This window comes from Hemicordylus capensis, chromosome 17 (genome assembly GCF_027244095.1).
Source record: "Hemicordylus capensis ecotype Gifberg chromosome 17, rHemCap1.1.pri, whole genome shotgun sequence".
Lineage (NCBI taxonomy): Eukaryota > Metazoa > Chordata > Lepidosauria > Squamata > Cordylidae > Hemicordylus > Hemicordylus capensis.
The window spans coordinates 14,559,288-14,997,500 of NC_069673.1; the positions used below are offsets into that span (position 1 = coordinate 14,559,288).

Below are 438,213 nucleotides of genomic sequence, written 5' to 3' on the forward strand. Positions count from 1 at the left end.
ACCAAAAGACCAGCTCTCCGTGAACCAGGGCTGAAAGAACAGCAGGCGGAAGGTCCTGCTTCGCGGACCAGGCCAGGCTCCCGATATTGATACCAGACCTGGCCAGTCCCGAGATCTCAAACGGCCTGCCATTTGCAGAAGCTGGTACTGTACATTCCCTCCTTCCGGGCTGAGCTGAAGAGGGCTTTGAGTCACTTGGCTAAGTCCTGATTACAGGCTGGGCTTCGCTGCCCACAGGGAACACATAACACATTTCTTTTATCCCGCTTTTTGCTTTTGGTCACACAGGTCTGGCAGGTTGTTTGAAATCACGTGAAAACCTGCAAGGCCTATTTTGCAAGAGGTGAGCATGGTAGGTTTGGTTAATCTCTGTGCTACAAACCTCAGCTCCTCTTTCAAGCTGCCTTCAGTTCTCTGTGAAAACAAATTTTTAAATCACTGCTGACTGGGAGAACCGAACTAGTTGGCCTGAAAATATCCATACACATTGAGGACTAGAACATTTCCCTGCTCCATGGATGAATTTCCTTTCTATAAACAAAGAGTATTGGCTGTTCAGATTTTTTGTTAATGTTATGTTTCCGTAGTTAAGAAAACTAGAACTTTAACTCAGGATCCTGAAAAAGAACATGCATGTAATCTTGCTTCTGTTTATTTTATTTATGTATTTATTATGTAATTTTGCTTGTGTTGTGTTTACAACTTCTTCTATTTTTATTGTACTTCACCTTGTGTGCCTTTTAACAATTTGTAGGTTTTATGGAGAAATGTATAATCAATACATCAGTTTGTAGTCTGATTGGCTAAAGCAGGGGTGCTCCCCCCCTCCGGTCCTCCAGCTGTTATAGACATAGGAAGCTGCCATATACTGAGTCAGACCACTGGTCTATCTAGCTCAGTATTGTCTTCACAGACTGGCAGCAGCTTCTCCGAGGTTGCAGGCAGGAGTCTCTCTCAGCCCTCTCTTGGAGATGCTGCCAGGGAGGGGACTTGGAACCTAGATGCTCTTCCCAGAGAGGCTCCATCCCCTAAAGGGGAATATCTTGCAGTGCTCACACTTCTAGCCTCCCATTCATAGGCAACCAGGGTGGACCCTGTTTAGCTAAGAAGACGCTTGCTACCACAAGACCAGCTCTCCTATTCTTATTCTTGCTGGAGTAAATTCTGTCTGGGGGCGAGTGATGGGAGCTACAGCTGGAGAGCCTGGGGGGTGGCCACCCCAAGGGACACCGCCTGTGGCTCTCAAGCAAGGCCCCTTGAGATCATTGGGGTTTTCTCCCTCCGTGCAGGATCATGGCAGCCTTCAGAGCTACCATTCCCACTTGCTCTTCTTCTTCTCCTCCTCAGAGGAGCCTGCCTCCCCTCGGTTCAGTTGGCAGGTCTCTCTGACTGCACTGCTAGAGACACCGTCTCCAGAAGGCATGGCGTCCAGATCCAGCCATGCATGCCCACCCCCACCCCTCTCTCTCCCTCTTCACCCTGCCCCAAAGATTCCCCTGCGCTGGTCCAGAGGGACATTTCCTCTCCAATTCTCTGCTTTCCTCCCCCCTCCCCCTCCTATCCTGGTGCAATCCCTCTCCCCCACCCTGTCTTGCTGTCCATCCACCCCTCCCTCCCTCCCTCCCTCCCTCGCTAGCCTTCTCCTCTGGCTTCCCTGGTCCACTCTCTGTCCATCCACCCACCCATTCACTCTCTGCTTCTCCATCCATCTCTCCATCTCCTCTTTCTCCATCTCTCCCCCTTCTTTCCTCCTCCTCCTCCTCCTCTCTGGATCCATCTCTCCTTTTGGGCTGTGGGGGGGGGGGCACTCCCAATCCAGCGGCGGTTGCTGCATCTCCCCCCCTCCCCGCAATCACCTGCCAGCATCGCTGCTGGGTGGGCTGGGGAAGGCTGAGAGCTGGGGAGGCGTCCTCGGAGGAGGGAGGAAGGGCAGCAAGCAAGGAAACAGGCGCTTGATTTAATCTGCTTTTGGAGGGGGGGCGGACTCTCTCCTCCTGGGGAGGGAGGGAGGGAGGGAGGAAGGGGGCTTCACAAGGGGCAGCTGGGGGCCGTTGCTCTCCCCACCAAGGGTGACCTGGGGTCTTTCTGCAGCTCTGACACCCCCTCCCCATCACCTCCCTGGAATTCCAGCGAGGGGATTTGTCTGGAGCTGGGGTTGGGTTTCGCCCGCCACTCCCTCGCCCACCCCCCACTCCAGGGCCCTTTTCTCCCCCCCCCCAACCACCAGCTCAGCCGCCGCCCCCGCCCGGAGACGAAGCGCTGCCGCATTGGCAGGCAGGCTGGCGGTGCGCGCACGCGGGGGCTGCTGAGGCGGGCTGGCTGGCTGGCTCGCGCCTCTCTCTGTCTTGCAGGGCGCTCCTGCCGCCGCCACTGAAGCCCGCCGGGGGACTTCAGCACCGAGGACAGCGCCGCGGCCGGCCCCGGCGTGGGCAATGGGCGGCTGGGGCTGGGGCTGGGGCTGGGGCTGCCGCTGCTGCCGCTGAGCGGGCGAGTCCATGAGCGCCATGCGGCTGCTGCTGCTCGGGGTGCTGGTCTCCTTCTCCTTCGCCCGCGCCGGCTGCGAGCCCAAGATCGTCAACATCGGCGCGGTGCTGAGCACCAAGAAGCATGAGCAGGTCTTCCGCGAGGCCATCAACCAGGCCAACAAGCGCCACGGCACCTGGAAGATCCAGCTCAACGCCACCTCGGTCACGCACAAGCCCAACGCCATCCAGATGGCCCTCTCCGTCTGCGAGGACCTCATCTCCAGCCAGGTACCCCCCCCCCCCCGCCGCCCCCTGGCGCCTCCAGACCGCCCGCAGCCTGCCTTCCACCTTCCCATGATCCAGCCATCTCTCCCTCCATTTTCCCAGCCTGCCTTCCACCTTCCCACTCGGCCATCTCCCCTCCGCCCCAACAGCTCTCCCTCCTGCCTGCCTGCCAGCCAGATCTCTTCCCTCCCTTTCTCCATCCCCGCATCCACCACCTCTCCAAACCCTTCTTCTCTATCCCTCCCTCCCTCCGTCTATGCGCGGATCCATCTCTCCCTCCCTCCCTCCCTCCTTCTCTTGGCTTCTTCGACGGAGCTGGCTCTGGCCACCCCGGGGTGGGTCCCCTCCTCCGTCTGTGCCTGTCTGTCCGCTCGCCGGGTCCACACCAGCGCTCGCCGACCAGTCTCCCCAACCCAACCCCAGCCCCTCCTGGTCCATCATCCAGCCAGGCATCCCTCGGCACCGGGCCAGTAGCCAGGCGGGGAACCCCGGCCAGCCACCACCAGCACCGTCTCCCCACAGGTCAACTCTACCCCATTGCTCGTCAGTGTCAGCCGGCGAAGAAGCCCGACGAAGAGCTGGGCTTGGAGAAGCAAGAGAGGGTAGCAGACACCCCCTCACCTCCCTCCCTCCCTCCCGCCATTGCTGCCGGACGCGTGTCTGTTGACCGTGCGCCCCCTTTCATGCACGTGTGCATGGACGTTTTCTGCGTCCTTCGTGCCTGACCCGTGTCTACATGCGTATTCCCACTCAAGGGTGGGTGGGTGGGGGGTCCTCCTGTGGTTACTGCGCCTCAGCGGAGCGCAGAGGTGATTTAGCCAATTCTGGACACGCGTCCAGCCCTCCTCTGTCCACACTCCATTAAGGGCAGGGTGGGGTGTCGGGTTTGGCTTCCGCTCCCTCCGGCTCCGCGCCTGCTTGTTTATGCTTGTCGGAGGAACCAACACGCCAGCGGCAAGAACGCAGAAACAGCGGGCGGGCAGCATAGCGCTTAATCCGAATTAACAGGACGCCGCGCGCGCCACTGTGTGTGTGGACGCGCCATTGGGAAAGGCACCGCAAGCACGTCCCGGAAAGGAAAAGGAGCGCGCAGCTCGGTCTGGGCAAGAAGCGGGACGCAGCCAGCCGCAGGACCAGGAGCGATGGCTCCGGAGCGAAATGTGGGTCTTGCTGACTGCGCCCTCTCCGCTCTGCCTTCCCAAGCCCGGGGCTGGCTGGGCAGGCAAGAAATGGCCGGCCAGGACCCTGAACGAGACCCACAATTTGTGTGACACAAAGGCGCGTCGGCGCGTCCTGGAGATCTCCGGCGGAGCCGGGCTTGGCGCGCTTTGCTTTCCCTCGCCGCGTCCACGTTGCCGCAGGATGGAATATCCACTCGCTCGCCGCGCACACATCCTAGCGCGCTCACACGCGGAGGGGCCCTCAGAGGAGGCACAGGCAACGCGCACGATCCCTCTCCACCCCCCCCCCCACGTGTTGCAAAAACCTACCAGAGAGATGGGGGGCGAAAATCATCCACCCACAGATCACACCATAGCGCGGATGGGGGGAGGGCTACAAAGCACCACCTCGGCATCCGCGCCATACCCGCCGTCCCTGCCATGCCATTCAAAATGTTAGCAGTTTTGCTTCTCACACCATAGGGGCTAGGAACTTGACGCCGGCTTAGACCTTAGTGAATCTTTGCTTCTAGCTCAAAGTGTGGCCACGAATCTTTCACCGCCATCCAACCAACCCTATCCCTAGAAACAGGGGTTCTCACCCTTGGTTCCCCAGATGTTGCCAGATTACAGCGCCCAGGTTGGCGTCTTCTTTGGCCAAGGCAGCCAGGAATGACGGGAGACTTGTAGTCGAGGAACAACTGGGGACCCCAAGCTGAGAACCCCGGCCTTGAAACATAAGAACAGAACCACACCTCTGGAAGGGCCAACCCAGATATCTCAAGTGCAGCATCCTACGTCCTCCAATGGTCAGCTAGCCACCGGGCCACAAGAAAAGGCATCAAGGGGATGCCTGTCGGGCCAGCCCTGGACCAAACAATGCCCTGGGGAGATGCTTCTTGGGCGCCCCTCTCCCTTTTTCTATGGCTGAACACCAGAATGTATCGTGTATTAGCGGCTGCTTTCACAGCTTTGGGGCACAGCCCACATGCACGATTTCCCCCTCTTGCATACAACAATCACTTTGCCCGTAGAATCACAGAGAGAAGGGACCTTGGAGGTCTTGGCCCAACCCCCTGCTTGGCAAGAAACCACTAAACCATCCCTGACAAGGGGGCTGTTTGTAGAAATCTGTATAAATCCAAGCCACATCGAAAACGGAGAAAAGCAAAACCGTTTCCCCAAATCTTATAGAAGCTTTTTAAAATTTACGAACAACAGATGCCCACTGCCTACCAGTCCCGAGGCTCATTGCTCAGCGGGGCTTGTCTGCCCAGAAATCCGGCCCTGGATGGCCAACCTGTGTTATTTCCCCCACATGACATGGTGGTGGGTTGGGGGGGGCGCAGATGGTGCTGCCTCTGAACACACAATTTCTCCTGAGGTGTCATGACTAACCATAGAGCGGGAGAGAATGATACCGCAGATGGAGTGAAGAATCTGGAAGGGGCGTGGGTAGAGAAGACAGTGTTCTGTGCTATTAAATTGGGCCAAGAGAAGATCAGATGGCGGAAGAACCAAAAATAGGATTTTGGGGGGGGGGGCTAATTACTCATTGACGGTGGCATTGCTTCTATTGTTGGGGTTCCTGAATTGCACCTCTGTCTGTTCTACAGACAGTTGCATGCTGCAGAGAATGGTCTAAGGACACACGATACAGCCACCTTGTTGAAGGCCCATGAATGCCACCTTTGAGCATGGGGCTATAGCTCTGTGGTGGAGCATCTGCTTTGCATGCAGAAGGTTCCAGGTTCATTCCTTGGCAGCATCACTGCCTAGAGGCTTTGGAGGAGGTGGAGTATAAGAAAAATTCAATCAATCAATCAATCAATCAATCAATCACTCTCCAGGTAGGGCTGGGAAACTCTGAGAACTGCTGCCAGTCAGTGCAGACCAGACTGAGCTAGATGGACCAAGGCTCTGACTCAGTATGTGGCAGCTTCATACATTCAAGGGTGATTCCAAACCTCATTGAGGAGCCCTGCTGAAAGATTCGTCGCCACATTCTGTGCCAGGAAATGCTGCATTCTGCCTCACCAGGAACATAAGGGACTGGGGCGAGAGCTGCGAATTCTGCACAACATCCCCAATGCAAACAAGAAGCAGGTTGTGCCGTGGTGCTGTTGAAATCAATAGGGCATGTCAACCACAACCCATTCCAGCCCCATTGATTTCAGCAGGGAACGGGGAGACTAACATTCTCTGGACTGAGGCTAAATTATTTCCCAGGGTTACCCTCTGGCATGAGGGAAGAGGGCGTGTACACTGTATATCTGTGCATTTTCACTTCTGCCCCCACCTCTCTGTCTTGCCCAGCATCTCGACAGGCCATTTCATCTGAAATAGTCCTTGGAGGGAAATTACACTTGCGTATTAAATGTGCGGTTAAATAAATCACATTATCTAGCGTGCCTGTTCAGCAGAGGTTTCTGTTGACCCTGCAAATGCACCAGAGAGATTAACGTGCATTGACAAGGACAAGAGGCGTTCGGGAAGGCCAATTCCTTTGCAAGGCAGGGGGGTGGGCACACGCTGTCAGGATCTCCTGGTATCCCTCTGGGTGGATCTACAGCAGATCAGCAAGGGGCTTTGACTCCCAATCGCTCGGCAACGGCAGTGCCAAAAAGGCCACAGGCCTCGCAGGGCCTGGCCTCTTGTCCGGGGGCAGGTTGCCTCTCTATGAGCCTCAGTATTCCCCAGCTGAAAAGTGGGCCTTATGCTTAAAAGTGAAGACACACAGCTTGATGCTGCCAATGAAAAACATAAACTCCTCTGCCACGGCTGGTCTTGTGCTAAGCACTTATATACGAATACGACAAATGTCCATATGCGGCTTTTCAGCCAAAGTCCCCAAAGCGGTTTACATACAGAAGTGAATTAATTAACTGAACCTGTCCAAAACCTGTCCCCCAAAGGCCGGTGACTTAATGTGGGCCCCCTCTCTCCGACAGGTCTATGCCATCCTAGTCAGCCATCCACCGGCCCCCAACGACCACCTGACTCCGACGCCCGTGTCATACACCGCTGGATTCTATAGGATTCCTGTCATTGGGTTGACAACACGCTTGTCCATCTATTCAGACAAGGTAAGTCACTGACAGTGGTGATGGTTTGCATATCAAGGGCCACGGCCCTTTATAGAACCCAAAATATATGACAGGGTCTCAGCCCCAGGGAGCTTACAGAGTACAATGGAAGGAAGTGAAGAAAGGAAATGGAGATGAGAGAATAATAAGGGGCATTATTGTTTAGTATGCTAACTGTGCAAAGAGGCACCTTATTCTGAAGTGCTGACTCTCTTCTGTTTAGCAGGGGGAGGGCACGTGTTCCTATCCACCCCAGCCTAGCATCCTTCCCAGTGGCTGTGGCTGCCTCGCGTTTCTTTTTAGATGGTGGATTCCCTTTGGGAGACAGGGAACTGACTTATTTATTCTTCTACATAAACCACTTTGAGCATGTTGAAAAGTGGTGTATAAATAGTAGCAGCGCTGGCAAGGGCGATCAAATGGCCGTAGACAATTCCATGGAGGAGAGGGGCTACGGCTACTAGCCTGGCTAGTTGTCAGGGCCTTGGGCCTGATCCCGCAGGGCTGTTCTTGGGTTCTTAAAGCCAAAGCATGAAAAGAATCCGCAGGCAGCATCAGGGAGTAAGGGTGCCCCGTAAGAGTTCCCTCGAGCTCCTTGGAGGAAGGGTGTGATCAAAAATGAAATGAAGAGGGAAGCCCCAAGGGGTCCCGCTCCCGGCTCATGCTATCCCACCTGCTCTTCTCCTCCAGAGTATCCACTTGTCCTTCCTGCGCACTGTCCCTCCTTACTCTCACCAGTCCAATGTGTGGTTTGAAATGATGCGTTTCTACAAATGGAACCACATCATCCTCATCGTCAGCGATGACCACGAGGGCCGGGCTGCCCAAAAGAAGCTGGAGACCCTCTTGGAAGAGAAAGAATCCAAGGTCAGTATCCAACCCACCGCGCCGTGCAAAAATGTTGATACGGCGAAATCTCTTAAAGTCTCTTCAGGCTTGTTGTATGTACGTAGATTTCTGTATGTAAAACACCTTCTTTCTTCCCATTGTTAACATGACTAACATTATGCTTTAAGCATCAACAGTGTCTCTTGAGTAGTACCTGACAAAAGTTTGTACTCTTACTCATTTCACTTGCTTTGCCATGGTCGAAAATCTCCTACATTTAAAAAAAAAAACCAAACAAACCAAAAAAGCAGCAACAACAACTGTGAAATGAAGGGAAAAATAACCTGGAGCACTGCAAAAGCCCATCCCTCCGCACCAAAGAAGGGCAACCCAAACAGGTGGCTAAAAGCCCTGCTCTCAGGAGTGACCGATCAGAACTTGGATCAGGGGCTTCCCTAGTCCTGACCCATGGCGAGCACAACCCAAGACTACCCTACTCTAGCCTCAAGTGGGTTAGACTAGAAGGCCTCCTCCAAGGTCCCATGCATCCCTAACATCCTAGGATTGAACAGCTGTATTAAACTCCAAGTATCAGCGTAGCACTGTTCATGTAGGGAGCCCACTGGTTTTTCCTGGCTTGGCTTAGTGATCATACTTCTGGCTGGGTCTTCGCAAGAGCAACAGCCAGATTCTGGCCTCAGATATCAAATATCTTTCAAATATCTGCATTCCCCATTTCCCTTACATATTCCCTTCTCTCTCTCTCTCTCTCTCTCTCTCTCTCTCTCTCTCTCTCCCTCCCTCCCTCTGCCTCCCCAGTTCTGCCCAGGCCACCTCTTGGAGCTCTCCCACTGAAGTGCCTCCTGACCTCCAGTCCCAATCTATTTGGGACGTGTATCTCCTGCACTCCCGACACCCTGCTTTCCAACATTTATTTGATCCAAGTTGAGAACCAGAAAGAGCACATCCCCATGACAAAGCCTAAAAGAGCCATGGTTTTATTAGTGCAATGGCATTTTGTTACACTGGTCAGCAAAGGGGCTTTGCACCACTGCAGGGAGACATGATAGAGGTCTATAAAATCATGCATGGTGTGGAGAAAGTGGAGAGAAAGAGCTTCTTTTCCCTCTCACACCACACTAGAACCAGGGGCCACTCCGTGAAATTGATGGCCAGGAGGTCTAGGACCAACAAAGGGAAGTACTTTTTCACACAACTCGTGATCCACTTGTGGAACTCTCTGCCACAGGATGTGGTGACAGCCAACAACCTGGATGGCTTTAAGAGGGGTTTGGATGACTTCATGGAGGAGAGGTCTATCAACGGCTATAGTCGGAGGGCTGTGGGCCACCTCCAGCCTCCAAGGCAGGATGCCTCTGAGTACCAGTTGCAGGGGAGTAATGGCAGGAGAGAGGGCACACCCTCAACTCCTGCCTTTGGCTTCCAGCAGCATCTGGTGGGCCACTGTGTGAAACAGGAGGCTGGACTAGATGGGCCTTGGGCCTGATCCAGCAGGGCTGTTCTTATGTTCTTAGGCAAGGGCAAATGACTGCATGGGTGTGGAGAAAGATGAGAAAGGAGCCTCTCTCTCACTCTCACAATATTAGATGTCAGGGACAAAACTGCTAGGCAGCAGTAGATCAGGACAGAGCAACGAAAGGGTGTCTCCATGCAGGGCATAATTAAGTGATGGAGTTCACTATGTAGGAACCACCTCCAGGTTCAGACACAAATACTAATTACTGGGGAGAAACAGTGGGCGTATGGGAGAGGGCTATTGCCTTCATCGCAGCCGGCTTCAGGACATCTTGGGCATGGTCTGAGGGCCCAGGGCCATCTTTTCTGCTCTTCTTATAGATATGCGATACCCACTTTCGACTAAGCTCTCCAACCTACTATTCCGAAGTTAGGTCTTGTTTCTATTCACACACCGCCAACATGGTTTCCCAGACATATTGGGTAGGAAGAGAGTCCGTTTACACATGCAAAAGAATCCCGTGATGATGGACAGCTCCCCCTCCCTGCAGATGTGTGGGGAGGGGTTTCAGATTGCAGATTCAGACTGCAGATGAGTGGGGAGGGTTTTTTCCATTTCTGGATGCTTCTCTATGAGGAAAGCAAGCCCTCCCTGGAGGCATAAAGCAAAAGGCAAGCCCTCCCTGCATGTACCAGGCAAAATGTTAGTTTTCTATGTTTAGGGAGACTTAAATGGGGAGCATCCAAGCAAGAGACCTGCCATCCTCCATTTAACTCCGGGAGCCTTCCCAGATGGGGTTTTTAGCTCACATCTCCACCGGAATGGAGGGTGTGTGTTCACATATAGGCCAGATTTACTCCGAAGTCTGTGTAACATCTCAGAGTGCACTCCACACACGATTCAGGTTCCCCCCCCGAGTATTGGACCCTAGTCCAATTTATGTCCAGGGTTTTAAAAAATCCACTTTTTGCGTTGGAGTATCCCATCTGCCCTAATCTCCTTGGGAAAGCTCCTAACACAAAACCTCCTACAAACTTTATTAGGAGGTCAGAGCAGGAAGGCAGCAATAAAGGGCCAGCCTGCCTCTCTTTAGGAGCTGCTCTGCATTCACAGCCAGGGCAGAGGTGAATCCCCTGCAGCCCGACCAAAAAAACACCTTAAATGGGAAGTGCACTATTGGCAACTGAACAGGATTGGCTCAAAAAGCTCTGCCACAGAAATAAATATTTATGTTTCTCATATTTATACACCATCCCATATAAAAGGAGGTTTACAAATTAAAATATAACAATCAAAACCTTAAATCATATAAAACAAAGTAAAACAAAGTAAAATTGCCATTAATAAAACTTTAAAATATTATAAACTAAAAGCCAGATGCAATAGGTGCATTTTCAAGAAATGCTTAATAGCAGCCTGGGATGGGGAGGTTCTGATTTCATTTGTGAGTGTATTCCAGAGTCCTGGGGCAACCCTAGAGAAGGTCCAACTTTGGGTTGCCACCAAATGAGCCAGTGGTAACCAGTGCCCCCTCCCACAGAAATTCCCAGATGTTGTTGACTACAACTCCCATAATCCCCAAGCAAAAGCCATTGCAGCTGGGGATTCTGGGAGTTGTAGTCCACAACATCTGGGAATCCCTGTTAGAAGGAACACTGGTGGTGACTACAACCAGACCTCTCCCGATGGTCTTAATATTTGAATCAATAACTATCAATCATCATCATCATCAAGAAGAAGAAAGATTATCTGCAGCCCAAGAGCTGGCTGTTTTTCACCAATCAAGTAATGGGTTTCAGTTTTCCTTGCTCAATAATCATGATTCAATCCTAATCATAATATAACGGATTTTACACAGCACTTTCGCAGAGCTCAAAGCATTTCACATCCTCAGAACAATCCTATAAGGCAGGCCGGTAATGTTATTTCTGCTTCTTCTGTCTGACCCAGAAGGAGAAGGGGGCCGAGTACGAACGAGAGAGAGAGAGAGAGAGAGAGAGAGAGAGAGAGAGAGAGAGAGAGAGAATATGCCTATTGCCCCTCTGTGAGTTCATGGCCAACCTGACACTGGCTCATGGCTCAGGCTCTTAACTGCCACTCGACAACAGCTCTAAAACCTTACAGCATATAGCTACAGCAGCAGCAGCGTGTTGGCTGAGCTGTGTTGTGTCCTTGAGTTTCTCTGATTATTTCAGTCGCTGCAAAACATCACTATGCAACAGGCAAGCATTCTTTGAGTCAGGATCAAGACCCGGGAGGGGGGGGCGGCTTTCTTTTTAAAGAACTCAACCACATTGGAGAGGCAATCTGTGGTGGATACAAGCCGAGGTCCACAGACACTGGGACGTACGTTTGTTTTGTAACAAATGAAAAATCAAAACAAATGGACCCCGTTCATTCCAACGATCCCTATGTTTAGCAACATCAGGCCAGAAAGCAACAAGGGATGTGGTTTGCCACTATGGGACATGGGACCAGATGGCCCTTTGGTCTGACCCAGCAGGGCTCCTCTGAGGTTTGGATGGATCTGTCACACACCTCTTTCTACAAAGTTCTCCCAGCCTACTATTAACAAGCCCCCCACCCCCCAAGCACACAGTCAAGACACTTTTCCAGACACATCTGGTAGGACAAAAAAGCAGCTGATCTACACTTGTGAAAGGCTCATGTGATACACAGCTGTCCTTGGAGAGAGCACCATCCAGACTGCAGAAGGCGGGGGGGGGGAAGGACATCCGAATGCTCCCTACAAAAAAAGAAAGCCCCCCTGTATCGACACAGAAAACTAGACAGCAGGCAAAAGGTGCGCCTAAAAAAAACCCCTCCCTAAGTTCTGCAATGTCCCCAGGGGCGCGGGGTTCAGCATTAGGGTTGCCACAGTTGCTGACCTTCTAAAGCTCTTCTGCCCGGCTACGACAGGAATCTCTCCCCCTCTCCGCCAGTCATGGGTTTTGCGTGCTCCAGTGTTATAAAGCCCCCTTTTCATGAACAGTGAAGAGGAGGAGTTGGATATTGGGTTGCTTTACTACACGTCATTTTTTTCAACTGTTTATAATATTCTTCTGTGTCTACATATTTTTTCTGTGCACATTATTCATCAGAGTAAAAAAAGGAACTATGAAAACCTCGAACAACTATCCTATGACAACAAGCGAGGACCCAAGGTATATTTGCATGGACAATGCACGCCGCCCACGAACCTAACTAGCAAAATGATGAAATAGCCACAGGCACCAAAAAAATAAAATAAAAAATAAAAATAATAATAATAATAAAAAAACAATTTTAAAAAATCAAAATATATATCTATATATATATATGTGTGTGTGTACAAGCAAGCGAGCAAATTCCATGTTTTTGGTAGCACGTTCTTTTATGTTGAGATAAGTTTGGTTTGACCTTGAGAATGGAAACGTAGCAAGCTGACCCTGGAAATGTTTCATTTGGAGACATGCATGTGAAGCAATAATTAACTTGCAAGTTTTTTTTCTTTCTTTCTTGGACAATTGAACCAATCCCTTCCTGCTGTCCTTTTCCTTCCCCTCCCTTCCCGCCCTGAAAGGAAACGGTTCCTTGGTGTGAAACGCTCACTTTGATTCCCCCCTCCCCAGAGGTGAACCTTGTGAATTTTTCCCCATTTTTTTTTAATTTTTTCAGTTCCCGTGTTCTTTTCCTTTCTTTTTCTTTTTCTGAAAAACAACACTCGTTTGAGTTTTCAATTGCATTGCAAATATAAATAAGTCTATATACGATACCTGCCTTTTTTTCTCTTTCCCGTACAAATGCACGCCTCGCCTCTCCTTTGGGTCTTGAGTGACTTCGGTTTGCATGCACAGTGCAAAATATATATATTTTTTTAAAAAACAAAAGGATTTAGAGGAAAAAAATAACAAAAGCAAGGGGGCAAAAAAAAAAAAAAAAAAAAAACCCTAAGAGAAAATGAAAAGAAAGAAAAAAAGAGAAACGAAAAGCAAAAACCCCTCCCTGGCTACCCTTCCTTTCCATACTTAGCAGTGCTTTGAAAGAGTTTAAGGAGCTCTCTTTCCTAGATCGCATGGTTCTCGCCTGAAGCCGCTCAGCTACCCCACTAACCCACTTTGCTCACACACATTGCAGGCTGAGAAAGTGCTGCAGTTTGAGCCTGGAACAAAAAACGTGACTTCGCTGCTGTTGGAGGCAAAGGAACTGGAGGCCCGCGTCATCATCCTCTCTGCCAGGTAAGCCCCCAGTCCTGTGTCCGAGGCCCTGGTGAGTCGGCCCAATGTTCCCCCTTTCATATTTGCAGGTCCAAAGCACGGCTTGCAGCAGCAAGGTCAGCAGCAGATGGTCCCACACAACTACCCCAAGTACTCCAGTGGTCCCCTTTTTTCATTCCCGTTTGCTCTTGTTTCCTCCTTACGTTTCTTTGTTTATCCTGCCTTTTTTGTTTGCTTCTGAAGAGGGGTGTGCATTGGTTCCAGCACTTGGCAGGCCCGTTCAGTAATTTTGCCAGGGGTCCAGTTTTTTGTCGAATAAACTAAGGTATAGGAAAGTTGCCCTGCGCTGAGTCAGAACCTTGGTCCATCTCGCTCAGAGTGCTCTGCACTGACACTGGTAGAAGCTCTCGAGGGCTTCAGAGAGAGAAAGGGATAGGAACATCGGATGCTGCCATGATACGCTGAGTCAGACCCTGGGTCCATCTAGCTCAGTATTGTCTACCCAGACTGGCAGTGGCTTCTCCCAGATTGCAGGCAGGAATCTCTCTCAGCCCTCTCTTGGAGATGCTGCCAGGGAGGGAACTGGGAACCTTCTGCTCTTCCCAGAGTGGCTCCATCCCCTGAGGGGAATCTCTTCCAGTGCTCACACATCAAGTCTCCCATTCATCTACAACCAGGGTGGACCCTGCTTAGCTAAGGGGACAAGCCATGCTTGCTACCACAAGACCAGTTCTCCTCCAAAGATATGAAGTAGGAACATAGAAAGCGGCCTTATACTGAGTCAGACCATTGGTCTATCTAGCTCAGTATTGTCTTCACAGACTGGCATCGGCGTCTCCCAGGTTGCAGGCAGGAGTCTCTCTCAGCCCTCTCTTGGAGATGCTGCCAGGGAGGGAACTGGGAACCTTCTGCTCTTCCCAGAGTGGCTCCATCCCCTGAGGGGAATCTCTTCCAGTGCTCACACTTCTAGCCTCCCTTTCAGATGCAACCAGGGCAGACCCTGCTTAGCTAGGGGGACAAGTCATGCTTGCTACCACAAGACTGACTCTCCTCTCCAAAGTAGGTTTTCAAACCCTGCTTGTAGCTTTTATTGTGGGTTTACTGTGAAGCTTTACTGCAAGTTCAGTTGCCCCCAAAAACTGATGCAAAAAGTCGATTTTTAAAAAAGATATAGATTAGGCTACACTCTAACATGCAATGAAAAACCTCAATTGTGTGTGAAGTGCTCCTTGATAGCGCACAGGGATTTTAGGGTAAATTTGGCTGATATGTGAACGCAGCACACCCTCCATTCTGGAGGAGATGCGAACTGAAAGCCAGGTGTGAAAAAAAGAGATGCTTTCAATCCAAGCATTGAACTTGAGTCCTTCTACAGGCAAAGCAAGGGCTCTCCTTCTGAGCGACAGCCATTTCCCAAAGAGCCCTCCCCCTCAGTCAGATTCAGGTGCAATTATCTTGAGCCACAAAGGGGTTAATTCCCCCCCTCCATTTGTCCCACCTTATCTTTCTGCCCTTATTTCCCATTACAAGCTCCCTGTGACCCTCTCCTGTGCTGCCAGCCTCAGCTGCTGCTCTACAAGCTCCCTCGCTGCCCCTTATGCTTGGAACTGCCTCCCAGAAAGCCTGCATGATGCATCTCTCTCTCTCTCTCTCCCTTCAAACCCCTCTCCAAACGAACATTTTCCAAAGTGCTTTCAGCTTCACTGCTTCATCCTGATCTCGAGCTGTAACCAAGTTGAAGCGTGTACTTGCATCTGCTCAAGCTCACTCTCTCCCTCCCTCCCTCCCTCTTTCCCTGTCCAGCTTAGGAGTGTAAGCTCCTTGAGGACAGAGATCTACTTTTTTGCTTGTGCAGAGTATGTAGAGCTCCCTGTACATTGGCATTAATGATTAAGCGGGCTTTTCTTTCCTTTTTGCAAGCTTATTTCATTGCTGGTTTCTATCTCAGTGGTTTTCTACTGGAGGCCTTCCATGCTGAATCCCTGCCCTCGTGAAAAGAACCTGAGCCAGACAAGTGGATGTGTGTGACCTTATGGATAAAACACGTGCATGACCTGCCACTGAGCCGCTTGCAAAATCAACCCGCATGAGTTCTTGATTTGCACACGGAAGCTTTTCCTCATGAGCGGAGGGCACCCTTTCCTCCTCCCTTGCTTGCTGCTGTCACTCTGGGGTCTCCATCAACCTAAGCATCAACCTCTCTGTCTACCGTAAGGGTCCCATTCACCCAGTCTGACCAATGCCTTGTGTCAGGGCTCAGTCAGATCACAGGTACAAGCAGCAGGTACCAGCCAGGTTCTAGGTTTTAATTTCTAGGTATGTGATCTAGGTATGTGATTTCCTTGTTTTAATATTGTAAAACTGCTTTGGGTGCCTTTGTCAAGGCAAAAAGGCGGAATAAAAATGTGATAGATAGATAGATAGATAGATAGATAGATAGATAGATAGATAGATAGATAGATAGATAGATAGAACAGGCAGCATCACAGGCGGCAGAGGCAGGTATATAGTCGGGTCAGGCAGACAGCCAGATTCCTAAAGGTGGGTGAGGCAAGGCAAAGGGGTCTGGTATGACTACTCATTGTAACCAGGGGCCCCTATTGGCTCCCCATATCACCTGGGCTGGTTGGGAGGAGAACCTGCAATACCCTCTCTGGCCATCATCTGGGTGGCGCTGCAGAGCAGCAAGGAACAAGCCAATAAGTCATTGCCTCTCCCTGAGAGCTGCCCCACTTGAAGAGGGAGTTAAGCCAGCTTGACTTAGCTGCTGCAGACCCTGGTCTGAGACATACACGTTTCTCCTTACACCTCTTCCCAAAGGACTCTAGCCCAGTGTGTCTCTGGGGCAAAGACCCAGAGGAGGACAAGAGACATCCTTCGAGCGTACTCTTTTGTTCTTTTCCAGTGAGGATGATGCTACAACAGTGTACACAGCAGCAGCTAAAGAAAACATGACCGGCCCAGGCTATGTGTGGCTGGTGGGGGAGAGAGAGATCTCGGGCAATGCCTTGCGCCACGCCCCAGAAGGTACGTGACCCCCTGGCAAACTGTTATTGTTCACCCACAGTTGCTCTGTGGGTTAAACTTCCGATTGATGTATTCTAGACGGCTTGTGACCGGGTTACCTGAGAGAGCGCCTTGCCCCATATGTCCCAACCCAAACCTTAAGCCCGTCTTCGGAGGCCCTCCTCCCAGTGCCCCAGCCAAGTGAGGTGAGGCGGGTGGGCTACCAGGGAGAAGGCCTTTTCGGTGGTTTATGGAATAGCCTCCCCAGTGAGGTTCGCCTGACTTCATCACTTTGTTCTTTTGGATGCCTGGTAAAGGCCTTTTGTTCACCCAGGCCTTTTAAATTCTGATTTTCAGATTTGATTTTTAACTAATTTTAAAATAAGTTTTTAAACTGCTTTGTATTGTATTTTGTATTTTCTTTTCACCTTTTTTTTGCGGGGGGGACTATTATGATTGATTTATTCATTCATTCATTCATTCAATTTTTATACCGCCCTTCCAAAATGGCTCAGGGCAGTTTACAATTAAAACAGAAACCATTAAAACCAATAACAATTAAAACAGAAATATAAATATAAACATCAATTAACAATTACATCATAAAAAGCAAGTAAACAATCAGAGCAATTAAAACCCTGAAAACCAGGTTACAGCATTAAAACAATTAAAACTAATTAAGAACCATGGAAGGTACAAGCCTGTTATGTATTTTAATTGTATGTTTTAAACCTCTGTGGTGAGCCACCCGGAGAACAATTTGTTATGGGGTGGCTAACAAATGTAGTTTATTATTATTACTGTGATTAAAATTATGTATTCTGCTTCTACCCCCTTTTACTTGCTATTTTGCAGTGCACCATTTTACACACTTGGGTATCAGCTCTGCCCTCGTGGGCTCTCTAGGCTGATGGGGGATTTATTTGCATGCATGAGGCCCAGTGACGCTGCAGACAAATGAAACTGGACCATTCCTGGTGCCAGAGAGAGTGGGAACATTTTATCTGAAAAGGCCAAATATACCCCAGTTAAATCAATAAAATGGTTACAGAGAGAGGTTTTTCTCCTCCTCTTATCTCACGAGAAATCAGGCTCACCTTAGGGAAAGGAAGTTACTAGGCCATCCGTTTAAGACAGGCCAATGGAAGCTGCATTTTCATACAATGTGTCATTAACTTGTGGAATTCACTGCCACAAGATATGGTGATGGGTTAGATAAACTCATGAAGGACAGGCCAGTTAATGGTTCTGAAGCCATGACCACTAAATGAAAGAAAGTGCAAGGAGACCTTTCTAAGTCTGCAGGGTGGGATCGGTCCCGAAGAGCTGCTTTGATGGCAGAGGGTGGGCAGACGGCATCTGGCCACCTTCCTGGCACCCCAGTCAATTGCCTCCCGAGGTGACCGCCTCACCTTGCCTCATGAAAGGGCCACCCTTGCCTTCATTGCAGGCTTGAGACTGCCTGTGCAGTTGAAAGAAACAAAGTGTTGGGTGAGGAAGACCAGGAATGTCTTCTTAGGTGATGTCCTCCTTGTTCCAGGCCTGATTGGTTTGCAGCTCATGAATGGGAAGAATGAGTCTGCTCACATCAGGGATGCGGTGGCTGTGGTGGCTCAGGCGGTGCACGATTTGTTCGAGAAGGAGAACATTACTGATCCGCCCAGGGGCTGCGTGGGAAACACCAACATCTGGAAGACTGGGCCTTTGTTCAAGAGGTAACTCATTTTCGCCCTCACAGAACCTGGGTCACTCTACAGAGGCTAGCCAGAAAGGGACTCTGCTGGCCTGCCATTGGCTGTGCTGCTCTGATGTCAGAGCAGTGCAGCCAATGGCAGGCAGTTCCCCCTTGCTGGTTAGAGAGAGACTGAGTGTGGGGAGGAGGTGAAGGAGGTAGTTGCGAGAGGAAAGCAAACTGGGAAAGAGAATGGGTAGAAGGCAGGAGCAGAAGGCCGAGAGCGGCAGGCACAAGGAAAACACAAACTAATTTTAAAACTAGTCCAGATCTTTGACCATAGCCCTTCAGCAATCAGAACAACTGCAAAATCTTCACCAAGATCACTCATGTTCTGAGGCCTGAATTATTGATTTATTACATTTTACAGGAGCTTGGGGCTCCTGTGAGTTAGCTTAGGTTGAGAGAATCACGGGCTCAACGTTACTAGGGAGCTTTGTGGCCAAATGAGAATTCGAACTCAGGACTTCCCTGTCCTAACCCAGCACTCCAGCCATGTACCATGCTGGCTTCTTAACTTGGGAAAGCCACAGCTATGATGAGAGGACATCTCAAAGGTGTACACAATACATGACGACTGGGCTATGCAAGTTCAGCATCTCATGGTCTGCACAATTAATTCTGCCTCCATTAGTAATGGGATGGGACAAGGAACTAACCAATAACTGAAGCCTCAGCCTCTTCCATCCCACTCCTGAGAATTCTCCAGAATAGCTTAATTCCACGGTCATAAGGTCAAGAAACTTGTATAAAGTGATGAGGATCTTGAGCCACTGAATCTGGAAGTAGGGCTCAGGTGCCACTGTAGCTGCTTGCAAGTGGAAGGGGCTTGCTGGGCTGATCTGAGTTGCACTGCAGTGCCACCACTGTAAATGGCCAGGAGTGGTATTGCAGCTTCCAGCCCTGAAGAGATCAGGTGACACCAAGAGCCAATAGGATCCCAATCTTTCCCTCTAAAGCGGCTGTCTTTTGCCTGGTTGCTCAGTCTGTGCTGCTTGTCATTCAGGAACGGATCATGAGACTGATCTGTTTCTTTTTTTGCCTGCGCATCTGCCTGCCTTTTTACTCGCCTCCTGGATCACCTGCACAATCACCTGTGATCCACCTGCTTGGCTCTAGGCCTCCCTTCTTGACAGCTTGCTTTAAACAAACAAGCAAACACTGAATTTTGCAACTACAAATCTGGAGGGCTGACACGTGGTGATCGGTGCCAGCATTTAAACGAGGGAACTTCTCTCTAGGGTGCTGATGCAGACCAAATATGCAGACGGCGTGACTGGCAGGGTGGAGTTCAATGAGGACGGGGACAGGAAGTATGCCAACTACAGTGTCATGAATCTGCAGAACAACAAACTGGTGCAAGTTGGAGTCTACAATGGTAGCCACGTACGTATGTCCCCAGCAGAGGTGAAGGACATACCAAAGCTTATTTGCACATCTCTGGCTGCTAAGACATGAGCATCACTGAGAATGTTACCCTGAGAATTCTTGAAGGGGGAGTGCCACCTATACCCTGTTCCCCCCTACCTATTTGCACACACAGGCCTATTTTGCATCATCTATTCTGCTGCAGCCAGCCTTGGGCTGAACACAGAGCGCTACTGCCTTGTTCCAAGTCAGACCCCTGGCCCCTCTCGTTCAGTATTGCCTGAATGGACTGGCAGTGTCTCTCGGGTGGAGAAGAGTCTTTCCCAGATGTAGCTGGAGATGCTGCCAGAGAATGAACCTGGGGTCTTCTGCGTGCAAAGCAGATGCTCTACCACTGAGCTAGAAAAAGGGACGGGACCCTGGATTCCTGTCCCCTGATCACCCTGCCTCACCTCTCCTGGTTTTTTCAGTCTCCATCACACAATTTCAAGTCTGCCTTGCCTTCAGGGCTAGAAACGTGTTTGATTTCGAAAACCCAAAGCTGGATTTGGTGGTGCCCCACGTGAGTTTTTGTCGTGGCACAGTGCAAAAACAGAATAGAAAGATAAGCATCCCACGGATACAGGATGACAGGAGGGGAAAGAACAAGTGTGGGCTGTTGGGTAGTCACAACAGTGAGCTGTTGCAGGGTCCCAACCCGGGTCAACCACGAGTAGATTTATAACACACAGACACCCAATCTCTGTGCTTCCACAGTTCCTGCCCAATGACCGCAAGATCATCTGGCCTGGAGGAGAAACAGAGACGCCACAGGGCTACGAAATGTCGACCAAACTAAAGGTAATGCCCACAGGCAGGAGGCACTGTTTATCAAAGTGGGGGGTTCTTTCAGTTTACCACCTTTAGAGCGGGGAGGAACACCAGAAACCCACTCTAGGACAACACAGTAGTAAAGAATCAACCTCATAACTGCAGGGTGCAAAATGCACAGCCTGGCCCACCCTCCTTTATCTTCCTTCCTTCCTCCTCAGAACCCCTCCTGTATTCATTTCCCAGAGAGTTCTATCACAAGCAACAGAATGAGATCTTTTTCTGCCTGGAATCTATCCCCAAACGGGTTCAAAGCCTCTGACCTACTGAGCCACTTTCTAAAAACTCAGTGTCTGAGCTGGAGCAAAAAGACTAAAAAAGACTAGTGAAGTGGAACAGACCCCAAATGCTTAACAAGACCACTCAGAAATCAAGACAGTCTGACCAGTTGGAGCATATTCTTTTTCTCACGAATGCCTACACAGTAAGCTGCCACAGATCCACCTGAAATTGGCGGAATGGCCTCTGGGTCAAAAGATGTGCTTCTCACATGAGCTAGATTCAAAGTACCTTTTCTGAGAGAGGCAACTCAACAGGCTTTTTGGCCCCTCTTTCCACAGATAGTCACAATTCACCAGGAGCCGTTTGTCTACGTCAAGCCGACCTTGGCAGATGGGAAATGCAAACCCCTCCTCAACAGCACAGGGGGGTTGGTGCAGCAGGTCCTTTGCACTGGTCCAAACGAAACCATGCCAGGTATGTCTTCGCGTGGTGAACCCCTCACCATGAATATTTGCTGAGCCATGGAAAATGTCGCCAGATTGACCCTGTTCTGCCACTCAAAAGTTGCATGGGGAGTGTTGAATTCAAAATTCCATCAAGGTCTGGATTCCCATTTTGAATGGGATGGCATTTTTGTTTATTCACTTGATAGATCTGATAGTCACCCCTTCAGCCTGAGCTCCCAGGGCCATGAGCTATCAAGGAACGAGACGGCACAGTAGAAGCAAACAGACCACAAAACCCTCATAAAATCATCAAAGTAGCAACTCTCACCAGACCATGAATCCAGCAGAACTGTCAAATAAAAAATTAAACCCAGCTACTCAACCCGCAGGAAAACCTGGGCAAAGAAAAAAGAATTAACTTAACCACTAGAGTGCTTTACCGTAATACCGTCCCAAATCAACGGTCTGATATCAAATAAGACAGAGAGACAGGGCTAGATTTCTCCAGATAGAGACGGGGCCTTTGTGGTGGTGTGGTACCAGAGTGTGGTTTCTAGGGATACCTGTCAGGCTGCTTAATGGTTTCGCTTGCACCATATGGGGGGAAAACCAGCTTTAGTGGCCTTTGGGCAACTGCTAATTCGATTATCGACAGAATAATCTTCTATTTACTATTCCCTCTGTTACGCTGCTTTCGGGGTTTGTGTTTTTTTAAAGGGAGGGAAGAAGGATCATTTGTCATTTTGACTTTTAAAATTAGTCTTAATCATTTTGCCTGGTATTGTTCTATGTTTCACCCTAATTTCTGCCTGCCACTTTTCCTGTTCTCTGGAAAGAAAAGCAGGATTATCGCTCAAAGTAAATAAACACCTGAATGGAGAATCACTGGGTGTCCAACATAGTCGTAAGCTTTGGGCAGTATAAAAACATGTTAAATAGAATAATAAATAAACAAATAAACACAGATAAGATACTACAGGAATATTTGACAGCTGACACTTGCAAAGGGGAATTCTGAGGGGGGATTTCAGGGAGCAAATGAGTTTAACTCTAGCAAGCGTGAACCACCCTTTAGACCAGGGGTGGGCAAACCTCCAGCTGACGTTGAACTACAAATAAATAAATAAAACTACAACTCCCATCATGCCCACCCCTGCTTTAGACCACAATGGAAGTGTGTGGATGCAGGAGGAGTGTTCTCCTGCCCAAGACCAGGCTGACTGATTGATTAAAAAGGGCATACTTTCAAAAGGTCTATGTCTGTATCCAAGCGGCAGCCTTCCGGGTTCAGAGTCTGAACCCAGAAGGGTACTGCTTGGATACAGAGGCACGCCGGTTGAGAGCACAGGCGGAGTTCCCTCGCCCGTACTGGCATCATGCAAAGTAAATATGATCAAAAAGGGTTCTTCTATAACTTCCAAACAAACTTACAAAGGAAGTAGCTTAATCACTAAGTTTGCTCAGATCAAACCCTTAGAACCGTCAATAAGGAAAGTCATAAACCGCTGAATCAGATTGAGAAGCCTTTACGTCGTTTGAGAAATGTGCGTGCATTTGGGCACGTAGGATACCCAGGTAACCACAAACAAGGCTGTTTGTGTATCCTGTGCATGCACATGCGTACACACACACACACACACACACACACACACACACACACTTATGCATCAAGGCAGTTCAAACCGAGTTCTATAACCTCCTTATTGAAGGAAGTGGTGAAAACAGGGTGGAGAGTAAATGCGTAGAAATATGAAATACAAACTTACCCAGTCCGTACTGCTGCTCACTGGCATGAAGCAGACCCATTCTCTTGCTGACACTGATGTGAAGAGTGGAGGACACAGGCATGTGCTTGATTCCAAATCTCATGTTGCAGTGTGGCTTCCAGTAATAGATGCACAGGAGTGAACTTGAGGCATGCTCCTCTTTAAGACCACAAATCCTATGATTCAATGCCACTTTGGTCAAAAGTGCAGGCACGGCCTTCACAGGAAACCCAGAGATTACAAATCCCATAATCCAGTGCCAGTTTGTGGTGTCCCCCCCCCCCTCCGCTCAGATTTTCATTGCCTCCAAAATTCATTTCCCAACAGGCTCAGATACCCTCTTTTGTTCAGATCTTGGGTATGGAACGTGGGATGCTTTGGTGTGGGGTTTGACCCCCATCAGTTAGCAGTCTCTGTGCTGGATTCCAGTTTCGAGATATGGCTAGCGGTGGGGGGGTGGTGGTCTGCATTTCTGCTTCTCTTCCATAAACCTCCTTGGCCGCTCCTCTTTGCCACGTAGGGCGCCCCAGCGTCATGCTGTGCTGCTACGGCTTCTGCATCGACTTACTGATCAAGCTGGCCAAGACCATGAATTTCACCTACGAAGTTCACCTTGTGGGCGATGGGAAATTCGGCACCCAAGAGCGGGTAAGTGGGGGCAGCCGGACTCTTGCTTTCCCTCCATTTGGTAGACGTAAGCGCAGCCAAAGCACAGCAGAGATTGGCAATTCTGACAACGCTGTGGGTGAAACAGTGGGTTTTCTGAGTCCCTTCCAGGAAAGTAGGGGCCGGGAGTGCTAGGGCGACTCTGGCACTGGTGGCCAGAATGGAAGTGTGCTCTCCCCGTCCCAGAGGTCAGAAGCCTGGGAGGCTGAGGTGCCGGAAGCAGAGGCAGCAAAGGTGTCAGAACTGGATTGATGCCAGCATTTATGCCCCCGGCCCTGAGCAATCCAGAGCAAACGTTCTCCATGCCTGCCCATCACCCTCTGTGCTCAGAGAAGGCCCTGGGGCTTGCCGAAAGAGTTCCAAATAGCTCGCGAAGCCGGGCTCAGGCCTCGAGTTCAAGTCGCCAGCAGGAGGGGGTATGTGTGAAAGGGGCCGCGTCGTCACGAGAGTTTAGCCTGGAGCAAGATGGTCGTGTGACGCTGCCCGCAGCGGGTTCCAACGAGGCTCCCGCTCCTCACGCTCCGGCCTGGGTTGTGCTTGCAGGTGAACAACAGCAACAAGAAGGAGTGGAACGGGATGATGGGGGAGCTGCTGAGCGGCCAGGCGGACATGATCGTGGCCCCGCTGACCATCAACAACGAGCGGGCGCAGTACATTGAGTTCTCCAAGCCTTTCAAGTACCAGGGACTCACCATTTTAGTCAAAAAGGTAAGGCACTCTTGGCAAGGTGTAGGGTCGTCGTAGGCCCCCAAGAATGGGTCGAGCAGCCGCCGAGAGAGAGTCCTGGCATCCCTGGTTGGGACGGCTCCCCCTGCACTGGGGGGGCCGGGGCTAAGGACTGGTGACTGGCCGCCCCAGATGCCGATCCAAAGATGGGTGCTGAGGGAGAGGCCATTGCAAGACTCAAGACCTGACTTTAGCCCCGCTTTAGGGGTGTTGGTCGTTGTGGTGAAGAAAAGGCTTGGTTTGAGTCCCAGCTCACGCACCAGTCTTGAACAGAACCTCCATGGTGAGGGGTACTGTATCTCCAAATCCTACTGCGCTGGGGCACAATGGCCGATGCAGGCTCTCGCCTTCCCACCCCTTGTGAGTCTGAAGTGGCAGCTGGCTGCCCACTGCTGGAAACATGATGCAGAACGAGGCGGGCCTCGGGCCTGATCCAGCGGGACTCCTCATGCCGCAGGGTTCTCTGGCGTTCCGGCTGGTCTCTCTTGTTGGTATCGGCACAAGACCTGGAAGGGAATTTCACAGACAGTCATTCGCATGGATTTGGGAGGAATCTTAGGAAGCTACCCCCGAGGGCAGAGGTGGGCAAACCGGGCTCTCCTGCGGCTGTTGGACTACAACTCCCATCAACACATTGTGGCTGGGGGTGATGGTAGTTGTAGTCCAACAACGGCAGAGGGCCACCTCTGCCCACCTCTGCCCTAGGGAGTGCAGAGAGCCGCTCAGATTTTCACTCCCTCCAAAATTCATTTCCCAACAGGCTCAGATACCCTCTTTTGTTCAGATCCCAGGTCAGATTTAGGCCGGGCGAGGCTTCTCGTCCCCCACCCCCACCCCCCCGTCATTCCCTTCTCTGCTGCTGTGTTCCAGGAAATCCCCCGCAGCACCCTGGACTCGTTCATGCAGCCCTTCCAGAGTACTCTGTGGCTCCTGGTGGGGCTTTCGGTGCATGTGGTGGCCGTGATGTTATATCTCCTCGACCGGTTCAGGTAACCGCCCCTGACAGCACGGGAGGGGGCTGCTCATGTGGGAAGGGGCTGCAGGGGGAGACGCTCGCTGGGGCCTTTCATGGACCACCAGAGGGGGCCCTAGAGTTCTGGGTCTGAGATGGGGAACCCAGAAGGCATTCCCCCCTCCCCCCCACCCCACCGCTATTCCCACACACTGTCGGCCAGACGCTCCTCCTGCATCGCTGGACTGAAGTGAGCAGATGTGGGCAAAGGCTGTGAGGTTTGGTGGGTCCCCTGAGAGGCTGGATGTGCACCAGGGAAGCCAGAGATCAGAGAGAGCAAGGAAAGAGAGGCGAGCTGGTCTGGTGGCCGCAAGCAGGACTTGTCCCCTTAGCTAAGCAGGGTCCACCCTGGTTTGCATTTGAATGGGAGACCAGAAGCGTGAACACTGGGAGACATTCCCCCCTCAGGGGATGGAGCCGCTGCTCTGGGAAGAGCACCCAGGTTCCAAGTTCCCTCCTCCCTGGCAGCAGCATCTCCAAGACAGGGCTGGGAGAGACTCCTGCCTGCACCCTCGGAGAAGCCGCTGCCAGTCCGTGTGTAGACCGTACTGACCTAGATGGAAGCTTCCTAGGAAAGAAGGCTGGGAAAGAGCAGAAGTTGGAAAATGGACAGTTTGGGGTCTGGGAGATGAAGAGAGAACCTGGGGTTGGTGATTTGGCTTTGAGGAAGCAACCTTAGCTTCCCCCACACATCCCACAAGCTGTGGATTGTCAGTCATGGTGCCCTTCCTCACACAGCTGTTGCCAAGACAGCAACTTAAAGAGTTGAGGAGTTTGTCACATTAGAAGTGCGCCATGCATCCGAATGTGCACAAATGCAATAAATGTTCGGCACCAAAGAGAAACCATGTTCCGGATCAAGCGCTGACTCTTGCAGCCTGCATAGATTATGCAGATGTGCAGATATTTGCTTGCTTTGTGTCATTCTTTCTGCTTCTGCTGCTCACAAGCAGTGCTCTAATTATAGGAGAGCAACGGACAGGTTTCACGAATCCACAAGTTCTGTCCCTTGCCTCCAATTCTAGCTAAAACATGTCTCACAGAGCAGCAAAGGAAGCCATCACAATAGGTGAGGGGGCCAGGCCCCTTCTGATCCATCCCCCCCCCCCGCCCTCCTGTATCCTGGTAATTCAGGCATCGGCCCTTGGTGAGAGAAAGTTGCCATGCAAAGTTCTGAAGCCTCATTCTTTACAGCCTATGATTCAGCCTGCCTCTAATAACGTCTGAAATCTGGCATGCTTTCAAACCAGTCTTCACAGCCACGAGGACTAAAAACTTGTTTCCTGTTTTGCAAGCTCAGACGCTGCATACCGTGCTTGCACAAAATGTGCCAGCAGACGGTAACAACTCAGGCAGCTAAGGAGGAGAACTGTGGGCTGATGGGGGCTGGTTGCTTTTTTGCAGCCCGTTTGGCCGGTTCAAAGTGAACAGCGAGGAGGAGGAGGAGGACGCTCTGACTCTTTCTTCTGCGATGTGGTTTTCCTGGGGAGTCCTCCTGAACTCTGGCATTGGAGAAGGTGAGCTTCAAACAGGTCTGGGGGAAGTAGGAAAGATTGGGTTGCTGCCTTCTGTGCTTGCCAGCCATGACTAGAGCTATTCCTGGAGATTTTTCTCCCCAAAATTTTCCTCATTCAGATCCCCAGGCTGATTCTTGGAAACTCCAGGCCAATCCTGGGGGCGGGGTGGCGGGGGTGGCGGCTAGCCTACCACCTTCCCTCCTGCCTTCAAAACTCGGTGCATCTATCATTTTAACATAAGAATATGAGAACAGCCCTGCTGGATCAGGCCCAAGGAGGCCTCTCTAGTCCAGCATCCTGTTCCCCACAGTGGCCCACCAGATGTCTCCGAGAAGCCCACAGGCGAGAGGTGAGGGCATGCCCTCTCTCCTGCTGCTATTGCTCCCCTGCCACTGGGATTTAGAAGCGTCTTGCCTCCGAGGCTGGAGGTGGCCTATACCCAGCAGACGTGTAGCGATGGGTAGACTTGTCCTCCATGAATTTGTCCAAGCCCCTTTTAAAGCCGTCCCAGCTAGTGGCCATCACCACTAGCCACATCCCCATGGCAAAGAATTCCATAGAATAATTATGCGCTGTGTGAAAAAATACTTCCTTTTGTTGGTCCTAAATTTCCTGGCCTTCAGTTTCATGGGATGACCCCTGGTTCTGGTGTTGTGAGAGAGGGAGAGACATTTCTCTCTGTCCAGTCTCTCTAAAGGTAAAGTTGTGCCATCCAGTCGGTGTCGACTCCTGGCGACCGCAGAGCCCTGTGGTTGTCTTTGGTAGAATACAGGAGGGTTTTACCATTGCCCTCTCCCGCGCAGCATGAGATGATGCCTTTCAGCATCTTCCTATATTGCTGCTGCCTGATATAGTCTGGGAAACAGACCAGCGGGGATTCGAACCAGCAACCTCTTACTTCCCCACTGCGCCATTAGGTGGCCTCCTACTCTCTCTACTCCATGCATAATTTTATACACCTCAGTCATATCTCCCCATAGATGCCTTTTTTCTGAACTAAGACACCCCAGCCTCTTCTTGGCATTTTCCAGAAAACAGGATTTGCAACGGTTAATGTGTTGCAAAGTGCACCGGAATGAGGCAGTGGTTTGGAATCACGAGTGCTCAAGTGGTTTTCTATGCAATGTGACAGGGTTTTGGTCATCCGTATTGCCCATCACTGCTGCGGATTTTCCAGCCGGGGGTGTCCATATTCCACTGAGGTTGCATTCACTGCCCCCTCCTCCTCCCTCCATTTCCAGCCAATAGGGTTGCAGAGGGGGCAGAGAACCACTGATGCGACAAACTTAAGAAAAAAATTATTGGTGCCTTTGTGCAAAGGTGCAACAACATTCTTTGTGCAAGCAGAAGCACCAAAATGAAATGGAGCAGAAATATATTTTTTAAAAGAAAAAAGAAAAAAATGGCTTTATATATCAACAGATCCTTGATCTGCCAAATAAGCCAGCAAATCCTCAGCATGAATGTGTACAGAAAAATCTTACCAAAAATATGAGCAAATGTGATAGAAATCAAAAGCCGAAAGCAGAGGAAAAACGAGTTGCACCATTGCGGGTTGTACCCTTGTACAAGAACTCACGTGGAGAAATGGGAGGGGGGGTCATTTTACATGAATGGCAACATTATTTCAGGAATGGGCAGAAAGGGGCCGTAAAAACCAGCAAATCCAAGTGAATCATCCAGAGACCACACCATGCTGCAACACATCAAACATGGGGCACGCCTCCCTACAACAGAAAAACACAGCTACTTTCCTGCAATGGTCTTGCAACGTTATAGGACCATAACGCATCAATAAAACCCGAATCAAGGCATCGGAAATATGGACGGTACCCTGGTTGACAGCACAGTGACTGTGATGTCGAAACATGGGAAATGCAGAGGGGCGCTTCGCAGACACGTTGCGAAACAGTTGCAGCGTGTAATTTGGAAAACGCCTTGCCCCTTTTCCAGTTCTACAATTGCACACAGTACTCCAGATGTGGGCGCACCATAGATTTGTATAAGGGCATTATGATATTAGCAGTTTTATTTTCAATGATTCCTGGATTTCGAAAAAACTGCACCCTGACGTTGGATCAAATGATCCTCAAGGTGGCTTACATCACGCACACATCTCACCCTGTGGCAGAGGGCAGAGACTAACATGTGGTTCCCTTCCATTTTGCAGTCCCTGAACCATGCAAGCAGAATGTTCCTTTTTTAAACAAAACAAAAACACACACCATATTTATCACAATTTTCCCATCCAAATTCTGGCCTTCCACATTCCCTGACCTTGTGTGCAAAGTGGCACCTTCATGACCTTCTGTCTTTTGCTTTTCGAGCTTAGTCCAGGCCGCTGAAGGGACACAGTTGGGCGCAGTGTTTATGCAGGACTCCAGTGGGTTCTTGACTCTGTTCCCCTTTCCCTGCCAGGTGCTCCCAGGAGTTTCTCAGCTCGAATCCTAGGCATGGTGTGGGCTGGATTTGCCATGATCATCGTTGCCTCCTACACTGCCAACCTGGCTGCCTTCCTGGTGTTGGACAGGCCTGAGGAGCGCATCACGGGCATCAATGACCCCAGGGTAAGAGGATCACCGCTCAGGGGTTCAGCAGGCCCAGGAACGGCTTTTCGGGGGGGAAAGGAACATCTGCCATTTTGCTGGTGGGGGAGAGGAGGAATGGGTATTCTTGGAGCAACCCATGACATCATCCGGGAGTCCCAGGACTTTGCTCTGGAACCTGTCAGTAACAGCTCTCAGCCTCTCAGAGCTGACCCATAGGCAGGCAGCTGACCTCAGTCTGGAGGGGAAGAGATCTTGAGGAGAGGAGGAGCTGGGCTCGTGGTAGCAAGCAGGACTTGTCCCCTTAGCTAAGCAGGGTCGGCCCTGGTTGCATGTGGATGGGAGACCAGAAGTGTGAGCACTGGAAGAGATTCCCCTCAGGGAATGGAGCCGCTCTGGGAAGAGCAGAAGGCTCAAGTTCCCTCCCTGGCAGCAACTTCAAGACAGGACTAAGAGAGATTCCTGTCTGCAACCTTGGAGAAGCTGCTGCCAGTCTGTGAAGATAATTCTGAGCTAGATAGACCGATGGTCTGACTCAGTACATAGCAGCTTCCTAAGTTCCTAGTGCCTACCTAAGTTCCTAAGTTGAGGTGCAAAGAACATTATTCCGAGACAGGAGAAGGTATTTCTGGGCTCTCCTTGAAAGCACTGGGTATTATAAGTATTATAATTATAATTATTATAATAACTGAGTATTATAACGCCTAACAAAGAGTTATAATACTCAACACATGTTGGGCTGGGCAGTGCACGATCTTCTCTGCACCTCCAAATCTCCTCCACTTTGGGACCTGGACTTAGTGCCTTCCTTTCCCCCCTCACATTAAGGCACAAACCTCCCCACAATCATACCTTCCTTGCAGCTCCCTCACCCAACTGCCATTCCCAAGATGGCTCAGAGAAGTCATGACAACTGGGGAGAATCTAAGTTTGTAGTGTGGATAGGCCCTGCTGATGCATTTAAAAAGCAATAATATGAAATATTAAGTGGCAAAATCCAGTTGTTTTCTTCTGCCTGTGTGCAACAGACTGCATAACAGGCCAGGTAATAATACATTAAAAATGAAGGAAAACGGATGATAAGTTTGTTCACACGACCGTTAATGGGGTACCCCACTGAGCTCCCATCGCACAGATGATCAATCGCCCCTCCTGCTACCTAGGTTTTTGCTAGAAGCACACACTACCTGCAGCTATGAAGGAGGCTTGTCCTTAACAGCTGCATGAACAGCCCTAGTAAACTGAAAGATGTGCACGCGTACCCAGCTAAGGTTGGTGTCCGTTTGGGCAACCAAGTTCTGAGTTCCAACCCTGCCAGATACCTAAACCAGATAACTGTGCCAAAATACCGGAGAGCTTTTGACACAGGCCAACAGTCCAACAAACAACAGTCCTTGAAGGGAGATATCAAAAAATCCCTTACAAAGAACATACTGTTCTCTGCAAATCAGGAGATATTGAATCAAGGGCTCGTGTGCTCCTTTATTGTCAGTTTTACCAAGATATACGGCATAAACATATAACCCCTTTTATTAGCTGTCATCCAGGTTGTACAGATTCTTGTGATCCTGATTATCTTTTAACTGACCGGAATGACTTGAGATCTTATAATGTGGCTAAGTTCTGTTTAATAGCCAGTAAAATCCGCCAGGAGTTCATTAAGAACCATTGTTAACTGATATTTATGCATAACTATGTGCTTAACAGCTGTATCATAATAATCCTGCAGGTTATGTAGGGTTGTTGTTTTTTTTGTTGGGCTTCTGTTTGTAAACGGTGCTGGTCTGTGACTGTAATAAAGGAACTGCATTGAATTACCTAACTAAGATAGATAGATAGATAGATATCTTTATTTCGGTCATTGACCAGCAATAATAAACAGACAACAACTACCAACAGTAATCAGATGGTGAGTTCTTTACGATTTTTACAAACCACATAACGGAACTTGGCCACATTCCAAGACCCTGAGTCTTTAAAATCTGACAACAAATAATCGAAATAAAACTCATTGGTGTGGCCAGGAAATGCCATTAAAAAAGAAGAAATAAAATTAATTTGAATATCCCTGTAAAATGTACAATAGAGTAATGCATGTGCAGTTGTTTCTATATCTCCCAAACCACAAGGACATAACCACAAGGACATAAGCCGGCTGAGTATGGTAGCTTCTTAAACTTCCCCTCTAAAACTGCAGTAGGAAGTGCATTTAACCGAGCAAGGCTCTTCTAAATTTTGCTGCTGTTAGTTGATTAGGTATTCAGCAGGTTTTACATTTGAAAACTGATTACTTATATAAATCCCTCTAGGCAGCTTGGCTGACTCTTCTTGCATTTCCATATCAAATACATGCTGTTTAATGACCCGTATTGCTTGGTCATACCCCATCCTAATAAGCTCCTCCTGGGAAAGGCCGTAAGATTGTAGCTTCTGTCTTAATGTCACCTTCCATCTGGAAGCCTAACTATCTATAAGGGTCAGGGGAGCAAAGCCCACGTGGGAAAATAACAACTTCAACCAAAATACAAACATACTTAGCCAGAGTCTTATTTCTAATCAAAAAACCCCTGCCTTGTGTCTGAGAGCTGTATTGGAAACCTAGCATGGCACTTGAAATATTGCTCTTAAAAATGTGGTTTGGACTACTTCCAGGGGGGTTAAATTCTCATAGGGGCCGAGCTGGGCACCATATAAGAGCTGCGGGCAAACCTTAGCTGCAAAAAGCTTTATGTCAGCCGGAATGAAGAGAGCTCCCCTACCTAACTAAGGAGAAACCCCTTTTTGCCTCCTCCCACCCCGGCCCAAGTCCATTTCAATACTAGTCTCTGCATTTCACGTCCAGTTTTATCCACGTCGTCTTTATTTCTGTTTCCCAGCTGCGCAATCCCTCTGATAAGTTCATCTATGCCACAGTGAAGCAGAGTTCTGTGGACATTTATTTCCGGCGGCAGGTAGAGCTGAGCACCATGTACCGGCACATGGAGAAACACAATTATGAGAGCGCTGCTGAAGCCATCCAGGCTGTCCGAGACAAGTAAGTGTGTGGGCCTGAAGCTGGCAGCTTGGGAACGCAAATGACTAAGTGGTAACTTGCCAGAGGATGCCACTAACGTTTGGATAAGCCAGCTGACTGGAACATGCTGTCAAGGTTTCCACCCCAAACTCTGAACAATAGTGAAGATCACTGCTCTAGCAGCTTAGGTTCTGCAAAGGCTTGTCCTAGCAGCTCAGGTTCTGCTGGGCTTCTTGCAAGACAGCTCTCTTCCTTTGCAAGTTCATGATAAACCAATCTGCATTAATCTTGCAAGCTCAGCGCTTGAAAAGTTGACCTTGATCGCTTGTGCTGTCTTCCCTCTCCCCCACAGCAAGCTCCACGCGTTCATCTGGGACTCGGCGGTGCTGGAGTTTGAAGCCTCACAGAAGTGTGACCTGGTGACCACGGGGGAGCTGTTCTTCCGCTCCGGCTTTGGCATCGGGATGCGCAAAGATAGCCCCTGGAAGCAGAACGTCTCCCTGGCCATCCTCAAGTCTGTACCCCTGCCCCGTGGGAGGCTGAATGCTCTGTAGACTGCATGAACTGGACAGGGCGGGTGGGGGAAAGCATATTTCTAGCTTGTGTTGGGGGATCAACTGAGAGAGGAACCTAAGAGAAGCTCACAGAACCTCAGGAAATCCCTGGATGCAAGGGAGAGTTCAGGCCAGTAATTCTCAAACCAGCAGCTGCGCCCCCCTCCTCCGAATGGATGAGAGCTCCCAGGTCACAGTTCCCATCCAGATCTCCCCCCAAGTTATTGTTAGGTGCAGAGGGAGAAACTCCAGAGATAACAGCAACAGGCAGGATAAGTTGGAGAATTGTGCCCTGTATATTTCCCCCTCTGCGGCTAATAGGAGTTGCAGGGGAGCGGGCATTTAAGTTAGGGAATCGTACAGGGGCACGATTCCTCCCCCTTTCCCTCGGCTTCAACCCTGATAAACACTTCCCCCGTGCTTCTTGGGCTGCTCTTTGAAAAAGGGAGAAGACACCAGGAGTCTCGATTCTAGAATTCCCACGTGGTGCCCAGTTCAGCCACTCAATTTTACCTTTTCTAGTTTAAAGAGCAAAGCATGCCATGGGTTTTAAATCTGAAAATCAGTGCCGCTTGGCTATCAGAAGTTTGGGGGAACCAACACAGGCGACACGGCCGGGAAACATCAGCAAAGACAGTGCCCCCCCCACCTCCCAGGCCTAACCACTAGCAGCTCCTGCCCCTCTTGGGAAACCAACCCCGTGACTCCTCTTGTGCTCTCTCTCTCTCCTTCTGCCTCCAGCCACCATGAGAACGGCTTCATGGAAGAGCTTGACAAGACTTGGGTGAGGTATCAGGAGTGCGATTCCCGTAGCAATGCCCCAGCAACGCTCACCTTTGAGAACATGGCAGGTTTGTTCTTTCCCACCTGCCTTCTGATCTGCTGCCCTCCCCTCAGGCTAGGGACGGTTCACTTTAGTCCAACAGGAAGGCTGGACAGCGACTTGTCCGATGGACAGGCTAGTTTTTGTTTTAAACGTTCCCCAAAAGGTAGCACGGCCGTCTCAGGAATCTGGCACTGGCCAATAGGCACTTGCTTCAGCCAGCTTTTCCCTGGTTCAGACTGAACCCTGCTTGAAACTTGCAGGAAGTTTTTCAGAGCTCGTCCCAGGGCACAAAAGGGTACGTTTGTACTGAATGCTGGGTGGGCATTGTCAGATTGCTTCTGCTGCACTTAAAATGTTCTGTTGTTACCTTTAGTGTACACCAAGGGGGAGAAGGAGGGGGCTTTTCTCGGGGCGCCATTCTCCTCGCTGTTAACTTTCCTGCTTCTTTCAGGTGTATTCATGCTGGTGGCTGGAGGTATTGTGGCCGGGATATTTTTAATATTCATAGAAATAGCTTACAAAAGGCATAAAGACGCCCGGAGGAAGCAGATGCAACTGGCGTTTGCGGCCGTGAATGTGTGGCGGAAAAACCTGCAGGTAGGACAGACCGTTTTTAGAGCAAAACCTCCAACACAGGTGCGGTTTTTCTGTTTGCCATCACTTCACCCAACCAGTGACTACAGTGCTATGTGGGGATAGCACAGGGCCAGGCTCCCCGCAGCCCCTCCCCCAAGCCCCCCCCTCCCCACAGCTCCCTGCAGGCGTGCCTCTGAGGGGTGAGCCGGAGTTCCCCGCCGCCCTGCTTGGAGTTTGCACGCAGCAGGGCCCAACCCAATGTGCTTCTTTCCTGGGAGGTGAGTTCTGCACCATTTGAATCCAGAGCCCCGGCGGGAAACATCCTGATTGGCCAGATCCTCTCTCTCCCCCCTGCCACCTCCAACCCGTCCTCCTGGTCAGCTGCTGCTCTTCCAGATGTGGGCTCCTGCTGTGGGGTTTTTTTGTTTTGTTTTGTTTTGTTTTGTTTTGTTTTCAGGCCCATTTGAGCTTTTAGTCCTCTGGAAAGCGGCTGCAACCTAAGGCAGGCCTTAGGCTACCCAGCCTTGCTCCTGCTTGGCTCTTGGTTAAGTGGCAAAATAAATAAAATAAGATGATTATTATTATAAAGCAACCTCCCGCTCAGAGAGACCCAGCTGAAGTTTTCCTAAGAGATTCCAGAGCGGGGTCCCAGGCGCCTATTTAGTCCTAAGCCTATGGCACCACCTGCTGTTGGAAGAAGGGATTGCAAGCGGAACAGAATAGAAGAGGTGGGTAGTTTCCCTTGCACACACACCACTCCGAATCTAGCCTGGGTGTGCGGTTGCAGACTTAAGGCCCTAACCCTGGCTCCGGCTGCATATAATTCCGACACCCTCCTATGCTCGTCCTTTGGGATTCTTAGCTCCCAGGGTTGCACAGCCCAGCTAAAGCCATGTAAGAAGCCACCTTTTCTGTGACTTGCACAGGGCTTAATATGAAGTCAGAGGTCACCAAAGCTCCGCCCCAGATTGGTTTTCAGTGCCAAGTTTCAGCTACAAAGCTTGTAACATTTTAAAAAGAAACACGGGGCACCTCTGAGCATGTGCAGAGTGCCTCTTTTTTTAAAAAAAATTTCTGCTTGGCATCCACAGTCTTGCCACAGCACTGGGGATGACAGTTTAGGAATTCTGGGCCAGTAGGCGCAACTTCAAGGCGAATTTGTCTAGTTGGTCATCTTCTTAAAAACAAAACGAAACAAGAAATTGCTGGGACAAGGAGTATTGCTTCAGAGCACAAACTGTGGTGTACAGGGAGACAACATTCTCTGTGCAGAGGATGCAAAGCTAGCTGACAAAATAACTTGGCTCCCAAAGTGGATGATAACATTTTGAAATAAATGTTTTAAAAAGGGAAGAAATAACTTCTCCCAAGGCCAGGTGATTTTGAAGAAGGATTGGGCCATTGACACAGAGGGTGAGGGAGAAAGACGAGCTGTTAGGAAGACCCAGTGTGATGTTCGGACAAGCTGTTCCTCCCTCCCTCCCTCCCCCCCACCCCTCTTTCTCCCCCCTCCCCAAGACAGCAGCACAGAAGGGGTTAAGTCTGCAAGGAATGACAGCACATTAGTCACTGCCATTTTTCACTTGCCAACTTTCTAGAAAAAATCCTGCCCTGGGTCACTGCGGGTGGGTGGGGAACGAATCTTTGGGGCTGACAGCCAAGCATGCACCCCTGTGGCTTATAATAAAGAAATAAACAGAGAAATACGCTCAACAGAGATCCGTTTGACAATGTAAGACTTTTCCGCAGGAGGATCCCTCAGACCACTAGTATCTGGTACATTGCTAGAAGGTAGGCAAGTGGGAAGATTTATTTGTTCAAGGAAAAAAAAATTAAATAAATAACAAATAACGGGGCTTTTTTATTTTCTGGGGTTTTGTTTCCTGGGGGAAATCACAGTTCTGCCATGGCTATTTTCGACGATGCCATGGAAAGGCACCAAAAGAAAAAAAAAAAAAAAAACCCATCCCATTTCATTCTCTGGCTATCTTTTTCTTTTCTTCTGTGCATGCGCGCAAAGAAAAACTTGGAGAAAAACTGAAAAGGAGGAGGAAATGTATCCACCGCGCATGCTCTGTGCACCAGTAGGATACATTTTTTATCACCCCTACCATGGGTTGGTACAGACAGACCTGGTTACACCCTCTCCACAGACAAAAGGGTTCGGGGGGAGGAAGTGGGGGCGGGGGGAGAGAATCATTTCCTTGCAATTGGCTGGGTCCTCCTGTCCCCCCCACCCCTTCTAAAAAAAAAAATGAAGTCCCCATGTGCTGACCAGGTGTGACTGCTTACCACCAACAGCTCTCTTTTCCTGAGTTATTTTTCTTTAAATTCTTGACATCCCTAATACCGTCCGAAGCCTTAATGCTTTGCTTCTTTCCCTTTCTTTTCCTTGTTTAAGCTTTCCTTTCTGTTTTCCTTTTGGTTGTTTTTGGTTTGTTGTTTTCCTTTCATTTCGTTTTTTTTCCGTTTCCTTTGACAAAACAGTTCAGGCTTTGCGCCAAGAGTCATTGAAATTTTCGGAGTACCTTTTTTTTAACATACAATGACCTTCTCTTTCAATGCAGTCCTCTCTCTCTCTTGTGGCCGTAGGATTCACCTTCAGAAAAGGCCCCGAGCATTTTTATTTAGTGGTAGGTGAACGTGTCTCAGCTCTCTCTCTAGTCAGACCAGCATTGATAGGAAGGGGTAGGGAGCAATGATTCGTCTGCCTAGGGATCCCAGAGGCCATCGGTTTCCACCCATGGGATCATCCGTGGGTCTCATGGGAAGCCAACCTAACTCCCGAGGCCTCTGAGCTGTAAATCCAGCAGAAGTCCAGTTCTTTGCTGCCCCCCATTCCTGGCCCTCAAGGGGTTTAAGCCATTCTAATTTAGACCTAGTGATGTGCTGACTCTGCAATAACAGAGCAAAGGTTCAGGGCCATATGGGGCTGACAACTGTAAGAACTTCTTGGTTGTTGTCTTGACCACCGCTTAAGGAAAAAAAAAAACCACCACCACCACCACCAAAAAACCAACCAACCAAAGCAAACTAAAACCAGAAACCAGACCAAATGAAGCATCGTGACGTGGGGCAGTGTTCATCTAGGTGTAGAGGTCCAAACCACCCACTGGAGATCTAATCGCTTATATACATATTCATTTTAGGATAGAAAAAGTGGTAGAGCAGAACCAGAATCTAAAAAGAAAGCCACATTTAGGTCCATCACTTCTACCCTGGCCTCCAGCTTCAAGAGACGTAGGTCATCCAAAGATACGGTAAGAGGAAGAAGAACGATTATGCCCTCTTTCTTTCTTTCTCTCTTTCTCTCTCTCTCTCTTTCTCTCTCTCTCTCTCCTGCCATCCCATCAACTTCCACACACCCATCTCGAAGCTGCCAGTGTGACCTCCCATAGCCTCATGTCCGTCAAGAGTGGGTCAGTCAGTGAGTGAGTCAGTCCGTTTCCCTGTCCCTCGGAAAGTTTCAAAGCCCTGGAGGGCAGGAAGGTTGCTTTGTAGTGTCCTGTGAAGAGTTTGGAGATCACTGCAGTGAGTGGCTCGTTTTTTGGTTCTGGTTTGTTCTTTTGTTGTTTTGTTCTTTTTTGGATCAGGTGATTCGATTCCATTTGGAAAGGTGGCTTAAATTTCCTCACCTCGCTGGTGTCCAATTTTCCCTTCTTTTTTTTCAAGGAAATTTTTTTTTTGACAGAAACTGATTTTTACCTGTTGTTTTTTTTTTTTAAAGTGTTCCTGTACCTGTTTGTCATTGTATGCCTAAAGCGGTCCTCGACACCCCCATCCCTGACCCCCACTTCCCCCACCCCAATTCCGCCCCAGTTTAATTCAGGCACCGTCTCACCTCACTCTGGACCATGTGTCTATCACATTCTTTACCTGTGATTTTTGTTTGTGATTATAAAAACAAAACAAAAAGCAAAAAACAAAAGCAAAAAGAGAGAGAGAGAGGGAACTCCCAGAATTCAGCCAACTGTGTGCAAAAGACAACTGTCTCTGCCTAGGGCAGGGTAGGGAGAGAGACAAATCGCGGTTTGGAGAGAAAAAATTTTGGAGAGCATTTTGAAAAAATATATCTAAAATGAAGCCAAACCCAGGGTGGGGGAAAACCCAAAGGCAGCTGGCCTGATTCGCTATTCGGTTTCGGTGCGAAGCGTCTCCCGCAAGACAGCATCGAAACTTCTGCTTGCTCTAAGCTTCTTGCTTCCAAATGGCCCCCTCCTGTGGAGGGGAGGGGGGGTTGCACGCACAACTCAACTGAGGCCTGAGCACCCCCCTGCCTGCATGAGCCCTGGCTGGATGCCACTTTGCACGCTGAAATGTCTGGAGAGCAGGAAACGCCGTTTCTGTTTTGCGTTACACGCAGCACAAGGATACCGCTTCCTGCTGTGAGCTTTGGAGGGTGGGGGGGGGATCAGAGTTTGGTTTTTTGGGTGTTTTTTTTTTTAAGCTTTTTAATTTCCTTTCTACGGAGTTCTCTCTCTCAGTCGTCTAGCTCTGGATCAGGGTTGCTCAGGCAGGTGTCAGAGAGACAAGCGCATGGGTGGCAAGCACCAAAATGCGTGTCCTGCTGCCAGTGTGAGCAATGCAGAAGAAGGGCTCTGCTGTGGAATATGATAAGAAAAGCCGGCCTCTGAGCATATGCAGAGAGCTCTGGTGTGAGCCTGCGGTGCAGGCCAGGGAAAGGGACTCGGCTCAGCTGAGCTGTGGGACATGACAATATGAAGAGGGGAAGTGCTTCTGAGCATAGGCAAAGTGCATCTCTGATGAGAGTAAGCAGTCAGCAGACACAAGTCTGGGACCAGGGAAAGGGTTTGCCTGGTACAGAGAATATGATTTTCAGGCAGTTTCTCATTTTAGAAATTAAGTATGGGTGTGGGAAAGGGGGAATAGCACCCCCAGAGACCAGTGAAATAGATGCTCTGCATCTCAGCCTGTGCCCTGGGTGCCTCCTGCCCACTAGTGACTCTGCTTGGCATCTCCGCTCATCAGAGAAAGGAGATGCCATTGGATGCAGAAGCAGAACTCCCGGGGTAATGGAAACCACCCCATTGTTCCTTTGCTGGGCCTGGGCGCAGAGAAGGGGTCAGGCAGATTGTTCCACAATCACCCTTGAATTTGCACCCTGTGAGGACTCAACGGCTTCCTGCAGAGGACAAGATCAATTCCCTCCTGGCAGAAGTACTTTTGCTTTCGGGTGTGGTTTGACTCACTTGCTTGAGCTACCTACCTACCTAGGGGTTTGCTGGGAGGTTGGTTCTGCCTTTGAGTGGGAAGTCAGAGCAGGCAGCCAAGGGCTTTTACCTACGCCAAGATTCATAGGGCATATCTTATTTATTTATTTAACTAACTAACTAACTAACTAACTAACTAACTAACTAACATATTTTTATCCCGCCCAAAACTTACATCTCTGGGCAGTTTACAACAAAAAACCAACAACAGAAAAGTTAAAACATTCATTAAAACAAATAAATGAAATGAATATAAAACCAATGAATATCTACATGACAGACTTAAAACTATTTGGTTCCTTGCTGTGGCTTCCTCTAGAGCAGGGGGATTCCCGACCTGTGGCACTCCAGATGTTGCCAGACTACAGCTCCCATCACTCCCAGTTTATTGTGGCTGAGGATGATGGGAGTTGTAGTCCAGCAACATCTGGAATGTCACAGGTGGGGAACCCCCGCTCTAGAGAATCCTAACAAACGTGGGGTATGTGAAATGGCCTAGCTCTGTCTTCCCACAGAACTACAATTCCCATGGTTCTCTGGGCAGATTTTAAAAACTGACTAATAAATAGAGTTAAGTCTGATATGTCTTGGTAGGAGGAACAAAGATAGGGCCCGAGCCTTGAGGATGGTTGTTCAGAATTCTGTATTTATTCCCTCCTTTCAAGTTCTGGGGGCGATACCTGCCTCGCCCACCCCTTGGTCTAAGAACCTTTCTCCTTCCCTTATTCTGTCCTCCACCGTGCCTAAGAGAGATGGCAACAGCTTGCAGCTCCTGCGCCCCATAAGCAAGGAACTTAAGTACCCTGCACCTAGAGTCTGCATCCTGTAAGAATTGTGCCAATTAAGTACATTTCATAATTGGCTCTGCTAGTCATGTAGAGATGGGCTGCAGGAGCTGTGCAGGACGCCTGACCAACATGGCCTCCAAAATGGCCTCCATTTTACCCAAGCTCTTTCAAATATACCTAATCAACCATAAGGACTAGAACCTTTTTTTTTTAGAGAGAGAGAGCGAGAAGGCTGAGGTTATCAGGAAGTTGGATTGTGCACTCATTATGCCATCCTGCACTTTTTCTATGCTCCCCTGGCTTTGTCCACATCGCCTTTGTCGAAGCCAGACAGCTCCAGTGCTTATTTTTTTAAAAACACAACAAACTAATGACAGCTCCATTCCATTTCAACCCCATTTGTCGAAACACGAGGCTATGCAAAGACATAAAATCCAGCATGTCCATAGCTAGGTACACTCATTTCTCCTCAATGAAACAAACACATTGCAGCATCCTTGTCAGCTATGGAAATAAGTGAAGCCATGAGGTCCGGCAGCATGAGCCGACCTCAGGTTTCCGAAAAACCGACCGTGCTCTGCAACCCTTGAGAGCTCAAAGGGGCACCACGCTTTGTGGCCAAGCAACTGGTTGGCATCCAAACTGCCACCATTTCCAGGATTCCCCAATGTACACGCTAGAGAGACCCCTGCAGATGGCCGCTCAACATCAAATTTGGTACACCCGGCCAAAAGATACTTAGCAAGAGCTGGTGCACACACTGAAATGTTGGGCTGGCCTAATCCTCCCAGAGAAGTAGCCATATCCCCACATTTTGAAGCCCTAGTCTTTATGGGTGACCCCACAGAATACTCTGGAAGCTCCTCGAATCGTGACCGATACGATACCAAAGATCCAAACTCACCTTTTCTTAATCCCCACAAAGGCTCCAAACAGGAAAATCGTTCTCGTTCGCTCTTTCCCCCCAGTCGGTACAATTCAAAGGACCTTTAAAAGAACAGAAGTTAGTTTGATTGATTGAATGACTTGGTATCCTGCTTTTTAAATGAAACCACGAGGAAGCAGATAACAAAACTATACTTCTATCCTGCTCTGTTCCTTAGCTCACTTTGTTAGGAATTTATCTACCTTGCCAATCCTCGTTCAAACATAAACTACCTGAGATGGCAAACTTCTTATTTATTTTTTTAAGTGGTAGGAGTTTGAAAAACAAACAAAAAATGTTATCCCTTTTTCTTTTTTGGAGTTTGAAAAACAAACAAACAATGTTATAACTTTCCCCTTTTTTTTCTGGGTTTACATTACTAGTGTAAATATAGCGGCAGAAAGTGAATCAGAAGTTTCTGGTTAAAATTTTACCTCAGAGTCAGACATTTTACCCATGTCCGAAATCAGCCTCAAATATTCCTCAAATTTCCTCCAAAATCAGCTTCAAATATTCTTCAAATTTCCTCACAGACTCAACTGTTAAAATGACACACACGTACACCCCAGCCTCACCTATTGATTATACTTCTGTCTAGGAATTTCCTTTTGGGATTTTCTTGGCTGTTTATAGGACTTTATTTATTTATCCATCTATTTATTTATTTATTACAGGATAATTGGTATCCTGGCTTTCCCCTTGTACATGTGCACAAGGCAGCTAATGCTTTATTTATGTTTTATTTTGAAATCTAAATTTTAAAAAATTTAATGTGTTTTTATCTATTATGATTTTTAAAAAATCTTTTTGTGGATTCTAAATGTTTATATTTTGTATGGTGTTTTTAATTTTGTCCACCGCCTTGAGATTTAATATTAGGCAGTATATAAATTCAACAAATAAATAGATAATAAATAATAATGCAATTAATATAGGGTGTTTGGTTTTGAGGTTTGTATCTTAAGAAATTGGGGTGTGCTGCCTTCGGCTTTTTTCTTATTTTTATTTTGCAAATGGAAAGGCAGGATACCAATTACATGAATAAATTAAATAATAATGTCATCCTTATTCTTACGAGCCAAGGGAGTCTATGTCCCACTGAAGTCTGTGGGGTTTCCTCCCCAAGTAAACACACCCAGACGACAGCAAAGAGACTGTCGTCCCCTAAAATGGCGGTTGGGGATGGGGAGAAACCAGCTGTTTGGCAGAAACCCTGAAATTTCCCTCAGAAGTTTAGGTGTTGTGCAAACTGATTTCCACAAAGAAAAGGGAGACAAATAAACAAAAGCAAAAACAAGAAAGAGCCGTCCTCGGGACTAGCATCACCTTGTCACCTCAGACTGAGCAAAAAGGGATCATGTTGATCCTTTCAGCAGCCATTGTGGGAGGCATTTGTCATTCAACGTCATTATCTGCTCTCCACCCCGAAATTTCTCTGTCAGAAACAGGGGTTTCGCTGGTGGGGAATGTCCCCCCCTCAGAAGTGCCCCGTTGACATGTCTGGCCTCAGGGATGGTTTTCTGAGGAGATTTAACCAAAGTCTGCCCTTGCAGTGGCATCCTTCTTGGTTTATTCACCTCAGGATGAAAAGCTGGGTGCATTCTTTACACACGCCTGCTAGAAAAGAAAGAGGCGGAAGTCAAAACTGGGCAGCCAGAGGGAGTTTGTCGTGACCGAGCCCCCTTGGAAATTTATGGGACTTGAGTCAGTCAGGACTAATTTGTCTTGGTGGTTCCAGTGGGGCCAAGTCATGACTAACCAGTTGGCATCTTGGCCACTGGGAGGAAAAATCCAGGAGGCATATTTGCAGCGGCCTCAACCTCACAGTCACGCATGGGTCATTTTAATATTCATTTTATCACCCTTTAAAAGAAAAAAACACACACCAACAGGACACTAAGCATTCGGTTTCTGCTTCCCATAAGTACGTTTTCCTGTCAAAATTAGGCGCCAAAATATTCCTTGGAAGGAAACACCTTCCCCACAGATGCAAGTCTTAAGGTGGCCGGCTCCGCTTCTTAACTTCCTCCTAAATTTGCAGTGAAATCCTGGGCATGTTTATTCAGGAGTAAGTCTTGCTGTATTCCTCGAGGCTTGCTCCCTAGTAAGTGTGTGCAGGATTGTGGCCTTAACGAGCTTGTGAACCAGCTGTCATGGCTCCCACCCCACCCCCAGCACAACACTCAGATTTTGTAGCTTGCAGAAGGGGCTGAATTTCCCCCTCCTAAAATTCCACCTGTCCCCACCTTATACAATTACAGCATTCTTCACTCTTTCCAACATTTGCTCGATAAAAAACCGGCAGGCTTATTTTACATGATGCAGGAGAGAGGTTGTTTGGAGGCTGCAGTCTTAAAGAATTGCATATCTGCCTGCAAATCGCATGGAAAGCCATGGAGCTTACTCTGGTGTAAGCATGGTTAGGAGAACCTTGTAAATGGATCTGTTGCCTTGGCCAGCTCAGTTCATGCAAGAGTTTGGGAAAGGTACATTTCTCAGCCTAGAAATCAGTATTTTTTTTTTTAACATATTCTGTCACAATGAGCTGAATATGTATCCCCCCCCCCGAACCTGTCATACAAAAAAAGCTTCAAAATACTATACTTTTCACAGCAAATGCATTAGGTGCTTTTCCGAAGCAGAGGGCAGAAAGAAAAGCTGATATTCCACTAGCCCAACTGATATAATTGGTAGCATGCTCTATGAGAATAACTTTGCAAACTCTACAGAGACAACAGATAGAGAGAACTTTTCCTCCATTGCAAGACTGGAACATAGGATCAGCCAGTGAAGGTGGTTTGCAGGCGGTTCAGGGCAGGGGCCAAAGAAAACACAGTTTTCACGTGAGACAGAAGGAGCTTGCGGAACCCATCGCTACAAGATGTGGCGAGAGCCAGTGACTTGGGCAGCTTTAGCCATGGGATTCAACAGATTCACAGCAGATAGGCCGTGATAGCTACGTGGTTGAAAGACAGTCCAGGTACCAAGTGTTGAGGACCTATAAGTGTGGGGAAAGGTACAGCCCATGCCTTGCTCATGGGCTTCTCAGAGCCATTTAGCTCTCCACTGTTGGGAACAGGACGCTGGACTAGATGGACATGGCCGTTCTGATGTTCTTACCACTTAAATGCAAAGTCAGCACAGACCAATAGGTGCCCCCAAGAAAACAGGCACCGTCCCTACAAAACAGGCACTGTGGCAGAGATGGTGCTGCCATCTTGGGGCTCAGAGCCCGGTCAGGCCAGCTAAAGTGGGGAGGGTCATCATCGTTTTCAACTCCTGCCTGCATGAAATGGACTTGTTTGTGGGCGGGGAGGAAGTGACACTGTTTGAGGCGGCCTCTGAGCCTTCTCCGGGGCCGACGCTGCAGGTTTCTGGGGCGGGCAGGACGGCTTTGGGGCACAGCGGCGGACGAGGGTAGATGCTCTTTTGCCAAACGCAATTTTGCCTTGAACTCTGGAACTGCAGCCAATGCCTCTGTAATAGACAATCCCTTTGATGCGCCTGCTCCCTACAGACAGCCCCGCGATGTCACCACGCCCAGAATCCGTGAGCTGCAGATAGCCCTGTAGAGAATCCCCGGCTTCAGGAGCTGCTCAGCACAGGGTGGGCTCTTGTTCTGAATGTTCATTCGCTTTTGTCCTGTATCCCAAGTCCTGTATGATGGGGGTTTTGCCATGTCCAGGGAGCGTGAGGCAGGGACCGCAAAGAGAAGGGCAGGGGAGAAGGGCAGGGGGCCTGGAGGTCAGCAGGTGGGGAAGAAGAGTCGGATTTGAACATTCCTTTCGGGTGTGCAAAGAGACATAGAGGGTAGAGTCAAGTGGGCCGAATCCGGCCACCACGGGCCACTGGTTTCGGTGGCCACTGGAGCAGCATCCAAGGAGGGGGTTGGCTCTCCAGCGCAGTCGTGTGGAAAAGGGCCACCAGATGGTGTCATATAGCCCTCCCTGTCCTCCGGGGAATCCCTTAGAGATGATGCATTTCTCTGCTGTCCCAGCAGGCAGATCGGGAAGGGGCAAGCCAAAGGGGGCTAAACAAAATGCAGAACAAAAAACCCGGCCCACACCACGGGCAAAGCTCAGCAACAACCTTCTGCTCTGCCCCACGGCGAGAACCAGCAAGGAGGCTGAAAACCAAATCTGGCCTTGGCTTGAGCAGACATTGACTTCTGGCCAAGGATTTTCTGTGCACTTGGGACACCTCGCATGCCGCTGGTCTTTGGCAACACAAAGACGAGCAAAGGCCGACGGGAGATCAAGAATCTTGTAGTTCTGCCCCGCGGAGATTTTCAAAAGTCTGACCTGTAACCGTAGGGCACCCACACACAACAGCCTCATCTGTATTCTTGGCTGCAGGCCATCGGTAACGGGCAGAGCAAAGGTTGTTTGCAATGCGGAGTGCAACTGGTTTGGGCATCTCCTTTAAAAATTAACCCCAACTCTCTTGGGTTTCCAACGCCTAGGGAAAGGAGCAGGGTGGATGCAGTGTCACTCCCACAAGGAGTTTCTTGGCAGATAGAGAAGGATGGCGACAAAATCGGGCTTTGCTTCTGCGATGCCACAGCTAGAGCAAACTGATTGGCCTTCCTCCAGGGCTGGCACCGACCCCGTTCCGGCAGGGACAGCAGAGACCCAATCGCAGGCCTTGTCTCTAACACATGACATATGTCAGCATTTTCACCTAACAACTGTCTTTTCAGTTTTATCACAAACCGAACAAACTTGAGTCGTGCATTTCTTTACTCACCTGCCGCTAAATCCAAATTCTAGGTCGCTGGAACCAGGAGTGGGGGGGAATGCCGCACACTCCAAGGGGAAGGAGGCTACAGGGCCGTGGGGGAGGGACCTCCTGTGCCGAGCCCCGCTAGAACTTCCGGAAATAAGCGGCCCCTCTGTAGGCTGGCCTAAGCCACTTCCGGGGGCCTGTCCGTCTTGTGGTTCCACCTGGGCCAGAGACAAAGACGCCCAGCTGCCATGTTCTGCAGGAAGCGCTCTCACCAGGGGTGAGCGGCAGAGATTCCCGGCCCTGGCGGCAGGGCCGTCCGCCGAAGCTCTGATTGCCTCTCCGGTCTGCGGCCTTTGCATCATCCCTGAGCGATCTCCCATAGGGGCATGCGTCTCGACTGAGTGAGCCGGGTGGCCAGGCCAAGCCCTGCCTAACGCCTCCGCCTTCTTTGTCTGTCTGTTTGTCTCTTGCAGCAGTATCATCCCACTGACATCACTGGGCAGCTCAACCTCTCCGACCCCTCGGTCAGCACCGTGGTGTGACATCTGGGTGCCATCACCACCGGGCCGACTCCAAAGGGACAAACCAATGGAGACTCTGATGGGTCCTTCCTAGAGACACAGAGCGTCCATCCGCCCGCAGCGTCTACATTGCTTTCTCGCCCCCGTTGTCCTTGCTTTCCTGCCCCTGGAATCCTGCTCTTCCTAGGCCAGGTGACATCCTGGGGCATCGGGGTGAACCTATAGAACACGAGGCCTTGGAGCAGCCAGACCCCTTAGAGTGGGCAGCCTCCACATGCTGATCTTGGCAACGTCAACAGAGAAGGCGACTCCAAGTGGCACGTCGGCCGTGCGAGGGTGGACCGCACACTCCTATCCAGCGGACTTGGGTTCCTTTGCCGTGAGGAGAGAGTCTGTATCATATATGCATGTGCGGACCTTCATACGTCTACTTTCTCCCACATTTTCTACACCACGTAAGAGGACTGGAGGGGCGTTCATGCTCATGGGTCATTGTACATAGCAAAGAAAATGTCCATCTCTGCCTCAACCATCCGTCATCCAGAGAGGAAGCTTTAATAGCGATAGGACACATGATGCTCTCTCTGGCTGTAGTTGGCATGATCTTGCCCATATAACGTTTATTGACACCCTTGTCCCTTCCCTGGGGAAATTCTGCTTCCCTGCCTGTTTTCCAATTTTTTCTGAAAGGACTGTTCTGCTGCCCACCCCACCCAGTTTGGGAGCACATATTCAGAAGAGCAGGGAACGTAAAAAACCTAAGGTGAATGGAGATCGTCTCCATTTCCTCTGGCTGAATTCTGGCTGAAGATTCTGGGACATAACTTGGCCACACAGCTTGTACATCCTGCACGGTCTGGGAAAATGTATCTCCTAGATCCCTGCTCTGGAAAAGTTTGGTTTGTCCATAATTATGGCTGCAGTAGGGTTTCTTACTCATTGGCTTAACTGACTCAGGGTGGCTTAGAAGATCTGATTTAGTCATCACACTATGCAGCCTAGCATGATGGGATATTTATTTATGACCGTTATATATAAGCTGACTTTCCAAACACGTTGTCCAAGACAGCCTCCAAAATAGTCACAAAGACAGCACTCAAGGCTGAGGTTTTAGGCTTAAGGAAGGTTTTAAACACAGTGACCTGCATCCAGAGCAAAGCTTTTCTCAGTTTTTGCTTTTCTCTGACGCATGGTTCTATCAGTTGGGGGGGTTGAGAAGGCAATTAGCTCCAGCTGCCAAGATGATTACCGCCCCACTCAGCAGCGTCCCTCACCGTCCTGTCAGCTGCCCCATCTCCTGGCTACCTTTGGAAGTGCAAAAGCGACAAAGAGAGGTTTCTCTAGGGTTTGAGAAGCCTCAAGAAGGCACTTTGCGGCTTTGAGTCGCAAGCTGAATTGCCTTGGTGCTTCCACACCTGGGTGCTTTGCGCTGGCTTCAGTCCACGCGAGCACCCCTTTCACCCCCTCCTGTCCATGTTGCAAACGTAACAAAAGTGCACCTACCGATAAAAAAAAGTGGGACGGCAATGCTACCAGCAGTCCACCCATGCAGTCACAGAGCAGCTGTACTCCTGTTCTAAAAAGAGAGATTTTTCTGCTTTAATAAGCTGACAAGTGCAGGGAAAATACCAGTAGAGGTAACGGATGGAGGGCGACCTGGTGTGAAGAGCAGGTGAACCGGCTGTGGCAGTTCTAGACTAAACATCCCATTTTAGAAGCATCCATGATGGCTCTGAGCTCTGTGCACTCCACACACAAACCCTTTTTGGCTCTAGGCTTGACTGCAAAAAATGGGCTGGAACCAGGACTGTGCAATCCCCCCCCCGGCGCGCCTGCTTCCTGGCTCTGAAGAGACTGAGCAATGGACCAGGAACTCCACAGTTCAGGCTCTCTCCTCTGCCATGAAGTGACATGGGGTGGCCTCAGACAAAGAGCTCCCTTTCAGCCTCAGCTTCCCAGCCGCAAGATGCGAACAATAATACTCGCCTTAGCTGACAGGGTGGCTGGAAGGATCAAGAAGATACTATAAGTAAAGTGCTTTTTAGCCAAAGATGCCACCATCTGCATGCAAAGCTTGTCCCTGAGCTTTGGCCCTTCTGTGTCCCAGCGGCAAGATATCTATCTTGATCTTTGCTATTGTAAACCCTTCCAAACTTGGGGAATTACATCCGTGAGCCCTGCAATATTTAAACTCAGCCATCTGGTCGGCAGCACCTGCCCAGGTGATTAAACACCATACAGGTGCGGTTCCCAAAAGAAAAGTGATCCGATGAACCCCTCTCTTCTGGAAAGGGTAGAAGAAATGACCCCACAGCCGTAGCATTTTCCACCTTGGAAAAAACCCGTTAACCCAAACCTTACAGCCTTCGGGGTCAGGGTGTGTTGGTCCGCGTCTTTGTCTGACTACTGTGGTTGGCAGGCATCACAGGTAAGCACCACACTTGTGGTGGAAAACATCTAATCCCAGTTAATGCAGAGGCAAAATCAAAACAAAAAAGATGCAGGGGTTTGCTCTTGTGTCCAGGGTAATCCTAGTGTGTTAGGTTTGCTGCAAATCTCAGGTTCAATGCCTCGCACCGCTACACGCGCTCACACACAGGGAGATCTCTGGGTTGGCTAGCCCTGCTCTCTCCATCTTCCTTCTTTGCAAGATGGCAATAAAATCAAGGCTGATCCCAGCACCTCACACCCATCCGTTGCCACATTCTGCAGCAACCAAAGCTTCCCAACAGCCAATGAGGGCAGCCCCCCACGAAACACATGGCTATAGTCCAGCAACAGAATGGAAATCACCTTCCCTGCTTTTCAGTCTAGTGCAAGCCTTTTTTTTTTATTGTTCCACTCCTCCCCTGGTGATGCATTGTAGAGCAATGCTAGCCTGGGTTGCCCACTGAAGCGCACTGGGCATGGGTTAGCTGAACACACCCCAAACCCGCTTTTGTACACACAAAAGGAACGGCAACCAGGTAGCTTTTTTGCTCCTGCCCTTTTGGCCCATCCCGACATCTGGATTCTAATTCAGGCTCACAGTTCTGAGAGTCGGATCAGGGAGGGGAGGGGAGGAACTGTTGTTCTTGATGCATTAATCAGGACTTATTTTTTTAATAACCTGTGCAGTCTTGTATACACACCCAGAATCACACTGGGTTCTTCTGTAAATAGATGGGCGTGTGTAAGACATTTTTAACTGGGCATCAGTATCCAATTGTTATGAATAATAATCATGTTTATTTATAAACCATGCTATGGGTTTCTGTATGTTTCTGCAACACAGCTCAGGATATTCTCCCAGGAATACATAGGGATGATAGAGATGTCTGTGTGTGTCCATTAGGAGTGTGCAAGAGACGTTTAGTGTTATTCAATTTGCTTTCATCATTCTCGGCCAAACATCATTCAGTTTCTCAGAGATCTTTCTCAGCTTTGTCCTCAACATTGGCCCTCTCTGGATTCTGTGAGCACGCCAGAGTCCTCATGTCAGTGTTCAGAAGACAGTGCTTCAGGTAAGAACAAGAGCAGCCCTGCTGGATCCGGCCCAAGGAGGCCCATCTAGTCCAGCATCCTGTTTCCCACAGTGGCCCCTCAGATGCCTCGGGGAAGCCCACAGGCACAAGGTGAGGGCATGCCCGCTCCCCTGCAACTAGTTCTATAGAGGCGTCTTTCCTCTGAGGCTGGAGGTGGCCTATAACCAGCAACCTAGTAGCCACTGAGAGGCGGCCCCTCCATGAATTTGTCTAAGCCCCTTGTACGCCACCCACGCTTAGATTTATCATGCACTATGTGAAAAAGTACTTCCTTTTGCTAGTCCTAAACTTCCCAACCTTCAGTTTCATGGGATGGCCACGGGTTCTAGTGCTGTATGTGAGGGAGAGAAATTCCTCTCTCTGTCCACCCTCTCCACTCCACCCTACTTCTATACACCTCAATCTTGTCTCCTCGAGGTAAAATCGCCTCTTTTCCAAAGTAAAGAGCCCCAGCTGCTGTAGCCTCGCCTCCCAAGGAAGGCGCTCGGGGCCCCTGACCATCCTGGGTCCTGTCCCTGCCCTAGCCTAGCAAAAAGCAAAATAGTTTTTTTAAAAAATGGCAGGCCAGACCAGGAAATGTGCACAGGATCCGTGCTGCTGCCTGTATACAGGGGCCCAGCATCATCTGAGACGCCTTTAGCGCAGAAGGATCCTGGTGGAGGGCTGAGTACACACACACACACAGGGTTGCCCAGGACGTGTAGGCCAAGCGGGCGCCACATGAGGAGGACGAGGAGCCCCTTAGAGCTGGGCCGGGCACAGTCCCGCAAAGGCGGCGTTCCTTTCCCGGCTCCTGCGCCCGCGCAGGGCCCCTATGGCGAGCGCTGCTTTGCCCAGGGCCGCCTGTTCCTTCCCTCCGGCTGCTGCCTGCAAGGCGGTGGCTGCTGGCAGGCAGGGCCGCCCGGCAAGGAGGAGGAGGAAGCCGAAGCCCCCCACTTACAGCAAGCGCCGCGGGCGCAGCAGAGTCCGGCGGGCCGGCTGGAGCAGCAGGCCAGGAGGAGCAGCCGCGGGCGCCGCCGGCTAAGCTGGACGGGGACTCCGGAGCCAGGAGGGCTGTGGGCTGGGCTGGTGCCACGCACCACCCAGCAGGGCAGGCTGCTGCTGCTGCCGCCGCACCCGGGTAGGTGGGTGGGCGCGCGCCTGCCTGCCAAGGCGTCTTCTGAGAGACTCCGGATCCTCGTGGAGGGCCGGCACTCAAGTCTAGATGAGGCGCAGCTGGGGCCGGGCAGGGAGGGCGCAGCCGGCGGCGGCGGCGGCTCCTTCCCCGGCGCGCAGCGCAGCTCTCTAACCCGAACCCTCCTTCCCCGCGGGAGCAGCTGCAGAGGTGCCGCTCAGATCTAGATGTCAAGGCGGCGGCACAAGCAGCAGCGTCTGCCCGAGCGCCTTTCTGGGTTGCCTCGAAGCAGCAGCAGCAGCAGCAGCAGCCTCTCTTTCCAAGCCATGTGCTGATGCCCCAAACAGGCGGGGTCTTCGCTGCAGGGGTCTCCGGGGCTCCCCAGCCAGAAGCCGGGTCGTCGCCGGGGACCAGCCTGCAGCCCAGCCAGAGACTCGCCAGAAGGAAACGAATATGTGGGTCCCAGCTGGCTCACCCGTCAATGCACGACTTTGCCCCTTCTGCGCCCCCCCCCCTCCCCGCCCCACTGTTGTTTCTATGGCACAGATAGGCCTGTGGCTGGAAGGCACCGCAAGAGATCGGCAGCACAGAGGGCGACCTCGATGGGCGACTGAGAGAAAACAGGCAGCCTTCCGGCCGGGTGGGAGAGTTCAGCTCTGCGGAATTGTGTTGTAGTTGAGGTGTATGTCCTGACTTGAAGGGCCTGCCTACCCTTGGCTGGCTGCAGACTTGAGGCCCATTCGCACGTTCCGTCCACCAACGCTTGTACGACGAGTGTCCGGGGTGCCCAGATACAGACCTGCCCCCAGATGCAATCCTGCACCTGTTATGCTGACCGCAGGATGGCGTTCTGCATTCTCACCTTCTGGCCCTCGGCTGTCACTTTAGCTCCCAGCTAGGGCAGCCCTAACCGCTCTCTATAAAAGCAGGAAGCGTGGCCCGCTCCGCAGGGCCCTCGTGGAGCAAATGCGACCGAGACTGAAGAGCCCTTTGCAAAAAGGAAAGGCGGCCGCACTGGGCAGGCCCAGCGGGGCGGGCTACCGTGGCCTCCTGCGCTCTGCACGCCTGGCCAGGGTCCCCGGGCGGATGGAAGACACCGCCATGATCTTCGTGCGGGCCACGGCGAGCGAGCCGATAAGGACGCAGAGGCAGACGCTGGCCAGGAAGGTGGACGGGCCGACCAGCAGGAAAAAGGCATAGTCCTGGGCTTGCAGCCAGGGCTCCTGGCAGTGAACGAAGGACTCGTTGCCAATGTCAACTATGGGGTAGTTGGAGAGATACGCCGGAAGCCTGCAAGAGACCAGCTGCACCTCTGGAAAAGAGAAAGAGGGTGGGGAGGTTGGAGAAAGAGAGAGAGAGAGAGAGAGAGAAAGACAGTGATCCCAGTCTCTGTGGCAGCTGAAATCTGTTTGAGTGCCCTGACTTCCATCCCTCCCCCCCCCAATAAACATGATGGGAATCCTGCCAGGAAGTTGTCTCTCTCTGACTAATGTCTGCTTTCCGAGAGGGGTGCAGTTTGGAGGAAAATGTGGGATCCCCTCACGCTGCACTCCTAATCTAATCCCTGCACCCCGCCACTGTTTTTACAAGAATAAATGGATACAGGAAGTTTGGATTATGTCACATGCAGTTTGACAAGATGCAAATATCACAACCCCCCCCCCCCGGTCCATTTTTTATCCTTCAATTTGTCTTCCGGTCAAAGACACCCCAGGTTATTTCGATACCTGGCAGAATACCCAAATGCCCTCCAAGTGACAATGAAAGCCCTGGCAGCAACTCCAGATAGGGCTGGGAAAGACCCCTGCCTGAAACCCTGGAGAGCCGCTGACCGTCAGTGCAGGCAATATTGAGCTAGCTGGACCAAGGATCTGACTCAGTAGGTGCTCTGTGCAGATTATGAGATGAATCTTATGGCTCGGTGGCAGAACATCTGCTTGGCAGGCAGAAGGTCCCAGGTTCAGTCCTGGCAGCATCTCCAGGTAGGGCTGGGAAAGGCTCCTGCCTAAAAGCTTGGACAGCTGCTGCCAATCAGGGTAGGCAATACTGAGCTAGATGGACCAAGGGTCTGGCTCAGTATATGGCAGCTTCCTCTGTTCCTAGGATTCCTTGGGAGCTCTGGCATGGTTCCATAGCCTCACATGAAACAAATGGGCACTATGAATCTGCATTTTCCATCTGTAACAAACTCACTAGACGCCCTGGTCTCCAGTGATCTCTTTTCAGGCCAGAACTTTGGACATCTAAGCCAGAGGCAGAGAGAGAGTTTGTTCTCAAAGGAGTGGAAGGTCCTACAACAGAATCACTGACCATGCCCTCCTCCTCCTCCTCTCTTCCATCTCACTATTGTATCTGGTCAAACTAGTTCAGGTTTTAAAAACACGACGTAAACTGTAAACAGAGATGGGATTACTGTGAATGCCACAGCATGTAGACGCGCAGTAAAATAAAAATGTGAAGTTCTTTCACAGGCAACCATGAGATCGGAACTCCCCCCCCCCCTGCAGACTTGTGTTCGGACGGTGCGTGGGAAGCAACTTTGTTCCCACAAAAGCACCCTGAGTTTAGAGCCTCGTATTCCTAAGGGCTGTTCACACAATCGACTTGAGGGTGGGAGGCCTCTCCAAACTGGGGAGCTCTGCGCACTCCCAATTTCTGACCATGTTTCAGTTAAAAACGAGGTCAGAGGCAGGGAGCTTGGTGGAAAGCAAAGCCCCAGCTGGTAGGATGGTTTTCCTCCCTACCTAAGCTGGGGATGGAATCTGGGTAGGGTGAGCTTGTCCTACCCAGCTGGGGCTCAGCTCACGATCTAGTGCCCTGCCCTAGACCTTGTTTTTAACTGACACATGCCTGAAAATCGAGAGCAAGAGAGCGCCAGACTCCCAGATTAGGGCTGGAGGCTTCTCCTACCATAATGTCCATCATGCAAAGTTCCCCTGCTAACTGGGCAAAGAGGCACCTTTTTTCAAAGTGGCGATTCTCTTTGTTGAGCAGGGGGAGAGCAACTGGCCCTCTCCATCCCCAGCACAGCATCCCTCCAGGGGCTGTTGCTGGAGTCTGTCTGTTTATTTACATCTCTCTAAACCACTTTGGGGACTTTGGTTGAAAAGCGGTATATGAATATTGGCTGTATTCTTATTCGAAGTGCCCTCTAGAAATGTTGACTGCGGGGTAACACAGGGGTTCTCAACCTCGGGTCCCTAGACGCTGCTGGACTGCAACCCCACCCCCACCCCCCAGCTGGGCATGATGGGAGTTGTAGTCCAGCAACATCGGAGAAGCAAGGTTGAGAACCCCGGGGTGGATGCATTTGGGCTCTGGGTAGGTCAGCAGCGGCAGGCAGGCTTTCTGCCCACTTCCCTGGGTCTCGCTCACCTGGGACTTTGTCTGTGTGGTCGGCCAGCCACTGGGAGAGAGGCTGGATGGCGCAGGAGCACATCCAGGGGTTCCCATCCAGCTTGAGGTAGTGCAAAGAGGGCAGGCTCTGGAAGAGGCCGGCTGAGAGGGCGACCAAGCCATTGCTGTGGATGGACAGGACTCGGAGGTGAGGCAGAGCCTCCAGGAGCTCCGGCTCCAGCTGCAGCAGCCGGTTGTGCCCCAGGTTGAGCGTCGTCAGGCCCGGCACGGGGAAGAAGGTCTCCGGCTGCAGGATGCTCAGGTAGTTCCCACTCAGGTCCAGCTCCCGGAGCTCGCCCAGGCCCAACAGCGCCTGGCACTGGAGACTGACGAGGGCGTTGCCGCGGAGGCTCAGCTGGTGCAGCCCGCGCTGGGCCACAAAGGTGCGGTTCCGGAGGGCCGTGATGCGGTTGTAGTCCAGCAGGATGGCGGTGGCGTTAGCGGGCAGGTCGTCGGGCACAAAACGCAGCTGGTGCTCCACGCAGTCCACCTTCCCGGAGGAGCAGCTGCAAACACTGGGGCAGGTGGAAGAGAGCAAGGGTGGCAAGAGGAGGCCAAGGAGGGTGGCCACCACGAGCCTTCTGCAGCCCGGAATGCCAGAGCCCTGGGCTGGCCAGAGGAAGATCCGGCTCCTCCTGCCCCCAGCCATGAAGAGCACTCACCAGAGAAGCCTCCTTCCTGAGCTGAACGGCACTACCAGCCTTGCTGCTCAGACCACTTGCTTCTCGCCCAGGGGATGCCCAGGGCAGCTCCCTGGTCAAGACTCAGAGGCGCCCCTTCTCAGTCACTCGGACTCCCGCAACAAAGTTCTGCACAACCGTTCCCTCGGCTGCTCTGCCGTGCTTCTCCAGCTTGCAGTTAATTCCGGGCGGAGCTGCAGCTCTTCCTTAGCAAATATTTCAACAGAAGAGCCTTGCCTGCCAAGGGGCAAAGCCACAACTTCCTCCTCGGCCCAGTCTGTCTCCGGTGACGGAGCAGCGCCAGGCTGCCCTGGCATAAGCAGGCCCTCGGCTTCACCTGGGGTCAGCCCTCTGCCTGCCGCCCTGGAGTGCCAGGGAAGCTCACCCAGCTGGCCTCGTGGTGCATTTTCTCCTGTCTTTCCTCCAGGAGGTCTGAGCACAATCTGGGCAGGCTAGGCTGAGGTGCAGAGATGCCACCCAGCCCAAGACAACAAGAATGTACTTCACCCAGTGTCTCATTTTTATTATTTAACATATTTCTAAACCACTTGTGTCTCTGGGTGGTTGACCATTAAAAAGTAGAGATTAACTCGCAGAACCCACGACCACAAGGCGTGACGATGACCACTTCACTGAGATTGTTTTTCAAAGAGCGGAGTTAGGCTGATTCATGGAGAACCAAGTCCTTGGAGAAGAGCCGTAATACATGAAATGGAACCTCTCTGCTCAGAGGAAGTCTGCATCTGAATTCTTGATGCTAGGGACAAACAAGGAGAGGGCTGCCATGCCCCGCTAGTGAGCTTTGCAGAGGTAGCTGGCTGGCTGCTGTTGGGAAACCATCTGGAGGACTAGAAGCATGGAATGTGAGAGTTGGAAAGGACCTGGGAGGTTTCCTCATCCAACCCTCTGCTCAGTGCAGGCATGTGGACAAGTTCTGCTCTACAGCACATTTCTGATGTCTACACCAAGGATCAGCCACCAAGAGTCCCAAGGGCAATTCTGTCTCCCTGGGCTGCTGCCTGCCCAGCCCTTCAGATGCCAGCCTAGAGGCGAAAGGGTGTTGCAGAGGGTAAGAGGGGTTGTGGGTGGTTGGCAAGCCGCCTTGGAGTTGTGGCCTACCCCGTTCCACCTGCCTTTCTCAGTGTCGAAGGAAAGGGGGGAAAGTGGAAGCAATCGTTGCTCTTGGTGGCTGCTTGCAGGAGAAGGCGCAAAGAAAACAGAAAAGCACAGACGAAGAAGCCAGCCTTGGCAAAATTCCAGGGAACAGCGCCCTCACCAAAGCTTTTATTGGCTTTCCCCCGGTGTTGAAACATCATGGGTATTTGGCGTCATATATGATTTTGGACGAATTTCCTCGATCCCTTTCGTCCTCCGCGGTGAGGTTGAGGGAATGCGACACTTTGAAGTGGACCATCGTGATGAGAGCGAGCTCTTCGGGGTCCAGGTTGCTCAAGCTGGCCTCTGGGCAGTGAGGGAGAGAAAGAGAAGGCGTCGGCTTGCAGGCTGCACACCGGCTGAGTTTCTGAAACCCAGGAAAGGGGCAGTCGGGCCCTGAGGTCTGTGGTACGGTCCCGAGATGCTGTGGCACACAATCTGGTGCAAGGGGGCCCTTCCTACCAGGGCAAAGGGGTGGTGTTCCACTGGTGCAGCAAGGCAAGGGGTGTCAGGTGGGCAGAGAGGATCGGAGCTCAGCCAGCCAGCACAGGAGCTCTAGAGTCTTGCCAGGTCTGTTTGCTCCCCAGTGGCTCAGGTTTAGCAAAGCACCTCTCAGTGTGCAAAGGAGCCATGGTCTTGCAAAGAGCTCTCTTTTGACCAGGCAGCTCAGTTCTTGCACGGTTCTCCTTAATTCATTTGCAGAGGGGCTGCCAAGCGGTTTGCTGGGATCTCTGAAGTCCAACTCTCGGGAAAAGCTTCATCTCGGGACACCAAAGAGGTTGCAAGGAGGATAACCGCCAAAGCCAGTGGTTATCCCAGGAAAACCAGATGCAGAGAGGGCACAGTGAATGCAGGGAGCCCACCCACCACATGTCCCCAGCCCAACTCACACAGACAGGGAGGAGAGTTGCTCACCGGAGCAGGCAGGAAGGCAGAGCGAGCAATTCCTCCAAGTGGTCATGCTCTGGCAGTCGTCCACACACCTCTGCACCGGGATGCCACAGACTGCAGCAAGACACAACAAATGGTTGCGTGGCTCAGGCCTCAAGAAACACTCGCTCCTCCGCTTCTGGCCGAAGCCCTCTTCCCTTCAGCAGGACGTTTTTCACGCAGGGCTTTTGGCTCGCATCTCCTCCGGAATGGAGGGTGTGCATTTACACATCGACTAGATTTACCCTGAAGTCTCTGCACGCTACTGGGGACTACTTCACACATGATTTGGGTTTTTCATTGCACATTAGCGTGCAGCCTGATTTATATCCAGGGTTAAATGATCCACTTTTTGCATCATTGGGGGGTGGGGGCAACTTTGAACTTGCAGTAAACTCACAGTAAGGCCTGCTGTGTGAAAAATGCCCTGGCAGAGACATTGGGCAGGTCCACAGGGCAGGTCTAAATTGGTCTGGGCCATCCCCTCACAACCACCCAGGGAACCCTGGGAATTGTGAAGGAGCTGGGGATTGCTCAGAGCATTTCCAGTCCCCTCATTGAACTAGAGTTCCCAGCATTCTTTGCAGAGAGCCAGTTACACATTTATAGTCCATGTGGACCTGACCAAACTGTCTCAAGCAAGGTGGTGGAGATGACATCTGGCCCGCTTTTTGGACAAGTTTTTGGGTGGGCTTTGGATATTCCAGTCCAACACCTTTGAGCCGCCCAACAACTTTGTGCAGGTGGCAAACCTTTCCTGCACTGAGCCGGGGGGCTGAAGACCTCCAAGGCCCTTTCCAACTCTCACTTGCTATAATTCTACGCCCTGAGGAAATGGCGAGATCAGCACGGACAACAGCCCAGCCCAGACGAGGGAGGTTTTTGCCAAGTGGAGAAAGACATGTTTACTTGAGTGCATTCCAGGTTGTGAAGAAGGCACAATGTCCCCATCAGAGCCAAATCTTAATCACAAGAGTGTGTTGAGAAGCTGGGGGCTGCCCCACAATGCCGTTCTCCTAGAGCACAGCTCAATCTGGGAAGAAGAGCCCTTTTTTTCTATGGTTGCGGAGGGTACACAGCCAGGCCTCAGGCATACAGGGCTGGGAAAAGAGCGCCTGGATCAGAAAGCATTGTTCCCATAGAGATGTGCGTTCCCTGCTGCCTCTCGCTTTAGAAATGTCTACGCACAGTCGAGCGTCACGCACCAGACACAGCAGATTCAGCTGAAGTCATTTCGGTTAATAATAAACTGCTCATTGAAGCCATGTTTTGTACTCGGAATCAGTTCGCTAAGAAGCCAACCCACATCCTTCCCACCAGCATGTATCAGTATTCCCCCCCCCATTACCCCCCCCCCCCCGCTCTCCAACCTCTCCCTGACTCTGTGCGGGAGAAAATTCCCATTGGAGAAAGCGACTGTTAAGCTGTACAGCGCCTAGCACAATAAAAGACACGTCATTAGTAACAGCAGGCTAATCTCCTAACAGCACCTTCAAGAGGAAAAGAAAAAACAACAAGAAGAGGTGAAACAAAACAAACAAAAGAACAGGAAGGTGATTCAGGGCTTCAAGGGAGGGAGGGAGGGAGAAGTCCTTCACTTCCAGGGCTAGGAAGCGTGCAGGGTCAAAGTCACTGCACTTTTAAGGAAAGCTCGGAATCTGTGAAGGTGGGCATATCCCATTGCATCGGGCAAACAAGCAGGCCCCCCCACCCCACCCAGCCCCCGCTGCAAGCAGGCGCTGCAGAACAGCAGGCAGGAACCAGTTTGGGCAGGATTCCCCACCATGGTGGCTTTTGGGAACTTTCCATGCGCAGTGTTTTGCTTGAAAGGGTGGTGGGAAGAACTTCTGCGCAGGTCTGGCCCAGGACGGCTAGGAGTCTTTCTGTATGCAAAGCAATCACCTGTAGCAGGGGTTATCAAATTTGGACCCCCAGATGTGGCTGGACTACAACTCCCATCATCCACCACAAAGGCCACTGTGTCAGTGGATGATGGGAGTTGTAGTCCAACAACATCTGGAGACCCAAGTATGAGCACCCATGGCCTCGGGTGCTAAAAGGGCTTGGCTCCCCCCTGGTTCTCTTTAGGCGTAGGCAGGACAGGATCTACTGAGCCACTGGTCAGGGTCTCTAACTCTAACGGATGATCGTAAAGCCTAACGGATGCCTCCTCCGGGCCGGCCAGCATCCGGTGGGCACTTCGCTTCTTCCTGTCTCCCTCTCACCTTTCTTGGCGGTCGTCTGAAACTTGCCGCTGCAGTCACAGGCTGGCCGTGGCGGGGGGGTCCAGACCTTCTGGCAGTGTGGGCTGCGGAAGCCCTCCGCACAGACTGCAAGGAAGCGGGGAAGGCGGCGGGTCACAGGCAGACCCCAGCATCCAGCCCAGCGGCGGGAGCGAAGAGCACCCGAGGGGATGCCTGCAGGCGGCTCGGTGGCAAGCACCCACCGACACACACTTACTGGTCCACGGGTAGAATGTCGAACCTGGCTGGGAGATGATCTCCTCCACAGTGCTGATCAAGTAGAAGCCAGTCTCCGTCTGGAGGACGGCCGCACAGACCTGGCGCTCCATCAGGCACTCTCGCTTGGCCGCTTCCAGGCTCTCCGCAGAGGGATACATCAGGGAGGGCTCTTTGGCCACCCCACGGCCGGGCTTCTTGTCAAACCACTCTGTGCCTGGGAAGGGAGGCCAGGGGCAAGGTGAGGTCCCGTGCGTGGATGGTGGGCCCGATAAAAAGGCCCACCCACCGTGGCCAAGCCAGTGCCATGCGCCCAGCCAGTGTTGAGGGCTGCGAGCGTCTGAAGTCGGCACTCCGGGCTGTAGGGGTGATGGGAGTTGTTGTAGCCCGCCCCCCCCCCCCCCGCAACAGCTCTGAGGACCCTCAGGTTGGCCAGCCTGCCTTAGGGGAAGGGGCTGCTGCCGGGGTTCCTCTGGGGTCTGGCCACGAATCTCACCGGCGCTGCATTTGCACAGGAAAGGTTTCTTCTCGTTGCATTTGGCATCGCGGAGGAGCCCAGAGGCCACGTCCAGCCACACGCAGTCCTTCAGGCCGCCATCGGCCATGTCGTCTCGCAAGAACCTTTCACGCCGCGAGAGGAGGAAAAGGGGGTCGTTGGTGCACTGGGGCAAGGGAGGAGGGCCCTAATGTCCCCAGAGATGGCGGGAGACCCCTTGGTGGAGCAAGCAGGACGGCTGGGACACCACAGGCCTTTTCAGTGGAAAATCAGAGTTGCTTCAGGAAATAGACTTGGGGTGCAACGTGTCAGCAGGGGACCCTCCTCACAAAAGAGGACCACCCATTCTGTCTTCCCTACAGACCTTCCTTTTCATACTGAGCGCCAAACCGCCGGCCAGTCATTCTAAGAGGCTGTGCCGGGCTGTGCCAATGGGCTGCGAGAGAGACATAACTGAAGACTCCTGCCGGCCCAGAAGACCCACCCACCCAGGAGGGTGTCTGCGGCATCTCTGCTTCTCCTGGTTTCCTACACAGAAGCTGGAGATTCCTGATGTGCTGTTGCTGCTGCTGCTGCAGCCCTGACTCTAGTATCTAGTGCAATAGGCTTGGTGGGAAGAGGCAGCAGAGTCGGTCACAGACTGGCCGTTTGGCCCAAGCCAGTGCTTTGGGGTAAAAAGTTGGGGTCGGGGGAGGCAGTTTTCTGGGAGGAAAAGCCCTGGGGAGGCCTGCATGGGTGCTCACTCTGCCATCTGCTGGCTGAGGGGCTCCTGCGTCGTCCACTGGAAGACAGACTCCAGCTTCAGGTCATTCAAGCCTGTCCAGAAAGAGTCTCGGAAATTTGAGTGAACCCAGTCCTGGAAGGAAAAACAACGGGATGGATGGATGGATGGACGGACGGACAGACATAAGAAGCTGCCTTATACCGAGTCAGACTAGGTCAGTCTTGCCTACACAGACTGGCAGCACAGCTCTCCTGGGCTTCAGGCAAGGGTCTCTCCCAGCCCTCCCTGGAGATGCTGCCAGGGACTGAGCCGGGGACCTTCTGCATGCCAAGCAGACTCTCTTCCTCTGAGCTGTGGCCCCATCCCCAGTTAGGGGGTGGCTCAGTTCCCCCTGGATCTCGGCTTCCCCCCGCTTTCCACACAGCTCCAGCAGGGCTGACCCCGGACCCCACTCAGGTTACCACCACCCCACGGCCCACTCCCAAGGGACCCCAGTCACCAGCTCTCCCTGGGCACCAAGCTCTTCCATCTGGAGAGGCACCGCCAGCCAAGGCCCTACCTTCTCCTGGGGTGAGGTCAGGTACAGCAGCTCCGTCTTCCTGAACCTTCGGCAAGCTTGCCGGGCCTCATGCCACCCGCTGGCCACGGAAGGGTCCCAGAAGTAGCAGCTGCCGTTCCAGTGTCTCCACCCAGGCGTCCACGGACAGGAATTCCAGGGCACTGAGGAAAGGGCAGAGAGGAAAGCAGGCATGTGTGTTGGTTCTGAAATGAATGCCCTGTGGAATGCATGGGGATTTCAGGGTGGCAGGAAAGTTTCCATCCAGCCCGGGGCACAGGAAGCAAAATTCCTGCAAGATCATCTAGGAGAACCCAGCTCACCCCGAACCTCCAAAGTCCAGCTGCGGGCAGGTGGATCTGGGGCCTGGACGAATGCCAGCAGCTCTCTTCCCAAAACCTTGCCGCTTCTGACGTTCTCTGCACAGAGGCGGAGCTGTTGGGTGTGGGCCTCGCCACTGATGGAGCAGTCTGGGCCCAGCGCCTGCTGCAGCGGAACCCAGGCAGATTCTCCCCTTCCAGACAAAGCCTGGCAAAGCACCTACCCGGAGTCCCTTTGCACACCCAAGGCTTGAGTTCGGAGCACGGAGTGGTGGTCAGAATCTGCTCCCCCTGGGGTCGGATCCCAAGGCAGTGACCTGTGATAAGCTGCACATCAGCTAACCTAGGAAGGGAAGGAGGGTCACGTGTGGTGCGAGCCGGTGAGGGGGCCGTTATCAGTAGGCTGGTTCTCACAGCAATCCCCATCTGGGCAGAGGGAGCTGCCAGGCAGGGCAGGAGAGCTGGGCGCCCACAGCCATGTGAACTCAGAAGGCAAGGGAGGAGGGGACCATGTGGGAGGCCGGAGCTGGCTTGGATGAGTGTCTTCTACCCACATCCCACCCCCAGCCTTTTACCAAGGGTGGGCGAAAAGCTGTCCTACCCAGCTCCCCACCTGATACCTTGCTTTCTGAGTTCACCCCGCCCTCCTGCCCTGGCTGGCAGTTTCTCCTGGCCCGACTGGGATTGAGGGGAAAAGCCTAGTCTATTCTTCCAGGGAATGCTACAGCCCCTGAGCAGGTGCCTGGGTTTGCTCACTGCACACAATAATCCAGATCTAGGTTTAATGTGGGTGACCAACATCAGCACGGTTGTGTGAACCCACGCCAAGGAAGTTTATGGCCTAGCACCTGCCTTGGTGTGGGTTCACACAACCATGCTGATGTTGGGCACCCACATTAAACCTAGATCCGGATTACTACGGGCACCAGGCCACGGTGTCCCTCCCCATAACCCACCCCCTCATTGGCAAGAGCTGGTTTTTTTCTGAAAATGCTCGGGAGGGATTCCGACTGGCCAAACATCCATCCAGTCAGGCAGCTGGCTCGCCATCGATCGGGCTTATTTGTCAGGAAGGCCACCAGCTCAGTGGGGGAGCCCCTGCTTTGCACACCGAAGGTCCCAAGCTCAGTCCCTGGCAGCGTCTCCAGGCAAAGGCTCAGGTCGCAGGTGGCCATCGCCAGTTGAAAGAGAGGATCAGCTTGCCGGGCCAGGCAAGAGCCTCTGCCTGCGGCCTTGCAATGCCTCTGCACGTCAGATTAAACAAGGGGGAGGTTCTTCCAGGTGGGGTCCACAGGCCATTTCCTGCCCAGAGACTCTGCTCTGTCTCTCTTTGGGATGCTGACGCAGCACTTGCCCGGCCTCCCTTGAAGGCACGTACCAGGGAGAGGAGAGATCGGCCGCCTGGCCCCCTTCCCACATCCAGGTCCCGTCTTTGTCTGCGTCGTTCAGCCCTGTCCAGCTGTCTTGCTGCACCATGGCCCCTATCCAGCCCTGTGGGGGAGAAAGGAGCTCACTTAGTTCGAGGTTTTGCTCACAAGACAAACTCCCACATGTGCCCCTATTCCAATGTGGGGATTGTGACTGAAAGCAGCTGAGAAGGCCCGACCCACTACATCTGGGCCGTGGGTATCCACTACAGGCCTCCAGCAGGAGGGTGGACACCTCAAATGCCCCAGTGGGCCAGAACCACCCATGGTGGGGAGTGCGGGGGCCGAGATCAATTTTCAGCACATGAATAGTTACGCTAAAATTAATTGTTAAAACTATTAACAACAGTGAGTGGGCAGAGGGTTGGAGTCGGGGGGAAGGTTGGTGAGGGGAAAGAGGGATGGTGTGGATGGGCTCTGGCCCAGGGGCAGGGGGGCGTCTGGTGATCTCAAGCAGCCAACCGCACGGAGCCGCTGCTTCGCGTCAGCAGGACTGGCTGAGAACTCTTCGTGGCTCCTGCGGTTGCTGCAGGGTAGTCCTTCCTGGCGCTTTCCAGATCACACCCTACAGCAGGGTCACTACGGATCTGCCAAGTGTGCCCCCACACCTCCTGTGTTGTGTCCCTGAGCCGTCAGCAAGGTGCTGATCACAGTTCCGATGCCTTCTTTGGGGTTCTATCTTTGCCTTATAGTGCTACAACGTTGTAGGTGCGTTGCAAAAAAGTAGCTGTATTCCCCCTCCCCCTCGCATAAGAAGACGTGCGATGGATTTCCAGCGGAGACATGGCAGTGAGGAAGGAATCGCAGCCCGTGCCCTCCCCCCGGCCCCACCGCCCCACGCCTCCGTGCCTTTTCCTCGGCGCTGCTGAGGGTCAGCAAGCCTATGTCGTGGCCGTATGCTTGGCAGGCTGCTCTTGCCTCTCGCCAGTCCTTGAGGCTCTGCTCCTCCACATAATAGCAGTGGCCCTCCCAGAACCACCAGCCGGGATGGCGGGGGCACCTTGAGTTCACCAGACCTGCAAACCAAGACAAAAACCCAAACTGCAGGTCGACAGAGAAGGGCCCTCCAACCCCCCGTTCCCTGTGCTTTCCCTCACACCAGTCTCAAAAGCAGAAATGTGGCCAGTGTGTGCTGAATCCAGCCCTCCAAAGCAACTTCCAGGGGCCCCCCACAGGCCCTGCTCAGTTTTAATCAGAGTGCAGCAGGACATTTTGCACAGCTGCCCAGTTTAATACCACGGTTGCTGCGTGGCTTCCTTCCTTGTGTGCCTTCTGGGAAGGTGGAGAATGGACCGCAGCTCAGGGGCCTGCTTGGCATGCAGAAGGGCCCCGGGGGCAAGCTTCAAGCCCAGGCCGCTTCTCCAAGGAGGGCTGGGAAAGACCCCTGAGCCTGGAACCTGGAGGAAGCCGCTACCCGTCAGGACAGACAGGGCTGAGCTAGATGGATCAGTGGCCAGATAAGGCAGTCGGGATGATGAGGCCAGTGCGAGAGCATCTGCTTTGCATCCGGAAGGCCCCCAGAGGTAGCATCTCCAGGTGGGGCTGAGACGAGAGGCTCCTTCCTGACCTCCTGGAGAGCGGCGCCTGCTCCCAGACAGAGTGGCCAAGACTGGCGAGAGGTGGACCCGTGCGTGGGACGACTCGGGAGGGTTCTCGGCCCCTCTCCCCACCCAAGATGCTCCTGGCGATTCCACAGGGACCCCAAGAGCCGGCCCCAGGCTGCTGCAAGGCCAGGTCCTCACCGTGAAGGCAGGAAGGGCTGAACCGGCGGACGCAGCTCAGGTGGCCGTCACACTGGCCCGTCCAGGGGTTGAAGGTGCGCGTGGTGAAGCAGGGAGAGCGGCGCTTCTGGCATCTCTCGCCGTAGAAGCCAGGCGAGCAAGCTGGAGGGGGACAGGAGGGGAGTGAGCTCAGACTGGGAGGTGTCGTTATTCATTTAACCTATTTTTATACCCCCCCAGCCCAAACCAATGTCTCGGGGTGGCTGATGAGTTATCCACAGGAATCCAGGGAGACACGCACACTAAAAAGGCACACTAAAATTGTCTGTGGGGTGTTTGTGGCAGGAGGGGCAGACGGGTTCAAAAAGGCCAGGAAGCCCCCCTGGTCTACGCTGGCCACGTAAGAGCAAGAGAGACGCAGCAGCCACTGACCGGACTTGACGTACAGGATGGCTTCTGAGCCCGGGATGTCAGCCAGCACGGTCCCGGCCACCACGTAACAGGCGCTGCGCAGGCTCAGCACCCCAGAGCAGCGCTCCTTCTGCAGGTAGCAGGCGTCCAGGGCTTGCTGCAGCGAGGCGCGCCTCTGTGGCGGGCTCGGACCCTGGAGGGAAACCAGCAGCTTCTCTCTAAGGGACGGCAGCTCCGCATCTGCAAGGGAGGGAAATGCAGAGAAAAAGCAAACTGGGCAGGAGGAGGAGGAGGTGGTGGTGGTAGCTGCAGCAGCAGCTGGCCCAATTCAGGAGCCCTGCAAAGGCTCTCTGGCGTGGCAAAAAGGGAGTGGGCCACACAGACAGGCATTTGTAATGCAAAAGAGCATTCTGCCCAGGGGAATGCAAAGGGAAATGCAAAAGAGAGAAGGGCGTGGGGGGGGAGGAATTCTGCCTATACATTTGCATGACAAAGCGAGGGCAGTGAGGACTGACTGTGAGCCTCCCTGTGTGAAAATTCATGCCAGCTATATAAGTTCCACCCCGTTCTGCATGGGGAGAGGGCAGGAACTTTGGAATCAGCTCCTTTCCCGAGGGCAGGGGAGCTCCCACCTTCTGCTCGCTGGCAAGCCCAAAGAACACTGTCCAGCTCTGTGCCTTTCCTTTGAGCTCCAGAGAACTTAGCCGGGACCTGAAAGAGAAAAGAAGTCCACCACTCAGCACAGAGAGAGTGAATTTCCAGGCTTGATGTGTGTTGCATGAGTTATCTAGGGCAGGCCGATACCATGAAGCCCATTTTGAAGATACTGCGGGGGGGGGGGGGGGGAGGACGGGACTCCTGCCTGACACCTTGGAGAGCCACTGCCAGTCAGTGTAGACAATACTGAGCTAGCTGGAGCAAGGGTTGGACTCAGCTCGGTGTGAGGCAGCTCCCTATGTTCAGCGGATGCCTGACCTTCTGTACATCTGCGCCCAGGTATCGGTTGCACACGGCACGCGCCTCTTCTTGACTGCTGTAGCGCTCCGACGACACACAAGAGCCGTGATCGTACACCCAGTCACCAAATGGCAGGCACTTCAGAGAGGCATACGTGGCTGTGGAAGGGGGACGGCCATTACCAGGAGACATCAGGACCCCGGCAGGAGCGATGCGCGGAAAAGGCGCCGTGTCTTGGATCACGAGAAGCAGCCGTTTTGCTCTCCTCTGGGCCAGGCGGCCCTCACTTGGAATGCCCATTCTGGGTGCCCCATTTTACGAGGGACGAGGATAATCTGGTCCCAGGCGGCCCTTTCACGAGGCCAAGCCAGGCAGTCACCTTAGGCAGCAGATTCCTGGGGAACCAGAAGGGCAGCGAGGTGCCCCTGGCCAGAGCAGCTCCTTGGGCCTGAGCCGACCCTTGCACGCTTGGCGGGGAGACCCAGACGAGGCTCCTGGCAAGCTTCCCTGCACCTCTCAAAGCTTTCACAGGAGGCTGACCCCCACGGGGTGGGTCCTGGGGCAAGGCAGCCTTTGGCGCCCCCACCCCCCGGTGCCACAACACCTTGGCCCAGCCCCGACGTGTCCTCCCAGCCCCAGCTCCCCCGCTTTCCTCCCCTACGTACCGGTTGTCTCCTCGTAGTGCAGGAATCCATCGCAGAGACCCGTCAGGGGGTTGCAGTCTGTGCTGGGCTCACAGTGGGGGCACATGGACTGGCAATCTTGCCCGGAAAAGCCAGGGGAGCACCCGCTTTTGACGTGCACGGTGGCCCCCGGCTGGGCAGCAGGGCCCTTCAGGGCGACAAAGCGGGTCCCTGCAGCCAGGCGGTGCCCCGTGACGGTGCTGACCACCATGTTGCAGCCTCTGCCCAGGGCACTGCACTGCTGCTTGGCCCGCTGCAGGGAGGGGAAGGCCAGGTCCACAGAGAAGGAGCCGTAGAAGGACCGGCCGGGGACTGCCACGTAAGCGTCTGGGGAGGAAGGGAAGGAGGGATGAGGGGATAGGAGAACACCACTGAGGGTCCCCACCCATAAGATCCTCGCGGCGTTTGGGGCTGGGGTATCGGTTGGAAGACATTCGCCCAAACGCATTTGTCATTTCGAGTTCTGCTCAAGGCCCCACCATTGAGTGAGATTTGGTGGGCGGCAGGGACAAGAGGCAGGGCCTTCTCCACTGTGGCCCCTCGGCTATGGAAAGCCCGGGCAGAAGAACTTCTCCACACTCCCTCCCGTAGGGTTTTGGGAAAAGATCTCAAAACCTATGGCCTACTTAGGATGTCAAAGATTTCCATCCCACCCTTCTGGACTACGTCAAAAATGAAGGCAAAAGCTTTCGGCGAGGACATGGTGGTCCACCATAAGGGGAAAGCTGCTGCAGGAGCACATCCAGGGCAGGTCCCTCCCACAAGAGGGCAAGGCAAGCAGTGCCGGTTATTCTTACCGCTCTGCCGAGAGGTCTGGCATATCCAGCGGTGAGGTCTGTTGCACAGCTCGACTTTCAGGGCGCCGGAGGTCAGGGCCAGCAGGCAGGTCTTGGTGCCAGAAGTACCCGGGGAGAAAATGAAGCTGGCTCCCGAGAGGAGGAGAGTGGAGATCAGCAACGAGAAGGCAGGGCTGCTGATGCTCGCGCCACTTTTGAGGGGCCCACTTGTAGGACCGATGGCCCTCCTAAGCCTCACCTCTGGCTTTGCTTGTGAGCCCTGTGGTATTTTCACCAAGGCTCCTTGTACCAGAGGGTCCCAACCTTTGGTCCCTACATGCTGTTAGACTACAACTCCCATCACCCGCTGCCACCATGGCCCTTTGTGGCAGGGGATGATGGGCGTTGTAGTGCGATATCTGAGCACCCGAGGCTAAGGATCCCCGCTTTATGCAACCTTAATCGCGATGAAAAGCTTTCCCAGATCTGGACTGGCCGACTGAAGGCCAAGCAACGCTGACAAGACGGCTTTCAGGATGGCTTATTTAAAAGTCTCACAGGGCCCAAGAGGGAGGAGGGGACCTTCTTATGCACAAGCCCGTCTCTCCCGCCAACCGCAGATCTCTGACAAGTTTCCCTGCACTCCCTCGCATTGCGCAAGCAGAACCAAACCTACAGACGGGGGAAGGAACCTCACCGCTTCAGGGCTTTGTTGAAGGGGGTCTCATCGGCCCAGCTCCAAAGGTCCCTGCCAGTGCCGTGCAGACCGGTCCAGACGCTGACCTGCAGCTCCGTCTGCACCCGTGCCTGGGGAGGAGACACAAGGCGTTCTCTGCTGCAGGTTCGCAGAGGCACAGTGGGAATCGGGGCCACGCCAGACGGAAGGTGGGAGTGGCACAGCCTAAATCCCACTTTGGGGATTTAGTCATTGGGGAGGGGGCGGACCTTTTTGGCCCATGCTGCGGCTCCAGTTCAAATTGCCTCCCCACCACCACCACCGCCCCACAAGCTGCTACTAGTCACAGGAGGTGGGAATCTTTTTTCCTGGCTTCCAGCACAAACCCAGGTGAACTCCCCGAGCGTGAAGGGAGGAAGCTGCTCACCAGGTCCGCCGGGCTGTTCAGTGTGGCCAAGCTCCCCCCGTGAAACCTCTGGCAGAATCTCAGTGCCTGGCTCCACTCAAGGGCCACGTCCAGCATGAAAAGGAGGCACTTGTCCTTCCTGGACCTCCAGGCAGGAGACTGAGGGCAGTGCACGTCTGGGGAAGAATGTGAGGAGATAGAAAGCTGCCTTCTAGAGCCAGACCCTCAGCCCATCTAGCTCAGCGTTGTCTGCACTGACTGGCAGCAGCTCTCCCAGGTTTCAGGCCGGAGTCTCTCCCAGCCCTCCTTGGAGATGCTGCCAGGGACTGAACCGGGGACCTTCTGCATGCCAAGCAGATGCCCCACCACTGAGCAATGGCCCCGTCCCCAGGCAGAGACCTCACTGCAGACCTAGCAGGCTTCCCTTTGTTCTGGGGGCCCAACAGGTCACAGCCAGAACCTGACTGACCACAGAAGCAATCTGAGCAACCTTTGCGGCGCTGAATGAAGCAGCAGCTCAGCCAAGAATGGCATGTCAGCATCCTACATAATCCAGCCAGAGATTATAGGACTCCCCCTTTTGACTCCTGGGTTCAAATCCCCACTCAGCTATGGAGTTCACCTTGGGCCAGTTACCATGCCTTAACCTACTCTGGAGGGTTGTTGTTAGGATAAAGGGGGTGAGGAGGAGGAGAAGAGAGCTGTGCATGTAGCCCCCAGCTTCTTCTCTGGAAGAAGGATGGGATAGAAACATTTTTAAAACTCACCCCGGTCGATAACAAAGTACAAGGCTTGCGGGGTGCATTTCCCCAGGTACAGCCTGGCGCTGACAATGTCCTGAAACGCACAGAAGCCAGAGTACAAGTTCTGCAAACGCTGGTCTGGCAACAGGCGGAAGGAACTCTTCATGTTGGTGGAACAATCGGAGCTACTCAGCAGGGAGACGCCATCGGATGCGACCTGCCCAGGAGAGAAGAGAAGTGGACACGTGCACGATTCAGCTAGGAGCTGGGGCCCTTTTTATTGCTAGGTTATGTCTACACTACAGATTTCAATCAGAATACTTGTGAAATATTATTCCCTCTCTTCACGTGCCTTCTCCTATCGGGGGATTGGCAGCCAGCAAAAACATAGATCACGTTCCCTGGATGGTGGCTATATCTGGGGCAGCATTTGAGTGAGGGGCTTCCTCCCCACTGCTGGGTTTCTGAGGACCCCTGGCATCAGCAGGGACAGGGGCATGCATTCCGCTTACCAGAAGGCAAGAGGAAGGATCTGCCACGCTGCGGAGCCGGCCATTCAGCTGCAGACCCCAGAAACTATGGTTAAGGCACCTCTTTGGAGCGGGCTCCACGTAGATCCAGGAGCGCTCCGGATCAGCACACAGGACCGACGTTTTCCCTCTGAGCTGGAGGAGGCCGAACCACACAAAGGCCGTATCTGTGGAAAGGAGAGCAGACTCCGCTTCAGATGATGGGAGCAAAGTTTGGTTTCTAAAAACCCCAGATGAAGCTGAGAAGCGGCACTGCACCTCATCCCTGGTGGCTGAAGATGGGCTGCGTTGCTTTCAGGGCTTGCTTCTGAACAAGTGCCAAAGAGCCCCATCACTGCTTACTAATTTCCCCTCACTTTCCCATTATTAGATCAATGTTTACGTTACAAAAGCCGAAACCACCAAAATCACGATGGAAATATCAGCAGGCACAAGCCACACTCACAAACTCAACAAAAGGAGGCTGATTGCCAGTTTATTTAAGACATTTCTGTCCTGCCCTTCCCTCCAAGGAGCTCAGGGCAGCAAATATGGTTCTCCCCACCCCACTTTTATCCTCACAACAACCCTGGAAGGTAGGTTAGATTGAGTGACTGGCCCAAGGTGTCTCTGCTTCATGGATGAACAGAGATTTGAACCTCGATTTATGGGGACGGGCAGAGGGGGCTTCCCCCCCGCGCTTTTTTGTAATCTTCCTCCAATTCCTATTTTAGGAACATGGGAACATAAGAAGCTGCCTTATACCGAGTCAGACCCTGGGTCTATCTAGCTCAGTACTGTCTACACTGACTGGCAGGGGCTCTGCAAAGTTTCAGGCAGGAACCTCTCCCAGCCCCACTGGAGTCAGATGCTGCCAGGGAGTGATGAACCGGGGACCTCCTGCATGCAAAGCAGACGCTCTGCCTCTGAGCTGGGTCCCTATCCCTACAGGAAGCTGTCTTCTACTGAACAATCACCTGATCCTCCAGGCTTCAATTTTCAGGGAAACACCAGCTGTGAGAGAAGGCTACTAAGAAGGGAATGGTTGGGCCGAAACTCCGGGGAGTTTCCAAGGAGGGCTTGTGGGTCCCCGCCAGAGTTTGAGTGGGTACCAACTCTGTTCCCTGCTAACTGGGCAAAGAGGCACCTTTTTAAAAGTGGCAATTCTCTTTACTGAGCAGGAGGAGAGCAACTGGCCCTATCCATCCCCAGCACAGCATCCCTCCAGTGGCTGCTGCCGGTGTCTATCTTATATTTCTTTTCAGACTGTGAGCCCTTTGGGGACAGGGAGCCATCGTATGTATTTATTTATTATTTCTCCATGTAAACCGCTTTGGAAACTTTGGCTGAGAAGTGGGATATAAATATTGGTAGTAGTAGTAGTTGTTGTTGTAGTACCTGGGTCTTGGCCTGGGGTGCTGATCTGAAGTGCAGCAGGCCTCTGAGCCACCAGCTGGCTCCAGCTGACCACGTTGCCGGGGTACTTCCACCGGGTCCTGGAGGCCGCCAGCTGCTGGACTGACAGCTCAGGCAGGGCTTGGTCCCACAGGTTGACTTCACTCAGGTCCCCCACGTAGAAGCTGGTCCCTGCAGTCCCGAGAGCAACAGAGACGAGTGGTGGGCCGTCTCCCGCCGTGGGCAGGGCGTTTCGCCCATCTGCCCACACAAGCTCGGAAATCAGTTTCAGGAGCTGGGGAAGAGGGGCTCGGGGTGGGGGCTGCACAGATGCTGCTGCTGACCTGCCTGTGGGCTCACTGCTGCACCCCCTGAAAAATACAGACTGCACCTTTGCAAATGCACCCCTGCAAAGGGCATGAGCACGACGCTTTCTCCTCCAGAGGAAACTCACCCTGCAAAGAAGGCCCACCCGTCCCACCGTGCAGGGAAGTGGGGAGTCGTAGGTATCCGGGACAACCCACCTCTGCTGTCCACCTCCAGCTGCCCTATGCTCATCTTCCCCCCCAGAGACAGCCCCTTGGGCAGGACATTGGCGTGCTTTGCCCGGTGCAGCGCCCAGGGTTTTCCGTCGACAAAGAGCGCAGAGGGGAGGGCCCAGGGGGCACTGGAGACCGAGACGGCCACGTGGTGCCAAGCGCCATCGAGGAGGGAGCCACGGGTGCTGCTGAACAGCACTGTCCTGGGGAGAAAAGAGGCTTCAGAGCAGGCCTGCCCAACTTTGCCCCCGCCAGCTGTTTTGGGACTACAACTCCCATAATCCCCAGCCACAGTGGCAATAGCCAGGGACTGTGGGAGTTGTGGGCCAACCTCTGCAGGAGGGCTGAAGATGAGCGGCCCTGCTTTAGAGGAAACCTGGCGTTGCCATCAAAACCTGTCACCGCACAGAATTGCGATGATGGGTTTCCAACCCAAACTGGTTGAAAATCTGAAACAGCAGGGTGGGGATCTCCCCAGGATGGGGTCCTGACAGAGCCAGCTTATGCCCTCCTGAGGCCCTAAGTCATGTCAAGCTTCAAAGGCCCCATCGCATAACAACAAATTATTCTGAAAGAACGGAGAATGAAAAGAGAAAGAATTAAGCGTTGTTTTTACTTGACAAAGATGCAACGAGAAACTAAAAATCTAACCAAAACTGGGATTTGGGAATAAGCCCATTTGCACGAGAAATACCTTTACATTAAAAAAAAAAGCATGATGTCAAACTTGAAATCTAGTCTCTCTTTTGGTCTCCAGAGGCCCCTCATAATGTTAGGCCCTAAGCTGCAGCTGGCTTAGCTTGTGTCTACATCAGAAGCTGGGGTCTGTCCCGGCTAAAATGGCAGGGATAAGGCTAGCCCTCTGCAGATGCTGGAGCAGAATCGGGCATCTTCTATCAAGGAGACCCCTCAGCGCAAGGAAATGCTCCCCACTCTCGGAATCGGTTAACCCTAACCCTGTTCCCACCGTGGGCAGGGAAACCCATCAGCTGCCAAAGGCTGCTTGCTGTACGTAGTATGGACACCCTCACCCTTTGAAGTGGAATTTCAGCCCAGATGGGAAGAGGAGAAAGAGGGCAAAGTCTGGCGGCTTCCACTTCCGCGAGTAGCTGACCAGGCACATCTGGAGGGGGCTGGTGGCGTTGCTCCGGAGCCACAAGCCGATGGTGAAGTGGCTCAGGTAGCGGCCAATGGCATTCTGCAGCTGCAGGCTGCTTCCCCCGGGGAAGCGCAACTCGGAGGAAAGGCGATACTCTAGAAGGGGGTGCAAAGAGATCGGCTTCTGAGCCTACACAGCCACCCCACACGTTGGCAACATGAGCTGGCCGATTCTTTGGGCAGCTCGGAAAAGCCCAGAATGCCATCCCTCTAAGTTTTCTTATTTTGCCTCAACTCTCTCCAGAGATTATCAGAGTGGTACCCTCCAGAACATGCATCTGACAATTACTGTGGCTCTCCTGCCCCTGTCCATGCCACAGAAGGTCACTTTCTAGTTAAAAGCGACCTGCTAGCTCCCCGCTGACCCCGGAGCATACCTCTTTGGACATACCTCTGGCCCTCAACACCCCTGCCTCTCTCCACAAGATGCTTTTCTCCCTCACTTCTACAACCCTGGCCCTCCGGCATACCTAGAGATGCATTGGCCACGGTCACTCCAGTTATCTGCAAGGCGCCGAGGTTAGTAAAAGAAATATCTCGGATGTCAGACAGCCGGAAATGCTCCTGGTGGTTGAAGAAGCTCACAACACCGCCGGGGTGGGTGACGAAACTCCAAGTGTTGAGCCCAGAGGAAAAGGGCGCGCGAGGGAAATTCTTGTGCACTGAGAAGCCGCCGAGTTCAGAGAGAATGCTCCCATGCACGTGGGTGGTGTCAGACTTGAGGTGGATCTTGAAAGGGGTGGTGTTGGTGTGGAGCTCAGTCAGCAACAGAGAGCAGGTTGAGTGGGCGGACAGAGAGAAGATGACATCTACTGTGGCGTGGAGGCCCATCCCTCCAGGGAGGGGAAAGTGAGCAGGGTCCAGTGGACCACAAAAATCTGACAATAAAGAGGAGATTCTGTCAGGCCCAACCCTATGTTCCAGACCCAAAAAGCCCAAGGGAGACCCAAGGACAGCAACAAAACTCCTGTGTCATTTCCTTGTGTTCTTTCAAGATCCGTCGCACTCACTGTATCCGTGCTGGCAGATGAATCCTGTCGCCTCGGCTACGGGGCGTTTGTTGCACGGTCTGGTTTTCCAGGTCCCATGTCGGGAAACATCGGCTGGCCAGAACTGCAGTACCACACACCGATCCCGCGCTTCAGACGGGGCTTCTTCTGGAGAGAAGAATGGCAGGGTTGACGGCATCCTCAAAAAGTGCTCTTTCTACAGGGCAACAACCATTTGGGGAAAGCCACCTTTCTTGTAGACAGGTGCTGTTTTAGACACCCGTCTATGACTTTACTGTATAACATCACTAAGCTCTCTCCATCCCAGTTGACTTCTTCACTGCCATCAGGGAAGGGGGCCAAGAGCCTTTAATATATTCCTCACCACCACCCAAAAGCTCAGTATCAGAAGTTTGTAAGCAGATAGGACTGGACAGTTAAGAACATACGAACAGCCCTGCTGGATCAGGCCCATGGTCTATCTAGCCCAGCATCCTGCTTCAGACAGTGGCCCACCAGATGCCTCTGAGAAGCCCACAGGCAGGAACTGAGGGCGTGCCCTCTCTCTTGCTGTTGCTCCCCTGCAACTGGTATTGACAGGCATTGTGCCTCTGAAGCTGGAGGTGGCCCATAGCCACCAGACTAGTAGCCATGGATAGACCTGTCCTTCATGAATTTGTCTATAAGAACATAAGAGCATATGAGGAGTTCCTGCTCATACGCAGCTCTATATACTTTCTGGATCCTTTATGGAGCTCCAGATCACAGTCAAGGGGTCTGGCAGAAAGGGCTGAGCAAAAGCACATTTTGCTTTTGTGGCGTTCTGCCTGTACAAATGAGGGGCATGGGGGTGGGGGAACTACAGTCTCAGAAGCACACTTGCCTGGATGCCACCAGAAATAGCCGAGGGGTGATGAGTCGCTCCACTTCCATGCAGTGCCAAAGCGCAGCCCGATCCACATATGCCAGCCGTCTTCAGGAAAAGCATCTGGAAGGCAAGCCACAGAATTGCCCTACATCTTTGGGACGATGATGTGGCCGCCCTGTCCCATCTCACCAGGGCAAACACATTGCTGCCCCCGAGGCGAATCGCCCACAGCACCGGAAGATTAAGAGGCAAGGAATGATGTGATCTAGAACAGTGACCCTGCAGAGTTGTTTCTGTCACTGAACAGCACGAGGCCAGCACCAGAAACTATCCCCTCCTTGCGGCTTTGCAAGGATGTAAAGCCAGCCCCTTCCAAAAGAACTACGGCTGCTGAACGGGTGTTGCAGCTCTGTCTTTCTGCTGCCGCTATCGCATTTCTTAATTATAGTTTTTTAATTTGTTTTCATTGCTGCTCTGACTGTTTATTGTTTGTGTTCTGTTGGAGGCTGTTTCAAACCTTGGCAAAGCAGGGCATGTTTTGAATAAATACTGCTGGATAGCAACACGGTCCTATGCTCCTGGAGGTTTTTCACACATGGCTCTATGCCTAGGGGTATCTGAAGAGCGAATCTGCTCCGCAGCAGATTTGAGGCATTTTAATTCAAGGGTTTAGATGGACCATTTGCATAGCCATCAGCACCTCCATCAACACCTTCGAAGAAAGCAGAAGCCCGGAGTTTTCTTCAAAAGCTGCTGGAAATAGAGGATTTTTTTTAACCCCCACACATAACTCAGGTTAAGCTAGAATTTGCAGCCTCCCTTCAGAGAAAAACAAAGCCCTGTCTGTCCTGGTCCCTGATAGCCCGCAGGGAGGTCGGGTTAAATCCAGCAAATATGTGGACTGGCACACTCCAATCAGGAGTGGATTCGGGGGTGTGGGGGGGAGCCCTGTCTGTATAACCTCCTGCTAGGCCAGATGGAGTGTTTTAGGATGTAGCTAAATCCCGTGTGGACTGGTGGATCTTGGGGAGAGGTCCCGGCAACGATGCCATACGCCAGTCGACACTCTGCAGCTGTGTGTGGATTCTGGATTGGCTTATTCCACACCTGGCTTCTATAGGGGTGTCATTGAGCTACGCCATGAATGGTAATGTGTAGGAAACATTGCTTTGGAGAATGAAGGGTGTGCCTGCTAGGTGATGGGATGGGCCAGAGCTCAGTGGTAGAGCATCTGCTTTGCATGCAGAAGGTTCCAGGTGTAACTCCTGGCACCATCTCCAGGTCCGGCTGTGCAAGAGACATGCCTGAAACCTTAAAGAGCCACTGCCAGTTAGAGAAGCCGGTACTGAGTTGGAGAGACCAAGGGTCCGACTCAATAGAAGGCAGCTTCCTATGTGAAAAGGGGAGTCTTTGCTTTGCATGCAGAAGGGCCCCAGTTCCATCTGCTTTCCTGCAGAAAAGATGAACCGGTTTTTATAGAGCAGCACAGAAGTACGTAGGTGTGTGTTAAATACCATAAAAATACTTCCAAGTTCACCCCTGCTACACTTAACATGTCCTGTCTTCAGTCTAAAACCACCAGGCGGGGCATAAAAAGCTAGAGCATTTTTAGAGTCTTAAAAAAAGAAAATATAACCAGACAGCCAAGGCGGAAACGTAACTAAGGTTTACAATTCCAGTCTCTTATTTATGGAACAGTTTTATTTTTTAATGGGGCATTAGGTCTTGCTTTTTTCTCCTGATAGGTTTTTAGCCAGCACGAGCCCTTGAAGAGGCGAGCTAGAAATTAAAAATGGGCAACTGCCCTGGTTTGCCTTTCCTTACATGACAGGAAGGCATTCTCCTCCTCATCGTGTACAACGGCTAAGCTCTCCCCAGTTTCCTGGCAGAAGGCCTGGGCCTCTCTCCAGGACCTCACTTCCCGGAAGGATGGGAAATGGAAGGTGTAGCAGCGAGAGCGGAAACGGACCTTCTTCACAGAGCCAGGGAAAGCATCTAGGAAAAGAAGAGCGGAGAGAAAGAAACGCTAGAATCTAAGGAGGTCCCACTGCAAAGTTGATGAGCATGTCTTGTACTACGGTAAAAAGAGATTTAAGATCATATATAATCATCCTTAGCACTTGTATCACACTTTAATCTTTAGCACTTGTATAGTTCTTTTGGAGCGTGCAAAGTGCTTCACATAGATCACCTTAATGTAATCCTTACAAAATAGGTAAAGTTATGTATTATGATCCTCATCTTGCAGCTGAGGGATTAGCCGAAGGCCAGCGGGTGAGTTCATGGCAGAAGCCAGATTTGAAGTGGGGAAGCCCTAGTTTGTAGCTCAGCCTCCTGGCCACTGCATGACACCAGCTCTCACTACATTCCTCTCGCTAGCAGTGTTTCTCCCATACCTTTTGCTGGCATCTCACAGATGAAGGAGGTGTTGGCACGGCAATCCCAGTCTCTCCACTGGCCAGCGTAGAAGCCCACGATCTGGACGCAATGTCCCTTCTTGGGGTGGCCCTGCAGCCAGGAGCTGAAAAGAACACAAGAACAGCCCTTCGGATGAGGTCTCTCTAGCCCAGCATCCCGTTTCCGACAGTGGCCCACCAGATGTCTCTAGGTGCCGAGATCTTTGATCCAAGAAGCGGGTTCGCAATTAAAATCTAAGCTGGAAGCCCAAGATGCGGCAGCCATCCCAGATTAATACCTGGCATGCATCGCAGAGACCGCATCAAGCCTCTTTGTGAATCCCACCAGTTGCTGATTGGCTCCTGGGCTAAATTCAAGGTGAAGGTGATCAAATTTCTTCCCTGAGGTAGGGGCTTTTGCCTGTCTCATTGCAGGGCCTGCTCTACACATGAAGAGAGGCATAACCCCTGCTAACTGGGTAAAGAGGCACCTTTTAAAAGTGGTGATTCTCTTCTATTTAGCAGGGGGGGGGAGCAACAGGCCCGCTCCGTCCCCAGCACAGCATCCCTCCAGTGGCTGTTGCTGGTGTCTTTTTTTAGACTGTAAGCCCTTTAGGGACAGGCGGCCATTTAATTAATTAGTTCGTTCGTTCGTTAATTTCTGTATGCAAACCGCTTTGGGAACTTTGGTCAGAAAGCGGTATATAAATACTCGTCGTATTCGTATAAGGGGGAGAATCTGAGCTCCGATCCTGTTGCCTCACGCAGGCTATGAAAGCACACGGCCATCGGCCCCGAACCCGGAGGCTCTCTTCTTCTCTCTTACCTGTACCAGCTCTGCGATATTGGAGTGCCATCCACCCAGGTGAGCTGAGCATTTGCTTCTTGCCAGGCCAGCCCTATCCAGTAGAGGGACGCGGGTCCCTTAGCACCATCTGTGTGGTCCGTCAGGAACATCTGTGCCAAGGCAGGGAATACAAGGTGGTGGGCCGTGCCGTTCTCCTCAGTTACCGCGAAGAGCATTTCCAGAAGTCACTATCAGATTCCAAGGCCTGACCCAAGTGGAACCTAGGCTGGGGCTTTGCCTACCTGGGACTCCACGTGTCCAGGAAACACCCCTTTTAGGCACAGAAGTCTTGGTGGTGCGGCCTGTGGAGCTGCGGGGACTGCAGAATGGGTGACCTAGCAGCTCAGCTTCAGCAAAGCATATTGTAGCACGTTTGCCAAAGGAGATCAGGTCTTGCAAAGGGAGCTCAGTGCCAGCAGCTCCGGTTGGGCAAAGGCTCCTTCAAAGAGCAGCCATGTTGTGACGCGTTCGGCTTGGACCTGGCATGCTTCATTTTTGCAAGGCTTCCCTGTTGGTCTCAAGGCTAAAAACCTTACGGCGGGTTACACGAGGATTACTAGGATAGGAGACACCTCCTCCTCTCCAATTCGGGAGCTGTGCACACTCCCAATATTTGATTGTCTGTGAGTGGGAAACAAGGGCAGAGGCTGTTACCTGTTTGTTGTAATCCTTGATGACCACCAGCTTGGCATTTTGGTCCTGGCAGAAGATGCTGGCCTCACTCCAAGACAGAGCTGGACCAGCAGGGACATAGAGGCAAAGTTCCTCCCTGTATGGGATCCACATTGGAGGACACAATCCCAGTACTGCATGGAGAGGAACAAGGAGAGTAAGTGTGCAACCAAATTGGCACTGTGGGCACCTATCAGAACAGTTTCCTTGTGGTTTTGCCCATAAACATTTCCCCTAGAAATATTTCTGTTCCAAGTAAGGAGTCCACCTGTGCCTTTCTCCGACCTTGGTGGTTGTGAGAACACAGATTTCCTGAATCCTGGGCAACCGCGGTCAAACAGCTGTGATTAAACTGCCTTTCACCAGGATAGGTAACCAGGATCAGAAGATCCCATTAATTTTGTGCAAAAAAAACCCCCAAGAAAACCAGAGCCAGCTCATAGGATGCAGTTCCATGGCTCATAGGATCCATGGAAGACTGCCATTTTAGATGCAGGGGGAGGCCCCAACTGGACCAAGATTCAATGACTTGCTTTCACCAGCATTGGTTATATTACAGTTGTTTTCTATATGGCGTTCTTGAAAAAAGCCTCCAGGATTCTCTCACCGGAAGTTGCTAGGATCAACCCCAGTGCCACTTGGGCAGACTTCCAGTGCAATTCCGCTCTGCACATGGTCGCGGACCCTGTCGCCCTGAAATCAGAATGATGCGACAGTTAGCCTTCTGCCATTTCTGAGAAACAAAATCTCCATGCTCTGGACACGTCTCCCAACACAGCCATGGAACAAGAGACTGTCCAGTGGAGAACACCTATCGTCTAATCCAATGTCAATGGATCTCTATGTAGTTACCACCATTAAAAAAAAAAAAAAAGATGCTAGGAAATAAATTGGACCTGGGGTCAACTGTTGTAAACTGCCCAGAGACCTAAGTTTTGGACATTATAAAAATATGTAAACAAACAAACAGCAAAAATACTGCAGCCAGGCTGGGGTGGTGGGGGAGACCGGTGAGGGGCAGAGACCCCCGTTTTCACTCAAAAAGGGGCTTGGTTTGGTTTTAAAAACGGGCAGCCCACTCAACCTCAAGCAGGTTTAATGAGGCCTTGTGTTTACTGGCCGCTGTTTATTTTTAAAGTGTCCAGAGAGAAACGGACCAGGCCAGGAGACATAAACGAGCACCATAAAAATAAAAAAAGGGAAGTAAACAAAAAGCCACCACAGCCAGGCGGGAATAAAAATAACTGAAGGTCTGGATCACCTCTAACCACCGCTGGTGTTAAAACACACACACACACACACACACACACACACACACACAATCCCGGCCTGTTTTATAAGCCACCAGCCGCCATGAGGCCTGTGTTTATCGGCCACGGCTCGGCCCAAAACGGCCCTAATCAATAAATTGGGCCTGAACACTGCTGCTGCTGCAGCAACTACTACTACTAATAATAATATAAATAAATAAAAACAACACAAAAACCCATGTATACACCTGGCAGCCAGGCTGAGGAAAATATGCCCTGAGGAAAATATGAGGGTCTGAGGAAAGACCCTCGCCACCATTAATTCTGAACTGGCTTTGTTTCCACACAACCAGCCACTAGGCCACACTAGGCCCTAAATGAGGCCTGCGCTTAATTGCCACGTTTAACAGAAGGGAGGGGAGGGGAGGGCTGGGCTGGTGGCAGCAAGCAGGACTGGTCCCCTTAGCTAAGCAGGGTCGGCCCTGGTTGCATGTGGATGGGAGACTAGAAGTGTGAGCCCTGGAAGATCTTCCCCTCAGGGGATAATGGGGCCACTCTGGGAAGAGCAGAAGGTTCCCAGTTCCCTCCCTGGCAGCATCTCCAAGATAGGGCCGAGAGAGATTCCTGCCTGCAACTTTGGAGAAGCCGCTGCCAGTCGGTGCAGACAATCCTGAGCTAGATGGACCAAGGGTCTGACTCAGTAGACGGCAGCTTCCTATGTTCCTGTAAAATTAAACAGAACAACACAATAAAAGTGGCCCCAAGAAACAGTTTATGACAACTGATTTGGACCTGGGTGCTCCAGAAAAATATGATGGAGGAAAACATTCCAGCAATCCTGAGAGAAAGTTCAGGCAGGCCACAGCCCTGCAAAGATCTTACACAACGAGTGGAATGCCTTATTAAACAGTTGCATGGACGGGGTGGGTGGGCAGAATTCAACAGGTGCAGCTTCTCCCAGCAGGGTATCTCTCGTACTGGGACAGTTGCCCTGGTTGAATTTCTGCCTGTCAACTGGCCAAAGTTGTATTGATCGGAATTTAGTCTTCTTAGACAGTTGCCAAAACAGGGCGACATAAATCTCTCCGCCCAGTCAATATTTTATTTTATTTATTAATCATAGTTTTATATCGCCAGCAGTGCTTTTGTTATTTCCTCACATTCTGTTACATGGTGGGTTATTTTAAAAAGATTTGTGCTGCTCAAGGGGGAAAACACACTGCTCATGCTCAGAGGTGCTGTGTGCAGTAGACTATACTAAGGGGTGTGTGTGGTTTGAGTCAAACCATAACACACCTTAGCTATGAAAATGCAGTTACTGCAACTGTTATAGAAGAAGGGCCAGATCTTAACCCTGAGAATAGTCAGTTCATTTGGTTTTTAACGGACAGAGACTGTGCCTTTCACAGTAGCAGAGCAGGCAGAATTCCACAGGTGCAGCTTTTGTCAGTCTGGAGGATGGCAAAAGCCGTAGGTGAGCCTAGCCTCTGAAACTGTGCAACACTGCTGAAAATATGCAACAGTCCTGAAGTTGTAACACAGAGTAGCCACCAGTTCCTCGACTTTGAGAGACACCATATTGCAGGATATTAACAAGAACAAATGGTTCTGAGAAGACAATGTTTGAAGAGGAAAAATGTATCCTGAAAAACCAGTTAACAATGGTTGTATTTGCTTAGTTTGATGGGCGTAAAACCAGCTTGCGTCAAAAATGACAAAGGCTGTTTTGAGTGCCCTGAAATGTTAGCTTAGTTGTGTTGACTTTCAGATATGAGGAAAAGATGGCAGCATATCTGAGCCAGCATCAAAAGGCTGTCATATGCTAACTCTGACACAAAATGCAAAGTAAAAAAAAAAAGCAATAATCCAGTTATGTTTACTTCTCCTCTGCGATCTTAGCTACGTCCACTTTTGGTTCTGGAACCCGACTTTGGGCTCAGAAACTGGCCCCAAATCACAAGCAATTCTCACAAAGATTAGGGTGCTTCTGAGCATATGCAGAGGGCCGCTGCCAGTCAGTGCTGACATAGGAAGCTGCCATATACCGAGTCAGACCATTGGTCCATCTAGCTCAGTATTGTCTACCTAGACTGGCAGCGGCTTTTCCCAAGGTTCTCTCAACCCTAACTTGGAGATTCTGCCAGGAAGGGAACTTGGAACTGTCTGCATGCAAGCAGGCAGGCATTCTTCCACTGAGCTATAGCCCCATCCCCTAAGGGGAATATCTTACAGTGCTCACATGTAGTATCCCATTCAAATGCAAACCAGGGTGGACCCTGCTTAGCAAAGAGGGCAATTCATGCTGGCTACCACCAGACCAGCTCTCCTCCCAGACAATCCTGAGCTAGATGGACCAATGGTCTGACTCAGTATAAGGCACCTTCCTATGTTCTTATGCCGCCCCTGAGAACTGGTCCACAAGCCAGCCTGAAGTGTAGATAGTTTGCTACTCCACCCCGTTTCGTGGTAAGACTGGCCCCGATTCTTGTTTTAAACAGTCAAGCATTTCCCGCAAACCAAATTCACACGCTCTAAAATCCACGCGTGAAACACGTCTGCAAAAACATGCATGCATTTTTTAATGAAAAACAACCCAAGGCATTCTGAACTGAAACGTGACGAGTCCGCACATATGCAACTGACGTGTTAAGAAGAAGAAAACAAACAAGACGTGGAATGTTTTCAGCACGCCGGGTGCTTGAATGGATGACAACGTCGACAAGACGACAAATATTTATATACCGCTTTTCAACCAAAGTTCCCAAAGCGGTTAGCTTCGATATAAATAAATAAATAAAATGGCAATGAAATGGACGAGTGGTGTTATGTAGGCATCCTGGGATGTGTTACCTCCTTTGTCCTAAAGTCAGAGTGGAACAAAACTGTGAATGACATGATGAAAACAACAAACACACAAATAGAACAATGTCCGTTCCATCCGACGGTGGTGGTAAGAGTGGCTAAATCTTATGTTATTGTCCAGTACTGGCTTCAGGGTGAAACTCCGACCTCCTGTGGTTTAACACAACTATGCATAGCTCCACCTGTTCACCTTCACAAATGGATAGCTTCCTCCAAATTAGGTTCCTCTTCTTCTGATGTTATACATGCCCATCTCATTTGAAATCCATTCCAGAACTGCCTTCCTCCCCTCATATTTCAGAGGTGGTACATCGTTCCTGCAACGTTAGCAGCATATGAAAAGATCGTCACCATGATCTGTGTGCAGTTGAAAGAAATAACACCACAGGCAGCACAACAACAAGCTGCCCAAACAGCTTCCAGAAGCAAGTGCAGACCAACCTGATATCTCCCTCCGCCCTCCAAAGCTCATGTCAATATCCAGCTCTGTATCAGAGCTTGGAACAGATCCTTGAATAACCTGGAGCATTTCCAGAGACAGCGGGCTTGACTGCAGGTTTACTGCAAGGCTTGACTGCGAGTTCAGATTTGCCCGCCCAAAAATGATGCAAAAAGTGGGGTTTTTTAAAACCCCGGACATAAATTAGGCTATGCTCCAACGCGCAACGAAAAACCTGTCCCGAACCGTGTCTGGAGTGCTCCCTGATAGCTTGCAGGGACCTTGGGTTAAATCTGGCTGATATGTGAATGCACACCCTCCATTCTGAAGGAGAAGTGAGCTAAAAGCCCCATCTGGAAATGCTCCTGTTGTGAAGAGTTAGCATTTCCCCAGAGGACAGTATATGTGTGTGTGTGGGGTGTGTGTGTGTGTGTGTCTGTTAACAAGCCCAGGTGCCAAACAGATTAATTTTGCAAGTCACACAGGTAGCAACCAAGGTCAAAGTCCACCAGGAAAGCCCACCAGAAGGCAAGAATCAGTAAAAATAAAACAGGTTGATGACTGGCCAAACAAAAATGTTGGGAGTAGTCCTCACTTGCTGCCTGCCATCACAGCAGAATGCTCAAAAATGCCCCCCCCCCCCACCACACACTTGACCTGTCTGGGTTTTTATAGAGCTCTCAGCCAATCAGGGAACCAGGCTCGTACAGCCAATCAGGGCTAGGGATGTCCTGGCAGAGAAAGGCCACCTGGGCCACCTGGAGGAAATCCTCAGAACTGCAGCTTCTGAGTTCACTAGGGACTAGCCACACCACCCAGACCGTAAGCCAAGTCATCCCTGAAAAGCTGCCGTGGTCCCACAGCAAAGACACTGGTCGCAGCAGCTGTTCTGCGGGAAATACGGCTGCGGCAACGTCTCCTGGCACAGGCCTGTGGGCTGCTGCGTGACCGGGTTCTCCTTGACGGACATTTTCGAGGCCAGCTCAGGCTCTGCCTTGCCCGTCACGCGGGGATGCTCCTTCTCCGACTTGACCGCCAAGAACGCCGTGAGGTCCAGGTCGAGCATGGTCACCCCTCCGCGGGGGGTGGGGGTGTTCTGGCGGCACTGCGGGCAGGGGATCCACCGTTGCTCGTTGGTGACCGTGTTGAGGCGCCGGATGCAGGCCTGGCAGAAGGTGTGGCCGCAATAGAGGCGGCGGGGCAGGCGGGCCGACAGGTCATAGGAGCAATAGCAGATGATGCAGTCAATTTTGTGGCTACCACGATTCGGGAGGAGTGCCTGGGCCTCGGATCGTTCTTCTTCTGCCTCGCTGCTTTCAGCCCCCGGAGTCTGAGCCATCCTAGCAGGGAGAGGGAGAGAGTGCCCTTCAGTGCTGGACGCTACAGACAGAGAAACAAGAATCCGGAAAGAGCCAGAAGTTTTCAACAGCCTGAATCCAGACCCATTTACAGCACGGATCACTCAGAAGTATGTGCCACAATGGCTGACCTCCAGACTAAGTTACTCAGGAGTACTGCTCAGGATGACCAGGTTTCAGTAGGGCTTCCGCTGAGTTGGGATGCCAGCCACGGGGGCGCGAGGTTTATCCTCAGCTGTGTCTCCAGTGGCACCAGCTGGAGGCATACCCCACCCCAACTACGAGCATCCCCACCCTCCAGAATTTTCTAACAGAAAGGACAGAAGATGGGGAAATGGAAATGAATAGGAAGAGACAGATCAGGAGTGAGGGGAAATGACAAAGGGAGAAAGCAGGCGAAAAACGAGTAAAACAAAGGCACAGGTCTTTGCACAATGCTACGAAGAAGACTGAAAGCCAACAGTATTCATCTTTATTTCTTGTTTCTTCCTCTTTTTTGCTTTCTTGTAAAGAAATATTCCTTATTAAACTCCCTAGGCCTAGCTGCCCAAAAATATAATTTCCCCTGCACCCATTTATTGCATGTTAGGAAAAAACCTTGCTGGGACTTACTTCCAAATAAGCACGCAGCCTAACAGAACAGGCGTGATTACTCAGAAGTGAGCCCTGCTGTATTCAATGGGGCTTCCTCCCAGGGAAGTGTGCATGGTTTGTTGTTGCTGTCAGCCCCTCCTCCTCACTTTGAAGTCTCTGCTATGGACCCATGATGGAAGTCAAGCCAGAGTAAATATTGGTCATGATTGCATTCACAGTCTAATTAACTCGGCTCTTGAGCCTCTTTCGACTGCCCAGTAGGTTTAAGGCTTGGTCATTCTGCTGTCTTTATCTGTGCTGATCTACACCTCTCCAGGGGCTGGCAAAGTTGCAAAGGTCTTGCACGGCCTTGCATAACCTGAGCTCTTTAGCAGCTCAGTTTTAGCAAAGCCAGCTCTACTGAGATCACACAGCAGCTGCGACCCCAGTGGCTGGGTTTTATAGCTCATTCTGCTAAGAAATCCAGGAGCCAATTTTTGGCCAAAAGTACCATCTCAGGGGACGAATGCTCAATAGTGATTTTTGGCTACCCTCCTAGAGATGGTACTATTGGCCAAAATGTTGGGGTCTGGCTCAAGGATTTCTTAGCAGAGTGGCCCAGCTCCACCCCTCCCTATTTTCTTCATTATCTCTCTTACTCCGAGGGGCCCCGGGGAGAGGGGCGAGCATGGGCCCCCTCTCCCCTAGCTAGGCCCCTGAACACGACCACCTCTTTTCCATCTCTAGGGGTGAAGACCTTGTCGAAACTCACAATGAGCATCCGTCCCCGCAACGGGCTACAGAGCGGTTTGTTGTGGCAGACCCAAGGCCCGCGGCATGCAGTATTCCAGCCGGATGCTTCTTGGGAGTCAGCAAACGGAGGCGAAAAGGAGACGGCTTCCCCACTGTGGGTCGCCCCGATAGCCGCAGGGTGTGTGAGCAAGCCGTGCTCCACAACGGCTGCTCTTTGCCAAACTGGTCTTCCTTGCCAGTCGCAGGGAACCAGGAGGGCTGGACGGGTGGCTCAGTCACACCGGATCTGCAGGCCCCTGCTGCATGCCAAAGACCCGCTGGGAGAACACGTACCTTTCCGGTTGTTGCATCCTCGCCGGACCCGAGCCAGTTTTGAAGGAAGTTGGGCTCAGCTCCGAGCCAGAGGGTCCCTCCCAAGGAGCAAGCCACGGCCCGGGGGTGGCTTCTCTCTCCGTCTCCTCTGCTGAAGGAGGCCTCTGGCTTCCCACTCCGGTAATTATCGGCGGTTCACGTTTCCGATACAGTTGTGCCATTGTATCTGCCACGAGGGAGCCAGCCCAGCCGGGTCGGGTTACTGTTGCCCCCGCTGACAATAGCCTCCGAAACACAATCAGGCGCGCTCGGGGCCGCCTGTCTCCCTGGGCAGAGCCTAATATTCCTCTCTCCAGCCGCTCCGCAGGTCTCATTAGTGAAATGAGCCATCTGTGAGGCCGGCAGGCCCACAAGCCTGCAATTCTGGACACGCGTGTGGCCTTTGGGTGCCCTCCACTTGCCCGCACCTGAGGCCACCTTCTCTGACCTCTGGCCCTTGCCTCTTCCACTCCCTCCCTCCGTCCAGCTTGATAGCTAATCACCTCTAGGGCGAAACGGCTTTCTTTGCAGCCAATTTAGCCGGCAAGCATCTAGGGAACGGCAGTTTTGTCAGAGCACTTCCTTGGAGGCACATATATATCATCACTTTAGGCACATATATATCACCTCCTATATCACCACTTCTAAAAAGTGCCCCTTTGCTCAGTTAGCAGGGGACAACAGCATTCCTGACAAATGATCACACAGCCTCTGTTTAAAAACCTCCAGTGAAAGGGAGCCCAGTAAAATGGGGGTAGGGAGGTAGTCAAGTTTTGCATGCCCTGGACCCAGGTTTGGTTTTTGGCAGCATCTCCAGAAATAGCTGGGAAAGATCTCTGCCTGGAAGCCGCTGCCAGTCAGAGCAGATGAGCTATGTGAAGCGAGAGCCTGTCTCAGTACAAGGCCCCTTCATTTTTTCACATACGACTTCCATACGACTTCACTGTTCGACTTCCAAGATCTCAGGTGCGGTGGTCTGCCGCTGTGGGAGGCCCTGGTTCATTTTCACGTGGTCCTCTCAGTGCAGAGAGCAGAGAAAAATTCCTAAGCAGCTAGAAGGGTCTCCTGAGTGTCCACCATATGCAGAAGAGGTTTCTTGTTGAATCAGAAACCGGCTTGCCTCTTCAGCAGTGCAAATGGCTGCAAGAGGAACTGGATATCCAGGAGGGACCCCTCGGGAGGGAAAACCCAGAGCGAGGTCTCAGGGCACATGATACAGCCACCTTGATGAAACTAAGCAGGTCTTGGTGTGGTCAGTGCTTGGATGGAAGACCTGTGTATGGGGCCCAGGCTCATTGCATACAGAAGGTCATCCATCACACCCCATTCCCTCCAGCGGCTGTTGCTGGTGTCTATTTTATGTCTCTTTTTTAGATTGTAAGCCCTTGAGAGACAAGGAGCCATTTTACTGATTGATTTATAATACTGATGTAAACCTCTTTGGGGACGTTTGTTGAAAGGCGGCATATATTCATCAGAAATATCCATCATATTCCTGCTAGCTCCATCCCTGGCAGCATCTCCAGGTAGGGCTGGGAAAGACCCCTGAGGCTGAAACTCTCTTGGGCTGCTGCCGGTCAGTGCAAACAATCCTGAGCTAGATGGACCAAGGGTCTGACTCTACCTAAGGCAGCCTCCTATGTTCAAATTGTCCTCATCTCTTTGTGAACCACGGGTCATTCCCCACATCTTGCGGCAGCAAATTCCACACATTTTCTGCTCTGTGTGTGTGTGTGTGTGTGTGTGTGTGTGTGTGTAGGGAAGGGGAGCCCAGACTCCCCTACCAATCAGCTTATTTGGACGACAGGAGTTCTATAATTAGGGAGGAAGGAGAAAAAGGTCTCTGCAACCCCACACCAGCCATGCCACATTTCATAAGCCTCCACTGCGGATCCTGTGTCTAAGCGGCTTGCCATCTATCTCCCGAATTTTAAGAAGCGCCCTGCATCTTTCCCCGTGGGCACAGCATCAAGAGCGGAGTGGAAGCGAGAGCAGCTGAACCAGAAGAACTTGAAGAGCACACAATGTCAGCACTGAGCGGAGCGAGCATTGACCTTTTCACACCCCACTAACCCCCCATCCAGAAGGAGGAAGCTGCCAGCCCACGGCCAGCTCTGGATGGATATTTTCGGCAAGGGCCTCGATAAACATGCAGACCGGTCCAGCCGCATTCCTCTCGCACCTTGACTGCTGGGCAGAAACAACAGAGGCGACTTGTCAGGGAAAAATGCACCCAGACTCCTGCTGAGCCAGGAACTGGATCGGCTCTGGCAGCAAGATGAACGTCACGGGGAGGAGGGTGAGAGAGAGAGATGAAGCTGAAGCTGACAGCCGCTACTTCTGCCCTGCAGCACTTCACTGCGGGCCGAGGCATCACTTTCCTGCAGGTTTCTGCAAGCGGAATGAGCACCCAGGCTCCATGCTGCATTGTACAAGTGCAGTGTGCAGGAGCGTGCAAGGAACTCTGCACTTCAAAAAAATAAAATAAAATAAAAACCCAACACAAATTTTATACACACGTTTTTAATCTCCGTTTTGAAAATTTGCATTTCCCCATTTTGTTCTTTAGAGTCATGTTTCTTCTATTTAAAAGCGAAAGCGCCTGTCTTTTCTACCTGGGAGAGACGCAAGCATGCTGCCACGTCCTTGCAGCGACCTTTATATTCCCGATTCGCACCGCCCCAGGATAATACTTCATCCTGGGGCATCCGGCTGATTAAAATGGCCCCAGCAAGGAGGGGCTGGGTGGGGAAGCGCAAGCCAGGAGTTACGAGTAACCCCTTTATTTTACTGTCGCGGAGGGAGGGGTTCTGAAAAACGCATCCCCGCTTGTCAAATGCATCCCCGGGTGCAGTTGGAATGAATCCAACAGATTCGTAACCGGTTCCGTTTGTCCCAGAAATGAAGGCACTAGCTTGCAGGATTGATTTCATTATCATTATTATTACATTTATACCCTGCTCTTCCTCCAAGGAGGCCAGAAGGGTGTGCGTGGTTGCTTCTCCTCGCAACAACCCTGTGAGGTAGGTCAGGCCGAGAGAGAAGTGACTGGCCCGGAGTCACAACGTAGGACTGTCTGTGTTTGACTTTCCAAAGACCCAGCATAGGCTGTGAGCAGCCCATCCTGAGAAAGAGTGAGCTCTCTCCGTCCGTAGTTTCTTCCTCACCCCTGCGCTGAACTAACAGCAGGCAGTTCCTTTCCAGTTCCATATGCAAAGCGGCCTTCTCCTGCCGCCCCACCCAGAGCATCAGGCAGGGAATAGCGTCTGGCACCCTCTCACCTAGAATGCCTTCAGCCCTGCTGCACCAGGAGGACTCCCCCTTAACCTTGGAGAGCCGCTGCCAGTCTGTGTGGACAAGGCTGGACTAGATGGACCGAGGGTCTGACTCAGTAGATGGCAGCTCCCTCTCTCCCTACCGCGCCTACTTTCTGCACGGTGGCTGAAAGCTCTCCAAGGAGTGACCTTTGGAGGCTGTCCCTGGAATGTTCCACCGTCAGGTACCGATCCTAGCAAACAAACCTCGTCATGACTTTCGGTTTAGATAAGGAAGGAGCAGCAACCATGGTAGAATGCGGAAAAACTGGAGTCTGTATCTACACAGCAAGTCCTGGGGGAGAGAAGCTACAGCAAACCACCTGGAGAGCAAAGGTGGCAGTTCGAAAGATCAGCCGGAGAAAGTGTTTTGACTGCAAGCACAAGTGGAAAATCCCATGCCCCAAAGAGATTAGAAATCGACAACTGGACCCAAGGGAGACAGCAGAGGAATGGAAACAGCAATAAAGAGGGCGAGAATAAGACAGTATTTCACACACAGTGAAGTGTCCTCACGATAGGTTCCCAAGCTTGGGTCCCGAGATGTTGCTGGACCACAGTTCCCATCAGCTCCAGCCACAATGGCTTTTAAAAATGCCCAGCACATGCACAATAATATAGAGTCTATAGAGAGGTTCTCTGCAGGATGGTCTGTCTTCCACGCGGCCTCTAAGGTCTCTCAGTGGTGCCTTCATTGCTGCCGTCATCGAGTCCGTCCACCTGGCTGCTGGTCGTCCTCTTCTTCTTCTCTTGCCTTCCACTTTTCCCAGCATTACAGACTTTTCAAGGTTGCTGGGTCTTTGCATAATGTGTCCAAAGTATGATAGTTTGAGCCTGGTCATTTGTGCTTCGAGTGAAAATTCTGGATTGATTTGTTCTAGGGTCCATTTGTTTGTCTTCCTGGCTGTCCATGGGATCCCTCCAATGTCTTCTCCAGCACCAAAGTTCAAAAGCGTCAACACTTTTTCTATCTTGCTTCTTCAGAGTTCAGCTTTTACATCCATAGAGTGCCAAGGAAAAAACCACTGCCTGAACGATTCAATCAATCAATCTTTATTATGGTCTTAGACCAGCATAATCGAACAATTCTAATCTTTGTAGGTATAGACATGTCATGGCATCTAAATATCCTTTCCAAGGACTTCATTACAACCCTACCAAGTGCTAGTCTGCTGCCAATTTCTTGACTGCTGGATCCTTTACTGTTGACGGTCGATCCTAAAAGGCAGAAGCTCCCCACCACTTCAATGCCTTCATTCTCAATTCTGAGGCTGGTTGCTGTCCCCTTTATCATTAGCTTAGTCTTCTTTACATTTAGTTGTAGTCCCGTTTTTGCACTGTGCTCCTTGACTTTCATTACGAGGGACTGCAGATCATCCGCATTCTCGGCTAACAGAGTGGTGTCATCAGCGTAGCGCAAGTTATTGATGTTTCTTCCTCCAGCTTTAAAACCACGCTCCTCTTCTTCCAATCCAGCTTCTCTCAGTATATGTTCAGCATATGAGTTGAATAAAGAAGGAGAAAGTATACAGCCTTGTCTTACTCCTTTGCCGATCTGGAACCAGTCTGTTTCCCCATGTCCCGCCTGGACTGTGGCTTCCTGTCCTGTGTGGCACTTAATCAATCAATCAAGTTGCACATGCATGTTGATTTTTCATGATGATGATTATTTTTTACTTTGTGGCTAACCCATCTTTCTTTGCCTTGAACACTGGAATATGGCGGATGCTGCTTTAGAAAAGGGCACTCTAGCCAACTCTTTGTGCCCAGGAGGACCAACGTTAAACATTTACTCCTAGAGTGTCTGTAGTGTTTCTTAAAAGCCAGGGAAAACAGCTAGCACAGGGTCTTCTGGAAGAAATTTAACACATTTCTGGTGACATTCAAAAGGCTACGGCCACCCAAGAGACATCGGGCTGAAGTTCCAGCCACAGACCAGCAGTCTATTGCCCCTGTCACAGAGGCGGAGTTAGGAGATCACACAACAACACTTCTTGCAGCATGGGCAGCATTCCCCGCAGCAGGGGCAGCAGCAGCAGCGGCTGCCTCCACCCCCTGCATCTGCAACCTCATGGCTCGTCCAGTGGAACGGCTCCGGGGAGGCTCCATTTGGTATCTTGAGGCTGGCATACGGGTTATATGGCCTGGCCCACGACTCTTGTGTCTGGATTTTCTGACCGTTCCATCCGGCATAGGCCGCTTGCTGATTTGCCTCCCTCTCCTTCTCCTGGGACACTGAATAGGTGGGCAGGGTGTTGGGGTTGAAGAGGACCGTGTCTGGAGTCAGGTCCTCCCCTAGGTAATACTTGAGGAAACCATCCTTGAGTTGTGCTCGGGGAATCGTCACACTGGCATAAGGGTTTTCGATGGTGGTCCCACGATCCATGGCTCCACCGAGGAAGGACAAGTCCACCACCAACAGCCCGGTTCTTTGCCAGCAATGATGGGCAGGAGAAACACTTCCTCCTGCTGCTGCTGCTCCCAGGAAAGTGTCAGAGAGGACTGTGGTCTTCAACAAATGTATCTGAGCTTCGGTCTACAGCCAGCCAAATATCCTGCAAAGGGGATTCTTGTAGACCTGGCTGGCAACTCTTCTACCACTGTTGCTCAAGTATTAGCAGATCACCCAGATCCTGAAAACAAGAATGGTTGGATAGTTATTACCATTGGTTCCCTGGCATGCTTGAGGATGTGGTCCTTTACGCTGAGTATTTTATTCATGAAGTTATGATCTATATAGAGGGTCCGCAAATATCCTACAGGATAGGAGATTTATGTGGCCAACCCATCTTTCTTTGCCTTGAGCACTGGAATATAGCGGATGCTGCTTTAGAAAGGGGTGCGCTAGCCAACACTTTGTCCCCAGGAAGACCAACTTTAAACATTTATTCCTAGATTGTCTGTACTGTACTGTCTCTTAAAAATAGGAGCAGATGCAAGACAACCCTCAAAAGCACAAGTGCCTTGTCAGGGGGGGAAATTGGCAACTCTGTGCCACCACCCTTACCCCAGCTTTAACCGAGGCTATTCCTGGATTTTCACACACACACACACACACACACACACACACACCATTATCTTTTCCAATATTTTTCACAGTATCAAGCCTTTAAAATCTCCAGGGTTGGTTTCAAGAGTCAGGTGGAGATTGATGCCTAATTCGATTCCTGGAGAGCTGGCAACCCCGGCTGAGTTCTAGGGAAAAGCATGAATCGTTGGCTACACAATTGGCTGAAATCAACATGACGGCTTTATATACTGTAGGATGTACTGTGTGGCTGCTCCGGCTGGTTGTTTCCTAAATACTGTAAGACAAGATTTGTGCTATGCTTATGACAAGCATCTATTTGATCTGGGCTCACCTGACTCTCAGGTGGAGATTTCAGGTTGCCAACTCACAGGGGGGAGACTCCTTGCCTGCTCCTGTGCCTTTAACAGTAGACGGGTTTAAGATCTGGCAAGTCAAGGAGAGAAGGATTTCCCCTTGTTAATTCAAAATACCCAGCCAGTTCTTTAGTGGTGCAGACCTCTTGTCCTGCAAGCATCTTGCGTGAGTCACGCAGTAGGCAAAACGGCCCACAGGCGGGCGCCCTAAACCAATATTTATCTCTTCTTCTGAGTATCTGGCCACCTCCCTTCATGACGAGGGCGAGGAATTTAAAGGTGGCCAAGAGAGGGAAGGAAAGGGGCCCGGTGGGGGGAGAGACCAGAGAGGAGGGCAGGGTCCCCCGGTTTTCCAGGTGGTTCCCTGGGCCTGGTTCACAATTGCTGGACAGGCTGCAAACATTCAGCAAGTGACACTCCCCTAAGCAGGAGAGCGCGGCGGCGGCTGTTCTGGGAGCTGAACCCGAGCTCTTATAAACACACACAAACACACACACACGGATCTGCACCCACCCACCCATTTGGGGGCCAGATTTCCAGGCAGGCAGAGTGACGTAGCGGCTCGAGAGTGCCATCCTCCCGCCGCTGGGGAGACCCGGGTTCAGCTCCCCGCTCAGCCACGAAGCTCACCGGCGGACCCCCCCGCCCCGCCCCGCGGTCTCCTGCTCACCTGGTGCCCAGCGCGTTCCCACGAGCGCCCGGCCAGACCCTCTCCCAGAACAGCCGCCGCCGCCGCGCTCTCCCGCCTGCCTGCAGCTCGGGGCACTCCGGAGCGAGCGGGACACCTGTGGCTGCTTCTGCCCGGATTCGCTTCCTGGGCGGCCCGGCGGCGGCTGCCTGCCGCGCCCTTGCTCTGCCTCCCGGGCGGCCCCTCCTTCCAGCCCAGCCCTGGACTCGGATGAGGTCAGCGCCGCCACCTGCCTTGCTCGCTCGGGGACTCCTTCCTGGCCTTCGCCTCTTTGCCTTCCGCGGGATGACCCCGAGTGGGAGGGTGTCAGCAGGGGGGGAGTCAGCCAGCCCTCCTGTCTGCCACTAAGGAAGGTGCTCTGCCCCCCTGAGCCCTTGGGTGGCTCCTGTCCATGCCTGGGCGACTTGCCACGTGGAGGAGGACCCCTTGGGCCCGGATGTGGGGGGCTCCCTGGCCTTAAGCCCGCACCCCCTCCCCCCCCAAGAGCAGCCTGTGTCCACAGCTCCCTGGCAGGGGAGGTGGCTGCCAGGCAGAAACCCAGCAGGTCAAGCCTGGCCTATCATGATACCTCCTTGCTGGGAGAATCTCTCTGGGCATCGGACGGCAGCTGTTAAAAGGCAGAGGAGCGGGGTCAAAGGAGAGACGGTGGCAACTTGACAGATACAAAAAGTGTCCAGACCGCATGGACCAGGGAAGAAGGAACAAAGGGGAGAATCTATCGCTCTGTTCAGACATGCTGTTGTGTGTGTGTGTGTGCGTGCATCCCTACAGGTTTTTATGTGAATGAGTGTTTTAAAAGGGAACTTGGAAACAGACCCCCTCAAAGGCAGGGGGGCAGCTACGAAGCGGAGGACCTAACATGCGCTGACTGTCATGGGGGAATAACTGGACGGTGTACACAAACACCTGAACACGGATTTTACGTGTGTGGTGCAGAGTTCAAGGACATTTGGGGAGGGACCCAAGGCTGAAGGAAACTCCTGGCTTCAGCGCAGAGGTGAGCTGGAGGTGGTGGGTGGTGCCACAGGACACTTGCGGGTGATATCAGCCGTGTGTGGCTGTGCGGCTGATTGCTGGGAAGAGACACACCCAAATCTCCCCACCAGGGCAAGCTTCGTAGGAACATAGCAGCATCGGGAGCTGCCATCTACTGAGTCCGACCATTGGTCTGTCTAGCTCAGTATTGTCTGCACAGACTGGCAGCGGCTTCTCCAAGGTTGCAGGCAGGAATCTCTCTCAGCCCTATCTTGAAGTTGCTGCCAGGCAGGGGACTTGGAGCCTAGATGCTCTTCCCAGAGCGGCTCCATCCCCTAAGGGGAATCTCTTCCAGTGCTCACACTTCTAGTCTCCCATTCATCTGCAACCTGCTTAGTTAAGGGGACAAGCCATGCTTGCTGCCACCAGACCAGCTCTCTTTGTCTGCAGACATGGCTGTCCCCAGATGTTGCATTGATCCCCTGGGATTCTCCTCTGGCCCTCGGTGCAGGGACCTGATTCTGAAGGCCGGGAATGGTGGTGGTAGCCCCAGGTTGCCAGCTTGTACTACCACATCTGGACACTGGGGGTCGCCCCAGGCCTTTGCCTGGGCAATGGAGGCACCGGCTTTTGCTGCCGAGGAAATCTCTCTTCTTCTGCAAGGTGCTGGCCTCCAGCCCTCCTCCTGGGGTGGCATATGCCGCGTCATCCCATGTTACCTTCACAACAGCCTTGTGAGGCAGGAGAGGGCGAAAGAGGCTTGCCTGAGGCTATCCAGCAAGCTTCATGGCTCACTGGGATTGGAACCTAAATCCAGCTCAGGGGTGAGTTTTGGGGTACAGAAACAGTCAGGTACATCTCTATCCTGGCAGATGCCCGCCTAGATTACTCCATGGGCAACGAGCCATAAGACACGGCCATGGCCCCTAGCTTTGGTGGGGGGGAAAGGCTCAGTCACGGAGGAGGAGAGGCCCCATGGGTAAGCAGCAGCTCAGTGGAACCTCCATGCGCAGAAGCAGTCTACCTCTGACCGCCAGGTGCGAATGAGAGGGCAGGGGTGTTGCTTCCCTGGCCTGCTTGGGGCTTCCAGGAGCGTCTGGACTTGAAGAACGGCACGCAGACCCACTCTGGTCTAATCCAACGGGGGTTCTTCTGCAGAAGAGGGGTGCACGTGTTGACGAGGAGCGTGCACGCAGGCCCTGGCCATGTGCATGGGCTGGCACACTTCTGTGCTCCCCCTTCTCCTGGCTCCGAGAGCCTTTTGCTATTTTTGCAGCGCGTCCCCTCGGCCCTCTGCGTCACGGGTGTGTCAGATAAATAAAACCCTTTCCTTTTGAGCTGCGGAGTGCACGTCCTTGCCTGCCTGCCTGCCTGCCTGCCTCCTCCTGCCGTGGGCTGGCTGGCTGGCCGGGCCGGCCGCGGCCGAGAGGCCTCCCTCCCCTCCCTCCTCCGCAAGCCCTTCCCCAGATCCAGGGCCTGTCCTGCAGGGGAGCTTCTGGCACAGGCAGGAGGAAGTGGAGCATTGTGGCCTCCGACTGAGTGAGGAGGGGCCGCAGGAGGAGAAGCCGAGGATTTCCTGTCCCAGAGCGTAGTCCCTCTCCGCGGCCACACCCCCTGCTAGCCACGGTGGCTCCCAGCCAGTCCGGCCTTCGGGCCGCATTTCACTTGAGGCTGACAGATACTTCTGTGCTGGGCAAAGGGCTCTGCATGCAGGCTGTTAGCGCCAGTTCTTTTTATTATTTATTACTGATGATGATGATGATTGATGATGATGCTATTTACACACAGTCTACCAGATGTTATTGACTGGATTCGGTACTTCAGTTATCGGGCCCGTTCCAAGGGTCTAGGATAACTTAAAGAAGAATTAAAGATAGCGCCGTAGTCTCAGTGCTGTCCCGAGCAGTGTGGCCTTCTGGAGTTGATGTATTGCGATTGTATTGATGCCCAAGGTGTCGAGGCGGCGTTCAAGTTCTTCTGGTACTGCACCGAAGGCACCCACAACTACTGGCACCATGATTGTTTTCTTTTTCCAGAGCCGCTCACTTTCAATCTGAAGGTCCTTGTATTTGGTTATTTCCTCCCCTTGCTTTTCATCAACCCATCTATCCCTTGGGATTGCAATATCAGTTTTCAGAACCCGTTCTTCTTGATCACTGTCAGATCAGGCATGTTGTGTGCTAAATGCCTATCGGTTTGTATTCTAAAATCCCAGTGATTTTTGCCTCTTTATTTTCTGTGACCTCAATCTGATGATTCCACCAATTCTTACTTGCTGGCAATTTGTAATTCTTGCAAAAGTTCCAGTGGGTGATTGCAGCAACTTTGTTGTGTCTTTCCTTAAAACCAGTCTATTGTTGTTGGCCAATCAGCTGTATCCCCTGTGGCTTGTTCCTGGCACCTGGAACTCTTGAGGTACACTGCCTCTGAACCGGGAGGCTCCATCTGGCCACTGCAAGATGATAGACCCCCTTCTCCTCTGTGAATTCATCTAGTCCCTTTTTAAAGCAATCTAAGATAGTGGCCATCATCACATCTTGTGGCAGGGGGTTCCAGATGTTAATTCTGCACGGTGTGAAGAAGGGCCACCCTGGATCTACTGCCACACAATTTGACCCTGAGTTCTAGACAGAGGGAGAGCAAAATATCCGCCTGATCCACTTCCTCCACTCCGTGCACTGTCGCCACCGGAGAGACCCACATCATCTCTCTCTCTCTCCCAAGTGGTTTGATTTGTTTAACTTAGTGGCTGTGCAGGGAGGGGTGTGAGAAAGAATGACAGCCGCCCACCCAAGAGAGTCCACTTTGCAAAGCACAGAGATGAGACCAGCAGATGCAAAGCCAGGGAGAAAACAACCCCGGGATCACGGAGCTGGAGGAACAAGACGGCTTTGTTTAGAGAGAGACCCAAAACAAAGGCAGGGACGGGAGAACCACCCGGCGTCCAGAAAGCCCAGAAGACAGGCGCCCTTGAACTGGCTGGAAAACATGGCCATCCTCACGATGAGGCTTCTCCGTGCTGGGCTCTGGCCCACAACAGCCTATATTTCAATCCAAGCTATTCATGAGATCTGCCAAGCTCCATAAATGATAAATAACAACAACAGCCCCTGCTAACGGGGCCAGGAGGGGTGGTTTTAAAGTGGCGGTTCTCTTCTCTTGAGCAGGGGGAGAGCAACTGGCCCTATCCAACCCCAGCACAGCATCCCTCCCGTGGCTCTTGCTGGGGTCTGCCTTGTGTTTCTTTCTAGATTGTAGGCCCCTTGCGAACACAGAACCATCTCCAGGCCTTCTTGTGGCACACAGTTTGGAAACCACCCTTCTAACTGAGCAAAGAGGCGCCTTTCTAAAGTGGCGGTTGTCTTCTCTTTAGCAGGAGGAGAGCAACTGGCCCTATCCATCCCTAGCACGGCATCGCTCCAGTGGCGGTTGCTGGTGTCTGTCTTACGTTTCTTTTTTTAGACTGTGAGCCCTTTCGGGACAGGGAGCCATCTTCTTTACTTTTCTATGGAAACTGCTCTGAGAATTTTTGTTTGTGGTGAATATTGGTCGTAGCAATAACAAAAAGTAAAAATAATATGAAACAGCAATCTAAAGACTAAGAAACAGCAGCAAGCGCATCTTAATTTAACTGCGTCCAAAAGATGCTTATTGCAATAAAAGTCACCACAACCCTCCCTGTTAGGTAGGTCAGCCTGAAGAATTACCAGTCGCCTAAGGGAGGTTCACAGGGGTGAATGCGGACTCGAACTCAAGCCTCTCAGTCTGATTTCAGCGCTCCGTCAAGCTGGTTTATAAGCACAGGGCAGTCCCCCGCCTGCAAGAAGCATACAATCTAAATTGGGAGGGGCAGTGGGGAGGAAAAAACAGAGGGAGGGCTTCCATACAGAAAGCTAGAAGGAAAATATCAGGTTTGGATTCACTCCCCAAGGGGAAGCAAAGAAAGCAACCGTTCATTTAGGAGAGCAGCGGGGGGGACTTTCCTTAGTACGTTCTGTGTGGTTCTCAGAATCTGAGTGGCTTAATCTTATTCCACATCCGGTGTTTAAAAAAGACGACGAACATCCCCCAGAGGTGGCTTTTTCTTTTGAGCTTTTCTCAAAGGGTGGGGGGGGAAGGCAACCTCAGCAGCCTGCTCTTTCAGCCTGTTCCAGACCTGCTAGAGAGAGGCACCGGTCACCCACGGGCGGTTTAGTGCCCCGGTCCACACCTTACGAAGGGATTTCCGCAGGCTGCACTCGCCTGTGGGACGCTTCCTGGCATTGATGCTCAGCCCCCAGAAAGAGCAGGGACGCAGAAAAGATGCACTCGAGGCACACCGAGTGGAACCGGCTCTGTTTGTGTAGGAGTGCCAGAGTAGGGGGGAGAGGCAAACTCTCCGCCAGACACCTTCGCTCCAAAGGGTAATGGTGTGACATCGAGTCAATGTCATTTTATGCATGCATTGCGTATTTGGATTAAAGCCCTTATGTACTGCTTTTCCAACGAGTCAAGGCATTGTGTAGCAGTACTGAGAAGGAGAGCGCGAGAGAGAAAATTTGTCCCGGTCAGTTTCAACACAAGGCTTTGCAAGACCTGAGCTGTTTTGCAAGCTAGGGTATTTTATTTTGTATGGCGAGAGAGGGAGGGAGAGAAACAGACACAAAGATTTCTCTTTGTCTACTGTGTGAAACAGGGTGCCTTGGGCCAGCAGGGCTGTTCTTATGTCCTTTGTCCTGGTCAGTTTCAACACCAGGTCTTGCAAGACCTGAGCTGCTTTGAAAGCTAAGCTATGCACAGTGTCGGCTCAGTGACTTCTGTGTGACTGAGGCTGGACACCAAATGCCGTCCCCCTCCCCATGCACACACACACACACCCCTCTTTTTTTTTTCAAAGCAGGGGGAGAGGATGCCATCTTGCTGCCTCCCTGGCACTCCAAAAGTCCACTGCATGAGTCAACCACTCACCTCGCCTCACAGAACGGCAGCTTCTGGAACGTAGGAAGCTGACTTCTACCGAGGCAGGCCATTGGTCTATCTAGCTCAGTATAGTCTGCCCAGACTGGCAACGGCTTCTCCAAGGTTGCAGGCAGGAGTCTTTCTCAGCCCTCTCTTGGCGATGCTGCCAGGAAGGGAACTTGGAACCTTCTGCTCTTCCCAGAGCGGCTCCATATCTTCCCGTGCTCACACGTAGTCTCCCATTCAAATGCAAACCAGGGTGGAGCTTGCTTAGCAAAGTGGGCCATTCATGCTTGCTACCACAAGACCAGCTTTCCTCCCTCTGGCTATACATGAGCTTAGATAGTGGGTTAATTTCTATTCCTCCTGAAAATCTCCTCCTGATTTCTGCCCTAATCTGACACAAGTTGGACCAGGGAGGACAATTCCCGCCCCCCCCCACCCGCTGCTTAACAACTTTCCATCCGGCATGTGCAGAGTTAAAGCCGATTCCCCGGGACCTCTTTCTTATCTCAGGCCCTGGTGGAAACTTCTGGCTGGCCCACAATGAACTGAGCGCTGGAATGCAAAGGATTCCATGGCGAAGGGAGACACTGTGGAAAGAAAGGGGTGGATGTCTGGCTTAAAGGGCTTGTGGGTTCCTTTCCGTTATTTGCCTGTTTACTCTGGGTGGGGATCTGCAGAGTGAGGTGGGGGACTGAAATGTGTGTGTGAGCTTGCGGGAGGGGGGACAGGGCTCAGTCGGCCTCTTGTCTTGGCCCTGCCATTTTTCCCCACCAGCACACCTAGATCCTAGAATACACGATGCAATAATATGGCAATGTAGAGCCTCCATGTTCAGAGGTAGTCCACCCCCCATGACCAGGTATTAGAGGACAAACAGAAGCAGAAGCCTTCTTTGCATCCACGTCCAGTGCTTTCCAGAAATATCTGGTGGGTCACTGTGGGGTGGAGGAAGGTGGGCCGGATGGATTTTGGTCCGGTGGTTCTGCAGGGCCTTTCAGTTTCCTAATAAAGGAAAATGCCTCCCGAGATGGCCTGGAGCCAGTTAGGGACCAGGCGACTCCTGAAAGCAAGCCTGGGGAGCGTAGGAGCCTGATGCAGTGACCGATCCTGGGGGAAATACATTCGGGGGGAACATCTCCTGGAATCGCTTTTGGCAGCTCTCAGCCTTTCTCTTTCTGCTGGGGTGGTGGTTGTGTTTTATTCCGGGCTCCTGTGCCACAAGGAATCCTGAAAACAGGCAGGAGCTTTTCTCAGCAGCGGTAAAAGATCCTGTGCTTTGATTGCCGCTGGTTTGGTGTCGTGGTTAGAGGGCTGAAGACCCAAGTTCAAAGCCCCTTTCAGCCATGAAACTCACTGGGTGACTCTGGGCCAGTCATGCATTTCTTAGTCTAGCCTACCTCCCGGGGTTGTTGTGGTGATAAACATTACCACGTTCACCACTCTGGGCTCCTTGGAGGAAGAGTGGGATATGAATAAAATGAAACAAAACAAAATCTTCGAACAAAGCAGATGTAAGAGCCGAGGTGCACGATCAACAACATGACACAGGCTGTACCAGGCTGCATCAGTAGGCAGGCTTGAATGGTCCCCTCTTCAAGCCATCAAAGTCATCACAACGTCTTGTGGCAGAGAATTCCACAAGCAAACTTTGCATCTGTTCATTTTGCAGACTGGCAAAGGGGCCGGAGAGAACCCTTTTGAAATAAACGTTTTTAAAGGGTTTCAGAACCAAAATGGCCTCTCAGAAACAAGCCAATGTCCACTTTATTCTCTGTCCCATCCGTTAATCCACGAAAGTGTTCAAGGCCCAGGCCTCGCAAGCGCCGGAGCTTTATTCCTTGGCCTATGGCAAGGCCCTCTTGTCTCCATCTTGTGCCACCCCCGCACCTGCCATCACTGGGGGAGACAATTCCATATTGTCTCCATTGCAGGGCTGTTGTAGAGCTGACCCGGATAACTGAGTGCTATTATTGGTACCGCAAAGCACTCTGTCTGTGCAGAAGATGATGTCAGGCCACAATCCTAGGTGCATGGTGCCTGGGAGTACGCCTCACTCGACATGCCAGGAAAGCGTGCAGTCGTGCACAGGATGGTGCCCCAGGAGGCTGGCGAAAGCTCCCAGGCCTACCATGAGCACTAAAAACTCTGCCTGCCAGAGTCCAGACTCCCTCTTCGCCTGTGGCTGCCTGCCAGGGCTGTGCGCAGCAGCCGGGCCTAGCTGTGTGGCAAGACCTGCGGAGACCACAGAGACATGCAATCTGCAGGGAGGTCAGAGAGGGCAGGAAGGAAGCTGGGCGGCCGCCAGGGCAGCAGCAGCAGCAGCAGAGGGTGCTTCTCCTCCTGCAAGGCTGGCCGCCGGGCCAGGCAGAGGCAGGCGGGGTTCTGGCAGCCGCGCCTCCCCGAATCCTGGCAGGGGCTTGGGCTGGGGTGGGAGCGCAGGCAGGGGGCGGCCGCTGGCTGCTGGCTGGGAGGAGGAAAGAAGGCTGGCCTGGAATGAAAAGAGCCGGCAGCGGCGGCAGGCGCTAAGGCGCTAGGGCCCCCGAGGCTCGTGGGCTGCCTGCTGCTGATTGAGAGAAACGTGAGCTGCATCTCTGCAGTGCTGACTGCAGAGAGGAAGGGAGGAGGGAGGCAGGCAGGCGGGCGGAAGGCAGCGCAGCGCAGCGCAGCACAGCACAGCGGCCCTCGCTCGCTTGGCGCCCAGCAGCAGCATCCAGCAGAAGAAAGGAAGAGGCAAAGCGAGGCCAGGGAAGGCGGCAGGCGGCGGCGGCGGCCCCCCGGCGCAGAGAGGAAGGCCCCCTCGCCTCGCACCCCGCCCCCCCCGCGGCCCCCCTCTCCGCAGCAGCAGGCGCAGGAGGAGGCCACCCCACCGCACCCCCTCGGGCCCCGGAGCGGCTCCCTCCTCCGCCCAGAAGAAGCGCATCATCATCCAGGCAGGGTACCAGCCGCCGCCGCCGCCGCCGCCGCACCTGGGCACGGCGCGAGCCCGCCAGAGGCAGCCGGGGGCGGCTGGCTGCTCCCGCCTCCCGCGAGCATCGGACGAGCGCAAGGGAGGCGGCGGCGGCGGCAGGAAGGATTGCAGCGAAGACCCTCTCCCGCCGGCCGAGCGAGGCTCCCCGCTCGCGCCCCAGCCGGCAGCCTCCCTCCGCCAGCGGCAGCCGCCGCCCTGCCCTGCCCGCGATGGGGAGAAGCGACCCAGGCGGGCTGCTGCTGCTGCGGCCGCCTCGCTGAGCCCGCCCGCAGAGCCCGCGCTGCGTCAGCTCGCCTCTGAGCAGCGGCGGCGGCGGCGCCCCCCGCGCCAGCAGGCAGCCCGAGGAGCAGGCGGGACCCGGCCTGCCAGCCAGAAGCGCACAGCCGCCGCCGGAGCAAGCGGCCAGGAGGCACCACCTCGCGCCAGCCGACCCCCCCCGCCCCAGTCACCTGCCCGCGCACCTGCTGCTGCTGCCGCCGCCGCCCCTGGGAACAGCTGGCCCCGGCCGCCACATCTGGAGCCCCCCACCCGCAGCAGCCTCGCGCGCGCGCGCTCTGCTACAGGACTGGTGCCCCCCACCCCACCCCTGCGCATCTGGGCACTGCGCGCCACCCCCGGGCGCTGGCCTCCGGAGGCAGAGCAGAGGGCCCGCCGCCTTCCAGATCACCTCTAGCGACCCGGCCCGGCCCGAAGCCTCGCGCGGGAGGGAGGCCGTCCGTCGGGGCGGCACTGTGGACCAGGCCTTGGCGGGCACGCGGCTCCAGCCAGGTGAGGAGGACGCCAGCGCAGCAGCCCCGCCGGGATCCGCGGCGGGGGCGCGCCTGGCTGGGTGGGGTGTTTCGGGGGGCAAGCGGGAGAGCGGGGTGTGTGCGCGCGCGCGTGCGTGCACAAGGAGGGATGCGGGCAGGCAGAGACGCGCGCCCTTCCGTGCTCGGCAGATAAAAATAGGTACCCTGGTTTCGGATCACGTGGGCAGGCCCGAGGGGCACGGAGCGGACGCCGGGGAGGGGGCGGCCCACCGGCGCCCCCACCGCCAAATCTCTGATTCGCCCAGCAACACTGCGGTGCTCTGCGGGGTTGCAGAGGGAGCGGAAAGGCCGCGTCCCCTGCCCCTAGGAGCTTGCAGGAGACGGAAAGGACTGGAGGAACTATTGCTTGGCACCGCGGCACCAGTGGAGTGGGCCCCTGGGGGGAGAGGATCCTGTGGGGCTGGCTGCCCACTTAGATGATGGTGGGGGGGACCGGTTTGTGGAGGAGAGGTCTTCCAAGGACTATCAGCAGCGGGCTACCTCGCTTTTTGTCTCTCGAAGGGAAGGTACATCTTTCCTAGGCCTCTGTGATTGCTGTTGCTCCAGCCACAGGGGAGGAGGAGAGCTGGTCTGGGGCTGGGGGGTCCCTTTTGCTAAGCAGGGTCTGCCTCGGTGTGCATGCGGATGGGAGAGTACACGTGAGTGCTGTGAGATGTTCCCTTTAAGGGATGGGGCCGTCGCTCAGCAGAAGAGCACCTGCCTGCTTTCACCCAGAAGGTTCCAGGTTCCCTCCCTGGCAGCATCTCCGGGTAGGCCTGGGAGGGACAGCCTGCCTGGAACCTCGGGGAGATGCTGCCAGTCAGTGTAGATAATATAGAGCTAGACAGGAGAGGAGAGCTGGTCTTGTGGTAGCAAGCATGACTTGTCCCCTTAGCTAAGCAGGGTCCACCCTGGTTGCATATGAATGGGAGACCTGATGTGTGAGCACTGCGAGATCTTCCCCTCAGGGGATGGAGCCGCTCTGGGAAGAGCATCTAGGTTCCCAGTTCCCTCCCTGGCAGCATCTCCAAGATCAGGCTGAGAGAGATTCCTGCCTGCAGCCTTGGAGAAGCCACTGCCAGTCTGTGCAGACAATACTGAGCTAGATAGACCAATAGTCTGACTCAGTAGAAGGCAGCTTCCTCTGTTCCTAGCCATGTACACAACACTTTCTGGCAGAACGCCGGCACCCACCAAAAAAAGCCCTGTGCCCCAAGGAGGCTAGGGCCTAAAAACGAACCTGCCCCCAAGTACCCTGTGCAGGGACACAAGGAGATCAAGGAGGACGTGGCATGTTTCTCTGGCACCAGGAGGAGAGCACGGGTATTTTAGCAAGGGACCTTGGAGTGCCTTGCCAATCCGTTTCCACCCCCCTCCAAAGCTGCTCGGATCAAGCTTTCAAACCTCCGCCAACCCTGGCAAGTTTTTCAGATCCCACCGGTCTATTTGGCAAACAGCTTTTCTTCACATGAGGATCCTCTAGGAATTTCTCAAAGCCAGGGGCTCTCAAACGGCAGCCCCCAGATGCCGCTGGACTACAACTCCCATCATCCGCAGCCACAATGGCCATGATGGGAGCTGTAGTCCATCGCCATCCGGAGACCTGATTCTGGGAACCTCTGCAAGCAATCTGGGCCAATGGCTGTCACAACATCCTGTGGCAATGAATTCCACAGGCTAATTATTTAGTGGATGTGGAATGCATCCTGCTGGCCACATTTGTGTCCTGTCCCACATGGCATCGTTAAATGGTGCATAATCCCCACTTATCCACACAGTGGCCCTGCAAGGTAGGCTAAGTCGAGAGAAAGACTGGCTCAAGAGTTCACACAGAGATCTTTGTGCCTCAGCAGGGATTTGAAGCCGGGTCTCCCTAGCCCGAGGTGGCATCAGGCTGTAGCTCTTGCTAGCATGGCCTCAGATTTGCAACCCTCAATCGCACTGAACACAGTGGTGCTTACTTCTGAGTAAACATACATAGAACTGTGTGGTGCCAGCTCATTTTAACGGAGGCTGGAGATGGATAATAGCTTTTTCAGACAAAAGGAAGAATCGCCCCTTGGGAAGTTGAAACCACTTTCAACTCTAGAAAAGCATTGTATTCCTACAGTCTTACTTCCTCTATCTTGGGACTGAAAATCCTACAGACCTCATGCGGGAGAGGAGGATTGCTCACGCTCAACTCTGTCAACATTGTCTCAGCAGCTCCCCGGTTTTGGCCCCACTGAATGTTTCCTGTTGTTCAGGGAAGCAAAATTCAGCCCGAAGAAGCGTTCTGTGTGACTCACAAACTCCTGCCATTGCAAAAACCAGCTGGCCCACATACACATATTACACTTTTCTCTCCGAGACCAAACTCTTTCCTCTTTAGCGAAATTTCCATCCCCACAGAATGTGCACGTTTCCAAGCGTACATTGCCCCAGGAAACAAAGTCAAGTTTGATGAAGAGCCCTGTGTGACTCACAAAATCGCATCATAAGACAGTGGTGGTGGTGCTTCTTGGTCATCGGGACCACAGTCCTGTGAAGTAGGCCCGTCGGTTTATTGCCACTCTGGCTGTAGGGACAGAGCGTGGACCCGCTCAGCGGACCCGACCGCTCCCTTACGAACAGCTCCCGCAAGCTCAGAAGCGTGCACCCCCCTGCTCTGGCGGGCCATCCCAGCGTCATTCCATCTGCCTGGTATGTGCAGATTTGTTTCATTAGAGACCAGCGGTTCCCAGGGGAGAGGAAATGACTGAAGAACCAGCCCCAGAGTCTGTGGTGTAGGTGGGGCTGTGGGAGGAGAAGGGGGGAGCTAAGGCAGGAACTGCCAAGCCGTGTGGGAGGCACAGCGGGGCAGGGGACGTCTGAGCGCTGCGCTCACATCTCCGGCCACATCGGAAACCTCCGCAGCGCTTGCAAGCTTTGCCTGCGCTCGGTGCAGCTCCGGGTGTGAAAGGTGGGTGTGACGAGCGCAGGCTTCATTCCCAGTGTGGGCTGCCGACGCGGCACAAGTTAGAAACCACAGCTGCCGCCTGTCCCAGCGAGAGGGCGAGGTTGCCTTTCGTCCCAAGAGTTCTTCCTTTCAGGGCACTCTGCACACGCTCAGCTGCCCTCTTTCGCTTGCCTTTCCAGGCAGCATTGCAGACGGGTTCAATTGCAAGCATTGCAGCAGCTAAGGCTGCCTTTCCGGAGCATTTTTGGAAATCTGATGTCCAGCTCTTCCTCTGAAGTTCCCACTTCTCAGCCTCCCAACAGCCGTGAGGAGGTTTAGGCTGAGAGAGTGTGTGACTGGCGCATGGCATGGCCCATTATGGCTGAAAGGGGATTGGGGCCTGGGTCTCCCTCCCAAGTCCTAGTCTAGCGTTCTAACTTCCACCTCACACTGGCTCTCCGACAGTAGAGCCCTCAGGACTCTTAATAGCAGGCAAATTACACGTTGCGTTAACTGCACGCTTGGTACCAGCAGGAGCGACCTTCTGAAGAAGTCAGTGCTGCAGCATCAGCAAGCCTTTGAGTGATACAGGATTCTGTGTTAGGCATAGACATTTCAAGATCAGGAGAGAGCTTTTGAGCTATACAGAACTCTTTGTCAAGTGTAGGTATTTGGAGACTACCTTGCACTGGTTTGAGGATAGAGTGGGAGGGAGTCCCCAGTCTGTTGTGGAGGCAAAATGCAAACACTTCAGAATGAAAAGCTGCTGTTGCGAATTTGGAAAGCCGGTCTTTTTGGGCACGGATGCTGAGGCAGGCGATTACTATTAGTACAGTTGACGAGAAGAGCTGTTTCTTGGGGGCGGAGGTGCAATGAGCAAAGAAAGCTGTTTCTTTCAGGCTGCAGAGTGTGCAGGCCGTTTGGGGAGCATTACACCTTACATTCTTATATCACTGGGTGTGCTGCAGGACCAGAGGGAGCGACAGAATAACTGGCATTGCCATATACTGGCACTGCTTGCTTATGCGCCCCCCAAGAACTGGCGCCCTAGGCAACCGCCTCAGTCTGTCTAGTGGACGGGGCTGGCCTTGCTTTTTAGGAGAAGACAAATCTTTTGTGGGGCAAAGAAAGGAATAGGCAAGAGGCTGCAGTCGAAGTGAGTGTGCTGCAAAAGCTGTCAAGTTTCCCCCCCTCCAACAGTCGGTTTTGTTTTCCAGACCCTTGGCGGAGCTGGTGGCTGCCTGGAAGAAGTCTGCTGCCCAGCACCTGAGCAGGATGCGCCCCACTCGTGGATCTATCTCCTGGCGCCTGCCCTCGAAGCAAGAGCTCTGCCGACGTCTGTGACCCGGCGAGTGGGATAGACAGGAAAGTCAGCACTCAGGAATTTGCAAAAACACATTCTTGAGCCCTGTCAGGCTCTCCTCCTCACAGGGAAACAAGAATCAAGGCCCTGCAGGGGAGGGGCCTTCTGCCTTGGCGGGGAGAGCATTCCTTCCTGAGACGCGGCTTCGGCCTGACTCACCTGCGATCAAGCCGGCTTAGGCCCGCGAGGGGGGAAAAACCGAACCCAGCCTGCACTTGTTCTGCCAGCTGGCTTCTCAGCCGACCGGTCCGCGTGGCGTAATCCTGCAGGTGCCGCGCTCGGAACGCAGCCCCGAAGGCTCCGCCTGGTGAGGGATCGCGCCCACCCAACGGGCGCCGCGCCTCCCACCCCGCAAACCTGCCTCGCCAGGAATATGGGCGGAGCCTGGGGCCCAGCACCGCCGTCGTGACCCACCCGGAGGGCCCCATCTTTGCCCCCTTTGCCTCAGGATGTGCCCCCGCCCCGGCGGCACTGGCCAGCAGCACTGCCGCCTCACGGCCCGCGCGCGATTCAAAGCCCGGCCTGCCGCCAACGCCGTCTAGCCTCATGCAGGAGACCCTTGCAGAGCCCCGGGCCGCGGACAGTAATGTGAAGAACCTGCTCATGTCATGCCTGAAAGGGCAGCAAGTCATCATCAAGATGGAAGCCATGAAGATCATCCACCCGGAGAAGTTCTCGGAGCTGCAGGGCTCCCAGCCCCGCTACGCCCCCGCCCCCCGCCGCGAGCCGCCCCTCGTCGCCAAGCGGGCCTGGCCGTCCGAGTCGGAGATCATCGTCAACCAGGCCTGCGGGGACATCCCAGCCTTAGACAGTAACCCGGGCAGCCTGGGGCTGTCCCGGACGCCGCCCCTGCCCCGGCGGGAGCGGCTCTACCAAGGGCAACGGAAGGGGAGCTCGGAGCTCTGCTACCACCGCCAGCCCCCGCCGGCCGACGAGGTGATCGTCAACCAGTACGTGCTGCACCCCGCCACCCCCTGCGAGCCGCTGGAGTGCCCCACCTGCGGCCACACGTACAACTTCACCAACAAGCGGCCGCGCATCCTCTCCTGCCTGCACTCGGTCTGCGAGGAGTGCCTGCAGATCCTGTACGAGTCCTGCCCCAAGTACAAGTTCATCTCCTGCCCGACCTGCAAGAGGGAGACCGTGCTGTTCACCGACTACGGGCTGGCCGCGCTGGCGGTGAACACCAGCATCCTCAACAGACTGCCCGCCGAGGCCCTCTCCGCCAACCCCGGGCAGTGGAGCGGGGACGCCGACCGCAGCTGCTACCAGACCTTCCGCCAGTACTGCGGGGCCGCCTGCACTTGCCACATCCGGAACCCGCTCTCTGCCTGCTCCATCATGTAAGCTGTGCCCGCCCCGCCCGCCCGCCTCGCCCTTGGTTCCACCCGCACCCTTTCACACCAGCCTGGGCAGTGGGAGCGCCTGGAGGGGGAGGAGGAGGCGGCAAGCGTCCGTCCTGGGAGATGCCAAAGGCAGACCGGCCCGTTGGCCTGCCCGCTCGATAGGATCTGAGCCCGTTTGGCTCCTGATGTCCTCTCTGTGTGTGCCCGTGGCCACTCCGCAAGTGAGCACCTGTGTTTCCATGGGGGAGGGGGTGGACATGCAGCCTCTGGGGGTGGTGGTGGGGAGAACACGGAAGGACTGTTCGGTGTTGCCTGCAGCACTCCAGCGGATGGAGGAAGGACCCTTAGGAGGAGTGGGGGAGATCTCTCGGCAGGCTCCCCGCGGCCCCGTCCGTCAGCCTGCCCACTCACCATCCCCGAGAGCAACCGCGGACCCGGATCTCCTCTCCAGAGGCAGCGTTTGCTCCTTCCCTGTGGCTCATGGCGTGGGGGTCCCAGCAAGGCAGCTGGGCCGTCTGAGTATGGAAGTCGCCGGGGCTCAGAGGATTACGGAGCAGCCGGAGGCGGTGGTGGGGCACAGGGACCCCGAGAGGCAATGCCAGGCAGGGCCTGTGCCAAGAGCCACCTTGGATGTCAGTTCCTTTTTTTCTAAGTTATTTGCCAAAGCTCCTGTTTCTGTGGCCAAAGCTGTCTGGAGTCCAATGCACGGCTGCCAATGGAGAGACAGTTGCCAACGGACCTTCGGGTGGGGTCGCCTGTTTCCTCGACGCAGCTCCTAGAGAGAAGCTGAACGATATGGACTTCCCCCCCTTTTTATCCTCGTTTTGGAGGATCTGTGTTCCTCATCAGTGTTTCAGAAATGCGTCTTGTTTGGGACCTTGCCGTCAATAAAATGGATTGAAGTTGCCATGACCCTTCTTGAGTTGAGAGCCACGCTCACGCCAAATGGTTCCAGGCCTGGGGGGGCCGCATTATTCTCATTTGCAACACTGTTCCTCGCCCTGGGGGAAGGGGGGGGTCCACCCTGCTTGCTCATCCCACCGCCCCCCCCCCCATGAAATTTCAGAGAACTGGGAGGTGGGGGACCTGCAAACGGCTGCTTGGTTTTTGCCTTGATGTATGAACACAGTGTGCCAAGACATACCAGTTCACGAGGAAGATCTTCTCTACAGCCGGGGGGGGGGGGTCGGGGGGCATGTATGTAGTGCTCTCTCTGCTCCTCTGCCTGTCTGGCGGCCATGCGGGTGGGAGTGAGGGGACCGACACCTTTGCTGGAGGCTACTTTTTGCAAAGCTTTTCTTTCAAGCAAGGGGAAATGAAAATTAAAAAGCCATAATTAGCTTAGATGTCTTCTAAACCACAGAGCCCCTCTCGGCAGGCTAGGCTAGAGGCAGTAGGATGCTCCCAGCTGACTGTCTGTTGGGGTCCGCCCCACATGCTTCACCAATGGAACAGAGAGGAGTGGTGTCTTCTCAGAGCTTGGCTCGCTCATTTACACAAGCGCCAGAGAGCTCCAGGTTAGGCTTACTTGCCCCATGTGTATCTTTCCAGAAAGAAGCCGGCCCCATAACTGCCCAGGGATACTGATGGCATCCGGCATGTTCCACGGGCGATGCCGAACATCTATCTAGATGTTCTAGATAGAACATCTGACCCTAAATGGAAGGATTTTCTCTTCGGCTCCTGGGCCACTAGACTGAGCCAACAAGGATCGGGGAGACTGGGCAAATAAATAGCAAGGAAGGGTATCTTTTTGGCCTTTCTAACTGCCCTCGGCCAAAGGATAGTTCTAGTCTCTACCAAAGCCTGCACTGACCCCAGAAGGCAGAAGAGCCAAGCACAGATTCCAGGCAGGCTGAGCTCTTCGGCGCCAAAGCCACCAGAAGCACCTGAGCTCAGGAAATGACCGTACCGGCAGTGGTGAGTGTCTGGGAAGGTCCCTTATGGTCCGCAGCCCACCAAATCTCTGCCCGTTGAGTAGGAAGCCTCCTCTCCGCCCCAGGCAGCCTGCCGTTGGTGGCCCAGAGGGGACGGGAGGATGCCACAGGGGCTTACCAGGAAGGTGCAAAGAGGGCTGAGAACGGGCCGCAGGTTGATGCCTCCCCCTGCCTCCCCAACTCCCCTGGCTGCTAGTCGCGATTGTTTGATACCCGGTCTTGTTAACTCCGATCCGAATCTCCCAAATAAAGATATACTACTGAACCAAAAAGGAATACGCTGAGCAATCTCCGTGTGGACCGACTTGCGGCTGGGAGGGGCTGGGCAGGGAGAGGTTCCTTCGGACACAATGGGGCGCCCGGTGAGGGTGTGAGCTGCGGAAGGCCCAGAGCTGCAAATGAGCGGCCAAACTGGTGTCTTCACAAGGGGCCGGCTGGGATGGCCTGCATTTCCCGTGCATGGTGCCTTGCGTTCAATCACGGAAGGAAGGAGAGGTAGGAAGAAACAGATATTGCTGGTGAATCACCAGCCTTCTGTCTGGTGTGAGGAGAGCTGATCTCGTGGTAGCAAGCAGGAATTGTCCCCTTTGCTAAGCTCTGTTTGTCCTGGTTTGCATTTGGATGGGTGACCACATGTGAGTACTGTAAGATATCCCCCTTCTCGGAGGATGGGACTGTAGAGCATCTAGGTCCCATTAGTGGTAGAGCATCTAGGTCCTGGATTCCCTCCCTGGCAGCATCTCCTGGTCAGGCTGGGAGAGACTCCTGCCTGAAACCTTGGAGAGCTGCTGCCGGTCAGTGCAGGCCATACTGAGCTAGAAGGACCAAGAGTCTGACTCAGCCCAAGGCAGCTCCGTACTTTCCTAACTGCCCCATCCCAGAATCCTTTGCTCAGCATGAGCGAAAGGACTTTGGCTGGCTGAGAAGTCCAGGAGGGGAAGGAGTGACGGCAGGCTGGGTTGTGTGGCTGCTGGGCCCTGCAAAAGCGAGCTGTGAGCCCAGCGCCACTGTGGGGCCATCCTGCCCTGCCCTTCCTCCTCCTCTCTCCTTTCTGGGCACCGCTCCAGCGCCCTCTTGCCCTGGCACCAAAGGAGGGGGGGGAGGGCATGATGGAGAGGAGGAGCGGACGCTGTCAGGCTGGGAACCGATTCTAGTTTTCAGTGGATGACAAAAGCCCCAGAAAAAACCAGAAAGAATGTGCATTTCTGGCAGAGAGAGGGCCCCACAGCGAATGCAGCAGAAGCAACATCCCAGTCGCCAGGGAGGGGGTCGCCTCCCTCCCCTCTCTCCCTTCTTCTCGGGCGCCCTCCCAGGCAGACCGTGCTCTCCAGCTTGTCTCTTGAGAACCGGCAGTGCTGGAAAAGGTGCTGGACGAGACTCAGCGCCAGGCTCTGTATTCATGCCAGGGGAGTGGGGGTGGGGGGTGGGCTTGTTTGCTGCAGGTTTCGTTTCTCGTTTTTGATTTTTCAGACATTGCAACCCCACCTTTCTTGCAAGGTGCCTGACAATATGATCACAGTTATAAGAAGGGAGCATGGCCATAAAAACAGAAGCACGCCGCTGCGTAGCTGGCGTTCCTTGGCCCACGGCCCGGTTCCAGCCTAATTGGCCTGCAAATCCTTCCTTTTGCTACTGTCAGGAGATTGAAGGAAAGCAGAGATGAGGCTTTGCTCTGTGCCCTTTCCCGGAAACATCTCTCCTCGCTTGTTTTTTAAAAAGGTTTTCGCCTCCAGCTGGGACAAGAGTTCTGTGCTGCTTGGTCCTGCAGGAGGGATCGCTTTGGGTGTCCTTGAGAAGCGTGTCACCTGAGAAGCAGCAAGCCACACCCACATACCTGGGGGTGCAAACAGGAAATGGGGGGGAGAGAATACTCTAGGGGCAAAACAGGAAGAGGAACTGGTTCCCCAACTTGCTGTGTGCAGATATGAAGCTGGCTGAAAAATAAGGGGTGTTGGGCCGGCTGGGGAGGTCAAGTTTTGGCCACATTTTTGCCAGGCGTAAGCCCCCTCTGGCCTGACCTCTTGGGCAGAAGGCGTGGGGGTCCATCTTCTGGTCCCTGCCTCTAGAGCAGGGCTGCAGAACTCCATCCCTCCAGCTCTCTTTAGATGACGACGACTACTGCTATGAATATTTATATCTCGCTTTCCAACAAAAGTTCCCAAAGCAGAGAGAAAGAAGACATAAATAAATAAAATGGCTCCCTGCCCCCCCCCCCAAGCGCTCACAGTCTAAAAAAGGAATACAAGACTGACACCAGCAACAGCCACTGGAGGGGTGCTGTGCTGGGGACGGAGAGGGCCAGTTGCTCTCCCCTTGCTCAATCAAGAGAATCGCCACTTTTAAGAGGTGCCTCTGTGCTCAGACAGCAGGGGACTACAACCCCCATCATCCCTGGAGACAGTGGCCAATAGTCAGGGGTTATGGGGACTGTAGGCCAAGATCTGCAGGAGGGCCGAAGTGGAGCAGGTCTGCTCTAGGGGATGTCTTGTTCAAAATTGCCTCAGTTGCTAGAACTGCTGCCCGTCAGGGTTTATCTCCCTTCCCAGGGCTGCTAAATCATAGAATCTGAGAGCTGGAAGCAGAGCCCACCACTGCATGAGGCAGGCAGTTCCACTGTCCAACAGCTCTCACAGCAGGGAGATTCCTCTGCCTACCCAGAATCTGCTTCCTTGTAAGCATCTGCCCATAAGCTTTTCTTGACAGCAGTTTGGAGGGACCAGACTCAAATCTGGGACTCCGTTTTATAAACGCCCCTTTATGTTTGAAGCCCGAGGTCAGATACCTCAGGCAGAGGTAAGTCGGTGAGCAGATGTGTCTTGTCTCTAGGCACACGCAAGAGCCCTAAGCCTCCATACAGGGCACAGGTTTGTAGTTCGTATTTACGTGATCGGCGGCTATGCAAGCGGCGCGTAAATCTTAATACAGAGGAATCCGCCATCTCATGTATGTGCTTTCATAGACGCAAACAGGGGGAAAGCTCAGGTCATCCTCCCCGCAACCTCTTCTGTACTTCTGCTCCTACAAACGGGGGTGGAAAGAGGAAGCTGCTGATGAAGCTGGTGGTGGTGATAAGGCGAGATGGCTGTGGAAAGGATGAGCAAGGTTGAGAACGGAGGAGGAGTTGTGGCTAGCTGTTCCTGGAACAGAAAAACGGCAACCACAGAATGGCCGGCGAGCAGATCACCGTATCAAACACGTTCCGTGTGTGACGCAACGAAACTGATTGGCGGTGGGTTTGGGACAGACCGAAGGAACACTGATCTGTGGGACTCGCTGCCACAAGATGTGGCGAGGACTGCTGGCTGAGACAGCTGGAAAGGGGATTAGACAAACTCATGGAGGCGGAGAGGCCTCAGCTGAGGTGTGGGCAGGGGAGGCCTGTATCAGATGTGAGGGTGGAGCCACAGATGAGATGCACAGCTAAAAAAAGAACCGAACGGAGGGGCAGAAAACGCGAACGCTTGCTGACCCCGAAGCGGGGTGGGGGTGGGTGGGAACAGCCATTTCCCCCACCTCTGGTCAGCGGAGAGCTCCACCCATCCGAATTCAGAGCACCAGCGAGTGGCTCTAACGGAGGCTGGGAGGCCATCGGTCAGGAACACGAGAGCAGCTTGCCACACTGAGTGCTGGGGGCTGGAACAGAAGACCTCAAGGGTCCCTTCCAGCTCTCACACTCGGCAGTTCTGTAGCAGCAGCTTCCAAGCTCCTTCCAATTGCTACAGTTGTAGGCTGGGGAGCACTTTGCCTTATTGTATTCCCAGTGTTTTGTTTTTTAAAGAACAGCTTTTATGGCAGTCTTATTGTTGCTTTGCACTGCTGGGGCTCTTTGGGCCCGATTTCCGATTCTCTTTCTGCTGTGCACGACAGAAGCACCCCTGAAGAAGGGGAGTCCTGTCCCACCCCCCCTGCAAAAACAAAACACCCGCAGCATGGAAACGACCAGCCTGGTGGCCCCACTAACAAAGAAACAAGTCCAGTTCCCGAGGGGAAAAATGTCAACACAGAGCCCGGTTTGGGGTTCGGATCCTACGGGACCGAGAGCTGGAGGATGCAGGCGGGGCCGCGCTCTTTGTGCCAGGCTGCTCGCAGAGGCCTCTCCCTGCCTCCCATCCCTGGCTGGGCTGGAGGAGAGTGGGTACCGCAAGGCTCATGCGTGTTGCTGGGCAACCGCCCGGGCAGGGACCAATGGCGGAGCGCCTCTCCTCCCGCCCCCCCTCCCTGGAGCAGCCCTGAAAACGTGGGCCTCCATGTGGGCCCTGCCAAGTTGCCCCCCCCCCCCGCCGCCGCCTTTGGAGAAGGCCCTCCGAGGCAGCTGGCAGAAGCGATTAGGGGATGGATGCAGAGCGGAGGATGATCTGCACACACTGCTCCCTGCCCGGGCGCCCAGAGGGAAGGGGCCTCTCCTCCGGGAGCCGTTCTTCCTGAGTCAGGCCCTCTTCTCCAGAGGGGGGCCTGGAAGCCATTCGCCCGTCTGCTGGGCTGGCCGGTACGATCTGTGGGGTGGGGAGGGATGCCCTGGGGGATTGGGGATGGGAACGAGGTGATCGCATTGCAAGTGTCCCCACTTTCAGCGCGCTCGCATGCTTTGATTGCCCTGACTAGAGTGGCCATGCCCCCCGGCATTCCGGGTTTCACCTGGATTTTAAGTCTCTCACCCAGATTGCTGAGCCCACCTGGATTCGCCCGGATTTCAGCTCCCCTTTAAAAAAAAAAAAAAAAGCTAAGCTCTATCTCTTGTAGAAGCAGAGCTATGGAGCAAAACATGCAGTCACTCTTCTGCTCAGAAACTATTTTCCAGCCCATTTACACAATACACAAATCAGGCCCCTGGATTTGGAAAGCCAAAACGTGGCAACCCTAGCCTTGACCGTCCGGCCTTAAAATTTCAAATCCGAATAAATTAGCAGCCACAGAGGAAGCTGCCCTATACCGAGCCAGACCCTTGGTCCATCTGGCTCAGTATTGTCTTCACAGACTGGCAGCGGCTTCTCCAAGGTTGCAGGCAGGAGCCTAGATGCTCTCCCCAGAGCGGCTCCATCCCCAAAGGGAAATATCTTACAGTGCTCACACACACTTAGAAGGGGTCATGGAAGCTATCAAATGGATCTGTGGTGTGGCCGTATTTGGAAAACTGTGCACGGCTGTGATGGCCATATCTCAGAGAAGGAAGGAAGGAAGCTCAGAGCTGGAAAGGAGACCGAAGAAAGGGGTGAGCAAAATGGGAGAAGGGTACGAAATGGCACGCGATCAGCAGAGGGGTGTAGCGCTGGATTCTGCGGTGTTAGGGTTGCATCCCACCCCGCTTCCTCTCCCAGCATCAGCTGCTCTTTTGCCAGGCAGGCAGGCAGGGGGCGTCTGGTGCCCAGCTGAGTCATGCTGAGGCCTTGCGGGAAACCTCACATGCACTCTTCGGGCCCTGCTCTTTGATGGTTCCTGGCGCTGAGCTGTGTCACGTCCGACCGCTTCCCCTCAGCTTCATTGCACACTGGAGATCTTTGCTTTCAGGCTTGGGCGCTGGTTGGCAGGGGCCGAATAACAGTGAAACCGTCATCATGGCAGCAAGCTTCCGGGTCCTGCAGAACTCTGTCTGGGCGCTGAAGAGCTCTGGCCAACTCAAAAGCCTGCTGCCCTTGGTGGGTCCTAATCAGGACCTGGTGGGCCACTGTGTGAAGTCGGATGCTGGCCGTGTTCCCTCTCCTAAGGATTCCCAGATGTTGTTGACTACGGCTCCCAGCATCCCCAGCTGCAACAGCCTTTGCTTGGGGATCATGGGAGTTGGAGTCAACGACATCTGGGAATCCTTGTTAGAGGGAAACACTGGAGGCTGGACAACCTTGGGCCTGATCCAGCAGGGCTGTTCGTATGATTGAAGCTTTGGAATTTTTATCTAATGGAGCAATACAGCTACTGGTATTTGGAGGAGGACCAAGGTGATAAAGGAAGACCTAAGACTGCGGGCTGCTCCAAGCTGGGCTTGGGGAGGGTGGGCTGAGGACTGCCCTTGTTGCAGGGTCTTTATGGGGATGCACCCAAGGGAGGGGGAACTACTGGGCAGGATTTTATTGAGAGCCAAGATTCTGGCCCCAACCCTGTTTTCAGCCCCAAAGCTCACGCATGGAGGAAGGTGTCTGGGCATGTGCAGAGTGATTTTGGTTCATGTCCAGGAAATCACAACTCCTCCCTGCCACCACCCCACTCACAAATACACACACACACACACACACACACACACACACACACACACACACGAGGAAGGGTTCCAGGGTGAGAGCATAAATTGCAGGCAGGATTTAGCACGGACACAGATGCCTCTCATTTTGGAAACCAAGAGCGTGGTAGGCTGGGCCTCCCCTCCCAGCGCCCCAAACACAATGCAAGCCAGTCAGATCTCCCTGCATTGACAAAACCACGGGGCCGCTGAAGCCCTAGATTCATTGCCTCCAAGTCACAAGTCAAATATATATATATAAATATATTTGGGTTTTTAAAAACAAAAACAGCAACAACCACCGTTTCTTAAAGGTCCCTTTTGGTTTGCTAGCTTCATGTGAGCCCACAGAATCTCCTCCGGTGGCAAGAGAAGGAGGAGGGCGCTTTCCCCGGGGCACGGGAGCCCAGCAGACTCTAGGCCCTCGGTGAGATCCCACCCCCCAATTCTGGCCCCGAACTTTCCGCTGCTTGGGCGCCTGAGCTCTCCGCCTTCTCTCACTGCTGTCAGCACCCAGGGAGCCAGCACTTCAGAGCTCTGAGCCCTTTATCTCCGCTCATAACTCAGATAACAACTTGGATCTCTGCTGGGAACGGCCCGTTGCCTTCCGGGCGCCCACGCGGACGGTTGGCGTCCCGTGAGCGTGGCCCTCCCGTGTGCCCCAGAAGCCGCTGTAAACAGGAACAGCCAAGCGACGGTGGTGGTGGTGGCGAATTTAAAGCTCCCAGTCCGTGAGGACGAGGCGGCTGAGGACACCAGAGGGCACTGCGCGTCGGTGAGCTTGTTCTGCTCCCGATTATGGAGTCCCCTGAACAGAGAGGCCCGAAAGGAGGCCAGCCTCTTCCCCGTGCCGCTGGACGTGGGGGGTGAAGGTCTCCGGGGAGTGCAACTCACCCTCGGCAGGGCTCGGTCCAGCAAGGCCACAGAGGCCGGCAAAAAGCCACCTCCTCGGCGAGAGCCCAGCCAGGAAGGCAACCAGATGGGCAGGAGCCGGGCTACCTCTCCAGGATCAGGAAGATGAAGAGCAGCAGGGCGATGGGGAAGAAGACCAGCAGCAGGCTGAGCATCTCGGCCAGCAGCAGCAGCAGCAGCAGCGAGAGGTACAGGCAGCGGCAACGGGACTCCAAGCGCTGCAGGCCGCGGATGAGGCAGGGCGGGTAGCGCAGGCAGGGCAGGAAGCCGACCAGGCGGGTGGTGTGGAAGCGGACCTGGAAGTGGTGCTCCAGGCGGCCCCAGAGGCCCGGCCGCCGGGCCGGCAGCGGCTGGAAGGCCGGGGCCGGGGCCGCCGAGGCCTGGCCGCCCGGCTCGGAGCCCAGCAGGAGCAGCTCCTCCTGCAGCTTGCAGATCTCCCACTCCATCATGGGCGTCTTCTGGCGGCAGATGGGGCAGCGCACCCGGCCGATGTCGGCGGCGCTGGCGGCCTCCATGATGGCGCGCAGGCACTGGCCGCAGAGGACGTGGCTGCAGTTCAGCAGAGCCGGCCTGTGCCGGTCGCGGTCGTACAGCTCCGTGCAGATCGGGCACTCCGGCTCCTCGCCACTGGCCTCCTCCTCCTCCTCCTCCTCCGCCTGGATGCAGCAGGACTCCTCTTGGACCAGGCCCCGGCCCTCCCACAGAGACCCCCCTTCCGCCACAACCCCCCTGTCCGCCAAAGGCAATCCTGGCCCCCTTTCTGTCCGGCTGGCCTCTTCTTCCAGGGCAGGGCCAGGTGCCAGCAACAATCTGTCTTCCTCTCCTTGGGCCGGGCAAGGGAGCCAAACTGGCTCAGGGCAGCCGGCAGCCAAAGCGTCTTCTGGACTTCCAGGGGGCAGGCCGGATGCCCCCTCATGACCCCATGGGGTGCGGCTAAGGCCCGGACCTTCCTCTGCGCCGCCCAGGGGTGGAGGTGGGTCTTCCAGCCAGACACCTCCTTGGGGCTGCAGCTGCGCCATCGGTTCAGGCCCCGGGGGCTCATCCTCAGCGGCTTCCCCCTCCGGGCCGGCCTCTGCACCTGTGGGATTGCGGCCGCCGCACTGCTCCGCCTCCAGAGCCTGGCCAAGGGGGGCGGGAGGGGACGGGGCCCTGTGGAGGCCTTCCTTCTCGGAGCCCAAGGTCAGAGCAGGCTCCAGGGCAAGAGCTCGCCCTGTGTCGAGGGAGGTGGCTGCTGCCATCGGGCTGCCGGTGTCTGCCTCAAGAGGAGAGCGGGCCCCTCGGCTGTCCCGCCACCTGGCCGCTCGGTGCCAGAGAAGCGCCCAGTGCCTGCCGCACCCCCATCTTGCACAACGCCCAAGCTCTGCCAAGAGGAAGCCGGAGCCGAGCGCCCTGGCAGGCCTGGCTCTCCGCCCCCCAAAGCCCGGCGCCCTCCTGCGTCTCCAGGGCTCGCCGTCCTGCGAGGGCCCTCGGGGACCTGGCCGCCTCCCGTCCTGCTCTCCCCGGCTTGCGGGCTTCCCGGGCCACTCCTTGCCCCTTCCTCCAGGCCTGGCTCCGGTGGCTGCCAAATAGGAGGCCGGCTGGCTGTGGCTCGGCTGGTTTGTCGGCTCTTCAAGGCTCTGCGCGAATCCAAGCCGGGCTCAGCCCAGATGGAGGCAGGTGCCAATCGGGGGCCTCCTGTGGCCCGGGGGGCGGGGCTGTCGGGGCAGGTGAGCCATTCCTGGGCCCGACAGGACAGCCTCTCTCTGCACAGCGAGGGTGGAGGAGGAGGAGGAGGAGCCCGCCTGTGGACGGAGCTCCCGGCACCAGGTGCCGCTCCCTCCCCGCCCCCCCACGCAGGGAGCTGCTTGTCAAAAACAAATGGCACAACCGGGTGTGTGGGATCATGTTTCACTGATGGCACCTCCCTTTCTTTCTTTCTTTCTTTCTTTCTTTCTTTCTTTCTTTCTTTCTTTCTTTCTCTCTCTCTCAAAGACACAAGCCTTTTCCCCTCCAGGGAAAGCATTTAGACGCAGGACCCGTTTCTGTTCCGCTGGACACAAGATTTCAGGCTCAGGGCTTCCCCCGCAGCCCAACTGGAGATGCTGCCAGGGACTGAACCTGGGACCTCCTGCCTGCCAAGCAGAGGCTCTGCCGCTGAGCGATGGAAACACATTTTATTTCCATGCTTGAAGAAATTGACACCGAAACTGACCAACTCGGTCCATACGGAGCTGCCGTTTCAAAAATGTTTAAAACAGCTTGCTTACGTGGTGGTCCACAAAAGCTTTTGATGAGTTGGAGGTGGGTGTACATAGGAACAGACGAAGCTGCCCTATACCAAGTCAGACCCTTGGTCCCTCGAGCTCAGTATTGTCTACCCAGACTGGCAGCGGCTTCTCCCAGCTTGCAGGCAAGAGTCTCTCTCAGCCCGATCTTGGAGATGCTGCCAGGGAGGGAACTTGGGACCTAGATGCTCTTCCCAGAACCGCTCCATCCCCTATAAGGGGAATATCTTGCTGTGCTCACACATCAAGTCTCCCATCCATATACAACCAGGGCAGACCCTGCTTAGCTAGGGGGACCAGTCCTGCTGGCTACCCCAAGACCAGCTCTCCTCTTGGTGAGTAGCGGTTTGCATAAAGGAAAAGACTATTTTAGACAAAACACGAATAAGCAGAGACAAGAAAAAGGTTTACAGAACGACGGACAGGGCAGAGAATGAACGTTTTTCTCATAATACAAGCTGGCTGTGGGGCATCGGGGGGGGGGGGCGGACCTGTAAATATAATCTCTGTTGCTGCTTTTGGCACAAGGTTCAGGAATACAAAGCAAACACGACTATCGCAGCACCTGTGCCGCTTTTCGAAGTAAACATGACCTTCCACAAGCTGGGTAGGGATGGCTGAAAGCGTAGAAGGGAGAGGCTGGCCAGCTCTTAGGCATAACAGCCAAGTGAAGCCTCCATGCAGAGAGGCAGTTTGCTTTCGAGTGAGTACCACCTGCTGGGGAGAAAAGAAACATGGAAAGCTCTCGCCTTCTTGCGGGCTTCCTAAAGGCACTTGGAAGCGGCCCTTCCACTCGGTCAGGCCATTGGCCCAGCTAGCTCAGCATTGCCTGCCATGAGCTCAGGATGAGGCAGGAGTCTCTCTGCCAGCCCTGACTCGGAGATGCTGCCAGGGACTGAGCGGCTGGGGGGGCCTTCTGCATGCGGAGCAGACGCCCCCTCACACTGTGTTAGGGAAAGACCTTCCGTTTATTGCTCTGCGGCAAGAAATTGACACAGAAACTGACAAGCTAGGTCCGTAGGAAGCTGCCTCCGGCTGAGTCAGACCCTTGGTCTATCTCGCTCAGGATTGTCTTCACAGACTGGCAGCGGCTTCTCCCAGGTTGCAGGCAGGAGTCTCTCTCTCAGCCCTGTCTTGGGAGATGCTGCCAGGGAGATAACTTGGCACCTTTGGCCCAATCCAGCCAGGCAACTCTGCTGCCCCTTCCCTAACCTCGGCCCTCTCGACTACCTGCGGCTGGGGATGGTCAGCACAAGCCAGCCTGCCCCTTCTCTCCCCTCCCTTCCCCGAGGCAGCCGTTGGCCTCGCTCACACCCATTGCTCCACTTCCCAGGCAGGAAGGGAACGGGGTCAGGACCTGACTCAGCCGGCAGGCTCTGGAGACAACTCATGGGAGCAAGGTGTGGGCGGAAGTGCTCAGCCAGGAATGCAAGAGAGCTGGTCACAGGGGAGGAGGAAGAGGCGGGCGGAGGCCAAGCCCACGTGTGAGGCAGGATCTGGGACTGGCCGGTCCGGGAGATCCTCTGCAGCCGGGCTCAGCACGTTCAACCCGTGGGCTACACAGCTCCGCTCTTTTTCTCTCACTGTCACAGCGGCTGGTTTTCCTCCGGTTCCCTTTGCATCCAGCCTGCTAAAATTAGCTCAGGGCTACAAAACATCTGGTGCTCAGGATATACAGGCACCTGGAAAGCAGCCTTCGGCCGAGTCAAACCTTCGGTCCATCGAGCTCAGCGCTGTCTACTCTGTCTGGCAGCAGCTCTCCAGGGTTGCAGGCCCAGCAGGGTCTTTCCCAGCCCTAACTGAGGATGCTGCCAGGGGTCGAACCTGGGACCTCCTGCATGCAAAGCAGATGCTCCCCCACTGAGCTGTGGCCCCACCCAGCACTGGAAGCCCAGACCCCACTGGCATGCAAAGAGGAAAGTAATTGACATTGAAACCGACAAACTAGATCCACAGGAAGCTGCCATCTACTGAGTCAGCCCCTTGGTCCATCTAGCTCGGGATTATCTACCCAGACTGGCAGCGGCTTCTCCAAGCTTGCAGGGAGGAATCTCTATCAGACCTACCTGGGAGATGCTGCCAGGGCTTTAACCTGGGACCTTCTGCTTGCAGAGCAAATGCATGATCATGGATCTGTGGCCTCATCCACTTAGAAAACAAGACGGTTGTGCTTTCCACCCCCGCCACACACACACACCCCTGTACTGCTCCTGTGCTTTCAAGAGTAGCTTAAGAATCAGCAAGCTGTAACGCTGAACATGGTGGTGGATTTGGGGGGATCTGGGTTCAAATTCTCACAAGGTGTAGCAGAGCACTTTGGCCCAGCCATGATCTCTGTCTAACACACACCACAGGATTGTTTTGAAGATAAAAGTTCACCCCTGGCAACTTGGCAAAGAGGCACCTTTTTAACATGGTGATTCTCTTTATTGAGCAGGGGGAGAGTAACTGGCCCTCTCCACCCCCAGCACAGCATCCCTCCAGTGACTGTTGCTGGTGTCTATCTTACGTTTCTGCTTAGATTGTGAGCCCTTTGGGGACAGGGATCCATCTTATTTATTTGTTATTTCTCTGTGTAAACTGCCCTGAGCCATTTTTGGAAGGGCGGTATAGAAATCGAATGAATGAATGAATGAATAAATAAACGTGGGTGGGTGAGCCACAGACACTCTCCTGAGTTCCTTCGAGAAAGGGTGGAATAGACATGTAATAAATAACTAAAACTCGAGAGCCATTTGGGGCTATTTGGTTTAGAAGACATGACAGAGAGGTTTATAAAACGATGCCTGGTGTAGAGAGAGTGGACAGAAGGAAGTTCTTCTCCCTCTCTCACAACCCTAGAACTGAGGGCCATCCCATGAAACTGAGTGCCAGGACCTTGAGGACTGAGAAAAGGAAGGACTTTCCCACACAGCGTGTAACTGATCTGTGGGATTCTCTGCCACAGGATGTTGTGGCCACCAGCTTGGACGGCTTGAAGCGCTTAGCACTTAGACAAATCCACGATCCAAATCCACCCCCTCCACCCCAAACACGCTGCCAGTCAGGAACCAGCTTGCTGACGGATCAGACTGCCCACCCGGGGCCTAGGTTTATTGGTCACTGCCCTCTGGGTACGGTACCCTCACGGTTGCTCTGCCCGCTGGGCTCTGGGCGTCCCCCGTCCATCCAAGCCTCCGCAGCAACTCAAGACCAGGTCTCGGCCTGGAAGCGTCGGGCCCGCTCCAAGTCCGTGAAGTATTCCTCAGCTTCTGGGGCGGAGAGGCCTCCTGACGACTGGAACACGGACTTCAGGGCCTCTGCTACCGCCTCTGGCATCTGCTTGGCATTTCTGGAAGGAGGGAAAGGAAAGAGGTCTCTGTCACAGGGCCAGGGCGGGGTAGAGAAGCAGAGGTGGGGAATCGTTCGTCTATCGTTTGGCAGCTCGGCACACCTGGGTGGGACGTGGAGGCAGAAGTGGCAGCCGTGCCGGACCATGTGAAACAGCCCGCCTATTAAAACCCACCTCCAAGGCCTTTCTCTGGGTCCCCTTGCCAAGGAAGGAAAAACAAAGATAAATGGTCTAAATCTCAGTGTATTAAGGGAACATAGGATGCTGCCAAATACTGAGTCAGACCCTGGGTCCGTCTAGCTCAGCATTGTCTACCCAGGCTGGCAGCGGCTTCTCCAAGGCTGCAAGCAGGAGTCTCTCTCAGCCCTCTCTTGGAGATGGATGTCGCTTAGACGGGTTTCTAAACTTCTCCAAAGCTCCGCTGTCTGTTTCCAGGCCTAGCCTGGGTTTCCAGCAATGCAGATGAACTGGTTCCACCCAGAGAACCTGTCCCACGTCTCCACCAGCTAGGCAGGAAGGCTGAATCAGGATTTCCTCCTGCCATGATCAACAGAGCGTGACTCAAAAGGCGTGTGTCTCGGATCTAAGAGGCCGCAGACGCTGGAGCTGCTGCCTGGTGAGGATTGCGTTTGAGAAGTGTGCCCATCTTCCTTGAGTGACAGCCAAGTAAGCGCTGCATGTCATGAGGAAACATATGCCACGGGGAAACAATTCCAGGCCAAATGCGGCTGAGACTGGCTAGGCATGCCAGGTTGACGTCGCCCTCTAACTTCACAATCTGAACGATCACACCTTTATAGTCCTCGTTCGTTCATCCACAGCAACTGCCCTTCACACGCAAAACCAAACATTCTCTGCACGTGGAAAGCTTGTGGGTCAGAGTGAAGGCTAAGCTAGAATGTTCGGGAAAGAAGCCGCTACAGGGAGGTATGATAGAGTTGTATAAAATTATTCATGGAGTAGAGAGAGTGGACAGAGAGTAATTTTTCTCCCTCTCTCACAGCACTAAAACCAGGGGGCCATCCCATGAAACGGAAGGTCGAGAAATCCAGGACCGACAAAAGGAAGTACTTTTTACAGAGAGCATAATTAGCTGGTGGAATTCTCTGCCACAGGATGTGGTGATGGCCACTAGCTCGGGTGGCTTTAAAAAGGGGCTTCGGCAAAGTCACGGAGGACAGGGCTATCCGTGGCTGCTTGTCTGGTGGCTATAGGCCACCTCCAGGCTCAGAGGCAAGAAGCCTCTAAATACAGGGGAGCAACAGCAGCAGCAGAGAGGGCATGCTCTTCAGCTCTTGCCTGTGGCCTTCTCAGAGGCACCTGGTGGGCCACGGTGGGAAATGGGATGCTGGACTGGATGGGCCTCCTTGGGCCTGATCCAGCAGGGCTGCTCTGATGTTCTAATGGTTTCTCCTTGATGAACTAGTTATCAGCATGAAATAATTTGCGAGTACTTCATCCCACAGGCCCTTGCCAGCAGCCTAAAGCCCAGACCCGACCAGACTGCCTCAAGGAGCTCTTAATGCAACCCCATTCAAGGGCGCTGCAGTGCATCCCATGACCTACGTTAGCAGGTTGGCAGGACAAGGAATGGATGTTACTTAACTCTGCTAAACCCCAAGCAAGATGCTTTCCCAGGCATGGCTACGTCAGTGGATTTCGGAGGGGAGGGGATCAGATGCACCGGATCCTTGCAGACGTGTCTGAGTGGCCTGGGCTGTGGGCTGGTGGATAGGGCCCAGTGCGGTGGTTGCTGCTTGCCACTCACCCTGCCAGATAGATGTGTGCGCCCCCACGGCTCACCAGGTCCCACACCAGCTCCCCGTTCTCTCGGATACGGTGCTGGACATAAACTTTCTCCTCCTGTGAGGAAAAGACACATTCAGTTACAGCCGGTCTCGGAGCCTTATGCCCGAAACCAGGATTATCCCAGATAGCAATCACTGCACAATAAATTGCGTGAGAAGGAAGAAAAATGGTGTTTCTGTTAGTTGCAGAATACATCTTTTCTCGGCATGGAATCTAAATTTGCCTGGGTGCAGAAATTTTAACATCCCACCCCCCCCCCCCGCCCCGGGAGCAGAGGAAGATTTAGAAATGTGTTTATCTGGTTTGTTGCTCTCCAGTCAAAGTTCTCAGAGCAGCGAACAACAATTAAAAACCACAAGGGAACACTCAAATAATTCAGTGGTTTGCAGGAGGAGTACTTGCAACATTTTTCAGGGAGCCGTAGCCACAGGTATGTACATGTTTCCCCAGAGGCCTGACATCAGGACAGGATCCAGATTCAGACAGGGAAGAAGAAAAGGGAAGGGAGGAGAGGAATCCGGAAGGCCCACGGAAGGAGACACTTGCCCATGGGTATGACTCAGGTTCCTCCAAGAACACACGTGCAGTCTCTGCCCGTTCCTCAGTGACCAGTTACCAGGAGTTGGGTGTGAACAAGAGGGTGGGCCTCTAATTACGTGATTCCTTCCTCTGAAGCATCCTTCTTGAATAGAGCTGAGCTACACGTTTGGAAGAATCACATGATACAACCCTCTCCTGGAAGCAAACTACTTCTAAACGTGGAGAGAGGCGAGGAGAGCTGGTCTTGTGAAAAGAGAGGAGAGCTGGTCTTGTGGTCGCAAGCATGGCTTGTCCCCTTAGCTAAGCAGGGTCTGCTCTGGTTGCATTTGAATGGGAGACTACATGTAAGCTATTCCCCTTAGGGGATAATGGGGCCACTCTGGGAAGAGCATCCAGGTTCCAAGTCCCCTCCCTGGCAGCATCTCCAAGGTAGGGCTGAGAGAGAGATTCCTGCCTGCAACCTTGGAGAAGCCGCTGCCAGTCTGTGTAGACAAAACTGAGCTAGCTGGACCGATGGTCTGACTTGGCATATGGCAGCTTCCTATGTCCCTAGTGTGTGTGTGTGTAAATTGCATGTCTGAATGGCCCTCCGCAGACAGGAATGCAGCATATCCGAGAAGGCGCAATGCTTTCCTGCTGTGGGGCGAGCTTTCCACAGGATTGGAATTTATAAAACATCACGGAGCATTTCCATTGCACACCCCGCGCCCACCCCACTTTCTGAAGTGGTGCGTTCCCAAGAGGACTGGACCGTATCATATTTGCTGCTAGACTGGAAGACCTCAGAGCTCACGTCCAGCTCTCCAAATTCTGCAGCTTTAGAGCTGTGAGTTTCTTTTCACCAGTTTCCATTTAGTGGCCCTGACAGCAGCCATACTTAGATAATCAAGCAGATGCCAGGACATTCTTCAGAACGTGCTGATGAGCCCTCAGAGGCACAATGGGGGAGAAGCTCAAGGGACAGAAGGAGAACCCCTGCTAAAGGAGCAAAGAGATACCTTTTACAGTGGTGATCCTCTTGTATTTAGCAGGGGGAGAGCAACTGGCCCTATCCATCCCCAGCACAGCATCCCTCCAGTGGCTGTTGCTGGGGTCCTTTTTAGACTGTGAGCCCTTTGGGGACAGGGAGCCATCTTATTTATATATTATTTGCTTTTCTATGTAAACTGCTTTGAGAAAGCTGAAGAGCAGTATATCTATAGATCTATAGATCTATCTTTCAAACTCTGAGCTGAAGGCATCTGAATCCCACAGCTCAATTCTGCAACCCCTACAAACAGTGTGGGTCCGCCGAATTTCTCAGACGCTGCCTTATTCATTTCGCAGTTACCCACCATTTATTTTGGGCTTGATAATTACGGGGCAGAACCAGGAGATGGATGGCACACTAGCCACTAGACGTCTTAGTCAAGAACTCCCCTTGGGCCTCTGGGATGTCACACACTCCCAAGCATTCTCAAGGCAGCCACAGAGAACTAACTAGAGGCTTGGTTCAGGAAAAGCCGGCAGGCAAGCAAAGATTCTTCTTGGGGGAAACTTCGCAGCCAACACCCCAGTTTGCCGCTTGGTTGTGCTCCCAGGGAGCCGTGGAGCACACAGAACCATGAATGCGACTCTGAGAACGAGGACTGAAATATCCCGGGGGACACCCAGCCAGCGAAAAAGGGAGGTGGTGGAGTTTGCTTTGCCTCCGCCAGGAAGTTGTCATCTGTATGGCCAAATGTGCCTCCTGAAGGTCAAGCAAAGCACAGACCTTGGCCAGGTAAACAGAGGGAGCAAGGCAGAGAAGCCCAGCCGGCTGCGCCAGAAAGCCAGGGAGGTGCTGTAGCTCCCCTGTTTTCCTGCCTGTTTAGCAGGATTTGAGCCGGCCCAGAGCAGGTCTCAGCCAGGAACCCCGGCCCTGACAAGATCCCACCCCCCCCAGATCCCATCAACCATGAGCAGCCGCAGCTCACTCCATTCTGAGCCACCCTGAACTCACCTGATCCCGGGAAAAGGCCACAAAGAAGGTCAGGAACCCCTTCTGAGCGAATGCCTCCCACTCGGCGTGGCAGTAAAAGTCCTTTGCTTTCTGTCGGCAGCCAAAGAACAGGTAGTTCCCTGCGGAGTAGCACAAGGCAACAACGTCAGGGGTCATTAGTAGGTCGATTCATCCCCCCAACCAGGGGTTCTCCACCTTCGGTCCCCAAGATAATGGTGAACTACAACCACCATCACCCCCTGCCACAATGGCACCGTGGAGGGGGATGGTGGGAGTTGTAGTCCAGCAACAACTGGGGTTCAACACCATCACGTGTGATCTTACATTGTGTGTCAGCCCCAGCGTGGTGTAGTGGTTACAGGGCTGGACTAGGAACGGGGAGACGCAAGTTCAAATCCCCATTCGGACATGAAACCCGTGGGTGACTCTGGGCCAGTCAGTTATCTCTCAGTCTAACCTACCTCGCAGGGCTGTTGTGGGGATAAACATAAGCACGTACACTGCTCTGGAGGGCTCCTTGGAGGAAGAGCAGGATACACAGGAAAACAAACAAATTTCCTTCTGTATCTCAAAGAGCCACCTATCAATCGGCTGGATTAATGGTTTGATTCCAATCAGCTACAAATTCTCCTTCCTGTCAAGAGCTTTCATGACATTTGGCACTGAAGAGGCTGAGGCGTCAACCGGTCTCCCCTCCCTTTCCAACTAGGCCTGCTTTTCTTGCTGTATTAGCTCCCTCCTCCCCATTCTCCACAGCATTCATAGGGACATAGAAGTCTGCCCTCTACCGAGTCAGACCCTGGGTCCATCTAGCTGAGTATTGTCTTCACAGACTGGCAGCGGCTTCTCCTCGAGGTTGCAGGCAGGAATCTCTCTCCGCCCTCTCTTGGAGATGCTGCCAGGGAGGGAACCGGGGACCTTCTGCCTGCAAGCAGGCAGGTGCTCCTCCACTGAGCTATGGCTCCGTCCCCTCAGGGGCTCACACACAGTCGCCCATTCAAAGGCAAACCATAATGGGCCCTGCTCAGCAAAGGGGACCATTCGTGCTGGCTGCCACCACAGGACCAGCTCTCCTGGCCCACAGACCAGCTCCTCAAAGAGCAGGAGCGCATGGCGAGGCTTCTGAAGGCGGCCCGGAATCCAGCACCACGGGCCTAGCCGCCACCCAGCGCCAGGACTCTCAAAGCCCCGCCTTCCCGTCCCGAGGCCTCACCTTTTTGGCTCTGGGCCACTCGCTCCTGGATGGCTGCCCGGAACGGCGCCACTCCTGTGCCCGGCCCGATCATGACGGCAGGGGTGTCGGGGCTGGCGGGGAATTTCAGCCCTCCTTTCTTCACCCAAAGAGGCACCCTCGCGGCATCTGCGGAAGGAAGGAGGAGAGCTCACGTCCACAGCGGAAGCCAGGGACCCATTCGTTGCAGTCCGTGAGCCAGGCCCTCAAATCCCGGCCCTCGGGACCATCTCAGGGGGACGGGTGGTTTTTGGCACCTACCCCACTAGAGATGGAGAAGAGGCGACAGCACGCTCGCACGTACAGCTTTCTGAGTGTCATTGTCCCTTCTCTATCCCTACCCCCAGACCATCGGGGTAAAATTGGAGTAGTCAGTTTTGCACAGAGCCCAGGGTTAGGGTAGCGATGCACAAAGGGTAGACCTCTCTCCATGGAGGAATACTTGGAGACTATTCCTGCCCATTTTCACTTCCATTCCTCCGACAACATCACTAACATTTTGCAGAGGTTTTGGGGTTTTTAAAGGTTTTTAAACGTGGCCGCTGCAGGCCCGAGAGTCAAGGCAAGAGCAGCACTGCAAGCCGGAAATCTGGGCGAACACCCTCTCTCCTTTCCCATCTCCTGGTCGAAACTCACACTGAACATTCGTCCCCCCAGATGGTAACGGCCACCCCAAGGGACTCATGGCCTCTTTCGGCTTTCACACATTCCTGAAGGAACTGCACAAAGTCCCCCCCCCCCATTCGCCCCTTGCTCCCCACACGAATAAAAACAACAATTGATGGAACATTTTAAACGTGAAATAAGAACAGCAGCAGTACTGTGATGATGGGATGGCAGGGGGGTATGATGATGGGAGGGCCGCTGTGGCAAAGGAGTAATTCCTAATACTCCCACGATGCTACTCTGCCAAAAGGGAAACTGCATCACGCTGGCTTGCTCCCTGCTTCTGTCTGGCATGACTGTATTTACCATTCTGTGGCTCGAGGGAGGCCAGCCACGTGGAGCAGAGGCCACGCCGAGGTTTGCTGAGGGAGGTCTTGTAACGCACCACCGCCAGAAGGATCTCGATTCTGTTGGGGTGAGCCTGGGCACAAAAACAGAGAGGGGAGGAAAGGCACTGGGTATTCAAGTCCAGGCAGGAATGCCCCGTATCTGCGCTCGAATCAGCCGGCTCGGAGAGGGACGGAGGGAGACGAGTCTAAAACAGCAGAGCAGAGAGGAAGGGACCTGATCCCACTGCCATCGAAGTAGCGCCAATGAGCCCAGAATCCCGACAGTCTTGGAGGCAATTCAGTGCACAAGGATGCCAGAGCCAACAGTGAATCCGTGTGGGGAAGAGACGGCAAGAAAAGGTTCCACAGGCTGGCTGCTAACTAAAATGCTTCAATTGGTTTTTTAAAGGGAGGGAGCCATAGCTCAGCAGTACAGCCTTGCTTTGCATAGGGACGACCTCAGGTCCAACCCCTGGCATTCCCAGGTCAGGCTTGGAAAGACCCACGTCTGAGACCCTGGAGAGTGGCCGCCAGTCAGCGCAGACAATACTGAGCGAGCTGGGTTAAAGGTCAGGAGAAGGCAGCTGCATATGTTTATATAAGCTCACTCGTATTGGACGCCCAAGATCATCAGGACATGGAAAGCGACCATATACCGAGTCGGACCATGCGGTCTTTTCTCTATGGGCTGGAGGTTGCCCTTATGGAAAGAACCCGGGGGGGGGGGGGATGCTGGAATAGCACCTTCTGCAGGACAGTGGTGGAAGTGCACCCAAGAAGCTGGCGCAGCTAACTCTCGGGCACCACCTACTGGTAGAAACCGAGAGTGGCTAGAATTACTAGCGGCAATTTCTAGACTGCTTCATTGTCAAGAATGAGAGGTGCTGGGTTATGAGAGATGCTTGGAAGCCTGGCTTCCTGTCCACTGGTCTCTGGGATGGGCTTCAGCAGTCTGCAGAGTCCTTCTCTCCCCTACCCCGCAAGTTACATCTAGTGTAAAAAGAGTGTGGTGCAAAATTTGCTTAATATGTGCAATTTCAGGTACAGCCATTTGGGAGGGGAGTAAGGCTCCTTGAGCTCCTTGACATGTTAGTTAACCTCAATTTTGCTCAACCTGAGCTGCTAGGTAGGTGGGACCCAAACAGCCTTGCAAGAATTTAGCTGCTGGATTCAGAAAGCTAAGCACAAGCATCTACAGTGGTATAGTTTTGTCTTCTTGTCCCATAATTACAGAAAGGAAAAGGCTATATCATAGGATTGATTAGGATACTATGCCCCGCAGCCCAGAGACATGGTTGATTTTTTGCCAAGATAAAGCAAAAGCTGTCTGGGAAGAAAGGGATGGACAGGAAAGAGATGCCCGCCTCTCTGTGTATAATTTAATCCTGGCTCATCGGACTGAGACACGTGGCAAAGTGCAGTCTTGAACAACTTCCTTTCCTTACCAGCATTGAGGAAGCGATGGAGAAGGCACGGGGCCTGATGCGCGGAATGAGATCCAGCAGATAATCGGACGGAATGGCGCAAGTCGTGTGTGGAAAGTCACAGAGCACCTGGGGAAGGAAGAAGGTGGGGGAAACTCAGTCGGATTCTACCTTCTGCTCTACAGCAGAAAGACAAAGAGAAGCAGCTAGAAGGGATGGTTACAGCTCCTTCAAGCCATCTTTTAAAATTTCTCCCTTCAGGAATATTCTCTGCCTTCAGGAACCCCACTGTGTGCAGAGGCGGCTGCTGAAATGCCCACTCCCTGACCAACACAGGAAGCTGCCTTATATGGAGTCACACCAGTGGTCCATATAGCTTGTTATGGTCAAAACGTACACTGCGTTCTTTCTTCTGGGTGGTAAAATGCAACGAGAGCAGATTCGAGACGAACAGATCCATACTGTGGACTCGCATTAGTTTTATTCCAGTTTAACTGTCATGGCCTCCCCTCGGAGACGCCTAGGGACACAGGGAGCTGCCTCCTATTGAGTCCAGCCCTTGGTCCATCTGCCTTCGTACTGTCTACCCTGACTGGCAGCAGCTCTCCACGGTTCCAGGCAGGAGCCTCTCCCAGCCCTACCTGGAGAGGCTGCCAGGGATGGAACTGGGGCCCTTCTGCCTGCAAGGTAAATGCTCTGCCCCTGAGATACGGCCCCCCAACTCTATGCAGCCCGAAGCACCAGCTCCTTGAGGAGATGCCAGCCCAAAACTCTTCACAGCACCTGGAGCCAGCCCCATGAATGCCCCCCGCCCTGCCTCCAGGACCCCACAAGCCCGAGAGCCATTCCCGCCGTCTCCCTACCTCCAGGGTGGTCCTGCGCGGCCGGTTGCAATAAGCGTAGAGTTCCTCTTGGCCCTGCGCGGAGCTGAACTCCTGCAGCTTCTCCCGCTCCAGCTCGTTTGGAGAGAAGTCGGCCAGGAGCTCAAAGAAGGAGCGGCGGGGGACGCAGGCAATATCCAGGTAGTGGCTCACCAGGTGGCGGATGCTGCACGGCTGGGGCAGGTGGGCAGGGAGGGAGGTGCCTGAAGCAACAATGGGGCCAGGCACCAGGCATTTAACATCTATATCTCATTTCTTTCTTGGACTACATTCAGATCCCGCCTGGCTTCCAAGGGGCCCAGAGCGCTGCACAAGGTTACGCTTACAACCCTGTGGAGGTAGGTGAGGTTGAGAGATCAGTGCCTGGCCCAGAGTCAGCTGGTGAACTTCACGGCTGGACGGGGATTGGAACTCAGGTCTCCCTGCTCCTGGTCCAGCACTCTAACCACTATACCACACCCTCTCCCAACACAGGAAGTTGTCCCACACTGAGTCAGGCCCTTGGTCCATCTAGCTCAGGATTCTCAGCACTGACTGGCAGCGGCTTCTCCCAGGTTCCAGGCAGGAGTCTCTCCTCAGCCCTATCTGGAGATGCTGCCAGGGAGGGAACCGGGGACCTTCTGCATGCCAAGCAGAGGCTCTCCCACTGAGCCTAAAACATCAATTATTTTTAACGTAAACACTTATAAAAACCAGACGCCATCTTAGGAGTGGGATTATTCTCTCTCACACCCAGAAGGGAATGCCTCTTCTACCCAAGGATGCATCTCGCCCTCCCCTTGGCAAGATGTCCTCTCTCTTTGTACCTGATTCGGTAGGCCTCAGCACAAAGCGCTGCTCAGGATCCAGGCGCAGGAGGCTGCAGAAGAGCTGCACTTCTTCGGGAGAATTGTGGGGCTGGATCATCACCACGTCGCCAGCTGCATACCTGCAGGGAAGAGGGGGCGTTTGAATGCAGTCGCCCACACCTTCACACAAACCGCCACTGAACCAGGCTCCGTGAGGCTCCCTGACTCCTATTCTGCTCTCAGCAAGAGACGAGGCCAAGCAAGCAGGAAGGTGGACTCCTCTTTCAAGAGGAGCAGGGACCTCGGCCCCCAAAGAGCTCATCTCTATGAATGCGGCAGGAGCGGAGTAGGCGCTATTCCCTTCCCAGTGGCCCCCGCAGAGCGCTGGCGTGCCGTAGTGGCCACGGCTGTGAGCCAAGAAGGGTTTAAATCTCACTACAGCCAAAACCCCACCCTCCTCCTCCTCCCAGCCCTGCCTTGCATGACTTGGTGTGTTGACAGACATGAACAGAACCTCCTTGTACAGAGGCAGTGTACCTGTGTGCGCTTGGGGGAAGAGATTGCTTTCATGAGCTACTTATGAGTTTTCCCCGAAGCATCTGTCTGGCCACTTACAGAAAACAATGGCCCCTGCTAATAGCAGACCAAAGATCTGTTGTTTGGACTGATGTCAGCAGGACAATTGGGTTAAGAACCTAAGAAGTGCCCAGCTGGATCAGGCAAAGGGCCCCTCTAGTCCAGCATCCTGCCTCAGTGGCCCTCCAGATGCATCTGGGAGGCCCGCAAGCCGGGGTGTGTGTGCAAGTGTCTCCCCACCCACCCCCGCCGTTGGTGTTCCCCAGCACCTGGTGTCGAGGGGCATCACGCCCCGTCTGACCCTGATGGAAACATGCAGCTACCAAGGCAAGTAGCCGTGGATAGCCCTATCCTCCATGAATGTCTCCAATCCCCTTAGAAGAACATCAGTGAACATTAAAATGAGATTTTGGACTCATTTAATGTGGCCTCTGGCATCAATATTGTAATACGAATAAAAATACTATTTTTTATTTTTTTTTGCTGTTTCCCCCACTGGAACGTGGGGCTACGTATTCTAAACGAGTGACTACGTTTCACTGCAAACCCAGTCACAGCCCTGGAGACGAGGCGGCCGAGAAGCCCGTAACCCCAGGCGAGGAAGCTCACTCGATCCCGGAGCCTGCAACGTCGAACGCGATGAGGCGGACGTCCTGGAAGTGAGACTCCGCTGTCACCCTCCGATTGGACACCATCCGGGCAGGGAAAGGGCGCAGCTCCGAAGGGGCGTCTCGGAAGGCTTCCTCTTGTCCGCAGGGCTCCCCCTCGCTGGCGCCTTCTTCCAGAAACTGGAAGGTGAATTTGGGTGGCAGGCTGTAGGGGAGGCAGGAACGTGGCAGGAGTGAGCAACGCCGCAGCCCGCCCACCAGGATTCAGCAACCCTCCGCTCCTTTCCAGAGCGCCACACCTGTTGAGCACCAGAAAACCAAGGGCTTCCCTCCCGGTTCAGAGACACACACACACGCCCAGGGGGTAGCCCTCCAGTGCTCCTGGGGGGTACTTAAGATCCGTACCCCAATAAATTACGGAGATTTGCCAGTTCTGGATGTACTTGCATTGTGCCTTTTGAGAGCGATAGGCAAGGATAAAGAGCTGTGGGGGACGCTGAGGCCTCCCCCTGACATTGGGAAGGTCAGAGGAGTCCCTCCCCTGGGCTTCTGAGAGCTTCCCAGGCGTGGTCTACACAGGCTCAGCCACAAAGTCTAGGAGAGGGCTTTTTGAAAAAAGGAAGCATGAACATACAAGGAAGGAAAGCCTAGATTCCAAATGTGCCACTTCTACCAATGGCCAGTCTGCCCGCCTTTATACTCACACGACATCGGGCCCTATCACCCGGAGGCCAGGAGGAAGAGGATAGAAGGCTAAGATTTTTCCCCACAAGTCCGAAAGCCAAGGATCGATCACTGCATCAGGGCTGCAAGAGGGGAGCAGGAGAAAGGAGTCATTTCGGATGGAAAGGGGGTGCATGCCAAACCCTAAAAGGTTCTTTCAAAAAGCAGAGTTCGGAAGTCTCAAAAGCCAGAGATCTCTGAAAGCGCATGTGCTTCAGAACATGTGCAGAGTGCCTCTTGCCCCTTAAGCCCCCACAACCAGCTCTACTCCTCCCCAAAAGCAGAAAAATGGGGGTGGAACTCTTGTTCAGAGGTAGAGCCCCCATTCTACATGCAGAAGGTCCCAAATTCAACCCATGGCCACATCTCCAGGGAGGGCTGGGAAAGACCCTTTTTTGTCTGAAACCCTGGAAAGATGCTGCCAGTCAGTGTAGGCAATACTGAGCTAGATGGACCAAGGGTCTGACTCAGTATATGGCAGCTCCCTGTGTAGGAAACCCTGCCGAGTCTTTTTCGACAAACCAGGGAACTTTCAAAAAGGGTTTTCCTTAAGAGGAGCCACTTTAGAAAGCTGATTAAATTTCTGTCAAGCTTTCTGACAAGAAAACAGGGACAAAATAAAAGGTGCATGGGCTCACCAGAGGAGGAGCAAGAGCCGGAAAATCATCCGGTCCCTTCATGTGCTGAGACCGGCAGTGCCTAACGGTTGCCAGCAAACCCTACGGCCCAGGAGAAAGTCACTCAGGCTCCTGAATGGGTGTCCGGTGCCGCTGATGCTTACCCCAAGTCATGCTGGTCATCCCCCAACGCCGCCAGCAAGAGGGGGCTGCCACCCAGCTGCTGAAGTCTCTTGTGCAACTTCTTGGCGATAAAGTTGAACCTGCACAGAGGGGGCCGAGACACAAGCAAGCAGTTGAGCAAGCTGGGGGCTGCTTTAGGACAGAAACCAATTGCTTCTGCTCCCTCTGAGTGCCCGATACTTTCCCTCCGGGCCAGAGATCACAGCAGCAAGGGCTGTGCAAAGCTGAGGCACCCAACCTCTTCCGGAAGGTCGGTGCCTAAACACTCTCCTCCAGAGTCAGAGCGGCTGCGTCGTGTGATTTAGGCAGAAAGGGCAACGCAACTTACTTGGGGTATGAGGAATCTCCGAGGCCTAGCACGGCGTAGTCCATCTGGCACAGGGAGGTGGGAGGGAGGCTCTTCCGGAAGAGGAACCTCCAGAAGTTCTGGAATGTAACCAACCAGGAAGTAGTAAGGGTTTTAACAGGGCTTGTTTGGGAAAACTTTGGGGCAGGCTGAGTGAGAGGGGCTATGGCTTAGTGGGGAAGACACATGTATCAAATCCCAGGTTCAGTTCCTGGTATCTCCAGTTAGAAGGGTCTTGGGGGCTGGAAAATACTTCCGCCTGAGATTCTTGGAAGGAGAAGACACTTTGCTCAAGGATCAAGGGACCGATTCTGGGACTGATTCGATCAAGGGACCAAATCAAGGGACCGATTCGAACGTGGGACTGATTCTGTCTGGCAGCCTCAGATATTTCTAATAACAGGGATGCAGTTCTTTTCAAGGGAGTGGGGAGCCATAGCTCAGTGGAAGAGCACAATCCTTAGAGGCAGAAGGTTCCAGGTTCTCTCCAAAGATGCCGAGAAGTTGCTACCAGCAATAACTGGGGACCCAGATGTGTGAACCCCTGCTGAACAGCAGTGGTTCCCAACCAGCTTTCTTCCAGACTTTGCTGAACTACAACTCCCAGCACTCCCAGACGTAACAAATTGTAGATGGGAATGATGGGATTTGTAGTTCAGTGACTGGAGGGACCCTGGTTGGGGAACCGGTGCTAACAACCCATAGGAACTCCTACCTTCATGTTATCAGGAGGGTCCCCTTGGCCCGTGGTCGCGCAGACGAAAACCACCAGTGGCTCATGGATCAGCTCAGCCTTCAGAGAGAACCACGTCAAGTGGGTTAAAGATAAGGATGACTCAGAGACGCCAGTTTTTCAGAGATCCCAATATCTCTCTCCAGGAAGATGTTCAGCTGGTGAGTATTATTATCCCCATGTGGCAGATCCCGCCACACTCCACACCTGCAATGTGGTTGCAGACGGCTGAGGCGGAAAGATAGAGCAGTCCGCCTAAGGCTATCTAGTGAGTTGGTGACCCTACAAAAGGGCCCTGCTGGATCAGATTAAACATCTACCCAGACCAGCTTCCTGTTTCCAACAGTGTCCCGCCAGATGCCTCCAGGAAGCCTACAAGCAGGGCGTGAAGAAAGTAACAGTATTCACCCAAATCGAAGACAACTCTGGATTTAAGACGAACCCCTTAAAAAGTAGATGGCAAATACAAGTTATACCTGCATTTTCTCAAAAGAACAGGACTCTGAATGATGGCCTCCTTATTTCTAATAGCAAAAAATCTGGGGGGAAACTAATCTTGGATTCAGGTAAATAGAGTAGCCCTCCCTCACTGTTGGCACCCCGATAACTTGTATCCAGAGGCAGACTGCCTCTGGATGAGGAGGTTCCACATAGCCAATAAAGGCCAAAAACCTCTGATAGACCTCCTTCTCCTCCTCCTCTAAACCCTGAAAGGCCATCTAAAGACAGTGGCCACCTCCACGTCTTGTGGTGGAACATTCCGCAGATCAGTTCTGCATGGGTAGAACCCGAATTCAAATAAGGGGCTTCCTCACTCACATCCTGCACTCCGTCAGCACTCACCACATTGTAGCTGTCCAGGGCCTCCACTTTGCACTGGAAATGACGCCGCTTGGCTTCTCGGCCAATTCGCTCGGCCGTATCTTGGGCAGTCCCCGTCTGGCTGCCAAAGAGGACAAGGATCTTCCTTGCCGCCATCTGAAGAGGGCAACAAAATTATTTTTTTTAAAAAACCACATCAGTAAAAGCAAGAGGCGTTTTACCTGATCCACTGGCTTATTGCAAGCTAGAACTCGCTGTTTATTTTTCTGGTTTTTGAAAAAAGGGTAAGAGAACCAAGCAAGAAAGAAGGCAGGAGAAGATGCAGTTATTAATGCAAAGGGGGCAGGTGGGAATCCAGGATCGGAACGAGCTGTTAACTCCCGTATCACTTTTTGCCAACCAGAATCCTTGACCTTGAGTTCCTCCCACCCTGTAGGGGCCGGGACAAGGGCTCAGGAATACAAGCGTTTGCGCTCAAAAGAGGAGAGCGGCTGGGACGGCTCTGAGGTGCTTTCAAGAGTGGATGGGCAACCTCCCTTTGCAGGGTGACGGCGGAGCGCCTTGAGAGCCTAAAGCCTTCCCGTTTTTGTGGTTTGGGATTGGCTTCTCTTTCCTAGCTGGCGCCAAGCACTGGCTCTGCTCTGGCTACGCTTTCTGGGGCAGCCCAGACATGTCACGCCACTTTGCTACAGTGCCATAAAAGATAACTACAGACCTGAGAATATGGGCGTCCATTTCTTACACAGCAGTAATGCAGCAACCGAAGCCCTGGGGCAGCCCCACCTTCAAGAAGTAGGGGCAAATGCAGCCCCCAATGTGAGATGAAACTCAATGCCAGCTTTCCTCAGGGGAAAGTAGTTTCCTCAGGGACTGACAAGAAGCAGTACTTTTTCACACAACACATAATTAACCTTTGGAATTCTCTGCCACAAGATGTGGTGACAGTCACCGATCTGGGTGGCTTTAAGAGGGGTTTAGATCAATTCATGGAGGACAGGTCTCTCACTGGCTACTAGTCTGCTCAGAGATGAAAGTTTGGGTGGTATATAAATGTGATGAATGAATGAATGTATAAATAAATAAATAGTCTGAGGGCTATATAGGCCACTTCAAGGCACAGAGGCAGGATGCCTCTGAATACCAGTTGCAGGGGAGTAACAGCAGGAGAGAGGGCATGCCCGCAGCTCTAGCCTGTGGGCTTCCCAGGGGCATCTGGTGGGCCACTGTGTGAAACAGGATGCTGGACTAGATGGGCCTTCTTGGGCCTGATCCAGCAGGGCTGCTCTTATGGGAGCCTCTAGGAATTGTCCTCCATCTTCAAGTGACTCTTGAAGGCAAGCCCGGGGATTTGAATAGCTTAATATTGTGAAAGTATTGGGGGGAATATTAGCAGGGGAGGGATTCTCCAGGAACATCTTCTATCAGTTGGCAATCTTGGGGGGGGTTATGCTTCATTGTGCAGCACAAGACACTGTTTGTAGCTCTGTATCTGGAACAGACTAGACATAACCATCCGTTGGGTGCCAAGGATTCTCGGCTGGGGAAGCTGCCCTTTCCCCTTCATCTGTGGAATGTGCCAACCAGCAACATTTGCAGGAGAATCAGCAGTCTTGAAGGTCGAGAGGGGGACGAAGGTGTGTGTGGGGGTGTACATTCGTTTACCTTTGCCCCAGTAAAGAAAGCAAAAATTAATGTTTCTTTATTTAGCGTTTTCAATTTCTAGAGAATGTTTACCTACATCCTCAAAGCGGTGTAAAAGCAATGTATACAAAACACAAACAAACATTAAGTCACTGTAGCAAATGAAGCTCAGCAGGCTGCCTCTGGGCCAGTTACCTATCTCTCAGCCCGACCTACTCCACAGGGTTAGCGTAAGGCTAAACAGGCCACCTGAGCTCCTTGGAGGAAGGTAAAGATAAAGCGAGCCGTTGTCTTTGGTAGACTACAGGAGGGGTTGAGGAGCATATACGTGAATGGATACCAACCACATCAGGGGCTGCAGGTTAAGAGCCACCCCACGCATGTAAGGGGCACGGAAGATGGCAAAAAGCACAGCTGTTTGCCTAGCGGGGGCTCCTAGCAGGGAGGAGGAGCGACACTCTGCACATGCTCGGCGGAGGAACAACGGTCACTAAATCCTGTGGGGGCCGGGCCACAAAGCCGCCCCCGCGCATGCAAATATATGCAAATGACCACGTCCCCGAAGCAACCGCGGGAACACCCCCCTCCCCCACCGTATTACCGTACCTGAGTCAAAGCCGGCATCCCGGCGCTTCCGCATACGTCACCAGAGCGCGCCGGAAGTACGGCTCAAAGAAGCCGGAAGTGGCTGATGAGCTTCCGGTATCGGCCGCAGCTGAAAGAACCGGGGCTGCCTTCGCTAGCAGGTGCGCGCTCTCGCTGCTTTGCCTTCCCGGGCGCGCGCTCCCACCGGCCGGATCGGGTCCGGCGGCGCATGCGCGGACGCGTCTGGTCTGCTTGGCGCTCAGCCACGCCCCTCGCCGGGGCTCTGGTGCTACTGGCCAGCTACAGGGCCGCCAAGGCCTCCCTGCAGCCCCGGCGGGACTCCCCGCCACCCCACCCCGCGTGCCATGCTCTTCTCGCTGCGAGAGCTGGTGCAGTGGCTGGGCTTCGCACCCTTCGAGCTGTTCCTGCAGGCGGGGGCGCTGCTGGTAGCCTCGGTGCTGCTGGTGCTGAAGGTGGACGGCGGGGCGGCCGGGGCCGGGCTGAACTGGTGGGGGGTTTTCTCCCCCTTCTTCGCCGCCGACGGGTTGAGCACCTACTTCACCACCATCGTCTCGGTGCGCCTCTTCCAGGACGGGGAGAAGCGCCTGGCCGTGCTGCGCCTCTTCTGGATCCTCACCCTGCTCAGCCTCAAGTTTGTCTTTGAGATGCTGCTCTGCCAGAAGCTGGGCGAGCAGAGCCACGAGTTGTGGTATGGCCTCATCATGTCGCCCGTCTTCATCCTGCTGCAGCTGCTCATGATCCGGGCCTGCCGGGTCAACTAGAGGCCGGCCGCCCGGCCTGCGCCCCTCTGGCACTGCGGGGCCACCTGCCTCTGGCTGGCCTCACCTTTTGAGCACTTTGTCATTGCCCAACGCAGGTCTCTGTTTGCCCACCCAGGATGGCCACAGAAGGACGTGGGCTCTCTGTGCAGCTCCTGCCAGAAGCCAGCTAACTGCTGCCCTGCGTCCAGGACTAAGCTGGAGAGAGCACTCTTGCCTGGTGACAAACTGACCTTCTCTTTCTTATCCATTGACTCAGCACAGCAATTCCACCAAGATCCTGAGCTGCTCTGTGCGTAACTGGTGTGGGCCAAGTGGTCCCTTTGGCTCCAGGATCACACACTTGCTCGAGGAGCCGTCTGACTTTCTGTATGGACAAAAAGAATTTGGAGAAACAAACTTTGTGGGGTGGGGGTGGGGATCTGTGCCCACACTGGAAAACACTTTTGCATTTGTGTCGTTATGGACTCCGTGCATGGACCAGAGGCTGCTCCTAATTTAGTATTGTCATTGAACTTTAGACTCTTGTGATGCTGTCAGACCTGAGTGAGGTCGGATCGCCTTGGTTATTTATCTAAGCATAAAAATGTGTAGCTCTTATGTAGGAATTCCTTTGAATGCTCTTTCTTCAGAGTCCTAAGATGTGGCATAAGGGATCGGCTGGTGAAATGGGAGCAGATTCAGGAAAGACAAACCAAAGGACTTCTCCACGCAATGCATGATTAGCTCATGGAACTCAGTGCCACACAATGTGGTCATGGCCACTAGCTTAGGTGCCTTTAGGGAAGTAGGCAAATGCACAGAGGGGTAGAGGCCTATCTGTGGCAGTTTGCTATCGTGGACAGAATGGAACCTGCAAATTTCAGAGGCATTTTGACTCTGAATGCCAGTTGCTGGGGGACCTGCTTGTGGGCTTCCTGGGGGCATTTTCTTGGACCCTTTGGTCCGATCCAGCATGGCTCTGTTCTATGTACTTATTAGCTATGATAGGTAGGAATTGAACCTCCATGTTCAGAAGCTGTGGACTACTGAGGCGCAGGACTAGGTTAACCTGCCTTGATTTCATCCTTCAGGGATCTTGCTATGTCCTTATTAATGTTGTGCAGTAAAAATGATTCTGAGGCTGCAATCTTATGCATACTTACCTAGGAGGAAGCCCCATTGGAATCAGTGGGGTTACTTCCAAGTAAACATGCATAGGACTGTACCCTGAGGCAGTCTTCCCAAACTTTTAATTTAAAATTGGAGGCATATCACTCTTGCACTCAGAAGCCTACATATATTTTCAGTAACCTCCCAAAATGATCCTTGCAGGGTAGCCTAGGCCAGGGCTCCTCAACCTTGAGTCCCCAGATTTTGTTGGACTACAACTCCCATCATGCCCAGTCCCACTGGCCAAAGGTTTGTGTCACTTTGTACATTCAGGTGGGTGGAAGGGCAGGAATGGAAAGCCAGTGCTTTGGGAATAAATTCTCCCAAGTTCTTTGTTCTTTATTTCTACTTTATTTTTCTGTTCTTTCTTATTACTTCACGTGTCCCAAGTTGGAACCCTGGCATTGAAAAATGGGTGCCAGAGCTGAAATCCAGGAGTTCACATTCAGTCCAGTTCAAGTTACCGGGGGAAAGAGCATTCTATATCTTCCCTGAAGGTGACATAACAATTGCACTTTGTGCTTTCCTGCTTTGCACTTTCGCCTGCACCCATCTTGCTGAAAGAGCCACACCCCAGCCCAGCCCAGAGACTCAAACAAAAGCAGTTTCACTTCAGAAGAGCCTAGTTAAAACCAATGCATTTAAAATCCCCTTCCTTTCTTTTTATTTCAAATTTTTTCCTGTTTCTAACCCTGTCAGGCAGGGAATCATCTTCTCAATTTTTTCCCAAGGGCAAGGATTCCTGTTTTAGACAGAACATTAAACAACCATATCAAACTTTATTAAAGCCACAATAAAAACAGTAGCAATATAGCCACAAACCTATGCAGGAAAGCAGCAGCGCAAAGTCGAGAGGAAAGTTGTCTGCTATCTAGGGTTTTCAATCTTCCAGAATTGGGCTGAAATTTCCAAGAATCTGCATCCATGCCTTTTAGTGGTAAGCAATTCTGATGACTTGAAGGATTTGGAAAGTATTGGAATAATTTTGGAGAAAAGAATCTCCAGGGATAGGATAATCAGAGTTGGCAATCAAATTGCTGTCACATAGCCTCAGGAGTCGGGGAGCCTCCCTCACCTCACAGTTTACAGTGCTTTAGGTATGACCAATGTGAACCTATGTGGTGGTCTTAGGAGAAAAAGCACTCTTCATGTGCTCAGAGACACCAGCATTTTTTAAAAAGGCACCGGGGGCTCAGACCTTGCTGAACCCAAGCTCCTTCTTCTCCTTCCACGTACAAGAAAAGTCAGGAATCTCAAATCACAGCTTTGTTTTGAACGGGAGATTCCTAGCTCAAAAGGTGACCCAATTTCAGGTACCTGTCTTGTGCGTAGACAGATAGGTGCTGCAGCCAATAGGCGGGCCGGCTTCTGGAGCAAGATACGCGCCCTGTCCAATCAGCTAGCTCAGAGGTTGGAGTTCCTCATCACCAATGCGCAGTTAGGATCCGAAGGATGTATCCAATAGGCGGCGGAGTTGGGAAGTCACCAGTGGCTTGGCCAACCAGTTCCGCCTCTACCTTGGAGAAGGCGGGTGTAGAGGGCAATCTTGGCCAATGGGCGCGTCGCAAGAGTCAAATTAACCCATGGGACTCTAAGCCGCGACTTTATAGACAGAAATGCCTCCGCTTAACTCTGCGCGCAGTAACCGGTGATCTTCCGACGAATTCCTGCCCAGCCGTCAGACGCTGACTGACACAAAGCGGGGCTAATCTTCCGGCCAATAAGCCTCGCCGCTTCCTCAGTAGGCCGCTGAACGCCTTGCCCAATGAGCGCTCTCCCAGTCCCTCTCGCAACCAATCCGAAGCTTAGCTAGCAGCAGCGGGGCGGAGCGGCCAACTTCCCACCCAATCCGGCGCTCCGCTTTCCCAGCCGGCGCACCTTTGACCCAAAAGAGCGCCCGACGAGCCGCGTCCGTAAGCCACTGGGGAAGCTCCCCCAGGAAAGAGGCGGGGCCGCCCCTCCTCTGACCCAACCAGCCGCAAGCTCGAGCGCCCGAACGTCTCGCCCAATGGGCGCCCCGCGAGCCGCACCCTTGCCCAATGGGAACCGTCCCTTCTCAGCCGGGGGCGGCCTTCGACCCTCCCTCCCAATCAGCGCGGCCGCCGCTTCAGGGAAAAGGCCCAATGGGCGTCGTCGGAACCCAGCCTCTGCCCAATGGGCGGCGCTGCTGCCGCTGAGCGCTGGAGGAGAAGCTCGAGTCCTCCCCCGCCGGCACTGTGAGGCGGTCGGAGGAGTCCGCTGGCCGGCCGCCGCCGCCGCCTCCTCCTCCTCCCGTTGCTGCGCCGCCGCCGCCGCCATGAGCGGCCCTCTGGCCTCGGGGCTGCCGGCCTGGAAGCGGGCCCTCCTGGAGAGGAAGCGGGCCAAGCTGGCCGCCGGGGTGGAGCCGGAGCGGGGCCGCCCGGCGGAGCAGCCGCTGCCGCCGACCTCGGAGGGCGAGGAGGAGGCGGCGGCGGCGGCGGCTGGGCCGGCGGAGCGGCTGGTGGTGGCCGAGAGCCTGGGCCCCCTGCGGGAGAACCCCTTCATGCGGCTGGAGAGCGAGCGCCGGCGGCGGCGGAGGCGCTTCCTCCTGCCCCCGCTGCCCCTCCCCCCCGCCGCCTCCTCCCCCGAGCCCCCGGCGCCGACCCCCCCGCCGCCGCCCTCCCCCTCCTCCGCGGAGCCCCCGGCCCTGGCCCAGCTGCTGGAGCTCTACAGCTCCGTCCCGGGCATCCGCACCATCCGAGCCGACAACATCCTCATCATCGAGTCCCGCGAGGCCGAGGCAGCCCCGCCAGCCCCGCCTGGGCACCCCCACACCGGGGGCGACAGTGGCACCGACAGCGCCGACTCCCCACGGTGGGCGCCTCGGCCGGGGCCCCCCCTGGGCCCGCCGTCCCCCCACGCCGGCAGCGGCTGGGACGCCTTCCGGGAGCTGCTGTCCCGCAGCGGGTCCGCTGTCACCGAGATCCGCGCTGCCGAGGTGGTCATCTACGAGCCCCAGCCTCCGTCTTCGCCAACGGCGGCCGCCGGGCTTGGGGGCTCCGGGTCGGAGCCCGGCAGGGTCAGCCGGCTGCTGCAGAAGTTCGACCGCCGGGGCAACGTGGCGAGAGGAAGGTGGCGGGGCGGAGATGCTCCTCAGCCAGAACCGGCGGTGCCAAATCCTTCGCTGGAGAAGGCTCTCTCGTCGCCCACTGCCCGACCCGGGCTGGGTCTTGGTTCTCCACGGGGGCTCCAGCCCGGCGGCTTCATGCAGAAGATCGGCTCCAATTCGTTCACGGTGAACCCCCGGGGGTGCCGCCCCGGTCCCCTCGTTCCCAGGCCCATAGCCCCTGTGCTCAGCAACGGGCCCGTGGAGTCGAAGGTGGCTACTGTGCTACCAGCTCCGTCCGGGGGCAGAAGTCGGCAGGGGGCAGCTGCCCCAAAGCCCGTGCCATCTCCAAGCGCCAATGCGGCTTCTCTGAACCAAGCCAACGCATGGAAGCCAAAGCCCGAGGGAGCTGTCGAGATCCCGCTGCCCCCGCAGTCTAGTGCCAGTCTGGAGAGCAGTGCCACAGCCAGCTGGTCCCAGTCTACACCTCACTCCAGTTCCAACTGCTCTTTTGAGATCCACCCGGCCCCCAAGCCGGACCTGGCTGCCATTCCTGCCCACGATCTCAAAGCACAGGCCTTGGCCAGCCTGCGTCTCAACTCCCGCAACTCTTTTCTCTTTGTTCCCCGCCGGAAAGGGGATGCTGCTAGCCCCCCGGAACCCACTGAAGTCCCCCCATCTTTGCCAGGAGGGGCCTTGCCACCTGCCCCCAAGAAGCCAGCCGAGACTTTGGTGCCTGTGACCTACATTGACGAGGACTTGGTGGAGCTGGATGCTGACTTGCCCCCACTGAAAGTCCTGAGCCCTCGGCTTGAGGGTTTTGATGTGCTCCAAGAAAGTAATTCTTCCCTGGAGATGGAGGACTCTGCTGTGCCGATGTACAAGCCCCACGTGGCTGGCTTTGCTCCTTCTCAGAAAGGCAGCAACACCTTCACTGTCGTGCCCAAAAGGAAGCCCCCCAGTGCTGGACTAGAGACCTTCAGAAGAGCTCAGCTGCTGCTGGAGGAGGAGGAGGAAGAGGAGGAAGAAATCCGAGCCAAAGTCAGGACTGATGCGCCCCACCAGGAGTTGGGTCATCTGCTGAAAAAGCGCTACCCCACTGTGAATGAGATTGAGGTGATAGGGGGCTACCTCTCCCTGGATAGGTCCTGTATGAGCAAGTCGGGCTCTCAGCGCAAAAAGGTAACTAGTTGGTGAGCTGTGATGGAAATAAATCCTCTGTATGTGATACAGTTGAACTCTGGGCAGCGGGCTGGGGGGGGCGGGAGGGATGAGCCCCTTTCTTGTTGTGGCCCACATTCAAGCCTGACAGCATCGCTGCTGTCCTTTGCATAAAGTATCTGCTTTCAGTCACAATTGCTGATACCGTTTGGGACATCGTATGCTAGCATGGATTGGCCAGTGCGCGTGTGTCCAGTGGACACTGTGTACTGCTCCAGTCCTGCCTGGTAACTTGGCATGAGGAGTGTAGTTAAAATGTGCTAAGACGCGGTGAAGGGTGAAGTGACTGAGCGTGCCCTCCCGGGCTGATTGTGGAGCAAGGCCAATGTGTTCCACCTCTTCCTCGCAGTCCACTTGGGCAGGCAGGCCCACACTGGTCCCCTCTAGCCCAGGCAGCGAATACAAAATAGTGCAAGTTGCATGGCTGTCTCCCTGGTCCACCTACAGGATAGTTTTATGAGGAAAGGAGCCTTCCTAGTCCCAGAGCCCTTCCGGTGTTGCTAGGTGGTAGCATTTGGTTGGTTTGCAGCTGTCTCCTGTTCCAGTGTGGTCCAGACAGCTTGGCCTTAATGCAGTTGGCATTGTTTTCTTCTGAAGCCTGCTCTGAAAAGCAGTCTTTGCAGTGTGGCAGCTGAGATGTTTGCCTGGGCCAAAACCTGGGGCCTGGTAGGGTGCCTGTACGGTGCTGCTGCTTGAAGATGCTCTGGTTAGTGACCTGGGACCAAATATTAAAACTGGGGCATAGCTCTTGAATCTGATTGCAAACCTTTTGGTGTAGACTTTTCCCTGAGGAACTTGGAAATCTAAGATGGCAAGGTTTGTAGCTATATTGGTCTGTGCGGGTTCTGTCTTGGGAGCCTAGGACTGTGTGGAGGTTAGGTCTAGTGCAGTGTTTCTTCTAACAGGGATTCCCAGATGTTCACCACAACTCCCAGAATCCCCAACCAAAGGCCACTGCAGCTTGGGATGCTTGGAGTTGTAGTGAACAACATCTGGGAATCCCTGTTAGAGGGAAACACTGGTCTAGTGATACCTGCCTAGTACACCATCTGGCGGCGGCTGCCGCCGCCAGGTGCTTTGGAGAGGCTTTCCTGGAGCTGGCCAGGCTTCTGCACCAGTGTAGGAGTGCCACAAGGCCACTCCTTGTGGCAGCAGGCATGGGCCTGGCTTTTGTACACGTGCCAGCCCTGGAGAAGAGAGTGACAATGGGGCACAGTCATTTGGACATAAATGGCTATTGCTGAGACAGGAGGGCCCGGCATGACTTCTGCCCCAAGCTGTTGCTCGACTACATCATTGTGATGTTTGCCAGTTGTGCCATCTGGGTTTCAAACAACAACACGAGTCCCCTGTGGACTTGCCCCGAGCCTCAGCTCAGAAGAATGGACTTGATTCTGCTGGCCTGGGCAGATCTTGGCGCTGAAACGCCCTCTCTCTTTGAGCCTCTGTACCAAGGATGGCCCAGCTGTTCCAGCTCATTCTTGATTCATGGGAGGGGCAGCTCCGTCTGGTGGTTGCCTTTTGCTCTGCATTCTCAGGCCTGGGCTGTGACCTCCTGGAAGGAGAGGTTTCACACAAACCCAGGCATGGCCTGTCTTGCCTTTCTGCAAGATTCCAGCTGCTTGATTCTGCCCCAGATGCTGCCTGACAGCATTTCTGTTCTCCACCAGCCAGGCACGCAGTCCAGTGCTCTGCAGTAACGTTATCGCGTGGTCGCTCTCTTTATCCACTCAGCTGGCAAAGTGCTGGCAACCGTATCCCTGGTGTCGCCTTGGAATCCATGGAGTTGTCGTGCCCTTGTTGAAGGAGTCAGTATTGCAGATCTAAAGAAGGGAAAGTGAAGGATATCGAGTGACCAGAGTGCGGGCGATGCCATAGTTTCGGCTGGAGGAGGAAGCTTAATTCGTCACCAGCACACGCAAAGGGTTAACCTGCAGTACCTGAAGCTGGTGCTCAGCTGGCCAGGCAGCCTCTCTGTCTGCAGCTTGCATTCCTCCTGTGGCTTCTACCTGCTTCCCTGGTATCTAATCTTGATCACCGTAATCGCAGTCATGTGCCTGCAGAGTTCTCCCCCTAGCTGCTGCTGCGGCTGCAAGGTTTCCCCCTCTTGCCTGGGCTGGTGTTGCTATTTATATCTTGTGCTGAGGAGAGGAGGAGGAGACCGACCTGTGCCTGAATGGCCATTGTGTGCGGTTATGTTCAGGTTGCACCAAGGCTGTCGGTTCCTGGCTCTGGGCCTGCGAGCAGAGGAGACTGTGCACAAAGGGAGGGTGAAACAGGTTCCTGCCAGGCGGAGGCTTTCACCTGTTGGTGGAGGAGGGCCGCCGCCGCTGGGTATTTGCCCTTCTCTGCCCTTGAGTTCTTGGAGCAAGTGGCAGACTGCCAGAGAGAAAGGACCCGTTTCCCGCCCAAGCAGTGCTGCTGGCCAAAGGGCGCTACTCTCCTCCTGTAGAGGACCGCCTTAAGGGACATCTAGGAAGGTTCAGTCAGGAGCTCGGTTTAGGTGGAACCAGGAAGCAGATAACGTGGCTTAAACTTTAAAAATAGCCCTAAGCCGCTTCCCTTGGGGGGTATGAGCTTTCTGACCCCTCGCTCACCGTCCTCTTTCTCTCCTTAAGGCAACAACTTTCCTTAGAAGCGCAGAAACATAACACTGCGCACACAGAGAATGTGCACCTAGCTGCTGCCTAACAGAACACTTTCTTGTTGGTGGTGCAGCATTCATGTACATCTGAAGTTTGTAGGCTGCGGGTGTTCTGTTGGCAAACACTTGCGAGTTAGGGACTGAGCCTGTTTGTGGATATTTTTGTGTTTTACAGTAATTCTGTGTTTGGGGTCCACACATCTCGCTGTGCTGATACATGGAAATGGTTTGCTTCCTGTTCAGCCAGTTGCAATTGGGAGCAGGATCCAAAGCCTGCTCCTTCCCGTGGAATCTGAAACTCCTCGGTGTCTCAGAAATGGCATGAAGTATTTCGAGCCCGGCGTACTGCTCCGTCTGCCATGTGCCTCCACGGATTGATTACAGAGAGCTGGTCACTTTGTGAGCACTCTCTCCTGTAAGGGGAGATTCTCACACTTCATGGCAGGGCAGGAGAGCACAGGGTGATGCTTCCCCCACGGGCAAAGAGCAAGGGGGCTGGTGTTTTTGGAGCAGGTCTAGAGAGCCCTTGGCAGCTTTGAACCCAAGGCTCCCACAGTCAGTATGCTAGGGTAGCCTAGCACTTCCCTCTACAGCAGGCCTGCTCAACTTGGGTCTCCCAGCTGTTTTTGGACTACAGCTCCCATAATCCCCAGCCACAGGGCCCAATAAAAAGGGATAATGGGAGTTGTAGGCCAACATCTGCAGGCGGGCCAAAGTGGGGCAGCCCTGCTCTACAGCTTTGTCTAATAACATGCATTTGGACAGATGAAACTCCGTAGGTTTGGGTGTATGCTGTGTTAAGGGCGGGGGGTGGGGGTTGTGTAAACTATATGGCTCTGAATCAAGGTGCTTGATTTGCATATCCTGCAGCTCCAGGAGGGTAAACAAAGGGACGTCTGAGATGTGGAAATGAGAACTGGGAGAACCCTTGGCTTTCATGTTTGCGTAGCCCCTCTCTGCCTCTGAATCAAAATTTCAAATTCAAATTTCAGAAAAGCACCTTGTCCATGGGTTGTGTTTTGTGGCTGTTAGCTGAGGGCCAGTCTCTGTCAGCCGAGGTCTCGGTGTGAAGTGGTGTGCAGGACTAGAAATGCCGAGCGAGCCCAGGGCAAGGGCCACAGCTGCAGGGCCACTCTAAACAGAGCATGGCCTCCATAATGAGCTTTTTGTTTTGAGCAGGGTCTGTCAATGTCCTGGCATGTTGCTTGGCCTGCCGAGCAATTCCGGAGATAATCCAGAGTAAAGCAATGGGCGGAATTAAACACTAAGCAGAAATCAATGCAGGTCTTGAGAGTGGAATTTCAGTCGGCCACTCCAGCTGTGGAGATGGTAACCCTCTCACTTCCTGCTACTATTGAATGTCTCTGCAAAGGGAGAGAGGCTGCAGGCTGCCGCCATCCCTCAGACTAGGTCAGCTGCTTAGGCAACCCTGAGGAACTGGAGCGCTCTCGGGCGGAGGGAGGGAGGCAGGCGAGAGGGACTTGTAGGATGGAGGCCAGTGTGCACAGAACCCTGAATGAGTTGAAGGATTCTTGGAGTTTGTGGAGGAGAAAGATGTTGGAGGCACTGAAGGAGAACCCGGAAGGAAAGTCCTAAATTGAGGCAGTGGTGAGCAGGAACAATGCAGATATAAGCTATGCATCCTGGCAGCCTCTTAGAACAAGCAAACCATGTTGCCGTATTGGCCGTAACCAGGGCTGCAGAAATACACTAGTCTACTAGTCTGCGATGAGTGCAAAATGATGCCTGATGAGCAATATACCAACATAGCTCGATGAGTAAAATATGTTGTCTGGCTGATAAACTGAGCCAACATCTCTTCACCCCTGGCAATAATCATCTGATGTCTGTAGCAGCGTAGTTGCCATGTTGCTTGGACCTTAGAAATTGATGCTGTGGTAGCCCCCATATATCTGGTAGGACTTAAAAGGCACAGTGCTTGAGAATTTGAGCCAGTGGTGTGGCAGGCTGCAAACCCTATTGAAGTCTAGGGGGTATGAAGAGAACTGGGTGGAGAAGACAGCTGCAGGACAGTTCTGCCCTAGCCTTTGTGGCCCTGCCAGGGCTAGGAACTGTTTAAAGATTTACAGCCTGCACTTGAATGAGTTTGAGGATTGCAGCCTTTGCCTCGCTTGTGCTAACCCTGCGGGCACTTGATCAGGAGATCAAGTGCTCCTGAAGTCTTGCCCTTGCTGATTGGACCTGGGCTTGGCAGCCTCCCTTCCTCCATAAACTCAGTCACCTAATCCTTCCCCTCTCTGGTGAGTTAAAGGTCCCCCTCCTTGCTGCTGGGTGGGAGCTGGAAAAAGCAGGACTGGGTTTCAGAAGCTTAGCAGAGAGAAAGGGAAACTGCCCCTCCTCTCTCCTCCTCCATAAACAATTTGGGAAGGGAAGGAAGAGAAGCTTCCCTTTGTGGGGCTGAGGCAAAGTTGGAAACAGCCGCAGGACGGAGTGTTCCTGCTCCTGACCCAGCATGTCGGTCCTGATGTGTACAAGATGTGATCTTCTGGGTGCGGCATAAAGATGGGAGGGAATAGGAGTCTGCTGCCTTTGACTCCTGCTCTGGGCTGCCCAGCAGTTGCTCTCTAGGTGAAAAGGTGTTGGCGCCCGAGCTGAGGCCGTGAGTGGGAGGCAGCCTGTTTCTTGTGGCTTAATAGGAACACCTTGGCAACTACACTTTGGAGGGGGCTTCTGCATCGGGGGCAAGTCTGTGCAGGGATTGAAAGGCCGTCTTGGATCAGGTATGTGTGGCTGGGGTCTCTGCTTCTGCCAGCAGTATTGTGTAAGCTTTTGGCCTGGGCAGACTTTTACTGTCTCACATTGGTGTCCACCAATAATTGCTGGTTTTTTGGAGATGACACAACAGATTCCGGGAGTTGAACCTCCTGAACCCAAAAACTGGTTCAGAGAGGATCTGAAGAGCCAGAACTTGAACCCAAACTTAAAACCTCTTGGTAGCCTTGAAGCTGCACCCTAACAGAACCCCTAAAAGCAAGAGCAGTAACTGGGTCAGGACTCTGACCCTTGGCTTTCAACAATATGGCTTAATTTATTGACTCTTATTCTGTAGTTTTCATAACAAAAAAGTTTTAAACAACTTGGTGGCTATTGAATTGAGCTTTTGTTTTTATTTGTTTACATGTGTGTCACCTAAATAGCTACCCTGGCGGTGTTCCAGGTGGGAGTGAGCTAGAACTTCAGCTCAAGTAGCATTGAAGACCGCTTCCCATGTGCCGCTCTTGCTTTCTTCCAGATGAAGATCTCCTTCAATGAGAGCAGCCTGCAAACCATGTTTGAATACCCATCGGAGAGCTCCTTGGTTGAGGAGGAAGAAGAGGACGAGGACGAGTATGCTACAGAAGTGGATGAGACGCCTGCATCTCTGGGTCCTCACTCGAACGGAAACAACTCAGGTAAGCCACGTGGCATTGTCGGGATGCGTGTGGAGAGTGTTGGACCTTGTCCGCAGTCGTTCTCCTGCACTGTGGCTCGCTGAACCGGTTGGCCAACCACCCAGGTGCTGTGCATGATCTCTGGTGGGAAATGTCACCATGTAGTTCTTCCAATTTGCGGGAGGGGCTTCATATGTCTCAGGTAGCAATAGCAATTGAGGCACGCTAGGCAGAGGAGATATTGTCCTCCTCCAGTCCTTGAGACTGGCTAGATGGGGAATGGTAGAAACCCACCTGCCTGGGTGCTGTGTGCCTCAGTGCTCATGGGATTGGCTGTGCCGGATGTTGGGTGCAATGTGAGGAAAGGGTGGAGAGAAGCGTCCCAGAGGGCAAGTGTGTAGAAGGAGCAGCCCCTCTGATGGTTCTTCATTCCCCCCCCCCCCCCAGTTCTGCTCATGGCTTCTAGCCACTCCCGCATAAATGCTATCTTTTTGTGCTTCCTTCATAGGGTTATCAAGTTACACCCCAAAGCACTCCACAGAATTCAGCAAGTGGCAGAAGGAGCAATATGAGGAGATGCCTCCAAGCACAGGGGCCTTCCCATGGGACGCTGACCTGCCTGGCAACCAAGTCATGGTGAGATTCAGGCCATGCATGCTTTCCAGCTCTCTTGGCCCGAGAAAGACTTAATGACTTTTCCAGCACTTAACTGTGGGGTAGGATGAACCCTAAACTTGCTTCTGCTATTCTAGAGGCTACAGGGTCACCCTTAACTTCAGGTGGTCACCCTGACTCATGGCCAAGAGGCCCGTGGGAGTCTTATAGATCTTGCTGCAAGAAACTCTCTGCCACATTAACTCAAGGCTGGGCAACTTTGGCCTTCCTGTTGATGTTAGACTACAACTCCCACCATCCCTGACTCTTTGTCACAGTAGCTAGGGGTGATGGGAGTTGTAGTCCAACAGAATCTGGAGTGCCTGCGTTATGCAGCACTGGGTTAACTCCCTTTTTGAATGGCTGCCGTTTGCAGAAGTGAGGCTTGATCAACACTCTCACGGTGCCAAACTTCCCCCGTGCCTCTTCTCCGGAGAGAGGAAAAAGGAGGGTCCTCCTTATTGCTTTTTTGTCTCTTGCTCTCTTCACAGCTTACCCCAGCAGACAAGAGCAGCCTCTCTGACTTCAGTAGTGAACCTGCCCTGTACTTCTAGGCTTGAGCTGGTGCTGAAAAGAGACCACTCTCCTGTCCCCAGCGGCCTTGCGTCTGGGCATCTGCAGCAGCACTTCCGGGGCGGGTTGGGCGGGCACTTGGAGCCAAGCCTCTCTTCCCTTATCAGGTACTAAGAAGCCATGGGTGGGGACGAGGCATTCTTGTACTTACACTGGATTCTGGGACACACCATGTCCCAAGGCAGCTCGCTGCTTCTACTGGTGGCCTTAATAGCTCTTGCTCGAAACCCAGCTTTGAAAGCAGATCCTCATGTCTGGAGGCGGAGCTGGACTCTATCTCAGCTGCTGAAAGTCTGTGGCTTTTCTTCTCACTCGGCCGTGCTGCTCCCTTGGCAATTAGCTTGATGTTGGAGCCTTGCAAATGAGCCGCGATTTGACAGCAGTGACTGAATGGAAAACACCGACTGGGAATTCACCTGCGGGGGGGAAGGAGGGCTTGTGAGGAGGCCCTTATGGCAGGCCTGTTCGGAGTCGGATGCTTCCACTCCACAGATAGGTTAGTGACGTTGCCTGCTCTGGTAGGTTAGTGACAAGGGTGAAGAGGGATGGAAGGAATTGTTCTGTTACTTTAAAAGAAGTAAACTTGAGAATAGTTGAGCTTGGTTCCAAGGACTGATCGTCGGGGTGTGCCCTTCCTTGCAGTGGCAAAGGTAGCTTTAAAGGGACAACACATGGCAACATCTTATGCTTTCCTGAACTGTGTGGAGAGCCAGTCATCTCTACGAACCTCCAGCTGTCCACACAAGCTTGCCACACTGTGGCTCTAAATAAGCGGTTGCCCTGTGGCTGCCAGTTCTGACTCAGTGACCCCAAGGAGAACTCCAGTGGCTGGGGAAACACAGTCTTTGTTCTGGTCCTCTTCCTCTGTCACGGTGGTTGGAGTCCAGGCTCCCTAGCCCCTCGGGTGGCTGTTGGGTCAGCCCAGTTCCTTGGCTGAAGATGGGGCGGGGACTCGTGGCGCTCTAATCCTTCCACTCCTGGTTGCATCACGATCTCCCACTCCTGTATTCTCCAGAAGCGACTTGTGTGGTCTCCTGCCAGAGGGTTATGCTATGTTCAGTTTGCTCCTGCAGAAACTGTTGTACCAGTCAGTGAGCAAATTCTCTGGCTCTGTTCAGGTTACCAAAGCGAGACTGAAGTACTGTAGCCTAGCATCCAAAAAGCACTCTCTGCAAAAACAGAATGTTGATCTGCACTCCTGAGGTTTGATAGAAATACGGTCAAAAAGTCTGTGGTTTGTGTGTCAATAAGTGATCCTCGCGTTCAGCCTACTCCAAAGGACCAAGATTTCTGCTCTTGAAACCTACTGTCTGTCTCTTCTTGTTTCAAATGTCAAATCAGATTGAGCTAATTTACTGTGGTGAATTAGAAGATGCTCCTGTATTTTGCACTTGATTACAATTTATTAGCCGAGGGGGCGGGAATCTGAGATCATCTGCTCAGCTGACCATTGATGCTGGGTCTGGCTGGAGGGGCCAAACTCCTGTCTTTGTCATCCCCCTTTCCCCTGGAATGGTGTCACTTTGTGCTTCCAAAGCTCATTAAACTACACAAGTGATTTCTTCACTGCTGCCTGAAGAGTGTTTCTTTTTCCTGGAGTGGAATGTGAATGGAAGTGAAGTACGAAAGCATGCAGAGCAGCAGGCTTTGAAACGAGAGAATTGCTTGTGTCTTGAGCCCAAAGGATTTGTTCCTGTTCCAGCCACGGTTTGCTTCCAGGGCATGCAGAATCACACTGGCAGATCTACTGCTTTAGTTGCTCTACCCTTTTGCTGGAGGCAAGGTAAGAAGATGGGCGAGACTGGAAGTGAAAGGAAGAAGAAACTTGTTTTGAGGTTGGGCAGGGAGGTGTGTGTCATGGGGCGGTCTGTATTTAGAGACATGTCTCTACAACAGGAGCAGTTGTACTAAATGATCTTTGGGGCTGGCTATCCTCTGCGGCAGACATCTATAAATCCACTTACCAGCTCACCAGTGGCAAGTGCCACAAGCCCTCTGGCAAACAAGACATACAGCGCCACACAAGATGCCTTCGCCCAAGATCTTATTTCCACTGTAGGAAACAGCAGGAATCCTTTCTGAGCAGTCGGAGAAGAGTCCTGCTGTCTCCCTGTGCAAAGCCCAGAAAAGGATCAAAGGGGAGGGAGGGAATTTGCGGTGGCCACAGTGGCTAGCTGCTGAGTTAAGTCTGCATGTGTAGATGCATTTGTCTGAGGGATACTTGCTACAGAGCAACCCAGGCTTACAGGACTCTGGGCCACTTCCACATCTCTTTCCTGTTCCAGCCCTAATGAGCACCAAACCTCATCTAACATGCAAACGACCTACCTCAGTGCCACTTCTAGCTGCCTCTTAGAGGGAAGTAAATGGAGCTGCCCAGCTCCAACAGTTACCTACTGTGGGCTCTCTGAATTCCTTTCTGAACTAGCTCGGGAGGATATATGTGGGCTTAGTAGAACAGGTGGCAATTGTGCAGCTTCTGCTTGCATGAAGCTGCAGGCAGACCATTGCTTTTCAGAGCTGAAAATGGCATAATGGAGCCAGCTGTGTACATATTTTCTGTCCTGTTTCTATTGAAAGAGGTTCTGCAGTACACTCTCAAAACCCCCAGGATGGGACAGCATGTACACCAGACATGTTTACAAAAGGGTGTCTGGTGTGTGTTTTTCTCCATGGCCTTGAAGAATGGTAACTGAGCAGCTTTTATGCTTTGATGGGGTATGAACCAGAGTCACTGTCTTGAAGTTACTGAATGAGTTGATAGCCTTGTTATGACTTAGTGCCAGAGTTCCCACTGAAATGTACAAGATCACTTGTGGCTCATCCACCTAGAATACCCACACATTCTCAGTCCTAAGCATGCTGAAACCAATACCCTGCCTCTTGCTAAGGCCAGCTTTCCGTGAGACACAGTATGCAAATGTCTTGCAGGAAGATGGAGGCAACATTGTCACTGCCAGGAATTTCATGTAACTGTCCATGGAGGTGGGTAACAGTAAGGGAATGCCTGCCTTCCAACTCCTAAAGGCACAGGAGTTCTGAAAAGGGTAGCCCTGTCCATCAGGAGAACCTGCTTTTGCTTTCTGGCTCCTTTACTTGACTCTTCCTCCACAAGAATGTGCTGTATATGTAACTGTATTTCTTAATACATGGCAGGAGTTTGCTGAACAATTACCCCATAAGTTAAATGGAAATGAAACATCTTCTTTTAGATAGAACAAGGAAGCTTTAACAAAAAAAAACCCAAAACCCTTTATTAAACATTGGCCTAACTACAAATGAACCTGGAGACATCCTCTCAAAGACTAGTTCTGAGATCACTTGGAGTCCAAACATTCAGCTCTCTTTAGCTGTGGTGCTTTTTGCTTCTGTGGCTTTGCTGAGATTTCCTGCTTCCTTTTTCAGGACGTTAAGCAGCGTTTGGGAGCTTTCCAAGATCTAGGAAAAGAAAAGATGTACATTTTTAACCAAGGATATTTCTGTTTGGGCACATCACTGTGGAATATGAAGCTGGTTCGGTGTCTGTGTCCCTAATTCAGCAGTTGCTTTGGGGGGTCTCTGGGGTGGGAAAAGAGTGAGAAAGATCCCTGTAAGTTCTAACAAGAGGAGGATTTGGGAGGGTCCAGATGAGAGGCAGGCAAACCCAGGTAGCAGGCTTCTCCCAAAAGCTGAAGCAAAGCCAGTCCCTCTAGACATGGAGAAAAATGCCTGGGAGCACATTATTTGGGCTAAAAAACCAGAAATTGCTCCCAGAAATATGGCGCTGTGCGCATATAATCAAGATATGAGCACTGAGACGTTCCCATTTGCCTAGCCTCATCACCAGCAAAGAGGGAGAAGCCACACATGAATTGGTGATCGCACTGGGAACAAGTCCGCCTCACTATGGTGCTACCTGAAGAAGACCCTTTGGGTATAGTTGTCTTCCTCTCAATTTTTTGAAATCCCAGGAAGTGGCCTTAGTCATATACTTCATCGCGGCAGCCGCTGCCACCGGTACCTTCATGTAAGCGGCCTCGGTCTCGGCGATGGTCTTATCGAACTCGTTCCGGGAGGCCATCTTGCGGGCCAGGTTCTCATTCACCCGGGCCAACTTCTCGGTCAGGATGCGGATGTCGTTCTGCAGCTTGGTCTTCTCTTCCTCCTCCTGGCGGATCTGCTTGCTCAACTCCTCCCGCTTGGCGCAGAGGTCTTCGATACCTGGGGGAGCCCGGAGAGCCCTGTTGTGGCAGCACACCTGGGGGGCACGCGGCCTGACCCCCATCCCCTCCCTTGCACAGACTTGGCCCAGGCAAAGCCCCCCCCCACTGGGTTCCTCCACCCAACCCTCCAAAACCAGACACACACGCCCCCCACCCCAGTGCCTGAACTCCTTTTAAGGACAAAGACTCAGGATCCCACCACCCACCCTGGTAGCCATCATCATCTCCCCAGCCCCAGAGCCAGCCCTCCCCGATCTCTCCAGCTGGAGGCATGAAGGCAGCCTCAGCCAGCCTTTCCCCTCCACCCCCCCCGGCTCCCCCCACTTCCTAGAGCCTCAGAGCTACCCTCCTTCCCCATAGCCCCCTACAGATTCCCCCCTGCCCCTCCTTTGGCCTCATGTGGCCCCTTTCCCCCATAGCACCCCAAAGCTGCTACCTACTCCCCCCCCGTAGCACCCAGCCCAGACTAAAACCCAAGGCTTCACATGGCTCCCCAAGGGCCTCACAGCTCCCCCCATTCCCCAGAGCACCCCGGATTCCTCCTGCACCCCCCCCCCGGGTCTGGGGATGAGTGGGGCCTCCAGTCTTCTCCCCCGCGCCCAGCGGAGCCGCCGCGCAACCCCACCCCCGCCCCGAGCCGGCCCAGGAGGACTACGAGAGGCCGCGTCGCCATGGCAACGCGCGGCCTAGTCCGCTCCCCGCAGCCTGGGATAGAGTAGTGGCGGTGAGGCCGGGGCGGGGTGAGGCTCACATTTGACCAGCTCGTTGTTGTAGCTCTGCAGGGCAGCCCCTTGCTGGGTCATCTCCGGGCCCGGCGGCGGCGGCGGCGGCGGCTGCCCCTCTCAGGCCGGCCGACCGACCGCGCTCCTGCGCGGCCCACCACCACGCCTCCTCCTCCCTGCTCCTCCTCCTCCTTTTAACGGCCGCGCGCCCGGCCTGGGTTGGGAGGGACGGAGGCGGCCCGGCATGATGGAGCTCTCGGCCGCCTGGCACACGCTCAGCACCGGCCTGGTGCCGCCCGCCGCCCTCGGCCTGGTGCGTGGAGGAGGAGCGGGCCGTGGGGTGAGGGGGGGGGGCGCGCGCTGTGGGGTGCAAGCCCCCCCCGGTGCAAACGGGGGCAATGGAGGCGGACATGTGGAGGGGGGATCCTAGTGGACCCCCATGGAGGGGGGGTGGGCGCCCTGGGTATCGCTGGGGGTGTGGGGTGCAGTTTGCATGGCAGTTTGGAGGGGGGACCTTCTTGGATGCAGATTGAGGGGTGTGTGTAGGGACATGGTAAGGAAACCGGTGTGGGGGGTGTGGGGAGGGGCCCTGGGGGAGAAGATCATCCCTGGAGGAGGGAGGTGTGGGGTGTTGATGGCTTAGGGGTGGGGTGGGGTGGAAGGGGCTCCCCGGGGTGCAAATCGGGGGGGGGGTATTTATCGGAATGAGCGTGCTGCTGAGGCGGCAGCAGCCGTGGGGCTTGGCGGCTATGGGGCTGGGGGGGAGATCCCTGGGCATAGCTTGTGTGGGGTGTGTGTGTGTGTGTGCCATTGACATAGAGGGGCTGATGATCTCCCTGGGTAAAAAGGGGATCCTTCTGGGTGCAGATTGGGGAGGTTTAGTGCCATGGAAGGGCTTGTGCTTAAGACAGCAGTGGGGCCAGGTGGATATGGGGGATCCTTGGGCATAGCTTGATGTGGAGTAAAATTGAGAGTGTGTGTGGGGGGTTTAAATAAAAAGGGGACCCAGGATGCAGATCGGCATGGGAGGGGTTATCCTAAGAAGACAGCAGTGGGGCCGCCTTCTGGGTGCAAATTCGGAGGTGGTGGTGTGGGGAAGGACAATGCGGAATTCATCTATGGAAGTCACTGCCACAAGATGTGGCGGTTGCCCCTGGAACAGATGGCTTTTTAGAGGGGGTTAAAGAAGTTTGTGGAAGAGGAGAGGTCTTGGGTCTTCTCTGTTCAGAGGCAGTCCACCCCTGAGTGCCCGTTGCTGGGGTGCAGACAACAAGGGAGGGCTGTTGCTTTTGTTCCCTGCTTCTGGGCCTCCTGGAGGCATTTGCGGGGGGGGGGGGGACGGTGGTAAGTGGGATGCCTGGCTTGATGGGTCTTTGATCTGATCCAGCCGGGCTACTTGCAGGATGCCCTGTCCACAGAGCTGGGAGCCCCCTTTTTAGTCCATTAAAAGTGCATTTAATCTGAGTAACCGGTTAAGCTCTGCCGCCGTGATTTAATGCGGTGTCTTACTTCTCAGGCAGCGCCCAGATCCAGCTTGGCAGGGCCACTGAAGGACAGTGACCTGCAGGCCGCCGTGGACGTCCTGCGCCAGTATGGCCTGCACTCTGTCCTGGAGGAGTGGTTCCTGGAAGTCCTGCAGACGGACCTCCAGGCCAATGTGGCCCCGGAGTTCTGGAACTGCATCGCACAGTATGAAAATACGGCGGAGGAGCCACAGTGCTCCCTGCTGCTCCTGGACGCTTTTTGCCTCCTGAAGTGCCGCCTGGACCCTTACCTGCGTAGCATGGAGCTCCTGGAGAGGTGGACCAAAGCAGGCCTGCTGCTCGGGACGGGATCCCAGGGGCTGCAGGAAAAGGTCTACACCCTCTTCCGAGCCATCCTTTTCTTCTCCACCCCCAAGTCCTTCCAGGAGATGATCCAGCGGTTCTACAGCCGCAGCTTCAGGATCTACATGCGCCAGTGGAAGCGAGGCGAAGACCGGGCAGGGGAGGGCGAGAGCAGCATGAGTGAAACTGAGCAAGGGAGCGAGGTGGAGGAGGGTGAGCCAGGCGGCGGCGGCGGCGGAGGAGGAGGAGGCCAGCGATGTCTGGGCTGCAGCTGTCAGAAGGATCAGTGCTGGTGCCTGACAGCCATGGAACAGTTCCGGCAGCTCAGCGAGATCCTGTGAGTGCCCCTCGTGGGTGCCTGACACAATGACACAAAATGCAACCCCGAAGGGTCCCTTCTACCAGTCTACCAACTGTGTGGAAGGGTGTGGAGTGGGGGGACGAGGCTAAGAGGACGCTCTGTGAGCTAGGAAGCCTCGTGTTCAAATCTTGCCTCAGCTGTGATGGAGTTGGAGGGGCGAAAGGCCTGCGGGAGGACGTGTCCGGATGAGAGGGCAGAAAGGAGGGCTTTGAAGGTCAAGGAGGAGGTCAGGATGGAGATGTGTGTTCTCTCATATTCTGTTACATTTGTTTTGATTGAACTAAAGGTACACTTTATTCTATCAAGCAAGTATATCACTTAAAAAACACTATAACATGCACTCGAGTACACCTTTGCCAAAGCACAGTTGTAAGATCTGATCGTGTGGATGGGGCTGTAGCTCAGTGGCAGAGCATCTGCTTTGCATGCAGAAGGTCTCGGGTTCAGTCCCTGGCAGCATCTCCCGTTAGGGCTTGGAGAGACTCCTGCCTGAAATCTTGGAGAAGCTGCTGCCAGTCAGTGTAGAGTAGACAATCCTGAGCTAGATGGACCAAGGGCCTGACTCGTTAAAAGGCAGCTTCCTGTGTGGTATCTCAGCAGTGTTCCCTAATTTTTTTCCCTTCTCTGTGCAGAATGAGTTTTGTTCTGGGCGGCAGTATCAAAGCAATGTGTGCGCACGTGCATTCAGAGTGGGGCCTTCCTGATCCAACCTGAGCTGGATCTAAATTGAACTGAGCGGACCTCCAAAAACATGTGAATGTGCGCACATGCCTTAGAGGGAACACTGTATCTCCGTTTGGGCAACATAAATAACAGCTGGTGGGACACAGTGATGTTTTATTACAAAATTAAACATACCAAAAGAAGGATCTGGTACGTTTGAATGGCCATGTTGCTTGCTTAAAGAAATGCTGCTGCTCCTGACCAGCGAAAGGGGTTAGCTTGCCTTGCTGTCTGTAGATATCTGGAAGGCGATGTAGTTTGGTTGGTTGATTTTCCCCTTGCTATGCCTTCTGACATGAGACACTTTTCGTCCCTTCAGCCACAGACTCAGCCTCCTGGAGCAGGTGAGCGCAGATGCTGTTACCAACATCTTGCACAGGATGATCGAGGAGAGGATGGAGTGGAGATGTCGGGGGGAATATGAGCGCTCCTTCCTGAATGAGTTCCAAGAGGTGAGCAGGGAGGTCTGAGACCGTCGCCTCCCCTCTCTGCGTGTGAGGGATCTACTTCAACAAGATGGGGTGTGTGCTTTGAAACAGAACATGGAAAGCAGTAGTCAGTCAGTCAGTCAGTGTCTAAAAGGTGCTTGGAAATATTCACATTTTTTGAAAAAAGAAGAAGCAGCAGCTCTTGCCCACAGGCTGAGAACATGAGGTGGGAAATGTGGCATTTTAAAAAGAGATGGGAGTTGGTGATGGCCTCTCCTTGTCCTCCTTGTCGCGCAGTGGATTGAGAAAGTGATTGGCTGGCTCAGCAAGGTGTTCCTGCAGGAAGGAGGCAGTACTCATCCCAGCCCTGAAGCCAGCAGCACCCTGAAGCGCTGGCGCTGCCACGTCCAGAGGTTCTTCTACCGCCTGTACGCCAGCATGCGCATTGAAGAGGTCTTCAGCATCATCCGAGGTGGGCAGGGCCCTTGGCTCGTAGCCTCCGTCTCTCCTTTCCCTTCGTAGAGCTGGAATGGTGTTGCAAATGTCCCCAGCCAAACAAGGGGCCCTCCAACCCCCAAACTACCAACTCTGGTCATTTCCAGAGGCCACAATTCTGCAGTCCGGGAGCAGGTGCCTTTCGAGGAAGGCACGTGCAAAGTTCTGCGTGGCCCGAGCAGGAGAAGCAACCTGCGTGCAACAGTAGTGATGTTCAGGTTCCACTCCAGGGTACCCTCCTCTTCCTTGGAAGCTCTTTGGGGGTTCCTCAGTGAGGGGCTCCATCATGGCAGACCAGCTTCAGGAAGGCAGCTGGCCTTCTCCTCCTCCCCTGCAATGCACAGCTGCAGAGAATGTCTCTGCCCCAAACACTTCCCTCAGGGCCTGTTGCTGTGCCCGGCTGGTCCATGCCAGCCCCTGCTCTTGCCTTTCAGATTTCCCAGAGTCAAAGCCCGCGGTGGATGATCTGAAGTACTGTCTGGAAAGGACCAATCAGCGGCAGCAGCTTCTGAGCTCCCTGAAAAGTGCCTTGGAAATGCGGCTTCTCCATCCCGGTAAGTGTGTGAGCCCTTCATGCCTCCCTCAAGCAGCTGCGGCCTGAATAGAGGGGAGAGAGATAGGTAGAGCCTACCCCCAGCGGTGGACTGGCAAATGGAAATATTTCTTTCCTCTCCTTGATCCATGCTCGGAACTCAGGTTCTGTCTGTTGCCACGTTGATTCTGACTTCTGTAAGTCTGGGATTTCTTGGCAGCCGTGCTTTGTCTTTAGGGGATGAGGTTTAGAACTGCTCCGTCTCCTTCCTTCCTCATTAAAGGGGTGAACACTTCGGACATCATAACCCTCTACATCTCAGCCATCAAGGCCCTGCGGGAACTGGACCCTTCCATGGTTATTCTGGAGGTCGCCTGTGAGCCAATCAGGAAGTATCTGAGGTGAGCGGGAGTCTCGAGCTGGCTTTAAGCCCTTGTAGCTGCTACGGCTCCCCCGTCAAGGAATGCTGGGGAATGTGATTTTGTTAGGATACTGAGGATTGCTAGAGACCAGGTTTGTAATGTAGACCTTCGAATAACCAGCAGCTGCCTCCTTCCAACAGAACCAGGGAGGATACAGTACGGCAGATTGTGGCTGGTCTGACGGGTGATGCCGAAGGGTCTGGTGACTTGGCAAACGAGCTCTCCAAAGCGGATCCAGTGACGCTGGAGAACGGCCAGGAGAGCGACGACGATGTCTCAGAACCAGAGGACTGGGTGCCAGATCCAGTTGATGCCGATCCAGGTTAGCAATACCCCTGCTAACTGAGCCAAGAGGCGCCTTTTAAAAGTGGTGATTCTTGTATATCTAGCAGAAGGAGAGCAACTGGCCCTATCCGTCCCCAGCACAGCATCTCTCCAGTGGCTGTTGCTGGTAGAAACATCTGCCTTATGTTTCTTTTTACATGGTGAGCCCTTTGGGGACAGGGGGCCATCTTACCTTATCTGTGTAATTTTCCTTTGTAAACCGCTTTGAGAACTTTGGTTGAAAAGCGTTATTATATAAATATTTATAGTAGCCGTAGAAAGAAATGGAATTAATTAAACAACACAATCACGTCTTCAGAATGTATTTGGTTTTCAGAACTTTTTCTGTTGGTGCGGAGTTCTCAGTTTATCCCTTTGCAGAATAAGGAGTTTTGTGTCTGTGTTAGCCCATTGCATGCACAGCCCCAGATGTGGCGTTCTCAGGGATTGGAGGGTCTTGTTCACCGCAACGCTCTTCCCCCTTGCAAGCCTGCTCCGTTCTCCAGCTGCTCACGGTCTCCCTCTCCCACCAGGAAAATCCAGTTCCAAGCGCCGGTCCTCGGACATCATCAGCCTGCTCGTGAGCATCTACGGCAGCAAAGACCTGTTCATCAACGAGTACCGCACCCTCCTGGCCGATCGACTGCTGCACCAGTTCAACTACAGTGCAGAGAGGTAAGGTGTGGCCTTACCTGCACCGAATCCCAAGTCTCGGATCTCTCCCCAAGGCTTTGTGCAAGTGTCTGCTGCTGCTGCGTCTGGTTCCTTGGTCTTCCCCCTCCCCTGCTCTTTAGCCCTAGGAGGTGTGGGAGAAACTGCCAGGTATTTCAGGGCCAGGCGCCAATCAGCAGCTCCCTGAGAGTCACCTAATGACGACTAACACTGCCAGCCATAGATCTGAGGCGAAGCCTGCCTGCTGGCGTGGTAATCAGAGAATCTGCCTCCTCGTCCTCTGGGCCATTGTTCAGATTTGCTGGTGCCCCAGGGCAAAAGCACTGCCGAAAGGGAGGCTGTGGTTCTAGTCCTGGATGGCTCCGCATCTTGCTTGCTTGCTTGCCTCTCTCTCCCCGCCAACCCATGTCCCCGTTTTGGGCTTCTGTAGCCCTCATGCCAGATCCTCTGCCTTCTCTTTGCCTCAGGGAGATCCGGAACGTGGAGCTGCTGAAGCTCCGTTTTGGGGAAGCCCAGATGCACTACTGTGAGGTCATGTTAAAAGTAAGTGAATGGCTTGAGGTGGGCGCTTGCCACATGCCCAAGAAAGCTCCTTCGACTGGCGCCTCTACGGAGTGGGGAGGGACTGCAGCTGGGCGGCAGAGCATAGCCAGTGGGCTGGAGGCGGCCCCAACGCAAATGCCTTCGGTAGGCCAGCAATCCAACCCGTGGCCTTTCCGCCTTTCCCCTTCATCAGGACATGGCGGACTCGCGCCGCATCAACGCCAACATCCGCGATGAGGAGCAGAAACTCCCCGAGGAAGAGAGGCCTCCCTTCAGCCTGGTGGCCGTTATCCTATCCAGCGAGTTCTGGCCACCGCTGAAGGAGGAGAAGCTGGAGCTCCCGGAGCAGATCAAGGAGGCCATGGAGGCCTACTCCAAGAAATACGAGAAGCTGAAGGTAGGAGAGGCGGCACGGGGGTGCCAGCGAGGGAGGCCTTTAGTGTCTGGAAAGCGCTGGGCTGAGGGAAGGGGTTCTTCGATCGGACAGCCAGATCTGGTGCTCGGGAAGGTCTCTGGAGAGAGCTGAACCCCACCCCCCTGTAGCTCGGCTTGTGGCAAAGACCACGCCATCCTTGTTTGGCTTTTAGGTTCCTTTTCCTGCATCGCTGTGCATTTATTTATTAATTAAAATATTTGTACCCTGTGTTTTCCCCTTGATCAGAGGGGGCCCAAAGCAGCTGCTATAGGAAGCTGCCATATACTGAGTCAGGCCCTGGGTCCATCTAGCTCCGGATTGTCTACACAGACTGGCAGCGGCTTCTCCCAGGTTGCAGGCAGGAGTCTCTCTCAGCCCTATCGTGGAGATGCTGCCAGGGAGGGAACTGGGAACCTTCTGCTCTTCCCAGAGCGGCTCCATCCCCGAGGGGAATATCTTATAGTGCTCACACAACAAGTCTCCCATTCATATGCAACCCGGGAGGACCCTGGCATATAAGCAGAGCACGAGAAACCATGCAAAACAAACCACTAATCATAGAACCCCTCTAATGATGCAGCTGCACAAGCACCATCTCCAGCAGGTGGAGAAGCTAGTGGATCTGAGGGGCAGGGTCCGCCGCCGTGGAATTCCCTCCTTGGGGAGATCCAACAGGCTCCCTCTCTTTCCCCTTTCAGCCGTCTGGTGAAAACCCTCGTGGTCTCATGCTTGATGAGTCTGAATTGATTTCTGTTGTGTTAGTGCCGCTTGTCGTTGCGCATTGCTTGCTTGGGTGCTGAGCATGCCCTTCTGTCTGGTCCTTTGCAGGCCATGCGGACGCTGAACTGGAAGCACCACCTGGGCCTGGTGAACCTGGACGTGGAGCTGGCAGACCGCAGCCTCTCCCTCTCCGTGTCGCCAGTGCACGCGGCCATCATCCTGCACTTCCAAAGCAAGAGTGAGTCTGCCGGTCCCCACACCAACACACACACACACACACCCCTGTCGGCCTGTGACTGTGCATTGCCGCTCTCTGCTGGGAGGAAGAGGCTGCAGCAGCTGCTCTTCCACAACACTTGCTGGCGTAGCGGTCCTCTAGCTCAGTGTTGGCTGGCAGCAGCTCCCCCAGGTGTTAGAAGACGGCCTTTCCGAGTGGTACCTGCCAAGGACTGAACCACTGGGGGAGAGGGGGAAGGCAGCTGGCCCAGGCCTAGGGCGTGTTTTGAAGGCGAGGGCGTGGAAACAGGGTCCAGCGTCTGCAAGAAGCGGCTGCAGGCAGCCCATGCCAGGGAGGGGTCTCTGGCTGTTGGGCCCAGCGAAGCCGTGAGCAGACCCTGGCTCAGGCAGAGCCCCTGCTTGGCCTGCGGAAGGGCCCCGTTCCGGTGGCCCGTCCGAGTCCACGAGGCCCTCTGTGTTCTGGTGGCCAGTGACCCGCCAGGCGGCTGCCCACCCTGTCCCGTCTCCCTCCCTGCCCTCCGCTCCTGACCCTGCTCCCGCCCGTGGCGTTTTCCAGGCACCTGGACCCTGGAGGAGCTGAGCGAAGTGCTGAAGGTGCCGGTGACCTCCCTGCGGCGCAAGATGACCCTGTGGCTGCAGCAGGGGGTGCTGCGGGAGGAGCCGCCCGGCACCTTCGCCGTCATCGAGGAGGAGCAGAAGGACCGGGCCGAGAAGGTGGTGCTGATCGACAGCGACGAGGAGGGCGACTCGGCCATGGCCTCCCAGGCCGACCAGAAGGAGGAGGAGCTGCAGGTACTGCCCTGGGGGCCCTCATGAGGCCGCGCATGTCTCTGGACACCTGTGGAGGGCTTTGCCCTCCCCCCCAGCAAACCCCTGCCCATCTTGGTGAGCTGGGACTTCCCAGCTGGAGACCATGGGGCTCCTCCTTAGCCAGGATGCCTTGCACAGACTCCTCGGAAGCTGCCTTAAGACCCTTGGTCCATCTTGTCTGCTGGCTGTGGGCCGCCTCTAGCCTCAGAGGCAAGAGGCCTCTCAATCCCAGTTGCCGGGGAGCCACAGCAGCAGGAGAGAGGGCAGGCACAGACCTCGGCGACTGTGTGAAACAGGATGCTGGACTAGATAGGTCTCGGGCCTGATCCAGCAGGGCTGGTCTTATGTTTCTGTGTGCAAAGCAGATGCTGCACCACTGCGCTATGCCCCCATCCCCTGAGGGGAATATCTTGGAGTATGCACATGTAGTCTCCCATCCCAATGCAAACCCAAGCAGGCCCTGCTTGTTACTGCAAGACCAGCTCTCCTTTGCACACACCGGAGCCTCTGCCTGTATGACCCTCTCCTCTTTGGCCATCTCTCTTCCCGCAGCTCTTCTGGACATACATCCAGGCGATGCTGACCAACCTGGAGAGCCTGTCCCTGGAGCGCATCCACAGCATGCTCAAGATCTTCGTGATGACGGGGCCCATGGTGACGGAGATTGACATGCAGGAGCTGCAGGGCTTCCTGCAGAAAAAGGTCCGGGACCAGCAGCTCATTTACTCCGGCGGCGTCTACCGCCTGCCCAAGAGCTTCAACTGAGCTGTGTGCTGGATTCCGGTGGCTTGGGGATTGTGCTTGGCTGCAAAGTGGCTGCCCGCCCTGCAGGCGGCAGTGTGGTACTCTGACTTGCCTGGCCACGATGGTTGGAGGCGCTCATCCTCTGGGGACTGGCCTGCTGGGCCGCCCTGCCCTGTGCAGGTGGAGCTGTGGAGAAAGGCACCCCGTCGGCTGGGGCATCCGTCCCGTGTGCAGAAGGTTTTGGGACTGTCTGACAAAGGGCTTGTTTGGCCCTCTTCCTTGCTGATAATAAAAATGGCTGCCCGCTTGTCCGGTGGACTGCATTGCAGTGTTGTTCACTTCCGCCTTGTGGCAGGCCGGCCCAGGGGCCCCCTCTTGCGGCCCCTGCTCCACTCTCTTTCCTGGTGTGTATGATACAGGAAACATGGCGGCCAGGTTTGGTTCCCCTGGCGGGGCCAGCCACCCAGGAAGGTCGAGAACCAGCACTGCTGCGGGGAGTGGGTGGAGAAGAAGCGGAGGGCTGGTGGGTCCCCCTGGAGAGCTGCAGCCGACCCACCAAGGCCCAGGGGCCTGGCACAATGACCCGAGCCTTGCCCATGTGGAGGGTGAGTGGACCTCTCTTGTGCAGGGGCAGACCTGCTGAGACCAACGGAGCTGCCTCTTGGTCTGTTTTCTGTGCCCTTCTGGGTGTGGCGATGGCATTAGAATAAGAGTCTGCCAGCGCTGGGCTCTGTGCCATGTCAGGTTTGTCGGCTTCTGTGTGCAAGGTGGGCTTCTCTGCATCACAGGCCCGAGTCTCCACAAAGCCTGGCTGTGTTCAAGAGCCAGCCCTCTACATCCTGGTGGGTCAGGCCAAAGGCCCGTCCAGTCCAGACTCCCAGTTGCCTTTTCGCGGAATTGGAAAGGATTAAAACTCAAATAAAGAATTCAGGGCACAATCCAGTTTCTTTCCAGTGCTACTGTTCTGTCTTGGACTTTTCAGGCCGGGAAAAATAGGGAAATCTTAGGAGAGAATATGTCTGTGTCTGCAGGGCCTTTGTGGAGGGGAGCAGCAGGACCCTTTTTAAGAGCAGGTGTGGAGATAAGGTGCCTCCCCATGCTGAAAACTTGGTGGGGGGAGAGAAGAGCCAGGTAGGGGTGCCCGTCCCGTCCCGTCCCATTGGCCAGCAAACATTCTGGGGGCATTGTGATGTCACAGTTGGCCCCAGCATCGCTTGCAGGGTCCAGCCTGGCTGGGCCCAGCCAATTTCCCCTTAGCCCAAGCTCCTTGGTGGGTGTGACGCATTCGGGAAGCCTCCCAGTTATGCTGCTGACTTGTCTGGGTGGCGTCCTGTTCTCCATAAGCATTTTTGCTGCATTTTCACGTGAGGGTAGGCTGGATTTTGCCTCTTCGTTTTGCCTTGTGGTCTTTCTCCGCTTCAGCCTGTCGAAGTTAGGGAAGGGCTTCTCCTCCCACCCTCTAAGCAAATGGCCTCGTGTTCCAGCTTTTCTTTCCCCTCACCCCAGATGTTGGAATGGGGTGAACCTTCCAGCCCTTCAGTGTCTAGAACCACCATGAGAGCCGGTTCCAGGTCTGGCTGTGGGTATTCCGTGGTGCCAGGTAGACACGAGAGCTGCGGGGTGTGGTGCCCGGTCCAGAATTCAGCCTTCTGAGAGCACTGTGGTGGCCCTTGTGTGTGAGTGGGCTGCTTCTCGGCATCCTGAGGCCACTTCAGAGGCAGTGCAACGGAGTGGCTGGAGAGTTGCGCTGAAGGCAGCTCCAGGTTCAGATCCCCACGTGGCTGTGAAGCTTGACCTTGGGCCCGTCACCAGTCTCTTGCCAAACATACTTCCTGTGTGGATAAAGAAGAGGAGTGAATTCGCCCTCAGCTCCTTGGAGGAGGGAGGGGACTGGGAGAATGCAGCCAAGACCCAGAAGCGTTGAGTAGTTGGGTCTGCTTTTTCTGGCAGGGGTGGGAGGCACTGGTTCTGAGTAGCCAAGCTGGTCTCTGTCTTCTGGCCCCTTGGGAGTCGGTATTGCCTCAAAAACGCGGCTGTTTTTTCTATAGCAAAATCCTTGATCCCAACGGCCGCGAGGCATGAAGTCAGGTATGAAAGACTTGTGAATGGGCGCTCACCTGGTTGCCTGTGGCGAATAAAACAGTAGTTTCTCAGGAGTCCAGACGGCTGTGGGAGCTTGGCTGGATGTTCCTGCCCAGGTTGTGAGGACAAGCCTTTTGCCCGGCACCTGGAGGGATAGCCCTGAGCGGGGCGAATATGTCGAGGGGGCAGTTCCGCAATTTGGGTGCCGATACGGAAAAGGCCGCCTCCTCTCTGGTCCCAAGAGTTCGTGGAGGCCCGTCCCAGTTAAGAGCCAGCTGTCTTTTCCAGGCTGTCTTCAAGAACAGCCCCACGGAGGATGCATTGCAGTCGTCTCCCCGGGATGTTGCACAGGAGCAGCAAGAGCGCCTCTGCCGTCTGTTTTTAACTGGCACCGATTCTTCTGCCGTTTTGGTACTTCCAGCAGAAATGAGTGAGGCGGGGGCCTCTTGAGTTCAGTGCCTTGCTTATGATCCCCTAGAATTTCCCGATGATGACGGAGAAGACTATGACGACAGCCCCACGGACCAGTCCATGCCAGATGCCTACGATGAGGAAGACGAGGAAGATGACCGCGTGAAGAAGGTCGTCCGAAGGGCAGTGAGGAGGGTGAGTGTGGAGATGCCACCTTTGGCTGGCCGCCTGAACCCTCTGCATGGGCATGCTAAGTGTGGGGACTGGGCCGAATGAGGAGCAGGGACTAACCCATTTTCTTGTCGCCCTTAGTACCCAGAAGAATCTCAACTGGTGCTGCCGGGGAACCGACAGGTCTCCATTCCATGCAAGTTACTCTCCACCCCAGAATCTGTAGCTTGGCTGGGCATGGTTGCTGTTTTCCTACAAGGGGGAAACCGTGCGGAAGGGGCCCGTTCCTTGCTTAATGGCTAAGGTGGGAGGAGCCGTGGGGGAGTCTTATCCTGCCTGGCAGTTCTAACCAGAGACTGGGAACAGCTGAGCAAGAAAGAGGAGGTGTCTCTGTACAGTTGGATGGCTTTTAATGTCCTGGGGGGGGGAAGGGTTGGGGTCTCGGGGTCTCCCTACTCACGGATACTTCCCCCTTATGTCGTAGTGGCGCGGACGGTGTGCGAATGCCCAGAGGTGCTGAGCAAAGGGACGCTGGGGGCCATCGTGGCAGCCCTGGCCTTCCTGGGCTTCTTCTCCACCTCGATGCTGCTGGTGGTGATCATCTGGGTCATGCGGATGGCTGAGAAGCAAAAGTGAGTCTTGCGGGCCAGGAAGAGGAGGCGAGGGTCCGCTTTCCCCTGTGGTGGGGCCCCATGGGCAGGGTTAGACCCCCACATCTCTTATCCTTCCTTGAGAAACGTGTGGGTCTCCCTTCTAGGGAGATTCTTTCTTTCTTCCTCATCACCCCCGAACCTGCTCCCTTCTACCCTCTTTTCCCCAACTGCTGTCTGATCATATAGAGCCCCCTCGTTGGGAGTCAGATCATTTATCCCTCTGGCCCAGTATCGTCTGCTCTGACTGGCAGCAGCTCCTTAGGGTGGTCTCCTCCCAAGCGGAAGGCTCCTCAGCCACTTCCGAATCCTCCAGCTCTGTGCTAACAGATGTCTCTTTGTCTTCTTCTCAAGGAAAACGCCAAACTCTCATGCCACGAGGCCTCTCCCTCCCGTCCCGTAAGTGACACAGGCTGAACCAGCAGCAGTAGGTAGAGTCCAGAACGATGTATTTCTGCACTGGGGTGGGGTGGGGGGAACACCCAGACGAACACGGCAGCCTGCACTCTGAAGCTCTTCATGCAAAGTGGTGATGCCCTTTGAGCAGGTGGGTGTGTCTTGGCCTGGAAATGGCCCGGAGATTGTTGCACTAAACTACAACTCCCATCATCCCCAGCCACACTGTCCGAAGGCTCTCAACTTCTACATGTGTAAGTGCTTGAAACCCCGGGGAAGCAGCTGATCCCTGAAGAAAGCTCTAGCTTCTCTAGCAACCTGTCCGCTTAATCTCGGCTGATGCGGAGCTGGCTAGGGCTGTACAGGAAGAGCCTTTGGTACATTCCCCGGAGCTCTGTTTGTTGTTTCCCCACATGCCTGAGCCAAGGAGGAGAGGAATTGTGGCACAGCACCGTGAGGGAGGCTGGCGCAAGGAGGGAAGCATGTCTACTTTTCAGCACTGCCTGTCTTGTTAAAACCCGTTTCCCTGTGATCGCAGGCCTCCCCGCCCAGAGCACACGTACCTGGTCCCCAAACGTTCTTCTCGTGTGTATGCAACGGTACATCCAGGCCCGTGAGTAGCGCATCTTTCGGCTCTCCCTGTTTCTGACCTGGAGAAGCCTGGTCTTCCAGCCGTCTCCTGCACCCCAAATGAAACCATCCACACATCACAAGACCTGCCCCGAGCTGCTTGTCCTTCTGTGGCATTCTGCTTTTGCTTGCCATGAAAGCAGCCGGGAGCCCTGGGCCCACACACTGTCGAGGATATCTTGGTAACTGTCTGCTTGCCTTTCTTTGCAGCAGCCCTTTTGGTGTGGCCAGATACTTTCCTTGCTGACTTAGGAAATTTAAAACCGCCTGCAAGGTCCAAGCGTAGCCCAACTGGAGTAAATCATTTGATTTCTTTTCAAACCAATGCATATGCTTTGCTGGGGATTAGCCAGTTTAGGCTCGGCTCACTAGCCATCCATTGTTTGTGGCTGCCACCACTCCCTATCTCCCCTCCCCATCTCCCCTCTCTTCTGCGGATCCTTTTAGAAGCAGGACTTCCGTCACTTGCACTGAGACATGGAGAGGGTAAGAAACAGGGGAGCCCTCTCTGGCTGCTCAGAAAGGATTCCTGCTATTCCTTACCTTCTTTAAAAATGGCAATGGAAACGAGACCTCTGGGGAGGAGCTCTGTGTGGGTTGGGTGTCCTGCTCGCCAGAGGGCTGGGGCACGTGCCACAGGCTGGCAAGTGGATTTGTAGATGCTTGCACTCTGCAAAACCAGTATTGCTAATTCACCTGCTGGTGGAGGGGATGGATGGCATAAGCTGTCCCGTCCTGCCCTCTCTTGGATCAGTTCTTTTAGCAGTGCTGAAACTCACTCTCTTCCCTTCCAGACCAGCTGCAGAGGGGGAATATCTTAACGCCAATGAAATAAACCCGGGTCCCAGGTGAGTCGGGAGGGGAGGTCTGTGATCTCCAAGCCTTGATTCTGAACAAGGGATCTTGGATCCAGTGATTATTTTAACATTTGCATGCCCATTAGTCTTCTAGAGCATAGCATCGACTGCCCTGTGCACTGTTGTGAAAAAAGCAGCCCAGTAAATATATAAGAACAGGACTACTACGGACTTGAGAAATCCATGAATAGAACTATGAATGGCTGCTAATTGTAAGAACCAAGAGGAGAACTTCCATGTTCAGAGGTAGTCTGCCTCTGAATCCTGACAGGGCAGTGCCCTTGCTGCGGGAGTCTTGTGGAAATCAATCTGATTGACCAATGCAGGAAGCAGAAGAGTGGACCTGCTGCATCTGGTCGGGGTTGTTTGTCTGTTCTGTGTTGCTGCAGTGCCAGTGTCCCTGTTGAACTGTTCAGGGAGGCGCTATTCTTCTGCTGCCAGGGACTGAACCATAGGCTCCCTGCATGCAGAATCAGTGGCATTCTGCCACTGAGTGAGGGCCCCTCCTTGCCCCATGTGAGGGTGGCAGTCCGCTGCTGCTGCTGCTGCTCCTCCTCCCCCTTCCTGCCAAGTTGGAGTGGAAGGGAGGACAGGAGCAGGAGAAGCCCTGACTGGGGATCCCTTAAGACGGCTGCAGTAGCGAGTTCCACTTTCTCCGGTTTCAGACTCTATCAGCCCAAACGTTACGGGAATGTTGACCAGACGCCACCGGAACTCAGGTGAGCAGGAATCAAAAGGGGAGATGCAACTCGGTACCAAACACAGCAGGGAAGGCGTGGGGATGCCAAGGTGGGCTGGAAATACAATGAACGCCACATGGCGGATGCCGTATTTACCTTGACCCAAGCCTAGTTTCCCCCCTGCAAAGCCTTTGCTGTCAGGCACCGAATGCTGCAGCAATGATAGCCTGTTTCTTGTGATGCCAGAACCACTCCAGATGACGATTATGTGTGCCCTATTATGGCCTCTCCGCCCCGTGGCTCTCCGCCCCGTGGCTCTCCGTCCCTTAGCTCTCCGCTCCGTGGATCTCCGCCCCGCGGGTCTCCTCCCCGCGAATCTCCGCCCCGTGGCTCACCACTGTTCATGACGCCCCCTGTTACCACGTGAGTATGCGGAATAAAGAGGGGGCTTTCCTTTTGCTGAATCCTTGCCCAGTGACCCGGGGCCATGGCCAGAACAGGGGGCCCGTGGCTGAACCACCTCACTCAAGGATTTTTAAAAAAACAACAACAGGCATTTTAATTTGTGACGGGACCACTTCTGTTGTAGCATTTCACCTCTGAGCATGGGCAGACTGTGGGGCAGAGGTGCACCTAGCTCATTTTGGAGCCTAGACCTAAAGGCCTTTGGAACCTCCCCCCACCCCACCCCCTGCGCAAATTAAGCATCCTCATGCTCGGCCAGGCGACCACACTGCCTGGGGCAGACCAAAGAGGATTTGGGGGCGCCCAGGGGCCGTGGAGGAGGCCCTGGACTTCGGCGCCAAAGTCTAGGGGTAAGAACACCTCTGCTGTGGGGGCTGCCAGCCTTTAATGTGGCTTTCGGATTTACCCGCGTGCGGCTGTCCTGAGCGGAGGAGTGCTGTGTCCTCCGTGGCTCCAGCATTCCTTCCCGGCCACCAGCCACAGTGTATGTTTCAGCTGTGCTCTGGGAAGCCTGGCTTGAAAAGTCGTGAAGGTCACTATTGCGTTCCTCTTTTGCAATCCAGCCCTCCTGTTCCGACCTACGTAAGCCTGGAGCCGCAGTCTGGGCCGACTGGATCGACGTAAGTATTTATTTTATCTTTATTTATTTAACATATTTTCATACTACCCAAAACTTAGGCCTCTCGGCGGTTTACAAGTATGAAGAACAAGATACAGGGGGTGCAGGGGTAGTATTCCCTCTCACAGGGATTCCCAGATGTTGTAGACTACAACTCCCAGAATCCCCAAGCAAAAGCTGTTGCAGTCGTCAACATCTGGGAATCCCTGTGAGTGGGAACACTGGTGGAGGCAGGGACAGGGGGATGTGGGATTCTCTCTCCCTAGACATCTTGGGTTGGAGATGGCAGGTATAAGTGACTCGGGTTGGGTGTCTGAGTGGTGTGCGTGTGTGTGCATCTTGCTACTTTGGGAGCTTAGACCTGTCTGCTCTCCCGTGGAAGCTGCTTCTCACACCAAGAGCTTTAGAAAGTTTACAGGGTATTACAGCACCACAAACCCTCTTTACAACCATCACCTACAAAAGGCCAAATAGAGGAGAGAAATACTGACCAAACTAGATGGGAGATCCTGTCTGCTCACCAAACTGTACAAACACACACACACACGCACACACACACCAGTGCCCCTTTCTTCATAACTACCTCTGGGAGTACATAAAGATCCACCTTTCAGGTGTGTGTCTCTTCCTCCCACCCCCCAGCAAAGATTCTTGCTGTCCACCATAAAATCAATGGCCTTCCAACTGGGCACCCAGCAGAGCTGGATGGGACCAGAAAGTCCTCCTAATCTTGTGTTTCTTTCCTATTTCTCTCCCCAGTCCAGAACTCCTTTCCCCTTCTTCAGGTGCCCAGCGGATAAAGAGAGGGTGAGTGGGCACCTCCTGGGACTCTGAGAAATGGGTGTGGCTTGGGTGGACCAGTCCATGTTGGGATGATGGCTAGACAGATACAGGACAGAATCCAGACTGCAATGCAGGGTACTCTAATGGTTTCCAAAGTCCCTGCCCCTAACCCTTACAATGGGATTAAAAAAATCTTAGAAAAGAAAGGAATGGTATTAGACACTTTGAGCAGGCTGTCTTCCTCTCTCCCTTATTTCTAAGAGCTCAGCTTTCTCAGTCACAGCCAATAACCTGCAAGACCCCTGCTTCTCTGCAAGCAAATAGGCCTTGCAAAACCCGAGCCGTTCCGCCCAAGCAGAACTCGTTCCAAAACCACAGTCCCTCTTGCAAGTGAAGTAAGACTAGTGTTACTGGACCTGAGCTGCTAAAGAGGGTGCAGATCTGAATCCAGGAGAGGAGCAGTGCTCCAGCTAACGAGCACAGTTCCCTGTCACTAGTTTTCCCCCCCAGGGTAGGAACTTTCACCAGCAACTTTGTAAGGTCTCGCAAGACCTCAGCTCCTCTGCCAGCAAGCTGAGCCAAAGTAACTTCCATTAGGACATACAGCATAGCAGCTTTTAGCCTGTTTTGCTCTTTGCATAGTTGTAGGCCTATGATCCAAACAAGGATCGGTAGCCTTCACTTCTAGGAGTAGAGAGAAGCTTTAATGTCTGTGTTGAGAATTTCAAAAGTTAGCTGGTGAAGAATCCAACGGAGTTCTCTTTTTTCCTTCCTTCCTGTACCGTTAACAGATCTGATGACCATATTTACGAAGAAGTGAACTGAGACACTTGAGACAGAGCATCCTCTTGCGAGAACTTTGCCATGGACACCTTGCGCTAGGAGTTATCTTCAGCGCTTCAAGTGCCGGCTGGAGAAGCTCTAGGCCTTTGTATTAAAGCGCAATTTTAGTTTCCTTTCGGTCCGGTCATTTACAAACTCTCTATCTTTAGGAATCTGTTCCACGTTGGCTTCTCAAGGTAGCCTCACATGTTTGCCACGGGACCCCTGCAGTAGAATATCTGAGGGATTTGAGCCTTAAAAGAATCGAAGTCGGGTTGCTCACCCTGGCAACTCCAGGCCTTCCCTGGAGGAATCAGCATCTACCCCCAGGAGACTCCTAAAAGCAAGCTTGCAGATTTGAATGGCTTGATTTTAAAACCCTGGAGATCTAAATGGGTTGAGTTAAAAAATACGGCAAACAAAAACACCATCTCCAGGAATAGCTTCAGTCACAGTTAGCAACCCGGGCTCTGAGGGATGAACACAGCCACCAAATCGTGTCCATGGTTGCAATGTGTGGTCTCTGACGACTCCATTGTTTTGTACCCCCTGCCTTTACTGAAATCTGAAATGGTGCCCGTGCAGCTAATCTGCTTTTGTATATCTTGGCTCAAGCTTGCTTGCTGCCTGTGTAACCATCTACTGAAAACTGTTGCTATGTGAATCGGAGAGCAAAGTCCACTTCCTTAAGGGCCGGGTTGAAACCCTTACGCCTGAAGGAAATGGCTGCATATAGACGTCAAGGGTGGCCGTGGCCAGCATGCCATCACTCAACCGCGGTGGCACAGTGCCTAGAAATGCTGAGTGCTTTATGCATCTCCCTTTCAGACCGTCAGAAACTCTAGATTCACTTAGTAATGTTTCCTGGTGTGGCAGCTGAAAAAGGCGTAGGATTTGGGCACTGGGTTATTGAATGAGCGGTGCCAATTCAATATGCCCCTTGGGCATGCATGGAGACTGTAGGGTGCAGATGAATTATAATGTCTTAGAAATGATTCAGCTGAACAAATTAAGTCAGTTAAAATAAATATCATTTAAATAAATAAAACTGGTTTTCAGTGGGTTTCTGGTTTCAGTTTTAGTCTTGTCTGCCATTTTGTCGTGTTGCTGTTTTGCTTTTGTGCTTGACTTATTGGGGGCAGGGTGCTTACCGTGAGCCGCCCTGAGCAGCCGCAGGATGGAAATACTGAACTAAATAACAATATTCATGTAAATTATGTTTGTTACATACTTCTAGAAGTCCTAACACAGCACATGTATCTGTATATCAACTTATTTGCATGCAACCTAATAATATAAAATGAGCAGCTTGCAGCTAGACTCATTACTTATGATTAAGCACCCTTGAATTCAGTGACAAGCTCGGAGACATGACTTTCGTCCCGATGCTGATTATTATGTCTTATTATTAAAGCTGCAAGGTATACACTTATATAGATTCGCTGATATAATGGTGACGTGCAATATGCACGATGGATCTGCTACAATACTTCTCTCCATATATACTTCTGATATAGACAAATAATGTTAAGACTTCTACATTTATGTACCTGCAACTTTATATTGTAATATATAACGGGCAGCAGCTAAACTGGGCAGTCATGGCCAAGCACCACGGAAATCTCGTTACGATGACCATCTCCCCTTAGTGTCAATAGGAGATGCTGACTATTATATTGGTTAATAAATATTGAACAACGGCTGCTTAACCTTTCTAGGTTTCTATAAACTCATTCATACAGGACATGGCGTTATTTCTATAATGCCATGACCTGTATGAATGAGTGTGTATATACATGTGTGTGTGTATATAAAAATTGTGTGTGCGCTTGCTTAGTGCTTAACTGGTTTTTTCAGGGAATAAGTAAGAAAGTGGGAGGGAAGACCCAGTTCACTCCGTTTATTTTGCCCTGGTGGAGGGGAAAGTGGTGTGTTGTGTGGACCAGGCAGGCTTGTGCTGCTAGGCCTCGTTGCTAAGGGGAGCCTTGGTTACGCGTCCCCCACAACCGCCTGTCAGAGAATTGAGCCACTACGCCAATGCCAAGAGCTGGGGCGCAGTGCCGTTACGCTATAGAAACGACGTAGCGCGCATCATGAATAGGCTCCACCGGATTACTGGCTGCGCAAACGCGGTTTTCTTTCTCTCTCTTTTTTTTTTTTTTGAACTGCGGCCGTTACCAGGAGACCGCCTTTCTCTCGCGCGCCCTTCAGCGCCCGCTATCAATCATTCAAATTGGCCAATCGTGGGGAGCCGCTTGGACGTTAAAGCGGGAGTCATTGGGAAGCAGGTGGGGCAGCCGTTGCAGCGAACCAATAGGAAAGGGGCAGGGAGGAGGAGCAGCTCGAGCCACCAACGAGAAACGAAGGAGGGAGACCGAGCTCGAGCCAAAAGCGTTTAGATTTTTGGGGGCGGTTTTGAGACAGGCGGCAGGCTCACCCAATCAGAGCCGCCGCCGGGCTGCAAGCGCCCAATGGTCGCTGGGGAAGAGATGGGGTGGTGGAGAGGAGGCGGGGCGAGGACAGGGGCGGGGTCCGTGCGGACCACGCCCCCTTTCTTGCGTCTGCTATATAAGGCCGCGTCCGTTACCCTGGCGCAGCCAGACTCCGTTGCGCAGCTGTCGAGGAGGAAGCCTTGCCCAGTAGGAGGCCGTGGCTTGTGACCGTTCTGCTCGCCCGCCATCATGAGAGAGATCGTACATTTGCAGGCCGGCCAGTGCGGCAACCAGATCGGCGCCAAGGTGCGGGGCTCGGGCTGGCGGCGGGCGGGCAGGCACTGGGGCTTGGGCAGGGCTGGGCCCGGCCTTCTCGGTCCGTCTTCCTCCGTCGCTCATTCACTTTTTCTCTTTTCTTTCCTCTCCCCCCGCCCAGTTCTGGGAAGTGATCTCGGACGAGCATGGCATAGACCCCACCGGCACCTACCACGGAGACAGCGACCTGCAACTCGAGCGCATCAACGTCTATTACAACGAGGCCACCGGTGAGGAGGGATGGGATGGCCGGGAGAAAGGCCCGAAGTGCCCCCCCCGCAACAGTGACTCTGCGCAGTAATGCGCGGGAGGGCCTCTGAGCATGTGCAGCGTGCTCCTGTCTCCCATCCCTAATAATGGTGGCTAAAGAAAAGGGTGTGAGCTTTGATCAATGAGTTTCAGTAAACAGGCTCTTGAGAGTCCTGGCAAATTTTTGCAGACGGAATTCAAGGCAGTTTTGTGTTGGTGGTGGCTAGTGTTTCCATACTGCTCTGTAAATTCTGGGTGGGTTACAAATTAAAACGTGAGTGATGATTAAAACAACTAAATGTAACAATCATACAACAACTTGGAAACCTTATAAGCTAAAGCCTGATAAATAGGTGCATTTTCAGATGTTTAAAAGCAGCCAGAGATGGGCAGGTTTGGATTTTGTTTAGGAGTCCTAGAGAGAGCCTAGAAACAAATTGGAAATACGATGAATGAATACAGCCAGAAAGCAGCTGTTACCGGTTTCTTTGCTGTCAACTCTGACAAGCAGACACTAGCAGGGAAATATTATGTCTGGGATGGTCCTTGAAGGCTGCTCTGCTGACACCTCTCAGTTGGAGAGCTATGGTTGAGAAACAGGATCCGTGAGATGGCTGGTGTGACTTTCTCTTCTCCACCCCCGCTAGTTATAGTTTGCATGAAGTGGTGGGTGATTCTAGGCATGTGCGGAATGCCTCTCCCTCAAATGGCGTCTAGGGGAAATAATGCAGAGCTCATCTTGGCTAGCATATAACTAAGCCACAATAATGTGTGGAGAGTCCTGTAAGGTAGCCCTGGGTGTTTGGCTTGGCCGTGGCCCAGAACTCTGTATGTATTTCTCTTCCCTTTCCCCATAATTGCTCTGAAGCAGCTGGCACCTCTGATCAGGTGTGAGTGCCCCAGGCTCGTGAAGTGGGTTTGTAAGGTGAGCCGGGGCTTGCTCGTAATCTCTTGATTGAGGCCCAGAGCCTGCCTGCTCTTGTTTCCTCCCGCCTCCCAATATGCTAGCTTTCATTGCTATGTATGTGAAACAACACTCGCATGAGTGCTTCTGAGTACGTGCAAAGTGTTCTTGCCCTGAGAAAGAGATAACTTGGCCCTGCTGCACATTCGAGGTTCTTGGTAAGCGTCCTTTCTGTGAGGTAGACATTTAGACTTTAAAGAGGCATTCTTGTCGGTTACCTGACATGTACGTGCACCCTAAAAGGAAATCTGACATAGAATGTAGAAGAATAAGAACATGGTTCATGGGATACAGCCAAGGAAGGTGAAAACTCCTAAATAGACCTAGGCTAACAGGGATTCCCAGATGTTGACTACAACTCCCAGAATCCCCAGCCAAAGGCAGCTGTTGATGCTGGAAGTTGTAGTGGACAACACCTGGGAATCCGTTAGAGGGAACAGTGCTAGGCTCTAGTTTAGCTGGGGAATTTTTTCCTTTCCATGTGAGTGGGCCAGGAAGAGTGCTTCTGAGCATGTGTACAGTGCTCCAAAACAGTGGCTCTATCTCTTAATAGTGGTAACATCGCTGTAACTGACAGTGAATTAAGCGGGCTGCATTATCGGAATGGTAGGTAGAGCCGTTGATCAGATGTGGAGGAATGGGGCAAGGAAGGAAGAGACTAGGAGGTGTGAGGAAATGTGAAATGGCCCCTGGCAGTGGCGGATGTGGTTCAGGCTTCTCCTTTTGTGTGGGGAAGGTGTTGCAGAGTGCTTTGGAGGCTGCTGGCAAGGCTGATGCCAGCCAAAGGGAGTAGCCCTTCAGTTGGCCTCCAGGCTCAAATTTGGTCTAATCCCTTTTGTGCTCGGTTTTAATAGAATGGTGTTCTGCAGCCCCTGCTTGGAACCTGTGTGTTGCCTGAATAGTAACCAAGAGTGGTTGGCCCTAGGCTGGCCCTTTCCCAGCTGCTTCTAGTTCTGGCAGCTGAGCACCCCTTCCTCACTCTGGCTGATGACTGCTCTCTTCCACAGGTGGCAAGTATGTCCCTCGAGCTGTGCTGGTGGACCTGGAGCCTGGCACCATGGATTCTGTCCGCTCGGGCCCCTTCGGGCAAATCTTCCGTCCAGATAACTTTGTGTTTGGTGGGTAATACAAGTTGTGTGGAGGTTGTGAGTCAGGATGCAGCTGAAATGGCATCACTAACCTGCAGGCTTCTTTGATCCTAAAGCAGGGGTGGCAATCTTGGCCCTACAGCTGTGGAACTACAACTCCCATCATCTCCAGCCACAATATATTGCCTGGGTGTGATGGCAGTTGTAATTCAGCCACCTGAGGGCCAAGAGTGCCCAGTCCTAAAAGCAAAAAATAATTTGGAATAACTTAATTGTAAAAATACACATTTAAAATATTCTAATTTCTATACTAAATGTTTATATTCCTTTTCACAAGTTATATACAAGTTGGTATTTAAGTAACAAAGGTTCTGTATGTAACACAGGAGTCATTGGGTTTTGATTGTGACTGCAAAACTGATGATAATTTGGAGTCCTAAGTCCAGGAAGAGAGTCCTTTTAACCTTCCTGGATTTAGAACTCCAGATCATTCTTCTGTTTATCATATTTATATACCATCTGATATATGTATCTCTTGCACATTAGCTGCGTTGTAACAACACCGTACATGCTCAGCGTCCCAGTACTGAAATACTGTTGAATTCCCAGAAGATCGGGTGTGTGATCGGTGGAAACAAGGATTGGCTCGGCTACTGTTCTGTGTTTGCATTTCAGCCCTACCAGACTCTGGATTTGCATGAGAAATGCAAGGGTGTGAACTTGGAGCTGGGTGATCTCAACATGCAGTGAGCTCAGACATTCTAATATGTGCCCTGGTGTGTCTGAGATTGCCCATGGAGTTCAAGCTGTAGCAGCTCTCTAGTTGCCAAGACCAGCCCTGATGAGCCTGCTAGAGAAAATGTCTATACTTGGCCAAGAAAATGACATGAACATTTAATTGGGTGAATGAGATATCTTGATTGGGAGGGCCTGTGTGGACAGGATATGTTGTACCATAGAGATCTGCCTGGCGGCTGACACTTGCTTTCTTCTTCCAGGTCAGAGCGGAGCAGGGAACAACTGGGCCAAGGGCCATTACACAGAGGGGGCCGAGCTGGTTGACTCCGTGCTAGATGTGGTGAGGAAGGAGGCAGAAAGCTGTGACTGTCTCCAGGGCTTCCAGCTGACACACTCCCTGGGGGGCGGCACTGGTTCTGGCATGGGCACCCTCCTCATCAGCAAGATCCGCGAAGAGTATCCCGACAGGATCATGAACACTTTCAGCGTGGTCCCCTCCCCCAAAGTGTCGGACACTGTTGTCGAGCCCTACAACGCCACCCTCTCGGTGCACCAGCTGGTAGAAAACACGGACGAGACCTACTGCATTGACAACGAAGCCCTCTACGACATCTGCTTCAGGACCCTGAAGCTGACGACGCCCACTTACGGCGACCTCAACCACCTGGTGTCGGCCACCATGAGCGGGGTGACCACTTGCCTGCGGTTCCCGGGCCAGCTCAATGCCGACCTGCGCAAACTGGCCGTCAACATGGTCCCCTTCCCCCGCCTCCACTTCTTCATGCCCGGCTTTGCCCCCCTCACCAGCCGCGGCAGCCAGCAGTACCGGGCTCTGACGGTGCCGGAGCTCACCCAGCAGATGTTTGATGCCAAGAACATGATGGCGGCCTGCGACCCCCGCCACGGCCGCTATCTCACAGTTGCCGCCGTCTTCAGGGGGCGCATGTCCATGAAAGAGGTGGATGAGCAGATGCTGAACGTGCAGAACAAGAACAGCAGCTACTTTGTGGAGTGGATCCCCAACAACGTGAAGACGGCTGTCTGTGACATCCCGCCCCGGGGCCTGAAAATGTCGGCCACCTTCATTGGCAACAGCACGGCCATCCAAGAGCTGTTCAAGCGCATCTCTGAGCAGTTCACGGCCATGTTCCGCCGGAAGGCCTTCCTGCACTGGTACACCGGGGAAGGCATGGATGAGATGGAGTTCACGGAGGCCGAGAGCAACATGAACGACCTGGTGTCCGAATACCAGCAGTACCAGGATGCCACTGCTGAGGAGGAGGGCGAGTTTGAGGAAGAAGCCGAGGAGGAAGCCGCCTAAAGAGCCCAGCCCTCCGTGAACACCTGTGTAAATTATGTTGAAAGCTGTAACAAACTTTATTCATTCCAAACTTGTTCTGTTTTCTTTGTTCTGCACTTCCGATTTCTTCCTGATGTCATCTTCTGTCTGCTGCTGTACAGACATTAAAGGCATTTTCACCCTGCATTCTGTCTCCGCAGTAGTTCGTCATAGTAAGCCTTCCGGGTGCTGTTTCCAAAGGTTAGAGCATAACTCTGCCGTATCGCTGCAAAAACAGGAGTCTGAGTCAGCAGCTGCTCTCTGCCCAGACTGGTTTCTCCTGACATGTGGCAACATAGAAGGACTAAAAAGCCTGTGTGTGCCTCGTGCGTATCTCCTAAAAACATACTGAAGGCTTTGATTACTTTAGATCAGGAATTTGGAGCAGAGGGGTGGGGTACATGCCTGTGCCGTGAGAACTGGATCAGGCACTCTCACGAGCCCAAGCTGCTGCCACCTTTTGCTTTACTGCTCTGACCTCTGATTCAGAGAGCCAGTGTGGTGTAGTGGTTAGAATGATGGACTAGGATCGGGGAGACCCGAGTTCAAATCCCCACTCAGCCATGATATTTGCTGGGTGACTCTGGCCCAGTCACTTCCTAACCAGCCCTATCTGGAGATGCTGCCAGGGAAGGAACCGGGGACCACCTTCCTGCAAAGCAGATGCTGGCCTACAACTCCCATAATCCTTGGCTATTGGCCACTGTGGCTGGGGATTATGGGAGTTGTGGTCCAAAAACAGCCGGGGGGGGGGTGCTAATGTTGAGCAGGCCTGCCCAAGGTGAATGTCTTGCATCACTCAAATGCAGACGAGAGCTGTTCTCGCCTTTAGATGGCTTGTGATTCTTGGGTCCTGGGGGCATCTGTGAGTCTGGTGTGCAGCTTACAGTTGGGCCAAGCCTCTGCAGTTGCATAAAAATAGCTACTGGGCCCTTGATGTGTGGAGTGTTGCCAACGCCACGTTCTCTAAAGGCCAGTACTCTGCACATTGCCTTGTTTGCTTGACGGAGAGCACCAATTGTCCGGGACTCGCTTCAGTGGGTGCTTTCATGGGAAGCTGCAGCTGGGGGTCAACGTGACCTGTGCAGGTGAGACTGCAACCTTTTCTGGGTTTTTGTATTTTAAGAAACCCCGACATTTGGTGTGGTGGAAGAGAGGGGGGGTGTCTGCCACCCACAGCTTGAGCACCCAGCCGCTTAAAGTGTGAAGATTCTTCCCCAGGGAAGTGGCCTTTCCCTCCAGTGACTCGCAGCAGCAGCACCTGGCGTGCCAGACGGAGCAGGCATGGGAGAGCTTCTGCAGGGCAGCGCCTCTCACAAGGCTGGGGGTAGAGACTGCCCTTCCCAAGAGATTGGCTGGGGCGGGGGGAGCAAGGGCTGCCTGGGGAAGCTGGGCGGGGGCAGTGGGTCCTGCCCGGGACACGAGCGCCTGACTTACTTGGCACAAACCCAGTGTAGAACGGCATCAGGCCTTTGCTGGTGTAGATCTTGGTGTTGGGCCAGTAGGTGCGTGGCAGCCGCTTGCCAAAGCTGTACAGCGGGCTTCTCAGCATTTCCTGGGAGAGGACAGATGAGCTGCCTGAGGGAAGGAGCCGGCACGCTTCCTTGGGAGGTGGCCGTGGCCAGCTTGAGCCCCCGAGGACAGGGGTCCCAGTTCTTTGGTGGGGCTGCCTAGGTTGGGCCTGGACAATGCCAGCGTCTGGCTTCCAGCAGCACTCGGTCATGCAGGACACTGTGAGGCGGGTCTCCAGGAAGTGTTTCGAGGCTGGGCGGAGAGCTGGTGGCCACGGGTTCAAGACCAGCAGGTTGGGTGACTTCACGGACGGCTGCGGCTCGCAGGGTGTGGAGCCCTCTGCACTCCCTCGGGGGCAGTCTGCCCAGCCAAGCGAGTCCTGGGCGATCCAAGTCTGCCTGCTTCGGAGTATGCATGCCCCCTTCGGGTGGGGTCTGTCCTCATTTTGTCTGGGCTGACTGCCCCAGAGGGAGTGCAAAGGGCTGGACACCCTCCGAGCCACAGCCGTTCGTGAAGTCACCCAACCTGCTGATTTTGAACCCGTGGCCACAAGCTCCCCTGCTCCACAGACCTCTCTAGCTTTACCTGGTTTCTGTCAAACTCGTTCATGGCTTCTTTGACCCCCTTCAGGTAGTTGACGCCCATAATCCAGGTGAAGCGTGGGATGAATCCAGTGTACCCTGTGGGAGAAGAGGGGAGACCTTTGCTAGCATGGTCCCTGGGGAGGCTCAGAATCTTGGGGTGTTAAGACAGAGCTAGCTTGATGGGGGGGGGCCCTGCTAATTCCACCCAGGATGTGGCGGCTAAAGACCCTCATGATGGCAGGTAAACTGCAGTGGGAAAAGTTTCACCAGAGAGGAACTGCAGGGTTATTTCCAAGGAGGGACAGCGGAGAAACTCCCCCCATCCTTTCTCCAGCTCTTTATGGGGAAGGCTCTTTTATTCTAGAGCAGCAACGTCCCCTGCTGGCTGTCAGTCACCCACCTGAAATAGCTTTCCGCTGAATGAGGTTGGGCATGTCCAGCCGGGGGGTCCATCCGAAGCGCTTCACGTCCACCGTCTCGGTCACTGGCGGGAGCGGCACTGCTTCGAGATGGGTGGGCTAAAATCCAGAAGGCAGGGAATGGGGACCTTCAGATGCCAGCATTCCCTGCGTCCCAGGGCCTTTCTCTGCCCCTGATCCAATCACAGCCCCTTGGTCCTCCCCAACCCCAGCACAAATGTGAAAGAGCACTGAGCATTTGGGAATTAAGAATCAAAAAGCTTCAAGGAAACAAAAGTGCGTGCTTTGTCTTATAAACGGCATGGGTGCACAGCCTGGGGAACTCCCTGCCTCTTTAAGGGGTTTTTGCCTTGACTCATACCTGATCGGTTCCTTTGAGGGTGGGGGCGCTTCTCCAGCCCTGCCCGCACGATAGCGCAATGTCAGTTTTGCAGGGCCCTCGGCTGTCTTCCTGCCCACACACCAGTGGGATGTCTGGGTGGCACACCACTTTCCGGTCGCCGTTCATGGACACCAGATTCGAGCCAGCCGTGGAAGCAAATTGCCTCCATCCCGGGCCGCACGCCAGCCTGATGCCGGGGTGGCAGGGAGTGTACTTTCTCTGCTGGTAGAGTTGTGCTGCATTGGCGTCCTTCCACACCTGGCTGTCAGCCAGGGGGCCGATCTTCGCGATAGGGGGCCGGGGCTCTATGCCTGGAATAGGAAAGCAAGTGTGGTAGGGGACAAAGCCTGAAAAACAGAAGAAAAATGCCCACCCTGTGTCAATAGGTCCTGGTCAAAAACAAGGTGGGAGGCCCAGGCTCTCTGCCCAGCTTGCTGACTTTCTAAGAGTGAGGAGATTTCACCATGGTCATGTCAAAAGAGCTCTGCCCATCTTTAGCTGTATGACAGTGTGGTCCTAGGTATCTTCACCCAGAAGTCAGTACGACTTAGCCTGTGTCCTGCTACTGTGCAATGAGATCACTGAGGACTCCTGAGAACTCAAAGTTCACATCCACAAAGGAGGCTGCCCACTGCATCTCTGCACGAGTTGCTGCACCTTCAGTCGGGAGTCGAGTGCAGGACAGTGATTCCCTCAGTGGCAGAAAACCTCCTCTGAAGACAGGTCATATTTATCCTTCCTAGGGTTGCCAACATTGCAGGATTGGTCTGGAGTCTCCAAGCATCTCCATCAATCCCCAGTGATTCTTGAATGTAAGTCTGGAACGTTCAGTGGCTTGAGCTTGTGACAAATGTTGGGGGAAACAATCTCCAGGGCGGCAGAGTTGGCAATCCTAACATACTTTAAAGGCAAACCTACTGGGGTGTAAAAGCCTGAAGGCCTCCAATTTTTAATTCAGGGGAAAACAAACATAACTCTCAGAAAATTGGAAAACTGTGATCTACACAAGAGCAAAGCCACTCTGAGTAATTGGCAACTCATCTCTTAGGAACATAGGAAGCTACCATATACTGATTCGGACCCTGGGTCCATCCAGCTCAGTATTGTCTACCCAGACTGGCAGCAGCTTCTCCAAGGTTGCAGGCAGGAGTCTCTCTCTCAGCCCTGTCTTGGGGATGCTGCCAGGCAGGAACCTTCTGCTCTTCCCAGAGTGGCTCCATCCATATCTTACAGTGCTCACCATTCAAATGCAACCAGGGCAGACCCTGCTTAGCAAAGGAGACAATTCATGCTTGCTACCACAAGACCAGCTCTCCTTGAGCACTCATATGTAGTTCTGGAGCGGAGCAGTGAGTGAACAGCAACTTGGCAGTGTGAATAAAGACACCCACCTGTATATCCAGGGATGTAATTTTGGTACTGATCCAGCATATCGGCCGGAGGGACTTCCCGGCGGCTGAAATCCTCGATGAACTTTGGCCGGCTCAGAGGTGTAAGCACGGAGTAGGGGCTTTTCTGGACTTCAGGGTCTGTCAGCAAGTTGTTGGTGGTTCTGCCATATGTTCTCCCAACCTGGTAGCGGACCTGAGGGTAAAAACCCCCATATCTGGGGAAGGAAATGACAGATAAGAGAGCAGGGAAGAAATTTCATTTGTTGTTGTTTAGTGTATTTCAGAAAAGGTGCATAAAAATACAGCTTTATCTGTTTCCACAGGAAACCATGTGTGATATTCCTGTGATGCCCATTTCTTGCTCTAAATCTTTTTGGAAAGAAGTACATTCAGTATTACAATTAAAAGCCAACAGGCCACACTTTAAGATGATATTGAAGCTATAAACAACATTCTAAGCAATGCTATTTGGTTTTATTTTTTGGATGAAACTTGTACCTGCCTTTCGATAAAAGAATCAAGGTGCCTGTCAGTGTCATGTCATAGGCTTTCTTGCATCAAGAAAAGAGAGAGCCCTGCCTTTTGATCCTAAGAATATCATAATTGCCGTGATGCATCTGACGAAAGGTTCTTGAAGTCTAGTCTCCAATTTCCAACAGCAGATAGTCAGATGCATGCTTCTCAGAAACGCACAAGCAGAACATGGAGGCAAGAGGCCCCCATCACCCTCCCAGGTATACTGCCTCTGTTTGTGGAAGCTCCACAGTTGGTTCTAGCAACCATTTGCCATGCTACAAAATGCCATTCAAAGGCTGTCCAGTTCATGTTAACTGTTCCCCCTAAAAGTGTCGCTGCTTCATCTATATGTCATGCTTCTTTGGCAGCATAAAAGGAGGAGGTTCAGCCTGGAAACCAGAGGACTTACCCAGGAATATAGTATGGTTCTTGGGGGAAGAAGCTACATTTCTGAGCCGCTGTCATGGTGGCCAGCACAGTTGGGTTTGGCTCCTCTGGTTACAAGAGGCAAGGCCAGCAGGGTGGGTTAAAAGCACTGCAGTTTTGTTACCTGGGCAACCATTGTGAAGCAGCATCTGTGGCTATTCCTCCACATCTTTAGCACACGGGCTGGCAGGCAAACGAAGGGCAAACATTCAACAGGTAAAACATTCCCCCTGTGCTGGGGGAAAGCTATGTCTGTTGGATTTTTGTCTGTCAATGTGCTATTAGAAGGTAAGGCAAGAGACCTTCACTAGTTTCATGTCCCACAGAGGCTGGTACTCTGAGGGAGACTGCCTCTGTATGTGGAGGTTCCACTCTTAACTTAAAATGGCTAATAACGACTGGAAGGAAAGCCCATTCAAATGCAACCCTGCATAGCAAAGGGGACAATTCATGCTTGCTACCACAAGACCAACTCTCCTCCCTGACTTCTATTAATGTGCTTGCCGAAGGGAAGTAAACTGTTAGTTTGGCATTTTTAGGACTGCAACTTCAAACATTATTTATCTTATTGCATCATGACCCTAGATGGTAAATTTTAAATCACATTAAATGTGGATTTTACAAATCCAAATGGTGCAGGATTCTGTATGCACAGTTTGGTATCTGTAGGTCATTGGGAAGTATGCCTTTCTTTTGCAGAAACACATGCTTCAAAAAATATAATAAAATATTAATTAATACAACATATAGAATAAAATAATAAAAAAATAACCCTGCCTGTCTTGGCATCTCTTCCCCCTCTCCTCTCCCTGCAGCTCTCCTTGGCCGCTTGCAGCCTTTCCGGGTGTGAACTGAGCGGGGATATGCCCTGAAACTGGGGGTGGGGAGAGAAAGGGGGCCACCCCATAGCCCGGTGGGTCTGCATGTCTGCCCTGTTGTTCCTCCTCCTCCTCCTCCTGGCTCCTGCGGCTGCTTTCTGGGGAGCCGCGCTTGAAGGTTCCGGGCAGGGCTGCGGTTTCCGGGGGGGAAGACTTCAGCAGCGCACCGGGCGAAGTCCAGCTTCCGGCGGCGCTGCCTGTTGGTGAGTGGAAAGAAACAGCTGTAGCTCCATGCGCGGTAGGGAAGGAAGAGAGGGAGGGACGGACGGACAGACAGGCGGGGGCACGCAGCAGCTTCCTCCTGACCTCAGTCAGGACTAGCAGCGTGGCCAGGCTCAGAGCTTTCCCTGCTGGGGTGGGGGTTGCTGTGGCAGCTCGCCTTCTCCCCCCCCCCACCCGCCTCTCTCCTCTTCTTGGATTCCTTCCCGCCCAGCCACAGCAGGAGGCTCAAGCTCCTTCCCCCAAAGGCACCCCTTCTGCCCTGCAAGGCCTTCTCCCTGTCCCCAGAGAGGTGCAGCTGGGCGTAGGGGGGGGGCAGTATTCCCTCCGACAGGGATTCCCAGATGTTGTTGACCACGACTCCCAGAATCCCCAGCGGCCATGGCTTTTGCTTGGGGGTGATGGGAGTTGTAGTCAACAGCCTCTGGGAATCCCTGGGAACACTGCTGCAGGCATGTGTGTGTGTGTGTGTGTGTGCGTGCTTCTGGGGTGCTGGAAATGCACTCTGCACAGGATGCTTCTTGGCAGGTGTGCCTCCTCCTGACCCTTCTTGCATGTCTGATTTCCTCCCTCCCTCCCTCCCTCCCTTTCTTGGCACAGTGTTTTGTGTGTGGTGCAAAACCACTTATATGTTATATCAACACGCCTTGATTAAAATGACAAAGTTTCGTCTATTGGCTTAGATGGGTTTTTTGGTGGTCTGCTCCAGTTGGGCTTGTTTTTAGGTAGAGTGCGTCGGACTGTAAGACATTCCCTTCAGCGGATGGGGCTACTCTGGGAAGAGCAAGAAGGTTCCAAGTTCCCTCCTTTGTATCTCCCGATAGGGCTGGGAAATTCTCCTGCCTGCAACCTCAGAGAAGCCACTGCCAGTTTGTGTAGGAACAGAGGAAGCTGCCATCTACTGAGTCAGACCCTGGGTCCATCTAGCTCAGTATTGTCTACCCAGACTGGCAGCAGCTTCTCCAAAGTTGCAGGCAGGAATGTCTCTCAGCCCTATCTTGGAGATGCTGCCAGGGAGGGAACTTGGGACCTTCTGCTCTTCCCAGAGCAGCTCCATCCCTTAAGGAGAATATCTTCCAGTGCTCACACTCCTAGTCTCCCATTCATATGCAACCAGGGCGGACCTGCTTAGCTAGGGGGACAAGTTATGCTTGCTACCACAAGACCAGCTCTCTTCTATTGTGTAGACAATAGTGAGCTAAATGGACCAAGGGTCTGACTCGGTATAAAGCAGCTTCCTATGTTGTATCATCATCATCATCATCATCATCATCATCATCATCATCATCAATAAATTTTATTTGTTAGCCGCCCCCATAACAAATTATTCTTTGGGTGGCTTTATGTTCCTATGTTTAAAATATTTACACACACACACACACAGACAGAGGGTCTCCCATAGATAGCTTCCAGCATTTCTCAGCATGGCTGAATTTTTCATGGGGCCAAGACAACCTGTTTTGCACATTCAGAGGTTGCAGATCTATGGCTCAAAAAATGTGCATGTGGCAGTAGCTAGTAAATGAAGCCAGGATTCCTCCCTCCACAAAACCCAGAAAGTATTAGGTGCTGCTGCTTGATATTCTTTGGTCTCCTTCTCCAGCAAGGAAATGTCCTCTTTGCATGTGGACAGAATGCCTGGTCCCGATTACGCCAGGGGGCACTGTTCCCCAGGAAATACTTGCAGCTTAATGTCAATTCTTACTGGCTATTTTTTTTAGGAAGGAGGAAGAGAGATGTCCTTTTAAAAAATGGAATCAATCTATTGTCTGGAAGGCCCTGAGAAGCCACAGTTAGCCTCCTCTTCCTCCCTCTGCGCCCGCCCCGCAAGGTTTCAGAGATAGGAAACGAGAGTGAAACAGACTTCATGCCCTTCAAAAATTTCATTTCTTCAATTCAGTTTCATTTCCGTATCAGCCATATTAGAAGTGTAATGCATAGCATGACAAGAGACGCCAGATTGTCTCAGTAGGCAGCAGTTAGGGTGATGGAGTAAGTCTGGTGTTCTTCTGCCAGTTGCGTGTTTCTAGGCATCACAGGTGCTCACAAACAGAGCACTGATGTTGATGGACGTTTGCTGGGAAAGGGGCCGTATCTCAGTGGAAGAGCATCTGCTTTGCATGCAGGAGGTCCCCGGTTCAATCCAACCGGCACCATCTCCAGGTAGGGCTGGGAGAGACCCCTGAGTCTGAAACCCCGGAGAGCCTCTGTCAGTCAGAGCAGACAGTTCTGAGCTAAATGGAGCACCATCTAGTAGGAGGCAGCTTCTTATGGATCTAGTCTGTCAGTTTCACTGTCAGTTGCATTCTTCTTTGCATGCCAGCGGGGACCTGGCTTCCAGTGCTGGATGGAGGCTGTAGCTCAGAGGGAAAGCATCCGCTTCGCCTGCAGAAGGACCCCAGTTCAATCCCTGGCAGCGCCTCCAGGTGGGGCTGGGAAAAACTCCTGCCGGAAACATGGGAAAGCTGCTGCCAGTCAGTGTAGACGATCCTGAGCTAGATTGATCAACGGTCTGACTCCGTATATGGCAGCTGTCAGTGTGACTTCTCTTGCACTCCTTGTTAGTTTCAGCCTCGATGTTTCAGCTGTTTGGTTTACTTCCTTTGGTTGTACATTTTGGTCCCTCTGGACGCTTGCTCTTCTCTGATGGGTTGATGGTTCACTGTGGCTGCCTTGAGTGGCTCAGCTAGAATGGTGGGATTTCCGCGTTCTTGACTAAAAAATGCTCAAATGGGTTGCACCGTCCCTAGTTGGCTGGGGCGCTGGGTGCGGTTTTTCCCTTTTCTTTGGAGCGGGGGGGGGGGAATAGCATGACAAATAGTAAATGGAAGAGGGCAGACTCTTTTTCTCCCCACCCCTGCCCCATAACTGGATCACTTTTAGGTTTACGTCCATCCCCTCTGACCCTCTGCTTGGGATGCCAGGATGGTGCCAATTAGCACAGCTGGACGCGGACACGGCAAAGTCTTGACACATTTTTGTATTGTCTTTCCAGTGCTACCAGATGTTGCTTTTCTTTTTTTGCTATTTTTGACCTAGTTAGGATTTTAAATGGGAGACGGGGGGTGGGGGGCTTCTTATTCTTGGCTGTCTCCAGTTGCTTTCCAATTTAAGGGCTTCCACAAACTTTTTCATAGCAGCCGATATGCGAAGCCCTTGTCACGGTCATTGCTTTCTTCCCTGGCTGGAACGCCCGCTTGGCTGTTTCTTATTTGGAATCATTCTGTGGGGTTTCTTTGATTTGGTTCTTCAGACTATATGGAGATGCCGCTGTGGCGGTGAAGCCTCTGACAGTGGCTAGCTGAGCCGCGGCGTGATGGCGCAGAATGCTCAGAAACATTCCAACTGTTCAGGGAACAAAGCTGTTGGAATGCTTGCAGACCAGGATCTGTGAGGGAAGGGGCAGTTGCCATTTTGGCTGGGATTAAAATGTCATGCAGGTCCTGGGTGGGGAGAGGTAGGGTTTGGGACCCTGCAGTAACAGGGCTGACAAAACCCCAGGTATTTGCTGTTCCACTGCTTTTAAAATGTGACCCCATATGTCTTTTTTAAATAAACCAAAGCAGAAAAATTCATGGGGCATTTGCTGTGAGAAGCAATCACCGTCTTCTGTTTCCACAGCTTTCTTCAGGGTGAAGAAGATTTTAAAAACCAAACACAGAGGGCTGTGGGCATTCAGGTAAGCTGTTTCCGTTCCTGTTGAGCTGAATTATGGCCTTTGTCCCACCCCACCCTTCATGATTCTAGCACGACTGTAGATTTTTTCAGAGTGACGTCAGGATTGGAGTAGAGTCTACACTGTGCCAGGTCTCTCCAGAGAACTGATCTGTAGGTAACTAGGCTGGAACGAAAGAGAACAGCACCGTGGCTGGAGGGGTGATACAGCCGCTGCCAGTCTGTGCAGACAATACTGAGCTAGATGGACCAAGTGTCTGACTCAGTATATGGCAGCTCCCTATGTCCCTATGACAGGATGCTGGACTAGATAGGCCTTGGGCCTGATCCAGCAGGGCTGTTCTTATGTTAACTGTGACACACGCAGCACGGCTTAACCCACGCCTTACTTGTTAGGTTTAAGTCATTTAGAAGAGCTAGCAGCCCGGCGGCCACATGGGCGCTCTCCATGTCGTCTCCCTCAATCCCTTGTGATGGCTTTCATTTCCTGTCGAGCTCATCGGGTTTTTCACCACGAGCGGCTGGAGATTTGCAGGCCAGGAACCTGGATTCAGTTGCAGCCTGTCTGGCACACGTGTGCAGCTCCTTTGCCAAAAAAACAAAGATCAAAAAGGTGTGTGTGTGTGTGTGTGTGTGTGCACATAGTGGAAATTCCCCCTCTTCTGTTTGCAGCAGCACTGAACTTCACCCGAGAGAAGACCGTATGGTTGTGTAAGAGCAGCCAGAAATGAGCATATGGAGTTTGAGCATCTGGGCATCTGGCCCACTTGCTTGCTTCCACTGTCACTGCTCCATCCAGGAAAGAGTCGCTGACCAGTGCAGGACGCCTAGCATGAGGGGTCAGGCTGAGGGAGAGGTTTGTCACTCACTCTGACAACATCCTGGAGTGCAGCGTTTGCTTTTCGATTCCCTAAGCAAGCACCCTTCCCTCTCCCTTGTCCTGTTGGTGTTTTGAGGTAGACTGCCTCAGGACACGGAGGCTCCATTTAGCCACCATGGCAAACAGGCGAAGATCCCTAGGAACATAAGAAGCTGCTTTATTGGACCATTGGGTCTGTTTGGTTTAGTATTGTCTACACAGACTGGCCGCGGTTCTCCATGGTTTCAGACTGGAGTCTTTCTCGGACGAAGCTGGAGATGCTGCCAGGGAGTGAACCTGGGACCTTCTCCGTGCAAAGCAGATACCTGTTCCCTGAGCAATGGCCCCATCCCCTGAGGGGAATGTCTTCCAGTGCTCACATGTAGTCTCCCGTCCGAATGCAAACCAGGGCACACTCTGCTTAGCAAAGGGGACAAGTCATGCTTGCTACTCCAAGACTAGCTCTCTTCCCCTTCAGGCCCAAGGTTTCTCACAGTGGCCAGCCATGGGTCCCTGAGAATCCCACAAGCAGGACCTGAAGGCTGCAACCTCCCTCCCACTGTTTGCTCCCTCGCAATTGATAGTCAGAGACAGACTGCCTTGGGACATGGAGGTTCCATCTCCCGCCGCGGCAGTTGCCCTCATCCTTGCTGTGGCCGTTGCCCTTGCAGATGGTCCCTGGGTTGGACAAGCACTCAGTCTGGTGGCCGCCCTGACCTTTGGTTGGCCCTGTATCGCACCCCTCCGTGTTAGGGGAATCCATGCCGAAAGCTCTGAGAGATTTGCTCCCTTGTCTTTGGAGATGACGAATAACGATTGGGGGTGTGTGTGTGTGTCCCGAAGCCATGTTGGCCGGGGTGGGAGACACCCCACCCCACCCCGGCAAATGCTGCTGCTTTGTGTGATGCCGCCCGCTGGCGAGATGGTCCTAGAGAGGAGCTCTGTGGGCAGCAGTGCCCAAGAGGAAATAGCTGTGGGTCAGGTCCATCGGTTGCGTTTGCATTTCCCCAAAGGGCGTTGGCGTCGCCTGGGAGTGCAGCAGAGGAATCCTGGCCCTACTCTTAGGGCCACGCTCATGGTATCGCTACAAAGACAACGGAGATCTGTCTTTGAAACGGAGACTGCGCCAAGCGGTCCATCCGCTCTGCGAATGTCGACCGCGGCGTGAACCTTTTGGCTGGAAGAGCGGCTCCTGCTTCTCTCCAGGGGCGGCAGACAGATGAAAGCAATTCCCCCCACTGTCCCCTGGCAGGGGAGAGAACCGCTGACGTCGTAAAAGAGATCTCGTGGACGGACTCGCGCCCTTGATTGCCGGCTCGTAAATGGCGCGGCGCTCGGGGCCGGTTATGGAACGGCCCGCCGTAGCCACTTCCAAGCGTGGTGGGGAGACCCTGCTGGCGTGACAGCCAGAGCTCCTGGCCGCTTGCCCGTGGCCCAAGGTTCCCTTTGGGAGCCATCTGCCTCTAGAAAAGCTGGGCTGGGCTTCATCTTGTTCCTGAAGGCACAGCCAAAGAATTAGGGTTTCCCCGCTGGCCTGTCTTCCTCCTTAATGCGTTAGGGTCTGGTAACTGGGAGAGGCTGCATCACATCTGGCCTGTAGAGGGGTATGGCCTGGCTGACCTGGCGTACCACCCCTTGAACGCCCAGCGGGAGAAGGGTTGCCTTCATGCAGCTAGGCACCAGCGCGCAGGGTGGGTCTGTTCGGCGGGAGGAGATGTGTGTGTGCCCGTACGCCCCTGCTGGATTGCGTAGAAACACAGGATGCCGCCTTCTGCTGAGTCCCACCCTTGGTCCGTCTCGCTCAGCACTGTCTACCCTGACTGGCAGCAGCTCTCCAAGGTTTCGGGCAGGAGTCCCTCTCCCAGCCCTGTCGGGAGATGCTGCCGGAAACCTGGCACCTTCTGCGTGCAAAGCAGACGCTCTGCCGCTGAGCTAGGGTCCCCTTTCCAACGACCAGTACATTTGCAGGTACATTGGAAGCTGCTTTGTACTGAGTCAGACCCTTGGCCCGTCCAGGCTGCCTGTTTGCTGGGGAGGCCCCTTTCCTGTGGCATTCCCACCCCCAGCCCCCGTGCTGGACCCTGTGGCCTGGCTTGTCTGCTGAGCCACGGTGTGGGGCTGGATTGGAGCTGGCCCTGTCTTCGGGGACGGGGGCTGCCTCCCCCAGCCTGTTGCCCCCTCCCCTTTGAAGCAGGCTAGAGAGCAGCCGCCGCCGCCGCCGCCTCTTCAAGGAGCCACATTGCGGGGCGTGGGGACTCCCCAGCCGGCTGGGCTGGTCAAGGGGGCTTCGGACGCCGCTTGGCTGGCTGCCTTGTTTTGCTTTCAACTCGACAACCCCGAAGGCCGCGGAATGAATCGCAGATGTCTGCCGCGGAGCCTCGGCTGGGAATCCGAAAGGCTGCTCCGTCTCCGTGCTGAGCCGCTCGGAGGGCCTGCAAGAGCCCCCAGTCCCTGGGAATCCTGTTCCTCTTGGCAGCCGCCCCGGCAGCCTCTGGTTTTCCGAGGTAGACTTCACATTTTTTCTGCTAGAGGCCGTTCAGGTTCCAAATCTGTTTTTGTTTTTAAAAAAACCTTCTTTTCCTTAAAAGAGCGAGAGCGAGCGAGAGCGCAAGGGAGAGAGAGAACGTGGGGCCAGGAAAATCTTTGGCTTCTCTGCCTTGAGCAGCAGCTGTTTTCATTCTCGGGAAGCCGTTTCGGCTCCTGGTGCGTTTCTTCAATTTGTAGCTCATGAATTCCAGGAGCAGACGATCCGGCGCGGACAGCAGCCTCCGGTGAGGGCTCTGCGTGAGAACTGACGGCGTGCAGTTTGCTGGGCCGCCTTCTCTTTTCCAGAGGGCCATGACGCCATCTTTGTTAGCTGCTGCAGATCCATGAAGATACCCTTTTTGATGGGGATGATGATTTATTTATGACGACGTGTCCTGCCTCAGGAGCACAGGTAGCTGCCTTCCTTCTACAGAGTCAGACCCTTGGCCCATCTAGCTGAGTATTGTCTACACTGACTGGTAGCAGCTCTCCAAGGCTCCAGGCAAGAGGCTTTCCCAGTCCTACTTGGAGATTCTGCCAGGGATTGAACCTGGGACCTTCTGCATGCGCAGTAGAGGCTTAACCACTGACCTACGGCCCCATCCCTTAAGGGGGAAGGAATACCTTACAGCAGACCGTGCTCACAGGCAGGCCCCCATCCAAATGCAAACCGGGGTGGACCCTGCTTAGCAAAGGGGACAATGCATCCTCGTTTCAAGACCAGCTCTCCTCCACCTCTCTTCTGCACAACCCAGGATAGGGTTCCTGGACTGTGTCCCGTCCAGGGAGTGACTGGATCTGGACTTTCTTGACTCCAGCAAAGAAGCTAGAGTTGCCCAATCCACCTGCCAACGTCTGGTGCATGATACCCCCGTGCTCTGGGTCAGATTTTGCATCCATGGCAGTAGGGAGGCATCCTGGCAAGAAGTTGGCACTATAATAGGCTCTGATGCTGATTTAGGATTTTGAGCGGTTTTCTGAGTAGCCGTTTTGAGCATGTTTTGCGGCAGGGCAGATTCATGAAGAACAAAACCATCGTCTTGCATTTCCCTCTGTATGTGTTTCCCCCAGCTTACAACCCCCAAGGCACCATTGGGGAAGGTTTCCAAGCAAATTTTGTGTGTGAATAACGTGGAAGCCGAAACACCTTGCCCATTATAGTTTCATGTAGTTAACCAACAATAAATCTAGACCCTTCTTCTTGACTGTCTGCATCCTTCTGGGATCCAGGTGATCATTCTATGGAGTTCTGTCTGCAGCTTTAAAAACCATCTAGATCAGGGTTGCATAACTTCAGCCTTCCAGCAGATGCTGGGCTACAGCACCTGCAATCCCTGACGGTTGGTCTCTCTGGCTGGGAATGATGGGAGTTGTAGTCCAAAATAGCCATGTCTGTGTCTGTCTGTCTCTGTCTAAAGCTGTTTGGGCCTCAATCACTGACATGAAACTCGCAGACCAAACCATGAAAGACAGAAGCATGGCCGTTGTCGTAGGGAGGTTCCAGACCTCGCCCAGAGTACCGGAAAAACAGAAAACCCTGGAAAAATCCATTCCTTTCCTGGAAGTTGTGGAGAAAACGCTCCCATGGGAAATGATGCCTTTTAACATACTTGGACAGTTCCTCGGATACGTCTGGAGACAGAAAGTGCGGACTTCGATAGAATGATTAAGAAACAAGCAAGCTGTGTCGTTTCAGTTCACTGTGTTTCAATCTGTGTCGGATTTCCACAGAACTCGCTTCAGAAATTGAAAACATTTCGCACTAGAGATCTTCGTTCCTTGCTCTCATTCAGTCTCTTAGAACTCATATTTTTCAGGGTTCCTGGCAGCAACAGGATTACATGCTCGGAACAAAGCAATTCTTCCAGTCATCAACTAGCAAGGGTGAAGGGAGGGTGTACAGTCATTCCGTGGTTCAAGAGTAATGCTTGTGAACTGCAAGCCCTGTGTGTGTGTGTGTGTGAACATAGGAACACTGGAAGCTGCCTTCGACGGAGTCAGACCCTTGGTCCGTCTCGCTCAGTCTTGTCTACCCAGACTGGCAGCAGCTTCTCCCAGGTTGCAGGCAGGAGCCTCTCTCAGCCCTCTCTTGGAGATGCTGCCAGGGAGGGAACTTGGAACCTTCTACATGCATGCATCCAAGCAGACAGGTGCTCTTCCCTAAAGGGGATATCTTACCGTGCTCACACATGTAGTCTCCCATTCAGATGCAAACCAGGGCAGACCCTGCTTAGCAAAGGGGACAATTCATGTACGTGTGTGTGTGTGTTGTATAGAGCAGGGGCGAGGCTGTCTGACCTCATGAAATCCCAAACTCGCGCTGGGCCCCTTAGAATCCTTCTCCAGGCGCTGGCGGGGTCTGCGTCTGGAGCAGGGGCTCAAGGCTCCATACCACCGGCACGGTCTCCACTGCGGCCCGCGGTCCAAGAGGGCCCTCTAGGCTGCAGCACCTGCCTTCCGGTCAGCTGACCCCAAGGGGCAATCGGTCAAGCCAACCTTGACCGTTGCTGACGCTTGGCAGGCAGACCCAACTGCTTTTAAGCCTCAGCTGCACAACTGTGGCCTTCCAGCTGTTGCTGGACTACAACTCCCATCACCCCGAGCTATTGGCTGTGGTGACTGGGGATGATGGGATTTGTAGTCCAACCACAGGGGGAGGGCCACAGTTATACAGCCCCGTGACAAACATTCAAGCACGCCCGGGCAGCTGAAAGGTCTGGCATGTTGTTTGGTGGCTGTCTTGGCAGAAGTGCTGAATTCTGCGCCAGGTTCCGCATTCTGCGTGTTTTCTGTGCTTCCGCCTCATCGCAGCATCCGCTCAGCCCTGAATGCAAGGCCAGCGGTGTGTGCTATGGGAAGACCCCTAGCTGTTCCCTCTTTGATCCCCTTCCCAGAGACAGCCCAAGACATTTCAGTGCCCGCAGCAGAACATCCAGATGGTGACTTGTTGGAAAATCTGCTGCCTTTTTTTTTTTTTTTTTTTTGGTGCCTCTCCCAAAATATCCGAGGGTGGGCTGGCTCAGGTCTGCTGTGCCCGGTTGGTCATTAGGAGAGCCATTTCCAGAGCGGTGGCTGCCAGAAAGCACACACACACACACACACACCCCGCGCCCCGCCTCGCTTCAAGCTCAGCAATGCAAGTGTACAGAAGATCTCCCCGGCAGGCGTGGAGTGAGTGGAAAATGCACACGCACACTGGCGGGGACGTGCAAGGAAATAATGTCCACCCCAGGACGCCGGGTGTCTGGGCTTTGTAGCCAAAGAGGCCTGTGAACCTAACCACGAGCCTGCCCCCTCCTAGCACTTGCTGCAGCACACACACACACACACACACACACACCCGGTCCTGGGTCCGTCTCGCACAGCCAGCTTCCAAACAATGCGGGTGGAAAAAGGAGCTCTCTGCCGATTCCTGGAACGCCTTTTAACAAGGCCTCCGTGACATCCCGAGGCACTCTGGGGAGAAGGGTCTGGAATCTTTATTAGGCCAGGCTTTAAAAATGCAAAACATTTCAGCCTGGCTGGGGGGCCCTTCTCCGTCCTCCTCCTCCTCCTCCTCCTCCTCGCTGCAAACCCCAACCCTCCTGGCTCGGCACAAAGAGCTGCTAAACTACATGCCTGTGTGGCAGAAAAAAACAGAACAACTGCAGTGTGTTGTGTGTAAGAGGGAGAGGGAGATCTGTGCCTCCCCCACTCCAGATCCGAGGATGCTCTGGGCAGATACTTGGTGTCTCTTGCAAACGTTTGGTGGTTTTATAATTATTTTTTAGAGAACTGCCCCAAAGAAGTTTGCAACGGTACAGCCTTCCTACCTGTCCCAGTCCACGTAAAAGAGAAGTCACTGGAATGTACAAGCCGCATTTAACACATTGTGTGTTCTGACGCTGTGTTGGGTGTTCCTGGGCACGCGCAGAGTACCTCTTCCCTTCTGGAGGGAAGCGTAGCAGCCCCGACCTGCTAGGTTGTGGCGTTACTCTCCTGCAGACGCACCAGGGAAGTCAGTAGTAGTATTGACCTAGGAAGCTGCTTTATACCGAGTCAGACCCTTGGCCCATCTAGCTCAGTATTGTCAGCTCTGACTGGCAGCACCTCCTCCGAGGTTCCAGGCAGGGGTCTTTCCCAGCCCTACCTGGAAATGCTGCCAGGGATTGAACCGGGGACCTCCTGCATGCCAAGCCGGGGGGGGGGCTCTACCCCTGAGCTATGCCCCCGCCCCCTGCAAATTCCACCAGCAAATCAATACCTATCTAGTTCCCCAGTTGCTCCTCACCCCCCCCCCCGGCCTCAGTCCCAGATTGATCGCTCCGGCATGGCAGTGTGGGGGGGAGGCACAGCTTGGCTTCAGATGCGGCTTGATGCCTGCAGCACCTTTGTGTAGGAGACAACAGCCTGACAGATGACGGGGAGCTCGGCCGCGGGAGGGAGCTCGGCCGCCAGCTGTTGAGGAAGAAACCGGAGGCAGGCGGAGGAGGAGAGGAGGGCCCCCCCCCACCGCCCAGTGATCTCGCAGTGCGGACAGAACCCCACCTTGCAAACCGGAGCACCCGTCCCCAGTTGGGCGAAGCGAGGCGCTGAGAAGGAGGCACCTCTCTAAGCCAGGCTCGGGTGCTGCACGCGGCAGAAGACCTTCATCTACTTATCTGTGTGTGTGTCACGTGGAGAATGCCATGTCTTGGTGGTTCCGAGGGTGGTTTTCAAGCGGAGAGAGACATGACTGGCCCAGAATCACCCAGTGAGTTTCGTGGCTGAATGGGGATTATTAAACAGGTCTCTCCAGTCCTAATCCAGCACTCTAACCACTAGGTCGGACATGAGATGGGAGGAGAGCTGGTCTGGTGGTAGCCAGGATGACTGGTCCCCTTAGCTAAGCAGGGTCCGCCCTGGTTGCATTTGAATGGGAGACTAGAAGTGTGAGCCCTGGAAGGTATTCTCCTTAGTAGGGGATGGAGCCGCTCTGGGAAGAGCAGAAAGTCCCAAGTTCCCTCCCTGGCAGCATCTCCAAGATGGAGCTGAGAGAGAGACTCCTGCCTGCAACTTTGGAGAAGCCGCTGCCAGTCTGGGAAGACAATCCTGAGCTCGATGGACCAAGGGTCTGACTCAGTGGAAAACAGTGTCCTCTGTCTCTATGAGATGTGCAACTCCTTGGGAAAGGCCCTAGTTATTTTTCTAAGGAGATCCTCAGAATTTCCCCGTTGGATCCGACTCGGGTGCCGTCTAGGCCAGCATTCTGCTTCTCACAGCAGCTTGGAGGAACGTGTTTCTGAGCATACCCAGAGTGCATTTTTCTCATGCCATGCAAACAACCAGCGTCCACTCCTACACTGTTGGGGTTAGAAGGAGGGCTTCTCAATGTTCTTGCCCAGGCTATTATGACGTATTATTAAGAACACTTCTGTTTGGAATGATGATATCGTTCGTACTATCTTTGGCTTTTTAGCAACCCCAAAATAACGCTTGGATTTTTCAGGAAGAATTAATGTAGGAAGTTGCCTTCTACCGAGTCGGAGCCTTGGTCCATTTCACCCAGCCCTTTGGCTGTCTTTGGTAGGATACAGGAGGGATTTACCATTGCCTCCTCCCGTGCAGTATGAGATGATGCCCGATGTAGGTGTTTCTCATGGTCTGGGGGACATACCAGTGGGGATTCGAACCAGCATCCTTCTGCAGGGACAGCCTTTGTCCCCTCAGCCCTGGTGGCGGGGCGAGCAGCTTCTTATTTTGAGACATTTCGGGTGGAAAAGTGGTCTAACTTGAATATGTTCTCAATAATAACAATGCTGGCATTATTCAGTAGCATATCATTCAGTTACATCTATGCCAATGATGCTCCTCAGGCTCGTGATTGCCACGGCATACACCTCCCGACACCCTAGCCAGCCCCACCAAACCTGTATCCCTCGTTCTGGCAATGAAATGTGGGCAGCCCTACCGGGAAAGCAGGCAGGGCTTTGGGGCTGGCCAGCAGAGGGTGCCCGAGGCGACCGTATCCCCTCTGCCCGCCTCGTTTTCTAGCCAGCGGATTCCTCAAGGCAGTTCAGGAGCCCTCTCCAACCCTTAACCAAGAGGGCGAAACAGCTGCCTTGGACGCCAGGGAACAGCCTTTCTCTCGGCAGCCCCGTCCTCCGCCTCGGCTGGCCTCTTTTATTTCCCCCCACTCCCCTCCACGCTTCCAGAGTGCTTGTGCCAAGGGGCCGGGTGAGGCTGCTGGGAGAGGGGCGGGATGAGGACCACATGGTGCTCAGCCCTCAAGAACTTGGCTGGGGCCATTCCAGAGGTCCGTCCAGGACAGCGCTCTGTGGCCAGGCGGGTTCACAAGCAAGGCATGGATGCATCCCCCCCCACCCGCCCCGTTTGTTGGTTTTTGTCTCCAGGTACTCAGAGGTAGACTTCCTCTGAAGGTGGAGGTTCCATCCAGCCCTCGTAGCTACTGATAGACCTCCGCTCCTCCTCTCTGTGTTAGACCCCATCTCCTTTTCTAAGCACGGCTTATCCCTGTGTCCAAAGTGAACGTCTTTGTTTCCTTCCTTTTCCCAGGATCGGGACCGCCAGCCGTGCGCAGTCAAGCTCCTTGACTGCTTCAGCCCCGGAGGGATGCTTGAGGACAGCGGCCCCTGCGATGGCCCGGATGGTAAGCTGCCTGGCCCCTTCCAAGCCCTGGCCTGCTCTCTGCATCTCTCTCTGCCATTCGGGGCAGAGGCTGCTATTTCCACAATGCTGAGCCACTCCCCCCTTTTACTCTGTGCTGAACAGCCGGACGGGATTCCCAGTGAAGCGAAGCGCTCTCTGGAGCAGAGACAGGGAAGCGGGTCTCTCCGGTGGCTGCTGATCGACAACCTCCTTCGTCCCCTGTGCTATGACTGTCTTGCCTCTGAGGCCACCTCCAGCCTCAGAGGAAAGACGTGTGAGAGAGAGAGAGAATGAATGAATGAATGAATGAATGAATGAATGCAGAAAGCATCTTCCGATCTCATGCCTCCTGAGACACACGTGGGCATTTCCTAAAAATGAAGGCAGTTTGCTTTTTTTGCTCAGGAGCGCCTCTCCCACCCCCACCCACCCCCACGATGCAAGTTTCATCGCTGGATTGGTAATGTGTGATTAAGAGATTTCTTTAATTATCACCCAGTTCGTTTGCTTAACCATGGCTGCCACCAAGATATTTGAGTGAGAATTAGGGAGGTGAAACAGTGTCATTAAAAGAATACCCACAGGACACTCAAAAACGCAAATGTCTCCTCTGGATAGTTCAGAGCAATTAGGCAGGCTGTATCCGCCTGTGCTTTCAGGGCAGAAGCTAGAAAGCTGTCTCTTGCCACATCGGGCCTGGTACCGGCTAATAAAAATTAGCCAACAACTCTGATACACATGTGCACATGCACACACACACACACACACACACACACACACACACATAATGCCTGTTGGTGTGTCTCCCTTGCCTTTTATTTTCTTTTTAAAAGAATCCAGCTATTTTGCAAGTTCTTCCTTCCTGCATTTCAGAGAAGCAGGGAGGGAATATGTGTGCGTGGAGCACGCCTTGAACTCTGTGGCTTTGACAGAGGAGGAGAAGCTGAAGGAAACAAGAGAGATGTGATCCTGAGGAGACACTGACCTTTTTGCTGCAGCCGGGCGGTATTTTTCAGCGGTATTTTTCAGCGTTGGAGCCTCTGGGGAGTAACAGCATCCTCCCCTCCCCTCCCTCGGACTGCCTGCTCCCCCTTCCCCGAAGGAGGCGAAAGTTCAGCTTTTATGATGTTCTCACTCTGGGCTTGTGGGAAAAGGGAAGGCCGGATTCCCTCTGTGAGGTCATCTGAGTGCATCAAGCGAGAGACTCCGGCAGGCTGGGCACAAGGCCAGAGAGGCAGGGGGTGTGCACACACTTTTAGGTGAAGACCCGGCCAAAATCCTTGCCTTGGAAAAAAGAATCTCACAGCAGGTGAGATTCTCACTGCTCTAGTCTGAAAACCAAAGGGTAGGAATGACAAGCAAGCAGATCTGGGCTCGGCAGTGGGAAGAGTTTCCGAACTGCAAGGGCTGTTCAGCCGCAGAACAGCCTGCCTCATGATGAAGTGGCAGGCTCTCCTTTGCTGGAGGTTTTCAAATGGAAGCCGAACAGCTATCGATCAGGGATGCTGTAGCAGATTCTTGCACTGAGAAGAGGGCTGGATTAGATGACCTCTCGGGTCCCTTCCAACTTGAACATTCTGTGATTTTGTGACATTTTGAGTTTCCTCAGCTTGTTCCACACTCCGTATCTCAGTGCCTGAATGTCTGCCGTAGGCAGATAATTGTGGGGCAGAGTGGGGGATATTTATGTCAGATACTTGTGGTTTTCTCATAACATCAATTACGAATATGACAAATATTTATATACCGCTTAAAAAAAAAAAAAGATCCCAAAGCGGTTCACAGAGATATACTGTAAATAACTAAACTGGCTCCCTGTCCCCAAAGGGCACACCATCTAAAAAAGAAAGATAAGATGAAAACCAGCTACAGCCACTGGAGGGATGTTGTTCTGGGGACGGATAGGACCAGTTGTTCTCCTCCCTGCTCAATAAAGAGAATCACCGCTTTAAAAAGGTGCCTCTTTGCTGAGTTAGCAGGGGAGTTGGGTGCTATAGGGACACGAAAATTATCCTCTTGAGGAGCTCCAGTGGATGGGAGGAAAGATCCCTTGCGGTTATAAATGGTCATCACTTCAATTGGAGCCTTCATGTTTGGTGGCCGTTTCCCTTTGTCGGGAGCCGAGGACCAACAGAGGTGGCACAAACACCCTGTGCACGGGGGTCTCGAGAGCATCTGGATGGCAGCTGTTGGAGCCACCATACTGGGGGGTGGCATTCTGGTCTGCTCCAGCGAGTCGGCTCTTCTGAATCGGGCTTGCTCTTCCGAGCTGAAAATGGGATATTTGGAAGGGCTCGGCCGGGGAATCTCGGAAAGCTCTGCAGCAGATCTGAGGCGGCTCCGACCCGGAGCCTTGCAGCAGATGTTGTTACTCAAGGGAGACTTTGGCGGAGTCCTTGCAGCCCAAAGCTGACCGGCCGAACTTTGTCGCTCTCAGTCCGCCCTCCCTGCATCCAATGACTCCACCGCGGCCGTTTCCAAGACAAACATCCAACCCATCGGAATGGCCGCCATGAGATTCGGCAGCCGCTCACGTCCTCGCATCACAGTCTGGAAGCTGTGGGGCTGTCGGCCTGCCAAACCCCAGACAAGGGCCCGGGGTCCGTTTTCCTGCTTGGATACCGACTCAAATGCGGGTCCTGAGCGGGCAGCCACACGCCACGCTCCGGGAGGCCTGCTTGCGCTGCTGCCTCTCTTCCAACATGGCGGTGCAGAGATCATGTTTTGACTTTCACGTTTCCAGGGATTGTCAGTCTCTTTGCCTACACATGTAGAAATATATGCCCCACCATATTAGCTTCCAGGGAGGTGAACAGCCACACTCTGAAACAAACCAGTACAGTAAACTTACACAGCTGGATTAAGCCAGCAGAGAAGAGAAACCCTAGGAATCTAGGATGCTGCCATCTAGTGAGTCAGACCCTTGGTCCACCAGTATTGTCTGCTCTGACTGGCAGCAGCTCTCCAAGGCTGCAGCCATGAGTCTCTCCCAGCCCCACTTGGAGATGCTGCCAGGGGCTGAACCTCGGATCTTCAGCATGCAAAGCAGAGGCCGTACCACTGAGCTACACGCCCCAGGTCCGTGGAGATTTGCCAGCGGGACCCTGAGTTTCCTGTGGCAGCTGGGTGGGGGTCACTCACATGACTGGGCCCGGTCGCACCATTATGAGCAGCAGACATCCCAAACAATTGTCCGACTTCCTGCTCGATTTACCCGAGAAAAACAGGATGCCAAAGAGGTATTTATCGAACGGAGCGAGATAAGCCGGTTCCCAGGCGTTCCTAGAAGGAGCCGGGGATTTCGGTAACTGCCGGGCACCCGCTCCGTGGGGCAGGCTTGGAGGAAAGGAAGGGCAAGGTACCGAGCGGCCCACAGCTCTCCAAAGAGCCCCGGGCGTCATGCTCCGGCCGACGATGCATGTGCTTTGGAGCTCGTGTCCAGAGACCATTTTTTTCCTGCCCAAAGGATCGGTCTGCTTGCCAAGGGGTGATCAGGACATTGGACGGAGAAGGAAAAGCTCTGCATTGACCCACCAGTGAAGCAATTTTAGATCTGGGGAGGCTGGTTGTGCCGTGAACTCATAACCAGTTCTGTAAACCCCGGACGGTGGGGACAGACAAGGGAGTTTTCTCCATGGCCATGTCTGAATGGAGAACTCCTTGCACTGGGCAATCCACTCAGCCTCTTCCTTCCTCAGTGGCTCCTCAAAGGGTTCCCATTTAGCAATCTCTTGGCCTCGGTGATGTGCTCAGCTCTCTCTCCCCACCCCTCTGCCCGGCTTTTGGGGGAAGCAGCCTTAACCTGCAACTCCTTCATTTTGTATTTGTAAGGTCTGAGTTTTGTATGAGATTTGGAAACAAAGGTTATATCCTTAGCTGCTTAAAAGAGAGGTTGACAGCATTAGGTCTCCCAGATTGTACTGGACTACAACTCCTGGCATCCCCAGCTACCATGACCAGTAGCTAGGGATGATGGGAGTTGTAGTCAAACACCATAAGGTTGAGAACACCTGGAATCACAGATAAACTCACCACCGGTTGGCTTTGCACGCACTCAGAAATAGCCAACTTCTTAAGTTGCAGGTGTGCAAATGGGACTGCCCCAACAGAGAGTAAACTTGACCAGAGGACTGAGATGCCTGGACAGATGTTATAATCCTTTCCTTCTTTCCTCCAGATCAGGACCCATTGCTGCACAAACTCCAGTCCCTCTGGGCCAAGAAAGACACAGAAAAGGTGAGACTAGGGCTGTGCAAAAGCCAGAAGTCGAGGACACGCCGCGCTCTTTGACCCGAACAAATTGTGCAGATAAGGAACATTTGGCGATCCTCGCTCTCCAGTTTAGTCCTCCCTGGCTAGCATGGGAAGGGGGCTTAACGGAATGTCAAAGCTCTGAACCCATCTGGTTTGGGGGCTCATCTTCACAGCCATTAGGAGGGCTAGGAATTTGCTTTTAAAAAAAAAAAGATAAAATTGACAGCGGAGTCCCTACGTTTGATACAGAAGTCTATGCTAGCACAAGTATTATTTATTTATTTATTTATTTATTTATTTATTTATTTGATTTCTATACGATTCTTCATTTCTAAGTATGATAGTTAGCAAACAGATATGCCCCACCCTAGTCCTCTGTGCTTCAAAACCTTAAAAATTCTGCACCAAGGTGAATTCTGCAACTGGTGTAAATTATGCAAATTCAGCATATTTGCATACTCGGCATTCTGCACAGTCCTACCATTTTTAGTGTGCTGTGTAATTTATTCCAATTATGCTTGATATGAGGAGAGGCAAGGAATCAATAAGGCACAGAATCCACACACTACCCCCCCCCCTGGAAATTTTAAGCAGCCACTCCTCTGGGTTCTGAGATTGCAGCCGGCATAACTCTCAGGCATAAAGTTAGAAACCTTAAGCACAAGACACTTGATTCCCCCCACCCCCCATGTCTTCTCAGCTCAGGGAGGAAATCCGGCTGGTCTTTGCAACGCTGGAAGACCCCTTGACGTGGGTGTTGAACGTCCTGGAAAACCACAGCGACTGGAAGGGGAAAGGAAATTGCCTGGCGTACCGCATTGTCCAGGGACTGCAGGTCTGGCTAAAGGAACATCCCACCGGCCAGCTGGTGAGGTTCCCCCCACCCCACCCCGAGTGGATTTTCCTGGGTCAGATCAAACTCCCTGCCCGTCTCCCACCAGATACGGTCACATCCAGTGATTGTGCTAGTGGACCTCTTGGACTACAACCCCCATCATCCCCCAACGCAATGGCCTTGTTTGTTTTGTCATCCTGGACCAGCCTTTCCCTGTGACAGGGGCTCCCAGATGCTGTGGACTACAACTCCCATCACCCCCAGCTGCAATGGCCTTTTGCCTGGAGATGATGGGAGTTGTAGTCCACAACATCTGGGAGCCCCTATCACAGGGAGCGCTGCCCTGGACTGTAACTAACCCCCTGTAACCTCGCAAGCTACCTCAAGTGCTCTTGAAGTGGAAAAACCAGACACACATTTTCAAAATAAACAGTCTAGATTTCTCTCTCCCCCCCGCCCCGATTTCTCAGTCTGGCTTGCAGTTAAAAAAGCTCCAAGCCCGCGTCTTTCCGGTGTTCGCTCAGTGCCACGGGAATCTCCTGGACCCCCTCTTCAGCATCTTCCAGCTCCATGCGGCTGATCGTCATTATCTACTCGGCCAGATTGGGCACCTCTACTACAAGAACAAGTTCAAGGAGGTAGGTCTCGCTTGCCCCCCTTTGCCCTGCCCATGGGGCACCGAAGCGCTTCCTGCAGACATCTCGCCCTCCCCAATATTTGGTTCACAAGGTCAAGCCACGAAAAGCTCCAGGCCACCTCCGAAGATGTCTCCGAATCACAGAGGCATCCGGTGGGCCACTGTGGGAAACCGGCGGCTGGGCGAGATGGGCCTCTTTGGGCCTGAGCCAGCAGGGCTGTGGCTTGCAAAAGTCACCGGGAGATCGAGGCCCGTTTCTGGGAACTCCAGACCAACCCTGGCTGCTATGCTTTACCCCTGCCCCATTGCCGTCGCTTAGCCATGAGCGGAAGGGAAGAGCTGCAGAAGCTGGCTAAAAAGGTAGAGGTGTGCCCAAACCGTGGTTCGTGCACTGATTTGGAGCCGAACCGGTGCTCGAACTGCGATTCGTGCACACTGCTGCCAAAAAGCAGCATCTGAATGACTCCTCTGAGAAGAGCAGAAGGTTCCCAGTTCCCTCCCTGGCAGCATCTCCAAGAGAGGGCTGAGAGAGATTCCTGCCTGCAGCCCCAGAGAAGCCTCTGCCAGTCTGTGAAGACAATACTCAGCTAGACGGACCAATGGTCTGACTCAGTATAGGGAAGCTTCCTCTGTCCCTATGAAGTTGAGTTTCCCCCTTCCTAGGCGTATCTGTGTTGGAGAAATAAACTTGTCATGTGCTATTCTGGCCACTGTGTGGCACTGCTGCTTGCCCCAGTCTGGAGGTCTTAACGTGGGAGGGGGCCGTTGGCTAGAATTGGCTGTTCTGAAGTGCTGGGTCAGTTTCCCCGGGTCTGTGCTTCTTGCAGTAAACAAGGCGGGCTGGGGTGTTTAGCTGTCTGGCTAGAAGGACTTTCATTGTCCTTTCTGTTTTTAAAGTGGTGTTTGTGGAAAGGGAGCTTATGTGATTTACGAGTGTAACTTTGCGTCTGCACATGATTTCCCAGTGGAAGGGGCTTGGAACATGCTCCTTTGCTGTCCTCGTTCCCAAAACGTCCCCACACACAGCTCCCCAAGTCCATCCGGTCTGGATAGCAAAGGTGCTGTGAACCTTTGAAGCTGCCTCCTGCTGAGTCTGACCATTGGTCTGTCTAGCTCAGTAAAAACTACTCTGACTGGCAGCAGCTCCCCAGAGGTCTCAGGCAGAGACACATCTTCCCCATCACCTGCAGTCTGATCCTTTTTAACTGGAGAGGCTGTTATGTCCTACGTACGAAGAGCCCTGATGGATCAGGGCAGAAGCCCGTCTAGTCCAGCCTCCTGCGTCCTACAGTGGCCAGCCAGATGCATCATGGGAAAGCCCACAGGCAGGACATGCCCCCCCCCATTTGTCTCCTGCAGCTGGTACTCGGGTACACTGCTCTGAACAGGGAGGACCCCTATAGCCAACGTAGCTTAAAGTCATCGATAAGCTGATCCTCCCTGAGTTTGTCCGCTCCCCTTTCAGATCCGTCCAGCCCGGTGGCTCTCGTCACATCTTGTGGCAGTGAGTTCTACAGGCGAATCCCGTATTGCATGAAGAAAGGCTTTCTTATGCCAGCCCTGAACCTCCGGCTAGTCAGTTTCTTCTGAGTGTCAGTTTCTTCCTGGGAGGCATTTCCAGATGTCAGTTTCTCTTGGGTGGGACCCCGGAAATCCCTTCCGCGTTTTCCTTCTGGGGGAAAATGTTGGTCCAAGTCCTCGGCGTTTTGCAGGTTCCGCCGAAGGGTGTGCAGGACCGGTCTTGCAGCGTGCGAAGGGCAGATTATAAATCCTGCCCCAGACTCCAGGGCCTCATTGGGGGTGGCCCATCGCCCCCCCCCGATGAATTGCTCAGAGCCCCGAATCTTATCAACCAGAGAGGCAGAGGAGGCACCTTCACAGAGCAAGGGAGATTGCTCCCGGCCTCACCCCGCTCTCTGCGGACCCCACTTCCACGGGTGCGGCGCCGTTATAGGGATTTAAAAAACCAAACCAAACACCCACGCCTAATTATTCTTGGAGTGAGGGGAGGGCTGCATTTAATTCCCAAGAGCCGGGCTGTGGGTCTGGAAGCCACCTAGCGACGCCCCCCCACCCCCCGCCGGGCCTCCCTGAGGGAAGCCCCCTCCCCAAACCCGCCCCTCCCCGGAGGCCCGCTTTCCACGCCGGCGAGGGGCGTTTTCCGAGGGGCCAAGATGGCCTCCGCCCGGCCATTCCGGAGACAATGCCGGGATTGAGCCGGCCTCGAGGCGGATATCGCGGCCACGGCCCCCTGAATAGGCCGGGGCTGGGCTCGGGGAAGAAGACAGAGGGGGCTAGGCAGAAGGCGGGCTAAGGTTTCGCCCGCGTCTTCGGTTACACTCCAGCTTTTGAAAGGGTGTCTGGGCCGCTTGAATGGGCCTCTCTGGCGCTCCCCAGCGCTGAGGAGGAGGAGGAGGAGGAGGACGGGGAGACAAAGGGGGCTCTTGTGGCTGGAAGGCCCCCTTGGGGGGGGGGGAGGCAGCGCCATTGTCATCCGGACAGGAGCAGCCTGGCGTGCTTTGCTGGCCCCGCGGCCCGCCCCCCCCCTGGCAGAGGACATTGAGGGCCTTGTCAGCTCCCATTAGCGGGGGCTCATGACTTAATGTGCCGCGATATTTCATGTCCCGCCGCCGCCGTGGGGCAGCATGAATGCCCTCTATTGTCCCCGCGGTTATTTTATTTACTCTTTTTTAAAAAAAAAAAACAGCTTATCCAAAAGTGGAATCTTTTTTTAAAAAAATAAAAGATATCCGGGCTTTTAAACGGGGACGGGGTGGGTGGGGGGGAGAGAAGAGAAGCAGCGGGAGCAGGGGAGCCCCCTTCTTTAAATGATTTGGGGAGGAGGAAGAGGAGGGGGCATTTTCATGGGTCACTCTCGCAGGCTTGACCCCAAAGGCCACCATTGGGGGCGAGGCCCTTGTTTAATGGCTGCATATTAAATTCTAAACAGGTGGCAGCAGGGAAAAGCTTTTCCGAGAGCGGCGGAATTATTCCGAGAGCGGCTTTGACTTTCTGCTCTCCAGCCTTGGGGAAATTCGTATGGGTCTTCCTTCTCAAAGGCCAGCAGGTTTCGTTGAGGACAGGCAGAGAAACCTTTCCAGTGCTGCTTGCAAGCAAACACTGAAATGTGTCTTCGGCAAAGCAACGCTGTTGCTGTTGCTTCCCATGGCTGCGTTTATATCCCTTTGCGAAGCTGGAGGCAGCTTCTGTAGGGTTTTGTTGGGCTTTCCCTTCACAACAACCCTGCAAAGCAGGATGCCAACTGGCCAGAGGTCGCCTAGTCATGCAACAGCCCTCCTCTTCTGTTGCCCCTCCAGCAACTGGTAATCACAGGTAGACTGCCTCTGAATGGGGAGTCCTACGGGGCCGTCACAGCCACGACAGTTCTGGCCTCCACAAGTTAACCGTCTATGCAAAAGGAATGGATTTGTCCAACTACAGATGGATAAGACATAGATTCCTGTTTTTAAAGTTAATTTGATTTAGGAAGTGGGCCCCCCAGTGCATAAAACCCGAGAGCGAAATGCACGGTGCTAGTTATTGGGTGGGATTTGCATATTCATTTCCCACTTGAAGCTTCTTTTCTCTCCCCACCCCCCACTCTCTCCCCTTCCCAGACCAAGGCGCCATTAATATGCAGCCGGTGCTGGGAAACACAGTGCCAGGAGTCTGGAAGGCGTGGCAGCTCTCTGACGGGGGGGGGGGGACTCCCGTGAGTGTGTGTGTGTGCCCAGCACCAGCCTAGGAACCCGTGCAACCCCTAACCACCGCCTTCTTGCTGGTCTCCCATCTCTCCACGGACCAGAAGGAAGGTTAAGGGTTGTGGAAATCGCCTGACCCGTAGGTTGCTGAGTGAGGGGCAGACTCTTTGCAGTATTGGTGGGGTGGGGGGCCATGTCTCTCCTCTGGGGGCCCCCGAAATGTGGAACCAGTCCTTTTGAGAAATAGGGCCTGAGCCATGCCTGCCGTGAGTGAGGTGTCAGAGCCCTGACTTCACAGAGTGGACTATCCCACTTCTGAAAACTCCGCTCGGTCTCCTGCGCTGCGTGGTTCTCTCTTTGCAGGATGGGTTTGGGTCTGCGTTCTGTGTGGGCATCTCAATGCGTTTTCTGTCAAATGTTCTTCGCTGTAAGACCTCCCTGTTTTTTTGTGTGTGTGTTTTTCCAGGCTGTCACGTTAAGCATAAAACTGAATCTGCAGCCAGACCTGGATGTTGAGAAGGTAAATATGAAGTCTGTGCAAAACTCTTTTTTAAAAAAGAAAGAAAAAAGAGGTGTGATTTTTAACAGGTCTACAGGCAGGGGTTTATTCCCAGACCTGCAGCCAGCCAAGGCAATGGGATATGACCACCCTCTGATGGAGGTCAATCACAGCTCCCTGACCCACCCCTGCTCACTTTCACGCGTGAGTTTTCCCAGTCATGTGACTGCCGTTCTCACCAAGTCCCCTTGCTTTGGTCTGAGGGCTTCGCCTTCCATGATCTCCTTGAAATCTCCTTTCCGGCCACGTGCCAAAAGCTCACCCAGGGCCATGGTGGGTGGTAACCATGTGACTGCCTCAGCCCCTGTCAAGATCAGCCGAGATTCGAACCCAGAGCCCTCTCGGTGTGCGCCCTGGTGGCTCTTGCGATGAGGCTACAGAGCGGGAGAAAGAAGTTCATGGGTTCTCTCTCATGGGTTCTTCCTGAGCAAACTCTAAATTCTCCCAGTTTAGTAAAAAGATCTCTGTCTCTGTTGGGTAAAGCACAAACCTATATCTGCCTGATTACTTGACCGTCAGCTGGGTATAACTGATAAATAAAGTGCCGTGTATATATGTGATATAAGTCATTAGTATTGCCCTGCTATCTGAGCAAAGAGGCACCTTTTAAAAGTGGTGATTCTCTTCTGTTTAGCAGGGGGAGAGCAACTGGCCCTATCCATCCCCAGCACAGCATCCCTCCAGTGGCTGTTGCTGGTGTCTGTCTTGTATTCCTTTTTTCAGGCTCTGAGCCCTTTGGGGACAAGGAGCCGTTTTATTTATTTATGTAGATCTATGCAAACCGCTTTGGGAACTTTGCCTGAAAGGCAGTCTATTAGTGTAGTAGTAGTAGTAACAATAACTACAAAATTCCTTGGCTCACACACTGGCCCATGATTGCCCAGGAATGAGCTTCTTGCAGGACATTTTTGTGCCCGTATCCTGTCTCAGCCACCCCCTCCAGCGGCCTCTTCAGCCCCATGTGCTGTCCCAGCTCCGGTCGCGATCCTGGGTGGGTGCATGTGTGCTCACACTTCCAGTCCTCCATGTACTTGGATGCCGACGGCCCCAGACAGTCTGGGGATAAAGTGGCACCCGACCACTGTGTGAGCGTGCCCCGGTCTCTCCTCTCCCCCGTTCCAGATGTGCGTCCCGTTGCTGCTTCAGGACAAAGCAAACCTGGCCGAAGCCTATGTGGAAGGCTACCCCGACCTCCAGCAGCAGCTCCTGCAAGTGCTGGATTCGTGGTGTGAACCGGGCTTCCAGATCAGACACATCGCACGGTAGGAAGCCGCCTCTCTTCCCAACAAAACGTGTTCCTGCCTTCACGGCGTTAAAGCTCCTATGGCCATCGGGGCTTTAAAAAACGATATAAGAATTGGCTTCCCCCACTCCAAACACCAAGGTACCCCACCCCAAACAGCTACGGAAAAGAAATACAGTTTTGAGCCCACACTTGGTCTTAGCCCAAAGGCCGTGATGGCCACATGCTGTATAGCTGCCGTTAAGATCGGCACATGGTGTGTTATCTCCGGCCACTGACTGGGCCGGCCACGGCTCCCTGAATATCTTGGCAGCTCAGACCGACTGTGGTCATGTTTTGCTTCTGGGTTGTTTTTTCCAGGCGGTATCCAGACCTGCCCAATATAAGGCCAGAGAAGGTCAACCTTAGGATGGTGAACAAGTTGGTCTTCCGCTTCCTAGACAAATACAATCTAGATCCAGGTAGGCGAAGACGACTGCTCGCCGACACAAACCGGGACGGGCAAATATGATTCACACACCGGATCCTTTTAATCTGTAGGTGGGGGCGGAACCGGCTGAATCTTTCCTTCCCTGCCTTCGGAGAGCTAGCTTCTCAGGGAGGCTCTTCTAACTGTCTCCCCACCCCCCCGAGCTGCTAATTTTCTGTGTGCAGAGGTGTCTGTGTGTGGGTGAATGAGCTCCTGTTTGTGTCGATCAGCTCTGGAATCCTTCCGAATGTCTGGAATGTTGTGATTTTCAGGAATGCTGGGCCTGGAAACAGATGCTTAGTTCTGTTCTCTTCTTGGGTTCCTTGAGATCCACAGCCTATGCATGCTCCTGAGTCTCCGCTTATTTAAATTGGGGGCCCCGATTCCTCAGCGCCCTTGATCCTAGAGGCTCTGGAGGGATCAGAAGACCTCAGAACCTGCCCAAAGCAGCCCAGTCTGAGCAGATAAAGAGCGAACTCGTCCTCGAACCCTGGCTGGCATCTCCTCCCGCTGAGCCCTGTTGACACTAGAGGGTAGAAGAGAGCCGCCCTTGGGCCCTGCTAGTCCTTTAAGGCTCCTAACTGTTCTTTTCTTCTGCTGCTGCTTTTTTTGAATACCTCTCTGTCTCAAGACAGGTTGGGTTTCTTTCCCCGCCTATTGTTTGTGGGCTTGAAGAATGTCTGACATGACAAATGTAGCAAAGGGACGATGGGCTGATATAATATCCCCTCGCTTTAAAGACGGAGAAAAAGAAATAGGAGTTCTCAAGGGTATTTGAAACAGAGGAGCTCTGTGGGGCTTTTTAAAAGCTACTAGGGCAGTCTCTGTGCACGTTTAATGCAGCAGGGGAAAGGCGGTAGAGCCCCTGCTTTGCAGGCAGAAGTTCCCCGGTTCAGTCCCTGGCAGCATCCCCAGATAGGGCTGAGAGAGACTCCTGCGTGGAGCGCTGTTGCTGCCAGCCAGAGCTAGTTGGACCAAGGCCTGGACTCAGTCGAAAGCAGCTTCATTGGTTCACATGCTTGGGAAAGGCTGTAACTCAGTGTGGGAGCCTGTGCTTTGCATTGCAGAAGGTCCCGGGTTGCTTCAATGCCTGGCAGCATCTCCAGGCAGGGAAGAGCCATGCCCGTAGCCCTGGAGAGCTGCTGCCAGTTCGTGTTGGCGGTACTGAGCTAAATAGGCCAATGGCTCAATAAGGCCTGGGAGAGAGCCCCGAGGCCTGCACAAACGGCTTCCAGCTGGAGAAGACGGACCCTAACGCAGATTCTGTGTGCTTCCCAGTTCAGGCATGACACTGAGTGGGTGATGGTGGCTGTCACGCCACCCCGAGCTCTTCAGAGCCAGGGCAGAACATTAGGGCTCTCTATTCCCTGTTGCTCTCCTTCCTTTTTTGCCGGCTTCCCTTTTGTGCTCTTGATTCATGGTTTTCTTATCTCCCCCCCCCCCCAAATACCTGTTCCAGCTCTTTGCCCCAATGCCATCAACCAGCGACACCTGGGCACTCTGAAATACCTGCTCTACAAGAGGTTTGTCGAGGTACGTGGTGGTGCGGGGTGTGTGTGTAGACCAGATTTGCACAAAGGAAGGGTTCCCTGTTGTTTCCGTGTCCGGAAGACTGACTGGTCCGCATTAACTTTTCGGTTTCTCTTCCAGAAAACCATGACGGAAGAAAATTGGACCGACCACATCCAGGTAAGGCCCCGGAACCGTCTCCGGCGTTTGCTTCCAGCCCTGGAGAACTGGGCACCTTCTGCACTTAAAAGTGGCAAGCAAGCCCTCCGCGGAGTTTGCGCCATCCTGCCGGTTGCAGGATTCCGCTCTCCTTGGCACAGACTCCAGAGGGCTCCGTGAGGAATTCTCTTCTGGGCAAGGCAGAATCCGGAGGATTCCGTGAGCGGCGGCGGGTTTGGGGCATGCCTCTTGTCTGGGGCATGTCGGGCTGGTTTGCAACATTTAGGTTGTGGGCCTGATCACACTTACTAGGGAGTAAGCTCCTGAACCCAGTGGGATGTTGGGAGGTCCATCTCGTGTTGAATCCTGCTTCTCACAGCGGCCAACCAAACGCTCTGGTCCCAGACAAATGGGGCCGGAAGGTGGTCCTCCACTTTCCTGTTACTCCCCAGTAACTGGTATTCAGAGGTATGTTCCCTACGCCATGGTTGTTTACTCGTGTGCATTGGATTGCACTGGATTTCTGGGGTGTTTTTACTCGTGGGAAGAAGCTTTCCAAGGCACTGAATACCCTACTCTGAATCGGTGACAAGCGTATCCCATGCTTCCCAGCAGTGTCAGAGGCAGGATGCCTCCGAATACCATTTACAGGGCAGCAACAGAAGCAAACTTTATCTCCTGCTCGTGGGCTTCCTAAAGGCATTGGTGGGCCACTGTGGGACATGGGGTGCTGGGCTAGAGAGGCCTTCTTGGGCCTGACCCAGCAAGGCTCTTAGGATACCCCTCTTGAGGCTTTAGCAGGTATGGCCCACGTGCTTTTGGATATATCTTAAAGACTAGAAATGTGCTTCCTTGATTTTGGAGTGAAAGCTGAGATTCTTTGGATGCTGGATTCTCTGCAGAGGGGCACGTGACAGGTGTATGCACAGTTGATTGCGGCCGTAAATCTAGATACTTCTCCAAAGTGAGCCCAGAAAATCCTGTGCCGCCTTGGATTTGCGCCGATTAAATTTATGGGCAAGACCCTGTGGAGAAAGCGGCACCTGCATTAGGAAGGGGATTGTTTCAGAGTGCCAGGGAAGGCCCAAAAGGTTGCTAGAGAGAGAGAGGGCGCGCAAATCGTACGGAGTGGGAAAGGAAACGAGAACTCCTCGCTCCAAAGAATGCTTCTCTCTTCAGAATGTTGTAATTATGGATTTAGGGAAACCCAGCCCCGCTTGGCAGGGTGTGAATTTCGGAGTTCATTCAGCCTGCCCTCTCAAGCATCCCATCTCCACAACAGAAAGCACCCGGGACATTTAATGCACCAGAAGAGATTAAAGCGGGGTGGGGTGGGGGGAACGTCTCTGCCAACCCTTCCATTTGCGAAAGGATCCCGCAAACGTACTTATTATTGCTTTGGCTGGCCGCCAGGTGGATTTCCTTGCAGGGAGATCAAGGAGCTGTAATCCAAGAGTGTTTCTGCAGAGCGAGGCTACGACCTCTGGAATGTGGCACTTCAGCCCGCAGGTGGGGGCTGAGGGAGGGCCCTGCTTTGGAGTCTCCCTGACTGTAAAGAACTAGAGTCTCAAGGAGAGGGCCGCGCTGAACTTCCCCGGATCGTTAGCTTTCTGTGTGCAAGGATCTCTCTCTCTCCTCCCCCCGCCCCCAGCCTTTTTTTAAAGGTGCCAGGACATTTTAAAAATGTCAGTGCATGAAGCTACGTTATACGGAGCTAAGACGGTTTGTCTCTCGGCTGTTTTAATTGTGTTGGATGCCACTTCAGAAATCGAGATTGAGGGGTGGGGATATAAACGCGTGGGATGAATGAAAGTGTCGAATCAGCAGAGCGGGGCGCTGGATCCAGCCCATGTGGGTGTGAGGCTCAGCAAAGGAGCACCTGCTTTGTGTGAAGAGATCATAGGTCACCCATTATGTAGGGAGCTGCCTTCTGCTGAGTCAGACCCTTGGTCCGTCCCGCTCAGTGTTGTCTGCACTGACTGGCAGCATCTCTTCAGGGTTTCAGGCGGAGAAGGACGCTTCCTCGCCTTGCCTGGAGGTGCTGCCAGGGATTGGAGTGGCGAACTTCTGCATACAGAGCAGAGGCCCTTTCACAGAGCTCTGGTCCTTTCCCCTGGAGATCCCGGCAGGAAGCCATGAAAAGCTGCTGCCAGTCAGGGAAGACAGCCCTGGGTCAGCCCAGGCTCTGACTCTGGATACAGCAGCTCCCTAGGCTCATAGACGAGGCTGGCGGGGAACAGCAAAAACCACGGTGGCCTTTGAATGGCGTTCTCTGCTTTGTGGTGGGTTCTCACGGCCTCCCCGGGCTTTGGGGTGAAATGCCTGTGCTCTCCACGTCAGCAGCCCCCGTGATGGAGGCGTTGATCGCAGGCAGCCGTCAGCGCTGGGAATCTTGGTTCAGCGTGCCTCCCGATGACTGGTGGGGTGATCTATCCGGGCTGTGGGTGTGTGTTTTAAAGAGGGACCACCAAGCCTTCCCCTGGTTTTGCATTCTTCCCCTTTGCCCTGAATGCTGGGGTAAGGAACCTTGAAAATGTGGATCAGAGCAGAGATCAGAGGTTGCCTCCATCTTATTTGTTTGTTATTTCTCTGTGTAAACCGCTTTGGAAACTTGTGTTGAAAAGCAGTGTATAAATATTTGTTGTTGTTGCTGCAGCTGCAAAGGGCAAAAGCGGAAACTTCTTCTTCTTGTTGTTGTTGTTTAGCCACCGCCAGTGAGGAACAGAGGAAGCTGCCTTATACCAAGTCACACCATTAGTCCGTCTAGCGCAGTATCCTGACTGGCAGCAGCTTCTTCTGGGTATCAGGCAGGAGTTTCTCTCCCAGCCCTACCTGGAGATGCTGCCAGGGAGGGAACCGGGGCCCTTCTTGCGTGCAAAGCAAATGTCTTCCCACTGAGCTGTGGCCCCATCCAGCACTCGAAACCCAGTCCCTGCTGGCATGCGAAGAGAAATGTAATTGACATTGAAACTGACAAACTCGATCCACAGGAATCTGCCTCCGACTGAGTCAGACCCTGGGTCCATCTAGCTCAGCGTTGTCTGCACGAACTGGCAGCAGCTCCCCACGGTTGCAGGCAGGAGTCTCTCTCCCAGCCCTACCTGGAGATGCTGCCAGGGAGGGAACCGGGGGCCCTTCTTGCGTGCAAAGCAGAGGCGCCTCTGCCACGGAGCAGCAGCCCCACCTCCAGGAACAGTGGGGTGCCGCTGGGAATTCCCCACTTCGGATTACACCTGGGGCTAACATTTCCCTCGGGCTGTAGCCTTTCCTTCTGTGTGGGAGTTCACGTGTCCTAATGTTCCCTACCAGGAGCAGAGCCAAGCAGAACCTCCCTGTGCATGGAAAAAGAGCACCCCACCGTGAGAAGCCTGAGCAAATGCTTCTCCCCTTAGCCATTAGCTTTCTACATCTAGGGAGCTGAGGGGCCTGTCAGGCTCTCCTGTGCTTTAAAATATATATATTGGGGACAGCCGTGGAGGGGGACTCCCGTTTAGACTGGGGCTGAGCCACTGAGCGGAGTGGGTTTCGACCCACCTTATTCCCACCCCCCACGACCTGGAGCGTCAGTTTGCCCCACAGAGGAAAACCTCTCACTGGGACAGAGATAAGCCTTGCCTCCCCCACTGCTGGGGCCCTGATCCACTCAGTGCCATCCCTGGCAATGGATGAATGGATGGATTTATTTAATTGCAAGAGACCGTTTGGATCATGTCTGGTTTTAGCCCTTTCGATACCGTTTTTTAAAAAAGTTAGACGAATGGACGGGTTTATCGATGCCTGTTTGCCGCGATGGCTTGAAAGAGAGCCTCCGTGCACAGGAGCAGTCTGTCTCCGAGTGCCAGGTTTTTCCCGGCCCTGCTGAGAGCTCTCGGAGGCATGTCTCCGATGGCTGTCCTGCTGGGCCTTGGGGTCTGGTCCCAGAAGGCCGCTCCTGCGCCCCTGAAGCGCCTACTTTTGACTGTTCCGCTCTGCCTGGGAGCCGTGCAGGCCTTAATCCGCCGCGCCTCCCCCTCCGCAAGCCGCGACTCCCCCCTGGTCCGTGTGTGGACGCCGCCTGCCCAAGGGGAATGCTGCCGCTGCTGCTGCCGGGCCTCATTCCTGAGATGCTTTGAGCAGCGCAGAGGTGAGACCCTCCTGTCAGAGCGGCGGATAAATCACTGGACGGCCCGTGGTGGCGCGGAGGGCGGTGGGGGGACACACAGAGACATGGGGGGCAAAGGGGGGACCAGATTTATTGCAAAATCCTCCGGGCAGACAGCGGCACCCCCAGCGGGGCAGGCTGAGACGGAAACAGCCCTGCTTGGAGAGAAAGCCGCAAATGGCTTCTGCAGCTCGACTGGGACCCTTACACCCTCCTGCAAGAGGAGCGAAGGTCTCAGTGCCGCTGCCGAGAGGAGGGTGCAGAGACACCCCCCCCCGCGGGGAGCGATTGGCAGCACCCAGGAAGCTGCCTCCTGAGTCAGACCCTCGGCCCACCTCACTCAGCGTCGTCTGCACTGGCTGGCTGCAGCTTCCAGGGTCTTTCCCAGCCCTGCCTGGCGGTGCCAGCAGAATCGTGTTCGGTCAGGTCCTGAAAAGCCAGTAAAATACCGACAGGCCCCTACTCGCACTCCCCCCTGCCCGCTTCCTAGCCCTGCCTCAACCCTCCACGGGGGACGCTGTTTTGGATATCACGTGTTGGCAGCGTCGGACAAAGGTCCGTCTAGTTCGGTATCCTGTTCTCCCCTCGCCCCCAGGGGGCCCCACTAGATCCCTCCAGGAAGCCCCCAAGCAGCGCGCAAAGCTGATGCCGTCCCTCTTGTTGATGGGTGTTGGTCAGTCGGTAGACTACCCCTGGGCATGGAGGCTTCATTTTGCTAGAATGGCTGGAAGGCATTGGTAAGCCCATGAATTTGCCTGGTCTTTGGGTTGACACCATCTAAACAACCGGCGGCCACGACCGCGCAAGGCTGTAAGAGTTGGAGCAAAGTGCCCCCAGCATAGCCTCCCACCTCCCGTGTGGGTCAGGAAAGCTCTGTAGCAGGGCAGCACAAAGCCAGCCCAGTCCGAGGATTCTTGCTGGGCTGGGAGGGATGGCACGGGAGCTCCCGTCCAGACCTCCGCTTCTCCGCGGGCTCTGCTTGGTTCTCCTCCAAAAGCTCAGCAGAGTTGCGTAAGTTTCTGCCGGGGCCCTTTCCGTTCTGCTGCCTCAGCAGCTCTGGAGGGGGAGAGGTGAAGTTCCCACACGTTACCTTGCGCTCCGGAGAGGAATGCTGCCCGACCAGTGTTCTCCCTCTGGGGCTCAGCCTATCAAGCCAAGCGCAGGCCAGAATGGTGATGAGTACATTGTTTGTGGGCTCACCAGCTTTGGGAAATCCCACACGCGGGAGATCCAGATGGCTCCCCCCTGACCCTAAAGGAGTCACTCTTGACCTGCCGTGGATATAAAACTCAAGGGAATGCAGCATGTGTGTGGTGCCGGCATTGGTTCGCTTCACAGTCCAAAATCTGGGCACACAGTCAGTGCAGTTGTAATGCTGCCTGATCTCCCAACCATGGTTAGCTTGAGAGCAGCAGCCCATGGGCCTATGTGTCCCTCTCTCATTCCCCATTATTGCACAGACTTCCCTCTTTGGAGCTAACCATGATGCAGTGTTCTATAAAGTTAATTAACAGCGTTATATAAAGTTAACAACAGGAATAGCTCCAGAGCACCATGGTTAACTCCATCTAGTTAACCATGGGCAGCTTGCCAGTCCATTTTTTGCTAGCCATGGTTATATAACATAAAGTCAATAATGATGATAATAGCTCCAAAGCACCATGGTTAGCTTTGCCCAGTCAACCATTCAACCATGGTTAGCTCTGCCCACCTATGTTGCTAACCCTGGTTCTCTCCAAAGCACCAGAAATCCCCTAGGAACAACACTACATAGAATTGTTCCCAGTGGACTTCCAGGAAATAAATGTGGCTGCTGCTAGCCAGAGAGTAGTGCTTTCCGCTGCCAAAAAGACCCTCCTATTTTGTCCTCTAAAATCACCTGAATGGCCTGCAGACGGGTGCAATGGAATTTGGGAAGGGATGCAGCTTCCGAGTTGCTCTAGGGAATGCCGAGAACGGCCCTCCTTTCCTAGCGGAGTGGATCTCATCTTCACAGACTCTCTCCTTGCTTTGCAGACCACCGTCCAGGACAATCCGTGGCTGCAGGAGCAGCTGGTCCACCAGCTGGTCCGTTACTGTGACTTGGCCACTGCTGCCACGTGGGCTCTGCGTTACGACCTCCCTGCTGAAAGCCTGCCTCCCAGAGTGGCGCATGAGATGGAGATGCTCAAGCATCAGGAGAGGTAGCGAGAGCGAGCGAGCGAGCGAGAGAGAACTGGGGCCCCTTAACCTCAAGCAAGAAGACTAAGGGGAGATAAGAGAGCTGCCTTCAAGTGTCTGGGAGGCTGTGCCAGAGAACGTAGGAAATTAGGAAGCTGCCGTATGCTGAGTCAGACCCTTGGTCCATCGAGCTCACTGTTGTCTGCACTGACTGGCAGCGGCTTCTCCAAGGTGGCAGGCAGGCGTTTCTCTCCCAGCCCTGTCTTGGAGTTGCTGCCAGGGAGGAAACTTGGAACCTTCTGCATGCAAGCAGGCAGGTGCTCTTCCCAGAGAGGCCCCGGTCCCTCCGGGGGATAGCTTGCAGTGCTCATGCATGTAGTCTCCCTTTCCAGTGCAAACCAGGGTGGACCCTGCTTAGCACAGGGGACCGTTCATGCTGGCTGTCAAGCTCTGGAGTGGACTTGTTCTCTGTCACTCCTGAGGGCAGGACTAGAACCGCTAGGCTGCCAACTGATGGCAAGGAACCAGATTTCGGCCAGGCATTCGGAGGCCTTTCCTCACTGGAAGGGCTGTTGGACAGTGGAACTACCTGCCTCATGTGGTGGTGGGCTCCCCCTGGCTGGAGAGAGGCTGAATCGAGCAGGGATGATGTCATGCAGAGGTTCCCCACTGAGCAGGGGTCAGGCTAGAAGGCGCCCAGCTGAATCCTGCCCCAGCCTCATGGTGTCCTGCCAACCTGTGCACCAGAGCCCTGCCCCACAGCAGCTTCCGGCCTGCGGCTTTCTGTCTAGAGACTCCTCAGCCCCGTTGGCGCTTCCCGCTGTTCCGTATCCAGGATATTCCCAGGTGCCCGGGGGGGGGGGAGGAGGGTTCGCACACCTTTGCTAAATATTTCTGCACAAATATTGACCGTCTCGTGTGCACACAGGCCGTCTGTGCGGGCAAATGTTTGCTCTGCCCCGTGCTGCTGCAGCTGCCGCCGTATAGAATTAGTCACACGCTCCCCTCTATGCAGGGTTAGCAAATATTGTTTCAAATAATAAACCAGGGGATGCAGGCGGTGTGGGAAAAGCAGCCAGCCAAAGACGCCTGCGAATGCCTTGAGGAAGCCGGGTTGATTCTTCCTTGGTGCTGCTCCCTGCTCCTCAGCATGTACCGCTTTCGTTTGGTGCAGTGGGTACAGTGTTGGACGAGGGCCGAGGAGTCCCGAGTTCAAATCCCCGTCCCGTTATGATGCTCCCTGGGTGACTCTGGGCCAGTCCCTTCTCTCTCAGCCTCGCATACCTTGTAGGGTTGTTGTGAGGATATAAACACAACCATGTACGCTCCTCTGGCCTCCTTGAAGGAAGAGTGGGATATAGCTGTAAAGATAAATACAATAAATAAGCTAGGAGGGACCCCAGCCGGAGGAAAAGGAATTCTCTTGGGCCCCTAATCCGTCAGAACTGGGCTACGGTCCTCTGCATGCTTACATGGGTATTGGCCATTGGTTAAAGACAGTTGCTTCCAAGTAAACATGCCTGGGAAATGTGTAATCTGTCCATGTGGTCTCCCATTCAGATGCAAGCCAGGGTGGACCCTGCTTAGCAAAGGGAACAATTCATGCATGCTGCCCCCAGACGAGCACGACAAATATTTATATACCGCTTTTCAACCAAAGTTCCCAGGGCTCACAACAATCTAAAGAAGAAACACAAGGCCAGACCCCCAGCCACAAGCCCTGGGGGCGGGGTGCTGTGCTGGGGACGGATAGGGCCAGTTGCTCTCCCCCTGCTCCATCAAGAGCATCGCTGCTTTTAAAAGGTGCCTCTTTTGTCCAGTCAGCAGGCCCGCTCTCCTCCCGGTTCTCAGCCCCCTTGGCCTTTGCGGTGTTAACGGGTCCCCCGGTTCTCTAGTATGGGTTCCCATCCAGCCCTCTGCTCTTGGCGTCTTTTCTCCTTCTGTGTAGGGAAGAGGCTCCAGAGCGAGGGCCCCCGGCCTGCGGACGCCGGAATCCGGAGAGTTATTACCAGCTCCCGATCCCCCGGGAGGACGTCCTTTTCCTGAGCACCCGGGAAGAGGTGCTGAAGTGCCAGGCGGAGGTGCTGCAGGTAGGCAGCCTTCCTGGGCGGGGTGGGTGGGGGGTGGCTTTCTCTTTCGAGGGAAAATCCCAAGGGAGCCGCGGGCCCCTGGTGCGGAGGGAGCCCGGAAGGGTCCCGGGTGGGAGGCTCTGGCTTGGCAGCCCGCCGAGGCCACCCACGTCTCTTCCCCCTCAGCCCGGCCAGGTTGTCGGCCTCGACATGGAGTGGCAGCCATCTTTCAGTGCCTTACGAGGAACCTCGCGCGTCTCGGTGGTCCAGGTGGCCATCCGCGGCCGGGTCTTCCTTCTGGATATGCTGCAGCTCCTGAAGCAGGAAGGGGCCGAGGCGGAGGCAGCGGCCCTGTCGGGCTTCTTCCGGGCCCTCTTTACCGACGCGGCCGTCACCAAGCTGGGTAACGCTGCTCCCCGCCCTTGCTGGTGGGAGGCTGGAACTGGGTGGCCCAGAACCAGCTGGGCAGGCAGACGTTCCACAGGTTGTGTCCTCTGACTCTCCAGGAGCGAGGCGGGCTCTTCGGGAATTGTCCCCTTTTGCTAAGCAGGGTCCACCCCGGTTTGGCTTTGAATGGGAGACTGCATGTGTCAGCACTGTGAGATATTCCCCTTAGGTGACGGGGCTTCTCTGGGAAGAGTACCTGCACACTTGCATGTAGAAGGTTCCCAGTTCCCTCCCTGGCAGCATCTCCAGCTAGGTCTGAGAGAGAGAGACTCCTGCCTGTAATCTTGGAGAAGTTGCTGCCAGTCTGGGTAGACAACACTGAGCTAGATGGACCAATGGTCTGACTCAGTATATGGCAGCTTCCTAGTTTCCTATGTAGCTGCTGGAGCAACCTCTCCCTTGGTTGGGTTGCTATAGCCAGCTCTCCTGTGTTCCTGCTCGGAGGTCTCCAAGGTGCTGACCCCTTTCCCCTTGGAGTTGCCTGAAGTCCACGTCTCTCCCAGATCCCCGCCTTGGTGGATCCCTTGCCTGGCTTAGTCCTGAACAGGATACCACCAGATCTAGAGATATGCCCAGTCTAGATTCGGGTTCAGCTGGCCCCGCCCCGCCTGTAATTGTAAGTGTTGTTTCTCCAGGCTACGGGATGTCAGGAGACTTGCATAGCCTGGCGGCTACCTGCGTGGCATTCAAAGATGTGGTCAAGCAGCTGTGTGGAGTTCTGGACCTTCTGACAATACATCAACAAGTAAGGATGAAGGGCCAGACGAGGCAGTGTTCTCCTTCCCTGCCCCGAAAGTGTGTGCAGAAAAGAACCTCCGTGGTCCTGGGTGGATCTCCCAGTTTCCTACAGAGGAAAGAGTCCTCCTCTGTGGTGAACAGCGGGTGGAGTAGGCCTTCAAGTTTTCATAATCAAATGGCTGGGGAAAGCGGTATGTGATTGCAAAATGGCATACTTCTGCAGATTTGGGGTTGTGTGTGTGTGTGTGTGTGTGTGTGTGTGTGTGTATAAACACACACACCCGTGACCAACACCTCAGTCGTGCCGCTTACGCTCTTCACTGCAGCAACCCTTCCCACCCACAGCAGACACCTCCACCTGTCCGCCAACAGATTAGCAAACAGGCTTACCGCTTTCTCAACAGCGCCTGAGCAGTTGGAATGTTCATTCGCATTCCATAACGCCTCCGCGGGTGAGCCAATGCCTTGAGAGGGCTCATTTCCGTTTTTGAAGCCAGAGCCCTTGCAGCCAGTAGCTGTGAACGTTTCACACACTGCAGCCTCTTCCCTAGTATTTCTTCCTTTGTTGAATTTCTTTTCTTTTGTCACGTTTATCTGATTTGGGGGAGGATGCGAGATGGGCCAAGCCTGTTGGTTTTCTCCAAATCTTTATGCCCTGTGCTTTAATTGCTGCCTCGTTTGTCTCCCGGGGACTATAGTAATTACCCTCAAAGGCGGCCCAGAACTGGCTACGCAGATGTTCCGCTTTCAAGTGGAGTTTGGGCTCATGCTTTGACTTTGATTCTGCCCCCAGTGAGGGAGTAAAAGAGTATTAGGAGTTTAAGAGGAAGTGTTTGAGGATGCTTTCCGTCCCCCTCCTCGTGAACGTTCGGAGAGAGAGAGACCCTTTTGACTTCTCTCTTGTGTCCTTACTCTCCCCTTCAGCTCCCCAAAAGCTCCGGAGAGGCAAGGAAGGGCTGTCGGAGTGTGGACGCTTTCCAGCTGGAGGAGGGGGCATCTGGGGCCAGGCTGCCGGAGCGGGGCCTCAGCCTGATGGTGCAGGACGTCCTTGGCAAGCCCCTCGACAAGACGGAGCAACTGTCCAACTGGGAGAGGAGGCCTCTCCGGGAGGAGCAGATCCTTTACGCAGGTCTCTGTGGCAGGGGATGATGGGAGTTGTAGTCCCACAACCTCTAGGGACCCAAGGCTGAGGGCGCTTGTCTTAGTTGGTCAAATGGATGCATTTCGGTCTATTAGCCTGTGGTTTGAATTTGCATATGGGTGGGAAAGTTCTGAAACAAAAAACAGGGATTTCTTGAGGGATATGGGAAGCTGCTTTATGCAGAGTCAGAGCTTGGTCTGCCCAGCTCAGGTTTGTCTGCTCTGACTGGCAGTGGCTCTCCAATGTTTTGGGCAGGCGTCTCTCCCAGACCTACCTGGGGATGCTGCCGGGAATTGAACCTGGGACCTTCTGCATGAAAAAGCGGATTCTCTACCACTGAGTTATAGCCCCATCTGCTAAGAAGAATATCTTACAGCGCTCACACGTAGTCCCTCCTCCAAATACATACCAGGGCAGACCCTGCTTAGCAAAAGGGACAGTTCAGGCTTGTGACCACAAGGCCAGCTCTCCGCCTGTTTTTAGGAGGTGTATACGTAAAGAGGCTTTCCCTCCTCTGTGCAGGAGAAAAGAGGAAACTAACTCTTTGATTGTTTCCTGTTTGAAAAGGAATCATGCATTTCAGTTTGCCGCTCGGTGGGATCAGGGGGACCTCTTAGCCGATTGAATGAGGGTTCTTTCAATCAAGTACATGCTGGAGCCCTAATAATTTAAAAATCAAGGTATTACCCTTATGTTGGGACACAGCTTGACCGATGCCCCCGGCTCTCCTTCCCGCAGCGTCCGACGCTTACTGCTTGCTGGAGATTTATGCAAAACTGCACGAGGATCCGACCGCCTTCAGTCTGGATTCTGATTTTATGGCAACTCTGCTGAAGGAAACTGGTAGTGGAAACAAGGCCAAGAAGGTGCCTAACCAGCCAGTGACGCCACCTAAACGGAAGGAGGTGTGTAGGATTGGGGCTGTGTTTGGGGGGGGGTCGTCAGGGCAGCCCCCAAAACGGCCCAGAGAGAACCAGCTCAGGGCAGCAATGAAATATGTGAGCCGGGCGGCTGGCCAGGAAGTCTGTAGCTTGGGTTTTGCCTCTGTGGTCATCTTTATTTTATTATCTTCTTTCTGAGCATTTTAACCCCGCTCTAAAATGCCCTCAAGGCACCCGATGGCAAAGTTTTCAAAACTGCAATGACGAGGACGTCCAGAAATGAGCCCATGCTTTAAAAAACAAAAACAAAACCCACCACCAAACAGCAGCAAATACAAATACAACAAATATTTATATACCGCTTTTCAACAAAGGTTTCCCCAAGCAGTTTACATAGATACAAATAAAGTAAATAAATAAAATGGCTCCCTGCCTCCAAAGGGCTCACAATCTAAAAAAGAAACAGATGATAGACACCAGCAACGGTCATTGGAGGGATGCTGTGCTGGGGTTGGATAGGGCCAGTTGCTCTCCCCCTGATAAATACAAGAGAATCGCCACTAAAAAGGTGCCGCTGTGCTCAGTTAGCAGGGGGGAAAGCTCATTTAGCAGTGGATAATGAAAATAGCAAGAAACATACCAGGAAGAGCACTGGTCTTAGTTCAAAGGATCAGTGGGTGGGTGGACTTTGGTCTGATGCCTAAATGAGGATTTAGGTCCGGGTCAACCTCCCGGGGTGGGGGGAATTTCCAGAGCTCAGGTGCCACCGCACAGACGACTCTGCACTCCTTAGGCGAGTTGAAGCACAGGAAACGTAGGCAGCTGCTTAATACTGAGTCAGACCCTTGTTCCATCCGCTCAGTATTGTCTTCACTGGCTGGCAGCATCTCTCTTTTGCGAAATCTGTCACCAGCCCCAAGCTTTCATAGCGGTAGCACCCTTGCCCCCACGTGAGCCTCTGGGGTGAGTTACGTGTCAGCAGATGCCCCTTGGGCTTGTTTCCTCTGCAGAAGCCTGCCCCATGCCTGGAAGAAGCGTTGCGCTCTTTGGATGCCGTCCCGGTCCGGGACTTCCACGTGGTCTGCGACAACATGTTGCAAGGCCTGGGCCGGTACCTGCGTTGCCTGGGCGTGGACGTCCGGATGCTGGAGAACGGCGACGACCACCGGAAGGCAGCTGAGGTTGGTGCTCCGATCCTAAAAGAGCTGCACTGGCTGCCGATACGTTCCCAAGCGAAATACAAAGTGCTGGTCATTCGCTATAAAGCCCTCAACGGCTTGGGACCAGGGTACCTAACGGAGCGCCTTCTCCGCCATGAACCCTACCGCCTATTAAGATCATCTGGGGAGGTCCGGTTACGGTTGCCACCGGCTCGTCAGGTGGCGACTCAGGACAGGGTCTTCTCTGTGTCTGCCCCGGGGCTTTGGAATAGGCTCCCTGTCAAAGCAAGAACAACAATAATAGTAAAACAATTTTATTGGTTAGCCAGATTGTTCTCTGGGCGGCTCGCAACGCAGTATTAAAAAAGATCGAGTAACAACACATAAGACACCCGGAATCACAACACACCGAACAACAGCACTCAGTGCAAAACGACTTTAAAACTTTTTAAAAGTCCATTTTTTAAAAATCAAATTTAAAAGGCCTGAGTGAAGAGAGAGGTCTTTACCTGGCACCTAAAAGAACAAAGTGACGGTGCCAGGCGAGCCTCACTGGGGAGGCTGTTCCGTAAACGGGGTGCCACCACCAGTCTTTTCCAAGTTGGCGGTTGCTTCCCTGTCCCTCTTCCCGCCTCCTCCCCGTTCCTTGATCTCCACTGCTTCTCCGCCTTGGTACCTTTTTAATCATGCATCGGAGAAGAGGATGTTTTCAGGCTGCAGTCTCCATGGAGACCGGACAAGCATCCTTCGGCTCCCCAAAGCTGGCTGAGTGTTACTGCGCCATCGGTGGCTTTGATCCATGCTTGGATAATCAAAGATGAAAACGCCTCCCCCACCCGGCACACACACACACACACACACCCCACCCTGGTCTCCTTTATCTGAAAGATCATTGCGTATGGAGATCTCATGGACGGCCACAGCTTTGCTTCTCTTCGGGCCCTGAGAATCCCCAGACTCATTTGCCGAATTTGAAACAGTCATGCTCCTAGCCCTCATGACCGCTGAGATGAACTGTGGGCCTTTTCACACGTTTCAAAAGCACAGCCCTTGATTCTGCCTCCGTTAAATCGAGGTGTCCATTCTTTCCAGATCGCCAGGCAAGAAAGAAGAGTCATTTTAACCTCCGGGCTTCCGTATCAGACGGTGAGTGTATGCCACGTTTCTTAGGCAAGAGGCTGGAGCCCCCGTGGCCCATGTGGCAGAATGCGGTGGCAGCTAGAATGGACTCTCATTCCTTCATTCCTTCATTTATCTTTTTGTAGCTGCAGTCCCAGGTGGGAGAAGGCAGGTGTTTCTTGGTGAAGTGCTCGGAGAAGGCCAAGGACCAGGCTTCCCAGGTGCTGAAGCACTTCAACGTCCAGGTGACTTTGGCGGATGTCTTCAGCCGCTGCCAGGTAGGACTCTTTGGGATGCCCTCCTCAGACATGCCTTGTTGCTCCTTTTTCATGGTGTCCATTACAGCTGAACGATCGTCATCTTGTGGGTCTTTAATCAGTATGAAATCTCTCCCTCTGCTAGCTCACCTGGGGGGTGGGGGGACTACAACTCCCATCATCCCCAGCCACAGGGGATGATGGGAGGGGTAGTTCAACCTCAGCCAGAGGGCCAGGTTTGCCCAGCCTTGCTAAAGACCCACCATTTCACTCCTCCCTTTCTGCCCGGCCGCTCACTAATTGCCACTTTGAGCCGCAGGTGGGCCCAAGGATGCTCTCGGGCTTTGGCGGAGGATGCTCCACCACACACCTTGCAGTTTGCAGAACGGGAGGGGGCTTCTGCTGGCTGCCGGCGGAGGAGTCTGTGGCAGGGGCCGGACCGCCGCCCGGGACCTCCCAGCCAGCCTCAGCGGCTTGTGGCTGTGAAGTGCTGTCACGTGCAAGCCATCACGGCCTCACACTTGGGCGGGGGCGGCGGCGGGGGGGGGGGGGGAGAGATGAGAGCTCCCGACAAGCAAGAGAGGGCCGGCCCCTTTGCTGGGGGCAAACGGCAAGAGGCTTTCAAGCCGGCCTGGGAAACTCTGTCAATATCAGTTGATCATGACTAATATAGATCCCACGAGCTGCCGCCGCCGCCGCCGTCGGGGTTAGAGAGTTGCCGAGATCTGGCTGGGAGCCGGGCCGCCTTTCATGTGGGCTGCAGCGGCAGGTCCGGAGGGTGCTGGGAACTCCCAGCCATCTTGGTTCTCACCGGCTTGCGGGCTGCAGCCGCTCTGTCTCGCCGCGTCATCGTGGCCGGGGACACCAGCTCGCTCTGGGGGTGCGTGGAGCCTCTCTCCCCGGGCGTGCATGCTGAGGAGGACGGCTCTGTGTGTGTGTGTGTTTGTGTGTTTGTGCATGCCTTGCTCTCGCTTCTCTCTCTGCACAATCTGGAGGGGTGACAAGCACGGCTGCCCTCCGTGCCGCCAAGCAGCCTACAACCAGGGTATGAAGGCAACGACTTTCCCCTGGTGGCTCATCCCCAGTATTTTACTGGTATACTGCCCCTGAACGCGGAAGCTCTTCTAGCAACCAGGGCAATAACTGTCCAGGAGGGCCAGCGTTCCCCTGTAACAGGGATGCCCAGATGCTGTTGATGACTACAACTCCCATCAGCCTCAGCCAAAGGCCGTCGCAGCTGAGGATACTGGGGATTCTAGTCGGCAGCATCTGGGAATCTCAAAGCTGCGTCTTCCACGAGCTTGTTTGCTGATTGATGTCTTCAGCACCAGGATTGAAGGGTGGGTGATGGGGCAGGACGCCCGGATGGCACGGCACCTGCAAATACCTCACAAGAGCGCAGTCCTGGCCCATTTTTGCTGGCGGGTGTGGACTGAGGATGCCGGGTCTCCTCTTTTTACCCGGCGTCGTGGTCTCGAAGCCTGCAGGATGCCTTGCCTTTCCATGGCATCTTCCTGCAGAGGGTCCGCCTGCCGCGGGGGGGCGGGCGGGGGGGGAGGAGGAGACGCGGCCGGTCCTCCGCGGGCACCTGGCCAGCAGCCGTCTCCTCGAGCGGCGTTGCCTGGTTCCCACAGACCGGGTGTTTGCCTGCCAAGAGCTCCGCATCTTCAGAAATCCAGCCGAGTGTGAAGGTCATCATGGCGAGGAAGGACAGGCCGGGGCTCTCCTCCCCGCACTCGGCTTTGGCCAACGAGGGCCCAGAGCTGGGGCGGCCAGGGGGTGGCTCCGCGTTGCCCTGCAGCTCGCGTCCGGCACAGAGGGGCCCGGTCGGCTGCATTTGGTGCATCGGGGAAGCGTTGCTTTCTCGTGCGGAGATTGGCCTGCAGTTTACTGCCTGTCTGTCTCTGTGTGTGTGCGAGAGAGCACAATACACCACCCTCTTTTCACGTGGGGGCTTGAGACGTGAGGAAATGCCAACGGGAGGGCTGTGTAGCCCTGTGTTGCCTGCAGAAGGCCCCTCTCTCAATCCCCAGGACCTCCAGTGAAAAGGCTCGTGTGACAGGTGACAGGAAGGACTCTAAACAGGGGTGGGAAAGACTCTCGACCTGGAACCCCGGAGAGCTGCTGCCGGTCAGAGCGGGCAGTAGCGAGCCAGATGCTCTCAAGGGTCTGACTCCGTAGAGCGCAGCTTCAGATATTCTCGTATATTTGGCCCACTGTGCCGAAGGCCCCAGGTCCAGTGCCCAAGATCCCCCGGGAGGGCTGGGGAAGACTCTTCTCTGTTTGGAGAGCTGCTGCCCGTCCGTGCAGACAGCCTTGAGCCGGATGGACCGAGGGCCTGACTCTGTGCATAAAGCTGCGCCCTATGTTTGAAGAGCAACCAGGGGCAGCTTCCCCGGCCCACACGGTTTCCTTGCAGAAAGCTCCTGGCATTTCAGTTAGCAGGCGAGAGGAGAGACCCTTGGCCGGCCTGATCCCGGGTTCTGGAGTTGAGGCCGTCCGAGAAGGAGGAGGCGCTTCCCCAGAATTCACCCTCCGGGGTCGGCTCAGGGGGGAAGAGCCCTTTGCCTGGCAGTGGCCCTTGAGCGGCTGCCGAGCGGAAACACTGGGAGGTCACCAGGAGACGACGACTGAGCGGCTGGAAAGGGAATGCCGAGCTCGCTGGGAAGGCCAGTGCCCCCGCCCTCCTCACCCCCCGAAGCAGCCGTCCCCTGGTGTCGTGAGAAAGCGGGCCTTCGGTGGCCACTTCTCAGCCCCGCTGGCCTCCAGTCCCTTGCGTCCCTCCGGGGTCGGAGGTCAGCCCTTCAGATATCAAAATTCCCAGGCCTGCTCTCTCTCTCTCTCTCTCTCTCTCTCTCTCTCTCTCTCAGGGAAGCTGGGGCTGGCTTTGTTTGGGCGCTCTGGCTGGAATGCAGGCTGCCACCCCCCCCACCCCCCCGGGGGGGCTTCCGTCTGATTGGCTTACCTGCTGGTTCCCAGAGGCTCGTAGGTGCTGGGCGGATGTGTGTGGCGTCTTGGGAAGAAGCGGGCAGCTCTCCGGATGGACATAAAAAACAAAACCACCGCCCCAAACCTTAGGAGTGGGCCAGCTTTGGGGGAGGAGGGAGAGCAGAAGGCCTCTGTGTAGCCGTGAGAGGCAAGAGCTTGTTTTGGCTGGTGGGTTCTGGTCTCCTTCCTTTTTCTTCCAGGTAGTGCCAAGGCTAACACCTCCCTGGGAATGGTAGTCTCTGATTTGCATGGGTGGCTGCTGGTTGTGATGAGGGTCTGAGGGAGCAAGAGGAGGAGGTGGCAGTCAGGTACCATTCAGGAGCAGCAGAGAGAGGTGGCAGTCAGGTACCACTTAGCGAGGAGAAGGAGGTGGCAGCCAGGTGCTATGTGGCAAGGAGTGGGGAGATGGCAGCCAGGTACCACATAGTGGGGAGGCATCATTATTACTGATCATTTTTATTATTGTTTATTATCTTAGGATTTATTTTCAATTTTAAAAAATCAAAACAGATTCTTATTTGGACTGGTAACTTCCGGAGGGACTGTTCCTTTGGGAGAGGGATGTGATTCACACATTCTGTGTGCGATGAGGAGCGGATTCTTCTTTCATGATTGCATCCTGTTTTCCGCAACCGGGTCCCGGTTCACGTTCCGCCCGGCTTCCTCCGGAGTTTACTTGGGAGTCGGAAGCAGGCTCCACGAGTGCCCACAACCCATTTGCGTGTGCCTGTCCATCTGTCCGGCCCATGCCCACACTCCCTGAGCAAACCCTTCCCATCTTGGGGAGTCCCGAGTTTCAGTCTCTCTCTTTCTCTCTCTCGGCCCAGAGGTCGTTCCCAAAGTGCGGAACGGCCTCACAAGTTCCCAGGGCTGCGATTTGGCATGGCCAGGCCCTTGGCAGCCGTGGTTATCTGAGGTCATGTACTCATGTAGTTGTCAATCGAGACAAGGTCTTGTTTGGACTGGAAACGTCCGGAGGAGGCTTTTTCTTTTGGCAGGAGGTTACGATACTGCTAAAGAGGGAAGCCAAAATAGCGATGCAGTTTCCCTGTGTGGTAGCTTGGTGGGATAAAATTGGGCCCGGGGGAAAGAGAGAGGAGAGCTTTGCCAACTTTTGGTGGGGGGGGGGATTGCATCGGCATTGCGGGAGGAAGAGAGAGTTCATGTGTGTCGCTTCAGTCTCATTCTCTGATAAATACAGAATTTCCAGCTCCACACAAGCCCTGGACTTGACAGTTTGATGGTTGGCTGTCCTGAGCATCCCCCCTCAACATTTAAACACTATCAAGTGGCTAGCCCTCATTGACTGTGGAGATAGCTTGAAGCTGTGCGGGCAATGCCTGGTAGAACCACAGAAGGCAGAGCCCAGGGAGGATTTTCAGCGGGGGGCGGGGGCCATGTGTTGAGCCCCCGTTTTGGTGTCTCCTTCCGGGAGGCATCTGCTCTTGGAAGCAGAACTGTGGGATGTGGCCCAGCCCCACAAGGCCAGACTGATGAAACTTTGGGCTCACAGGGTGAGGAACTGGAATGATCCCCAGATCTGAAGTCATGGGTTTTTCCAGGTCAGATTGTCTAGAGGTAAGAACATAAGGAAAGCGCCTCTGGATCAGGCCCAAGGCCCATCCGGTCCAGCGTCCTGCCTCATGCAGTGGCCAGCCAGATGCATCAGGGAAGCCTTCAAGCGGGGGCGGGGGGGGTGTCCCCTCCCTTGGTGCGCCCTAGCACCTGGTGTTCAGGGGCATGCCCCCTCTGACCCTGGTGGAAATATGCAGCTTAGCCAGGCTTGTAGCCATTAACAGCGCTGTCCTCCAGGAATATGTCTGATCTGCTTTTTAAACCGTCTAGGCTGGTGTCTATCACTGTATCTCGTGGCAGCGAATTCCACAGTTCAACTACACGCTATGTAAGGAAGTACTTTATTCCATTTGTCCCACATCTCCCAGCATTTAGCTCCAACCGATGACCCTGGTTAAACTCTTACGAGAGAGGGAGAAAAAACCTTTCACTCTCCGCTTGATCTGCCCCATGCATGATTCTATAGACCTCTTCTCTGCCCCCCTCTTGATCTCAAGAAGGGGGCTTCCGTTCCTCCAGGGCCTTCCTCCACAGCCTGCAGCTGGGCTGCTTTCCTTACGCCACCGGAAAATACCCCAAGGCCTTTTTCCTGCACCCGCAACCTTCCGTCCCACCCTGGTGCTGGTGCCACGGAAACCCCCCCCCCGGTCTGGATTCCGTGGCTTGGTCTTCGGGGACCCATTGCAGGATTCGTGGAGCGGTCATCCTCCTTAGGGGCCGCTGGCTCCCTACCCCCCACCCCACCCCGCAGAAATTGCAAGCAGGAGAATGACATTCTTCCCTTCTCGGGATCCTTCTTGGCGTCTCTGGTTTGCTTCCCTTTTTTTCCCATGGCGATGAGCCGTTCAGAAAAGCCTTGGTCCCCGAGCCCTTTGATCTCTCCTTTCTCAAGAGAAATGTGTGTGTGGGGGGGGGGGGGGGGAGAAAAGACCAGAAGTTGATGGCTTTGCACAGGGGCACCAGGACATGAATAGCTAATGCTAGGGCGGGGGCGGGGGGGTGTCCTCTCTCCCCCCAGCATTCTTCCTGTGTGATCTCGGGGAGGCTGGGTGTGGGAAGCCTGTTGGTGCCTCCTGAGATGGCGGGATGGGTGGAGGCACCGTGGACAACGGCCTGGCGCGGGGGTCCCTCTCCCGAAGCAACAATGGCCCCAGCCACTCCGTTCTGGCCTTTCGACAGTGAAGGCCGGTTGTAAATTCTTTGGCCATTGAGGGTGCTGCTAGCCGGGCCGGACTCTCCCGTCCTGGGCCCTGCCGGCTGCCTGACAATGCCTTCATTTCCACACGGGTGCCCAGTGGCTGGATCCTTTAACAGTCTGTCTGAGTTGGGGAATGTGGAGCGAGCATTGGAGGGAAGGATGACTTTTTAGGAGACCCCACCCTGCTGCCCCGTTCGACATGGTTTCCGCGAATTCTTCTCCAGCTGTAGGTTTCAGAACCTGGGGGCTTCATTTATTTTACATTTATATCCCGCTCTTCCTCCAGGGAGCCCAGAGCGGTGTGCGTGGTTGTGTTTCTCCTGACAACAACCCTCTGAGGTCGGTTAGGCTGAGAGAGACGCGACTGGCCCCGAGTCACCCAGTGAGTTTCGTGGCCAAATGGGGATTTGAACTCGGGTCTCCCCAATCCTAGTCCAACACTCAAACCACACTGGCTCCTACTGACTGCCTGCTATTATTTACTGTCTTTACCGGAATCCCAAATCAGGTTATCCCCAAGTTTTTTGATATTGGAAATTGGGACATGGTCTCAAATTCAGAGCCCTGTTCCTTTTGATTAAATGAAGGTATAACCTGTATGTAACCTCTACTTCTTAAGGGGGTCACCTTACATTCTGAGTCCTTTTTGGTTCGGGTAAATACAGTATGTACTGCTTTTTGACAAGAGTTCGCAAAGTGCTTTGCATCAAAAAGGAATACGACTCTTCCCGGTCCCCAAAGAGCTCAGTCTGAAAAGAAACCAAAGGAATTCTCCAGCAACAGGCACTGGGAGGGACTCTGTGCTGGGGTTGGAGAGGGCCGGTTGCTCCCCCCCTGCTCAATAAAGAGAACCACCACTTTGAAAAGTGCTTCTTGGCCCGGTTAGCATTTTCCACCAACAGAGGAGTTTTTAAATACAGGATTTCTGCAGCTCACTTGTCGTCATTTTTTGTTCCGGGTGTTTTGGGCAAGTATCAGCCATGCTGGACCTCACGGAGTCCCGTTCTAACGCAGACACCTGTTTGTGGAGCATCTGTTTCATTTGGACCACCCTAATTCCGGGGTTCTTGAAGGAATGCTGGGAGAAGGTAGAGCTCGGCCCACGTCAGGTGGAAGTTGAGCCCAGAGTCAGGAAGACCATATTCCTTCATCCAGGAAAAGTCCCAGCCGGAACTGGAATTCCGGACAGCCATTTCCTGTTAAGTGGGCCTCCCAGACGAGGGGCAGAACAGTTTCTGTACCTGGGACCCCGTCACTGCCCAGGTAGATGCTCTAACCTGCAGCCCAGGTGGTTCTGCCACATGCAGAGAGCCGTGAATGAATTCCCTTTTCTTGTCTCAGCAGCTCCTGCAAGAACTGAGGTTCTGGCACAGGGTCCCTTAACACTATTGCCTACTAGGACAAGTTGAGGAGAGCTGGTCTGGTGGCAGCTAGCATGACTTGTCCCCCTAGCTAAGCAGGGTCCACCCTGGTTGCATATGAATGGGAGACTAGAAGTGTGAGCGCTGGAAGAGACTCCCTTGAGGGGATGGAGCCGCTCTGGGAAGAGCAGAAGGTTCCCAGTTCCCTCCCTGGAAGCATCTCCAAGACAGGGCTGAGAGAGGTTCCTGCCTGCAGCCCCGGAGAAGCCTCTGCCAGTCTGTGAAGACAATACTGAGCTAGACGGACCAGAGGTCTGACTCAGTATATGGCAGCTTCCTCGGTTCCTTTGAGTTCAGCCTGGCGGGTCCCCCTTTTCTCCAAGCCTGAGCTGCCCCCTTGCCTGCACCTTTGCAGCCTGTCTGCATGCCCTTGAGGGCTACAAACCTGGCTTTGTTTGGGGTGTAGAAAAGCAAAACCAGAGCCGGCCACGCGGTGCTCAGGGTGCTGCCTCCAGCCCCAAAGGCTGTGAGGAGGTGTTGCAGTCGCTCCTGGCTGGCGGTCCCTTCCGTGTCTCCAGAAGCTCTCGGCCCAACCAGATGTGCGGAGTGTGGCATAAGTCACCTCCGCTCGGTTCCTGCCGCTTTCAAAGGCTGACTCCTGGTCCCCCGAGACGGCCGCAAACCGGGTCTCCGCTGCACGCGCCCCCCCCCAAAAAAAATAGGGTTTTCAAGGCCATCTACAGCCCTCTTCATATTTCTCCCGGATTCTTTGCGATCCTTATTTTTCACAGTCTGGGTTTTCTCTCGCGCGCCAATTTCCCAAGAGGGCTGTCGGAGGGCGAAGATTTCTCACGATAACAAAACAAGCAGGGCCCTTCATCGCGGAGAGAGAAAGTGCTTGCCTGACCTCACAATGCCCCCCTTTGTTGAAATGCATCTGCTTAGATCCCCCAAATAGATAAGTGCCCCCCCTCGTTCTCGTTCTCCTGTTCCCCAAATAGCCTTGGGGTGCCGGATCCTAAAAAGCAGAAGGTGCTTTTTTCACAGCCCCCCCCCCAGAGAAGGAGCCTTGTGGGTGAAGAAGGAGGCGGCAGAGATGCCGTTCAGACATAGAGGCTGGATCCCAGTTTCCCTGGCACATCTGTGTGTGCACTGCAGGCATCCAAAGCCAGGCTGGAGGATTCGGTCTCCAACTTGGGGTCCCCGAGGGGTTTACAGGCCTGTGTGCCGAGATGTCGTCGGACTACAACTCCCATCGTCTCCTGCCACAGTGACCTTGGCCGTAGTGGCTGGGGACGAGGGGAGTTGAAGTCCGTCGACATCTGGGGCACAGCCTTGAGAATCCCTGCCTGGCTTTCTGTCCACACACCGTCCCAGGTAGCTTGCTAGCCTATAAGCCAGCCTCAGATTCTGAGGTCCAGGGTTCAAGCATAGAGTTAGAAAGGACTGTGGAGAGAGGCGGGGAGGGTGGGGGACAAATCGTTTTATTTATTTATTTTTACACTTATATCCCGCTTTTCCTCCAAGGAGCTCAGAGTGGTGTACATGGTTCTTCTTATCCTCACAACAACCCTGTGAGGTGGGTTAAGCTGAGAGATGCGTGACTGGCCCAGAGTCACCCAGTGAGTTTCGTGGTCGAATGGGGATTCGAACCTGGGTCTTCCCGGTCCTAGTCACTCTAACCGCTACGCTATGCTTCCATAATCCCTTTCATAACCGTAGATCTGGTTTTGTTCAGTGAATTGGTTTGGAAGGAGAGCCAGGACAGCTAGGGGAAAGGGCATTCTTCACACAGTGCACCTCTGGCTTGTGGAACTCCCTGCCTCAAGATGTGGGGATGCCTACTGGCTGAGATGGTTTTAGAAGGTTGATTAGGCAAAAGTTGTGCGGGAAGGAGTCTACCTCGCAGGGTGGTTGTGGCAATGGAGTGAGGTGGCCACGCATATGCAGCTCTGAGCTTCTCCCGGAGGCAGGGCAGAATAAAACTCAGGTAGGCAGGCAGAAGAAAAGGCCCTATTTAATTATTCAATGAGTGAAGAGGGTTGGGTCTGATCCTCAGCAGTGCAGGCAAGCCGGAGACGGGCGCAGGTCTCTTGGTCACCCCCAGCTCTTGAGGCAGGCGCTGGGCTCTGGCTTGTGTGCATTGGCTGCGTGTGGCGCATTCTGACTTGTCGCGGTGGGGGGTGGGGGTGGATTGAATGACCTTTTTGGTTCCCTCCAGCTCAGCGACCTCCCCGAGGCCTTTCCCACCGGGACGTGCAGAGAGCCTTTTGCCCAGATTGGGGCATTTTCTCCGTTCCCAGGGTCCCCTTCTGCCTTCCCCGCGCTCTGTTTGTGCGAGGGAGAGTTCTCACGCTATAAATACACAGTTGCCGATAAGGGAAGGGTGGGGGGGACAGGCATGGAAACAATCCCGCTCGAGGAGCAAAATAATTTTTTGCTGCTGCTAAAAATATGTGGGTATACTCTTCCTCCCTAGGTTTGTGGTTGGAACGGAGAACAAGCTGGAAGGCAGATTTGCCAGTGCTCTGAATTTGCAATAATTTTTGTGTTCCGCCGGCCATAAAGGGGCAGCTGCAGACCTTGGAGAGCTGCTGCCCGTCAGAGTAGGCAATTCTGGACTGGACGGAACAAGTTCTGACTCCTCCGGATAACACACAGTGTGCAGAAGCTCTGGGAGTGGGGCCATAGCTTAACGCTACGCTGGCCTTGCGTGCAGAAGGTTCCAGATTCCTTCTCCAAAGGATCAGGTGGCATCCAGTGCCACAGACCTGGAATTGCTGCTGCCAGTCTGAGCAGACAGTACTGAGCTAGATGGATGGCAAGGCAGTGCCCAAGGTCCATATGGAAGATCGCCGCCCTTCCCTGCCGCGTTTAAGACCAACCAAGCCAACGCAAGCCACCAACCACTGATCGTGTGGCCTGCCAGATCCTTGCCTGACCACCCTCTCATTGCCATCCCAGGCCGGCAGCGGCATCCGGAGGTCCCTCAAACCCTTGTGCGTACATGCACTCCTCCTCCACACTGTTTGCAGAGCACTTTCGGCCTCCCTCCTGATTCTCTCCCTCTCCTTGCAGTAAAACCTCGTAGGCAGGGTGAGTCACAGAGGTCGGAGCCGGTGACCTCGGAGCAGGTGCTGACAGCGGGAGAGGAGAGATACCGCGGGCCTTCTCACGGCAGCTGGGAATCCTTCTGGGCCTGGGGGGCAAACATGAGACCACCAGTTTCCCTCTCCCCTTGGCGTCTCAGCCGAGGGCTTCCTTTCCAGTCGCTCTCACTTGCTCCCTCTGCCTCTCGGAGCACTAGAACTCTGCCGGCTGTTGAGCAACCCCGGGACCATGGACTCCCTCGCCAGGGCAAAAGGGAGCCCAAGAACTGGAGGGGGGGACCCCAGCCGCGAACCGGTTGCCTCTGAGAAGCCCGAAAGCAAGACTTGGAGGCAGCAGCCCTCCACCCTGGCCTGAGGTGGGTTGCCCTGGAAGCTGGAGGCTCCACAGAGCCTAAAAGGCAAAGGGCTCTTGACAGGCTTGCCTAGTTTTGTCCAACCCCCTTGTAACGATTCCCAGAGCATGGTCTAAGGGCATGCAAAACAGTCACTTTGCTGGAGCTAAGCAGGGCTTGGTGTGGTCAGTGCCTGGATGGGAGACCCATTTATGCCCCCACTTTGGGGGCCGACACCTCGTGCCGCTTTGCGCTTAGGTGTGGCTTCTCAATCCGCCCGATCTGTCTCCAGGGCAGGAATGTTGACGCGCAGGGCCGGTGGTTGCAGGGAGGCACGCCTCTTTCAAAGGGCAAGGGGAAGGCGGCCCTCGGGCTTCCTCCAGGTGACGTCCTCAGGAATCCCTGGCCCCGGTTCAGAAACCGTGAGAGCCGGCCGGACACAATAACACCCACGTCAGCTTGCTTCCTCTCTGAACTCTGGGGGCTTTGCAGGGGAGTGGTGGGTCCTGGACTTGCGAGCCGTGCAGAAGCATGCCCAGAATGCCTCTTCTTGGGAACAGGGTGCAAGGTGTGGGGGGCTTGGCACGTCCAGGGAATGCAAAGTGGTCTGGGCGGGGTTGGGGGCAGGCGGGAAGCAGTCTTTGCCCTCCCTGGCCTGCCTCTGTCGGGTTCTGTGGCGTTTGGCGTGGGTCAGGGATGTGTGTCCAGTCGCTTTTCACCTTCGAGGCTTGCATCTGGCTTGCATCGACGTACTTCTGTCTCCACTGCCACCCACTCTACGGTGAAGCCTTTGTGACTCTGTGGGTTTCTTTTCCTGGATCGTGTGGCTTTGCAAATGGGAGGAGGAGGAGGAGGAGGAGGAGGAGGAGGAGGGTTTGTCCCAGGAATCGCTCCCTCTGATGCCCTTCACAACGGCACCAGGAGAATATTTATCTGGAGACGTGATCTGAGGGGTGTGTGTGTGTGTGTGTGTGTGTGTGTTTCAGTGCCGGCTGCAGTCTTGCTCGGTTTCCAAGTGGATGATTTGAGCTGCTCACCGTGGCTTTGCACCCCATATCGGAGGCTGCCCGCCTGCCCTAATAAACCCTCTGATCAGTCCTGATCAGTCGGTTCCCTTTGAGCGTCGGGGAGGGCGGGCTTCTTATTTACTCCTTGGACTGTCTTCTCCGTTGAGTCTCGGGGTGACTCCTCTTTGGGACGGTTCCTGCCCAGACCCGAAATCCCCGCTCTCCTCGCTTACATCAACTTCACCTCCAGCTTCTCTGGCTGCCCCTTGGGATTGAAGAGCCCCAAAGAGCCCTCAGCCAGTGAGCAGAAGAGTGTCCCTGCCCCGTTTCATGACCGGTCCAGGCAACTTCCTCAGGCTTCCCGGTGGGGTGAGGAACAGAGGAAGCTGCCTTCTACGGAGTCAGGCTCGCGGTCCACCCAGCTCAGCGCTGTCCGCTCTGACTGGCAGCAGCTTCTCCCCGGTTGCAAGCCGGAGTCTCTCCCAGCCCTACCTGGAGATGCTGCCAGGGAGGGAACCGGGGGCCTTCGGACAGCCCCATCCCCTGATATGGGGATCCAGGTATTCAGGCTTGGGTATTCCAGGATGCAAGCCGCACTGACCGAGAAGCCCTGCATTATTTCGAGAACGGCGGCATTTGAGGCTTCTCGGCATTCCCACCTCACTTTATTGGGGTTTCCTTTTGCTGGCTTCTCCCTCTGCCCGTCGCCCGTAAGCAGCTTAGCCCCGTCACGTCCGTCTGCGGATGCCCTCGCGTCCCGTTGCGGCGAGCCAGATTAGCGCGCTCTGCATTTTTGACCCAGTGCAATCTTGTTTATTGGGCCTGAAGGGATTAGCTTGCCATCGGCAGGCGGCGGGAGATCTTGGGTGGCGCTGAGGAGCGCGCAGGCCGGGCGGGCAGGGAGCTGATGACAGGGTAATCCCCGGCGATAAGGGAAGCGCGCAGGCGTGGGGGGGGGGAGGGGGGGAAGCATCGGAAGCGGCCATCTACTGAGTCAGACCCTTGGTCCGTCTCGCTCAGGATTGCCGACCCCGACTGGCAGCGGCTTCTCCAAGGCTGCAGGCAAGAATCTCTCTCAGCCCTATCTTGGAGATGCTGCCAGGGAGGGAACTGGGAACCTTCTGCTCTTCCCAGAGCGGCTCCATCCCCTGCGGGGAATCTCTGACAGTGCTCACACTTCTAGTCTCCCTTTCATATGCAACCAGGGTGGACCCTGCTTAGCTAGGGGGACAAGTCATGCTTGCTCCCACAAGACTAGCTCTCCTCCCATAAAATTATATCGTGCCATGATTAGAAACACAGGAAGCTCCTTAATACTGAGTCAGACCCTTGGTCCATCAAGCTTAGCATTGCCAACACTGACCGGCAGCGTCTCTCTGAGGTTGCCGGCAGGAATCTCGCTCCCAGCCCTGCCAGGGAGGGAACCTAGGACCTCCTGCATGCAAAGCAGAGGCTCTACCCCTGAGCTACAGCCTGTATTTGTAGAGAGACTAGACGTGCAAGACACACAAGACAGAAAGGCGCACACCCCCAGAGAGTGTGGAGTGCTTAGCAGAGACCGGATGGAGGGCAGAGTTCAGAATGGTTGGCTAGCTTGTTCTGCCATTGGGGATGTCGTGGCTCCTCTTTGGGAAAGGCTTCCGTTCCCTTTGAGCTTCGGGGATGGTGGGGGATGCGTATGAGATAAGCAGGAATGCCTCTTTGGGGACGGGAATGCTTCTTCTCCGGTGGCGGTGCTTTGCCAGCTGAAGTTCTTATAATATGGGGGGGGGTGTATCTGTGTGTAATTTCGTTTTAAAGGTGTGCTGCCAGCAATTGAGGACATGTTTTAGCCAATTTAAAGTGACTCCACCGCCCACCCCCCATCCATTAATTAGCTGATTCGACACTCCATCTCCGGCCCAGCGTTAAGCCAGCACATAGGAGCTGACTGCTGTGAAACCCTCCCCAACACACACACAGTAAGCAGTAGCATTGTGATGGGCTGCCTGGTGCACTGTGTGTGTGTGGTGTCCCGTCCCCCCACCGCCCCGTCCTTTTCCGGCAGCTTAGCCAGAGAGGAAACACTCGTAAGTAAACACCGGTGCTGGGGAATGGAGAGGTGGCAAGCCCCGCCTGGGGGATGCAGGCGGGCGGGCGGGTGGATGGCCCTGTCTCCAGGCCGCTCTTCCTTGGATGTGCCGCTTCCCGCTGGGAAGAGAGATGCGTGGCTGACGCTTGTCATCGTGGCTTGCGGCTTGCGCACTCGCCGTCTCTCCCGGCCAGCACTTCCTCCTGTAGCGGCTTTCTGCGGGAGTCCTTCCCGCCATCTCCTGGGGCCTGGGCTGGGGCGTTTCCGTGATGCCCGGAGGCCGGGCAAAGGGCTTGACAACATTCTGGGGGTCCTTGCTGGTGTGGAACCTTGGCCGTGAGAAGTGTGGCTTGTGGAACTCAGTGCTACCGGAAGCAGCAATGGAGATTTAGCCCAGAAGGCTTGAAAAGGGATGAGACATGTTCGTGAAGGAGGAGGAAGAGGTCTAACCGATGGCTACAAACCTTTAAAAAAACACAAGAAGAGCCCTGCTGGATCAGGCCCAGGAAGGCCCATTTGGTCCAGCCTCCTGTTTCCCACAGTGGCCCACCCGGTGCCGTTGGGAATCCCACAGGCAAGAGGTGAAGGCGTGCCCTCTCTCCTGCTGTGGCTGCCCTGCCTCTGGTATTCGGAGGCAGCCCACCTCTGAGCCTGGAAGCAGCCTATATAGCCCTCAAGACTAGTCGCCATCGACAGACCTGTCCTCCATGAATTTGCCTAAGCCCCTTTAAAATCCATCCAAGCTGGTGGCCATCACCACATCCTGGTAATGTGCTGAATTCCATTGTGTGGCAGAGAATTCCATAGTGTGGTAGCTAAATGGGGGCCTCCATGTCTGGGAGCAGTCTATCTGCGAACACCCACTTCTGGGAGAGAAACCGGAGAAGGGCTGTTGCCTTTCAATTTTTTGAAAAGGGAAATGGGTTTGCAAAGGAACGGAGGTTCTTGCGCACATGTTTGGCTTGCTACAGTAACTCAGGTCTTGCAAGGCTGATTTTAATTCACCTGCCGACGAACTGAGCCGTCTTGTAAAAGTGGGGGCCGGCTGGCCTGAGCCTTGGGCAGGCAGCCCCGCTCACACCGGATTCCCACAGCCTCGGTCTGCACAGGGCGAGCGGATGGGAGAAAGGGTGGGCTCCTGACGTAGCCGGGCCGTAAACAAAAGGAAGGAAGCGAAAGAGACGGGAGATCGCTGGAAATCTTCCAAGGGGACTCCTGTCCCTTCCCAGGAATGTCTTCGCTTCCCCACTGGAGCTGGGAAAGGGCCAGGCCCTCCGGAGATGTCCTGCATGGCTGGGGGGCAGAGACTAGGTCCTGCCTGCCCATTCCCACCCAGAGCCAAAGGACACCCGGAACATCAGGCCTCCTGCTTGCCTTGGCATGCAGACTGCAAGACGCAGCCATTTGCCGCCCGCCCATCACTGCCAGGATTCAAGAGGGGGGTTCTGGAGCACTGCTGGGTCCCGCTGGGCTTTGGGGAGGAGAGCTCCTCTGGCAGGAGTGGCCAGGAATGGTCTCCTTGGCTAAGCAGGGTGGCCCATTCTCGGTCACGTTTGGCTGGGAGACTAGAGGTGAGCACTGTAGGATACTCATCGGAACATCGGAAGCTGCCGTCTACTGAGTCAGACCCTTGGTCCACCTGGCTCAGTATTGTCTTCCCAGACTGGCAGCGGCTTCTCCAAGGTGGCAGGCAGGAGTCTCTCTCCCAGCCCTCTCTTGGAGATGCTGCCAGGGAGGGAACCTGGAACCTTCTGCTCATCCCAGAGTGGCTCCATCCCCTACTAAGGAGAATCTCTTCCAGTGCTGACACTTCTAGTCTCCCTTTCTTTTGCAACCAGGCCGAACCCTGCTTAGCTAAGGGAACAAGCCCTGCTTGCTGCCACCAGACCAGCTCTCCTCTCCAGGAGAGGGATGGAGCCATCGCTGTGACAGAGAATCTGCTCTGCCTGCAGGAGGTCCCCGGTTCAGTCCCTGGCAGCATCTCCAGGTAAGGCTGGGAGAGATTGATGGTCAGCATAAAGGAGGACCCAAAGGTCCTTCGTCCAGCATCCTGGAATGCACCAAAGGGCCTTCTTCCCACAGTCAGATGCCCCTGGGAAGCCCACCAGCTTTCCAGACAGACTGCCTCCGAAGATGGAGGTTCTCTCTCACCACCACGGCTAGCAGCCATGCTCGGCCTCTCCTCCATGCCTGTCTCCAGCCCCCTTTTCAAGCCACCAGAAGCCCGCGGGGGACCCTCGCCCCCTCCTGCGGCACCCAGTCCCATAAATGAGTTGTGCAAACAAGCCTTTTCTCGGGCCTGTCCTGAATGCACGGCCCAAGGCAGGACCCCTGAGTCCCTGGAGCAGGAAAGAGGCGGGGAGCAGCCCCCTCCGTCCTCGTTCTCTGCACCATTCAGGGCCTGCGGACCGGTTCTCGGGCCCATCTCCATCCCTGCCCAGACCAGCAGCTGAGCGTCCGGCGAAGTCCAGTGGCCAGCTAGCCCAGGTCTCCTCCTGACCTGAACAATGACAGGAATGGGGGGGGGCAGAGGGGGCCCCTTTGGAGGGGGGGGGGCGCGCGAACCACTTCCCTCTCCAGCTCCTGGAAAGTCCTTCCTTGAGCAGCGGGAAGTCGTGGGCATAATTGCTCCTTGGATGCAGTCCCAGAACGAAAAGCAAAGCCTTCCTTATCGGGGCTCTTCTCCTCCTCCACGGAGTCCGATCTGGCCCCCCCCCCCCCCAGTGGCTTATCTCCATCCAGAGCTTCCCGACAGGGCTTGTAATCAGCTCATTAGCAAGCCTTCATTAGGCGGCAGAGCGCTGGGAGTGGACATAAATTAAGAGGCGGAAACGGGAGGCCCGGGACAGACTCCTCTACCTGTTTCCTGCTAAGGGGGTGTGAGGCTGGGATGGGGGGGATGAGCCATGCTTTCGGCTCTCCGGCAGGATATGAGTGTGTGTGTGTGTGTGTGAGAGAGAGAGAGAGAGAGAGATCAGGTTTCTAGCCCTCATGGCAGCAAACATATGCTTAGAATTCGGGGGGGGGGGGTCTCAAGCTGGAAGAACGGTGGGTGGAGATCTCTGAGGTTGGTTGGGTGAGGTTGCCGTGAAAGAGGACCGGCAGGCACAAGGTCCTCCTGGGTTCAGTCCTCCGTAGCATCTCCAGACCCGAGAAAGCTGCTGCCAGTCAGAGCGGACAATACTCTGCTGAGTAGACCAGTGGTCTGACTCGGTATAAGGCAGCTTCATAGGAAGAACGTAGTAGAACATAGTAGGAAGCACATCGGAAGCGGCCTTATACCGAGTCACACCCTGGGTCCGTCTACTTCGGCCTTGTCTGCACTGACTGGCAGTGGCTCCAGGTTCCAAGCAGGTTCCAGGCAGGAGTCTTCCTCAGCCCTACCAGGAGATGCTGCCCGGGGACTGAACCTTGGATATTTATATGCCGCTTTTCAGCCAAAGTTTCCCAAAGCGGTTTACATGGATATCAATAAATAAAGATGGCTCCCTGTTCCCAAAGGGATCACCGTCTCAAGGAGAGACCCCAGCAACAGCCCCTGGAGGGATGCTGTGCTGGGGACGGAGAGGGCCGGTTGCTCTCCCCCTGCTCAGTTTCCAAAGGGGCCTCGGTGGTGCCCAGTTAGCAGGGGTTCGGGCTAGGAAAGACCCCTGAGCCTGCAGCCTCGGAGAGCGGCTGCCGGTCAGTGCAGACAATGCTGAGCAAGAGGGACCGAAGCTCTGACTCCGGAGGCGGCAGCAGCTTCCTCTGTCCCTCGATACCCGCCGGACACAGGCACGAGGGACCCGCTGAAGCCGGAGCCCGGGATGGGAGCTCAAGCCGGAGGCAAAGGGCGTCTATTTCGAGCTGCCTGCCCTTGAACCTTCCCCTCGCCTCGTGGAGGGAAAGGGAGCAAAAGTCGTCCCCAGCAATGGAGGGCGGGTGGGGTGGGGGGGGGTCCATGGAAAACCGGGACCCCGGAGCCGCCTCCCATGCAATGCTATAGATATAAATGGAATGGAAAATTGCTGCAGATCAGAGAGCGCTGCCTCCTGTGAAATGTTCTCACAGGCCCGCTCTGGGGAAGGGCTTAACTCTTTCTCCCAAAGGCCATGGGGAGGTGGGGGTGGCCTCTCCGAGAGGGGCCCTCCATGTGGGCATGCGCCTGCCAGCAGAAAACACTCTCTACGCCGGACCGGGGCGGCGGGGGGGGGGACCTCCATCCCAGCACCCATGGCTCCGTGGGCTTCAGTCAGACTTGCAGAGAGAAATCTGGGGAAAGCACTAGGACCCCCTCCACCACACTCCCCATTTTAATTTCATTTTCCTGGATTGCTAGCCTGTCTCCCAAATAAATATATATATATTTGGTCATTTGTATGCCACCCTTCAGCTGTTATGCTACAGACCCCCCAAAGGGATGCCACAGAAGAAGCAAAAATTCTTCTCTCTCTTTTTTTTTTGGTAGCACCTTTGGTGGCTAAGTGAGCAAAGAGGCACCTTTTCACGTGGTGATTCTCTTCTATTCAGCAGGAGGGGGAGCAACTGGCCCTGTCCAGCCCCAGCACAGCATCCCTCCAGTGGCTGTGGCTGGTGTCTACCTTGTGTTTCTTCTTAGACTCTTTGGGACATTAATGATTTTATTATTATATGTAAACTGCTTGGAGAACTTTGATGGAAAAGTGGTCCCGGGGAGCTTCCAGATAGGGGTGGAAATGGATTTGGTGACTTCCTTCTGCCTGTCTTGCCCTCCGGAAGGCGAAGGGGCAGCAACAGCAGGATGAAGTGGAGCAGGGCCTGCTACTATTTACTACAACAGCAACAAATATTTATATACCGCTTTTCAACAAAATTCCCAGAGCCGTTTACATAGAGAAATAAATAAATAAAGGTGGGTCCCTGTCTTCTCCAAAGGGCTTTGCCTTCTGAAGGTGCATCCGTGGGACCGATTGGGGGGGGGGTTTGGAATTTGGAGCGTGTGGGGCAGCAGTGGCACAGTCCCACCGGGATACAGTCGGGCGTGAGCCCGGATCGCCCGTCAGGAATGTCCTCCGCAAGGGGACGTCCCCAGTCCTGATTTGGCATGGGAAAATATTTTATCAAAGAGAGTTGGGACGATATGTGAGAAAAAGGAAAATGAGATCTCTAAACAGGAACCCGTGACCCCAGCGCTGCCGAAGCGCGGTTTTTGAGGCTCCCTGCCAGCCGCTTCCACTTGTTCCGGCCAGCTCTGTGCCCGGCGAAATTAGTCCCTCGCTGTGCGGGAGACGGGGAGGTGATCTGGCCGGGCGTCTCGAGCCACGTGGAGTTAACCCTTCGCCTCGTGGACTTGGCCTGCTTGCAGGGAAGCCGGACGTGGAATTTCCACTCGGCTTCAGCACCGCAGCTGTTTGGAAGGGCTGGTCAGCTTGGTTTAGCCACCAAAAGGCTGCCGCTCTCTGCATGCTTCCCGCAAGGTGTGTCTCTCGGGGCCTCGGTGTTCCCTCACTGTGAAATGGGCTTTTGTGCTGAGTGCAGACACGGCTGGCTGTGCCTTAAACCTTGCACGTATATTTTTAAGAGTCTCGTGGATGGCCTTCTGTTAACAATCTCTCGGTCTCAGTGGTCTTCACCTGTAAAATGGGAAGATTCACTGGCTGCCTTTGAGGAGGTCTTTGGGCAGCTCTGCTGGCCAGTTACAGAGTTCCACATTCAAATCCCTGTTCTGCAATGGCGCCGAGGCAGATTTGTACTCGTATATGTGCGTCACCTTAATGTGTGGCTTGTGGGGTGCAGGAGGGGATTGGTTTTGCCCTGGGCCACCTCTCCCCGCCTGGCTGTGCCCCTGGGCAGAACTAAGTTGATTCTGAAGCCTGCTCATCCTGAGACTGCAGAGAGATAGATGGATCTCCGGCTAGGAGGACCTGAGTTCAAGTCCTTGCTGAGCCATGAAGTCCCCATTAGGTGACTTCCAGGTGGTGGCTCTCTGTGGTGCTCAAACCCACTGCATAGGGTTGTGGTGGGGCTGCATGGGCTCACCCCCCATGCAAACCATCTGAAACGCCTTAGAGGACGGCTGAGTGGGTGGCAAAACGAAAGTATTCATTAAAGTCTAGAAGAGATTATACTCCATGTTCTGCTAATTTTGTATGAGTCAAAATTAGTCTGGGGGACATCCATGTGCCACTAAAAAAGCTGGTGAAAAATAAGGGGGGGTGATTCGAACTCTAGACGGGGCTGCTTTTAACGGTCATTTGAGGCCCTTCCGCTCATGGCAAGTGGCCGGACCTCTCCGTGGCCCGCCCTGCCCTTCTCTCTGGCTTTTTTCTTTTTGAAATGCCAGCGCCTGCTTGCCTCCCGCCCTGCCTCCTCTTGCCTTTCTCCTTCCTCTTCCCAGCCTTTCTCTCCCTTTTGTCTGATCGCAAGGAGGCCCTGAAGAGCGGGGCTGCCTCCCTGACGGACCTCGTTCCCACACTCATAATTGCCGGGTCAAAGGAGGCAGTATGTTGCTCCGGGGACACGCTGGCGAGCGGGGAGGGAGGGGGCCCTGGTGGCGTTTTCTCCGGGCTGGAGCTGCCGGGGTCACCTTTCAGGCTTCACTGCAGAGAACTCCCTGCAAGCGAAGTCGGGTGCAGGCGGAGGCTGGGTTGTGCACCCCGTAATATCAGTGATATCCAATGCCCAGTGACGATCTCTGTCCAGTCGGCGTCTTCCTCTGCCTTTACCGTCTTTTACTTAAGAAAGGAGGGACATCACACCCCCAGTCTGCTCCTTTCAGCTGTGCCGGCAATAAACCCCTCTTTAGTGGCCACCACCAAAATTCCTCCTCCTTGGTTATCTGCCTTTATTTCTCCCTAGAGGTGCTTCCACAAACCCTCGCATCACTGAGAGTTTGCAATTCCTCAAAGAGCAGGGAATTCTGAACAGCGGGGCAGCCCATTGGAGAAGAGGATAGGCAGCCCTATGCTTGGCATGCAGAAGGTCCCCGGTTCAATCCCTGGCAGCATCTCCCGGTAGGGCTGGGAGAGACCCCTGCCTGAAACCTTGAAGAGCTGCTGCCAAGCAGTGCAGGCAATTCTGGGCTAGATGGACCAAAGGCCTGACTCAGTAGAAGGGAACTTCCTATGTTCCCATGTCTCCAAGACCCCACAAACAGGGCATGAAGGCAACCACTTCTTTCCCAGGTTTGATGCATCAGTATTCAGGGCTGGACTACCTCTGGCCTTGGAGCCTTGTAGCAAAATGTTGCATCTTGAGGTCTCTTAGCTGGAATAATTTCTAGAGATGTGCAAAACAATTCGAGCTTGAAACAGCTGTTTCGAGCTCGAAATGAAACACCCATTATTTTAAGGGCCTGTTTCGAGCTTAAAACAAAACTACCCTGTTTCGAGCGCCATGTTGGAGGGCTGTTTCTCCCTTGCTGATTGATTTTTCTGGCCCTGATGTCTGATTGGATTTCGATCTCTTTGCTTCCTGGTTGGCTTGTTAGCATAGTAATCAACTGTTATAACTATCTGGTTTTGCTGGATCTCAGATTGACAAAGGTTGAACTTGGGAGCCTGCCTTCCTTGAGTTGTGGTTTGGTTGGTTTGTGAAATAGTGTTGTGGCGAGAAATGGGCAGTGGCAGCTCAGCTCAGCTCAACTCTGTGTGTGCGAGTGATCTTTTCTTGGTGATTGCTGTGAGCTATGCTCCATGTCTAGCCTTGAGACTAACTTGTGCTTCACTCCCTCGCTCTGATGGTCTGCTCTGCAATCTGCATTGCAAGGTGTTGTACTCAATCAAAATGTGGCTGAAGTTGCTCTAGCTGAGCGCATGTCTCTGCTTGCTGCTAAGGGTGCTGCTGTGGCAGCTGTTGCCATGCTAGGAATATAACAAGTCATAATTGTGTGTGGGAGAGCAGCTTGTGCCAATGACGTTACTACAGTGCAGGCTCTGTGGCTGGCAGTGGATTCTGGGTCAGTGATTCATTTAGGGGCCTTTGGGGACTATCTTTGGAATGTGTGTTCTGTGTCAGGAGGGACAGAGATTCCCCTTTTTTACTATGTGCTTTCAGTGTTTTTCAAGGCAGGGTTGCAAAATTGTGCACTTGCTGTTCCGGTCATAGGGAACAATGGGGAACTCGGAACACCCCATTATTCCCCGTGGGTAGCTCCTAGGGACACCAAAGTGGGTTGGATGGTAGGGCATGATGGGTACTACTGCTACCTACCACCCAACCCACAAAAGAAATGGGCAAGCAGGTGATTTTTAACAATGGCGTGATTCGAGTTCTGAAATTGACTCAAAATGTTTCGAGTGTGTCGTGTTTTGACGAATTGTTTTGAGGATTTAGCGTTTCGTTTTGATCTCGAAACGAAACGCAAAATCCATTTTGTACACACCTCGGAGGGTTTCCTGCCTGGTGCTCTCGTCCCCCACACCCCAACCCCGCTTTCAGGAAAACACTCCTCTCTTTTGAACGTGGTCAAGTGGCTTGGTGCTTCTGACACTGATCCCAGGTGTGTGTGTTCACCCTGCGCCCCACCCAGGGGAGAGAGAGAGAGAGAGATTCTTTTTGTTGTTGTTGCTAGTTCTGTTCTTGGGTTCCCCGCCTCCCTCCCTCCCGCCTGGCTCCCCTCCATGCCTTGTCTGTTCTTGACTCCTCCGTTGCGCAAGCCTGCCGTGATTTGGAAGCACGCACACACACATACACACACACACCCCACACAGTGGGCAGAAAACAGACCCTTGGGGGAAAGAAGGCCCTTCTGGACTCAGAGCAAGCCACTGTCTCTCTCTCTCTCTGGGGCTCTGCTGCTGAGTTTGGCTTTTCAGGGTCTCTCCCTGGCGGGGCAGGGCTCTTGAAAGGGGCAGACGGACCCGCTTCTTTGGTGCACAGTGGGGTCGGGTCGCCATCTCCGTCTGGAGCTCTTCCTGGAGATTCCACACACCCCCACAATATTTCTCACCATTTCAAGCCCCTCGATTCTCCAGCCTTGCTTTCAAGAGTCACCTGGAGACCCCAAGCCAGGCCTGGAAGGCTGGCGCCCTTTGGCTGACGTCACTCTATTCAGAAGTTCTTAAAAAGACGCTGAAGAAATAGCAGGACCTCTTCGCCTCTCCCCGGTCCTTACAGATCTCCCAGGCGTGACCTTGCAAGCCTGCTACGGTCTAGAAACCTGCGTGTTGGGAGGGAGGAAAAAAAATCAGAAGAGGCAGGCATTGATTTGTAGAGAGCTGGTTTCAGTAGGTCGCACCACATCCTGTGACTGTTCTGCAGAATCCCAGCACGCAAGCCCGAGCCGCTGCTGGGGGGTGATGAGAAACGCAGCTGCAGGGCGGCCCTCCACACTTCTGCCCCCTAACCCCATCTCACGGGATCTCCCCAGCCGCTCAGTCGTCCGCCGTGCAGCAAGCTGAGATCAGAAACCCAACAACTGAGACCTCAGGGGGTGAGCTTCTTGCCAGCTGGGATTCAGCTTCACGGCACCAAAATGCATCCCCTCTAAAGTTAAGTGTACCATTGAGTCTATTTCGACTCCTGGCGGCCACAGAGCCCTGTGGTTGTCTTGGGTGGAATACAGGAGGGGTTGGCCATTGCCTCCTCCCGCGCAGTCTGAGGTGATGCTTTTCAGCACCTTCCTCCACCGCTGCCGCCCAATATAGGTACCAGCGGCATCCCCTCTACCCAGTTCCAAAATCTCTCTCCAGGCCTGCCCAGTTCAGTGCTGGGATGCATAAGGGGACCTAAGAAGAAGGGTGCTTCTGGGCATAGACAGAGTGCATTTTGCTCCCGGAGATACCCCAGTTTGCTCCACGGCTCCTAGGCATCGCTTGGTTGGCAGGGAAGCTTTACGGCCGATAGGGTTAGCCACTCTCCAGGAACCCCCTGCAGTCTATTGGCAGCTCTTGGAAGCCAGCCTGGCTGGGGGTGGATGTTGGCCGGAAAAAGAGAAAAGCCTCCAGAAAGAGCTTCACCCGCCTTGCTCTCCACCCCACCTTCCCCGAGGAGGCACCTGCAGCAGCGGAGAGCTCTCCGTCGGGAACAAGCCCCTGCGACCTGGGCAGGGCGCCACCACCGAAGACGCCGCCCCGTTCCAGCCCTTGTCGGATTATAGCCCCGCCCTCTGGCCCAGCTGCCATCCAAGCTCCACCGCCGGCGTGATTCAGACCGAGCGAGGCTCAGCTTTGGGAAGGGTGTCCTCAGCTTGCTGCTGCTTGCGACGACGTCCCTGAGCCAGGATTCCCACGCTCAGCCAGGGAGAGACAATCCCAGAGTCAGGCTTCTCACGCCCGTCTCCGTACATTCGCACACCTCCGTGGGCTCAGCAGTGACGCCCGCTCCGACAGGTTTCCCACGTTTCGGGTGGCTCTCCGCCGGCTGCTCTTCTGGATCCCAACCAGAGGCGTGCTGCTCCACACTCCTCCCAGCCCCAAAAGGGTTCCCTTTCGAAGTTGGCAGGAGAAGGTTTCGCGCCTCACCTCCTGGGTCTCTGCATGAATCACTGATCTGGGAAAGCCTCAGAGCAAGGACTCATGCAGAGCAGCAGCAGGCAACCTCCTCTGAGGGCAAGTGATTCTGCTGTGTCTCGGGGCCATGTGTCCCATCGGCGTCCTTGGGCTCTGCCATGTTTCCTTTTTGTTTGATAAATAGGACTTGCGGGGAGGGGGACAGGTTGGGATCAGGGCCACGGAGGAGAAGGAGGAGGAGAGAGGGGCTTTTGCCCCCATCGTGGCCCTAATCCAGACCACCCCTCTCCGCCACCCCCCTTGCCTGATTTTCTCCCCCAGAGGGGCATCTCCTTTGGCATCGACGCAGCCTGCCTCCTGGCTATCTAGACAGGCCAGAACAATAGGAACATAGGAACACAGGAAGCTGCCGTATACTGAGTCAGACCCTTGGTCTCTCTAGCTCAGTATTGTCTTCACAGACTGGCAGCGGCTTCTCCAAGGTGGCAGGCAGGAATCTTTCTCAGCCCGATCTTAGAGAAGCCAGGGAGGGAACTTGAAACTTGAACCAATGAGTCATCCTGGGCTTCCTTTCTGGAGAGATGTATTTCCCATGCCCCAGACCACTCCTTGTGGATCCCAGGTCTACACAGGCTGGCAGCAGCGGAAGGTCCCAATCCCCCAGCAGCATCTCTAGAGGCCTGGGAGAAACCTGCCCTGTGAAAGCCTGGAGCCCTGCAGCCAACCTGTGCCGGCGGCAACGCTGAACTGGATTGCCCCCCAGGCTCGGACTCAAGAGCAGGCTGCTTCCTATGTTCTGCGGAGAGGACTCTTCCCCGGGAAATCCTTTTAACTTGAGGCTGTGCTTGAGTCCCTGCAGTGCCTGAGGATGTCGGCAGTGACCGGAGAGAGGTTCTGCCCCCCCTCCCCTGGCGTCCACAGCTGCTTCCTTCCGCCCCACATGCCCCTGGCCAAACAGCTCTGGCAGGTTTTGAAAGCAGAGGGCCAATGCCTGGCTTGACCAGGAGCAAAAGCCGGGATAAAATGAATCCTCCTCGCCAGCAGCAGAGAAAGCTCTTGACCATGCACTGGCCGCTCTCTGGGGAGAAGAGCCCCAAACCCACCCACCCTCCCCCAAGGCGTCGCCAGATGTTCAGAACTGCAGACACCGCTTCCCCGCTGGGGGCCTGCCCCATGGCATGGCGTGTGCGCCGCGAAAGGATGAGATTGAAGGTGTCGGCTTCCTGTTCGCACCCGCAGGAGACGACACTGTGCCCCCCCCGTCCCCCCTTGGAGAGATGGTCTCCGTTCTGCTGCTTCCGCCGCTGCAGGCGGTTTGCGGGGAACTGTGTCTGCCCTCCTGGGCCGGAAAAGGTGCCTAGGGGTGGCCCTTTGCCGTGCAAGCCGCTTTTCCTGCTTCCTTGTTGGGAGCAGGGGATGGTGCCTTACGCTCTTCTCCGCTCGCTCGGGGACAGCGGAAGTCGTTCTCATCCTGACCAAAACGAACCGAGGGAGCTGCGGAGAGCCCGCCAGAGTGAGGAAGTGGCTCGGTTCCTTCCTCCCCATCCTCCCCCTGCTCTGTAAATGATCGAGAAGGGGGGGTAAGCAAGCAGCACAGGGGCCCCATTTGCAGATGACACCAAGCTGTTTAGGGTCGGGACATCCAAAAGGGATCGCGAGGAGCTCCCAGAGGATCTCTCCAGACTGGGGGAGTGGGCGACAAGATGGCAAATGCGCTTGTAAGATGATGCACACGGGGGCAAAAAAACACCCCCCAACTTCACATATTCGCTGATGGGACCTGAGCTGTGGGTGACTGACCAGGAAAGAGATCTTGGGCCCTTCTGAAAACAGGCCTGCCTTCTGGGTCGTCAACATCCCCAGAGACCAACAGTTGGGTCTGAGTTGAAAAAAGGCAAATAAAAAATGTGGTGTTTTCCGGAGAGGAAGGGACTTGCTTTGGTGGTCAGGCCTGCAACCACGGGAGGGTGTGAACTTCCTCTTCCCAGCGCTTTTCTCTCAGCCACCATGACGTCGGCGCTCACCCACCAGCCAAAGCCCGTGATAGCTTTGATCTGATGTCTTCTGCAAGACACCTGATGAGGGTTCAGCAGAGCGAAATCCTGTTTCTCTCTCACACACACTCCCTCTCTCTTGAAACTGAGATTTGGAGCGTGAGAAAGATTTTTCTCTCACTCTCAAAATATTAAAATTCAGGGGTTATCCACTGGCAGTTGGTTCAGGACAGTAAAAGAAAGGATTTCTAGACTTTGCCCATAACTCATCTTTGGAACTTCCTGCCACAAGATGTTGTGATGGGCAGCGGCTTAGATGGCTCTGAAGGGGATTTCTGCAGAACAAGAGGTCTGCCAATCGCTCTTAGTCGGGATAGCTCAATGGAACTGAGCAAATGGGACCCTTTTGGCCTGTCCCAGTGAGGCTCTTGTGGTGTTGACGATGGGGCCGTGAGAGCATCTGCTTTGCATGCAGGAGGTTCCAGGTTCAGTCCCTGGCAGCATCTCCAATAGGGCTGGGAAAGACTCCTGCCTGAAACCTTGTAGAGATGCTGCCAGTCTGTGCAGACAATACTGAGCTGGATGGACCAAGGGTCTGACTCTGTATATGGCAGCTGCCTAGGTTCCTACAGAATATGTTCCCAAGTCCTCAGGCTGGCGTGCACCGGATCCTCCGCTTCAGATGCCCCCGCCTCCTTTTCAGTCTCTCTCTCTCTCTCTCTGGAATAAGGTGGCCTTTTTTTCTGCCTTATTTGAGAGTCCGATTTTCAACTCAATGACTTCTCAGAGCAGAGGAAAATATTGAAACCAACCCCCCGCACACACACACACACACACACATGCATGGAAAAATACCAGATAAATCAGCACCTTTATTTTAGCAGCCGGGGGAACAGCACACAAGCTGAACTCCATCACACTTGAACTTCTGTCACAAAAAGGAGAAAGGAAAAAAAGAGTAGGAGGAAGAAGATAGCGTTTGAGGCGATCCCTGTCTGTTTGTGGGAGTTTCCCACAATCCCCCTTAAATCTTACTTGACAAGGCAAGGATGCTCCGTGTGGCCGGGGGTTTTGTGTGCCTGTGTCAGAAAGGAGACATTCCAAGCCCTGCCCATCAGTCTTTTTTCCTCTTTTGGTCCCCGTGAGGTTGTTTCCCAGGGGGAGAAAGCAGAAGTGTCTCTTTGGGATCAGCCTTGGCGGGGAGCCACCTTGACACACAGAGAGAAACATCTGATGACACCATCCTTTGCGGAAAGAGAGACGGACTCCCGGGGTCCTTTCTGACCGTATCGTGTGAGAAAAGCCGCCGACAGATTTCTGGGGTGGTCACACGAGGGTTTCTGAATCCCCAGGTTTAACAGGAGCACCATCCACACAGTTTCCCCTCCGTCTCCTAAACTGGCTGCTGGAATGAAGAGGGCTCGAGGTGACAACCAATTCTGGTCCTGGGAGCAGGTTGAGCAGATCCTCAGCGGCACCCTGAGCCCTAATTAAAAGCCTGTGTTGGGGCCCCAGGGGTGCCTTTGCAGCTGGCTCCAGTCGCTGTGCTTTGGGGTTCTCGTAAAAACTGCCGTAGACGCCGCAACCCCGAATTCTGCTCACCTCTGCTTTTAAAAGCAGCTGCCTTCTGATTTCTCCAGCCCCAGATGGGCCTCTGAGCCCAATCTGCGTTTAATTATTATCGTTATTATTTTCTGTACACATCCATGTTTCTCGCTCAAGGCTTCTGGACTTGAAGGAGCTGCGCGGAGGGGAGAAGTTTAGCCCGGGCCTGCTAAAACGCCTGCCTTCTAAAACCACTCTCAGTGACGTGGGATCTTTGTCTTCCTTCGCGCCTCTTCTCCCTCCCGGCCTTTTCCCACTCCTCCCTCTGAGCATGTGCAGAATTCTTCCCCCTCTAAACAAGGTCCTCCTGGTACTCTGAAGGAAATGTGGGCCATGTATGTGGTGCTGGTGATGTGATGGTTCTGCTTCCAGGCAGCTAAACATACTTTCTACCAACTCTGAATGTTTGGGGATGGGCCTGTAGCTCAGTGGCAGAACATCTGCTTTGCATGCAGAAGGTCCCAGGTTCACTCCCTGGCAGCATCTCCAGGGAGGGCTGGGAAAGCCCTCTGCTTGAAACCGTGGAGTGCCACTGCCGGTCAGTGTTGTCAATCCTGAGCTAGGTGGACCGATGGTCTGACTCGGCCCTGTGTTCCGGTTTCTCCACCTGGCTCCTGCTGTCTGGTCCAGCAAAAGCTCTCCGGAGCCTGCTTTAACTGGAAATTAAACCTGGGACCTTTTGCCACGAACTCCAAGCGGGAGCTCCCGACCACGCTTGCAGTTCACAACTTTTTACGCGTTTTGTTTGGCCCCCTTCCTTGGTTCTCAACGCTTTACAAACGCTCCAGGGGAAATCCCCAGGACCACAAGTCAAGGCGGGAATGCTAGACAGCCGGCATCCTTTCAGAGCGGAGTCCCTTTTCCTTGCAGACTGAGAGAGCCCTGGGCCTCCTTGTGCCACCAGTTGTGGGTCTCTCCCCGCCTTGCCCGCGCAACGCTCCTCTCTGCCCTTTTCGCCGTAGCACACGCGCGTGCCGTGATTTGCACAGCCCTCCATCTCAGCCACGGCTGCCCCCCGCCCCCCCCCCCCCCGAGGCTGCTTTTCCTCTCGCTGCTTTCGCTCTGACTCAAAGCCGCCGGCCGGCCCTACCCCCCACTTTCCCACACTGCTTAGCAGTCGGCAGGTTCTCACACCCGGCTCCCATGGGGGCCCTCGTCTGCTCACAGGCAGGCATGTCCGCCTGGCCTTAGCACTCTTCCTCTCCCCCCCCCGCCCTGCCCGCCTGGGCCAGTCGGGGAGAGGGGGCCTCCCTGTCTCTCCGCTGGGCCTGGGCACGGCCCTCCCCGCCTCAGCTGCACACAGCCAGAAATCGGCCGAGGGGACAAGTGCAGCCGGCCACACCTTGCCATCCTGCCGGACTAGCCAGATGTTTGTTCTCCCCGGCCTGAAAACGTCAAGCCGGTGGGGACGAAATGAGGTGGGGGGGGGTCTGCATTCTTGCCGGAGGGGCTGAGCCAAGTTACTGCTCTGGACCCCCTCCTCTGAAAAATGGTGGTCCTGATAATGGCCCTACCTTGCAAGGTGGTGGTCATGAAAATGTTGAGGAGTGCTTGGAATACTCCAAAGTGCTGCATAAAATAGAAAGGAGTTTTGTTGTCGTTGTTTTAATTTACGTTGGAAGACAGACATCTTTTTCTGAGGGAAGCAGAGCTGGTGTGCAGATGGGGAAATTATTCCAGCTAAGGGCGCTCAGGAGGATGCATTTTTTAAAAAACCAACCAACCTGTAAAACCGAAGGGCCAGCAGAGGTGGAAGAAAGAGAAGGGGACCCACCCTGAGCGCCCTGTGTGCAGGCATCCCTAGAACAAACACATCTGACCTCCTCTCTCTGCGTTTTCAAAACCTGTTCCGGCTATTTCCAAAACACAGCCCGTAGCTTGGCTGTGTTTCATAAACATGGTGCAGAAATGGCGAAGCCCCCGATTGAGGCTTGGGTGGCGGTTCCTTGGATTTCTGGAACGTTTTTGCTCATGGGAGAACAAGCCCACTCACACCCACCTGACTGTCAATGTCGTTTGGGCTCCATACAGCCTGTGGTTTCCCTGCACTGTTGCTATATCTGAAACCCGGGGCTGGGCTGGGGCTGCCCCTCATAAGCAGCCGAGCCAGATTCTTGGTTCATCTCCTCCAGTGTTTCCTACACTGACTGGCAGCATCTCTCAGTGGCTCAGATGCGGGGGGGGGGTGTCCTTCCCGACCCCTACCTGGAGATCCGGACCCCTCTGGGAAAGGCCTGGAGATGGAGCAGCTTTGGACACAAAGGGGGGGGGGGCGCAGAACCTAGGCCCCCCCCCCGGTTTCTCAGAGCCTTTCTGCCTTCATCTCGCCCCATCCCTGCTTCCCTGTGGCTTTTGTGCAACACAAAGACCCAAAGCTGCCCCCTTGGCCCGCGGTGACCCCTGGCGCCCCGCGGACCGGCCTCGCCCCTTCCCGGGACGTCCAGAAATCTCCTGGCCTTCTCTCTCCATCTGTTTGGAGAACAGTTTAACCTAACGAGATTAACTGGGGGGGGAGGGGCTCTCCCCCCACCCCGCTTTTTCTTTCTCATGTTTGCAAAAAGAGAGAGAGAGAGAGAAAGAAAACAGCTTTTGGGGACCGGACAAAGGCACAGCAAAACTCTGATTTGTAAGGGGCACAACCTAGGGGAAGTGTGTTTCCAAAGCGGGCCGTGGGGCGGGGAAGGTCCCCGCTGCCACCCCACCACCCTGCCAGCCCCTGAAGCCTTGCACTGAATGCAGATGGAGAGGAAAGCAGAGGGGGCGAGAGCAGGGCCCAGGCCGGGAGAAGCGGCGCTTGCCGCAATGGCTAAGACAATGAGCAAGCCCTGTCTCCGACCTCGCTGCCTGGGGGGGAGGGAGCTGCTGTGCCATGCGTGATGCACGCACCTTGCATGGCAGGGTCTTGCGGTGGGCTTGTGGCAGCAAGCAGGACTGGTCCCCTGAGCTCAGCAGGGTCTGTCCTGCTTGCATAGGAACGGGAGGCTAGAAGTGTCAGCGCTGGAAGAGATTCCCCCTCGGGATGGAGCCGCCACTCTGGGAAGAGCAGAAGGTTCCCAGTTCCCTCCCTGGCAGCAGCATCTCCAAGATTGGGCGGAGAGAGACTCCTGCCTGCAACCTGGGAGAAGCCGCTGCCAGTCTGGGAAGACCATCCTGAGCTAGACAGACTGATGGTCTGACTCAGTAGAAGGCAGCTTCCTGTGGCAACGGAAGAAGCCAGCAGACTTCACACACACCCCTCCACTGCTTTCAGATCCCTCTCTAAGAAAACCTAGCCGGGTTTCACAGCCTCCGCTAGGCAGAGGGATGGAGCCCTAGCAGAGCGTCTGCTTGGCCTGCAGGAGTCCCCACGTTCAGTCCCTGGCAGCAGCATCTCCCGGAGAGACTCCTGCCTGAAACCCCCAAGAGCCGCTGCCAGTCCGTGCAGGCGATCCTGAGCTCGGTGGGCCGACGTTCAGACTCAGTCGAGGGCGGCTCCGTGGGCTCTTCCTACTGGTGCCTTGTGGGCAGAACTGCCTCTGTCCTGAAGGTGTTGCCAGTCGGGTCCATTGCGGGACCCCAGTTCCTCGTGTTATTAAAAGAGGTGGGCAGTGTTATGGCACGCACTCCAAGGGAGTATTGGTGGCCGTCCGCTTGGAAAGCTTTGGGGGAAAGGATTTGCACATTCCTGGAAGAACGGGTTCTTCGCCAACCTTCGCCATGGCAGCTCAGTGGAACCTCCATGCTGAGCAGCAGCCTACCTCTGTGGCTGAGCGAGGATCTGTACCCTGGTCTCCATCCAACACGCTGCCCTGGTTTACGCCTTTGCACACTCTGCCTACCAGCCACCCTCACACCTCCCTCTCGCAGCGGACGAGCCCGACGGAGTGATGATGTGCGTGATGGTGTCCATCCTTCCCTGAAGGGGCCGGTGGCTTGAGGGAGACAGCACCAGCTTCTGCCCTAACCATGGAGGCTGCCTTCTGTCCAATTTCGTGCCCCCCCCTCGGCCGGAAAACAGCATCTTCCTGCCCCCCAAAACTCTCTCCGCTTTTCCCCCCCAGGCAGTCAGAGCCACCAAATTAGTCCGGTTAATCAAAGCCAGCTGCTTCCTGCTTGCTTTGCTCTGCCCATCCTGGATTATTTGTTTTTAAATAGGTAAGACCTGGATTTCCGGAGGCAATGCAAACTGCACAGGACCCCCCCCACACACACACACACACTAGCCATGGTTGCCCCCCCCCGCCCCACTTGGGTGGCTGCCATCCAGGCCTGCTCACACAGCCCTCCCGTTCCAGTTCCTTTCACAGTCACACTCACACACACACACACAACACTGCGGTGCCGTCACTCTTTCCCAATCTCGCCCTCAATCAGGCCGGGTGGAGAATGCAGGAAGATGCCGGACATTCCTCTGGAAGACGGCCTTGCGTCTCCTTTCGGCAAGAGCAGGACCTGCCTGGCGGCCCGCCAGAAACTTTAGGCAGCACGGAGGGCGAGGGTGGGACCCACCGACCCCTCTGGCCCAAGCCCCTCTGGCCTCCGATCCCCTTGAGCGCAGGGGCTTCCTGGGAACAAGCTGCAGGCTTGCACAGATGTCACGGGAAACCAGGCGCCAAAGAGCAAAACACCTCTCTTTGTCCCTAGCACCTGCTCTTCGGGGGTATACTGCCCCTGAGCCTGGAGGCTTTGCTCCCAGCTAGTAGCTCTTGGTAAATAGACCCTGCATGAATCTGGTTTGCCCTAAAAGCAGTGACTCTCAGTCGTGGGTTCCGTTCAGGAATGACACATCGACGGCTTCCTCTCCCCCCCCGCCCCACCCCGTCCCCCAGTCCGAATGTCCTGCTAGTTTAACAGGGGAAACCCAAACTCCAGAATGGTGTGTGAGAGGGAGGGAAATGCCGCTCTCTCCATCCCCTCCAGCCTCTCGGTGCCGAAGTTCGGGCCATCTCGGCTGTCGCGGGTCGCCAGAGGGACGATCCTTTTCACAGCGCCTCATTCAGAATCGGGCGGCATTCAGGATAAACAACGGGAATCGGTTTCAGATAAAGGCGGAACTGGGAGCCGAGTCGCACCGTGCTGAGAAGGTGCAGGCCAGTCCAAGGCAGGAAGCTCTCCATGGTCCCTGGTCCTGCTGGTGTCCACGGAACGGCCTCCGTTATCCGTGTCGTGCCACCAACCTGTGTTGGTGCTTTGCAAAGGGTGAGAAATGGGTCTCTGCCCCAAGGGGCTCCCCGTCTGAAAGAGGCACACGGGAAACAGAGGAAAGGGGGGGATGGAAGCAGGGCGAGGCTGAGGAAGAGGGTTGGAGCCTGGAGACTTGGAGATCCGGAATATAGGAAGCTGCCTTCGGTGGGGCCAGGTCCATCTCGTTCGGTATGGCCTCCACGGACTGGCAGTAGCTCTCCCAGGTTCCAGGCAGGGATCTCTCCCAGCCCTACTGGGAGATGCTGCCAGGGAGGGAACCCGGGGCCTTCCGCCTGCCAAGCAGAGGCTCTGCCACGGGACTTCCACGGGCAGCGGCTGAGGCCGGCTCAGAAGGGGTATTTTTTGCACGGGGCCTTTCAGGGCTCCATCCGCACTGCAGAGTTGCTCTGGCTGCAGGGCTGGCCGGAATGACCAGGTGTGCGGGCTGCATCCCAGAATAGTCTGGTCTGCTCTGGTCTGGTCTATTCTTGTGGGTCGATGCAAAAACCGTTGTCCGCGCAGATCGCGAAGGAATCACCTTTGGGGTGGAGAGCCGGCCTTGTGGTCGCGGGCACGAGCGGCCCCCCTTGCTAAGCAGGGTTCACCTTGGTTTGCATTTGGAGGGGCAGCTGTGCATGAGCACTGCCTGCTGTAAGAGACTGGTGGGATGGGGCTGTAGCTCACACAGGTCCCAGGTTCCATCTCCGGTAGTATCTATCTATCTATCTATCTATCTATCTATCTATCTATCTATCTATCTATCTTTTTTTACAACATGTATATCCTGCTCTTCCTCCGAGGAGCTCAGAGTACGTGCTTGTTTTTATTCTCACAACGGCCCTGTGAGGTAGGTTAGGCTGAGAGATTTGTGACTGGCCCAGAGCCACCCGGTGAGTTTCATGGTTGAGTGGGGATTCGGACCAGCTCTTAGCAACGCCCTTGCCCGGCACTGCCCCACAGTTCAGAGTGGCCCCACTGGGGGAGCTCCCTGGGGAGCCCGTGTCTTGGAAGCCTCTGCCCTGGGCTCTCCCAGTCCCCACCTTCCTTGCCGGCAGCAGCAGGGGGGCTGTGTCCCTGCCTGTCCCCATCCCGGCTCTCATTTCCCTGCTCCTGGGAAACTGGCCGGGCCCTTTTGTTGCGGCAGAGTTTCTCCCTCTCTCTCTCTCTCTCTCTCTCTCTCTCTCCCCCCGGTGAAAAGGTCTGTACAGCATGTTACTTCCGAATGAGGGGATCACCGCGTCTGCTTCTCACACCCGGGGGACTCTCTGGAGGTGAGACGCCGGGGCCTTCCTCCTCCTCCTCCTCCCCCTCCTCCCCCTCTTCCCCTTCCCACCAGCTCCCAGTGCGTGCCGCCCCCCTCTCCTCCCCGCCGCCCAGTTCTCCGCCTGCGCTCCCAAACCCTCTCGCGGCTCACTTCCTTGCCAGAAGGACAGAGCCGGGGCTTGGGGGAGGCAGCCGCTGTGTCCTGGCTTCCTCTTCGGCTTTGGCCTCTCGTCAGGAAGACGGGGCTTCCTTTTCTGTGGTGGGGGCAGGCAGGCTGCAGGAGAGGGGAGGGGAGTCCGCTGGCCCTGGGGAACCTGGGGGGTGCGGCTGGGGGACCCAAATCTGCCTGCTGCCACAAAGGCTTGGGCAGCAAGGCCATGGACGGAGGCTTCGTGTGCCGGTGGTGCTTGGGGCGTGAGTTCGTTTTCGGTGCCGCTCTTCCTCCAAGGAGCCTAGAGGACAAGCCTGGTTGGCCTTTGTCCTGACAACAACCACCCTGCGAGGTTGCCTAGGCTGAGCGAGAAGTGGCGGGCCCCAGAGCAGACCAGTTGCGTTTCGTGGCCGAGTGGGGGTTCGAAGCTGGGTCTCTCCAGTCCTAGCCCAGCGCTCTAACCCGGCTGGCAGAGACCTTGGAGGCGTGTGACCTTGGAGAGCCCCTGCCAGTCAGTGTAGACCGTTCTGAGCTAGGGGGACCAAGAGTCTGACTTTGCACTGGGCGCCATCCCTGGCAAACCTACCCGGTCCGTTTGGAGAAGGACTGTCGCTCAGGGCAGAGCTCACTCCTTGGCAGCATCTCCAGGTTGGGCTGGGAGAGAGACGCCTGCCTGGAACCTGGAGAAGCCGCTGCCAGTCCGTGCAGACAATCCTGAGCCAGATGGACCCAGGGCCTGACTCAGTAGAGAGCAGCTTCCAGTGTTCCTCAAACGACCCGGCACCATAACATTCCCGTTTGCAACGGCTCCCCGGAGTGGACAGGCTTGTCCGGCTCTTCCTTAAAAACAGCACAGCCCGAAGTTGCTCGGCCCAAGAGCAGCTGGGAACATCTGGGGGGTCGCCTTCGCCAGCAGAACGAGGCTGCGGTTTCCAAAGGAGGGGGGAAGGGGTGAGTCGGCGGCGGGCTTTGGGCAGTGATTTGGCCACGGAAGAAAATGGGGAGGTGGCCGGCCACAGGAGCATGTGCTGGCCGCTGGAGACAGGGGTGCGACTCGGCCTGGAAAGGGCGCTGGAAGCCTCGGCAGACCCTGAATCCGCGCGGGGCAGAAATGCAGGCTCAAAAGCCCGGTCAATAGTCAAGGCCTCGCCTCTCTCGTCCTCACTCGCACCCCAGCCTTGTCTTCATGGAGGGTGGAGAACGGAGGGTCACGTCCTGCTCGCTGGGACATTGCCTGGTGGGTCCCGAGGGCACTTGGGAAGCATCTGCAGGTTACTGACCTTTTGTGCCCCAGTGCTGGTCACCTGATAAGACGCCACCAAGTTTGCAAGCTTTTGAGCTAGACAGGGCTCCTTGTCGAGCAGAGCAGAAAGAGAAATGGAGATGCTGGCGTGTGTGTGTGTGGGGGGTGTCTTCCGGCTGGCCACTGTTGAAAGCGGCATGCTGGGTTTGGTGGTCACGGACATAGGAAGCTGCCTTATACCGAGTCAGAGCCTTGGTCCATCTAGCTCAGTTTTGCCTTCTCTGACTGGCAGCGATTCTTCTGGATTTCAGGTATGGGTCTCTCCCAGCCCTGCCTGGAGGTGCTGCCAGGGAGTGAACCTGGGGCCTTCTGCGTGCTGGGCGGGGACTCTGCCACTGACCTACAGCTCCACCCTTTGTCCTGCTCCAACCACGCAGTTCTGCTGTGCTTATGAGACACAGGCTTGCTGAATGGAACCTCCATGTCCTGCGGCAGTCTACCTCTGAGTGCCAAAGCCAGGGGGCAACCAAGAGGGAGGGGATATGGCCTCCTTGCAAAAAGCGTCTGGGCTGACCCCTGTTTCCAGAGCGGAACGCTGGGAAGGAGGACGGCCCTCCGGTGCAGGGATCCATCCAGCCGGTCTCTTCTTGCGCCCTCCCTCCTCCTCCTCCTCCTCCATTTGCCACCCCCCAGACCCATTTGGCCAGCCAGCCCCTCCCCTCCAGTCCCCTCTGCTCTCCCGGCTCGGCTCTCGCATCGCACGGGGAAAGGCAGGGCTCCCACGGGGAGAAAGTGACCTGCTAAGGCAACAGGCGCACACTCTCCCAGTGCGGCCTGGTCCGTCGGCCCGTTTACACAGCTGTCAGGGGAGTCAGTAAAACCAGGAGCCCCTTTGTGAGTGGCCTGGGCGGGGGGGGGGACCCCTGCCGCCTCCCCTGCCCCCTCCCCTGCCCCACTGGCCCGACATAGAGACACAAAAGGCTTGGGAAAGAGCTCTGCAGAGGGAGGAGAGCATGGAGAGCATGGCACAACTGCTGTGCCCGCCATGTCTCCCCAGTGGTATGACCATTGCTATGCTCTGCCTCCTTCCCTGCAGCCTCCCTTTCCCCTCTAGGCTGACAAGGGCCTTTTCCGGTGTGTTGCGCGGCATGTGGAACTCCCTGCCTCATGAGGCTTGTCAGTCATGTGCCGTGAAAAGCTCCACTCTGTGACCTTGTAGTCATCACACACACACACAAACACACACACACGTCCCCTAACCACCAGAAACCTTCTACATACCATGCCTGGTCTTGTGGCAGCATGCATGAATGGTCCCCTTTGCTAAGCAGGGCGAGCCTTGGTTTGCATTTGAACGGGTGACTACATGTGTGAGCATTGGAAGAGATTCCCCTGAGGGGATGGAGCCGCTCTGAGAAGAGCAGAAGGTTCCAAGTTCCCACCCTGGCAGCATCTCCAAGATAGGGCTGGGAGAGATTCCTGCCTGCAACGTGGGAGAAGCCGCTGCCAGTCAGTGTTGACAGTACTGAGCTAGATGGACCAAGGTTTGACTCGGTATAAGGCAGGGCCCGATGTCCCAGTGCCTCCGCTATGGAGATTTCAGCAGGTGTGGCCCACTTGCTTCCCAGCATATCCCTGCAGTCAAGGCCTAGAAACCCGCTCCACTTTTTTCTTTCTTTCTTCTAAAGGAAAGCCAAGATCCTCGGGAATCCGTTCTGGGCTTCATCTCCGTTCCCAGGAAACTTCTGCTCATTAGTGGAACGAGTGCAATAACAGGTCTCTTGCGCGGTGGGGTGGGGGAGTTTTCGCCAAGCCACCTTGATTTCCAAGGGCCCCCCCCCGCCCCGCCACCTCCCAGCAAAGCCCAAAGTGGGGTGGGGGGGAGAGAGAAAGAAATATTTGCCCCTTCTGCCACTTGAAGATACCACTTGCCTTGTTTCCCCCACCCCAAGAACTTGCAGGGAAGCAACTGCCTCTCCGCCCCCCCCCTCCCCCCCTGCTTGTTCCACCTTGGGTATGTGAAAACCGGTTTTTCTTCTCCGAGGCTTATTGTTTTCCGCTAGTTTGGCTGCATCGCTTTGGGCCTTGCTCGCGTTTCCTTTCTCACGCTTTCAGAAAATGCATCCCTCTGCCCGGTCTTCTTCTTCCGCCCAGCTCCTTGACTGTGTTCGGAGGAGAGAGAAAATGACACCAGCGCAGGTGTCCGGGGGCACCCCTGGCCAGGCATGCAAGCGGTTCTGCATCCCAGACTCCGAGCCTCTGGGACACCCACCGGCCTTGGCTTGCCCGCCACGGAACCTTTGCGTGTTGCGGAGGAATTCCGGGGAATGTTCGAGGGGGTGCACCCAACGCGGGGCGCCAGGGTTATTGGGCCTCCCCAATGAACTAGGAGTGTGTTTGGATGGAAATGAATACGTGGCATGATCTAGCGGGAGGGTCTTGTACAGCCCTCGTTAGTTTTGAGGGGGCTTGTGCCGGAGACCTTCCTGGTGGCTTCTGCTCCTGCGGCTTAGATCTGGGATCTGAAGAGACCTGAGTTCAAATCCGTGCTCCCGTGTGAAGCTCTTGGGCAGGCTGTTCTCTCCCAGCTTCCCGGTATTGCTCAAGTGGGAAGAATGGTGCCCTCCCTTATAAGTGCGTTGTGAGAATTTCTCTCGCAGAGGCAGGTGGCTGGTGTCGTAGGAGCTGCATCCGGCCCTCGGTGAGATTCCCAGGACCCCTCCCTTCTGTGCCCCGGCCGCTCTCTCGTGCACGAGTTGAGACCTGGGCAAAGGGCTCTTTGAGCCCCTGTGAGAGAGGCTTTGGCACACACATCTCAGACACTCCCGCTTTGACGTGGCTTGTCGAAGTCCCTAAGCGAAGGAGTGTGATGCTTTTTGTGTATGTGTGGGTGTGAGGGAGAGTGGAGGAGAGAGAAAGAGCCCTTTGCTGGTGTCTCAGCCCCTTGATGCTCATGCCCTGGAGGAGGGGGCTAAAGAGCCCTTTGCCTCAGAATGTTAATGAAGTATACGATTGGTGGAGAGCTCGGCCAACACCCCTCTGCTCACACTGGGGTTGGAGCTCTTGGTCTGCATTGGGTTTTTGAGAGAGGAGGTGGAGCCCTTTGCCTGTGCCAGATTTCAGGAGAGGGGATAGAGCCCTTTGCCTGTGACGGCTCCCAGGAAAGGGGTTAGAGCCCTTTGCCTGCATTGGATTTCAGAAGAGGGGATAGAGCCCTTTGCTTGTGTCAGATTTCAGGAGGAGGTTAGAGCCCTTTGCCTGCATCAGAGTCCACATGGGAGCACGTTGAGGAGCAGAACTATACTCTCCTTGATCTGCCACCCCTCCAATCCTTGCCCAGCTCAGACATGACTTCCATTTTTTAAAAACAACAACAACTCAGCTTCCGGATCGAGCCCTCTCTCCGCACTGGCGCCTGCACGTTGTGTCGCGTTGCGGCGTCCCGTTTCCTGTGAGCAGCGAGGGCCCGGCTCTTCCCCCGGCCTCCTCTCCTTGCTCCTCACGGCAAGGCGGAAGGGGTTAAGCCCGCGCTGAAGCCTAGAGAGCTGCAAGCGCGGGCAGGAATGCAGCAAGGTGAGCCCAGGCCAGGTGTGGCGAGTACAGGTGTAGGGCACCCCGAGGCGTGCCGGGGCTGGGAACTCGGAGAAGCCTGCTTTCTTTCCCTCTGCAACCCGGAGAGGGAGAGACCAAAACACTCACGCAATCGGCCTTTGATCGGTCTCCCCTCCCTCGCCCCACCCCTTCTCTGGGCCTGCCTCCCCCCTCAGTCCAAAAGGTTCCAGGTTCTCCCCAGATCAGCAGCTCTTGCCAAGCGGAGGCTGGTTCTCCTTGTTCCTGCAGCCCTCTGGATTTGCCAGATGCTGTTCCCCCCCTTGCAATGACCCCGTGAGGTCGGCCCTTCCAGCCCCCATTTTACGGCCATTTGACTTGCCCGTGGCTGTCCAAGTTTGCCCACAGGGGGGAAGGCTACCAAGCTGACCAGATTCTCTGTCCAGTGAGCAGCACTGACAGGGGTGAGCTGCTTGCATTCCCCTGTGCGCTGCTTCCAGCAGGGGACAACCTCCGAATCTGCTTCTTCCCCATTGCTAGGCCCGGTCAGGGGGACTCTCTGGCTAGAGCTCTGAGGGAGGGCAGCCCCTGGACAGGATCCCGAGAAGGTTGCCGCTCTCTCTTCCTGCCCGAGGGGCCTGTTTCTCGAGCAGCCACATGGCAAACCGATTCCGAAACTGGGGAGGACGGCGACTCTAGCAGGTGCTTTGAGTGGACTTTGTGATCCAGCGAGAGGGGTCTGCAGTTCAAAAAGGGAGATCAGTCCGAGATCCGAATGTGTGTGTGTCCTAAAGCCCTAAGGTAGCCCTTGGGCGCCGGGGAGGAGAGCTGGTCTTGTGGCAGCGAGCATGAATGGCCCGCTTTGCTAAGCAGGGTCTGACCTGGTTTGCATTTGGATGGGTGACTACATGTGAGGACCGTGAGGTATTCCCCCTTAGGGTATAGCTCCGTGGTAGCCCCTGCTTTGCCTGTCGAAGGCCCCAGCTTCAATCCCTGGCAGCATCTCCAAGTAGGGCTGAGAAAGACTCCAGCCTGAAACCTTGGAGAGCTGCTGCCAGCCAGTGTAGGCAATACTGAGCTAGACGGACCAAAGGTCCGTGTTTGACAGGGAAGCTGTGAGGAGCAGACAGCAGACAGCTGGGGTCTCCTGGCTGGAACCAGCCATACTTCTCCCGTCTCTTCTGGCCCCCATCCTACCTCCCCACAACACACACTCGACCCCAGGGATGTGCCTGGGTTTCTTTGGGTCGTCCCCCCCACACCGCCAGGGAGCCTTCTTGCCTCTCAGGTGACTCCTTCCTGCTGCAGCCAATTCAGTGCATTTTCTTCTTGCTTTGCTTCCCCACATCTTTTGCCTCCCTGGAGGGGAGAGAGAGAGAGAGAGAGAGATAGAGAGAGAGAGAGAGAGAGAGAGAGAGAGAGAGGTCTTGCCTTGCTTTTCCTGTCTTGTTTTTCTTCCACACTGGTATTTGGAACCGGAGCCCAGATTGAGAAATACCAGCAACAGGTCACTGCTGGTGTGAAGCGCTGGCTCCCAGAAGCCGCCTGCTGCATTATGCATGAGAAGCCTTCGAGAAATGTGTGACTAACGGCTGCTGGGATGGGAGCGGAGAAAGGGGCCGCCAAGCCAGTGGGCTGGAAGCCCTCCAGAGCCACGAGACCGGGGTCCCGCTGGCCAAGATGTGCAGGGGAGGCTTCTGGGGAACAGTGGGGGGGGGTCCTTCCTTGGTAGATGGAGACACACCCTGGCAGGGAGGCCCATTTTAGTCCATAGGGCTGCGAGTTCAGGATACGCTGCTTTAATTTTTAATTCTTAAGAATTGCCTGACGTGAGAGCTGTGGGGCAGCATGCCTCATGCGGCAACGGGGTCGCATTTGCTGGAGGTTTCCAAGCAGAGGCGAGACAGGGATCCTCTAATAGATTCCTGGACTAAACAGGAGATTGCAGAAGACCACCCAGGTCCCTGATTCCCTGATTTTCGGGTTCTTAGGTTTCTGCTGCATTATTGTGAGAGGGGAGAGAGAGACCCTCTCCTTTTTATTGCAGAGGCGAGACTTGTTTATGGAAGTGAACGCCGACGTCACCGACACGCGCTTGGTAATCCTTACAACAGACCCTGCAGGGTAGGGCGGTATTAGAATCTGCTCTGACTCCAGATGGGGGTTAAGCCTGGGAGAGGACGGTGTGCCTCGGGCTGTCTGGCGAGCTTGTGGTTGAAGGCTGCGGAGATTGGATCTGGGGACTTCCCACCTGACACATGTCTCTGCCACCCTGCACCAGCTCTCAGCTGAACCGTTCCCTGGTGCAGTGCACCAATCCGAGCCGTTTCGGCCCACAGGCCCCACCTCAAGAGTCGGTCTGGGCAGGGGGACAGCGCTGTGGGAATTCCCCCTCTGCATCTTTCCCATCTGGCTAGGGCCTTCAGTCTCAAAATGCCCAGCTGAGCCATAGCCTCTGAGCATATCCCGAGTGCCAGTCCTTCCCTCCTGGATGCCAGCCTGCCCCACACCTGCGTCCGGGATCGAGGGAAGAATTGCTGGTGCAGAGGGCACACCTCCAGCCCCACACCGCTCTTGCTAGCGGTTCAGACTCGACATGCCCGAGGCCCGGGGTTTGTGAACAGGTGCGTCTTTGCAGAAAAGCAACTCGGTCCTCGGGAGGATGCATTGCCATGCTGTCAGTATCGCTCTGCCAAGGCGTCTGCCTCGGCGGAAGAGATTGTGCAGGAACGGGAAGATAGGGAAATGAGGAGGAAATGAGGAGTTGTGGGTGGGTGGATATCAGGAAGGCATGGAACTGATAGCTGGGGAAGGATTCCTGCCACGATGCTCAGGGAGAGGACCTGTCCCGAGTTTCTGCCACAGGCGGTTCTTGACATCCTTCGGAACTCTGTCTTTTGCAGCGTCATCAGACCTGTTCTGCATTCTTCTCGCTCTCTTTGGGCTTATCTCTGGCTCCAGCCGGTTCTCGTTGGTGATGAGAGAACGAGTGAGTTCCACACAGCCCGTATCGGACTGGCTCAGAAAAGAAACCAAGCTGCCCCCCCGCCCACACACACAAATCGAGAAATAGCTCACTTCTTCCTGAACCGAACCAAATTCGGCCCGCTAACCCCTCGTCCACCCATTTCCAGAGGTGTTGTTTGCAGCCCTCGGCCATTGTGGCAGGGGATGGTGGGAATTGTAGTCTAACGTCTGGAGACCCACAGTGGAGAACCCCTGTTCTAAAGTTCTAGAGCAGTGGATGCCTCCTATGGGTATAACCTTTAGAGCACTTAACACTTTGGGCCCTGGATACCTAAAGAGCTTGCTGCTCCCATTTGTCCCTGCCTAGCTGGCAAAATCATCAGAGAGGGCTCTGCTCTGTGCTCCAGAATTGAGAGCTTCTTGACTGTTGTGCACACAGGGCCTTATCGGTTATGGCCCCCAGGCTTTCTAACAGTCTTCCACTCCATCCAAAGTCAAGTAAAATCTGATCTTTGTTCAGGCCTTTGAACTTTAGGCGGTGCTCTTTTAGTTTTATATTGAACTTTTAAAACTGATTTCTTTAGTCGTTTTTAATGGGTATAGGAACCTAGGAAGCTGCCTTATACCAAGTCAGACCCTTGGTCCATCTAGCTCAGCATTGTCTACCCAGACTGGCAGTGGCTTCTCCAAGGTGGCAGGCAGGAATTTCTTTCAGCCCTATCTTGGAGATGCTGCCAAAGAGGGAACTTGGAACCAAGATGCTCTTCCCAGATGAACCTAAATGCTCTTCTCACCCCCTAAAGCAAATATCTTGCAGTGCTCACACATGTAGTTCCCCCTCCAAATGCAAACCAGGGGAGACCCTGCTTAGCAAATGAGACCAGCTCTCCTCCCTACCTGGAGACGTCGCCAAGGATTGAACCTGGGACCTCCTGTGTGCAAAGCAGATGTTCTGCCGCTACGCTACGGCCCCCTCCGCCCAGTTTACCTGCTGTCGACCGCCTTGAAATATCCCAGTCAAGAAATCTTGGTGGGCCCCCGGTTGTCGCTTTGGCTCCCTGTGTTGCTTCACCTTCAGAGCCGTCCTCGGACCTGGGCCTCTCCTGTTCCAAGCAAGGAAGGGCGTCGCTTGATGGCCTAGATTCCCAGAACCTCTCCCAGCTCCAGGGAATTTGCTTATCAGCTCCTGGCCCAGCGGGAGGACCTGAGGCAGGGATCCCACTCCGGGATCAGAGGAGCCGCTCCTCCTCCTCTTCCTCCTTCTCCTCTCTGCTCCATTTGTGGGGGAAACCCTGTCACCTGGGGCAGTCTGGTTTAGTAAGCACTTAAGGGTGGCTTCCAATCTCTCCGAAGAGATCTGAAGAGCCGGGTCGCTTCAGAAGAACCGCTCCCATGATCTGGATTGCTTATGATAATAAGTGATGCTGATGCTGACGAATAGTTTTCCACGTGGGTCTAAATTTATTTGCACTCCATAGGGTTGGAGTGTGTCCCTATAGTATTTTCAGGAGAACGACAAGGACTTCGGATTCCCAGGGATAGCGACAACGGACAGCCTTCTCCCACCCACCCGCCCGCTGCCTCTGAATTAGGCTGCTGAGGCAAAGCAAACTTAGAATGAGAAGGGGGCCTCTGCATAGACAGGATCTGCTCTGCTGCTACTGAGTTGCAACCCCTCCCTCCCCGAGAAGGTTATTGGATCCAATAAGATTTCAAGAAGCCTTAGAGGGATTTAGTGTTGGCTCTGCCGGAGATCTTGGTGGAAAACTAGAACAGCAAACTCACTGGGGTGGTAGACATGATCGCTCCTAAGCATCCTCTCCAACCCGCTTCAAAATTGGCCCCCTTGGTATGTGGAAGAACTCCGGAGGCTGAAGCGGCGAGGTAGACGACGAGCGCAAGTGGAGAAAGGCTGGACTCGAATCTGACAGATTACAACACAGAGCACATTTGAAAATCTATGCTCAGGCGATACGTGCGGCAAAGAAGCGATCCTTTCCTGCCCGTATTGTTCGCGTCCGGCAGAGCTGTTTCGGGTTGTGCGAGGGCTAGTATGTGGCCCTCCTCCCTTGAATCAGAATCTGGAACCATCGATTCCGTGTTTAATGAATTCTTTGTGGGGGGAATCTCTCATATTTGGGCTGATTTAGATTCCGCCTCCACAATTGCTACAGTGTCTGATGTGGAGGTGTCCAGTGACTCCTCTGGGGTGGTTAAGGTGGATCCGTTCCAGTTTGTGACTCCTGAGGATGTGGACAAGCTGCTTGGAGTGGCGGGACTTTCCCACCTGTTCTCTTGACCCGTGCCCGACGTGGCTTATGCTACCTGGCGGGGGGGTTGTCGCAGACTACACGTTGACCCCAAGAGCTTCGCAGAAGGCTGGCTGGGCTTGTGGCTCCTGCGATGCTTTTGTGTGTGCCTGGGCCTGAGGCCTTGACCCACTTGGCAGAATTTCAGGGCAGCAGCAATGACCTCAAAGGGTGTTGTGACATCACGGCACAGCCAGCTCCCCGGGGGGGGGCGGGTTTGCTTCTCGCAGGAAACTTCCGTAGGAGGCGATCGGTCAGGTTTGGCGTGTGGGTGGGCATGGGTCCGGGCAAAGGGCTGGAAGGCGGCGTTGAGCTCCCTTCCGCCCCATACCACACAACCCGCTGCACTCCAGCCCAATGTAGAGGTTGCCCTGGTCTGGCGTTCCAAATCCCAATGGGCTTGAAAATGATTTCTGAGCAGAAGAGTGACTGCACGTTTTTTGCTCCATAATTCTGCTTCTACAAGGGCTAGAGCTTAGCTTTTAAAAAAAAGAAAGAAAGCTGAAATCGGGGCGAATCTGGGTGGGCGGCTTAAAATCCGGGTGAGACCTGGAATTCCGGGGGGGGGGGACATGGCCACTCTACCCCAGTGGGTCTGTGTCTGTCTGCGGGCCGGCCGCCCCGGCTCCAATTCTTTTGTGGACTTGTTTAGACCTAACACGCCCCATGCAGAAAAGCTCGGGCAAATCAGAGGGGACTGGGGTGCTCGCTCGCTGTATATGACTTCTTTGGACCTGGCAGCCGCTTTCTGTGCTTCGGAGTTCGGTTCAGTCCCAGTGCTCTGGGGTGGGGGTGGGAGGCCTCTCTGAGCTGGGACGTGGGTTTGAGCTGGGTCCAATTTCCTGGTCCCCGCACAGAGACGGAGAACCCCCGGAGGGCTGTGCCAGTCGGCTCAGGATTCCCAGTGGCTTCCGGCTTGGGGAAAGGGTGCCGTGGGAACCGAGGCCTCTGGTGACTCCTGCGCTCTGTCATAGGTTGCTTCAGCCGGGTGGCAGCCAAGTTCCGTTTCTCAGGAGGCAGCGAAAAGCCCGTCTGGGATTTGGCAGTGACTCAGGGTGAGCTGGCGAGGTTTGCCCGAGCGTGGGAACCAGAGGAGGAAGGCCGCCTCCCGTGGGGTGTGCTCACCTGGGCGACCAGGACCGGAGAGCCCGGCTGCTGCTGCTGCTGCTGCCGCCTGTGCTCTCTCCTGCAGCTCAGGACTCCGGGCTCTGTTTCTCAGGCCTCCCTTTGCTTGCCCCATGGGGTGCTTTCGGTGTCCGGAGCTTCCCCGCCCTCCCCCTCCTCCGCAGGATCAGGCCCTGCAGCAGGAATAGCCCACCGCCAAATCGGGAATGGCGGCGTGTTGCTTAACGCTTTGTGAAGCAACCTTCGGTGTGTTGCTGCGGCACTTTCAAAATGGGTATTTGGAAACGGGGATCTTTTTAATGATGGCTTTCAGCAGCAATAAAGCAGCTCTTCTCCAAGGGAGGGAAAGGATTCCCGGCCTCACAAGGGCTCACGGGGTAAGGGAGACCCCAGCACTAGTGAGGGTGAGCAGGTGCCTGCAGGGAGGCTGGTGGACACACCAGCCAGCGCCCACCCCGGGCGGCTGCAGCTCTGAGCAAGAGGGGCATTGCAGGCCCGCGCAGCCACACCTGGGAGGCAGCCGCCTGCCTCTGAGGCGTGGGGCAAGCCTCCCCACTCCCTACCCGTTGGCTGTCCAGGCTGCCTTCAGCTTGGCCTGGCCCCTGGCAGGCTGTTCTCATCGGAAGGGCAGGGCCTGTGTCATCCTCATGAGATGCCCTCGGAGCAGCGTTCCCAGGGAGGCTGGCTCTGGAGTGCGGCTGTCCTGCGGCTGGAATCCGAGCCTGACCAGCCCACCGACAGGCCAAATCTCTTCCCAGCAGAGTCCTTCTCAGGGGCCGTCCCTCCGCTTCCAAACAAGCCCCATTAGCACCTTTGAGGGGGGCGCGTGGGGGGGAAGGAGCCGGTGCAGAACTTTCAGCCGGCTCAGCTGAACAGTTAACCAGGGGGGTGAGACCCACATGCTCCGGTCCTCGGCGGGCTGAACAGAGCTTGGGACCTGCAGTCCACAAGGCTGCATCCAAGCCTTGGCCTTTCTGGATCCTGGGATGACCCAGAGGCCAGAGGGCCCAGAGGGTGAAGGTCCAGCCGGGAAGGCCTTGGGTTCGAATTTCCTCTCAGGCGCAAGCTCTGTAAGCAGGATCTTGGTACTTCTCCGCAAGCTCTGAAGTCTTCCAGTAAGCGGGGCTGGCCTGCCTTACAGGGCTGTTGTAGCAGTGGCTTTGAACACTTTGGGACACGTGATAGAAATCTGTGCTGATTATTGGAGGCGGTGTCCTCGGGTGGTTATTATGAGAGCCAGTGTGGTTGTTATCATCCCGGGGCCAGAGAATTGAGTTTAGGTTTTGATTCAGACGTGAGCCCCTTGGGCAACCTCTCTCTCTCTCTCTCTCTCGCTCCACCTCGCCTACCTCACAGGGTTGTTGGGAGGATCAGATAGGAGGGGGAAGAGCCACGTTTCCGGTTTCCTTCGTCTTCCGCTGCCCTCGTCAGCCGGTCTTAGCGCAGTGCTCCAGCCACTACGCCACACTCTACGCCATCCCAATTCCCCCCTGCTTTCCTCTGGAGAAAGGGAGTGGCCCCTTTTCCTTTGGAGGGCCACGTGGCGATGAGGTAGCGCCCAGACGGCCTTGGTGCAGCAGCCGCTGAGCAACTCTGCTGACGGATAGGATGGCCCCGGAAGGCGGCTCCTCCGTCCCTTCGTGCCAGGCTGCAATAAACTTTACGAGGCCAGGCAGCAAGAGGGCACCTTCCCAGCCTGACGGAGGCAAAGGGTTCCAGGTTCACCCCGTGAGTCTGGAGGTCAGCCCCGTGTGCTGTCGAGGCAGCGAGCGGCCAAGGAGGCGGAGGCCGCGCCCCGTAAAAGTGACTTTTGCACTGGCCCCCAAAGCACAGGATTGGGGGCCGAGAAGGAACCGCCTTCCCCGTCCCAGCTGAGGCTGGCTAGAAGTCCCAGGCCCCAGAACACCAGGCCAGAAGTGTGACGGGTAAAGCCGTGGGGAAGACTGCTCCTGCGCACGTGCAGAGGATATTTCTCTCAGGACAGAGAACGCAAACACAGTGTGCAGCTGGCATACTGTGGGCGGCCTACAGGCTGTTTTGCACTGCCGTGGAGGCTCTTTGCTTTCCTCCGCAATATGCAGCTTGGATCCTCTGGTGGGCAAAGCTCTTTGGCCATTCCTCGCCTTGGCAGGCCAAGCCCGCCTTTCAAGACCTGGGCTGCTGATCCCCCAGACAAGGGGAGCTTTGCTGGACCTGAGCTGCTGGGTCTAAGCAGCCTGTGCAAGATCTTAACGGTGCCTTGGTTGAACTGGAGATGGCTGGAACGTAGAGCAGAATGGGCGTCCGGGCTGCACAGAGTGTGTGGTGCCTTTGACTGGCGAAATAGAGCCTCCATGTTCAGAGGCAGCGTGCCACAGTTGCTGGGGAGAAACCGCAGGAGAGAGCTGCTCCGGTTTGTGGGTTTCCTGCAGCCCTGTGGAAATACCCCCATATTTCCGGCACCAGGCCTGGAAACTGTGACCCAGTCCGCAGCTGCACCTGGGAATTCACCTGTGCCACGAATCAGGTGCCGAGAGCAACCATCCCCTTTTGAAACCCTCCACGTGATGCTATTTTAAAAGCTAGGAGTGGACGAGGAAGACGAGGAGGAGATCCCAGTTGCTGTTTACCCAGGAAGGTCCCGGCCCTGAGAATATCCTGCTCAGTCATCTCCTTGAGTTATAATTTAACCCGCCTCCACACTGCTCCTTGGGAAACCCGAAGAGACTATTGCCCTTGCTTGTGAACATCCAAAGTACAGCCATGGCTGCTGGGGGGGGGGGGAACAGGGGTCTCCCGGCCAGCTCTCCTCCTTGTTTATTCCAGACCATGGGCAGGAGAGACCGAGCCGGTGGAACTCACAGAGACTCCAGCCACAAGAGCAGTGCCTTCTGGCCCAAAGGTTAAGTTTTTGCCAATGTGAGCAAAAAAAAGGCACCAGGGAACTCCCGAGTGGCCCCTGCTTAGCCAGATCCAAACCTTCTCCAAGTCCTGCAGGTTAAGACAGGAGAGAATCCAGGCCCCCCCCAGATCATTTTCTATCCAGATTTCGGAGTTGAGCAGGAGACAGAGGCTTGTTTCCGGCCGCAAAGAGTTTTCGTCGGAGCTACTAAGCGGTTATTTAGTCCCTCCAAAGAGCACAGGGCCAGTTCCACAGCACGTGGCTCTCCCCTTTTGCCTCGCAACGACCCTGTGAGGTAGGTTAGGCTGAGAGGTGCTGGCTGGCCCCAAACCACTCAGTGAGGATTGTGAACCCAGACTCTCGGCGCCTACCGCAGCACGCAGGCTCTACGATTTTTTTAAAGGAATGATAATTACTTGTATGGGTTTGGATCACTTAACCATTTCATTCATCACTGAAAGGTGCATCAATTTCCATATTCAAAAGGAAATAAAATCCTTTCTTTGTTTAGCTGTGCTCTCCCCCCCCCGAATATATGAGGCTGCTTTATACTGAGTCAGACCCTTGGTCCATCTAGCTCAGCAGTGTCTGCACAGACTGGCAGCCGCGCTCCTCCACGGTTGCAGGCAGGCGTCTCTCTCCCAGCCCTACCTGGAGATGCTGCCAGGGAGGGATTGAACTGGGGACCTCCTGCATGCCGAGCAGATGCCCTGCCACTGAGCGATGGGCCTCCCCGTGAGCAGCTGCCACCCTGGGACAGGCCTTTGGTCCCTCTAGCTCAAGATTGTCTACACTGACTGGCAGCAGCTCTCCAGGACTGGACCTGGGCCCTTCTGCGAGCAGAGCCGTGCGGCAACCCCTTCTCCAGATCGGAGGCAGGGGTGGGTTTCGAGATCCCCGTTGAATCCGTTCAGGGGGGCCAAAGGGGTGAGGATCGCAAACCCCGTGTGTCTGTGGAAGCCGGCCCTTGGCGTCCCTCACCGCTGGCTCTTCTCTTTCTCCGGGCAGGCCTGCAACGGTGACCAATACCTGAAGATCTCCAAGGAGAAAATGAGGCAGCTGATGAAGCTCAGAGGACACCTGCCCGACGGAAACGCTACTGGTAAAGAACGCTCGCTTGGCAAAGAGGCTTGGGAGGGCTGCAGTCTGGGCTTGCAAAAAGGGGAGGCCTGTGTTTCTAGTCCTCATGAGGCCTGGCCGCGTATGGATCCCAGCAGCTGGAGGGGGGCAGCGGGGAGGCATCCAAGCGGGCCTTCCTCTCTCTTCCGGCCTCTGGCCAGCGCTTCCAATGCCCACGGTGTGAGAGGCTGGGGAGGGCTCCCTTCCTCTCTCCGTCTCCCAATCTGGGCTGGGCGGGTGGGGAAGCAGCCGGTGGCCCAGATGGAGACCTTCCCCTTCAGCTTTCTTCTTGGCCTGCTGCCACCAGCCACCGAACTGGTTGGGCCGGTTTCTCGCAGAAAGGGGCTCCGAGAGAGGCGTCTGTCTCCCGTTTGCCCTTCATTTGTGGCGCTCTGGAAAGACGGCAGCAGCAGCAGCGGCAAAGAATCTCCCTGGGGGCCCATGGTGGGGTGGGGGGAGCAGCAGGTGTGGGAATCCAAGCGTCCCCCAGTGGTGACTGGACCACAACCGGCCTGTCTCCCTGTGTCACATGGGAACATAAGAAGCTGCTTCCTACTGAGTCAGACCCTTGCTCCGTCCGGCTCAGCATTGTCTACACTGACTGGCAGCGGCTTGTCCAAGGTTTCGGGCAGGAGTCTTCCCCAGCCCTACCTGAAGATGCTGCCAGGGATTGAACCGGAGGCCTTCGGTTTGGGTCCCCCTCTCCACGTTAATATCAGCCTTCCATTTCTCCCGGGCAAGGGGCGAGGAGGATTTTGCCACCTTCAGCTGCCCAGGTGTGCTAAAATGGTTGAGAATCCAGGAGAAGCCACGGCGTGGTCAGACCTTCCTCACCGCGTGGCAGGCACAGATGGCCAGCTTGCCCCACGAATATTTATTTATTGCAACGAATATTTATTTATTGCTTTCCAACAAAAGTTCCCAAAGCAGTTTACTTACAAACAAACAAACAAACAAACGGGCTCCCTGTCCTTGCAATCTAAAAAAGAAACGTAGGATAGACCCCAGCAGCAGCCACTGGAGGGATGCTGTGCTGGGGACGGAGAGGGCCAGTTGCTCTCCCCCTGTTCAGTAAAGAGAATCGCCGCTTTTAGAAGGTGCCTCTTTGCCTAGTTAGCAGGGGTGACCGACCAGCCGGCTGAGCCTGCTGTTTGCCAGGAAACTACGGCACGTCACCACTTGGTCAACGGAAGCTCACCTAGATAGCCACACGAGCCCTCCAGCAGTTGTTAAACTACAACTCCTCCTTGAGGGCCGGGTTTGCCCACCCCTGGTCTAAATCCTCCTTCCACAGTGGCAGGGGAGTCACAGCAAGGGAGAGGGCAGGCCCCTTTCAACTCCTGCCCGTGGGCACCCCAGAGGCATCTGGTGGGCCACTGTGTGAACCAGGAGGCTGGACTAGAGGGGCCCCCTTGGGCCTGATCCAGCAGGGCTCTTCTCACGTTCTTAAGTGGGTCTCCTCTCTCCCAGGCCCACAGACGCAGGATTCGCAGTGGCTGGAACTCCTCTCTCTCTCTCTCTCTCTCTCTCTCTCTCTCTCCTTTTCTTTTCTCTTCTTTTTATAACCGAGCTTGCATGCTATTAAAGGACAATTAATCGCGGTATAATTACTCATTTGAATGTTTCACCTCGGGCTCCGTGCAGGTTTCCCAGGGTTTGGGAATGTTTCCCGCCCCGACTGCTTTCCCTGCGACGACCCAGCATCTGTTCGCCGCTTTTGGCCAGAAACCACCGACATGCCTGGGCAGATCGGCCAGGGGCTGATTCCCACCTCGGTGGTCCCGAGGCTACTGGCGGAGTTTCCTGTGCCTGTTGCAGGGTGGCGGAGCAGGGAGGAGCACCAGGCTGGCAAGTCAGAGCCGCCGGGGGGCGCGGGGCGGAGGGAGACCCCTGTGACGGCACCCACCTCTTGCCACGGCCTCTGGCCTCCCGCACAGCTCTGCTCCGCAGCTGCTCTGCTCTGCCGTATACTGAGTCAGACCCTTGGTCCATCTAGCTCAGGACGGTCTGCACAGACTGGCAGCGGCTTCTCCCAGGTTGCAGGCGGGAGTCTCTCTCAGCCCTAGCTTGGAGATGCTGCCAGGGAGGGAACTTGGAGCCTCGATGCTCTTCCCAGAGCGGCTCCATCCCCTAAGGGTGGGGAATATCTTGCACTGCTCACACTTCTAGTCTCCCATTCAGATGCAACCAGGGCAGACCCTGCTTAGCTAAGGGGGCAAGTCAGGCTTGCTGCCACAAGACCAGCTCTTCTCCCATGGGTTACACGGAGGGAGTCCATTGTCCTGGCTTCTCACCCTTATCTGGAGGTGGAAGATAACCAGGCGTCTTGGGTGCCTGCGACCCAGGGCTCAGGGCTTTTTCTCAGGCTGTAACTTCTCTTATCAGGTGTGATCTCTTGCCATCTAAAAGGTTCCCAGGGACCTTTGGACTCCAAGAATACTCCCAGGGTGTGTTTTCAGACTTGGGCTGTGGTTTTATGGCCCTCCGGGGTTCCTGCCGTCCAAGCAAAACCCCTGGAACCGAGCACAGAAACACCTCTTCCCAAACGGCTTTGACTTGACGATTAGATTTTGAATCAAGTGGCTAGTCCTGATGGTAGCAAAGACTAGCTTCAGCTTGTGTCTCTGCCTGCTGAGGTTTTGGAGGCTGCAGAAGGCTGAGCCAGATTTCCAGTGGTCGGGGGAACCTAGGAAGCTGCCTTCTACCGAGTCAGACCATTGATCCATCTGGCTCAGTATTGTCTGCACCGCACTGGCTGGCAGCGGCTTCTCCCATGTTTTCAGGCTTAGGGGTCTTTGCCAGCCCTACCTGGAGATGCCGCCAGGGAGCGAACCTGGGACCTTCTGCTCGCAAAGCAGATGGTCTGCATAGCTCTTTGCCCCGGAGCAGAACAAATGATGAAAACTAGGTAGATATGTGCAAATACATGCGTATGCAATATATGCAAACACATGTGAGCACGTTAAGATCTTCCCCTTAGAGGATGGGGCTACTCTGGGAAGAGCACCTGTCTGCTTGCGTGCAGAAGGTCCCAAACACCCTCCCGGCAGCATCTCCAAGATAGGACTGAGAGAGACTCCTGCCTGAAACCTTGGAGAAGCCGCTGCCAGTCTGGGTAGGCAATCCTAAACTAGATGGACCAAGGGTCAGACTCAGTATATGGCAGCTTCCTATGTTCCTAGGCATCATTTGCAGGATTTCCATTGGTCACAGAGCCCATCTTTTCAGCACCGATCCAAGCTGAGCCCATTTGTAAGTGGGTTTGTGCTTTCTTATAGGGGAGAAGTCACCTAACCAAAAACCAGATTGTGTGAGTGTTGTATAATTTATTCCGTTTCAGCCCTTGTCGGTGGAGGGGGCAGGTGGCAGGACAGAACCTTATCTAGCCCGTGCTCGACTCCGCAGTTTCATCAGGCTTGCAAGCTTGTCTCCACAGCCTTGAGGTCTAGCACCTTGTTTTGAAAAATCAAAGTTGAGCTAGACTCACGAGCTTCGTTTTAAATTCTGCATCAGGGTGATATATGGGTTTTTTTAAAGGCAGCATGAAGTGTCTTTCTGTAAACTGCACACGGCATAGAGCAGACTTGAGCTCTGAGAAGAGGGGGGGAAGAATCCATATTTTGTGGGGAGAAGGGAGAGAACAAGAGCTGTGGTGGCCGCCCATGCCTTTGGCCTCCCTAGACTGTGGCACTTCAAAGGGCCCCCGAGCGCCAACTCACTTCAAAGCCTCTGCTCTTCAATGGGGAGCTTGTAAAGCCCCGTCCGTCCCTTTTCCCGCCCCGACCTCCGAGGGAATTCTCTTCAAAGGCCTTTCACGAGGGTGCCCCCTTCTTGTCCCTCGCCCGCAGCCCGTTTGAAAAGGCCACTGGGGCCAGCTGAGGAGTGCCAGCCAGGCAAAGAATCTCAGCCGAGCGAAAAGGGTCCCCTCGCCGAAAGGTCATCTCCTAGCTGGCTCCCGAGAGACAAAGAGGTTTTCTTTCTTGCTGGGGGACTGAATTTGGGGAAGGCGGGTGGGAGGGGAAGAGCCCGCTCTCTTCCAAGTGCCTCGTAGCGAGCAGAGCCACCTCCTCCTGGTTCCCCATCTGGAACACGGAGAGCACCACGCCACGCAGGTTGTCTCTGCAGACTGGGCGTTCCCAGCTTTGGGCCGCCAAGGATAAATGGGCCAAATCGTCTCCCAAGAGGCCTAGCCAGGTTCCAGACCTCGGATGAGGCTGCCCATCTGAGACCCGCCGCCACGGGGCTTCTGAACAGGGCCCTTAGAAGGCAGCATACCCAGAAGGCAGTTCCCTCTGCTGGTCCCAGCGTTGGGACTGACCATGTGTGGAATTCCCTGCAGCAGAGGGTGACTGGCGTGCGGCAAAGGTAGACCGGCGACTCGTGCAGAGATGCAAGAGACACTCCTCTGAGGGTGGGTGTCTGGTGGCAGGCGGCTCAACCCAACACCCATGAAATGCCCATTATTCTTTCCCCCTCAGATGAATTGTCGGAAGATCCTGGCCCGAGCACGGAGGCGGAAACCTTCGAACTCGGCTCCCAGCGCCCTCTGTACAGTCCGAACTGCCAGTGGATGGAGGAGTCTTCCTTGGACCCCGAGTCGGCTCTGCTGCCCAATGGCACGCCCTTGAAACTCGAGGCCATTCCCATCGGGGTGCTCGCCAAGAAGGACTTGGCCTACTTCTACTGCTGTGGCCAGTGTGGCAAGGTGTTTTGGGAAGGGTCCCACTTCCGGCGGCTGGTCTCCCAGTTCAAAGAGGTGCTGGACCTCTCGGAAGACAGCCGGAGCTTCTACGAGCGGGACTGAGGTGGCGGCGGCGCCGGCGGCACACATTTGCCATTAACGGTGACCCTGGAATGTATCTCATGGGCAGTGTTGATATGCAGAGATTGGGGGCAGACAGAGGGACGCTGTGGGGTGCATTCTGTTGGGGGCGTTTATGGTGGCCAGCAATGTGGAACAGTTTATTAAAATGCACCATCTCTCTTGGGCTTTTAAACCTCTTGGCATGGCGCTGGTTTCTGCTCTTGCCCCAAGCCGTGTCCCATTTCCGCAATCAGAGACGCCACGGAAGCCGTGCTTCCCCGCCACCCCCCCCCGCCCCCGGTTGCCCAGATGAGTCCAGAGGTGTGACGTGACTCCGATCCGTGGGCTGCGGCTCGTGGTCTTCCTCACCCTCTCGAACCCCTGCAGCAATGTCCCCGCTGTTTCTTGGGAGATCTGGAGCAGAGGCAACACACGTTTCCCTCGCCAGCAAATTCTCGCTCTCCCGCTCACCCCTCCTCGAGGGCCCCGGTGTGTTGCTGGGCTGTGGGCTCCGGGCTTCGCAACGGCAACAGAAAAAGCTCTTCCCCCTGTCCTCTCCCCCCCAGAGCGCTGGCTCACTCTCAGGGGGGGAGAGAAGACTACCGCTAGAGCCCGAGGTTTGTGTGCCCTGCAAAAACCTTTGCTGCCCCCAGCAATCCTTGCTGAGCTCCGGCTTTTGCAGATCAGGGGAGACGAGGACGCTGAGACAGATGACCGATGTCCCCCCTAAGACGTCTTTGTGCTTTGGGGTGATCACCCTCTTGGCATCAGTACGGTGAGCAAAGCAGAGCCTGTCGCGATGGAGTGGGCCTCTCCGGCCTGGTTACGGAAACGGAGTCTCCAAAGAGGTCTCCCCAAGACCCACGGTTAGGATCCTAACCGTTGGTGAGCCGGAGCCAACCGGGGCAGCGCGGGGGAGCCCTGGTCCCGTGGGGCACTGCCTGGAGGCAGCCGTGGCCAGGCCTCTCAGTCATGCCGGGAGGAAGGTCTGCTCACCGTCCTCCTCTTCCTCTTCCCGCAAGGCCGAGAGCCAGATCTCAGGGAGAAGGGGGTGCCTGGCCTCTCCGCCGCCCGCTTCCAGAGGGAAGGCCCAGCAGACGTGTCCGCTCTGTCCCCGCTCAAGCCCGACGGGGATGAGGAAATGGCAAGGCCTTCCGTGTCGTCTGGAGGGGAAGACGGGGTGAGTGGCCAAGGGCCTGGCGCTCTCCCACACAGGCCGTGGAGCCCAAGCCTGTGGTCACACATCGGCCAGATTGGCCCCCCAGGTCCCTGCGAGCTCTCCAGAAGCAGTTCACACACAAATCGGGGTTTTCGGTGCGTGTTAAGCTGTATATCCAGGGTAAAAAAAAATCCACTTTTTGCATCGTTTTTGAACTCACAGCAAAGCTTCACAGAAAACGGTAAAGCCTGTGTAGAAAAACACCCTGGGGGCTCTCTGATCCAGCCCCACACGGCCACGCAATCCAAGCCTCCGTTCACAGACACACACACACCTGCTGCTGCTTCTGCAATGCAGAACATTTGAAGGCGCCAGGAGAAGAGGCAGATGACAACATGAGGCTGATCCACACAGGCATCTTTATCCCTGTTCCTCGCGCCCCGCGTCTGTTGCTCTCCCCTGTGCAAAGCACAGGCTTAGGCAGGAAGCTTCTTCAGGCAGGTCTCTCTGCCTTTTAGACGCCCTTGAAAAGGGGAGGAGGCACAGGCATGGAGTGACACCTGCCAGCTCAGATGGGGGAAACAAGAGATGAAATTTGCTGTGGTGAAATGGAGCCTCCTTGCTCAAAAGCAGTCTACCTCTGAACAGGAGCCAATCGCATGTGGGGAGTTGTGATTGAGCTTTGCTGGTGGGATCCCCAGTGGGAGGACTAGAAGGGCCTTTGGTCTGACCCAACAAGGCAATCCCCATCTATAGCAATGGTTAGCCATGGTAGCTAAGTAGAGCCTCCCTGTCCAGAAGTAGTCTACCTCTTGAGTGCCAGGTACTAGGAGGAGTCCACCCCTCTTCATCGCATGTTGTGTAAAGGAAGCTACAGCTCTGGAGCACCCATGTGTCCCCGTCCCCCCCCAACACTAAACAAGGAATCAAAGGATGTGGTTCCTGGCTGAGATTGCTTTGAGGAAGCCATAAATCCTCCTGGCTTGAAAAGCGGGTAAACATCAAAGACCCCATTCAATCTGGGCATTTTTTAAAAAATTCAATTTTATCAGAGGGCTGTTCTTCCTGATCAGAGGAGATGCTGGCGTTTTTTTCTTCCAGGAGTCATTTGCAATTTGTAACCTTGATTCATGCCATAACTGAGCCGCTTTATATTTTTATGGTGGGGCGTTTGAGTTCATCCTCTTAACCCGACTGGAAAATTGTCCAGGAGTGAATTGCACAAGAAGTTGAAGGGGTGCAAAGATCATTTTAAATAAGTGTCTCCGTGTCTAGGCTGTCAACTGTAATCAGATTCAACAAAGCTGAGGGCGGAATGCTTCCACCCCCCTTTAGGTCATGCATGCATGCATGTGAGAGGTATTCCTTCCTGTCTTTGAGGAAGAAAGAATGCCTCTCGTGCCAGTGGCACTGAGAGAGGATGCATCTTTCTATCATAGCAAACCTCAGAAGATGGCATGTGTGTGAGGGAGAAAGCGAGTGCGCGGCTGTGAGTACCCCTAGGAATGCTGCCTCCTAAGTTCAGCCTGCATTGACTGGCAGCAGTCCAAGGTTCCAGGCAGGGGTCTCTCCCAGCCCTACCTGGAGATGCTGCCAGGGATTGGAGCCGGGACCTTCTGCCTGCCAAGCAGAGGCTTTCCCTCTGAGTTACACCCCATGCAGAATTCCCTCCTGCCTCCTCCCCTCAACAGAGTAATTGCATTAAGTTTCCGGAATCCGGCAATCCTGGAGATCTGAAGGCCTTTTTTTTTTTCCACGGCCAAAAACATTCCAGCAGAAAAATATCCAGGACCAGCTTTTGGTTAGAGTTCGCCATCCTCCCGCCAGGCCTCTGCAGAAGTCAGGGGCGCAGCAGGTATGGTTCTCCCCCTTCATGCTGCCCTCACAACCCCCCTGTGAGGGAGGGAGGAGTTTCCAGCCCTCCAGGATGGGCCTGGGGGGGGGTGAGTCCCCAAGACTCTGCATCCATCTCAGGTTACTTCTGAAAGCAGGCCCCGTGGCCTTGATGGGCGGATCACGTGAGAAATATCGTGGCAATCTTACCCCTGGACTTCGGGGCCAAACTCCAGGGTCTCCACAGCCCCCTGGGGGCCCCCCAAGCCTCTTCCGTCTGTCCCAGGTGCAGAGCATGATGATGCCTAATTTGCAGGGGAGGGGGCCCCCTCCAAGGCCTTGAGGTCCAGGCTCCCAAATCACCTAGGTGCACCTCTGTGGGCGGTGGGGAGAGGGTGGGGACTAATCTAGGGGTGGGCAAACTTGGCCCTCAACTCCCATCAGCCACAATCGCCACGTCTGCCCACCCCCCCGTAGAGGGGTCTCTCTCTCTCTCCCCCGCCCCCCCCGCGCAAAGCCTGCAGAGGCGGCGCCTGGTTTGGGAGGCACCCTCCGAGGCGCTTCCCCCTGCAGCAGGCCACAGGCTTGCACCCAAATTTTGCTTCGCAGCTCCAGCTTCCTCAGCCGAGAGCCATCCCGGCCTGGCAGCCTGCTCTGGTCTGCTGCAGAGAGCGAGCGAGCGAGCAGCCCGCCCCGCCCCGCCCCGCCCCGCCTTCCTCGCCGCGCTCTCAGCGCTGGGAAGAAAGGCCTGAGACTTTCCCACGCTCCCCGACACATGTTAATGAGGCCGCCGCCGGCCCCGCCCCCCGCCGAGCCAGGCCCCGCCCCCCGCCTCCCCTTAAGGAGGCCCCTGGAGATTATGAATGAATCCAGGCGGGTGAATGAAGAAGGTTGGGTGGGAGCGTGTAGGGGGGATGCCTCCTGCCGAGGCAAACCCTTGGTCCAGCGCGCTCAGGATGGCCTGCTCTGACTGGCAGCGGCTCTCCAAGGCTTCTGGCAGGAGTTCATTATTATTATTATTATTATTTGCTTGCTTGCTTGCATGCTATACCACCCTTCCAAAAATGGCTCAAGGCAGTTTTATTTATTTTATTTATTTGCACTCATTTATTATTATTATTATTATTATTATTATTATTATTATTATTATTAATTCAATTTCTATACTGCCCTTCCAAAAATGGCTCAGGGCGGTTTACAAAGAGAAATAAAACACCCCTGCAGTTCACTATGGCCCCCGGGGTGGCTCACAGCATTAATACAAATAGATACAATGCAAAATAAAAGATTAATAACATTAAACACGTTTAAAAAGATCAGGTTCTAGCCACATTTGAAATTAATTTTTTTAAAAGTTTCAAATTAAAAATTATTAATGAGAAAGCTAAAAGGACTGCGGACTATAAACATCAGATTTCTTTATTTGTTAGGTTTTCTAAAACGTATCACATTTAGATCTAACTAAATTCATGTTTAATTTTGAATCTCGCTACATTCGAGTGAAGGTGCTCCTTGATTGGGAGGAGAGCTGGTCTTGTGGTGGCAAGCATGATTCACTAAGCAGGGTCCGCCCTGGTTGCATATGAATGGGAGACTAGAAGGGTGAGCACTGGAAGAGATTCCCCTCAGGGGACGGAGCTGCTCTGGGAAGAACATCCAGGTTCCAGGTTCCCTCCCTGTCATCTCCAAGATAAGGCTGAGAGAGACTCCTGCCTGCAACCTTGGAGAAGCCGCTGCCAGTCTGTGGAGACAATATTGAGCTAGATAGACCCAGGGTCTGACTCAGTAGATGGCAGCTTCCTCTGTTCCTGTGAAATATTGCCACAACATAATCGCCAGCCACAACTGAAGTTGGAAGTGATGGTAGTCCAAAGCATGGCAGCCACCCCGTATTCCAGAATCCAGATATGACATTTCTATCCCACTCTTCTTCCAAAGAGTGCAAGGTTCTTTGCAGCCTCACAACAACCCTGTGAGGATGGTCAGGCTGAGAGAGGAGGGGCTGGCTCCAAGTCAGCTGAGCTGTTTGGATTGGGGGTTTCGTGGCCCCTAGTTCGAGACACTCTTACCACTGTTCCACTTCTTAATTATTTTGATTAATTAGACACGCACGCTATTGGTATATTTCCTGCCATTTCTCCTACAAAAGGTCGCAAAGCAGCACAGGACTTCACTTATTTACATCTTTCAATCATGTGGCAGCAGGAAAACCTGTCAGATGGCAACTTATTGGTTCAAATAACAATTGCGCGACTCAGAACAAGGCCAGAATCACAGAGAGAGAAAGAGACAAAATGCAGTAAAACCAAATGGTCACATGTGAGAAATTATCTCCGTGCCACCATAGGGCACTGAGGTAACACAGCTCCTCCTGCTGCAAGGTAATTTGTAAGGTCCTCGGGGCAGAGACTCACCCATGTTGTTTGGGCAATATGTTGTGCACACTGATACCAAATAAATAAGAGGGAGAAGAGGAAGAAGATTAGGCCCTGAAAAATCGAAAGGAATGTTAGCAGTAGCACACAGAATGGAACGGAATAGAACTGTGTGCCGGTTTCCCCCTTTCTCTCTCTAGGTTCCACCACACTCCTTTGCTTGCGGTCCTCTTCCAAGACCCCTCGGCTCCACCGTTCCTCGATTCACAGAAGCAGGGCAGATCATAAAACCCAGACACTCAGGGTGGGACGAACTGGTTTTTCAAGGGAAGAGAACAGGCGGAGAAGATGCCTTTGGGGGCATTCTCCAAGAGACACCATGTCACCAGGCTGTCTGGAGAGGCAGCGTTCGCTCCTGGGCTCAGGGTGTCTTGCTCCATGAACCCAGGAGAGAGAGAGATTAGATCAGGAATGGGGAAGGAGATGGGCGTTTGGTCGAACAGGATCTACCAAAAGGTTTGCAGTCGACGGGTACGAGTGTCTGACTCACAAAAGCAAGGGAAATTGCAAATAGAAATCCTTTCAAAGAAAATGTTTCTTCTCTACAAACAAAATGAACCTAGGGAACTCATCACCTCATGATGTGATGGGTACTAATTTAGTTCCCCTCCCCCAGACAAAGTCATGGAGGAAGACATGTCTAAACACTGCCTAGACATATGGGAAATCATATTTAGAGGCAGTATATATACCTCTAAATATTAGATGCTGGAGAAAAACAGGAAGGCTGTGGCTTCAGACCTTGCTTGTGAAAGTGCCACACCATTCGAAATCAGATGCTGGACAAGATTAGGTTTATGTCCCCACATATTTAACAGGACTCAAGGCAGGTTCTATAAGAGTAAGCAGAATTCAAGCCAGGTGATGGAATTAAAATTTAAACTTTCCTTACTGGGTAAAGATCAGGGCAGGAAAACTCTTACACGGACCATGTGTAGGAGGACCGGGGATTTGTTCTGCCACTCAGTTTCTTGTAACTTTTCAAAATATGGCAGGGTGTCATATGATGAATCATCTCTGGAAGGCCAACGTGGTGGTGGACTTCTCTGGACCAGAGAGACCCCTTTTCTGCGCTGCTCCACTGGGAACCTCTCACCCATGAGTCTTAGACGCTGCCAAGTTTCTTGCCCTGAATCGGTTTGGTGGCTGCTTTTGCCCCCAACTCCTTTTGGTCCAGACAAATGGACACTGGGGGAGGGAATTCTCTGGGCCTTCGGTGCCATTTGGAAAGAGCGAACACGAGGACGGAGGCCAGAATCAAAGAGCGGATGCTGAGATTTTGGTCACCATTTGTTGCTGGAGCCGAGATGGGAGGAACGGAGAGGACTCGCCATGGGGAAATATCTGGGTCTAGCAGAGGTGTGAAATATCGTGGCAAGCCCTTCCCATGGGTGCCTGAGAAGGGCGTAACGGATTTAACTGAACCACACGCCTGCCAGGCGTGACACCTGCTAGCTTAGATGGGGGGAAACAAGAAATGAGACCATTTCATGAAGGATCGGCCGGCCAACAGCTCTTCGAGACAATGGAGCCTCCATGCTCAGAGACAGGCTACCTTGGGGTACCAAAAACTGGGCGGGGGGGTTGACAGAGGAGGGCTTCACACGCTCAATGCTCTGTTTGTGGTTTTCTCAGACCACATTTGCCAGCCAGACTGCTGTTGGAAACAGGACTCTAGTCCGGGGTAGGCAAGCTCAACCCTCCAGCTGTTGGACTACGACTCCCATCATCCCCAGCCGCAACATGCCAGCAGGGGGGTAGCTATAATTGAGGAGGTGCCCCCCCCAGCTCCACCCCTGCCTATTTCCTTCATTCTCTCCCTCACTCGGTGGGGCCGCCAGGGAGAGGGGCGAACACGGGCCCCCCTCTCCCCTAGCTACGCCCCTCCTGGGGATGATGGGAGTTGTAGTTCAACAGCAGCCAGAGAACCAAGTTTGATCTTGGCCAGACCGTTTCTCATGGTAGCGGCCATCTGGTTGGTACAGCTTCCTGTTTGGATGTTCAGCGCTCTTGCCTGGTGTGGTGTGAAGGAACAATAGGGCCCTGTGTCATCGCCGAGGAGTTGCAGTTTGAATGTTTGTTGACCTTCCATGTCAACACAGGAGCTCAGCCGAAGTGGGGCAGGGAAGCAGCACCCCTTGCAAAGCGGAACCCTGTTTCTTTCTTGGCACGAATCATTCTGATCAAGTTTTAAAATGTTAGCCCTTACGGGCAAGCCACTTACCAGTGAGCGACATCACTGTGCAGGCATTTCGGGGAGACACCAATTTTGTGTGGGCGAGAATGGGCAAGCGTTTGGGTCACACAGAACCCTTCATCATCATCCCTTGGAAGCGTCCCCGTGCTCAGGAACAGCTTCTTGAGAGCGCAAAGTGCCTCCTTCTACCTCCCTCTCCCATCCCTCTCCGCTGGGGTTTTGTTTTTCCCCTCCACTGCATCCTGCGGCCGTTTTATCAGCTTTCAGTTTTCTTTCTTCCTCTTCCCAAGAATTGTTCTGAGTCAGCAGTTCTTGGGCTGGTTTGGTTTGTTTCTTCTTGTTTGCCCAGCGGATTCCCCATGCAACAGATTTGGCTGCAGATAAGGGCCCTCCTGACGATATCAGTTTGAGTCACGCCCGTGTGGGGAAAGGGTGCCATCTGACCACAGGCCTGCCCCTACCAGGTTGTGGCAGGCCACAGCCAAGCTCAGCTCAGCCAAGCCCTTGCACAAAAGAAGCCCCCCCCCGCGCCCCTCCAAAATCCTCAGGGGGCACCAGCAATTCAGGGGCAATTAGCATTCCTCAGCAGCAGCAGCAGCAGCAGCAGCCGGACCTCATGGGGGAAAGCGATGCCTGGTTTCTGAGCCTGTTCACCTAGTCCCCCCAAGGCTTTTCTAGCTGGCCCTCAGCACCCCCTCCCCCACGGGCCCCCTCCCATCCTGGCAGCCCCTTTCAACCAAGCAGAGGCACAGGCAAAGGGCTCTAAGGCCTTCTCCCAGTGTGTATTGTAAGCAAAGCTTCTTCGGCAGAGCCCTTTGTCCCATGAGGCACCTTGGCCGTTTTTTCTCAAACTTTCGCCTTTCATCTCCCTTTTTTGAAAAGGGAAAAGGAAAAGGAGGAGGGATTTTTTACTCATGGAGACAGAAGGGGGAAAATGCAGATGGGTTTCCAGCCGGTTGCTCAGGACGGTCACACTGGCACCCACCTTCCAGTCAATAACTGCAGCAGGAGAGGCCAAAATTCAACAGGGGGAGCTTCTCCAGACAGGGAGATGCGGCGGAGCATGGTGCCCCAACCTGTTGAACTCCTGCCCCTCACACAGCTGCTTTAAGGCCCAGGGCTTGGCGGTGACTTGTTTCTTGAAGGGACAGTCTCCTTACTCAGTCCTGTTTTGGAGAAATTAGCCACAATTGCACAATCTTCTTTAGGTGGCTGAGAGTGCGGTGGGTACAATGCATTTCCCACAGAGGCCTTTGCAGTGGGTGTGGATTATGGGGGAAGTCAAGCGATGCCAGTAAAGGAGCCTCAGTTCCTCTCCCCTTCCTTCGTTGTCCCACTTGTGTTGCTATCTAGATTGTGACCCCTTCGGGGCAGGGACCTCTCCTCTCGCTCTTTGTAAAGTGCCACATCTACAGAGGCCATTCTAAGAAGTAGGGCAGAGCCTGGGAAACTGGAACCTTCTGCTTAGCATGCAGGTGGTCCCAGTTTTCGAACCTGGCAGCATCTCCGGGGAGGGCAGGGAGAGACCCCTGCCTGCAACCTTGGGCTGGAGGGGCTGTCAGTCAGTGCAGGCCATACTGAGCTCGACGGACCAAGGGTCTGACTCAGTAACAGGCAGCTTCCTGTTTTGGAGGGCTTAAGAAGGATCCTAGGGACAAACACCCGCTCTTGCTCCTTCTCTCTTGGGGGCCATTTCCACCCATCGGCGCCCCCTATCCACAGCTGCTGCAAAAAATGTTACCTTGTCCCCTTAGCTAAGCAGGGTCCACCCTGGTTGCATTTGAATGGGAGACTAGAAGTGTGAGCCCTGAAAGAGATTCCCCTCAGGGGATGGAGCCACTCTGGGAAGAGCATCGAGGCTCCCAATTCCCTCCCTGGCAGCATCTCCAAGATCGGGCTGAGAGAGATTCCTGCCTGCAGCCTTGGAGAAGCCGCTGCCAGTCTGTGTAGACAACACTAAGCTAGATGGACCAAGGGTCTGGCTCAGTATCTGGCAGCTTCCTATGTTCCTAAGATATTTTCTTTCTTTGGTGGGAGGGTCTTTTTTAAAAAGGTTGCACCCAATGAATCCGGACCAGGGAGCATTTCTGCAGCACTCTCTCTGGCCCCTGAACCACGCTAGGCATATGTGGCCTTCCCTGGGAGGAGAGTGAAGGCTGAAATCTCCCACGCCCACATGTCCTTTCTGTCCAAGGTGCTTCCAGAAAGCTTCCAACTCGCGAGCTTTAGCTGGATGATCAGCCTCTCCAAGAGGTGCCCATTGCAGCGCAATCCGAGGCCTGTTTCCTCGGGAGTAAGTCTCCTGGTGGTCAGAGGCCTTCACTCCCAGCAAGTATTTTTAGGACTGCGACTGCAATGGTATCCACTTTTATCTGGGCTGCACCCTTACTGGGGAGTAAGCCCCCACTGAGCTCCGGAAGGCTTACTTCTGAGTAAACACAGCTAGGGTTGCACTAGACGTTTAGCAAACATCGGAAGAGAAACAGAACTGCCAGGAAATGATCTGGAAACGGGTTTGCTTTCAAAACAAAAACAGAATTTAAAAAGCCTCTGTTGAGTACCGCGCCACGATCCCGGCGCTCGGACAACTGCAGGGCTAGAGATCGCCACCGACTGAGCGCTTCCTTGCGAGTAAACCCCGTGGGGCTTCCCCCTCAGCTCCCAAGAACGCATGGGGTGGAGGAAGAGCAGGATCGTCTCTTTTTGTTTTGAACCGGGGACGCTGGCCCCTCGGAATCGGCGCGGCTTACTTCCGAGGAGGCTCCGATCCGCAGCCGAGGCCTCCCGGAGCCGAGACGACGCCTGCACCGTGCTTCCGGATCGGGACCCCCCACTTTTAAAAGTATCAAAAGCGACCCCGGCGTCTGTCTCCCCGCTTCTTTCCCCCTCCTACAGACAAGGAACAACCCGATCGAGGAGGCTGGTGGTAGTGGTGGTGGTTGTGGCTGCTGCTGCGGTGGTGCTTTTGCGCGCCCGGGTCTCCTCGGGAGTAAACCCCACTCTTCTCCTGCCAAGCAAGCGCCCCTCGGGTCGCAAGCCTGCAATGCATTTTTTTAAAAAATGATGGGTAAGCGAGACAGGCAGAGATCCGTGCACGCTCCCTTTCAGCTGGGGGGGGCACGGTCTGCCGCTGCCCCCCTTTCTCTTCCAGGGCCCGCCGCCGCCGCCGCTCGAGGTCTTTCCTTCTCCCCCCGCCGCGCGCGCAGGGCGAGGAGGGGACCCCTTGGCATTCCAGCGCACGGGCGCCTTTCCGGGCAGGGGAGGGGGCGCTTGGCCCCGCCCCCCCCCGCGCGCACTTTCCCCCGCTGGGCGGCGGCCAATCGGCGGCCTCGCCTCCCTCCCCCTCCGCGCGCCTCCTTTGGCGAGGCGCGGGCACGTCACGGCCCGGCCATTGTTATGCAAATGTCAAGCCGTCTAAAAGGCGGCCCCGTGGGCAGGCCCCGCTCAGTCAGACGACCGGCACAGCAGCAGCAGCAGCAGCGTTAGCGGGAGCCGAAGGAGCAGCCGCCGCTCGAGACGGAGCCTGCCGGTCAGCCGCGCTCCCCCGCCGGCCTCCCGCTCTGCTGAGCAGCGGCGCCCCTTGGAGAGGGCCCCGGGGCGTCCCCGACGGGGCGGGCAGCTCTCCCTGGGCGGCCCCCGGCCAGGGCAGCGCCGCGCGGGGGCCCGCCTGGGCTGCGCCAGCGCCGCCGTCGGGGAGGCGCTGCAAGCCGCCGGGGGCTGCGTGGCGCGCCGCCGCTGCCCGCGCCTCCCGTCCATGCGGGGCCCCGCCGAGGGGCTGCCCCGGAGCCGCGGGCCGGAGGCGGCCGCCGCCGCCGCGCCATGAGCCAGACGGAGCTGTCCACCTGCCCGCCGCCGCAGGCGCCTCCGCCGCAGCCTGCTCCGGGCCAGCGCGTCTTCCAGGAGGCGGTGCGCAAGGGCAACACGCAGGAGCTGCAGTCGCTGCTGCAGGGCATGAGCAGCTGCGAGTTCAACGTGAACTCCTTCGGGCCCGAGGGCCAGACGGCGCTGCACCAGTCGGTCATCGACGGCAACCTGGAGCTGGTCAAGCTGCTGGTCAAGTTCGGCGCCGACATCCGCCTGGCCAACCGCGACGGCTGGAGCGCCCTCCACATCGCCGCCTTCGGGGGCCACCAGGACATCGTCCTCTACCTGATCACCAAGGCCAAGTACTCCGCCGGCAGCCGGTGATGGGGGGCCGCCGCCCCCGCCGCAGGCAGCAGCCCGGACGGACGGCGCGGCCCCGGCCACGCGCGCCCTGGACGAGAGGCGGGCGGGAGCGCCGGGCCGCAGGATTCGCACCTGGGCGCGTCGGGGCTCCCCTCTCTCCACGGTTGAAATGCCACCGGGGTGACGCCGGCCTGGGTCCCCGGCTCTGCTGTCGCTCTTGACTCGGTTGCTGCGGGCTCTTCCCACGCCAAGAGGCCGGACGGATCCCAGGCGGCTGACGAGCGCGCGCGCGCACGCACATGTATTTGAAAAGAGGGGCGGGGTGGGTGGGGAGTGGCGCTGTTCCCACGAGCGAGGATCGTGGAAAGAGCCCAGCCGAAGGGCGAAGAGACCCTGGACAGAGCCGGGTTGCGGTGTGGGCCACGGGAACTGGGGGAGAGGCTGCCCCCGGGCACAATCCCAAGCGCCCCCTCCCTCCAGGACGTCCCACACAGGCCGCCCCTCCACCCACACCGTGCACTGTTGTTGCTGCCTTAAGGTTGTCGAGGGTTAACCTTTTTTAAGGAAGAAAAAAAAATGCAAAGCTGCTTGGAATCTCTTTTGGTTTTTGACTTACTTTTTCCCAAAAGCAATGGGACTCGGAGAGATTTATGGGGAGGGGGGTTGTCTGGGGGGGCCGGCGGGAGGAGGACGTCTCTGTCTCTTTGTGCGGTTTGGTGTCTGCTCTACTGTATATGGAAATAATTATCCCCCTTTCATTTTTATCTCCCATCTACCTCGGTTGTGCCACAGTATTTCCTTTTTCCTTTTTCAGCTAAGGAACTGGTCAGGTGCTTTAAGATGAGTTCACACACCCCACGGGGTCCCCCCCCCCAATTCCCTTCTTTCCACTGGAGTCACTCCCCTTCCTAAAAAGGGGCAAGCAATTTAACACCCGCTTGCCCCTAAACTACACAAAACACACACATTGGAGTGAAAACATCCCCTAGTACTATCAAAAATGTGTTGTGTGTGTGTTCAGGGTAGGGAACTTGTTTTCTCAACATACAGATGTTTTGTTTTTTTAAAATAAAAAATAAATAAATGCAGATTTCAGTATGTTAACAAACAGTTCGTGCAACTTGGCGGGTCTCCAGGCTGAAATATATCCCACAGATGGCAAGTTCCTCTCCTTTTGAGGGCTGCGTTCTCAGTTTTTGAAAAGGGGGGGGCGTCTTCTCTCCCTCTTGCAGTCCTACTGAATTGGCTTTGGACGCTGGAGGCTGGCTTTTGTTTGGTTTTAAACAAGTTGAACAGTGAATCTGGCCAGTCAAAAAGTATGTGAGTTCCCCCTACTGTTCACGAGGAGGAGCTGAATTTAAAAAACTATATCCAAAATTTTAATGTTTGGAATAACACCATAGTCCACTCCACTCTGAAAGAGGAAGGGGGAAAAGGGGATTTTTCTCTCTCAAACAAATGATTGCATGTATAATTCCACTGCTGCTCTCGCCTGGCATTTGGCCGGCATGCAGAGACGTTGGCCCACTTTCCTACAGTGTCTTTTCTCCCCATCTTTTTGTATGCACTAAAGAGAAAAAGTGTGTGTGTATATAATTTTTATCACTGCCATAGCTCTTGCATTCCCCTCTCCTCTCGCCCTCGACCCCCTCCTCAAATAGCCATTAAACCTTTTAAAAGAGAGCTGACCACTGTTGAGGCTGTGTGCTTAACTATTTATCTGGTGTGTCTGTGCAGGCGCGCGTGCGTGTATGTGTGTGTGTGTATATATATATATATTTGTGAACCTGGTGTTTTTGAAGGGATTTGAGTGCTTTGGAAATCGGGGGCGGGGAGGGGATTGAATTATTATGCATTTTTCAAGTGTGTGACTTGTGGTTTCTCTCCCTGCTCGTCACTGCACTGAGTTTCTGCTGTCCGCCTTTGATTCACTTGCAAAACCCCATCAAACCTGAGAAATTCCGCTTGCCTTTTCTGCTCTGAAACCTGTGACTTTCCAAGGAATTCTGTCTGTGTGTGCGTGCGCCTCCCCCCCCCCCCCGCAAGATCCCTATGAGCACCGTCTGGAAGTGCTCCTGGAGTGTTAGGATTCCTGGAAGGGGGAGATTCTTTTTTTCCTGGTGTCTGTTGTTAGTTGCACATAACTTTTTTTTTTCCTTCTTAAATGGATTTGCCACGAGAAAATGTCATAACATTTATGACATAGTTTAAAAAGAAATGTGTTTGCAGCAAAGCCGAACTAGCATAGGTTCTCGCAGAGGAGAACTTGGCTTGAAACCTGATTTTCCAAAAGGAAGCTCTCTCTGGAGAGTGTCTTTTTGTAAAGATGTTCACACATATTTATATTTTTATAAAAATATGCCTTAGACTGTGAAGCCGTTTTGGGGGTGAAAATGAAATGTGCAGTGAGGGTTGTGTTTGATCTCTGCCCCTGCTTTTTTTTCCTTTTCAAGAAAAGGATTTGGGGGGGGGGTTCCTCTTCCTGGCTGGCTTGGGGGTTTTTCCCCCACAAAATGAGGGGAAGATGGTGGGGGGAAATTCAGCATGGAAAGCTGAAGGGGGAGTTTTCCTTGCTCCGAGACGTACTTGGGGTTCATGGTTTCATTCTGGGGTTTGTTTCCTTTTTTTGCCTTAATTCAGGGGTTTTGTTGGACTACAACTCCTATCGCCCCCTGCCTTTGGCCATGGTGATGGGGTATTATGTAGTCCAATGACATCTGGGGGCCCTCTGAAAACTTCTGCCTTAATTACTTTCCCTGAAAAGCTGCTGGCTGATTGACCCCTAAGCCCCACGAAGTTTGGTGGGGCTTCTGTTTGAGTGTGTTTATGATGGCCACCTTAATGCATTGTGTAGGGTCTACGGAGCTGTTTCTATGCAACCCCACAAAAAACCTCCTTAGGTGACAGGATATTCTCTCCCCCTCCCTGCTAAAAAAAAAAAAAAAGACAAAAGGGATACTGATCCCCCCACCCCCACCCTGCTTCTTGGGCTGCTGCTGTGACTCTCTGTGCCAAAATGGAGTCCTTTTTCAATTCTGGTTTTAAAACACAGGTGGGCGGTGTTTGTGCCTGTCAGGTCTCTTGGGCAGTCTTTCAAACGCAACACTCTGGATATTTTTCTGAGAAGAATATTGATGTCGGTGGCACAAACGGACACTAGAAGCTGATAATACAGATTGCTCCAGAGAGGAGGCTTTCTGTAGGTGGTCTTTTTTTCCTTTCTAGATGGCAAATACCTTTTTTTAATTATGTTAATTAATTTGTTAAGAATTTTAGGCTTATATTGAAGCTGTATGTGATCACTTTTTAACTGGATTAAAAAAGAGAAAGTCTGTACAGGAAAGTGTCTTCCTGAGTATATGATAGCAATGAGTAGCCCCAGGGTGAGAAATTTATAAATAAATTTTTTTCCACTGATCTTTTTATATATAAAAAAGAGTTTGCTTGTGTTTCTTTCCTCTTTCCCACCTAAAGCTGTGATCCTGGGCTTGGGGGTGACCTATCACTGAGGCCTACTTGTGAGTAAGCATTTATTGGGGTTGGGGAAGAGTTCAGTTTTGGTAAGAACTGAGCCATGAGCTGAAATCTAGCCCCGTGAAACTCGGCCTTACAGCGTCTCGGAATCCCAGCCGAAATCCTGGACGTGATTTAAGTATGCCTACGGTTGCAGCCTGCGTTTCAACAGGCCCAGCATGCCCCAGAGCCTTTGGATAGGGTATAATATTATTAATAATAATAATAATATTTGAGGCTGCTTTCTAATACTCAAGAAAACTGCCTTATGCAAAGGCTAAGCACAGATGTGTCCAGGGAGAGTCAAAGGTCAGTTGATCTCCTGGTAGATCTCTGGGTTTCTAGGAGAACAGCAGGGTCTACTCATTCCCAACTGTTTGGGCATTTCAGCACAAAAACTGTTATTAGGCTGCTGGAAATAATAGAGCCCGGAGTGGGGGTGAAACCACAGAGAAATAGTATCTAAGCTTGGTTCTGGTCCTGAGGAATTCCAGAGCTGGGCATGCATTCAGGGGTGCCCTAAAGGAAAGTTGTGCCATCGAGGGTCGGTGTCGACTCCTGGCGCCCACAGAGCCCTGTGGTTTTCTTTTGGTAGAATCCAGGAGGGGCTGACCATTGCCTCCTCCCATGCAGTATGAGATGATGCCTTTCAGCATCTTCCTATATCGCTGCTGCCCCATATAGGTGTTTCCCATAGTCTGGGGAAAGTACCAGTGGGGATTCGAACCAGCAACCTCTTGCTCCCTAGGCAAGTTACTTCCCCACTGGTGGCTTAGGGGGGTGCAAGCCGGGGGGGGGGGGCAAACCTGGAGGCCCGCTGAAAAGGCTGGGCCAAGGATGGAGGCCTTTGGCTTTAGCTGTGGCGGTTAAATGAGAGCCTCTGGAGACAGAAGCAGAGCGTTGGGTGCTGGGGGTGAAAGAGGAGAAGCGAGGTTGGAAGGGGCTCAAGGCAAGGCAAGCCTGTCGGCTGAACTAGCAAGGAAGCCTTGTTCTCGGCACATGCCCACAGAACGGAGGGAGCTTCCTTGTGCCACTTTGCGGTGTGCAACTGTGGCTTCCTTCTGGCACTCGGGAAGGAGTTGCACAGCTGTCCTTGAAGGGCCTCTCTGGGTAGGAATAAGCCGGTGCGTGCACACCTGGTGTGTTCTCCCAAATAACGTTCCTGTGCGTCTTCCACAGGGCTAGCTCCTCCAGTTTCTGCACCAGACCTTGCTGGCACCCAGCTAGGCCTGGTGACTCAGTCACATAACTGTTCCGAGGTACAACAGGAATGCTGCTGGCGGGGAAGGGGAGGAGGAGGGAAAGCACTCTGGGAATGCTCAGGGGCACTTCTGCTTTCCCTTGGGGGGGGGGAGACTCCAAAATTGGTCTGAGACAAGGAACTACAGAGGCAGAAAAATTAGTCCTGCCATTAGCCGTGTGCAAGTGGTATTGGCTGATCCTGAACTGGGCATCACCATATATGGAGTGAACAAGTAAGGCTGCACAACCATAGAGCTGGGTGGGCAGAGTAGCACCTCCATGCGCCTTGTTCAGCTCGGCATCGGGTGTTTGGGCCTGTCTGGCACTCTCACCTCTATGGAGCAGGTGCAATAAACTCTCTGGAACTTACTCCCTGGTGCCTGATTGGCTGGTGGCCATGTGGCTGCCTGCCTCTCACCTGTATATGCCCAGGTTGTCCTTGGTCCTCAACTCTCCACAGCTACAGGGCTGCTCTTTGCCTTCCTCTCCAGTTTGCTGCCCTGTTCATCGTTTAAGCCAAATGATCCACCACATCTTCTTTCCCTGCCCATCCTGGCTGGCTAAATCGCTTACTCTTTTTAATCCTGGGGGCGGGGGTGTGTGTGTGGAATTAAAAAGTAAAGCGGAAAGGCCACTTGAAAACCAGACTCGGAAGAGATCCTTCTCTTCAGGCGAAAAATCAAATTATGATTTCCCCCCCACTGGGCATATTATCTGCTGTTCCAAACCATCCCTCCCTTCCCTTGTTGCTGACCCTTTGGGTAAGCTTTCCTCCCTGAGCAGATGCATGAAACCACGCTCAACAGCCACAGTTTCGCCCTGGCCTTTGGTTGATCCCAGCTGAAATCACACGTTGAGTATGCATGATCGCCTTGGCTTGCATCCTTGGCTGTCTCTCTTCTGCTGTTCCCCTGCTCGCGCACTCGCTCTCTCTCTCTCTTAGATTTGCAAGTTCCTTGCCAGCAGAGACCTGTTGCCCGTGTGATTCTGCAAGGTGGAACATTGGAAGCTGCCATCTACTGAGTCAGGCCCTGGGTCTGAGGGGAATCTCTTCCAGTGCTCACACATCGTCTCCCTTTCATATGCAACCAGGGCAGACGCTGCTTAGCTAAGGGGACAAGTCCTGCTTGCTACCACAAGGCCAGCTCTCCTCTCCTAGAGAAAAGGTTCTCTGCTTCCTACAACCCTCCACTTGCTGCCTGATGAAGCTTGATTTCCAAGAGGGGCAACAAAGCTGCCTGAAGGAGTCTTGCCTCTTTCTAGTTCCTTCCCAGTGGCTGAATAATGCATTTGGACCTCTTCTGTATCCCTTTGCTGAAGGTGCTGAACTGGCCTGACAGGATAGCAGATACGATGAATATTTATATACCGCTTTTCAACAGAAGTCCCCAAAGCGGTTTACGTAGCTATAAACAAAAACAAAAAAGGCTCCCTGTCCCCAAAAGGCTCACAGTAGAAAAAGAAACGGAAGATAAACCCCAGCAACAGCCACTGGAGGGATGCTGTGCTGGGGATGGATAGGGCCAGTTGCTCTCCCCCTGCTCAACAAAGAGAATCACCACTTGTAAAAGGTGCTTCTTTGCCCAGTTAGCATGTTCGTGAACCCTCTTAATGGCGCACAAAATCTTGTCTGCCTGCTGCTTACGCCATCTACTGAGTCAGACCCTTGGTCCAGCCAGGTCAGGATTGTCTTCACTGACTGGCAGCAGCTCTCTTCTAGATGCTAGGGAGTGACCTCATGAGTCCTGGGAGATGGTGCCAGGGATTGAACCTGGGACCTTCTCCATGCAAAGCAGAGGCTTGACCAGTCAAGGGGTAAAACTGAACCCCACAACTGCTTCAGAAAGGTGTTACCAGTTATCCCGAACTGACTCCAGACCAAAAACCTCCTGCTTGTCTGGAACCAGATTTCAGAACACTATGCAAAGTGGTCACCGGTTCAAAGTAAATGGCTTGATCAAGCACTTGGCTTTCACAGTGAAAATGAGACTCTCTTATTTTGCTTCATTTTTTGTCAAAAAATTTCCCCCCTGGGGCTGTTCTGCAGTGCTTCAGGGAGGCTGTGGAAAGAAGCATCCTTCATCCCCTAAGCATCCCCTTAGAGAGGAGAGCTGGTCTTGTGGCAGCAAGCATGACTTGTCCCCTTAGCTAAGCAGGATCCTCCCTGGTTGCATATGAATGGGAGACTAGAAGTGTGAGCACTGGAAGAGATTCCCCTTAAGGGATGGAGCTGCGCTGGGAAGAGCATCTAGGTCCCAAGTTCCCTCCCTGGCAGCATCTCCACGCTAGAGCTGAGAGAGATCCCTGCCTGCAACCTTGGAGAAGCTGCTGCCAGTCTGTGTAGACAATCCTGAGCTAGATGGTCTGACTCCGTATATGGCAGCTTTCTATGTTCCTACCCCTTTCACTCCAGTCAGCTAGAAGACTTTTTTTTTTTTTTGCTTTGCGACATTGTTCCAGAAATAATCCTGTCCCAAACAGATGAGACTCCTCGTTCTGAGCCTTCTTTCTTGAGGTTTGGACTACTGACGCTCCTGACTTCTTGGTTTTCTGTCGTAGACACAGGCCAGTCCAAAAAAATTAATTTCCCCCCCCTGCCACTCTGGCGGTGTCTCATTGTCTTCTGGCCGCCTTGCTTAGGTTCATGTTGCTGCCGCAGAAAGCCACGAAAGAATTCTGAACTTCTCGAGTGTTTCCTCCAATTGTCTCTGGCTTTTTGTTTATGCGACTTGACTCCAGAACAGATGGACCAGTCACCTCTCTGTTCTGGGTGTGTGTGTGTGTGTGTGTGTGTGTGACGGGACGTGGGGTGGCGCAGCAAAGGGGCTTGCCTGCTTTTGTCTGGCCCTGGGGTCTCCCTTCATTCATCAGGCAGAGACAAGCCCTTGAATCAAATCACCCATATGGATTGGGGAGGGGGCCCTATTTGAATTCCAGGAGGAGGGTTGATGCTGGGAGCCGTGTGTGCAAAAGGAAAAGAGGCTTGCATGCTTTGAGAGAGAGAGAGAGAATGCAAAGGCCCATCTCGAACACTTCTGACGCCTTCAAGAGCTTGGTCGGAAATGTCTCTAAGCGACCAGGAGGAGCCCTTTTCAAATTCAACTGGCTCTTTTTTCTTTTCTTTTTTTAAAGTGCAATTTTTAGCTCCCTATGCTCCTCACAAACAAAGTGGGTGCTTGTTAAGGCCACCGGTGCTTGTGGACTAGAAACCTGTCCGGGTTTTATTTGCATGGTAAGGCAGAGGCCTTTCCCACTTTCCCCTTCTGGTGTGGCAAGGGAGAGGCCTTGCTTCACGCCTCCATATGCTCTGCCGAAGGTTAGATTTCACCGGGCTGCTTCCCTGCGACCCCCCACCTCACGCCGGCCAGATCTTTCTCCTTCCGTCTGCTTTCTCTCCCTTGAGGTAGGCCCAGCACCCGCCGGGTGCCCCCATTGCTCCATTCAAAGCTCCCCTGGCATCTTTTCAGCTCCCCTCCCCCTCCCGCGAACAGCCTCTGTTCTCCCACCTCTTTCTTTCTTGCCTCTTTTTTTAAAAGGGCCATTTTCCTCCTCTATTCACTCCCTGGACGCCTCTGCGCCGGCCCCCAGCCCCAGCCCGGCTCTCTGTGTCCCCTTGACGGGGCTCTGTCAATAAGCAGCTGCTATGCTAATGAACGCCAGGCAGAAAGGGACAGGCCAGGAGAGGGACAGAAAGAGAGAGCCCCCCCCCCACCGCCCTCCACATGCTAAATAAATCGATGCCAGGAGGAGCAGCTCCTAACAAAGGCAAGCCCCGTCTCTCACCCTGCACCCAAATCCCTCCATCTTTTCATATTCAAATCCATTAAACAGGGACCAAAGGAGACGTTCCCCCTCGGCCCCGTATTCATGGCGTTGCGTTAAAAAGGAAGGGGGGGACACACCCACACACCCACACCCCAAAAACCTTCCACACGCTGCTTCCCGCACCTCTCCAAGCCCCGGCACTGCCCTTCATACAGCCCAAGCGAGTTCTGGCGGTGTGGAATTGTCTGGTGCCCCAAAGACCCATCAGTGGGGGAAGCCCAGCTTCACCTGGCCTGCTTGGTGGGGGCTCAAATTTGCTGGCCACCGAGATTTCCTCCGGCAGGGCTGGTGGCTTGATAGCGACAGACAGCGCCTGTTTTCATCGGGGGGGGGGGTGTTGCAGGTCTCGGTGTTGCAACATTGGGGTGTGTGGCAGGTCTCTTGGGGATTCCTTGGGGTGGGGAGATCAGGGCGGGCAGGCAGTCTCACCTCTGCTGGTTTCCCTCTGCAAATGGGTAGCCCGCTGTGAATTCTCAGGTGCCGACTGAGTTCGTGCAGAACTGGCAAGGTTTAAGCCTGGCCAATGCTTGCATGAGTGGTGACTTTGCCCTGAAAGATGCCCCTTGAGTGTCCGGCCACAGGCAGGAGTTCAGTGGGGCGGGGAGGTCAAAGGTCCCTTGCCCGACACGTCCACGAGCAGTGCTGTGGAATCAGCTCCCGCGAGTCTTGCTGGCTGCAGCCGATGCTTTTCTTCTGCATCCTGGCTGACCACTGTGATGGCTAGCTGGGTTTACCTGCTGAGTTGATTGGGGATTTTCCAGCTGAACCTGTGGTGGCCTGCAGAAGGCAATCTGTCTGTCTCGGCGCTGCAGATGAAATTCGGCCAAAAGCAAAAATTGACTGGGATGGATCATGGGTATGGGTGTGAGTGGGTGGGTGTGTTCGCTCCTTTTCAGTCGAAATGTTGGAGTGGCCTCGGCAGAAGTTGAAGGGGTTGGGGAAAGGCGTGCAGAAATGTCCCAGGCTTTTGCCTGTCCCTGGGATGCCATCTGTCTTGCATCAGCCAGGCGGGAGATGGATCATCGTCCTTCAGTGAGGCTGTTAGGACCTGAAGAAACCTCTGCCGATGAATGAGGGGGGTGGGGAGGCGACCCCCTGTGGCCTCCCCAGGGATGACCACAGTCCCAGGGTGACCTGCAGGAACAGCCAGAGCCGTGGGGCAAGGTGGAGGGAGAGAGGAAGGGAGGGGCCTGTCTGCTGCCTGCTTGGGTCAGTTCTTCGGGGTCTGATGAAGACCCATCGACCCGTGCCTTTGCATAACCACCCAGCTGCCGAAACCGAATGGACTGAAACCACCACAGACAGGCCAATTAAGTACAACTGTAATGAACATTTCGGGAAGGATTGTGGAAGATCCCCCCCCCCCTGTTCAAACCCTGGCAGCATCTCCAGTCAGGCCAGGGCCAGGAAAGACCCCCCCCCGAGCCAAAACCCCCGGAAAGCTGCTCTGTGGGGAGGGGACCCTGCACTCCATGCAGAAGACCCCCACCTTTCATCTTGGGAAGTAAGGCTGGGAAGGATCCGCCCCCCCCCCCCAAGCCTGAAACCTTGGAGAGCTGATGCCTGTCAGAACAGACAGTACCAAGCCAGGTGGACCAAGGGTTTGACTCAGTGTGGCAGCTTCAAATGTACACATTTATTAGAACCGGTGGGAAGGTATACAAAGCCACATCTGGTGACATACCCTCCAATATCTTTGGTGAAAACAGTTTTGGGCTGGTAACAACCCTGCATTCATAACAATGTTGTCAAGATGGGTTGGCATAGTGTGTTTGTGTGTGTGTGTATTTTGAAAGCTGCAAACAGAACTCCATACAAGTATTAGCTGGATCCCAGGAGGATGCAGATGATAAATAAGAACAACAGAAATGCATTGTTGATTAATGTAACAGAAAGAAATCGAGCGGGCAAGACACTTTGGTTCATGCCTCCTCCTGCTGCTCGGATGTGACCAGAGATGTTTCCCTTCTTTTATTTTATTATATTTCTATCCCACTCTCCCTCCAAGGAGCCCAGAGCGGTGTACATGGTTATGTTCGCCCTCACCACAACCCTATGAGTTCGGTTAGGCTGAGAGAGACGCGCCTGGCCCAGAGTCACCCGGTGAGTCGCATGGCCGAACGGGGGTTCGAACCCTGGTCTCCCCGGTTTCATTAGTCGACGATCAATTTATGTTTGGGGGGAAAGGGTGAGGCCGCAAAGGCGGTGCGGATCAAGCTTGTTGCCACCCATAGGCAAAAAGGCTTCTGCCGCCCTTTTACCTTACACAAAGGTCTCTCCTCACCCACTCCAGCATTCGGGACAGGAGGGCCCCGGAACCCCCCTGTGCTGCCCAATGTGGCCCCAAAGAAGGGGCCCCCCTTGTGAATGGACCCTTGCCCTGGCTTGGGCTTGCTCCTCCGGGGACAGGCACAGGGAGGCCGAGGGCTCTCCTGGCCCGTCTGCCTGCAGAAGAGGCCTGTTTAGGAATGCCGGGGCGGGGGCTGGAGGCGGGCCTGCCCCGGTGCCCCACTGAGCCCCCTTTCTCTCCCCGCCCTCACCTCCCTTTGGCCTCTCCCTCTCCCAGTGGGGCTTTTTAATCCGCTCTCCGCGGCGGCGGCTCCCTTTCAGCCCCCTGGGCCAATGGCGGGGTGGGAGGGGGCTCTCTTTTCCAGGAAGGAAACTAAAAAGGGAGCCCAAGGGGGAGGGGGGGTCTGCAAGGGGAGACGGTCCCCGGGCGGAGGTGCCAGGCAGCCCGTTCTCAATGGCCTCATTCACCCTGCCCAGCCACACAGAAAATCGGGGTCACCCAGATCCTTGGCCTGCCTTGAGACAACTGTTGCTTTATTCTTCTTAATTGCTGGAAAGTGCAGAATGGAGCCCCCCCCTTTTTTGGCTGGGGGGGGGGAGAGAGGGCTTTGGCGAGGGAGGGGGGGCCGCGGCACGGCTGACGCGCACCGAGGAGGAAAAGGGAAGGCGGCAGCTTGGGCGGCAGCAGGCGGCAGAGGCTGCCCCGAGGCGGCCGGGAGGTGGGGGGCGCACACCATCTGTGGGCCTAGAGCGGCAGGCCCGGCAGAGGGGCGTCTTCGGGCGTCCAGTGTAGGGGAGTTCCCCCTCCCCCCGGGAGATGGCTTTCTTCTCCACACAGGGTGCTGAGCGAGTGGGGCAGGGCGGGGCGGGGGGTCCCTCCGCGGTGCCTTTGGGAAGGTTAGGAGGAAGACAGGTGCCTGGAGGGGCCCTTGGGCTCAGGGGTGTCCAGGGCTGCGTCCCCTTGTCAAAGGCCTCCATCCCCGAGGATGCCCGGGGGGGGCCTTTTCCGGGCGTGCACCCAGAGTGTGCTGGGCAGGTGGGCAAGGTGTGCCACAGGGATAACAGGAGATGGGGGCGCATGCTGTGCTCAAGGTGTGGGGGCACCATCCAGACCAGAGTGTCGATGCCGGTGCAAAGACACCGTGCGTGATGCTTGCGCCACGGCATCCGTCTTTGTCCCAGGCGTCCTTGACTAGTGCAACCCCGTGTGCAGAGAAGCGAGGAACCCTTTGCGTCACACACATGTGGTTAGTTTCATTTCCGTTACGGGTAGCACAACTTTTTACATAGGAAGCTGCCATCGACTGAGTCAGACCCTGGGTCCATCCAGCTCAGTATTGTCTGCACAGACTGGCAGCGGCTTCTCCAAGGTTGCAGGCAGGAGCCTCTCTCGGCCCTCTCTTGGCGATGCTGCCAGGGAGGGAACTTGGGACCTTCTGCTCTTCCCCAGAGTGGCCCCCTCATCCCCTAAGGGGAATATCTTCTAGTGCTCACACTTCTAGTCTCCCATTCATATGCAACCAGGGCGGACCCTGCTTAGCTAAGGGGACCAGTCAGGCTTGCTGCCACCACAATGACCTGAGGTCCTTCTGCAAGCACCACTGAGGGCATGCTGTTTCTTTAAAACCCGCAGGACCCCCTGCCTTCTCACGGGCGACTGACCGGCAGGTCCCTGCCGGTCAGCAAGGTCTTATCCGTACCCAGGCCCTTGGGTGCTGCTGCAGTGGGCCTGATCCTGCAATCTTGTAGTAGCGAGCATGGATCGGCCCCTGTGCTAAGCGGGGGTTTGCCCTGGTTTGCATTTGGAAGCTATTCTGCTTAGGGCAGAGATGGTCAGCTTCAACCCTGGAGCTGTTTGAGGACTACAGCTCCCAGCATGCCCTGCCACAGCGGCCAATAGTCAGGGACGATGAGAGTTACAGGCTAACATCTGCAGGGGGGCCGAGGTCAAGCAGCCGTGCAGTAGAGGATGGGGACACAGCTCACCTGCCTTGCATTCTGAACATCCCAGATTCAGTCCCTGGCAGCATCTCCAGGTAGAGCGGGGAAAGATTCTTCTCTGAAACCTTGGAGAGCTGCTGCCCGTCAGGGGAGACAGTGCTGAGCTACATGAGCAGTGGCCTGACTCCTCCGTAGAAGTCAGTTTCCTATGTCGCTATGCTGCTGTTTCCACTTAGGCTCGTAAACAGCCCCCGGACAGTCCCCCTGTGTGGGGAAGTCTCATTGTGGACTAGCCACTTGTGCGGGCTTGTTTGCAAGCTTCCTTTCCTGCATTGTAATCTCCAGTGTGGGGTGGTTGTCGTTTGGTTTTCTTTTTCCAGGGGTGGTCCTGTTGCCTTGGTGCCCAGCTTGTGGCTGATCATGGGGACGGAGGTGCTGTGTGTGCAGCCTCGTGCACTCTGGCTCAGTTGTGAGAACAAGTCTAGAGCGCAGGTGGGGAAAAGGAGGAACAATTCTCCATGAATCTGCTTGGGAAAGAGGGCTGCAATATGGGACGGCTTTGCTGCTATTCATTCAAAAGGCACTCCGACCCCCTGTAAGGGATCCAATCTGTTGGCCTCTTGCGCCCCCTGTGGGCACCGGGAAGCTAGGCAGGTGCACAAAACGGATTGTGTGTGTGTCGTTTCCGCTGAAACGTTTCTTTCGAAACCGTGGTTGGACCCAGTTGTTTTGACGGGACGAAACTGTTTCGGGTGTTTTGGCCATAGGGAACAATGCGCAGATTCTAAACACCCCCTTGTTCTCCATGGGTATCTCCTAGGGACACCAAAGAGGGTTGGGTAATAGGGCATGATGGGTGCTACCGACCACCCAACCCACAAAAGAAATGGGCAAGCAGGCGAGCTTAAACACATTTTTAACCTTCTCCCCAACCCGCCCTAGGATCGCAAGCCAGTTCCTGAAAACAAATTGACTGGGGGAAAGGAATGCCTCCAAAATGGTGCTCAAAACACTCAGAACGATTCGAGCTCGAAGCGAGGCAGTTTTGTTTTGAGCTCAAGACAGGCCCTTAAGATAAAGGGTGTCTCGTTTCGAACTTGAAACACTCAAGACGGCCGTTTCAAGCTTGAATTGTTTTGCACATCTCTAGAAATTATTCCAGTGAAGGGGCCGCACGATGCAATGTTTTGCTACAGACCTCCAAGGCCAGAGGCCGTCGAGCCCTGAATACTGATGCATCAAAGCTGGGATTGATGACTGAAGATGGGGCCTTCTGCATACAAAGCAGACGCTCTTCCACTGAAGTGCGGCCCCATTCCCTAAGGGGAATATTTTACCGCAGGCAGTGCTCATATTTAGTCACCCATCCAAATGCAAACCAAGGCAGACCCTGCTTAGCAAAGGGGACAATCTATGCTGGCTACTGTGCGAGAATGGCTCTCACTCCCCAGCGGACGGCACCTCTGGAGAACCAGCATGCTCCCAGACACACCACACGACTCAGTGTAAAATAACGTATTTATTCCGCCCCGATGCAGGCCAGGGAGGCAGTTTCGAAACAGGTAATTGCCTTCCCTCCGTTACCTTTCCCCAGTAGCCTCACGGACGTGACAGCTGGAGGAACTCCTCCTCCCCTAGGAGACAAGAAGCAAGCTGGTGAGGATTGTGGTGGGGATGAAACGGGTGACCAGGCTCGGCGTCCTGGAGAACTTTGGGTTCCCCCGGCCTTAAGTTTCTAGTCCTTATGGTGGCAAAGAAAGGCACTGGAAAGCACGAGACACGTACTCCCCACCACCCCCAGATTCAGAATCAGCAATGCAAATCCAGGCAACCTATGCAGATGTTCCGAAGCTGCATAATGTTCAGGGCTCAGGGATGTGGAAGGTGTGCAGCCTTGGTGACTGACTGCCACTTGGTGTGTGTGTGTGTGTGTGACCGTACCATCAGGGAGGACTCCGCAGTATTCCTTGCATTCCTTCTCAAGGTAGAACTTGTTCGCGTTGCCCCCGCACCCGCGGAAGGTGATGCATTTGCCCTGGTTGGCGTCGAACCCCCAAAATTCGGCGTTGCAGGAGCCTCCTGGGAGGATGGGAAGCCGGCAAGCCGCTGGAGGGGAAGGCAAGGAAACATTGCAAAAGATTTGGTGCACCGCAGGCTCAGCCGGGGCTCGGACTCTGGGCCTGTGCAGTGGTGCCCCCTTGTGAGCAGCGTGAGGCTGCAGGGTGGGGGGGGAAGGGGGGCAGTTTTGTCTTGCCTGGCCCTCAAATGGCTTAATCTCGCCCCTTCGAGAAGGTTCTGCCTGGCAGGGCTTGGGCCTATGTGTTTCAGCACGTCGCTGACTTGTGGAACTCACTGCTACAAGGTGTGGCAAGGCAGCCACTGATTTGGATGGGGGTCCAGCCAATTCACAGAGGAGGTTTGCCAGTGGCTGTTTGCCATGATGGGACCTGCAGGCTCAGACGTAGTCTACCTCTGAACAGCCTACAAAGGGACAATTGTGGGACGGGCTATTGGCGTTGTGCCGGAATAGGGTGGGGGGCTGGGGTTCCCCGGGTCTCCACTCACCCTCGGTCCTGCACGTCTGAAGGCAGACCTTCTCAGACAAGAAGTTGTTGCCGTTCCCCAGGCACCCTCCATAGAAGAAGACCTCGCACGTCTCGGAAGTGGTGTTGTGGAAATACCGAGGGAGCATCCCCAGGCAGGGGCCGGCGTCCTTTGGCAGCAGGCAGTGGTCTAGAGTCAAGGAGGACCGGCTTGGTTAAGGGGAGCAGAATGCACAGCTGAAGGGAACCGGCCCCTTTGGTGCAAAACGAGCCTTTGCCTTTGGTGCAAACGTCTGCAAGGAAGTTTGCCAACGTTTACCACCAAGCTTGTCACTGTTTACAAATTTCAACTCTAATATTGCAAGCGTGGCTGCAAATGTTTACACATTCCAAACCCACAACTGCCAGTGTGGTTTTTTTTGAAAGCAAGAAAGCAAGAAAGCAAGAAAGCAAGAAAGAAAGAAAGAAAGAAAGAAAGAAAGAAAGAAAGAAAGAAAGAAAGAGCAAGCTAATTTTAGAAAACGCCTCATTCTGGAATGACCCTTCCCATTTCTTAGGTCATCTTGGCAGACTGGACTGTGTGTCTCCCTCTGTCCACAGTCAGCTGGTGATCACACACAGCACAGGCTTTGGGGGGCTGCTGTGACACCAGGGGAACTCCCTGTCACTTGGAGTTTTCTAAATTCAGTCCTTATGGCTCGAACCAGGAGTGAATAACCTCAGCCTGGCCTGGGAAGCCCCTTTGCTCCCAATCCCATGACGATGCACACCAAAAGGACAACTCCCTTTGGAAACCTACCTTCTTTATTGCCTCCAAAAGTTGGCAAAGAGCCGTCGGCAGACCCTTCCTCATCCAGTAAGGCGGCTCTCCTCATCCTCTGTGGACACAAGAGGTGGGAATTCTTGTCAACAAAATACAGTGGCAGAAGCATGAAGCACATGAGCGCCAGGCCAGACTCTTCTGCAAGTGCTATTTCCTGTCCACTCTGTTTATTTTCAAATATTTTTAAATGTCCCCCCCGCCATCTCACCCCAGAAAGTTCCTTTCTGGCAGAATCACCTATCTGTGGTTCACCTGTGGCCGGCCCAGGCTGGCACTGCCCTGAGAAAAGAGACAAGTTCCAGAGTTATTACAGGATGGAGAGGCATCGCAACATTGGAAGCTGCCGTCTACTGAGTCAGATCATTGGTCCATCACGCTCAGTATTGTCTACCCAGACTGGCAGCAGGTTCTCCAAGGTTGCAGGCGGGAGTCTCTCTCTTAGCCCTGGAGATGCCACCAGGGAGGGAACTGGGAACCTCAAATAAATAAATAATAAAATAAAATAAAATCCAGGCTTCAATAAAAATGTCCCTCTTCCTCTTGAAATCTGAAAGGTCCTCTGCACCAGCACTGGAAAGAACAGCCCCTTCTCAGCCCTCAAGGTTTGCCTTTATTAATCAGGTTGAAGATGGAGTCTTCAGGAATCCCCAGGTCCAGGGCGTACTGCCGGAATTCAGCTACCAGATCTTCACGCAGCTCCGGGCTCCTTCCTGGAAAGGACAGCAAAAGGCATATTGGAAACTCTTCTCCTTGCAAACCAAGTTCACACTGTTAGACACGCTCCCCCACACCGATACTGAACATGCTGCAGCGGGTAAGTTCTTCTTCAGTATTTGTAAGCTGTGATAGCTAAACACTGCTTCGTCAAGTGTGTGCATGCATTTTAGGAACAGATGTGTCCTAGTTCATATATGGTGCCCTTTGTTCCGAAACAAACTCTCTTGGGGTTGAATAGCAACTCTAAGCAGCTTAGGAACATCCGAAGCAAGCTGCCATATACCGAGTCAGACCTTTGGTCTATCTAGCAAAGAATTGTCTTCACAGACTGGCAGCGGCTTCTCCAGGGTTGCAGGCAGGAGTCTCTCTCAGCCCTCTCTTGGAGATGCTGCCAGGGAGGGAACTTGGACCCTTCTGCTCTTCCCCAGAGTGGCCCCCTTATCCCCTGAGGGGAAGATCTTCCAGTGCTCACACTTCTAGTCTCCCATTCATATGCAACCAGGGTGGACCCTGCTTAGCTAAGGGGGCCAGTCATGCCTGCTGCCACCAGACCAGCTCTCCTCAACAAGACCAGCGTATAGTCCTGGGCTTCTGGAGCTGCATACCGTAAAGTCTGGCGGTGGTGCTGAGTCCATAGGTGGTGTTTTTCTTCATCACAAAGACAGCGTATTCGTCGTAGTTGGTTCGAACCACGTAGGTCTCTATATTTGCCCCCCATTCTAGAGCAAAAGGCAGAGCAGGGCTTGGTTAGGCTTGACTTTTGTCATACCAAACAGCTGCAAGCAAATGTCATTGCTTTTTTCTTTTCTTTTCTTTTTGCGGGGCGGCAGCAGGGGAATCATTCTGCTTTGCAGCCTAACGCATGAATTGCTAGATTTGATTACAACTACCCAAACCCAGAGGCCATTGTGATGGGGGATGATGGGAATTGTAACCCCACAACATCTGGGGATCCCTGACATAAGAACAGCCTTTCTGGATCAGGCCCAAGGAAGCCCATCTAGTCTAGCCTCCTGGTTCCCACAGTGGCCCACCAGATGCCTCTGGGAAGCCCACAGGCACAAGGTGAGGGCAGGCCCCCTTTCCTGCTGTTACTCCCCTGCAACTGGGACTCAGAGGCATCCTGCCTTTGAGGCTGGAGGTGGCCTAGAGCCATCAAGACTAGCAGTCGCTGATAGCTCTGTCCTCCTTGTATGCCCAATCCATCCTCGCCAACACATGGCCGTGTATATATAAACAGACATCCTGTCTGGAGATGATGCTTTCCCCCAAGCAAACGGATCCTGCCCAAGGCTACTGCTGCAATGTCGTCCCACTCGCGGGAAAGAGAGCAAAAGGGCAATTAAAGTTGAGTCCCCGTTTAAAACCATGGGCACGTCCATGCAGGCCTCTCAGTTCTTTCTCCTAAACTTACTAGGATTGTGTGCGGTGAATTTCCCGGGGACGCTGGTCTTCTGATAGTCTGTGGTGTGTGCGCTACAGAGGCCCTGCCTGCAGAGAAAGACAAAGGTGGTGAAAAGGCTCTTAGAGAAAGACAACATCCTTTGGCTGTTGTGAGGGGTGTGTGTGTGTGTGTGATGGGGACCCACTTGGGAGTCTCTGGCTTAGGGGCAGAGCAGAAACTTTGCATGCAGAAGGCCCCATAGATGAAAGGACTCTCTCCAGTAGGAAGCGATGGGAGTTAATACCTACCTGATCCTAGTGCTGGTGGCACTCATTTCCGCACTCGTCTTCCCTGGACCGATCACCAGAGTCCCCATGCTGAGCCGGTCCTTATGTTTCTTCATCCATCCACAGGTGCTGCCAATAGCAGCGTCGTACCACGTCCCGTAAAGCTAAGGTGGAGGAGAGAAAAAGAGCAACTCTCTACTTAAAAACCTGTCCAAGGAATTTCCTGGCCAAGAAGTCAAAGTGAGGTTCCTTCGAACTTCCTCCAGCCCAGAATGTCGGGATTTCTCTTGCTATGCACTTTCTGCACAATGGGTCATCAGCTGGAATGTGTCGACTTTATTGAGCTTTGGGCGGAGGGAGCTGCATTTACGGGCCTGAAAGGACACTTCTATTTTCCCACCCCCCAAAGTTTGCTGAAATTCCCAATGATCTATTGGTTGTCTAAATTAGAATGGCAACATTTTGTTTTTGTTTATTTTATTTTCACATTTATATCCCGCTCTTCCTCCAGGGAGCCCAGAGTGGTGTACATGGCTATGTTGACCCCCACAACAACCCTGTGGGGTAGGTTAGGCTGAGAGAGATGTGACTGGCCCAGAGTCACCCAGTGACTTTCATGGCTGAACAGGAATTTGAACTCGGGTTTCCCTAGTCCTAGCCCAGCACTCTAACCACTACGTCGCACTGGCTCCCCCATTAATTTTAGTCTATTAAACGGCACCATCTTGGAAGAGGCATTCCCTCCTGTGTGTGTGAAATAAGGGCGGAAATCCTCTTCTTAGAGAGCATCTGCTCTGTCCCTGATGATTGCTCCTCTTCTCACTTTGAGCATGCTTCTTCTTTACTAATATGCTAATACAAAGGAATTGAACCTTCTCTCCAACGGGTTACCTTTGTCTCGTTGAAGTTCTCCTGGACTGGAATGTTGTCTGCAGTCTCGATGGGGTTTCCTCTGGCAGAGGTGAAGACGGCCGCAGCGAACAGGAGGAAGAAACCTTGGGTCTTCATGGCTCTGGTGGTTTGCTCAACTCTACTGGGCTTCTGCAAAGCTGATCGGACCCTGGAATATGGCCTGCACAGAAATGTGGACTTTGGTCTCTTCACCGAGTGGCCGAGAGGTGAATGACCCAGGACAGGGATGTTTGAGCATCTACCCAGCATTCAGTTGCTAGTATGTATTGGAGGGAGGGGTGCAGCCATCCAATTCCAGAAAAACAGGAACTGGGAAAGGGGAAGATGCAAAATTGCCTCGGCTGTCCCCTGGTTCATTCAACAGAAGCAAATGTCTCATGGCCAAATCTGTAGGGAGGGGCCGTTAGGAACATAGGAAGCTGCCGTTTACCGAGTCAGACCATTTTGTCACACACAGACTGGCAGCGGCTTCTGCCAGGGAAAACAGCAGATGCCAGGGAGGGAACTTGGAACCTTCTGCTTGTAAGCATGCAAATGCCCTTCCTGCTCCCCACCCCCTCAGGGGAATATCTTACGGGGCTCACACATGGAGCCTCCCATTCAAATGCACACCAGGGTGGACCCTGCTTAGCAAATTCATGCTTGCTACCCCAAGACCAGCTCTCCTCCCTTGCTTGGAGGGGAGTTTTTCTTCCTCAGTTCCTGCTTTGGCCTCAGCGGAGGCTGTTTTCTTCAGGCTGTTGTTGGAGCCCCCTTCTGTTCCATCACAAGGGACTTGAAGAGGTCCTTTCCTTTGTGCAAATCACGCAGCAGATGGGCGAAATCCTGCCAGGCCTGTCCAGGAGGACATCTAAGGTCTACTCTTGTGGCTGTTTACACCTAAGTAATGATTAACTCCAGCAACCAGCTGCCGGCACCAGAGGTTACAAAACCAGGAGAGGTTTTTAACCTGTGCTGAAGGACAAGCACACAAGGCTGAAGACCTAACTGTTTGCTTTGAGCCAATCTTTTTCATCTCTCCCCACCCCTTCTGGCTGGGAGCACATATGCCCTCTCATCCCTGCAGGAGGTTATTTTACTTTTTTTAAAGTGGTGATTCTCTTCATTGAGCAGGGAGATTGCAACCGGCCCTATCCATCCCTCCAGTGGCTGTGGCTGGTGTCTGTCTTGTGTTTCTTTTTTTAGATGGTGAGCCCTTGGGGACAGGGATCCATTTTAATTAATGTTAACCGCTTTGGTGAAATTTTTGGTTAAAAAGGGGTATTCAAATATTTGTCATATTCTTATTCAGTGCAAATGTTCTGAAGCCTGTCAATCAGGCTGAGGGGAGGGGCACGCTGAGCTTCAGCATGCAGCCAGCCAATCGGGAGCAGAGGAGGAGGGGCGTCACCCTCCCCTTCCGCAGTGGACACATCAGCTTCAAGCTGGCGATCCTCAGATGGGGAACAAATAGGGCAGCTCCAGCGTGGGGCGACAGGAGGGCTCTAAATACTGCCAGAGAGCCCTTCCCACACCCTAGGGATACAGCCCCGAACGTAATGGAACTTTTGCATGACCGGAATGTTTGAGCCGCACAAGCATTCTTTTAGAACTGCACGTCTCCAGGAGGGAACAGCCTCTCCATTCTGGGTTCCATTCTGGGTTCCATTCTGGTCCTTTCAGGGCCGCCCAGGGCGTTCTAAGACAGCATCTTCCATTCTTGAGAACCCGATGATGTGTGGTGCCATCACAATACCCCGCTGGATGTCACAGAGCCTGATGATGACCAGGTTGGAATACCTTCCTTTAGGAGAGTTAGTGGCTAGGTGGCCAGTGACCGAGAGAGGCCCTTCTCTCTCTTTTCTTTTTAAGGCTAGTTTCTCGTGGCCGTCGGGAAAGGATCCGACTCTGCCAAAATGAGGTTCAACAGGAAAAAAGACATTAAGGATAAGATCCGGCAATTGCAAGCCATAATTCACCTCCAAGGTAAGAGCGTCATCAGCACTTTGGAAGTAAATGCAGCTGAGACTTTAAACTTCTACTACAATGAATATTTAAATACTGCTTTCCAAAAAAAGTCCCCAAAGCGGTTTACATAGATCGATAAATAAATAAAGATGGCTCCCTGCTGCCAAAGGGCTCACAATCTAAAAAAGAAACACAAGACAGACCCCAGCAACAGCCACTGGGGGGATGCTGTGCTGGGGATGGATAGGGCCAGTTGCTCTCCCCCTGCTAAACAGAGAGGGTCACCACTTTTATAAGGTGCCTCTCTGCTCAGTTAGCAGGGGGTTAACTTTTTGATTTTATTTTCAAAAAAGCTCTCTGGACAGCTGTGAAGCCAAAAAAAAAAAAAAAAGGGGGAATCTGCAGCCTGCTATGGAGAACCTCAGTCTGAACTCTCCAGTACACAATAAGCTGGTTCACGCGATGGTTAATTGGGTAGGACAGGCACACTGCGCACGTTCAGGAGCTCTGTGTGTGTGTGTAAAAAGCAAGTTGGGACGCAGGGGAAGTGATCATCTGTGAGGTTCCCACTGGGCAGGAAGGCCTTTCTTCTACTTTATTCAACTGCTGGGAACAGGTGTCCTCCACCACCCCGCCATTCCTACTTTGCATTTTACTCGGACACAATCACAAAACGGGAGTGTGCACAGCTCCTGAACCTGGGTAGGATGTTTGTCCTACCATATTGCTGACCGTGAGAACCAGCCTCACATCAATTGGGGCTGTCTCTTATTTCAAGAAACCATAGTCAAGGAGATACAAGATATTGAGAAAATCTACACGTGGATAAAAAACAAAATTATGAAGCCAAACAGGATCCTTTCTTGGTTTTCAGATGGTGCGTGCACATGCCGTAAGAGAGGCCATCTCAAAAGAGGCATGCAAGAGAGGGTATACCTCTTCTGAAGGCAGAATGCCTCAAACTGACATTTTTACAGTGTGCATCAATATTTAAAACATATAGAGATACTAGTAGGTGAGGTCTGTTGTTGACTAGGCAAAGTCCTTTGAGTAGATTACACTTCTAGGCAAGTTCAATGAATTAAATTTATGTAATATAATGTTTTACTAATGTGCTGGGGGAAAGGGAAGTAAAGGAACCGGTTGAAATTTAGAGGATTTCAACTTCAAACATTCATTATATTGACTAATTGTCATATATGGTAAATTTGAATCATAGTAAATTTGAATCTGAGAAAGATCTTCTGCTTCCTTGGGCATGATGTCATTTTTGAATTATCAATCTGAGTACTGAGTGTGAGAAATTTGTTCACAGCAGTAAAAGTTAAAATCTGAGCATTATATGCAGAATGTCTGCTACAAAATTTATTTTAACCCCCCTTTTTAACTCTTTCCCCAAGGATATTCCAGTGTAAAAAGTAGTTCCTTCAGCTAATTTCAGTGGCAGGATTGTGTATGCAAAATTTGGTCTCTTGAGGTCACTGGCAAGCATGACTTTATTTCTCACAAAGACACCCACAAACACCTTCAAAATATACAACAGATTTAAGAAATCTGCTGCTTAATCAGAGGTTTGGCAACAAGAATTAAAAATCAATTAACTGATTTAACTGTTCATTGCTGCAATGCTGCTATAAATGCTAAGGCTTGTTACGAGCGTGTGTGCGTAACAGAGGGGACGGGAAATTGGAGTGAATGTTAACTTGCTTTTGCCACCCTGTTCCTTCCAGAGGAAGGGAAAAAACTTTTTGCCCAGACCACGAAGGAGACGGTCAGTAAGAATAAGGACCTGATTGGCTTTATGCGTGGGAATGTACGGCAAGGGATGCACGAATTGACGCTTGCGATGAAGGTACGGGACTCAGGGCTCTGACCTGGCAGCATCCTTTTGAGCAGCCCAAGTAACCCCTTCCTGTCCAGGCACTGCTTTCCCTTTAGGGTTGCCACCTCCTGAAGGCAAAGAGCCCTGTGCATGTGAAGGCCGCGATCTTCACTGTCTTTCAAGCAGGGATCCCTTTGACCCCACATCTCCAGTGTGAGGGCCATTTCCCGCTGAGCTGGCCTCTGAACAGTACTGCCCTTTCCTCCGTACTGGGAGGGCCTTTTCAGAGAGAGAAAGAGAGATGAAGCCTCCACCTTTGGAGCTTTGGGGGGAAAGCCCTGGGAAGGGCTCCACTACCCAGCACTTGGTGCATGCCTCCCTTTCAAGAGGGTTAAAGAGGGCTCTGATTCCCTTCAAGCTGGGCACTGGGCACTGGGCACAGCACTGCATGGTGAGAATGGTCATCTCCGTATGGTGCCAGGGGAGCTGTGCAGAGAATTAGCTGGCCCAACAATAGAGAAAACCTTCCTGGCCGAGTGTCTACATGTCCTGCCAGGGTTACAAGCCGAGGGCTCTGGTCCATCGGTGGTGGTGACCCTTTCCCTCTTTATATCATGGAGGCAGAAATGTGCCGATCTTGCCAGGATTGGACTCCACCCAGTCGATCGAATCCTGTTAGGCGTCCCTCCAGCACCACGGACAGCGACCCCGTAATGGCCTCCCTGGCTTTGGGCCCTGGCAGAACCCTGGACAGAGCCTCTCTGCTCCCATGTTCGGGTGCACATTGGGTCTACACACACACACACAGGGGGAAGGGTCACACTTTTTGCACGCTTCTTTCTGTGAAACCATCCCTGCCAGGAGAGAAGTAGCACGGCAAGAAGTCGCCAGGCTAGCGTCTTTCTCCTTGATGTGCTAGATTTTAAAGGGAGATTTTATTTTAAAGGGAGCATTCCAAAGTGGCAATAATCCCAGTGCTGTCTTGAGGATGCCCCTGAATCCCAGTTGCATGGGAGTCACAGCAGCAGGAGGGAGGGCAGACCCCTTTCAACTCCAGCCTGTGGCTTCCAGCGGCATCTGGTGGGCCACTGTGCGAAACGCTCACAAGTGTTGTGTTTTTTTTTTAAATGTCCGCTCAGTTAATTTTAGATCCCGCTCAGGTTGAATCTGGCAGGCCGCATTCTGAATACACGTGTGCACACACTGCCTGGATCCTGCCACCCAGAACAAAAGGCATCCCACACACAGAGGGGGAAAATGAGAGAGAACACTGGTGCAAACCACTCAGGGTTCCGTCCCCTCTGTCTTCTGCACGTGCGGTTAAAATGCAGCGGGACTAAAAATGAAATAAGAAACCGGAACAGTTTACTTTAAAAAAACAAAAACAAACCCGAAAACCCGAAGAGAGCAGGTATGTCTTGAGGGTTTTCTTAAAGGCAACCAGAGATGGGGGAAGTTCTTACTCTGACAGAGAGCACATTCCAAAGCCTCAGGGTGGCTAGAGAAGGCCCAATTCCAAATCCAGGTGATCTCCATAGGAGGTGGGGTTCATGGCATAAATATCTCTCTCTCTCTCTCTCTCTCTCTCTCTCTCTCTCTCTCTCATTTTAGTATGACCATGTGACCATCAACCGAGCCTGCCGCGAGCAGAAACATATTAAAATCGCGATGTCCGAATATTCTGTTCAGGTAACCGGAGACGCCTTGCTGTTCTACCCCTTTTATAAGCTTAGGGGCTAACTTAGGGGCCTTGGGGCTCTGCCCCATCTCTGGCCTGGGAGGGGAGTCGCCAAGCCTCCCTCTGCCTGTAGAAGAAGCCTCCATTCTTGGGCCACACTGAACTCCCACTCTGGTTCAGCCGTCAAACCCAGATCTAGACTGTCAAGCGTCCTCGCAAAGTTGTGTAGAACTGCTGTATCCCGAGGTCTGACTCGGGAGAAGGCTGCTTTGTATAACCAACCCCACCTCCTCCGTTCTCTCTCTTCCCCTCTCCTACGCAGGAAGCCCGAGCAAGTCTAAGCAACTACGTCTTCGATCGGATGAATATGCACAACGCCTTGCTGTATGAAGTCAGGCGCAGAGGCAAACTCCTGGAAGACCAGCAGCTCCGGCTCCAGCACCTGACGGACTTGGAGACTCCCAGTCCAAAGGCCTTGATCCAGCTCCAGGTGACAGGAACCAATGCCAGGAGGCAGAAGCCGGGGAGGAAACGTCCGAGGAAACTTGCTGCAGAACAGGAATTAGATAAGAAGAGCATCAGTAGCTCTCTGATCATCAGTCGACAAATGCGAACGAATCAATAGATAAATCAACTAAAATTTTAGTTGATTAATTGGTTGTAGGGAAGAGCAGTTTTAAACAGTAGGACATGCGAGTTAAAGGCAGCCTTGTGGGTGTTTTTGTTTTGTCTTTGTGTTGGTGGTGTTGCCACAGTAGGGAGTTTGTTGAGATGCACATGTTCATATCTCGCCTTTCCCTAAACGGTTCAAGGCGGTGTATAGCAATTATGAACATTAGCAAAGACAGCAAATGGAACCCTGCATCTGCTGCTTTCACCTTGCAGATTATCCGTCAGCTGGAGAATAACATCGAGAAGGTCTTGATGAGCATCACCACGGCTCAGAAGACCTACGTCCTGTACCTGAAGATGGTCGACCTGCTGAGAGATGTGAGGGACTTCTTTACAGATGAGCAGGGAGGGAGGGAGAGCTGGGGGGGGAGGCAATTCCTCTTGGGCTAATTTATTTATCTATCATGTTTCTGTATTGCCGGATATAAACATCTCTATGTACAAATCAAAAACACAACGAAAATTAAAACAGTATAAAACAGTTAAAATCCACAAAACTAATAAAGCAAAATAACAGATAAAAGCACATTACATTTAAAAATCTTCAGTTAAAAGCCTGAGAGGACAGGTACATCGGAACATAGGAAGCTGCCATATACCGAGGTCACCGGAAGCATCCAACCTTTGTTTATTCTCACCACAGGAACTGGCTCAACTCCCTTTAATCCTGGACGACTTGGAGCACTGGGTCCAGGTTTACCAATTTGAACTGAAGGGAATGCACCTCATGACGGCAGATGGGGTGGAAGCTATGGAGACGGCCAAGGTAACCCTGCCAAGCCAAACTCTGGCACCTGCACGCCTGTCAACGACACCTTTCTCGGTTTTACACTGTGTATTTGGGGAGGTGGAAAGCAAGTGTTTTAATCCACGAAAAATTCTGCAATTGGTGGAAAGCCGCCCCCACCACACACACACACACACACACACACACACACACACACACACGAGCAGATGTGGGTTTCCCAGAGGCATCATAGAGTCTGAGGTGTGAGCCGCCGTGCGGATTTCGGTGCCTTTCAGCCACTATTTCTGCAGCCCTCCTGGCAACTACGATATGGGGATGCTGTTTTTGATCTACTTTAGGAGGCTGTTGTAAGGATGAGAGAGAGAATGTGTGTGAGATAATGTAGGTGGAGGAAGACCAAGGCAATGTAGCTGAAGGAAGACCAAGGCAAGGTAGGTGAGGAAGACCGAGGCAATGGACATAGTGCAAGTGAAAATGCTCTAGATTTTTTTTTTTAAATCTTGCACCCCATTTGGGGCAGGAGCCTAGGTTAACTGCTCACCTTTCAGCACCTTCAGGGTGATTATGGGCATAAAACAAACCCAGTATGTCCTATGGTCTTTATCCAGCAAGCTGTGTTTATTCCTAACCCGCAAATGTTTCCCCCCACTCCGTTCCTGTCTGTCCGTCCTTTGCCATGGTGCCGCAGACGGATATGATTAACATAGAAACTGAGTTAATTGCTGAGAAAAAGTTCCGGGACAACTCGCTGAGTATCGAGAGGAAACAGATAGAACGGATCCACATGAAGGAAGCCACTGAGAGAAACAGAAGGATGGTGAGTTGTCAATCTTGAATAGGACAAGTTGGAGGGGCAGGGGGAGGGGGGAGAGACTGAGCATTTGGGACTTTGCTTTCTTTTTTGTAGCAAGTCCACAGAAGGCAGAGCTATTCATTGTGATAGCTAGTTGGAATCTTATAGCCTGCCTTTTGCAGAGATTGCGTGCCTGGACTTACCCAATAATTCATACCTTCCCTTTCTTATCAGCAAGCCCGTCGAGATATGATGGATTTCCCCATGATGAGCCGTGATCTGAATAGAGGTAAGCATGGTGGTTACCAGCCAGTCCCAATGGGTGGGGGGCTGCCACCCAGACCCCTCTATGACCACTTCTGGTCTTCCTGAATCATAAAGTTTGGGTTAGAAGGGCTGGAGGTCTATTTTTCCCACTTGGCTTTCCATGCTGCTTTCCAGAACAGTGCATCTAGGGGGTGCATAGCTGGAACTGGAAGCATCTGATGTCTACCATGCCTCTTTCCTTTATCCAACTCTCAGGTGCCAGGCTGGAGGCCTCCAAGGCCCAGCTCGAGTACCAGGGTCTGGTGATCACTGAAGTGGACAAGATCAAGTGTGCAGTGCAGTGTTCCCATCTCTGGGTATTGTAGATTTGTATCACTTTGGTCAGGTTCTGACTTACTATTGTACATCTAGGGGTTTTATTGCTCTGCTACTGAGCTACAAGTTCTCCTTGGCACTATCCTTTTACTTTCAAACCTATTTCCTCAGTCACAAGGACTAGAAACTTGTTGTGCGGTGTGTTGTTTTTTTAAAGCTGAGGACATAAGAACAGCCCTGCTGGATCAGGCCCAAGGCCTCTCTTGTCCAGCATCCTGTTTCCTAACATGGCCCATCTCATGCCTCTGGAAAGTTCACAACCACAAGATGAAGACATGCCCCCTCTCTTTCTGTCACTCCCCTGCAATTGGGATTCAGAGGCATCCTGCCTCTGAGACCAAAGGTAGCCTAAAGCCATCAGGACTAGTAGCCATGGATAGGCTTGGGATGTTCAAGAAGCTGAATTCTGTGCCAAGAATCACATTCTGTGCTTTTCCTGTGTTCTTGTGGAATCACAGAATACGCACAGCCTTGGATACATCCACATAAAAATAAAGGTGGGTGTCTTAAGATATTGTCTCAGATCTAGGTCTTCAGTTTACATCTTCTGTGTCTACACTGCAAATTTCAAACCAGTTTCATACCAGCTTAACCATCACGGGCCCCAACCCCAGGAACTCTGGGAGAAATGCCGTTCTGTTCCATCTGCCCCCAAAGTATTCCCACCACCTTTTAGCAAAGCTAAATGTCTTGGAGTGCTTCAGAGAAAGCCATGGCCGTTAAACTGGTTCAGCAGCACCAATATTTTGTCTTTGCTGCGTAAGTGCAACTCGGACGCTTGTCCTCTTCCTTTCAGGATATTGCTGGGAGGTTCACAGCTCAGAAAAAGTCAGAGGAGAACCTCCTTCAGCAGATAGCAGAAAGCGAGAAGAAGCGCAAGGAACTGAAGGCGCAGCTGAAAGCACTGGAGTTGGAGCGGGCGGAACTGAAATTCCACCAAAAGCCAAGCTCCATCAGGTACCTACCGGTTTCAAAGAGGCCCCATGGAGTGAGTCTGAAATGCCCAATCCACTCCTTTGAATGTTACTCAGAGGTCTTGCTGTGCTTCATAGGATATGCTCCCCAAGTATGTGTGTCTAGCATGCATAACAGCCACTGTGTGTGAAGCATTCAAGAAAAGGACACACTTCTGAGCATGTACAGAGTGCCCCTCCCTCACTAGGAGCCACTGCAGCCAGTCTTTCTGCATGTTTGAAATGTAAGGAGCATGGCATCCTTGCAGGGCAGATGGCAAAGCTCCGGTTGCACATCTGAATTTGAGAACCTCTCGTGAATTTGTCTGATAATCCCTTTTTTAAGCCAACTTGTCTAGTGGTGGCTATCACCTCTTGTAGCAGGGCATTCCACCGGTTAATTCTGCATTCATTTATTTAAAATATTTATACCCCATCCCTCCAGTACATTACTGCTCGGGGTAGCTCACAACCCTGATAAAAGAGTCACAATATAAAATCCGAGTAACAAAACTAAACCAAATTAAACAAGTTAAAAATCCAAGTTAAAGTCCTGCATCCCAGGACCTTTATCTTGTAGGTCCTGAACCAACTGCCAATTCACTCCTACGTTATAAAAGAGAGAGAGAACGCTCTCTCTCCACTTTCTCTGCTCCCTGCGTGGCTTTGTAAACTTATCTAAGGAGAGTTCTATCGGGAATTACAAGTGGATGCTGGAGACAGACATGAAGATGTTGATGGCCCTTACTTTTCCTGCAGTATTACTGTCTCACCTTGCCTCTTGACATACAGTTCAGGCCTTTCCAAATTCCCTTTCAGTTCTTGGAAACTGGAGGAGGATCTGAGGAACCTCTTGATAGAGGAAGAGCACCGACTGCAGAAAGTTGAGTCCCAGGTGTCCAAGAACCAGGAGCTTCTCCTCCATTTCGAAAACGGGCTTGACAACCTCATCTTGAGGCTATGTGGCATCACTGTTCCTGGCCAGGTACCAGACTCCCTCCCTCCCTCCCATCACTTCCCTGACCTCTGCAAAACTGAATGCATTGCTGCTCTGCTCCTTCCTCCTGATCAAATAATTTGAATCTGCCCCACTTCTATACTGGGTGTGTGATCAGAGAGACTGACAGCAGACTTGTTCTAATAGCATGACTACTTATTGCTAACAATTCGCTGGAAAAGCCCAGTGTATAAAACTTAAGATTGGTGGTGAGGGTAAAACATTATCAACGTCTGAGTTCTCAACGCCTCCAGTTCTCTCACATGGCCTTTCTTATTCTGAGGCCTCTGGGGTTGCCTCTTAAAGAGGCAGTACACAAAAAGGGAAAAGGCTGCCTCCACTTGTCCCTAATCTGATTAGAGGAAAGGGAGTTTCTCCAAAACGGCCATAATCTCTCCGTTTTCAGGAGGAGTTCCGAGGGGAAATTGGCGACATGTTTGACAAGCTGCAGTTTGTGGAAACCAAGTTGATGCACCTGCTCAAAATGATGCAGAATCTGCCCACTTTTGATTTCAGCAAAGAAGAAACCAACGAGGTATGCCCACCCTGTCTTGAAAGCAAAAACAAACAAATTGTACCAGAAGTAACTGAGCTGTGCATGCATTTCCTTAGCTTGTATAATTTATTCTCATTTTGCTGGAAACAAGAGAGGGGCAAAGTCACCACCTCCAACCTTCAGCTGCCCCTCGGGTGGGTGAGGGGGCTTGCACTGCCCCATATTTCCCTGATCTTGATTTCCTAACAAGCAAACTCTAATTCTAATATCTCATGTATGCAGACTTTTGTGTACGTCAGAAATTTCCTTGAGGAAAGTACCAGAGAAGAACCCCAGAACCTGAGGATTGAGTTTGATTTAGATGAAGAGGATGTCAGAGGTATGTCCACTTTTGGAGAAATGGGACGAGCAGGGGTATTTGGAGGTGAACTATTAAACTGGATATTCTGGATATTCAGCTATCTCCCAGCCCAGTGGTCATTGATGCATCACAGTTTAGTTCCACAGATCAAAACACACCCACCTAATTCTGCAATGCCCCCGTTCCCTTGGAAATTGTGGCCAGATGTGGCTAGTTGTTTACAAGATAAGAGAAGGTGGTTCACCAAGCTACTGTGTTAACCCCCTGATGTACAAAATCTGTCCTGCTGTCAGATCTGTTTCAACAGGCGCGACCGGTTTTAAGTGCTACAAAAACCTGCAACATCTTTTTGGCCAGGGGATGGAGCTGCTCTGGGAAGAGCAGAAGGTTCCAAGTTCCCTCCCTGGCAGCATCTCCAAGACAGGGTTGAGAGAGACTCCTGCCTGCAACCTTGGAGAAGCCGCTGCCAGTCTGTGAAGGCAATGCTGAGCTAGATAGACCAATGGTCTGACTCAGTATATGGCAGCTTCCTACGATAGCAGGCCAGGGGGGAAAAACACCTTATTGAAATAAACTGGGATTTCAAAGTGCTGAATTTATTTTTGACCTATGCATATATGAACGTATTTGTTTGTTCTGTGTAATCCTGCGAGCCATGGAGCAGGAGGGCAAAGGGCTAAGAGAGGCTGACGCCCTGGCCCTTCCAATGTCCGGCTGACTCCCACTTGGAGAATCCAACGAAATTGCTTAGGGCACTTCCACAGTGCAGCCTTTATGGTAATGATGAAAGCCATGCTGCACAGAATGCTCTGGAACAACCCAGGGACATTCCCCGCTTTGCTGTCCAAACACTTCAGCCACTGATCTCTCTCTTGTCTCTCTACCATCCGACTCTAGGGTCAGCAAGCAGGTTGTCTGTCTGTTTCTTCCTCTCCCCGCACCCCTTCTCTTCTGCAGAGGCCTTCAACTTCGCCGACATTGACCACAGCTACGTGCCCAACCGGGACGAGATCAAGAAGCAAGGCTTCAAACTCATCGAAGACAAGACAAAGGTCACGAAGAAAAAGCAGAGGGGGACTTCTAAGAAGTGATTCTGTTTCCCACCTCCCAGGCTCTTTGTATTTCTTATTTCAAATTAATAAAAGCATTTATCTGTTCTCTTTCAGTTACTCAGGGAGCTGAAACTACCTGTATGTTGTCTCCCTGATACTTTCAAATGCACCGAAAAAACATAGTTGGCTTACAATGAGGTCATTCACACAATTGAAAACTAGGTTCTGCCCCGGGGTTTTCGGAGCAAGGTAAGAGGGAAACCTGGGTAGAAGTGATTGTGTGGAAGCAAGGTAGGAGGAGAAGCTACCCACGTTTCCCTCCTGCCTTGCTTCCAAACAACTGAAAATTGGGAGAACACACAGCTCCAAAAACCCACCCTCCCTGGCGGCTTCTCCCAGACAGGGCTGAGAGAGACTCCTGCCTGCAACCTGGGAGAAGCCGCTGCCCATCAGTGTGGACAATACTGAGTTAGATGGACCAAGAGTCTGACCCAGTATATGGCAGCAGCTCCCCATGACTCTGTCTTGCTTGCATGATGAGCAACTGGCACAAGAAGCAGAGACCTCCTTGTGGATCTTGGCAGATGGGTGGATTCAGCCCGAAGCAGACAGCCCTTGAAAGGTGGCCTGATCTGCTAGAATATCTGCTCCAGATAGTTTTGGGTAGTTGTATATATGAGTTTTTATTTGGATTAAGTAATGCATCATATTCCTAGGTTTTTTTCTATAAAAGTGTGTGTGATTTGTCAAGCGTGTTTTATGTGCTGTCTCCTGTATTTGGATTTTACTGCTGCATTCAGTTGTGTACAATTGTGGGTTTAAAAAAATTATTCTCCATATCTATTTTTATTTTCTAAAAGATTTTGATGGCAAACCAGTTGGGCTTGTTAAGGGTAACAGTGAGGCAGCTGAGGGTCCACTCTCGTTTTTTATCTCCATAATGTGGTGCCTCCGTCCTCTTTCCTTTAAGCTCAGTGCTAATAATGTGTCCATGTATCCTTCTCTTTGCCCATAATATGCAAAGAGAAGGGAAGTGCCTCTGAGCATATGCAGAGGGTTACCCGTCTGCACACGCCCAGAGGGACCTCCTTTCTCTTTGCAGCTCTGCCTCTGGCCACGTGCAGAGTGCCTCCCACAGCGCAAGGGTTCTGAAATGTGAAAGTTCCCCTTCCAGCCCAGCTTCGTAATTGCTTTGGAATGGGCAGCGCGGAGTTATTTTGACCCTCGCCGGCTCCCGTACTCGGCTCTCCTGGTTGCCTAGCAACAGGCGGCTCCCTGGTCAAGATGGTGGCGCGTCTTCCACGTGTTCCAAGCGGATTTGCCGTAGGCCGCTCTTTCCTGCCTGCTGTGGCGACGAGCTTTCCCCACTAAAATTTTAATTGCGATGGCTCAGAGCACAGACTTAGAAAAACCTAATTCTAATTTTGTGGCTTCGCGTTTCTCTCTCACGCGCCGCTCGAGGAGCCCCCAGCCTTCGTTGCGCGTTCCTGTCTGAACTGTCTCTCTTTGGGCTGCCGTAGCCCCGGAATGATGCGTCCCTATGTAGACTGTCCCTCGCGGGCTGCCGTACTCCAAGACCGCGACCAATAGGGAGACGTGTTCCGAGCTGTACCCGGCGGGCACCCGTAGGCTGCGGCCCGGCCAAGATGGCAGCTCTGGGATGTCCCCCGCGGGCCGCCGTAGTCCCCCTCCCTTCTCCCTTGGTTGCTTAGGGAGAGAAAGAGGCTCGGCCAAGATGGCGGCGGCGGGGACTGCGGAAGCGGTGCTGGGAGCCCGAGGGGGCCTCGGTCCCCGGCGGCTGCGGGCGGCGATGTAACCGGGCGCGCAGCAGCCCCCTCCCCGCCTCCCCCTCGCAGCCAGGCCGGGCCCGCCTGAGCCGCCTCCCTCCCGCTCCTCCAGCCCGGCCGGGCAGGCAGGCAAGGAAGATGTTCTCCGCGTTGAAGAAGCTGGTGGGCTCCGATCAGGCCCCGGGCCGCGACAGGCCCATCCCGGCGGGGCTGCAGTCCATGAACCAGGCGCTGCAGCGGCGCTTCGCCAAGGGCGTCCAGTACAACAGTGAGTGGCCGGCCGGGCGCGCGGGGTGGGTGGGTGGGTGAGTGGCCGGGGCGGGTGGCCTCCTGCAGCAGCCACTCCTGCAGATGACTCCCTACCCGCAGCCCGAAACGCGGGTCTTTTTTGAATGGCCCCCTTCGCTAAGCAGGGCCTGCCCTGGTTTGCATTTGGATGGGAGACCACCAGGGTTCCCTCTGGCAGGGATTCCCAGACGTTGTGGACTACAACTCCTGGCATCCCCAGCTGCAATGGCTTTTGCTTAGGGATTCTGGGAGTTGTAGTCCACAACATCTGGGAATCTCTGTTAGAGGGAACAGTGCCCCCCCCCCCGCGCAGAGGGCAGGAGTGGGCAGCCTTTGGTCCTCTAGCTGCCAAAGTTGAACAGGCCTGCCTTATGGGAAGGGGCTGCTCTGGGAAGAGCATCTGCATGTCTACATTCAGGAGGTTCCAAGTTTCCTCCGTGGCAGCATCTCCAAGATAGGGCTGAGAGAGAGACTCCTGCCTGCAACCTTGGAGGAGCCGCTGCCAGTCTGTGAAGACCATACTCAGCTAGAGGGGCCAAGGGTCTGACTCAGTATATGGCAGCTTCCTATGTTCTGGGCACCACATTTTAGGATGGACATAAATGAATTGGAACAGGCTCAGAGGAGGACAACGAAGATGGTGAGAGGGTTGGAAAGCGGGTCTGAGAGTTGACTTCACAGATCTGAACGGCTGTCATTCGGAAAGAGGAGTGGGCTCCGTTGCTTCTGAGAACTAGGGCCAATTTTGCACCTGACTGGTTGCAGGACCTGGTGTGCACTTTATAAATAGCGATGTTATTAAAGCAAAGTAGATTTCCCAGGATTGAAGTCTGCTCTCCCCGCCCCCGGCGTAGGAGCATGGTAGCTGGAGTGCTTGCCTTTGGAGGGATGGGTGCCCATTTGGAGGGGGAGAAAGAAACAGTGGGGACCATCCTCTGCTTTTGGAGCGGGACTGTTTCGGGGAAAGAATTGACAACTGCTACCTTGTTTTGGAAGGGAGGGATGATTGAGCAGAGATGATTGAGCAGAGAGCAAGTCGAAAACCCTGTGTGGGAATCAAGTGGAGGCGCCAGAGGTTGGGAAGCAGAAGAACGGTTGCTGGGATGCTAGTCCTGCTATGAGACGAAGAAGAGTCCTCCAGGAAATTCAGAGTTTGCAACACACCCATGGCAGCATGCAACTGGAGTACAAAAACTAGACTACCCTTTAACATAAAATGAGCATCACTCTGTTTGCGTTTAATGCATTTATACATTGCTTCGACTCGTGTCTCTGGGAGTAGTTGCCTGCTTATGGGGGTAGTTGCCTGCTTCAGGGAGGCAAGGAGTAGTTGCCTGCCTTTGAAGGGGTTAGTGGGTGAGGCCCTCCTTTTTGTAAGAGGAGGGCTGTGCCTGGGGCGCAGATGAATAGGGGCTGTGGAAATGGGAAGGGAATGCCCAACACTTGGGTGTGGAAGAGTGCCTGTTGCGGGACTTGGCTGCAGCATGGGATGGGTGTGTTTCGGTTCTGTTCTTGAGCTCTTCTAAACAGAGAGAGAGAGAGAGAGAGAGAGAGAGTCCTAGTCAAGATCCACAATGCAAGGAGCCAGTTGCTGGAGTGTTGTGCTTGGAAATCCACATTAAAATCCTTGACTGTGCCCCTTACACGCAGAGTTATCGTCAGGCCATCTTCCCTGAAAAGAGACTTGGGCAAATTCAGAGTATAGTGAAGATGGACCAATAAAAGAGGCACCCTTCTAATGTGGCGGTTCTCTTCATTTAGCAGGGGGGAGAGCAACTGGCCCTCTCCACCCCCAGCACAGCATCCCTCCAGTGGCTGTTGCCAGGGGCGTGACTACTATTAGGCAAGGGGAGGCAGCCCCCACGCCTTGAGGCCCCCCCCAGAGGCGTCACATGACTATATATTGTGAAGTGTGTGTGTATCACCAAGGGGCCCATTTTAAAATTTTGTCTCTGGGCCCACTCCAGCCTTGTTACGCCCCTGGCTGTTGCTGGTATCTGTCTTATGTTTCCTTTTAGATTGTGAGCCCTTTGGGGCCATGGAGCCATCTTATTTGTTTGTTTATCATTTTTCTGTGCTTTGGAAACTTGTTGAAAATCAGTATATAAATATTTGTTGTTGTATCTGTGTGACTTAATAACAACTTAGCAGAGCCACTTGCCCAGGTCGAATAACAGTTCCCTGATCCCTAATGGTGCAGTGGAGAAATGACTTGACTAGGAAGCCAGAGGTTGCCGGTGGTATTTTTTCCAGACGGGCAGCAGTGATATAGGAAGATGCTGAAAGGCATCATCTCAGACATCTCAGGGGCTTTCTGCATCAAACCAGAGGCTCTTCCACTGAGCTACAGCCCCATCCCCAAAGGCAGGGCTGCACAACTTCAGTCCTCCGGCAGATATTCGATGAAGACCCCCCAATTCCTGACTATTGCTCACTCTGCCTGGGGATGATGGGAGTTGTAGTCTAGAACAGCTGATGTCACGCAGCCCTGCCCTAAAGGAAATATCTTGCCGCAGACCACACACTCGCATGTAGTCACCGATCCAAATGCAAACCAGGCTGGGCCCTGTTTAGCAAAGACCAGCTCGCCTTTTGCACGTGAGCAGGCTGAAGGCTGGAAGAACTTTGCCGCTTTGGAGTGCTGAGTCCCCCACTCCCACCCCGCAAATTCAGTTTATCTGCAAGGCTGTGCTCCGGGTTGCACACTCCAGTTGCGAAACACGGAGGGAGGCTAGCAGGATGGGATAAGTAGGCATTTGCTGCGTCAGCTTTGGGTGCTGCTTTGTAGCTTTTGGTGTCCTTGGTGCGCCTGCCTTGCTGTTGAAGAGTTGTTTGGTCTTGACTTCATCCCCTGGGTTAAGGAAGCTTCTCTCTAACTTGCAACTGTTGCGGAGGTGACGGCCGCAGAGTGTGTCGGATTCTTGCGTGGGTGATTACTTGGAACTGAATCACATTTGTTTGGTATTGGCTTCCACAGTAAGTGAGCTTGGATTGCCTGGGTTGCCCACAAGTTGCCCTGCTTTCCTGGTGCTTTCAGGAAGGAGACTCTTGCTTCTCGCTCGCACATTGCCTTTTCGGCACAACCTGCCCCCGAGATCCCTTGTTGGGATCTCTGAGATCGGCTGAGGACATATTCTAACTGATGTCCCCTTTGCAGCAAGAGCCAGATGGCAAGGATGGAAAGGAGGTGTCCTTGGTCACTGCCTTCCGAACATGGAACTCGCTTCTCGTTGGAATCTTTCCAGGATCTCAGCCTCTCCCCGTCGCCCCCACAGAAAGCATTGTGAGATGCAGCTGTTCAGGGTGTCTTGGGGCTTAAGCCAGCAAAGAGGCTTGTAGTGATACTTAAACTAAGCACACAGACTACAACTTTACCCTGTTAATTGCTTGTTTCCAATTGCTGCTCTTCTTGAGCGGTTGGGGATGGTGCAGGCTGTCGATCTCAATAAACAGGAATTTTAGACCGTGGAGAAGCTGTTGGCGGTAAAGAAGTGGGTTACTACAGCATGTGGCTGTAGCATCCCTCTAGCACTGGACTACTCAGCTGTGGCCCTCCGGCAGTTCTGGACTGCAGCTCCCAGCATCCCCAGCTACAGTGGCTAGTAGTCGGGCATGATGAGAGTTGTCGGCCCATGTCTGCAGGAGGGCTGAAGTTGAGCAGCCCTGCTCTAGAAGTTGACAGTGTGCCCATCTCCCTTTCCCTTGGGTTTTGCTGCATTGCCTTGAGGAGAGAGAGCGAGCGCTTCATTTCATCTTACCAGGGCTTGTGTTCCAGGCACTATATTTAACTGCAGTTTTCCATCACCGCTTCAGCACAAAGCTTTTCCATCTCCATAGCAACCCCCAGCATCACGGCTACACAATTCCTAGGCAGTAAAAGTGTGAAGCAGGTTCTGGGGAGGTTGTGATTCTGGCACAAGCTGCCTGTTGTGGAATGCTCTCTGTGCACAGGTAACATCCAGCCTTCGTTTAGGCGCAAGGCAAATGCAGTGTCTCCCCCCCCCACCTTTGGGCTGGTTTTCCCTTCTGATCGGCTGTGCCAGGGAGCAACAAGGAAAGCCAACCCCTCTTGCAGGCTAAGCATCTTGGTTTAGCGAAAAGCATTTCGGGTGAGAACTAAACCCCCTTGCTGAGGCCACGGAAAGCCTCTGCTAGTCAGAATGGAGAGAGGGCCGAGCGAGTTGGGCCAGTGGTCTGACTCGGGCGGAGGCAGCCGTGTGTGTTCGGGCCTGCCTGACTCTGCCTTCGCCAGGGCTGTGGGCCCTTCTGGGCAGGCTCCGTTGCTGCCCACCGCCCGCCCGAAGAACCTCAAGTCCAACTCATTTCCAGGCCAGCAGATACAGAATGGAACTGGCCTTGTCGCTCCTGAATATTTCATGGGTTTTAGAGGAACGCAAGTAGCATCGGTTACTAGCTGTAGGCGCTTGGGTAGGGAGTGTGCTCGGGATAGCAGCTTCATCCTTCCTGGAGGTGGCTCCGCTTCTCTGGCTCCTTCCGCCCCAGGCCTGACTAAGCAACGGTTGTGCTCCACTCTCTGAGCTTGCCGCCTGCCGCTGGTGGTGGTGGCATAACAGGCCAGCAAAGCCCGGTGCTCCTCAGCAGTGTGTGCAGAGACAGCCCAGCAAAGGCAGTGGGGCTCACTAAGCCGCTCCTGGTGCATTCCGGGCCATGCCTGTGAGTCTGTGCTTGTGCCGAGAGGTAGCATTTGCTTCTTGCAAAGCTCTGTCTGCGGTTGGAGCGCAAATGCCCTCATGGCAGGGCCGCACCCCGTTGCTTTAGAGCAGGGCTGCTCGACTTTGGCCCTCCTGCCGATGTTGACCTACAACTCCCACAATCCCTGGCCACTGTTTCTGGAGATTGTGGGAGTTGTAGTCCAAAAACAGCTGGTGGGGGCATAGTTGAGCAGGCCTGCTTTAGAGGTTCCGGGCCAGAGGCAGCATTATTGGGTGGATTTGTGCCGAGGTGTCTTGGCCACTTGCCTTTCGGCATGACTCACTTTTTCCTCTCTCTCTGGGAGTCCTCATGCTGCCAGCTTATCTATCGTGTTTGCCAGTCGGTATTTGCTGTGCTTTAATCGTCCGTGAAGGCATTTCCTGGTCAGTCCCTGCAAAGAGGTGGCAGGCCGGCTGGCCAGTGCGGTGTCAGGACCCTGGTGATCCTTTTGGTTTTGAGGACACAGGGTCCCTGGCTGTGCCTCTTGAAGGGGGTGCTTCACATCAGGAGCCGTCAAACCACCCCCACAAGTCCACTCTCTGGATGGGGCAGCCTCATGAGTAAAGCCCCTGGGACCTCCGGTTAACCTGCGTTACCCCTCGTTGCGGTATTAGCCATGTGCGCCCCTAAAAGAGCCTGACTGTAGGGGTGCTTATCTGTTACTGTGTGTGTGTGTGTGTGTGTGTGTGTGTGTGTGTGTGTGTGTGAGAGAGAGAGAGAGAGAGAGGGGGGGGGGGCATCTAAGGAAGCAGACTTGCAAAGGGAGACCCTTGCCTTGAAGGCCAGTCTCGTGCCCACCATTCTCCTTGTATCTTAAAATGGCTTTTTCTCCTCTTATGCCTTCCCCAGTGAAAATCGTCATCCGGGGGGACAGAAATACGGGGAAGACCACTCTATGGCACCGGCTCCAAGGGAAGAAGTTTGTGGAGGAGTATATCCCGACTCAGGAGATCCAGGTCACCAGCATCCACTGGAATTACAAAAGTAAGCTGCAGAAGGAGGCTTGAGGGCAGGGGCCGTGCCCTCTCCTCCAGCCCTCTCCTTCCCTTGCCTGTGTGTGCTGGGGCAGGGGTGTGCCAGTGCGCACTCTTGCGTGTGTCTTGAGAGGGGGCCACTGACTCTCCCACTGCAGGTGTTCATTAACAGAGCAAAGCTAGGCTGGTTGCCTTCTTGCTTGTTGCTGCTGTTGGGAATGCTTACTGTGTTGCGCTTCTATCCATTAGACCCAGGTAAGTATAGAGCTGCCACCTGAGGTTTAGGCTCCTCGCATCTGGCAACGTGGATGAACGGGCCAACGCTTGTGCCGTATTAAATGTCGGTTTCAAGGTGCCGTCAGATGGTGTTTTGATTTTTAGAGAGCGCCCTCGGTCTTTATTAACCATGCTTTAGGAGGAACTGGAAAAAAAACAAGTGGCCATTCAATTAAATTTCAAAGGTGACTTTTTAAATGGGCCCTTCATAAATCTCCCTTCTGCAAGCAGGAACTTGAAAAACCACCCCTAAGATGGCCATTGTGAAGCGTGTCTCAGACAGGGAAGCGATTTCCCCCTTCTCTGTCAGTGTGGCAGGCAGGCTCTGATAGCATTTGGCAGCCAGCTCCTTTTGGGCAGACTCTGACACTGTGTGTGTGTTATCCCCTGCTTCTAGCCACTGATGATATCGTGAAAGTCGAAGTCTGGGACGTCGTTGACAAAGGTAAGCTTCCCTCCCACTTGAACGAGACCTTGATTTCTTTTCCTCGACTTGGCAGGGCGGGTTGTTCTCCGTTGCTTAAATGTGTCCCAAGAACACCTTGAAGTAGCAACTCTCAAATGATTTGGCACGAGAGAAAGAAATTAATAAAGGCTGCCACGGGCCCAGAGCCGCCTCCTGCAGAGCGGGGCTGCCCTCTTGTGTGTCTGGCTCGCAGCTCTGGCCTTGCCTTGGCACTCTCCAGCCAGGGCCGTTAATTTGCGTAGGGTGTGGCTGGATCCTTCTGCGGCATCCCATGCAAAGGCACAGCAGAACTGCCCGCCCTCGGAGGGTGTCACCCTGATGGGTCTCTGCCCTGGGTTTGCCTCTTTTCAGCCAAGAAGCAGACTCAGGACAGTAACTCATGCAGAGACAGTGGGGCGGAACCTCTGAGGCTGAGTAATCCCTACCTCCTCAAAGTGAGGCTGCTTACCATTTTTAAGTGGTAGGGGTGGTGTATTGGGGAGAAGCGCTTCACAGAGAAGTGCTCGAACCTGGGTCTCCAGAAGTTGTTGGGCAGCAGTGCCTATCATCCCCAGCCAGCCACAATGGCCTCTCCAGATGATGGGAGTTGTAGTCCCACAGGACCCAGGCTTGAGGACCCCCGGCTCAACAGAATCCTGTGGGTGACGCTTGGGCGGTGTCAGTGCAGGTGCTAAAATGCCTGAGATGCTGTCGAGGAAGGGCCGCTCGGAAAAAACGAGGCCTGTGGTCTCTCGGATCACTCTTCCACTGGTCTGGTGCTCTTCCATTTCATGGTTTTGTGTTTTTGTCTTTTTCTTCCTCCTTCCCCACCACGTGCTCAGGCCAAAAAATCAACCTGCGTGACACTTTGGGTGAGAGCAACTTGAGCATAGAGCTTGGTCCTTCCTTTTGGCAAAAGCCTCCTTAGCCCTTGTAGTTGAGCGTTGATCGGGCAGAGGCCCTGGCTTCACCCTTCCCTTCTCCCCTGTGTGCGGTTTTCTGTTCAGTTTTGGGTGGCGTGTGGTGTGGCGTGCTGCACTTTGCAAGGCTGATCGTGAAAGAGCAAAAACAGAGAGGAAGAGAGAAGACCCACAGATGCCAAGCACCGCATGGGTGTGTGTGTGTGTGTGTGTGGAACTGGAAGCAGACCTCCCCTGGCTCTGAAAGAGTGCAATTCTCAACTGAGAGTCCCTCACGGCTGGATTCTCCCCGCCTCTGGCTAAAGAGCTGTGTCCCTCACCTCAGTCTGCTTCAAGGGGGCTTTGGCCATGTCTGTGTCCCACTCCAGCAGACGGGGGTCCCTTCGTGGGGGTTTGCTCCCTTTTTCTCACGCAGGGCGTTGTGCACTCGAGGGAGGCAGGGTGTGTTGCACAGCTCCTGGCGGGGTTGGGCCTGCTGAGAGGGCCTGCCAGTTCCTGGCTCTCGTGGCCGGGGGAGAAACGTCTTGGCCTCTCCAGAAGCCAGAGCAGGGCTGGGCAGAGCGGGCACGTCTGTCACCGCCTCCTGTGGAGGGAGACCCCTGGGATGTCTGTCCCGAAAGCAAAGGCTGTCTGTCCCCGTTGTGTGGCCTCAGGACCTTTAACTGGGACTCCCGCTGGGCCCTCCTGCATGCCAAGCACACGCTCCAGCCCTGAGCTGCAGCCCCCTCCCCTCTGTCCATGGGGAGGCATATGGGGCGGCCCTTCGCTTGGGGGAGGCCAGGGTTCAGCTCCCCTGCTTTGGGCTGGAACTTGCTTGGGTGCCTTTGGGCAGGCCGTTGTCAGCAAACGAGGATCTGGTTTCCCCTTAGTGGCCAACCGAATGCTTCGGGGGAGCCCGCAAGTGGGCTGCCAAGGCAGAATCCCCCCTCCTGTTGCCTCCCTGAGTGGCTGGCCTTCGAAGGTAGACTGCCCTCGGAGCTGGAGGTTTGGCTCGTGACTCATAGCTGTCGACAGACTTGCCCCGTGTGCGTTTCTCTTAACACCCATTTAAAACCAGCAGGTTCCCCAGGTTAGCCACGTGTCTGAAGAAACACGTCCCTTGGCCTCCTGAATCTGCTGTCCCTCTGTTTTGTGGGATAACCCCGAGTTCTAGGATTGTGGGGGGGCCCTCCCCACTCTGGCCACATTGTGCATCGCCTAACAATAAAGACCCACAAGCACCCCAAGTTGGCGGCTGTGCATCCCGCGGAGGAGGCCCTTCTGGGTAGCTTCTGTGCAAGGTTCCGGGCGCCTTGGGGCAGGAGCTGGGGCCACCCCTCTGCCCCCCTGCACCTCTCCCTGTCTGAGCTTGCAAGAAGGGGGGTGCCCAGGGCACAAGGCGGGCGAGCAAGTGGGCGAGCGCTGCATGGCACACCTGCCCTCCCGCCTCCTCTCCAGCGGGGCCTTCTCCTGATCCCCCCTTTCCTCTCTTCACAGGCAAAAGCAAGAAACGAGGCGATGGCTTGAAACTGGAGAACGACCCCCAGGAGGTGAGGCTGGCCCCTCCTTGCCAGATGTGGGGCTGGGAAACAGTGGGGCACCCTCGCTCCCGGTGAAGCCCCCTGGCCCTGATCCCGCCCCCACGGCTCGTGTTCCCTGTAACAGAGATTCCCCGATGGTGTTGACTCTGACTCACATCGTGCTGCAGTGCCCTTCGTCTGGGGATGATGGGAGTTGTGGTCAACGACGTCTGGGAACCCCTTTTACAGGGAAGGTGGGCTGAGACTTGAAGGGCTGCCGGCAGGGTCTGGGGAGGCCCTGGGCAAGAGGCCATCAGCGGGCCGGCCTGTTGCTGGCAGAGGCAGCAGGACATGCACCCAGCCTTCTGACTCTCACAAGGCTGCTTCACCATGTGCTTTTGGGAAGAAGGATCTGCTGGCTGCAGCCGTTAGGAACTGCAGTGATCGGATGCTGCCTTCAGACCCTCAGTCCATCTAGCTCAGTATTGTCTTCACAGACTGGCAGCAGCTTCTCCCAGGTTGCAGGCAGGAGTCTCTTTCAGCCCAATCTTGGAGATGCTGCCAGGGAGGGGACTGGGAACCTTCTGCTCTTCCCAGAGTGGCAGCTCCATCCCTTAAGGGGGATATCTTACAGGGCTCACACTTCTAGTCTCCCATGCATATGCAAACCAGAATGGCCCCTGCTTAGCAAAGGGGGCAATTCATGTTGGCTACTACAAGACCAGCCCTTGACCGACCTTAGCACTCTCTCGCCCCCAAGGGCAGCATTTTTATGGAGAGTGGTTGGAGCTGCCCTTTCCATAAAGGCCACATGTGATCACATGATGCCTTTGGTTTGATGCCTTTGTTCAGCGCCCACAGATCTCCTCAGAGGGCCTCGGTGTCTGCCCCAGCCTGCCGGTCACGAGAACAAGCTGTGACATCAACTGAAGCAAGGAAATTCAGTCCACTGAATAGCAGAGGGAGCAGGGAGGGCTTTTGTCCTCCCAGGTTTGCGAAACGAGGCACTTTGCAGCCGCCGCTGCATGAAGAATCCATTTCCCCATCCCAGAGGAATGTCCCATATAAACCAGTGTGCACCACAGGGGCAGAGGCGTAGCAGGCAGGATGAGCCCCGCACATTTCCATTGCGGGTGTCGGGGGAGCAAAGCCAACTCAGTAGCAACAGGAAGCCAAACCCTGCTCCCGAAACCAGCCCTTCCCATCAAAACAGCAGCAGTCGGCCGTGCTTTGGAGGCGGCTTGTTTAGCTGCTGGAGCGCACTTCAGACTTGGCTCTCTCCCATTCCCAGGCAGAGGCGGAGATGGCTTTGGACGCCGAGTTTCTGGACGTGTATAAAAACTGCAACGGCGTCGTGATGATGTTTGATATCACCAAGCAGTGGTAAGAGAGGTCTGAGCCTCGGTCTTGCCTCCCTCTTGTCTTGGCTCGGAACCGGCCCGGGCTGCGGAAATTGGGTCCGTGTCCAGGGAAGGTGCTGCTGCCCTGCTCTGAAGCCGCCTTGCTGTTTCTCCCCTCCTCTCCAGGACCTTCAACTACATCCTGAAGGAGCTCCCCAAAGTCCCGACCCATGTTCCGGTGTGCGTGCTTGGCAACTACCGGGACATGGGCGAACACCGAGTCATCCTGCCGGACGACGTGCGAGAGTTCATTGAGAACCTGAACCGGTGAGGGCAGCCCTTGGCCCTGGTGCTGTCGGGCCGTCTTCCCCCTCCAACCCGCCAGCCCTCCTTCAGGGAGTGGGTTTCGCCTTTCTCTCTCTCTCTCTGCATGGCTGCCGCCCCCAGCTGTCCAAATACAGCGCAGTTCATGTCCAGCAAGAGAGCTTGTGTGCATGGATAACAACGGAAATGTATCGGCCGCTTTTCAACCAAAGTTCCCAACCCGGTCGACATATAAATAAATAAAATAGCTCCCTGTCCCCAAGGCCTTCAAGGTCCCTGCCAAGTCTGAGATGCTATTAATCTGGGAGGGGAGAGGGCAGTTTGACGGAAGGCCCCTCCCAGTGGGATGCCTAGCAAAGGTCTGTTTGCATGTGTGTCTCCAGGCGGCCCGATTCCCCTCGGTTCCTGCCACCTCAGCCTCAGTGCTCAGCCAGCTGCACAGCAGCACTTCCGAGGGATGACGCGTTAATTTGCCTCTTGGAAGAGCTGCCAGAGGCATAATGAGCATCTTTGCTGGTTGGATTGTCCGCCTAGATGTGGGCTTGGGAGAGCTTGTCCCGAGCAGGGAAGCTTGTGCACGGACCAGAGCACCGCCGTTCCTGCTGCGTCTCCCTCTTCCTCACACACAGTCTTCTTTTCTCCCCCTTCCGCCCGATGCCAAGCAGACCTCCCGGCTCTTCCTACTTCCGCTACGCCGAGTCTTCCATGAAGAACAGCTTCGGCCTCAAGTACCTGCACAAATTCTTCAACATTCCCTTCTTGCAGCTGCAGGTGAGGGCTTGTGTCCTGGGTGTGGGGTGTGGGAGGGAGAGGCGATTCAGTGGGCTCGTGGGGGTGGGCTAACCCTTCTCGGCGGCTTCTTGCCTTCCTGCTATTTTGCCTCTGAGCATTCAGTGCCTGCTGTGGGAGAAAGCTGGGCCTGGCCCGCCCAGGTTGGGGCTTCTCTTCTGAGCAAGAACACGGTTTCCCAAAGCTGCAGAGCATGTGATTGTCTCTGAATAAAAACAAAGTCGGCGGCGGCTTTTGTGGAAGAAAACCAGGTGCAAATTCTGTCCCATGACTGGAAACTGGGTTAGCCTTGACCCAAGATCTACAGCCTGTCCCCAAAAGCTTCTGCTGATTTCAGCAGGCTTTGAAAGAACTTGTGTGGTGCCTTCTTTTCCATCCGTATGGGCTGGAAAATTGTCTTTTTAACCAGCCACCCGCCGCGCTCCTTCCAGAGCGGAGGTTTTCGGGAAGCCAGATTCTCTGCTCACTGCTGCATTTCTCTTGAGCAGCAGCAGCAGCCCACGTATCTGGGAGTCTTGTGCTCTTACAGTTTGCTCCTAACTGGAATCTCATTGGGTGTTGACTGAGGTAGAGACTGAAGAGCTAGGATTAGCGCAGTCCCATTTCCCGCCCACCCTCCCGCCCAAACTTGCCCTGCTTCAGTAAAGACCTGTGCCCAGCTGTTCAGTGCCATGTTGCTCCATCTTGAGAGCAAAAGCGAGGAGGCGTGTCTGCATTCGGAAGGCAGTCGGCTGAGCAGTGAGACCAGCAAGCCCCAGGTCTTCAGTTAGGCCTTCAGAATCGGGTCTGTGCTGGCTCTCAAGGTCTCCAAGGCTCCATTCTCTCTAGCTCAGGACCTTGTGACTGGCCACCATCCATATATGGGTCCGTAGCTCCTTGTTGGAGCCTCTGCTTGGCATGCAGAAGGTCCCGGGTTCAATCACTGGCAGCATCTCCAGGTAGGGCTGGGAGAGACTCCTGCCTGCAGCCTCGGAGGAGATGCTGCCAGTCTGGGTAGACAATACTGAGCTAGATGGACCCAGGGTCTGGCTTGGTGTGAGGCGACTTCCTGTGCTCGAAATGGTCACTCAGCAATGAAACTCACTGGGTGACCTTAGGCCAGCTACGATCTCTCTTTCTTTTCTCCTTTTCTCATCAGACTTCCATCTATACTAATTCCACAGCCCAATAAGGACTAGAAACTTGCCCTTTAGATGTTCTCTTTTAAATGAAAGCTGGCATTCTCAGGAAGCTAGGTTCTGCCCCCATAGCCCCATGGGATGCTGGCGTCTGCACAGCTTAGGCTAGAAGGAGCCCATTCCTGCTTTTGCCGAGGTGCTGGTGCTCTTGGATGCAGCTTTAAAAGTTTTGAGTTACACCGTGTCTTCGCCTTACACTCATGCATGTTTCATGGCGAAAGCAGAGGCTGGCACGCACCCCTGTGGCTGACCCAGTCGCTCTCTTTGGGAAGTTACGTGCTGGCCTTGGTTCTTCCCCCAGTTCCCATCAGTCAGGGTGGGCCCGCTCAAGCCAGGAGAACTCCCCAGGCCGCTCCCTTCGGATGTTCCAGGAATATTCTCCTCCTCCTCCATGAAATTTATTTCATTCTTTGCTGGAGAGCTGCACCTCTGGAAGTGGCGTGCAGCCCTTCTAAGCCGAACAGGACGCATCAAAACTGATCAGCAGTTTTAAAAGATCTGCTCAGACCAGGAGAAGGCCGTGGCTATTTCTAAGCATGTCAGAAGAGCCCTGCTGGATCAGGCCCAAGGAGGCCCATCTAATCCAGCCTCCTGTTTCACACAGTGGCCCGCCGGATGCCTCTGGGGAGCCCGCCGGGAAGAGCTGAAAGGGGCAGGCCCTCTCTCCTGCCGTTGCTTCCCTGGCACTGGGATTGTGGAGGTACCAGCAAGAGGTCTGAGGGTATCCAAAAATCAGCCTCTGGCCCCCTTCCCAGTTGCTGTTTAATTCATGGCCCTGTCCCGGGAGTGGCAGCACGCAGGGCCGACATCAGATCTGCCTGTACGCAGGCGGCTCTCTCGAGGGATCTGTTACAGCGTGACCCGTCCTGATCTGAAGCTCCCTCCCTCTCCCCCCTTTAGCGAGAGACGTTGCTGCGGCAGCTAGAGACGAATCAGCTCGACATCGACGCCACACTGGAAGAGCTTTCTGTGCAGCAGGAGACGGAGGACCAGAACTACGAAATGTACGTCCTGCCTCGCCTTCTGAACCCAACGGCCCCCTGTCACACCGGGAGGCCATCTTGGTGGCCGCTCTGCGGCTGGAGTGGGCTCTCCTCTCCTCGCTCCCTCCCCGAAGAGCCGTTGAGACCCCACCTGCATGACACACTTAGCCCAGCGCAGGGTGTGGGGGGTGGACTCCTTTGGCAGTGGCCCCCCCTGCCCCGCTCCCCAAAGGAGTCCTGGGACCTGTAGCTCTCCTGGAGATCCCCTGGCCTGCACTTAGCCCTCCTCTCGGACGGCAGTTCCCAGCATTCCCTGAGGAGAGGAGAAAACCTCATCAGGCCTTGTCCATCTGCATTGGTACGTCTTCCCCGAAATGCTGCAAAATCTCTCCGCCTGTGCAGCCTGTTCGGGGTGGAATCGTTGAGTCTTGTCGTGTGGAAGTAGAAACTAGTATCTATATGTGTTGGGTGTGTTTAGGCTTAAAAAAAACAAAACAAAAGCCTGTCATCCCTCTCTCTCTCTGTGTATATATATATATATATATATGTGTGTGTGTGTGTGTGTGTGTGTGTGTGTGTATATATATATATATATATATATATATATATATATATATATATATATTTAACAGGTTAACCCTAGCCCCTAAGCGGTTGCCCAAGGCCTTGGCTTTACTTGCATTAAGTCAGATGCTGCTTGCAAAGAGGGCATTGTGGGAAACCTAGTTCAGGCTCACAAACCGCTCCTTCGCCTGCGGGGAGTAAATCAACCTCCAGGCGAACAGGCACGTTAGCATTGCAAATGTAATGCGAGAGCCGCCTTTCAGGGACCCTTCTGCTTCGAGGGGGGAGAGAGAGGAATTTGAATAAATAACGTTTCTTGTTTTCCTTTGCAGCTTTAAACGGCCCAGCATGGGATGCATTTGGGCTAGTAAAACAGTTGCCTGGCTAGGAGTTCTTGTGGTCTGGCCTGCAGATCGGCTGTGACTGATAGGTGTGAATGAGAAACGCCTCCTGCTCTGACGTCTCCACTCTGTCCCCCACCCCGACAGCTTCCTGGAGATGATGGAGACCCGCGGCCGAGGCCATGCCTCCCCACTGGCGACCAATGGGCAGAGCCCTTCCTCGGGTTCCCAGTCTCCAGTGGTTCCTCTGGGCAACGCGTCGGAGAGTTCCAGCCCCAGCACGCCGCTTCCGCTGCCTCAGCAGAGCCTGCCCAACCCCGCTGCTCCCCCGGAATCCATCGCGCCTCCATTGCCGGCCCTTCTGCCCGAATCCCAGCCGCCCACAACCGCCGCCGCCGCCCCAGCTCCGCCCCAGAAGCGCAGCATCATCTCCCGGCTCTTTGGGTCTTCGCCCGCTCCCGAGACGCCCCCGCCTCCCCCAGGTAAGCCTGCCTCCAGCCCCTGCAAGGTCTCACCCAAGCCCCGTCCCCACTTTGGCTGGCCTGTGCGCTTTCAAGCATCCGTTTTGTAGTCATGAGGACTAGAAAAGTGACTTTATGACGATAATGGTAATGAGCTTCTTGGAAAGCTGGTGGCCAGTATCTCCTTGGGTGCTCCCCCTGATTCACCGCGCACGCACAGCCCCGGGTGCTGAGAGTCACGAAGGGGGAGCTGCCGTGGGGCGGAGCGTGGAGGGAAACGCAGCTCCCGGCGTGGAGTGCTGGAGTCCCTTTCTGCTCCTGCCGCAGACCCCGCCGCTGCCGCTCCCCCTGCTGGCGTCCCCTCCAAAGTGCAGAGCGTGGAGGACTTTGTCCCCGAAGAGAGTCTGGACCGCAGCTTCCTCGAGGACCCCGCTCCGCAGAGAGACAAGGGGAGGCCTCTCGCGAAAGCCCCCGCGGACAGCGACAGGTGAGGAGCCGGCAGCGGGGCTGCCCTCCAGGGGTCCACACCAGCCGGCTGGGCTGGGCTGGGCTCCCTCCTGCAAGCGCTGGCTCCGTGGCTGGTAGACCAGCACTTCTTTCAGAACAAAGTGGCACAACCGTGGCCCCTCAGCCGTGGCTGGACTACAGCTCCCTTCATCCCCGGTGATGGTGGGAAATGGGAGTGATGGGAATTGTAGTCCAGCATCTGCAGTAGGGACTCCAGTGTTTTGCAGCCCTGCTGGAGGAGGAGCGAGGGGTGGTTTTTTTGCCATTTTCTGGAAACCTGTTTCAGCAAGAGGGCTTGTGCCAAGCTCCCTTCTCAGCCTTCCCTGTTGGGCACTAAAATGGCAGGGGAGCTGTTTCTGCAGCAGCAAGCATGTATTGTCCTTGTTGCTAAGCAGGGTCAAACCTGGACTGCATTTGAATGGGAGACTCCATGTGTGAGTGCTGTAAGGTATTCCCCTGAGGGGAGGGGGCCGTTCTGGGAAGAGGAGAAGGTTCCCAGTTCCCTCCCTGGCAGCATCTCCAAGAGAGGGCTGAGAGAGACTCCTGCCTGCCACCTTGGAGAAGCCGCTGCCAGTCTGTGAAGACAGTACTGAGCTAGATGGACCAAGGGTCATGACTCGGTAGAAGGCCGCTTCCTGTGTTTCTCTGGCTCCCTGTCGAACAGAGGCTTGAAGGCACTGGGATGCCCCCTCGTTCGTGGGAAGGGCCTTTGCCACGGCATCTCAGCTCCCACTCCACTTGACAGAACTCCTCTTCCCATCATGCATTGGGGCCCGTGGTCACAAGGCTTTGCAGGGGTGTCCTCCCGGGAAATGGTCTTTCCCAACGGGGCACCTGGGACCAAAAATGCTGTTAATTCAGTTCCGTGAAAGGTGTGTAAGAATGGAAATCGTGGTGGTGACAAACGGGATCCGGGGGGGGGGGGAATCAAGAATGAGCTTGGGGTGTTGAGCTCTCCGTGGCCAGGAGGGGTCAGAGCGCGCCAAGCCAAGGAGGCACCCGCTCGCCGGCACGCTCTGACCTCCGGGCCACCGAGATGATCTCCTGGCCTCCCGCTCGTCCTTAATTTGCCTTGTCGGGTATTTGTGTCGCTGCGCTGATCTCTCCCTCCCCCGCACACATTTTGCTGCCTCCCTCTTTCCTAGAGGAGGAAAGCAGCGATTCCCCCCCTCCCTTCCCCGGGCTTGGAGCTGACCCAGTTTTGCTCGTCTCCTGCGCCAGCCTGCCTTTTCAGAGCCCGTCTTCCAAGCCACGAGAGCTCAGAGCTGTCTTTGGAGAACCGAGGCGAGCTGAAATCCCCGGGATGCCCAATTCCGCCCTGGGCGTAGTAGGGTGACGGTAGATGTGTGACCCCGGGCGCTGCTCAGACCCCCAGGCCTGCAGTTTTCCTGCTGTCCTCTGGCCGGGGTGGGGGGGATCCGGAAAAGAAACTCGAAAGGTGTGCTGGAAATGGATGGGCTTAATTGCACTCGGCACTTCGAGCTGGCCCTCTGGAGCTCTCCTGTTTCTGCCTTCTTCCCTTCCCTTCTGTGCCCCTGTGTTCTGGGGGACACTGTGCCTCCTAGGAAGAGATCAGTTGTGCCCAGCAAGCTTCTCTGAAGCGTCTTCATAGAACATAGGAAGCTGCCTTCTACCGAGTCAGGGCCTTGGTCCAGCAAGCTCAGTATTGTCTACACTGACTGGCAGCGGCCTCTCCGGGGTTCTGGGCAGGGGTCTCTCCCAGCCTTACCCGGAGATGCTGCCAGAGAGTGAATGCATGCATAGCGGCCCCTCTCACCGCTTCCTCGACACAGGGGGCTTGCTTTCTGTCAACCTCGCCGTGGTCTCTCTCGTCCGTCACTGTGCGGGCCTCTCTGAAAGAGCCCTGGGTGGGCGAGGAGAAGGGTCTGGAGGGCCGGGCGCTCCCAAGCCTCTCCCTTGGGCTCCCTTTTGCCCGCCCAAGGTCCGGCGGAGGGTTTCCGCTCCTGCCCTCCCAGCCTTGCCCGCTGACCCCCTCCCGTTCTGTGCAGCGACCGGGATGCTCCTGGCAGGAACCCCATGGTGGCCGGCTTCCAGGACGACCTGGACTTGGACGACTGTGTGCCCAAGAAGCCTGTCCCGGCCACCGCGGCGGCGGCAGCAGCAGCAGCAGCGGAGCTGGTCCCGAGCAAAAACGTCACCCTCTCGAGCGAGGAGGAGGAGGAGGAGGAGGAGGCGGTGGCGGCAGCAGTGGCCGGGGAAGAGTGCCCCGGCTTCACCGTCATGCTGGATGAAGACTTGGAGGCCGAGCAAGAGGCCCAGCGGTACGTGGCTGGCACAGGCTGTCATCTGCAGGCTGGGCGGAAGGACAGGCTCCTTTCCCGGGAGGGCTCCTCACCAGAGCTCCTCGCATCGGGGGCTCCCAGCGGCTATTGGCCCCAACTCCCAGCTGTAGCCCACAACTTCTGGGGATCCCAGTTCCAAGGAGGAGCCTGGGCCGCAGATGGTTTCCTTCTCTTCCAGATCTTCCAGAAAGCCCTCAAAGCCCCCCAAGCTGGCAGCGTCCCCCAAAGCGCCCGAGCCCAAGGCTCCCGCTGGCTTCGGCGCTCCACTGGGGTTGGAGCAAGGCGGCGGCAGGCTTTCCGCAGAGGTGGCTGGTTCTCCAGTGGCAGCCTGCCCTCCCCCCAAGGTGGGCCCTCCCCCGGGCAAGGCCTCCGCTCCCAAGCCGAAGGGGGACAAGCCGGAGGAGTCGGACAGCGACCCGGAGGGCCCAGTGGCCACCCAGATGCTCTCCTTTGTCATGGATGACCCGGACTTCGACAGTGAGGAGTCGGACAGCCAGAGGAAGAGAACCGTAAGCCCCCCCCTCGGTGGACTTGCCGTTGCCCAGCGTCCTGCTCTTTCGGGATTGCTCCGCAACCGCCCTCCTGACAGGGGTAGGCGGGCCAGCCCCAGCCAGGCCATGGGGAGTTTGGGGGTGACACCAGTGTTTCCTCTGGCAGAGGTTCCCAGAGGTTGTCGACTGCAACTCCCAGCGGCAGTGGCCTTTGGCTGGGGATTCTGGGAGTTGTAGTCAGCAGCCTCTGGGAATTGCTGTTAGGGGGAACATTGGGTGGCCCTCTCTCTCTCTTTCTCTCCATCCGTGGGTCCTGGCTGGTGCTCTGTCCTGGCCCCTTCCCTGGCACGTGCCTGTGCTGGCTCTCTCCCTGACGAGGGAGAGTCGGAGTTGGCGCAGAGGGCCGCTTCTCTCCTCGCAGGAATGCGCCGGCCAGCTTGCAGAGCGGCAGGAGCTTCCTTCCTTCCAAAGTGGAACCGGGAGCCAGAAGGCGGCATCGCAGGGGGGTGGAAAGTGGGTCAGGCCGGGAAGGAAGCAGGTTAACCTCTTTAGACCCCTCCTGAAAAAGGCGACAGCATCTTGAACTGCCGGGCAGAGCGGGCAGCTCTTGTCCTCTTTCAGCCCATACGCAACCCCTGCCCCTTCCGCTGGCAGTGTTTACGAGAGCAGCATTTGAACCCATAAAGCTGTCTTCTGCCTGTCCAGGTCGTTGGTCTGTCTAGCTCAGGATTGTGTGCTCTGGCAGGCAGCAGCAGTTTGAGGAAGGAGTCCTTGAATTGAATTGAACCGGGGCCCTTCTGCATGCCAAGCTGGCGTTCTGCCACTGAGCTACGGGGGTGGGGGTGGGGGCTGCCTTACAGCAGACAGTGCCCACTCATGCACTTGCCCATCCAACTGCAGACCAGGGTGGGCCCTGCTTAGCAGATGGGCAATTCCTGCTCGCCCCCACAAGCCCAGCTCTCCCCCTTTGGGGGAGGTTTAGGAGCACAGGAAGCTTCCTTCTACTGAGCGAGTCCATCCTGTCCTCCTGGAAATTCAGGGCCCCCTCGGAGAGCCGGGTTTTTGGATTCTGAACAAACTCCGTGTATTCAGAGCTCAGAGAGTAAAGCGTCCTGGCGGCCCAGGGGTCACTTTGGCAAGCGGCTGCAGGCCCGCCCCAGGGGACTCTCTGGCGGGGTTCCTGACCCTCCCGGGTGTGTCTCTCTCTGTCCAGGACGAGTTCCCCGTGCGAGAGGATCTCTCGGACATCTCCGACGAAGACGGCCCTCCGAAGCTGCCCCAGCCAGCCAAGCCTGTGATACGCTCCTTCAGACCCAAGAACGACTCTGACCTCTTTGGGCTGGGCCTGGCTGACCCGGCTCCCAAGGAGAGTAGCGAGGAAGGTAAGCCCGCCTGACCGTTCTTCATCCGGCAGATCTGTTGACCGCAAGCGCTTTGCCAGCGAATGTCTCGACGTGCAAGCTTCAGAGTCGCACACGGTTCCTCCTCTCGACTCCCTTTCAGTGATAAAAAAGAACTGTTCATTGCCTTGAGGTTCAGCCTTTCCACTTTGACCCGGATGCCCGGGGCAGTTGACGAGATGAAAACAAATGTTTTAGGAAGCGAAAAAGCAGAGCTGTCTCAAGGCAATTGCTTTCTGGCTGGCTCACCTTTGGGTTTTTTTTTTGCCTTTGCTTAGCTAGATGCTCAAGGAAAGAACAAGTGCCAGGCAGTTGGTGGGTGTCCTGGCTTAGCCTGAAAGTGCAGGACTTTTCCCAGCTCCAAGGTGGAGGGGACGGAATGGGAGCAGCGTTCCGGCCTGCTCTGGGAAGCCGTGCTCTTGGTTTGGCTGACGAGAAGCCTCGCTCTAGATTGCTACCTGCAAATAGCCCAGTCAGAGCGTGCGAAAGCTGCAGCACGGACACGAGCAGCTCCTTCCCCAGCTGGCTGCCGTCTTGTTCCTTGGCTAAGGAGGCTGCTTTTGGTTTCCCGTGTTGGTCGAAGGCAGTGAGGATCCTGCTGTTAGGCGCATGCCGATGGCGGCCCTTGGTTCCTCCTTCCAGAGCAGGGATGGGGCACGCGGGGTCTGTGCAGACAGTGAAGGGGGGATTGGAGGGAGACGAGAGGAGGTGTTTTGGTTTGGGGACACCCCCCTCTCCCTCTCACCCCCTTTTCAAGGACCTGGCAAGGTGGTTCTCTCTGTTTCCACCGTCGGTCCCATTGACCTTTTCCGGACCCCTCTCTCCTTCATAACTGGCAACTTCCTTTTCCTCTCTTGCATGCAAAATGAGCCCACCCAACGTTGAGGCAGGAGTCTCGCTCAACCCTGTCTTGGAGATGCTGCCAGGTTCTTGGAACCTTCTGCCTGCAAGCACGCAGAGGCTCCTCTCAGAGTGACTCCATCCTCGAAGGGGAAGGTCTCCCCGTGCTCCTACCTGCAGCCTCCCCTTCAAAGGCAAACTAGGGCAGACCCTGCTTAGCAGAGGGGACAAGTCATGCTTGCCACCACAAGACCAGCTCTCCTCCCCGCTGAGTTATAATGCTCAGGGGGTGGAGCACCTTCCCTGTGAGGAAGGCGAAGGTGTTTGGGGGCTCTTGAGTTTAGGAGGGGGAAGCAAGTAGGCAGGGAACAGTGAAGCCTGCTGCCGGGAAAGTGGGCAGAGAGAACTCTTCAGCTGCAGAACTCCCGGATGGCATTTGCGGCGGTGTGGAGATGGCCACCAGCTGGGATGGCCCTGAAAAGGGCGGGGGGAGGCATATTCTCAGAGGAGGGGCCCCTCGCTCGCTGTTGCTCCTTGTAGCCAAATGGGACCTCCATGGCCAAGGGCAGTCTACCTCTGGATATCATTTGCTGGGGAGCAGCTGCTGGGGAGAGCTCGCCGCTGTGGGGAACTGGATGCTCCTTGTGCTCTGGATGCTCTGGGGCTCTTCCAAGGAATGGCAAACGCAATAATGGGGCTTCTCTCCCCCACCCCACCCGCTTCACATTGCAGATAAAGAAAAGGCTTCCTCCAAGGAGAAGAAGAAGAAAAAGAAGAGAAGCAGCAAAGAGGTACAGCGTCCAGTGGGGGAGTGGGCGGGCGGGGGGCTTCTCCCAGGTTGCAGGCAGGAGTCTCTCTCTCAGCCCAATCTTGGAGATGCTTCCAGGGAGGGGACTTGGGACCTTCTGCTCTTCCCAGAGCGGCTCCATCCCCTAAGGGGAATCTCTGACAGGGCTCACCCTTCTAGTCTCCCATTCAGCTGTAAACCAGGTTGGGCCTTGCTTAGCTATGGGGAACAAGTCATGCTGGCTGCCACCAGACCAGCTCTCCTGGCCCTTGGCTCCGGAGCCCTATCTGGCACAGTTCACAGGCATCTCCCTGCAAAATAAACTCTCTCTCTCCCTCTCTCTCTCTCCTGCTTCTCTCGCTCAGGAGGAAGAAAAGGCTGCTGCTGCGGCGAAGAAGAAGAGCAAGCACAAGAAGAGCAAAGAGAAGGAAGAGGGGAAGGAGGAGAAGAAGCCGCGGAAGAAGCGGAGCAAAGACAAGGGCAACAAGATCGACGACCTGGAGGCCTTCCTGGGGGGCGGGCTGGGCGCCAGCAAGCCGCGGGGGGGCGGAGACTACGAGGAGCTGTAGCCCGGCCCGGCCTGCGTCCTGCCATCACCACCTGCCCTCGGCTGCCGTTGCCACCACCCCCCCCCCATGGCAGGGGGCTGATGGGCGAAGCTGTGGCTTCCCTCCTGCTGCGCAGACTGCTGGGACCCAGAGGGGAGAAGAGAAGAAGGGATGGAGCAGGGCCCGGAAGAGGCTCCCGGCGCGCACCGCCCAGGAGTTTCCAGGGAGGTCTCGCACCTTCCCTCCCGAGAAACCCCTGGTCCCGGCTGGGCAGGCGAGGAGGTGGGGGCACTGCCTCCACAGCCGCCCCCCCCCGCCCTCTGAATCCTGCCTCGCCAGAGCCCCAGGCCGCCGCTCTGCCCCCTGGACATCGCCACGTCCCAGGATGGATCTTTGCTGTTATTTTTTTACAAGAGGTTATTGACTGTGCTCCGTGTTGAGAGCTTTTGGGGAGAAAGGGCGCTGGTCTCCCGGGGGCTGTGGGGCTTCAGCAAGAGGGGCGAGGTGTGTGTGTGTGGGGGGGGGAGGCACCCCAGTTCCTGTTTGCTACGAGTGGGGAGGAAAGGGTCCAGAGGACCAGGCGGGTGATCTCTGCAGCCCCGGGTGTCCTTAGCGCCACTCAGAAGCTGCTGTGCAGTTTGGGGAAGGAAAGGCAGAGTTCTCTCTTGCGGCGGGGGGGGGGGGGAGGAAGAAATGAAGAACTGCCCTCCCGCCTGCCCACCCCCTCCCCTCGGTGGTCCTCCTCCTCCTCCTCCTCCTCCTCCTCCTCCTCCTTCTTCTGAATCACGTTTTTGCATATCCTGCTGGGAAGCACCTCTCAGGGACTTGTCTTTGCCATGGAAAGGGAGTGGCGGGGAAGGCAGAAGCCGCATCCGGCCTCCTGGGGGGCGAGGGGCCTTGTCTCCAGAGCACCTCGGAGGAGGGCGCGCTTGAGCCAGCACCTGCCTCTCCCTTCCCCTGCTCCGGTCTCCTGGCGTCCTGGCAAACTCAAGCCCCTTGCCCCGTGGCTCTCAGACCGAAGGCCGCCCCCCTGGCCTGGTGCATGCATGGGCTGCGTGAGCCGTGGCTGGCTCCTGACACGAGTTGGCCACCCCCCCCACCCCACCCCACCCCACCCCACCCCACAGAGTGGCTTCCACAATCCTCCACACACCTGTCCTCCGTTGCTGTGTCGCTTCCACCATCAGACCTCCCTTGAGGGGAAGCTGGTTGACAATTTCTTGTCCATTCCGTTGCCTCTGTGTGTGTGTGTGTTGGATTTGGGCTGTGTTTTTCTCCCCGCTCTGCTCAGCCGAGGAACCGTGCTGACGGGCGCGCGGAGCGTCTCCTGTGGCTCCTGCTTTGGAGCGGCCTGGCTGGGCAGGGGGCCTGGCTTCCTCCCCACCCCTCCTCTCCGTTTCTGAGAAATGCGCTTCTCCCCAGTTGCAGACCCAGCAGACTCAAGTCCCGCTGCATGAACAGATCGCCATCTCAGGTATTTCCCGCCCCAGCCCCTCCCTCCGTCTCGTGTGGCACCCATCGGGAGGGGGCCGCTTTTGGGTGGGAAGAGCGGAGAGTCGGCAAGGGAATCTCGGGCCCTCGCCCTGCAGCAGGAGGAACACACCTGCACCCCTCCCAGGAAACCCTGCAAAAAAAGAGAAGCCTGTCCTTTTAGGAACCCAACTCCCGTCTGAGCCTGGACAAGTTTCATGAGGATGTCGTGGTCCTGTTTTCCTCCTTCCCTTTTGGCTTTGTTGGAGGGTGGGGGAGAAGCCCTCCAGTGAGAACACTCCCATTTCAACTGATAAAAGCTCTTGGTTGTACAGCTGTGTGTGGTTTTTGTACTTTGGGGAAAAGTAGGTGGGGGGGGGGGCGGGCAAACCTCAGCCCTGGGGCTCAGGAAACCCACTAGTCTACTTGACTGTGACGAGTGAAAAATGATGCCTGCGGAATGGGGAAATCCTGCCGCGTAATGTGCCCACAGAGCTAGAGGGAATCGTTGGTCTGGCTGGGGAGCAGGGCGGGCGCTCCTTGGCCCCTGCCCTGGACTCTTCCTTTCACCCTGTTTCGGGGGCTCGGCCGTTCAGGGCTGGACTTCCCCGCACCGGTTCTCAAGGGAGTTTGGAAACCTGTAGCGGCCACGCTCCGGCGTGCACTCCTCTTGTGTCGTGAGAACTCGGAATTTGGTGTGTGCACAGTTACAATCTCCTGCTGCATTTGAGGCTCCAACACCAGTTCAGCTACCCCACGCGGCGCTCTCTCTGCTGCTGCTGCTGCTTCTCCTCTTTGAGGGGGCAGGGAGGCGAGAAATCTCTCCTCTTCTGCCCTGTAGTAGGGCAAGGTGTTGAGCAGGGCCTTAGAAAATAGGGGCTATTATGAGGAGCGGCTGGCTCTGCACGTGCTCAGAGGCACCCAGTCGGTGACGCTTACCCAGGCTGCTGGCCCTGGAGCTTCAGAGGGAACCGGAATGGCAGCCGAAAGCAGAGGCTGGTCAGCAGCCAGGGCTTCGAGGCGGTGGCTTCCCAGACGGGGGTCCCCGGAGATGCTGCCTGCCCGGGGTTGGGCTTGGCACCCGGCTGCACACCGCGGCCCCCTTGCTGGCGCCTCCCCACTGTGCGCTCCACATACCTGCCTGTCAGGTTGCCACAGCAACCCTGCTGCTGGCGTGTGGGTGGCCGTGCGTGGGTGGCCGGGCAGGCCTGGCCCCGCTCCTGCCCAGGATTCTCCCTCCCAGGCACTCTTCCTCATTGCCAGCCCCGTTCCCAACAGAGCCCCTGGCCTGCCTCTGCCCGTCGGGGCCGAGCCCCCCGCCAGCTGGGGGAAGGTGCAGAGAGGCGGGCACCTTCCCGAGGAGGAGGCAGGAAGCCTGGGGGGCATTTGGGTGCCAAGCGAGAGGAAGGAGAGTGCTGATGCGACAGAGCAGGGAGGACCCACTCAAGGCGCCCCGAGTGGGGCTGGGTCACAACACCCACCCTCCCCTGCTGCAGCTCAGATGGCCCAGTGTAAGGCACCGCTTGGGGTGTGGAGCTGGGCTTCTCGTGCAATGGAAGAGCCTTGGCTTTGTTCAATCCCTGGCAGCATCTCCAAGTCGGACTGAGACAGACACCTGCCTGCAGCCTTGGAGTAGCTGCTGCCAGTCAGGGTAGACAATACTGAGCTGGATGGACCAGGAGTCTGACTTGAGATATATGGCAGCTCCTTATGCCTCTAAACCTTTGCACAGCTTACTGAATTTAGATCCATGCAGAGAATCTCTTTCCTTTTGGTTTGAGTATTCCTTTTCCCTTCTGCGTTCTAGACAGCCGGGCAGGGTGGGGGGAGATGGGTTCACGCCTGCTTTGCAGCAAGCGCATGACTTAATAAATAATCAGATTTCTGCGGCGCGGCCCCCTTGCAAACGCAGGGTGGACTCTCTGCCGCTTCTAATTGCTGCCGCCGGGGTTTGGTCCCCTGGAGAGCAACACGGCACCAACAAACTGTTGCTTACTGGAATTCCAGTCCAAGCATGATGAGAAGTGATGTCAGGGAGAGACCAAGAAGCCGGGGGCATAAGCACAGCCCTCCCAAGGAGGCCCATCCAGTCCAGCCGCCTCTTTCAGGCAGTGGCCCACCAGGTGCTGTTGGATTGCCCACAGGCAAGAGGGGAGGGGAGGGGAGCCCCCCCCCGCTCTCGCTGTTCCTCCCCTGCAACTGAGATTCAGGGGCATCGTGCCTTTGAGGCTGGAGGTGGCCTGACATTGACAAACTAGTAGCCATATCCTCCATGGATTTGTCCAGGCCCCTTTGAGACAGATTGCCAACTGGCCAGTAAACAGCCTGGCCGGGCTCTTCTGCCTTTCGCCGCTGTTTGTGCCCCAATCCAAATGTTCTGTCTCAAGTTGCTGCCTCCTCCGGCTGGGGAGAAAAAGAAAAGCAAGCCTTGCGGCAGGGAGGGACCCAGGAACCACCCCCAATGCCCCCACCTCCAATGCGGCCTGAGAACCCCGTCCAGGTTTTGTTTCAAAGCTCGGCGTGCCTTTGGTGTGTGCCGCCAGCACTGCTGCGGAAGACAGGAGCCGGCCCGGGCCTCCCTGCAGAGAAACCGGCCTCCTTCCCTCGGCAGGCCCGCGCCTGGCTTTTCGTAGGCAACGCCAACTCCCGGATTTCCTGCATCCCTCTTTGTGCCCCCGTCCCATCACTGGCCTTTGCTGACTGGGCTGATGCCTCTGCTTGCTGGAGTCGATGCCTCCCCGCCACCCCAGTGTTCAGCTCTGTTCCCGTCGAGGCAAGCTATCTCGGCCGGGCCGGTCAGTCCGTGGAATGCGGCCGGAGCTTTGGCTGGCGAGAAGACCGCAGGCCCCCTCCACCGGCTGCCAATGCTGCCCCACCCCGGCGGAGCAGGCCAGGACGTGCCTCAACTTGCGCGTTGCCAGGGCCCCGGCGCAGAATCCCTCCTCCTGCCCCCCACCCCGCCCCCGTCTCCACAAACATGTCCTCATTGTGTTGCTGCCGCCTTCTGACCTGAGCAAGGGCAATGCATCTGCTTCTGCCCAGCGGAGGCCTTTTGCTGGCCCAGGGTGGCTCTTTGGACTCTTCCTGGACAGCGAGGGGCCTCGCAAACATGTCCGCCGTGTGTCTTTGCCCCCAGGACCATGGAGGCGGGCTGAGGTCACTTTGGTGTGGGTAAAAGGCTCTCTGCGCATGCTCAGGGCATCTTCATTCTTTGTTATAGAAGATGACGCTGCCTTCTGCCAAGTTAGATCTGTCTGCACTGACTGGCAGCAACTCTCCAGGGTTTCAGAGAAGGGTCTCTCCCAGCCCTACCTGGAGATGCTGCCAGGGACTGAACTGGGGGCCTCTTGCAGGCAAAGCAGATGCTTCGCCACTGAGCTGTGGCCCCATGCAGCACTGGAAGCCCAGTCCCCACTGGCATGCAACCAGGAAGGTAACTGACATAGAAATGGACAAAACTTCATTCACAGGTAGCTGCCTCCTACTGAGTCAGACCCTTGGGCCAGCTAGCTCAGGTTGTCTGCTCTGACTGGTTGCAAATCTCCGGGGTTGCCGGCTCAGGGATGTTTCCCAGCCCTCCTTGGAGACGCTGCCCCCAGAGGCTGAACCTGGGACCTCCTGCATGCCTAGCAGATGCTCTGCCACTGAGCTATGGCCCTTCCCCTCATTTATGGGGGGCTCCCCAGGGTCCATCCTGGAATGTCACCCTTAGTTTATGGGTTTAGCTCTTGAGTGCCACAGTCAAGGGGACACGCCAGACCTCAGGAACTGCTGCGTGTGGAACTGTAGACCTCATGACCCTTTCATGTTCAGGCATGCTCACTTGCCTACAGGCGCACCAGAGACAGGCTGCGTCCACTCCCCTTCTTGGAGGCTGTACTGAACACCCCTGGGGTTCCCATTCCAAATCATCTTTATTACGGTCTTAGACCAGCACCCTGGGGAGAAATGGTGTGGAGAGAGGGGAATGTTTCTCTCTCACACGTCACACTTGAACCAGGCGTCATCCCACGAAATTGATTGCCAAGAAATCTAGGTCCTACAAACGGAAGGACTTTTTCACACAGCACATCATCAGCTTGTGGAATTCTCTGCCACAAGATGTGGTGCTGGCTACTAGTTTGGAAGGCTTGAAGAGGGGTTTGCATAACTTCATGGAGGAGAGGTCTATCAACGGCTATGAGTCTGGTGGCTATAGGTCACCTCCAGCCTCCAAGGCAGGATGCAGGGGAGCAACAGCAGGAGAGAGGGCATGCCCTCGCCTCTTGCCTGTGGGCTTCTCGGAGGCATCTGGTGGGCCACTGTGTGAAACAGGAGGCTGGACTAGATGGGCTTCCTGGGGCCTGATCCAGCAGGACTGTCCTTGTGTTGCTCTCTAGTCTAGGCTTTGGAATCACCAGCCCCGAGCAGCCAAGGGATATCTTGGCCAGCATTCAGTGTGGTGGGTTTTTGCCTTCTTCCGGCCACTGCAAAGGACCTCAGGCCTGGCCCCGATTTCCTTGCCCCACACCTGAGCTACAGAAACTCCTACAGCTTAGGGGCAGGCATCCCCGGCTCCCTCCTTTCCTTGCTGCTGAGCTGCTGTGACCTGCTCCATTTTGCATCATTTGCTGCAGCACAGAAGTATTTGTGCTCCTCTTCTCCTGGCTGGCGGAGAGAGTAATGTTTAATGGCAATCTGAACCCCCAGGCGTCTATGCTAGCGCTAAACTCACGTGGGGAATCCCTGATGCAAGAGAGACTTTCTCTCCCCAGAGAATCAGGTCAGCGAGCCTCCGCTTTGGCTTTCTCTCTTGCTCTCTGAAGGGCCCGCTTGCTGGATTTGCTCTGCCCCAAGGCCAAAATGACCTGCTCCCCAACCCTCATAGGGACTGACAGCAACCATTCCGTAGGCTCCCGATGATTCCTCACTGGCCCCGAAGAGGGGGATGGGGAGGGCTGGCCACAAAATTGCTCTCTGCACTCACACAGCCCACGAGGAAAGCGCAGCCAAGATTTATAATTCTGCGCTTGGCCATATCAGGCTCCGGTGCATTTGAAAGCACAGGATATAACATCTGCCATCAGCAGGAGCCTGCGAGCAATTTCAGAACATTCATTTAACGTTCTTATTTGTGGCGTGTTGCATTATTTATTGAGAGCCACGTTGCATCTCTGCGAGAAGAGCAGGGTGAGGATGCTCTAAATCAGCCTCCCCACTGCCCTGCTTTAAAGCCAGAAAGTAGATTGCTGGGCCAGGTGACATTTCACCCACCTAGGAGGAACTTTTCTCTGGTGTTTTCCCTACACGTGGAAAAGTGACAGGGGTGTTTGTGGTCATTCTACCTGGCAAAAAGGCTGGGGAAGAAAAGCACCTGCAGCCCAAAGTGATCCTCAGCTTAAATTTGCAGTCCACCCACCCCAGGGTGACTTCTATTATATCTTGATCTTCCTGCCAAAGCATATGATGTCCTGCAAGGTGTTCGTCCAAGCTGCTACGCTCTAGCAAATAGTCTCTTAATGTGGCAAGGAGCTTGGGTTTGATTCATGTTGTTCTCTCTATCTTATTGTGCCTTGCAGCTCACGTCTTGCAAGGCTAATCTTCATGATCCAAGGCTGCAATCCTAAACACATTAACTAGGAGGTCAGTCATTGATCTAAGCAGCATTCTTAGTAAACCTATTGATGGTTCCATTTTTAAACCACTTTTCATAAGGCATCCAAAGGTGGTTTACAAAGGGTTAAAATACAATAAAACTCCATAAAAATCACACGTAAAACCTTAAAATCAGTTAAGCAGTAAAAACCAGAAAACAGCAGAAAACAACCACCATAAAAAGACAAACAGAAGCAGGAGGGCTGAGAGATCCGGCAGTCCCTAAGGAGGAAAAGCCTGAACAAATAAAAAGGTATTTCGTTGATTTTCAAAAGCAGCCACAGATGCCGAAAAGTGTACACTCACTGGGAGAGCATTCCAGACCTGGGGGCAACAACAGAGAAGTTGTTATTTAGGGGATTGTGTTGTTTAAATGTGTGTTTCTTAACTCATTAAGGAACTTGAGTTTGTTTGATTTATATATGTTATGCACATCTGCCCCATTCAATTATATCTAGCAGCTCATGTCTTGCAAGACCTATTTTAGTTTGCTTGCAGAAAGCCGTCTGTGGAAGAGCTATGCACTAAGGTAGATCCACTTGTAAACACTTGGGTTTGCACTGTCCAGCAGCTCAGGTCTTGCAAAGATTTTTGCAACTTGCTTCTGGAGGAGCTACCTTGCCATTCGCCGTGTTTTGATCGAGCAAGCTCAGCTCTATGAAAGTGTCTGTAGATTATAACAGATTTTTTAAAATAAGGAAATGCCCCAGTGAAGGTTGAAAATGGCCCTGAACAGTGCAGGCCATGAAAGCAAAGACAAGAATCCCAAGCTGCTACTAGGCCTTCTCCTGTCAAAAACATCCCTGCAGCAGTCAGTTTTCATCGTCCTTCAATCACGTCTGTCAACTGCGATCTGGTTGATAGATTTTCTGACAGTCTCCTTGATCCTTCGACCTCCTCTGCGTGTGTGACTGATTCCCCGACAACTCATCAGATAAGTACATTGTGCCCTGATGCTGTTTAATTGAGCGGCTGATTGCTTTCCATCACCACGGTTCCTTAGGAGGCAGGGCTGCGTGCTTGCCCTTCCGCGGGTGGAAGATTCGGGGATGTGCCCTGCAGTTCTGATTCTTCAGATTCCTAGTTTTGGTCTGTCTTTGCTTCAAATGAGCGTGTTCCTAGTACCTGTGCGGAGAGAGAGAGTTTGGACTTTTAGACTGGGGGCTTGGCTTTATGAGATGGGCTTTTTAAAAAAAGGATTGAACGAGGTCACGAAGGAGGTTAGGTCTATTGAAAACTATCAGTCATGATGGTTAAGTGGAACCTCTGTCTCCAGGAGCAGTCTACCTCTGAGCACCCACCCCTGAGAACAGACCACAAGAGAGGGCTGTTGCCTGGCTTGTGGACTATCTAGTTGTCCACTGTTGGAAACAGGATGCTGGTTTGCCAGCCAGACTGGCCGGTGGCCATATGCAGCCATCCTTCTGTTCTTCCCGGACTCCCAAGATGCAGATCTGTCAATAGTTGCAGAACAAAGGGTTGTGTTGCTGCAGCAGGGTGCGAGGGTTTCTATTTCATTTCCCCCACCCTGCCCCCAGAATGACAAAATTCAATATTAGGCTGGGGGTTGGGGGGACCTGAACTCAATGTAGACACACGTGTGAGTGTATGAATTGTTGGATTTTAGAGCAGGAAGGGACCTGGCAGGTCTTCTAGACCACCCGCTGCTCAGAGCAGGAGTGTGTGTGTGTGTGTGTGTAGACTATTTACATATAGTGTGTGCATGTAGGGGGTTAGACTAGAGCGCCTCAAGGGCCCCGCCAACTTGAGTATTTTCTGTATTTCTATAGGGACTGGCATTTTTGAACCTGGGGGCTCACATATATCCTATCTGGCTTTTTCTCATTCCATTTCCTACATTAAACCCCTTTGTGAACCATCATCATCAACCCATCAACCCATCAATCATCACAAGCATCATCATCATCATCATCTCTGGTTTTATTAGCCCATGGACCCGGGACGCTGCCGTCCTCCCCCTCCCTGGCAGAGGCCTTCCCTGTTGGACGCCTGCCTGCTTGCGCCTGCCCTGCCTCCTCTCTCAAAGACACAAGGGCCCCGCAGCTCGGCTGGCCCCTTCCCCCCCCACACACACACCTCGCGCGGCCCCTTTAAGGGCTCTCGTGGCGGGGGGGGCCGCTGGGGGCGCTGCGGAGCTGCTGCCGCTGGAACCTTCCTGCCCGCCGGAGCGCGGAGCAGGTGCCGCCGCCGCCGGCCGCAGCCGCTCATCGCGGGAGCCGCTCGCCCCGGCTGCTGCAGGCGCTGCTGCGCGGAGAGGTGAGGGGGGGGGCCCTGGCAAGCGGTGGGGGGAGAGGGGGGCAGCAGGATCCGGTGCCAGGGAGGAGGAGGAGGGAGGGAGGGGGCATTGCCCCAGCGGCGGGCGCCTTGCAGGGCACCATGGCCCCCTTTCTGCGGGGGACCCCCCTCCCGCCCGGGGATTTGCAACATCGCCCCCCCCCGGCTCCAAAACGCACCCAAGCCTCCTTGCGCCTGCCCCCCCCCAATCCCTGCATCTGGCAGCTGGCATCTCTGGGCAAGGGACGCGCCTGGCAGCACCCGGGCTGGGGTGGGGGGGAGAAGGAATTGGGGGGGGGGGATCGGTGAGCTCTTCTTCCGGCCTGGGTGTAGTTCATCACTCTCCCCCCCCCCACCGCTCTTCCCGAGCTCCTGGGGTGGCGACGGAGAGAGTGCCCATTTGGAGAGGTTCTCCTGGCAATGACGTAGCATGGTGGTGAGATGGACGGACCCCCAACCTCCCCCCCCCAAATATTTTGTAGTCTTCCAGATCCAGTGTCTTCACACACACACACACACACCAGCACCTCCCCTTACAGAAGGGGCATCCTCTGCCCGACCACCCCCTGTCCCCCCCCCCCGCCCAGCCATGCCTTCAGTTTCTAATCTTGCTCAGATGGATAGAAAATTTGGGGGGTGTGTGGAGAAGAAGAATGTGTCTCTTACAAGGATGCGGGGTGTGTGTGTGTGTGGGGGGGTCCACTCCCTGGCATGGCCTCCTGTGCTCTTCGCCTTCTGCCCACCGCTTTGCAAAGAGATTGCCAGTGTGTCCCCCCCCCCGCCGGAAATGGATCTCCCTTAACCCCCAGGTGGTGGGTTCGGAGAGGTGCCAGCCTTTCACTCCAGCAAGATCCCCAACCCAGAAAGCAGAACAGACCGCTCTGGAATGCCAGGGTGCTCCCTGGAGCCACGAATGGCATGCCACACATGGGGGCCTCTGAACATGTCAAGAGTGCGTTTTCGTACCCAGATGGCAGCCTGGTTCCCTCCATCTGGAAACAAGGAGCAGGGTGTGCCTGGGTGAAATGGGAAGGCCCGGAATCTCTCTCTGGCAATCAGCAAGCGGGCAAATTCGCCCTGGCCGGCCCACACAAGGCTGGTGGTTCCCAGAGGGCTCTCGGATCCCGTTTTATTAAGATCGTTTCTGGCTTTGTCCCCTTGATGGTCTGTTTTTCTGCCTCAAAATGAAATTATTTGATAACTCCCAGTGCTTGTTTCCCAAAGCTAACAGAGCAGGGTTCCAACCCGCCTCGGATGCCATCCCAATGAAATCTCCACCGTGAGAGCATGTGGGGTTGAAGAGAAATGCACTTTGCACATGCTCTGTTCCTGGCACGGCCTGGGAGCAGAGACAGTGTCGGGGGCTTGAGCGAAGCCCCCAGGCCAGGATCTGTGTCGGCTTCGTCCAGAGGTGCATGTTGGTTCCTCTGATGGGGGTGCCACTCGGTCTGTGATATTGATCAGGCTGTGATATTGATCAGGACCAGTTTGCCTGGCCCGACAGAAGTGGAAGTCTGGATGGCAGGGAAAAGGCGTGGCTGGTTTTCAGTCCAATGGGCAAATTCAGTCACTGGTGTGGCACGGTGAGATTGTGAGCTGGAAAGCCCTGGGTGCGAATCTCGCCCCTCTGCCTAGGCGGCCTGATGTGATCCACCCTCTTCCTATCGGCCTCCACTCCCCCTTCCGTCACCTGGGGATAATCGTATTGCCCCACCCATAGCGGGGTTGAGAAAATGGTGGGGAGCCCATTGGGTGTAGAACGGCGATCCTTTTCATCAAGGAGGCCTCCCGTGGCTGATGCTCAACAGGTTTTGCATTTCACGACATGGAAGTGTTGTGTGCGGGAGAGAGGAGGCTGCCCCTGGTGGATTTCTGCCTGCCACATCAATGCTGCAGAGTCTGTAGCTGGAAGGGGAAAGGAGAGGTGAGAATGATCCCGAGGTGGGGTGGTGGTCTTGCTTGCCATGTTGGCAAAGAGCTGTTTGCCTTCCACATAGGCGTGTGGGGTACATCTGGGCCCACCTGAGTGCTCTTTTGGAGAAAAATCCAAAGTTCGAAAGGTTTGCAAATAAGTAAAAGGAGCAGGGGCACACAGCAGACCGGACATTTTGCATGCAAAATGCTGGATCTCTAGAATACCTAGTTACATAGGAACAGAGGAAGCTGCCATATGCTGAGTCAGACCCTTGGTCCATCTAGCTCAGTATTGTCTGCACAGACTGGCAGCAGCTTCTCCAAGGTTGCAGGCAGGAGTCTCTCTCAACCCTGTCTTGGAGATGCTGCCAGGGAGGGGACTTGAAAGCTCACACTTCCAGTCTCCCATTAATATGCAACCGAGGCGGACCCTGCTTAGCTAAGGGGACAAGTCATGCTTGCAACCACAAGACCAGCTCTCCTCTCCTCTCTCTCAAAGGGTCTTCAGTAACAACAGAGCTGGGGAAGGCTTTGGGGAGTTGCTGCCAGTCAGAGTAGACAAAATTGGGCTAGGGGGACTAATGGTCTGACTCGGGATACGGCAGTTCATACCCATTTGAGTGAAATTTGCCAGTGCTAGCTAGTGTGGCTTTTCATAAAAGGATTTCTGGATCAATGCATAGAAGATAAGACAACTGATGGTTATGGGGCATGATCGAACCTGTATCTTCAGATGCAGTCTATCTTGGAACACCGGGTGCGGAGTGCAGCTTTTTCAGCCCTGTTTGGGATCGCTCTTGGACAGCTAGAGCGGCCTCTGGGTCCATTGCAGCCAGGTAGTTCTGCTCTTACTTGGTGTCATTCAGTGGGCGTTTCTGTGTCTGTGTGTTTACACGTGGGACGTTCCTTGGAGGTCCTGATTCACTGTTTGTGCACTTGCACATGCGAATCTCCTTAATGCAGGCTAGAAAAGTGAAGGGAGTCATTTTAAAGTCACGTGTCCTGCCCCTTCCTTAATGACACAAGAGTCGTAAAACCGTATCCAAAGGCCTTTATCTGGTCATCGATTCTGGCTGTACAGTTTGGCTTGTGCAGAGAAGTGCTTGCTTTCAGGAAAAAGAGCCGATTTCCCCGTCTGTGCAGCTCCCGAGGAGGAAAGACCTCGGTTGGAAGGGGGGACGGGACATTTCTGACTAATGCCAGGCTAGCTCTGTCTTCCTCCACACATCCTGCTTTCTGACTAACTTAAGAGGAATATCTCTTGAGCCAGCAATTTCGTCTTCCTGTTGATTTGCCTAATTAAGATTCCTTGTTGATTGCTGCATCATCCCAGCTGCTTCCAGATCTGGCGATAGTATGATCTGCCAAAGAGAATCTGCTCTGCCTGAGACCGATCTGGCTGCGTTGCGTTTCTGTAGGAAACATGAGGACTAGAATCATGTCATGGCCTCACGGTTAAGATGATTTCAAGCATGCCTTTTGGGGAGAGCCATCCGGCAAAACTGGCTTTGTGGCGCTAAACGTTTTGTTGTGTTTCCGATGCAGGGTGGGGTGAATTTTCTGAGGAAATTTTGCCTTCAGTGCTTTTGAAATTCTTGTTTAATTGATCTGGAGATGCATCTGCCACTGTGGGTAAAGCCTGCAAGGCAGCTGACGGGATATTGTGAAGACATCCAAAATGGCTATAAAATCTATCATTAAAATGGTCAAAGCACTAATGTGGTAAAGGATGCTGTAAGAGCAGACAGCAAAGTAGATTACTTTTCAGATAAAAGCCACCTGTAGCTGCCCCTTACCTGAAAGAGTCTGCAGAGGTTTTAAAGACCGCTTTCATGATTTTCTTAAAAATCAGAGACTGGCCCGGCCCATTCCTTGTGGAAGGGAGTTCCTCAGGCACGGTGCCAGTTCTGGCAAGGCCCCGGTTAGCTTCCCTACCAATCTAACTTCAGATAAAGAGGGCACCCTGAACAAAGGGACTAGATTGTGTGCGTGGACTCTTTGTGCGTGGCAGACATAGTTTTAAGAGAGTGGTTTGAGATAAACACATATAGGCTGTGGGAAAGGAGGCTTATTTCACCCTGCCGTTGCCACTGGTCAAACAGGTTCAGCAGGCTTTTGAAACGATGCCAAAACCTACCGTACCTGTTGACCTGAGGCGGAAAACGGGACGAGCATCCATGCCAGAAGCAATGAAACTGCCTTGAAACTGGCATAAGCCCTCGTGAAAAAACAAGGCGCGCTCTCTCTCTCTCGTCTCTTTATGTGTATGGGGGCCGCTGGGATTGCATAGCGAGAGTCTTTGTGGAGGGGTGGTGTGTTGTGTGGGCGTGCAACAGCCTTGAGAGACAGTGCGATGCCCACGGCTTCTCTCCGCTGCAGCTGAGCGGCGGCTCCTTTCTCTTTCTCTTGCTCATGCTGCGTAAGCGGCCGCCCGTAGAGCAACGTTGGCTCCCCGGTACCCAGGCCTGGTTTCCCAGCAATCTGCAGGTTTAATTCTGGGCCTCTTCTTTGCCGAGGGAGATTGCTTGGCGTCTCCAAACGCCTCGGGAGGGATAGGAGAAGTTTGGGAAATGGGAAAGGAATTTCCCTGGGCTTTCAAGCCGGCCTGAGTTTTCACCCGTTGTGTGTGACGACACACACATGTGAGGATTTCCCAGCTGGATCTGACCAAAGGCTTATGATCGGGGTGTGTGTGTGTGGGGGGGGTCACACTTGGCCCTCCAGAATGCCCATCATTCCCTGCCACCAACAGCTGGGGGGCCAAGTTTTCCCACCCCTGGACCGAGTCCCTGTTCCCAGCCCTCCCCAGTTATACGTCCTCGGCATCTGGTATTCAGAGATATCCTATCCCTGGACATGGAGGCTCTCTTTATCATGGCTAACCACCACCGAACCCTAAGAACATAAAAGGTGCGGTGGGTCAGACCCAGAGTTCGGCATCTTGCTTCACACGCTGGCCAACTGGATGCCTCCAGGGCTCCTGCGTGGAAACGCTGCAGATTTCTTACCCGTGTGGGGAGCACGAAGGGAGGGGGTCTCTCTGTGGCAGAGGTTCCCCTCCTCCTCCTCCTCCTCCTCCTTCTCCTCCCACACATCTCAGATTCGCCCAAATTGGGGTTTGGTGTCGACTCGCCATGGGGACGTGGGAAGCTCAAGCTGCCTTCTCCAGAGTCAGACCCTTGGTCTGTCCAGCTCAGGATTTCCTGCTCGGACTGGCAGCAGAGTCTGCAGGGCCTTGAGTTCCTCTAGAACGTCAAAAAAGGCAAGAGAGAGAGAGAGAGAGAGAGAACCATGGCAACCGTTCACTCCGCGTGAGGTCCCCCGTTTTATCTCTGCATCCGCTCCCTGGTGAACGCCCAGCAGTGCCAACTAACTCTTTCCAGCATTTGTGATGTCCCCTCACCCACCTTACTGCAACACACACACACACACACACACACACACACACACACACACACACACACACACACACACTGCTTGCTCCTTCTGTGCCCCTTTTAAAGACCAGCCTGGTCTCCAGAGCCAGCTTTTCACAACATCGTGACTAAGCAGGATCACCTGCTGAGGTGAGCAGGTCAAGCTGCCCCTAAAAGCACAGGGCCTGGTAAAGAAGAAAGTTGGCCGTCTGGGCCAGGGTAACTGCTTGCTACAAGGCCCCAGTGCTATAGACTTGTGGCTGCCACATCCACCACCACCAGTAGAGGGGGATATAGGTATCTGTTAGGTAATATGGGTAGTTATATAGGTAACTTATCCTGGGGGCAAATGCTTGGTGTGGCTGAGTTTTTGAACTAAAGAGGAGTTGGTATGTTCTCTGTCCAGCCTACAACGTCTTTTTCTTTAATCTCAGATTTCCTGGATGCCATTAGACAAAGAAGGGCACTTCTCACATGCTCAGAGGAGAAGCCTTTGGCTGGTGTGGCTGTGGATGATGGGGGATGTAGTCCAACAATCTCTGGGGACCTAAGGTTGGGAATCCTTTTGTAAATGAATACAATATAAGAGGATACCTTCCCACCCTAAACCACGATACAATCATTAGGATTTCTCTCCCACTGCATTCTGCATGTCATTTTGTTATTATTTTATTATATTCTGCGAAAGCGTCTGTCCCCTTTTGCTTTTACTAGGGAGCCCAAAGTGGCTACCAGCATGGAGGTCCAAATGACCCGAGGAATGGCACGGCGTTACTTTCCTTTTACAGGGGGAAACAGCCACAGCTCTTTGTCCTGACAACCCAGGTGCTACCTGTAAACTCGTAGAACCTACTTAATTAACCGCACACACCTGGGTGCATTTACACAGAAGTAGGCCCCCTTGTGCTCATTGGGACTGACTCTCTCCAGTGCATACCATTGAAGCTTGGGCTCGCTCACTTTCTGCAGGGTGCGGGTTGCAGATTGTGGAGCTTCTGATCTGGCCTGACCTCTGACTGCCCCCAGACCAGGTGGGTAGAATTGCATTGCTAAAAGCCCACACCGAGTTCCCCCTGAGAGTTGCACAAGATCCCCGACAACCCTATATCAGGGGTGCACAACTCAAGTGACCCAGTGGGGTAAAACCAACCGCGACTTGGTGTGCGGGGGCCAAGGTCAAATTTTAAACCAAATAAATAAATAGATAAATAACATCTAATAGCTGAATAATTTAAAATAATAATTTTGATTTTGTTTATTAATTTAATTGAATTTATTTTTTTTTATAGCTAGGGGTGGGCGGGCGGGTGTTTGCCTTCCCTCCCTGGCGGTCCCAATCCCCTTGTGCCACAGGTTGCATGGCTGTAAGCTGGCCCTGGCGAGCTGGCTGGAAATAGACCAAGAAAGTGCATTGCACGTTGCCATACATGTAGCCTGGCTTCAGCTCGGTGTAGTGCATGAATTGGCCGCAGGAGGGCACCCTCCCAACTGGATTTAAAAAGGCCACTGACCATGATCTCCTCCGGTCTTCTTCTTTTTCAGTCCCACACAGAGATGATCTGAGGAGGAGCCGGAGACTGCAGAGAGCTGCTTTTAAAATGACCCGAACGGATCCTCCTGATATCCTGGTGTCTACGGTGTATCAGGACATCCAAGTGGTCCCCTCCCGCTCCGCTTTCTGCCAGCCCGCGAGGAAATGTGACAGCTCCATGTCTTCAGCCCTGGAGAACCGTCCCCCCCAGCACTTCAACAAGCGGCACTGCCGCAGCTTTGACTTCCTGGAGTCCCTCGACGAGCCGCCCCCTGTCCCTCCCGCCATGGAGCGGCCCTCCCGGCGGCCACCGACCCCAGAACCATCCTCGGCTCCCGTGAGCAGAAAGGCGTCCATCAGGGCAGCCGCACCGGAGGCCCACGGGGGCAGGTCCTACACCCGCGGGAGAGAGGTCCCGAAGGAGCCGGCCCCTCGTGCAGAGCCCAAGAGGCGGGCGAGGTCCAAGAGCGCCCCTCGGGTCAAATCCACCTTCACCCCGGTGGCCATCCCCATGGCCTCTTGCTCGCCCCCCGCGCCAGCCAGAAGGGGGCGGGAAGTCCAGCGGGCGGGCCGTGAGCCTGAGCGGCCCGAGCTGTCCCCGCGCCGGGAGGGCGGCTACGCCTCCATGAAGGCCCTGGTGAACGAGGTGCACCCCATCAAGCTGCAGCCTCAGCGCAGCAGCAGCAGCCGGATCTCGCCCCTCTGCGTCACCGGTGCCAACTGCTACGAGGAGGCCCCAGCCATGCAGCCCCCTCCGCCCAGCATCCACGTCCGGCGCCGGATGGACATCAAGCCAGACGAGGCCACAGTGATGCATGCCGCCCGGAGCGCCAAGGCCCCCCATGCCCCCAGTGAGGCCCCACTGCCCTGGCCTAGGCAGCCTGGTGCCACCCACAGCTTGACAGTGCCCAGCAGCCGGCAAGTGTCCATGTCCCGGACCCCCACGCCCAGTGACACCTACAGTGGGGAACACCGAGTCCTTGCACCATACCCCACTGAACTCTACGATGGCGCTCCGGCCTTGCCGGAAAGCGGCTGCATCCCTTTCTCTCCCTATGTGCCAACCAAATTTTTCTACACCGAAGAGCCAGTTGGCTACCCGATGAAAAGCTCCGGGTACGAGGGGTATCCTCCTCCTTATGGAGGGCACGTCCTTCCTCCCCAGCCCTTCTATGCTGAAGAGCCTCCCCCCAGCAGCTTCCACCCAGTCCCAGGCAGAACGTTTTTTGTGGAGGAGAACCGGACTTATCCCATCCAAGAGGCTCCTGCCAGGACTTACTATGGGGACAACTCTCGCTTTTACACCCCCAGGATACCTTCTGTGAAAGCCGTTTACCCGGAAGACCCGCGGGCATACCCTGCCTTGAGGTCCAACCCCCGAGTCTTCTATGCTGAGGATTATGGGAAGTATCATGAGCGGGAAGCCATGTCTCGGACCTACCCACATCCCCGCACTGCTCCTCCGGTGCAGTTTAACGACTGGTATTGTCCCGACAGGGGGGCACTGCCCTACCAAACATGGCAGATGTCCCGCTTCCCCTCTCACCAGCCAGCCCCCCGAGCCATGCTCTCTTCCTGGCACGCCAGCTACAGCGTCAGCCCACCCCGTCTTGGCACAGACACACGGCATTACTCCAAATCCTGGGACAATATCCTGACCTCCCACATGCGTCGGGAAGACCCTCTTCTGCGTGGGCGCAGCTATGAGAACCTGCTGTCCCGAGATCCACACCGTGCCTTATCCCCCGATGACCGGCGCCAGCCAGTGGTGGTCAACCTCTCCAGCTCACCCAAGCGCTACGCTGCCCTTTCGCTCTCGGAGAACTCCCTCATCGAGAAGATGCATGCCGATAGCGGGCGCCACGGCTGGTTCGTTACCCCGGAAATCACCATCACGGACAACGATATCCGAGCCAATGGCTTCTGCAAGAACGAGAGGCGCTCGGCCAGCTGGGACGTCTTGGATTCAGGTGACACCCGGGACCAGGGCTGTGTACCAGCCCGGCCCTACATCCCGGATCCCAGCACCAAAGAGAGTGCTGCCCGCCAGCGCAGCCTGGAGCAGTTGGACGAGCTCATCACGGACCTGGTCATTGACTACAAGCCTCCCTCGGTGTGTCCTTCCAGCGAGGTCAGCAACTTGGCAGACCAGCTCCGGCGCTTGATCAGCGAAGGCATGGCCCTGCCTGCCAAAAAGGCAGATGTCTGGAAATCGCTGGAGCCTCGTCCCACCAAGGAGCAGCCTGGGCCCAGCGCCTTCCACGCCGACCTTCGGAAGGATCAAGGCAGGCGCCCGGCCGAGGTGGCTGTCTCCACCAGCACCTTTGAGAAGCCGCTGGACGACTGCTCGCCGGACCTCAGTGCCGACGAGGACGATGTCATGATGTGCTCCAATGCCAAGTGTCGGCGGACGGAGACCATGTTCAATGCCTGCCTCTACTTCAAGTCTTGCCACAGCTGCTATACCTACTACTGCTCGCGGAACTGCCGGCGGGAGGATTGGGACACCCACAAGGAGAACTGCATCTACGGCCGTATCGGCAGCACCTGCCGTCATGTGCTGCAGTTCTGCCGAGAGAGTGGGGAGGTGCACAAGGCCTTCTCGCGCATCGCCAAAGTGGGCTTCCTGTCCCGGGGACGGGGGGTGCTTTTCCTGGGCTTTCCGAATTCCGGCTCGGCGGACAACTTCCTGCAGTTTGGCCTGGAGAGCTTGCTGATGTCGCCCACGTATCTATCGCTGCGGGAGCTGGAGGGCTACTCGGACAACCTCGGGGACTACGCCCGGGAGCTGCGGGAGGCCGGCCAGCTTTACGACCCGGACGAATGTTTCCTCCTGAATGTAACGGTGGCGGTTGGGCAAAAAGTGCCCGAGAGGCCGTCCCCCAAAGTGCAGGTGCCGACAGTCAGGAAGTACGCCAAGGTGGCCTTAGCATCCTCCAGCCCTGAGAAGAAGATCTTGAAGAAAGATCCGGACATGGAGACGCTGATCCTGACGCCCCCTCCGGGCACAGCCGACATTGACAAGGAGGGCGAGGAAGGGCGCAAGGCCCGCGAGGTCTGCTTTATCAACATCCAGCGGGAGCTCCGCATCCGGGGCATCTTCCTGAGGCACGAGTTCCCCAAGATCTACGAGCAGCTCTGCGAGTTTGTGGAGAGCAACAAACGCTTCACCCCCACCACCATCTACCCCATTGACAAGAGGACTGGCAAGCAGTTCATGTGTATGATCATGGCGGCCTCTGAGCCACGCACCCTCGATTGGGTGGCGAGCCCCAACCTCCTGGATGACATCATGTGACCCCACTCCTGCCGCCACACACTTTCTCGCCCTCTCTCTCTCCCCCCCTCCCATGCAGGGCCTCTGCTTGACTGCCCTGCTCTTAGAAGTGTATTTTATTATCAGAGTACTAATGTGATTGGTATGTTCGTGTTTTTTCTACGAGTAACCCATGGCCAGGGAATGCGGCTGACCAAGGGATGGGGCAAATTTCTATGGGGAAAGATGGGGTCCAGGCCTGTGGTTCTATGCACTAGTTGCTTCAGGATACAGCTGAAATGAAATCCCGCACCCGTTCAGAATCCAGGTCTGGGTTTCTGCAGTGTTAAGCTAAGCTCGATATGACGTTTGGTCGATCGCTTGGATGCCGGTTAGGTATTTGCCAAATTCTATGCCTTAAGCCCTCTTCCCTACCCACACTCCACCCCACCCCACCGCAAAATCAAAAGTATCCATGCTAGGGAAAGCTGTTTTTTTTAAAAATAGACATTGGAGAAGAGAGGTTAGCATTTCTGTGACCCCAAATTGGGATTGTCCCCTTGAGATTTTGGCTGCAGCAATTTCATTTCCGCTTTATCCTCTATCTCTGCATGCAGGTCTGGTCTGGTGGGGAGTGCGGCTGACCGGGGTGGGAGGGGTCATTCTAACTATCTGGGCTTTGGTGTTACAACTCAAGGTCTTTGGGGCGGGCCATGGTCCTTCCCCTCTGCCGTGGGTCCTTCTGGCTGCTGGTCCCCCCTCTAACCACTAGACAACAGTGCTACCTCTCTAAGCAAGCAAGGTCAGAGATTAGGTTGGACGACTCGTACTCAGTTCCTGGGGCAACCCCAAACCCCTCAGATTGCTCCCTTCCAACAACCCCCAGCCAACCAAGCCCACCCAGCCTCTACGATGACGGCAAAACGTTCTAACTCGGCAGTGCGTTTGCATGGGTGGAAAACCAGGGCGTTGCTCTGGAAGCACAAGAAAGCCGCTTGCGGGTGGGGACCCTCTCCTCCAGTGCTGGATAACTGGGACAGATCTCCCCCAAGTTATCCACACTGCCCTTGGGGTCTGGGTGTGAGGGTGCACTCTCGTTTCTTGCACAAATTATTTTAGGGTCACCAGCCCTGCCCTGAGGCAAAGTGGCAAAGTTCGGAAGGGCAGCCAAGCAAGAGACAGGCCACACACACACACACACACACCCCTACACCACCCGCCATGCTCCCCATTTGGAATAAGCATCTCTTCATTTCACTGGAGTTTGTGCAGAGTTCATGAGTAGAAGCCGGGCCTTGGATGTTCTGCCTGGCACTATAAAATAACATGCGCTGCCTTTGCGGGGGTCACACCTGCCCTCTCAGACTCCGTCCTCGCAGTTGTTGACTAATGCCATCATTATTATTTCCCAAAGATGACATGCAAATAATGCCTATCTGTCACTGCCACATTCACAACTGAAGCAAAGAGACAGATTTCCTCTCTCCGTCCCTCCTCGTTTTTTACAGCGGAGCAGGGAAGGAGACCGTAACTCAGTGGTAATTCCTCTGCTTCGCAGGCAGACGGTCTCTGGCAGCATCTCCAGGTCGGGCCGGGAGAGAGACTCCTGCCTGAAACCTTGGGAGAGCTGCTGCCAGTCAGTGCTGAGCTAGATGGACCAAGGGTCTGACTCAGCATAAGGCAGCTTCCGATGTCCCCACAAGTGGTTATTCTAATTCATGTTAGCGCGGGGCCGTGAGGACGGAACTGGTGGCCTCAATTTGGATTAAATAGCTCTGGGTACCAGAATGCAATCTTGCACCTGGGGGGCCCTTGGGTACCACTTGCACATTGGTGATCTAGTTGTCACAGTTACAGGTGTTGCTTGCCTGATTAATTAATTGCACTGTTACCCCCCCCTCCCCTTCCTCCAAGGCACTCAGGCTGGTGATTCCTACCTGCGGTTAAGCGCAACACACCCGACCCCGTGTGTCCGTTTCCCGGTCTAGGGGGGAAAAGATTCTTTGCACAGCAGCACCAAACCTGGCGGTGTCTGGGCAACCAGGCAGACGGGACTTTCTTTCCTCTCCTCGGCCTTGCATCTGCTCCCCAGTCCTCTCTGCTTGTTGTGCTCTGAGCTGGGCTGGGAACCCGGTCCTGCCTGCCCTTTGGACCCGGGGAGGGAGCATGCTTTGCTGATACCCCCAGCGAAATCCAGGTCAGGAGCTGAGGGAAGAGGGATGCGGTTGCCATGGAGACGTGCACATCCTCCATCGGCTCATAGTGAGGAAAGATAGCTGGAGGTAGCTAAGTCAGGGGTCCTTTGAGAGCTGGTTAGGAGGAGGTGTTGACTCGGTTCCGAATCATGCCGCTGCTTTGAGTTCCTCACTCAGTGGCCCTCGGCAAGTGGCTGTCTCAATGCCACAACTCCCATCTATCAGGTGGAAAGGCTGCTGCTGGCCTGCCTTACAGGGTGGTTGTGGCAAGGCTTCCTTTGATGCAACTCTGCACAAGCACTTTGGAAAAACAGGGCTGGCCGTTGGTGGTGTTAAGCGATTGGCCCAAGGAATCCCTGGAGAGGCCTCTGTCAAGGATCCTAGAGTAGCTTCCTGCACTGAGTAGTGGGCTGGAATAGATGACCTCAGAGGTTCCTCCCCGCTCTTAACATTCCGTGATTCTAGGAAGCCGCTGCCTCCTCCAGGGCCATACATGCCTCTTGACACCAGGGGACACCGGAAATGCGATTCCTTTGCTAGCGTTTGGGGAGAGGGAAGGCGTGTGGGGGCTCCCAGCTTTCTCCAGTGGAGAGCCCTCTTTACCAAATATGCCGTGACCTCAGGTTGGGAGGAGGGGAGCTCCTTGTAGGGTTTGGTGGCTTCTCCTCCTAGGATGGGGCATTCTGCACCGTGTGAGGAGTGCCGGTGTCATGTCCTTTTCCAAATTGTACTGTGTTGGACTCAAATGAAAGAGTGCATGTGAAGGTTTTGCCCACAAGTTTGTGATGTGTGCATGGGGGAAATGGGGGGGGGCGGGTCTGTTTCTGGGGAGGGCATGTTTATGACTGCAGATGGATTAATTTGATGTGGTCCCTGCATCTCTGCTAGGGAGGAAGCCGTTTGCCCTGGTTTCTTCCCTCTGGAAGCTGTACGTGGTCACTCTCAAACCTGTGTGCCTACCAGGCATGGCGATTTTTTAAAATGTAAAGTTCCTGGAAGCCCAAACCAATGCCCACCCAATGAGGAGGCTGCCTTTCATCCCTGTATGAGTGCCTGCTCTGGCCAGCCCTCTCTTCTCCTAAATCATTTATTTCAGGAGAGAGTAACCTGTTACACCTCTGATCAGAGGCATGCAAAATATGCGGCCGTTTCTTACGATCAAAGGAGGCATACTTAAAACCATGACTCGTGCAGAGACAAGGGAGTGGGACTCCTCTGAGGACAGGTAATTCTTGCTGTCGCTCTAAAAGTGCATTGTTTTGGAGTGGAAAAGTGAGCTGGTGCTTCCCGGTTGAAATTCACTGAAAGAGTGCTTCTGGTATATCAGACCTTTGGGGAAACTTTAATGTCTCGTCACTACGTGCCAGATGCAGCAGGGACAGGAAGGATGTGTATGTGTTTGAGACTTGATTAGCTTGGGGATTTGGGGAAGGCGGGGTACTGGCTGCATGAGGGGTGTGCATGGATGGAGTTGTGTTTCACTGTAGCGAGATCGCCCTGGGAGGGGGCCACGCACAAAGGCTTGATGGCAGTACATTTTCAGGGAGGTGAGAGAAGGAACTGTTCCGCTGGTGTGTTCAGGATCTGGCTCATCCCCTGGGTGCTTGGGCAGCTCCGAGGTCACAAACACGGCACGTCAGCTCCCTTACTGCAGGGTTCGCTGGTTGTACGGGACAGGCTCCAGCCAGACACAGAAATGGCCAACGCCTCCGGAACTGATTCCGTAAGGACAGATCTTGGGTGTGTGTGCATGAGACCCCCCCCCCAGGAAACGGAGACTCTGCAAGCGTCACCGTGAGTAAAAGGAAAAGGTATAGGGCAGGGTTAGGGGACAACTTGGGCCCCCAGATGATGATGTGATTAGTCTTATTTTATTATTATTATTATCATCTAACCTATTTTTATACTGGGGGGTGGCAACAAAAACAATATGAACGAAACACAACCAAAAATGATTAGAAGATAAAAACCATTTTAAACCCAACATTAAAAACTAATCAAACCAATGTTGGACTACAACTCCCATTATCCCCAGCCACAACGGCCTTCCCAGATGGCCTGGGGAAGATGGGAGTTGTAGTCCAATGACATCTCGGGGTCCAAGCTGAGAACCTCTGGCGTCGGGACAATCACACTGACCAGAGGAAGAGACAGACATCTAGCAGGCTCTTGGAAGCAGTTGATGTTCAGCTAGGAAGGCTGTCCCGGGGTTTTCTGGGCCTCTGGGCCGTGCTTTTCCCAGCAGTGCCGCTTTGGGGGCCGCCTAGACCCCTCACCCCCCAGTCCTGGCTCCCAACACTGCCAAGTTATCCTGTGGATCAAGCCAAATGCTGGCTGGCAGGCTGCCATTTCTCCCCTCTTGCAAGGGCATTTCAAAGACATTTCGAGTCTTGTGGGGAGGACGGGGTTCACTCTGCAGCTGGGGACCCCCCAAAGGCTGACTCTGTTGCCTCACCTTGAATTTGGGTGCATTTTCCAAAGAGAGGGTTTTTTTTGCCTCCTTGGGCCAAGGAGTGGCTTTGCGTCGATGCCTTCCCAATGCCTGAGACCTTCTTTCCAACACACTTTAGCAAGGAAGGGCCTGCTGATGGGGGGAATGATTGCAGCCGATTTTTACAACCCAGGGACAGAGCAAAGAGCGGATCTGCCCAAAGGTGGGGTGCAGCTAGCAAGCTCTGGCCGGGTGTCAAAGGAACACGTCGTCTCCTGAAGTCTTGGCTTCCCCCCACCCTCCCCAGCCCCTAGAGAAGATTTCAGGGCACTGGGCCTGGGTTGCTTTCACGTCCTTCGGCATTGCCCTAAAGTATACCAGGGCCGTGCCATCAATGCGTGCCTGGCCGTGTCTCCTTGGGCTCCGTTTTGGCAGAGGCTCTCCTTGTGCACAGTGTTATCAGAAGGGCACCAGCCCCGGTGTCTGAATTCTGTAGGTACATGGCAACTATGCCCTCCTCGGCGCCTTGCAATCTGTTGCCTACTCCGCGGCTTCCCAGATGATGATGGACTGCAACTCCCAGTCACCCCCAGTCATGGGTGTCTGTGGATGCTGGGAGCTGTAGCCTTCACAGTGGACGATGGGAGTTGTAGTCCATCAACACCTGGGGACAGCCCTGGCCTACTGGATTGTGAGGAGACCTTCCTATCCCCACCTAGAAGGAAAATAGGAGGGTTTTTTTGCATCACCTAAAGGGGACTTTCCCGGGGGGGGGGGGGTTGGGGGGCCATGTATCTTACCTAAGATCTGAGTAATTTTTTATCTGGAGAGAATGAGTTCTCTTGGCTGCTGTACCATTCTTCATTTCGTTCTTCCAACTGACTGACCAGCTGCTGCCTGCTGCCCCTTTTCCCTGGGAGAATTTTGCTGATCCAGGAATGGTTTCTTTGATAAATGCATGTTCTATTTATTTCTGATTGTTTTCTTTTTAAAAAAAAAAAGGAGAAAAACCCCAGGAAAACAACAACAGCTGCATAATATTGAAGAGTTTCCACATCTCCTCTTATGCAGAGCAGAACTAAGTATGTATTTTATCACTTGGCATTGTTGAAGTCCTACTGGTTTCTCATGGCACAGTTTCTGAAGATATATACTTAAGATATATATACTTAAGATATATATATATATATATATATATATATATATATATATATATATATATATCCCCCCACACAGAAATATACATAAATCTATATATATAGATATATAAATGATAAATATTTCCTTTGAATAAATATAAAATATAACTTGAATGTACAGTTTCTTTTGTGTGTGTTTCCTTATTTGGAGGTGAGGGAATCTGAGGTATTTGAGGGGTGGTGGTGGTGGTTATTCTGGAATAACTACCACTATACTGGAATAGTATAGCTGGTGTTTTAAAATACACAGAAGTCACAAGTAGTCACGCTTGTCCATTAGCAAGAAATCCTGAGGAGGAGAATGTATTAGGAGCAGGGTAAAGTAACATTTTGAGTTTTCCAGACGTTTTCCTCCAGCTGCTGGATGTAAGAAAGGGAAGGATGGAGGGAAAGAAAGTGAAACTCCCCTATCACGCCCAGACACACACACAACCCATTTCACCTGACTGCCCACCATCCACCACTTACATTTTGCTGGAGAATATGCAGGCCCCTGCAAATGGACAGGTCTCCAGGAGGGGAGAAGAGCTGGTCTTGGGGCAGCAAGCATGAATTGCCCCCTTAGCTAAGCAGGGTCTGCCCAGGTTTGCATTTGAAGGGGAGACTAGTGTGAGCACTGTAAGAGATCCCCCTGAGCAGATGGGGCTGCTCTGGGAAAAGCTAGATGGGCCAGGGGTCCGGCTCTGGCTGCTCCTATGCTCCCATGCCAAATCGGATTGTTTCTGGATGCAGGAAGAGGCTGCCTAAACTCTAGGGTGCTCTGCACCCACTTGGGAGGCACTTTGGTTTCAGCCTGGTGGGTGGGGGTGATTGGTTTGGGGTAAAAGGGTGGCTGGGTGGGAGTGACAGCTCTGTTTGCCGGCCAGAAAGGCATTCCTTCCCCCTCCCACCTGCTGCAAGGGCGGGGTCATATTGTCCAGGGACTGTGACGCGATGCATCTTTCCTGGAGATGCATCCATCTTCTGCGGTCGCTGTTCTGGGGGGCGGGCAGCAGAAGCAGCAGCACTCTGACCAGGGAGAACGTGAGGATGGCGACCGAGGATGCAGGACTGTCCTGCGGAGGGAGCATCACTCCTGCGAAGCTGCGGGAGGAGGAGGAGGGGGTCTGTCTTCCCCTTGCCAGGGTGCTGCTGCTGCTGCAGAGGCAGGGAAGGACAGCAGTCCCGGCTTCCAGGCAGTCGTCGAGGAAAGAAAATTTGCACATGCTCAGAGACACGCTAATTTGTTTCAGGTCGCGGCAGAAGTATTCAGCACCTGCCCAGAGGCACTCCGGTCTCAGTCCTGTAGGCCAGAAAGTTGCATCTGCTTAGAGTCACTCCGATTCCAGTCCTGTAGGGAAGGAATTCGGCAGGTGCATCCAGGCAGAGAGGGGCACTCTGCCTGCATTCCTCGCTGCATCCTATAAACTAACACGAATATTCCCTCTATCTACCAACTATTTTTTGTCGGCTGATTGTCTCTCCCCTTTAAGAGCCCCTCTCCTTTAAGAACGCCCATCGTCCCGCCCACGATTGGCTACAGCTGTCCGGAGGTTGGGTGTTTTGACCTCTTCCTGAGGTCCTGCCCCATTCACGGCGATTGGGCGGCCTCTCCGCGAGGCGAACCTTGACTGGCGGAAGCCTTCCAGCCCACCCTTTGGGGTGCCCCGATTGGCCGGTTATCCCAGGCCGCGCCTCCGCCTGGGTCGCCATTGGGCTGAGGGAGGGTTCGGCAAGGGCTCGGCCTCCTTGGCAGGCTCCTATTGGCTAGAATGCGTGGGCGGGCCTCTCTCGCCGGTGCTGATTGGCCCGCTAGGCCGAGCGGGGCGGGGCTTGCCCCGGGCGCGCGCAGCTCTTTTCGGCGGCGGCCTCCTTTTCTCTTCCATCTCCTGCTGCAGGTGGCGGTTGCGATGGCGGCAGCGGCGGGCGGCCTGGGCCGAGTCCCGGACGTGGACATCGATCCCGACGGCGTCTTCAAATACGTGTTGATCCACGTCACGCCCCAGGGCTCGGGGAAGGGCAAGGACGTCGTGCGTGGATACGCCTGGGCCGAGTACCACGGTGAGCTGGAGGGGCGGGGCGGGGCCAGGGGGCCCCCGCCCTTTGATTGGCCGGGGCGGGTCCTGGCTGCGGGAGGGGCGGGGCCATGGCTCCATTCAGGGATATGGAGGGGGCGTGGCGAGCCTGGGGGTGGGTGGGGCTTTCTCCTTGTGTGTGTCTCACACTCTCTCGTACACGCACAGTGAGTCGCGCGCACACACAGCGAGACGGAAGGAATGGTTGGTAGCCAGCATAACTTGTCCCCTTTTCTAAGCATGTCTGGATTAATTGCATTTTTTCCAGCGCCAGCAAGGGACTTCCGCCCGTACAGCTTCAGCCAGTAGGAACATACCAAGGAGGCATTAATTAATTATGGACATTTATTTACTTATTTATTTGTTATTAAAACTTTTATACAGCCCTTCCAAAAGGTTCAGGGCGGTTTACCTTAAAACACCATTAAAATCAGTTAATAATCAAAACAAACATTATAAAAACATAAAACAATGATTAACAATGAAAAACATCATAAAACAGCAATTAAATACTCAGAACAATTTTTTAAACGAGTTTTTAAAAGCTGAGAAAGCTTGGGCGAACAGATGGGTTTTCAGGTGTCCTTTAAAAACTGCCAGAGTTTTACATACTGGCCTTCCACAAAAAATTTCTCAAAAGAGTTTATGCAACAACACAAATGAAATAATGGTTTCCTGTCCCAAAGGGGCAGCATGGCGTCTCTTCCAGTGGATGTTGCTGGTGTTTCCTTTGTGCTTCTTTTTAAAAAGGGAAATCCCAGAAACGCCCATAAATAAAGTGATTATGCTGGGTTGAAGAGGGATAACTGCTTTGTTCCTGACAAATAGAAGGGAACTCCCTCTATCTTTAGCTGACTGTTGAGAGTCTCTCTCTGTGAGATCGTTTTTTGCTGTTTACATCTCACTGTGCTTGAGACAGAGCTGTGATAACGGGGCGGAGGCTGAATTTGAGCTAGTGCAAAATACGGCTACTTTCTTTGACAGCACTGAGCAGCTTTGATGTGCCTCCCTTTTCCCTCCAGCTGATATTTATGACAAGACAGCAGAGGAGCTGGAGAAGCAGGGCTTCCACTGTGAGTGCCTGGGTGGAGGCAGGATCTCCCACCAAAGCAGAGCAAAGAAGATCCACGTTTATGGCTACTCCGTGGTAAGGAAGGAGGCCCTTTAAAGGCGGTGGGTGGCTTGATCATCATGATCTGCTTGAAAAGCCAGCTGGCATTCAAGCATTTTGCCTCATCTCTTAAATTGTAAACTTTGTATAAAAGAATTCACAGCACAGAAATAAGGGCTGGACTGTGGTTGTGAGTCCATTGGAGAGGGAAATGCAGACTTAACAAACACAACAAAGAAAAGTGCATCTGTTCACCGTTAGTCTAAGCTCCTGTTCAGTCGCTGATGCCTGATATTTTCATATTTATAATGCCTTTTCTAATGCTTTAGAAAAAAGACCAGAGCTTCAAAAAGTATTTTTTCTCTAGTTAGATCCCTCCCATAATTTGCTTCTAGTAAGTAATTTTCTACTGTATTTACTTGAATACAAGCCTACTTCCCCCCCCCCCCACACACACACCTGCCAGGTTTTTTGATATTAGAAATCAGGAGGTCGTCTTAAATTTAGAGTCCTGTTTCCTTCAAGTAAATGCAGGTATAACCTGTATTCAGCCTCTTCTTTTAAAGGGGGTCGTCTTAAATTCAGTCATCTTCAATTCGGTAAAATACGGGTACGTCAAAATCTTCTGCTGCATAGAAGCATTTCGTCATAGAAACTTATGAAGAGCTTATGTGTGTTATACAGAACTTATATATGAATACAACAATACGACAAATATTTATATACCGCTTTTCAACAAAAGTTCTCAAAGTGGTTTACATAAATAAAATGGCTTCCTGTCCCCAAAGGGCTCACAATCAAAATTATTGTTCAGATTGTCATGCCATTAATGCAAAGAGCACAGCTGGGACTTCATTCTGAAATAATGTTTTTTTCTCCCATTGATCCACCATGAATAAGCACTGCAAAGGTCTTATGCCGGCAAGAGTGAGAATTTCAGAAGTGACTTGATGTATTGCAAAGCATTGTGGGTAACAGAAGCCCTAAACTCTTTCAGGGTTTTGGCCGAGCGAAACACTCCGTGTCCACAGAGAAGTTGAAAGCCAAATACCCCGACTACGAGGTCACCTGGGCAGACGACGGATACTGACCACGGTGGATTCTGCCCTGGAGAGGCAGTGAGGAGCTTGCTTGCTTGGTCCCATCCTAACTGGTGCTGTGCAGCGCTGGGTGATGCGAGGCTGCCGAGTGAGATGTGTCGATTTGCAAGAGGATGCGTCAGACTCTGGATCAATGGACTGCATTGGCCTATTGTAGACTGTGCCAAGCCTGTGTGTGAATGGAAAGAAATAAAAGATTACAGGCACAGCTTTGGTACTTAGCATTTAGTCTCTGCCATTTCCTGGTCCCTGAACACAACACACCTGTGATTTTTTTCCCCTTTCCAAAGCGCTTTTGGTCATATTTATTATTTCCTAGGCTCTGCAAACATAACTTTTTTATTTATTCACATTTAGATTTATATCCTGCTGTTCCTCCAAGGAACCCCAACAGTGGACATGGTTATGTTTATCCCCACAACACCCCTGTGAGGTAGGTTAGGCCGAGAGAGAACTGACTGGCCCAGAGTCACCCAGTGAGCTTCACAACTGAACAGAGACGTGAACTCGGGTCTCTGCAGTTCTGGTCTGACACTCTTAACCACTATACCATGCTGGCTTTCTACACCATGCTGGATCTTTAGGATAAAGGGTCTTTATGACAAGACCCTGCCTGCAGGTTTATAGCCTAAAGAGACAGACCCATGAGGGGAAGGAGGAAGCTGGGGAACAGGTGGCACTTCTGATCTGAGAGAGGAGACAGAGACTGAGTGAAATGTGGTGAACAGGTCTCTTTGATGGGAGGAGAGGCAGGAAAGAGCTTGCACTCTACAAAACAAGTTGGTAACGGAATCAGTACTTTAGGAAATAATTTCTGATTCCGTTACTGACCTATTTTGCACATTTCAGACACTAGAATATCTAAGGGTTTTGCAAAAATTCAGCCTTACAGTAGGAGATGTTCTCTTGCCAGCGAGTCCATATAATATCAACTTGAAAATTTGCTTATGGCTGCAGTCATTGACAAAGTGGTAGTAACATGCCTGATTCCGTTGCCCAGGCCTGATCCCGCGTCTATCCCAGATTATGGAGATATGGAGCATTGAAGTGTTTCCACGACAGGTGAGTGTTTTGCACAATAACGGAGGAAGGAGACCTGACGGGACGCTGCCTCAGCATCCCACCCTAGGCTTGGGAAGGGCGAAATTGCCCACTCAGTCTGCTCTCCAACCTCCATGGAACTTTGCATGGCCTAGTGGATCACATTCACACTTGGCAGACCTCTAGTTCCCTGCCCCCCTTTTAAGTATCAGGTGGAGGGTGCCCTCTACAAGCCACAGAGAAGGCTGTGGAGGCAAAGGGAGGGGGACGTGATGGAATTTACTGGGCCTGGGATAGGCTGTATATTGAAGAGCAGCGACTGGAAATCTGCAGCCAACCGCCCTCTTCTTTGGTGTGTGTGTGTTGCTCATTTCAAGCTTTGGACAGCCAGCAAGAGGATGACCCGGGTGTGTCCCCCACTAGATTTCGGCAATGCTCTTTCTGGGATGCAGACACAGCAGGATCTAGCCCCAAGCTTTATAGCTTGATTGCACCAAGTCAAAGGTCCAAGGCCACCCACTGGGAAGCGAGAGGCTGGATTTCCTGGACTTGAGCAACAGACCAAAGTGGAGCCCTGCTGGCTCAGAAGAAAAGGGACCATGATCTGTGAACGCCCCACTGTGGAATGGCTTAATTGCTTCTGAAATCCTGTACGGAGGTGCCTTTAAAATGTGGAGAAAAGGAGAGAGTGCTGGAGTTGGGGAAAGATGAAGCAGCTTTGGCCGGAGTCAGACCCTTGGTCTGTCTCGCTCAGGCCTGTCTGCACTGACTGGCAGCAGCATTTCAGAGATCTGGGTCTTTCTCAGCCTTTCCTGGAGATGCTGCCAGGGATTGAACCTGGGACCTTCTCACGGCAGAGTAGACGCTCTGCCACTGAGTGAGATACGATCCTTTATTGTTATAGCTCTCTAGGGCCAAAATGGATTGAGCAGCACCCCCTGTTGACAAACCAGGCCGAAGGAGAGTTGGTTTGACGCGTGCTTCTAAGCAGCTGTTTGCCTGCAGCAAGTTGAACCCTGGCAACGCAACCAGGCTAGGAAATTTCATAAACACGGGCTCTCTTTTTCAAATGACTAAAGTAGGGAAGGAAACGACCTCAGAACGGTGGCACATCTGCTGGTAACTTCCAGACTGGACTACTGCAATGTGCTCTATGTGGGGCTGCCTTTGTACATAGTCCAGAAATGACACAGCAGGGAAATGACTGGACTAGCGAGCCAGAGGTTGCTGGTTTGAATCCCCACTGGCATGTTTCCCATACTATATCAGGAAACACCTATATTGGGCAGCAGCGATATAGGAAGGTGCTGAAAGGCATCATCTCATATTGTGTGGGAGGAGGCACTGGGAAACCCCTCCTGTATTCTACTGAAGACAATCACAGGGCTCTGTGGGCGCCAGGAGTCGACATCGATTCGACGGCACACTTCACCTTTACAGAATGCGGTGGCCAGGTTGGTCTCTGGGTCATCTCGAAGAGACCACATTACTCCTGTGCTGAAAGAACTATACTGGCTGCTGGTAAGTTTCTGGGCAAAACAGAAGGTGCTGTTTATTACCTATAAAGCCCTAAACAGCCATAAACAAGCCATGTTTATTTTATTTTATTTATTTGGCAATGCCGACTATAACAAGCAACGCCAGGGCTGACCCCAGGACCCTGGGTGTGCTGACCTTTCTGCATTGGGATGTTCCCTTCTCTCTCTGCTCAGCGGGGCTTCACCCACTCAACAGCAGAAGACAGCTGAAAATATGAGGAGCAACCACTCGGAAGCCAATTCAGAAATCATTCCCTGGTGAGTCAGAAGCACATGCAAATACAACTGTCTCCAGCCAAAAGAATGTGCAGATGTCGTCAGTTAAATATTCCTGCACATGGTCCAGGAAAAATCAGGGGGGATGTCCAGACTATGTGATCAAGAATGGTCCCCTTTGCTAAGCAGAGTCTGTCCTGGTTTGCATTTGAATGGGAGACTAAATGTGAGCACTGTAAGATATTCCCCTTAAGGGATGGGGCCGTAGCTCATAGGAACGTAGGAAGCTGCCATATACTGAGTCAGACCCATCTAGCTCAGTATTGTCTTCACAGACTGGCAGCAGCTTCTCCAAGGTTGCAGGCAGGAATCTCTCTCAGCCCTATCTTAGAGATGCTGCCAGGGAGGGAACTTGGAGCCTCGATGCTCTTCCCAGAGTGGCCCCATTATCCCCTGAGGGGAATATCTTGCAGTGCTCACACATCAAGTCTCCCATTCATATGCAACCAGGGCTGACCCTGCTTAGCTAAGGGGACAAGTCTTGCTTGCTACCCCAAGACCAGATCTCCTCTCCTCAGTGGAAGAGCACCTGTCTGCTTGCATGCAGAAGGTTCCCAGTTCCCTCCCTGGCAGCATCTCCAAGATAGAGCTGAGAGAGACTCCTGCCTGCAACCTTGGAGAAGCCGCTGCCAGCCTGGGTAGACAATACTTCTATGCTCCCTTTGAAACGAGTGAGACTTAAGTTATTCATGTTTAATTTGTCTCATTGATTTAATTGGTACTTATTCATGTCTAACTATTCTGATCCTGCCAAGTAATGACAGAAATATAGCCACAGGTACAGCATTGCCAGTGGGCATGTATTGATATAGCTTGGCTTACTTTCTTGAGCTACCTATTTGTGTTGCTATGCTCTCTGCTTTTCCTTGCTCTGTTGTTTCTTTTCTTATCGCTGAGTTTTGGCCATGCTCTCCATCTTACGTCCTTCCACCCTGTTGTCTGAAGGCGTCTGAAACTGCTTGTGACTGCTGCAGCCTGTGGTGTCCCAGAGACACAGGTGATAAAGGGCGGTTGAAGTCCAGGGTTCAGCAACAGAGGGAGAAAACTGCTTTCCACTTCCTGAGAACTCTTTTCTCCAGCTGACTTGGCCTACCAGGATGTCGACGTTTCAATTGCTGCTTTGTCTGATGCTCCTGGAGAAACTTCCCGGTAAGCTCCCCACCCACCCCAGGGACATCTTGATGTCCTGGGGTAGGGGAACTATGCTTGTGGCCGGAACACTTGCTTTGCATGGAGAAATTTCCCAAGTTCAGTCTCTCGTATCTCCAGGTAGGGCTGGATCCCTGCCGGAAACCTCAGAGAGCTGCTGCCAGCCAGTGTAGGCAACGCTGAATTCAGTAAACCAGTGGGCTGACTCAGTATGCAGGAGCTTCCATGTGATCCAGATCCTACCCCTCCTTTGGGGTAGAGAGAAGGGCGCTTGCTCCCTCTGTGGAACCTCCCCATCGGTTATTCTTGTAATGTGGTTGTATTTTAAAACTCGTAAGCCGCCTTGAGGGTCTCTGGAAAGGGATTCAAAGAAGCAAACGGGTCTCCAAGGCTTAGCTTTGAGAAATGAGAGAGGGGAGATTGCCACTCAACACAAGGAAGTTCCTGAAACTTTGCCCCCCTCCTGCAACTGAGAAACCTTCATAAAGTTATTTGTTTAAACAAAACAAAGCAAAAATTGTGGATTTTGTTTACTGCTCCACCCCAAACAAGTTTGGCCTGTGCTTGGGTTTATGATGCTCTTTGGGTTTATCCCTCCCAGAAGTTTTGTGTTTCCAAAAAGTTGGTTGGTTGGCGGGTGGGGGGGAGGGACGTGAAGCCTTGATGCCAAACTATAACTGTTGACACACGCCCCGCAGAAGAAATTAAAATATTAACTTTAAACTTTACGATGCTTGGGCAACCTATACTGTACATCTATACCTGGCTTATCCAAGGTGGAAATCCACCCCCAGATCTGAAAATGGTAAAGGAAAGTCCAAATATTCAGTCTTGGAATTCAGATTTGACAGTGGTTAGATGTTTCTCTCTCTGTGTGAAATTCTTTAGCCTTTGGGTGACCTGGGAGTCAGGAAAATGTCGGGACATTGCAAGCCCCTTAAGAGATCCTCACAAAATGTTTTCCTTCCGATGATGCATCCACCATTTCTTGTTCACTTCTCCACTTCCCTCCTCTTGTTCGGTCTCTGCTTCTTGTCCAAGCTGCCTTTGTCAACAGCTGCCGGAGTCCCAACGTGTGCAACTTCGTCTGTGACTGCTGGGACTGTTCGGATGAAAACCAGTGTGGTAAGTCTCTAGCTTCACCCCGGCTGGCTGGCTCAGGGCTTCTTGCTAGTCAAGTCATTTCCCCTCTGCGCCATTAGGTCGGTGGTATTCACACAGAATAACTCCAGGCAAACAGTGAGCTCTTAGCAAAGCATTTTCATTGGACAGCAAATGTACTAGCAGGTACCTCCGCTTGGCAGGTGCTTCAGTAGGGAGTGAACCCAAATGCAGATCCATTAAGCAATTCGGCGTGCCTAACACTCTTCTTCCTCGACTCCTTTCAGGTTATGAGAAGGGGCCCCCCGTCCTGGAAGCTCGGTTCACCTGCAACTTTGAAGGCAGCACCTGTGGCTGGAGGGACGTGAGCACCACAGCTTACCAGTGGGTCCCCGCCCAAGCCAGCATCAAAACCTGGGGGGCGGAACCCCCTTTTGACCACACCCTGGGGACCGATTTGGGTAACTGGCTCTCTGTCAAGGGTTTTGGAAGCCAAGACCAGGGCTGGAAAAGGGGCCGCTCTGCTCTGCGGGCATCTTTATGTCCATTTTAACAAATAAAATAAAATGCCAGGTTTCTAGTCCACAGTGATCCAATGGAATCTCACAAGCCAAAGAGAGGTGGAACCTCACTTTTTGATTCTCAGGGGAGAATCAGACCTTTAAGCCCAGACCTTTAAGCCCCTTAGTGGCTTGGATTCATGTTTATGGATCCACAGCCCTGTCTGAGAGGAACTGATTTCCTCTCTTGTGGGAAAGGATGTAAATTCTTATCTTGGGCAGGAAGATCTCCCACTCACTACTTTGAGCAATTTCCCTCAGTATGTCAGCCAGTTTTATTAATAAAACTTTCATCGCTTATGATTCTATAAGTTACTAATACTATTACTTATTGTTGTTTATTCCTGAACATAAGAACAACCCCACTGGATCAGGGCAAGGCCTCTTTAGTCCAGCATCCTATTTCCCGCACTGGCCCACCAGATGCCCCTGGGAAGCCCCCAAAGCAGGAGATGGAGGCCTGTTCTCTCTCCTGCTGTTGCTCCCTTGCAACGGGTATTTGGAAGTATCCTGTCTCAGAGCCTGGAGATAGACTTGCCCTCTAGGAATCTGCCTGCCTCTGGAAAATGCGGAGGCAGGCATCCATTTTTCTGATGGCATTTCCGTCTGGCATTTCCGCAGGCTGGTACATGACCACCACGAAGCAGAGGGGGAAGCCATCGGCCACGGCCCGGCTCAGGTCCCCGCTGCTGAGGGAGGCCGCGGCTGCCTGCGAGATCCGAGCTTGGTATCACTTGTGGGGACCAGGTATGTGTGCAGCTTCAGGGATGGAGCTGGGGAGGACCTGCTAGGGTCGATGGCATCGTCTCCCTGGACCGCCCTTCTGGGGAGTTTCCGATGCAGCGGGCCACCATGGATGGGCCACCATGCCACTATGAATGGACTCTATGGTCCCTTGCCATAGAGTATTTGCAGCGACGATGTTGATATTGTTATGCGTCTCCTAAGAGAGAGCCCTTTCGCCCCTTGCTGCCAACTGGACCCCCGAAGGTGCAATTAAGGGCAGGTGGTCTCCATGCCTAAGTGGCACTGGTGCCATCTGATGCCATGGAGGGATGGAAGGGTGTCCAAGTTACGATCATCTCTGGTGGCCCCATTTAATGCAGGACTCAGCGAGACCCAGGTCCCGGCTTTGACTTTGGAGATGAGCCACGGAAACAACACTGTGACGCTGTGGCGGAATCCCGAGGGCAGCGTCTACCCCTGGCGGGAGCTCATTGCCTTCACGGGCCGGATCCGGGGGACGTTTCAGGTACTTGGAAACATGAGCTGGGCCTGCATTTCTTCTGCGGTGCAACCTGGAGTCACTCTGAATCAACCCCATGTGAAACAGCAGCTGGGAGGGATGAGTTTGGAGCAGGGGAGTGCTGGTCTTGAGGAACAAACCAAGGAATCAAACCGTTAGATTCATTGCTTCAATTTCAAGGGTATTTTTTTTAACTCTCAGAGTCAGACGCTATAACAATAACAAGTGGTTTGGTAATTGATTTAGATACGATAGATTTAAGGCAGAAAAATATCAAACTCTTCTCCTTGCAGAGTTCACTAGCATGAAAAATATTTACTATTTTTAAGCAGTTTATTTTTGAATTTCAGGGTTATTACAAACAAAATGCACCGAGCAGGATTTAAATAAAACAAACCCTGGAAAAGAAAACACAAATATTTCCATTGCAAGCAGACTGCCTGGTTTTTCATGGGAAACTGCCTTGTGAAACATTGCACTTAAAAGGCAGGGTATACTTTTGACTCATAATCGTCTTTGGAATCTGTTGAGGCTGGTTCCAGTTCAAGGCACTTGCAGACTGTTCCGTTTGGGTTCCGTTTGGGTTGCTGGGAAAATGAATCAGAACTGGTTTTTGGTACGAGTCCAGGTTTGGTTCGACTCTCTGAAACAAGCTAATTCGGTTAATTAAGGGCTCCCATAAGCTCCAAGTATCTGTGGTCAGAGGAGGTTGCTCACTCTCTCTCTGTCTGAGAGTCCCTGTTCTGGATCGGCCTCTTTGCAACCAGGAGGCCAGAATAGTAAGTCACGTGGGCTTTGCTCAAGGGAGGTAATTCACAGTCTCCTCAGCCTTTGGGAGCGTGAGCGCGAAGCTTGGGCAACTCTGCTCTCGGAGAGCATTGGGAGGCGTGCAGCGAGGACAGCAATATGACGCTAAGTGTCCCTTTGCCTTTGCAGCTCACCTTCTCCTTGACCCAGGCCTTCTCGGAGACGATCCACGTGGCCCTTGACGACGTGCAGTTCCGGGACTGCGGCCTCCCACGTAAGGCTGAGCTTCCGCCAGGCCTGGCCGGGCCTCCATGAAGGCCACTGGATAGCTTTGGCAGCGGGCAGGGAGGAAAGAAAAGCCCCCGGCTCTGTGGGAGGACCCTCCACGGAAACCCCTTTGGTTCTGTTCCCGTTTGCTGGGCTGGTGTGGCTGTACCCTAGGCTTGTTGCAATTCCCTCCCGCGTCATTGCGTTGGTCTTCTAAGCAAAGCAGAGGAGCTGTCCAGCTTCTGAAAGGCCCAGTGCTCTGCCAGAGGAGGAGGACTCCCCAGAAGGCAGCGAGAGCCAGGAGCAGGTCTTGGTCAGCTGCAGCGTCCAGCAGCAGCGGAGGCCCCCTGACTGCCCTGTCCTTCCCCAAACCAGTGTGAGCTAGTCATTCACTCTCCACCCGACCTTGTGGATGAGCAGCCTCTGGGGCTCAAGTTAAAGCCGAGGCTCCATGTTTCTCAGCTGGGAGTGTGCGCCAAACCACTTAGGACCGGCCTTGCCTCCCACGTATTGTTCGGGCGGGGATGCATCGGGCAGCCAACCGAGGTCTGTGCCGTCGGCTCAAGCCTCAGTTTAGGCTCACGGCCATCTCCATTCACTAGCAGTCAGGGAGGTGTCCGGAGTCAGGTGGTGGGCTCCGTCGGACCCTCCGATTGGCAGGTTCTCTGGGTAGGGTCCTGTCCTGGGAATGGCCTCAGGGGTCCTCTCAGGGTGCTGTTCTGTTGGCCTTCTCCACCCAACCTTGCTTGAGTCCACCCCTTCCAATCCACCTTCACTTTCCCAACGGTTGTCCAGGTCCCTGGAGCTGCGGGCAGCATGAGCACCCCTGCCAACAGGGTGGATGCATCGCCGTAGACCGGCTGTGCGATGGGACGGAGGACTGTGGTGATGGGATGGATGAGACCCACTGCGGTGAGTGTCTGTGGCGGATGCAGAGGGGTGAGCCGTGAGTGAGAGAGATCTCTGCCCCATTGTGGCATGGATGGGGCGGTGTGTTGTGGCTGGCAGCCTGGAGGTGAATAGCCACGCAGAGATGGATGGTCCCCAAGCACCTCGTTCTGAGCCTCATCATCCACAAATTGTCCGGACTGAGGCAGCAGGCCAGAATCCGCAGCTTTATAGGCTCAGGTGGAGCCTGATGCTGCTAGAGACTCCCATGCCAAACCTCTTCCTCTTCAAGGTCTCACCTGGGGATCCTGGGAGATACCAGGAGGACCTCGCTATTCACAGGGGTCCCGTTCCCGGCTGCAGCCACGGATATGGAAACCGCGAATATCAAGTCACAGGGGGTTATAGGATCGTGAGGGTTCGGTTCCTGGTCTTTGGGGAAATCACAGAAAATTGCCGATAATTGGCCAAATTTGGGGAGGAAATGTGGGGGTGGAGGAGTTCCCTATCATGCTTTGCTGCTGCTCCTGAGTCAGACTATGCCCCCAAATTGGTCAAAAATCAGCCGAAAATCACTGGTTTTTTCTTTTTCTTTTAAAAAACAGAGCCATTTGTAGGCTCCGAAACACCAAATGGCAGCCAAAAATCACCTCCGTGGTCATTTCTGGCCACCCCCAACCCATGGATATGTGAGGTTGATGTGTGATTTTTTCCCCTTCACACCATATGCCGAGGTCGGATGTCTTTTACCTGACTGCGGATATGCGAATCTGCAGATAACAAATCCACAGACATTGAAGCCCTCCTGTACCTGTAACCCAGACATAGGGACATCGGAATCTGCCTTATACTGAGTCAGACCCTTGGTGCATCTAACTCTGTACTGTCTCCACTAACTGGCAGCGTCTCTCTCTGCCTTGCTGTTTGCAATTGGTCTCTGCCGATGGCACCAATGAAAACTTTAAACTTTAGTTGCAAAGTGCAAGCACGATCTGTCTCTTCCTCTCTCTCCCCCCTGCTCCAGATTTGTTCCACATCTGTCCTTTCGAGGACGGGTGGTGCGGCTGGGCAGCTGAGCCCCAGGGCCTCCCCTGGGTGAGGAACTCCAGCCGGCAGCTGACTCCGTCTCACGCTCGGCCCACACGGGATCACAGCACCAACACCCAAGAAGGTGGGTTTTAGAAAACGCGGTCAAAATGCAGTTCAGTCCCTGGCAATCAGCCCTGAATCCCAGGATCCTTTCCGGCAGGAAAGGAAGAGAGAGCTTCTGGGCATGGTCAGAGCCCTATTCCCTGCAAGCAGAAAGCTAGCACATAACAGAGAAAGTTGAGAACCTCCCTGCCCTAATTTTCTACTTGCAAGGGTTTTGTTTTGCTGACATGGAGAAACATTTTTTTAAAATGTGATTGCTTCACCTGCGGTCCTAATTGGTACAGGCTGTTCCATCACCTCGGGACCCAACCGCCTCATTCTGCTGCCTGTGCAGGTTGAAAGGCACTCTTAAAATTCCATGTGTGGGAACCTGCAGGGGAAGGGCCTCTTCCTGGGAGACCGGCTCCTTCTCCGACCTTTGGAGCCTGAAACGGGGACAAACCCACTATCGAGGCCTTGTGTCTCTCTGTGTTGGATTTCGTAAGAGGAAGCCCTCTCGCGCCCCCAGACAAGACAGAATGTTTCAAGAGATAAAAGGATTTGTAGGGTGTGCTAAAAGCAGAAGAAGTTGTAACCATTAACTGTGCCATTATTAGGCAAGGCTTTTGGGGGAAAGACCTGGGAGCATGCTGGGTGTGTCTCCTAGTTTTCTGGTTCCAGCTTCCTTTGGCAGGGAGGTATCATGGAGACTGATGAGATCATTATAATATTTGCTGTATTTGCAAATATACTGTGTTTACCTGGATCAAAGATTAGTTCCCCCCCAAATTAATTGATGTTAGAAATTGTGTGTGTGTGTGGGGGGGGACCTCTATTTTTAAAAGGGATCACCTTAAATTCAGGATTATCTTCTACTCGGGTAAATACGGGTATACGTTGAGCATCAAGCAGTGCGTGAGGTTACTGTCAGCATTTAACATTCTGGAGTCAACCCTGTATTTCTCACAAGCATTGACTCCCACTAGGAAATGTTTCCTGGCTATTTAAGGGACATTGACTCAGCCTCTTGGAGTGTTGACCAGGGATCTTGGCCACAAATAAATGCATGAGTTGCTACAATATGTTGGCTCAAAACATAAACAACAAAACAGCCTGACAAATTGCGAGGGTCTTGCGTTGGCAGGATCTGGGTTTGTGGCCGATTTTAAACACGAGCCAATGCTGAGGGTTAGGTGCTGGACAGAAAATGGGAAGGGTGGGTACCCAATTCAGTAGCAGAACACAAAAAAGAGAAGTACCTAGTAAACATTAAAGAATATTATAATATCAGTGGTAAGAGAATGTATACATGAGTGAGGATGAAGCAGTCAGTGTACAAATGTGCACCATGTACAAATCCCCCCCGGGGGGGAAATCAAGATACTGAAACAGACACATAGCTGAACATCATCAAGTCACCCCATGATAACACAGTTTCCGGAATGCTGGAAGAGGCGAAACGGCTGAAGCGTGGAATTGGGCGGGAGTTGGGAGCGCAGGCTGGCGGGGGGACGGGGACGGGACATGCACTCGTATGGCTACAGAGCTCTGACGGGGCCTTGGCCAGGCTGTTCCTCGTGTGTCCTTGTGTCCTTTGACCCATCGCAGGTCACTTCATCTTCGTCAACAACGGTCCCCTGGATTTACGAGGGGGGAAAGCGCGGTTGGTCAGCTCGACTCTGGTAGTCAATAGCACCGGGGGCCCCTGCTATGTGAGTCCTTTGGGTCTGTCCCTCCTTGTCCTTGTAATTCTTCCTCATGTCTCGCCGGAATCTGCTTCCTTCTAATTTCATGGAATTTTCGGGTGGTAGGGGACCTTGGGGGGGTCATCTAGTTCGACCCTCTGCTCAGGGCAGGGATCTGCCCCAGCGTCCCTGACAGATGGCTCTGTTTGAAAGCCTCGCCAGAAAAAGAGCCCGCCATTGCATGAGGGAGACAGTTCCACTGCCTAACGGCTCTTACAGTCAGGGAAACCCTCCTAACGTCCTGCCTCTCCTAACGCCCTCTGGTTGCTTTGCCTTCCAGCTGATTCTCTACATCCACCTGTACGGCTCGAATGCCAACAGCCTGAACATCTATTACCGCACGGAAGGAAATGTCACCCGGCTGGTCAGGAGCCGTTCCGGAGACCTGGACGACTTCTGGTTCCGGGAGAAAGCAGACTTCAGTGTGGCAGGGAAGTTCCAGGTGGGCAAGGAGTGGATGGGTCATGAGCGGGGACTTTGATCGCAGATGGAAGCATGTCGGAGTGGCCATCCAGTTCCCCGGCAAGTTGGCAGCTGGAGAGGGTTCGTCTGACAGAGCGCCGGCTGCATTAACCTGGGACATGTTTTGCTTTCTCAGATTATTATCGAGGGGGTGATCGGAACGGGACATAAAGGGAACATCGCCCTAGATGACTTGATTCTGTCTCCCGGGTGCATCAAGCATGCAGGCAAGTTCTTGGATACGTGCCTCCTCCTCCTCCTCCTCCTCTGTCTGCTCAGCTGCTTTTGGGATAGCTGAGCTGCTGTTTACAGCTTCCCAGCTTCCCCGAGTGGCTAGAAATCCTAGGCTCTGTGCTCCCAGCTTTAGCTTCTTTTGGATGAGAGAGCCCTGGAGACTTCCGCTTTATTTGCAGAGAGATAAGCAGAGCAAAAATGGAGGCAGACAGGCTGTCCTACAAGATGTCCTCTCTTCCCCCAGAGAGAAATGGGGCTCCCTAAGACTGAAGCCCAGTTCATCTGATTCCAGCTAGAAACTATTGCATGTTCTCTCTTTCAAATTGCCAACCTTCATCTCTCTATTTCTCTCTCTGCCACATGCATCCCTTACACTTGTCCTTCCCCTCACCTGCTGCAAACTCTATGGGTGTCTCATTCCAAACACAGAGAGAGATCTCCAACCATCAGGGGACTTTCTGCTGAACATTAGCTTGGCTCCCACTGAAATATGAACTGGCCGTGACTATCTTAGACTATTAAGCAACCAGCAATCTGCCTAACAAATGAGCAGTCAGCCAGCAGCCCTGACAAAGAACTAAGATCCACCTTCTATGGACCTTAATCACCACGATGCCTCTGCTGTTTGCTCCTTGCAAAGGAGCTGAGCTGAGTGCAGAGTGCTCTCCACAAACCCAAGAGTAAGTCCTTGCCCTTTTTGAGAGTCGGTGTCAAACTAGGTTTCTTTGACTGGGGTTCTTCTTTCTTTGTCCCACTCAGATCCATTTCCTGTCGCCCCCCAGCCAGACCCTCCTGTCCTCTGCAGCCCAGAGCATTTTGCATGTGAGACCAGCAAGGAATGCATCGGTGCGGAGCTGGTCTGCAATTTTCATACCGAGTGTGACGACGGCTCTGACGAGTGGCACTGCGGTAAACATCCAATGGCTAGGGATATTTTGCCTCTGGGAAAAGCCATGATCCAGGAGGGCTGTGAGCTAGCTGTGATTTTGCAAGGGGGAAAGGAAAGGTTGCGCCGTTGAGTCAGAGCCATGTGGTTTTCTTGGTAGAATACAGGAGGGGTTTGCCATTGCCATCTCCCGCACAGTATGAGATGATGCCTTTGCCGTTGTCACGGAGGTGAGCATCTCCTCTATCGCTGCTGCCCAATATAGGCAACTACAAATACGTATTTACTAGGCTCAGTCTGGGAAGCACACTGGCAGGGATTCGAACTAGCAGCCTCTTGCTCCCCAGGCAAGCTGCTTCCCTGCTGGGACATCGCAGCTGATGTGAGTTTGCAGGGAAGCATAAAAAAGCCAGAATGTGCCATCAGCCTCCTGGTCATCTCTTTTTAAAAACAAAACAGAACCCAAATTCAAGTTTCTAGTCCTTATGGAGGGGAAGGTATGCCAGTAAAGTTATTAGCAGCAATTATTTTAAAAATGTATCTAGGAACATAGGAAGCTGTCTTTATACCGAGTCAGACCCTTGGTCCAGCTAGCTCAGTATTGTCTACCCTGACTGGCAGCAGCTTCTCCAAGATTGCAAGCAGGAGTCTCTCCCAGCCCTACCTGGAGATGCTGCCAGGGATCAAACCTGGGCCCTTCCACATGCCAAGCAGGGGCTGTACAACTGAGCAATGGCCCTATGCCCTAATATCCTGCATTTCCCTCCCATAGGTGCCCAAGGCAGCTCTTAAGCCCCAAAATTAAAAATATTAAAAATTAAAAAAATTTAAAAAAATATTAAAAATTAAAAGTCTGTAAAGTAGCAGCCAGATTAATAATCCTGTCAAACAAAACAGCGAGGGAGCCATTCTTCCCTCCAGTGGCAGGCAGTTCCGTATACTGCATGCCACCATGGAAAAGGGATAATGTATGCAAAACAGAAGTTATGCAAGTGTGCTTAATTTGCATAACGTAGGTTGCAGAATCCAGCTTTTCTTAGCACAGAATTTTAATACTCTTCAGTGCAGTGCCGTAACTATAAGGAGGAGAGGCCAGAGTGGGCTTTTGAGAAGCTTCTTTTCTCCCTAGGAGCCACCACTTTCGCCAACAGCACCGGGGGATGGATGGACGTCAGCGTGGGGCGAGTGGAGTGGGTGGTCCATAGAGAGGACACTCGGTTGAATGCTCCTGGTAAGAGCATCGTGGGTGTAGAAGGAGGCAGCAGCGGGGAAACTCCGGAAGCACAGCTTGGGTTCTCTGTGGGTTGGGGAGAGGGGCTAGTTTTCTGTGGGCGGGGTAGGGTCTTACTGTACTCATGGCAGGAAGGCTCCCAGCTGAGAGGGCCATTTTTCTGGAACACAGAGCTGGAAACGGGGCAGAAGAGGGCAAGCAAAAGGGTTTGTGGGGCTGGAGCACCCTCCTTACAAGAAAAGGCTACGGCATTGGGGGCTTTTTAGATCAGAAAGCGGGCGACTAAAGGAAGACGTGGTTGAGATAAAATGATGCATGGTGTGGAGAAAGAGAAGAACCCCCCCACACACACACACACACACACCGCCCTCACAACACGACAATGAGGGCCACTCATTTGAGTGGCCACAGTGGGCCACGGTGCAAAACAGGATGCTGGACTAGATGGGCTTTGGGCCTGATCCAGCAGGGCTGTTCTTATGAGGGGTCATCCCATGCAACTGATGGCTAGAAATTTAGGACCAGCAAAAGGAAGGACTTTTTCACACTGCGCAGAATTAACCTGTGGAATTCCCTGCCACGGGACATGGTGACGGTCACCAGCTTGGATGGCTTTAAAGGGGGATTAGACGAAATCATGGAGGGCAGGTTCAGAGGCAAGATACCTCCAGCAACAGCAGGACAGGAGAGAGGGCAGGCCTTCATCTCCTTCAGCTTGTGGGCTTCCCGGAGGCTTCTGGTGGGCCACTGTGGGGAACAGGATGCTTCAGCTGGACTGGATGGGCCTTGGGCCTAATCCTGCAAGGCACTTGCTTTTGGGTACTGGAAATTATATTTGGCTCCCTTTATCTCTCCAGCAGGCTTCTTCGGCCTTCAGAAAGCCCCAGGGCAGATGTTTTCTCTGGCAAGGGCCACCACCCCTGTCTTGGGGCCTTCGGGCTTGGCCTGTGATCTGGAGATGGACTTCACCACTGGTCCTCAAGGTACCGACTTGCTTGGCTCAACCTCTCCTGTTCTGCATCACTGCAATGGAGGGAGGGACCACGGCCTTCTCCGCCAGGGTTCTGCTGCAGCGCGATTCAAGCGTTGACTTCTTGGTCTAGGGCTCCTGGGGTTTGCCGTCGCAGACGAGCTGCTGGGAACCCGCTGGGCGATGTGGTACGCGCTGGGGAATGGCTCTACCGAGTGGACGCGGACCAGACTGCCACTTGGTGCACGCAAGAGGCCGTTCCAGGTAGGGGAGTTCCCCAAGCCCCGTGGATGGTGGCATGTTGCGTGGCCGTTTCTGCTCAACAGGTGTAGCTCCGCCCCACATCCCTGCATCTCTCTTCCAGAGACAGCTTCACCGGTGGATTTCTGCCCTGTCTCTCAGCTAACCACCCTGGTCCCCGGAATGGTGCCTCACCTCTGTTTTCTCTTCCCCAAGCTGGAGCTGCTGGCCCTGGAGGACCTCACAGGCACCGAAGAGCCCTTTCTTGCTGTCCGGAATATTTCCTTTGTGAACTGCAGTCCCAATGCCTCTCTCATGCTGCCCTCAGGTAGAGTGCCTTAAGCCTGCCTGTTCTCCACTTGTGGCTTTCTGGTGGGGCCTTGGATGCCCCTGTAAGATTCCTGCCTGGGTTGGAACTGGGGTGGGTGGGTCTCTATCGCCCGAGCCTTTAGTTATGCTACCTTGGAGAGCGGGTAGGAATGAGAAGGATGCGATTCAGACCAGATCTCTGTCTTCAGGGCCACCCAGCATTCCTTTTTGTAATTATCTTTGTTGATCATCACCCCCTGCTAATTGAGCAAAGAGACACCTTTTAAAGTGGTGATTCTCTTGTGTTTAGCAGGGGGAGAGCAACTGGCCCTATCCAGCCCAGCACAGCATCCCTCCAGTGGCTGTGGCTGGTATCTGCTTTATGTTGCTTTTTCGATTGTGAGCCCTTTGGGGACAGGGGCCCATCTTCTTGATGTATTGTTTGTTTTTCTATGTAAACCGCTTTGAGAACTTTGGTTAAACATTCTTCTTCTCCATCATATACAAGCAGCCAATGGACACTTAAAATGCACAACTCCCTGAGTCTGCTGAATAACATGAAACTGACTAGCCAAATTGCAAAAACAATTTCTGCAATCAGCCAATTGCAGCAAATTTAAAACAACCAGAATTAACCACTTTTAAAACCAGTGAAATCATGGAGCAGCCCCCCCCCACGCCCCAGCTGGAGGCACCAGTCAGACAGCTCCGACCGCTGAAGCAAACCTGCAAATGGTTCAATACATTCCTCCAAACCCAGTTTGCAGAGTTGCATTTTGTTTTCTTCTACTAGGGAGGTGTGTGAGGATTTGAATCTGGGTTTCTCTCAGACGTTGTTGTGGTAGGAGATGATGGGAGTTGTAGTCCAACGCCGCCTGGAGACAGAACTTTGAGAACCCTTAGGAACATAGGCAGCTGCCCTATACTGAGTCAGAGACCCTTGGTCCATCTAGCTCAGTATTGTCTTCACAGACTGGCAGCGGCTTCTCCAAGGATGCAGGCAGGAGTCTCTCTCTCAGCCCCATCTTGGAGATGCTGCTGCCAGGGAGGAGACCTGGAACCTTCTGCATGCAGATGCTCTTCCCAGAGCTGTCCCATCCCCGGAGGGGAATCGCTCCCAGTGCTCACACTTCTAGTCTCCCATTCCTATGCAACCAGGGCAGACCCTGCTTAGCTAAGGGGACAAATCATGCTTTCAACCACAAGACCAGCTCTCCTTGCTGGACCACAGCTCCCCCCATCCCTGACTACTGGCCCCTGTGGCTGGGGATGATGGGAGTTGTAGTCCAGTGACCACCGGAGCGCCAAAGCTGTTGTGCAGCCCTGGTTTAAGGAACGAGCCGGACACGCATTCTCCAAAGTAACAACCGCTTTGCATTTGCTCCCTCTCCTCAGGGCTGTCCTGCAACTTCGAGGAGGACTGGTGTGGGTGGTTCATGGAGCAGAACTACGGCTTTGAGTGGGAGCGGAGCACCAGCCAAGGCTGGGCCGAGGACCACACCACGGGCCAAGGTAGCCGGGAGGGGAGGAGGGCTCCCTTGCAGCGCTTTGGGGCAGGATCCCAGCAGGTCTTCTGGGTGCTGGCATCCTACTTTTAGGACATGGCAGCCTGGGCTAAGCAGAGGCAGGAGTATGGTTCTGGTTTCCGAACAGCTCTGTTGGTAGCTGCCTCCGCCTTCAAAGTCAGACCGAAACATTAGGAAACTTGCATCTCACGCCAGAGGCTCAAGGGTCTGTGTCTGTGTGTAAGGTTGCCTCCAGTAACCCCTCCCTTGAAGGTAGGTTTGAGTCAGTGGAAGAAAGCAGAGGCAGACGGGGAAAGGATTTTAAGCGCTTAGACGTGCACAACTCCTGAAACGGGGTAAGACGTTTCCCTGTTGAGGATGCTGAGACTGAGCCTCCTGTCTTTTTGCAGGATCGTTCCTGTCTGTGAATCCTGTTGCCTCCAGGTCTCAGGGGTTGAGCGCACGCCTCGCTTCTTCACCCCAGGAAGCTGCGGGGAACGTCTCCTGCCTTTCCTTCTGGTACCGCATGGATGGTCCGCAAATCGGTAAGCCGGTCTCTGCCGGGGAAGAACCACCTTGCAGCCTAAATGCGGGTTGCTGGGCAGGGTGGGGTGTGTGCGCGAGAGAGCAGGAGAACAGTCTGTGCCTCCCTGCCCTGCTGGCCGGTTTCCTGGAGAACCCGGCTGTCCCCTGTTGGAAGCAGGAGGCTAGGCGAGGTGGAGGCGAGCTGGTCTTGTGGCAGCAGCGAGCATGAATTGTCCTCTTCCTTGATGTCTTTTTTTAAAGTGTCAGTATTCCCTCTCTAATGCATTGGAGGGTGACCCCTGATGGATCCTCTCTCACTTGCTGGCCCCAAGAGTCAGATGTTTGGTTCGGATACTTATCTGTTTTCTACTTAGCGGAGACATATGGAGCGGCCTCCTGCTGAGTCAGAGCCCTGCTCCACCTAGTTCAACACTGTCTGCACTGACTGGCAGCAGCTTTCCAGGATTTCAGGCTCGAGGCGCTTTCCCAGCCCAGAACGAAACTGGGACATACTGCATGCAAAGCAGACACTCTGCCCCCCCCCCCACCGCTGAGCTATGCCCCGACCTCATCAGTGTACATAGAAAGCCGTCCTCTAATGAGTCAGACCTTTGGTCTGTCTAGCTCTGTGTTGCCTGCACCGGCTGGCAGCAGCTCTCTCAGGTTTCGGGCAGGGGTCTTTCTCAGCCTCACCTGGAGGGATGCTGCCCAAGGACTGAACCTGGAGCCAGCGGCATGCCAAGCAGGAATTCCACCCCTGAGCTACCCTCCCCAACAAAAGCGGGAGAGGCCAGGGGGCGAACGTCTGTGGCACGCAGACAACCCGCCTGTCTCTCCTTCCCGTTGTCTTGCAGGCACCCTGAACCTGAAAGTGAAATGCGCTGGGGAACTGGAGCAGGTGCTTTGGACCAGAACGGGGAGCCAGGGTGCTGTGTGGCACCGCGGCGTCGCCACCATCACACACCAGCCAGGAGGAAATTACCAGGTGAGGGTTCTTTGTCCTACTGCCCACCAGGTGTAAGAGACAAAAAGAGGCCAGCGGCCCAGGTGCTTTCCAGGCTAGCTGCTCAACGGCAGCAAAATGCCTCCGTTCAGGCAAGTTGCACTCGAAACATAAACAGCAGGGGGAGCAGCCGTCTTGCAGAAACTAACAATCTGAGCGGGGTGTGGGGAACCAGCAACTTTCTTACACCGGACATACGACGTACTAGCTCTATACCGCAGCGATTAAATTCGAAACAAGGCATCGGCAATGTGAACGGCGTAGGGACTTCTGTCCACCTAGGGACTGCGGTGTCACGACACAGGGAGTGTGGGAGCACACTTCCGAGATACGACGTGACCAGCAGGGGACATTATTTACATGTCCTTTCTTGGAGGAAGGGTGGGATAAGCACATAACACATACAGTCTGTGCATCATGAGAAAGGTTAGAGAAAGAAGGTGGAGATTCTTAAGAGTGTGGCATTCCACACCTGGCTGTGTTTCCTGCCCCTCTGCTCACCTGCTCGGCTCTCCCTGCAGGTGGTCTTTGAAGCTCTCCGAAATGGCTTCCTGGGTGCCATGGCTCTGGATGACATCACTGTGACACCCCAAGTCTGCCCAGCACAAAAGCACTGCTCCTTTGAGACCGACGGCTGTGGCTTTTCAGTGGAAAGGCAGGACAGCTGGGTCCGGCAGGACGGCCTTGCAGGCCAGGGTCCTCCGACAGACCACACCCTGGGCACACCTACAGGTAAGGCATAGTTGTGTGTGTTGCACCTTCCTAGTGTGCTGCTTAGTTCCTTTGGGAAAGGCCACATCGAGCTTGGCATGTGTTTCTAAGAAGAACCGATGGGGTTGGGCCCAAGGCCTATCTACTCCCCCCTTCTGCCTCCAGAAGCAGGCGGGCTGCTGGGTCCCTTCATTGGCTCCCCCAGTTGCCTGTCCCCAAACATCTGGTACTTCAAGGTACACTGCTCCTAATACTGGAGGTTTCGTTTAATTCTCCTGGCTAAAGAGGCATTGCTAGACCCATCCTCCTCCTGGGAGATGTAAAAAAACTTTCAAAACGCCATTCAAACAAGGGGCTATAACCCCGCAAGAATTGGCATGCAGGATCCGTCCGGCCCAGTATTCCGATTCCAACAGAAGTCAACGAGAGAGCAACCTGGGAAGCTGCTGTCGACTGAGTTGGTCTGTCTAGCTCAGAGTTGTCCACACTGACTGGCAGTGGCTGGTTTCGGGCAGGTGTCTCTTCCCAGCCCTACCTGGAGATACTGCCAGGGATTGAACCGGGGACCTTCTGCGTGCAAAGCAGGCCGGGCTCTCCCACTGAGCAATGGCCCCATCCCCAGTGCCTCCAGGAGGTGCACAAGCAAGAACTGAAGGTGCCGAGCTAAATAGCAACCCGTCTCTTTCTCCAGGGCACTACATGGTCATCGGCACCAGCTCCAAGGCCCTGCCCTCTGGGCAAAAGGCTACCCTGCGGTCTCAAGCATTTCTGCCTCTGCGCCATGCGCATTGTGTGACCTTCTGGTACCACCTGAGCAGCAGCGATCCAGGTGAGGCTGATGGAGCCGCCTCCTTGGAGGGCTGGGCTAAGCCTTAACGCTGGGAGGGGCAGCACGATGCAGTGGAGGGGGGCATGCAATGTCGCTTCGTTTTGCCTGCAGGGCTGCTCCACTTCGGCCCTCCTGCAGATGTGGGCCTACAACTCCCAACAATCTCTGGCTATTGGCCACTGTAGCTGGGGAGCTGGAGTCCAAAAACATCTGGGCCCCCCAAGTTGAACAGTCCTGGTTGGGAGGATTTCTCACCCATTGCTCTGTAGTCTGTACTGTGCACTGTGTATTCTCAAAATCTCAGCTTTCCCTTTTGTTAAGAAAAAAACCCACACAAGTTTCTAGTCCCTTGAGGCTCTGAAGCAATGTGCGCTTCTTCTAAACATTTTCAGCAAAACCCGACACATTTTTCCTTTCATTCTTCACAACCACAAGGACTAGACTTTTGAATTTTTTTTAAAAAATCATTAAACTTGAGATTCTCCTGACTCTGTGGTGGAGGCTAGGTTCTGCATTCAAGATCACATCCTGCGCACCGTGGTATGTTCACGTCAGTGGAGCTTTTGGGGGCTCCCTTTTGCCTTTGCTGGTGGGTGTCCCTGATCCGGTGGTCTTTCTCCCTAGGAGTGTTGCACGCTTTTGTGGAAGAGGAGGGCGCACGGAGAGAAGGGCTGAGCATCAGTGCCATGCAAGGGAAAGGCTGGCATTATGGCAGCTTCAGTGTCCAGGTCCAGCAGGGATGGCAGGTGGGTAGTGCTTGCTTTCCCAAGAGAGAGGACCTAAGCTGCTTGTTTGTTTATTTATTTAAAGTAAGTAAAGTGTGCCATCAAGTTGATTTCGACTCCTGGCGCCCACAGAGCCCTGTGGTTTTTCTTTGGTAGAATACAGGAGGGGTTGACCATTACCTCCTCCCGCGCAGTCTGGGAGGATGCCTTTCAGCCTCTTCCTGCATCGCTGCTAGGAAACATACCAGCGTGGATTCGAACTGGCCACCCCTGGCTTGCCATTCATCAAGTCCTTTCCCCACTGCGCCATTAGGTGGCTCGCGTGTGCAAATTGTTAGCCACCTAGCCATCCCAGGTAGCATGTGTGAACTGCTCTGACGGCCCTCCCTCGCAGGCGGTGTCTGGAATGTGGCTCTTGTGGCGAATGAATGTGGCTCTTGTGGCGAATGAATATTCGAATGTGGCGAATGAATATCTTCGCTGCTCCCTCTTTCTTTGGACAGGTGGTGTTTGTGGCAGAAGGTGCCGGGGGTGGCAGTTCTTCCTACGTGGCGCTGGACGACTTCAGCGTGACGGACGGGGACTGTCCCAAAGCAGGTGACGAGGGCTCGATCCCCCTGGGCCCCCACTCTGCCCTCCCAGCAGGGTGACCAGGCGCTTTCCCAGACAGCAGGCTTCACTGTGGGTTTACTGCGAGTTACGAGGCATATCAGCTATTTCAAATTTGCTTTAAAAAAAAAAAAAAAACCAGATGCAAAAAGTGGATTTTTAAAACCCGGACATAAATCGGGCTAAGCTCCAGTGCGCCATGAAAAACCTGAATTGTCCCTGGAGTGCTCCCTGATAGCTTGCAGGGACTTTGACGTAAATCTAGATGATATGTGAACGCACACCTGCCCTTTTGTGGGGAAGCAAAGCAAAATCGCTGTCTGGGAAGTCCCCGGGTGCAGAGGAGGGGGGCTGGTAGAGGCTGACCCTTTTGTAGAGGTAACTATGATGTCCTTTTGGCCAGGATCTTGTGGCTTTGAGTCCGGCCCCTGCGGCTGGAGCAAGCCCCAGGGTGACTGGAACAGCTGGGACTGGAAGGAAGGGGCCACACCCTCCCAGTCCACTTCCCCGAAGGAGGACCGCACCCTTGGGACGAAAGCAGGTAAGGCCTTGCTCTGGCCCGGGTGGGGTGGGGGAATAAGGTGATTAACTGAGGCTCCTGCACGGAGCCACATATGGCAACAGTTGCATCCAGGTAGCGGCATCTATATGTTTCATGCCCATTCTTGTCAAGCAGCTCAGGTCTAGCAAGGCTTGCTTAGTGAGCTTTTTCACGCTCAGCTCTTGCAAAGCTTATATTGACTACCAGCCACTGAACGGCTGGCAAGCAAATTGACTTGCAGAAGAGCTTCGGTATGACCTAGCACAGGCTGCGCAACTTTTCTCCCCCCACCCCAGCTGCTGTTGGACTACAGATCCCATCACACACACACTCAGCTACAGTGGCCAATAGTCAAGGGTGGTGGGAATTGTAGTCCAGCAACAGCGGGAGGGCCAGAGTTGTGCAGTCCTGATCTAGCACTTAAGGCTTGGCAAAGGTAATCTTCATTAGTCTGCAGGTTTCTCTTGTTCGTTTGCTACTACAGATGTTGATATATCGTTCTCTAACCCAAGTTCTCAAATGGTCTACGTAGAAAAATAAACAATACATAAATAAGATGGCTCCCTGCCACAAAGGGCTCACCATCTAAAAAAGAAACAGAAGATAGACCACTGCAATGGCCACTGGAGGAATGCTGTGTTGGGGCTGGATAGGGCTAGTTGCTCTCCCTCTGATCACCACTTTAAATAGTGGAGAGCATGTGAGAATTCCCCTTCAGGAGCTGAATGGCCAGCCAGCCAGCCAGCCGGAGGCCAGAGGGCCTGAGGTCGTGCAAAATGCTCTTGGGGTCTTTAGTTATTCAAATTTGACAAGCTTATTAATAATAATTATTATTATTAGCAGCTTGTCAGAGCTGGGGACGCGTGGGGAACTGACACCCCCCAAAGAGGGGAGCCTGGGGTGCTGGAAATCCAGGGGGCAGTTCTTCCCTCCTCCTCCTGCGCCTCTCTCCACAGGTCACTATGCCTACGTCGACATTGCCCTGTTGGGGATGGGGAGGAACCCAGCCCGCCTGGCGAGTGAACCCCTGCCGGCTACCTCCAGTTCCTGCCTGCTGTTCCACTACCACATGGATTTCCTGGGGCAGAGCTGTAAGTGAAAACCAGTCCCCCACCCCCCCGTGAAGTGCTTCTGGGGCTGTAAGGAAGACACCCCAGAATTCTCCGACTTCATAGCAACTCCCTCAATCCTGGGGTTTGCATGGTCCAGATTCCAACGGTTGAAGAGAGCCAGGAAAGAGGTCAGGTGGGGTGGGTGGTGGGTGGGAAGCAACCCTACTCATGAGTTAGCATGCTGGCCTGCTGGTTTCAAGCAGCAAGCTCGCTGGGGGAAGCCAGCATACACCCAAGGCCTGCCGGAGGTCTAGGGATGGATCCATAGCTCAGAGGGAGGGGGCGTGATTTTGCACACAGAAGGTCCCGCGCGCTCTGTTCGACTGGAAAAGCGGGGTGTAATAAATAAGTACCTTTGTTATGTTTTATATCCTGCCTCACCCCTTGAAAGCTCAGGGTAGTGTGCATGGTTCTGAGAATCACAGAATGTTAGAGTTGGGAGGGAGCTGCAAGGTCATCTAGCCCAACCCCTCTGCTCAGTGCAGGAATCGGCTACAGCATTCCCATCAGATGCTTCTCCAAGCTCTGTTTGGAAACGCCCAGTGAAGGTGGGGGGCCCCACCACTGCACGAGGCAGGCTGTTTTACTGCCAAACGGCTCTTCCGGCCCTCTCTCATTTATCCTCACGATAGCCCTGTGAGGTAGGCCCAAGATGAGCTTTGTGGCTGATTCTCCATCGTTCTGCTCAGCATCAGCATGATTAAGTGGACTGTAACAATGCCTAGGAAGCCTTCTTCATCTTTTTGAAGATGAAGCAGTGGAATGGGGTGGGGGCAGAGCTCCCCGCCCCCCAGAGAAGATATCTGGCAGCTTTGTGGCACACAAGAAGGCTCACGCCCTGGGGATTTGGAGGGAGGAAGGAGGCTTCGGCACGTATGTCTCCGTGCTCCAAGAACTGGGCCTTTCCAGCCTCACCCACCTTCTCTGTCGCTAGCCCAAGCAGAGCTCAGGCTGATCCTGTCCAGTGAGCTCGGGGAGCGAGTGGTGTGGAGTGCCGTGGGAGATCAAGGCCGGGCCTGGAGGAACCAAACTCTCGCTGTGACGAGTCCTGCTGAATTCCAGGTACGGCTGCCGGGTCTCGCAACAGGGTGCTTGCTTCTGTTTCTCTCCAACATACTGTCGGTTTCCAGCTGGCCGTTTTTTCCCACGGGCGCACTGCTTTTTGTGCCTTCCTACCAATACCTGGTGGCGATGGGTTCCAGGGGTTAACAAGGCATGGAATGATTAGTGCTTCTCAGCCCGGGTGCCGACTGGCTTGCTCACGTCTACCTTCACCCTTCCAGATCGTCTTGGAAGCCTCGAGCGGAGCATGGCCCAACTCGGAAACCATCGCTGTGGACGACATCTCGTATGCAGCTGACTGCAATTCCTCCACCGGGGGAGGCCAAGAGGGAGGTGAGAGCTGCTTCCAGCCCAGAAAAGCTGTTGCCCGCAGGGCCTTCCTGCCGTCCCCACCACTGGCTGCAAGCCAGGAGTCATGCCCGGATCTCTTTGTCCCTCCCTCTCGTACCCAGGTGGTGACTCCGGCTCCCACTCCAGCCAGAGGTCAGACGCAGGGCTGGTGGCCGGCCTTGTGTGCTCCATCCTCCTGGCCATCATCGGAGCCTTCGCTGGCGTCTATTGCCTGAAGAAGCGGCGAGGTGTGAGAGGAGGGGCCCTAGAGGACAGCACTACCAGCACCCAGGGATTTGACAACATCGCATTCCGAGACGTAAGGAACCTTCTGCACCTTTTTTTGCTCCAGTTTCTCCCTCTCCTGTGCACCTGCTGTCTCACCACCCTGCGCTCCACTAGCCTTTGAAGTATGCATCCATGACTTTAACAGTTGCATGCCCAGGAAAGGTTACAGCTGGCCTATGTGCATTTATTTATTTAAAACAAGTAGGGGCTCCCCACTGCCCCTGAGGCTCGCCTTTGCCTTCCCAAGGCCTCGATTTGGACGGAGATGCCCAAGGTGGCGATTTCTGCAGCTACTCTCACATGGATGTAAAAGAGAGTGTCTGGAAACTGCAGCTGGTTCCAACTGGCAGCTGTTTCCAGGGGCTGAGCACAAGTATATAACACCTGTATGAGGAGAGCCCTGTTGACCAGCAGTTCTAGACTTGGTCCCAGGTGATGGCCTCTGACACCCCCAATGATCTGGAACGTGGCCCTATTTCCTGCTGCTATCCTTAGCTTTTGCTGCCTTCCCCGTTCTCAATATTGGTTGCAACTTCCAGGCACGGGCGAGCGATATGTGAACAAACACGTTTCCTTTGGTTGCAGGACAGAGTCATAATTCCCCCCATGCCCCTCCATGAAGATATCGAGTAGCTCACCCTCTTCACACAGACTACATTGCTCCACCGAGGCACGCACTTTTCTATGGCTGGCACAGCCAGGTCCTTGAGGATGCCTTGTTACAATTCCACTGGGCCCCTCTTTTTTGCCAAGCTGGTGTTTTTGGAGAAGTCAACTACCTCTGGGGTGTCAGGGCCCGCTACAGCTTGGACTGGCTCATTTGTACCCAACAAAAGAAAATCTCTCTGGACACACCTCTCTTTTCAGCCTTGGGGTCAGTGAAAAAGAGGTTCTGGTTCCCCCACCCGAGCCCCCCTTCTGCCCGACCAAGTAGCTTTCCTGGCAAAGAAAGAAGAGCCAAGATTTCAAAGGCCCCCCAAAAGCACGCTTATTTACTAATACTTTCATTTTCAATTAAAATATGAAATCACATTCAGAGAGGTATCCATGAAGTACAAGTATCCCAGACTTGATAGGGAGTAAACTTGCAAAAGAACCCGGGCATATTACATTACAAGAGAAGATGCTGAAGTTCCCAACCAAAAGGATTTAATCCATGTCTTCAAAAGGGTTTTTGACTTGGGTCACAGTGAAACAATATGACCTTACGTAGGGACACTTGATAGAACGGTTCAAAACAAATCATCATCAGGATGCTGTCGTGCATTATTCTGGCATATATTATGGACTCTACACAGTAGTCCTTTCTTGATCGGATGCTATGCTTCAATTAGTAATTTTACTTTGCATGATCAATCATCACCATCTCTCTATGATTTAGTGAAGGGGAATCTTTCACTTCTCATGGATTTAATTATTGGATCGGTTTTATTCAAAACTCTGGCCTACCCCCATGGAAGGGGCACTTTAAGATGATGCTCTTTTAATTAAGGAGGGGGAGAGAGACTGCCCCATTCAACCAGCACAGCTGCTCCCTAGTGGCTGTTGCTGGGGTCACCTTTGTTTTTCTTTCTGGATTGTGAGCTCCTTGGGGACAGGGAAACCTCTCCCATGGGGCAGAGAGTTTGGGAATCACCCCTCCAAACGAGGCCAAGAGGCACTTTTTAAAGTGGCTATTCTCTTCTATTTAGCAAGGGGAGAGCAACTGGCCCTGTCCAACCCTAGCACAGCCTCCCTCCAGCGGCTGTTGCTGGTGTCATAAGAACATAGGAAACTGCCTTCTACTGAGTCAGACCTTTGGTCCAGTATTGTCTACAGTACACTGACTGGCAGCAGCTCTCCAGGGTTTCAGGCACAAGGCTCTCCCACTTCTACCTGGAGATGTTGCCAGGGACCTTCTGCATGCAAAGCAGATGCTCTCTCACTGAGCTGCCCACCCCCACCTTTAATAATTAAAAGGGAGTTGATGGCATACAACAGGCAATTGTTGAGGGAAACACCGCCAGGCAGAATCCAATCCCTCTCCCCTGCCCGTGCCAACCACACTGCCAGACCCAAAAGCAACTTCAGGACTTCAACTCTGGAAGGATTAACAAGCTTTATTGGAGATCTCCTTCAAGCAGCTGGAAGGACCAACAGACAACAGCCACCACAGTGGCTCAACCCTGCCTCCGCAGTTCTCCGGACTGTGCCCCTTCCCCACAGATTCTTCCCGTAGACCTAATCCCAGCTGCTTCTAGACACCAAAAGATAAAACACTTTGTATTAATTAACTTTTTTTTTTTTTTGCCCCAGGCAGAATCCGATGCAGCGTTTATTAGGTTTTAGATACTCCGTCTCTTAAAATGGAAGGAAAGAGTCAGGTGAGAGAGAGAGTACTGTGTGTGCATGTTTGTGTGTGTGTGTGTGTGTGTGTCACTGGTTGTTTAGGCAGCAGGGCTGAAACTCTAGAGGGCTCCCCTCGGGCGAGGCTGCTGCCGTCTTGCTGGGCCGGGTGTGAAGACAAAGAGATCCTGGCCGTCCGGGGGAAGGAGGCGGCCAGGCGAGATCAGTCGGGGCAAACTGATTTCGAGGCTTTGTCCTCACTGCCCCTTTGGGCCCTTTTCGAGGGGTTTGCCGATGTCCCTCCCGCGAAGCTTAAGGCCTGGAACAAGAAGGAAAGAACAGAGACGTGAGGCTCTGAGCAGCTGGACGTCGGGCGTGGTCTTTGCACCGGGTTGGGCTGATCTAGCCTCTCTTGTCGTCTGTGCTGGCTAGTAGGACTATCCAAGGTCTTGGGAAGAGGGAGGGCTTCCCCAGCACTCCCAGGTGGAGTTCCTGAACCGGTGTGAGCCCTCACATGAGGGCAAAGCATGGGCTGAAGGAAGACAAGTCACAGCCAAGATGTGTTTCTGTGGCTGCTGCCATAGGGGAGGAAGGCGGGTCCTACAGTAGCAAGCATGAACTGTCCCCTTTGCTAAGCAGGGCCCACCCTGGTTTACATTTGGATGGGAGACTACATGTGCGTGTTCTGAGATATGCCCCTTCGGGGATGGGGCCGTAGCTCAGTGGAAGAGCATCTGCTTTGCATGCAGAAGGTCCCAGCTTCACTCCAGGTAGGGCTGGGAGAGACCCCTGCCTGAAGCCCTGGAGAGCTGCTGCCAGTCAGTGTAGACAGTACTGAGCTGGACGGACCAAGAGACTGACTCAGTAGAAGGCAGCTTCCTACATTCCATGGGTGCTCAAAAGATTGACAAGCAATCCTCTCCTACCACCAACCTGCTGGGAGGAGAGTTTGGGTGGTTCTCTTAGTGCTTTCAAGCTCACCAGGATGCTGAGCTGTGACCAAATCAAGCAAGCACAAGCCTCTTAGCTCACGGCCTTCCTCTGCAAGCCTGTTCAATTCAGAGACTGTTGAGTTAGGAAGGAAAATGACTCACTGATGGCTCTCTCAATCTTTCCCAGCACCTGGTTGTTGGGAATGGCCCTTCCGCATTCGTAGTCAGCGATAACTTGTGGCTTCTCGTTGATTTTCTACAGAGACACAACCAAGTTAGGCGCCGAGGTTTGGGACAAAGCGTGCAAGCCCCAAACAGAACAGTCAGCCCTTCCACTAAACTCACTCTCTGTGCATGTATATAGCTTTCTTTTTTTAAGTGTGGAAAAAAGGTAGGTATATGCAGGTCTAGAGGAAGTGAACAAGTGCACTGCATTGTCCCTTAGCCTAGGGGGATAGAGTTTTAGTTGGGTTTTTTTTTTAAAGTGTGAAGCAGCACAAACAGATAACAACTTTGTTTATTAGTTACCCCATTATTATCTGGGTGGTTCCCACTGTCCAGAGAGAGCCTTGCACACCATCACTTCCCCTACCTCCTACCTTGCCCACAAAAACGACCGGGCACAGCTACTGAACATGGGTAGGATCGTGGTAATAGCCTTATTGCTAGTCCAAAAGTTCTTTTATCTCTATTCTCGTTGTGAGGTTATGCTGCTTTTCCCCCAACAGAATTAAGTAGCCTACTCTGGACAAGGGAGGCAGGGTGTAGGCTACTTGGGCATGGCCCAGCTTTAATGCCACCCTGCCACGAGCGAGATTATTTGCTGCCTCTGCTGCCCATTGCCCCCACCCTCCGGTCCGGCCGCCCTACAAGTGGAACACTTACCGTGGCCAGGTCCTTCTGGGTGAGCCCCTTGCTCTGCCTGCCCTGCTGGATCACTTTGCCCACCTCCAGGGGGACCCTGTCGTGGTGCAGCTCCTCTGTCTCCCGGTCCAGCTTGGCCGTGTTCTTTGTGATCGAGTGCTGCTTGTTTTGGCCCGCTGCCCCTGGAGGTCAGAAATGGCATTCGTTTACCAAGAGGGCAAATATCTACCTCTGGGACGCAGGGGAGGGGTTTGCTGCTGGGGAGGACTGGGGCTTTTTGCCTGCCTGATCAACAATGAACACCTACATTTCTTGGAGGTTTCCACATCCTCTCCTCTTCGCTGAGCAGCCAGGACAGCCTAGGAGTCAAAGAGGAGAAGTGAACGTCGTCATTGTCAAAAGACAAAGTTCCTCTGGAGAGACAAGAAACAGCTGCCTCTATTAGGCAGACAAGTCTCCGACATACAAAGCTCGCTTATGTATTTCTATACTGCCCTTTGCCCAAAGACCCCAGGGCGGTTAACGACACATTAAAAACAGAAATAAAATTTCAGGTTAAAAAACCTGACAAAACAGAAACACAGCTACGTTAGAGAGAGCTGGGGGCCACTCACTGGCCAAATGCCCGTGTAAAAAGGGCAGTCTTCATATTCCTCTGAAAGGCTGGGAGGGAGGAAGCCATGCAGATCGCAACCACAAGAGAGTTTCATAGCCTGGGGACCATCACTGAAAAGGCCTTGCCCTGTCTGCTTGACAAACGAGTCTCAGCAGGTGTCATTTTTACAAGGAGAAGAGCCTTCCCAGCTGATCTATTCAGATGGGATTCTCCATGGGGAAGTATCCAAGCAATCTACAGAGACTTCTCTGCTGAAGGGGAAAGGAGCTGGCTTGGGGGCACCATGCCAGGTGAGTAGGGTCCTACAGCCCCCAGTCCTTCCCTTTTGGATTGGGCGGGGAGGAGGGAGGAGAAGAGATAGTTGCAGCCCTTGTTATATAATTAACCTGGGCTTTAAACAACCACTTGCCGGATCACCTGAGGCAAGCAAGGAGGTTTGATTTTTGCCCTGCCTCCTCTTGAGCAAAAAGTGACATAAGCGTATGTAGGCCAGTAAACAAAATGATGGGCCAGTTACTTTTTGTGGGCTTGTTTGCAAGGCCGCAATAAGCTCTTGTTAACTCTATATTTGAGTTATCACAGTCAATATTTGAGTTATCACAGTCAATATTGGAGTCGAAAGAATAGCAGGCACCTGCTCACCGGAGCGTTGCGTTCTTTAGAAGAGGCCTCTGAGGCTTCTGACCTACCAAGATAAATACAGGTCACCAGCACAAACTCCCCCCTCTCAGTTTTTGCCATCCCAGGTAGGCAGCAAAGCCAGGAGGTTTATGGAGCCCAGACCTGAAGGGTAGGTTGATTTGGCTGGAGGCGTGGTGTGTGTGTGTATGTATAGAAGGTCCCAGGTTCAATACCTAGGCTCTGCAGTTAAAGGACCTCAATAGCAAAGCTGGGACAGAGCCTTCTCCAGCTTGGAGATTAAGCTACCCTGCCATTAAACAGTTTCTACTTGGTTATCAGGGCTGCTAGCAGTTGAAAGATGTATTTTTCCATGAAGCAAGACAGGGTTTATCAACAGACCATCTTGCATGCAGTGTTCCCTTGCCTTTGCTTGCATCAGCCACTCCTGCTCAGAGTTTTCCTTGAGACTTTGCCCCAGCTCTGTCTGAGTTTCAATTTTACAAGTATTGTTACATGAAAATTGCAACAGGAAGTGCCAAAGGGCCGGTCCCTGCATGCTGAAAGTGCCCTGCCCTTTGGTGCTTCAGAGAGGCAGGGCCTGGGCCCTCCAACAAAGCATTGCAAAAGGTAAGGGGAAGGCCAGTGTGGCTGGCTGGGGAGGATGAGAGATGCAGTCCAACCATATCAGGGGGCCCAAGGCTGGGAACCCTGGTGTAGACTGAAGGGCAGTGGCTCACTGAGAGTCAAGCCTGGATGTTACCAGCATAGGCACCGCTGTTGTAAGGCTGTTTATCTTGAGAAACGGACGTAGCTGGCCTATCAGCCGCAGCGGGGGAAAAGCACTCCTGCCCACCATTGCTTCAACCCGATATTCATTTGTCCAGCTCTGTGCATAAGCTGGTGGGCAAAGCTTTGGCACGCTGGCCGTTGCCGAACCACAGATTTGCCACATGCCAGAGCTAGGAAGCCTCTACCACTCCAGCTGTTGCAGGACTACAATGCCCATCATCCCCAGCCACCACCTTCGCCACTCCAGCTGGACAACACTCCCATCAATAAACTGTGGCTGGGGATGACCGGAGTTGTAATCCAGCAGCTGGAATTGGAAAGCCTGCCATGCTGGCATGCGGCCAATTTCTGGGGCTGGGAACCAGTGTTCCCCGTAAGAGAGGGTTCCAGATGTTGTTGACTACAACTCCCATCACTCCCAGCTGCACTGGCTGGGGATGATGGGAGTTGTAGTCAGCAACAACGTTTGGGAATCCAGATGAGAGTGCGTGGGACTCTTCGGGGGATGGCGAGCTAGCTCAGGTGCGCAAGTCTGGCCCTCTAGCTGTTCTCAGACTACAACTCCCATCATCCCTAGCCACAATAGGCTGTGGCTGGGGGGTGATGGGAGCCGGGAGGAGTGCCCTCCTATCCCTAAGAAACAGCTTGGCAAGCGGGGCACGTGGGCGGGCCAATTAGAGGCGTGGCCAAAAGGCTCCATGTCAGGAGGCGGGGCAGGGCCAAAGGGGAAACCCGTGGGAAGGGGCGTGGCCGAGTGAGGGGCAGGGGCGTGTCTCGCTGAGGGGGCGGGGCCAGGTCACCTGACCAGCCGGGAAGCCGTTGAAGGGGCTTGGGGGCACCCCTGCCCCCTCCCCTGGGGAAAGGGGTGGCGGGTCGCGAGCGCGCGGCCTCACCTGCTTGGACTTGGCCTGGGCCGCGCTGGGGCCCTTCTTACGCAGCACTGTCACCGTGTCCCAGTCGCTCTCCGCCATGGCCTCGCGTCACTCCTCAGCCTCCGCAAGAAGCCCGCCCCCCTCTCGCCCTCGTTCCCTTCCTCCCTCAGGCGGGGAGGGGCGGAAAGCGGCGCCTCCGCGCGCCCATAGGCCCGCTCGCCTGCCACTCACCCCCGGCGTTTCGGCACGATTGGCCGCGCCTTCTGCCACCGCCCTCCCCCCTCGCTAACATCACAACAACGCTATACGCCTCTGCACCCCAATCTACGCGGCTGATAGGCCCGTTGTGCTGCCCATCAAAATCCCCCTCCCCGTTTTGATCGGCTGCTATGGAGACCTCACGCGGGAGATACGTCTCTATAACAAAACCGAGAGTGGGAGGGGGCGTAAAAAGAAGGAGCGTTATGATAGGCTCGAAGCCCAGCCAATCTTCGGAGTGCGTCATACGATTGGCCGAGAACTAGGGCATTCTTTACAGTGTGTTTTGGTTGACGTAATGAGAGCCGGGATTTGTTCAAGGCTGAAGGGGGGGGGCAGTTTCTGAGCATGCGCAGAGTAGCTCGGGGCTGGCCATGCGTAAACAGCACGTGGGTGCATGACAGCCCCGTGGAAAACAGTATATAAATAAGTAAATGAGTGCAAAGTTACAGGATATGATTGAATCAGTGGAAAATATAGGGACTTTCTTCCCAGTGCTCAGACCATCCTTTTCTTATCCCAGTCAAGAGTTGATTCTGGTGCAGATGCGGTGGGGGGCGCGGGTGGAAAATGCCGGAAGAACCTGCATGTCGACATCCCGTGTTCCATGCCTCTCTTGGCAATTAGTATTCATTCTACAGAGAAGCGGTTCCCAACCTTACAAGTTCAGATGCTGTTCGGCTACTACAACTCCCATCACCCCCTGCCTCAATGCGTGATGGGAGTTGGAGTCCATCAGCATCTGGGGACTCAAGGATGGGAACCCCTTCGCTCTGGAGAGAGTGAAGCCCAGTGTTCGATGTCTAACCTGAATCGGGGAGATTAAAGCATTGTCTTTGGAGGAAAGCTTAGGACAGGGAAGGAAGAAGAAATTTTGTATTCCTCTGACCCAACGGATACATACTGTTACCCCGATTTTACCCCTCCCTCCCCACCCTTCTTCGCAGGTGCTCGGTGCAGCAGCTGGCATGCTTCTTCCGCAACACAGACAACAACCCCGTGAGGCCCTGATGGTTCCTAACCGGGTGGGGGGGGGCTCTCCAGTTAGCTATAAATTACATGCTGATGCCGCTTCTTTGCATTTAAAAACCACTCCCAGAAGCCCTCCCTCCCCGGCGCACTCCCGGGGGCTGTTCTGCTTCTCATTCGCTGCTGGGCAGGGCTGCAGAGTTGGCCAGGCTGTCGAAATCTCCACCGAGGCTTCAGGGCGAACCACCGGGCATGCGCGGCTTTTGAGGGACATGCGCAGTCGCGCAAAGGAAAAAAAAGCCTCCCCTCTGGAATTCGGGCGGGATTTTCCCGCTCCTCCCATTCCCCCCGCCCGCTCCTCAGAGCGCAGCCCGCTGCTCTCATTGGCTGGAAGGGTGACAGCACCTAACCTCGTCCTGCCCGCGTTAGGCATGCCCGCGTTAGGCATGCACCTAACCTCGTCCTGCCCGCGTTAACATTAAGTGCCGTGCGGCTTTGAGGGGCATGCGCAGTCGCGCGAAAGAAAAAAAAATCCTCTCTGGAATTTGGGCTGGCTTTCCCCGCTCCTCCCATTCCCCCCGCCCGCTCCTCAGAGCGCAGCCCGCTGCTCTCATTGGCTGGAAGGGTGACAGCTGCGGTCGCTGATTGGCTGGGTGTTCGCCAGCTGGATCCGCCTCCCGCAGCTGAGGCGAAGCGCCTAATTTGAGCCGGGAAATCTCCTGAGGCGAGGCTGGGAGGGCAGCAGCGGGAAGGGGGCTCTCAGCCCCACATGCCCCAGCCCCGACCCCCACCGCTGGGGGAGAGCAGCGAAGCCGCAGCCCCAGACAGCCACCGACAGCAGGGAAAGCCCTCAACCTTGCCCTCTATCTCGCGAAAGGAAGGGAAGGAGGAATTCTCTGAGGGAAGGTTTTCCCTCACCAGAAGGAGGAGAATTGAGAATTCATCTCTGAGGGGAGGCTGTCTTCAAGACACTCTTCAAGGAAGGGCTCTATGTTCAGCCCTGGGCTTTACCTCACCAGAAGGAGGAGAATTGAGAATTCATCTCTGAGGGGAGGCTGTCTTCAAGACACACTTCAAGGAAGGGCTCTATGCAGAGCCTTGGGCTTTTTACCTCACCAGAAGGAGGATAATTGAGAATTCATCTCTGAGGGGAGGCTGTCTTCAAGACACTCTTCAAGGAAGGGCTCTATGCAGAGCCTTGGGCTTTTTACCTCACCAGAAGGAGGATAATTGAGAATTCATCTCTGAGGGGAGGCTGTCTTCAAGACACACTGCAAGGAAGGGCTCTATGCTCGGCTTTGGTCTTTACCTCACCAGAATAATAATTGTCAATCTGCCTCAGGAAAAGGAGGAAACCACTTAAGCCATGCTACTCTGCTAGGATATTGCTTTAAAGAAATTCTTTGTGGGAGAATGGCAGGAATATGGTCTTCAAGACCCATTCCAAAAACTAGTTTCTGAGGGGAAGTGGAGTTTCTGAGTGGGGAGTTCATCTCTCTGCTTGGGCTTCATCCTGCCAAAAGAACTCAAACAAACCCCCTCTGAGGATGCTGCAGCCGTGCTGACGTGTACAGAAGCCCGGCCACCTCACTGCCCACATTTATAGCATTTTGTCTGCAGAGGGCAAAACGCGACAGATTCTCCCCGTCCTCAGAACACTGGGGCGCCACAGTCTTCTGCATCACGGTGAAAACCTGTCCACTATTAGAGCGTTCTTTCTCTCTGCATACAAATGCTATAAATGTGGACAGCACAAGGCCGGACTTCTGAGCGCAACGGCACAGGGGCTGCAGCAGAGAATTCCATGAGGCCAGGGGCTGTGTAACTACAGACTGGCCAATTTAGTCTGAGAAAACTGGGTGTGACTGAGTTTTTTTAAATTCTCCTGACAGTTGTGTAAGGCAGCATAATTCCTAACATAGTGGCTGGCTTGTATGGAACACCCTCCATGCGCTTTAGAAGCTTGAGGCTTCTAGATATTTGCAACACCTTTCTGAGGCAACATAGTCTCCAGTTTTCCAGCAGGCATGTATGGAACATGCTTCATGCATGTTAGAAGCTCCAGGCTTCTTAAAATGCTGGCTCTGAGCAGGAAATTAGAAAGACAATAAACACAATGCAGTATAATTGTATATTATACAATTGATGGAACAGAACAACATGCTTCATGCATGTTAGAAGCTTCAGGCTTCTTGATTCTCCAGACAACTCTACATACACTCTAAGATGGTGGCAGCCTTTAATGGAATATGCTAGTGTGGTGTAGTAGTTAGAGTGCTGGACTATGGACCGGGGAGACCTGAGTTCAAATCCCCAATCAGCCATGATACTTTCTGGGTGACTCTGGGCCAGTCATTTCTCCCTCAGCCTAGACACAGGGTTGTTGTGAAAGAGAAACTTAAGTATGTAGTACACTGCTCTGGGCTCCTTGGAGGAAGAGCGGGATATCAATTTAATAATAATGATGATAATGCGTGTTAAATTCTCTCCTCTCGACAACGCTACGTGGCAAATTTGTCAAGAAGAAACAGAGTCGGCCCATGTGTCAATGACCTCCGTGCCTGAGTGGTGCTTTCAGATCATTTTTCCTCCCAGAAGGCCAGTGTGGCAGGTAAGGATCAGAGACACACAGAATGGACCAACAAAAAACTCTAGGGAGAGGAGATAAACCTGTCTTCCTTGGAGGCCTGTAAGCAGAGACTTAAAGACCCTAGTTCTCAGCCTAGCTTTGAAAGATATTTCGTTCTCATGTCCTCTATTTTTAATTGCCATTTTAATCTATTATTGATCAGTTTTTGATTTCAACATTTTTAATTTTTTAAAAAAATGTAAACTGCCCTGAGCCACCTTTGGAAGGGCAGCATATAAATCCAATGAATATATTAATCACCTCTCGGGGGGAGGGGGGATCCCTAGCTGAATCACTGCATTTAGTGATGAGGTTTTTCATGAGAAGACTGAAGAATGTATTCCTAAAATGTCTATTCGATATATATTATACATTAATAGTCACAAGGTCATATAAACATGAGACAAGTATGAAGAATCCACCCCCCCCGAAATCTATTAGGTACTCCTTGTGCAAAATGTCCTATTGCCCTCAGTTCAAAATGAATGACACGGCCTGTTCTCTTCCAACAGCTTCCAAGAAAGAACGCAAGGAGAGCACGTCATACGAGCCAAGAAGAAATTGAAAGTCCCCAACCTCCCGCATGAGAAACCAAACCAGGACCTGTGTCGAAGCTTCAGGTTTCTTTATTGTCCCAAGAATATCAATGAGAATAGTTCTCTAGGCAGCACACAACACAACATTACACAACATGTAATCGAAACACATAGAACACAACAAACATATCACATCACACAACAGCAGCTGTGGCAGGCAGCATCGCCTCTAAGGTGGTGACTGCTGTTCATGGGACATGCTTCATGCATGTTACAAGCTACAGTTGGATTAGGCAAGAAGCGGCAGAATGGGCAGACATTTCCCTAGGACCTTCATGTGCAGTGTTCACGTTCAAATGCCTTTATTACGGGCTTTGACCATCCAACTAGAAAGACAATAGACGCTATGAACAACGCAATAGAATGGCATATTATATCCTCCGTGGAACAGAACAACATGCTTCATGCGTGTTAGAAGCTTCACGCTTCTTGATTCTCCCTCCCAACAGCTCTTTGTTAGGCTACATACACTCTAGGATGGTGGCAGCCTTTAATGGAATACGCTTCATGCATGTTCCATTCTGTCCTCTCGACAACGCTTCGTGGCAAATCTGGCAAGAAGAAACAGAGTCGGCCCATGTGTCTCAATGACCTCCGTGCCCGAGCGGTGCTTTCGGACCATTTTCTCCTCCCACAAGGCCAGCGTGGCAGGTAAGGCTCAGAGTGCAGCAACAAAAAGAACACTCCAGGTATAGGAGATAACCTGTCTTCCTTGGAGGCCTGGCAGCAGAGCCTGAAAGACCCTAGTTCTCAGCCTAGCTTTGAAAGATATTTCGTTCTGGTGTCCTCTACTTTTTAATTGTCATTTTTTGCCTACTATTGATTAGTTTTTCATTTCAACATTTTTAATTATTTTAAAAAATGTAAACCGCCCTGAGCCACCTTTGGAAGGGTGGCATATAAATCCAATGAATATATTAATCACCTCTCGGGGGGAGGGGGGATCCCTAGCTGAATCACTGCATTTAGTGATGAGGTTCTTCATGAGAAGACTGAAGAATGTATTCCTAAAATGTCTATTTGATATATATTATACATTAATAGTCACAAGGTCATATAAACATGAGACAAGCATGAAGAATCCACCCCCCCCCCGAAATCTATTAGGTACTCCTTGTGCAAAATGTCCTATTGCCCTCAGTTCAAAATGAATGACACGGGCTGTTCTCTTCCAACAGCTTCCAAGAAAGAACGCAAGGAGAGCACGTCATACGAGCCAAGAAGAAATTGAAAGTCCCCAACCTCCCGCATGAGAAACCAAACCAGGACCTGTGTCGAAGCTTCAGGCTTCTTTCTTGTCCCAAGAATATCAATGAGAATAGTTCTCTAGGCAGCACACAACACAACATTCCACAACATGTAATCGAAACACATAGAACACAACAAACATATCACATCACACAACAGCAGCTGTGGCAGGCAGCATCGCCTCTAAGGTGGTGACTGCTATTCATGGGACATGCTTCATGCATGTTACAAGCTACAGTTGGATTAGGCAAGAAGCGGCAGAATGGGCAGACATTTCCCTAGGACCCTCATGTGCAGTGTTCACGTTCAAATGCCTTTATTACGGGCTTTGACCATCCAACTAGAAAGACAATAGACGCTATGAAGAAGGCAATAGAATGGCATATTATATCCTCCGTGGAACAGAACAACACGCTTCATGCGTGTTAGAAGCTTCAGGCTTCTTGATTCTCCCTCCCAACAGCTCTTTGTTAGGCTACATACACTCTAGGATGGTGGCAGCCTTTAATGGAATACGCTTCATGCATGTTCCATTCTGTCCTCTCGACAACGCTTCGTGGCAAATCTGGCAAGAAGAAACAGAGTCGGCCCAAGTGTCCCAATGACCTCCGTGCCCGAGTGGTGCTTTCGGACCATTTTCTCCTCCCACAAGGCCAGCGTGGCAGGTAAGGCTCAGACTGCACCAAGAAAAAGAACTCTCCAGGTATAGGAGATAACCTGTCTTCCTTGGAGGCCTGTCAGCAGAGCCTTAAAGGCCCTAGTTCTTAGCCTAGCTTTGAAAGATATTTCATTCTGATGTGTTCTACTTTTTAATTGTAATTTTTATCTACTATTGATTAGTTTTTGATTTCAACATTTTTAATTTTTTAAAAAAATGTAAACCGCCCTGAGCCACCTTTGGAAGGGCGGCATATAAATCCAATGAATATATTAATCACCTGGCGGGGGGAGGGGTGATCCCTAGCTGAATCACTGCATTTAGTGATGAGGTTTTTCATGAGAAGACTGAAGAATGTATTCCTAAAATGTCTATTCGAAATATATTATACATTATTAGTCACAAGGTCATATAAACATGAAACAAGCATGAAGAATTCCCCCCCCCCCGGAAATCTATTAGGTACTCCTTGTGCAAAGTGTCCTATTGCCCTCAGTTCAAAATGAATGACACGGCCTGTTCTCTTCCAACAGCTTCCAAGAAAGAACGCAAGGAGAACACGTCATACGAGCCAAGAAGAAATTGAAAGTCCCCAACCTCCCGCATGAGAAACCAAACCAGGACCTGTGTCGAAGCTTCAGGCTTCTTTCTTGTCCCAAGAATATCAATGAGAATAGTTCTCTAGGCAGCACACAACACAACATTCCACAACATGTAATCGAAACACATAGAACACAACAAACATATCACATCACACAACAGCAGCTGTGGCAGGCAGCATCGCCTCTAAGGTGGTGACTGCTGTTCATGGGACATGCTTCATGCATGTTACAAGCTACAGTTGGATTAGGCAAGAAGCAGCAGAATGGGCAGACATTTCCCTAGGACCCTCATGTGCAGTGTTCACGTTCAAATGCCTTTATTACGGGCTTTGACCATCCAACTAGAAAGACAATAGACGCTATGAAGAAGGCAATAGAATGGCATATTATATCCTCCGTGGAACAGAACAACACGCTTCATGCGTGTTAGAAGCTTCACGCTTCTTGATTCTCCCTCCCAACAGCTCTTTGTTAGGCTACATACACTCTAGGATGGTGGCAGCCTTTAATGGAATACGCTTCATGCATGTTCCATTCTGTCCTCTCGACAACGCTTCGTGGCAAATCTGGCAAGAAGAAACAGAGTCGGCCCAAGTGTCCCAATGACCTCCGTGCCCGAGTGGTGCTTTCGGACCATTTTCTCCTCCCACAAGGCCAGCGTGGCAGGTAAGGCTCAGACTGCACCAAGAAAAAGAACTCTCCAGGTATAGGAGATAACCTGTCTTCCTTGGAGGCCTGTCAGCAGAGCCTTAAAGGCCCTAGTTCTTAGCCTAGCTTTGAAAGATATTTCATTCTGATGTGTTCTACTTTTTAATTGTAATTTTTATCTACTATTGATTAGTTTTTGATTTCAACATTTTTAATTTTTTTAAAAAATGTAAACCGCCCTGAGCCACCTTTGGAAGGGCGGCATATAAATCCAATGAATATATTAATCACCTGGCGGGGGGAGGGGTGATCCCTAGCTGAATCACTGCATTTAGTGATGAGGTTTTTCATGAGAAGACTGAAGAATGTATTCCTAAAATGTCTATTCGAAATATATTATACATTATTAGTCACAAGGTCATATAAACATGAAACAAGCATGAAGAATCCCCCCCCCCCCGGAAATCTATTAGGTACTCCTTGTGCAAAGTGTCCTATTGCCCTCAGTTCAAAATGAATGACACGGCCTGTTCTCTTCCAACAGCTTCCAAGAAAGAACGCAAGGAGAACACGTCATACGAGCCAAGAAGAAATTGAAAGTCCCCAACCTCCCGCATGAGAAACCAAACCAGGACCTGTGTCGAAGCTTCAGGCTTCTTTCTTGTCCCAAGAATATCAATGAGAATAGTTCTCTAGGCAGCACACAACACAACATTCCACAACATGTAATCGAAACACATAGAACACAACAAACATATCACATCACACAACAGCAGCTGTGGCAGGCAGCATCGCCTCTAAGGTGGTGACTGCTGTTCATGGGACATGCTTCATGCATGTTACAAGCTACAGTTGGATTAGGCAAGAAGCAGCAGAATGGGCAGACATTTCCCTAGGACCCTCATGTGCAGTGTTCACGTTCAAATGCCTTTATTACGGGCTTTGACCATCCAACTAGAAAGACAATAGACGCTATGAAGAAGGCAATAGAATGGCATATTATATCCTCCGTGGAACAGAACAACACGCTTCATGCGTGTTAGAAGCTTCACGCTTCTTGATTCTCCCTCCCAACAGCTCTTTGTTAGGCTACATACACTCTAGGATGGTGGCAGCCTTTAATGGAATACGCTTCATGCATGTTCCATTCTGTCCTCTCGACAACGCTTCGTGGCAAATCTGGCAAGAAGAAACAGAGTCGGCCCAAGTGTCCCAATGACCTCCGTGCCCGAGTGGTGCTTTCGGACCATTTTCTCCTCCCACAAGGCCAGCGTGGCAGGTAAGGCTCAGACTGCACCAAGAAAAAGAACTCTCCAGGTATAGGAGATAACCTGTCTTCCTTGGAGGCCTGTCAGCAGAGCCTTAAAGGCCCTAGTTCTTAGCCTAGCTTTGAAAGATATTTCATTCTGATGTGTTCTACTTTTTAATTGTAATTTTTATCTACTATTGATTAGTTTTTGATTTCAACATTTTTAATTTTTTTAAAAAATGTAAACCGCCCTGAGCCACCTTTGGAAGGGCGGCATATAAATCCAATGAATATATTAATCACCTGGCGGGGGGAGGGGTGATCCCTAGCTGAATCACTGCATTTAGTGATGAGGTTTTTCATGAGAAGACTGAAGAATGTATTCCTAAAATGTCTATTCGAAATATATTATACATTATTAGTCACAAGGTCATATAAACATGAAACAAGCATGAAGAATCCCCCCCCCCCCGGAAATCTATTAGGTACTCCTTGTGCAAAGTGTCCTATTGCCCTCAGTTCAAAATGAATGACACGGCCTGTTCTCTTCCAACAGCTTCCAAGAAAGAACGCAAGGAGAACACGTCATACGAGCCAAGAAGAAATTGAAAGTCCCCAACCTCCCGCATGAGAAACCAAACCAGGACCTGTGTCGAAGCTTCAGGCTTCTTTCTTGTCCCAAGAATATCAATGAGAATAGTTCTCTAGGCAGCACACAACACAACATTCCACAACATGTAATCGAAACACATAGAACACAACAAACATATCACATCACACAACAGCAGCTGTGGCAGGCAGCATCGCCTCTAAGGTGGTGACTGCTGTTCATGGGACATGCTTCATGCATGTTACAAGCTACAGTTGGATTAGGCAAGAAGCAGCAGAATGGGCAGACATTTCCCTAGGACCCTCATGTGCAGTGTTCACGTTCAAATGCCTTTATTACGGGCTTTGACCATCCAACTAGAAAGACAATAGACGCTATGAAGAAGGCAATAGAATGGCATATTATATCCTCCGTGGAACAGAACAACACGCTTCATGCGTGTTAGAAGCTTCACGCTTCTTGATTCTCCCTCCCAACAGCTCTTTGTTAGGCTACATACACTCTAGGATGGTGGCAGCCTTTAATGGAATACGCTTCATGCATGTTCCATTCTGTCCTCTCGACAACGCTTCGTGGCAAATCTGGCAAGAAGAAACAGAGTCGGCCCAAGTGTCCCAATGACCTCCGTGCCCGAGTGGTGCTTTCGGACCATTTTCTCCTCCCACAAGGCCAGCGTGGCAGGTAAGGCTCAGACTGCACCAAGAAAAAGAACTCTCCAGGTATAGGAGATAACCTGTCTTCCTTGGAGGCCTGTCAGCAGAGCCTGAAAGACCCTAGTTCTCAGCCTAGCTTTGAAAGATATTTCGTTCTGGTGTCCTCTACTTTTTAATTGTCATTTTTTGCCTACTATTGATTAGTTTTTGATTTCAACATTTTTAATTATTTTAAAAAATGTAAACCGCCCTGAGCCACCTTTGGAAGGGTGGCATATAAATCCAATGAATATATTAATCACCTGGCGGGGTCAGGGGGGATCCCTAGCTGAATCACTGCATTTAGTGATGAGGTTCTTCATGAGAAGACTGAAGAATGTATTCCTAAAATGTCTATTTGATATATATTATACATTAATAGTCACAAGGTCATATAAACATGAGACAAGCATGAAGAATCCCCCCCCCCCCCGAAATCTATTAGGTACTCCTTGTGCAAAATGTCCTATTGCCCTCAGTTCAGAATGAATGACACGGCCTGTTCTCTTCCAACAGCTTCCAAGAAAGAACGCAAGGAGAGCACGTCATACGAGCCAAGAAGAAATTGAAAGTCCCCAACCTCCCGCATGAGAAACCAAACCAGGGCCTGTGTCGAAGCTTCAGGCTTCTTTCTTGTCCCAAGAATATCAATGAGAATAGTTCTCTAGGCAGCACACAACACAACATTCCACAACATGTAATCGAAACACATAGAACACAACAAACATATCACATCACACAACAGCAGCTGTGGCAGGCAGCATCGCCTCTAAGGTGGTGACTGCTGTTCATGGGACATGCTTCATGCATGTTACAAGCTACAGTTGGATTAGGCAAGAAGCGGCAGAATGGGCAGACATTTCCCTAGGACCCTCATGTGCAGTGTTCACGTTCAAATGCCTTTATTACGGGCTTTGACCATCCAACTAGAAAGACAATAGACGCTATGAAGAAGGCAATAGAATGGCATATTATATCCTCCGTGGAACAGAACAACACGCTTCATGCGTGTTAGAAGCTTCAGGCTTCTTGATTCTCCCTCCCAACAGCTCTTTGTTAGGCTACATACACTCTAGGATGGTGGCAGCCTTTAATGGAATACGCTTCATGCATGTTCCATTCTGTCCTCTCGACAACGCTTCGTGGCAAATCTGGCAAGAAGAAACAGAGTCGGCCCAAGTGTCCCAATGACCTCCGTGCCCGAGTGGTGCTTTCGGACCATTTTCTCCTCCCACAAGGCCAGCGTGGCAGGTAAGGCTCAGACTGCACCAAGAAAAAGAACTCTCCAGGTATAGGAGATAACCTGTCTTCCTTGGAGGCCTGTCAGCAGAGCCTTAAAGGCCCTAGTTCTTAGCCTAGCTTTGAAAGATATTTCATTCTGATGTGTTCTACTTTTTAATTGTAATTTTTATCTACTATTGATTAGTTTTTGATTTCAACATTTTTAATTTTTTAAAAAAATGTAAACCGCCCTGAGCCACCTTTGGAAGGGCGGCATATAAATCCAATGAATATATTAATCACCTGGCGGGGGGAGGGGTGATCCCTAGCTGAATCACTGCATTTAGTGATGAGGTTTTTCATGAGAAGACTGAAGAATGTATTCCTAAAATGTCTATTCGAAATATATTATACATTAATAGTCACAAGGTCATATAAACATGAGACAAGTATGAAGAATCCACACCCCCCCCGAAATCTATTAGGTACTCCTTGTGCAAAATGTCCTATTGCCCTCAGTTCAAAATGAATGACACGGCCTGTTCTCTTCCAACAGCTTCCAAGAAAGAACGCAAGGAGAGCACGTCATACGAGCCAAGAAGAAATTGAAAGTCCCCAACCTCCCGCATGAGAAACCAAACCAGGACCTGTGTCGAAGCTTCAGGTTTCTTTATTGTCCCAAGAATATCAATGAGAATAGTTCTCTAGGCAGCACACAACACAACATTACACAACATGTAATCGAAACACATAGAACACAACAAACATATCACATCACACAACAGCAGCTGTGGCAGGCAGCATCGCCTCTAAGGTGGTGACTGCTGTTCATGGGACATGCTTCATGCATGTTACAAGCTACAGTTGGATTAGGCAAGAAGCGGCAGAATGGGCAGACATTTCCCTAGGACCTTCATGTGCAGTGTTCACGTTCAAATGCCTTTATTACGGGCTTTGACCATCCAACTAGAAAGACAATAGACGCTATGAACAACGCAATAGAATGGCATATTATATCCTCCGTGGAACAGAACAACATGCTTCATGCGTGTTAGAAGCTTCACGCTTCTTGATTCTCCCTCCCAACAGCTCTTTGTTAGGCTACATACACTCTAGGATGGTGGCAGCCTTTAATGGAATACGCTTCATGCATGTTCCATTCTGTCCTCTCGACAACGCTTCGTGGCAAATCTGGCAAGAAGAAACAGAGTCGGCCCATGTGTCTCTATGACCTCCGTGCCCGAGCGGTGCTTTCGGACCATTTTCTCCTCCCACAAGGCCAGCGTGGCAGGTAAGGCTCAGAGTGCAGCAACAAAAAGAACACTCCAGGTATAGGAGATAACCTGTCTTCCTTGGAGGCCTGGCAGCAGAGCCTGAAAGACCCTAGTTCTCAGCCTAGCTTTGAAAGATATTTCGTTCTGGTGTCCTCTACTTTTTAATTGTCATTTTTTGCCTACTATTGATTAGTTTTTGATTTCAACATTTTTAATTATTTTAAAAAATGTAAACCGCCCTGAGCCACCTTTGGAAGGGCGGCATATAAATCCAATGAATATATTAATCACCTGGCGGGGTCAGGGGGGATCCCTAGCTGAATCACTGCATTTAGTGATGAGGTTCTTCATGAGAAGACTGAAGAATGTATTCCTAAAATGTCTATTTGATATATATTATACATTAATAGTCACAAGGTCATATAAACATGAGACAAGCATGAAGAATCCCCCCCCCCCGAAATCTATTAGGTACTCATTGTGCAAAATGTCGTATTGCCCTCAGTTCAGAATGAATGACACGGCCTGTTCTCTTCCAACAGCTTCCAAGAAAGAACGCAAGGAGAGCACGTCATACGAGCCAAGAAGAAATTGAAAGTCCCCAACCTCCCGCATGAGAAACCAAACCAGGGCCTGTGTCGAAGCTTCAGGCTTCTTTCTTGTCCCAAGAATATCAATGAGAATAGTTCTCTAGGCAGCACACAACACAACATTACACAACATGTAATCGAAACACATAGAACACAACAAACATATCACATCACACAACAGCAGCTGTGGCAGGCAGCATCGCCTCTAAGGTGGTGACTGCTGTTCATGGGACATGCTTCATGCATGTTACAAGCTACAGTTGGATTAGGCAAGAAGCGGCAGAATGGGCAGACATTTCCCTAGGACCCTCATGTGCAGTGTTCACGTTCAAATGCCTTTATTACGGGCTTTGACCATCCAACTAGAAAGACAATAGACGCTATGAAGAAGGCAATAGAATGGCATATTATATCCTCCGTGGAACAGAACAACACGCTTCATGCGTGTTAGAAGCTTCAGGCTTCTTGATTCTCCCTCCCAACAGCTCTTTGTTAGGCTACATACACTCTAGGATGGTGGCAGCCTTTAATGGAATACGCTTCATGCATGTTCCATTCTGTCCTCTCGACAACGCTTCGTGGCAAATCTGGCAAGAAGAAACAGAGTCGGCCCAAGTGTCCCAATGACCTCCGTGCCCGAGTGGTGCTTTCGGACCATTTTCTCCTCCCACAAGGCCAGCGTGGCAGGTAAGGCTCAGAGTGGACCAAGAAAAAGAACTCTCCAGGTATAGGAGATAACCTGTCTTCCTTGGAGGCCTGTCAGCAGAGCCTTAAAGGCCCTAGTTCTTAGCCTAGCTTTGAAAGATATTTTGTTCTGATGTTCTCTACTTTTTAATTGTAATTTTTATCTACTATTGATTAGTTTTTGATTTCAACATTTTTAATTTTTTAAAAAAAATGTAAACCGCCCTGAGCCACCTTTGGAAGGGCGGCATATAAATCCAATGAATATATTAATCACCTGGCGGGGGGGATCCCTAGCTGAATCACTGCATTTAGTGATGAGGTTCTTCATGAGAGGACTGAAGAAAGTATTCCTAAAATGTCTATTTGATATATATTATACATTAATAGTCACAAGGTCATATAAACATGAGACAAGCATGAAGAATCCCCCCCCCCGAAATCTATTAGGTACTCCTTGTGCAAAATGTCCTATTACCCTCAGTTCAAAATGAATGACACGGCCTGTTCTCTTCCAACAGCTTCCAAGAAAGAACGCAAGGAGAGCACGTCATACGAGCCAAGAAGAAATTGAAAGTCCCCAACCTCCCGCATGAGAAACCAAACCAGGGCCTGTGTCGAAGCTTCAGGCTTCTTTCTTGTCCCAAGAATATCAATGAGAATAGTTCTCTAGGCAGCACATAACACAACATTCCACAACATGTAATCGAAACACATAGAACACAACAAACATATCACATCACACAATAGCAGCTGTGGCAGGCAGCATCGCCTCTAAGGTGGTGACTGCTGTTCATGGGACATGCTTCATGCATGTTACAAGCTACAGTTGGATTAGGCAAGAAGCGGCAGAATGGGCAGACATTTCCCTAGGACCTTCATGTGCAGTGTTCACGTTCAAATGCCTTTATTACGGGCTTTGACCATCCAACTAGAAAGACAATAGACGCTATGAAGAAGGCAATAGAATGGCATATTATATCCTCCGTGGAACAGAACAACACGCTTCATGCGTGTTAGAAGCTTCACGCTTCTTGATTCTCCCTCCCAACAGCTCTTTGTTAGGCTACATACACTCTAGGATGGTGGCAGCCTTTAATGGAATACGCTTCATGCATGTTCCATTCTGTCCTCTCGACAACGCTTCGTGGCAAATCTGGCAAGAAGAAACAGAGTCGGCCCAAGTGTCTCAATGACCTCCATGCCCCAGTGGTGCTTTCGGACCATTTTCTCCTCCCACAAGGCCAGCGTGGCAGGTAAGGCTCAGAGTGCAGCAAGAAAAAGAACTCTCCAGGTATAGGAGATAACCTGTCTTCCTTGGAGGCCTGGCAGCAGAGCCTGAAAGACCCTAGTTCTCAGCCTAGCTTTGAAAGATATTTCGTTCTGGTGTCCTCTACTTTTTAATTGTAATTTTTATCTACTATTGATTAGTTTTTGATTTCAACATTTTTAATTTTTTTGAAAAATGTAAACCGCCCTGAGCCACTTTTGGAAGGGCGGCATATAAATCCAATGAATATATTAATCACCTGGCAGGGGGGATCCCTAGCTGAATCACTGCATTTAGTGATGAGGTTCTTCATGAGAGGACTGAAGAATGTATTCCTAAAATGTCTATTCGATATATATTATACATTAATAGTCACAAGGTCATATAAACATGAGACAAGCATGAAGAATCCCCCCCCCCCGAAATCTATTAGGTACTCCTTGTGCAAAATGTCCTATTACCCTCAGTTCAAAATGAATGACACGGCCTGTTCTCTTCCAACAGCTTCCAAGAAAGAACGCAAGGAGAGCACGTCATACGAGCCAAGAAGAAATTGAAAGTCCCCAACCTCCCGCATGAGAAACCAAACCAGGGCCTGTGTCGAAGCTTCAGGCTTCTTTCTTGTCCCAAGAATATCAATAAGAATAGTTCTCTAGGCAGCACACAACACAACATTACACAACATGTAATCGAAACACATAGAACACAACAAACATATCACATCACACAACAGCAGCTGTGGCAGGCAGCATCGCCTCTAAGGTGGTGACTGCTGTTCATGGGACATGCTTCATGCATGTTACAAGCTACAGTTGGATTAGGCAAGAAGCAGCAGAATGGGCAGACATTTCCCTAGGACCTTCATGTGGAGTGTTCACGTTCAAATGCCTTTACTACGGGCTTTGACCATCCAACTAGAAAGACAATAGACGCTATGAACAACGCAATAGAATGGCATATTATATCCTCCGTGGAACAGAACAACACGCTTCATGCGTGTTAGAAGCTTCAGGCTTCTTGATTCTCCCTCCCAACAGCTCTTTGTTAGGCTACATACACTCTAGGATGGTGGCAGCCTTTAATGGAATACGCTTCATGCATGTTCCATTCTGTCCTCTCGACAACGCTTCGTGGCAAATCTGGCAAGAAGAAACAGAGTCGGCCCAAGTGTCTCAATGACCTCCGTGCCCGAGTGGTGTTTTCGGACCATTTTCTCCTCCCACACGGCCAGCGTGGCAGGTAAGGCTCAGACTGCACCAAGAAAAAGAACTCTCCAGGTATAGGAGATAACCTGTCTTCCTTGGAGGCCTGTCAGCAGAGCCTGAAAGACCCTAGTTCTCAGCCTAGCTTTTAAAGATATTTCGTCCTGATGTCCTCTACTTTTTAATTGTCATTTTTATCTACTATTGATTAGTTTTTGATTTCAACATTTTTAATTATTTTAAAAAATGTAAACCGCCCTGAGCCACCTTTGGAAGGGCGGCATATAAATCCAATGAATATATTAATCACCTGTCGGGGTCAGGGGGGATCCCTAGCTGAACAATGCAATAGAATGGCATATTATACCATTGAGGGAACAGAACAACATGCTTCATGCGTGTTAGAAGCTTCAGGCTTCTTGATTCTCCCAACAACTCTACATACACTCTCAGATGGTAGCAGCCTTTAATGGAACACGCTACATGCATGTTCCATTCTGTACTCTCGACAACGCTTCGTGGCAAATCTGGCAAGAAGAAACAGAGTCGGCCCATGTGTCTCAATGAGCTCCGTGCCCGAGTGGTGCTTTCGGACCATTTTCTCCTCCCAGAAGGCAAGCGTGGCAGGTAAGGCTCAGAGTGGACCAAGAAAAAGAACTCTCCAGGTATATGAGATAACCTTTCTTCCCAGGAGGTCTGTTTGCAGAGCCTTAAAGTCCCTAGTTCTTAGCCTAGCTTTTATAGATATTCAGTTCTGATGTGCTCTAGTTTTCCATTGTAATTTTATTCTGCTTTTCATTGGGTTTTGATTTCTACTGTTTTGCTTTTTCAGCCCCCCCGACCCCCTTCTGGCCAGAGTTCTACGCAGGATACGCCTACTGTGGGCTGACGTCTTGCTCATTACTCTGTTTTTTCCCAGGAGGCCGTGGTTTCCTGAACTGCTTCATCTGTCACCATAACCTCCTTGGGAGTCACCCACAGATTACGATCTTCTCTCCCAAGGCCCAGTGCACCATCCAAACCCTCCTTGGTTACTTCTAACCATCTGGAGGCTGAGCGGCCTCTGGTAGGCCAGCACGGGTACTCTAGGAGCGTACTTAAAAACCATGCTAGCATCCTGCAGAGTGTCTACAGAGAGAATCTACCAGTATTCTTTGAGGACCTTTTTATGTTTGATGGCCCGTCACTCCATTCCCCGGGGCACTGCGACCTTGCGACATCCCCTACAATTCCTACAGGAGGGCCTAGATAAGGGTCTATGACCAAATACCCTTAAGAGGCAAGCGGCTTCTTTGTTTACCCTGGTATCCCGTGGGTCTGCTCAGATCACCCTGTCCCAACCCCAGGTGCCTTTCGGCTGTCTCCACCAACAGCTCATCGGTTCCCCACGTGGGATTTGCATACCGTCCTCCGTGCCCTTCGGTCTCCCCCGTTTGAAAAAGTTAAAAGCGTTCCTATTAGAGTTTTATCGTTCAAGTTGGCTTTCCTTGTGGCGGTGACATCCGCCAGGCACGTTTCTGAGTTAAGGGCTTTGTTGGTCAACAAGGCATTCGGCATCTTCCTAAAAGACTCTGTGAGACCGATCCCTGATCCATTCATACGCCCTAAGTGCCGTCGACTTCTCACCTCTCACAGGACGTTTTCCTTCCTTCGTTTTGTCCCAAACCGTCTCACCCTAGAGAAAGACAGTGGCACAAACTAGATGTCCGGTGCTGCCTTAAGGCTTATATTAAGAGGTCAGCTTCCTTTAGGGTGTTGGGCACCACGTTCGTTTCCTTTCACCCACGAGCTAGGGGGATGGCTGTTTCGTCTGCAACAATCGCTAGATGGTTAAAGGCCTGTATTGTTATGGCTTATGAGGCGCAACATCTTAGGTCACCCGCTCGCATCCTCGCACATTCAACAAGGACAGCAGCAACTTTGGCGGCCTTCTCAACGAATGCAACTGTGGAAGAGAGATGCAGAGCTGCTCCCTGAGCCTCTCTGTCTACTTTTACAAGGCACTAGAAGATAGATGGTGATGCTTCTGCCCGTTCCTCCTTTGGTAGGAGGGTCTTGCAGCAGGTACTTCCTCGACAATAGGCCAGAGCGCTCCCGGCCGAGTTGGGCAGCTGTGGTATGTCCCATGGAGAAGTCCCTGGCAGCTCAGCAACTGAGGATGGAGCATTGGTTCACTTACCATGAAGGCTGCTTCTGGCTGCTGAGATGCCAGGGAGGACATCTCGGCCCACCCTGCTAATTCCGGCGCGCTGGCCTGATACCGACGAGATCTCCGCAGCACTAATCCAGCACCAGTTCGGGGTCCATCCTGTTCTGGGTGCCTTTTTTTTCCTCTGTACTGATCCTGTCGTGTTTCTGATGTCTGTGTTCTTCTGCTATCTCGGGTAGGCGTGTCTTCTTTTCTTAACCATTTAGTTTCTGTCCTGCCTTGGAGCTCCTGAGATGGAGAACCCATAGAGATGTCCCGGGCCTCAGCAACCAGAAGAAGCCTTCACGGTAAGTGAACCAATGCTCCGTTTTTCTTTTTTTATTTTAATGTAAACCGAGTCTGAGCCACCTTTGGAAGGGCGGTATATAAATCAAATAAATAAATAAGCGACCAGTGGGGGAATCCCTAGCTGAATCACTGCATTTAGTGATGAGGTTTTTCATAAGATGACTGAAGGATATATTCCCAAAATGTTTCTTCAATATATATTATACATTAATAGTCACAAGGTCATAAACGCATGAAACAACCATGAAGAATATTCTCAGCTGCTGTGGGAAGACATCTCGTGTGGGTTATCATCTCGAGCTCGCTCCAGAGAGGCAGGACTATGTAAATAAGCTACCAAGCCTATAAAAGACATCTCGACCCACCTGGGACATCCAGGCTTCTGGGACTTGTTTTTTTCCTATTCTGATAACTGTATTAATTACAGCTTGTACTTCTTCCTTTCTAGAAGCTTAGCTTGCCTACTTAAACCAGGAGGGATTAGGGGTTAGCCTCTCCTCCTGAGGCTTTTATAGGCTTGGTAGCTTATTTACATACATAGTCCTGCCTCTCTGGAGCGAGCTTGGGATGATAACCCACACGAGATGTCTTCCACAACAGCAGCTAGAAGAAGTCTTCATGGTGAGTGACCAATGCTCCTCTTCCCCCCCCCCCCAGGAATCTATAATGCACTCCCTGGGCAAAATGTGATATTGCTCTCATTTCAGAATGAATGGCATGACCTGTTCTCTTCCAACAGCTTTCAAGAAACAACGAAAGGAGACGGTGTCATACAAGCCAAGACTATCCAATTAGAAATTAAGGCTCAGAGACAGAGTCTGGACCAAATAAAGAGAAAACAAAGCAAGATTTTAAAAAAACAAACTCTTGGAGTTTAGGAGGTAATTTAACAGACACCATGCCTTGTTGTAGCAATGCTTGTTTTCTTTCATGAGGCTCTTCAGCAGAGGACTGAAGAATACATGCAAAATATGTATAGTTATGGCTGACAACCAGACTAAGTTCCTCAATAGTATGGCGTTCCCCTCAGGAGTTACTTTAAAGAGCTACTCCATTTCAATAGGGCTTCCATTGTGTAACTCTGTGTGGATGTCTGTCAGTATTCATTGTGCTTTGATTTTTGCCATTTAATCAACGTGAAACAGCTTTGAAGAGTGTTTTGATACCACATGAGATGTGGTATTGTGCACACTTAAAAAAAAGACTTCTTCTCTTCCAACAGTTTTCAAGAAAGAGCAGAAGAAGCAAGAACACAGAAGACAAGCCAATCTGTTCCCATCTCTTTTGTGAAGTCGCACTCACCAGAGAACTTTAAAAAATTTGTTTCCTCTAGTTGGGACACAATTGTGGAAAGTGTATTGCCCAGGAAATCTCAGATGTAATCTAGCCCACCTCTCATCTTGTTACAGAAAAATGCAATATTGTTCAAACTTCAGAATAAATTACTTATTCTTTCTCAACAGAGTTCAAGAAAGAGCAAAAGAAGCAGTGACGCAGAAGACAAACGCTATCTTGATCCCTTTTCTGAGGAGGCACTTCATCAGGGAACTAGAGGATATATAGAAAACTGAAATATTGAATATAATAATTTATTACATACTGTTTGTCACAAGAGAATATAAAAATGAAACAACTGTGAAGAGTGTATTACCCAGGAAATCTTTGGTGGAATCCTTAGCAAACTGCTCCTGTCTTAACATAAAAATGCAATGTTGCACAAAGTAAATGATGTAACTTGTTCGTTCTTTCCCAACAGATTTCAAGAAAGAACAAAAAGAGGCAACGAACTGTACACAAGCACTGGAAGCAAAACTGCGCTACTAGTTTCGGTGGTGTTTTCAGATAAGTCTCGAGAGGCTTCAAGTGTGAGTTTCTTTTGCTTTTGGCCCTGCCAGGTAGGTTAGATGGGATTGTTCTGGACTGTCTTGAAGGGTTTATGCCTTAGAGACAGAGAACTTAAGTGAATGTTCTTTCTTTCTTTCTTTCTTTCCTTCCCATCCAACATAGAGCTGCTCGGGGCGATTTGCAAAGACCTCCTCTATTAAATGAAAAACCAAAAACCATCCACTACTAAATTCCAAAACACACACACAAAAACCCCACTATTAAAACAAACACCCTACTAAATGCAACAAAACCCACTACTAAATGAAAACCACAACTAAATGCAACCCCCTCCCCCACTAATAAATGCAGAAAAAACCCACAACTCACTACTAAATGCAATAAAATGAAATAAAACAGCAGGTAAAAAAGACCAAAAAAATAGCTTTCATAACTAAGCACTGATTAAAATGGGAAACCAATTACAACCAGTGTTACATGCTTCTTTAAAAAGGAGAGTTTTCAAATTCTTTTTAAAAATGTATTAAAGCAGGGCGATTGACTTGTATGGAAATCTAGACTGCAGCCTGTATTTAACTGAGCTATGCATTTGTTGATGTTGGTCCAGGCAATGTTTGTTCTGTATTTGACTAACAATTGATTACTCCAAGTCGTTCCTTTAAAAAAAATAAATTTAGAGTGTTCTAAACTTGGATTGGAGAAAAAAATGGGATTTTTCTTTGTGGACATTTCCTGACATGGCTGCTTTGGGTGAGTATTTGTTCAGTGAAAAATCGGTGATGTTTGAAACTAACACAAATATTTAACACTTAACACATGTGCTAAGGATATTAAAAAATGTTCTATTTTTCATTTTGATACATGAATTATTTCAAAAGATGAAAGAGTTAAACATTAGCATGCCCTTAGATTTTCTTTCCCCCCAGCAGGTTGATCTATATTTACTGCTATGTGGATTGTGGGCAAACCTCTAGCTAGGAGGCTATTGGAAGAAATTCCGAGTTACACAACTGGCTAACGTCAAAGAGGTGGGTATTATGATTAGTCCGTGTGTGCGCGTGTTCTTTCTTTCAGATTTTCTTTTTCCCTAGCAGGTTGATTTTTAAGCACTGCCGTATAGATTGTGGTGAATCCCAACCAGGAGGAGATCTCATGAAATCAGTAATGTGTTAAACAAACAAATGAATAAGTATATACTGCATTTCGACAAAAGTTCCCAAAGTGGTTTACAGAGAGAAAACAATGGAAAACTAATAAGATGGATCCCTGTCCCCAAAGGGCTCACAGTCAAAATGGCTAATGTCAAAGAGGTACGTATAAACCCATTTTTTGGTTTTATTTTTGTACAGATCTTTTTCTCCAGCAGGTTGATTTGTCTGTACCGCTCAGTGTTCCGTCTAAGCTGTGTGTGTGTGTGCACGCACTCACACATTTTTTTGATGTCCGGTCAGTTAATTTTAGATCCCGCTCAGGTTGAATCTGGCAGGCCGCATTCTGAATACACGTGTGCACACACTGCCTGGATACTGCCACCCAGAACAAAACTCATTCCACACAAAGAGGAAAAAGATTAGAGAGAACTCTGGTACCGCTTTGTGGAGAAATCTCTCTATCAGTATTCTAAGGAATCAGACTTGTCTAAAAATGGCTAACGTCAAAGAGGTATGTATTAAGTCTTATTTAGACTGAGTTTATTTCTGCATAAGGAGGATGACTCTGTTTAAATGTGTCCCTTTTGCAGCTTTTCCACTCAAGAGACCTGAGCAGACCTGTTGGATGCTGTCGCAACTTGGATGTCGGGACACAGGAGCTGAAGTCCTACTACAGTCCGGGCGAAGTGCTGGTAATCTCTCCCCTGCAGCCTCCAAAGAAAGGGGAGAGCTGGAAGAAAAGGATTCCCTGCCAGGAAGGAGCGGCTGTGATGCTGATGCTCAGTTCCGTCCCTTGTTATAGCCTCTGTATGGTTGTTGGGGGGGGGGGTGTGGGGGGGTGTTTTTTCTTTATGTGAGCAATCCTGTGCATTCAATACCTCTGTCAAACGTTTGTGTGGAACCCGGGTTCTTTTTGGTTTTGTATTGTATTTTAAAGGTCTGGGGAACGAGTGTCCCAGTAAAGAACTCCTCTCACCCCAGCATCTCAGCCTCTTCTGTCCTGACCTTGCTAAGCTGCTGCTGCCTACTGTGGTTTCGGAGAGAGGGCAACTCTCTGACGCGACGCAAGACCAGAGAGGCCGTCTCCTCCTGGCCCGTCGGCTGCTCCAGAGACCGCAATCCATGGCAGGTGTTGGTGCCGCCGGCACAGGGCGGTGGGGAGGAATTGGACTGAAAAACAAAAGCAAAGCGGAGGGCCTACTAGTTAAAGAGCAGCAGCTCCTGTTGGCTGTTTCCTGTCTGAGAGAAGCAGCATTGGCGTGGAGTGCTTGAAATCCCTCTTCAGAACCAACCTGAAAGGGGGCAGAATCCCTCAGAGCCCCCCCCCCCCCCCGCCGTCCTTAAAGTTGCAAAATGGGAGAACAGCCCCCCACCCCCGGACCCCCACCCCCCAACAGAGCTGCCAGCCAGCCTCGCTCTGCCTGGGGAATCCAAGGCATTCTGCTCCCTCTTCCTGGCCAAGTGAGCTCCCTGTCGGCACCTTCTCCTCCAGCCCCCAAGATCCCAGCGCTGCTGCAGTGGGGACACGGTCAGCCTCTCACCCGCAGCCCTCCACCCTGTCACAGGGGGCTCCTTTTCCAGAAAGGCCTTGACTGCCTTGGCGGATCGGTGCCCTCCTCCTTCCTGGCTCCCCGAGTCGTGGCCTGCAGGTGTCTGGATCCTAGGCAAGCGACCAATGCCTCCGAGATCCCCCCTGGTCCCCCTGCCTTGCACGCAG

At 53.5% G+C, this 438,213-nt stretch overlaps 23 protein-coding genes and 1 long non-coding RNA gene across 70 annotated transcripts; 15 read left to right on the forward strand and 9 right to left on the reverse strand.

Annotated features, from left to right (window-relative positions):
* Nucleotides 1–2,027: 2,027 nt before the first annotated feature.
* On the forward strand, nucleotides 2,028–49,774 carry GRIN1 (glutamate ionotropic receptor NMDA type subunit 1). 22 transcript variants are annotated; one of them, XR_008312847.1, is made up of 23 exons: nucleotides 2,028–2,753; nucleotides 6,862–6,996; nucleotides 7,687–7,863; nucleotides 12,403–12,465; nucleotides 13,418–13,518; nucleotides 16,403–16,524; nucleotides 18,044–18,218; nucleotides 19,477–19,621; nucleotides 20,360–20,443; nucleotides 21,034–21,169; nucleotides 23,428–23,555; nucleotides 24,117–24,281; nucleotides 25,170–25,288; nucleotides 26,716–26,828; nucleotides 29,247–29,395; nucleotides 32,251–32,408; nucleotides 32,740–32,901; nucleotides 33,683–33,792; nucleotides 34,219–34,364; nucleotides 36,911–36,976; nucleotides 37,493–37,603; nucleotides 44,805–44,893; nucleotides 46,486–49,774. XR_008312847.1 is itself a non-coding variant. In XM_053282684.1 (22 exons), exons 1-22 carry the CDS (start codon nucleotides 2,496–2,498, stop codon nucleotides 46,552–46,554), a joined length of 2,892 nt encoding a protein of 963 aa, XP_053138659.1. In that variant the 5' UTR covers nucleotides 2,028–2,495; the 3' UTR covers nucleotides 46,555–49,774. The 22 variants fall into 22 exon arrangements, 12 of the variants coding, with proteins under 12 accessions (XP_053138659.1, XP_053138661.1, XP_053138663.1 ...); XR_008312848.1 differs by having other exon boundaries at nucleotides 46,489–49,774; XR_008312851.1 differs by lacking the exon at nucleotides 37,493–37,603 and having other exon boundaries at nucleotides 46,489–49,774.
* Nucleotides 49,775–51,608: 1,834 nt separating this feature from the next.
* On the reverse strand, nucleotides 51,609–56,350 carry LRRC26 (leucine rich repeat containing 26). The gene is made up of 2 exons (XM_053282709.1): nucleotides 54,547–56,350; nucleotides 51,609–52,483 (listed from the first exon to the last, which is right to left on the reverse strand). Exons 1-2 carry the CDS (start codon nucleotides 55,214–55,216, stop codon nucleotides 52,209–52,211), a joined length of 945 nt encoding a protein of 314 aa, XP_053138684.1. The 5' UTR covers nucleotides 55,217–56,350; the 3' UTR covers nucleotides 51,609–52,208.
* A 147-nt stretch (nucleotides 56,351–56,497) lies between these two features.
* On the reverse strand, nucleotides 56,498–83,845 carry LOC128339115 (uncharacterized). 5 transcript variants are annotated; one of them, XM_053282682.1, is made up of 32 exons: nucleotides 83,363–83,845; nucleotides 79,668–79,753; nucleotides 79,043–79,194; nucleotides 78,368–78,498; nucleotides 77,542–77,666; nucleotides 76,970–77,140; nucleotides 75,161–75,265; nucleotides 74,299–74,445; nucleotides 73,759–74,166; nucleotides 73,162–73,384; nucleotides 72,116–72,333; nucleotides 71,595–71,783; nucleotides 70,200–70,384; nucleotides 69,712–69,904; nucleotides 68,966–69,120; nucleotides 68,560–68,669; nucleotides 67,884–68,008; nucleotides 67,069–67,413; nucleotides 66,422–66,561; nucleotides 66,079–66,157; nucleotides 65,468–65,686; nucleotides 65,057–65,197; nucleotides 64,164–64,330; nucleotides 63,266–63,378; nucleotides 62,112–62,230; nucleotides 61,571–61,731; nucleotides 61,031–61,143; nucleotides 60,288–60,412; nucleotides 59,793–60,008; nucleotides 59,558–59,662; nucleotides 57,318–57,407; nucleotides 56,498–56,708 (listed from the first exon to the last, which is right to left on the reverse strand). In XM_053282682.1, exons 2-32 carry the CDS (start codon nucleotides 79,732–79,734, stop codon nucleotides 56,560–56,562), a joined length of 4,986 nt encoding a protein of 1,661 aa, XP_053138657.1. In that variant the 5' UTR covers nucleotides 79,735–79,753; nucleotides 83,363–83,845; the 3' UTR covers nucleotides 56,498–56,559. The 5 variants fall into 5 exon arrangements, with proteins under 5 accessions (XP_053138657.1, XP_053138655.1, XP_053138654.1 ...); XM_053282680.1 differs by lacking the exon at nucleotides 83,363–83,845 and adding an exon at nucleotides 80,559–81,376 and having other exon boundaries at nucleotides 59,817–60,008; XM_053282679.1 differs by lacking the exon at nucleotides 83,363–83,845 and adding an exon at nucleotides 80,559–80,753.
* On the reverse strand, nucleotides 82,867–91,920 carry RNF224 (ring finger protein 224). The gene is made up of 2 exons (XM_053282711.1): nucleotides 86,629–91,920; nucleotides 82,867–84,951 (listed from the first exon to the last, which is right to left on the reverse strand). Exons 1-2 carry the CDS (start codon nucleotides 86,979–86,981, stop codon nucleotides 84,444–84,446), a joined length of 861 nt encoding a protein of 286 aa, XP_053138686.1. The 5' UTR covers nucleotides 86,982–91,920; the 3' UTR covers nucleotides 82,867–84,443.
* An 11,441-nt stretch (nucleotides 91,921–103,361) lies between these two features.
* On the forward strand, nucleotides 103,362–110,238 carry RNF208 (ring finger protein 208). The gene is made up of 2 exons (XM_053282712.1): nucleotides 103,362–103,687; nucleotides 107,842–110,238. The coding sequence occupies exon 2, from the start codon at nucleotides 108,534–108,536 to the stop codon at nucleotides 109,332–109,334; it is 801 nt and encodes a 266-aa protein (XP_053138687.1). The 5' UTR covers nucleotides 103,362–103,687; nucleotides 107,842–108,533; the 3' UTR covers nucleotides 109,335–110,238.
* A 7,484-nt stretch (nucleotides 110,239–117,722) lies between these two features.
* Nucleotides 117,723–121,054, reverse strand: LOC128339122 (vasodilator-stimulated phosphoprotein). The gene has a single exon (XM_053282704.1). It carries the CDS (start codon nucleotides 119,626–119,628, stop codon nucleotides 118,474–118,476), a length of 1,155 nt encoding a protein of 384 aa, XP_053138679.1. The 5' UTR covers nucleotides 119,629–121,054; the 3' UTR covers nucleotides 117,723–118,473.
* A 2,659-nt stretch (nucleotides 121,055–123,713) lies between these two features.
* Nucleotides 123,714–140,603, reverse strand: NDOR1 (NADPH dependent diflavin oxidoreductase 1). 2 transcript variants are annotated; one of them, XM_053282701.1, is made up of 15 exons: nucleotides 140,490–140,603; nucleotides 138,264–138,398; nucleotides 137,403–137,480; nucleotides 136,670–136,767; nucleotides 136,323–136,421; nucleotides 135,523–135,624; nucleotides 134,820–135,023; nucleotides 133,653–133,774; nucleotides 132,829–133,049; nucleotides 131,987–132,094; nucleotides 130,519–130,633; nucleotides 129,529–129,675; nucleotides 128,316–128,434; nucleotides 125,754–125,848; nucleotides 123,714–123,985 (listed from the first exon to the last, which is right to left on the reverse strand). In XM_053282701.1, exons 1-15 carry the CDS (start codon nucleotides 140,505–140,507, stop codon nucleotides 123,841–123,843), a joined length of 1,806 nt encoding a protein of 601 aa, XP_053138676.1. In that variant the 5' UTR covers nucleotides 140,508–140,603; the 3' UTR covers nucleotides 123,714–123,840. The 2 variants fall into 2 exon arrangements, with proteins under 2 accessions (XP_053138676.1, XP_053138677.1); XM_053282702.1 differs by lacking the exon at nucleotides 140,490–140,603 and adding an exon at nucleotides 140,228–140,444.
* A 230-nt stretch (nucleotides 140,604–140,833) lies between these two features.
* TMEM203 (transmembrane protein 203) lies at nucleotides 140,834–141,847 on the forward strand. The gene has a single exon (XM_053282713.1). The coding sequence runs from the start codon at nucleotides 140,834–140,836 to the stop codon at nucleotides 141,248–141,250; it is 417 nt and encodes a 138-aa protein (XP_053138688.1). The 3' UTR covers nucleotides 141,251–141,847.
* Nucleotides 141,848–144,183: 2,336 nt separating this feature from the next.
* On the forward strand, nucleotides 144,184–155,513 carry TPRN (taperin). The gene is made up of 4 exons (XM_053282698.1): nucleotides 144,184–146,645; nucleotides 152,582–152,741; nucleotides 153,229–153,356; nucleotides 153,866–155,513. Exons 1-4 carry the CDS (start codon nucleotides 144,408–144,410, stop codon nucleotides 153,926–153,928), a joined length of 2,589 nt encoding a protein of 862 aa, XP_053138673.1. The 5' UTR covers nucleotides 144,184–144,407; the 3' UTR covers nucleotides 153,929–155,513.
* A 1,661-nt stretch (nucleotides 155,514–157,174) lies between these two features.
* On the reverse strand, nucleotides 157,175–159,038 carry SSNA1 (SS nuclear autoantigen 1). Its single transcript, XM_053282714.1, has 3 exons — nucleotides 158,901–159,038; nucleotides 157,948–158,147; nucleotides 157,175–157,385 (listed from the first exon to the last, which is right to left on the reverse strand). The coding sequence occupies exons 1-3, from the start codon at nucleotides 158,950–158,952 to the stop codon at nucleotides 157,284–157,286; spliced, it is 354 nt and encodes a 117-aa protein (XP_053138689.1). The 5' UTR covers nucleotides 158,953–159,038; the 3' UTR covers nucleotides 157,175–157,283.
* Nucleotides 159,039–159,051: 13 nt separating this feature from the next.
* ANAPC2 (anaphase promoting complex subunit 2) lies at nucleotides 159,052–168,446 on the forward strand. Of its 2 annotated transcripts, none has more exons than XM_053282700.1 (13): nucleotides 159,052–159,184; nucleotides 160,388–161,034; nucleotides 162,101–162,233; nucleotides 162,507–162,681; nucleotides 163,139–163,258; nucleotides 163,520–163,637; nucleotides 163,799–163,980; nucleotides 164,516–164,657; nucleotides 165,122–165,197; nucleotides 165,391–165,594; nucleotides 166,441–166,570; nucleotides 167,126–167,361; nucleotides 167,932–168,446. In XM_053282700.1, the coding sequence occupies exons 1-13, from the start codon at nucleotides 159,116–159,118 to the stop codon at nucleotides 168,142–168,144; spliced, it is 2,445 nt and encodes an 814-aa protein (XP_053138675.1). In that variant the 5' UTR covers nucleotides 159,052–159,115; the 3' UTR covers nucleotides 168,145–168,446. The 2 variants fall into 2 exon arrangements, with proteins under 2 accessions (XP_053138675.1, XP_053138674.1); XM_053282699.1 differs by lacking the exon at nucleotides 159,052–159,184 and adding an exon at nucleotides 159,343–159,424.
* A 91-nt stretch (nucleotides 168,447–168,537) lies between these two features.
* LOC128339123 (uncharacterized) lies at nucleotides 168,538–176,822 on the forward strand. Of its 4 annotated transcripts, none has more exons than XM_053282706.1 (12): nucleotides 168,538–168,728; nucleotides 170,684–170,811; nucleotides 170,929–170,983; nucleotides 171,272–171,419; nucleotides 171,792–171,836; nucleotides 172,372–172,446; nucleotides 173,258–173,311; nucleotides 173,986–174,039; nucleotides 174,247–174,423; nucleotides 175,029–175,085; nucleotides 175,844–175,891; nucleotides 176,659–176,822. In XM_053282706.1, the coding sequence occupies exons 1-12, from the start codon at nucleotides 168,548–168,550 to the stop codon at nucleotides 176,690–176,692; spliced, it is 1,056 nt and encodes a 351-aa protein (XP_053138681.1). In that variant the 5' UTR covers nucleotides 168,538–168,547; the 3' UTR covers nucleotides 176,693–176,822. The 4 variants fall into 4 exon arrangements, with proteins under 4 accessions (XP_053138681.1, XP_053138680.1, XP_053138682.1 ...); XM_053282705.1 differs by having other exon boundaries at nucleotides 168,595–169,493; XM_053282707.1 differs by having other exon boundaries at nucleotides 168,595–169,493; nucleotides 174,331–174,423.
* A 2,447-nt stretch (nucleotides 176,823–179,269) lies between these two features.
* TUBB4B (tubulin beta 4B class IVb) lies at nucleotides 179,270–183,961 on the forward strand. The gene is made up of 4 exons (XM_053282038.1): nucleotides 179,270–179,427; nucleotides 179,558–179,666; nucleotides 181,657–181,767; nucleotides 182,736–183,961. Exons 1-4 carry the CDS (start codon nucleotides 179,371–179,373, stop codon nucleotides 183,794–183,796), a joined length of 1,338 nt encoding a protein of 445 aa, XP_053138013.1. The 5' UTR covers nucleotides 179,270–179,370; the 3' UTR covers nucleotides 183,797–183,961.
* On the reverse strand, nucleotides 183,675–189,403 carry FAM166A (family with sequence similarity 166 member A). 2 transcript variants are annotated; one of them, XM_053282039.1, is made up of 7 exons: nucleotides 189,028–189,403; nucleotides 188,103–188,317; nucleotides 186,691–187,058; nucleotides 186,311–186,428; nucleotides 185,912–186,006; nucleotides 185,252–185,369; nucleotides 183,675–184,040 (listed from the first exon to the last, which is right to left on the reverse strand). In XM_053282039.1, exons 1-7 carry the CDS (start codon nucleotides 189,081–189,083, stop codon nucleotides 183,952–183,954), a joined length of 1,059 nt encoding a protein of 352 aa, XP_053138014.1. In that variant the 5' UTR covers nucleotides 189,084–189,403; the 3' UTR covers nucleotides 183,675–183,951. The 2 variants fall into 2 exon arrangements, with proteins under 2 accessions (XP_053138014.1, XP_053138015.1); XM_053282040.1 differs by having other exon boundaries at nucleotides 186,691–187,022; nucleotides 189,028–189,398.
* Nucleotides 189,404–189,986: 583 nt separating this feature from the next.
* EXD3 (exonuclease 3'-5' domain containing 3) lies at nucleotides 189,987–285,728 on the forward strand. 9 transcript variants are annotated; one of them, XM_053282029.1, is made up of 22 exons: nucleotides 189,987–190,125; nucleotides 193,763–193,820; nucleotides 203,736–203,829; nucleotides 208,006–208,064; nucleotides 208,783–208,950; nucleotides 209,388–209,555; nucleotides 213,722–213,775; nucleotides 214,937–215,076; nucleotides 215,418–215,518; nucleotides 216,986–217,059; nucleotides 217,177–217,215; nucleotides 223,352–223,518; nucleotides 225,444–225,585; nucleotides 225,751–225,967; nucleotides 226,647–226,756; nucleotides 227,674–227,878; nucleotides 228,629–228,795; nucleotides 229,782–229,952; nucleotides 231,024–231,077; nucleotides 231,197–231,328; nucleotides 280,617–280,710; nucleotides 285,206–285,728. In XM_053282029.1, exons 3-22 carry the CDS (start codon nucleotides 203,793–203,795, stop codon nucleotides 285,529–285,531), a joined length of 2,625 nt encoding a protein of 874 aa, XP_053138004.1. In that variant the 5' UTR covers nucleotides 189,987–190,125; nucleotides 193,763–193,820; nucleotides 203,736–203,792; the 3' UTR covers nucleotides 285,532–285,728. The 9 variants fall into 9 exon arrangements, with proteins under 9 accessions (XP_053138004.1, XP_053138006.1, XP_053138005.1 ...); XM_053282031.1 differs by lacking the exon at nucleotides 189,987–190,125 and adding an exon at nucleotides 192,144–192,304; XM_053282030.1 differs by lacking the exon at nucleotides 189,987–190,125 and adding an exon at nucleotides 192,478–192,567.
* An 11,246-nt stretch (nucleotides 285,729–296,974) lies between these two features.
* On the forward strand, nucleotides 296,975–297,343 carry NRARP (NOTCH regulated ankyrin repeat protein). Its single transcript, XM_053282518.1, has one exon. The coding sequence runs from the start codon at nucleotides 296,975–296,977 to the stop codon at nucleotides 297,341–297,343; it is 369 nt and encodes a 122-aa protein (XP_053138493.1).
* Nucleotides 297,344–311,632: 14,289 nt separating this feature from the next.
* Nucleotides 311,633–316,951, reverse strand: AMBP (alpha-1-microglobulin/bikunin precursor). Of its 2 annotated transcripts, none has more exons than XM_053281778.1 (10): nucleotides 316,778–316,951; nucleotides 315,908–316,050; nucleotides 315,630–315,706; nucleotides 314,821–314,934; nucleotides 314,107–314,208; nucleotides 313,707–313,777; nucleotides 313,475–313,553; nucleotides 312,698–312,865; nucleotides 312,074–312,238; nucleotides 311,633–311,766 (listed from the first exon to the last, which is right to left on the reverse strand). In XM_053281778.1, exons 1-10 carry the CDS (start codon nucleotides 316,892–316,894, stop codon nucleotides 311,732–311,734), a joined length of 1,071 nt encoding a protein of 356 aa, XP_053137753.1. In that variant the 5' UTR covers nucleotides 316,895–316,951; the 3' UTR covers nucleotides 311,633–311,731. The 2 variants fall into 2 exon arrangements, with proteins under 2 accessions (XP_053137753.1, XP_053137754.1); XM_053281779.1 differs by having other exon boundaries at nucleotides 313,475–313,552; nucleotides 313,739–313,777; nucleotides 316,778–316,950.
* A 1,612-nt stretch (nucleotides 316,952–318,563) lies between these two features.
* On the forward strand, nucleotides 318,564–329,094 carry CCDC183 (coiled-coil domain containing 183). 2 transcript variants are annotated; one of them, XM_053282355.1, is made up of 14 exons: nucleotides 318,564–318,763; nucleotides 320,476–320,597; nucleotides 322,179–322,256; nucleotides 322,568–322,735; nucleotides 323,131–323,235; nucleotides 323,561–323,683; nucleotides 324,354–324,482; nucleotides 324,693–324,747; nucleotides 324,981–325,081; nucleotides 325,897–326,057; nucleotides 326,873–327,038; nucleotides 327,457–327,585; nucleotides 327,829–327,925; nucleotides 328,865–329,094. In XM_053282355.1, the coding sequence occupies exons 1-14, from the start codon at nucleotides 318,694–318,696 to the stop codon at nucleotides 328,996–328,998; spliced, it is 1,638 nt and encodes a 545-aa protein (XP_053138330.1). In that variant the 5' UTR covers nucleotides 318,564–318,693; the 3' UTR covers nucleotides 328,999–329,094. The 2 variants fall into 2 exon arrangements, with proteins under 2 accessions (XP_053138330.1, XP_053138331.1); XM_053282356.1 differs by lacking the exon at nucleotides 320,476–320,597 and having other exon boundaries at nucleotides 318,651–318,763.
* A 1,167-nt stretch (nucleotides 329,095–330,261) lies between these two features.
* On the forward strand, nucleotides 330,262–354,519 carry RABL6 (RAB, member RAS oncogene family like 6). Of its 2 annotated transcripts, XM_053282441.1 has the most exons (16): nucleotides 330,262–331,014; nucleotides 336,597–336,731; nucleotides 337,395–337,442; nucleotides 338,285–338,314; nucleotides 339,839–339,891; nucleotides 341,153–341,244; nucleotides 341,388–341,528; nucleotides 342,191–342,296; nucleotides 344,393–344,496; nucleotides 345,528–345,862; nucleotides 346,169–346,328; nucleotides 348,358–348,630; nucleotides 348,830–349,160; nucleotides 350,356–350,524; nucleotides 352,115–352,173; nucleotides 352,535–354,519. In XM_053282441.1, the coding sequence occupies exons 1-16, from the start codon at nucleotides 330,885–330,887 to the stop codon at nucleotides 352,736–352,738; spliced, it is 2,370 nt and encodes a 789-aa protein (XP_053138416.1). In that variant the 5' UTR covers nucleotides 330,262–330,884; the 3' UTR covers nucleotides 352,739–354,519. The 2 variants fall into 2 exon arrangements, with proteins under 2 accessions (XP_053138416.1, XP_053138417.1); XM_053282442.1 differs by lacking the exon at nucleotides 338,285–338,314 and having other exon boundaries at nucleotides 330,265–331,014.
* A 7,423-nt stretch (nucleotides 354,520–361,942) lies between these two features.
* AJM1 (apical junction component 1 homolog) lies at nucleotides 361,943–372,729 on the forward strand. 3 transcript variants are annotated; one of them, XM_053282324.1, is made up of 4 exons: nucleotides 361,943–362,098; nucleotides 367,881–367,998; nucleotides 368,416–368,477; nucleotides 368,989–372,729. In XM_053282324.1, exon 4 carries the CDS (start codon nucleotides 369,045–369,047, stop codon nucleotides 372,273–372,275), a length of 3,231 nt encoding a protein of 1,076 aa, XP_053138299.1. In that variant the 5' UTR covers nucleotides 361,943–362,098; nucleotides 367,881–367,998; nucleotides 368,416–368,477; nucleotides 368,989–369,044; the 3' UTR covers nucleotides 372,276–372,729. The 3 variants fall into 3 exon arrangements, with proteins under 3 accessions (XP_053138299.1, XP_053138296.1, XP_053138297.1); XM_053282321.1 differs by lacking the exon at nucleotides 368,416–368,477; XM_053282322.1 differs by lacking the exons at nucleotides 367,881–367,998; nucleotides 368,416–368,477.
* Nucleotides 372,730–379,866: 7,137 nt separating this feature from the next.
* PHPT1 (phosphohistidine phosphatase 1) lies at nucleotides 379,867–382,531 on the forward strand. The gene is made up of 3 exons (XM_053282325.1): nucleotides 379,867–380,098; nucleotides 381,135–381,259; nucleotides 382,221–382,531. Exons 1-3 carry the CDS (start codon nucleotides 379,948–379,950, stop codon nucleotides 382,311–382,313), a joined length of 369 nt encoding a protein of 122 aa, XP_053138300.1. The 5' UTR covers nucleotides 379,867–379,947; the 3' UTR covers nucleotides 382,314–382,531.
* Nucleotides 382,532–386,286: 3,755 nt separating this feature from the next.
* MAMDC4 (MAM domain containing 4) lies at nucleotides 386,287–408,419 on the forward strand. The gene is made up of 29 exons (XM_053282519.1): nucleotides 386,287–386,327; nucleotides 387,369–387,452; nucleotides 387,716–387,889; nucleotides 388,610–388,735; nucleotides 389,095–389,240; nucleotides 390,171–390,255; nucleotides 391,044–391,160; nucleotides 392,161–392,307; nucleotides 393,876–393,979; nucleotides 394,293–394,454; nucleotides 394,611–394,701; nucleotides 395,468–395,617; nucleotides 396,724–396,825; nucleotides 397,683–397,808; nucleotides 397,929–398,059; nucleotides 398,252–398,363; nucleotides 399,740–399,856; nucleotides 400,260–400,394; nucleotides 401,229–401,365; nucleotides 401,899–402,109; nucleotides 402,780–402,917; nucleotides 403,542–403,663; nucleotides 404,146–404,239; nucleotides 404,655–404,792; nucleotides 405,749–405,883; nucleotides 406,839–406,966; nucleotides 407,188–407,299; nucleotides 407,419–407,615; nucleotides 408,170–408,419. The coding sequence occupies exons 1-29, from the start codon at nucleotides 386,306–386,308 to the stop codon at nucleotides 408,215–408,217; spliced, it is 3,591 nt and encodes a 1,196-aa protein (XP_053138494.1). The 5' UTR covers nucleotides 386,287–386,305; the 3' UTR covers nucleotides 408,218–408,419.
* A 1,246-nt stretch (nucleotides 408,420–409,665) lies between these two features.
* Nucleotides 409,666–414,817, reverse strand: EDF1 (endothelial differentiation related factor 1). The gene is made up of 5 exons (XM_053282655.1): nucleotides 414,625–414,817; nucleotides 412,013–412,064; nucleotides 411,727–411,887; nucleotides 411,004–411,097; nucleotides 409,666–410,228 (listed from the first exon to the last, which is right to left on the reverse strand). Exons 1-5 carry the CDS (start codon nucleotides 414,700–414,702, stop codon nucleotides 410,167–410,169), a joined length of 447 nt encoding a protein of 148 aa, XP_053138630.1. The 5' UTR covers nucleotides 414,703–414,817; the 3' UTR covers nucleotides 409,666–410,166.
* Nucleotides 414,818–416,389: 1,572 nt separating this feature from the next.
* LOC128338847 (uncharacterized) lies at nucleotides 416,390–437,471 on the forward strand. 3 transcript variants are annotated; one of them, XR_008312712.1, is made up of 12 exons: nucleotides 416,391–418,441; nucleotides 418,972–419,706; nucleotides 420,234–420,968; nucleotides 421,495–422,229; nucleotides 422,756–423,490; nucleotides 424,017–424,751; nucleotides 425,279–426,013; nucleotides 426,540–427,274; nucleotides 427,800–428,534; nucleotides 429,053–429,787; nucleotides 430,306–434,121; nucleotides 434,240–437,471. It is a non-coding gene; the product is annotated as an uncharacterized LOC128338847 (long non-coding RNA). The 3 variants fall into 3 exon arrangements; XR_008312711.1 differs by having other exon boundaries at nucleotides 416,390–418,441; nucleotides 424,017–426,013; XR_008312713.1 differs by having other exon boundaries at nucleotides 416,390–418,441; nucleotides 424,017–426,013; nucleotides 430,306–433,499.
* Nucleotides 437,472–438,213: the final 742 nt, after the last annotated feature.

Bases quoted from the DNA above. Each gene is read 5' to 3' on its own strand.
- NRARP (XM_053282518.1), top strand. From the start codon at position 296,975: ATGAGCCAGACGGAGCTGTCCACCTGCCCGCCGCCGCAGGCGCCTCCG.
- TPRN (XM_053282698.1), top strand. From the start codon at position 144,408: ATGGGCGCCCCGCGAGCCGCACCCTTGCCCAATGGGAACCGTCCCTTC. The intron at 146,646-152,581 runs GTAACTAGTTGG...GCTTTCTTCCAG, and splicing joins CGGGCTCTCAGCGCAAAAAG to ATGAAGATCTCCTTCAATGA. The intron at 153,357-153,865 runs GTGAGATTCAGG...CTCTCTTCACAG, and splicing joins TGCCTGGCAACCAAGTCATG to CTTACCCCAGCAGACAAGAG.
- ANAPC2 (XM_053282700.1), top strand. From the start codon at position 159,116: ATGATGGAGCTCTCGGCCGCCTGGCACACGCTCAGCACCGGCCTGGTG. The intron at 161,035-162,100 runs GTGAGTGCCCCT...TCGTCCCTTCAG, and splicing joins CGGCAGCTCAGCGAGATCCT to CCACAGACTCAGCCTCCTGG. The intron at 163,981-164,515 runs GTTAGCAATACC...CTCTCCCACCAG, and splicing joins TCCAGTTGATGCCGATCCAG to GAAAATCCAGTTCCAAGCGC.
- RNF224 (XM_053282711.1), bottom strand. From the start codon at position 86,981: ATGAGACCTGCGGAGCGGCTGGAGAGAGGAATATTAGGCTCTGCCCAG. The intron at 84,952-86,628 runs GTACGTGTTCTC...TCTCCCTGCTAG, and splicing joins AGGATGCAACAACCGGAAAG to GATGGCTCAGACTCCGGGGG.
- MAMDC4 (XM_053282519.1), top strand. From the start codon at position 386,306: ATGCTCCTGGAGAAACTTCCCG. The intron at 396,826-397,682 runs GTAAGAGCATCG...TTATCTCTCCAG, and splicing joins CACTCGGTTGAATGCTCCTG to CAGGCTTCTTCGGCCTTCAG. The intron at 398,364-399,739 runs GTAGAGTGCCTT...CCCTCTCCTCAG, and splicing joins CTCTCTCATGCTGCCCTCAG to GGCTGTCCTGCAACTTCGAG.
- LOC128339123 (XM_053282706.1), top strand. From the start codon at position 168,548: ATGGCGGCCAGGTTTGGTTCCCCTGGCGGGGCCAGCCACCCAGGAAGG. The intron at 170,984-171,271 runs GCAAGTTACTCT...CTTATGTCGTAG, and splicing joins CCGACAGGTCTCCATTCCAT to TGGCGCGGACGGTGTGCGAA. The intron at 172,447-173,257 runs GTGAGTAGCGCA...CTTCCCTTCCAG, and splicing joins GCAACGGTACATCCAGGCCC to ACCAGCTGCAGAGGGGGAAT.
- RNF208 (XM_053282712.1), top strand. From the start codon at position 108,534: ATGCAGGAGACCCTTGCAGAGCCCCGGGCCGCGGACAGTAATGTGAAG.
- EXD3 (XM_053282028.1), top strand. From the start codon at position 194,649: ATGAGGGGTCAGGCTGAGGGAGAG. The intron at 194,673-203,735 runs GTTTGTCACTCA...TCCTTTTCCCAG, and splicing joins GGGGTCAGGCTGAGGGAGAG to GATCGGGACCGCCAGCCGTG. The intron at 227,879-228,628 runs GTCTCTGTGGCA...TCCTTCCCGCAG, and splicing joins GGAGCAGATCCTTTACGCAG to CGTCCGACGCTTACTGCTTG.
- RABL6 (XM_053282441.1), top strand. From the start codon at position 330,885: ATGTTCTCCGCGTTGAAGAAGCTGGTGGGCTCCGATCAGGCCCCGGGC. The intron at 345,863-346,168 runs GTAAGCCTGCCT...CTCCTGCCGCAG, and splicing joins GACGCCCCCGCCTCCCCCAG to ACCCCGCCGCTGCCGCTCCC. The intron at 348,631-348,829 runs GTACGTGGCTGG...CTTCTCTTCCAG, and splicing joins GCCGAGCAAGAGGCCCAGCG to ATCTTCCAGAAAGCCCTCAA.
- PHPT1 (XM_053282325.1), top strand. From the start codon at position 379,948: ATGGCGGCAGCGGCGGGCGGCCTGGGCCGAGTCCCGGACGTGGACATC. The intron at 380,099-381,134 runs GTGAGCTGGAGG...TTTTCCCTCCAG, and splicing joins CGCCTGGGCCGAGTACCACG to CTGATATTTATGACAAGACA. The intron at 381,260-382,220 runs GTAAGGAAGGAG...AAACTCTTTCAG, and splicing joins ACGTTTATGGCTACTCCGTG to GGTTTTGGCCGAGCGAAACA.
- GRIN1 (XM_053282684.1), top strand. From the start codon at position 2,496: ATGAGCGCCATGCGGCTGCTGCTGCTCGGGGTGCTGGTCTCCTTCTCC. The intron at 23,556-24,116 runs GTAAGTGGGGGC...TTGTGCTTGCAG, and splicing joins AATTCGGCACCCAAGAGCGG to GTGAACAACAGCAACAAGAA. The intron at 25,289-26,715 runs GTAACCGCCCCT...GCTTTTTTGCAG, and splicing joins TATCTCCTCGACCGGTTCAG to CCCGTTTGGCCGGTTCAAAG.
- AMBP (XM_053281778.1), bottom strand. From the start codon at position 316,894: ATGAAGACCCAAGGTTTCTTCCTCCTGTTCGCTGCGGCCGTCTTCACC. The intron at 316,051-316,777 runs GTAACCCGTTGG...CCTCCACCTTAG, and splicing joins AGAACTTCAACGAGACAAAG to CTTTACGGGACGTGGTACGA. The intron at 313,778-314,106 runs GCAAACCTTGAG...CTCTTTTCTCAG, and splicing joins CTTCAACCTGATTAATAAAG to GGCAGTGCCAGCCTGGGCCG.
- CCDC183 (XM_053282355.1), top strand. From the start codon at position 318,694: ATGAGGTTCAACAGGAAAAAAGACATTAAGGATAAGATCCGGCAATTG. The intron at 322,257-322,567 runs GTAACCGGAGAC...TCTCCTACGCAG, and splicing joins TGTCCGAATATTCTGTTCAG to GAAGCCCGAGCAAGTCTAAG. The intron at 325,082-325,896 runs GTATTGTAGATT...TCTTCCTTTCAG, and splicing joins TGCAGTGTTCCCATCTCTGG to GATATTGCTGGGAGGTTCAC.
- SSNA1 (XM_053282714.1), bottom strand. From the start codon at position 158,952: ATGACCCAGCAAGGGGCTGCCCTGCAGAGCTACAACAACGAGCTGGTC. The intron at 158,148-158,900 runs GTGAGCCTCACC...GGGCTCCCCCAG, and splicing joins CAACAACGAGCTGGTCAAAT to GTATCGAAGACCTCTGCGCC. The intron at 157,386-157,947 runs GTACCGGTGGCA...TTCTTTTCCTAG, and splicing joins CCGAGGCCGCTTACATGAAG to ATCTTGGAAAGCTCCCAAAC.
- EDF1 (XM_053282655.1), bottom strand. From the start codon at position 414,702: ATGGCGGAGAGCGACTGGGACACGGTGACAGTGCTGCGTAAGAAGGGC. The intron at 411,888-412,012 runs GTAGGTGTTCAT...TCTGACCTCCAG, and splicing joins TGTGGAAACCTCCAAGAAAT to GGGCAGCGGGCCAAAACAAG. The intron at 410,229-411,003 runs GTGAGTCATTTT...TTCTTGTTCCAG, and splicing joins AAAGATTGAGAGAGCCATCA to GCCTTAAGCTTCGCGGGAGG.
- NDOR1 (XM_053282701.1), bottom strand. The intron at 132,095-132,828 runs GTAGGGAGACGG...TTCCTTCCCCAG, and splicing joins CGCGCAGGACCACCCTGGAG to GTGCTCTGTGACTTTCCACA. The intron at 128,435-129,528 runs GTGAGGCCTCGG...GCTACTCCGCAG, and splicing joins AGTGGCCCAGAGCCAAAAAG to GGAACTACCTGTTCTTTGGC.
- LOC128339115 (XM_053282679.1), bottom strand. From the start codon at position 80,629: ATGGTGGCGAGGGTCTTTCCTCAGACCCTCATATTTTCCTCAGGGCAT. The intron at 66,158-66,421 runs GTCAGGCATCCG...TTTCTCTTTCAG, and splicing joins TGGGCGCAGATGTACAGAAG to GTCCCGGCTAAGTTCTCTGG. The intron at 60,413-61,030 runs GTGAGCACCCAT...GCGGCGTGAAAG, and splicing joins CTCAGCCAGCAGATGGCAGA to GTTCTTGCGAGACGACATGG.
- AJM1 (XM_053282324.1), top strand. From the start codon at position 369,045: ATGACCCGAACGGATCCTCCTGATATCCTGGTGTCTACGGTGTATCAG.
- LRRC26 (XM_053282709.1), bottom strand. From the start codon at position 55,216: ATGGCTGGGGGCAGGAGGAGCCGGATCTTCCTCTGGCCAGCCCAGGGC. The intron at 52,484-54,546 runs GTGAGCGAGACC...TCTCTTTTCCAG, and splicing joins CCACACAGACAAAGTCCCAG to AGGTGCAGCTGGTCTCTTGC.
- LOC128339122 (XM_053282704.1), bottom strand. From the start codon at position 119,628: ATGGCAGCAGCCACCTCCCTCGACACAGGGCGAGCTCTTGCCCTGGAG.
- FAM166A (XM_053282039.1), bottom strand. From the start codon at position 189,083: ATGACAGCGGCTCAGAAATGTAGCTTCTTCCCCCAAGAACCATACTAT. The intron at 185,370-185,911 runs GTAAAGCTAGAG...GTCCTCTCCCAG, and splicing joins ACGAGTTTGACAGAAACCAG to GAAATGCTGAGAAGCCCGCT. The intron at 184,041-185,251 runs GTAAGTCAGGCG...CTGTTTTTGCAG, and splicing joins CTACACTGGGTTTGTGCCAA to CGATACGGCAGAGTTATGCT.
- TMEM203 (XM_053282713.1), top strand. From the start codon at position 140,834: ATGCTCTTCTCGCTGCGAGAGCTGGTGCAGTGGCTGGGCTTCGCACCC.
- TUBB4B (XM_053282038.1), top strand. From the start codon at position 179,371: ATGAGAGAGATCGTACATTTGCAGGCCGGCCAGTGCGGCAACCAGATC. The intron at 179,667-181,656 runs GTGAGGAGGGAT...TCTCTTCCACAG, and splicing joins CTATTACAACGAGGCCACCG to GTGGCAAGTATGTCCCTCGA. The intron at 181,768-182,735 runs GTGGGTAATACA...TTCTTCTTCCAG, and splicing joins TCCAGATAACTTTGTGTTTG to GTCAGAGCGGAGCAGGGAAC.